Source organism: Nilaparvata lugens, chromosome 7 (assembly GCF_014356525.2).
Source record: "Nilaparvata lugens isolate BPH chromosome 7, ASM1435652v1, whole genome shotgun sequence".
In the NCBI taxonomy this organism is placed as follows: Eukaryota; Metazoa; Arthropoda; class Insecta; order Hemiptera; family Delphacidae; genus Nilaparvata; species Nilaparvata lugens.
The window spans coordinates 59,145,083-59,721,798 of NC_052510.1; the positions used below are offsets into that span (position 1 = coordinate 59,145,083).

General features: G+C 34.4%; 7 protein-coding genes across 7 annotated transcripts; 3 read left to right on the forward strand and 4 right to left on the reverse strand.

Moving 5' to 3' along the window:
- Positions 1–94,216: 94,216 nt before the first annotated feature.
- Positions 94,217–164,867, reverse strand: LOC111056365 (O-acyltransferase like protein). The gene is made up of 14 exons (XM_039433250.1): positions 164,688–164,867; positions 154,019–155,958; positions 148,051–148,211; positions 133,647–133,873; positions 132,186–132,268; positions 128,543–128,742; positions 124,704–124,867; positions 114,417–114,585; positions 111,750–111,943; positions 110,447–110,585; positions 102,472–102,661; positions 98,305–98,447; positions 96,680–96,791; positions 94,217–95,115 (listed from the first exon to the last, which is right to left on the reverse strand). The coding sequence occupies exons 2-14, from the start codon at positions 154,365–154,367 to the stop codon at positions 94,988–94,990; spliced, it is 2,259 nt and encodes a 752-aa protein (XP_039289184.1). The 5' UTR covers positions 154,368–155,958; positions 164,688–164,867; the 3' UTR covers positions 94,217–94,987.
- Positions 164,868–221,367: 56,500 nt separating this feature from the next.
- Positions 221,368–228,759, reverse strand: LOC120352236. The gene is made up of 2 exons (XM_039431991.1): positions 227,935–228,759; positions 221,368–221,460 (listed from the first exon to the last, which is right to left on the reverse strand). The coding sequence occupies exons 1-2, from the start codon at positions 228,757–228,759 to the stop codon at positions 221,368–221,370; spliced, it is 918 nt and encodes a 305-aa protein (XP_039287925.1).
- A 13,186-nt stretch (positions 228,760–241,945) lies between these two features.
- LOC111056604 (ATP-binding cassette sub-family F member 1) lies at positions 241,946–274,808 on the reverse strand. The gene is made up of 10 exons (XM_039433251.1): positions 273,573–274,808; positions 272,638–272,693; positions 270,332–270,472; positions 267,971–268,071; positions 263,662–263,887; positions 260,232–260,464; positions 255,701–256,295; positions 251,876–252,182; positions 245,146–245,375; positions 241,946–242,910 (listed from the first exon to the last, which is right to left on the reverse strand). Exons 1-9 carry the CDS (start codon positions 274,387–274,389, stop codon positions 245,188–245,190), a joined length of 2,664 nt encoding a protein of 887 aa, XP_039289185.1. The 5' UTR covers positions 274,390–274,808; the 3' UTR covers positions 241,946–242,910; positions 245,146–245,187.
- Positions 274,809–275,029: 221 nt separating this feature from the next.
- Positions 275,030–286,471, forward strand: LOC111053521 (39S ribosomal protein L30, mitochondrial). Its single transcript, XM_022340424.2, has 3 exons — positions 275,030–275,292; positions 282,767–282,899; positions 286,116–286,471. Exons 1-3 carry the CDS (start codon positions 275,162–275,164, stop codon positions 286,398–286,400), a joined length of 549 nt encoding a protein of 182 aa, XP_022196116.2. The 5' UTR covers positions 275,030–275,161; the 3' UTR covers positions 286,401–286,471.
- Positions 286,472–293,682: 7,211 nt separating this feature from the next.
- Positions 293,683–460,808, reverse strand: LOC111053522. Its single transcript, XM_039431992.1, has 31 exons — positions 460,463–460,808; positions 400,622–400,753; positions 398,262–398,503; positions 395,664–397,195; positions 394,308–394,454; positions 392,413–392,463; positions 392,029–392,090; positions 382,022–382,185; positions 363,815–363,869; positions 357,896–357,998; positions 356,087–356,167; positions 355,524–355,571; positions 352,693–352,918; positions 350,817–350,942; positions 349,644–349,890; positions 340,049–340,228; positions 337,446–337,613; positions 336,472–336,573; positions 334,892–335,005; positions 333,647–333,857; positions 329,662–329,857; positions 325,554–325,899; positions 314,219–314,572; positions 312,452–312,913; positions 311,281–311,491; positions 308,051–308,180; positions 307,136–307,295; positions 303,804–304,037; positions 299,323–299,450; positions 297,361–297,574; positions 293,683–295,231 (listed from the first exon to the last, which is right to left on the reverse strand). Exons 2-31 carry the CDS (start codon positions 400,751–400,753, stop codon positions 295,148–295,150), a joined length of 6,510 nt encoding a protein of 2,169 aa, XP_039287926.1. The 5' UTR covers positions 460,463–460,808; the 3' UTR covers positions 293,683–295,147.
- Positions 460,809–531,451: 70,643 nt separating this feature from the next.
- Positions 531,452–550,610, forward strand: LOC111055367 (paired mesoderm homeobox protein 2-like). Its single transcript, XM_039433253.1, has 5 exons — positions 531,452–531,935; positions 543,204–543,376; positions 545,445–545,592; positions 547,663–547,782; positions 550,160–550,610. The coding sequence occupies exons 1-5, from the start codon at positions 531,758–531,760 to the stop codon at positions 550,294–550,296; spliced, it is 756 nt and encodes a 251-aa protein (XP_039289187.1). The 5' UTR covers positions 531,452–531,757; the 3' UTR covers positions 550,297–550,610.
- A 1,955-nt stretch (positions 550,611–552,565) lies between these two features.
- LOC111055369 (dual specificity protein phosphatase MPK-4-like) lies at positions 552,566–572,445 on the forward strand. The gene is made up of 8 exons (XM_039433254.1): positions 552,566–552,930; positions 556,338–556,469; positions 557,155–557,251; positions 558,573–558,659; positions 560,973–561,121; positions 563,160–563,259; positions 564,197–564,420; positions 569,682–572,445. Exons 1-8 carry the CDS (start codon positions 552,801–552,803, stop codon positions 569,783–569,785), a joined length of 1,023 nt encoding a protein of 340 aa, XP_039289188.1. The 5' UTR covers positions 552,566–552,800; the 3' UTR covers positions 569,786–572,445.
- Positions 572,446–576,716: the final 4,271 nt, after the last annotated feature.

Sequence of the window (576,716 nt, forward strand, 5' to 3'; positions counted from 1 at the left end):
TCAAATTTGTCAAAACTAACGCTAAACTAACGATCTAGAACATTTTCAACTAATTTTATGAAAATTTCCGGGCTAGTGTGAAGTTTGCCCGGAAAATTTGAAACTTTCAAATTTGGTATTTAGAAACCTAAACAAATGTCAAATTTGTCAAAACAAATCTAAACTTAAGCTAATCTAACGATCTACACAGTTTTTAACCCATTCCATTAATTATTGTGGTCTGTGGCTGAGGTGTGAAGCTGGCCCGGACGAAAATTTGATACTTCCAAATTTGGTATCTGGAAACCTAAACAAACCTAAAATTTGTCAAAACAAATCTAAACTTAAGTAAACTAACGTTCTTCACAGTTTTTAACTCATTCCATTGAGAATCGTGGTCTGTGGCTGGGGTGTGAAGCTGGCCCGGACGAAAATTTGAAACTTCCAAATTTGGTAATTGGAAACCTAAACAAACCTCAAATTTGTCAAAACAAATGTAAACTTAAGCTAAACTAACGTTCTCCACAGTTTTTAACTCATTCCATTGAGAATTGCGGTCTGTTGCTGGGGTGTGAAGCTGGCCCGGACGAAAATTTGAAACTTCCAAATTTCGTATTTAGAAACCTAAACAAACGTCAAATTTGTCAAAACAAATCTAAACTGAAGCTAAACTAACGATCTACACAGTTTTTAACCTATTCCATTGATTATTGTGGTCTGTGGCTGAGGTGTGAAGCTGGCCCGGAAAAAAATGTGAAACTTCCAAATTTGGTATTTAGAAACCCAAACAAACCTCAAATTTGTCAAAACAAATCTAAACTTAAGCTAAACTAACGTTCTTCACAGTTTTTAACTCATTCCATTGAGAACTGGGGTCTGTGGCTAGGGTGTGAAGCTTGCCCGGAAGAAAATTTGAAATTTCCAAATTTGGTATTTAGAAACCTAAACAAACGTCAAATTTGTCAAAAAAAATCTAAACTTAAGCTAAACTAACGATCTACACAGTTTTTGACCCATTCCATTGATTATTGTGGTCTGTGGCTGAGGTGTGAGGCTGGCCTGGACGAAAATTTAAAATTCCAAATTCGGTATCTGGAAACCTAAACAAACCTCAAACTTGTCAAAACAAATCTAAACTTAAGCTAAACTAACGTTCTCCCCAGTTTTCAACTCATTCCATTGAGAATTGGTGTCTGTGGCTGGGGTGTGAAGCTGGCCCGGACGAAAATTTGAAACTTCAAATTTCGTATTTAGAAACCCAAAAAAACGTCAAATTTGTCAAAACAAATCTAAACTGAAGCTAAACCAACGATCTACACAGTTTTTAACCTATTCCATTGATTATTGTGGTCTGTGGCTGAGGTGTGAAGCTGGCCCGTTCGAAAATTTGAAACTTCAAAATTTGGTATATAGAAACCTAAACAAACGTCAAATTTGTCAAAACAAACCCAAACTAACGCTAAACTAACGATCTAGACTATTTTCAACCCATTTTATTTTTTATTGTGGTCTGTGGCTGTGGTGTGAAGCTGGCCCGGACGAAAATTTGAAAGTTTCAAATTTGGTATCTAGAAACCTAAACAAACATAGAAATTGTCAAAACAAATCTAAACTAAAGCTAAGCTAACGATCTACACAGTTTTTAACTCATTCCATTGAGAATTGGGGTCTGTGGCTGGGGTGTGAAGCTGGCCCGGACGAAAATTTGAAACTTCCAAATTTGGTATATAGAAACCTAAACAAACGTCAAATTTGTCAAAACAAAACCAAACTAACGCTAAACTAACGATCTAGACTATTTTCAACCCATTTTATTTTTTATTGTGGTCTGTGGCTGTGGTGTGAAGCTGGCCCGGACGAAAATTTGAAAGTTTCAAATTTGGTATCTAGAAACCTAAACAAACATAGAAATTGTCAAAACAGTTCTAAACTAAAGCTAAACTAACGATCTACACAGTTTTTAACCCATTCCATTGATTATTGTGGTCGGTGGCTGAGGTGTGAAGCTGGCCCGGACGGAAATTTGAAATTTCCAAATTTGGTATCTGGAAACCTAAACAAACCTCAAATTTGTCAAAACAAATCTAAACTTAAGCTAAACTAACGATCTACACACTTTTCAACCCATTTTATTGTTTATTGTGGTCTGTGGCTGGGGTGTGAAGCTGGCCCGGACGAAAATTTGAAACTTTCAAATTTGGTATCTAGAAACCTAAACAAACGTTAAATTTGTCAAAACAAACCTAAACTAACACTAAACTAACGATCTAGACTATTTTCAATTAATTTTATGAAAATTCCCGGGCTGGTGTGAAGTTGGCCCGGAAAATTTGAAACTTTCAAATTAGGTATTCAGAAATCTAAACAAATGTCAAATTTGTCAAAACAAACCTAAACTAACGCTAAACTAACGATCTAGACTATTTTGAACTAATTTTATGAAATTTCCCGGGCTGGTGTGAAGTTGGCCCGGAAAATTTGAAGTTTCCAAATTTGGTATTCAGAAGCCTAAACAAACGTCAAATTTGTCAAAACAAACCTAAACTAACGCTAAACTAACGATCTAGACTATTTTCAACTAATTTTATGAAAATTTCCAGGCTAGTGTGAAGTTGGCCCGGAAGATTTGAAACTTTCAAATTTTGTATTTAGAAACTTAAACAAACGTCAAATTTGTCAAAACAAACCTAAACTAACGCTAAACTAACGATTTATAACATTTTCATTGAGAGGGCTGACATCATCCGGGCCAACTTCACAGACGTGCTTAAATCTGCGGTTGAACGTAGAAGCAAATACTGTGAATTCGTTTCTGAATCTATCTGAATATTCCTGAAGGCTATCCATTTTGATCTTAGGTACCATGTACCTTCATATATCACTCTTATTTCTTGCTATAATGAGGTTTGAAACTTCCACTTCTATTAAATAATTACATTGCAACTTTTTTCATATTGTATATTTTGGGTGTTGTAAATGAATTGAGATTGAATTTGAATTTTACCACATAAAATGATAACAACTCATATTTTGTAGTCAGATACAATCATTGGTTCTCCTGACATTTGTTTAGAAGAATGACATCATATCACAGTGGATTGATTAGACTGGTTCCTCCAACCACTGGTTTCATGACTCCATGAAATACGGGAATAACAATAAACATTAATGGAGCATGTAGTTTGAGGTCATTTCCGTATTTTTTTAATTCTATGGAAAAGACTCTTGTTCAATTATTGAAAAACTCAAACTTCTCGAGAAATGATAAGCATCAAGGTCTCCAGAGCTCAAATTAATTACAAGAGCTTGATAACATTGTTATGATAAATATTACAAAATAAGCGAACATCTAAGTTTAAAAACTCATAGATTTTGATTTGATTGGATTTCGAAACCTCTTTATTGTCCCATGAGTTCATATAACATGGAAAATTTGAATGTTAAATGAAGTATACTTCAGAAACGATAAATCCCAATGGTATGTTTCCTGTTTGTTAGATCTATAGAAGCTAACTCGATTGAGTGATGATGATGGGCCTAGTGTCCGAAAGCACGGTATTTAGATAAAAACGGTAGTGGTCATGAAATGTGTGCGCAGTGGCCAGCCAGCTAGATTGCGTCATCGCCACCAACCGAGGTTTTCAACACCTATTGGCAATTTAAGAAACTTATTTGCTAAAAACAGATGATTTAATATAAAATGACGTTAGCTACACCGGAAATTTATCACAAACATGCGCGTGACACCTACCGTCTTCTTCTATTATACCGTGTCCGAAAGCGCTCCACTAATGTGAGTAGAAGCAAGTAACTTTTATTTATAAATACCTAACTGCTACGTCGTCATTAGGCTAGTTGTTCAAAAGTGATCTATAGAAGCATTGAATTGGACCTTTAGTAACTGAAAGTCCTGCAATATTTCATATTTTGTTTGTTTATTAAGTTTGTTTCATATTTTTACGATTTCATATATTTTAAGTTTTATTATCAATCTATCCGAATTTAAAATTGTTTGTTTTATTCTAACTTACATTTTCAGATTGTGATATGACATAGAAATTGAAATGGACATAACTTATGTATAATATTTGGACAATTTGAAACAAAATTACGAATTTGAAGAAGTGTTGTGCAATAGCCTGTTTTTTTTCTTTTCCGATCTTTGTATTGTTTGTGCTAACCTAAAGGTGCATACAGATTTACGCACCACGAACATGAGCAATTCACTTGTAATCAGCTGATGCCAAGCTATTTATATCTGTATCTTACCGTTTTCGTAAAAATACAGATATAATAAGCTGATTAAAAGTGAATTGTTCATGCTCGCGGCGTGTATATCTGTACGCACATTAATAAATAAATAAATATTATACAAAGCTTCAACTTTTCTCCAATTATTTGTACTCCAACTATTGGAGTATTATCGTGATTCTTTCGAAAATTAGCTCTTAATTTTCAAAGCCCAAAAGTTTTGCATAGATGTGTAGGGCTGTAATAATTCCAACCACTCAAATTTTATTCACGATACAAATATGACACTGATGTTATAAAATTGGTAGATAAAATAATAAGGTAGTCTTTGTGCTATTTTTCTTTCCAAATTTATAGGTGATGACACAGTCCAAGATAAGGTTAAGGTGCGTACAGATTTACGCACCGCGAACATGAGCAATTCACTTTTAATCAGCTGATGCCAAGCTTTTTATATCTCTATCTTACCGTTTATGTAAAAATACAGATATAGTCAACTGATTAAAAGTGAATTGCTCTTGCTCGCGGCGCGTATATCTGTATGCACCTTTAGAATTCCACGTACGTGCAATTTCTGTACAATTTTAGTCCAAAATAAAAACATGGGAACTATAAATTTTGAATAAAACTTGAAAACCGAGTTCCTTTTTTATCAATATTTTTTAATCGAAGAGTAGTCTACATACACACACACTTCTCTTTTACTAACCAAATCGTACAAACTTAATCTAATTCTACTTCCAATGAAAAACTTACTAGAAAAATAATGTCAAACTGGAGTTCTAATGGAAGTTTCCATTCAGATTACGTCCAATTCTCACTTCCAATGAAAAACTTACTAGAAAAATAATGTCAAACAGGAACTCTAATGGAAGTTTCCATTTAGATTACGTTTTCCACTTATCTGCTATATGTGGGTTTTGTCGTGGCGGGCTGACAGGTTGTCATTGAATGCTCTACGCTAAAGGACAGTTTCCAGTGTTTTTTAGTTGCATTTATCTCTCAAAATGTGACTACTGAGAAAAAAAACAAGGTATTCAATCGTTGCAGCCAAGCAATATTTATCGGACGATAAATAACAACATAAAATAATTTGAATAACAGCCACCTCTCGCCTCCCGTAGCGAGTTCTCATTAGATTGTTGAAACAGTTCCAGAAAATTGCGAGCTCGGTTGTCCGTTTTATTGCTTACATCCTTCATCAGCACGCCTCCATTTATCTACTTATTCTGCGGATATATTCGTTGTGTGTTTTTGCGTATATATGAGTCTGGCCGTTGTCCAAAACATCACCTGATAGCGGTTTTATGAGCCGAATCAACAATCCAATATAGGGATTATAAATGTTCCTCATCAGTCGCTTATGAACGTTTAGCTACCTAGAGTAATAAAACTACTGGTATTGACGTCTACTGTATGTGACAGTAGTGAGTTATGTAGACAGGTTAGTGTTTACACTTTTTTGCATGCAACTAAGAGCTGAGAGAGAGAGAGAGAGAGAGAGTGAGTGAAGAATTTATATAGTAATAAACTTATGCAGTAATATAATGAACTATATACATTCTATACTACGATTCTGTTACTCAGAGACGATTTATTTACAATTTATTATTTATATTCATCTATATAGCGTCTCCAATTATTGTAGCTGGCTATGCAACACTAGGGTCATATGAATAAAACCAGAGCAAATGCTCATGAGCAAGAGCATGGAGCATAAGGTTTTGCTCATGAGCAAAAGGTAGAAGCAAAAGCATTTGCTCATTTTTATATGAATAAGCTTTACCTTACACTCTTTCCTTATGCTCCTGAACTCTGGAGCAAATGCTCACGTATTTTAAAGATTTTTCATCAGCTGATTAGCTTTTGTAGCCCTACTTTGTTTTTATAGCTCACGGAAGCGCTAAATATGCAAGTAGGGTGCACCGCTTGTGTTTGCGTCGTCTGCTCTATTTTCTATTTATGAATAGAGTTTTAGGTAGGTTGAGTTTAGAATTTTGAAATAATAGCGTGAAAAAATGTCATCTCTATAATAATATTCAGCATATTCTTATATTATCAATAGCCTTCTTATAATCGTCTACACTCTCATCTTCTTAAATGCCTATTTCCTATTCTGTGATGGCTATCTCTATAACAGGGTCTTTATAACATATTTTCTATTTTTTTCTTTTGTAGGGATCATGGTGATATATATCATGGTTGAATCTAAAAAGAGTTTTATAGTTCTCAACTATTGGTTGTGATCGTATCTGGTATAGTTTCCTCTTCCTCATACGAATTAGTTGAGCCAAAGGTGATAAGCTGCTCTAGACTAGACTCACCTTTTTTGAAGCATTTGCTTCAAAAGTTGTGCAAATGCTCTACTTTATTCATACAATTTTGAGCAAAAGCTTTTACTTTTGAGCAAATGCTTGAACTATTTTTTTATGAGCATGAGCAAAAGGTTTTGCTCACGTTTATTCATAGAAAATGAAGCAAATGCTCCATATATTGGACGTATGAGCAAATGCTCAACTTTATCCATATGACACGTTTTTCCTCGATAATTATTTTGCAATACTGAGGTATTGGAGGATAATTTAACCTGAGAGCTGAGTTACATTTGATGAGGTAGTGGAACTTGTTTTGAACTTGTTACGGCAAGTGAAGTGTCTGATGTTTATTTTTATAAGGGAATTCAATTCATTGTAGTGTCTTGAAAAAAAATTGAAACGTTTTTAAGAGCGAAAGTTATGATTGGTGGATAACAATATTCATAATAAAGTTATTAATGTATTAGGTGATTCTACTAGTTCAGTAGTTACCTCAATGTATTCAATTTTCATACACTCAGACAGGACAAAACAAAATATAGAAAATTGCAAAAAATATTATAGAAATCAGCAATGAATGTATATCATAAAAGTGAAGCTGTGTACACATATACGCGCCTCCAACCCGCACTGAGCACGCTCCGCCCTCGTACCGCCCTCGTTCCTCCATCGCACCACAGTCGCTTCGCCCCCGCTCTGCAGTCGCACCCATCATGAACGTTACGGAAGATGTTAGATCTTCTCGCGTTCCCCGGTCGAACCACTCTTGCTCGCCGGTCAATCATCAATCGCTCTGCTGGAGTGACGTTCGGTTGCTAGCCCAGTCAATAAAGGTTTTTTCGATCCGAAAATTAAATAAAAGCTGAATCTTTTACCATCGATAGAACCCTCCCAGAGGGTCATTCTCCCAAAAGTCCCAAGAAATCCCCTTGGAGCTTTCCCCCCTAGCCACCCTCAAAGTTGAAAAATGCAGGTAATCACGGAAAATCAATTATCTCTGTACCCATTGATCGGAAACAGTTCTATTATATGCCATTTAATTCGTTACATTATGGACTACAATATTAGTAATATTAATTTTTTTCAATAAAATCAATATGTTACTTGATAAAATAATATATATGTAAAAAATTACAGGCCTCGCGATTTGATTTTTTCGTTTTCTTCGAATAACTTCGAAACAAGTAGTTTTAAAGGAAAATGAGCCGAATAATTAATGTAGCCACTGTCATTGCAAATCAATTGATGTATATTGTTATGTATTTGCGATTTCATTTGACGCTGTGGAAGGGGAAACAGTCGACGCGGATTGGCGCGGCTGACTCTCTTAGCCATAGTAAACAGCAAACTGGGAATCAATTATCTCTGTAACCATTGATCGGAAAAAAATCTATCATATGTCATTCGATTCGTTAAATTAAGGACTACAATAATAGTCGGATTCATTTCCTCAATAAATCGAACAGTTTCCTTGATGAAATAATATAATGTAAAAATTTAGGGGTTTTTCGATTTGATTTTTTTGTTTTCTCCGATTAACTTCGAAGCAAGTAATTTTAATGAACAATGTGACGAATAATTATTGCAGCCACATTCATTGCAAATCCATTGATGTATATTGCTATGTATTTGCGATTCAAGTTGACGTTGTGGAAGGGGAAACAGCTGACACGGCTGACTCCCTTCACCATAGTAAACAGAATAATACTGCTGTCTACATTGCATCTCATTTACACTATGGCGCTCGTAACAATTAATTTTGTCTATTGTTTTGACATGCGCTGTATATAGATTTTCACTTTTTAATATTCTAAAAAAATATTACAATTTTCTTGATTTAACCATGCTTATGATAAAAATCAGGATTTCGTTGTTTGCTCACAGAATTTATTATATTAATTTGAAGTGTGCCTTCTCCATACGAGTCAGAGGTAATTAAATTTTATAACTCTAGTTTCAGATATTGATGTTTTTCAACGAAGTTTCATGATATATTATGTGTCCGACTCCTTCATCTTATCCTTATTTTGTGAAAAATGAAGATTCGAAATTTCTTTTCATAGCTTTTCTTGTGTTTTATCTTGTTTCATCACTCTTTATAATTTAAACTCTTGATAATGAAATGAATATCATCAGATCACGTGAACAAAAAAAAATTAATAAAAGTGTGGGCCTACCTGAGATACTATATGATAGCACTGTACTCCTGATAAGTTGAAAATTTTCAAGCTGAAAGTAGATTAATTTGTTGCACATTCGGTTAAAATATTAACAAATGTTACCAAATATTAACAATATTGTCACATATAGTGAGAACGAATTACTCTGAAGCTTTCTATTCTCACTGAACATGAAGAGACAATACCAAGTCAGAATCGCAGTTCCGTTCAAATCATTATTATCAGAGAGCTTTCAAATTGATGCTATGTAACTAAGGATGTTATCCCCATCTCACAATTTCCCTATTTATCCTTATCCTGATTCAGAATAAAGTAGTTGATCTCTATATTCACAAAAATCAATGTATAGTACCTATAATAAATAGTGAAAATAACAAAATTTCTAGTTAAAATGCAACTTTTTCTAGGTACGAATTTCAAGGCTCATAAAATGACTCTTTCTCATTCACAGGCAGAAGTTCCAATGATCATCATAATAGTAATTTAATGATAATTGTTTGTATTGTAGATTGTTCGACGTAAGATAAGCTACATCTTTAAGGTAATCAACGTATTTAGATTATCATGTTTATGAATGAAAGCGAGACTGTGATAGAAGATTAGTCAAACTGAAATATAAACATTATAATACACTGCATATTTCTGATCAACTATAATTACAAATGATAGTATCAAGCCGAAATGAATTGAGCAACTGAATTTCAAAGTTACTATCCACTGTTCAAATCGCACTGTGATTTCCTTTTACTTCCAAATGGATTGAATTGCCTCACTCTTCTGCATAACAATTATTGTAAAAAAAAAACCAGTGGAAAGTGAACGTCATCCAAATAGCATTTGAATTTCAATTTTCAGATCATGGAATTCATAAAAAAACTAATTCTTGAGAGAATAGTGATAAATTGCAAACAGTGCAAGTAACATTGATACAAAGCGATACAATGAAAATCAACATAGATTAATTTAATACTGGACTTATCAAATTTATATTACCGTTAATTTATATTATTCATAAAGCTTATAAAATGTAAACCAACATTTTAAATTTTCTCTACTGTTGCAAAACATCGATAGAAAATAAAGAAGAGCCCATTATAAGCACAATATACTTGTGTACTAGAATTCACCGTAACTAACTCATCACTTCAACCCTTCAATGATAACAATGAACTAGAATGGTATAAAAACCATGAAATTGATAATCAGGTACAATTTTCAAATAGCTTCACCCAACTGAATTTGTGAATGCTAAGTCATAAGAAATCATGTTCAATAGATTTAATTTGAATACTTCAAATAGAAAATGATCTATTCTTTTGGTGCCCTAATCAAAATCAATCTCAATCAACATTAATCGACATAAAGAAAAGCTTCTGCCGACCTTGTGTAATGAATGACAAGATGCGAGTGGAGGTGAAAAATCTATATGCTAACAAAATTAATAGAAGATGATGAATCATCTTTCAATTAATCTTATACGGTAGGGTACTTTGTGGTTAAATGTGAAACACTTTCATGATTTTCCTACCTTTTATGCATGCTTACTCTTCCTTAATTTGTATGTTTGCATGGCTTTCATCTTTAGAATCTACTGAATATTCATATTGGACTGTCTAAATAATGTAGATTCAACTAGTAAGAACGGAAGATAAGCTACTTTACAGAGAGAATCATAGAAAGTTTCAAATCAACAAGCCCAATGTATATTTTTCTTATGCCTCAGCTGTCATATATATTTGGCTCAACTGAAGGTATATTATCAACCTGGCTTGGAGAATATTAACTGTAGAAAACAGCAAAAACTGCACGCTATGATTTTTCAGGAAATTGCCACTGTTAACACTATTGTAATCTATGATTTATCTCAGTTTTTGACATTCATAACTTATGATAAATTTTAGCATAGAATTATGATCATACACACATATTTTAAATATGTACTATATTATGTAATAGTAACTATGAATATTTTATCGGTTGCAAACAATATCTTTGTCTGTCATAGAATGCATGATTTAGCACATATATAACAACACAATGATTTTAGAGAATTAAAATGTGAAAAATGAGTTTCATCACATGTCAAAACAATAGAAAAAATTGATTGTTTGGAGCGCCATAGTGTGAATAAGATGCAACTTAGAAAGCAGTAGGCCTACTACTGTATTTTACTGTTTACTATGGTGAAGAGAGTCAGCCACGCCGTACCGCGTCGACTGTTTCCCCATCCACAGCGTCAAATCGAATCGCAAATAAATAACAATATACATCAATGGATTCGCAATGAATGTGGCTACATTAATTATTTTTCTAATTTCCTTTAGATTATTTGCTTCGAAGTTAATCGGAGAAAACAAAAATCAAATCGAAAAACCCCTAAATTTTTACATATATATTATTTTATCAAGGAAACTGTTTGATTTATTGAGGGAATAAATACGACTAATATTTTAGTCCATAATGTAACGAATCGAATGACATATGATAGATTTTTCTCCGATCAATGGTTACAGAGATAATTGATTCCCAGTTTGCTGTTTACTATGGCTAAGAGAGTCAGCCGCGCCGTTCCGCGTCGACTGTTTCCCCTTCCACAGCGTCAAATCGAATCGTAAATACATAACAATATACATCAATGGATTTGCAATGACAGTGGCTACATTAATTATTCGGCCCATTTTCCTTTAAAACTACTTGTTTCGAAGTTATTCGAAGAAAACAAAAAAAAATCAAATCACAGACCCCCTAAATTTTTACATATATATTATTTTATCAAGAAAACTGTCAATTTAATTGGAAAAATGAATATAACTAATATTGTAGTCCATAATGTAACGTATCGAATGGCATATAGTAGAACTGTTTCCGATCAATGGTTACAGAGATAATTGATTTCCCGTGTTTACCTGCATTTTTCATGTTTTAGGGGGCTGGGGCGGAAAGCTCCAAGGGGATTTCTTGGGACTTTTGGGAGAATGACCCTCTGGGAGGGTTCTATCGATGGTGAGAAATTCAGCTTTTATTTAATTTTCGGATCGAAACTGCTTTTTTGGACCTTCATTGACTGGGCTATGCGGAGCAGAGCGAAAGTCTGTACGCACCTTTACATCAACGGAAATATAATTGATAGAGAGTAGCCTAATGATGAACTGTAATGTTTATTCAGTATTGTTAAGGTACGTACAGATTTACGCGCCGCGAACATGAACAATTCACTTTTAATCAGCTGATGCCAAACTTTTTTATATCTTTATCTTACGTGTAAAAATACAGATATAATCAGCTGATTAAAAGTGAATTGCTCATGTTCGCGGCGCGTATATGGTACGCACCTTTATAAGGGTTCGAGTCATGGACACTGACAGAAGCTGCAACAGAAAGATTGGAGGCGTATGAGATGATGCTGTATAAAAGAATTTCAAGGGTTTCATGGATGGATCGAAGCCTGGAGAACTAAAAAACAACTGTGTTGTTTTTGAATTGGGCAATAATTGTTCTGTATTCCATTCATATAAATTCGTGAATAAAGGGTAATTTTTTCTGTGATTTTCACACTGGTTTGATTGTAGTAGGCTTCTGTAGTAAGAACCATATCAATAACGATATGTCACATGACGATATGTCGTTTTAGAAATTATTATTTTATACTTATTATTAGTTAACATTCTTTACATTATTTATCTACATTCTGAATAACAAATAGTGAGTAGGTTTTTGATTTTGTATTCAAATTTTTTAAATAAGTGCAATATTTCTTAAGTTTTTAATTTATTGTGATACATTCTGTGATTCATTTTAGAGTATAAAATCAACCTCCAAAATTCAAAATTCTAAATCATCATTCCTGGACCGAAAATCAAGTGACGAAGCAGTGTGAGATTACATAACCTTATCTTTTGGACAACATTAACATTTTATCAAAATTTTTGGAGAGAAATAGTACAGGTTCAGCCTAGTTTTTCCTCCAATGTCATAATTGTATTATGATTATAGTATTTTATACAATAAATGGAATTATTTCTACATCGACTTGTGTGTGGGTGAGAAGATGGGTGAATGAAACTTCAGCAGAATGATGTTGCGATGTTCCAGAGCAGTAGACAACAATGATGATCAATTGATAATAGTTCTGTTATAATAATGACAAATTTCCTAATACGTGAACATCCTTCGAGAAAAATAAATAACCAATCAAAAAGTGATATGAAAGTTGAGGGATCATAACCTGAGACAAAATTCCTACTTGAACCAAAATGATGAACTGATTGTACTGAAAGTACTGTACCAATAGACAACAATGATGATTAACTAATAATAGTTATAATAATGACAAATTTCCTAATACGTGAGCATTCTTCGAGAAAAATAAATAACCAATCAAAAAGTGATATGAAAGTTGAGGAATCATAAACCAGAGACAAAATTCCAACTTGAACCAAAATGATGAACTGATTGTACTGAAAGTACTGTACCATGCTGCAATATTTTTGTATCATACTGTAATGTTACAGTATCATCCCGAGACAAAATCATAACTCTGACTAAAATGAATAACTGATCTGATGGTACTCCTCCAAGGAGAATGACCGCAGGTCTCATAGGAAGGTGGCCAACGTATCTCTTCTCCAAGATCGTTACTCTCCCGATCGTCTCTTCACTCTCTCAATATTCTTCTCTCTTTCTCTCTTCTCACTTTTTCCTACATTTATCGTTCCTCCTTGTTCTTCATCCATTCCTGGCGGTCCGGCGGAAAAGATCACGCGCCAAGGATAATGTTCCGATAGATCAAAACTCGGTCCTATCTGCAATTAAAACGTGGTCGTCTAAGTCCTAAGTAATTCGTGCCCGCCACCTGATTTATAAGTCCCGACCACGGACTTGGGTCCGAGATTCCGCGCTCCTGCAGCCACAGTTAAGCACGGTAAACCACGGTAAATCTTTCTTCCGCGACTCCGACATAAAAACTATCTCGTTCATATTAAATCGTAGTGGTTTACTGTCGGCCGACGACAATTATCGCCGCAACGGTCTCAGAGACCTCTCGCCACGGGTTTAGGTCAACGAGACCCCTCATCCAGAAACTGCTAGGTTAAGGTTAACTGGACCCTCATCAAAGAAACTCAAGGTGTAGGTCGGGAAGCGAGAATCAGCGTATAATGAAGAAAGTGGGAAGTCGAAGAATAAGTAAATTCCTAGAGTAAGTGGATTCCTTGCTGATGAGGGAATCAAACCGCACATTATTTCAAGAATGATTATAATGCATAGAATGAAAAGTCGTCGAGTTTTAAATTCCTCAAACCTCAGCATCCCTGGTTTGAGGGATTCATCCACGATTTTTTCAAAGTAAATTATTACCAAGTGTCTTGTGGTTCTATTCAGAATAAGATGTGATAGACTTCTGCATAGAAGAACTATTATGATATGAATAAGAATATAGTATTACCACAACCTCCGTGAACACTGAGGTAGTGGTGTTACTCAGTTATCTATATAGTATCTATATAAGATAATACATCTTTTATCTCCATAATTCGAGAAAAGAATATAATTATGTTGATGATATACTGAGTTGATTCATCTTATTGACGTAACATGATAAGAGAGTGAGTCGAAATCATCGAGTATTTTAAAATCATTGAAAGATTATTGTACCATGTACATGGAATCTCAATAACTAAATCCATGCAAGAAAGATATTGATTTCTTAGAGAAGAATAAGTAATTGTCATGAATATAATATGATTTTAGTGTTTTGTACAATGAATGAATAAATCAAGTAATAAAAAATAAATTGGACTCTTTTATGATGTGGGGAGCAATCCCCACATTAGTTTGAGAATGATTATTGGAGTTCAAAAATGTATGTACAGTCAACCATATTTTTAAAAAAAACTGATGATTAATTCCTGAACTATTCCGCAAAGTCAATAACTGACTGAGAAATAAATTATTTTTCTTATAAACTGCGGATTTATAATGTGTGTCATGCCTTGCTCTACTCATGTACATACAAATCTACTAGTAGTTCTGTGAACAGTGGACTTCGCGCAGTTATAAACCACAGTCTCCTCTAATACTGTCAATCAGAGTAAATTAATATCTCGTCGTGTCGGCGAGATATCGGTGTATAAACGACTAATGGCTGTTTGGGTTGTTGTATCGACAATGCTAATTCATTGATGTAAACAGCTAGTATGCTTCTATCATCAAAAGCTTACCGACTTGAAAGCAGAGAAAAGTAGGGAGAAAATACTATGCTACTTCAACTATATCAATTGCATGCCTCATATTAATAGTCCACACAACAGCTGTTTTTCACTAAGTTACATTGAGATATTGAATTGCATGAAATTTATAATCCACTCGACAGCTGATTTATGATGAATAATTATATAGTCCGACTTTTACTATCATATTAGCGTATGAAAAGCCTCTTTCTCGTTTTATATTATCCTTGAAAATAATGCAAAATTTACAAAAACCTTGTTTATACATCGACGCGAAAGTCAAAGTGGAACAACATACCTGTCAAATTTCATGAAAATCTATTGCCGCGTTTTGCCGTAAATGCGGAACATGAATATAAACATAAAGAGAAATGCAAAACCGTCGACTTGAATCGTAGACCTCACTTTGCTCGGTCAATGACTATGCATATTCAAAAATAATGAATTCAATCAATCTGTAATGAAAGATCTCATACCATAAATCGGAGATTCATTGAACTTCAAGAGAAAAAATTTTCACTCGATAGTAATAATTGGTTGTGAAAAAAAGCCGCGTACTCTCTCTATCATTATGTAACACTCATTTCATGAATTCGTGTAAGCCCAGTCTCAGCGTAATAATGAATTATTTAAATGAGCGTACTAAATCCTTAAAGGCAATTTGAATATATTGGTTGAATATTCTCATGAATGATTCATAAACACACATTCAGCAATATCATAAAAATTCATGTGAAACACCAATTATCGAATTTGGTGGTATAACACCTGCTACTGAGTTGCCTTATAAAATAAAATGCTAAATAAATAGCCTGGAGCAGAATAACCACATACGACTCAACGAAAACGAAAGTATTAATCCTTTAACTTCTGACAAGAAAAACGAACTTGATACCTCCGGGAGTCAGGCTCAACGCCATTCCAATAGGCTGAACTAGTTGCCGATTCAATACTATAAAAGGTCATGGACTTCCTCGGGCGTTTCGATCTGGTTTCCATTTCTACCTTGACTATTATTTGCTATCATTTGCATAGGGCTCAAACGTAAGCCTCAGTTGAATAATATCTCTGTGACAGGACATATTAATAGAACCACGGTTACTGGAGAGTAATTAAGAGATGTGATAATAATGCAAACGAGCCTTGTATATGTCACAGCTATGTTAGAAGTCAGATTTGAAATGCAGTTCGCCTGCGTAAGTTTAAGTTTGTAACTAGTGAGCTCCCAGGGCTGGAGAACTCGCTGAAAATGCCAGTGATGTTCGTCAGGTGATCTATTAAGAGCTCCGGTTGGAATCTATTTACTAACAACCTTCTAATCATTTTAAATAAGTAGATATTGATTGATTCTTCTAATTGTTTGGAATGTTTTTTTTATTTATCATATTATTTGTATTTTTTATTAGTATTGTTATCTTAGAATATCGCATCAAGAACTCTTTAGAATATTGTTTATCATATTATTTGTATTTTTTTGTAGTATTGTTATCTTAGAATATTGCATCAAGAACTCTTTAGAATATTGTTTATCATATTATTTGTATTTTTTGTAGTATTGTTATCTTAGAATATCGCATCAAGAACTCTTTAGAATATTGTTTATCATATTATTTGTATTTTTTTGTAGTATTGTTATCTTGTATAATAGAGAGTTAAGTGTAAGAGAGGGCCGACTGCGGCCTAACTTCGCTCTCTAGGAAAAATAAAGGCAGTCATTCTATTCTATTGGAAACTCCGTATGGAATCTATTTACAATATATTATAAGACTCTCAGATGACTTCTTCCTCGAGATTATCAATTCAATCTATTACAATAAACACACTCTTGAAATCACAAATACGTAATCAAGTTCCATTCGGATATTTTGTTTGAATCAAATGGACTAAATTTTAGTAAAGTGAAACCATACCCTATTTTGGACTTTTAAAATGTTCTCTAAATTTGGGAGAGAAATAGTACAAGGAATATCCTTAGTTTTTCTCTCAATCAGTGCTTCTTTGTGGAAAATATGAATAAATAAATAAATGTTCAGTTAAATCATGAGAAGGAGTAGTTTAGAACACAGTCTGCTATTTCGCTTCTATTATATTGAATTTATTCTATGTTTAGACTAATTAGAAACCAAATGCCATCTCTCGGCAGAATTAGGAATCAACAGGGGAATATCCGTTCCTGCTTGCTCGCTTGTGATTGGTTGTGGGAGTGGCTAAATGGAGGGGAAGCCTAGTGAGTCGACCAATTCCGTTGCGAGGAGAAAACAGTCTGACTGTATTGTCCTCTGATTGGCCGAACTGATCCTATCCACTGTTTTCATTGAGAGATTGACAACTGAGCTTGAATCACTTCCCACTTCGAATATTTCCCATTATTCAAGACCGTAAAAACGTGTTTAGTGCTTCACTTGCACTAAACACAGTGCTTCACATGATGTCATTGCCGAGAAATCTTCATGAATGACAGCACTATGAGTACTATTATAGTACTATAGTAGTGGTTCAATCAATAGTTTTCGTTTCTCTAGGGTGATAGTTACAACTTGTTACTATGTAAATTGCAGACACTTGTAGATAGTTGTATTGAAACATTTCTGCGCTCTGAATCAATGATTTTTTAATTCAAATTTCTATCCAGATCAAACATTCTAATTATAAATCTCTGGAGAGAATTTGTGATATTTGTATCAAATTCACATCTAAATTCATATAAAATTGAACCTCAAAAATAAAACAAAGCTAAAAACAATAGCGAAGTTTTATAATATTATTGCTGTTCCGACGTTCCGACTCTCTGACATGGAAATAAGAATTACATTCACACAAGGAAAATAGACAGTCGAATTATTCTAGCTGCAGAAATGAGATTTCTGAGAAGTGAATTTGGCTGCAGTAGAATTGATAGTATCAGAAATACTGATTTAAGACAGGTTTTATCGGTCGATCCTCTGCTTAAAAGAATTCCACAAAATAGACGCAACTTCTGTAGTCATGTGAATAGAATGCCACCTGCAAGAATGCCTCTTGAAGTTCAGAACTATAAACCTACTGGAAAAAAGATGTAAGAAGGCCGAGAAAGAGATGGGTATCGGAGCAGGTTAATTTATTAATAAACCGAATTATTGGAGTGAAAGATGACATAATATTTTGATCAATGTTCTCTTCTTATAATATGTTCTTTTCAATTCTTGATCCATGAAGAATCCTTCCATGAGTTCGAGTACTGTTCATGGATTGAGTACTACGATTGTAATGGATTTCATAGTATAAAGTTCAAATCATTTAATTCATGAGAAACTGGGAACTCCTCATTCTATAATAGTAGAATGGTAACAGTACTCGAAACTGTGATGTCATTTTCAAAATTTCCCTTTTCTCTTACTCAAACCAACTCACTCGAGAGCCACTGCGAGATAAGACTGCAAAGGGCACAAAGAACACAGAAAATGAGAAAGAGACAAATGACATGTGTCGCAGAAAATTAGTTTGCGCTTATGATCTCTGAAGCAAGAAATTTATCACATTTCTGGCTGTTGTGCCGCACACACACACATTCAGCTCTGCTGTTGACATTTTCATCGCAAACGAAATGCCACTTGCTTATTATCGCTCCAATTCCATGATGCAAAACGCGGCGAATTTGGCTTCTGAAGCGCGCCAACCCTTGCTTTTGACAGTTTGTGGTTTCTCGTTCGCGGTCGAGCTAGTTTTTCCAGTATTAATGGACGATCAATTCGCCCAGATTTGTCTCCGAATTGGAAACTGATTGTGGCCTAGTTTTGGGAGAGAGATGACAATCTATACTGGGAAACAGTGAATGATGTAAACAAGTTTCGTGAATAACTCGAAATCTGCGAGAATTTGAAGCATTCTTGAAATGAGGCTTTGAGTTTTTGAAATTCTCAACCAGGACTATATCCAATTCAACAATAAACGTGGCCTGGTTTTGGAGAGAGATGACAATCTATACTGGAGAATAGTGGATGCTGTACACAAGTTTAATGAATCACTTGAAGTCTATAAGGATTCAAAGCATTCTAGAAATGGAGTTTTGAGTTCTTGAAATTTTCAACTGAGATAACATCCAATCTAATATTTTTCAGATCCGGAGATTGTTACTGTTCGTCCATACATCCTCGACTGTTTTTCATTCACAAAATTGTTTTCCAAAATGTTCTATCAATCTCCAAGTCGTTCTACTTGCTAAGAGTAAAATCATATTTCGAAGGATTTATCTCCAAACATAGTCAATTTTCCTACTATAAGTACATCATCAAAATGATAAGAGAAAAAAGGTAACCTTGTGCTATTACTCTCCCAAATTTAGAAAAGGTTATGGTCTCTGAAGCAAGAAATTTATCACATTTCAACTTGAAAATGACCTATGGTTGAAACTAGTAGCGACCATCGAAACTTGTTGTAATATTTTAAACAATAAAGGGTACTTCAAGTTTCAATATTGTTCTATTAATCTAGAAAAGGTTATACCATAGAGAAACAATACCGTACTTATGCTATTGTTTATCTATGGTTATACATAGTCAATATTCGTTTCAAGTCAGTAAAATTCATAGTTCAATTGAATGGTTTACACAATATTCAGTTCAAAATCATCCTAATTCCTAATTTTTCCTTCACTCATGATACAGCGTTATCATATTCATCATTGCTTATACAAAATTCACGGACTCATAAAATTATTGAAAAATATGGTTTTAATACTTCGTATGCGATTTCTGTTAATACTCGGAATTTATACCAGAGTTTTCAACAAAATTTTGTTGTTCAAAAAATTAGCTGTGTTGTTCAATGTTCTAATGTTGTTCAACAAAATTAGTTTACTTAGAAGAAGTTTTCAATTTCTTCTGTAGAGAACAAGTTCAATGCTCTTGAAGAAATTGGTAACAAATTTCCAAAAATTTGTTGAAATCTCTGTTGACAACTCTGGTTCAACAGTGGCTTAAACAAGACAAGGTTTGAACTTCAAATCTGTGAGTTGAACTATTTGAACTCAGTGTTGTGTAATAGTATATTTCGCACCTAGGGCCGAAAATGAGACTTTTTCGGCTCGAAATCGGTTTTCAAGTCCGAGGCCGTAGGCCTCGGACTAGAAAAGATTGAGAGCCGGAAAAAACATTTTTGCCCATGGTGAGAACGTTATTTTTCGCCACACAGAAAAATAAACAATAGATATATGAGAATAATTGTTTATTAGGCACTTCCGAAAGCAAAACAGGAAGGTCATAGCTGTAGCAAATCTGAGGTAATCTGAATATCAGGAAATTGTCCAAGTATTTTCATTTTTTATTATGATTTGTCCAAATAACCTAAAAGGTTATGTTCAATTATGTAAGAGGTTGAGTTTATACTTTTTATTCTTCCAAATGACGATAAGATGATATTATTTTAAATGTTGTGATTCTTGAATAATAAACACAAATAATGAAAAGTTTTTTGATCAGCTGTTTTAGTACACTTGAAATTTGGCCAATCAACAATGCTTGTTGTCGTTGACTTCGGAAGTTTAGGTAAGAAGTTCTATCCTACTCTGAAAATCGAACTTGAATAGCTTATAATATATATCTTATCTGTATTTTATTCATCCAAATAGTATCTTATTGCAGAATACTTATTCAATTCTAGAAGCATAAACTGATTCCGTTTCATAAACCATTTTGTAAACACGTTCACATCAAATCAGAATCAGCTGACTTCAAGGTTTTTTTACAGCCCTAGGGCCGTAAAACTTTTACCGGCCTGGTCTGAAAACAATCATTTTCGGCCTCCATATGACGCACGAAAACCAGCTCATTACATCATTACATCCAAGTGGGGCGAAAAATAATTGACCTGACTTGTTTTATTTATTCATTTATTCATTTGAACATTGATGGCTACAATATCACTCTCAACTATGAATGATAGGGAAATGAACAACGTTTTATACTTCATAACTGGAATCCTTAGAAAGTAATCTTAAAAAAAATGAAAAAAAGCTCATCTCTACATTACAGCTAGTATTGCACTTGCGCGATAAAACTATGTTATGAGTTAGTTATGCATTGAGATGTAGAAATACAGTGTGAAAAACAAGTATATCACAGTGAGTTAATAGGAATTCAAGTAGTAATGCATGGTGGATGCCAGAAGAGTTGTCAGGTGTCAGTCCATTCACAAGCTGGATGAATGAATTGTAATGCGTGAGTTTATTTATGTAATACGACATTCTTCCTGCAAATTTATGAAGCTGAATAGTTCAGAGCTTAATTATATTTGTGTGCTGCCCATTCGCTTTGCATAACGCGGGCAATAACCTAGATGAAAGATGGTGTCAAAGATTCAATCCAGTTTTGCAACGTTTAATGCATGACCGGACATTGCAGTGGTGAGAAATAGCTAGCCAATAAATAACCAATATTTGAGTGATCGATGACCCACAGTGATTAGCTGAGTCTTGAGAAGCTGATGTACGAAATTTGGTCTACGAGTTTCATTAGAAAAAGTGAAAGTCCCCCAACGTTCGTGAATATTTTTGGATTTGTACTCGTGACTTGAACAGTATCTGGAGATGCAGCCAGAAATGTGCAAAGACAGAGAGGTTACGCAACACCTCTGTCTCACTCAACATCGTGAGAGGACTGTAAGCACCTTTTCGATTCGATCTCTGCACCTCAAGTCGGGCAGATCTTTTTCTACCGCGCATTGAAATAGTGGTCATGAACTGAGACGCTTCCTAGATAATCGTTACATAAAGAATGAAATTCGATTATTTAGATCCGATTACGAGGTGATTCCTTTGTTTCATGGTGCATTGCGAGAAATAGTGCAATGGTTTTGGTATTCACGAACTGAGTAACGAGGTTTGGACAAGTCTAGAAGAAAAATTCAGATCATGGATCAGCACAAAAAAGAAAAAACTGAAGATTCTCCTACAAATAATATGCTGATTTCAAAGATTATGTTTTGAGATATTAAGCTGAAGATCACGTCGTAAAATTCTTTCCAGGATTATTGATAATCAGTTAATATCATACTATTATACTAGCATATATTTAGGTTAAGTTAGTATATATATATATATATATCATTTTTCTTTGAAAATAAAAAAATGAATCTTCTCCTACGAATAATATGCTGATTTCAAAGATAATTATTCTTTGAGATATTAAGCTGAAGATCACATCGTAAAATTCTTTCCAGGATTATTGATAATCAGATAATATCATACTATCATACTAGCATATATTTAGGTTAAGTTAGTATTATATATATATATCATTTTGCTCTAAAAATAAAAAAATGAATCTTCTCCTACGAATAATATGCTGATTTCAAAGATTTCTTTGAGATATTTAGCTGAAGATCACATCGTAAAATTCTTTCCACGATTATTGATAATCAGATAATAACATACTAGCATATATTCAGGTTAAGTTAGTATTATAAATATATATATTATTTTGCTTATAACTATTTCACACTTCATTTACTTTTTTGTTATTAGCTTGCTCATAGGAACGCTCCCCCATTCACAGACGTATAGTCTTCTTGGGGATTCCACTTTTCATTGTTGTTACAATTTTAAAACATAACAGTAAAGTAATTCATCTTCATATTTATTTTTTTATTGTAACTTAACTGTATTGTACAAATTTGTAAGAATTCGAGTGGTAGAGTAACTTGAAAGGTAGAGAGACCATTAAATACCTAACTCCGCCAAAATGAAGAATATTTTCACTTCATTCCATCCTTCCCAATCATGAATGTGAGAGAAAAATATATTTCTCCTCTAGGTTTTCAAATTTTTAAAAAATGATTTGAGAATTATCCTTAGAATTTCTTATCATACAATAAATGGATATAATCTTATATTGACCTACAATATTCCAACAATATATTACAGACAACGTTGGAAATTCGAGTTCAAGAAACTAAGACTATGTCTTTACTAGATCATATCTTCAGTCTACATTGAAATTCCGGCATCAACCAAAAATACGTAATACACTTCAAGCTGAGTTGTAGCGTGAATATTGATGTTGTGGAACTTCTCCATAATTGAAGAGACTTGAAATGTTGCCAAAAATCTACTTTATTCAAATAAAAATTAATTTTTTACAGGAGCATGCTTTTGTGTGTGCTCACACATCATCAGCTGAACACGAAAGTATGCTCCTGTAAAATATTAATTTTTATTAATTAATATTATTTTAAGTGGATTTCTGACAACATTTCAAGTTTCTTCAATTAAGCTGAGTTTATTTCTATGCTAAGAATAAATTAAGTAAAATTCACATATTTTAAAGATGGTTGAAACATTCAAAGAATGATATCCAGTGCATCCCAATTCCAAGATAAGTAAAGATAGGATCTGGGTGAGTAGGGAAACAGATGAAGCCTATCACTAGTAGTTCTGTGAACAGTAGACCTCACGCAGTATTCTCATCCACAAGTAACCGATTGAAACTATAGACCTTATGGAAATACAGCAATAGACTGGCTTCTCCACACATCTGTGTAATCACTTGTCAGCTGATTTATGATGAATAATAATTCTATAGTCTGATTCTTACTCTAATATTGGCGTATGAAGGAGGCTCCTCTCCACTTTTAAAATATTATCCTTGAAATGCAAAATTTTCAAAAACCTTGTATATAAGTCGACGCGCAATTTAAAAAGGTACATACCTGTCAAATTTCATGAAAATCTATTACTACGTTTCACCGTAGATTGAAGATTCAAGAATCAAGATTCATGATTCTTTATTTCCAGAACAACTTTACATTGTATGAGCACATCAAAAAATAATAACAATAATATAACACTTGTGAAATAAAAGATAAATTATGATATAAAATTAAGCATATGATAAAATAAATCGTATAATATATCATGAAGATATTGCAATAACAATTTGTCTTAGTCTTAGGAACAAACTACAATTCATATTAATAAGTTATTCAGTTTTACCAAGAATTAAAAGGTAAACGTTGCATCGTAAGCATTCATTATATTGTAGACTGAAAATACTCATCTACCGAATAGTGGACTTGACTGAACTCACTTCGCTCGGTCAATAAAATCAAATCTATGGAGCCTAACTCATAAAACGACTATGTGATCAATTAGCTTAGATCATTCTTGAACTAGAAAATCGATATTTGAACATGTATTTTCAAGAGCTTTCTATTCATTCATGCATTTATTACCAGTCACAAATCAAAATACACGATAAATAAAAGAGAATGAACAGAGAGTAACAGAATGAGCTCAAAACTGTCTTTTCATTGGTTTCGAGACCTATTTATTTATTCATTCATTTATTACCAGTCACAAATCATAAAATACAATAACTAGAAGAGAATAAAGAGAGAGCAAAAAATGAGCTCAGAACTGCCTCTCTATTGGTTGAATAAATACTGCTACCGGTTTTTACTCTACTCGTATCAATATTTACTACTTAGTATCAATAGATACAAAGTTGATACATTCAGCTCAATGCATGTTCATTGTCCAACCCGGGATATCTACTATCAGGCCGTATCTCAAACGCGTATCCTAGTTCATACATCATGAGTAATCTCTAGAAAGTGTTGCAACCAATGTACCTAGAATACATAATATTGTATTATAAATACATTAGTTGCAACTATTGTCGTTGCATTGTAAGCAACAAACCCGTCACTCTGTATCAGAACCGGGACATTGATTATAATCGACGTATCAAATATATTTCTATAGGTAATCAACCTATAGATAACACTAACTAAACTTGATTATATTAACATGGATAGTGCATTAACGAGCGATTTGCATGCAACTAGAATTTCAGTGGTAAGTTTGCGATTGTAAAGGTCAGACTAGACTACTTGAAGAACCACTTTGAAGCCAGTTTGGTTTAGTGACCCATTCAACAGTGTTCATGAACAATATATTTATAGGTAGTATGTACAGTGATCGTGTAAGCAATCTGTAAGGTAACCAGTAATAAATTTGTTTATCTCTCAATCACAAATAAACATAATCGATTATTGCAAAACAGGTTTGAATTAGTTGTGACTTCTAAGTGATGATAATTATTCATAGAATAGATAGTAATTTTATTTGTAGTTTCGATTCCAATAGAGTAGGATGAATCTTTCAATTTCAATTTATTTTTTATTCACGTATCATACAATTTTAACAACACAATTACAATTATAAAATGAATATTAGAACCCACATAGACTATCACGTCCGTGTGTGGGAGCAGTTCTTAAGATTAGTTGTGTTACAATAAAAAATATTGGGCTATAAGTATAAGATACATACGGTAAATGAAATAAAAATAGATTATATTCAATATATTTTTAGGATTAATTATATAAAAAAATCAATTTGAATTTGAGAAGGAAGAAAAGATAGATCCATTAGAAGAAAATTAGACAATCGGCTTGTAATAATACCTATTTTTATAATTTACTAATATTTATTATTTTCATCACACCAGAACAGCCGGAATCGCTTTTTGCAAAATGTATCTGGTAAGAAAAACAGATTAAAATTTGAATTTCAAACATAAGGTGATTTGATTAAATTCTCTGCATCCTGCCATCCAACATACATTAACCATTCAGAAATTCTGTGCTTTAACACTACAGAGACTCGGCCCGCCCCAGCCTCAACTATTTCTGGAGGAAGGTTTCTATACAGCCATTGCGAAATGTAAAATGAATTGTGCCTTTGCAAACTGATACTAATAGTAGGATTAAATAAACGTGACATTGTTTGGTTTCTGGTTAGATGACTGTGTTGAATCTCTCTGAAAAAAGTGTCCTTATTATTGAAAATGTAAATTACTTAAGTTTTTATGAAAATCTGCCTATCTTGAATATAGAAATGGAAATTTCTGCTCAATTTCCATCTCTAAATGATGGGAAGGGTGCAGATATTCTAATTTTTGTTAAATTAATAATTATTATTGAACGAAATCCCAATTAAATGCTGTGAATAACCCCGAAGACTTCTGCTACTGCAAATATTGACAACAGGGTAAACAGATATATGGAAACTCGATGAGCGCTACTATACAACAATTATTTGTCAGCCCGGGAATCGAACCAAATCAAATGCAACCTCCAATTTTGTTGAATTCAAATGAACTTTGGCGCAACAATGAATTATTTGAAGAGAGCAGAAGGGAATATTTTTTTAAATTATCATAATTACTGGTCTTTAAATAGCATATTCTTTCATACTCTCTTATACTATTTATTCGGTTTTGTTAGTTTCAAAGAATAGTTTCCCTTTATTGATTTTTGTTTAACAGTTCCCATGACCATATTTGGAATACTTGGGCGTGTCTTGTCTCGGCCAATGGCAGTAGAGCTCGGCTGTTATTAGTCGAGAGCTAATGGCCAATCGTGGAGCTACATCCATACCATGATAATGTGTTTTTGTCTTTGTTGAATGAATAATAAATAAATTATCATAAATATCACTGTATATATTCTGCTGCTCATGTTTCAACACACTAGAGATTGTATAACAATCTAAACTAATAACTCGAATCGTCTTGATAAATCATAGTTGAGAACACGGTATATAGATGAAAACGGTAGGGGTCATAAAATGTATGCGCAGTGGCCAGCCAGCTAGATTGCGTCATCGCCACCAACCGAGGTTTTCAACACCTATTGGCAATTTATGAAACTTATTTGTTAAAAACAGATGATTGGATATAAAATGACGTCAGCTCCACCGGAAATTTAGCACAAACATGTGCGTGACACCTACCGTCTTCTTCTATATACCGTGGTTGTGAACGTATACAGTAGTTTAAATTGAAAACAAGTGTTGTATCAAATTTATGATGGGCTACGTTTGAATTGAGTCTTTAGAAGTAGACTATAAGTTCAGGGCTTATATATAATAGAAGAATATCTTATTATTATGAAATAATATTTTGTTTTATCAAGGTTTGTTGCTATTACTGTAGCTCTATTTTTTGATCACTTTCTTTATCATTTGAGATTATCAAATATCTTCCAATATTTTTCACTTTGCAAATTTGTGGTTTTTCTTTGTGAAATATCCATTAAAACCAGACCCTTGATATCTGGGAAACGCAGAGTTAAGAGACTAATCTTCAATTTCCAAAAGAGATAACTTGCTATACGAATTCACAATTTCGGATAGGCTATGGAAAATATAATGATCTTGCGTGGATACTCCAATATTATTCTAAATAACCACTTTTCATAAAAGGATCAGAAATTGTCGTAGATACCGAAGTATCAATGACATAGTTATCATGAAAGTACATTGTCAAACGAAGTACAATCTTATATCAAGCCAAAATATGAAAGTGAGAAAGACTATCTGTTATCAAACCTCCTCTCATTTACATTTTGTGATATTTGCCTCTCAAAACATTCCTTCTTTCTGCAACTATTGACCTCATTGAGGCTCAATACGAATTCCACTCACGAGGTACTCATTACCTGTTGCATTGAGACTGATTAAAAACTGTCAGCATGATTATGAATACTTCCAATACTCCCTATTTAAGCATTCCTGATAGAATGCACATAACGGCGTTCGACATACTTTTGTCGTAACACCAACACCTGCTGTGAACTCGATAATTCATAAATATTTCTGTACAATATTACACTATATATCCTATCATAATTTGTAACTACTATACCTGTATCATATCACACTATATCCTGAGATAACTCTATACTATATCTGTACAATATTACACTATATATCCCATTATATTTGTAACTATACCTGTAACATATCACACTATATCCTGAGATAACTCTATACTATATCTGTACAATATTACACTATATATCCCATTATATTTGTAACTATACCTGTAACATATCACAAGATATCCTGGGATAATTCATTACTATATCTGTACAATATCTATATATATAAAAGCGAAATGGCACTCACTGACTGACTGACTGACTGACTGACTCACTCACTCACTCACTCGCATAACTAAAAATCTACCGGACCAAAAATGTTCAAATTTGGTAGGTATGTTCAGTTGGCCCTTTAGAGGCGCACCAAGAAATCTTTTGGCAATATTTCAACTCTAAGGGTTGTTTTTAAGGGCTTAAAGTTCGTCTTTTAGCATGTATATTCTTCTTCTCCCAATCTCTTAATTAGAATTGAAATTTCCATATCATATGTTACTATAGAACTATAATCTAGATAGAGTACCTCTTCGAAACAGTTGTTAACTGGCAACTAAATTAATAATTTTTTCAGGTTGGCATTAAGTTGAGTTGACTTTGTTGGGTTGGCACCAAGTTGAAGATTTCAATGCATTTATCGCGGAAAAATTGATTGGGCACTGCTACTTCAATCCTGGGAATATTATATTACTAGCCGTCAGGCTCGCTTCGCTCGCCATATCTGTTTAGCCAGGCGTTTAGTCTGGACCCCCGACTGGATTGTCCTAATATAATATGATAAAAATGAAAAAATGCAGGCGAGCGAAGCGAGCCTGCTGTTCTCATTCTTGGACGATCCAGTCGGGGGTCCAGGGGGCGGAGCCCCCTGGCTAGACGGATATGGCGAGCGAAGCGAGCCTGACGGCTAGTTCATAAATATTTCTGTACAATATCACACTATATCCTGGATTGTCCCAATATAATATGATAAAAATAAAAAAATGCAGGCGAGCGAAGCGAGCCTGCTGATCTCATTCTTGGACGATCCAGTCGGGGGTCCAGGGGACGGAGCCCCCTGGCTAGACGGATATGGCGTGCGAAGCGAGCCTGACGGCTAGTTACAGTATATATCCTATGATAATTCATTACTATACCTGTAGAATATCACACTATATATATCCTACAATAATTCATTACTATACCTGTATCATAACACACTATATATCCTACGATAATTCATTATTATACTTGTACTATAACACACTATATCCTATGATAATTCATTACTATACCTGTACCATATTAACTTAAGTTGTACTAGATAACGGACCAGAGTCGATAGAGGAATCTCGTAAAGTAAATAAGAGACTTTCTAATCGCTGTACCAGAGGAAGCCGTACTTTACACCGTCCGTATTGTCTCCAAGCATATCCGTTATATTTTAATCAACATAACTATACTGGACAAATTTATGGATGCATGCAGACTATTTTATGAGAAGTGGTCTGTCGGCATTCAGTCGACTTCCTGCTTTCTGAAAGCCTCAGCATGCTAAATGAGAACAAGCTAGTGTATGGTTCATAGTTCATAATATTGTTCTCCTCGGTCACTAATAGAGGGATTATTTGACCTCAGTGAACAATCTTTATGAACGAGGCTCCGGAGGGTTTAATTTATGTCTGCTACTTCAGTAATAATTCTGGAACAAAATAGAATGAGAGGGCGAAGAAATATTTAATGAGTAATTTTCTCAAACATTCTTATAACTTTTTGTGTAGTTGAGAAGTTGATATTGTGTTAATTATTCATATTGAATGAAAAAGATTAAGAAATTGTCAAAAAAACCACTGATTTATTGATAATTAGAAAGACCGGTTTCGGTTATTACACCATTGTCAATCTCTGATAAAGTTTATGTTTATCATATGATAAACTCTATGTTAATCAGAGATTGACAATGGTGTAATAACCGAAACCGGTCTTTCTAATTATCAATAAATCAGTGGTTTTTTGACAATTTCTTAGTCTTTTTCATTCAATTCTTATAACTACAAAACTCAAATCGAATCAAATTTATTTCGTCAAATTGAAAACAATACAACGTAGACTATAAATCATAGAAATAATGAACAAGCAAGAAATACATAGTAAGGTTCCAATAACACATAAACTCTTAAATTTGAAATATTAAATTTTTATAATATTAATACTATTTTATTTGTTATTGGATGGATCGATTGAATGATCATTGATTGATTGAGTACTTTATTTATGTAGATTACAATATATACTGGTTTATACACTTATATACAATAGCATCAGAGATCAGATGGAGATTACTGAGATATTGCAATTATTCAACTGCTAATGAATTAATTCTTATTATTAAACGAGAATCCAAATTAAATGTTGTAATTCACCCCGAAGACTTCTGCTACTGCAAATATTGTCAACAGGGTAACAGCATTCAACATATATTTTCGTTCAATAATAATAATTAATTCATTAGCATTTGAATAATTGCAATATCTCAGTAATTTCCATCTGCAGACTGTTTTAAGGGTCATACAGGAAAGTATTTGACACAACCTCTGACCTACAAATAATATCCGAAAAATATCTGATATAAATCTCCGATAACAGTGAACGATTCTTGCATTAAACTTTGGTTCTAATTTTCATCACTTTGAGGAACTGATCCAGCAGGTTTAGAATCAAATCATTTAGACAAATCTTAAGATCTCCTTGAATTGTGTAGGAATACACTCGACTGCTTTCAAACGCAAACTGCGTTCTCTAAGGAGAAGACGCCATCAATAACAGAACGGAGAAGTAGAGAGCGGATGAGAAGTAGAGGGCGGAGAAGTAGAGAGAGGAGAAGTACTCAGCTAAGCTGGAGTAGTAATCGGGTAAGCGAAAGTGCGCGCTGATTGTTTGCCCATCAAGAGTATAAACTAATTTGTCGCTCTGCTCAGGTCGCCATTACGCGTTAATTAATTAGTTAATTGTTGATCAGACAATTGTGGTGTCGAGTGTGGGGAGGGGGAAGTTCCCGCACCGAAATCCGGGACACTTACGGGACAAGCCACAAGTAGTGATGCGTGCGCTCACCTGTTAAGGGATAAGGACGCTATCTTGAGCCCTTAATGAAGGCTTAATTAATTGAATTGAACGCTGTCCGCTAATGAGCGTGCCTCAACCGAGTCGGTGGTTAGTTTGCTCAGCCCTTCCTCCTCACCGACGCCTAAACATACACCCTCTTCTCCTCCAAAACTTCCTCCTCACTCTTCCATCTCCTCGTCCTCCTCCTACACCTTCTCTACCACAATCTACTACTCCTCCTCCTCGTCCTTCTACTCCTCCTCCTTTTTTCACTCCTCCTACTTCACCTCCTCTTTTTCCTCCTCCTCGTCCTCCTCCTCCTCCTCATCATCCTCTCTCTTTTCCTCTTCCCAATCCTCCTCATCTCACTTCTCCTCCCCCTTGTCATCGTCCACAACCTCCCCCTCATCTTTGGACATTGATATGTCCAAAGCTCCGCCAATTTATGTAGATGCATAACAATATAATTATCCATAGTTTTATATTACAAATTGTTTTTTCATATCATATACAGTTCAATAATATTATTTTTTCAGTCTATATTATGTAAATTCATCTATAATTTTGCTGTATTGTAAGCTATTGTATACAGGGTGTTTCAGAAGTAGTGTCGAGAATTTTAGGGTATTGTACCTGGATGCTAGGAGACTACAAATGTCATATTTGAAGTGTCCAAAACTCAGCGGTTATCCTTATAGCTGCCATTTTGTTTTTTTCACTTAAAAATTTTTATCTCAAGAACGAAATGTTGTATTGATCTGAAATTTGGCATGAATATTTATGCTATAAGACTCAACTATAAAAAATAAAAAAAAATTTTTTCGTTGAAATTTTTCAAAATGGCGGCCATTTTAAATTTTTGATGGCGAATATCTCGAAAACCGTCCATTTTACAGAAAATTTACAAGAGACAAAAAAGTTAGCAAATTTTTTCACGATTCCAATGATACCTAATTTATTAAGATTGGTCGAAGAATAACAGAGAATTAATTTTTTTCGTACTGCATGCATGACCACTTTTCACCATTTAAAGATCAATATTAATTTTTTTATAATTTCATGAAAACCGTTCTTATTACAGAAATATACAAGAATAACTTTCCTCCAAATTTCATTTTACATTGAAAAATATTAATTTCACTCAAATCGGTTCACTGATACTAATGCAGCAATTGCTCAAAATGCCGTCCTTCAACTTGATTACACAGTCTGCACCTTTCAATCATGGACCGTCGAACTGCTATAAAAGCATTTTCATAATCTTGAATGGCACCTGCTGCAGCAACCACTCTTGCCACAAGGTCTTCTTCGTTTTCTACTGGCGTGCTGTAAACAAGGTCTTTCATATGGCCCCAGAAAAAAAATCTAAAGGGTTGAGGTCAGGTGAACGTGAGGGCCACGGTACTGGTCCACCCCGCCCAATCCACCGCTGACGATAGGTCATGTTCAGAAAGTCCGTAACAACATTTCCGAAATGAGCAGGGGCACCATCATGTTGAAACCAAATATTATATCTGTTTGCAAGAGGCACATCTTCCAAAAGTTCTGGTAGTATGTCTCTTAAAAAAGTAATGTACGTGGGAGAATTCAGACGATTAGGAAGAATGTATGGTCCAATCACGCGATTACCTAAGATACCCGCCCAAACATTCAGCGAAAATCTATGCTGATAACCACGCACTTTGACCTCATGAGGATTGTCTAAGGCCCAGACGTGACTGTTGCGAGAGTTGAAGATTCCTTCTCTTGTAAAGCTGGACTCATCGGTAATAACACATTTTCTAGAAAATTTGGTTGGATAATGTCTTGCTGAAGAAACCAACGGGCACAGTTTACTCTTGGCTCATAGTCGCGTTCAACCAATGAGTGAACTTTTTGAAAGCGGAAGGGGTGAAGTCTTTCCTTGTTTAGTACACGCCACACAGAAGAAGCACTTGAATTGATTTGCTTTGCAACTGCTCTCGTACTCGTTCTAGGATTGAAATCGAATTTCTGCAATACTTCCTCTTCAAAAGCAACATTTCGAACTGCTCGAGGCCTACCAGCAATTACCCTGTTCCGTTCAAATGAACCAACTTCTCTCAGCCGATTGTGAGTTCTTGTGAACACCTTGTCGGAAGGGAGACGGCGGTTTGGAAATGCAGCTGCATACATTCTTCTTGCTTCGGTCGCATTGCCAAGAGCTGCTCCATACATGAAGTGAATATCGGTGTACTCCAGCGAACTAAATTCCATTACAATAATTAATATTTGTGTAGAAGCAACGTAAGAAAATATTGAAACTGGAAATTTAAGATAGAAATAAGACCTAGGAAACGTGAGACTAAGAAATAGGAAGCACTACATCTGGTTCTTTACTTTTAATGAAACAACATACTTTTACAAGACAAACATTATCATCTGAAAACCATTGTAAAATCATCTGTTTGCCCATATGGAGCCATACCGAGTTTCAAAGCTTCATCTTAAATACATCTGGAATTAAAAAATTAATATTGATCTTTAAATGGTGAAAAGTGGTCATGCATGCAGTACGAAAAAAATTAATTTCTCTGTTATTCTTTGACCAATCTTAATAAATTAGGTATCATTGGAATCGTGAAAAAATTTGCTACCTTTTTTGTTTCTTGTAAATTTTCTGTAAAATGGACGGTTTTCGAGATATTCGCCATCAAAAATTTAAAATGGCCGCCATTTTGAAAAATTTCAACGAAAAATTTTATTTTTATTTTTTATAGTTGAGTCTTTATAGCATAAATATTCATGCCAAATTTCAGATCAATACAACATTTCGTTCTTGAGATAAAAATGTTTAAGTGAAAAAAACAAAATGGCAGCTATAAGGATAACCGCTGAGTTTTGGACACTTCAAATATGACATTTGTAGTCTCCTAGCATCCAGGTACAATACCCTAAAATTCTCGACACTACTTCTGAAACACCCATATATTGTAATCTACATAAATAAAGTACTCAATCAATCAACCTCCACCAACCCTCTTTCTCCTCTTCCACCTTCCACTTCCCTTCCAAAACTTTTCCCTCATTCTCCTTCTACCACCCCTCCTCGTCCTCCTCCTTCTCCTTCTCGGCCTCATCTGCTGCTCCTACATTTCCTATCTTCTTCTGTTTTCTCCTGACTTCATCTTTACCGTCTCCTTCTTCTTCTTCTTCTTCTTCTTCTTCTTCTTCTTCTTCTTTTCTTCTTCTTCTTCTTCTTCTTCTTCTTCTTCTTCTTCTTCTTCTTCTTCTTCTTCTTTTTCTTCTTCTTCTTCTTCTTCTTCTTCTTCTTCTTCTTCTTCTTCTTTTTCTTCTCCTCCTCCTCCTCCTCCTCCTCCTCCTCCTCCTCCTCCTCTTCCTCCTCTCCTCCTGTTGTCACCTATTCCTTTCTCCTTGTCCTGTCTTCTTCCTTTTGTCCTCTTCTACTCTCATCAATTCTTCATCCTGTTCTCTCACTCTTATTCATCTCATTTTTTGACAATTTTTCAAAATTATTTCCTCTCCTCTTACTCTTCTTCTTCTTCTTCAGCACCCGATTTTTTCTCCTCCTCTTTCTCTTGTCTCCTTCTTTATCTCCTCCACCTCTACCTTGTTCTCCTCTGACTCATCCAGAATTCCACACCGAATCCTTGACCAGATCAAATTCTACGTCATCTTTGAACAACTAGGAAAAAATAACTTCACATGATTGAAAGAATAGCATACCATCAATCAAGAATATCATACCAAACAATCAAATTATATTAATAACATGTCGTTTTATTACTTTTTTCCACTCTTTTCTCCATCTTCTCCTCCTATTCCTCCCTTTTTTACTCTTCTTCACTCTTCATCCCTTACGTTTATACCATAGAGAAACAATAGAATCTCAAAAATATAAGATCTCAGAAATGACTGTAATGCTATGTTTATATACACTATCATAGAGAAACAATAGCATAAGTAGATATCCCATGGTATAGGGTGTTTATGTCGCAACTTTTACTGTTATCTCAAGCTGATAGTCCATTTAGTTCTTTCCTGTGAAGCTTTATGACGCTGGTAGTCTCTCACATTGTGCCGTTCATACACTCTTACCCGGTCAAAACAGTGAAAATCGACAATAATCGACAGTAATCGGCTTGAGATAACAGTAAAAGTTGCGACATAAACGCCCTATACCATGGGATATCTACATAAGCTATTTTTTCTCTATGGTTTATACCCTCTACCAGATTACATGGAAAACCATAGTTGACTGGATATTTTTCCTCCTTTTTTTCTCTCCAACAAATCCCATCATGAAGCCTGTTTTCTTTAAAAATTTGTAATCTGATTGTGTTGTATTGTATTTTGATTTCTTCCGTGTATCTTGTGTTAATTTGGATCATGATTAGTGGTGACAGCTTATCCTGCTTTGTAAGCGCGGCTTGTGCCAACAGGGGTTCAGTGCATACAGGTTCCAGTGCAGCTACCACTAATTAATGGCTAAAGGTTTGCCGAGCGCAATAACGTGGTGTTTGTGCATGAGCCGTTCACATGAGAGAGAGAGAGAGAGAGAGAGAGTGAGAGTGAGAGAGAGATCGAGAGAGAGCTTATTGTTGCCGGTGAACGCTATCCGTGTGTAGTGAGTCACATTCCATGGGTCTGTTGATAAACATTCCAGAGTAATGTTATTGGAAACTGATAATCTCTATTCATACAAACTTTTCTATGACACTTTGATAGCATACTGTCTTCATTCTCATAGTTCATTGCATAAAACTGATAATAAGCATCCCAGAATATTGTTAAAATAATATTAATTGACCGAACGTAGTGAGGTCTATGTTTCAAGTCGATTTGCTTTTGTCTGTCTGTATGTAACGCAATTTCGGCCAAAAGCGATGATAGAATTCGATGAGATTTGGCAGGAATATTCCTTCTTCAACTGCGCGTCGATGTATTGTATACACAAGTTTTTTTTTTGAAATTTGCATTTTAAGGATGATATGAAAAAGAAAGGAATTCCTCCATACTCTGATATCACCATATATATCATCCACTTTGAAGATAGGATCAATCAGACTATAGAATTATTCATAATCAATCAGCTGACAAGTGGATTATTGATTGCATGCATTACACAGATGTCTGGCCGTGTCTATATCTATAAGGTAGGGTTCCAATATTTTTATGATGCGTGCCCATCAGTATCAATATTCTCACATTTGAAAAACAAATTTTTTAGGTGATTGAAAATATAATAAAAAATGATTAAATGAACTGAATAATGCTGGAGAAATTATAGTATTCTTGATTGAAAAAAAATAATTTTAAAATAGTTGAGAAATATTTGTTTCAGATGGAAAGATTATCACGAAACTGGATAAATCATCATATGGGATACAAATTCAAACGTGAAGTGAGTTTATCAACATAAGTGAGTTTTTGATCTTGTAGAGAACAAACAACAGTTTTTAAGAGTGAATAATTATGATTCAACTGTGAATTGTAATTCAACTGAATCAACTAGAACAGGTGACATAGATTCTTGTGGATGAGAGAACTGCGTTAGGTCTACTATTCACAGAACTACCAGTAATGATTATTTACAAAAGCAGAAAAACCAAAATGAACAAGCAACATGTGCAATAGTGGAGAAATAACCTATAACCCATACAATGATAGCAGATACATTACTTGATAATGAAGTATAATCCATTGGAAAAAAATTCTTCACTTGATTATCAAAATGTAATAATACTGTACTGGTTGATCTCCTTTCTTCACCTACACTATAATGCCATCAATATAAATTGTGGAAATGATCAATCATGCAAGTGATAAAATCACGTCCGCATGATGGATCATCAGTTATTTCAATATGATGATTCATAGAAAATTCTGGATAACATACTGTCTCCATTCTCATAAAAAAGGTGTGCTTGCAATAAATTCATATTGCATAAAATCATATGTTTTGATGTGTACATTAGTATAATTTTGGATTTGAGTGAAATTTTTAATATTCTTTGCAATTGTAAAGGAAGATTTATGTTTTGATTTGTATTTGGAAATTGATCAATCTTATAAATTCAAAATTGTAGTGTAATTTTTGTGGACTTAAACTTGTGTGCGAATTGAGTTATCATTTAAGTTACGTAAGTAACATAACCTTTAGACTGTGTATTCCGAATTAAGGTTTGAAGCAGTTTTGGGCAAATGCCTGTTGTTTTTACCTGAATTGTATTTGCATATGAATAAATAAATGTAAAATGTAAATAGTTGATCAGGATAGTCCTTCATACATTCCAACATGTTTAGTGAGAATAAAAGTTTTTGCATTCTCTTTTTTTATCTTTGTTCTTCTATTTCTTCTTATTATGGAGTAATATCACCACATCTCTTTCTCTGCAAACAATTTTGAGACAAAAGAGTTAGAGCCATTAATGATAATCACTGATTTTAAAATTTCATTTTCTGAACACTCATGTTTGAACCATTAGGAGCTTGATGTAAAACATTAATCACATCCACTCATCTACCGCTCATGTTTCACAAGAGTTCCAGAGTTCAGTCTACGCACTGATTATTTACAGTGTAGAATTTGACAACATATTAATTTGTGTTTTTATTCAATTAATATAAAATTTTTGATATAAATAATAGAGTACCTAAATGAGGCTAGCTACTCACACATCGATTTTTGCCGTCCGTGTACGGTATTTTGCCGTCCTTATAATCAAATTCTATTGGATTGAACAGATGATGTATGTCAAGCTTCGTTTAATCTGATAGAATTCATAAGGAATGCAAAGTATCATACAAACAAAAATCGATGTGTGTGTAGCTAGCCTCATTTAGGTACTCTATTATTTATATCAACAATTTTATATTAATTGAATAAAAACACAAATTAATATGTTGTCAAATTCTACACAGTTTTATTCGGTAAAACTATGGTTTCGTGACCACACCGGTCACATTTTCAAGAATTTGACAAAACTCAGTCGAATTTTATATTATTTATCATTGAGCTCACCGTGTTTGTGCAATGAAGAAGAATTTTGACTTCGATACAGAGAAGATTCTCGTAACTTTCAAAGATATGGAATCAAATTTGCCCGTTTGATCTCCAACCCTTTCTTCCCACTCTGCAATGGGTTGGAATTGCAACTCTTTATGCCGAAAGGCCAGCATGTTCTGTGTGTGTATGCAGTAGTGGGCCTCAGAACGGGTTGAAGCCTGACATTTGAATGGGTGTATCCTTGTGGAAGCAAACAATGGGCAAAATAACATTTGGGACAAAGCTGACTGCCCTTAAATATTATTGGCTTTGCAAAAGGGAGAATCAGAAGACCGCTTTGTTAGTTTCTGTCTTTTTGCCCCCGCAGTTTGCTCAACATGGCAGAAAGGCATTAGAATACAATGTTAAAAATGTTAATTAAATACTAAACAGCTTGTTTGAGCTGAAAGGTTACTGCATCACTCGGTCAAGTGCCGATTCTTCCATTATTCCGTGTAAATGTTAACGTCGTGCCTCTGGCTTTGTGTTCGTTTTTTATTGGTGCGTGCCGACATTCCCTTTCAAGCACTGTATGAAATATTATCACCGGCTACTTTAGAAAGTTACAACTGAAGATTCTCCAGTTCTACTCTTTGAAGTGCGGAATTCTTTACAACGTTTCTTGAATCCACGGAATAATTTTTGGAGAGAGGCTTTATAGATGTAGGTTCATAGTTTAGATGAAGATGTATAGATGCATAATATGATAAACAATTCAAAAATCTTGTTTTTTTAGTGAAAAAGAACCAAATTTCAGAGAATCATAATCGCATTTTGTGCTTTAAAATATTATCTGAATTTAGGAGAGAAATAATACGAGGAAATTAATAAAAACTTGTAGTACCCTTTATTATTGGAAACTCTAGAATACTTGGAAGTAGAGTGCAGGCAGCCGAGATGAGATTTCTCCGAAGAACCAAGGGATGTGACAGAAGAGATCATTTCAGGAATGAAGATATTAGGAAAGAATTGAAAATCTGCAGCATGAATGAAATAGTTACGGAGAATCGGCATCAATGGAGGGAGCATGTTCAAAGAATGTCAGCTGAAAGAATACCATTTAAAGTCTATAATTATCAGCCAGTAGGCAAAAGAGATGTTGGCAGACCACGCAAGCGGTGGCAATGATAGAATTGGTTTATGTTCATTTGAATAATTAGCTAGATGTGAGTCGAAACAGGTTAAAAGCCTAATCCTTGTTTATAAGAAGAACTTTAAAATATTTCAACGACTAGTTTTGACCAATTTTCAAGTTGAAACGTGGAAAAAACCTTTTTTTCTACATTTCAACTTGAAAATGATATAAGTTCGCTCTATGATATGTATTGTTCGCTCTATCTAATAAATAATAATAAATAAAGTTATGGTCGAAACAATATAAAAACTGGACTACAATTTTTATATATTGTTTCGACCATGACTTAGGTCATTTTCAAGTTGAAATGTAGAAAAAAATGACTCAAGTTATGGTCGAAACTAGTCGTTGAAATATTTTAAAGTTTTAATAATAAAGGGTACTACAAGTTTCTATATTGCTTTTATCAATTTGTACAAAAGTAGCCCATGCAAGTGAAGTGTTTTTATAATACAAGGAGTATCCTTAGTTTTTCTCACCCACTCAGTGCTTCCTTGTTGAAAATAAAACTAAGGGAGACGATTGGCTTATCAATACACGTTCATGAAATTCACGAATGACGCATCTTCACTTCTGAACTACTGAACTGATGTACTTGAAATTTAACATATAGATTCTCAATTTACCGAGGATGGTTATATACCCATTTTCAGTTATTAGAGATTTTATTACGTCAAGTTTTCATTTTTTCAAGTTTTCAAATTAGACCTAGCGGAGCACGGGTTACCTGCTAGTATAAAATAAACTACTGTAATTACCCAACTATAATCAACTTTATAATACCTATTTTCCTATTCGATTCCGGATTCCAAGGATGGGGAACTATAAACTTCACAAAATTTTATTGTTCCGATGCCTGGAATCTATTTTATCGTTTCAATTTAGGCGGTGACTGTCACATCTAAAGGTGCGTACAGATATACGCACCACGAACATGAGCAATTATTCACTTTAAATCAGCTGACTATATCTGTATTTTTACAGAAACGGTACTGTATAAGATATCGATATAAAAAGCTTGGCATCAGCTGATTAAAAGTGAATTGCTCATGTTCGCGGCGCGTATATCTGTACGCACCTTAAGACTGCATTTTTTTTGTTCAAATCAAAGTAGCAAAGTTGAATGAACGTACTGTATTCACATTCAGAAATTAGAGAATAGATTTTGATTAGGCTATAAAGGAGGGATTTCAAGGATGGGGAACTATACACTTCACAAAATGTTATTGTTCCGATGCTTGGAATATATTTTATCGTTTCAATTTAGCCGGTGACTGTCACATCCAAGACTACATTTTATTTGTTTGTTCAAATCCCTTGCGAAGGTAGCAAAGTTGAATGGGCATATTTACATTGAGAAATTAAAGAATCAATTCTGATCAGGCTATCAAAATTATATGTAGTGAATTAACAAATAGTTCACAATATTTACGACCTCACTGTAAAAATTCTGGAGAGGTTACCATATTTGAAGATGTGTAACAAATTTTAAAAAAACTTCACAACCACCACAAGCACTTTGAAAAATTCTAGATATGTCAAGAATTCTAGTTTTGCTTATCAGTTTATTCTACTCTGGTTGAAAATTATAGCTCATTTAATCAGCCTCTACGGTACTACACGCATTCTAATCGAATTCTCACGAATATAATCAGGTTTACCCCAACAACAAACAAAGCAACTAGCAGCACCCCATAAAGATGATACCAGTTAGTTGGCTATAATAATGTTTATTTCAAGTGTTCAGCACACGATCGAGCCTCTCGTTTACGAGCTAGCGGTTTGTTAACCAGTTGTATGCAGAGAGTTAGAACTGTTACATTCTATACTCTATGGTTGAACGTGTGTGAAACCGGGCTTCCATTATCGAATAGCCACGGTTGGTGAATTTGTTGGCTTCATTTAAATTTAGTACGTCTCTATCGGGATTATTCCATTTGTGTTGGGCAATTGTTAGGAGTGAGTGCTGCTCCAAGAAGGGAATTAATGGGGTGTCAGATACCTTTGTAGAAACAAAAGCTAAGTGGAGAAACGGAGTGGAAATAGATTGGGGAAGAAAGAGAAAGAATGGCTGAGTGAGGATAGGTTGGGGAGAAGAGAGAGACTGAGTCAAAATAGATCGGGGGAGAGAGAGAGTGTGTGACTGAGTGTGGGATAGGAAGGAAGATAGAACGACTATTAAGGTGTTTGAATATAGAGAGGGACAGAGTGAGGGAACAAATTTAGAGGTTTTTTAAAGAAAGATTGAGACCGTGGGAGGGAACAATATAGAGAAGATTGAAGGAAGAGAGAGACCGAGAGAGGGAACGAATATAGAGAAGTTCATAAGATGAGATAGACATAAAGAGGGAATTACTATCGAGGTGTTTGAAGAAAGAGAGAGACAAAGTGAGGGTACAATTATTGAGGAGTTTGAAGAAAGAGAGAGGAAGTGTGAGGGAGCAAATATTGAGGAGTTTGAAGAAAGAGAGAGACACGAAGAGGGAACGAATATAGAAAAGTCCGAAAAAAGAGAGACATAAAGAGCGAACGACTATTGAAGTTTTAAAGTATTGAACGACTATTGAGTGAGGGAGCAAAAAATATTGAGGATTTTGAAAAAAAGAGAGGCAGAAGCAGATATTGAGGAGTTTGAAGAAAGAGAGAGTCAGGATGAGGGAACAAATATTGAGGACTTTGGAGAAAGAGAGAGACAGAATTAGGGAACAAATATAGAGAACATTGAAGTTGGAGAGAGACAGAATGAGGGAAGGAATACAGAGAAGTCCGAAAAAAGAGAGACATAATGAGGGAACGACTATTGAACTTTTGAAGTATTGAACGACAATATAGTGAGGGAACAAATATTGAGGTGTTTGAATATAGAGAGAGACAGAGTTAGGGAACTAATATAGAGAAGTTTGAAGAGAGAGAGAGATGGAAGGAGAGAACAGACATAGTAAAGTTCAAAAAATACATAAAGAGGGAACGACTATTGAAGTGTTGATGTATTGAACGACAATAATTATAGTGAGGGAACAAATATTGAGGAGTTTGAAGAAAGAGAGAGTGAGAGTGAGGGAAAGAATATAGAGAAGTTTTAAGAGATAGAGAGGATGAGTGAAAGGAACAAATATGGAGAGCATTGAAGAAAGAGTGTGACTGTGGGGGGGAACGAATATGGAGAAGTTCGACACAAGAGAGAGATATTATGAGGGAACAACTATTGAGGTATTTGAAGAAAGAGAGAGAAAGATAAGGGAACGAATATAGAGAAGTTTGAAGAAAGAAAGAGATTGACTGATGGAACGACTATCGAGATGTTTGAATAAAGAGAGACAGAATGAGTGTGATTTAAGACAAGGAGCGCGCGTGAAAAACAACACCGTATACTGTGAGATTTGTTGAGTCGTAATTGAATAGAAAGTTGTGCAAATATTCCTCCTACTCCGCACTATAGTACCTCGAAGTACAACTTGAGAATCACGTGATACCTGTGCTATACTCTATTGCCTTCACTTGCTTTACACCACTGATTCGAAAGAAGTATTAAGAGCTACATAGGTTCAAACAGCTATACATAGGTATGAATTTAAATAGGTTCAACTACAGTAAATATATAAACATGGTTTAAATAGTTACTGTGGGTTAAACGCAAGGATAGTGTATAGCTATTAATACTATATACTATATACTATAATACTATATACTATTCTTGGGTTAAACGTGCAAACTAGCTCTGTTATTCTCATTTGTTCATAAACACTATTATTTTGTCCATTTCTATTGAATATTTTGATCATTATCTTTGACTATTTGGCACATTATTTCGAGCAGCTACATAAGTAGGAATTTTAATAGGTTCAACGTGCAAACTAGCACTGCTATTCTCTTTTGTTCATAATAATCATTATTTTGATTCTTCTGTGTACATTTTCTTTTAAAACTCATCAAACAACATTATAATATGGAACCTGATTGATTTTTTCGAATCAAATTTATTCACAAGAGAGAATTGGAATAAAAGCAATATAACAACTTTCAGTACCCTTTGATTCGAAAGATATATAACTTTTAAGAATAATAAAATAAAACTATTAATAATATAAACTACTGAAAATATAAAAGTTTTAAATTGTTTTATTTTTGAATCAAGTTGCCCATATAAGAGAAGTGATTTTAAGAATTGGAATGTATCAGAGTTTTGTACCAAATTCCAATCCTTGTGATGATATTCAACACAAAAAATATCTGGAAGAAGTGAACCATTTTAAGATAATTTATAACAAATCATTGTAGTCATTATGATAATTTATAACAAACTCATCAACCTAAGGCTAGTTACACACACATCGATTTTTGGTCGTACGATATTTTGCCGTCACTATGAATTCTATCAGATTAAACGGAACTTGGCAAACATCATATGTTTGAAATCATCTGTTCAATCTAATAGAATTTATAAGGACGGCAAAATATCGTACGACCAAAAATCGATGTGTGTGTAACTAGCCTGTTGTGGAGGTACAAACAGAATGGTCTGGTCGATATTCAGCAGTGTGAGTCGCCATCTAAATCAACACGAACGCATTGTAAATCATGGGTATGAACAGTACGGTAAGTCTCTATTTCAGTTGAGCAGGATGACACATTCAATTGTTTTCATCATTAAAAGAGCTTACCAGAGTTTTCGATCGAAACTGGAATCTACACCGCGACTTACTTGTTCTGTTCGCACGTCAACTGTTCAGACCACTTATGATATAATAATTATATCATTACAAAATCAATTAACAAAATTACTTTGTTCCAATTAAAACTCCTCAAAACTCACAAACATCTCATGTAAATCTCTACTAAACTAAATAGTTAACAACGTCAACTGTTCAAATCACTTGTAAAACTAGTAGTTCTGTGAACAGTAGACCTGACGCTGTTTTCTCATCCACAAGTTTCTGATGTTAAACTGTTGGATCACAATTCTTGAATCATAATTTACTCTTAAGGTGCGTACAGATTTACGCGCCGCGAACATGAGCAATTCACTTTTAATCAGCTGACTATATCTGTATTTTTACAGAAACGGTAAGATACAGATATAAATAGCTTGGCATCAGCTGATTAAAAGTGAATTGCTTTTTAGGCGCCGATTTACAGATTTACGCGCCGCGAACATGAGCAATTCACTTTTAATCAGCTGACTATATCTGTATTTTCACAGAAACGGTATGATACAGATATAAAAAGCTTGGCATTAGCTGATTAAAAGTGAATTGCTCATGTTCGCGGCGCGTAAATCTGTACGCACCTTTAAAAACTGTTATTTGTTTTCTCCAAGATCGAAAACTTACTTATGTTCATAAACACAGTTCACGGATGAAGTTTTTCCCATATGATAATTTATCCAGTTCCATGATATTCTTTCCATCTGATAAAAATATTTCTCAACTATTTTAGAATTATTTTTTTTTCAATCAAGAATATTAGTCTATAATTTCTTCAGCATTATCTAGTTCATTTAATCATCTTTTATTCTATTTTTAATCACCTATTAAATTCGTTTTCCAAATGTGAGAATATTGATACTGATGGGAACGCATCATAAAAAATATTGAAACCCTATCACCTTAGAAGAAGATCACCTTATAGAAATAGACACGGCCAGACATCTGTGTAATGCATGCAGTGAATAATCCACTTGTCAGCTGATTGATTATAAATAATTCTACAGTCTGATTGATCCTATCTTCACAGATGATATATAATTATAGTGGTATCAGAATATGGAGGAATTCCTTTTCTTCTCATATTATCCTTAAAATGCAAAAATTTAAAAAAACCCTGTGTATACATCGACGCGCAGTTGAAAAAGGAATATTCCTGCCAAATCTCATCGAATTCTATCAACGAGTTTGGCAACCGCGCTACATACAGACAGATAAAAGAAAATCAGAGTTAAAACATAGACCTCACTACGCTCGGTCAAAAATTATATCATTTTGTTTTAATCAACATTACTTTCGAACACCTCATATCTCACACACATCATGTGTATCACTGCTCAATGGATAACAAATGGGTAAATATATAACAATACATATAGTGAGGTTCACATTATAATGGCAGTGGAGAAAGGTGGTAGAACAACGTTGCCGAACCTCCTTCTTGTCAATGCCTTCTATAGACGGTAGCTGATACAGGTTTATTGGTTCTATTATACTTAGCGAGCAATTTATGTATTTATATATCTGTGGTTATTTTTATATCTGGCTATTTTTATATCTTTTTGTGTAGTTGAGAAGTTGATATTGTGGTAATTATTCATATTGAATGGAAAAGACTGAGAAATTGTCAAAAAACCACTGATTTATTGATAATTAGAAAGACCGGTTTCGGTTATTACACCATTGTCAATCTCTGATGAACTCTGATAAATTCATCCTTGTTTATCAGAGATTGACAATGGTGTAATAACCGAAACCGGTCTCCAATTATCAATATATCATGGTTTTTTGACAATTTCTTAGTCTTTTAAATTCAATTTTTATATCTGGTTATCTTTATAACTGGCTATTTTAATATCTGGTTATTAATGTTTTACGGATCTCGAAAACGGCTCTAACGATTTTCACGAAATTTGGAACATAGTAGGTCTATGTTATAAAGATTCGATTGCACTAGGTATCATTCTTTGGAAAACTCGCTGAACGACATTAAAAAGATAATCCATCCTTGGAAAACTGATGATAATTTCGTCGTCTCTCGATAACAGAATATGCGTGTGCTTGTGTGGGAGAGAGACAGAATTATTTCCAGCTGTTTAGTCATAAACAATCAGCGAGAAATTTTATTTAGTTAGACAATTTAATTGATTTGATCAACATGATCTGATTTGTTGACATGACATGATAATCCTCCTAAACTAAAGTATTGTCACGTTATTCTTTATATTTAAATAACGATTAGCCTCCTGCTTGGCATCAGTCGGTAAAGCATGAGATTTGATATAATTAGGGCGTGGTTTTCTAATAGTATTCAGTCTTAAAAAATCTTGATAAGCCTAGATATGGGCTTCTCCTATAACTCTTGTAATTCAATAAATAATAAATATATATAAATGATACTTATACTATAGAGATGAGGAATAAAAAATAAATTGCACACCATGAAAATTTCACACATATATTACATAAATAATGCAAAGATCAGTCGAGGCAAAAAATATATATAGAGCGATAAAAAATATAATATAAAAATAGAACAATATTTGAAATCAATAAAAATATCACAGGCTAACTTTATATTCTAGATTTATGGCACGAATCATTACCATGTGCCTTTATCTTGAAATCATATGCATTCCTTTGCATGTAGCTGTGACATGTACTTGCTAATACTTGTCGGCTTGGATAATTCAATCAAAAATATGTGCTCTAAGATCAGCTTGATAAATTAGCCACTAATAATCCAAATATATCTATATATTAAAATCTCTAGTATTTAGTAGATTTATTTGTATCGAATATATATTTTATCTCAGGGTGCAAGATTCGGCACCTGACGGAATAGGTAGAGCCATTCATCTAGTGAATTAGAACTATGATAAATTATCGCAAATTGTATTGCAAAAAATTAAATATTGTATGCATACGTTTGATAGCCTAGATTTCGTACTTCTTTGATTAAATAGAAATTTCTAAAATATTGATCTATATATTTTTCTTTCAATTAAATACCTTTAATACTAATTTTTACTTGCGCAAGTATTACTCTTATTAATTTCTTAATTTATAATAACCCTTTCGGCGAGCTAGCTTTGATCATCAGATTATTTCGAAGCACTAGGGCGCCCATCACTAAATTCAAATTTAAATCACTCACGTGTCGAAAATCTTCTTGTAAGCCGCCGATGTCGATCCAACTCCATGTGGTCCGGGAATATGGTAGCCGGAATCGTCTCCTCCAGGGGTTATAAATTTAATTAAAATGAAAAATGACTTCTGCTTCACAATAGCATCACGAAGTCTTTTAAGAAATTTAATAATTTACTTTAACTTTAATTTTTACAAAATTATTAATAAGGTACTTCGCTCTAAAATATTTGGGGTCCTCTTATGGTGGCATCTGGCTGGCGAGTGTTGGTTCTTCCTTCTCAAGTTTTACAGATCCTCTTTCCGACTTTCAAATTAGCATAAAATTTAAATATCCCAATCCTCCGCCATTAAATTCAAATAGATCTTACAAAAAATGCCAAAATATTGCTTAGATTATATGATTAATAATTTCTTTGCATTCGAGCCATATTGATAACATAGATTACACAAATTTTTACACAAAATCTACTACAATTATATAAATATATATAAATATTTTTGAATTGGCCTACAGTTGCCGCCTATTAACTGCCGTTTTACTATTGGTGCATGCAAATTTTATTAGGTATTCATGCGCCTGGTAACTCTTATTTCCTGAATACATTAATTATTTTTATTTGGTTTTTTATTTATGCTCTTTGCATGCTAGTTAATATTATATATATTAATATTAATTCCATGCTAACTAATAATTAGCCACGTGGACGGGTGTTTTTTCACATTGCACACCATCCGAATGCAATAAAGCTCTGCCAAGGGGTTTTGGTCAGATTCTACGTTCTTCGGTTTGATCGATCTCTAGGTCACCGATCCGTGAATACATCTACCTAACCTCAATCTTCAAATATTTTATAAATAATCTATTTATGAGTAATAAACTTCCTTCAAATCCTTTTTAAGTTCTTGTACCATTTAGCCAGAACAAGCTGATGCTATCTTATCTTGATTATTATCTGCTTGGCGATATTAGCCAATTACTTTATTTTTAGACCTATTACTATTTCTGTTAGGGCTTTTCATCTACCCAGATTTAAATATGTTACACGCGCCCCTGGGTTTGAATTCAAAATATTTGAGAATCACAATGTTTTTAATGAAAACCCACCCTTCAATACATTGATATACACTATACTTTATTTATAAATTATACTCTCCTACTTCTATCACATTTCGCAGACATATTTGCTGCATCTCCTTTATACCTTTATCAAAAACAATAACAAATCTCCTCCTCAACACACATAAAAATATCATAAATATAACTTCTAAACGTACTCCTCCTGACACCATTTACAACACAGTAATTTTTGAATTCGCCGCTTGCAGGGCTGCCAACTTAACTACACACATTTCATAATTCTCATAAATGATTCCTTTTAGACAATAATTTCGATTCATAAACTTCTGGGCTTATATCTTATAGTATTTCTTAGGTCTTAATATAAATAATTTTCTATACATCAGGTACAATACTTTCTTTTGCTAATGGCTCTTTGGTTTTGGTAACTGGTATTCACTTTAAGTCTTTTCAGGTAACAAACGTGGCATAATTAAAAGTAATAAATATAAAAACATATAAATAATATATCGACATTAATAATATAATAAATAACAATAATAAATAACTTTTTGGGTACAGTATTTCTTTTTATAAACATATGTTCAACAGATATTACATTCATTTGATTTGGGTGGCTTTGGTCAGCTGTTCGCTGTTCTACAATTCATAGTGTTACATGTTACAGCAGAATTTGCTATCGACTTTCATAACTAACCTAACTGCTCAATTTTTTCTCTTAAAAAGGTAATTAACAAATTTTAATTTTATTATCCCCGCTTGTGTCCTTTTTTATCTGATGTATATAATTTAATTACATATTTAAAAGTTATTCTTTTCCTTATTGCAGGCTTCTAACGGCTGGAAGGAATTAAAACATGGATTGTTGCCACGAGGTCCTATACCAATATTAAATTTATTAAGGAAGGTTAGTAATCGGTTTGATAATAATGTTTTCCTTGATTTCTTATCATATTTATTTCAAATTCTGTGATATTTCATGTAGAAATTTCGTGGCTTTCCGTATCTTTTGACTTTCTGCTGTTATAGCTACAAGGCCGTTAGGTTATCTGCTGTTGATTGTTGAGGCTGTCCTAGTTGATAATTTTTCATCATGAATTTAAAGCCCTGGTATCTTGTGTATTCTTTTAATCCATTCTTTTTCCAATCAATCTGTACTCTTAATGCATCTGCATCCTGCCTTTCATGCTCATTTAATATTCTTGATTTCAGTTTGTCATAAATCATTATGCCCACAACAATAAACATTTTTATAATATTAACTTTCCAATTATCAATCATAGATTCATTTAACAACGACAATACAATATTTTCCCTCATATCTACAACACAGTCTTTTATCCATATCACAGCCATTATTACAAACATTAAACACCATATCCAAACATTTATCATCGTTTTAATAGCATAATCTCTCATCATATCATATCCAGGTACTTCCATTTTATTAATATTATTTTTTAATTCTTTCACTCTTCCTAGACACCGTTTATCCTTCATCAATATCCACAAGTAATCCATTCCATTGTTATCCAGGCATGACTCAATCATAGTATTCCTATCAGTTCCGTTTTTATCCCGTTTCCTTAGCCCATTCTTCCGGTCACATCGCTCAATATCTCCCTTAAAACGAATGTGCCGCGGATGTACGCCGTCGGTCCGCTCCTGTCCTCCACGGTGTCGGTCCGGTGTCCTCCTTTGCCTCTTGAAGCGTGCATGCGGCCGGTATGCGCGCGCGTGGTTCCTCCTTCGTCGCTTCTTCCGCCTCCGGGCCTTGCGATGCATGCTCTTACGGTCCTGTATGCTGTCCTCTCCGTCCTGATGTCGGCCGTCCGGTGTCCTCGGGCGTTTCCGTCTCCGGGCCTTACGGTGATCGCTCCTCTTATCCGGTAGTCCGTCCTCCCTGGTGTCGTCCTCTATCTTGGGGTCCTCTGTCTGTTTCGGTGGTGTCCCTTGATGCGCGGGTGTGACGTTCAAAGCGGGTAGTATGGTGGCGGTCTCCTCCTGGTAACTTTTTATATTATTTATTAGTGACTCTTCGGCGGCGGGTTGCTCTTCGGTGGGGAACAGGATACTTAAAATTGGTTGTTGCTTGCGGCTGGTTTTAATTGCATTGTTGGCGGCGGTTTTTGATGGTAGGCTGTCTTGTATTGACTTCTGTTTTTCTAATATTTTCGGTAAACCGTTCACAAAGGTGGTATATGAGGCTGTAGTATCTTTATTTTCTCTATCTATTTTTTCTGAGCTTGTGTGGGTTGTATCGGGGTTATCATGTATTCGTATTTTTTAGCTGTAGTCTTCTCTGCGTTTGGTGTGGGTTATCTTGTGTCTTTTGTTTATTTGATCTGGACGCATGCTCTAATGTGTAGTTTGTACTTATTTGATGAGGTGGCGGTTTGTAATTTCTATTGTAATTATTCTGAGTGTAATCATTATTTGTGTTAATCGATCACGGCCATAATAATAATTTCTTTTGTAGGTTTGCTGTGGATAATGATTTGTTTGACGATTCTGAAAACTTCTATTATTCCAGCTGTTATTATGATTATGATTATAGCGGCGTTTAAATTGAGGGGTAGATCGTGAGCAATCATATGGTACTGATTCATAGTTTTGGCTGGTATACTGATTACTTTTGAGTTATGTTGATTTTGTGTATATCTCTGGTCTGAACGGTGGTTTGATATTGCCATCACAGACTGTATGCCATATAAATGATTTATCAGCTGCTTACAATCAGTAATGGGTTGTGTGGCGAGTGCCATTCTAACTTGATACGGTAGCTTCTTTAAAATAATACTTGCTAATGCCGATTCGTTAATGGGCTCGCTCAATTGAGAATTTTTAAACTGTAGGGCAGTGACGAAAGTGGTACATGCACCGTCTAAGTTAGGGTTGAAATCGCATGATATAATGTCCGCTAGCACGTCCAACTGTTTACTTCTGCTCCAATACTGTTCCAGGAAGACAGCTACAAACTCATCCAATGATGTAAATTCATGGACTCTACTCCGAAAGAACATCAGGGGTTCGCCAATCAATAAACTAGTCAAACGAAGACGCCAAAAATTCCAAGAGGTGGGTGTTAATGATTGAACTAGTTTTATCTGATCTATAATTCTTTAGGTTGGAGATAGCGGTCTGTATTGTCAAAACGGCCTAATTCATTGAAACTGTGTAGTGAATCAAACGTTGCTATGGGAATAGGCTCTATATTCTCGTGCGGAAATTGATGTATTTGACTTTCAAGTTGTACCAACTTCTCTTGGGCCTGTTTCCAATGACTAGAAGCTTCTGTTTCATTATCTACTACTTCGGCATTTAATTCAGATGAAAATAATTGCTGTTCTCCAACGGCTGTCTCCAATGAATTAAGTTGTATTATGTTTTGATTTATATCAGAATTTGGGTGAGCTATTTCATGAATTGCGAAGTGTTTTGTGCTGGTAGGTTATCTATTCTTTCGTTTAACTCACAAGTGACAGTATCTATTTTTGCTGTTAAATCGGTTGTAATTAGTTCTTGATTTTCAGCGGTAGATGCTGATATTGTGTCCGCAGTTTCCTTACCCGTTCTTACCGATATATCCTTCAATGATTCCCGCATTTCCTTCATTTCCGCCTTCAAGTCCTTCATTACCATGGTCATTGTTTTTTCTAAACTATTAGAAAATGACTTGATCATCCCCTCTACTATAACCTTTTTATTGCTTCTTGGGAGACATTTAACGGTTTATTACTGTTCACAGGATTCTTGGCGGTGATTGAAGAGATCTGGGCGTTGGACTCCATCGCGCCCCCCTCAGCGTCGATCTCCGCTACTATCGCCGTCTGCAGTGTGTCTGCTACCTTACTTTGCGTGGACGAAAAGAGACTCATATTTTAAAAATGGATTAAGTGTCAAGTGTTTGTTAAAAAAGTGAAAGTTTTGGCCAACAAGGCATTAATAAGGACACAAATGAGGATAGGCCTATGGACATTACAAGCCAGGTAACCTATTTATTACTTAAGCTCTTATAATATAATAATACTATTCATTGATTTCTGACTAGCAGTTTAGGCCCATAAAATATAATAGCTCTCTCTATAAAATATATTTTCTACAATAATAATAATATAAAATTTTCTTTAAAACATATAATTTCTCTTTATTTAAAGCTATTGATTCCCCAAAAAGTAATACAAATTTCCCTTCGCCAGTTTTCCTCACAACTCGTATAAGTTATCTATATTTTCAATATGGTTATTGACTTAATTTCAAATAATTATTCAATGAGCTTGGCTCTCATCATCAGTCCCACGTTGGTACGACATGTCTTTGTGTCATATCCGTGCCTATCACGTTGGGCGACATGTCTTTCTGTCACGTTATTCTTTATATTTAAATAACGATTAGCCTCCTGCTTGGCATCAGTCGGTAAAGCATGAGATTTGATATAATTAGGCGTGGTTTTCTAATAGTATTCAGTCTTAAAAAATCTTGATAGGCCTAGATATGGGCTTCTCCTATAACTCTTGTAATTCAATAAATAATAAATATATATAAATGATACTTATACTATAGAGATGAGGAATAAAAAATAAATTGCACACCATGAAAATTTCACACATATATTACATAAATAATGCAAAGATCAGTCGAGGCAAAAAATATATATAGAGCGATAAAAAATATAATATAAAAATAGAACAATATTTGAAATCAATAAAATATCACAGGCTAACTTTATATTCTAGATTTATGGCACGAATCATTACCATGTGCCTTTATCTTGAAATCATATGCATTCTTTGCATGTAGCTGTGACATGTACTTGCTAATACTTGTCGGCTTGGATAATTCAATCAAAAATATGTGCTCTAAGATCAGCTTGATAAATTAGCCACTAATAATCCAAATATATCTATATATTAAAATCTCTAGTATTTAGTAGATTTATTTGTATCGAATATATATTTTTATCTCAGGGTGCAAGATTCGGCACCTGACGGAATAGGTAGAGCCATTCATCTAGTGAATTAGAACTATGATAAATTATCGCAAATTGTATTGCAAAAAATTAAATATTGTATGCATACGTTTGATAGCCTAGATTTCGTACTTCTTTGATTAAATAGAAATTTCTAAAATATTGATCTATATATTTTTCTTTCAATTAAATACCTTTAATACTAATTTTTACTTGCGCAAGTATTACTCTTATTAATTTCTTAATTTATAATAACCCTTTCGGCGAGCTAGCTTTGATCATCAGATTATTTCGAAGCACTAGGGCGCCCATCACTAAATTCAAATTTAATCACTCACGTGTCGAAAATCTTCTTGTAAGCCGCCGATGTCGATCCAACTCCATGTGGTCCGGGAATATGGTAGCCGGAATCGTCTCCTCCAGGGGGTTATAAATTTAATTAAAATGAAAAATGACTTCTGCTTCACAATAGCATCACGAAGTCTTTTAAGAAATTTAATAATTTACTTTAACTTTAATTTTTACAAAATTATTAATAAGGTACTTCGCTCTAAAATATTTGGGGTCCTCTTATGGTGGCATCTGGCTGGCGAGTGCTGGTTCTTCCTTCTCAAGTTTTACAGATCCTCTTTCCGACTTTCAAATTAGCATAAAATTTAAATATCCCAATCCTCCGCCATTAAATTCAAATAGATCTTACAAAAAATGCCAAAATATTGCTTAGATTATATGATTAATAATTTCTTTGCATTCGAGCCATATTGATAACATAGATTACACAAATTTTTACACAAAATCTACTACAATTATATAAATATATATAAATATTTTTGAATTGGCCTACAGTTGCCGCCTATTAACTGCCGTTTTACTATTGGTGCATGCAAATTTTATTAGGTATTCATGCGCCTGGTAACTCTTATTTCCTGAATACATTAAATTATTTTTATTTGGTTTTTTATTTATGCTCTTTGCATGCTAGTTAATATTATATATATTAATATTAATTCCATGCTAACTAATAATTAGCCACGTGGACGGGTGTTTTTTCACATTGCACACCATCCGAATGCAATAAAGCTCTGCCAAGGGGTTTTGGTCAGATTCTACGTTCTTCGGTTTGATCGATCTCTAGGTCACCGATCCGTGAATACATCTACCTAACCTCAATCTTCAAATATTTTATAAATAATCTATTTATGAGTAATAAACTTCCTTCAAATCCTTTTAAGTTCTTGTACCATTTAGCCAGAACAAGCTGATGCTATCTTATCTTGATTATTATCTGCTTGGCGATATTAGCCAATTACTTTATTTTTAGACCTATTACTATTTCTGTTAGGGCTTTTCATCTACCCAGATTTAATATGTTACAGTATATAATAATTTTCAAATTTAATCGTTATTTGACAATTTCAAGTGATTAGTGATTGTATTTTGTTATTCAATTTGGATTGTATGTAATCTAAATTTTAATTTTTTTGTTTTCAAATCTTTCAACAGAAAATTGAACTTGAATTCAAGTGTATGGAACATAACCTACTTACTGGACTATTTATAGTGTATAAATCAAAATTCGGGAAAGAAACTGTTTTGGGCTGTGCCTGTTAGTACTTCCCCAATCATTCTAAAAAATTGTGTTCGGTTTATCCAAAGTCAATAAACAAATAACGAGCGAAGCTCGGTGCCCCTATGTTGTAATATTAACCGATCATTCTCGTTTAAAATTATCAATTACATTTTATTAAGGAAGAAATTATATTTTTCAATAATTCCATAATGAATTTTCATAATTGAGGTGGAATATTTTGTCAATTAATTATCAATTCTACATTGTTACAAGACGATCTGGCAACAGAGTAAAGCTAGAAAGAGATAGCGCTACTGCTTTGTTGAATGATAGACAAGAGTAGCAATATCGTTGCTAATCAAACACTGCCATTATAACGTGGACCTCACCATAGTCCTAATCCAGCAATGCTCACTAGATATCAGCCACAATAAACATGGATAATTTTATTTATTTATTTTTATTTTATTATTATAATTTTTACAAGAAGCACTGAAAGCATTTTTGTGTGTTTTTAATTGTAAATTGAGTGTGTAATTGGATAATGTTGAGTGACACATAACCTAGCCACATTTGGACTGTTGTATAAATTAGAATTGGAACCGTTTTGGGCTTATAAGCCTGTGGTACTTTTCTATAAGTTGTGTAATTTATTCTGATGATTGAATAAAATGAAAATGAAGAATAAATGGGAGAGAAAAACTAAGAATACTCCTTGTACTATTTCTCTCCCAAATTTAGATAATAATTTAAAAGTCCGAAATGAGGTTAGGATTCCACTTTTCTGAAATTTAGTTCTTCTTCACTCAAAAACAACTAAAACTATGAATTTTGAACTTTGAAGGTTGAGAAACTGGATAGGAAACAAAAATATTGGACTCAAATCACTGATAATTGAAACATTTTCACGTAATGTTACAAAATTTACATAATTGTAGCATGTAAGGTTCTGCAATCATGAAGTAAAACACTCTTGATAAGCTGTCACAAAGTACTGCTTCCGAACCGCAAAATTTCTCTTGTGAGTTGATACAGAATCTGCCAGTAGCCGACATACAGTAACATACAGTAGCACACAGTAACACACGTAACATACAGTGAAAGACAGTAACATACATGCCACGCCAAACAAACTCGTTCATGGCGGATGCACAACAATGGCGAAATTGTTAACATAATTCGGACTTGAAGCTTCCGTTTGCGTCCGCCAACTTTGGGGTCTCCGAGCGAGGGATTATCGTATCGTCTGTGAAGCGATGTGAGTTGCTTGAGTTCACATACCAGATTATGTGCGGAGGTCAGCTCCAGATACAGGAGTATCCAGTGTGTAGGCTGCAGTCTCTGGACCATTGAAGTTAAGTCACCCGTGGATGTACAGTAGTTACTGCTGACTTCACAGTCATGTAGACCCGTCTATATGTGCCTCTCATACTGTGGAGTAGAGTGATTTTTGGGTTGAGGGAAATGGAAATGGTTTGTGATGAGAATGGAAAGGAGAACTGAAAATGTTAGTCATTGAACAGAAATTATCAAGTTAATGCTACTCAGAAAAATTAGCTACTCTTGATTGTATAATTATAATTATTATTTAACGAAAATCCTAAATAAATGCTGTAAGTCACCCCGAAGACCTCTGCTACTGCAGATATTGACAACAGGGTTAACAGCTAGATGGAAATTCGATGAGAACTACTATCCAAAAATTATTTGCCAGCCGGGTATCGAACCCGGTACCTCCCATTGCTATTGCCCAATTATTGGGAGGTACCCGGTTCGATTCCCGGGTTGGCAAATAATTTTTGGATAATAGTTCTCATCGAATTTCCATCTAGCTGTTAACCCTGTTGTCAATGTCGGCAGTAGCAGAAGTCTTCGGGGTGATTCACAGCATTTATTTAGGATTTTCGTTGAATAATTATTATATATTAATTAGCATTTGAATAAATGCATTCTCTATTTGATTCCATCTGTAAAGCAATACTTTCCTTTACTATGGTAATAGGGCAAGGAAAGTAAAAATAAATGACATCATTAATGGATGAGAAATGCAAAAAGCTCTACGACCTTGAATTTGAACCGAAATCTAATTTGAATAAACGCAGGTCGTATTCGCTGTCTGGGTTTGCATTGTTTCAATCTCACTTGCAGCCGAATAGAACGTACTTTTCCCTGTTTTCCATTCAATGGCTTTTTAACACAACAATCAACCCTCTCTCTCACCATCAAACACACTCACTCACACACACTCACACTCTCTCTCATTTGTTTCTATCTCAAACACACTCTCTCTTTCACTCACCCAATCATACCTTTCAATCGCACTCTACTGGATACCAGCTACTTGATATTCGAATCCTTTCTGCGATCAAATAACTAGAAGTAACCTGGCTGTAGAAGACAACACTTCACTTTACTCGATTCACATCATTCTGTCAACGTTAGTTGGATAAGGAAATATCAATGTTTCCATAACGGGTGCTGATAGTTAAAAGTCAATGGGCCATATGAATAAAGTAGAGAATTTGCTTATACTTCTAAAAATATGTAGCATTTGCTTCATTTTCTATGAATAAACGTGAGCAAAACCTTTTGCTCATGCTCATATATTTAGGTGTTTCTGTGGATCAGCATATTAAATGGGACGTTCACATTCAGAATCTATGCTTCAAACTGAAATATTTAAATAACAATTTTTTACAGAATTAACCAATCAAAAGACTTGAATATTTTGAGAACGATTTACTACGCTTATGCTCATTCACTTTTCCATTATAATATAGAAGTATGGGGAGCAGCGTATGACACTCATTTTAAAAACCTTTTTATAATACAAAAGCATATTATTAGAGCTGCGCTTGGAAGACCCAGACTCTATCCCAGCAGATTAATATTTGAAGAGATAGATCTACCAACGTTACGTCAAACTTATGTGACAAATTTAATTATTTTTATTAATAAAAATACACATCAATTTACCCGTCGCACAATCCCTTATAATATACGGCCAACTGTAGTAAATCCTTTCAATATTAACTTTACTTCATTAACATCTAGTAAACACCAATTGAATATCAGAGTAATAAACTAATAAATAAAATTCCGGAAGACTTATTAAGGATAAAATAAAAAAACCAAATTAAGATTAATAAGATCTTGGGTAAAACAGAACTATTATTTTAAAATTGAGAATTGAGTTGGCTAAATCAACAATTTTTGGCAATATTAATTGTAAAAAATTATTAGAACTTGGCAATTTTTATATTATTTTTCTGTGTATCTATATTTTGTTTATCAAGTACTTGACTATTGATAAAATTCAACATCCATAGATTATTTACCATATATACACAGAATTGTATCATTTGTACTGCTGTTATTAGTTAAAAAATGTATTTCTTATTTTTAGAACTCGTGGCTGGATCTCAAGGCTTCTTCTTCCAGTCACGCCAAAAACTATTGTAATTTAATGAATATTTTGTTTGTAAAAATATTTTTTGTATTTGGAAATAAATTCATATTCATATTCATCAACAAAATAGTTTGATCATTTGCTCAAAAGTAAAAGCTTATACTAAAAATTGTATGAATAAACTAGAGCATTTGCTCAACTTTTGAAGCAAATGCTTCAAAAAAAGAGAGTCTAGTCTAGAGCAGCCTATCACCTTTTGCTCATAGTAAAATGGCTCAACTAATTCGTATGAGGAAGAGGAAACTATACCAGATACGATCACAACCAATAAATGAGAACTATAAAACTCGTTTTGAATTCAACCATGATATAATATCACCATTATTCCTACAAAAGAATAAATACAAAAGATAGCCATCACAAAATATAGAAAATAGGCATTCAAGAAGATGAGAGTGTAGAAGATTATAAAAAGTGTAATGTAATTGATAAATTGCTGGTTGAACTAATTTGTTTTATGATGTAATTTAAAATTTGTAACAAAATAATTAATATTGATTGTATTCAACAAGAATTACAGGACCTAACTCTCTAGGAGTTGGATACAGAAATTAATAAAAGATAATGCTGTTATATTATAATTTCTAAATAAGATGTTCTGATCAAATAAATGAGGGGTTAAATATCGCTTGGCTAACGAGAGGTTAAATTTGGATCTTACTCTTTATCTCATGAGAAAGGTTTTAATTGTAAAATAATTAAATGTAGAATGAATAATATAATTTTTATTGATAATTTAAAAAGAATTATTTTCAAAAGATAAAATATGATTTCAAATAATATTGACAAGATATACCCTCAGATAAAAATAATAATATAATAATTTGGCACTCACTCTACCCAAATGGGAGACCCTCTCAGTAGGGAGAAGTCGGGCTGGTTGATCTGCTGTAGATGTTTCCAGGTCCCGTCCTTACCACCGACTGCCAGAGCCTCTCATTTTTTCTATAATTTTACTTGTCATGAATTTTCACCGTCGTCAACAATTTATCTATTCATTGTGAAAATTCATGGCAAATAATAAAAATTATGTAGTTCTATTACAGAAGGCTATTGATATTATAAGATTATGCTGAAGATTATTATAGAGATGACATTTTTAAACACTATTATTTCAAAATTCTAAACTCAACTAACCTAAAACTCAATTCGTAAATAGAAAACAGAGCAGATGACACAAACACAAGCGGTGTCTCCTACTTGCATATTTAGTGCTTACGTGAGCTATAAAAACAAATTAAGGTCACAAAGGCGAATCAGCTGATGAAAAATCTTTAAAATACGTGAGCATTTGCTCCAGAGTTCAGGAGCATAAGGTAAGAGTATAAGGTAAAGCTTATTCATATAAAAATGAGCAAATGCTTATGCTTCTACCTAATGCTCATGAGCAGCATTATGCTCCATGCTCATGCTCAAGAGCATATGCTTTGGTTTCATTTATATGGCCCATTATCTCACTATAATGGTCCACGTTATAATGGTAGTATTTGATTAGCATTGGTGTTGCTATCTTTGTCTATCATTCGACAAAGGGATGACGCTATCCTTTTCTAGCACCGCAACGTTGCCACATCGTTTTCAACAATATAGAAATATAATTCATATCCTATCTCGATTATAGAAATTGATCATTGAAGAATAAATTTTCTTGTTGAATGAAATATTATAATAAATTGTTTTGAACAAGAGTAAACAGTTGATATTACTTTTATTCGACAGAGCATAAAGCGCTACACTTTTAAAGTGTTGCAACGTTGCCAGATTCAATTCAATTCAAAAATAATTTATTTCGCACAACATGATATTATCACAACACATTGTACCAGCTAAAAATACATAATAAAAAGATACTAATGAAAATTATATGTTTTGCTTCAGAGGACAAAAACATAAAGCGAAATAAATAAGCGATTGTTTCTTAACAATGTAGAAATGCAATTGATTAACAGAAAATGTTAATCTCAGTTATTAAAATTCATCATTCTAATCATTGAAAATTATGTTTTCCCAATGAATAAAAAGTAAAAGTTAATTCGTATTGCTTTTGTTGGTGGGGAGTCCCTTGCGAGAAGGTCCCACCGCCTGAATATATCATTTGAGCCGTCAATGGGCCTTACGACTGTCATACTTCAGCCGGGAGCGACAGTTTAACGTGCCCATCCGATAACACGGGAGTGATCTGGTTAAAAAACGTCTGGTATTGAAAGGGTTTGAACCCGGATCTCTGTGCTGCTACGCAAGCACTCTATCCACTAGATCACGGATCACTCCATGATAAAAATATAATTAAACCTTTTGAACAAGAATGAACAGATATACTGGTATCAGCTATCCTTTATAGTAGGCAGTGACAAGGCAGAGAATCGGCAACGCTGCCCTCTCAACTTCCTCCACTGCCATTTTAATGTGGTCTTCAGTATATAGTGAGTGACGTCAGCCTCTGTTTGTCACTCTGTCTGACTTGTCAACTGACAATAACGCTCTCTTTGTCTGTTTCTGCTCATCACTGTCGCTCAGTGTGGCACCTCGTACCTGACCACATGTCACAATAAACGGTTGACAGGTCGGCCCATTATTCCGCATGTTGCTGGCAATTCGTATGCGGCAGTGATCGGCAACACCTCGACGGATCGCCACCAAATCACTTCTGCACGCGATCTGAATGCGATCTGCACGCGATCTGAATGCGATCTGCACGCGATCTGAATGCGAACTGCACCAATTGCATTCAATAGCTGCATAGCAGATCCGCGATCCGTATAAAAGCACAAACAACCTTAGTTGTAAGTGTGATAATAGTTTAAGACCATTTCTGGTGAGAGTTTTTGAAATCTTCAGAATGCGTCAGATTCCTAATTCACGAATGTTTTCCTTATAAAACATACCGGTATTGATTTAATTAATCTTTATTCAATATCTTCCATCTCACTATACTATGTGTTCTTGTTATGTTATTGTTTGAGATTGTATATTATAGATTTTCAAAATTTATACTGGTGTCATGGAATGAAAAAAAACATATTCTTCATTGATACTATTGTTGTTTTTCACTTTCCTTGCCCTATTACCATAGGTAAGGAAAGTATTGCTTTCCGAAAAAAAATTAAGGTACCCCAATTTCCAAATTTCTATACCTTTCAAGGTCCCCTGAGTCCAAAAAAGTTGTTTTTGGGTTTTGGTCCGTATCTGTGTGTGTGTGTGTGTGTGTGTGTGTGTGTGTGTGTGTGTGTGTGTGTGTGTGTGTGTGTTGTGTGTGTGTGTGTGTGTGTATGTATGAGTGTATGTGCGTCTGTGTACACGATATCCCATCTCCCAATTAACGGAATGACTTGAAATTTGAAACTCGAGGTCCTAACACTATAAGGATCTGACACGAACAATTTCGTTCAAATGCAATTCAAAATGGCGGCTGAAATTGCTAAAATGTTGTTAAAAACAGGGTTGTTCGCGATTTTCTCAAAAACGGCTCCAACGATTTTGATCAAATTTAAACCTAGGAAAGTCATTGATAAACTCTATCAACTGCTAACGTCTCATATCTGTAAAAATTTCAGGAGCACTGCACCATCTATGCAAAGTTTGATTTTAGATTCCCAATTATCAGGCTACAGCTGATATAATTTAAACAAAAAATTTCAAGTGGAAAAGATTAAGCATAAAAATCTCTACAATTAATGTTTGGTAGTATTTTCACCTAAAATTGAAAATAAGCTCGAAATTCGAGAAAGTGTGATTATTCAATTGCAAACTGTTGGCAACTGTTGATTCTATTAAATCATTCACTATGAAGAGATAGCAGACTTCGTGTGTCTGCAGCGCTATTGTCCTGTCACCAGCTGGCTCAGATCTTAGAGAAGTAGACTTGAGATGCGCGGGAACACTAGCGTCAGTTGATCAAATTTCATAACGTCAAGGAAAGTTGTGTGAGTGCACTAAACCAGATTTTACAAAATCTAAAGTTAATTCCTGAAATGGAAGTTCTAATTACGAAATTGTTAATTCAATTTCATTCATATCCATGAATTAGAATATTATAACTATCATGAAAATCATATAATTGTTCTTGGACAAATAAAATATTCTTATTCTTATTCTTGTGATTTTGAATTGGAAGACACGTTTCCAAGCTGTACAAAAACGGGAACCTACAGACTGGTGAACTCAGGGAGAAATTACATACAATAGCACTAAGATAGCTCTTTCATAGATTCAGTACCGTTGTTTGAAGAAGAAAGATTGTTATACAACTATGCCGATTTCATCCTCATATAATAGAGCTCTGAACTGACAGAGAATAGAGCTTACTTGGTTATTGATAGATTCAATATCTTTGATCGAAGAATACTTGATATACAAATATGCCAATTTCAGGCTAGTACTCAAAAACTCAGAGCTGAAATGAAGGGGTCAGAATACAAGGGGTCCAAGTGACATTTTTCATTTTTTTGAGTTAGCTACAGAAATTGATAGATGAAAGTGGTAAAAATCTAGTATACAAGAGGTATAAGCGTAAGTCTAATCAGAGCTGACATCTGGTGTAAAATTGTTAACTACATTTCCAAACAGCTGTTTATTTTATTAAACAAGGGGTCCAAGTGACTTGGATCCCTTGTTTACATGACAACGGTTGCTCGTATCCATCAAATTATTTTAATAAAATTAGTAGAATTGATGGTGATGTTGTGAAATCTCTCCATAATAAGAAAACAAAGATATTGTCAAATTATTTTAACCTTGATTGAACCATGTCACCAAGCAAAAGATATCTCAAGAACCAATTAGCGAATCAGATAATATTGCAATGAGGTTATTAATCATTGTTCAATTGCTGGTAAATTTGATAGATTTATGTGTTGCTGGACAATAAAGTTTTGTTTTTTGAAACAAGAGGTACAAGTGATACTTCTTATCACTATTTAGCTGATAATTGAGAAAGGAGGCAATTTGAGACATGTAACGGTACGCTTGATTTGGTAAAAGTACACTGAATAGTTATAGGAATAATTGAATATAATTTCTATATTCATTTCATGAATGAAGAATTAATTAATGTAAGTAAACTTTAGGCTTAATTTTCTCGAAACTTACAATATGTCACTTGGACCCTTGTATTATAACCCCTTCAAATGGAATTATTGAACTTAAATAGTTCATTCATAGACTTGTTTTACAACCTTGCAGATTACAATATTACAATTTTGATTTTCTAAAAGTTATGAAAGGCGCATTATTCGTTCATTCTTGTTGTTATTCTTCATCTTTCTCTTCTTTATAGATTCAATATCTTTTAAGTTCAATCAATAACCATTGTTTGGTTGTTGATAGATTCAATATCTTTGATCGAAGAAGAATACTAGTATACACTATGCTATTTCAGGCTAGTACGCAAATACTCCGAACTGAGATGGAATTGAATTTAACTAGTTCATTCATAGATTTTTAATACAACCATGCAGATTACAATAAAATAATATTACATTTTTCATTTTCTAAAAGTTATAAAAGGCGCATTATTCTTCTCCTCTTGTTGTTCTTCTTCATCTTTCTCTTCTTCATAGATTCAATATCTTTTTCGTCCAATTAATTTCGTTCTACGTTCGTTTCGTTTCGTTTTTCGTTCTACAACCATTCTGATTTCAATTTTTTACTTTCCTTGCCATATTACCTAGTAAGGAAAGTATTGCTTTCCGAAAAAAATTAAGGTACCCCAATTTCTAAATTTATATACCTTTCAAGGTCCCCTGAGTTCAAAAAAGTGGTTTTTGGGTTTTGGTCTGTAGGTGTTGTGGGTGTGTGTGTGTTGTGTGTGTGTGTGGTGTGTGTGTGTGTGTGTGTGTGTTGTGTGTGTGTGTGGTGTGTGTGTGTGTGGTGTGGTGTGTGTGTGTGTGTGTGTGTGTTGTGTGTGGTGTGTGTGTGTGTGTGTGTGGTTGTGTGTATGAGTGTATGATTGTGCGTCTGTGTACACGATATCTCATCTCCCAATCAACGGAATGACTTGAAATTTGAAACTTAAGGTCCTTACACTCTAAGGATTCGACACGAACAGTTTCAATCGAATGCAATTCAAGATGGCGGCTAAAATTGGCGAAAATGTTGTCAAAAACAGGGTTTTTCGCGATTTTCTCGAAAACGGCTCCAACGATTTTGATTAAATTCACATCTAAAATAGTCATTGACAAGCTCTATCAACTGCCACAAGTCCCATATATCTGTAAAAATTTCAGGAGCTCCACCCCATCTATGCGAAATTTGATTTTAGATTCCAAATTATCAGGCTCCAGATACAATTTAAACAGGAAAATTCAAGTGGAAAAGATTGAGCATGAAAATCTCTACAATCAATGTTTAGTAACATTTTCACTTGAAATTGAAAATAAGCTCGGAATCTGAGAGAATGTGATTATCCAATTGCAAACTGTTGGCAACTGTTGATTTTATTAAATGATTCACTAAGAAGAGATAGCAGACCTCGTATGTCTCCAGCGTTATTGTCCTGTCACCAGCTGACTCAGATCTTCTATATAATTATATAAAATCGAAATGGCACTCACTCACTGATTGACTGACTGACTGACTCACTGACTCACTCACTCACTCACTAGTTGGCCCTTTAGAGGCGCACTAAGAAATCTTTTGGCAATATTTTAACTCTAAGGTTTGTTTTTAAGGGTTTTAAGTTCGTCTTTTAGCATGTATATTCTTCTTCTCCTAATCTCTTAATTATAATTGAAATTTCCATACCATATGTTACTATAGAACTATAATCTAGATAGAGTACCTCTTCGAAACAGTTGTTAACTGGCAACTAAATTAATAATTTTGTTAGGTTGGCACCAAGTTGAAGATTTAAATGCATTTATCGCAGAAAAATTGATTGGGCACTGCTACTTCAATCCTGGGAATATTATATTACAAGCAGTCAGGGCACGCTTCGCTCGCCATATCCGTTTAGCCAGACGTTTAGTCTGGACCCCCGACTGGATCGTCCTAACATATGATAAAAATGCTCAAATGGAAAATGCAGGCGAGCGAAGCGAGGCCTGCTGATCTCATTCTTGGACGATCCAGTCAGGGGTCCAGGGGGCGGAGCCCCCTGGCTAGACGGATACGGCGAGCGAAGCGAGCCTGACAGCTAGTTGTTTATAAGTGGACTTGAGATGCGCGAGAACACTAGCGTCAGGTGATCAATTCTCAAAACGGCAAGGAAAGTTGTGTGAGTGCGCCACACCAGATTTTATATTTTTCCTCATCTGAACGTTATCAAAAGCGTATCAATCTCTTCCCCTCTTCCCAGCAGCTTCTCGTGTTTCAGCCAAGATTATGTTCAACGGAAGATGTATAAACACAGTGTATCAAAATAATTGAGCTCCCTGTTACGAACACAACTTAATTACAACGGAAGATGTTCATGACCTGAATTGATAAGACTATCGCGGCGTTCTCACTGGAAAAATGTAGTGTCTATTAGCGCAATAAGCCTGCTATCTTAAGTGCACAATTCTGTTATCAGAGCGATTGAGTGGATTCAATCATAGATGCGTGACTAGAGCGCTGAGAGCCTCGTTGTAACGGTTTTCAGAAACTCCAGGGATGTTAACTTTAAGCTCCCGATAAAATAGTTGAAATAATATATTTCTTTTCTATCACAATGAATAGATTTGAATTCTCCGATATAGAGAGGTGACACAGTAGTGTAAGCTGAGAACTACGTTATAACGGTTTTAATCTATAGTGTGGGTCCACGTAATAATGGCAGTGGATAAAGATAGAATAATAGCGATGCCAATTCTCTGCATTAATTGATTATATTTCTACACCGTCAAAAACATAATTGTCATCTTTGTGGACCTAGAAAAGGATAGTACCACCGGCTTTGTCGAATGATAGACAAGGATAGCAAAACCGAAGTTGTTCAAATACTGCCATTATAACGTGAACCGCACTATAGTTATGTTAACTGGGAACTCCCGATAAAATAGTTTATTTTCTATCAGAGTGAATCGATTTTGAATTCTTTGATAAAGGGGTGAGACAGTGGAATCAAAGAGTATAGAAATATATCATACTATTCTACATCTAGATCTATTAAATAAATATTATACTATTCTACATCTAGATTTTTTATAAATAGCACTATTTTTTATACTATACCATAGAATCAAACAATCTTCAAGTATAAGTTTCCTCTGCCTATACTCTCTGAGTGGAATACAAATGTGGCGCTGTTAATTGGTCACGATTGGTCAGTTGGGATGCTATCAACAAATTAATGAATATATGTTGGATAGTGTCTGGAGAGCTCTTTGATAACTTTATTTCTTAATTAAGATCGATGACATCGACTCATCAGTCATTAGTAGCAGGTCTCTCTCGTATTTATTGTGTTCTAGTTGAATAAAGTTTATCTTATTGATTGAGAATTTAATAGAACCAAAATTACATATAGATATTAATCTTTCGATGCGATGGCATTATTCGAATCACGTTCCTCATTTGTGAAAGACTTTTATCCACTAGGATTCAATCACTTACTATTAGTACTATTAGTTAATCACCCATTGTGGACTATACTATATCAATCATTCCTGCAAGTGATCTTTGAATGGTAGAGTAATTTTTTCTTGATTTTTATAGCACCCAGTTAAAGACTAATAAGCTATTCTATTTTGACTTAAATTGATAAGAATATTGTCTATGAAGGTAAAACCCATTGGTTAAGCCTTTTATATTGGTCAGAGATTAAATTGAAGATTATTTTCAGCATAAAAGGATACAGTATTCTGCCTTTGCACTTGCAATCGAACACTTTAGCACTAAAGTAATTCGTGTGGCTTTCTGCGTTGAAGTCTCCTCACTCCATGCACGTTGAGCAGCTGGATTGCTTCCACGTTCACATGTTGATGAAGTCTATGAATAATAGTTAAATAATGTGTGGATTTTTTTCAAAGTTACGAGTAGAATAACAGTTGAATAATGTATCATTCTGATTTGTCAAATAACCAAACCTTATGATGAAGAAGATGATACAAGGTGATAATACAATGAATTGTATCAAGATCACACACACATCTCCAGGGTAACTAAACTTCATCATCATCATCATCTTCACTTCAGGAATTAGGTTTATTAATGAACCTGTTCCGGTACCCATCTCTTTCTTGGTCTCCCTACATCTCTTTTTCCTGTAGGTCTATAGTTTTGGACTACAACGGGAATTCTTCCAGGTGGCATTCTATCCAAATGACTGCACCAGTTGCGTCTATTTTGAATAATTCTTTCATGTAGAGGAGCAACCAATAAAACCTGTCTTATATCAGTGTTTCTTATTCCATCAACTCTAGTGCAGCCAAATACACTCCTTAGAAACCTCATTTCTGCAGCTTGAATTCGACTGTTCATTCTACGTGTGTGAATCTAAACTTAAAAATCACTGAATCATTTGTGTAACTAAACTTAAATCACTGAATAAAGCATCTAGAGATCCGTCATCTGTAGACGCTACAGTATAATTCCATTTATCATGCACTAGTAATGAGAAAAAATACAGTTTCATTCTGTAATTAAACACTTAATCACCACAAAATATTGGGAGGATATTAACCTCAGTCTATACTATTGGGTGGATACCATACTATTTACAGCTAAAATATACCAGCATTCTTTATGGACACAGACAACAATATCAAGCAGTTCTCTATTTGTACTCAACTGGCATATTTTTGAAAAACTCAATTGGAAGACCATCTGTACCCGGTGCCTTGTTATCTTTTAATCTTCCAAGCGCACTCTCAATCTCTGATATTTCTATCAAACCATCCAACATATTATATCTTCTAAACGGAATTGCATAATCTATTGTCAACTGGCATTTTTGTACTCTGTATTATTTGTCAAAAGATGAATCCATTGGAATAGACACCGATTGTATGCCTACACACCATATGTCCACATATGGAGATGCCGATACATTGTTCAGCAGACCTGTAGAATTCTCTCAAACCAGAAGTGGAGGAGCTGTATCTGGCTACATACAGAGTGTTCCAGAAGTAGTGTCGAACATTTTAGGGTATTGTTCCTGGATGATAGGAGACTACAAATGTCGTATTTCAAGAGTCCAAAACTCAGCGGTTATCCTTATAGCTGCCATTTTGTTTTATCACTTGGGAATTTTTATCTCAAGAATGAAATGATGTATAGATCTGAAATTTGGCATGAATATTTATGCTGTGAAGACTCAACTTTTAAAAAATAAAATGAAGTTTTTCGATATAAATTTTCAAAATCGCGGCCATTCAAATTTTTGATTACAAATTTCACAAGAACTATTATAGCATAAATATTCATGCCAAATTTCAGATCAATACAACATTTCGTTTTTGAGATAGAAATTTCTAATTGAAAAAATAAAATGGCAGCTATAAGGATAACCGCTGAGTTTTGGACATTTAGGGCCGGTTTCCGAGCTCGGGATTTAGCTAAGTCCTAGACTTTAAACAGCTGGAGTCAGAAAATTGGCTTTCCAAAACGGGGCGTAGTCGCAGCTTTTATAACAGTAGTCGTAGTTTTTATTTTCTCATTTCTATAATTGGAAAGGTTTTTCCTTGACGAAATTAGACATTTCTGAATAATTCAAAGTAGCTGAAACTTTACACTATTTTCTCTTCATTTTATTTTGTGTTCAATTTTCTAGTTTTTCGAAATTTAATTCAAACTTGACTATGACAATGACTGCGACTACGCCCCGTTTTGGAAAACCAATCTTCTGACTCCAGCTGTTTAAAGTCTAGGACTTAGCTAAATCCAGAGCTCGGAAACCGGCCCTTAAAATACGTCATTTGTAGTGTCATATCATCCAGGTACAATATCCTAAAATTCTCGACACTACTTCTGAGACACTCTGTATATGACTATGTATAATATGACTATTACTACATATGGCTCGATCCAAAATCAATAATATGCAAGCGAATGCTGCAAGAAAGGAAGACGCAACAACTCATTGTTCTCCGGGTTACCTTTGGAGAGAAACGACAAGGCCCTCCATAGTGCAATCCACTTGAAACTGCCAGCATTCATTGAATAGGTAGCGTTGCTATCATTCATAAGGAAAGCTGATAGTCTACAGTGAATCCCACTTTGATCGGATTCCATTTAAATCTGTCAGCATAGGATGAATGGGTAGCAGCATTGGTGCATAATTCACAAGTAATGCAAACAGAGTGAATTAGACAATACGTTGTAGAAAGGTAGGAAATAACGTCTACATATTTCATTTCCGTTTTGGTGAGGAGAGAGACAGATACACTCACAGACACACACGCGCGCGTCGAGGGGAGTCCCAAATCTGAATTGCGAGGGGGGGGGAGCGAAGGTAAAGGGGTACCAGGAACAAGGAAGAATATGTAACTTGGGAAGGTCCAAACATGGAAGAGTACATGTGGAGCATCATTCGAACGGTGTAGATTTCAACCAAAATGATTTGGTTATGAATAGCTTGGAAATAAAGAAAGAAATATAGAGGATGGGTTATGAAGAACGAGAAGGAATAATAGAATTTATTGATTTGAATGCAGCATAACAACCTGCAGGTATAAGGCATTTGAATTTGATTGGTGGTGAGGCGAGGTGAACATGGGAGAATTTTGAAAAATACAGTACTGTGCACGAAATAACTTTCGTCTCTTTTCAAGTGATGTGACAGATGTATCACTGTGATTCATGAAGTGTATTCTTCATTGATTCATGATTGTTTCTTTCTTTATTGATTCATACAATAAGTACATCAATCAATCAATCAAGTATTCCACAATACAGCAACTGTTAAAAATGATAGATAATATGAAATAGAAAATACAAAGAATCAAGTAATTAAATTAGGGTTTCATATTATAGGTTACGGAATGAGCCTACATGAGCACTGTGGCCTGTGCGTGGACTCGAGTTGGTATTTCAAGTAGGGTGATTTTATGAAGGGGAAGAAGAAAGAGAGCCAAAATGAATTCAATTTATGAGGGTGATTCCATTCAAATGATATCAAGTACATCATCAAAATGATAGGGAGAGAAAAAATTAGGTAACATTGCGCTATTCCTCTCCCAAATTTAGATAAGGTTACACATAGTCCGAGTAAGTATTGTAGTTGTTCACTTCACAAGAATTTCAGTCCTTAATTATTTTCACAAAGTAGATTTCCAATGTTAGATACTTCATAACCAAACATTGAAGAAATATTTAACATTATTATCACTTAAATAAGAAATATTCACATATTAATGAAATAATTTTGCAGGACCAAAAACTAAATTTGATTTTCAAAAATGTTTCTTCTTATTTGAATAAATTGAACAAATTGTGATGTGGAGTGAGTATTAACCAATGACGACCTTAATTTGAAGTCATAATCTGAATTCGGGACAGGAATATCAAACGGGTCGCCTGTTTTTGCACTTGCAATATTATTTTTATGATAAGTTAATTTTTTATCAATGAATGAATAAATAAATTTCGTACAAACTCTGAACAAATATAATGACCCTGTCTCGAATTCTTCAAGTTGTGGGAAAACTGCTACAATAATTAATTGCATAATGGTTCCAGGATATCAAACCTGGAAAATGGCACGATTTCAAGAATCTCTGTACTGTATTGATCTATTCATTTCCTAGAGCTTTTGAAATTGTTGAAACTAAAACCATCCGTGATTCTATATGTTTCAAGAATATCAGACATTGCAAACCATTCATTGTTATTCAAGTAGGGAATAGTTATGTACAGATATTATAATCTACTAGTACGTCATTTTATCAGAATCTATTAACCTAGCTCCGCAGTGCAGGCTGGATGCTTGGCTGAATCGGACTAGGCACTGAGACACCAAATAATAGCAGCGTTGGTGGGAATGCGAGCGGCCGCAGTAACATCTTCCACCCAGCAATGGTCGGCGTAGTTCCGCCTAGCGGACAGACGAAAGATCAATCCAGTCGGTTATTAAATTTGAGCCCTCCAGCCAGGCTCAGCCAAGCAGCCGAGACAATAGAACAATGGAGTGACGGTCTTATTCGCGTTCATCAGCAGTTTTCTTTTTCACGATTATTTTGATTTTTGTGCTACCTATAATAATAACTCCAGTCACCAGTAAAAAGTTTCCAGAAACGTGGTGTACTACCATATTAATGACTTTTTATGATGATTTTTAATTATTTAAAAACATTGATGACATTCTCAGCCTTCAGGCTAAACTTGGGGTCGCTGAGAACGAATCTGCAATCAGAATTTCTCTATCACGAAAAATAACGAAAAAACCCAGCTGTTGATCTTCCGGCAACCGTTAATAGTCATCCTGCAATGCGGCCGAAACACTTCCAAGCCAGACACCCACCTCAAATGACAACAACGCCAAGCTGTGAGAAACCATCCTGCACTGCGGCGCTAGGTTTACAGTCTTGTATTTTCTCTCGTATAATGTAGATAGGTTTTTTGGAAATTATTTATAGATATGATAACAATTAATCTATTTTGAAAAAACAATCATTGCTATCCAAGAATCTCAGTGCAGCCAACTGACGTCTCAGTTCTCAGTCGAGAGACTTTTGGAATTCTCAGGAACACTTAGATCACTTGAGTGACTGTGACAACTGAGTGGGCATTCCATCAGTTTTCAGACGCTGAGATTTACTTGGAGCTGAGTGTAGGCGAGCCTCGCCTCACAGAGTTATAAAAGAGACTAAAATGTAGCCGGATAATGTACAGCGCTCTACATCTCACAGATTTAACTGAGAATAGAAGGAAGTTGACAAAGTCGGCCGAGTTCTAACAGCGCTAATGAAAAACAATTTAGTAAAACCTTCTTGTTGAGACAGCTTTTAATTCCGCGCCAAGCCTTTCCGCTTTCTCCCATGTTCTTAACTTAACTCTTTCTTCATCTCCTCCGCGTCCCATCCACCCTGGGAGTCTCATGAGCTCTTATCAGGGTGGGGGTGATAAAGCCTACAGAGGTTGGGTTCTTGGGGGACTTCCTGAGATAACCCTGCTAAGGTGAAACACAGGGTGACTTCCCGGAATTTGTCATAAACAAAGGATTCTAGTAATCTCTCTCTTGTTTTTCTAAATCTTTCATTGTGTTTCTTCTGCATTATTTTTGTCAATTCCTTCCTTTTTTTATTCATTTCTCTCTCTGGATCTTCCATTTTTTATCATCTCTCATTCTGCTTCTAGTTTTCGTTCAAGTTTAATGTCTTGTTCTTGTTCATTCCCTTGTTCTTGATCATGTTCTCTCATTCTTGATCTTATACATTTCTCATTTTCACCTATTACTGGGGTTTTCATCCTTATTTATCAGGAAATCTCCTGATTCCAGTTTCATTTATTAGATTAGCACAAACAATACAATGATCGGAAAAGAAAAAACAGGCTATTGCCAAAAACTTCTTCAATTTCCTAATTTAGTTTCAAATTGTCTAAAAATCTTATTTTAGATCTTGTTGTTGTTCTTGTATCTTTCTCCATACTTTTTCCACAACTTATTGTATTTTATTTCAATTTTTGTTCGTTTTTGGATCCCATAGCGACCTCTCTATTTTTCTCTCCTACTCTCATTTATTGTTCATCTTCTTCTTCTACTCTTATTTTATCCCTTTTGTTTCTCTCTGATATTTTCCATTCCCCTCCTTCTTTGGAGGAATTCTTTCAACTTCTTCCTCTTCCTCTTCTTCTCATTTGTCCATGTTTTCCTACTTATCCCTTCTCTCATCCTTCATTTTCTTCTTCTTCTTCTAATTTTTCTTCTTCTTTTTCTTCTTCTTCTTCTTCTCCCTCTTCTTCTTCTTCTTCTTCCTCTTCTTCTTCTTCTTCTTCTTCTTCTTCCTCCTCTCCTTCTTTCTCTCCCCCTTTATCTGCTTCAAAAAATACATGGATATAGTAAGCTATTGAAATGATACAGAAGATACTGCAATATTATGTATGAGTTGCACATCAGCCAGTAGCTACTGCCATCTACCGGCTGTTTCATCAAATACATTGTCGACCAATCAGGAGAGAGAAAGTGGGCGGAGCATCGAGGTGTGTCTGTAGGTGTGGCTTCAACGCGTATCTTGCTGGTGATTGGTTTGTTGTTTTCATTCCATTCCATACTTGATTCTCAGTTATCAATATTTTATTTCCCGTTCCTGCTTCTTTTTCTTCTTCTGATAACTTTTCTCTTGACTTTCCTCTTATCCTCCTTCTTCATCATCGTCATCTTATCACTTCTTCTCCTTCTTCTTCTTCATCATCATCATCATCTTGCTATTCCTTCCACCATCCCCATCTTCTTCTCTGTCTTCTGGATCTTCTTTTCCGTATTCTTGTTCTTCTTCTTTTTTCTTATTCTTCTTCTTCTTTCTCTTCCCCTTCTTCATCATCTTCTTCTTCTTCTTTTCTTCTTCTTCTTCTTCTTCTTCTTCTTCCTCTTCTTCTTCTTCTTCTTCTTCTTCTTCTTCTTCTTCTTCTTCTTCTTCTTCTTCTCCTCCTCCTCCTCTTTCTTCTTCTTTTTCTTCTTCTTCTTCTACTCCTCCTCCTCCTCTTCATCGTGCTTCCTCCATCCCAATCTTCCACTCCGTCTTCTTGATCATCTCTTCCGTCTTCTTGTTATTGTTCTTCTTCTTCTTCTTCATCTTCATCTTCATCTTCATCTTCATCTTCATCTTCATCTTCATCTCCTCTTCATCTTCATCTTCATCTTCATCTTCATCTTCATCTTCATCTTCATCTTCATCTTCGTCTTCGTCTTCGTCTTCGTCTTCATCTTCAGCTTCACCTTCATCTTCCTCTTCCTCTTCATTTCCATCTTCATCTAGCTAGCCCCGTCCCTTTCAACATCTTCTCTCTTGTCTCTTACTTCTACTCCACCTTCTCTCTGTCTCTGAGCAAGAGCACTTTCCAGCACTAACTCTCATTGCAGCAGAAGCAGCAATAGGCAATTCTTCTTCTTCTTCTTTTTCTTCATCTTCATCTTCATCTTCATCTTCATCTTCATCTTCATCTTCATCTTCATCTCCATCTTCATCTTCATCTTCATCTCCATCTTCATCTTCATCTTCATCTTCATCTTCATCTTCATCTTCATCATCATCTTCATCTTCATCTTCATCTTCATCTTCATCTCCATCTTCATCTTCATCTCCATCTTCATCTTCATCTTCATCTTCATCTTCATCTTCATCTTCATCTTCATCTTCATCTTCATCTTCATCTTCATCATCATCTTCATCTTCATCTTCATCTTCATCTCCATCTTCATCTTCATCTTCATCTTCATTCTCATCTTCATTCTCATCTTCATCTTCATCTTCATCTTCATCTCCATCTTCATTCTCATCCTCATTTTCCTCTTCCTCTTCCTCTTGATCTACATCTCCATCTTCATCTTCACCTTCATCTTCATCTTCATCTCCATCTTCATCTTCATCTCCATCTTCATCTTCATCTTCATCTTCATCTTCATCTTCATCTCCATCTTCATCTTCATCTCCATCTTCATCTCCATCTTCATCTTCATCTCCATCTTCATCTTCATCTTCATCTTCATCTTCCTCTTCCTCTTGATCTACATCTCCATCTTCATCTTCACCTTCATCTTCATCTTCATCTCCATCTTCATCTTCATCTTCATCCTCCTCTTCCTCTTCCTCTTCCTCTTCATCTTCATCTTCATTCTCATCTTCATCTCCATCTTCCTCTTCCTCCTCCTCTTCCCCTTCCTATTCCCTCACCCTCTTCTTCTCCCTCTTCCTCTTCCTCTCCATCTTCATCTTCATCTAGCTAGCCCCGTCCCTTTCAACATCTCCTCTCTCGTTTCTTACTTCTACTTCACCCTCTCTCTCAGTCTCTGAGCAGGGCACTTTCCAGCACTAACTCTCATTGCAGCAGCAGCAGCAATAAGCAATCTTTGCCCATTGCTGCCGCTTCTCCTTAGCAACGCAACTCAAATATCTTCGCTGTTGTCACAACATCTTCATTTAACTAATGGAACTACTTTGTCGTCCGCTCTTTCTCCCTCTCCCCAGGGTAATCGCCTTTTGTCACGTTTGCTGCTTCTCCGCTGAATTCACTCGGACTTTAGCCAAACTTGCACTTCTAAATAAACTCACCAACTTGTCTATAAAACTAGTATCCAGAGGACAAACTTTCATTTCTATAGACTTACTTGATTTCTATGAAGTCTTGGAAACTGGTAGTCTGACAACACTCCAAGAGGCGGATGTGTTTGAGGGTGATTAGATGGAATTGAAATTGGAGGGCCGTTTGCTTCGTCAAATTTTTGATTTAGCTACGAAGTTGGGCATATTTTACCCTGTCCTTCCATACATTACATTCCAGAATATGTTTATTGTTAGTGGAATTAATTGTAATAATCTCTCGCTCTATATAAAAACTTGTCAAAACAACAAGATTAGATGTGATTGAAATTTGAGAGTCGTTTGCTCTATCAAATTTTTCAACACACTGTGGATTTGGGAACTCATTCTGACCTTTCATACATCACATACCAGAATATAATCATTGTTAGTGGAATTTATTAGAGTAATCTCTTAGTTTCCGAAAACTTCAAATCTGAAGACATTATTATTTATTCAAGAGGCAGATGTGTTGAAGGGGGACTAGAGGTGATTGAAATGGGAGGGCCTCTTGTTTTCATAATTATTGTTTGTAAGATTGATTAGATTGAGCTCCTGGTCTCCGAAAACGTCTAGTCTAAAGACATATTCAAGGGGCGGATATGTTGGAGGGTGATTACACGTGATTGAAATTGGGAGCCTCTTGTTTTGTCAAATTTTTGGCCAGACTACAAAGTTGGGCAATCCAGTCTCTCTTTTCATACATTCTATTGGAGGGTATAACGATTGTTAGTGGATTTAATCGAAGAAATATCTTGATTTCTAAAAATTTCTAGTCTGATACATATTCATTCAAGATTCGGATGTGTTGTGGGGGGATTAGCCTACACGTGATTGAAATAAGAGGACCGCTTGTTTTATCAAATTTTTAATCAAGCTACGAAGTTGAGTTTTCCATTCTGTCTCTACATAAGTTTCATTCAAGGGTAGAATAATTATTGCCGGGGATGCAAGAGTTGTTGGGTTCAGGAATTGGAGGCGTGCTTCCATGGATAGAGTAGAATAGAGGCAAATGTTAGAGGAGGCCAAGATCCCCTTTGGATTGTCGAGCCAATTATGGTGATCATGATAATAATTATTGTTAGTGGCATTAATTAATGTAAGCTTTTGGTCTTTGAAAACTAGTTGTCAGAAACCAATCCAAGAGGCGGATGTCTTGGGGGGTGATTTGACATGATTGAAATTGTAGGCCGTCTGCTTTGTCAAATCTTTGGTCAGACAGCGAGTTGGGTATTTTAGTCTGTTATTTTATAAATTTTATTCGAGTGTTCGATAATTGTCAGTAAAATTGATAAAAATTGTGCTTTTGTTTCAATTTCTAATACATTGATCATTTTGAAATAGTTGGAGAAAATTTCGCTCTGTGGTGCCTGAAATTCAGTTTCTCAAGGCTCTAGTCTGAATGACATAAATTGAGGTCCAAGATCTGAAGATGCGATCAGAACGAGTGGATCGTAATTTAGCTTTCAGCTCCGACAGATTCAATTAATTCATTCATTTCCTCTTCAATAATTCCACTAAACTGACAATGATAAAAACATAATAGTGATAATTATATACTGTAGATCATCAGTTATTTGTATATCTAGAGCGATAAGTACTGTTTTTTCTCCCTGAGGGAAAAGTTTGAAGTCCGAGGCGAAGCCGAGGGCAACAATTTACTTGAGGGTGAAAAAACATTTTTCACTTGTGATATACACAACATTTTCCCTCCACCTACATTTTTATAAAAACTGCAAATAAAATAATTTTTAATAACGTACGTGACCAAACAATGTGTTACAACATAATCTGAAAAGTAAACAGAAACAGCTGGCTTGTAATCTCCGCCGACAGCGCTATCTGTCGGCAAAAGTTGTAACAACAATGGCCGCCACAGCTACAGCTATGATGAAGTTCCCTTTTCAAATTTGATTAGAGGAATATTCGTTGGTATTTTGAATAACATGGAATAAAAAGATCATACATTTTTTTAGTATAGTGATATGGAAATTGTAATAATCTCAGCATACAAACATAAATTTCATATCTTGATCAATGTCTGGTTGAGGTATTGAATTTAGCTGGTTTAATGACTACTCTATATGCTTCCTCATCTGAGCTTAGACCTTCTAGCCTATTTCGAATGTACGTTTTCAAAATAGAGATCCTTACCATGTCATTTAAATGGAGTCACTTTCACTCTAGGGAGTTTTCCTGTTTTTTCCTCCCGGAAGCGAAAAAGTGACACTTAAGTATTATGTTCCAGTGAGTAAAGTAAGCACTTTAGACAGGAGGTGGAGGAAAAATAAATTGATACATATGATATAAATATCAAAGGTCGATAGCAAGAATCTACATATCAAACTGACCGTTGTGTTCATACACTTAGGCCCGGTTGCACAACAGCTAAAAAGGTTAAATTTTAACCGTGATTAATTCTACAAGATCCAATCAGAGAAGGCGTTTTGGAAGAGACGGCTTCTATGATTGGTTCTCGTGGAATTAATCACGGTTAAAATTTAACCGGCTGTTGTGCAACCGGCATTCAGTCCTCATTACCCTTATAGTCCAATCGTTTTCTAGATGATTTTTAAATTTATTCGACGTCATTGATGATTCTATTGAAGTGATGCAGCCTGGAGTGAAATTGATATGAGAATTCAATTATTGAAAGGATTTGAAACATGAATTATCCAACTGTTTAAATCTTCAACATTCATTTTGTCGCATAGCAAAGATCAATCATTCAAGAAACACACACACTCTTATCACGAGGATCAGTAGACACCATATAAGCTCGGTTCAAGTGGAGAAACTCGGCTGACAAAATTAGCTGTGGCGTGGAACGTTTCCACAACAATGCTTCATGCAGCTTGCAGCGCTGTTGGTGGCAAGCGTGGTAATTAAAAGCGAAATGGCGACCGGTCTTAAGAGTCGTCTAAAGTCACGGGTGTCTTAATGGTGTCTTAAGATTCGTCGTGGCGTCTTAATGGAACGACGACGCGCTTTCCTTAGACGCAGGCTTTAATTAGTAGCTAAAAACGGCGGGTGGAGATATATTAATGTTATCTCGCCTCGGCTTTCCCGGGAAGGGAAACGCAGAAGGCAGCGGAGCGGGAAATTTCAAACGGCGCAATAAATCTCGGGGTAGTTGCTTCTGTCTTTTATTAGACAAATCAGATAGCGCTGTCCTTTTCTACCTTCGCAACTTCCAGATTGTTTTTTAACAATGTATCAACAAAATATTCCATCTCTATTACAGAAATGTATACTTTGATCATTCAAAAAATGGTTTCTTCACGAATAAAATATAATTGATCATTTTTAACCAGTATGAACAATTAATATTCCATTGTTTTTCAAACCATCGATTTTCATCGAAACTTACTTATTCTGTTAGCACCTTAATTTCATCGATGAAGCTCATCTCAGTCTATTCAACTTAGTGTTTGTATAAATTGATTTTTTTCGTAGATTGAGTTCATGCATGATATTATATATATTATCATGTACCCGTCCATTGAAAAGTTCCATAAAAGAACACAGGAAACATCTCTAAACATATTTACTGACTCATTATTAATGAAAAACCTAATTTGTGACAGCGACTCTTCAATCTCATTCTACTGTATATGAAGTATATGGATATCAATAAACAGAATATTGTTATGTTATTCTTGTCTGTTCATTCATTTGAATTTTTAAATCTAATTCATGAATGGTGCCCCTTAAGAAAGCCGTCTATGCAACCCACACAACACAGCCAACTGTCATCAAAATTGTGAACTCGATCCGTTACTTCAACCGTACTTCAACTTTACCTTGCAGTGTTATTTGTGGAGTAGACCTATACTTCGCTCTCGCTCAGACTACTGCTTCACTTTCGCTTTCCTTTCTCTCTCCACCTTCTAACCTCATTTAATAGTTTATTAACATCAGGACTTGATAAAAATAATCATTTAAATACTTTCTTCCATATAGTTTCTCTCAGAATAATTTAATTTGAAGAATAACAACTACAATATTATAGAAAGTCATATCAATTAAAAAAATTAGAGTGAACAAATATGATTCATCTAAGCTCCTATGATCGAAATACTCGAGAACTCATACGTTTTAGATTTGTGCGTGAAAAAATTGAATTATTATTTTATCTTCACTTTGTACTGTATACGCAATATTGATGCTATGTTGTTGTATTGTATACCGTTGAAGAAGTCTCTGAATTTTGCTGTTTTTTTATCGAAATAAAACTTATTATTGTTATTACAAATGGTAAAAAATAGAGTAATCTATTCACTTCTACACGTTTTTATAAATCTGTGTTCTCATATTATATTTTTGATTCCCTGTTTGCTACCAGAAAGTGGTATAAAGCTTCAAGTTAATCAAGAAAATCATTCATAGCTTTTCGTTTTATACTTCGGTTGAATGGATTAAACCAATGTCACTCTAGATGAACTCTAGTTCATGTAGAGTGGCCCTGATTAAACCCTTCATGAGGGGGTCCACCGTCATGTGATTTGAAAAAGACACTGGAACGCCATCTGGAACTCTAAAGGCGTGGTGCTTGTCTTAGTTCGTACTGAGTTGGAAATAACTGAGTTTCAACAAAGTTTCCTTTTTTTCCATTCCAAAATATGTAGTACTACCAAAGTATTCTATTTATTATATAATTTTTATTCTATTCATCCTACCCTAATCATTATCTTAGTCAAATTCATTGATGAAGGGAAATCTAATGTGTAAAATAATCAATGAATGAATTATGTGTTCTCTTCTTCTCTAAGTACCGTCATAGAGGAACAATAGCGTAAGTAGATATCCCATGGTATAGGGCGTTTATGTCGCAACTTTTACTGTTATCTCAAGCCGATAGTCCCCGTAGTTACATTTATTACATTCCTCAATCACAACATCAAATTAATGATTGGGAGAGAATCAACAGGATAAACCCAAAACTGTTCCTCCCCCTAATTTTGATAAAAATAGTCCAAATGAGGTTATGAAAACACTTTTATAAAGATCACTAGAATTTACAGTCCAAATAAACATTATACTAAAAAATTTGTATCTCGGTTGATCAGAAAGATGAAACAAATTATTATTACACTTGAAAATGCATTAATAAATTGAAAAATATTAAAAAACTTTATTAGTTCTTTCCCTTGAAGCTGTGTGACGCTGGTAGACTCTCGTATTGTGCCGTTCATACACTCTCACCCCGCCAAAACAGTAAAAATCGACAATAATCAACAGTAATCGGCTTGAGTTAACAGTAAAAGTTGTGACAGAAACTCCCTATACCATGGGATATCTACTCACGCTATTGTTTCTCTATGGTACCGTCTCCATTTCGGAGGTTGGCAATCATCATACCTTGTTCACAGCCGCTCTAAATTGGTCATTGGTTGTGAAATTAAACGCTTCCCTCAGGTTTATCTACCAAGATATTCTTCTACGTCCCACCGAGCGCTCACCAACTATTTTACCTTGGATTATGAGGTGCAGAATCATGTACTTGGGTCCTCTCATTATGTGTTCAAGGTATGTCAACTTTCGTATTTTAATGTCACGCACAATATCTGTGCATATATACACAGTATATATAGTATACATCATAATATAGTACATTTACTATATATATACAGAGTACATATACTGTGTAGGTTACAAATTCAGCAATAAATGAAGTAGACTGTACAAAAAACATTATATTTGCTTTCAAATATTTCCAAAGTAATTATTGAAAAGTACAAGTAACCTTTATAAAGGATGGGAAAAGGAAATCATCATGGAAATAGATTATATTCACTATTGAAGTACTTGTAGACTTGTAAACTTGTAAACTTGTATATCATAAATTTTTGTGAAACGTGAGTACTTGTAAACTTGTAACTACAAGTACTTGTTCGTAACCATGGTTGGTAACAATACTTGTACCTTTGTGAAATAGGCCCCTGATGGTTGTAGTGAAAGAGTGAATAAGCTCCCTCTCTCTCACATTGTATGTTTGACCTATACAATTTTCATCAGTTTTTCATATACATAATATCCACCTAAACATCACAATCCTCATCTACAACAATAAAAACAATCACTGAGATATTAATATGAGCTTGAAACAAACTGAGACATTTATGATGCTTATATTTGCTGGTGTTTTTGAAAAATTCCCTAATTTTTAGAGTGTTCAACATTACAGAGAAAACTCTCACAATTTGTCCCAAATTATTCGTTTTTGTAACGAGCTGATAAAAAATGTTCCCGTATTAAACTCACTTTTAATATTCAAATTCACGATAACAGCATAAATTTCACAAAGAACTCGTTCATAGTGTAATCGAATTTTCTGCATCATCGTATTAACGCGAGCCGTTGAGGATGATTATTGTGAGAGAGCGTACACAGAGAAAAAACGGAAATCAGCAAAATTCGTTAACTCATTTACGCGGAATGTACGCACCGTACTCGACAGAGCAACGAATTTCGGCGTATTTATTTATTTTGACAGAGCTCTAATTTTTCCGGCTGTTGAATGCTTACGAAACGACATTAATTTGATGAATGGCTGGTCGCAACTCATAAATTATTCATGACATTAAAAGGATTTGACGCCCGGTAGTGCAGCTTTTTCTGTCTGGATGGAATTCCAATTAATATTTCAGCAGAGACAAAGCTTTGTGAGTTTTCAATGTAATTCCGCTGTATATCGATAAAGCTCACAAATTCACGCCTACAAGCATTTGAAAACTGTTCGCAAATAAGAGTTGCAAAAGCGGATTTTTCAATTGAATTAGTAGCGAATCGATTGAGTGAGCAAATGTCACCGTATGGATGATATTTTTCAATATTTCCGAAAGCAATTCATCAAAATATATCCTTCGAGTGTTTGAATGGTTTTTGAAGCTCTGGTGAGGAATTTTGATTCTGGCACATACAGTACTTCTAGTAGTTTACTTGAAGTACAGTACTTTTGATTTTAAGATCTTAAATGCTGTCAAGTGATTTGCAAAAAAATATCAAATTCATACTCTCTTTTATCAAATTAGTGTTGTTGATTGGCTGTTGGGCCGACAATCACAACTGTCATTGGACAACAAAATATTGATTAATAAACAAATTCTAAAGCCTGTCTGGACGTATGGAATTCAGCTTTGGGGCTGCTCTAGAACATCTAACATCAATCAGATTCAAACATTCCAAAACATAGTCCTGCGGAACATGGTGAATGCGCCCTGGTACATAAGGAACAGCGATTTGCACCGAGATCTGCACATCCCCTATGTGACCTGTGAGATAAGACGATTGGCAGCCCATCATGAGTCACGTCTTCATAAACACGACAACACCGAAGTCAACCAACTAATAGACAGCACTGAACTCACAAGGAGGTTGAAGAGAACAAAGCCCTTCGAGTTGGTGTAGTGCCAGTGAAGTGGAAAAAGTATATTAAATAAAATTGTAGCAGAAGAATTTAAAGTAGAGAAATTATAGATTAGAACTGTAGGCTTCACTGGAAGACTTTAGCAATAGAAATTAATATTCTAGGATAAGAAATAAGAGAACGAAATTAATGGTTAGTCCCAATGATTAGTTTCGATAGAAGTAATAAAAAAATATTTATATCAGTATAGTTTCACTGAACCAATTTTAAAAATAATTTCTACCCACAGGTCTTTGCGAGATTGACAGCTTCAATGGATATTCAGGATTAACAATATTGCTGACAGCAATATGAGCTTTAGGAATGTGTGAGACAATTAAATATTGATGAGAGATGAGAGAACTTTGGTTTCAAAGATAGGATGATTTTTCGAGTCATTAATGATAATGAGCGTATTTTCTGAGAAGTTGTGAAGGGTAAATTGTCATAGTTATCCAAATGGAATAAAAGGACTGCAGCGTTTTACTTGTAGATGCATTTTACCAATTTTAGAGATTGATGATGGTGTAACAACAGGAACTAGTATCTCGATTTTCAATAAATCTATGTTTGGGCAACATGTAGGTTTTTAATTTGGTACGAGCAAGTGTTACCCGTGCTCCGCAAGGGTCTGTAGAGCCACAAATAGATTGAATTCAGTTTTATAGTTCCAAGCTGATATTGAAAGTATGTGATAATATTCACAATAGATAAACTATTCGATTGGGCTTTTATAAAACGTAAACATTGTATCACGAATGGAATGCATTTGTTTCGAGTATTGGAATGATAGTTGATTGATTGATAAAAATATAAATAAGCCTATAACCGCCCTTGGTAAATCAAGAATATTTATGCAAAATAGTATCTCTCAGCCAAAACTATGAGTTCAATGTGAAAACTGTACACCAAATCTGTTGCCCAAAAGGTCTGGAGGCTCTCCCATAGCCTCTAGTGTAGTATACTAGAGGCTATGGGAGAACCTCCAGACCTTCCAAATTCTGCCCCCCGGACCCGGACAATATGTTAATTAGTTCAGTAGTTCAGATGTGCTGCGTCAAACATGACTATATCAGCTCGTATCCCGTACATTTATAAAGCCGTGTCCACACTGAACAAATGTTCGACATACATATTCGGCAAACGTGTTTGTTGAGGGGCTCAGGGACAAACATTTCTTAAAGTTTGGACAATCATTGTTTGTCAAAAAATTACTGTTTTTCCAATTATTTTCAGAGTTGAAAGCTGTAAAACATAAAACCTGTTCCTCCCACTTCAAAAAATTTAATATTCTATTTGGTGACGCGTCCACACTGGCCACTGGCAAACTGAAAATGGCATCAATGTCCGAAACATGTGTTAAAATATTTCAAAACGGGTACCGAGATTTTCATTTTTCTTTATATTCATATTACAAGTAGCCCTATACAGAAAAGAGATAAATAACAAAATTTGCCCAAACTTTTTCAACAAACATGTTTGTCGAACATTTGTTCAGTGTGGACACGTCTTTAGACAGTGGTAAAAACCTGTGTAATGTTTACGAATATCTGTCAATTTATAGATTTTGAACTTAATGATTTAGATGAAAAAAATGTTTGAATTACAATTATTATATCCTTCAATGTCTTTAATATGATCAAAACTGCTTCATTAACTCCAAGCATTCACCCTAACCTTGACATTCTCAATAATCAACAGGTCCATTCCATAGTTTACCCTTCAGTTCCTTGTTTTAGTTTGATAGCTGACTGATTGACACAATTTATAGATTTTGAAATTAATGATTTGGAGGAAGAAAATGTTTGAATTACAATTATATCCTTCAATGTCTTTAATATTATCTAAACTGCTTCATTAACTCCAAGCATTCACCCTAACCTTGACATTCTCAATAATCAACACGTCCATTCCATAGTTTACCCTTCAGTCTCTCATTTTAGTTCGATAGCTGACTGATCGACACACAAAACAGATCTCGTAAAGTAACTCGAAGGGTTGCAGACTTGTCTATTTACTGAGCAATGAGAGACTAAGAAGCAGAGGCACCCTTCCTGCTTTGAAAAGATTCGCCCCCAATTTTCCAGCCAATCCTGAGGGGTAAGATGAATGGAGAAAACTCAATAACTACCTTCCAACCCTTTCGAAAATAATTTCAACGAGTGCCTTCTAGATAGCGAAGAAGAGGGTATAAGAGGGAAATGTGAAGAGTCATGGTCTTGTATATCTATCTCATTTCCTGATGTGTCTCTCTCGTACATCATCATCATCATTATCAACTTCATCATCATCTTCTTCACTTCAAGGATTGGGTTTTTTAAAGAGCCTATTCCGGTACCCATCTCTTCAACGGTCTCCCCACATCTTTTTTTTCTGTAGGTTTGTAATATTGAAGTTTACTTCAACTTGAATCGTGCAATTTCTTATCATTTTTATGAGATGGGGAATGAGTCTCGTTTTTTGGTATTCAATGTTGCTAACAAACGTCAAAATCGCATGACTTAAGTGCAACTTTGATTCGACTCTGTTGATTTACTTGGTTGAATTGTGATGATATATTCATCATAATAATCATATCACGGTCTTATGAATGAGACAACTATATTGAGGTCCACGTTATAATGACAGTATTTGATCAACTTTAGTTCTGCTATCCTTGTCTATCATTCGACAAAGCCGGTGATACTATCATTTTCTAGGTCCACAACGATGACAATTATGTTTTTGACAGTGTAGAAATATGATTAATTAATGCAGAGAATCGGTATCGCTATTCTTCTATCTTTATTCACTGCCATTATAACGTGGACCACACTATAGTGCACCTTTTATATTATTCTTCATTGACACAACATTGAATAGAGGAATATTGGAAGGGTAATAGCATAGAGAAACAATAGCTTAAGTAGATATACCATGGTATAGGGCGTTTATGTTGCAACTTTTACTGTTATCTCAGGCCGATTACTGTCGATTATTGTCGATTTTCACTGTTTTGTTGGGGTGAGAGTGTATGAACGGCACAGTATGAGAGACTTCGAGCGTCACACAGCTTCACGGGAAAGAACTACGTGGACTATCGGCTTGAGATAACAGTAAAAGTTGCGACATGAACGTCCTATACCATGGGATATCTACTTACGGTATTTTTTCTCTATGGTAATAGTTGCTTCATTTTTATAAAATATTGAGTAGCTCTAGAAGTTGATGTCATGTTTAAATAGGTATTGTTTTTTAAAATATAAATTATAAAGTAATGAATGATAATATTGTTTCTCTGTGAGGTATGGTCATAATATAAGCAGATTTCGGGGTCTGACCAGATTTTGAAGCGGATCCAGAATGATACGCAACCATTGTGTCACAGTTTTCAAGCACTACTCTGCCCCTACATCACAGAAACACTTCTTCTCTTTCTCCAGATACCTTCCCCATTACAGAGGTTATCTACCATCATGACAATTTCAAATTTGTTAACTGCTGCCCGGAGGAGGTCCTGTGACGTGCAGTTGAATGTTTTTCTCAGGTCTCCCAATTCTTCTAAGTCCCACTGAACGCTCACCAATTATAACTTGGATTATAAAGGTGCGTACAGATTTACACGCCGCGAAACATGAGCAATTCACTTCCAATCAACTGATGCCAAGCTTTCTATAACTCTGTATCTTACTGTTTCTGTAAAAATTCAGGTAGTCAGCTGATTAAAAGTCAATTGCTCATGTTTGCGGCGCGTATATCTGTACGCACCTTTAGATGCTCAGGATTAAATCGATTATATCATGATGTGACCAAAGTATGTCAACTCCATGATCTTAATATCATGCGCAATATCGAGTTTGTTCACTAATTCTTCTGAGAAGCTCTTCATTTGTTACAAAAACAGTATTCCGTCATGAAATAGTATATTTCGCACCTACAGCAGAAAATGAGATTTTTCCGGCTCAAAATCGGTTTTCAAATCCGAGGCCGTAGGCCGAAGTCTAGAAAAGATTGAGAGCCGGAAAAACATTTTTGCCCGTGATGCGAACGCTATTTCTCGCCATACACAAAAATAAACAATATATAAATATTATGAGAATAGTTGTTTACTAAGCACTTCCGAAAGTTCCGATAGCTCTAGCAAATCTGAGGTAGGCTAATCTGAATATCAGTGAATTGTTCAAGTATTTTTATTTTTTATTCTGATTTGTCTAAATAACCTAAAAGATGATGTTCAATTATGTGGGAGTTTGAGTTTATACTTTTTTATTCTTTCAAATGACAATAAGATGATATTATTATAAATGTTTTAATTATTGAATAATGAACACTAATAATAAAAAGTTTTTTGATCACCTTTCTTAGTTCCATCTTAGCGGCTGGAAAGGTTACTCTTTCCGGCCTAGGCCGGAAAGAAACCTGTTCTGACGTCAGACGAGAGCCGTCTGCAAACAATGTCTTTCAGATCTACGTAGGGACTGGAAAACAGCTGCTTTCTGTGCAGTGTGGCGAAAATCAACTTTCGATTCATCTAACAATAATTTGGTTCCTATCCGTTAGTGATGTTGGCAACCATACCAGCTAATTTTGTCCACAGCCATGCGGAAGAGTTCAGCTGATGTTTTGCCGGTCCACTTCCTCAGGTTAAGCAGCCAAGATATTCTTCTCTTTCCAGGACCTCTTCTTCCATCGACTTTTCCTTGTGAGATTTCCTGGAGTAGAAAGTACCTTTTACGGAGTTGCCAACGGATAGGAACCGCAAAAAGAAGAGCAATAATGTTATCATCGAGTGAAATGATTAGAATATTGTTAAGAAATGTTTTTTTTTTTGCCAAAAGAAGAAATCTTGCGCTGTGTACTTCAAGTGCATTCACCCCTTCTTCAGCCTTCTATACTAGTTAATTACCAGGAATTGGAATCTTGAAAGGGGACGTTTGTTGCTGTATCCAGGGAAAAGACAAAGAACTAAGTTAGACCGGAGCCTGGGGTGGAATGCAGGGAAGATGCGATACAATTCCCTTCAGCTTAAACACATTGAACGGTGTCGGGTAATTATCCATGCAAATTAAAATGTTGTCCCTTTGTATTGTTGCCAAACTCAGACACAGTCAAAATGACAACCTCCTCCTCCTCCTCCCAATCTTCCTCCTCCTCCTTCTTCTTCTTCTTTTCTTCTTCTTCTTCTTCTTCTTCTTCTTCTTCTTCTTCTTCTTCTCTACCACCACCCACTCCTCCACCTCATCTTCGTCCTCATCCTCAACACCATCCTCCTCTTCCTCCTCCTCACAAAGATGAGTGGGTTGTTTATGCAATTAGTTCCCTTTTCAGTCCGTAAGCTCGAGTGACATCATTGTTCAAAGACATTTCCAAAGTCTTTGCATTATTACTTCAATGCGATATTATTGGAATGATCGGTTGTTGTTATTATTCTACAGGAAAGGAAACTGACAGACAAAAATGAGCAGTTGCTGGAAATAATGAGAGGCAGTAAGAAGATGGAAAGAATGGTTCTTTCAGTAAACAAATTACTTCGTTTTCCATCTCAATTCTTATTTTTATCGAGGGGTCTTTGCGGAAACCTTTGAATTTGGCTTGATTACTTGTTATTATCATGAGGTTAATCTAATTAAGAGTCGAGATAAGTGAAGTGAGTCTAAGAGTGAATGTGGGCTCGGAACCCACCTTAAACTAAAGGTTCATTTATCTCTCACTATCAGCGTAATTATGTAATATCATCCTATATTATGTAAATTCATCTATAATTTTGCTGTATTGTAAGCTATTGTATATAAGTGTATAAGCCAGTATATATTGTTATCTACATAAAATAAAGTACTCAATCAATCAATCATCCGCCTCATTACCCACGCACAAGCCTAGAGCTCATGTGGGCATCATCCTCAGCGAGAAAAAAATTGCTGAATATAAATTGCAAACCATCGTTCCTCATTCAAAATTTCTCATAAAAATAATTATTGTAAGTACAATGATGAGAGCAACTAATGATAACATTACAATGAGTTTAATATATAATATACGATATTATGCATTGAGTATTTTAATTATTAATATAGCCCAATTCAAATCATATAGGTACTTGAAATAGTGAAAACTTTTTTATAAGATTGTTCAATTGTTTAAAATAAAACAAGATTGTTTCATTTTATGCTTATGAGTAGGACAATTGTAATAGTATCTTACGTCACAAGGACGGGAAGGGCCGTTTTGCAGGCGAGAATGATGTTTCTAGTCGAGGCGTTAGCCGAGACTAGAATTTCATTCGAGCACTGCAAAAGACATTCACGTTCAAGTAACTCACACTATTTTCTTTCATGATAATCTTGAAAAGAATAATTGAGAAACAGAAAACATTACCTGCTTGTGCTGATATTACTACGTGAATTCTATAAACATAACAAGTTCCGAATCAGGAATTTCTTGATTGTAGTTGACAAAACATCCACGTTGAGCGCTTAAAGGCAGCAGTTTTGCTGTTCCAAATTCAGAACTAGGAAACATACTCGACTGTAGAGAAAACATATGATTTTATTACAGTATAGTATGCTGTAATGAAAATCATATGTTTATTTGTTCTACAATCAGTTGTTTTCCGGCTTGATTCCATGGATGTAAAACAGCTGATATTGAATGACTATGACAAAAATAATATTATACAAGATCCTCAGAAATTTGTGTTCTGCACATAAATTGGGACAAAACTGACCCTATTTCAGAGATAAGTCTGAACGTTTCACGAGGGGTGCATGATATTTTGAAATCTACGATGTGTGTAAAATAACATGAGATGACACTCTAAACCCTATCTCACTGTGCACGGAAAGGTGGTCATAATATACTGGACGTATGGGACAGTTTCTTCAAGCGGAAGCAGTACATACCGCATTACAAAAAACGAATTCTCCTTCTACCCGAATTTGTATAAAACAAAACTCATTCATGATATTTTATCAAACCACTTTTTAAATCATGTTGTGAGTTGGAATGTAATGAACTCTTCGTTCAATTCATTTGTCCTGTGAACTTGAGTTTATTTTATTCCGGTTATACGTGATGAATTGAAGGAAGAAGCTATTCCACGTTATGAACAATAACTGAACTACTGTAGTAATAATCCATAACAAAACTCAGCTAGAATACATATATCTTGCTACAGATCATATTCTACAATATTATTTACAAAACATTTAAAGAGACGTTTTCGATAAACTACACCTTTGCCAACTGTATTTGAGAAAGTATCAATTGTAATTGAGAATAGTCACTTGTATTTGAGAAAACGTCAGATGTAAATGAGAATAGTCAATTATTTTTGTGAAGTCATCACTTGTAATCGAGGATAATGAATTGAAAGCCTCAAAATCCATTGAAGAATTGCCGAATTGCTAGATCAAGAAATACAATTGATTGTTGATAAAGTTCGATTGCGCCTTGAACATTGAGAATTTGATCTTCATCAAGTGCAATATTTCACAAAATGTTTGGAGACAAAAGTCGAGTTGTGTATACATACATAGAAATGATACTTATTAATCATCAGTGAACAGTACAGAGGAGATAATTTCACCATTGAAAATATTAATTTGCCCCCATGCAAAGCCGATGGTAGTGATATTGGAATACTGTGTACGTAGTACAGTATCCTTTCCTGCTCAAATTTAACCTGTACTGTAGGCTACAGGAGAACCACGACATGTCAATTGGAAATTTTTAATTTATTTATTTTAATAAAATTAGTAGAATTTTATATTCTATTATAATGTTCTTTGTTTTCTTATTATTTATTTTATTTTTAGTTCTCATTTTCAATTGATATCTTCTCATTTACATTCGACGATTTCTCAAATACAATTCACTACTCTCAATTACATGTGATGACTTCCCAAATATAATTGACTCTTCTCATTTACATCTGACATTCTATCAATTACAAGTGACTATTCTCAAATACAATAAATTGATACTTTCTCAAATAAAATTATAAAAGTGTAGAAATGAAACTTCATCATACTCATTATTCGAACAAGACACACGAACATAGATTGAGAGCTTTCTGAGTATAGTTGTGAAAGTGATATTGTGGTAGTCATCCATACTGAATGAAAAGATTATATATTGTATATACGGAGATTAATTGAAAAATCGAGATACCGGTTCCGGTTGTTACACCATTATCAATCTCTGATATACAAAAACTACAAGTATAGAGCATCAGTTTTCATACTAATGGTCGAGCATCGCTAATACGGGAGGGATTTGTCTAGGCTAATCGCAGACGTTGACCTTGAAAGGTCAAGGCTTCCACCAATAGCGGTGCCTGACCGTCGTTATAAATACTTTCGCTCTGTGTTTGTAGCCAATGTTCACCAGATATTGATAATGCTGTTACATATCCGGCATAAAGATTTTCTAATAAATCAGAAGATGAACAATATCTAGTATTTTCATAATAGAATAAACACTTGAACACGAAATTTATAAGATACAAAATAATACAGTATTAACAGTATTGACACTTACAGTAGCATCAATATACAGCAGTATATTGTTTGAGATTGGATATCATTCCAGAAGAAATTCTATCATCCACTAAGACTCATATTAAGCACCATCTATGCTCAATCGTAAACTTGAACTGTTGCCTTTAACCCGTATTAAACACGTCAAAATTTCTGAATCAGATTTGACCATGACTACATGTAATCGTAGATTAGCCTTAAACGTACATGATGAAAACTCAGTTTTAAACAGTTTAAAATCATTTATAGAAGAATAGCTCCACAATAATTAATTCATAGAATTCAATGAGAATATTTTGTTCCAAGTAGCTTCAAGAGTCACAGTTTTCTCTTCTGTGATCCTGATTTGATACTCTGGAGACCATATCCCGAGATCTCCCCATTCGACTTCTGAGTTGCTCAAAGTTGAATGAAATCTGAAGTGAACTTAGACATCTATACTAGGTTAGATTCTGATGGGATTGTGATGAGTTTTCATAATACTAATACTGTGAGCCTGAACTCCAGAGTTGTTCATAGTTGAATATGGAATCCAGAGAAATTTAGAAATTCATACTAGATCAGATTCTGATGATATTGATAACAATACTAATACTGTACTGTGACTGAATTTATTCCACTAATCACCAACACTGGTAACTACTAGAGTCTCTGACCCCGCTCTATTCACAGGGCCCATCCACAAAGGAATCCTCATTACAAGGCACGTTCCACGTTAACGAGAGCCGTCATCTGGACGTGTTAGTCGATGAAAGGACCCTCGGAGTGACCCTTCTCGGATGCTCGAATAGGGAGAGGTCCCTGACCAAAAAGGGCTTGAGGGACACAAAGCCGAGTCCAATTTTTTGACCCTTCAATTGGCAGTGTGGCAATCACAGAATAATTCGTTAGTTGTGAGCGGAGCAATCCTATTTCAAGGACTAAGAGTTTGTGGGTGAGTTCTATAGAAAATGTAGTCTACGATTGTTGAGATGACTTATTATTTCCAGAGAAAAATCAATACTTATCAATCACCAAATCAATCACTTATCAAGAGATAAGTGGTACTCGTATATTAGTCCAGTCAATAAAGACATAAAAAAGGGGTTTGCATGCAATTTATATTGTAGTTCTGATGTTTAATATAATTATTATTCTTGGGTACATAAGAGAAGTCCAGAACCAATTTCTTCATGCAAAATTTCCTTGTGCTAGATACAGAATGGCACGAAAACATCGTATTTTCGGCTCATTTTCCAGTTTTCAACTATTACTGCCAAATCTCGTAATCGGACAGAAAAATTTGCTCCCGCCTTTTTTCAGATTATAAAATTTTGATTGAAATTAGACTATTTGGATCTCTCTATCTGCAATTATCTTAGATTGTAGAGCACAAAAATACGCCTAGAGGGATTTTGGATTATACATCTAAATCGTAACAATCGGAAGATATTGTTGATCAAAAACTAAAATTCATCAAAATTGATTTTTTCTTCAAAACCTTCTCATTTTTGAAAACAACATAACTTAGTACTCATTGAAGATAGAGAGTTCCAAATAATCCAATTTTATTCAGAATTTTATAATCTAAAAAAAGGCGAGAGCAAGTTTTTCTGTCCGATTACGAGATTTGGAAAAAAATAGCTGAAAACTGGAAAATGAGCTGAAAATACGAGGTTTTTGGGCCACTCTGTATCTTTCACAAGGAAATTTTGCATGAAATAATTGGTTCTGGACTTCTCTTATGTACCCAAAAATAATAATTATATTAAACATCAGAACTACAATATAAATTGCATGCACACCCCTTGTTTATGTCTATATTGACTGGACTAATATACGAGTACCACTTATCTCTTGATAAGTGATTGATTTAGTATATTGATTTAGTGATTGATAAGTATTGATTTTTCTTATGTACCCAAATGATATATAAAAAAATCAGAACTTCAATATGAATTGCATACAACAATGTATATAGTGACTGGACTATTTATGGTTGTAGCCTACTGTCTTTAACGTTGAATGTGGATGTCTTCAGATGGAGTCTTCAGAGTATCTTATTCAATATTGAGCTAATTCGGATTTTAATTTGAACGATTAGTGTTAAGAATATTATAACCAAGAAACTTTCATATCATTTTTTCATCGATGCTCTTTCGTATATTATATAAATAAATAAGTCTTCCGAGTGAACTCCGACTCTGGGAGTTTCTGAATGAAGTCTTTTCTACATATTTTCAACGACACTAATATAGAATCTCATTCAATCACCTATTGTTTAGCCTGATAATATTGGGTAATTATTGTAAGATTTTAGGTTCCCTCATTTGAATATTCAAAAAAGCCGTACTAATGAAGAAAAATGGAAAACGTCTAACTGCGTATCATTTTTTGGGCTATGGAACACTGAATGGGCAATTGTAGATATTATGAAAGAAGAATTATGATCATTACTACATGAAACAATTATCATTACACATTAAAGCATTTCATCACACATTACTTACGTTATCACATCACACATTACACATTATATTCACACATCATTATTGATGTATGGAAAACTTGATAGCAGTCCTTTATTAGTTTGAAAAATTCTTGTTCAAAAATATCCATGCATCTCCTTTCTATGGTCTTTCTTATGAGTCTCATCATAGCCAACTCTAATACAAGGCCCTGGCCTAGGATAATGCAACGTCGCAGTGAAGGCCTAGGTTCTAATTTATTATTATTTTTTTATTTATTTATAGTTTTTAGCACTGTTTGGGAGTAAAAAACTAAGGATACTCCTTGTACTATTTTCCTCCCAAATTTAGATAACATTTTAAAAGTTCGAAATAGGGTTATGACTTCACATTTCTAAAATTCAGTCAAAAACAATAATTTTCACTGAAAACAATAAAAATTTTCACTAATTTTCACTCAAGAACAATAAAAACTAAGAATTTTACATTTCGACGACAAAAAACATAATAAAAAAAGATATTAAACGCAAAGTACCATTAACTGAAAAATTTCTACGTGATTTCACAAAATTTAGAGCCAGAAAAAAAACGATGATTGGTGTTTTTCACCATGATTGGTGAAAAATCATGATGGAGGATCCAAAAATGTACTAGATTCCAGGCCTACACTGCGACGTTGCAATATCGTAGGTCAGGGCCTTGTATTAAAGGTGGCTATGGTCTTATCCATGTTCTAATCGGGCGAAAATGAAATTTTGAAATTTTTTAAGCTTTTCTAAAATTTTGGCCAGGAATTTCTACTTGATTTCTCGATGTCATCATATGAATTTTCAAATTAAGCTAGATGGTGGGAATGAAAATGTGTAAACATTCTATTGACCGACTTTTTATTATACAATTGTAATGTTATTGTTAAAGAGTTAATGTTAGTGGAATGCTATATAGATAACTGTAATTAGTACAGTAGATCGAATAGTACAATGATACAAAATTAAAATAATGTAGAATATCAATAGATAAACAGAATTGGAATGAAGAATAATAATTATTATCTTATAGTTATTCTGTATTATCGTAATTCTCTTTCTAATCCAATCTACTATCTTTTACCAAATCACTGATACATACCCGCATATCGACACACTGATACATAATGTGAGCAAAAATATTCTAGAAAAATCACATTTAGTAATACATGTGAACAAGAATGTTCTGGAAAAATGTTATTAACTAATACACTTGATCGGCTCCGTCAAATCACAACATAAATAAATCCTCTTAATATAGTTTCATTGTTACTCTCACTTACACTTCAATATTTCTTAAAGGGTAGTCAATTCAAGATTCAAGTTCGAAAAATTACCAAGTAGTGACTTGTCTATAGACAATATTCTCTATATATTCACTTGCAGCTCATCAATGTTTATATAAAATATAATCACACTGATTTCATTGATGCTCATCATCAATAATCATCATTGTTTGAAGCTCATAAATGTAATAACACTGATTTCATTGATAGAACACTATCAATCACGTATTATCACGTGATATCAGTTCGATGTCAATACCGAATACATAAGAATAACTCCATGGAAGTTAGTAATGCTTATTGTTGTTCATTTTCATTCATATTTCATATTCTGAATTTTCCAGATCTACTGTCCACCCGAGGTCGAGGAATTGGAATTGCCGACTCCAATGTGGCTGCAGATTTTCCACTCCTAGTTCTATGGAATTTGTCATCGGATGAACTTTGTCCAGCTGGAAAATTGAAATAATCAAAAATTTCATTTCAAATATTCCTCAGCATTTTTAAATTCTATTATCATCTATTAATAGGATATGTTTCCCGCACGTGACTCCCCACCAACAAAAACCATACGAATTTACTTTTTAATAGGATATGAAACACTAATCTCATCTCCCTCATCTCACACTGTTGAACCGATTCATTGGGGATCTATCAGGAAGTAGGAATGCTATTGATGTTTTTCAGTTATCTTATAATGATTACATAGTACATGCTATATGACAATTTGACACATTACACATTCCAAAAAATAATGCTTCGTTAATCCTCCAACAAATTTTCGACATCAGTCTCATTAATGACTTGATAAGGCATCGATTTCTGTTCTGTAGACTCTGTCATGGCATATTTTCCAATAAAAATAGAAACAGCCTAAATCAAATGGATTTTGAAAGTAGGCGCCAATCTCTGAGTTCATTATCTCCTATTGCCGATAACAGAGAGCGCTCCTTCCATACAGTTGATAGATTGATCTGCCAAGAACAAAAATATTCTACAGATGATAATATTTTCCAAATTATTAAAAAATTAAGGTAATTTGAAATAAAATAAAATATCAAATTATATTCACTACCCATCCTATTACCCTCCCTTAATTTGGCAATTGAGTGTGACGTCACATCTCGGAAGTGCGGTGAAGAAAAAGCTTATCAATTTTGTCGTGTATGTGTCGGGTTGTGCCGTATGAGGATGTGCTGAGAACTGAACGTGCTTCATATGTGAAGGAGAGATAACGCATATACGTCGTTGCCGTATCGTGTCGACCGGTCTTATGAGGACTATAATATATAGCGGTGAGTTGATCAATAATATATTTATTACCAAATTTTCCTGCATATTCCATCACCACCACATGTCTTACCTCAAGCCTATTAATTGATTGAGTTATTCGGAGCAATTATGGAATATAATGAACCTTTTAAAATATGAAAATATGGAAACAGTTTCAATTTATTCAATAAAAGTAGGCCGAAGTAGTAGTGGATATTTCTAAATTGGGTTTTCAAGATTATAAACCACAATAACTCATATAAGCATACTTTGCAGTTATGTAGCCTACTTTGAAAACAGGTTCCCCCCCACCCCACACACAGATGGATAGTCCAGTTGGGGGATTCCAAAATATGTTGTATATTGATAACTATTATTTAACGAAAATCCTAAATAAATGCTGTACATCACCCCGAAGACTTCTGCTACTGCAGACATTGACAACAGGGTTAACAGCTAAATGGAGATTCGATGAGAACTACTATCCAAAAATTAGTTGCCAGCCCGGGAATCGATCCCGGTTCCTCCCAATTGCCAGTCAGGAACTTGAATGATTGCATTCTCTATTTAATTCCATCTGTTGTATATTGTTTTTCATATCCGTGTATTATGTTTTTTTTGGAAAATGAATTGAAATTGAAAAAAATTGAGGTATAGCATGACTTTTCAGAAGAATCTTATGGCGAAAATCATATGATATCATAGTGAGAATATTAGAACAATATTGATAATAAGAATACTTACACGGCTTCCTTATAATTTTCTTCTCAAGAATTTGTGCAGGTGACTCGACCATTAAAGTAAGTATGAACCCACATACCATGCTGATGAGGAATTCGCCAAAGTATTGCTGATACTGAACAACAAAATTACAATAAATTAGACCAACTTCAACTTAATTATGAAGAGTTTTGTGAACGAAAAAAATGTTTGACAAATTGAAAAATAATTTTTAAAAAGAAGAATTCTTCGTTAATCAATCTCACTAATTTCTCTTTACCTGTTCGTATTAATTGCATGATAAAAATGTCCAGTGTTAAGCCGAGTCCACACTGAACAAATGTTCGACAGAAACATGTTTGTTGAGGAGCTCAGGGACAAACATTTCAACCCTGAAGTGAAACACTGGGGTGTTTCACACCCCAGGGATTTTTTTTCTGTTCTGCAGATGACAATATCAAACAGATGGGAATTTATGCCAAGTCTAAATCAGGTTTTCAGTATTGTCCACTACTTCCAGTCAGTAATAGCATTCTACATGGTCACCAGCTCATCTTATTCTTCGTTTTGGGTTGTCCAACACCCCAGAGTGTCTTTTACATAGGACTCTTATCAAACACTTTTATTACAAAAATTTACTTGTATTATCACTACGAATGTGGTATGGGATGATGGATCAGATTGGAATGAATGCTATGATTCTCTACAACTTGAAATTCAAAACAATAAGATGAAGAGACGTGAGTTTTTGATGAAGTTGTCATTGGCAATGATCAAGTAATTCGTTCAAACCGGATTAGGAGCTCCAACACTCAGGCGGAACATACGTACTTCTAAAATTAGTATAAATATTGATAAGCAGTGCTTTACTTTTGATTTCTGTATGCACTTGAAACAAAAATGATTAAGAAATGATGAAGTATGGTCTAAGTACTTGTTTTTTCATATTTTTCAAAGAAAAATGCAAAATTAAATTGGGGTGTTCAACACCCCAGTGTGTCTACTGTGTTAGCATAAAGTAAGTGTGTCTCTGTAGGGTTAAAAAGCTTGGACAATCATTGTTTGTCAAACAAAAAATTTTCCGTTTCTCGAAACATTTTCAGAGTTGACTGCTGTAAAACATTAAACATGTTCTTCCCACTTACAAATATTTAGTTTGGTGACACGTCCACACTGGCCAAGGACAAACATTGTTTGTCAAACATAATAAAATTTGCCCAAACTTTTTCAACAAACATGTTTGTTCAACATTTGTCCAGTGTGGACACGGTTTTAGTTTGTCTCTGATTGAAACAAAATTGATTGTTTTGTTTACTTGTTTACTCCTGATTTACTAATGCTCGACTATTATTGAGTTTTATTTACTCTGGTTACTACTGATATTATTGTTTTGTGACGATCAATAAGTAAGGCAACTATTCAGGATTGAAACACTCGACTAAGGGCCGTTTGCACAGTCAAAGCTTAAACTGAATGTAATCAGCTGGTGGCTTAAACTCAAAATGTAACACATTATAACAAACAAGACTTGATACGGATTTAATCCAGTTTAAAATGAAATTTAGTTTATACTGTTACTGTGCAAACGGCCCTAAGTTGATTTGAACATAGAAAAATAGAATCTCCTCTTTGATTATATGCCTACTTACTTGATCGTAAATATCGAAGAATACAGGTTGTCTCATCCTTCCCATCTTGTAGATTATAACAGCATTGTGCGTCAAGTATATTCCATAAGTAAGTCTTCCAAGAACTACAAAGAGTTTACAGTTCAAGAAGTCAGCAATAAACCCTGAAAATTATAAGGAGAAATGGACAAAAGTTTTATTCACTTATTTATAACAATAGTTATGTGAGAGCATAATACAGAAAAAAGTTAATTTTACCCCTGAAATCAATCATATTATTACAAAGATAGCTGACGAAGAAAATAATGAAGAAATATATGACATTAATATGAAGTATGAAAAATTATATAAAACATTCAAACTATAGTGAGGTCCACGTTATAATGGCAGTGAAGAAAGATAGGAGAAAAACCTTTCCAAGTATCTCCATTTTGCCACTGAGTGTACACAGCTGTTACTCAATAATTCATCCCATTGAATTTGATCTGATAATAATTATCATTTCCTTGATAAAATAATCAATTAAAAGTCAAATCGATCAAGAATATATTTTTTCATAATTTGATTCAAGAATTTGCTTCTATAACTGAGATCAGATTTTATCTTTATTCAAACCTCAAATGGCGGCTAATTTAAAAAGCTGTGATACACCAATCTGAATTTCAAAACAACAGAAAATTAAGTTATTTGGTAGGTATTCTATTCTAATTTCTTCTAAAATGATAGAAAAATAGAAATCCTATTAAAAATAAGTAATTTTAATAGAAATAACTCTGAAATAACCTTTCAATATTATTTATACCGGTACGAGTAAGTCTAACCTATACGTGTAGGCCAACTGAAGCATGGATGAAGTCTAGAATGATTAGTTATCAACTTTAAAAATGTCATTTCAGGTATTTTAATTTGTTTTTCTCATACGGTGATAACTAAAAATTATGTAATTGCTCCAAAAATACATTTTAAATCAATTATACGACTTGTGTACTAAATATGATGAGGAATCATATTTTGATATGATGAGGAAAAAATGGCGGCTGAGATTGTTTGTCTACTTTTGTAAAGTCACTGTCGAAAGTAGAAATAAAATATTCTGGAAAACAGACAACATTGCAAAGCTAGAGAGAAATAGCGCTATCTGTTTTGTTGTATGATAGAAAAGGACAGCAACAGTATTGTCGATCCTTCACTGCCATTATGACGTGGACCTCACTATAGTAGATTACTCTGTGTAATCTAGCTTTTCAGTGCCGCATTCTAGTTTTAATCTAGAAATGTGAAGAATAGTAGATAATCTGCTCAGTCTAGTAGATCTAGACTACCTATGTTTTTTTATGTAGTTTTTGTATTATCTTCAACGGTTTTCAAATAGTATATTCTGTCTCATTCTTTTTCATATGATCAATTTGGATTTGTTACTTAATAATTTTCTCTTCATTGGTTCTTGTCTAACTGTTCTCATGACCATATTAATTTGGAGTACTCCAGAGTGTCTTGTCTCGACCAATGGCAGAGGAGCTCTACCTTTATTCGTCGACCGCTAATGGCCAATCATAGAGCTTCAACCACACTATATATTTTGCTACTAAATTTAATGCTTTCACCATTTCACAATTCGTGAGTGATTGTTACTATTAAGCAAGTCCACACTGAACAAATGATCGACATACATGTTTGTTGAAAAAGTTTCGGCAAATTTTATTATGTTTGACAAACAATGTTTGCCCGTGGCCAGTGTGTACGTGTCACCTAACAAAATATTTTTGTGAGGAGAACAGGTTTTGTTTTACTGCTGTCAACACTGAAAATGTTTGGGAAACATTAATTTTTTGTTTGAGAAACAAAAATTGTCCAAACTTTTTAGAATGTTTGTCCCTGAGCTCCTCAACAAACATGATTGCCGAACATGTATGTCGAACATTTGTTCAGTGTGAACACAGCTTACTGTTATTTTACCATTTGGAGCTTAAACATAAAAGCCCTATACATCTTCTTAAGCTATATATTTTTTATGATAGAGCTCACCTCCATATCCAGTAACGCAAATAAGTAGAATCCAACTCATAGCCAGGCCCCAGAACAGCCTATAGAAACCAATGTACAGTGAGGACTCCCATCTGTTATACTCATGGTCGATTTGGAAGAGAGGATGACCACCGAACATAGATCCAATCGCAAACAATATAGATATCGTCCATCCGATCACTAGGTGTGACTAAAAAGAGAACCATTCAACTTTTTGTGTAGTTGAGAAGTTGATATTGTGGTAATTGTTCATATTGAATGAAAGAGACTAAGAAATTGTCAAAAACCACAGATTTATTGATACTTTGAAAGACCGGTTTCAGTTAAAGTTAATCGGAGATTGACAATGGTATAATAACAAAACCGGTTTTTCTAAGTATCAATAAATCTGTGGTTTTTGACAATTTCTTAGTCTTTTTCATTTGTTTTTATTTTGTTTTCAACCATCAAAATTCAAAATTCTTAGTTTCGTTGTTTTTTTAGTGGAAATTGACTAAATTTTAGAAAAGTGAAACCATAACCCTATCTCGGACATTTAAAATGTTATCTAAATTTGGGAGAAAAATTGTACAAGGAGTATCCTTAGTTTTTCTCTCCCAATCAGTGCTACTTTGTAAAAATTATAAATAAATAAACAGATTTTCAAGAAGCTAGAAGTTTTAATGGGTGAAGTGAAGTAAATGTAGAATCAAGGGGTTCATTATGATCCTTTTGTGTAGAATTGAGAGAGAATTACAAAAGATGTCAGTAAGAAGTCAAGATTTATTATTTTCTTGAAAGATACTTCATGGATATGTGCTACTATATTCCATTCGGTGAAGAATATGTTGTTCCCAATAACAAAATAATAATAGAATAATTAAATGAAGTTATCCCTCCCTGATAACAGATACAAAACTTTTTCTGACTAGGAATTGGATAACTTGGCAAAAATGATGAAAATAATCGAGTGACCTTGCTCGATTTCAGGTGTCAGATTTTTTAAGCAGCACCTTCTCAACACATGGACTACACATTATCTTTCATCTTCAATTACTTTTAATTATAAAATCCACTAAACTTTTAATAATATTTTCTATTATATTGAATTTTCAAAACAATGTTTTCCCATAAAATCTACAGAACCTTCTTGTCTGTTTCTTACTCCTCACCAAGAACACTTTTTCAGAAAACTTCAGGTTTATTAAAATAAATCCCATCCTCCATCCACCCTCGTCAAACCTCCTCAAGCTACTTTGGCGGTGAAATTGAAAATACCATCTAATTTCCTCCACATCTCATTGTGGAGCTGAAAAAACAGGTAACTTTTCACGAATATTTGACGCCAAGAATAAAGCGAAGGTTATTATGCTGAAATAACCTTCCCTGACAAATTAATTCTCTTTGAGGCTGTCCTCAAGGACACATTACTTGTTCAATCTTGCCTCCTCCACCCCCTCACGCTCAATCGCAACTGTCCAGGGAAACAATCTCTTTCATTTTCCCCCTTTCTCTCTCCCTTTTTCCCTCTTTCTTATTGCGTTTTTTGTAACTCTCCGTCAACTTTCTTTATAAATGCACAGTAGCACAGTCGCTATAACTTATGCATATAATCTTGGGCTGAGTTATTCATGCCTTCATCTCGACTCTTTCAAAAAGAGTGACAAGGTAGAGAATGCTCCCATTATTCGTCGACCGCTAATGGCCAATCATAGAGCTTCAACCACACTATATATTTTGCTACTACATTTATTGCTTTCACCATTTTTACTATTCGTGAGTAACTGTTATTATTAAGCCGTGTTCACACTGAACAAATGATCGACAAACATGTTTGTTGAAACAGTTTGGGCAAATTTTATTATGTTTGAGAAACAATGTTTGCCCGTGGCCAGTGTGTACGTGTCACCTAACAAGATATTTGTGAGGAGAACAGGTTTTGTTTTACAGCTGTCAACACTGAAAATGTTTGGAATACATTAATTTTTTGTTTGAGAAACAAATATTGTCCAAACTTTTTAGAATGTTTGTCCCTGAGCTCCTCAACAAACATGTTTGCCGAACATGTATGTCGAACATTCGTTCAGTGTGAACACAGCTTACTGTTATGTTATTATTTGGAGCTTAAACATAAACGCCCTATACATCTTCTTAAGCTATATATTTTTTTATGATAGAGCTCACCTCCATATCCAGTAACGCAAATGAGTAGAATCCAACTCATAGCCAGGCCCCAGAAAAGCCTATAGAAACCAATGTACAGTGAGGACTCCCATCTGTTATACTCATGGTCGATTTGGAAGAGAGGATGACCACCGAACATAGATCCAATCGCAAACAATATAGATATCGTCCATCCGATCACTAGGTGTGACTAAAAAGAGAACCATTCAACTTTTTGTGTAGTTGAGAAGTTGATATTGTGGTAATTGTTCATATTGAATGAAAGAGACTAAGAAATTGTCAAAAACCACAGATTTATTGATACTTTGAAAGACCGGTTTCAGTTAAAGTTAATCGGAGATTGACAATGGTATAATAACAAAACCGGTTTTTCTAAGTATCAATAAATCTGTGGTTTTTGACAATTTCTTAGTCTTTTTCATTTGTTTTTATTTTGTTTTCAACCATCAAAATTCAAAATTCTTAGTTTTCGTTGTTTTTTTAGTGGAAATTGACTAAATTTTAGAAAAGTGAAACCATAACCCTATCTCGGACATTTAAAATGTTATCTAAATTTGGGAGAAAAATTGTACAAGGAGTATCCTTAGTTTTTCTCTCCCAATCAGTGCTACTTTGTAAAAATTATAAATAAATAAACAGATTTTCAAGAAGCTAGAAGTTTTAATGGGTGAAGTGAAGTAAATGTAGAATCAAGGGGTTCATTATGATCCTTTTGTGTAGAATTGAGAGAGAATTGCAAAAGATGTCAGTAAGAAGTCAAGATGAAGTTGAGATTTCTCATTTTCTTGAAAGGAGATGTGCTACTATATTCCATTTGGTGAAGAATATGTTGTTCCCAATAACAAGATAATAATAGAATAACTGAATGGAGTTATCCCTCCCTGATAACAGATACAGACATTTTTCTGACTAGGAATTGGATAACTTGGCATAAAATAATGAAACAGTCGAGTGACCTTGCTCGATGTCAGGTGTCAGACTTTTTAAGCAGCACCTACTCAACTCATGAACTTTACATTATCTTTCATCTTCAATTACTTTTAATTATCAAATCCTCTAAACTCCCAATATTTTCTATTATATTGAATTTTCAAAACAATTTTTTCCCATTAAATCTCCAGAACCTTCTTGTCTGTTTCTTACTCCTCACCAAGAACACTTTTCCAGAAAACTTCTGGTTTATTAAAATGAATCCCATCCTCCATCCACCCTCGTCAAACCTCCTCAAGCTACTTTGGCGGTGAAATTGAAAATACCATCTAATTTCCTCCACATCTCATTGTGGAGCTGAAAAAACAGGTAACTTTTCACGAATATTTGACGCCAAGAATAAAGCGAAGGTTATTATGCTGAAATAACCTTCCCTGACAAATTAATTCTCTTTGAGGCTGTCCTCAAGGACACATTACTTGTTCAATCTTGCCTCCTCCACCCCCCTCACGCTCAATCGCAACTGTCCAGGGAAACAATCTCTTTCATTTTTCCTCTTTCTCTCTCCCTTTTTCCCTCTTTCTTATTGCGTTTTTTGTAACTCTCCGTCAACTTTCTTTATAAATGCACAGTAGCACAGTCGCTATAACTTATGCATATAATCTTGGGCTGAGTTATTCATGCCTTCATCTCGACTCTTTCAAAAAGAGTGACAAGGTGGAGAATGCTCCCATTATTCTCTCTCCTGAGATAAGAGTTATGAAAGCAGCTTGACGCGTCTCGTTTCGGCTCCTCAAAACTGTTGTCGTTTCAGTCGGTTTTTCTCATTGAATCAGCGTGATTCTTTCATATATAGTGTGTGAAAGTGTTATCAAGTTCATCACCGAATCTTGTTGCGATCCACCTCATATATTTTGCGCAATTGAGAAACTTTCAAATTAAAGTAACATGTTTCCATCGCCAAAAGCTCTACGAAGCGGTTCTAAGGCGCAGGCTTCGATAGATAAGGCTGCTGCAGGAGATAAGCGCCCAGCCGTGCCAGTAAATCAACGGTCGAATTCGGCCCCCTCTGCCTCTTCGTCCAAAGGTGGAAGCGATACGGTGGTGGGGGGAGGAGCGGCTCGAGAGAAATTCTCGGCATTCCTCTCCGATGACGAGTTCCTGACCAGGCTAGCAGATAGAGTTGCCGATAATCTATTCGATCGACTGGCAGATACCATCTCCGCGCGCTTATCCAAGCGTTTGAACCGCGACTGTCGGCGTTGGAGGCGAGAGTGGAGTCTCTTGCGGCTGAGGTTATCGCCGTTCGCGAGGACGCGAGGGCCCGTCAGGTGCTGCTCGAAAACAAGATCGATGACCAGGAGCAGTACCAGCGGCGCAACAATGTGCGAATTTTTGGCGTGGAGGAGGTGAGGGGTGAGGACGTGACAGCCATCGTGACTGAAATATGTCGCGACAAGCTCAACGTGAATATAGACCCTGCACTGATTGACCGATGCCATCGCTCCGGCCGTGTTGTTGATCCAAGGCCCGGCGAGCCGCGACCTAGGCCGCGTCCGATACTGGTAAAGTTTATCAGTTATCGGACAAAACGTGCCGTTCTCTCCGTGCGGCGGCAGCTGAAGGGGTCCTCGATCACCATCCGTGAGGACCTCACTCGGAAGCGGAACAGCTTCTATCGCGAGGTGGCTGCTCGTGTGGGCCAAGCAAACGCCTGGACTGTTGATGGTACGGTAAAGTGGAGGGAGGGGGATAGAATTATGTTTCGGAGAAATTTCTGATAAATTTAGTGGAAGCTGAACTATGAAATTGAATTTAGAAATCGTAGTATCTATGTTCTGTGAAAGACTTATCATTGGTTATTATTATTTGATTCTTTTTCCATTTTTCACTAATTTTTTAAAATATTTTTATTTATTACTTTTCTTTGTTCTCCTTATTAATTTTATATTTTTCTGAAATTTTAAATTTCTTGATATCATATAAAATGTTGATATTTTTGTGAGTTTTGCACTATCGAGTAAAAATAATTTGTTCTGTCTTATAATAAGACAGAACACATTTACAAGACGGAACACAGTTTATCAGATCAAAGTTGGGTTTGTTCGCCATAATGAAATACTTTGTTTGCCATAATACTGTACGATTTAATGATTGATAATTATTTTTCTAAAACACAAGAATAGGTAGATAGTAATCTGTCTACAATTTTCTTACAACTTAGATGATATACTCTTATAGCCTAAAATAATTACAGATTCTATCTGATTTATCTTTCATGTGGTTTATCTTCCCACTATTATTCATTACTTTTCTGCTCTCACTTATCAATATATTATTGGATCTCTCTCCTTTTCTCCTTCTCTCTCTCTCACACTACATTTTCATATTTTTTCTGGTCCCAATCTATTCTATTTACCTGAGGATTGTCGTGATTGCTCTTATCTGTTATCTGTAATAGTGGACTCGGTTCACACTATCTTTTATTCCGTTTGACTCTCGCATTGATCGACATCCTACAGTCTTCTAGTTTACTGTGTATCTAATCTTGAACTGAAATACTTTTGATCTGTCATTCGTTTTCTCTTTCACAATTATTATCACAAAAACCGAATTAGAACCTCAATTTTATCTTTTAGGAGCCGAACAGCTCAAGCCTGTAGCTAGCGTTCCGACTCATTGCTTACTGCTGTACATTACTTTGTTTTATCTCTCCATTTAATATAGCGTTATCTTATTGTTCATAGCGCTCGACTTCTTCACTTGATTATTTTCTTCTTCTATCTCTTATGATTTCTATATTTCTTCTATCATTTCCTTCCTTGTGTGTGTGTGTCAGTATGAATGTGGTAAGTGTCTTTTTTGTAGCTTCTCATTGTTTCGCCGATTCACCCCCCTCTTCTGCCTTGCTGCTTCGTCGCAGCCACCTTGTCTATACAGCAGGATGACGGCGCGGCCGCGCTGAGTGTCGGCGATTCCCTCAAGCGGGCATTCTCTCCTTTCCCGGATCGACTTAAGATCGCTCATGTTAATGCGCAATCCCTTCTCTGTCATATAGATGAATTTAGGCACACTTTCGAGGGCAAAGATTGTGACATCATTCTTGTATCCGAGACCTGGCTGAAACCGACAATCCCTAATCGACTTGTTGCACTCGAGGATTATTTCTCATTCGGAATGACCGGTTACACAAGAATGGGGGAGGGGTTGCCGCGTTTGTCAAGCGTTCTCTGCTGCCTGTTCATAAGTTTTCCTCTGATACCTCCCGTGCAGCTAGACCTGAATATATGTTTATTGAGGTTAAGTGTAACGGAGTTAAAATGTTAATAGCAGTTTGCTACAGGCCGCCTCATATTGGGTATATGTCAGAATTTGAGGAAGCACTACTTGAGCTGATGGTGCCCTATGAACATGTGGCTATCATGGGTGACTTCAATACTGACTTACTTGGACCTGATACTCATGACAAAATACAACTGACCACTATGTTTTTTGCGAATGGTATGACCTTGCTGCCTCTCCAAGCTACGCACCATACATCCACTTCGGACACATTGCTTGATCTTATTGCAGTTGCCGATGTGAGAGCTGCTGTGTGCCATGGGCAGATCCCCTTTCCAGGCCTTTCTGCACATGATATGATATTTCTAGTTTATAATATTAAGAGGCCCAAACCCAAACCTAAAATAATCACTTACAGAGATTATAAGAATATCAACTACCACAATTTGTTCAATGATGCAATTAATCTAGACTGGCTGCACATATTCCATACTAACGATGTTAATGTTATGTTGGACATTCTAAATCACAATATAATCTCTCTTTTTGAAAAGCATGCTCCTTTAAAAAATCGCAGAGTAACCAGGGATCCTGCTCCATGGCTCACAGATGAGATACGCCAGCTAATGAGGGATCGAGATTATTGGTGCAAAAAAGCAAGAGAGTCAAAAAGTCCCAATGACTTCAATCATTATAAGCGGTTGAGAAACTCTTGCAAGCAAACAATTAGAAATGCTAAAGCTACATTCTACCGAAACTTGATCTCCTCAAAACGATCATCAACTTCATCTCTATGGCGTACTCTAAGGGAGATTGGGGCTGGCAAGGAGAGGCAGGTACCGACTGTTGCTCACTCGCTGGATGATCTCAATGATTTCTTCACTGACATCCCTGTAAGTTTGGACCAAGCTCGTGCCCACTTCGATTCTCTGCCTGATTTTCATCCCAATGAAGACTTCTACTTCTCCAATGTCACCGAGCAGGAAGTCTTTTTTGCTGTTCATAGAGTGAAGAGTAATGCTGTTGGTGCAGACGGTATCCCAATCAAATTTATAAAAATTATCCTCCCTCTCATCCTTCCTTTCCTCACTCATTTGATCAATACCTCACTTTTAACGTCCGTTTTTCCCAATGACTGGAAGTCATCCATAGTGATTCCCTTGAACAAGATCCCTAATCCTCTCTCTCCATCTGATTACAGGCCTATTAGCTTACTGTCCGTCATGTCTAAGGTTCTGGAAATTATTGTACACTCCCAATTAAGCACTTTCATCCATGGTTCTGGATTGATTGGTGACTTTCAGTCAGGGTTCCGTGGCGGTCATAGCACCACCTCTGCGCTCCTGAGAGTCACTGACGACATCCGTAGAGCCATGGATAGTAGAGAGTTAACAGTTCTAGTCCTAATAGATTTAAGCAAGGCATTCGATAGCATTTTCCATCCTACTTTACTATATAAACTCAGAAACTTAGGTTTTTCCAACTCCACTGTGGCATGGGTAAGGTCCTATCTTCAGGGTCGGCGTCAGCGTGTGAGAGTTGGGGATGCCTCTTCACGGTGGCGTGAAGTGAACAGAGGAGTTCCTCAGGGTTCGGTATTGGGTCCTCTGCTGTTCAGCATCTACATAAATGACGTGACAAGCACTCTACTTACGACCAGACATCACCTGTATGCCGACGACTTACAAATATACCGGCACTGTAAGAAAAATGACTTTGAGGTCACAGTTGATGAAGTCAATGCTGACTTGACTCGTTTGGTACGATGGACTGAGAATAATGGACTGAAAATTAACGAGAATAAATCAAAATCAATAGTAATAGGTTACTCAAGACTTTTAAACACACTTGACATAACTAACGGACCATATATAAAATTGAATAACATACAATTGCAATACAGCTCTGACGTGAAAAATTTAGGACTGACAATGACAAGGACTCTTGACTGGACCAGCCATGTGACTCAGACTTGTAACAGGGTCATTGGGGGGATCATGACGTTGAAGAGGATCTCTGACTTCATTCCCTTTTCAACGAAGGTTATGTTGGTTAAGACTCTGATTTTCCCGATCTTCAACTACTGTGACATTGTGACTCTTGACATGACAGTTCAACTTCTGCAGAGGATGCAGCGTGCACATAATTACTGTGTTCGCTTTATCTTCAACCTGAGACGTGACGACCATGTAACTGAATACTTCAACAGACTTGAACTCATGAAGCTGCGTGAGAGTAGATCATATCATACTTTGTGCTTCCTCTATAAGATATTGAAAACTAAAACCCCTAAGTATCTGGCTGTAGAGTACCGTTACTTGAGTGATTTTGGTCGTGGTGGAACGCGGCATGGATCCCATCTGCTGGCTGTCCCAACACATAGGACTGTTATGTACAACAAGTCGTTTCTTGTGACAGCCTGTAGTTTGTGGAATTCTCTACCTGCTGAGCTAAGGCTTGTTGAGGGACATCGTCGGTTCGGCGCGGCTGTCTTGCGGTGGATCAGAGGTGGTGGACTCGGCTGGAATGTTAACTGAATCTTAACGTAAGTGTGTGTGTGTGTGTGTGTGTGTGTGTGTGTGTGTGTGTGTCTTTTCTTCCCTCTTTATCTATTCCTTTCCTCTCTTTCTATCGAAATGGTCTATGGATTTTGAACTGACTCTTATACCGTTTTCATTTTTCTCTTTTTTATTATTGTATTTTTTCCACTGACTAAAATTCGAAAGAAAAAAATTTTTTTTCTCTTTCCTTCACTTGATATTTGAAAGTATTATTATTATTGTAAAATTAGTTTGTTTTCATAGTCTTATAATCTTTGTTGTACAGTGTTTTAGTTTTACTTAGAATTGTATTGGAGGGTTAAGTGTAAGAGAGGGCCGGCTGCGCCCTAACTTCGCCCTCCCAGGTTTTTTAATAAAGGCAGCAAATCAATCAATCAATCAATCAATCCTTCTCATCTCGCTTCCATATCTTGACATATTCTATTCTTTGCCGCCTCATATACGAATTTAAAATTCTCTTATTACTTTGCAAAGTAGATGCCTCCCCGACAAATGACAAACTGCTCTTTCTAACTCATACAGAGAGAGAAAGAGAAAACAGAGATAAAGAGGGTGAGTCAGAGTGAGAGAGAGTGTTAGGGAATGACGAAGACTAACTTATAGGGAGAGATAGAGTGAGAGAAAGGGGGCGAGGGAGTGAGTGAGTGAAAGTCTGTTAGGAATAAAGTCTTTTCTCAACACAACAAAAACTTGCAATTTATTTCATAGAATTCCCAGATTATGTTGGCGTCTGTTTATTGTCTGATTCTATGAAACTGCATGAAGGGACTTTTATCTCTCGAAGGTAAAGCATAGTTGATGAATTGCTGCAATATGGGGTTGTACCTTATTTGATAATTGAATCAAGGGGTGGAGGAGTGTGGTACAGAAAAATAATTGAATTCTAGATTATTCACAACTAGATGTTTGAGCCACGCGTCTTTGATGGAGCAAATTAATTCACAAGAGACGTAACAGGCAGTGGCTGCAATACGGTTCATTTTTCCCATTTTTTTCTCATAAATAGTTCAAATATTTGATTTTATCTCCAATCCAAAACCTATTTTTTTTTTTAGAAAGTCAAATGCAACTGTTCAGATTGAATAACTATGCATATTACCATACTAGCAAACAAATCTACGGATTTGATACACTAATATTTTTCTTATATCTACAAGTCTCTTATGAGAGAAGTTATCAAAAAACTTTCAATTCTTACTCACCCTTTTCAATCTCCATTCGATTTGATTAGTTTTTATGAGTGAGATAAAGTAGCCGAGAAGTATTCCAATGACATAGGACACTGTTTTAGTGTGAGTAGGAAGGTACAGAGTTTCCATCTCTCTTTCCACCTTTCGTTCACTAGAAATAGCGATCGAAAGAAAAATATTGAATAGATATATCACTCAAATTTACAAGAAATCCCCCAATGTTGACTACAATTTACCAAAGAGAAACAATAGCATGAGTAGATAGCCCATGGTATAGGGCTTTTATGTCGCAACTTTTCCTGTTATCTCAAGCCTATAGTCCACGTATTTCTCTCCTGTGAAGCTTTATGACGCTGGTAGTCTCTCATATTGTGCCGTTCATACACTGTTACCAGGTCAAAACAGTAAAAATCAACAATAATCGACAGTAATCGGCTTGAGATAACAGTAATAGTTGCGATATAAACGCCATATACCATGGGATATCCACTTACGCTATTGTTTCTCTATGAATTTACTTAGAGAACCTCCTAAACTATAAGAAATTTGAACTTGATAAGAGAATTGAGAACATCAACCAATATTCACTTATTCAATTAAATTATCTAATATCGAACAAAATGGAATATTATTATGAAATAATTAATTTTATTAGCTATTATTATGAGAGCTTCCAATCAACCAAAATCATTTATTTATTATTTATTTATTCATTTATTTTCTTATCAGTTTAGCACAAACAATACAATGATCGGAAAAGGAACAGGCCATTTCCCAAAACTTTTTCTTATGCAATAAAATAAAATCCAAAATATAAAATCATGCACTGATTAATATTGTTTTCCAAGGACTTTTGATCTGTTATCTCAATTTTTTTGAAGATTCATATTGATTTCCAAATTTTGTTTAATGATCTCAAAACGTTTCATACAAAAAAAAACTTCTGAAATTCACATTATTTGTCTTAGAACCATTCTCATTATATTTGCAAATAATTGAAAAAGAAATACTCTACTGAAACATTTATGAATGACAATTATTCAAAAGCTGTAGAATTCCCTCTCAACTCAAAACGTAAAACACTCACATTCTTGTTAGTGACTTTACAATCTCTTAATCATTTAATGAGAAAAATTAACAATGCTAACAATGTTTGCCCGAAGCCAGTGTTGACGTGTCAACTAACAAAATATTTTGTGATAGGTTTTGTTTTACAACTGTTTTACAGCTGTCAACACTGAAAATGTTTGGAAAACAAGATTGTTAATTACAGTATTCTCCATACAATGACAAGAACTTCCTGATATCAACTTACTTTCTCGAGACAGGAATTGGTGCTTTGATACTCTCGGAGAAAGCCACATAGAAGGGCATCGCCACCGATAATGCGATAAGGAATCCTCCTATGGAGAAGCCAACTTTCGGCCACTTCCACAGAGGATAGAGAAGGATTGGAGAGAGAAAAAACATTTGCATGTCTGCTGCCAGGTACCAGGATTGCATCATGCACTGAAAATTGATTGAAACCACTAAAATGATTAATTCCATGAATATAATGAATAGTGAAAATGAGTGTAGCAAGTCATAATAATTCATTTCTATCAAGATCAATTCCATATCAACACAGCTGTTCTACGAATGTTTTTGTGATTTTTCTGGCTTCAAATTTATCAAGTTTTCTAATATTTTTCAATATTTATTAATGCATCTTCGAGTGTAATAATAATTTGTTTCATCTTTCTGATCAACCGAGATACAAAGTTTTTAGTATAATGTTTATTTGGACTGTGAATTTTTGTGATCTTTATAAAAGTGTTTTCATAACCTCATTTGGACTATTTTTATCAAAATTAGGGAGAGGAACAGTTTTGGGTTTATCCTGTTGATTCTCTCTCAATCATTAATTTGATGTTGTGATTAAGGAATGTAATAAATGTAAATGTAATAAATGTAAATTTTGTTAGTCACTTTTTGTATAGTTGAGAAGTTGATATTGTGGAAATTATTCATATTGAATGAAACAATTTTTAGACAATTTTTTTTTGACAATTTCTTAGTCTTTTTCATTCAATTTTGTTAGTCCTTCTCACAGGAGTCTAAAATTATCTAAAAGATGTTTAGAAACATGAAAATCTCAAAACGTCTCAAAATCACAGACACACCAAGTTAAGTTAAGGTTGATCTAATTACATGAAAAAATTAAAATGTAAAATACAGACATGAATGTGATATATCTAGGACATATTAGGAAGACTTGATTCATAGAATCTCAAAAATATAAGATCTCAGAAATGACTGTAAAGCTATGTTTATATACAGAACTGGCCGTCAGGCACGCTTCGCTCGCCATATCCGTCTAGCCAGGGGGCGGATGGATCGTCCAGAAATGAGATCAGCGGGCTCGTTTCGCTTGCCTGCATTTTTCATTTTAGCATGCTTCATTCCATCAGAAAGTCAAAGTACTGAGAAAACGCAAAAAAACTGAGAAAAACGCTGATTTTGGGCGTATCTTTGATGAAATATTAAAGTCACCTCATCACAACATTTTTAGACCCTACCTAGACCTCTGTCTAAAATCTGGACATTTTCTGTCTATTGATTGATGAAAAAACTGAGAAAACGCAAAAAAAAACGCTAATTTTGGGCGTATCTTTGGCGTTATTTCAAATTCCTTCTAACACAACATTATTACATTCTACCTGAGCTTCTGTACTAAATTTGAACAATTTCTGTTCATTTGTTCTCGATAAATCTGAGAAAAAGCAAAAAAAAAACGCTAATTTTGGGCGTATCTTTGACGTTATTGCAAATTCCTTCTAACACAACATTATTACACCCTACCTGAGCTTCTGTACTAAATTTGAACAATTTCTGTTCATTTGTTCTCGATAAAGCTGAGAAAGCGCTAAAAAACGCTGGAAAAATGCAGATTTTGGGCGTATCTTTGGAAAATTTTCCAAATCCGTTCTTAGTGCGCCTCTAAAGGGGCACTTCCAACTGAACATACCTACCAAATTTGAACGTTTTTGGTCCGGTAGATTTTTAGTTCTGCGAGAGAGTGAGTGAGTGAGTGAGTCAGTCAGTCAGTGAGTGAGTGCCATTTTTACTTTATTTATATGATTATATAGATGTAACTGGAGAGCTATATAAAATTTGAGCTACATAAAGCTCTGCTAGATTTAGCTCTACTATAAGTAGATTTAACGCTAATTTTATGTAGCTCTGCTATGATTAACTTTGATGTCATTACTTGTAGCAGAACTACATATAGTTTGGAATAAACCAGTAGGCCTATTCACTGCTCAGTTCCCAGCCAGATGCCGAAGAAGAAGGTAGCTCTTGCAGCAGCCACTGCTTTCGCCACAGCTACTGTGATATTTTCAGCACAGAGAAGAAAAAGAAGATATTTGATAATTTTGTATCTATTCCAGTCGAATTCACTCTCCATTATTGCACAATGATATATAAATCGAAAAGAAATGCTCGCAATGCGCAGTAGCCCACTAGCACTCTGACAACAAATGAGTACAGTATATCTGGTGTAAATCCAGCAGGCACTAAACAGCTGCAAACTGCAGTGAACAGCTGCGGCAGCCTTCCTTCAAGGACAGAGCAGCTACATCTTGCTCTGCTATGAACAAAAATTTAGATATAGATCAGATTCTCTTTGATGTTTACCGAAAATTTGGGTAGCTTATTTTCTGCTGTATAGCTGAGAAAATGGGCTTAAAAGCTGCTATAGCCGGGCTATACAGCAGATCTCCAGTGCCACCTTTTGAACTTGTAGCAGAGCTACATGTAGCTCTGCTATATTGTGTGAATCCAGCTCAAGTCTACGTCAAGTTTCTCTGATTACTTGAAAATTCAAAATAAATAGCCTACAGAGAAGATATATTATGACATTTGAAACTTAAACTAGGCAACAAGATAATTGGAAAACATTTTTGAGCACCAATAAAAATTTCTAGATTTCCGAACTCACATAGTTATTTGAATGGTAGTAGTTGTTGATATACAATATGCCAGGCAACCATTCTTCTTGGCAGTCCTTCTGGGCCGAACCCACTAGACGATCCCAAAGTGGGCCGTCGCCCAAATGGTAGAGCCAAGTAGCAGTCACAGCTATCATCAAGGCGTAAGCTGGCGTCAACCTGAGACAAGAAAATTATATAAGGAATTAGAATTTTAATAGATTTGAACTGGATTATGAATTATTGGAATATCAGGGTGGATGATGATATTGATTTATAATATTCTTTAGAGATGTATTCAAACGCAGAAGTACTGCAGCGCATGAGAAAGGGAGCAGATTTGATAAATACTATAAAATGCCGGAAACTCCAATACCTCGGACATATTATGAGGAACACAAAAAGGTACGGGCTACTCCAAGAGATTCTTCAAGGCAAGATAAACAGCAAGAGGAAACCGGGTCAAAGAAGAATATCTTGGTTGGCAAATCTGAGGAAGTGGTTCAGTAAAACATCAGTAGAATTCTTTCAAATCGCAACCAACAAAATCAAGATAGCCAACATCCGAAACGGATAGGCACTTAGAGAAAAAGATATGTCACAAACTCATTTTCATAGATATGATGATAGCATTATTTCTTGAGGCGGGATGATAGATTGTTGACCAATAAGGAGAAAGAAGGCGGAGCTTAGAAATGTGTTAGGAAACATGACCCAGCTGCAACTGACATCTACCGGCAGACTTCAGAACCAGGCCACAAATGATTCTCGACCAATTAGGAGAAAGTAGGCGTGGCTTGATGTCTTGCCATCTGAACAGTTGTACATCACCCAGAACCTATTAGCATCTAGTGGCAGAATTTGGAACTAAATGACTGACAGTGGGATAGTGACAAATATGACCCAAGTAAGAACTAGTCTACTAGATAATCGAGATGACAGTTGATTGAGATGTTACTTTTTCGATAATAATTTTTTACAGTCGTCTACTATATTTTATGGATTCATCCATTCATATTCCATTTCTTCAGGGGTACTTGATAATTCAATTATATAGAATCACTAGTACCTTTTCTATTATCATAAGGTACAAACATACTCATACGCCACGAACGCATTTCACGTTTAATCAGCTGATGCTATTCATATTATATCATCTGTATTTGTTCAGAATCAGTAAGGTACAAACATAATAAACTTTTATTTATTTATTTTTTATTTAATTATTTATTCTTATTCATCTTTTGACCACCTATAAAAGGGGTATGTAGAATCGTCAAAATAATAAGTCAATAGAATAGAATAGTCACTATATCCTAAGTATTATTACTCATAGTGAGCCGTAAATTCCGCTGTTGAATAGGCGGAAATAGTCAACAACTCATTTTTTAGTTTAGTTTTAAAAAATTTACCGTTCAGTTCTTTTATATGTGTTGGTAACGTGTTGAACAATCTTATACCAGCGCTTCTCACTCCCCGTTGGTAAAGATTTGTTCGATGAACTCCATCTCTTAAATTGTGCCTATATCGAGTTTCATAGCTATGAAATGCCTCTCCTGTATTAAACTCGTGTTGGTGTCTCTTAATAAAACATATCGTTTCAAAAATATACAAACTAGGCAAGGGAAGGATTTTTAATTCCTTAAAAATAGGCCTGCAACTAGTTCGTCTTGTTTCTCCCGACATTACTCTCAGTGCCCATTTCTGTAGTCTGAATATTTGAATAACATCACTTGAATTTCCCCAGAAAACTATGCCAAATGTCAAAAGGGAGTGAAATAATGAAAAGTAAACCTGTCTGAGCGTTTCTTTTTTAAGCAATGATTTTAAATTTCTGATAGCAAAAATTGCAGAGCTAAGTTTACCTTTTAAGTGTTCCAAATGTGGTTTCCATGAAATATCTGAATCTACAACTATCCCAAGTACTTTTATGTCTCTAACACACTCTATGTCGCGGTTCCCAATCCTTAAATTAGCCCCTCTTGACGTCCTGAACGTCCTGACGTCCTAAACTAATAAGCATGAACTGAAGAAAAGTGAAATGTCTGTAGGCCTATTCGTGGCGCATGAGTCTGTACGCATCTATAGATAATAGGACTGTTCATGCTCAATCTAACATCCATCACAAAGTAAATAAACTTACGTTCATTACAACATAGTATCAACAGTTTTCCTCAATATTTCGTCAATCATATAATTGATCATTTTTTTAAAATTTCACTACAAATTGATTGGAATATTCTATATGTTTTCGAAGTATGCTCAAGTCGAATCTCGTCTATCAGATTCTCTAGACTCCAGCACAGAATCAGTTTCCATGAGAATTTTCAAATGGAAGAGTTATCCGTCTCATGAAACTCTCTGAACAAAAATATTCTTCCAACTGAAAAGATCTGGAATATCGTCTCCAATTCCGGATCATCCTGTTGCAGTCAAGTAGAAACAAAGAGGGAATGATATCAAGTTGAATGGAAACTGTCATTGGAGAAACGAAGAGGGAATGATATCATGTTGAATGAGAGCTGCTACTATATTGAGACAAAACAATATTTTATCAAGTCTGTAATTTTGTGAAAGGGCACTTTCTCAGAGAGCGGGCAAGTTTTCTCCTGAAGAGTGACGGACCATGAGAAATCACTTCTCGAATTAATTTCGATAATGGAAACGTCTTTTAAAACGTTACTTGTGAAATTAACGTTTGAAAGCTGTCGCCTTATTGCATTTGAACCCGTAGCTCGCTCTCTCGGGATAATTATCTCATTCATTAGAAAAATTTCGTTCTGTCAAATGTGAGCTGTGGACTGGAAAAGTTTCAAGAGAAGATTTTCAATTCTGTAATTGAGATTTTAATTCATTGAGTGGGTTTACTCTTAGACTTAGCCTACGTCACATTTTGTACCGGATTGAACTCCCCGACATCTACGTATTTTTCATTTGATATATATTCAAATCAAATAATTTCATCGACCGATATCAAAACATTATACACAACTTTTACAATATCCATACAAAAATTCCAGATATCCCAATCTATCCAAAAAATTGTATATTATCCCAATACTATCCAATTACACTTTTCTTATCACCATAGTTTAGTTTTTAGTGTTGAACAATTATTTTATTAATTCCATACAATTGAGTAGAAGTCCATAGTCCAAGTCTATCAAAATTCCTTTTTTTCAATTTTCACTGACATAGTAGGCCTATAACAATATGAGGATTCCTTCTTATATCTTTTGTATCATCTTCATAAACTGTTTCTCAATGGTGATAATCATAGTTTGGTTTGTGTTCAATCAATGTCACAAATTTCATAAATTTGAGTCCCTTGTACAATTCTATCAAAATTATAAATTTTCTATTCAAATTGGCATCACATATCAATCATCCATGGAGATTATATTTTCATATCAGCTCCTCTATCGTTAACAAAAATATTCAACTCAATTGAAAAAATCCTTACATTCTTTAAAATAGGTATCCAATCAATTTCATAATATTATTCCACTCCATGTGTGAAAATACAAGTGATTCAATGTGATTCCCAGATGAGAGCTATCTCCCTGTATACTTTACGCGTTGTTTACACAATTTAACTAATCAGCTCTCCAAACGTCTCCCCAAACATCGAATATTCAACACCATTAAAACAATCTCCAAATTCTTTTCAATGTTCAATCAATTTCATCATTATTCCAATCATGAGCAAAAATATGTTGTGATTTCATGAGAGCTGTCTCCCTGTACTATACGGGTGGTTCACAAATTTCAACTTACATCAGCTATTCCATCATCTTCCCAAACATCAAATATCCAACCCAATTAAAACAATCTCCACATTCTTTACAATGTCCAATCAATCTCGAAATTATCCCAATTCATGAGCAGAAATATGACTGTGATTCCCTCCTGAGAGCCATCTCCCTGAACTTCACGCGTGGTTCAACCAATTCAAAAAATTACTCCAAATTGATTGGTGGTTTTCAAACAATCACCCGCAAACAATAACCCTACTCGAGCCCCACTGATTCATTACTTAAATTACATGAGCCCTGCTATTGTAGTCAGGAAAGTCGGTGCTCGATATTTGCACAGCCGTATCAATAATTCGGCATTCGTTAGCTTTCGGAGATAATTGACTGTCTGAATGTTAATAGGTGCCACGTGTGTGTGGGAGGACACATATACACATATATTACACACATATACACATGTGCGAATTATGATCATGTTCTGTTCATTTGAACGCATGCGTGGTCATAAATAATTACTTGTAATCAATTATTGAATTTGGGAGTGATTCCAGACCAAGGGAGGTGTCGCTGGTGCACTGATATTCACTGCCAGTATGCCTGTAGTGAGGTCCTCGTTATTATAATGGCAGTGAGCAGAGATAGGAGAACAGCGTTACCTATTCTCAGCCTTGCTACTGCCTTACAATAGAATTAATGACAGTGGAGAAAGATAGGAGATTAGCTTCACCAATTCTTAACAATTAGCTCAGCCAATTCTTAAACTTAGAATGGAATATATGTATATTTCATCAGTACAATTATAAAATGCAATAGTTAGGCTAGGCGCACACCAGTTAGTCAAGACAAGACAAAACATGATCAGACACGTTCAGTCACAATACTTCACATTGTTGCTTATAAAGACATGTCTAATTGGCAATGACTGATCTGTGTGAGTTGTGTCATAAGCAAACATTTGAAGTATTGTGACTTAACGTGTCTGATCATGTCTTGTCTTGTCTTGACTAACTGGTGTGCGCTTAGCCTTACACTTTTTACCAATTATATGATTATTGACAGTACCACAAAATAATTACAATATTTAATTCTATAGAGGATGACTGATACCGGTACATCTCATGTAATATTGACTGTTTATTCTTATTCAATATCATCAATTACATTTTATTCGTCAAGAAAAAATCTGGTGTGGTACACTCACACAACTTTCCTTGCTCATTGATCTATAAGCCTCATTAACGAGGATAATTTAGGGTATAACATTATGCCGATTGGCGGCTGAATAATTAAAACTACTATGATTATACTATTGTGATTGTGTTCAGAGTACATTTTCCTTTGTTTGAATCATGAAATTTGAGGATTTTTTGAAAGTTGTCAAAACAGCTGTTCTACAAGTAAAATATCGACATGTGTGTTCTTTTGAATAAACTGCTCTACCTACCTACCTCACGCACGAGGAGGAGGTTACAAAGTAAATTTCTCAAGGATGGGGTGGACCCCCTGTTAATTTCTCAGGGAGGAGACTCATGCCAGTTAATAGAGCTGATATATAACTCTATACAGGGTATGAATTTGAAAAAAATCGGTCAAGTCATTTTTGAGAAAATCGTGATAGAAATTTAACAAAATTCATTCTTCTCAGGAATATTACGGAGCTCCTGCAATTTTCCCAGAAATGAGACTCATGTCAGTTGATAGGGCTTATGAATAGCTCTATCTAGGGTATAAATTTGAAGAGAATCGTTAGAGCCGTTTTCGAGAAAACCGTGAAAAACATGGTTTTTTTAGCCATTATCCGCCATTTTGAATGGAATTTTATTGAATTTCTTATTGTCGGATCCTCATGGTATAAGGACCTTAAGTTTAAAATTTCAAGTCAATCGGTTAATTAGGAATGGAGTTATCGTGTTCACAGACACACACACACCCACACACACAGACCAACACCCAAAAATCATGTTTTTGGACTCAGGGGACCTTGAAACGTATAGAAAACATGAAATTGGGGTACCATAAATTTTTTTGGAAAGCAATACTTTTCTTCCTATAGTAATAGTTCAAGGAAAGTAATGAAACGTATAGAAAACATGAAATTGGGGTACCTTAAATTTTTTTGGAAAGCAATACTTTCCTTACCTATGGTAATAGGGCAAGGAAAGTAATAATATTCTTGGTGGAATAAAAACACATATATATCGCCAAATTCTACAGTGATGGTTCATCAATGGTTCTCCATACGAACAATGCTGTCAATTTGAAGGAATCTTACTATAGTGAGGTCCACGTTATAATGGCAGTGTTCAATTAGCAATAAATTGTATTTCTATCCTTGTCTATCACTCAACAAAGCGGATAGCGCTATCTCTTCCTCGCTTTGCTCTGTTGCCAGATCGGTTTCTAACAATGTATAAATATAATTAACTAACAAAATATGTAATCTTGATTATGGAAATTCATTATGAAATAATTGAAAAATATAATTTCTTGCTTAATAAAATATAATTTTTTGTGTAGTTGAGAAGTTGATATTGTGGTAATTATTCATATTGAATGAATGACAATGGTGTAATAACCGAAACCGGTCTTTCTAATTATCAATAAATCAGTGGTTTTCTTGACAATTTCTCAGTCTTTTTCATTCAATAAAATATAATTGATCATTATTTCAAACAAGAATGAACAGTTGATATTACATCGATAGATCTGTATCAGCTATACCGTCTATAGAAGGCATTGACAAGATAGAGGATCGGCAACGTTGTTCTCCTATCTTTTTCCACTGCCATTATAACGAGGACCTCACTATATAACCTTGACAGTCAGTATTCCTAATAGATAACATCAACAGCTCCCTTTCGAATAATACTGACATTTCAAAGAGAAACTCACTGTGGAGGCTTAGTTGCTCTCACGTGAGGTACCTCGACATGAATCTCACTCACAATAATATTACTCATTCACCATATTTCTCACTCATGTGACTCACTCATTCACTTGTTTATGCATGATGAGTGAACACTCTCTCTCACTCACCATGTTATGTGACTCACTCACTCACTCATGCATTGTGTGAAGACTCCAATCTGGCGGTAGGCGTTTTAATTTTATATTTTACTCGCTGGAGTGTGTTCTGCTCAGGGGTGTGAATATAAATGCAACCGGGGAAAAACCGGGCAGGTATTTTAATCATGCTCGATTCTCGCTTTGTAGATGCGCTGTAGTGGAAACTGGTAGTCATTTTCCGGGTTCCAGGGAACAGTGAATAGCTGGAGCGGATATTGTTGATGAATTGACAGAAATAAGTTATGACTAATCCAGAGCAGGGATATTGAGAGAGGGAAAACGTGAGAAAAATAGGGAGAGAAAGAGATAGTGAGTGAGAGAGAAAGAGAGAGAGAGGGTGAGAGAGAGATGGACAGAGAGACAGAGAGTGAGTGTGAGAGGGAGAAAGATTCATTGAATAATTGATTGATTGATAGAGAGAGGAAGGGAGCACGCCCATACATGAGTAAAATATGTATGGGATGTTTTATAATTGGTTCCAGATACAAATTGAAATATTCTCTCCTTTTTCCAAAGAATTGGGACTTTTCAATGATTTTGGGAGTGAATTTATCATCATCACTCTATTTTAATGTGTCAAAAATTGGATATCCAGAGTTGTTGAGAATGTTATGACGTTTGCCTTCAGGCAAACGCACGCTGCAGCGGTTAGATGTATACAGACAAACGGAGAAAGAATCAAACTTCTGCTTGCAGACGAGATCAAACATAAATGGAGATAGACGGACGTATGTGTGTGTTGCAACATTGGAACACCTATGGAGGGTTTTCTCCTCCGACTGTCTGCAGACGTATGCATGCGTTCGTCTTTATTTGGATGTTATTAGGATGTTATAAGGATTTCTCTTGTTCTACTATATTATTTCATTCCATTTAATTTATTCATAGACAATATATACAATGCAGGTAAAAACAACAGGCATTCGCCCAAAACTGCTTCAAACCTTAATTTGGAATACACAGTCTAGAGGTTGTGTATTATATAATTGTGCTGAGTTTGTTAATATGCGCCTGTTTATTTATAAATTTGGTTTGATAATTACTCTTTAGATGTAACATAATGTAATATTCATTATAATTGTATTGTATTGTTGTAATTCATTCCGTTCTATTTTTGTATTTAAGTTCAGGTTGACTATACATTATAACACTTTTGAGATCATTGAGAGCTGAGCCAAAAATCAATTAGTTAAAATTAATTAGTTAAAATTAATTGGATAAAAGTTATTATCATGATAATTCTAACTGTTAAGTGAATTTTGTAAGTTAATTTTATAGTGTAATAAACTGTTAAAAAATTTAATTGTTAGATAAAAATAAGTTCACTACTATATGTATATTTATATTTGAATTTACATGTTTTGTATATGGTACATGGTCAACCAGCCTCTTCAGGTAGCTTATTTATTCAATAAACGTTTTCTCTATTTTATTCTATTCTATATACTCTGGGAATTTTATTTTACAATGATTTGTATTATTTGGCAATGAAAATTCGACTGAGTGTCTGTCAATGATGTAGAACCGTTCCATAATGGTATAAAAACACACACATAATTTTCGTTTCAATTTCTAGTTATTTCAAGCAACTCTCACCGGCGGGCAAAGATTTTTCTTTTTGCTGGTGATGCCTAGAAATTTTATAATTGTTTTTTTCTGCTCTCATATATATGCATGTATGTGTTAAGGTGCGTACAGACTTTTGCTCTGCTCCGCAACCGAACGTCACTCCAGCAGAGCGATTGATGATCGACCGGCGAGCAAGAGTGGTTCGACCGGGGAATCCGTGAAGAGCTAACATCTTCCGTAATGCCCTGCTACTGCTTTCCGGCGGCAAAACCGGACGGCGAAGTAGAGAATATCCGGCGATATCGCCGGATCAATTTCTCGCCGGACCGGGGTTTTCGCCGTCGCCGGCGTCGCCGGAGTCGTGTGTTCTGCCCCATGCCTTCCTGTGTACTTCTTGCAACCGGACGGCGAAGCTTCGTCCGGCGAAAACGCCGGACGGCGATTTCGCCGGATCGTGTGTCCCTGCACTAAGGTTCATGATGGTTGCGACTGCAGAGCGGGGGCGGAGCGACTGTAGTGCGATGGAGGAACGAGGGCGGTACGATGGCGAAGCGTGTTCGGTGCGGGTTGGAGAAGCTTATATGAGTACGCAGCTTAATATTATTGTATTATGAACATTTTATTTTTATTTTTGCTCGTGTATGTATGTGTATGAGTAAATTATTGTTTGTTTTCTTTTTGGCAATAAATTAATTTGATTTGATTTGATCCCCATTCATTCTTGTTTCATCTATTGATCTCCTCATTGGCATTTTTTATATCGAAAATTAATATCGATACTTGCTGCCAGCACTCAAACTTCGGTTTTGCAGGCAGTGCCAAACATGTTATTTTGTTTTGACAAGGTTGTTTATCGTGTATATTTAAATATTGATCAATATGTTTTTTTCTTCAACTTTGTATTTTATTACTTTCCTTGCCCTATTACCATAGGTAAGGAGAGTACCGTATTGCTCTCCGAAAAAAATTAAGGTACCCCAATTTCCAAATTTCTATACGTTTCAAGGTCCCCTGAGTCCAAAAAAGTGGTTTTTGGGTATTGGTCTGTATGTGTGTGTGTGTGTGTGTGTGTGTGTGTGTGTGTGTGTGGTGTGTGTGTGTGTGTGTGTATGAGTGTATGTGTGTCTGTGTACACGATATCTCATCTCCCAATTAACGGAATGACTTGAAATTTAGAACTTAAGGTCCTTACAATATAAGGATCCGAAACGAACAATTTCGATCTGATGCAATTCAAGATGGCGGATAAAATGATGAAAATGTTGTCAAAAACAGGGTTTCTCACGATTTTCTCGAAAACGGCTCCAACGATTCTGATCAAATTTATACCTAGAATAGTCATTTATAAGCTCTATCAAGTTTCACAAGTCTCATATCTGTAGAAATTTCAGGAGCACTGCACCATCTATGCAAAGTTTGATTATAAATTCCTAATTATCAGGCTTTAGATACAATTTAAACGAGAAATTCTAAGTGTCAAAGATTGAGCATGAAGACCTCTTCAATTAATGTTCAGTAACATTTTCACCTACAATTGAAAATAAGCTCGAAATTCGAGAAAATGTTATTATTTCAATTACAAGCTGTTGGCAACTGTTGATTCTATTAAATCATTCACTAGGAAGAGATAGCAAACTTCGTGTGTCTCCAGCCTTATTGTCCTGTCACCAGCTGGCTTGGATCTTTGAATAGTTGACTTGAGATGCGCGGGAACACTAGCGTCAGGTGATAAATTTTCATAACGGCAAGGAAAGTTGTGTGAGTGCGCCACACCAGATTTTTATTATTTTTGTTGTGGCAAAATAAAATTTGATTTGATTTGATATCATGTGAGAATATGATATGAGAGAGAGAGAGATGTATGTTGATGAATATCATACAAATGATGGAATGCAACGTTTAACTCACCGCAAATATCTATGTATGTAGCCGACAATGGTCATTTTGAGATTATGAGATCTTGCAGGAAGTTTCATGTAGACGTAGGCATTCAGCAGACCCCCGATCAAGAAGAAAACATCCACTGACAAAGTGGCATTCAACATGATCATGGCCGTGTAAGTCTTCACTACCTGAAACCATAGGATAACCAATTCACTATCTATAGTCCGTACAAATTTACTTCAGACTTGGAGGAATATGCAACGCAGAGAAGTGAAGGGAGATAAGACAATTACAGTCATTGATAGAAGCGCAGTTGCCAATTTGTCAGTTGTCTGACCGCTTTCAGATAGGAAACTTCGCATGTATAGCATAAGCACATGAACAGTCACTAGAAGTTGGAGATCGCTGGCTGCTTCAAAACGGCAACATCGCGCCTCTGTATCCCTCCCGCTGTGTGCATTCTCTGCTGCGCATGCCCATCCCAAGTCTGAAGTAATTATGTACAGAGTGTAGTATCGTTATTCCATGTTAGAACGTAATCAATTAATACGAATTGAATAAAATATTTTTAACTCTCAATGACACTCTATACAGATATGAATGATATTCTGTATGTTATGGTTCAATTTAGTGAAGTGTTATGGAAATCAAACAAAAACTGTTATGAGAGTTGATAAGACTAGTCGCATATTGAGACCAAAGACATTAAAGAGATATAGACCCACAATGCCTATGCCATCCCAATGATAGCTCTCACTTGAAATTGAAGGCCGCCATTGGGGTATTTTAGCACGAGATATTATATTTGGGTATTACAATAGTGCGATAATATCCCTGTAGCTGTAAGCTATTTGAGGGATATATAAAAATAATCTTTTACATACAATAAAAACAATCAATAACAATAATAATATTTCTTAATTACCTGATTACCTAATTACCTGATTTCTATAATCTATATATTTGTAATACTATAGATTACAAAGGCATTGGCTATGTAATAATCTTATAGGTTGCCCCCTCAATGGCTGATTTCAATTCCAAGTACGACACTAGCACTGCATGTGAGTCTATGTATCATTAAGGTCTTTGATTGAGACGCGACACAATGTTACATGACGTTAACTGAATGTACAAGATGAGTTGATATCATATGATTATATTATAATATTTTCACACGTGATAGCTTCGTCTAATTGTTAATATTCTAATAATATTTCACAATCCAATTCCATTATAATCTTAGTATATTAACTCATCTATCAAAATTGGGTCATGTCATGTCAGGGTGCGTCGCGTCTGACAATATTCATTTATTTGTGGATAAAATTACAAAACATATAAATATGATTGGAAAGGAACAACAGGCTTGGCCCAAAACTATTCCATTCCAAACTATGTCTCTAATGTAAGAAATTCAATATACGACCGTGATAAGATGGTGCAGAATCATGAAGGACGATCAGAAGAAATTGTACATTAAGATCTGCTTTTGTAAGAGCTCATCTATATCCTCAAACGATAATTGCAGTTATCTCATAAACATGGAATCGATCTGCATCTCATCCTCTTATAATTATTTATCTCTTCAAACTCTTCCATCAATAAATTGTGTGTGAATCAAATCATCAACTCTTCACAACGTCTACACTGTCTACTCAAGATTAGGGATCAAAGCAAATGTCTGAATAATTTTATTAATTATCAATAATTAAGTTAATTGGGTTAAGACTCAACCTATTTCGGACTATGTGTTATCTAAATTTGGGAGAGGAATAGCACAAGATCACCTTATTCTTATTTTCCCTATTATTTTGATAATGTTCTCATTGTATAAATGAATGGAGAATGAATGATAATAATAGTTCTTCTTCTTCTTCTTCTTTTTCTTCTTCTTCTTCTTCTTCTTCTTCTTCTTCTTCTTCTTCTTCTTCTCTTCTTCTTCTTCTTTTTCTTCTCCTTTATCTGCTTCACAAAATACATGGATATAGTAAGTTATTGAAATGATACAGAAAATACTGTAATATTACGAGATTCACTGAGTTACATATCAGCCAGTAGCTACTGCCATCTACCGGCTGTTTCATGAAATACGTTGTTGACCAATCAGGAGAGAAAAAGTGGGCGGAGCATCGAGGTGTGTCTGTTGTAGGTGTGGATTCAATGCGTATCTTGCTGGTGATTAGTTTGTTGTTCTTATTCCATCCTGTTCATGGAATAGCACAGGGTTACCTTATTTCTCTTCTCCCTATTATTTTGATAATGTTCTTATTGTAAAAATGAATGAAGAATGAATGATAATGATAGTTCTTCTTCTTCTCCTCCTTCTTCCAGTGTCGCCAGTGTGCCTTTAAAGCATTGGGGTTCGTTTGTGCGTGTAAGGTTATTAAATGCCTGAATTAAAATGAAAATCCACTGTTTTAACAGCTTCGTCATTGAATACAAAGAGGTCTTGTCGAGTGCATGCTGGTGCAAGACAGCATTTTAGGAGGTGATCATCTGACTGGATATCGCCACAGTTACGTTATCCCCACAGCGTTGGGGTAAAATAATATTCAATATATAGATAAACTAGCCGTCAGGCTCGCTTCGCTCGCCATATCCGTCTAGCCAGGGGGCTCCGCCCTCTGAACCCCCCACTGGATCGTCCAAGAATAGGATCAGCAGGCTCGCTTCGCTCGCCTGCATTTTTCATTTGTATCATATGTTAGGACGATCCAGTCGGGGGTCCAGACTAAACGCCTGGCTAAACGGATATGGCTAGCGAAGCGAGCCTGACGGCTAGTAATATAATATTCCCAAGAATAGCTCTGATTGAAGTAGCAGTGCCCAATCACTTTTTCCGCGATTAATGCATTTCAATCTTCAACTTGGTGCCAACCTAACAAAGTCAACTCAACTTAATGCCAACCTGACAAAATTATTAATTAAGTTACCAGTTAACAATTGTTTGGAAGAGGTACTCTCTCTAGATTATAGTTCCATATCAACATATGGTATGGACATTTTTCAAGTATAATTATGAGAATAAGAAGAATATACATGCTAGAAGACGAACTTTAAACCCTAAAAACCACCCTTAGAGTTAAAATATTGCCAAAAGATTTCTTAGTGCCCCTCTAAAGGGACAACTGAACATACCTACAAAATTTGAACGTTTTTGGTCGGGTAGATTTTTAGTTCTGCGAGTGAGTGAGTGAGTGCCATTTCGCTTTTATATATATAGATTATCAAGTTTTTCGCCTAAACATCTGGCTGAACGGATATGGCGAGCAAAGCGAGCCTGACGGCTAGTAATATAATATTCCCAGGAATAGCTCTGATTGAAGTAGCAGTGCCCAATCAATTTTTCCGCGATAAATGCATTTCAATCTTCAACTTGGTGCCAACCTAACAAGGTCAACTCAACTTAATGCCAACCTGACAAAATTTTTAATTTAGTTACCAGAACAACTTTTTCAAAGAGGTACTCTCTCTAGAATTTAGTTCTATGTTTACATATGGTATGGACATTTCAATTATAATTTCAAGATATTGGGATAAGAAGAATATACATGCTAAAAGACGAACTTTAAACCCTCAAAAACCACCCTTAGAGTTAAAATTTCGCCAAAAGATAGAGTGCGCCTCTAAAGGGCCAACTGAACATAACTACCAAATTTGAACGTTTTTGGTCCGATAGATTTTTAGTTCTGCGAGTGAGTGAGTGAGTGAGTCAGTCAGTCAGTGAGTGCCATTTCGCTTTTATATATATAAATTATCATGTTTTTCACCTCCCCACATTAAAAAATAATCACTTTCAATTATTTATCATTTTCCATTAACGATTATATTATAATCGAGTGGAAAGTTTGATTACTCACTTTAGGCAGAATGAGTAGATTGACCAGCGGCAGTTGAGCAGTGTACTTATAGCGATGCCCAAGGGCCACCCATCCGATACTCAGGAAGCGGGCTCCATTGATACAGTTCAATGAATCCCCACCTGACTCCACATGCATCAGTCTCTTGCAATTCCTCCACGCCGAAAAAATGTGAACGAATGAAACCAGCGCTGAATCCGCTGTTATATAAGAAACCATTTTATAAAAAAGCATAGAATACAGTTAGAAATAAATTAGAATTTCCATCTAGCTGTAATCCTGTTGTCAATATTTGCAGTAGCAGATAATTATAAGGAACCATAAATAGAAGAAGTTATTTAATAAAAAAAGCATAGAATACAGATGGAAATAATTTCGAATTTCCATATAGCTGTAATCCTGTCGCCGATATTTGCAGTAGCAGATATAATAAACCATTAATAGAAAAAATATTTGATAGAAAAAGGTATTTAATAGAAAAAGCTATTTAATGGAAAAAGCTATCTAATAGAAAAAGCATAGAAAACAGATGGAAATAATTTCGAATTTCCATCTAGCTGTTAGCCCTGTTGTCAATATTTGCAGTAGCAGGAGTTTTTGGGGTGATTTACAACATTCAATATTATAATTTTCGTTTTTTAACAATTAAGCATGGAATAGAAAAAATATTTATCGAGACAAACCAAGCTACCTGCAAACCTTGACGAGGCTGCTTGACAAGTTATCATAAACATACATGTTATTTCATAGTCCAGTCAAATGGTCGTTTTTCAGGAAACAGCCCCGAAAGAATTTTTCTCGACGTTTTTATAAGTATTTTGGGGCGCTGAATTCGAATATGGGATTTGCTGACACGCCAGAGGGCGGATTCACCCCCAAAATGTCGGAATTTTTTCAATTTTTCCATTTAATCTCGAAAACGTAGAGTTTTTGGAGAAAAATCATTCTTGACAAAATTAAAAAGAATAAAATTTCCAATAAATTGAGCAGTGGCACGCGCAGGATTCTACCATTTTTGGTTCCGGAGCTACGAATTTTCAAAAAAGGGGTATTTTTAAGGGGTTTTCAAAATTATGCAAACCTACCACTTCTACCCTATACAGCATAGATATTTTTCTAGTATAGATGAGAAACCACACATCACGTGGAAGAACAATTCATTATGAACAGGATTCCTTAGGTATTTTCGAATTTTGTAGTGGGGGAGGCGGAATATAACCAAAAATAGAAAATCATGTACTACAGCCAAAATAGAAATTTTCCATTATAATACCTTTTCAAGGCCTTCCTAACAAAAAAAATACATATCTCGGCAGAAATCTCACGCGGGTTATTTTCTATGAAAATCACCCATTAGAAACATTTTATTTCAGTATTTCCTAGTGGGGGGTACATCATAAGGATATGTCAAGGATCAAAACTTTAAACACTTATTACTTTTGACAGAAAAATCAGATCTCCTCGTACTACAGCTCATTCTTCTCAGCTCGTCAAGGCCGTTCAAATTCATGTATCATGATTGAACATATAAAAAAACCTGTTTTAGTGTATTTTAGCCCCTATTTAAATACACAGAAAAATGGCGAATTTCTATATTCAAAACTGTGTATCTCGGTAACCAAAAATGATAAGAAATGGTACTCAGTCTTGATTTGAGAAACAGAATCTCATCTTCCATGTGAGCTAAATGAATTTTGTGAAAATATAATCATGAAGTAAGATACGTTTGATTCAGAAAATCAAGAAATTTGCGATATTTTCCTCATTTTAGTCTGGTTAGTTTTTCGATAATAAACAGTCATGCAAGATGGGTTTAAGGCAACGTAGCTTATAGATCATCAAAAATTCTCTACAACCTTGACTACTTTTTCGATTTTTTATCAGGGGTTTTCCACAAGATACGCAACTTTGAATATACGAGACTGTGGAAATGATTAACGTATCAAAATTTTTTTGCATATTCAAAGTTGCGTATTTTGTGTAACACTCCAGATAAAAAAACTGTCGAGACTGTGAAAATGAGAAAAAATATCGCAATTGATTAAATCTAAATATCAATTATTTAGTTTCTAGTATATTCCAAATTACGATAATTCTGTCAGAAGCATTTTTTCACAATTCCAATTACTAATAGCACATCATGTTATGTTCAATCTACAATGAAAAAGCTGAAAATTGGTGAACTGGAATCCCACAAAATGGTGATTTTGCAATGCATCACGGGATCGTGTCATGACCTGTATTTATTGACCTTGTAGAATACTGATGGAATGAATTAGAATTTCCATCTATCTGTTAACCCTGTTGTCAATAATTGCAGAAGCAGAAGTATTCGGAGTGATTTACAGCATTCAATTAGGATTGCAGTAGCAGAAGTCTTCAGGGTGATTTACAGCATCAAAATAGGATTTTCTTTTAATAATAATTAAATATGGAATAGAAAGAAACATTTATCGAGACAAACCAAGTTACCTGCGAACCTTGAAGAGGCTGCTTGACAAGGTAATAATAATAGACATGTTATAGACTTGTCATAAATAGACATGTTGACTCAGATATAAATAGAACATGAGTGAGCATGTATTGAACTTTTCCATAATTGGAGATTATGGAAATTATATAAAATAAAAATTATATAAGATAATTAATTAATATTATTGGAGATACTTGAGATATTGAGAAATAATAATATTTTTATTGAAATAAAGGGATTTTTGACGATTTCTCAAGTCTTTTCAACTATATGAGTGAGCATTATTTTCATAAGAGCTTACTTGGAAACTGGATATTATCATGATATTCAACTAAATAATCAAAGACAACAAGTAAGATGTGTATTAAATATCAATTCCATAGAATATCTTCATCTTTCTGAGACCACTGGAGCTCAAACTCTTACCCTATTAATAATAATGATGCACGAGAAATAATAGTCAAAAAATTGTTATCAGTTTGAACCTTTTCCCACTTCTTCATTGAGAATCGAGGCTGAACGATTTCAGCCAATGAGAAGCTGTTAAAATGGGCGTGTATACAATAATGTGGCTCCTACTTTCACGTGATTGGTCGAGGCTGTATGACGCAGTCAGCTTGAGATTGGCATCTACCAATAGCATTAAAGGAGACGTTTCGTTTGTACTACTGTATACTCTCTTCTTGTTCGATTGCTTTGTTGTATCAGTTTATATATAATTTACAAGGTTTACTATCTTGTTTCTCTATACAGTAGTCTAATACCATATGATGTAAATTTGAACTATGTAATACCTCAATTTTACTGATAATTAGTAGCGATACAATAATAATATTATTGATCAGGAACTGATGGATCGCATTCCAATCTCATTCTGAATCACACTAAAATGGGAGAAAAGCTTCATTTTTATTACAGAGAACTTCTTCGTCAAGGAATGATGGATTTCAAATTATTGTTGTGAATTTTGGAAAATGAAACCTATCTTGTCACTTGAATGCTCATTCATCTGTGATTGAAATACAAAGATTGATATCCTAATGATTACATTAATGACAAAATCATTAAATATCAAGATTCATCATATTAAAAATCAGATAACAAAGCACAAACGAAGACAAATTTCTGATTCAATTGAGAAATTGATGAATGAAATAACTCTGTACTTACGGACTCGATCATAAGTTCTTGTCAAATACCAGTCTATGACACCACATACAATCGTTAATGAAAAGAGGGATGCGCAGAGTATTCTGGAAAACAAAACGATCTGATCATAAAATTTAAAAAAGTAGTGGAGATTAACAAAATTTTTGATATTATATTTTTCAGTCGATCGCTCAATACTCACTGAATCACTGTTCTTGATATTACTTGATTATCAGAATAAAAATTTATTGAGATGATCTTCCAGTATGTAGAATGAACGACAATCGAAAGGTGCCAATGCTATTCTAATCAATACCATAGAGAAACAATGGCGTAAGTAGATATCCCATGGTATAGGGAGTTTATGTCGTAACTTTTACTATTATCTCCAGCCGATAGTCCACGTAGCTCTTTCCCTTGAAGCTGTGTGACACTGGTAGTCTCTCATATTGTTCCGTTCATACACTCTCACCCGGCCAAAACAGTAAAAATCGACAGTAATCGGCTTGAGATAACAGTAAAAGTTGCGACATAACCTCATTATACCATGGGATATCTACTTATGCTATTGTTTCTCTGTGTCAATACCGAGAATCTTCTCATTCTTCATCAAATCCTTATCAAGTCAACATTGATAAAGTTTGCAAAAATACGAGTAGGATCAATTCACAGCTAATATGACTAATATTAATGTATAACTCAAGCCACGTTTACACAAGAGCTGTCAACAAAATTTTGTTTGCAAATAGTTCCCAATTTTTTCTGTCAGAAACAAGTTAAATGCTGCTGTACTTTTGAAGAAATTGACATCGAATTGCAGAGATTTGTAGAAATCTTATTTGACAACTCTGGTGTAAACGTACAGATTACAGATTGATGTAGAATTCACAGATTACAGAATACATAATTTACCCGAAGTACATATAAGAAATTGGTGAAACTCAAATGAAATCATATCATTAAGTTTGTGAAGTATATTTTAGTAGCGATATTACGGGGTGATACAGCCTTCAATGAACCACTCGGTCTTATCATAGAGAAACAATAGCGTAAGTAGATATCCCATGGTATAGGGCGTTTATGTCGCAACTTTTACTGTTATCTCAAGCCGATTGCTGTCGATTTTTACTGTTTTGAACGGGTAAGAGTGTATGAACGGCACAATATGAGAGACTACCAGCGTCATAAAGCTTCACAGGAAAGAACTACGTGGACTATCAGCTTGAGATAACAGTAAAAGTTGCGACATAAACGCCCTATATCATAGAATATCTACTTATGCTATTGTTTCTCTATGGTCTTATTTTGCTGGAGACTTCACACTGTTAAGCATCACATTTTCACAATAAACTACTGTATCTGTTCATTCATATCATTCTCTGTTATCACATCATACTCTCTGTTATTAAAAATCCAAATTATTATTTGTTTCAATCAAAATCTTATAATCAAAGTTATGAGTTTTTGTAACTTGAAACTTACATTACAATGATAACACTGAGGCTGAAAGGATGATTCTGCTTCTGATGACAATCCTCATCCTTCATCCTGACTGAGAATCCAAAGCCACTGTTTTCAACTATGCTATTCTTGTTGAAATCAATCAGCATGAAATTGAGGACTTGCTCAACGGCTTCAGCTGAACACGTGGACGGCACGCACAGTGAAGAAGTCAGGATGAATTCGCCGTTCAGCAGATCTTGGGGCAACTGAAAAAATGATGTGTAATTCGATAATTAATTAAGAAAAATACAGGACCAAACATTGTATATACATTTTTTTAATTGATTGATTGATGAATCAAATAACTAATATCAAATTACAAAAGCACAAACGAAGATAAATGTCGAAGTCCATTGAGAGATTGATAGATGAAATTGATTGATTGATTATATACTAGTAGTTTTGTGAACAGTAGACCTCACGCAGTATTCTCATCCACAAGTACCTGATTGAAACTGTAGACCTTATGAAAATACAGCAAAAGATTGGCTTCTCCACACATCTGTGTAATCACTTGTCAGCTGATTCATGATTAATAAATCTATAGTATGATTTTTACTCCAATATTGGCGTATGAAGGAGGCTCCTTTTTCCTTTATATTATCATTGAAATGCAAAATTTCCCAAAAACCTTGTATAGATGTCGACGCGCAATTAAAAAAGGAACATACCTGTCAAATTTCATGAAAATCTATTACCGCGTTTCGCCGTAAATGCGCAACATATAAACGTATAAACATTCTAACATTTAAACATTTAAACATTAAGAGAAATGCCAAACCGTCGACTTGAATCTTAGACCTCACTTCGCTTGGTCAATAAGCTTATATGCTTCATGGGCCAGCATGTAGAAGCGTCAGAAGTGACTTGTCATAATTTAAAAATAAATAACACAAAAAAAATTAAGTTAAAAATGTACATTGAAGGACAATATGCTATTGTATGCATTGATTGGTTGATTGAGTGAGTGATGGAATTCTCCTCACATCTCGGTGTTCCCTCATGACAATCAATGTTTCGAATTTTCTGGGAACGTTTTGGGTAGAAATTTGAATTTAATCACAATCCATACCTAGAGTAGCTGAGACAGTATTCAATTCTCCAAACGGTTACAAATATGCTTGTGCTTAATAAAACAATATTGAAACTTGAAGTACCATTTATTATTTTGAATATCACCCTTCCTTTATTATTAAATAGTTGTAATATTATAAATAACTAGCCGTCAGGCTCGCTTCGCTCGCCATATCCGTCTAGCCAGGGGGCTCCGCCCCCTGGACCCCCGACTGGATCGCCCAAGAATGAGATCAGCAGGCTCGCTTCGCTCGCCTGCATTTTTCATTTGAGCATTTTTATCAAATGTTAAAACAATCCAGTCGGGGGTCCAGACTAAACGTCTGGCTAAACGGATATGGCGAGCGAAGCGAGCCTGACGGCTAGTAATTTAATATTCCCAGGATTGAAGTAGCAGTTCCCAATCAATTTTTCCGCGATAAATGCATTTAAATCTTCAACTTGGTGCCAACCTAACAAAGTCAACTCAACTTAATGCCAACCTGACAAAATTATTAATTTAGTTGCCAGTTAACAACTGTTTCGAAGAGGTACTCTATCTAGATTATAGTTCTATAGTAACATATGATATGGAAATTTCAATTATAATTAAGAGATTGGGAGAAGAAGAATATACATGCTAAAAGATGAACTTTAAACCCTTAAAAACAACCCTTAGAGTTAAAATATTTCCAAAACATTTCTTAGTGCGCCTCTAAAGGGCCAACTGAACATACCTACCAAATTTGAACGTTTTTGGTCCGGTAGATTTTTAGTTATGCGAGTGAGTGAGTGAGTGAGTGAGTGAGTGAGTGAGTGAGTGAGTCAGTCAGTGAGTGAGTGCCATTTCGCTTTTATATATATAGATAAAGATGAACTTTAAACCCTTAAAAACAACCCTTAGAGTTAAAATATTTCCAAAACATTTCTTAGTGCGCCTCTAAAGGCCAACTGAACATACCTACCAAATTTGAACGTTTTTGGTCCGGTAGATTTTTAGTTATGCGAGTGAGTGAGTGAGTGAGTGAGTGAGTGAGTCAGTCAGTGAGTGAGTGCCATTTCGCTTTTATATATATAGATGAAGGGTACTTCAAGTTTCAATATTGTTTTATTAATTTATAAAAGTAGCCCATTCAAGTGAAGTGTTTTTATGCTTGTGCTTCTAGAATTAAGTTTGTTTTTCGGTAATTATTCAAAATTTTATTTTTAATATGTGAATATTTCCTATTTTAGTCATAATGATGTGAACTATTTCTTCTAGGTTTAGTTTTAAAGCATCTTAATCTGAAAATCTACTTTGTAAAAATCCACTTGAGGACTGAATATTTTGTGTATTGAAGACTTAACATACTTCGAACTATGCGTTATCTAAATTTGGGAGAGGAATTGCACAAGGTTACCTTATTTTTCCTCTCCCTATCATTTTGATAATGTACTCAATGTATAAATGGAAAAAGAATATTCAGCGTGTCCCACCAAGGTTGTAACAGCCGTTAACTATAGATTCTACACGACATTTCTGACAAAAAGGTTCAGTAAACTTTTTTCTATCGACCTTAGCTTTCGAGATATATAGATTTTTCGATATTTTGAGAATATACCTACATCCAGTCATTAAATACTCAATGACTGATCGGATATCAATTTCAAGGGTATTGTTGCAGTTTGCAAACGATATTTGCAGTTTTCGAGTTATCGGGTATTTAATGACCGGAAGTAGGCATATTCTGAAGATATCGAAAAATCAATAAATCTCGAAAACTAAGGTCGATAGGGAAAAGTTTACAAAACCTTTTTTGTCAGAAATGTCATGAAGAACCTATGGTCAACGGCTGTCACAACCTTGGTGGGACACCTTGTATAAAAAGAATGAATTATTGTTCTCTACCAAATTTTCTGGATACATTTAAGATTGAAATTTGAATTCAATCATAACTCGCATCCAGGTAGCAAAGACAGCATTCAATTTTCCAAATGGTTACAATATTGTTCGTGATCAAATTTTCTGGGAACGTTTGAGGTAGAAATTTGAATTTAATCACAACTCGCGAACCGAAGTAGCAGAAACAGTATTCAATTTTCCAAACGGTTGCAATTGTTCTTGACCAAATTTCTGACGAAATTGTTGGGAGAGGCCATGATAATCGGTGGAGACTCTTCAATATTCAAAGGCTAATTGGGAAGCCATAATACCGAAATTGAATTCATCATCTCGTTGAGAGCAGTCATTGTTCTGTGAAAGCCTTTCTCTCCAGCTTCGAATCTCGTCAGACGAGAAATTAATTTAAATTCGAGTCTCAGTCGCTTCTAATTGGTTTTTGCTGGTCCTTATTTTGGATGATGTATTCATCTCATTTCGTTCTATTATGATTCGAACTCAAGGGGATTAGAGATGGTATTGAGAGATTCCAGAGGAATTACAATCGAGAAAGTATCGAAATTGGGGAAAGGTCAAGTTCTCTTCAGATAAAATCGATGAAATTGAAATTATGATTATTATAGTAAATATCATCAACATGATAATCTATTATGAAATTTCACTGTCAAATTTATTATAATGGTAAGTGCATGAAATCGTAATGACATGGCTTGATTAAACTAAGTGGAAGATCTCAGTCAAAATTTATAACAAAGGTATTTATAAGTACCAAATTCAATAGTAGTAAAGTACTAAATTCACTTAACTAGTACTAAATTCAACGGATAAGTCTTTGAATTTAGTGCTTAGTGGGCCTAAGTCATTGAAAACCCCAATTGAAAGGAAAATCAATATGCAAATGATTAAGTTTGTAGCGTGAATGTTGATGTTGTGGAACTTTTCCATAATTGAAGAGACTTGAAATGTTGTCAAAAATCCACTTTATTTAAATAAAAATTAATATTTTACAGGAGGTAAAACCTACTTGTAGGTTACTGTAGCCTACAGCTGATGATGTGTGAGCACACACGAAAGCATGCTCCTGTAAAATATCAATTTTTATTTTAATAAAATTGATTTTTGACAATATTTCAAGTCTCACCAATTATGCAACTGATTGTTAAATATCGGCTTTTTTAAAGTTGTTCCTCCACATTTTCAACTTTTTTCCCCAAACTCAGAAAAGCCCTTAGACTGAAGATTTTAGAAATTTTGGCAATACCTTTTTAAACTAACCAGACAAAGTAATCATTCGTGGAGAATTGTAAGTGAGAATACAAGAAATAATTGCTGGAAGAAACATCCATTTTATCATATATGAGAAGAGACTTAGCTATGATTCAGGATAATGATCCGAGATATTTGGCTTGGTTATGGATATGATCTGATTTCAAACAATTTATTACCAATATCTAATGCATGATAACTTGAAATTTTAAATTTAAGAAATTTAAAATTCTAGAATATTTAAGAGTTAGAATTAGGCCTACTGGAAAAGTATAGGAAATGTGAAAGAACAGATTCTGGTGTTACATTTAAAATAACTTTTTTTAGAGATTTGTAATTTATTATGATTTCTAACCCTACAGAGACACACTTACTTTATGCTAACACAGTAGACACACCAATTTAATTTAGCATGTCTCTTTGAAAAATATAGAAAAAATTACTTAGCCCACACTTCATCATTTCCTAATGATTTTTGTTCCAAGTGCATACAGAAATCGAAAGTAAAGCACTGCTTATCAATATTTATACTAATTCAGAAGTACGTATGTTCCGCCTGATTGTTGAAGCTCCTAATCTGGTTTGAAGGAATGGCTTGATCATTGCGACATTGCCAATGACAACTTCATCAAAAACTCACGTCTCTTCATTTTATTGTTCTGAACCTCAAGTTGTAGAGAATCATAGCATTTATTCCAATCTGATCCATCATCCCATACCACATTCGTAGTGGTCAATACAAGTAAATCTTTGTAAAAAAGTATTTGATAAAAGTCCTACGTAAAAGACACTCTGGGGTGTTAGACACCCCAAACGAAGAACAAGATGAGCTGGTGACCTTGTAGAATGCTATTACTGACAGAGTGGTGGAGAGCAGTTGACAATGCTCCAAACCTAATTTAGACTGGGCAAAAATTACCATCTGTTTGATATTGTCAACTGCAGAATAGAAAAAAAAATCCCCGGGGTGTGAAACACCCCAGTGTGTCTCTTTAGGATTGATGATGGATGGAATCGATTAAAAGATAGAGATACCAGTGAGAGAGATAATGAAACACTGGTAGTTTAAAAATCTCGAATTTTGATGTCATAATTTGAAAAAATTGGTGGTATTTTTAGAAAATATTCTAGTATTTCATCACGTATAGATAAGATCCTGAGTTTATGAAGTGAAGAGTAACAAAGTATGTAGCCTACATGTAAAGGGACCACATTCGTTGGACAAAGCTGTCTCAGAAACTGCCAGAACTTGAACAGTGACAATAATTGTTTCGCAGCCAACCATTCACACAGAATCTGTAGTGTGACAATCGCACTTAAGGGGCCCGAATTACAACTAGTCAAGACACATTTCGAATCGAAACAAAAGGAAGATTGAGTCGTGTAAAGGCTTTAGCAGGGGTCCTTGGTCTTGGTCCTTTACAGCCGGGCGAAATCCAATTTGTGCTGCTTCTTGTACCATCCCCTTGTACCCCCTTACCACCTCCTTTACCCCCTTGGGGTACAGGACAAGTGGAGCTGAAAGTGGAAAAGGATTACTCAAACCCGGAGACAAATCTAGTAGGATCCACTTTGAACTGACAGATTCCCCCATAAACTACACCAAAACCTTTCAATCAACCAATACTGACCGTCTTAAAGGGATCTTCCTACAGTGAGATTCATATTAAACTGTCATAAATCCTCATAAACAATACTGAGGCCTCCCATCGAAACAGCACTGACATTTTGTTGAGGAAAAGGATTACTCAAACCCAGAGACAAATCTGATGAGATTCAGTTTGAACTGTCAGGTATCCCCATGAACAACACCTTTACTTCCCCATTTAATCATAACTGCCAGTCTGAGAGGAATCAAACTACAGTGAAATGCACTTGAATCTGTCAGATATCCTCATAAACAACACCAAAATTCCCAATCAATTAACACTGACAGTCTGAGAGGAATCAAACCACATCGATATCTATTTGAAACTGTCACCACTCCTCATAAACAATACCAAAGTCCATCAATTGAAACAGTTCTGACATTTCATTGAGAATCTATCGCTTCTCCAACTACTGATTTCGAGGCCTTTGATTCTAGAGACCAGCAAGACACAATCTCTGTTCAAGGCCTTTGATTTTGGAGGGCAGAGAGACACAATCTGTTCAAGGCCTTTGATTTTGGAGGCCAGGAAGACACCATCTGTTGAGGCCCACTTTGATTTCCGATTAAGTCTTTGCAGCTCGTTGACCGGACAGACATCTCAGCTGATTGACATCGCGCTGCCTTTCAGCCTTTGTTGCTGGGGCGGTGACCGGGAGGCTCTCTAATCCTGGTCGCCATTCAAACTAATTGACTTGTTGCTGATTAACAGGCCGAATTCAATAGGGAACCGTTTCTCTAAAGCTGAAGAGTTGGGTGTAGAATGCTGGTTTTCATTCTCAGACATTTGCATCTTGATTGTATTGTTTTGTATTTAGATTTTTATTCTGATTGTGTTGAATAAATTTATTGATCTTTCATTTACAATGAGTCACACAATCAACAAAATATGAAAATATTATTCATACAATTTTGTGATCATGGCAAGTCTGTTGCTTGAGCCGACATTATTTGTGACGTTTCTATTATACGTTAAGTGGAAGTGGAGTGTCTAGCTGGGCCAAAGGCAGGCGTTCATGTCTTCGACCAATAGCGGTATGTCTTCGACTCGCCTATACCAGTATTTATTCTGCTGCTTCAGTATTTAGTTTTAGTTTATCAGAGATCGACAATGGTGTAACAACCGAAACCGGCCTTTCTACTTTTAATAAAATCTGTAGTTTTGACAATTTCTTAGTCTTTTTATTCAATATGGAAATAATCTAGTAAATTGAGAATGTCATTACTCAACTGGAATCTAAGTTTTGGATTTGTTCATTCTGATTTTGAATTAGAAATGGTTATGCGTCTTTAATGCAATCAGATTGCATAGCATGTATTCATTCATAATTCAATAATCTCTGAATGCAATGCGTCCCACGATGAACAAATTATCCAAATTTCAATAGAAAGCCGTATTATCGAATGAAAAAGACTGAGAAATTGTCAAAAAACCACTGATTTATTGATAATTGGAAGACCGGTTTCGGTTATTACACCATTGTCAATCTCTGATAAACAGAGTTTATCAGACAATTTCTCAGTCTTTTTCATTCGATATGAATAATTACCACAATATCAACTTCTCAACTACACAAAAAGTGAAAAAGCCATATTATTTGCAGTTGCAGGGATAAGATGTAAGATATAAGATGTAATATTCTGTAGAATGTACAGAGAAGAATGTTACATTCTAGAGAATTGTATAGAACAAGAGAATTGTCAATTGTCAATTGATACATTCTAGAGAATTGTCTTTTTGTCAACTGAAAACTAAGATATTGAACTCATCATTTTTATCTATCATTTCCATACTCAACAATCAGCATTTATTCGAAGAATCCTATTTCTCAACTAAAAATATAAATTTATTTTCATCTCACTAAATTACGCAATCAGCATAATGTGAAGGCGAGAAAAATATATCATGAATTTTTAAAGCATTCCATGCATTTGTCAACTCATAGTCAACAAGTTCAAAAACTTCAAGAGCTGAATGATTCATCGCCATACGTGAATGATATAGATTCAAAAATAGACAGGCTTTGTTTCAGAATATGAATACCAGCACAATACATTGTTTTGTTCTATTGAAATGCTTTGTTTTCCTCTGTTTTTCATGCTCGATTATTACATGAGTTTCGCCAAATAAGATTTTTCTGTACTATTCGGCTTTAGTAGACAATTCTTTCAAACACAAGACAGGAATTTCACTATTTGCTACGTCAATACTTCGTGTAATAGCAATCGCTATTGCAAATTTCTCCAACTCTTTTAATCAAAATTGAGATTTATTGCTTCTCTTTCCATACGAAGCGCATTTCTGTACTTTCTCCAAAACTAGTCGAGAATTACAATAGGCTACTTCAAGATCCAATGAGATTTTGATTCTGAGCACGAGATGTATCGATACAATTCAATTGAATCACTCTATAATCTTCACTAGTAGATTCAAAAATCAAGAATTTTATAGGCCATAAAACAATATTACAAAATGTAAGCAATAGGCTTCGTCAATAATATGAAAAATATCACAAAGTGAGCTATATCAAACGATCAAATTTACACATACACATTGAAAATTTCCAGGTTCTCATTAACTGAATAGAAAGCTTCAGACTTGAGCCATTTATCAACTGCAATACACTAGCAGTTCTATGAACAGTAGAACTCGCTCTCAGTAAGTTACATTGACCTGTTGTTATGTTTCCTCAAAAATTAATAAAAAAATTATCAATTTGAAATGTCTGAATAAAATCCTGAATGAACATGGAGCTTTCTGTTCTATCGTACCGTGACGTGTCGTCCCGGAATTTGAGTGTGAGCGCTGTTATCAGGTCTGGCTGCCGGATCAGGTCTGTTGATACCAAGGATAGTATATAGTATATAGTATATAGTATAGCTATACACTATCCTTGAGTTGACACGCCAAACCAATCAACCAGAGAACATTCTGTGTTGTCGTGTTGGCGAAAAATCGGTGTGTTGAAATTAACAAAATAAACTAACATAATGCTGATTTCCTAAAAACTTCATTTCTCACTTCTCATGATTTTAGAAATCAATTTAATCATGATTTTAATCATCAGATTGAAAAATAAAAATGTAAAACAAAAACTTCTATCAATAACTTCAAACTAGAATCATGGCCTCAGCTTATGGAAAGACAAAGTTAGTAGACAACACTGTCAAATGATAAATAATTATATAGTCTGATTTTACGGTAATAATGGTGTTCGAAGGAAACTCCTTTTCCTTTTGTATTATCCTTAAAATGCAAAATTTTCAAAAACCTTATGTATACGTCGACGCGAAATTCAAAAAGGAACATAACTGTCAAATTTCATGAAAATCTATTGCTGCATTTCGCTGTAAATGCGCAACATATAAAAATTTAAACATATAAACATTTGGACATTTAAACATAAAGAGAAATGCAAAACAGTCGACTTGAATGTTGGACATCACTTTGCTCGGTCAAAAAATATTTTCAATGGTAACTGCTTAGAGATGAAGATTAGATGAGGAAAGATCATACAAACTGAGATGCGGAAAGATCATACAAGCTATGATTGATTGTATTGCATCTTCTACTACGATCATTCATTGAAATAGGGCTTGATCATTTTCAATAAAGTTGAATGAGATTCACTCTCCTGTTTTGTAGGTGATATTGTGGTAGTTATCCGTATTAAATATAAATACATGATATTGTCAAATCAAATAATTACTGGATATCTAGTTTCAATGCTACACCATTATCAAATCATTGAAAAATTATTTGTTTCAAATCACTTGAAAATGGCATTAGTAGCCAAAACATGTCGTGACGAGATAATTTAAAATTGTACTAAAATTTATAATAGTTTTATTTAAACTATAACTGATTTTTGGTAAACTAAAACTAAAGTGAAGAGCAGCAGAAGCCTGTTTATACTGACGGCCGTGCACCGTTATTGGTGGAAGCCGTGACCAGTCAAGGTGAACGTCTGCTATTGGCCTAGACAAGCCCCTCCCCAATTGGCGGTTCGTAAAAACGTTAAAAAATATCAATCAAACACCAAACACAGCAATTAACGATTTATAGTGTAACTATCCAATCATTTTTTTTCAACACTAGTGAGTACCCCTTGTTCCGTAAGGGTCTAATTAAAGAGATGACTTACTGGAATCTCGAAGAATATAGAATAGACCTATAACCATCCTCGGTAAATTTAGAATCTTTATGAAGATTTTTAAGTTAATCAGTAGAGTAGGTCAGTCGTGATGATGTGTCATTCGTGAATCTCCAATTCCCTTATACTTCATGTTTGAGCCGATTAATCCCTCGATTATATTCGACCGAACGAAGTGTGGTCTAAGATTCAAGTCGACGGTTTGGCATTTCTCATGATGTTATATGTTGCGCATCTACGGCGAAACGCAGTAGAAGATTTTCATGAAATTTGACAGGTATGTTCCTTTTTAAATTGCGCGTCGACGTATATAGAAGGTTTTTGGAAATTTTGCATTTCAAGGATAATATAAAAGGAAAAATGAGCCTCCTTCATACGCCAATTGATTACACAGATGTGTGGAGAAGCCAGTCTATTACTGTATTTGTATGAGTCTATATGCCAGTCTATTACTGAGTATGTGGTTGAGAAGTTGAATGCAAAATTCCCAAAGGAGTATTCATCATTCAAAATAGGAGTGCCTTCCAGTTTGTTGAGTGAGGTGTATGATTCTGACTTTTGGCCAAGTGACATTCTGGTGTCCAAGTTTTTCAATAGAGGAAGGAAACAACCTGAAGCAGGTGATTTAAACTCCATTCGCCCGAAGCAAATAGAGGTGAATTAGATCACCTGGACGCTCAGAGTGAGGATAATTATTCCCTATCCAATTTTAAAAGATCAAAAATTAATTTGGTTTCTCTCTTTGTTGGAAAGTCATATCCAAATGTTTTGTGTATAAGTGAGCATCATCTTCTTGGCCGGGAGATTGAATTCTACAATACTATTGAACATTTCAAATTTGAAGCAGGATACTTTCGCTCAAATCACAAGAATGGAGGAACTGCAGTCTATCTAAGAGAGGATTTATTGTCTAGTCCTGTTGACGTGAGTATGTTTTGTAGGGAACTTGACATTGAACTATCTGGAGTAAAACTCGAAAAATACAATTTAATTGTCATCGCAGTTTATCGTTCCCCAAATGGTAATGTTGAGCATTTTTTCACTGCCATGGACAATTGTTTGACAAGCCTGAACAAGTTGAACATGCCTATAGTTCTTGGCGGAGACGTAAATATCCACTTGAATGAAGAAAACAGCATATATCACACATTCAGGTTTCTGCTGCAAAGTCATGGATTGTACATCACGAGTCATGCTCCAACTAGAGGTGACAACTGCTTGGATATACCATTGCAACCTCTCTTGACTCCTGGAACTATGAGGTGGACATCCAGGATCCTATGATTGCTGATCATGACGCTGTCATAATGAACATGTGGCTGAAGTCGGTGAGTGAACCTTCAGATTCTGTACCTTGGCACTCCAATTACTTTAAATCTTCTAGAAAAATTGACCCTGAGAGGATTCCACAACTTGAAGCAGCCTTGGCCAACTTAGACTGGACCGAAATTCTGTCTGACTCAATGGATGACCCAGAAGAGCTCTTCAACTCCTTTTTCAAAGAATTCTCTAACGTGTTTGACAGAATCTTTCCTGCAAAAATGGCAAGAATCAAAAAGAGCCATCTGGCCCAGAAAATAAATTCATGTAGGCAAAAAAGTAATGCCTGGTATACGCCTGGGTTACTTCAGCTACAGAGTTTTGTCTTGGCTCTGGATTGCAGGAGGAAATCTTGCCTCGATGAGGAAGAGAGGAAGAACATCCATAATCAATACATTAAGGCAAAGAGGATTTACAGGCAGGAGGTGGACCTTGCAAAACGGGAGGCTAACATTAGCTCAATCAATCAGGCCAATAACAAATGTAAGGCTGCTTGGGACCTAGTAAAAAGTATTTCAGGACCAAGTAAGCAAAGTTTGAAGCCCAGAGTCAAAGCAAGCCCTGATGAATTCAATAATTTCCTGATACAGGAGCTGGAAAAAATTGTCAGTGCCCTACCAGAAACAGACAGATCACAGGTGGCTGCTGGCAGACTCTTTCAGCAACCCAGAGATGGTACTTTAGAAATGGAGGACTGGGACCCAGTAACACCAGAAGACATTATTTGAATGGTGAGTCACTTCGGAAATAAAAAGACTCAAGATATCTACGGTATGTCAGTTGACCTGTTGAAATTTATTATTGATGTCATTGCCCATCCTCTTAGTGTAGTGTTGAATGCATGCCTTAGCAAAGGATATATCCCCATAGCCCTAAAACTGGCTAGAACAGTGCCTATCTTCAAGAAGGTTGACCCTACAGCCCTGAGAAGCTACAGGCCAATTTCTATTATTCCCGCACTGGCCAAGATCTTTGAAGCCTTCATAAAGATTCAACTAATGGACCACTTTGAGAGCAATAACCTATTTTCAAGTGTGCAGCACGGTTTCAGGCGCGGTAAATCAACAGTCACAGCTGTTTCCAAGCTGGTGTGTGACATCCTAGATTCTTTTGAAGAGGAGGACTCAGTGGCGTTGGCTCTGGCAGACCTGAGTAAGGCATTTGAGTGTGTCCCACATGATATTCTGCTGGAGAAACTTAAAGTGTATGGAGTTGTAGGTCGGGTCCTTGCCACCCTGGAATCCTACCTAACAGACAGAAGGCAGATCCTTTCGCTGGAGGGAGTTAACTAAGGTCCTCTACAGGTTAATCATGGGGTGCCACAAGGATCAGTGATTGGACCCCTCCTTTTTCTGATTATGATCAATGACCTTGGTTTGCTGGGAGGCATCCTACTTTTTGCTGACGACACCACAATCTTTGCCAGAGGGAGAACACCATTGTTGGCGCAGAAGGCGGCTGCAGATATTTTTGGACTAGCAAAACAGTGGTTCAACAATAATAAGCTGAGTCTAAATGAAGACAAGACACAAGAGACTACCTGTAGCCTCAGTACAAACCAGCTCATCAATCGCAATCCTACTAGGATTTACGCTGGATTCAAGACTCACCTGGGGTAGCCATACCAACAAACTTTGTCTGAAGCTATCCAGGGTAATATTTCTACTCGGACGTCTAAAGCCTCTTATTCCAAGGAAGCATCTTGTTGAAGTCTACTTTGCCTTGTTCCACAGCCATATTATCTACGGACTGCAGATGTGGGGACATGCGCCCGAATGTAATGATGTGCTTCTTCAACAGAAAAAGGCATTAAGAATTTTGGACTCAGCCGGATACCTTGATCACTGTCGGCCGATCTTCATCAGACTGGGTATCTATACGGTGTTCAACCAGTATATTCTGCTCTCCTCGCTACACATAAAAAGTCATTATCACTCAATGACAAGAAGAGCTGATAAGCATTCGTATAATAGCAGAGGGAAAGCAAAAATTGATGTACCCTTCTGCAGATTGAACAAGAAAAGAGACTGTTTCCCTGTACTGGCACAGAAGATCTTCAATGCGCTGCCAGACATGGTGAGGGATCTGGATGACAAGTTTTGGTGGAAGGATTAGAGCCTGGCTGCGTGGGATGCCATTCTACTCTGTGGCTGAATACTTTGAGGCCGACAAGTCTTTAATTTGATTCAAGTGACTTAGAATCTGACCGACCATCTCGATCTATTTTTAAACTTTAAAAAAGTTAATGTTTGACAAGTTTTGTATAAATTTTACAATCAACGACGACCAAATTAGGTCTGAATATAAAATGACGCCGTCCATCCAGGAAGTTGGTCAATGACGAAGGACAGAAGTATGAAGTAAGTATAAGTATGAAGTGTATAAGGTCTATAGTTTCAATCAAAGACCTTGAAGAGGTATGCATCTTTAAGCTGGGTTTACACCAAAGTTATTAACAAAATGTTAACTTAATCCTTATACATTCTATTAGATGGAACACAAGTTGACAAACACACATGTTTATCATGTGTATGATAAGTTATGTTCAATCTAATATAATCTATAAGGATTGAGTTATTAACATTTTGTTGATAAATTTGGTCTAATCGCAGCTTAAGGTCTTTGGTTTCAATATTTTGTTTTGCAGTCATGGTATTATTATGCGTGTCCATCAGTATCAATATTCTCACATTCGAAAAAACTAATTTAATAGGTGATTAAAAATAATAAATGAACTAAATAATGCTGAAGAAATTATAATATTTTTGATTGAAAAAAAATAGTTTTCATTAGATTGAAAGATTGTCACGGAACTGGATGATTATTATATAAATTCTGGAATAGAAATATATTCTATTCATTGTTTAAATCAAAATAAATATTAATAAATTATGGAATACAAATTCAAACGTGAACCGATTTTGTTAACATTTAAAACAGTTGACATCAGGTACTTGTGGATGAGAATACTGCGTGAGGTCTACTGTTCACAGAACTACTAGTATAGATGAGATTTAACTGATAATGATGATGTATACAGATGGAATTTCACAAAATACTCACATGAAATGGTGTGGATTCGTTAATTTTGGCCACAATTGGTACAAGACAGTGTTGCCCTTTGAAGCGGTCTGTTTTGATTTTCAGGCATTCGTCATATTGACCAAGGTCAACTATGTTGCCCTCCAAAATACCAGATTGCACTTTGGAACTCGCATCTTCCACTGGAAAATACGAAAAATGTCTCAGATTTGACTCCTCACTTCATTTAGACAGTGCGAAGTTTTCCTATGAATAATATAATGATAACTTTGGAATGATTTGTTAGCAGAACGGGTTCTTCAAAACTTCTGAGATGACTGAATTGGTCCTCCTTGTTCTTTTTCAAAATAATATTGATATTACATATTCAATTGGCCCCATACACATTAATAAAGAACACAGTTTTATAGTGATAAGAATTAAGATATCAGACTAAATTATTAAATTTTAAAGATATTTCAAAGCAGAATGAGATGTGACTGCTTTACGAAGTATTATGAAATTTCATGAGTATCAGCCTAGGTTCTATGAATTGATTGTTAATAATCAATGTTATTAATTAATTGAAAGCAATGTACGGTTTTATTTGAATGAAATTATGAATATTAATTGGGATATTCCATGTTATAGAGGTCAACTCTTGATACGGGGTGTACTCTATCGATATTGGTCTTTTGCGAATAATTAAAATTAAAAATGATCTATCAAGCACGTGCACTCGACTGTATTTCTTAAAATGTATTTGAAGCTTGAAATGGGAGTTTCTACCAACTTAAAAAAACAAAGTAGTGAGAGAGTAGTAAAATAAGTAATCCATTAATCAAATTTTAATTGGATTAATTTGTGTTGGCTAAAATTCAAGACGGTAGAGTGCTGCCAAAAATTTGTAGTAAAGTGACTTCAAAGTTCGTTGGAACAGTCTTGATATTGCATTAGAAGAAAGTTACTTGGAGCGTTTTCTTTTGAAGTTCATTGAAAACTAGAATCTAGAGTTCATATAGAAGCTTATGGACCAGAGAAGTCTAATGATGAACAAAAATGTTCAATTCTTCAAGGTTCAAGGAACTATTCATTCTATTGAGAAGGCGATTCCATCTCAGGCTATGACTATTGTAGTATAATGGCTTATTCTCCTTGAAATGAGAATGACATCTTTTTTAAATGACAATGAAATCTCTATGAAAGAACAATGCAATCTCTTTTCAAATATCAATAATATAACCCATATTCAATAAAATTATACTCGATATTTGATCGAAAAGTTACCTTGATCAATAGTTTAACCCAATTAAATATTTAATAAATTATACTTGATGGAGAATTTGATCAAAAAATTACCTCAATCGCATAGCGTTTAATAAAGACAATTGTATTTTGAATTCAACAAATATTTTTTTTCTCTTCTTTCTTGTAATTCATACTTCGAATTGAAGAGATGTTTTCTCGCAAATTGCAACCGCCCACGAAAATATAGCAATCCTTAATTAAAAGTCTAGACGGTCGCATTTCATAGATCTAGAACGGAAACTAACAATCTGTATTCTTCTTTCTTGCTATTTCGACACGAATACTTCTATGCTCTGTGAATATGAACACCGACAATCCATCATTCTCAATGAAGGTTGCGAGCTTAGATACTTTGGGTTTGAATAGATAATAATGATGTTATGATTAAGATAAAAAAAATTATATTGTAAATTAGCAATACAAAGATTCAAATCTGAACTGTAAATCAAAACTTTTAGTGTACCGTATCTCTTAAGCATATTATATGAGGAAGATAAAACCCTTTCTCTAAGGTATAACAAAGGAAACGGAAAACTAAATTCAACTTGAGATTAAAATTGAAGAAAATGTGTGAATTCCAAGTCTTTCTTAAAAAAATTCAATAGTTTCTCAAAAACCCAATTCTTTAATTTATTAACATACATTTTTCAATAGAGTTATTCCATGATCATTAATTTTGTGATAATGGAATACTATCATGAATAATAACTATTTTTATCAATTCCATATTGGGAAATTTCAAATTCAGACTGAGCTTTTATAGAGAGCAGTTTATTTCCAATTATTGTTTTTTCACTCTATTGAATGGAGTGGGTCTTCGATCAATTTATTGTGAGTTGACGTAGACCATAAGAACTGATAAGAGATGGGAAAACCCTGCAAAATTTACTATGGAGTGTATCGAAATATTTTCATTCATATTCACATGACCTCCGCTTTTACCATGTGTGTCATAAACATTTTTGAATTGGAAGCTCTTCAGATAAGACAGAACCGCTCAATCCATCGATATGGAAGTGGATTATGGATACTGTAATATAGTTTCAGGTGAGAAGACTCACCTCTCACGTCAAGTTATGCGACCACTCACGTCAAGTTATGTCAGAGTTACATCTTATCTCTGAGATTACATAGAATACTAAAAGCTGTGCTTTCAATTCTTCTGTTGGGAGGGTGACTATTCTGGAAAGTTAAACTAATAATTTAAATTTTTTACTGTAGGCTAATATGGGGTCTAATGTAAGAAGAATTTGACTACTCATATCAAGTTATGTCAGAGCTACATTTTATCTCTGAGATTTCATAGAAAAGCCTACTAAAAGCTTTGCTTTCGATTCTTCCGTTGAAAGGGTGGCTATTCTGGCCAGTTCCACTAATAAAAGAAATTGCTCACTGTAATAATATGGGGTTTCATGTAAGAAGAATGATCACTCATGTCAAGTTATGTCACAGCTACATCTTATCTCTGAGATTACTCAGGTTATTGAGAGCTGTGCTATTTTTTGTCACGTAGCATTAAAAACTTTTTTTTCACTGACCTCCTACTTGCATACAAATTGAGAATAATTTAGCAAGTAGTATTTTTATTTTGACAGGAACTAACTGTATAGAATTTTATATCTGTATAGAAGTTTATATCTTTATTTCACTGAGTTGTGTTTTTTTTTGTCAAAATAAAAAAATGATTTCATTTGATTTGAAGGGTGGCTGTTCGAGCCAGTTCCACTAATAATTGAAATATTTGCATCTAAATCAGTTCCTGGTACTTCATTGAACTGTAAATTTATCCATCTCTCTCATTATCAGTGCGAAAGCCCAGGAGAGTCACTGAAAACCATGATGAATGAATTATGCTGGGAATAGATGCTTCCAATTTTCAAAGTTTATTGAATGACTAGAAGGAGAGATTCTCATAGAATGATACTTAAGAACAGAATTAATTGGTTTTCTTAATAATTGTTCCAATTAATTGTTTCTCTATAACGAGAATATGAGTAGATCAAAGCTAAATTCTTACAAAAATCAGATAACGTTTCATCGACATTTGTGACGAAAGTAATATTAGTAATGTAATGACTAATCCTATTATAAGCGAGCAATTTCTGTATTTTTATATCGGGTTATTTATATTCATATCTGGTTATTCATATTAATACCTGGTTATATATGTTCAACGGATCTCGAAAGCGGCTCTAACGATTTTCACGAAATTTGGAACATAGTAGATTTATGATAAAAAAATTCGATTGCACTAGGTCTCATCCTTGGGAAAACTCTCTGAACGACATTCATCCTTGGCTGAAACAGCTGGGACTTTCGTCGTCTGTGGATAGTAAAAAAGTGAGTGAGCGAGTGAGTATGTGAAAAATCAAAATATCGCATCCCCGAAATTCATAAGATGACATAATATAGCCTGCTGTGAAATATAAACACAATCATTTTAGAGAATTGTGTTCTGTTTATCAATAAAATATCGGGGCACCGAGCTTCGCTTGTTATTTTTATTTATCGATAAACAGAATACAATTATCTAAAATGATCGTGTTTATATTTCACAGCTGGCTATAAATGTCATCTTATGAAGTTCGGGGATGCGATATTTTGATTTTTCACTTACTCACTTTTTACTATCCACAGCTGTTTCAGCCAAGGATGAATTATTCTTTTAATGTCGTTCAGCGAGTTTCCTCAAGGATGAGACCTAGTGCAATCGAATCTTTATATCATAAACTTACTATGTTCCAAATTTCGTGAAAATCGTTAGAACCGTTTTCGAGATCCGTTAAACATAGATAACCAGATATAAAAATAACCAGGTGATTATATAAATACAGAAATTGCTTGCTTAATATAATAGGATAAAAATAACGAGAGAAGCTCGGTGCCCCGATATTGACTATGAATAAGGTGCGTACTGATTCAACCGCCACGAACAAACAAATTTCACGGTTCATCAGCTGATGCTATACTTGTAATTCACTGCTTCTTTACAAATACTGATAAACTAAGCATCAGTTTTCCATCAGCTGATGGAAAGCGAAATGCGCGTGTTCGTAGCGTATAAGTCTGTACGCACCTTCACTATTACCAGACAAAGACTTCTTACCAATTCCCTATATCCCTCTATCGTGGACCTTCTACAGAGTGCACACTGGGAGCATATGTAATTTTTGTAATTCTCTCAAAACTTCTGAGTTTTCAGATACATTGAACCAAATCAACTCTACAAGTTGATTCTCGTCTAAAACAAAGCTGCTCCCAGAAAACACCCTTCAGATAATACTCTCATTATTTGGTTAGTCTGTCTATGATCATTAAGGATTTCACTGGTCAATTCTTATTTCATCTTAGTTCCTCATTCATCAATTCTGATGAAACCAAATTTATGATTTCTTGATAAGTAAAGGCTCATCTAAAACTAAGTGGATCCCAGAAAACACCCTTCAGATAATACTCTCATTATTTGGTTAGTCTGTCTATAATCATTAAGGATTTCTTTGGTCAATTCTTATTTGATCTTAATTTCTTAGTCATTAATTGTAATAAAACTAAATTTATGATTTCTTGATACGTTGAGGCTCATCTGAAACTGATTGGCTCCCAGAAACAACCTTCAGATAATACTTTCATTATTTGGTTAGTCTGTCTATGATCATTGAGGATTTCTCCGGTCAATTCTTATTTGAACATAATTTTTTAGTCATTAGTTGTAATAAAACTATAAATTTATGATGTCTTGATAAGTTGAGGCTCATCTAAAACTAAGTGGTTCCCAGAAAACACCCTTCAGATAATACTTTCATTGTTTGGTTAGTCTGGCTATGATCATTAAGGATTTCTTCGGTCTATTCTTATTTCCTCATTCATTAAGGCTGTGCAAAGGCTGAAAATAAACTTTCTACTCGTGATATTTTTACAAGTATTTCGATGTGTATAACATCAAGCTATCAAAATGGAAAAGTTTTCTCAGGCAAACATTTTTTTTCTGATCATTACTTTTTGAGATATGAGCGCCTGAAGTTTGAATTTTTGGGACAGAACATTTCAAATTCGGTAAGATATAAATCCATGAGACTTAGAGGATAGATTCTTCATGGTATTGTTGATCTAGTGAAACAAATATTTTCTGAAAATATAAATTTTTGAGAAAGTTATTCACTTCACCAAAAATAACTCAACTAGAAGTTAATTTAGTGAATTGAATAGGTATGTTTGAAATTGATATTTTTAGAAAACTTTTGTTCTACTAGATCAACAATAACATGAAGAATCTATCCTCTAATCCTCATGGATTTATCTCTTACTGATTTTGAAATGTTCTATCCCAAAAATTTAATCTTTCGGTGCTCATATCTCAAAACGTAATGATCAGAAAAAAATTTTTCTTGTGAAAACTTTTTCATTTTGATAGCTTGATGATATACAAATCAAAGAACTTGTGAAAATTTATTTTTAGCTTGAATGGAAAAGACTAAGAAATTGTCAAAAAAACACTGATTTATTGATAATTAGAAAGACCGTTTTCGGTTATTACACCATTGTCAATCTCTGATAAACTAAAACTCATATTTATTTTTAGCCTTTGCACATCCTTAATCGTAATAAAACTAAATTTCTGATTTCATGATTCTTATATGAATCAACATTTATTTCATTAATCAACTAGTATTACTCTCAAATGGAATAGCTAGAATGTACTCACTTTGCAGAGCCCACAGCGCTCCATCAAAGAAGCTCTGAATGGCAAAATCAATGTCACTGAAGCACTGCTGATAGGTGGTCGACAGGGGGATGTCAGGAAACCCGGTACTGGTGTGAATGAAAGTCCTTGTGCTGTTACCCCAGAACTCAATGGCGGGAGGGATGATGACTCCTTCCAGTAGAGGATTCCCTTCGAAGGTCGGGGAGTCAGCATGAACCCTGGACGGATGGGCTGAGCTGGACATTACCATGCAAATGCATGTCGTCAATGCGATCACAAATTGCAGGATACAGGATCGTTGCTTAACCATGGTTGGTTTGAAACTGTCAAGGTTGTGGGATACTAGCATCCGGGTACATTACACTTGAACACCTGAGTGCATCACTTCAAAACCCTTAGCTACACACTCTCAGTGAATCATCTACCATGTTTCATCAAATTTAACTCACAGAAGTTGAGAAAATATGGTGACTTCAAACACGAGGACTCACAGAGCTCAATGATTCAAATCATAAACCATGTTCAATCAAATTTAACTCACAGAAGTTGGAAAAATATGATGATTCCAAACACGTAGGCTCACAGACTTCAATGATTCAAATCATTGATCATGTTTCATCAAATTTAACTCACAGAATTTGAAAAAATATGGTAATCTCAAACAGGGAAGACTCACAGAATTCGATGATACCCTGAATCATTAACCATGTCCCATCAAGTTTTACTCAGAATTTACAAAAATATGGTGACTTCGAACACGGAAAGTCACAGAGCTCAATTATTCAAATCATTAACCATGTTCCATCAGATTTAACTTACAGAATTTGAAAAAAATGGTAATCTCAAACAGGGAAAGTCACAGAATTCGATGATTCAAATCATTAGCCATGTTCAATCAAATTTAACTCACAGAATTTAGAAAAATATGGTGAACTCAAACACGGAAAGTCACAGAATTTGATGATCCAAATCATTAACCATGTTTCATCTTGTTTTACTCAAAATATGTTTCTGAACACTAAAGACTCACAGAAATCAATAATATCCAAAATCAACTCAACAATTACATAAAACATAAGTATGTCTAGTATGTCATAACTCAGGCTAACACACTGTACGAACACTGCGATGTGCAAACAAATAATGGTTCACTTGTAGTCACTAACTGAACAATTTTCCCTGCCTTGTTTATCTAATCTGAAAAATTTGAGAGTGTGAGCGAGTGTGAGTTGAGCACTTCAGGTTCTTCGCTCTCACACACTCTCTTCTCTCTCTTTCTCCTATGGAAAGCACGTAGAAGCAATCAGAATTCAGAACAATTGATGCGACTTTCAATAAATTGTAGAATTTCGCATGAAGAGAGATAACGTGGAGTTGTCTCACTGAGAGAAATAGAAACGGTGAGTCTCACAAAAAAGTGGAATGCTTCGAATATCGACTCATCGTTTACTGACTAATCGATGCTTTTAACCAAGTTTGAATTGAATCAATTAATTGAGGTTCACTTGTCACTAACTAAACAATTCTCTGTGAGATGAGATTAGAAGATTGACTCATTGTTTTCTGACTAACCGATGATTTTAATAAAGTTTGAATATTATATTAATTAATTAACGTTCACTTGTCACTAACTAAACAATTCTCTGTGAGATGAAATTTGAATATTGACTCATTGTTTACTAACTCACCGATGATTTTACCAAAGTTTGAATTATATTAATTGATTAATGGTTCACTTGTCACTATATAACTGAATAATTTTCCGTGAAATAAGATTCGAATATTGACTGATTGTTTACTGACTAACCAATGGTTTTAACAAAGTTTGAATTATATGTGATTCACTCCTATCTAAGTTGGAGGATGGGCTGTTAGTTTGTGGTTAAGTGTTGTTCATTTCTCCAAATACGGTGCGATTTCTTTTGGATTTTGATACCTTCCTGGAACAGAACACAAAAGGAATTTGTTAGGAAATATATGATTCATTGGATATAAATTAAATGTAATATATTGATCTAGCATATATTGTCTATTATATATTATCTATTATATATCTATAATATATTGATTCATTAATATTCATTTATTCATTCATTTATTAATTTACTCATTTACAGAATAAACATCAATGCAGTTCAGCTTCCTCACAAACAGAAACTCATGATCTTATCATTTCTCAATTTCAATTTCAATTTATCTCTATAAAACCAATTACGTCATCTATTTAAATTACTATTATCATTTCATCAGTGAGTTCTTCATAAGGAAATATCTCTCCTATTAGTACTTTCATTTCAAGTAGTGGGTGAAGTTTCATCATCTATAACCTTATAAATTCTGCTCCAATTTCTTATTGTATCAATTGTTATACATCTTCGACTCTATTTTATTGGAAAATGGATTCTTGGGCGATTCACAAGTAGCTAGAAATCGATGTATCTATATAATATAGAAAGGAGATAAGAGAATCGTCCTATACATGCACGAGATAGGACATATACACGAATGACGCATCATCACGGTCGTCTGAACTAATGGACTGATTAACTTGAAATTTTGCATATTTCAATTTCAATTGATAGATTCTAATATACAGCTTCTAATTCTATCTAGCGTGGTTACAGGCCTATTTTTCTTCAAGATTTCAGTACGTCAAGTTATCAGTTTGTCAAAGTTTTGAAGTGGACCCTTGCGGAGCACGGGTTACGTGCTAGTTATAAATACATTGAGGTTTTGAACCTTTTCGATAACACTAAATTCACTGAGTCTAAACTGAAAGTTTACTAAAATTCACTGAAGTAAAAAGTGAAATCCAACCTCATTCTTTTTGAAACTTTTATTTGTAAAAATCTGGTAGAAGACAGTTTTGGGCTATGCCTGTTGTCTTCTCCCAATCATATTTTAATTATGATTTGTGATTGTGAATAAAATAGATAAATAGATATACATAATTTGTGTGCATCAAAATAACCATTTATTATAATGATAAAAATTGATGAATAATGAGGTTTTTTAAAATCGTTTCATTTATTTCTCTCAAAGTTTATAAACGTTCAGGCGTTACATAGATCTCGAATCTCATCTGAAGAGGAAAAAGCCACATTAAACTTAGATTTATGGTGTCAGAACTTCAGGAGGCTACGAGTACAAATTATTTCTATGTTATATTAATGGACAAAATGGAACAAACTCCTTCCAGACTGCAGCATCAAAAGGTTCTGTAAAAGCTGACCGTTAATTTTCGTCGTTTGCCAAGACGCCGAATAAATCCACACCTAACCAATTAATGTCTTGTTGCCTTTTTTTTCAAGAGGCGCCTTTGTAGACGTGTTGGGTTCACTCTAGCGTGCTCTCTTTGTCTCTCGCCTCAAACGCGGAAGATGCCTCTGGAAATTTAAATTTAGAAACCCTTTCAGACACAACAGCTGTCTTAGCGGCAACAGAGAGTCTCTTCACGCTAACGACAGGACAGCGAGACAAATTAACATAGGCTCGGGTGACGCCTAAAGGAGAGGCTATAAGAAGAGGAAAGGAGAGATAAGGATAGCAAAGGAAAGGCTATAAGGAGAGGTCTCCAGACATCGTGAAGCTTTGAAGCCTACTGATATTGGATTGATCGCTACAATCAATTTTAACTTTGGATTGTCTACATGGATTTGTATTTAGATGGGGGTTTCTTCTTCTTTCATTTGAGTTACTCTGATTATCATATATTGTTCATGTATTTTTTATCTACAAGTACAGTATTTTGAACAAGTAACAAAGTGTAAAACCAACAGAGCGATGAAAGGATAGAGTGGCAAAGGACGCTAGGGAAATGCTACGTCAAATATTGCTCGCTCAATGCTTCATATTTATGTAATATAAAGATTGTTATATAATATATGCTGCTCTTCACTTGATTAATCAATTATTAATTGAATTAAAGCTCTTCATGATAAACTCCGATAAACTCTCAATGATAAACTCTGCTCTTTAATTAGGTCCAATTTATCATTGGTTGATAGAGTGTAACCAAACAACTAAGACGTTTATTGGTTGGTTTGGTTTGGTCATTAAACAAACAACTAAGACGGTTTATCTTGATTTGATAAAAAGAATTTATGATTTTGCAAAATCCTCATTCAAATACACCTGAGTATATTTGAATGAAAATCTATCTTGATGAATTGAACATTCACCCAGCATTGAAAACCGAAACGAAAACTTAGCTCAAAAGTTTTGAATTGGAATTATTCTATTCTAATTGATATGAAACAATAATGCCAGATACAAGATAGAACCATGCACAGGAGATGAGAAGATGTATAATAATAATGAATAATCAATAATAAATTATGATTCTATTCATCAGAAAACTCATAATAAAATTTTTGTAATAATACAATATACATATGAACAATTAAAAGTTAATATTAATGAATCCTCCTGATTACATTACGCATAATATGCAAAGCTCTAGCTTGACCGCATCTGGGAGTATTTACAAAAAAAAATCATTTTGATAACAGTTCATTACAAATTGGAAAAATTTTAATAATAAAAATGAAAATATCATGTCCCATGGTATAGGGCGTTTATGTACCAAATTACATTGTTTGTTGAAGCCGATATTCTGAATAGCTCTTTTCCGTGATCTGCAATACTGATTTCATAAACTTTGCCTTTGGACAACATTAACTTTTTATCAAAATTTTTGGAGAGAAATAGTACAGGTTCAACCTAGTTTTTCCTCAAATTTCATAATTATATTATGATTATTGTATTCTTAAATGAATAAATAAATACTGTGCCTTTCATACAACCAACATTTTGATTTCTATATTAATTTATAGTATAAATTGGGAATGGGACAGTTCTGTGCATGAGCCTGTTGTGCCTTTCCTCATGTTAAGTATTTGTACACAATGTGAATAAATAAATAAATCTTCTTCTTCTTCTTCTTACAAACAAGGATTAGGCTTTAACCTGTTCCGACTCACATCTAGCCAATTATTCAAATAAACATAAAAAATCCTATTATTGCCAACGCTTGCGTGGTCTGCCAACATCTCTTTTGCCAACTGGCTGATAATTATAGACTTCAAATAAATAAATGGATAAATAAATACACTCTCAGTCTCTCACCCGGTCAAGACAGTTAATAATCGACAATAGATCATTATAGTCGACAGTAGGCTAATCGACAACAATCGACCTGTCATAAAGTGAAATTTGGAACATAAAACATGGATATCTTCTTATGCTATCTTATGATAGAAATATCCTCAATAAATGAGAAAACCAGAAATACATCTCTTCTTGATCAAATCAGCCTTGAATAGGCTACCTAACCTCCTCACGTATCCTCATGTCTCTCCCAAATCTAGCGCCTCAACTTTTTTACTTACATCGATTCCATATTCTGCAGCACATCTCAAGTTTTTCTGAACCCCTGAACAAGAATCGCATTGTTTGCAGTAACACTGATCCGACAATACGCTACAACCAAAGATCAGAGCTCAAATACAAGTTGCCAAATATAGGGGAAGTTTCCCCCTGCAATATTTTATTCCATCGGCTGGCCCTTTCTTGAATTCAACTAACCCTCGGAACAAGGTTACATCGTCTTTGATCTCCGACTTCTTTCACCTCCATCAAGTATCACATTGCTTTCTTCGCCCAAGTTCCACAATTTCTTCTCTATTTGTTTGAATACATCTATATCAATCCCTTTAGTCCAGTTCAGCAGTCAAACAAAGGGACTCGGATCCCTCTCATTTTGGCGGACGCCCCAGGCATAGCTCAAAGTATTTGATCCCATATACGGGGCCTTCATTCATCATTTGACTGTTCATTCATCTATTACACTAGATTTGTCAACTGAATTTACAACGAATTACTATACTACTATTACAAACTATTTCTAGACAACATTTAATTTAACTCCACAGGCCCTCCAAGTATTTGATTCCATTTACTAGACCTTCATTCAACATTATTTGACTGTTCATTTATCTATTAAGACTGTGCAAGTGCTAAAAATAAACTTAGCGCAAACATGGCAGGTTTGCGCTAATATCGTTGTCGTGTAGACCGGGCATAAGTTGGAAAAGTATTGGTTAGAAGGATGAAAAGTCCAAATAAATTGTATGACCACCTAAAAATTGTCTGTATGATTGTTTGTTATGCAATTGTTTGTGGAAGAAGGAGAAAGACGAGAAGAGATAGAAGCAAAAGTGAATATGAGAGATTTCAAAAGTTCCATTTGATATAAAATACATTGTTTCTATATCATCTAGTTAATGAATCATCAATGAACAGTGAAGAGTTTCTTATATTGATGGAAATGATGAAATTGTGATAATTATACCATTGGTATTGGCTCACTCTACTCATAACAATAGTCACATTTCAGTCATTTAATTCATCAATCTATGTATATTTCAAATGTAACAAAAATGATACCGAGTCTCTATTGAAAAGCTTCATAAGATCCGTGCTGTATAGCTGCGTTTACACCAAAGTTGTCAACAAAATGTTGGCTAGAAATAGTATGTGAAACGTTAAGTAATTTGTTGTGAACCTAGTCGAGAATGTTGGTGTAAACGCGGCTTAAGGATATGCAGAACCTAAAAATAAACTCTCTACTTGTGATATTTTTCAAAGTTTTTCGATTTGTGAATCATCAAGCTATCAAAATGAAAAATTTTTCTCAGGAAAACATTTTTTCGTCATTACTTTTTGAGATATGAGCGCCTAAAGTTTAAATTTTTGGGACAGAACATTTCAAATTCGGTAAGAGATAAATCCTTGAGATTTAAAGGATAGATTCTTCATGGTACTGTTGATCTGGTAAAACAAAAATTTTTGGAAAATATACATTTCTAAGGAAGTTATTCAATTTACTAAAAATAACCAAAAATAACTTTTTGTTGAGTTATTTTTGGTAATTTCTGGTAAATTGAATAAATTTTTCAAAAATTGATATTTTCAAAAAATGTTTGTTTTACTAGATCAACAGGAGAATCAATCCTTTTAACTCATGGATTTATCTCTTACCGAATTTGAAATGTTCTGTCCCAAAAATTTAAACTTTAGGCGCTCATATCTCAAAAATCAATGATCGGAAAAAAATGTTTTCCTGAGAAAAAATTTTCATTTTGATAGCTTAATAATATACAAATCGAAAAACTTTGAAAAATATCACGAGTAGAGAGTTTATTTTTAGTCTCTGCATAGCCGCGTTTACACCAACATTCTCAACTAGGTTCACAACAAATTACTTCACTTCTCACATACAGTACTATTTCTAGCCAACATTTTGTTGACAACTCTGGTGTAAACACAGCTATACAGCAACGCTCTCCTTTCGGAGCTTTCAATAGAAAATTGGTATCATTTTTGTTACATTTCAAATGGTATTAGATTGATGAATTAAATGACTAAAATGTGACTATTGTTATGAGTAGAGTGAGCCAATACCAATGGTATAATTATCACAATTCCAACATTTCCATCAATATAAGAAACTCTTCACTGCTCATTGATGATTCATTCATTAGATGATATAGCAACAATGTATTTTCTATCAAGTGGAACTTTTGAAACCTCTCATATTCTCTTTTTCTTCTATCTCTTCTCGTCTTTCTCCTTCTTCCACAAACAATTGCATAACAAACAATCACGCAGGGTGGTCGGACCAAATTTTTTTTTACTTTTCATCCTTCTAACCAATACTTTCCAACTTATATTGCGATTTTGTAGGTAGTAAACATAGAATATGGATGGTGTGAGCATCTAATTGATTAATTATAATAATTATTATAATTATAATTATTATTATAATTGATTAACTAACTTTTGTACATTGAAAAATGTATGTTGTTCTCATACATCTTTATCTTATCTTCCCTATTTCTGTAAGCGAAAATTACCTTTGACTAATAATAATTGTGACTCCTGTGTCTACCTTTCCAACAATGAATAAGCTTTAAACTAGAGTTGAAAATTTCAGGAATGTGGAAGATTGTCAAGGCACTTCCTCCAATTTGATGAGAGTTTTCATCAGATCTTGGAAATAGTATATTTCGCACCTAGAGCAGAAAATGAGATTTTTCCGGCTCGAAATCGGTTTTCAAGTCCGAGGCCGTAGGCCGAGGACTAGAAGAGATTGAGAGCCGGAAAAACATTTTTGCCTGTGGTGCGAACGCTATTTTTCGCCACACACAAAAATAAACAATATATATAATATGAGAATAGTGTTGTTTACTAAGCACTTCCGAAAGCAGAAGTGGAAGGTGAAAGCTCTAGCAAATCTGAGGTAATCTGAATATCAGGAAATTGTACAAGTATTTTTATTTTTTATTCTGATTTGTCTAAATAACCTAAAAGATGATGTTCAATTATGTGGGAGGTTGAGTTTATACTTTTTTATTCTTTCAAATGATAATAAGATGATATTATTATAAATGTTTTAATTATTGAATAATGAACACAAATAATGAAAAGTTTTTGATCAGCTTTTTTTTGATCACCTTTCTTAGTTCCATGTTAGCGGCTGGAAAGGGTACTCTTTCCGGCCTAGACCGGAAAGAAAACCTGTTCTGACGTCAGACGAGAGTCGTCTGCAAGCAATGTCTTTCAGATCTACATAGGGACTGGAAAACAGCTGCTTTCTGTGCAGTGTGGCGAAAATAAAGTTTTGTTACGACTTGATCAATTAATATGCTTGAATTCTATCATAGAATCAATTTTCAGTGTTCAAATAACATACGACGCATTATTGAATATCTCAATGAATGAATTGGGATACTATCTTCTCTTTTCAGGTTTAAATAATGTTCTTCTCTTTTTAGTGTTGGAAAACCACTCATTTCCTATCATAGTTTCAATAGCACTCATCAGCTTATCACTAACAAAAGAGGAGAGCAAATGTGTACTGTATATAGCTTTTCCTGGTAAAATTTTTCTCCAATAGACTATTTGAAGTATTGTGTTCAGTGAAATAACTCCCTTTAAATGTGTTCTGTGCAACAATTATTTTTAAATGATTATAGAAAACTTGCTTCAAACACGTTCAAACGATTCATTGTCTTCCAATAAGGAACTTAAGGCGTCCAAAAATGTGCTAAGAAAACGTTGCTAACAAAAATTTGGCTTTCGTTGAAAGTCACGTAGAATATTTATTTCAAGGTTAATAGAAAAAATAGAAGTAACGATACCGTCGTTTACTTGGTCAAAACACTGTTCAGAGGTGAAATAGGTAACATTTAAAGCAGGAATTTAGCCTCATCTATACGTTTTTATCAGTTATCAGTTATCTGGATGAGAATATGATCAACATTTTCGAACGAAAGATTCTACGCCGAATTTTTGGTGGTGTGCAAATTGATGGAGTGTGGCACAGAAGATAGAATAGGGATCTGTATGATATGTACGGCCACACCAATGCACTGGCTATTATTAGAGTAGGGAGACTCAGGTGGGCAGGCCATGTTGAATGAGCTGATGACTCATATCCGGCTAAAATAATCATGAATTACAACATGGAAGGAAGAAGATGCCCTGGTCGACCAAGACTGAGATGGATGAACTCAGTCACTGAAGATGCAAGGAGGCTTGGTGTAAGAAATTGGAGACGAGTTGCCATGGACAGAGTAGAATGGAGGCGATTGCTGAAGGAGGCCAAGATCCGTTTTGGATTGTAGAGCCGTGGATGATGATGATGATGATCAGTTATCAATTTTCTACAATAGTTTATTTTGTTGTCAGGTCTTTATTGATTGATTCTTTATCACAAATGACAATCTATTGCTAAGTCTTGAATGATGCTCTACTCTTCTTAGGGTCGTTTGCACAGTCAAAACTTAAACTGAATTTAATCAGCTGTTGGCTTAAACTCAAAATGAAACACATTATAGCAAACAGTACTTGATACGGATTAAATCTAGTTTAAAATGAAGTTTAGCTTAAACTGTCACTGTGCAAACGGCGAAATGGCACTCACTCACTGACTGACTGACTGACTCACTCACTCACTCACTCACTCGCATAACTAAGAATCTATCGGACCAAAAAAGTTCAAATTTGGTAGGTATGTTCAGTTGGCCCTTTGGAGGCGCACTAAGAAATCTTTTGGCAATATTTTAACCCTAAGGGTTCTTTTTAAGGGTTTAAAGTTCGTCTTTTAGCATGTTTATTCTTCTTCTCCCAATCTCTTAACTATAATTGAAATTTCCATAATTATCATATGTTACTATAGAACTATAATCTAGATAGAGTACCTCTTCGAAACAGTTGTTAACTGGCAACTAAATTAATAATTTTGTCAGATTGGCATTAAGTTGAGTTGACTTTGTTAGGTTGGCACCAAGTTGAAGATTTAAAAGCATTTATCGCGGAAAAATTGATTTGGCACTGCTACTTCAATCCTGGGAACATTATATTACTAGCCGTCAGGCTCGCTTCGCTCGCCATATCCGTTTAGCCAGACGTTTAGTCTGGACCCCGACTGGATTGTCCTAACATATGATAAAAATGCTCTAATGAAAAATGCAGGCGAGCAAAGCGAGCCTGCTGATTTCACTCTTGGACGATCCAGTCGGGGGTCCAGGGGGCGAAGCTCCCTGGCTAGACGAATATGGCGAGCGAAGCGAGCCTGACGGCTAGTGGTTCTTATAAATCTCACCTTATATGAACGATAACCCAGAGTCACAGTAATCCAGTGAGTTTATCCGCACAAAAACTAATATAAAAACATACTCCGCAAGAGTTCACTCATACAAAAACAACAAATGTTACAAAAATCGAATGTGCACAATGAACGTTAGAAGCGGAATGAACACTTGAAATGTTTCTAGGCTCATACACAGTGGAATAGATTTTTAAATTTTCAAATCTCGTGTGATTTCAACAGCTGTTCAAACAATCGAAAACAGAAAGAATCACTAGTGCTTTTGTTAAGCGCATTAGTGCTCTACACTCTTTAAGTGCAAGCGAAAATCTCTTTCATATTCACTTCTTACTGGCTTAGTTGATTACGTAATAGGATATTTATGACAATTTTTCTACGATTCATCACAGTTTTTAAATAGTTTAAATTTTCAAATGGATTCAAGCCCAATACATTTAACTAATCAACAAACTGATACAAGTTTTGCTAATCACACGATTCACATGGGTGATAATCAGCAGATTTCTCTGTCTGATATTCTCATGCAGAATACATTATTGAACATCACTTTTCCAATGAAGTTTCAGAGTGAGTCAACTTGAGACCAAAGCTGCGTTTACACCAAAGTTATAAACAAAATGTTAATAGCTTAATCCTTATAGATTCTATTAGATTGAACATAACTTATCATGCACATGATGATCATATGTGTTTGATAAGTTCTGTCCAATCTAATAGAATCTATAAGGATTAAGTTATTAATATTTTTTTATAACTTTGGTGTAAACGCAGTTTGGGGTGATGTGAGCATTGAATGAATGACATAGGTAGGATTCAATGAATGAATGGTTTACTATAATGTATCTCAGCATCATCGTATCAAAGACGCAATTTATCATATAATATCAATCATCTAGGATAGCTTTTGATCTGTAACTGAACACTTGTATTCTATTCAAATTCATAAATATACTAGAAAGTGAATTTCTACACAATAATTTCCGAAATAATAAACACAGAAAAAGAGCCATAGAGGCATGGCTGAAATTGAATTATTTCCAATCGTTGACTTTTATACAATAATCAACTTCATATTATAAATTTATATTTTCGAACACTTCATACGCTAAATTCAAGTTTATATAATATTGCATCCCTGATAAAGCTGATTTACGACTCACACTGGCGCACAAGGAATCTTCCTTTTGCCGGTGTTTTTGCCTCTCCTACTGTACTTATTCATGTGAACATAAATTAAATCTACATTTTATAACTATTATTTATAATATGAAGGATATCATCCCGTTATTATATCTAATTAAATAAATTTATGTATCTTGGTTCAAGTGCAGTAGCATATACTTATTTTTATCTTTTGTAACGCTTTTTTGTATTTTGTTTTTGGCAAATAAAATTCATTCATTCATTGTTCCTACAAAAATGAAAATTTGAGAATAGGAGATATTGAATAGATCAGTGATGATAGTATAAGTACCCTACACAAGTTCACAAATGAATATCATAACTACAAGAAGAACATAGAAGAGCATAGAAGGACATAGAAGGACATAGAAGAACATTGAAGAACATCATAACCTGAAGAACATCATAACATGAAGAACATCATGAACAGCAGACCTCACGCAGTATTCTCATCCACAAGTACCAGATGTCAACTGTTTTAAATGTTAACAAACTCAGTTCACGTTTGAATTTGTATTTCATATGATATAATTCATCCAGTTCCGTGATGATCTTTTCATCTGATGAGAATTAATTTTTCAGAATCAATAATATTATAATTTTTCCAGCATTATTTAGTTCATTTGTTTATTTTTATTCACCTATTAAATTAGTTTTTTTCGAATGTGAGAATATTGACACTGATGGGCACGCATAATAATACCATGACTGCAAAACTAAATATTAAAGACCTTAAAGCGGCGATTAGACCAAATTTATTTGAAAAATGTTCATAACTCAATCCTTTTAGATTATATTAGATTGAACATAACTTATCATACACATGATGAACATTTATGTGTTTGTCAACTCCTGTTCAATCTTATAGAATCTATAAGGATTAAGTTATAACCATTTTGTTAATAACTTTGGTGTAAACCCAGCTTAAAAATGCATACCTCTTCAATGTCTTTGATTGAAACTATAGACCTTATACAAATACAGTAATAGACTGGATTCACCACAAATCTGTGTAATCACTTCTCAGCTGATTTATGATGAATAATTCTATATTCTGATTTTTACTCTAATATTGGCGTATGAAGGAGGCTCCTTTTTCCTTTTATATTATCCTTGAAATGCAAAATTTCCAAAACCCTATACGTCGACGCGCAATTTAAAAGGAACAACCTGTCCAAATTTCATGAAAACTCTTACCGCGTTTCGCCGTAAATGCGCAACATAAAAATATATAAACATTTAAACATTAAGAGAAACGCCAAACCGTCGACTTGAATCTTATACCTCACTTCGTTCGGTCAACTACATGTCCTAAAAACTATGAGATTCGAAAATTTCTATTCAATAATTATTCAAAGTAGAGATGAAGCTCCCCACTTAATCATTATGGGTACGAACTGAACAGTCAGGTTGATGTTTAGTTTTCAGTTTTGGTCGCACTCGCTATCAGAGAGTATTGAATGTATTACATTCTATCTTCACTGCTCGTCATCAGCCATCATATTATTATAAAGCTGCGTACTGCTAGCATAGGACAAGTTCCCTATCTCTAAGTATGCCTAGTTATCGAACTAGAGCTGGTTAGATATAATTATATAAATAGATCATTATTGTTCTCAGTAGCCTGATAGCTTCACCTATATATAGCATTCTAGTGCTTCACTGTTATTACAGTTAGGCTAGCTTCACACGCATCCGGTTTCATTCGGTTCGGTTCGTTTTCGGTTCGGTTCGGTTCGTTACCGAAAACGAATGAGGCTTTCATACATATCAGGTTTTAATTCGTACGGTTCTAATTAGGTATTTTCTTTTCAAACACAGCTGTGTTTGGATTTTCACAGTTCATGCTGGAATATTTAGATATAACAGCTGATGTTAAATTGTAAGATGTTATTCCTTGAACAACAGCATTTTAAAGTTAATTAAAAATTGTGAATTATTTGAATAGTTTCTTTTTGATTATGTTAATTTTGGGAGTTCAGAGAGTTTGTTTTCATGATCGAAAAGCAATACAGTAATACCACGGAATAATCATACAGTGAAGTATTATGCTTTTTTTTTATTATACTACTATGTCTTATAAAGAAGAACCCAATCAATTAGAGAAGTGGATCAATATCTAACAAGAGTATATATGGTTGAATCCATGAATATGATTGGTGTACCATTCTCACGAACAGTTCTCCTCATCACTATGGCCCGGTTGCACAAAAGCCTGTTAAAGTTTAATAAGGATTCAATAGCTTACCACGATAACCAATCAAAGCAGGCTTTATTGGAAAGAAGGCTTCTCTGTTTATTTAATCACAGTTAAAATTTAATAAGCTTTTGTGCAACCCAGCCTGTGTTTCACTTCTGTGACAACCGCCATTTTAGTAACGTTGGTTTGAACGGCTGATTGTGGGATTGGCTTATTTGGGCCAATGGCAGACGTCAGCCATCTACCAATCATATCGCTTGATTATTACAATACATTCTGATGCTACTCTTTTACTTCGGTTCTAGTCCACCAGCGATTGATAATGGTGTAAGGACCGAAACTAGAGTCTGGAAATTTGAATAAATTTGTCTCTTTATTATCTTCTTATAAATTTGTAGTTGTAGCAATACATAATTAGAACTAGCACAAAGTTCCCTCATTTGTTCTCTCCCAATATTTTTATGATGAGAATTTATGTAAAAGTATAGAATATGGATTGTATTCAATTAAAATCGTTCTATGAATTCAATCAATATGACAGCAATAATTAACTAAATAAATTTTATTTTCAATTATGAGATATGCTCCTGTTTGCAAAGTTCATTCTTTAGCAAGCAGAATAATTGTATTCATTAACTGTACACTACGAATTTTTATTGAATTCAAAATTTGATTATTGTTATTCTGTTATGTACTTGTCATTGAATAGAGTTTTATTTATTTATTTAATTTTATTAGTTGGAAGTTTAAGTAGAATATTATTTCAGTATAGTTGTAGTTGAGTAGTTTGATGATTATGATAATTTATTATCTTACCACTAAATTCTATTCTCTTTTTGTGTAGTTGAGAAGTTGTTATTTGGTAATTATCCATATTGGATGAAAAATACTGAGAATTGTCGAAAGCCACAGATTTATTGATACTTAGAAAGACCGGTTTCGGTTATTACACCATTCTCAATCTCTGATAAACTCAATGACAACTCAATTACACAATGGTGTAATAACCGAAACCGGTCTTTCTAAGAATCTGTGGTTTTTGACAATTTCTCAGTCTTTTTCATTCAAAATTCTATTCTCTTATTCGTTTATACTAGGTGTATAAAATTCTTCATCAAGCCTTTACTGTACTTTTCCCTTTCTTCAGAATCTTATCAAGTATATCGCATTAATTCGATATTGGATTTATCTATATACGTATTTTTCTAGATTGAATGAAGTAGCTCTTTTGGACCAGAGAGAAGAATAGAAAACTGAATTTTCACTCCATTCTAATTCAATATTACAATCATGATTATAAGAGAATTAAAATTGATATTTTATTTCCACAGTCTTTCCTTTTTCATTATAAAGCTGCGTTTACACCAAAGTTATTAACAAAATGTTTATTTCTCCGTCCTTATATATTCTATTGGATTGAACATAACTTATCATACACATGATGAACATATGTGTTTGTCAAGCTCCTTTCATTCTAATAGAATCTATTAGGACGGAGGAATAGAAATTTTGTTGTTTGACCGAACGAAGTGAGGTCTAAGATTCAAGTCGACGGTTTGGTATTTTTCTTAATGTTTATATGTTCATATATTTAGATGTTGCGCATTATGGAGAAACGCGGTAATAGATTTTCATGAAATTTGACAGGTATGTTACTTTTTAAATTGCGCGTCGACGTACATACAAGGTTTTTGGAAATTTTGCATTCCAAGGATAATATAAAAGGAAAAAGGAGCATCCTTCATACGCCAATATTAGAGTAAAAATCAGACTATAGAATTATGGCAAGAGATTACACAGATGTGTGGAGAAGACAGTCTATTACTGTAGTTTATCTGTATTTGTACTATAAGGTCTATAGTTTCAATCAAAGGCATTAAAGAGGTATACATCTTTAAGCTGGGTTTACACCAAAGTTATTAACAAAATGGCTATAACTTAATCCTTATAGATTCCATTATATTGAACGGAATTTGACAAACGCATATGTTCATCATGTGTTTGATAAGTTATGTTCAATCTAATATAATCTAAAAGGATTGAGTTACTAACATTTCTTTAATAAACTTGGTCCAACCGCAGCTTTAAGGTCTTTGGTTTCAATATTTTGTTTTACAGTCATGGTATTATTATGCGTGCCCTTCAGTATCAATATTCTCACATTCGAAAAAACTAATTTAACAGGTGAATAAAAATTAACAAATGAACTAAATAATGTTGGAGAAATTATGATATATTTGATTCTAAGAAAATTAATTTTCATCAGATAGAAAGATCATCACGGAACTGGATGAATTATATCATATGGAATACAAATTCAAACGTGAACTGAGTTTGTTAACATTTAAAACAGTTGACATCTGGTACTTGTGGATGAGAATATTGCGTGAGGTCTACTGTTCACAGAACTACTAGTTATGATGTTCTTCTGTGTTCTTCTATGTCCTTCTATGTTCTTCTATGTCCTTCTATGTTCTTCTATGTTCTTCATGTAGTTATGATATTCATTTGTGAACTTGTGTAGGGTAACATTCAACATTTAAAACAGTTGACTTCTGGATGAGAATATTGCGTGAGGTCTACTGTTCACAGAACTACTAGTAACTTTGGTGCAAACGCAGTTTAACTGAACTCTTATTCTCTCAGAGTGTAACTGGATCTTGACCAATTCTGGTAGGCCTATACTGCAGCACCATTATGTCCAAAATCAACAGCCATATTATATTTTGGGATGTTCGTCTCTAGGCTGTTGTGGAGTGTTGTAGGATGTCAAAGGTGTTATCTCTAGGGAATTGGGCACTTTATAAATAACACACATAACCGAAGAGATCGTCTCACAATAAAGTGGAAAGCCTTCTTTTATTTTCTGACTCCTCTCTCTCTCTCTCTCTCTCTCTCTCTCTCTCTCTCCTCTCTCTCTCTCTCTCTCTCTCTCTCTCTCTCTCTCTCTCTCTCTCTCTCTCTCTCTCTCTGGCTATCTCTGGCTATCTCTGACGAATTGCATCCTTGTTGACTGAGACTCAAGAAATGAAGAAGCCTCCCAGGCAATTAGAGAAATTGGACACAAAATCAACGACAGAAAGAATTCCGAATAATTCATTTCCAGAGCTCAAAGCCTCAGAGTCCTCATCCAGCGACAAGATGGATTTCTCTCGGCTCTTCAAAGAATTTGGATCAAGATCAAAGAACGGACTGGAGTTTGAAGGAAAAAGTAATTTGAAAGAGTTCAACCATCAACCACTTCATCGTCATCCATTCATTGTGGGGAGACTTCAATCTTCTGTAGTAATTAGATGAAATTATGATTGGTTTCTAGATACTATCTTGGGTTATCTTGGATTCTAAAGGCTCGTTCTAATTTACATTCAATTTTTCTATAAAATCGTTGTCATTACATTCCTTGCCCTATTACCATAGGTAAGGAAAGTATTGCCATAGAGAAACAATAGCATAAGAAGATATCCCATGGTATAGGGAATTTATGTCGCAACTTTTACTGTTATCTCAAGCCGATTACTGTCGATTATTGTCAATTTTTACTGTTTTGTTGGGGTGAGAGTGTAGGTGCGGCACAATTTGAGAGACTACCAGCGTCACACAGCTGCATGGGGAAGAACTACGTGAACTATAGGCTTGGGATAACAGTAAAAAATGCGACATAAACGCCCTATACCATGGGATATCAACTTACGCTATCGTTTCTCTATGGTATTGCTTTCCGAAAAAAATAACGGTACCCCAATTTCTAAATTTCTATACGTTTCTAGGTCCCCTGAGTCCAAAAAAGTGGTTTTTGGGTATTGGTGTGTGTGTGTGTGTGTGTGTGGTGTGTGTGTGTGTGGTGTGTGTGTGTGTGTGTGTGTGTGTGTGTGTGTGTGTGTATGTGTGTATGTGCGTCTGTGTACACGATATCTCATCCCCCAATTAACGGAATAACTTGAAATTTGGAACTTAAGGTCCTTACACTATAAGATCCGACACGAACAATTTCGATCAAATGCAATTCAAGAAGGCGGCTAAAATGGCGAAAGTGTTGTCGAAAACAGGGTTTTTCGCGATTTTCTCGAAAACGGCTTCAACGATTTTGATTAAAGTATACCTTAAATAGTCATTGATAAGCTCTATCAACTGCCACAAGTCCCATATCTGTAAAAATTTCAGGAGCTCCGCCCCATCTATACAAAGTTTGATCTTAGATTCTCAATTATCAGGCTTTACATACAATTTAAACAAAAACTTTGAGTGGAAAAGATTGAGCATGAGAATCTTTACAATTAATGTTCAGTAACATTTTCACCTAAAATTAAAAATAAGCTCGAAATTCGAGAAAATATGATTATCCAATTGCAAACTGTTGGCAACTGTTGATTCTATTAAATGATTCACTATGAAGATAGAGCAGACCTCGTGTGTCTCCTGCGTATTTCCCTGTCACCAGCTGGCTCAAATCTTTGAATAGCAGACTTGAGATGCGCGGGAACACTGGCGTCAGGTGATAAATTTTCATAACGGCAAGGAAAGTTGTGTGAGTGCGCCACACCAGATTTTTTTGGTAATGAACTTCACGAATCAAGAAGATGGTAACAGTGGTAATACCAACAGAAACTATCAATCCAGGTTATATTGTTGAACATTATTATGTGGTATTTGTAACAGCAAGCAGGGTATACCACAAACTCTAAGAATTTTCATTTGCAGAAAAAATGGATGGTTCATCCTTCATCATATAATTCCTGTGTTTCGGATGGACACGTTTTTGTCGATCCCGGCTGCTTAGAAAAGCAGTCGTCAGGTCATGTGAGAGGCCTTGAAATTGATCAGTTGCGACCTGAAAACTCTGACACTAGATTTGAGCCGACTAGGTAACTCGATATTATTATTTTTTCATCATATTTATTCTCTGAAAAAAATAATATCTTATTGATTAAGTGTTGAAAAATCTCAGTAAATTTTTCAAACTCTTATTAATAAACACAAAGATGACAACATTGAATGTAAAATGAATTACAACAGAGATGACGAATAACGTTTTAAGATCATCATCATCATCATTATCTTCACTTCAGGGATTAGGATAAACCTAATTAACCTGTTCCGGTACCCAGCTCTTTCTTGGCCTCCCTACATCTCTTTTTCCTGTAGGTCTATAGTTTTGGACTTCAAGGGGCATTCTATTCAAATGACTGCACCAGTTGCGTTTATTTTGAATAATTCTTTCATACAGAGGGGCAACCGATAAAACCCCTCTTACGTTATGATCGTTCCAATAATATTGTCATTATCATAATAGCTAGTAGTTATGTGAACAGTAGACCTCGCGCTCAGTGAGTTACATTGACCTTTTGTTATGCTTTCTCAAAAATTAAAAAATAATTTTTCTATAATAATGTCTAGAAAAAATATTAAATAAACATAGAGCTTTCTGTCCTATATCGTACAGTGACGTGTCGTCCCGGAATGTGAGTGTGAGCGCTGTTATCAGGTCTGGCTGCAACTGTCTATAACGTTGATGAAAAGATACAATTTTCAAGATGTTCGAAGTTTTTGAACGGGTAGTATTATAGTCAACTGTCTACTAACGTTAATGGAAAGATACATTTTCAAGAAGTTCGATGTTTTTGAACGGGTAGTATTATAGTTAGGGATGTCAATCCCGGGATCCCGGATCCCGAATCCCGGGATCCCGGTCCATTTTTGATACCTAACAATCCCGGGATTTTTCAGCGTCAATCCCGGGATTTTCGGGATTGTAAACCTGAAATTGTGAATCATATTTTTCCAAAAACAATTCAATATGGAATTTATTTACGGTGATGAATATGAGTTTTTATAACTAATTTATTGTTCTAAGTGTTTGACTAATTTATTCTACAGGCACAGCCTTCAGTTGCATAATAAACATAATATTGATTGTATACTGTACTCTGTACTGGTTAATAGAATTCGCATATCAGTTCGCATAATTGGCAGAATGGTTGTTGATTGGTTGTTATGTCTCTACACTCTTGTTTCTGTTTACACAGCACCACAATTATAACCAGTCTAGACGGCGCAATATTTGCAATAGTGCTGATGGCATTTCCTTGGAATGCATTCCGAACTTTGAAAAGACTTCAGAAATCAGAAATAAAAAAGCACTAACGATTCACTCTCTGTCTAATTATCCCTCTTCTCTTCTCTTTCTCTATCATAAGTAGAATATCTAGTTAAAGTGAATATTATAGTTGACTCTACGAAATTTTATTTAGTAGTGTAGTGGTTCGTTCAGCTTTCGCGTTGTTTGGTCGGTATGGCGTTATGGTCTTACAAAAAGTATTCTATTTTATTATCAATATTATTAATTCAAGTGATATCAATTCACTTTACAGTATTTGACGTAATTGAATTGTGAGCTCTATCCCGTCCTGATGTAGGATAGAAATGCTTTTGCTCTACATAAAATGACTCTGATGAGTTATCTTGCTTTCCTCAGTTCTCACCATCATCTAGGATACAGCAAATTTAGGTAGGACATGAAATAAACATTTACTCCTAATCTTGAAAACATTCAAAAGAAATATAATGTTCAATTTCAATATTATTGCCAAGTTTTTTTTATTTAATAATATGCATCCCCATAATGACAGCAGCTTCACTCGATAAATACAAATTCAGGCGCTTTGATTAAGGCCAACGAAGGATTGGGTAATTAAGAGCGTCGAATGCTTCGCAAATAAATAATGGAAATTAGAGAGGTCGAAGCTCCGGAATAAGATCCTCCCAGAATACTTAATAAGAGCTCCAACCGTGTGGAATTGATTTACAGCCGAACGGTATTATGCCCTAAAAGAGAGACAATAAAATCCAATTGGTCCAAAGCTGCTCTTTATTAATCGGATCATTTACAATAATGAATACGATTGAGTCTCTTAATTACTCACAGCTATCTGGTCTTATTCGGTTACGCTAGCTGGGTGCCTACTAGTCGCCTTAGCCTACTAGTAAGCTACTCGCTTACAGTCGCTTGTTTCCATTCTCAGCTGAGATCTTCATAATTTCCAATTTTCTGTCTCTAAATCCTGTTAACAGAGCTCATAGTCCAGTCAATATAGACATAAAAAAGGGGGTGGGCTTGCAATTTATATTGTGGTTCTGATTTTTTAATATATTATTCGGGTACATGAGAGAAGTTCAGAACCAATTTCTTCATGCAAAATTCCCTTGTGCTAGATACAGGATGGCCCAAAAACCTCTTATATTCGGCTCATTTTCCAGTTTTCAGATATTTCTCCCAAGTCTCGTAGTCGGACAGAAAAATGTGCTCTCGCCTTTTTTTAGATCATAAAGCTCTGGATCAAATGAGATCATTCGGAACTCTCTATCTTCAATGAGTACTGAGTTATGATTTTTCGAAAATGAGTATAATTTAAAGGAAAAATCAATTTTGATTAATTTTAATTTTTGATCAACAATATCTTCCGATCGTTAACATTTAGATGTATAATTCAAAATCTCTCTGGGCGTATTTTTTTGCTCTATAATCTGAGATCAGGGAGAGCATTTCAGATTATAGAACACAAAAATAAGCCCAGAGGGATTTTGAATTATACATCTAAATTTTAACAATCGGAAGATATTGTTGATCAAAAACTAAAAGTAATCAAAATTAATTTTTCCTTTAAATTTCACTCATTTTTGAAAAATTATAACTCAGTACTCATTGGAGATAGAGAGTTCCGAATGATCTCATTTCATTCAGAACTTTATGATCTGAAAAAAGAGGTTTTTGGGCCACTCTGTATCTAGCACAAGGAAATTTTGCATGAAGAAATTGGTTCTGAACTTCTCTCATGTACCCAAATGATATATTAAAAATTCAGAACTACAATATAAATTGCATGCTCCAATGTATATAGTGACTGGATTATTAGTGAGCTCAAAATATTGTTTTGTCTTGGATGAATATGTACTTATTATTTACAGAAACAATGTTAACTTGCAATAATGTATTCTTCTGAGTTCAAAGGCGAAACTCTTCATCAGGGCGATTTAGTTCTAAATACTTATTTCAGGCATTAGACGAATTCCCATAGGAATATAATTGACTTAACGTAGTGAGGTCTATGCTTTAGCTCGGATTTTCTTTTGTCTGTCTGTATGTAACGCAATTACGGCCAAACGCGTTGATAGAATTCGATGAGATTTGGCAGGAATATTCCTTTTTCAACTGCGCGTCGATGTATACACAAGGTTTATTAAAATTTTGCATTTTAAGGATAATATGGAAAGAAAAGGAATTCCTTCATAATCCGATATCCTCTACTCTGAAGATAAGATTAATCGGACTATAGAATTATTCGTAATCAATCAGCTGACAAGTGGATTACACATATGTCTGAAAATTAATTTTCATGAGATTGGAAGATTATCACGGAACTGGATGAATTATATCATATGGAATACAAATTCAAACGTGAACTGAGTTTGTTAACATTTCAAACAGGTGACATCAGATACTGATAACAGGTGACATATTCTAGAGATATTTATGTATTATATACTGAGAAGAATCCGTTCTTTCAGGATGTCAAATTATGACTTTATATACTGGATAAATAAACTGAGAAGCTCTGGTCTACATGATTTATTTAAATGGTTTACATGATTTGATCTGAGTAATATTTATTTAAAATGCAGTACATGAACCTATTATGTTACAAAACATATTATTATATTTACAGCTTGTTGCAGAACAAACTTTACTTACATCAAAATTACTAGTAGTTCTGTGAACAGTAGACCTCACGCAGTATTCTCATCCACACGTACCAGATGTCAACTGTTTTAAATGTTAACAAACTCAGTTCACGTTTGAATTTGTATTCCATATCATATATAAAATTCATCCAGTTCCGTGATGATCTTTCTATCTGATGAGAATTAATTTTTAAGAATCAAAAATATTATAATTTCTCCAGCATTATGTAGTTCATTTGTTTATTTTTATTCACCTATTAAACTAGTTTTTTCGAATGTGAGAATATTGATACTGATAGGCACGCATAATAATACCATGACTGCAAAACAAAATATTGAAACCAAAGACCTTAAAGCTGCGATTAGACCAAATTTATTTGAAAAATGTTAATAACTCAATCCTTTTAGATTATATCAGATTGAACATAACTTATCATACACATGATGAAAATATATGTGTTTATCAACTTTCGTTCAATCTAATAGAATCTATAAGGATTAAGTTATAACCATTTTGTGAATAACTTTTGTGTAAACCCATCTTGAAGATGCATACCTCTTTAATGTCTTTGAAACTATAGACCTTATACAAATACAGTAATAGACTGGTTTCTCCAAACATCGGTGTAATCACTTGTCAGCTGATTTATGATGAATAATTCTATAGTCTGATTTTTACTCTAATATTGGCGTATGAAGGAGGCTCCTTTTCCCTTTTATATTATACTTGAAATGCAATATCTCCAAAAACCGTGGACGCGCAATTTAAAAAGGAACATACATGTCAAATTTCATGAAAATCTATTACCGCGTTTCGCCGTAAATGCGCAACATATAAACATATAAACATTTAAACATTAAGAGAAATGCCAAACCGTCGACTTGAATCTTAGAACTCACTTCGTTCGGTTAATAAGTATGATACATATATTTGACATCAGAAGAAACAGAAATTCAATAAGGATAGAAATGTGTATTTTGTACTGTTTGAGACGCTCTGGTCTACACTATCGTGACATTTATTTACTGTATTTGGAATTCAGTATATCAAGATATAACAACTCAAGGAAGTTGCAAGCTCAATGCCAAACCTAGCTTGACAATCGAAATACAGTGGTCGGAATTGCAACTCAGTTTACAGAAAAAATCAAAGAATTGGATAATATCGACGATGACTTATAGAGTCGTAATTTAATAATTATTATTAATCGAAAATCCAAATTAAATGTTGTAATTCACTTCGAAAACTTCTGCTACTGCGAATATTGACAACAGGGTAAACAGCTAGATGGATATTCGATAATTCCATCTGTAGTCGTAATTTCTTGTCCATTCGTAATGCCCAATAATTTCTTATCTTCTATTCTTCAATACTTGAACATAGTAATGCAAAAATCATAAAGGTGCGTACAGATTTACGCTCCGCGAACATGAGCAATTCACTCTTAATCAGAGTATGCCAAGTTTTTTATATCTGTATCTTACCGTTTCTGTAAAAATACAGATATAATCAGCTGATTAAAAGTGAATTGCTCATGTTCGCGGCGCGTATATCTGTTCGCACCTTAACAGGTTCTATGCTACCGTGCACAGTACGCTTGTATCCCTTCTTATTCTCTTTTCCAGCTCGAGTTTCAAATTTCGACATCAGCAAAACATCACCAGTCTTTGACGTTGACGATGGATATTATCAACCGCATTTCTTTTATCTCTCAATTTTTTTTTTCCCCGCGAACAACCACCTCATTTATCGCAGTGGTGCCCCGAGGGGTGAAATCCAACAAACACTGTGTAACACGGCTCTATGAATCCGCCAAAAATGATATATTTGAAATAAAAACACTGGGAGGGGGAGGAAACACAGGAAGGGAGGTTAGGGGTGAATGTCGTCGGTGGGGGGGGAATAAATAAAACAAAAGGAGACTCGAGTAGGAGTTTTGGACAAGTTTTGTGTGGGCATGCGGTGTACCCGTTTTTGGTTTATTGCGTCGGTTTACAGGGTGATGTGGTGTAGAAGAGAGATAATACGAGAGAAAAAGAAAGAGAGAGTGTGGGAGAGTACAAGTGCTTTCGAAAAAACAAATAGTTTCCGCTGCGGCGTCCCGCGGTGGCAATAGAGGAAGGAAATAGCCACACCATGTTTCACAGCTATACATACGGAGATATCTTTATTGTCTACTCTTACTTCTCCTGGAAACTGAAACAGAATAAGAGACCCGACGATCGGCACTAAAGAGTCAGCGCGCTCGAAAACACACACGAAATATAACCTTGTCTTCCATACTTATAACTTTTTTATTATTTATTCAAGCGGCCGATCTTTGGGAACCTGTGACTCCTCCCAAATGACAACATACAAATCGTACCTCCAACCATAGAATAAACAAACTCTAGAGGTTTTCTCAGCCACCAACCCATTATACTATATACACTATCCTTCCCACCAACCCACCCATTCACTAAATTTTCTACCAATCCTAAACAATTTTCCATAAACAAGGTGTGAAGAAATTATTGTTTAATGAAACCGTTAAATTTTACAATCAACACCACCTAAATGCTATTAGCATTGCAAATGAGCAGTCTTATAATTTCGAAGAGTGAGTGTTTGTGGAGTAGATATTCGAGCGACGATTTTGTTATTAATTCAGCCGTTGTTTCCGAACACATTTCGGATTGTTTATTGGGATTATCGACCGCTACAATTAATTTCGTATATCCTGTATCCGATCGCATGTATGAATAATTCAGAGGTGCGGGGTTTATGAAATGAAATGGAATAGATAGTTTGTCTATCGGAATCGAGTCTTTGTGGTCCTAGAAAAGGAATACTGGAATAGGGATCATAAAGCTGGCCAGAACAACACATAAATATTAGATTTGAACAGATTGATATCGGAGATGTAACTATTTTGAAGGTGAAATTATGGAATCCCTTGTCGTTTTATATTTGCCAAGTGCAAATTGATTTATTAGAAAAACACACAATAATTATTATGTAGAATAATAGAGTAGAATACATAAAATTATTTAAAAATCAGATAAAGTATACTTTTAATAAATGTATCAAAATTTAAAGAAATATCTAAGTTCATTTGTCATCAAGTTCTCAATGAGTGAGTCGTAGAGTTATAACTGAAAAGTACCTATTTACAAGAATAATATTCGTACTTATTCAGCTTCAGGCCAACATTTTATAAGACACTAGCCGTCAGGCTTGCTTCGCTCGCCATATCCGTCTAGGCAGGGGGCGGACCCCCGACTGGATAGTCCAAAAATGAGATCAGCGGGCTCGCTTCGCTCGCCAGCATTTTTCATTTGAGCATGCTTCATTCCATCAGAAAGTCAAAGTACTGAGAAAACACAGAAAAGCTGAGAAAAACGTTGGAAGAACGCTGATTTTGGGCGTATCTTTGATGAAATATTGAAGTCACCTCATCACAAGACTTTTAAACCCTAGCTAAACCTCTGTACCGAATTTGAACATTTTCTGTCTATTACTTGATGGAAGAACTTTGAAAACGCTAATTTTGTGCATATCTTTGGCGTTATTTCAAATTCCTTCTAACACAATATTATTACACCCCAGCTGAGCTTCTATAGTAAATTTGAACATTTGTTCTCGATAAAACTGAGAAAGCGCAAAAAAACGCTGAAGAACGCAGATTTTGGGCGTATCTTTGACGTTATTGCAAATTCCTTCTAACACAACCTTATAACACCCTAGCTGAGCTTCTGTACTAAATTTGAACACTTTCTGTTCATTTGTTCTCCATAAAGCTGAGAAAACGCTAAAAAACGCAGATTTTGAGCGTATCTTCGGAATTTTTCCAAATCCGTTCTTAGTTCGCCTCTAAAGAGCCAACTGAACATACCTATCAAATAATTAGAACGTTTTTGGTCAGGTAGATTTTTAGTTCTGCGAGTGAGTGAGTGAGTGAGTCAGTCAGTCAGTCAGTCAGTCAGTGCCATTTCGCTTTTATATAATATAGATTCAATTATAACACATGAAAATATCCATATTCTTATAACACATTGAAATATCCATATTCTCATGTATGTTTCTACAAGAGGTTAAATTGAGGGTTAGTTTAAGAGATTTTATTGGCAGTTGTGAATGTACACATATTATTGACAATTAATCTTGTCAGCAGGTACTTCTCAGTTATAACTACTGATTCGCTTATAACTGATGATTCGCTTATCGCTTGTTGAGAACTTGCTAACAAATAAGAACGAAAATTCCAAATTCAGACTCATCCACAATCACAATCCTATCCACGACCATGATGTGGAACCATGATTCCATAATAATAATTCCACAATCATAACAATGATGTTCTATTTGTGGGTTCGAATCCCGCCGATGGATGGACGTTTGACCAATTCATCAATGAACTTTCCAACAACCACGCACAAGCAAAAGGCTTAGGTGGGCATAATCCATAACAAAAACATTTATGAGAATTGATTCTACGAGTATTATTATGATTATGTGGAATCATTAAAACTCATATAGTGAGAGAGGAATGAATTCGTTTTTGAACTATTTCTGACGATATTAATAGTTAGTTATTGAAAACTAGTAGTCACGTGAGGAGCGTTTTTTAGTTTTCAAATTCATTTCAACAATCTTAGATTTGGACACTCTTGGATGGATTTGAAAATCAGTAAGCTCTTAACACGTGAGTACTAATTTTTAATAACTAACTATTATTTAAAACATTAGACTGTTTTGTCGTCAAACAATTTCGTATTCTTAAACGAATCATCAAGGTCTATAAATACAGGTATAGAGAACCAATAGCGTAAGTAGATATCCCATGGTATAGGGCGTTCATGTCGCAACTTTTACTGTTTTCTCAAGCCGATTACTGTCGATTATTGTCGATTTTTACTGTTTTGATCGGGTAAAAGTGTATGAACGGCACAATATGAGAGACTACCAGCGTCATAAAGCTTCACGGGAAAGAACTTCGTAGACTATAGGCTTGAGATAGCAGTATAAGTTGCGACATAAACGCCCTATACCATGGCATATCTACTTATGTTATTGTTTCTCTATGATACAGGTCATGACACTCGTGTTTCTTATGGAGCGGCCATTTTATGGAGTCTTTATGGCGGTACATTTGAAAATCCAATCCAATTCAATTTGCTCGTAACAAAATTATGCATTTTAAAAACAATATCCTAGTTTAGATAACATGTGAATTCAGGTTTTCAATTTTTTAATAATGAAATTTCAATAATAAATGCTTGATTAATTCATTTATTATTAAATTTGTTCTTACTCTTGTAACTTGAGGATTATGATCCATAAGGCATTGGGACAAGACAGAGATATGCGAGGCCAAATTCAGAAAGAGTTTCAAGTTCCCGGTCAATCAAATCTGAAAATCAATAATTCAGTTCCTCGTTGGAATCTGAATATTATTATTCTGCCGGAACAATTTATTCTACAATAATTCAAAGCCAAGCAATATCCCTAGAACAATATTACAAAATAACACAGTCATCATGCTGTTTAATCTATAATGATAACGACTGATAAATTTGAAAATTGGTGAACTGGGACCCCATGAAATGGCGATTTTGCAATGCATCACGGGACTGTGTCATGACCAGCAGTTTGTCATTGCCTAGCAGTTCGTCATGGATAGTGAAATAATAAGAACACTGGGATGTTGTTAGAAATATCACTTATTTATTGCAAAATTACATAATTACAAAATTTCGTAAATAAATTTGTAATATCTCAGACAACATTTCAGTGTTTGCATGTTGGATAGATATCACAACATCTAACCAACAACAGTATCTGATAGTTAAGTAGATTAGAAAGGAATGAAGCTAATATTTTAGCTCTCAACGATTTCTTTCTTTCAGCCACTCTTCTCCTCAGCTTCGTACAGATGAAATTCACACGTTTGACATCAGCAGTCAGTTCTCAGTAAGCGATTCTTTCTGGTGCAGCGACTCGAAGATAGGAGACAAAAATAGATGAAAGCCAGTAAAAGGGATCTCGCTCCCCTACTGGAGAGAAGAGACGCCTTCCCAGTGATCGGCTTGTTAATTATTATCGTCAATGTCCCCAGGGACAAGTCCAGGCTCATTGGAGTCATTTTCCCGATCCAAGGCGGGAGTGAGTCTTTTATCGGACCTGCTCAAAGCTCCCCTTGGTAATAGCTAATGGTGACCCTCGACGATCAACGGTATAAAAAGCAAATCAAAAAGAATTCGTTATTCTCAACTCATTCCTTATTTTGGGTTTTTGGGAGCAGTGAATTTTCAAACATCACTGGTGTTTCATAAAGATATACTCATTGTGGGAGGTTGTAATTTCATTTCCTATTCAATCCGAATTTCGGGGTTTTTAGGAGCAGTGAAGAGGTTGTAATTTCATTTCTCAATTTCTGGGTTTTTGGGAGCTCTGAATTTTCAAATATCACTGGTGTTTCATACAGAATTACTCAGTGTGGGCGGTTATAATCTCTTAAAAAATCGATATGGAGTTCTCTTATAATCTTCTAATAAGATCTCTATGTATTTAAAAAGGCTGTAATCTTCAAGGAAAAAGTTTTAATATTTTTGAATGAGGTTGCAATCTTTGCGGTTCAATCAAATGAGTACAATTTGCGAGTACTCTAATGAGAAAAGAGATCAAATATTTTTCAAAAGATAGAAAATAAAATGAATATGAAATAAAGATTTTCTTCATTTTCAATCTTTAAAAATATTTGATCTCCCTTCTCATTAGAGTACATGCAAAACTCATGGGATCAATACAATTCACAGTAGGGAAACAAAAGAGAGTAGAAACTTCTCTTTTCCCCGATTCTGATATATTTTGAGAAATCCAAAATGATCCTCATCTTTAATTCACTCATCTTCTTACAATTGAAGAATCAATTTATTTACAGTGGGGGAGCATAAAGAGAGTAAAAACCTCTCTTTCTACCGATTCTGATAGATTTTGAGATGACCAAAATGATCCTACCTTTAATTCATTCACCATCTTACAATTAATTTGTTCAACAAATCTCCTAAGTTCTCATCATTTTATTACAAATAGAAAAAATCAATGGGCTTCTTCCATTGAGAGGTTTTGTTTTAATAAAAATTAAAATATTATATTCAAGTTTCGAGTTTTGTATTTTTCTGTATTACTATTTATATTTTATTTCTGATCTTACTTGTGATTGATTTGAAATCTATGTTATATGCTTCTATTATTAATTAAAATGTCTATATTGTTTTTGATCAAATGGCAGATAAATTGATTTCATTTGAAAAAAGAGGAATAATTATCGAAAGCATGAGCACGTTAAACTGTCGGTCACAGCTGAAGTATGACAGTCGAGAGGCACATTGACGGTTTGAATAATACATTCAGGCGAGGTGGGATCTTTCCACTAGGAACTCCTCACCAACAATAACCATGCAAAATTACTTCTAACTTCAGAGATTTCTTGTGTTGAGATCACATTCAATAATTTAACTGTATTTATTCCAACACTAATAAATACTTACAATACAATACTTTGATACTTATACATATTAATACTGATACAATACTTAATATAGTCAGCTCTATATACGTTTAACCACAGAATTACAATTATAGGAATTTTCTCTGGTTTAACTAAGCTATTTTTGTCCCAAATTCATCAAAATCTCCATTCTGATTTCCTTTATCATTTATTCTGATACAAAATAGCAAGTAGGATCCACAACACCCTATTAACATGAGGGCAGACTTTTACGTGGTACCTTGCAGTCATGAACCGCTCACTGACATTAAATAATAGTCCCTGTGAAAAGTGATTTGTAACCTTCAACAAATTTTAAGAGCCCTATCAGTAGCTACAGTGACGGTACAGTACTCCCGGTTGTGTCAGATACAGACAGAAAAAGTGTGAATGAATGAGATGAACAGAGAAAGATAGAGTGATTGGTTAAATGAATGAGACACAGAGAGAGAAAAAGTGATTGGATGAATGACAGATAGAGAGAGAGAGTGTGTGATTGGATGACGGACATGAGAACAGTGATAATTTTGAACAGGGAACGACTAAAACGTGTGTGTCACGTCACTCATCTTTGGGGGAGCTTGAATTGTGTAAAATGAGGAAATAGAATGGGGTGGAAGCAATTTCAAGAAGCATGTGGGTGTGCGTATGTGTGCGTGATTTCTAAGGGTAAAACAGGGTATGTGTGTGGTTGTGAGGGTATTCTTTTGTGGCTGTGTGTGGGCGTGAAAGTGATACCAGAAATTAATCCAAATGACCGTGAATTGTGCAAGATGACTCTCGTTGATTGGGAGCCATACGTTTCATCTGATACAATCTTTTCTGACCTATGAGATTTTTGCGCCTATGGGAGACAAGAACAGCCTGAGAATCATTGATAAGAGAGAGCTTTTATAATTTCCGCTGTAGTTTCTTTATCGAATTTTGGAATTATAAAGCCGTGTCCACACTGAACAAATGTTTCACAAACATGTTTGTTGAAAAAGTTTGGGCAAATCTTATTATGTTTGACAAACGATGTTTGCCCGGAGCCACTGTGGACGCGTCACCAAACAAAATATTTGTAAGTGGGAGGAACAGGTTTTATGTTTTACAGCTGTCAACCCTGAAAATGTTTGGAAAAACAGTAATTTTGTTTGACAAACAACGACTGTTCAAACTTTTAAAAATGTTTCTCCCTGAGCCCCTCAACAAACATGTTTGCCGAACATGTATGTCGAACATTTGTTCAGTGTGGACACGGCTTAAGAATGTTGACTATCTTGAAGTTTGCGAACATTTTATATACATAGTCATTCCCATCTTGAGAGAACTATTATGACTAGGAACATTATAATATTGACCAGTACAATAAAAAATAATGTATTTTATATCTTGTTCAAGCTTTTTCCACAAAAAACTCCTATGATAGTTCTCAGCAGTTTGAAAATCATTAATAAGGAGACCTGTGTCTTTGATGACTTATGTCCGGTTTCACCAACCTCGATCAAATATAGCCTAGCCATGGTCAATTAGACCATGGTCAAAATTTGATCACTCGTTCAAACATACAACTGTTCCACCAACCACGGGATTGATCAAAACTCCGTCGGTCAGATTTGAACATGGTCAACTCTTGTAGCTGTACTTTTCTGAAGTTGGCCAACATGTTTGCTGGCTTGCTATTGGCTACATCTGATTTTTATGGATAGAAATTACTGAGATATTGCAATTTTTCAAATGCTAATGAATTAATAATTATTATTGAACGAAAATCCAAATTAAATTCTGTAATATAGTAAATATAGTAACACTCCATGATACTCAATATCAGTTTTGCTGTCAGTTTAATATCAGAGGTAATTTGCGCTGAATGCCCTTTTTACTTTACCGTCATGCCGTCAAAAATTCAGATTACTGTATTTTTCTGTAATTACTGTACTGATTTTTCTTCATATTCATTATTTCGGGGCGGGCCCCTAGGTTCCTTTCTTATATACGCTCCTGGCACAGACGTTTTGTATAGTCACACATCTATAACAATTTATAATAATATTTCAAATATGAATTGAATACTCTCGTATAAAGAGATTTACAAATCACCATCAATTTTAGACAATATTTTTTTATGAAGAAAAGAACATTCCAATTCTAATGAGATACAATGGTTGATGTAAGGATTGAATAACATAGGCCTACTGTGTAATAAAAGAGTAAAGCAAATCCTTTTCAAAATCCACCTTTATATTCTATACTATAATAATTTACTAATAAAAGATTCCGAGAACGTACCTTATAAATAACTTACTACAACTAAATCAATGGCACTAAAAACTTTTACATTTTTCATTGCGTCAAAAACATAACCCACAAAGAAACAAGCAAGGAAATTGATCGAACCAGTCTTTTGACCGTGTACAAATAATTTGATCGCCCGTTCGGCGGCAGTCAAACTTAACCATCGGATTGACCGTGGTCAAACGTAACTGGTGCATTTGAATCCCAATACAAATGTTACGTATATTAGATTTTACGAGCTTTAAAAATGGTTATTTTTATCTTGATAGTCCTAATATGATTGAGATCAAATTACATTAATTTTCATCTTTACAGTCAATAATTATATTATTAATATATTAATTAATAATAATTACAGTCATTTTCATCTTTGAAATCCTATTTTGATTAGGAACGTTATATGATTGACATCACTACAGTATTATAATATTCAAGTCATTTTCCAAGAATTTGTGAATGTGTTATTGTAGTAGTTATATCAAATAAGAAGACTAGATATTATCAAACCGCAGATCTATCAAAAATTAAGATACCGGTTTAGGTTGTTACTACAATATCAATATCTGGTAAACTGAAACTGGAGAGAAGAGCAGCAGTATTATTATTCTAAAGGCTGAACACCGTTATTGGTGAAAGCCGTGACCTTTCAAGATAAACGTCTGCCATTGGCCTATGGCAGGTTGTTACTACAATATCAATATCTGATTAACTGGAACTGAAGTAAAGAGCAGCAGTATTATTATTCCAGAGGCTGAACACCGTTATTGGTGAAAGCCGTGACCTTTCAAGGTGAACCATTTACCATTGGCCGTCTGCCATTGGCCAATACAAGCCCCTCCCCAATTAGCGGTTCATACAATCGTTACAAAATGGCGGATCAAGCAGTAAATAAAGCAATGGATGATTGATAAATAGTTGTTACATGTTAAGATATGAATGATAGTATACGAGATCACATTATCTTGGGAACTCTATCTCGATTTTTAATAGATCTGAGGTTTGACAATATCTAGTCTTTTTATTCAATTGGATATTCAAGTATTTGAATTTCGATTGCTTTCACCTTAAGATTATGAATAAACTTCTCAACATTCTTCAAGTGAAGATTTTTGCAACAAGTTTTCCAACATCAACATTCTTTAATTTCCGATTTTCTATTAAGTGTCGGTTGCACAACAGCAGGTTAAATTTTAACCGTAATTAATTTCACGAGAACCAATCAGAGAAGGCGTTTTTGAAAACACGCCTTCTCTAATTGGTTCTCGTGGAATTAATCACGGTTAAAATTTAACCTGCTGTTGTGCAATCGGCACCTAGTATTTTTATTCAATTATTGTATTTCCTTTAAATATTCAATTATTAATATTTTGATTGCTTTCACCTTGTGATAATTTATTTATTGACAATTGGAATATTCAAAAACATATTACAAAATCATTATAATATGACATATCATTAAGAATATAAATAAATAAGCATAATTACTCATACATAAATACTAGAATAAAATCAAAATAAAATATAAAATCTAGCCATCACCAGCAAAAAGAAAATCTTTGCCCGCTGGTGAGAGTTGCAAAACAGTAAAAGAAAAAACATAATATTTCGAAATAATGCAGAAAGTTAAAGTTAAATTTAACTAATAATTACAAAATTTTATAACAGCAGAATCATAAAAAATCAAACAAATATTGTGCAGAGAAAAGACTATGAAATGAAAATAAAATAATCTAAATGAAATTGCTATATTTAAGGTAAAGAAATATTCCCTCTTTTTCCTCTCATTGACGCTCTTTTTACTAATTTTGAAATCCAAGTCAAAAGGTACTGCATTGATCAGTTCACTGTGTGTGTGTAGATTAGCTGTCTTCTGATCAATGAAAGTTTAGTAGGATAAACTTGAAATTCCTCTGTTACACCCGGTCTGAAATGATAAGTGTTCTTGATCAACTTTGGGATGTATAAGTTCCTCAACATTCTTTAAACAAGTGAAGATTTTAGCAACAAGTTTTCCAACATCAACATTCCATAATTTTCGATTTTAGATTAAGGAAACGAATAGGTTGCCTTGGTATCGAATTACAGAACACCCATGAACACTTGCTTTCTATAATAATAGTGTTCCTTCTCGATATATAATAATAGTGATCCACTCTTGATCAAGCATTTCCCTAAGCATAATAGTCTTCTTTGCATTAGTACTAACTTGTAGAAGGAGTGAAGTAAATATTATTTTATTCCTTTCTCCATCCATTTCGACACTCATGTTATTCAGTCGTTGAAAAGATAAATATTTTTGTTTATCTCTGGAGTGAACAAGGGTGAGAGGGACTAGGAGCTGAAGTAATTCATGTGGAGAAATGTGTATTGAACGAATGTTTACTTTCAGAATTATTCATAGCCCACTTCGTTGATGAAGGGGTCGACTCAGCGGTCCAACACTTGTTTTGAGTTTGTTTTTTCATAAGCGGAGGTCTGGTGTTTTTTCTATCTTATGTACTATTATGTCATAACAAAATAGTCCTAGAACAGCCTGGAAGAATACTAGTTGAGATAAATTCATGGTATAGAGCACCAGATGCTTACTAGTGGTAAAATAATAATCTTCAACGTCGTCTTTGAAAAATTCATAAATTTTAAATGATAAGCAATTTACAAGTACTGATTCTTTTTACTGTATGTTAGTTCAAATATAATTCCACAGCATCATGAATTTGTAATTTTGATATTATTTTGTGCTAAAAACTTCAATATTAAGTTCACAATATCCACTACCGATCTAAATTTCCGATGTAGGCTATTGATTAATAATTTATTATCAATAATGTATAAATAATACATACGTATTTTAGAACCTGAAGATGGTGTAAACCGAAACTAGTTGTTCAACTATTTTAATGTTTTTTAAAGAATAAAGGGTGCTATAAGATTTATTTTGTTCTATTAATTAAAGCAGCCCATGTCAATAATTGTTTTATTTGTTGATATTTGTATGATTTCGCAACCTGGTTTTGAAATTTGTATCATGAAAATATGCTAACGAATTCAATTTGTAAATGAATAAAGTTGAGCATTTGCTTATACTTCTAAAATATGGAGCATTTGCTTCATTTTCTATGAATAAACGTGAGCAAAACCTTTTGCTCATGCTCATCAAAAAAAAAGTTTGAGCATTCGTTCAAAAGTAAAAGCTTATACTCAAAATTGTATGAATGAACTAGAGCATTTGCTCAGCTTTGGAAGCAAATGCTTCAAAAAAAGGTGAGTCTAGTCTAGAGCAGCTTATCACCTTTTGCTCATAGTACAATGGCTCAACTGATTCGTATGAGGAAGAGGAAACTATACCAGATACGATCACAACCAATAGTTGAGAACTATAAAACTCTTTTTAGATTCAACCATGATATCATTATTATTCCTACAAAAGAATAAATACAAAAGATAGCTACCTGATAATTATAAAGATATCCATCACAAAATAGGAAATAGGCATTTAAGAACATGAGAGTGTAGACGATTTTAAGATGGATATTAATATTATAAGAATATGCTGAATATTATTATAGAGATGACATTTTTCCACGCTATTATTTCAAAATATTCTAAACTCAACTAACCTAAAACTATTCATAAATAGAAAACAGAGCAGACGACGCAAACACAAGCGGTGCCCCCTACTTGCATATTTAGCACTTCCGTGAGCTATAAAAACAAAGTAAGGCTACAAAAGCGAATCAGCTGATGAAAAATCTTTAAAATACGTGAGCATTTGCTCCAGAGTTCAGAAGCATAAGGTAAGAGTATAAGGTGAAGCTTATCCATATAAATATGAGCAAATGCTTTTGCTCCTACCTTTTGCTCATGAGCAAAACCTTATACTCCATGCTCTTGCTCATGAGCATTTGCTCTGGTTTTATTGATAAATGTTGAACTTATCACTATTATGGAATATCACAAAACAACCGAATGAAGAATGCGGGTACATTCATCATATCTACAAATCCTCAAACAAACTGACTGCAACTCTTATTAAAAATACAGTTTCAGTAAAAAATTCACTACTCCACCATTGATTACAGTGAAGGACTAGGAGTGGCCGTAGTCGAGTGGATCAGATGCTGGTTTCATGATTCAGAGGCCCGGGTTCAAATCCCGGGCCGCGCAAGATATTTATCTCGGGCCACTCCCATGTTTCGGATGGACACGTTAAGTCGTCGGTCTCGTCTGCCTAAAAAGCAGTCGTTAGGTCATTTCAGAGGCCCTGAAATTGATCAGTTGCCGCCAGGAAACTCTGACACCAGACCTGAGCCAGCCTCGATGTTATTATTAGTGAAGTGCTATCAAATACGAATAATACAAGTAGGAAAAGGGAAAGATAAAAGATAAAAGGAAAAGAGAAATTGGTGTAGGAAAAGATACACAAGAAGTTAAATTGTTTTTTTCAGTTATTTCTCCGACAACTTTATGTTGTTTTGTGTACCTATACAGAAATTTCAAGTGATTAATGATCTCTCTTAGCAAGATGATCCTAGTTTAGTTGACCAAATTTATTAAAGTATCTTGTGGATATTACAGTTTTGATAATAGCCAAACTATTCCTATGAATCAAAATCCATGAGAACCAATCAGAGATGCCTTCTTCTCGAAAAAGCCTTCTCTGATTGGTTCTCTTTCCACTCAATTAGGATTAAATTTTAACAGACATTTGTGCAACCGGACTTGCAAGTATTGAAAGAATTATTCTTTCATTGTGTGAAAGTGTTAAATTTGAAAATAAACCATAACTTAGTTCAAAGAGCAATATCATCCTTCAATTCAATATCAATTGATCAAATCGATCATTGAATTTATAGGAGATACATTAATATCAACAGATCAAAATGATTTAATTAATCGGAGTTACTTAATAGATCAAATTGATGATTGAATTCATAGGGGATGGATAAATAACAACAGATCAAATTCATGATTTAATTCATAGAGATACATCAATATCAACAAATCAAATTTATGATTGAATTCATAGGCGATGGATGAATATCAACAGATCAAAATTATGATTAAATTCATAGGAGATACATAAATATCATCAGATCAAATCGATGACTAAATTCATTGAATATACATTAATATCAACAGATCAAAAATTGATGGTCGAATTCATTGGTTTATATATATCAACAGGTAAAATTGATGATTAAATCTATTGGAGGTACATCAATATCACCAGATCAAAATGATGATTGAATCCTTAGGAAGTACATCAATATCAAAAGATCAAAATGATGGTTGAATTCATGAGAGATATATCAATATCAACAGATCGAAATGATAATTAAATTCATAGCAGATACATCTCTGAACTCTCATGTACAATACTAGAAAGTTCCAGCATTCCAATTCTCATCGACAAAACAATACACCCCAAAAGACCACCAACGTTCATTCCGCATATAATCACCGTATTTAAAGCGCGGTGTTTTGCACACACCTCAATTGCAATGAACAGCTACAACAATAAACAAACTGTACGCAATCGTCTTCATCAGAACGGCTCGTTTGAATTTCAATCACACTTAGTTTATCTAACTGTGCTTGCCTGTGTGTGAGTGTTGGTCTGTCCTAGTGTGTAGTGTTGGTCTGAAATTAATATTCCTGTCCCGGGGTTGTGCTCGGAGGAGGGGGTTGGACAGGGTTGTGTGTGTGTGTGGATGTGTAAGGGTGTAAGGGTGCTAGGCCCTTATGAATAACAGATGAAACAGACACTGAACAAGCGCTTGGTCTCCATAGGTTATTCCAGAACCTCGCTGTGGATCCTCCGCTTCTGCATAGGATGAAGTCATTAGCACTCATTGTGATTAATCTACTATCATTTGAACCCCCTCCACCCAACCCTGATGCCAAATTCAGGTCTCGTCAAGCAGGAGTCACCACTATAATACTCCCATCAATTTCGCCCCGACTATGGTAGGATTTACTTCAAACTGTCGTCTCTCAGATTACCTCATACACAACATCGATGCTTCCCCGTTCAACCAATTCTGTCAGATTGGAGTGAACCCTGTCGCGCACCCAATCAACCAATCCCCGCCCTTCCCGCCAAAACATGGACCCGCTAAAAACGTCACACATGTCGTCCAGTAAATGACCTTCTGTCCTTGGCATTGTCATAAACAAATACCGGTGCTGGTTGTCCCTCTCTGTTCATCTCAATGGGAATACATGCTGCTCTCTCATCTCGGCTGGCTACTAATCAAGCGTGGACTAAATGTGATCATTTCGCACACGCTCGGATCTAGAAGTTCAGTTCATTCTATCATCATTATTCATTTCGGGGTGTGATTTTAACGGAGGCTAGTTACCTCTGTTGAAAAAAGAATCATTATATACAGTAATGTACTTTCATCAACTATACTATCATCATATACACGGCATAATTGCAGTTGTAGTAGTTGAAGTAAATATAGATATAAGTGATTATGAACACACTCATTTTCTCCTCTATTGAAAATAGTATTTCATTCACTGATACTGTATTGTTTATATACTCTACTGTTTCAATAAAAACAATAATATTTTATGGTTACTTGAGATCTCAATACCGTATCTTCTTCCTTTCCTCAATGGCATATCACTTCAGTGATATAGAAATAAAAATGAAAATGTAAGTACTGTGGTTAAAATTATTTCGTCACAAGTTTCGGCTATATAATTCCATTATCAAGTCACATAAGAAAGACACTTGGTTCAGTTTCAAAGTTCTCTATTGATCTAATGAACGATGACATAATCTATATATATAAAAGCGAAATGGCACTCACTCACTGACTGACTGACTGACTCACTCACTCACTCACTCACTCACTCACTCACTCACTCGCATAACTAAAAATCTACCGGACCAAAAACGTTCAAATTGGGTAGGTATGTTCAGTTGGCCCTTTAGAGGCGCACTAGAGAATCTTTTGGCAATATTTCAACTCTAAGGGTAGCTTTTAAGGGTTTAAAGTTCGTCTTTTAGCATGTATATTCTTCTTCTCCCAATCTCTTAATTATAATTGAAATTTCCATATCATATGTTACTATAGAACTATAATCTAGATAGAGTACCTCTTCGAAACAGTTGTTAACTAGCAACTAAATTAATAATTTTGTCAGGTTGGCATTGACTTGAGTTGACTTTGTTAGATTGGCACCAATTTGAAGATTGAAATGCATTAATCGCGGAAAAAATTGATTGGGCACTGCTACTTCAATCCTGGGAATATTATATTACTAGCCGTCAGGCTCGCTTCGCTCGCCATATCCGTTTAGCCAGACATTTAGTCTGGACCCCCGACTGGATCGTCCTAACATATGATAAAAATGATCAAATGAAAAATGCAGGCAAGCGAAGCGAGCCTGCTGATCTCATCCTTGTACGATCCAGTCGGGGGTCCAGGGGGCGGAGCCCCCTGGCTAGACGGATATGGCGAACGAAGCGAGCCTGACGGCTAGTACCACATAAAAACAACAAGAAATCATCACATTCTCCATATTGAAGGTAAAATACTCATCATTGGTATAAAAATAGTTTCTTATATTCTATGATTACGATCTCAAGACCGTATCTTCTTTCATTCCCCAGTGGCATATCACTTGATTCAATTTCAAAGTTCTCTATTGATCTAATGATCGATTACATAATTTGTTATACTTCTCTCATCTGTCTTTTTTCCATTAGGGCTACTCTTGAATAGAAATAGAAATAGAAATCTAAGTACCTAACTTTAAAAAAGGGTACTTAGGTTTATATTTTTACTGTATTCCTCTCGTCTGTTATATTGTTGGGTTTATATTTTTATTTCTCTCGTCTGTTATATTAATGTGATACAGAAGTTGCATGTAGCAGATGAAGAGGCCATACTCAGGCTCAAAAATTTAAAAATACATGTATGAATTAACTTTTTTTCAATTTGTCTCGGCCACTGCATACCCATAAGGCATAGTATATAGTGTGATACAAATTCAATAGCTTATTCTATGAAGAACATCAGACCGGCACGATATTCTAAAAAATCACAAGGTCTAGAAATTTGAGAGCACTTCAATAATTCTCGAAGTATTATGCTAGAAATGCATATCAAGTTGGTGAAAACAATTTCAAATTATTAATTACCAGAGCCCTTTTGATGGCCTCTTATTGTAGGTAGGTAGATGGAAGAACAAAGATGAAAAAACTATAAAAAAGCCCGATATTCAGAGTACTTATTTGAAAAATGTACGTCCCATGGTACGCTACTAATATCACTTAAAAAACAATAATTGAAATAGCCCAATATTCAGAGTATTTATTTGGAAAATTTATGTTCCATGTTACGCTACTGATATCACTTAATCCGAGTATTTGCAGTATCATGCAATATTGCTAATGTGATCTAGTATAATGTTGATAGCTTAATATATACTATATTATTTTCTCCGATATTTGTAATTGATCAATACTAGTGCAGAACTGTTAAATAATTATTATTTATCTCTTAAGTTTGATTTAATTTTATTGTCAATTTTTGTAAATGTTACCATAGGCAACAGCCTAGTAACAAGTATCAATAAATATATCTATCTATCTATCTATCTTAAATCGGTTCATTTCATTTTATACCGCTACTTTATTCCAATTCAGTTCTATGGCTAATTAGCGTTTGGAAGACCTAGTTTTCCTATCTTTCAGCTACCTATCCCAGTTGGGCCGCTTCAATAATCATTATCATCAGGGAAAAATAGAATAACTATCTCCTCACCCATGTAACGCTACTAATATTTCTTAAATCGGTTCATTCCATTTATACCGCACTTATTCCAATCAGTTCTATGGTTAATTAGCGTTTGGAAGCTCTAGTTTCCCTATCTCTTATTCACCTATTTCAATTAGGCCGCTCAAATGATCATTAATAGGGAAAAATAGAATACTATCTGCCCAATGAACACTGCAACATGCCTGAGTGCACCAAAAATTATGAGTAGAATGCTTTCCGCACTCATTAACCCGGCTCGGAGATGCATTTTCCTGATGCATTTAGTTGGAAATTAAGCGAGGGCATGATCATTTAGTTGGAAACTATGTTGGAACAGCTAGTAGATATAGCAGAACAGATATAGTGGATTTAGTGAACCCGTGGTAATTCGCGACCTATATTGTTGTTTTGTAAGGGAAAAGCGGGTTGCTAAGACATTGTTTCTGGGTGTCTCGGGGCGACCTTAATAGCGACTTCCTCAACCTTAATGCTACTTGTAGGCGCCTTTCATTACCTCTATCTCTCTCACAATCTCTCATTTTCTCTCTCACTCACTCTCTCTCAATCTGTCACTCTCTATCTCTCTTACTCACACCCACTCTCTGATTCACTAACTGTCTCTCACCCACTCTCTCTCTCACACACACTCTACCACTCTCTCTCTCTTACTCTCTCACTCCCTGACTATCTTTCGCTCTCTCTGTCTCATTCACTTGAGACTCTGTCACCCTCTCTCTCTCTCTTACACACTATCCCACTCCCTCTCTCTCATACTCTCTCACTCCCTGACTATCTTTCACTGTCACACTCCCACTCTCTCTCTTTTTCATAGTTTTGATACATTCATTTATTCAGTCTCAAAATTAATTTTTTTAGAGTAATTTTAAGAGAATCAAGTTCAACTTTAAAAGTAAACTCTAAAGACAGATATAAAAAATACTCTTTTTCTCTCAAAATTAATTAATTTCATGCTAGAAGTATTTATCAATTTCCTTATTTTCTCATCTTGCTTGTAAGGTTTGTAGCCATATTGCTCTTTTTTGCTTCTTCGATCCTATCTTTCCGTCATAAATGTTGTATTCATTTCCCAACTGATCTTTGTTATTTTACATTTTAAGAATGCTCTACTTTAGAGTTTATTCAACTATTGCACTTATTATTATTATAATTTTTTTTTACTTTTTCATTTATAATATCGTTTTGTTTTATTTTATTTTACTGAGTATTGCTTGTTAAATTATAATTTAGTATTGTATTGGAGGGTTAAGTGTAAGAGAGGGCTGACTGCGCCCTAACTTCGCACTCCCAGGTATAAAATAAAGGCAGTCATTCTATTCTATTCTATTCTCTCACTCTCTCTTTCACTCCATCTTTCTCACACACTCTCCTCTCTCTCTCTCACTCTCTCTCTGTCCCTCACACTATCTCTCACACTTTTCCCACTCAATCTCTCTCACTCACTCTCACACTTTCTCTCTCTCCCACATACTCTCTCAGTCTTTCACTTGAGGGCGCATCCCGTGACATCTTCTCAGCTTCTCGTGTTGCCGCTGATATTAATTGCATTTAATTACAACATCTTAAATTACATTCCCTCTAATTTGATACTCTGTAAGAGGCTCCCGGGCATTAACACTGGGTCTAATCTTCAGCGACTATGATAATCAATTCAGGACAATATTGCCAACAAAGTTAGTATGAAACTATTTTGGAATATGCTAGTAATGCACTAGTATGCACTATGTAATGTTGGAATTTCATTCGTTGTTTCCGGAGAGTATGGAATGTACAATATACTTTCTGGTTGTTTGAGGTTAAAAAGGAGGGAATTAGCATTCTAATGAACTTTGATAATATTTATTCATTTCTTTAAAGTACAAAATACTACAATCATAATATGATTATGACATTGAAGGAAAAACTAGACTGAGCCTGTACTATTTCTCTTCAAAAATTTTGATCAGAAGTTAATGTTGTCGAAAAGTTGAGGTTAGGGAATTAGCATTCTAATGAACTTTGATAATATTTATTCATTTATTTAAAGTACAAAATACTACAATCATAATATGATTATGACATTGAAGCAAAAACTAGACTGAGCCTGTACTATTTCTCTTCAAAAAATTTTGATCAGAAGTTAATGTTGTCCAAAGGCTGAGGTTGTGATATAAGACACTGCCTCGTCACTTGATTTTTTGTCCAGGAATAATGATTTGAAAATTTTGAATTTCGAAGGTTGACAATTATGGATATTTATGTATGGATATTTCTATTTCTCCAAAGCTCTCTTTCATTGTTTATTATGATACATGAAAATACTTGATAAAATCGGCTTCGAATACTGAATTTTTGTGTCAGATATTGAACCCTACAACCCTTTAATCCTCCATCCCCAACTAAACCCTTCAATTGAGATCCACTTTAAAAAGGATTGATTGAATTAGAAGATTTGATATCATTCAAAAGAATTCTGATACTTTGATGCTTTTCATATAGCTTATCTTCTGTAGTTTCAGAGCTTCCAAAGCCGTTGAATTATTACAAATTTCCACAATCTTCAACAAAATGGATGGCGTTAGAAACATTTACATATGAAAGAAAATTCAATAATTAGAGAAAATTTCTTACAAAGGTACCAAAAAAGTCATATACATGTCAACAACACAGAACAGAAGTACAGTAGTTTACATCATCAATTTATCATTGTACCGCAATGGCCGCAGATAATAATTGTAATTTATTTTATTTAGCAACTCTTACCTTTATATTATGAAATGTATATAGAATAAATGTAAACTGGCAGAGTCTATGAGAAATTGCTGCTAGTATAATTCTGAAACGATGATTGTATTTAACTGTTATATCACTCAAAGGCAGAATGAAGTTAATTTACTTTTTATTTTCAATTTGGAATGAATACCAACGTTTATTCATTTAGCCTTACACTAAACACAATTACTTTCCAAGTACAATTTTCAGAGAATGATTTTCGGCTTAACCTTCATATTAAAACAATAAATTGATTCCAACTCAAACAATAAGAATTTATTATTCATCTATGGTAAGATAGTAAAATTTCCTCCCCGTATAGATGTGATCATATAAGATAAATTCTGGGGAACCACAAATATCTACACTTCCATTTACATAATAAAATGCTATTCTGTGAGAAATTTTGAGGCCACTTCCCAATGGATGTATACTATTTACTATTGAATATGAATACTATCAAAACTAATATTAATGAATTATAAATCTACTATCACATGAATATTCAAAGCAATTATTAATTAATTTGATTGTATGGTATGAGATGTTGTGGTATTACTCTATAATTGAAAGAATAAGACTTTGATATTGTCAATACCACTTTTATTTATTCGAAAATTAATTCATAATTCAGTACCAGGTTTCATGGTAAAACCTACCACATCTTCAGCTGAACAAATAAGTTTGTTGTTGTTGGAGGAACAGGAAATTCAATTTTAGGTTATGTGTTGGGATTGTAAAAGGGAAGGAGAATGAAAATTGTTAGTGTGAATGGATGGATTAATGATGGAATGAAATTATGTTAATATTTTTAGAATAGAAAATTACATTTTAAATGGAAATCTAGTCATCTTAGAAATATATATACATCAAATTTGGTTGGTAGCTTACTGGTGATTGTATAATCATATGTTGTTTTGAAGTTTTGTCTCAATTCTAAAGGTAATAATAATATTATACCTTTGTCTAAAATTAAGACAAGACAGATAAATTTATTATGTTTTAGATTAGACTAATCACAATTATCATGAATTGTTTTCATAATAATATCCTTTGTTTTTATAATATTATTATTACCTTTAAAATTGAGACAAAATTTCAAAACCATAAATGATTATACAATCACCAGTAAGCTACCAACCAAATTTGATGTATATATATTTCTAAGATGACTAGATTTCCATTCAAAATGTAATTTTCCATTCTACAAATATTAAACATAATTTCATTCCATCATTAATCCATCCATTCCCACTAACAATTTTCATTCTCCTTCCCTTTTACAATCCCAACACATAAACTAAAATTGAATTTCCTTTTCCTCCAACAACAACAAACTTATTAGTTCAGCTGAAGATGTGGTAGGTTTTACCATGAAACCTGGTACTGAATTATGAATTAATCTTCTTCTTCTTCTTTCAAGGATTAGGCGTACACACCTGTTCCGGTTTCAAAGGATATAACTATTTACTCTACCATCTTTTCAGAGGTCTGCCTATATCCCTTCTACCGTAGGGTCTATATTTCATGACAGCCTTTGGTATCCTAGTATCTGGCATTCGTTCCACTTGGTTTTTCCAGTTCAATCTGTTTATTTCAAGTTGTGCAGCTAATGATGATATTCCTAACTCATTTCTAATGTCATCATTGCGGAATCTGTCTAACTTTGTACAACCTTTCACACTTCGAAGAAAACGCATCTCTGCAGCTTGAACTCTGCTTAATGTTTTCTTCTTGTTAACCCAAGTTTCTGCTCCATACAATAATGTTGGTAGCGCCATCACTTTATAAAATTTTAATTGTGTCTCCTTCCTTGTTCTGTTTTTCAACCGGCGTTTTATTGTACCACATATTAGTAGAAATCTATTCAGTTTCAGATCCACATTATTATCAAATCCATATGTGATCTCAACACCCAGGTACTTGAAATAGGACACTTGTTCGAGTAAATAATCCAGCATTATTTTGGTCCTGACAGGTGATTTGCCGCAGAATGCCATTGTTTTGGTTTTAATGAATAATTTTCGAATAAATAAAAGTGGTATTGACAATATCAAAGTCTTACTCTTTCAATTATTGATTACTTGACCCTCAATTATTGTTTGAATTGCGAATCTTTTTTTTTGAGGATACGCGTACTTGAGAGAGTATCTCTTCAGTACCTCTTCACAATCAGCATATTTCAAATAAGAAGCATTAGTGTTATGTATAGGGAACGCCAACAGTTTAAAGTGAATATAGGCTCTGAAGAGCGAAGGCGTCTATGAACTGAGGACTCCAATAAGATAAGAGTTGTAATCCAGAATAGAGAAACTTTTTTTGGCTCTAGACTTGGAAGGAAAAAAAGTTGAAAGACGATAATGAAAAGACACGCTATCTCAGTGAAGACACCATCTGTCGTCACGGACGCTATTTCTACTCTCTCGCTCTCTCTCTCGGTCTTTCTCCACGACTGAACTGATAACAACTGGTAAGGGGTGAGAGAAAGAAAAAGATAGTTTAAGAGAGAAGAGAGTGAGAGGGTGTGAGAGAGAGAGAGAGCTGCTACATGTTGTCTCGTGTAAATTGCAAGTGACACTTTCATTTCCTCTTCAAATGCTAGCTGGCAAACCCGGAAGGTTACCAGTAGTACACTCTGGAAACAGAGTAACATGCTGGAAACCAATAAGGAGAAAAATAAGGAGAGAAAAAAGGGAAGAAAAATGAGAAAATGGAGGCACAAACAGCTTGCAATTAAGTACTCAGTGCTCAGCCACATTTAAGTGGCAATAGTGAACTAAATTTGGATTCTCTTCTACTTGGGATGTGTGCAGAGAGAGAGAGAGAGTGATGATTGATTGATTATATGCCTCTATTAGGGCGGAGTTAGGACTCCTGGTCCTCTCTGCCACACAACCCTTCATAAAATAAGAGATAATTACATAAGAATACGAAAATAATATATTACATACTAGCAGGGTACCCGTGCTTCGCTACGGGAATTAAAATATAAAATTATTTTTGTGAAACATTTATAATCTAAATCCTACCAAAATTGTTATAATCGTTTTTGAGATTAGGCCACAACTTGGCATGAAAATTATTGAGTCAAATTATTCAAATAATTAATTGATGTGTTGGAAGTGCTCTGTAGAAGAGTAGTCTAATTGCAGCGAATTTTGTAGGATATGAGGCGGGGCTTAAGATTCGCCCTCGACTTTATTCATTGGCAATTAATATTTCACGTTCACAGTTATTAAATTAGCAGTGATCATGTTATTTTTGCTTTGGCAATTAAAGATTAAATTCCAAATTAGGTTGATTCGGAATTTGATGACTCTGGTATCCATGGATATTTTGCTTGTATCCATGGATCAATTCTGGAATTTTTGGCATAGCCTGTCGCTTACTTTTTATTTCACTCATCCAAATGTGTAAAAGCAGCCAATCCACTGATTCTTTCTTACATGGAAGTCCATTCATACATAAGAGTCCATTCATAATAGTATAACATTTATTGTAGCTGATTTCACATGTCCTAAACTCTACAATCATAAATATTAAAGTGGGATCATTTTAATGTGAATTTGCATAAATCTGAATAGAGTTTATTCAATCGCTTTGATTATTGACTACCATTATATGATTTCTTTCTTTGATCTTAACTTGAAACTAAAAGCTTAGGGATGGGAATTAATTTGAATATCTATTCTAGTAGTTCAGTGAACAGTAGACCTTGCGCAGTTATAAAACACAGCATTCTCTGTCCATACTGTTCATCAGAGTAAACTCTGTCCTGTCCTGTTGTGTCAGCGAGATATCGGTGTAAAAACGACTAAAAATGGCTGTTCGGGTTGGTGTATCCACAATGCTAATCATCTGTTGTAAACAACTTCTATAATCGGAAGCTAACCTAGTTGAATCACAGAAAGGTGGAGAGAAAATACTGTGTTACTTTGAGTTATCAATTGCATGCGTCATTGCATGCAATTAATAATCCACTCCACAACTGATTTGTGATGAATAGATCATGTAGTCAGATTTTTACGTTCATATTAAAGTATGAAAGAGGCTCCTTTTCCTTCTATATTCAATCAATCAATCAATTTTCATTCAATTCAACACAATATACATAAAATAAATCAAAATACAAAAAATCACAATCAAAAATACATATAATAAAACGACAAAAACAGGCTTTATGGTGGGGTGTACCGGAAAGAAAGAAAGGAAGAAAAATACCTAGCCAACTATTGTTGGCTATATTATCCTTAGAATGAAAATTCCAAAAAAAACCTAATATATAAGTCGACGCGCAATTCAAAAAGGAACATACCTGTCAAATTTCATGAAAATCTATTTCCGCGTTTCGCCGTAAATGCAGAACCAGGCACGGCCCTAGGGACTTTGCCGCCCTGGGCGAGATCGGCAACTGCCGCCCCCCCCCCCGCAAGTATCCCGTCTTTAATTGTTGATCCCGGGTTCCACCCGTCCTTGAGCGATCGCCTAACGCCGGTTACACATTGGGCGGTAATTTCGCCGTCGCCGCCGTTCGAGCAGTAATCTATGAACTTGAATGGAAGCTTACACACTGGGCGGCAGAAACGCCGCGCGGCTATATTGCCGTTGGCGGCAGCTGTGCAGCCGTCCACTGCCACTGCGGCTGGCGGTGTTTTGCTGCTCTTGTCTACGCAGTGGCGTACGTGACAAAATGGGCGTTAACACAAAATTACAAAAAAAATTACAAATTGTTTTTATTCTGATTCAAAAATCAAATACATACAAAATTTCAAATACATCAAACATCAAAAATGGAAATAAAATACAAAGTGCACTGAAGAAATTGTATAAAATATAATTTATGTAATAAGGCATTCTACGTGTATGATGTATTATGAAAAAAAACAACGCTTTTTTGAAACAGAATATTTCTAGCTTGCTGTAAGCATAAAATGCTTAACGCGTGCAAGCAGGAGTGCTTATACTATAATTGAATAAAATCAGAAAGAAGAAAAAAAAAATTTTTTTTGGGCAAGAAAAAAATGAAAACACACACTCACACATTCACTCACCTCTCATACATTTCCAGTTTGGGCATAATTACTTTTTGATATGATTTTCAACAACTATAATAATTATTATGTCGAAAACTAAGAAAGAATAAAAAACATGTGTTCTAAACAATCAGGCAAGATATTTCTAAGCCATTTAAGAATGTAATATTTGAACATTTTCCTATTATCAATTCTCTTTGCCTCAAAAGGTAAATTATTGAAAATTTCGGACCTAGAAATACAAACGATTTCTGGAAACAAGTGGTATATGACCTGGGAAGCCTTAGCAGATCAGAAGTGACTCTCCTAGTTTGATAATTTGTTCTCTCCCTGAAAAGTGCCTGACCACTGTTTCCAGACATTACAAAGAATAGGTATAAAACTTTGAAAACATATATGTATCTTAGAGGCAAGCATTTTATATCTTGAAAAAGGGGAAAGGCATGTTCATATCTTCCTGATTTTTTAACAGCTCTGACAATAGATTTTTGTAAGGTTATAAGTGGTCTCAAGTGGGTAATGTAAGTAGAGCCCCAACAACTTATTCCATAATTCAGTTTTGAGTCAACAAGAGCAAAGTATAACTGTCTAAGAATGGTGGTTGGAAGAATCTTATTTAGAAAATAGAATTTTCTCAGGATATGTAAAAGATAATTTTTAACATAACGTATGTGTAGAGACCAGGTAAGCTTCTCATCTACTGTAACACCTAAATATTTGATGGAGTCAATTTGCGTGACAACTTGACAGTTACAATTATTCCGCAAACAATCAACGTGGAACTTCAAACCAGATGGTAAATTCCAGCTTGACGACAGTGTGAACAGAATATACTTGGTCTTTGACAGGTTAAGAGACAGATTATTGTGTTTGAACCACAACAACAACCTATCAACATCAGTCTGCATCACACTCTCCAAGTCCAAACCATCCAACCCACAATATGCAAAAGCAGTGTCATCTGCGAATGACACTGGCACACCATTGTAGTTACATGAGAAAAGGTCATTTATGAATACAAGAAATAGGATTGGCCCAAGGACCGATCCTTGTGGTACACCACAATCTACTACCTGGACCTCACTCTTCACACCTCCTACGACAACATATTGCACCCTTTCTTTCAAATAGGATGAAAACCACATATGTGCAACACCTCTGATACCAGCATTATATAGTTTGTCCAGCAGAATTGTGTGGCTTACTGTGTCGAATGCCTTTTTTATATCCAGGAATAATCCTGCAACACAGTTCGCTGGTCTGGAGTTAATGCCAGAATATATAGCTGTCATGAAAGTATGAAGAGCCATCTCCGTATTCATCAACTCACGAAAACACATTTGGCGGTTGTCTACCGTCGCCGCTGATCAGTCGTCTTTCCCAGTTGCTCCAAGTCAGAGGTCTTTGAAAATCAGCATTTTAATTTGTGTCTTGTTGTAAAGTTTGTTAGTTGTTTATAACATTTATTTATTGTTTTAAGTGTTTGTAGTTGATGAGTGTGAGAAAATGAGTAAGTTAATAGACAATGAGTTGTTAATATCATTTGTAGAACAGAGGCCAGTTTTGTGGGACCAAACCCTCGACATATTTAAGGATCGAGATGCAACAAGGAATGCGTGGAAGGAAGTGTGTATGGAGATTAAGAGGGATTTTGAAACTCTGTATGACAAGAAAAAAACTGTAATATGTTGTATATCGCTGTCGATTTAATAAAAACGTTCATTTCAATGAATCCAAGCAAGGCGATTTCTCTGCTGTCTTCTTTTCCTTCGACGGCACAACAAACGTGGTAAAAGTTGTTGCCTTTCCATTTTAAGTTTAACACTTAATAATATATACTTTTGGAAAATGTTTAAAATACAATTAACTGAACACTCATGAAACAGTGAAGTCACAACACATTTGCGATGAAGAACTACAACAATTATTTTGGCTACTGATCATACGATCATACGATCATACTGATCATATTTTGCCGCTCGATGTTTGGCGGTATTTTTTCCGCTGAATGTGTAAGCTTGACTTTTTTTCGAGGCTGCGACGGCAGTTTCGCCGCCGCGGCAGAAACCGCCCAGTGTGTAACCAGCGTTACTATTGTGTCTCCGCTGTGATGCGACACCAGAGAGTCTCAGTAAACTCTAAAAAATTATGTTTAACACTAGTTATTGACATTTAAACAAATATTTGACAATTATAAATATTGGGGAACAGTAAAGTCCAGTCAATATAGACATAAAAATGGGGGGTTGCTTGCAATTTATATCGTAGTTCTGATTTTTTAATATTTTATTTGGATACATGAGACAGGTTCAGAACCAAATTCTTCATGTAAAATTCCCTTGTGCTAATACAGAGTGGCCCAAAAAGTTCGTATTTTAGGTTCATTTTCCAGTTTTCAGCTATTTCCGGCAAAATCAGTGATCGGACAGAAAAATTTGCTCTTGCCTTTTTTAAGATCATAAAATTCTGAATGAAATGAGATCATTCGGAACTCTCTATCTCCAATGAGTACTGAGCTATGATTTTTCAAATATGAGTGATATTTTAAGGAAAAAAATCAATTTTGATCATATTTAGTATTTTATCAACAATATATCCCGATTACAATCTAGATGTAAAATTCAAAATCCCTCTGGGCATTTTTAGCTTCAACCATCATCACCATCTATATTGTCCTCACAGTGATATTTCGCACAATGATATAAGCTCTTGAGATCATGTTCTATGAGAATCAACCGTTAGTTGCACTTCATTTCAGTATTTCCTAGTGGAGAGGCGCGCGAGGACACGATCAAGGATCGCTTAAGGATCAAGCTATCAAAATGAAAAAGTTTTCTTTTTTCAATCATTACTTTCTGAGACATGAGCGCCTAAAGTTTAAAATTTTGGGACAGAAAATTTCAAATTCGGTACGAGATGAATCCATAAAATTCAAAGGATAAATTCTTCATGGTATTTTTGATTTAATAAAACAAAAATTTTCTGAAAATATCAATTTTTGAGAAAGTTTTCCAATTTACTAAAAATGACCAAAAATAGTGTTGAGTTTTTTTTTTAAATTGAATAACTTTTTCAAAAATTGATATTTTCAGAAAATGTTTCAAAATTTTCTTGTTTTATTCAATCAACAATACCATGAAGAATTTATCTCTTACCGAATTTGAAATGTCCTGTCCCAAAAATTTAAACTTTAGCCGTTCATATCTCAAAAAGTAATGATTGGAAGAAAATGTTTTCCTAAGAAAACTTTTTCATTTTGATATATACCGGTACAAATCGAAAAACTTTGAAAAATATCACCAGTACAAGAAAGTTTATTTTTAGCCTTTGCACAGCCTTAAGACGTACACTGCAACATAGTATTAGGCCTACTTAACTTGCTAAGTAATTAGAACTACAATTTCTACAAGTTTGTTTAACACACCTGTTTAATTAAGTAGAACTCGTCTGACCTTTGCAATTCCTTCACCAATTCTTCAAGATCTGGGGACTGAACTATTTTATGTTCGCTAGACCACTCAGACGTTCCTGGGACATTGTTGATCTTAGAAAAGTCTTCATTAGCTCGAGGTTGAAAAACTTCTTATATAATTTTACCATTCACATTTGAAATTATGAATTTATTATTTATTTGTATTATAAAATTTTCCGTTCCTTTAAATTTGCCGCCCCCAAAACCTGCCGCCCTCTGCGGCCGCCCGGTCCGCCCACCCCTGGGGCCGGGCCTGTGCAGAACATATAAACATATGGACATATGAACATAAATACCTAGAGAGGAATGCGAAACCGTCGACTTGAATCTTGGACCTCACTCCGCTCGGTCAATTATCCAATATCCTCCTAAGTCCTAGGCAGCACTCACCCCCTGACCACTCTCCTTGTGCACACACCCTTAGAGACACTCTACCCAATAGAGAATAGTGAGTCTATATTTTCACTACTCTATAATTGACCGAGCGAAGTGAGGTCTAAGACTCAAGTCAATGGTTTTGCATTTCTCTTTATGTTCATATGTTAATATTTATGATTATATTTATGTTCCGCATTTACAGCGAGACACGGCAATAGGTTTTCATGAAATTTGACAGGTATGTTCATTTTTTAATTTCGCGCCGACGTATATATAAGGTTTTTAAAAATGTTGCAAAATGGTTTTTAAGGATAATAAAGAAGGAAAAGGAGTCTCCTTTGAACGCCAATATTACCTTAAATTCATACTATAGAATAAAATTATTCATCATAAATCAGCTGCCGAGTGTATTATTAATTGCATGCAATGACACATGCTATTAATTTCTCAATGTAACTTGGTAATAAATCGGCTGTCGTGTGGACTATTAATTGCATGCAATGTTCATGCACTATTAATTGCATGCAATTAATAACTAAAGAATATAATATTTTCTCTTGAGCTAAAAAAAAAAGGCTCTAGAACTAACAAAGAGAGATTCATGCAGGACACATTTCTCTAATTTGGGTATACTCACCCTTCCATCTCTCTTCATTTATTCCAATTTGATTTACGTCGAGGAAAACCCAGAAAAATTTTCCATTCATGAAGACTTCCATGCATGTAATACCAGGAACAGAAGAAAAATTGCCTCAAAACAACGTTAGTAGACAGAACTGTCTACTAACTTTGGCCTCAAACAACCAGGAATCTGCCTCCAAACAAATTTAAGAGAGTTATAATACAGTTATCTGAAAAATATAATTATTATTTAACGAAAATCCTAAATAAATGCTGTAAAATCACCCCGAAGACCTCTGCAACTGCAGACATTGACAACAGGGTTAACAGCTAGATGGAGATTCGATGAGAACTACTATCCAAAAATTATTTGCCAGCCCGGGAATCGAACCCAGTACCTCCCAATTGCTAGTCAGGAATGCTTACCCTTACACCAAACTGACAATCTCTAACTAGCAGCGCTCATTTTATACGAAGCCATAGCGGCCAAGCAATGCATTCTCTATTTAATTCCATCTGTATCTGAAAAATAATGCCTTTCACTCACTAGAGGAATATCTAAATACCTAACTTGAATTTGATGCTTTATCATGTATGATTTTCTATCCAATTGTGTCTACTTTTGAAATGTATGTATTATGACTCGCCTAATGCTATAATTATTGTAGCCTGATGGTTAATAAATCGAATCTTGGATCTTGAATCGACTTTTATCTGCTTTCAACTCGGGCTGACCTGTTGCCAGTATGTTTTGAAGGAGATTAGCTTTTGATGTTAGCATTTTTGATACACCAACCTCAACAGCCATTAGCCGTTTTCACACCGATATCTTGCCGACACGTCATACAGAAAGGATTTACTCTGATGTTCAGTGTAAGAGGAGGCTATGGTTTATAACTGCGCGAGGTCTACTGTTCACAGAACTACTAGTACAACTATAAGTTACATATTATCAATCTGACGTTCTTTTTTCATCGGTAACAGAATGAATCAATAAGATTCCTTCAACTCTATATTATAATATTCAATCGAGTGTTTCGTGTTCTCTGTGTTCAAGGGCTCGCCGTAGTTTTTCTCCAAAATCCGACCAACTGGCGGGAATGATGCTGGAACTGGAGCCACGTGGCTGGAGCCTGGAGGGAATCGGAGCCGCTGTGAAGTTCTCCAGAAAGAGCACACTGTATCAACTTTGCTGGACTAATAGATGACAAGACTATTGAAGAAGGGCCCCTAAAACAAACACGATCAAGTTCGGAACCGTTAAGAAAAAGGGCCTATCATGTTACTTGAGTTTCTTTCCAAGTGCGGGGGGAAAGCATCCCTAGAAGGGGTGGGAGTAGCCTGGATATATGTATGGATCAGGGGTTGAAACACCCTTGATATGTGAGTTTTGCTTCAGGTCTGTTTCAAGAGCCTTAAGTGGTTGTGCACGCGTCCGTGTGTGGTTGTGTGTGTGTGAGGAAATTTCCCAGATACTTGATACACTCGTTAAGAGCTTCCACTTTTGAGAGTTGTAGGTGGAGAGAGAGAGAGCGAGTGAGGGAGAGGGACAGGCGTATTGCAATAGCTCAATCAGGGCGAACTCTGTTTGACCATCAGTAAGGGTGAATGGTCGACTGAAATATTGAAAGGGGGTAAGTTCAGCCGAGTTCATTTCAAGCAGCGAATCCTTCAGTAGGCTGCTCGTAATAGAATGTAAGATTGAAGTGTATGCAGAGTTTGGATGGAGATTGGTTAACGAGTGGTTACATCAAACAAAAGTTTACGATGATGATGAAAATAATTATACATTGAAAATCTTTTGAATCCAATATCTGTCTTGTGAATTACGTTAACCGAGCTGTCATGCAATACTGCATGATAGATTTTTCCCCCAATTTGCAATCTTATCTTAATATATTCATTTATATAATTTCATTGATGAATGAGGTAGTTCGTAGATTTCCGTTTCGTTAAAATAATAATAATATCGTGTGACCTGGCTGGCTCAGGTCTGGTGTCAGAGCTGGTCGCAACTGATCAATTTCAGGGCCTCTGACATGACCTAACGACTGTTTTTTTAGGCAACCGGGACCGACGGCTTAACGTAAAAACACGGGAGCCCATCCGTTTTGTTGTAAGTAGCTAAACCAAAAACTATTCGTTTCAAAACTGCAACTGGAAACAATAGTCCTAATATTTAATAATAAGAATAAGATTTTTGAGATAAAAAAGTATCATGAACATTGATATAGCTTACTTAGACAAATTGATAAAAACAATATGAAAACATGTATAAGACTATCAATAGAAAGCTCATTGAAGTTCAAAATCAGAGATCAAACAGCCATATTTTGACCAGTGACAAGCTTGAAAGTAGCATCTTATAAAATTAGTAGAATTGATGGTGATATTGTGAAATCTCTCCATAATAAGAAAACAAAGATATTGTCAAATTTCACTAAAAATTTATTAAAAACTTTAATACAGAACCATGGTTTCACGTAGTTAACCAAAGCATCATCAGCTGTACTGAGGATTTCTTGATTTATAGGATTGATGAGGATTCCTCAGTACAGCTGATGATGCGTTGGTTAATTACGTGAAACCATGGTTCTGTTTTAAAGTTTTTAATAAATTTTTAGCATCTTATACTACTTTCTTACTTCGACAGTATGGGTTGGTCAATTATACCAGCCATCACCCTTATTCCTTGATATTTATAGTATTATTCATAGATTTGATGAAGCAAACATTAAATTTAAGTTGTGTAGCCTACATTCAACAAGGTAGCTTATACTCAGAGAATAGATCGTTCCCAAATTTCTCAATGTTACATTCTACAGAAAGTGGATTCTATAATAGGAGAACAACATTATAGAATGCGTATAATTGTTCATAGTTATTGGGAGTTCATTGTTGAAAATGATTTATTACAAAATAGTATACAATGATGCAAACTATAATCTGCTGTGAATTGGAAATAGACTACCCAGAAGAGTATTAATGGCATGTTGAAAACTTTGTTATCCTTACAAAATATTGAGCTGCGTTTACACCAAAGTTATTAACAAAATGTTGATAACTAAACATTATAGATTCTATTAGATTGAACATAACTTATCATACACATGATGAACATTATGTGTTTGTCAAGTTCTGTTCAATCTAATAGAATCTATCCTATTATATTACGCGAGCAATTTCTGTATATATCTGGTTAATTTTATATCTGGTTATTTATGTTATACGGATCTCGAAAACTGCTCTAACGATTTTCACGAAATTTGGAACATGGTAGGTTTATGATATAAAGATTCGATTGCACTAGGTCTCATTCTTTGGAAAACTCGCTGAACGACATTAATCCATCCTTGCAAAACAGATTATAATTTCTACGTCGTCTCTCGAAAACAGAAGATGCGTGTGCCTGTGTGGGAGAGAGACAGAATTATTTCCAGCCCTGTAATCATATTCAGCGAGAAATTTTATCTAGCTAGACAATTTTTATTTATTTGATCAACATAATCTGATTTGTTGACATGACATGATAATCATTCTAAACTAGAGTATATCATAATTTTCAAAGTTGATCATTATTTTACAATTTCAAGTGATTAGTGAGTGTTATTCAATTTGGTTTGTACATAAACTTAAATGTAATTTTTTTGTTTTCAAATGTTTGAACAGAAAATTGAACCTGAATTCAAGTGTATGGAACATAACCTACTTTCTGGACTATTTATAGTGTATAAATCAAAATTCGGGAAAAAACAGTTTTGGGCTGTGCGTGTTAGTACTTCCCCAATCATTTTTAAGATAATTGTGTTCGGTTTATCAAAAGTCAATAAAATAAATAACGAGCGAATCTCGGTGCCCCGATATTAAGGATTAAGTTATTTACATTTTGTTAATAACTTTGGTATAAACACAGCTTAAGATGTAGTGAGCTGAAACATACTCTTTGAAATACCCTAAAATAAAAAGACTTGATTTTGTTAAACTACAGATTTATTTAAAATCGAGATAAGCAGGTTGTTACATCATTATCAATCTCTTGTTAACTAAAACTACAAAAAAGGAGTAGCAGTATTTGAACTAACGGTCGAGCACTGCTATTGGTGGAAGCCTTGACCTATCAAGATGAACGCTTGCGATTGGCCTAGACAAGCCCCTCCCCAATTCTGTGTTTATTTGTTAATTTCGAAGTAGGCCTATCATGAATAGTGCTTCTATCAGAACAAAGTTGAAAATATGTCATTTATTTATTTATTGATATACATATACATATAAATGCTCACAGACATTACCATGAAGAGCCTTTTTTACACAATTAATAGATAACTATACTACATAATGAAAAAAACTTCAAAGATAAAAAACATTATGGAAAGTACAATGGAAGAGAATAAGATAAAAAGTACCAATTTAAATAATAATAAAAACTGAAAAAACACTTGAAAGATTGAGAAAAAAAAAACACTTGAAAAACTGCTACAAAAATTACGTCAGTCAACAGCTGGGATCCTGGGATATTGAGTTCTTGATTAATAAAAACAATATCAAATCTTGAAGCACCTTTATTTTTTAAAAAAAAACTTTGAAATAGTTCAACAACTAGTTCCGGTAATCACACCAACATCAGTTTATATCCTGACGATGGTGTGATCAACGAAACTAGTTGTTTAACTATTTTAAAGTTTTTTTAAAAAATAAAGGGTGCTTCAAGATTTTATATTGTTTTTATTAATTTAAAAAGTAGCCCATGTGAATGAAATTTGAAATGTTTTTAAGATTTATTGATATTTTTTCCATACAAGGATTGTATTCAACATATTATTCCAGCCAATACTTCTCTCTTTCAAGACACAATTAAGTTTAAACGGATGACTACTGTCTATATAACTGAAAACTGAAATTTCAAACCATTCAGGCCCAAGAGAATAATAAGCCAATTCATAGTCCTTGTACACAGTATTAAATGAAAAAAAAAACACTTCAAAAGACTGCTACAGAAATGACGTCAGTCGACAGCTGGGATCCTGGGACATTAATGTATTCATATTTTTTCATACAACGATTGTATTCAGAATAACCAACCCTCAACTTCATAGTCTATCTAATTATACGGGATAGCCGAATGTCAATAACATTTGCATGCACCCGGGATCAAGCACTAACTATCATGAGATTCTCGTCAAGCTTTCAGCACAGTTGAACGGGAAGCACTGGCTTAATTTGTAAGAAATGCTGACGATGACAACATGAAATCGGATAGTATAATAATTATGGGATCAGTTCAAAGTTAATCACACTATAGAACTGATCCACTACCTCCGTAAACAAAGCCGTATTGCGTTCGTGTGAAGTCAGCACAGGTCAGGCTCCTAGACCAAAAGAAACTCTAGCTGATATAGATCAGCTGAAATCAACGAATTTTTATTGGTGTAGGAGCCCTACCTGTGCTGACGTCACACGAATGCACTACGACTTTGTTTACGGAGGTAGTGGATCAGTTCTATAGTGTGATTAACTTTGAACTGATCCCATAATTATTATACTATCCGATTTCATGTTGTCATCGTCAGCATTTCTTACAAATTAAGCCAGTGCTTCCCGTTCAACTGTGCTGAAAGTTCTATAGTGTGATTAACTTTGAACAGTCAGCATACCTTGTGGATAAACATCAATACGTCATATCTAAACAATGCTGACAGATGTAACTGAATCTCTCTATAGTGTGATCAACTTTAAGCAGTCAGCATTTCTTGTAAACAACATTAATATGTTCCACACCAACTAATACTGACAGATTTAAAAGAATCTCAATAATTGCGTTTTACTTTCTACAGTCAGCTTTTCTTGTGGATAACATCAATATGCTACCTATTCAACTAACACTGACAGAGTGCTGTAAACCTCACCATAGTGACTATAGTGAGGTCCACGTTCCTATGGCAGTGAAGAAAGATAGAAGCACAGCGATGCCTATTCTCTGCTTGCTTTCTACAGAGGATAAGGGTACCGTATATCTGATATGTGATATTGACTGTAGGCTTCATTCTATTCATAAAATAGAATTATAGTACCCTTCAAAATTAATAAAACAAGAATAAAAATTATTTCATTAATTTTAGAGGATATTATAATACTATTTTATAAATACAGGAAAGTAGCCCTGAATTCATACATTTTAAAAAATACATTCTATTCATTTATTTATTCAATAGTACACAAAACACAATTCATTGAAATGTTTGAGGAAGGACCAATACAGGCACAGCCCAAAACTGTTCCTTCCCCGAATTTTGATATTTTATTCGTCAAGAGAATATATTTCTCAATTATTAAATACGTTTTACTTTCCTTGCCCTATAAGTAAGAAAAGTATTGCATTCCGAAAAAAATTAAAATAACCGAATTTCTAAATGTCTTTACATTTCAAGGTCCCCTGAGTCCAAAAAAGTGTTTTTTAACCTATCACCATAGGTAAGGAAAGTATTGCTTTCCGAAAAAAAAATAAGATAGCAAAATTTCTAAATTTCTTTACGTTTCAAGGTCCCCTAAGTCCAAAAAAGTGTTTTTTTTTCAATTGGAATTGAATATTTTGTTGATCATATTTCTACATTGTTGAAAGACGATCTGGCAACGTTGCAGAGCTAGAAAGGGACAGCGCTATCTGCTTTGTCGAATGATAGACAATGATAGCAACACCAATGTTAATCAAATACTGCCATAATAACGTGGACCCGACTATAGATAGTGTGTACGGTATGTGTGTGTGTTTGGAACGGGTCTGGAGGTCTGAACCCTCGCGTCTCATCATCATAGAGCACAATGACACATGTACTGCAACATCAGGGTGGGTCATAGCAATTTGGATCTATTGTGTCATCGGCCCCTCCAAAGCAGGTGGCATTCTATACTCGCCTCCCCCTGATTTATCCCGATCAATCTGCAGGCCTCGATCCCTTGGTGGCCCACTGTTCGTGGGGGGGGGGGTTGAGATCCCTTGGTGATCCACTGTGGGTGGGGGGAGACAAGAACAAATCATTATCCATCTGTCTCTTTAGTTGGCGCCTTTTATTCTGAAGGCAATCACCAGTGCTCTAACCATGGTCACGGTCAACAATGTGGAGTAATAGAGGGAGGTCTGGCTCATTTGGAGGTTAAACCCTCCATAACTGACTAGATCTCATGAATTTTAAAAAGAAGGGGTTGGAAATAATTTTTATGGTGATTGATGTAGGTCGGAATATGTGATTCACTGACCTGGTTTCATATGACTATGACTTGCGGTACGGGAGATGCAATTTTATTGGCTAAGGTTAGAATATAACCATGAAAAATTTCTAGCTCCGAAACAAGTTATAATCATAAGTAAACAGGGAAGTTATATTAATTATAGAGATGGAAATATTAGTTATATTATATATATATATTAGTTATAGAGATTATATAGATGTAAATCATCTTGATTGTGTATTTCAAATTAAGGTTTAAGCAGTTTTGGGCGAATGCCTGTTGTTTTACCTGCATTGTATCTATTGTCTATGAATAAATGAAATGAGATAAATAAATGAAATGAAATTACTGATATATTGCAATTATTAAAATGCTAATGAATAAGTTATTATTACTAAACGAAAATCCAAATTAAATGCTGTAATTTACCCAGAAGACTTCTGCTACTCACTTTTTGTGTAGTTGAGAATTTGATATTGTGGTAATTATTCATATTGAATGAAAAAGACTAAGAAATTGTCAAAAAACCACTGATTTATTGATAATTAGAAAGATTTTATCAGATGATTAGTTTATCAGAGATTGACAATTGTGTGATAACCGAAACCGGTCTTTCTAACAGAAATAAATGCTTTTACTGGAGTACAGTCAATTGTCCAATTCTTGAAGCAAAGGCAATTAACAATAAATACGTAGTAAGAAATGTCAATTCCTACAATTCAAAAGTAAATATAATTTAGTAGAGGATAGAGAAATAAATGTGTTTGTAGAGGAAAATGAATTAGACCAAGAAGAGAAAGTAGCATTCTTGGGAATTTTATTGGACAGGAAATTAACATGGCATCCTTACATTGAGAGGATATGTAATAAGATATCATCTGGGGTATTTGTCCTGCGGCAGCTTGCTAGGCTGAATGAATTATCAATAAATCAGTGGATTTTGACAATTTCTTAGTCTTTTTCATTCAGTACTTCTGCTACTGCAAATATTGACAACAGGGTAAACAGCTAGATGGGGAATTCGATGAGCGCTAATATTCAAAAAATTATTTGTCAGCTCGGGAATCGAACCAAGTAGCTCCTAATTGCCGGTCAGGAATGCTTACCCTTACACCAAACTGACAATCTCTGGATAGCAGCGCTCATTTTATACGAAGCTATAGCGGCCAGCCAGTCTACAGATGGAAATTACTGAGATATTGCAATTATTCAAATGCTAATGAGTTAATTATTATTACTGAACAAAAATCCAAATTAAATCCTGTAATTTACCCCAAAGACCTCTGCTACTGCAAATATTGACAACAGGGTAAAAAGCAAGATGGAAATTGGATGAATTTTGGGGTGAATTACAGCATTTAAGTTTTCGTTTAGTAATAATAAAGTAATATTTCTTTAAAGTTAAATAGAGTTCCATTTCAAATAAAACGGTAGAATTTGACAATATATTTGTGTGTTTTAATTTCATTATATGCCTCTATGATGTAGGCCTTAATCTCTTAGAACTGAAGTATGATCTTCTTCTCTGAGAATATGGATGATGCAGAGTTACAAGAAACTGCAAAAAGTACAAGATGTCAATTTTATCCAGTTTTTTATTCATTTTATCGTAATTTTGTAAGGCTAATTCATTTTTTATGTGAGACTTGCGATACGGGAGATGAAATTTTATTGACCATGGATAGAATCCTACCTAATATATTCATTAAAGTTGAACAATTAGCTCCGCAACATGTTATAATCATAAGCCAACAGGAAAGTCTTTAAAGCTAAATAAAGTTTTATTCCAAATAAAACGGTAGAATTTGACAATAATTTGTGTAACTCAGTTTAGCTCTAACACTTTGTTACTTGTGAATATTGGAAAAACACTTACTTTTGTTGGAGTATTGAGGAATGCATTTCACTCCTGAAGAGGAGCTTCGTCAGGCTGATGAAATATTATTACATGTAGCACAGTGTCAGAACTACAACAGAGTTATTATTATAGTGTTTCGTCATGGAAAGCAGCATCAATAATTTGTGTGTTTTTATTTCATTATATTATTCCTTTATGATGTGGGCCTAATTCTCTTAGAATTGAAGCATGATTCTCCTCTTTCAGAATATTGATGGTTCAGAGTTGCAAGCTACTGCAAAAAGTACAAGACGTCAATTTTATCCAGTTTTTTATTTATTTTATCGTTATTTTGTAAGTCTAATCATTTTCAGAGATCACTGATTTATTAAAAGATTAGAAGCATACTTGAATTCATTTTCACGATTTTCAACTAGGTCTCTTCATCGATATTGATTGATTGATACAATAAGTTCATCATCAAAATGATAGGGAGAGGAAAAATATAAGGTAACCTTGTGCTATTCCTCTCCCAAATTTAGATAAGGTTACACATAGTCCGAAATAGGTTAAGTCTTGTTGTTGTTCACTTCACAAAATTTTCAGTCCTTAATTATTTTCACAAAGTAGATTTTTAAATTTAGATGCTTCAAAACCAAACATAGAAGAAATATTCCACATTATTATCACTACGATAGGAAATATTCACACACTAGAGAAATAATTTTGCAGGACCAAAAAACGAACTTAATATTCTTAATTCACAGCAATTCTTACAATATCAATATTGTTTTTTCGACTGGATAGGCCGACTTATAATTCTTAAGACGCGTGAGATAATAAGATTCCGATTCCTTTATTCATGTGTTAAAACAAAATTCAACTCACGTTCTAGCGTTAATAGTTATTTGTGCAACTAGTGCGCAAAGTGACAGTTTGTTGCCCCGAAAGAAACGTTTACGCCCGAGCCGTAGGCGAGGGCGGAATGGTTTCTTGAGTGCAGCAGAGGAACTTTGCGCACGTATTTCACATTAAGGTTTTCCTACAGTTACCATTGAATATGAAAAGTGGGTAATTATGGGTAAAATTGCCTGAAATCCATCAAATAACTTAGTAGTGTTTGAATGGCGAGGCGGCTGTGTGGTGTGTGCTGTGGTGGCACTGTGCTGTTGCTGTCCTCGTTATAATATATAATGAATAATAATTAGCGCGTTGTGCTTGGTTGCACCTCTGCTCACTATAGCAGCCACAGCAGTCACTGTTACCAACTTCATTTTGATTTTGCTGCACTGTTGCTCCATATAACCTACTAAGTATTTTGCGTTGCCATGTTGCAAATCTGGAGTGCAGAAAAATTTTTCCCGCACTAGAGCGGAAAAGTGATTCTTTGCGTTCTGTAATCAGTGCAGCAATGGCCACTTTTCAACGTAACTGTAGGAAAACATAATTTACCAGTGAACCATGATGACTTCTATTAACTCACAGACTGGAGTTTTACAATAATACCATAGAGAAACTATGGCGTAAGTAGATATCCCATGGTATAGGGCGTTTATGTCGCAACTTTTACTGTTATCTCAAGCCGATTACCTACTGTTGATTATTTTCGATTTTCACTCTTTTGTTGAGGTTATGGTGTTTGAACGGCACAATATGAGCAACTTCCAGCATCACACTGCTCAACGGGAAATAAATACCTGTACTATCGGCTTAAGATAACAGTAAAAGTTGCGACATAAACGCCCTATACCATGGGATATCTACTTACGCTATTGCTTCTCTATGATAATACTGAGCAGAGAAATATGATAAAATATGCGAGAATTGAGATTTAACTGTAATGTTTTCACATGAAATGGTGAGATCAATTACTCTAATAATTATATTCAATCAATAAAATCATTTTACAAAAATCAATAATTATTAATGTCGTAATTCAGTTGGGATTGTGAGATGATTACTAATCATTCTGTCATCCAGGACTGCCATAACAAATGCATGCAATTATAGTTTGCAGAGCTCTCAATAATGTAAGGGCCAAAATATGATTTTTCTTTAAGTGGTCCTCTAGAGTCCTAGAATCTACATAATTTCCTACGGGGCCCTCAGCCCTTAATAACCTAATGACGACGGGGTACCTCCAACCTAAGGGCACAGTGTGCAGGAAATCAATGCTTCAGTAGGGCATAGGGCAATCACTTTATCTGTCAGATAACCAAGCCACTACTTCGAACGTCAATCTGGGATCAATGCATGCATTATGCATCCCACTTACCTAATGCCGCGTAATTGTGTGTAATCACCCAGTGGGTATAGAATGTACTATACTCTCTGTAATCACCACAATAGAACCCCTCAATGTCAGATTTTATGGGATCATTTGCATCATAAGCGGCGAATAACAAACAATATTGAAGATGACGGCATAAAACGGCAGCAGCTAAGAGGGAAGCCACAAATGTTCGTCGATTAAATTTGCTTTCATATTATTTGAAAAAACTTGAAATCACTATCATCTTTGAAAGAAATATCCGTTTCTTCATCATGATGAAGTCCACTTACGCTTCAGGCTTGTGCGTGGGTAATAGCCTCTTTCACATAATCATGTTCTTTCTAAAAAATATCTTCGTAAACTATGTTCTTTGATCTTTCCTTTGTTGTAGTACGAAGGATGATGATTAGAGATGATAAGTTCTACAGCTTTAGATGAGTTCCGAACTACCAGGAAGAAAATAAATCAGTACCTATTCACTTTTCTTTTGAGGGCTACTGATTTTCAAAGCAAACATTTCAAGTGTATACATGAAAATAACACCTGAAAAGTTGAAACCAATAGTTTTGCAATGAAATAAAAGGCACTCAGTGGTTTTTACTTTCCTTGCCCTATTACCATAGGTAAGGAAAGTATTGCTTTCCTAAAAAAATTAAGGTACCCCAATTTCCAAATTTCTATACGTTTCAAGGTCCCCTGAGTCCAAAAAAGTGGTTTTTGGGTATTGGTCTGACGAAAATGATGTCAAAAACAGGGTTTTTCGTGATTTTCTCGAAAACGGCTCCAACGATTTTGATCAAATTTATACCTAAAATAGTCATTGATAAGCTCTATCAACTGCCACAAGTCTCATATCTGTAAAAATTCCAGGAGTGCCAGCCCTATGCAAAGTTTGATTTTAGATTTTCAATTATCAGGCTTCAGATACAATTTAAACAAAAAATCCAAGTGAAAAATATTGAACATAAAAATCTCTACAATTAATGTTCAGTAGTCTAACATCTTCACCTAAAATTGAAAATAAGCTCTAAATTCGAGAAAATGTGATTATTCAATTGCAAATCATTGTTGATTCTATTAAATCATTCATTATGAAGAGATAGCAGACCTCGTGTGTCTCCAGCGTTATTGCCCTGTTACAGGCTGGCTCAAATCTTAGAATAGTATACTTGAGATGCGCGTGAACAGTAGCGTCAGGTGATCAATTCTCAAAACAGCAAGGAAAGTTGTGTGAGTGCGCCACACCAGATTTATTATAGAATGTTTCAAAATTATATCAGTAGCCTACACAGGAAATATCCTTCAAATATCAGTAGGCCCTATTCATCAAAATATCAGTAGTAAAACAGCATACAAAATCATTTTTGAATGATTTCAACAAAGGATTCAAGTATTTTCTTAAAACATGTAGTTCAAAGAGTCTTCAAGGACCTGAATTTTTGAAGAAAATGCCAAAGTAGAGTTAAGCCTTGAGATTCTAAGGAAGAATTTCTAAGATACTTCAACAGCAGCTTCCTTATAATATTTGCAGTCTTTTGTTGGAAATGAAGTGGAAAGAGAGCCTCCAGTTTGAAATGTATTAGAAAGAGAGCTTAACTTGGTCCAGGCTTGCTGACTGAATCGCTCATTCATTCCAGACATTTCTGCAATTGAGTGAGTCATGTTGAGTGAGCTTTGTTCCCTGTTCTGGATTTCAATAAGTATTATTAAGCAGCAGCCGGAATTTATGAAACGAAAAATAACCTCATCCGAGTGAAATGCGTTTTGAAGGCTAAACAATTTAATCAAGTTATGTAACTGAAAAGCGGGAGGGAGAGATGAGCGCTATTGAAATCAAATTTCTGTTCTTCTGTGAGCCTGAAGCTCCGAGGGGATTCCTTACAATTCGAATGATGCTTATGTAAGGATTTCATGGGGGAATTCCGTGAAGTTTCGGATTTTCTTTCATTAATTAATTACGAATAGCCTGTCATTTTGATGAACTGAAAAATATAATTCCATAGCAGTCAATTCATTATCGAAAGACGTAGGCCTGTTCCCTATTTTTGCACATTAATGTGAATCAAATACTTAATTTCGGAGTTCAATTGATTGTGAGTTGTGAACTGATTCAAAGGAAAAAGTATTTAAAAAACAAAAATGTTCAATGTTGTAAAGTATCTACTTATGAAAAACCTCACCCTGACGGTCGTTGACCAAGGGTTTAATGCTTGTTATAACTGTAGATAATATCTTCTTGTATTATATTATCTTGGAAATAATGTGAAAATGAAAGCTAATTATCCATTTCAATTTTTCAGCATTATACATGGATAACAATAGTATATAATTATTATGCTTCTCATTCAATCGATGGGGTCGATGTCAAACTAGGCCACCGACAGAAGAGGCCTGCGACAGTCGAGGCCAGCGACAGTAGAGACCTGCGACATTTGAGGCCAGCGCCGTAGAGGACTCCTGAAAAAGAGTCCTCAAATGTCACCAGCGCCAGGCCAGGTCTCTTTAATTTTTGAACAGCCCCGACAGTTGAGACCTGCGACCGCATCGGATTCCTAAAAAAAGAGTCCTCATATGTCGCCTGCGTCAGGCGACAGTTAGGGACTCTAATTTTTGGACAGCCCCGACAGTTGAGACTTACGACCGTAGAGGACTCCTGAAAAAGAGACTTCAAATGACGCCTGCGTCAGGCAACAGTAGAGGACTCTTTTATTTTCGTACAGGCCCGACAGTTGAGACCTGCGACCGTAGAGGACTCCTAGAAAAGAGTCCTCAAATGTCGCCTGCGTCAGGCGACAGATGGGGACTCTTTAATTTTTGTACAGGCCCGACAGTTGAGACCTGCGACCGTAGAGGACTCCTGATAAAGTCCTCAAATGTCGATGCACCAGGCGACAGTTGGGGACTCTTTCATTTTTGAACAGCCCCGACAGTTGAGACCTGCGACCGTAGAGGACTCCTAAATAGAGTCCTCAAATATTGCCTGCGTCAGGCGACAGTTGGAGACTCTTTAATTTTTGAACAGCCCCGACAGTTGAGACTTGCGACCGCATCGGATTCCTAAAAAAAGAGTCCTTAAATGACGCCTGCGTCAGGCGACAGTAGAGGACTCTTTTATTTTTGTACAGGCCATCATAATTTACTCTTGAAACTGTTATTTGTTTTCTCTGAGATCAAAAACTGACTTATGTTAATAAACTCATTTCACGTTTGAATTTGTATCTCATAATGATAATTTATCCAGTTCCGTGATATCTTTCCATCTGATAAAAATATTTCTCAACTATTTATTATTTTTTTTCAATCAAGAATATTATAATTTCTTCAGCATTATTCAGTTCATATAATCATTTTTAATTCATTTCCAATCACCTATTAAATTTGTTTTTCAAATGTGAGAATATTGATACTGATGGGCACGCATCATAAAAAGTATTGAAACCCTTCCTTATAGAGATAGACACGGCCAGACATATCTGTGTAATGCATGCAATGAATAATCCACTTGTCAGAAGATTGATTATGAATAATTGTATAGTCTGATTGATCCTATCAGGATTTCCTATATACCGGACCAGCGCCTAAAAAAAAAATGACCGCCGTATGTGGTGGCCGACATTGATATTATTATTATTATTATTATTGTCATTTGTTACGTGAAGCCACAAATCTGAGCAGAGCTCAAGTGGCATGTAACATGTCATGAACATTTTTCCATGCAAAGTGTATGCATCTGTATAAACTCAAAGTATGAAGGATATTTTAAACAGGAACTAAACGAACTGAGATATCTCTCTAACAGCTGATTAGTGATTTTTTCTCAGTAGGAATTTCTATAAGACCACCACATACGGTGGCCATTTTTTTTTAGGCTCAGCTCCGGTACCGTAGTATAAAGGAGGTCCTGATCCTATCTTCAAAGTAGATTATATATAGTGATATCAGAGTATGGAGGAATTCCTTTCCTTTTCATATCATCCTTAAAATGCAAAAATTCAAAAAACCTTGTGTATACATCGACGCGCAGTTGAAAAAGGATTATTCCTGCCAAATTTAATCGAATTCTATCAACGCGTTTGGCCGCGAATAATCGCGTTACATACAGACAGACAAAAGAAAATCAGAGTTAAAACATAGACCTCACTGCGTTCGGTCAATTATCATGGAAAGCAATGAAGCTTTCTCAGAAATTTGATGAAGCATTAATGCTATTAACTAGAATTATTATTAATTAGAATTATTATTATTATTAATTAGATTATTATTAATTAACTGAATTATCTATTAATTAGACGAAGCATTCAATCAATGCTAACAGTCTAAACAGTGACAAATCTCACAATAGAATAAGGGCGTGGTTAGCCTATATAATACCGTCTATATAGCAATCTATATAATAATATAATATTATTGCCCAGATGAGAATAACAACAATAATTATTCGGCTGGGGAAAGCGCGTGAGTAACGTAGCATGTAAACTCGAATCACCGGAAAATGCATTGATTAATATTTCGGAATTTGCGTCATTTGCGATGATCAGTGACTGGAAGAAAAACGTTTGAAGCTGTTGGTAGGGGTGGTTAAGTGGGGAAGTGTGGCCCTGAGGGGGGAAGGGAGGTTTTAAGGGCCCATGGGTGGTCGACGCTTGCCTTCAGTCATCTCAGAGATGCGCCCTTAGCCCTGATTAGTAATACTATGGTAGCCGGGTTCACATGGGTCACGATACATTGAGCAATAACCGAGGGAATGCCTCTTGATTAAATATGGGGGCTGCAGCGACCGACGTAGAGTCTTTGCTTTTCGGGGTTGGGGAGAGTTTAGTCGGAGCAAAAAGAGAGCGGCCATAATGACAAACATGAGTAAGAGAGTGAGAGTTAAGTTGGGGTGAGAGAGAGATATTGATTGACTGATTGCCTGTATTAAGGCGGAGTAAGGACTCCAGGTTCTCTCTGACACACAACCCTAAGAGATTGTTTGATTGATTGATTGATTATTTATTTCGTGTGCAAGGTCTGAAGAGACCCATTGCACAATAGAACAAAGAAAATACAAAGCATGTTATACAATTAATAAAACAAGAACAAAATACAAAGCAAGATAAATATAAGTATTACATTAGATATTCATTCTTTCTTTATTCAAAAAAAAAATAATTATACAATCAAATGCATTCCAAAAATCAAATACAATATTGTTTCCTAATTTCTAATATGTGTTCCCTATAGGCTACCCTGTGTGGGGACACTTGAATATATATAATAAAATATTTATATGCAAATTTAAATATTATATCATGAAGAACATAATAATTGAATATGGTATTATATTGAAATAAATCAATATGTCAATATTTATAATCATTCTTGCACACATTCATACGCACACACATTCACATATGCGCACACATTCATACGCACACACATTCACACATGCGCACAAACACACACACACACACACACACACACACACACACACACACAACACACACACACACACCACACACACACACACACACACACACCACACACACACACTTACACAAAACTTAAAACTATGTACGGAGTGGTTGCTGTTTTTTTTCATATTTGGTTCAATTTTATTCATAGTTAACGTTTCGTTTCTTTTTCAAAGTGCTGATGTAATTATACCATAAATGAATGCGTTTTGAAGAAAGATACAGTGATTGAAATTTGATACTGTTTTACTGTTTACGTATACCGGACGGGATTTGTGAGTTCAATGATCTTTGATTGTTGCAGTGTTCATGTCGTGTAATGTGTAAATTATAAATGTCTAAATTTAGACCTATATTAATTTAGTAAAAAAATCATTCGGGTTGTCTAGTTGTAAAATGAATTTCTTGATTTCTTTTCTAAATAACTGACGTGACGTTATTTTCCTTGTTGTTACTGGAAGTGAATTGAATATTTTTATAGCTATGTATTTGAAGTGTCGTCTGGAATGTTCTAATCTTGGTTTTGGGAGGTTAATGTCCTGTGAATTCCTGAGGTTTATTCTTTCTCTCATCTGTTGAATATCGAAATTATTTTCAGCTAAATCCAGCAATGCTTTGAATAGAAAAGAATGTCTCACTGATAATATTGACAGTTCTCTGAAGAGCATCATTGAGCTATATTGTTTAGGTTTATTACAAATTATTTTTAATATATGTTTCTGACCAGTAATCACAGGTTTAATATGAACATTGTATGCACTCCCATAGCATATTATTCCATAATTTATTCTAGAACCAATAATTGCATGGTATAATTGTAACAATACTTCTTTTGGACATAACTGTCTGAGGTAATAGAACTTCCTTATGTATACAAATAACTCATTTTTTATCTTCTGTACATGATCTGACCAAGTGAGCCTACTATCCAATATGAGGCCCAGATATTTAACTGTACGTGCTTGTTTTATAGTTTCACAGTTACACAATAAATTATTCACCTGTTGCGCACAATCTAATTTATGGAAGTAAATACTAGTTAACTCCTGATCCGTGTTTTGAAGATTAAATTGTATTATATTAGATTTGTCTGTGTTGATAGTTAATTTATTTTCGCAAAACCACCACCTAAGGTGCTTGAGATCCATTTCTAATTTATTTTTAAGTTCTTGATTTGTTTTGGCCGAATAAAATATAACTGTATCGTCTGCAAAAGATGTAATCTTTCCCTGTAAGTCACCATCCGTCAAATCGTTAATAAAGACCAGGAATAAAGTACTTGATAACACTGATCCTTGAGGAATACCTATGGTAATGTCCCCGGGTTCACTCAACGTATCGTTAATTCTGACCCTTTGACTCCTATTAGATAGGTAGCATCTTAACCAATCATTGGCAATTCCTCTTACTCCTGATAAATCAAGTTTTTTTAGAAGCATGTTTTTATCAATTGCATCATATGCTTTAGATATATCAAGAAACAGAGCTGCACACTTATTATTAACACTAAAACTGTCATTTATTTTTGAAATGAGATTTTTAATTGCCGCTTCTGTACTTCTTCCTTCACGGAAACCATATTGGTTATCACTAAAAAAGTTATTATTTTTATAAAAGTTTTCAAGTCTAATCTTGAATATTTTTTCTAAAATCTTGGAAAAAACCGGTAAAAGTGAAATTGGGCGGAACTGATCTATGTTTTTACAATTTGGCTTTTTAGGAATAGGTATAACTACGCTGTGTTTGAACATGCTTGGGAATTTTCCTTTGGCAATACTTAGGTTAATTAGATCGGTTAATTTGTTCAAATAATTCATGTAAGTTTTTTTAATCATGCTTGTGCTTATCCATCTACACCTGGCGAAGATTTATTTTTCAATTTTCTTATTGTACTTGCTACTTCCTCCGGATTTGTAGGGTGGAGAAAAATTGAATTTGTTGGAGAATTGTATGGAAACCTTATTTTTGATATTCTAGCAGACTCTTCCCTAGTTTGCAATGTGGTTTGTTCTAATTCATCATTCATTTTATTCACAACATTTAGAAAATAAGAATTAAACGAATTAGAAATTTTATTACTATCATGTATGCTATTTCCCTGCTCATCAACAATCAGTTTTAGTGGTTCTTTATTTTTTTTCAATCCTATTAACGCGTCAATTGTTTTCCACGTCTTTCTAATGTTTCCCTGGCTTTCTCTAAACAGTTTTGAATAATAATATTGTTTTCTTTCTCTCAGTTCATTACGTAAGTTATTTTTGAATGTATTGTATATTTGTTTTAAGTCGTCATTATTAGGTTGTTTGATAACATTCTTGTATAACTCATTTCTTAAGTTTATTTGCTTGATCAGATAACTATTTATCCATGGCGACCTATATTTCTGTGTCAAGTTATTTTCTAAAAGAAGATTTTCTTGTGAATCTTTGATAGCGTTTTTTAAAATGTCAATGAAATTTTCCCATCCCTCATCAACTGATACTGCTGGTATTTCTCTATCCCAATCAATCGATGATAAAATATTATTCAACTTCCGGTAATTGATTAGGCATATTTTTTTATAATTTGTATCTGCTTCTTCGTTGGATCTCTTCAATCCTTCAACTTTAAGTATGATTGTACTGTGATCAGTTATATCTAAATGTAGTATTTCTGGAATTAGATTAATTTTATTCAGTTTTGTTCTATTTTTGCCGGATTTTAAGTAAAGATGATCTATTAAAGAGTTGGAAAATCGGGACCTATGAGTGTAATCAGTATTGAGTGATTCAAATCCAAAACTATTCATTAAATATTTGTAATCGTCAATAATTCTGGTGTTCTGAAAAAGATCTATATTTATATCTCCCGTGAAAAAGAAAGGGACCTCATTGTTTTCGTTAATATTAAATATTTCTTCTAAGTACAAGGTTAATTCGTTAAGAAATATTTTGGGTGAGTTTGCAACCTGTAAGCAGCCAACAACTGAAATTCAAAATTATTATATGAACAAGATATATGTACACAGTCCGCTGAAATAAAAACTATTGTCTTTGTTTTGAACGTTATCTCACTGCTTATATAAACCAAAGTTCCTCCTGCTCTGTAGTTATGATTGAAATTACCATGTACGGAATAGCCCTCTATATGATATAAGTCTATTTCATTCTCTAGTATCCATATTTCTGTCAAGACTATTATTAGCGGGTTGTTTTCTAATTTCCTCATTTGCACTAAGAATAAATCGAAATTACTTCGCAGACTGCGTATATTTTGATGAATAATTAGTGTTTCTCTGCTACTTATCTCTGATGACATTTTTATTTACGGTACTGACACTGTTATTTTCTTGGTTACCTGGCTGCTTAGATGCACTTATCACGCTCAACTTTTTCACTTGTTCACTGTTCTTGAGTTCAATAACTGGTGTTCCGTCTTCTTTCCTAGCTAGAATCTTCCCTTCCTTGATCCATAGGTATTTGACGCTCAACTTTTTCACTTGTTCACTGTTCTTGAGTTCAATAACTGGTGTTCCGTCTTCTTTCCTAGCTAGAATCTTCCCTTCCTTGATCCATAGGTATTTGATGTCGCCTCTTTTGAAGATCTCTCTCGCCATGGTGAAAATCCTTCTTCGCGTAGGTGCTAGACTTTCATTCGCATAGACTGGATGGTCCGTTGTTTCTCCCATCTGCTTTGTAGAAAACTGCCTCGTAACTTTCCTTTTATTCAATATTACTTGTTTGTCTGTTCTACGAACGAACTTGACAACGATTGGTGGAGGTAGGTTTTCATTTCGTTGTTTAAGTCTGTGACAAATGTCGATTGCATCTGCTTTTATTTTGTGTCCTAATGCTTCGCTCATTCTACAAATGATTTCTGTTACATCTTCATCCTGTTTTTTGGGTATACCATTTATTTCCAGCATGTTCGATCTTGAGTATTGTTCCATATCCTCGACGCGTTCCTTCAGTTCTGCATTTTCTTTCCTGAGGCTAGCTACTTCTGTTGAAAGCTTATCGATGTTGGTGAGGCATGTGCTAATTTGCTTGTTTTGTTCATCAAACTTCTTATTTATGTCGTTAATCGCCTGATGACATGATTCAATTGATTTCCCAAGCTCCAACTCCATTTTCTTAATATTCTCCTTCATCGACGTCTGATTTCCTGCAATTACCTCAAGAACTCCTGCGAGTTCTTGGAGAGTCACGTCCTTGTTTCCTGTTGTCGATTCACTCACCATACTTTTGCGACGTGTAGAGGAACAGCTGCTACATCTCCAAATTTGTTTGTTTCTCTTTATGTAGTCCGCATCGTCCTTGGTCATTTTCACACATCCTATATGAATTACAATATATACTGGCTTATACACTTATATACAATAGCTTACAATACAGCAAAATTATAGATGAATTTACATAATATAGACTAAGAAAATAATTATTGAACTGTATATGATATGAAAAAGCAGTTTGTAATATAATAACTCTAGATAATAATCATATTGTTATGCATCTACATAAATTGGCGGAGCTTTGGACATATCAATGTCCATTCTTCGGAAAGAATATTAAAAATATCCTCCCCACTAACTCTCTACCAAAACGTTAATTTCGTTATTTAAACTAAGGATTTATTTATTAATGGAAATATTGTAAAAGTTTTAATCAATATGAATATTAAGAGAAAAAAAACAGAAAATTGATAGAGTAAAATAATTATATAGGTAGATAAGATCAAATAAATAAAATGAAGTAGGCTGAAAGTAGATCAGGGTTATCGACTTTCAGTAATAAACAGCATTATGCAGTGGATAATTGAAATAACATGAGTTTATATAATATATATATATATACAATTCGTTCTATAACATGGTTTAAAGGTTTGTATTTGTGGGATGGGTGGGGGATGGATGTCATGTGATCGTTCTAGGGCCGGACAGTTTCAGTCATTTGTTCCAAAAGATGTTTTTTTAAAGTTAGGATGAAGCTCGCTCGGCTCTCGATGGACCTGATAGAAACAGGAAGTGCATTCCATGCACGACAGGCACTGACTAAGAAGGATTTTGTGAAAATAGTAGTTCGATGATTGGGTATCCTTAAAGTACTTTCTCCGGTTCTAGTATGTGAAGCATCTATCCTCCTACCTTCAGAGACAAATTTGAAATCATCTTTAAAATAGTTCGGATTACCGTATATCAAGATATCTCTAACAAGCTTGACTATTCGAAAAAGCCTCTGATCGGGAAGCTTTAATGTTGAACTAGCAATGTGGGCTGGGGTGATATGATCGTGGCGTTGGAGAGAGTAGACGAAACGTAGACATTATTTTTGGCAACGCTGTAGTTTATCATTCAGAGTGACTTGCATATCGTTAAGAACAGAATTACAATACATTAAATGTGGGAAGATGAGAGATTGAACCAATAATAATTTAATGTTTCTAGGGAGGATATCGTGCATTTTCTTCAATGCATGCATGGCTGAGAATACCTTTTTACAAGTTTTGTTCACTTGTTCTGACCAGTCAAGAGTATTATTCATAATAATGCCTAAATTCTTAACTGAGCTATAGTAAGGAATGTCATTACCGTCTACACTAATTTTGTGAATCGATTCAAGGTCAATATTGTTTATAAGACGAGAATATCCAATTATAATGGGTTGTGTTTTGATGGGATTAGCTTAAGGCCATTTTTCTTTGTCCATTCCACTATTGAATTGATATCCTGATTCATTATTTCAACTGTTTCATTAATTTTTGTTATGGGACAGCTTAAATAGATTTGAAGGTCGTCTGCATAAGTATGGAAACTGGAGAATTTGATAATGGAAGAAAGGTCATTAGCATACAAAGTGAAGAGGAGAGGGCCTAAAATTGAACCTTGTGGTACTCCATGCATAACGTTTTTCCAAGGTGACTTTTTGTCACCGACAGTTACACATTGTTTCCTACCTAATAGATAGGATTTAAACCAAACTAACGAGTTGTGACTGAAACCAAGAATAGCCAACTTATTCAGAAGGACTGTATGATCAACAGTATCGAATGCTTTAGAAAAATCAAATAGGGTGAGGATGGCGCATTTTCTTTGGTCCATAGCTAACCTTATATCATCAGTGACACGAAGCAGAGCTGTCTCAGTTGAATGGAATTTTCTAAAGCCTGATTGAAAGTTATGAAGCTTACTATTGTTGTCTAGAAATTTTACAACTTGAGCATGAATGAGTCTTTCTAGCACTTTGGACAATGCAGGTAAAATACTGATTGGTCTAAAATCCTCAACTTTATTGGGTGATGGAACTTTATTTAGAGCGGGGGACCCGGGAGTGCTACCCATCAAAAGTTTACAGTTATCCAACAAAATATTAGGAGTTATAAGAAAAATATTGATGAATTTAGCATATTATTACAAAGCCTCAATTATCGTTTTACATGTATAATTCTAACTGAAGCTTGGTTAGGTGATGAGAGTGATTTGATGGAAATCCCAGGTTATAGTTTGTTCAGATCATTCAATAATATCAATCAAAGCGATGGAGTAGTAGTATATATAGATAGTGAAATATCTGCTGCTTGTCGCGAGCTCCAATTAGGCGGTATTGCAACTTGTCTCTCCCTTACCTTCGACTGGGCCGGGGTGCCATGCGAACTATTAGCCTGCTATCGTAGTCCCAATTCTAGTCTTGGCATTTTCATTGACTCAATTGATTCGTATTATAACAATCAGAGGAATACGAATAATGACAAGTGTATAAAAATTCTTGCTGGTGATATGAATTGTAATGTTTTAAATGTCAATTCCCAATCAATAGAAGAGAGGTTTGTAGATGTGCTGAACGATGCAGGTCTCGTTTGCTGTGTTGACAAAGTAACCAGGTCAGCTAGCAACACCTGCATTGATCACTATTTTATCAAGCTGCCACCCTTATTCGAGGTGACATCTGTAGTAATTCAAACCTCAATCACCGATCACTATACTGTTTGCATGAAATTTTCTACACCGGAACCTATCCCATCTCATAACGAAGCTAAATATTACGTGAAAACTGATTGGGAAGGTGTGAAAGATTCTCTGTCTTGCCAAAACTGGAACCATGTCATCAATGAAAACAATATCAATCAGGCTACTAATTCATTTATAGAAACAATTCAGGAGATAATCTGTGAAAAGTCATCAAAAATTAAAATTTCAGCGAAAAACACAAAAATAAAACCATGGATCACTAGCGCCCTCATTAACTCTATCAGACATCGCGACAAAATTAAAAGGAGACTTATTAGACAACCTTACAATATCGCACTGAAAGAAGAATTTATCCGTTTCAGAAATATATTACACTCCGCTATTAAAAAAGCCAAATATAATTATTATAGGAGTAAGGTTGATGAAGTATCTAATAACCCTCAAAAGTTCTGGGCTGTAGTTAAGGAAATTGCTGGGAAAGCCAAAGGCGCGAAATCATTTCCAATCAATGCATTTCCTAGAGATAGTGAAACGACCCTACAACAAAATATCAATGTTATTTGTAAAAATTTCAATAAATATTTTACCTCAGTTGGAACCTCACTAGCCACATCATTGAACCCAATTGGAGAACCGGAAATTAATGATAATGATTGTGGAGTTGATTCAGTATTTGAGTTTAAGATTGTAACACTTGAAGAAGTTGCAAATGTAATAAATAGTCTTAAAGGCAGGAGTGCACCTGGGTACGACCTTATCCCAACTAAAATCATTAAAGATAACATACATTCATTAATATATCCCATCCATCACATTGTTAATTTGAGCCTTCATTTGGGGCAGTTTCCAGAGAACCTGAAAATTGCAAAAATTATACCAATCCACAAATCCGGCCCCAAAAACGAACTCACAAATTACAGACCGATTTCCCTTTTAGCTTCTATTTCAAAAATTATTGAGAAGTGTGTCAAAGTACAATTGATGGAATACTTGACAAGTAATGATATTCTAGCAAAGAACCAATATGGCTTTCAAAAATCCAAAAATACTAATGATGCCCTTTTTGAGGTAACTAGATACGTAATAGAATCAATAAAATCGAAAAATAAAGTAATTATTTCTTTCCTTGACTTGGCTAAAGCATTTGATTCGGTCGATAGGGGAAAGCTATTGAAAAAACTTGAAGCTGTGGGAATTAAAAACTGTGCACTCCATTGGTTCATTAGTTACTTTGACAAGCGTTTACAATTTGTGCAGATTGAAGGAGAATTTAGTGAGAGGGATAGTGTTGAATACGGTGTCATTCAGGGCAGCACCCTGGGACCAATATTGTTCCTGATTTATATTAACAACATTTCCCAACTGAACACAAGAAGCAAAGTACTCCTATTTGCTGATGATACAATTGTTATTTCAGCAGGTAGAGAGTGGGAAGAAGCCTATGAGAATGCCTGTTCTGACCTATCAAAAATTAAAAATTGGTTTGACCACAATAGTCTATCAGTTAACTTGAGCAAAACCAAATATATGCCCATTGTGACCAGGAATCAACCAGACCCAGGCTCAAGGCAAATCAAGATGCACTCCTGTAGAAATATAGGATCATCAACCTGCACTTGTGGATCTATTAATAGAGTGGACCAGTATAAGTATCTTGGGGTCATGTTTGATTATCGTCTGAGTTGGGTTCCTCATATTCAGTGTTTAAAACAGAGACTGAGAAGATTGTTGTATGGGTTTTCCCAATTGAGCCATGTGCTGAATATCAGACTGTGCAGGAGGATCTATCATGCCTATGCACAGTCAGTATTGGAGTATGGCATTATTGTTTGGGGGGGAGTGTCATCTGCAGGTCTTGAACCTCTTGCTGTCACCCAGAGAACAATTTTAAAAACAATTTTGAAAAAGGAATCAAGATACCCCACAGCGCTGCTGTTCTCGGACTTCCCTGTGCTCAACATCAGACAACTATACATCAAAACATTACTCAGTTATATTAGGAAACATAAAGCAGATCTATTCATCAATATCGAACATAATTATCAAACACGACATAGGAACAACCATGGATATTATATACCTAGATTGATACACGGAACTGAACTCAAATCACCATACTATTTAGCTCAGATTTTATACAGGAATGTTCCAGATATTGTGAGGGAGGCCGAGAGCAGCAGCAATGTGATTTTTAAAAGCTCGTTGATGAAATGGCTCTTCAGCATAGGCTGGATTGGAGCTGAGAGGCTAATTCACTCACCTTACACCTAGCAAGAGTAAATGCATTGGGGAATAACTTTATACATTAATATTTCGAAATGCTAAATTCATTTATACACTCATACCTTACGTTCAAGTATTTAGAGTTTCAAAACATAATAGAGGCTTATAAAACAATAAATTACCTCCGGTTTTTGGGTCCTCTTGCTCTCCCACTCTAGATATCAAGCTACACCCAACACTATATTATGTTAATTATAATTCACCTACTGTTATCTGAATCTTAGTTGTGTAATTTTAATTACACATATTGTAATTTATAGTAAATATAATACCATAATTATAACTACTTAGTGAATAATACTGCTTGCAGGAACTGTCCCCCAATCTCAGACGCATAGTCTTACTGGGGGAATTCCACTCAATCAATATGTTCTTTCTACTGTTTATGTAAAATTGTGATTCTTATTTTGTTGAATATCAAATATAAATATGTACATGTATTGTATGCCAAGTGGAAATAAACGAATTGAATTGAATTGAATTGAATTGAATTGAATTGAATTGAATTGAAAATTGAATTGAATTGAATTGAATACTCTATCAAACTGTCCAAGTCAAATGTCTTTTTAAATTTTCTATGTGCTTTGTCTCTACGTCCCATCATCTTAAGTATGTCTTCAGTCATCCACGGTACTCGTCGTTTTCTATTAATCCTCCTTGTCACATAAGGTGCATGTTTGTCATACAAAGTCAAAGTCCAATTCTCGAAAGTCTTGACCATGTCATCAACTGAGGGTAATGCTTCAATTTGATGCCATGGAGTCTGAGCCACATCAGTCAGGAAGGCGGCTTCATCAAAGTTTTTGAAGTCTCTATAAGTGATAATTTTCTGTTCTGGCTTGGGTATCTTATGGGAAAGTACACAGTAGATCAAATCATGTCTAGAAATAGCTGGGACTGAGATTTGGCCTGCTTGAACAACCTCATTGGGATCACTAACAATGAGAAGGTCAATGAGTGTGTCTGATTCATTAGTATGATGAGTTGAATCGAGAGGTAAAATAGTCATGTTTAGGCATTGGAAAATTGTAGTCAGTTGAAAGTAGTCAAAGTTACGATTTGTCATGTTCAAGTCGGTGTTCATATCCCCCATAACTAGTATACGGTTATAACAAGGCATAAGAGAAAGCAAGGCATTTTCGAAATCTGTGAAATGACCTATTTTTGGTGGGCGATAACAGATACCAACGAGTAATTTATCAGTACTAGATAAGGATAATTCAAGTAGCATAAACTCTGGTCTGGAACAATACTCTTGTTTAGATGTGATTAAAACTTTTGTTTTGATACCTTCTTTCACATAAATTGCTACACCCCCACAAGCTTTATTTAATCTATCATTCCGGAAAAGATTATATCCAGGCAATGCAACAAAATTTGATGAAATACTAGGCTTCAAAAATGATTCGGAAATTCCGATTATATTGAAGTCCTGAAAACGGAAGATTGCTCTGAGTTCATCAATGTGGCAACTGAGTGATTGTACGTTAAGGTGAGCAGCCTTGAAAAGTTTTTTGAAAGAGTGGAGCTTATTTGCTAGAAACATACCTGCGTCATTATTACTATTATTGAAATGATCATACCTACTTGAGGGCGAGCGAGCTGTCGTGTCAGTGAGAGGCATCATGGAAGCAGCAGACCAATCGTGAACCGACCTCAGAACGACACATGACGGGGAAAATGGGGATGAAACTGATAAAACTTAACCTAAATGGAAAAGTCTCTTGATTCGAGTGCATTCAGCATGCCTTGACAGTTCGGCTCCCTTCACTATTTAAAGCACTAGTTCAAAAAAAAATTCACTAAACACAATAAGATGTAGATGTGTGGAGTTCCGGTGATGAATAATCCTAATGGTGAATAAGATGAAGATTGAGGAAGAACTGGTAGTGGGAGATCTGGTCCAAGTGGAGATAGAGCGAGTAGGTATCCAGTAGAAGACCTGAGTTTGAAAACCAGACAAGTGCCACAGACTAAATTGTTGGGGAATAAAAAAAAACTGCTTATCATAAAAAAATCCGAAAAATGTAACTTCACATTCTTTTATTACAAATTCTACCATATTGTTGTACGTTTTCCATCACTATAACCTTTTTTGAACTTTTAATTAATTAACAGGGGGGCTTCAAAGTTGTTGGAGATATCTGGTTTTCAAACTCATCATATTTTTCGGCAGGGTTTTGGAAGATTAACACATGATTTGAACATTTTCAACTTTTATATACAAAAGAAATAGACATTAATCATAGGGTAGACCTATCATTCATCATATTCCGATGCTGAGTTGTCTACATTATTTGACACATGCCTACCATCTACTCTAGTTGGATTTTCACAGAATCCATTATAGTTTTGTGGCACAAGCTCTGCTTTAAAATATTGTATGTAATTGCATTTATGCATTTTTAAAGGGATACCTTCATCTTAGAGTGGATTTGAATTTCTTTTATCCATATTGAAATTTTCTTATTCATAGAAATTGTAAATTTTTTGTAAGGGTCATGTTTTTGTCAGTTATGTTGTGGACTTCTACAGTATGTCCTTCATAGACAATACTTCTATATTTGAAAACTATGAATTTATACATAAATTTGTGCATAAAACAAATTTAGCTGAACACTTGACTAGTGGTGCTGCTTTAGGAATAAAATCTGGATCTCTGTCACTATTATCCATGCTGATATATTATCCAAATACATTTCAAAATAGATAATTATAAAGGCAATAAAGATAATTGGAGTGACTTGAGATATTGTAATATTCACTCTAAAAACTTAATCAATAAAGATTATCCAAAGTAACGAACAATCAAAACAACTTTGTTTGTGACATAACCTAGAAAATGACGGGAAATCAACCTTGATGAGCTTGAAAACAAGACATCTCCAGTACATGTCTGGTTTTCAAACTCATTGGTTTGCTAGCATATGATTTAGACAAGTGTAAACGCCATCTAGCGGCAAAACTAGGCACTGTACATCTCTGATTTTTACACCAATCGATTCGGCAGCTTCTGTAGAAGAATCAGTATAAGAATATCAGTATAAAATCAGAGTATAAGAATCAGACAAAAACCTATTTTCTCAAAAAATGGCGCTTGTCTGGTTTTTAAACTCAGGCCTTCAGTAGTGGAAGAATCGGGTCCAAGTGGAGGTAAGCGAGAAGGAATCCAGTAGTGGAAGATCGAGTCCAAGTGGAGACAGAGAGAGATGGAATCCAGTGGTGGAAAATCGAGTCCAAGTGGAGATAGAGAGAGATGGAATCCAGTAGTGGAAGATCGTGTTCATGGTGGAGATAGAGCGAAATGGGATCCAGTAAAAACTGAAAAAGAGAAGAAAAAGCCAGCAGAAAAACGAAAAATCTTTGAAGAAAGTTATCAATTGAGAAAAGATACATAATACAATTGATAATGAATAATATTCGCATAAAATTGAAGAGGAATAGTATGATTTAATGTGGGAAAGAATCGAATATTATATGGATAAATAATTATATGGATATTATAATATAATATATGGATACTAGTAGAAGGTAATCAGATAGAAAGAGAAAAGGTAGAAAGATAAATAGATATAGAAAGAGAAATAAACATTTGAACATGCTGGATAGCTAGTGAAAAAAATCACAGGGAAAATAATGATAATAATAGGGAAGAAAGAGGAGGAAGAAGGAATGTGCACAAATTGAGAAGAACTTATGAAACTGAACTATAGAATAAGAAATAGAACATCGTATTGTGATCTTGAATTAATCAAGGAGAGAAGAAGAAGAAGAAAAGAAGAAGAAAAGAAAAAGAAAGGGAAGAAGAAGAAGAAGAAGAAGAAGAAGAAGAAGAAGAAGACGAAGAAGACGAAGAAGAAGAAGAAGAAGAGAAGAAGAAGAAGAAGAAGAAGAAGAAGAAGAATAGAAGAGAATAATAATCATCATCGCAAACAACAATATTCAAGTAATCATTATAAATATAAGATCAAGAAGAGAAATTAGAAAGAAAAATAAGAAGTAGAGGAGACGATGGAGAAAGTGCTAGATTATTTTAGATGAGTTTTAAATAGGATTGAACGGTGAAGTGTGAAAAATATTATATAGTATTTTACTATACTTCTAATAGAAGTATAATTAACCATTGGGAGTTGCAATAACAATAAAAGTAGTAAATTGAGAACTGTAATATTTAGTGATGAATGTCTAAGATAACGTTAAATGAAACACAGCCCCTATATAAGCATATGAACCCACTCCGTCCGACTACCCACCCCTCCGTTCTATCAATAATTCTTCACACATTTGCTTCTATTGCTCGAGCTGTGGCAACAGTAGGAGATATCATTATGTACACCTTATATAGAAGAGATTACTATCTTTACCTATAGATTACATCCATATCTATAACGTATGTTAATCATCCAATTTATTTGAAATTCAGCATTTCGAAAATTATTAATTATGGAAATAATTTTGGTAAGAGATGTAATAATTATTAGTAAGAATAGAGATAATGATTCTCTAAGTACCCTCTGGAGTATAGTAGTTGATGCATTGAATGTAGTTTTGGGAATTAATATCAAGATAAATTATTAATCAGTATTAACAAATGTGGATCTCCTTAGTTTGAAATAATTGCCTCATACATAATCATAAATAGCAGTGGAAAGATTCATTTATAGAACAGAAAGCCAGCTCATGAAAAATGCCAGAGAGAGACAGTAAGAGAAAAAAAGATAATGAAACAGAGAGAGTGTGTCTGAAAGCAAGGGAAATAAGAATGAGAGAGTAACTAAAAGAGCATCCACCACACAGAAGGCGACAGTATGACTTTCTGATTAATGTGGTGCGCTTTGGATAAATTCACCTCAAACGGTCAGAAATCCTCACAAATACCATACACGCTTCCCATTCCAACAATGCTGACAGTTTCCAGTCGATCTCACACTGTAGAGTCCTTCCCCACCCTATTTTGTCCAACCCCTCATCATAAAAAGGATTAGCTCATTTAAAATTTGAAAGAAAGATTAAATGGGGGTGAAATTCCCTGCTACAGGGGTCAGACTGAGTAAAAATAAACATAATTGTTGGCAAATAAAACCCACTCACCATTATTCTTCTCCTTTTTAGTAACGTATTTTCAAAAGCACCCCCGTTAATAATAGAATATACTTTTTCAAAGAGATCAAATAACATTGAACGCGCGCCTTTTTTCGAATTTATGCAAATTTTAATTAATTGGCAAGAGAGGAGTGGAAAGAAAACAAAAATATCAGAGAGTGGATGAGGAACAACACACAGCGCTATTTCCGTCTCGTTCCTTTGATGTTGTAGGCCTACTCTCCATGTATTGAACTTCAAGATCATTTAGCCGGCCTCTATTCTTGGATTGTTCATTTTTGTTCCACCCGATATACGTCGGAAAGGGTCGGTCCTGGGCAACTTGTTTGAAAACAAATGTTCATCCCGTAGGTGACTAACAAGCCTCATTATTGGTGCGGATCAAAGGATTAGCGTCATTTGAAAAAAGGAATCACTGTGTCAAAAAAAGAGAATATGAATAAGAGTCAGCCGGCACAGGGCACTTGGTTGACTTCAAAGGGATCCAACTGTCTGCCAAAAGATCTCTCATTAAAATTGCGTCTAGTATCAAAGAATGAGTATCGTTAATGTTGGACTTTTATAAGGATAAGGGTCCACTGATTAGAGAGACCGGTAGGTCTTAATTAATTAATAAAAATGGCAGTATTATTAACTATAATAGTCGAATGCACTTTGAAGTGTTTGTAATGGTTGGATGATTAACATTTGATGTTGTTTATAAAGAAATATGACAGTTTAAAAGTGATATTGATATGAAATAGAAGTAAAAAAACACTCCACTTATATGAGCTACTTTTGTTCAAATTGATAAAAACAATATGGAAACTTGTAGTACTCTTTATTCTTCTAAATTTTAACCTTCTAGTCGTGACCCTGGGTCCCAGGGACCCGCTTCTTTCATATTGAATATCTCAATATATTTTAAGATATGATGTTATTCTATGATTCTAATATGTTCAAGGGTTATTGATGAACGCATTGAGCACTTATGTAAAGCAGAAATCGATCTTTATTATAATTATAAAAATAGATTTGTGAAACCTTGCATTTTCAGGGTAGTGAAAAGTAACTTTTGGTTATTATTTTATATAAAGTCAACAAGTGAACAAAAAATTATAGTGATGAATACTATGATAGATCTCACATACAACACTACCAGATAGATAGGAAAAATTGGAAGGTCATAGTTCACTCTTTAGGGTAGTTTTTACCCTACCCTCAATTTCATGTTGCACAATCTCTGCAAGACATGAAATTATAGTGATGAATACTATTATAAATCCTAAAACCTACATAAAACACTACTAGAAACATTAAAAATATATAAGGTCTCATAAAGTTCACTTTTAGGGGAGGTTTAGAATTCCTGGGATCACCTGAAATTCATTGGTTTCACTATCATCCCACTCAGGGTCAGTATTCTCGAACTATGAATTTATTTTCAGTATCACTAATGTCATTGAAATAGAGATCTAGAAGTTAATAATTTGTAAATTCTTCGAAGTCTCTGTTCAAAAAAAAAACATATAGACTGCTTGAATCCAATCACTATTGCATAAAAATGTGCATTTGAAAAAAAACAAAAAAAGTTACGTTAGTCGCGACCCTTGGGTCCCTGGGACCCAGAAACGTCATTTCACGAAAACAACAAGTCACAGAGCACTAACACTCTACATCAAGTTTTAGTGTCTACTGACATGAATTTACATGGGTCACAATAGACATTAAAGCAATCGAAAGCAAAATTATAACTAAAACAAAAATTGCCCGGGTTCACGACTAGAAGGTTAATGTTGTTTCTATTAAAATAGAAGTAGGCTAATTTAAGTGGCATTCATTGGTGGTAAGTGAACAGACACTGTAAGAAACTTTTCAATTTTCAAGACAAGTCGGTAGAGAGTCTGAGCAATCCAGCTTGATAATTTTGTTTAGATATCTATTCGTTCTATCTTGTTATATTAGATATCATTGAATGCGAATTTTTCTTGATTGCAAATGAAAGGAACAAGAAATAGAATATCAAGAATAATATATTAGAAGCGATCCCAATTCAACAGCATCTATTAGGAGTTTTGTCGATTTTTATTGAAAAAATAAAGAGTGAAGGATTCAATGAGAGAGAATATTCAAAGAAATATAATCATCTACTCTAATCTACATATTATATTTTAAAGATAAGTACAATTTTTCAATATAATTTTCCTCCACCTCCTGTCTAAAGTGCTTACTTTACTCCCTGGAACATAATACTAAAGTGTCATTTTTTCGAAAAACAGGAAAACTCCCTAGAGCGTAAAAGTAACTCCATTTAAATAACATGGGAAGTATCTCTATTTCAAAAACGTACATTTGAAATAGGTTGGAAGGTCTAAGCTCAGATGAGGAAGCATATAGAGTAGTCATTAAACCAACCAAATTCAATACCTCAACCTGACATTTGATTAATATATGAAATTTATGTTTGTCTGCTAAGATTATTACAAACTTCATATCACTATACTAAAAAAATTTATAACTTTTTTATTCCATGTTATTCAAATTCCAGCCAACGAAATATTCCTCATTAACTAATCAATTTTGAAACGGGAACTTCATCATAGTTGTAGTTGTGGCGGCCATTGTTGTTACAACTTTTACCGACAGCTGATAGCGCATAGCGCTGTCGGCGGAGAACTGTGGTTACAAGCCTGCCCAGCTGTTTACTTTTTAGATTATGTTGTAACACATTGTTTGGTCATGTACGTTTTTAAAAAATTATTTTATTTGCAGTTTTTATGAAAATGTTGGTGGAGGAAAAATGTTGTGCATATCACGAGTGAAAAATGCTTTTTCTCCCTCAGGAAAATTGTTGCCCTCGGCTTCGTCCGGGCTTCAAACTTATCCCTCAGGGAGAAAAACAGTACTTTTCACTCTAGATATACAAATAACTATTGTTGAATGAGAATTGATATTGTGGAGTTTACCCATAGTTGAAAAAGCATAGTTTTATTTCTGGCATATTCTCATTTATATGTCACATCCATGTTTAATCTTTAATGTTTATTATTAGATATGGATGTGACAAAAATAAAACTGTGTTTCCATCTTAATCAAGATAAAATTTCTATGCAATATAATACGTATTTTTCAAAAATTGCAGGGAAGTTCAAGGATTACAGAAAAATTACACATTTTAAGAAACGATATAACCCAAGTTTTATTTTTTGAAGTGTTTATAAAATCATTTAATGTTTACAACGCTATTATGATTAATAGTATTGAGAAATTATATCATTTGAAAAAAAGCAATTGAAACGAATATAATATGTTCGAAAACTAGAATTCAGAACAGGGTGGGGCAGATTAACTAGCTTGTTTGGTTACTAACTAAATTACACTATATACGAATGCAATTGACATTCTAAGAACGACATACAGAGTAGCATGTAATAGAGTGTACGAAATATTTTTCAGAAACGACTGAAACAGTGAATTGGAAAGTATGGAAGCTAATTGAAATTTCTTTTCAAGCTTAATGGAACTAACTATTAATCAGTTGATGCAATTCTGTATGTTATTTTAGGATGTGGAAAATATTCTTCAATATTTTACTGAGTAACCAAATAAGCAAGTTTCTCTATCCCAACCGTTGGTTCTTAATATTGTTCCAAAATTTAGTTCTGAATATTGTTCCAAACTTTAGTTCTTAAATATAAATACAAATAGAAATATAAGTACTCTTTTTAAAATTCTCTACTCACAACTTGTTCCCAAATCACTTGATAATGGCAACATTTTATAACCGAAAAATTTTGTGAGTAAACAATTTTAAAAAAGGTTCTTAGATTTATATTTTTATTTACATTAAAAAGTATCCCTAACGAAGAAAATACAATTTAGTACTAAATATTGTTCAAAACTTCAGTTCTTAATACTATTCCAATCTTAAACTTTTAATAAAGTTTCAACCTTTACATGCAATTATAACACAAAACTTTGTTTTCAGGTTTAAAACCATCATGGAAGAATAGTTGAAAAAACAATATTTTTAAACGTTTAGAACGGTATTGAAATAACTTTTGAAGTTGGAAATTGTAGAAAAAGCTCGCCATGCTATGCTTTTCACAACTCTTGCACTGTTGTAGAATTGTTTCACCGGTGATCCTGGAAAAAATCGCAAAAAATAAAATTACTCAATTTATTGACATTTGAAAATTGCTTAATTACTTAATGTATTTTCACTGTCATAGACCAATAACAAAATCAGACATTTCAAAGCAAAAGTCGGGGAACAGTTGAAAAAGCACAGTTTAATTTCTATCATATACTACAGGCTTAGCCTATTTTTTCCTCCAATGTCATAATTATATTATGATTGTAGTATTTTGTACAATAAATAAATATCTTCATTTATATGTCAAATCAGCTGTATTGTAAGCTATTGTAAATAAGTGTATAAGCCAGTATATTGTAATCTACATAAATAAAGTACTCAATCAATCAATCAATCAACATCCATGTTTAATCTTTAATGTTTCCCATATATATAGTACCTATATAATCCATATAGACCCATATAATCCCTTTAATGTTTCCCATATAATTATTCCCATTCGTATATAGTGTATTTGTACTTTTTCAACTTTCGGAGCAGTTTTGGGCTATGCCTGTTAGTCCTCCCTCAATTATTTTAATGAATAATTGTGTATTTTAAATCAATCAATGAATTATGAATTTTCCCAACACATAAATATAGAGTAAAATAGTGTAGGCCAGAAAAGTTTACTCTTTCAACTGTTTTGGCGTTGAGATATCATAAATATTTTGCACCCAATGGTGAGTGGAAGAAGTAGAGTAAGAAATGAAGAACATTTCATTTTCTAACATCATTGCCTTGGATACTTTGTCAGCGTTTACATTTATTATGATGTTATATAATTATTGCAAATTGCATACTATAAATCACGGTATTTAGATGAAAACGGTAGGGGTCGCGAAATGTGTGCGCAGTGGCCAGCCAGCTTCATTGCGTCATCGCCACCAACCGAGGTTTCTAACACCTATTGGCAATTTATGAACCTTATTTGTTAAAAACAAATTATTAGATATATAATGACGTCAGCTACACCGGAAATTTAGCACAAACATGCGCGTGATACCTCCCGTCTTCTTCTATAAACAGTATATGATTGTTGATAATATTCTAAGATATTTAAGGAGCAATATCTAACATTTACTCCATTATAATTCAATTTGATGGTTGAAAATGGGATAATTGGTTGGAACTTGTTGTTTCTCTAAAAACAATAAAAGAAACTCTAAAAACGAACAACTCTCTAAACAATACCTTCATTTAAGTTGTCTCTAGAATCATATCCTTTCCAGAGACGACAATAATTATTTGTTGAAACACCTCTGATTTATGAAGTTACATAATTATAACTATCGATTATTATATTATTGTTATTCAAATTGCATTCAATTTTCATTCTGATTGATAATTTTCCATACTTTGTAAAATTTGTTGAATAATTAGCTATACTGTCATTTATTGACCGAACGTAGTGAGGCCTATGTTTTAACTCTGATTTTCTTTCGTCTGTATGTATGTAACGCATTTACGGCCAAACGTGTTGATAGAATTCTATGAGATTTGGCAGGAATATTCCTTTTTTAACTGCGCGTCGATATATACACAAGGTTTTTTGAAAGTTTGCATTTTAAGGATAATATGAAAGGAAAAGGAATTCCTCCATACTCTGATATCACTATATGTAACATCAACTTTGAAGATAGGATTAATCAGACTATAGAATTATTCATAATCAATCAGCTGACAAGTGGATTATCATTGCATGCATTACACAGATATCTGGCCGTGTCTATTTCTATAAGGTAGGGTTTCAATATTTTTTATGATGCGTGCCAATCAGTATCAATATTCTCTCATTTGAAAAACAAATTTAATAGGTGATTGAAAATAAAATAAAAAATGATTAAGTGAACTAATGCTGAAGAAATTATAATATTCGTTAATGAAAAAAATTAGTTTTTAAATAGTTGAGAAATATTTTTATCAGATTGAAAGATTAACCCGGAACTGGATAAATTATCATATGGAATACAAATTCAAACGTGAACTGAGTTTATTAACATGGAGTGAGTTTTTGATCTCGGAGAAAACATATAACAGTTTTTAAGAGTAAATTATGATTCAACAGTGAATTGTGATTCTAGAACAGGTGACATCAGATACTTATGGATACTGTTCACAGAACTACTAGTTCAACATTAGAGAATAAGCCTGAATATATTGTAACTTGGATGAGAAAAGAACTCTAAAGAACTCAGGTTCACCCAGTTATTATTAAACAATAAGAATTCTCAGTAACAACTCACCTTAATAAATAATATATTCTCAAAGCTATACGACTCGTGTATTTACTGCTGAACTGCCGCGTTGGCTGCTATACTTGGACTATTGATTACTTCCCCTAAACTCTCTAGAAGTTCCTTTCTGTAATCATCAAAATCGCCATCAACTTCATTGATTGTCTGATCCTCAATGACCCACAGAGTACAGTCGGTGTCTCGGATAAGTCGCTCGTCGTGGGAAACTATTATAACACCTGAAACATAAAGTCAAAAAATGTATAAATTTTGTAATAGTATCTTACATCACAAGGATGGGAAGGGGCCTTTTGCAGGCGAGAATGATGTTTCTATTCGAGGCGTTAGCCCAGACTAGAATTTCATTCGAGCACTGCAAAAGACATTCACGACCAAGTAAGGTACACTATTTTTACTTTCCTTGCCCTATTACCATAGGTAAGGAAAGTATTGCTTTCAAAAAAAATTTAAGGTACCCTAATTTCATGTTTTCTATACGTTTCAAGGTCCCCTGAGTCCAAAAACATGATTTTTGGGTGTTTGTCTGTGTGTGTGTGTCTGTGAACACGATAACTCCATTCCTAATTAACCGATTGACTTGAAATTTTAAACTTAAGGTCCTTATACCATGAGGTTCCGACAATAAGAAATTCAATAAAATTCAATTTAAAATGGCGGATAATGGCTGAAAACCCATATTTTCACGGTTTTCTCGAAAACGGCTCTAACGATTTTCTTCAAATTTATACCCTAGATAGCTATTCATAAGCCCTATCAACTGACATGAGTCTCATTTCTGGGAAAATTGCAGGAGCTCCGTAATATTCCTGAGAAGAATGAATTATGTTAAATTTCTATCACGATTTTCTCAAAAAATAACTTGACCGATTTCTTGTCATAATAATCTATAGAAGAATAATTGAGAAATAGAAAACATTACCTGCTTGTGCTGATGTTTCAGCATTCTATAAACATAACCTAGTTTACAAATTCCGAATCAGGAATTTTTTAAAAGTTGACAAAACTTCCACCTGGAGCGCTGGAGGTGGTTTTTTGTAGCAGTTTAGCTGTTCCTATTTTGGAACTAGGAAACATACTCAACTGTAAAGAAAACATATGGTTTCATTACAGTAGAGTATGCTGTAATGTGAATCATATGTTTATTTGTTCTGCAAACAGCTGTTTACCGGATTGATTTCATGCATGAAAAACAGCTGAAATTGAACGACTATGACAAAAAGAATTTTCTGGAAATGATACACGAAACTTGTAGATAAAAATTGATAGGGATAAATACAGAGTAGTAAAATCACTATAGTGAAGTCCACGTTATAATGGCAGTGAGGAGAGATAGGAGAACACCATTGTCGTTTTTCTGCCTTGCCACTGCCTTCTATAGAATATAGCTGATAACGGTATATCTAATGTCATATCAACTGTTAATGATTCTTGTTAAATACAAGGCACAAGGGCATAGGACAGATGGTTGCAGCAGAGTACTAGTCTAAATTGATGCCCACGTTATAATGACAGTGAAGAAAGATAGGGGAACAGCGTTGCCAATTCTCTGCTTCGATTTGTATATCATGAAGCTATCAAAATGAAAAAGTTTTCTCAAGAAATCATTTTTTTTCTGATCATTACTTTTTGAGATATGAGCGCTTAGAGTTTAAATTTTTGGTACAGAACATTTCAAGTTCTGTAAGAGATAAATCCATGTGATTTAGAGAATAGATTCTTCATGGTATTGTTGATCTAGTAAAACAAATGTTTTTTGAAAATATCAATTTTCGAGAAAGTTGTTCAATTTACTAAAAATAACTCGACCAAAAGTTATTTTTAGTAAGTTGAATAACTTTCTCAAAAATTGATATTTTCAGAATTTTTTGTTTTATTAGATCAACAATATCATGAAAAATCTGTCCTCTGAATCTCATGGATTTATATCTTACCGTACTTGAAATGTTCTGTCCCAAAAATTTAAACTTTAGGCGCTCATATCTCAAAAAGTAATGATCGGAGAATAGCTATTTATGTATTAAGAGCGTAATGCTTCTTTATCGCTCGCGCAAAACAGTTATCACGCGACGCGAAGCGGAGCGTGATAATTTTGCAAGAGCGATAAAGAAGCATTACTCGCGAATTACATACAAAAATTTTTTCTACAACTGCCCAAACCTGTTAAATTACTTATATCGGCGGAGTTACAATAACCGACTTTTTAGGTTAAGATCTAAAACATCAGCTTTTAAACATCAGCTGGTTGGCGAGCGTAAAGAAACTCTTCTGCGTATGCGCGAATGATTTGCGAGCGTGAAGAAAATTTACTGCGCATGCGCGGATGGTTAGCGAGCGAAAAAGTAGATTCTCCTCAGAAATAAGCTGTTTTACGAGGAGAATTGAGTATGTAAATTATTTTTTTACGCGCAGTTGTAGAAAAAAAAATGTTTTCATGAGAAAACTTTATTATTTTGATAGCTTCATGATATACAAATCGAAAAAAATTGAAAAATATCACCCGAAGAGAGTTTATTTTTAGCCTTTCCACAGCCTTAATGGTGTCTTGCATTTTTTATAGCACTTTGACTTGTCTGACACCGTTCCAGGCCAACCAGACGTAATACTTATCTATCTTCAGTTATCGCAATCAGATATCGGTGTTAGGTGCAATTATTGGTTGTGACAATTCAGATAGCGGTGGAGGCCGAAATAGCAATCTGATATTGTCTGTGGTATTTTTCTAGCTGCGTGCCAAACCCTGGAATTATCTTCAGAGTGATTCAGTGCTGTGAGTGCATGCATTATAGAATAATTGTGGGGGGCGATTGAAACAGTTTATTCAATGGTTTTTGCTATTACGATCACGGTGTCAGCTTGTTTTATTCCAAACTCCATTTCTACTCAACTTGCTTATTTATGCAACTCTGAACCCATTTCTTGTTATTTGGTTTAGCAAAAACTGCTTCTTTTGTTTAAATAATTCTCACAAATTTTTTTAATTTGAGTTTTCTGGATCCTTCTATGGGTTGGAAAGACCATTTTCTTGTTTAAAAGAGGCGCGGCGCGAAGTCGCAAGATTGGTAAATAACTTTACCCGCTCGGTTTAACATATTTTTTTATCTTCTTCCTTATTAACTTACTTTCTTTGTTTTTTTTCTTTTTCATTACAATTAATATTATTATAAATTTTACAGAATAGTATTATACTCTTATAGAAAAATATATGTCAGTTCTTGAATGTGATGATGATCTCATAGGCTATCATGATACAAGTGAAATAGATGATTTATTCTCTTTCGAACCACATAACATAAGCAATAAAAACTTATTGAATTTTTTTCATACTAATATAAGAAGCCTGAATAAAAACTTTGAAGAACTGGTTCATTATTTAGGAAATATAAACTTCAAATTTCATATTATTGCCTTATCAGAAACGTGGATTACGGATGATGCTCATTTCACTTACGGTCTTGAAGGATATAATGTTGTACAGAATAAAAGTAAACATTCAAAGTGTGATGGGATATGTTTATTTGTTGATAAAAATTTTCATTTTGAAATAATTGATTTGGATATCGAAGAATCGAATTCAATCTGTATAGTTTGTTCAATTGATAACATCAAATACACAATAATTTTAATTTATCGCTCTCCAGCTACCAACATTAATAATTTCATTTCAAGTCTAGACGCTTGTTTGAACAGAATGAAGGACACTACCAATGTAATTTTAATGGGCGATATAAATCTTAATATTTTAGAAAACAATAGTTTAACAAATGAGTACTTGAGTACTCTGCATATCAACGGATTTAAATCCTACATTAACAAGCCGACAAGGATAGTGAATGGAAATGGTACCTGCATAGACCACATATTTTTCAAGGAGGGGGGAAACATTAGAGACCTGCAGCGTGGCGTGATTATTAAAACTAACATAACAGACCATTACAGTGTTTCACTGCACTTGAGTGAAGCCTTGAAAAATAACGCGGTAGCAGGGGAATTATGGACCAAAACTGTAACTGACTTTGACGGATTAATAGCTGACTTACAGGTTGAAAACTGGGCTGATATTTACAACACCGACAATATCGATGCAATGGTTAGCAATTTCATAGAAAAATTGACACAACTCACAAATAAAAGAACAAAAACAATCAGATTAAGTAAAAAAAACAAACCAGTAAAAAAATGGATAACACCCAGTCTAGTCAATGCAATCCGAGAAAGAGACAAATTACACAGGAAGCTCTCACGACAGCCAAACAATATTGAATTGCAAACCCGCTACAAAAACTACCGGAATACTTTAAATAATTAATAAAAAGGGCAAAAATAGATTATTTTAATGAGAAGTTCGATGAACATAGGAATAACGCCAAGAAAACTTGGGAATACATTAACGAGCTGCTGGAAATAAAGAAAAACACAAAAGAAATAAGCCTAGATGCAGATATACTCAACGATTACTTTGCTAACGTGGGTGTATCATTTGCCAGAAAAATATCAGGAAATGTAAGTGATATCCCAGTTCCTCGATCGCTATCAAATTCATGTCAGCACAGTATCTTTCTCAACCCCACAAACTCAAACGAAATAATGTCAATTATAAATCAGTTGAAAAACAAATCTACACCAGGACCAGATAACTTCACAGGACCTTTCATAAAAAAAATTTCTCACCACATAACTGGACCCTTAGAACATATATTCAACAAATGTTTAAATGAAGGATATTTCCCAAAAAAGTTCAGAGAAGCCAGAATCATCCCAATACCTAAAACCGGAGATTTAAAAAAACCAGAAAATTATAGACCGATAAGCTTGATAAGTAACCTTTCCAAAATATTAGAAAAAATAATAAAAAACAGAATTATGAGTTTTTAGAGAAAGAAAATATAATAAATGAAAAGCAATTTGGTTTTCAAAAAAATAAGTCTACTAAAGATGCAGTCATCCACTTGAACAAAATAATTTTTGACAATTTTAATAGCAATAGAAAAACTCTTGCAGTGTTCATGGATCTATCAAAAGCTTTTGATACGATACCTCACAATAAAACAAATTAGATAGGGCTGGAATTAGAGGTGCAGCAAATGATTTATTTTCTTCATATTTGACTGAAAGGAAACAATACCTACATCTTCAGGGTCAAACTGATATTAAATATACGTCAGGTTTCGGCTTGCCTCAAGGTTCTGTGCTTTCACCAGTTCTTTTTTTGTTATATGTGAATGACCTACTCAAACTAAACCTCCAAGATTGCACCACTCTGTCTTTTGCAGATGACACTGTATTGATCTTCAGCGGCAAAAGCTGGGCAGAAACTTTCAATATAGCCAATAGAAACCTAATAATTATTAGAAAATGGCTTCAAGAACATATCCTGACTTTAAACGCTGACAAAACTAAGTATATCACCTTTTCACCCAATATAACTGGACAACCAGCAACAGATTTAAATCTTAAAATAGGGACAACAAATAATAACAATGAAAACTCTACAGATAATACAGAAGCACAAAAAACATTAGAAAGGGTTCACACGATTAAATATCTTGGTATATTATTGGATCAACATTTAAAATGGAACAAACACATAGATTATTTGTGCTCAAAGTTGAAATACCTCATTTACATTTTTTACAAAATAAATAAAATAAAAAACATAGACATTATACGGAAAATTTACTTTGCATACGCTCACTCATTATTTCAATATATTAATGAAGTATGGGGAGCTGCTTATGATACACATCTGAAGAAATTATTTATCTTACAAAAACATATTATAAGAGCAGCATTAGGAAGACCTCGACTCTATCCTAGTAGGGACATTTTTCTTGAATTTAAGGTCCCTACAATAAGACAGAATTATATGAAAAATATAATACTCCATATCAATAAGAATAAATCTAATTTTCCTGCACACATAACACCCCATAATACACGTCCTAACAATAGATTCAACACAGAACTCATTAAGCTAACCATATGCAGGCATCAATTTACCTATTATTGCAGCTACATTATAAATAAAATTCCAAACGATTTTATAGATAAACAAATGACACGTAATTTAAGCAAAAGCATAGATTATTGGATTGAGCATAACATATTCTTCAAACTAGTTGTATAAAGTATAATATTGTATCCAACAAGCATTGTTACTAAAAACATTGAGCAATGGTTTTTTTCATTTTCACGTTCTCGAACACGGTATTGTAAATGTTCCCTCATCATCTTTTTTTTTATCGTATATTTTTATGTATTCCCTGTGTGAAATATTCACTTCATGATGGCCTCAAGACGTCACAGTGGTTAATTGGATTCTACTTTGTCATATAGTATGTACTATTCTTAAGTTTTTAATTTTTTTTCTGAGCCTTTGAGACTTTTGTATATTGCTGTAATACTTTCTTTAGCTCTTTTTATTTTAATTTTTATATCGCTTCTTACTTGACCTGAATTGAAGCAGAATAATTTAACCGCAACTCACTGCCAACACACAAGGACTCTTATGTTGGCAGTGCTGAATATTACATTGATTACATTGATAATTATTGTTGTGCAAGTTACAATAAATGTATATTTTTAGGTGATTGTATATTGCATACTTTAGTGATTGTATTGTACAAATATTTGTATGTGATTTTTGGCAATAAATTCAATTCAATTCAATTCAATTCAATCTATCTATCTTTCTTCTATTCAACTAAAATTAATTTCTAACCTCCTTTATACTCGTTGATAGCCTCAGCTAGCGCATCAATCGACTCGATATCGAGATTGTTGGTAGGCTCGTCGAGTATAAGGACATCGGGAGCATTTAGGCACAATTCGGCCAACGCCACACGAGCCTTCTGACCTCCGGACAAGTCCTTCATCTTGATTGTGTGCGCATGCGAAACTAGACCGAAAGTACCCAGCTGTTTCCTGGCTTTCTCGTAGGGCAGGTCGAATAGACGCATCAGGTATTCGGACGGGGTCTCTTCCGCCGTCAAGTGTTCGCCTGAATGCTGGTCGAAACGGCCGATACGCTTGAAAAAGCAAAAATGATTGAAAATAAAAATCATCAAATTAAGGAAATACACTAATTTTGTATGAGATGCGTTAATTCTATAACGAAAATACTAATCTAGTGTGAAAGTCTCACAAAGTTGTGGCGATGAAGGAATCAAATATTGTACTTGAGTTGATGAAGATAATCTGATCAAAAAATCGGATGAAATAGAGTTATGGGCTCGGCCTCACTCTTGATCATAATTATTGTATTATTAATTATGACTGCGTTTACGAACGAATAAATGAACAATTCACTGTTGGGAGATGTAACATTCCAATGAAGAATGAATTTTTTGTGGTGATTATATTGCTCAAGCGCTAATATTACAGTATCAACTGGACAAGTTCAGATAGGTTCAATTTGTAATTCGTAACACGATTTCAAATGAATATTTTCCATTTAGATGCGTTACTTCTATAACGAAAATACTAGTCTAGTGTGAATTTATAATCGTGTTGTAGGCTATTCATGCTGAATTATTTTTTCCCCTGAGGATGATGTCCACGTGAGCTCCAGGCTTGTGCGTGGATAATGATGGGAGATGAGTGGACCTACAGCTAAAGGTGGGTTCCGAGCCACCTGGAGGCGACTTTTAAACTCATGAATGATACCTAGAAGTGTTTGCTACCCAAGTGGTCACCATTAAAGTAAAAGTAGCAGATTTGTATGATAAAATTAGTCCAGTCAATATAGACATAAAAAAGGGGGTGTGCTTGCAATTCATATTGTAGTTCTGATTTTCTAATATATTATTTGGGTACATAAGAGAAGTCCAGAACCAATTTCTTCATGCAAAATTTCCTTGTGCTAGATACAGAGTGGCCAAAAAACCTCGTATTTTCGGCTCATTTTCCAGTTTTCAGCTATTTCTGCCAAATTTCTTAATCGGACAGAAAAATTTGCTCTTGCCTTTTTTATATTATAAAATGAGATCGTTCGCAACTCTCTATCTCCAATGAGTACTGAGTTATAATTTTTCAAAAAATGAGTGGAATTTGAAGATTTATTAACAGAGCTATAACCATTAAAACATGATTAGTTGGAATTAAATAACATAAATTGGAACTTAATTATATGTTTATAATATAGAATCACACGTATTCTTCTATTTTCTTCGATGACATGACCGGTTTCGCGCCATAATCAAGAGTCAAGATTGTAAGAAGTATGTTTAGTCATCGAATAAAATAGAAGTGTATTAGTGATATTATAGAATAAAACTATCAAGTAGTCCTCTAGAAAGAAATTTGAAACTTGATTATAATAGCTTAGTTAATGATTCATTATTAGAGACATGGTTCTGGCCGCTACACCACACGTTAACGTCATACCTCCAACTGGGCTCCAGCTCTATTCATATTCCGTGAGGAAAATTTCTAGTTTATTTATTTCTGGACTGAAAGGTGGACTCAAATCAATTCAAGTGGACAGCATAACCTGTAATTTTTATTTAGAAAAAATAATTATGCCTCCGGTCTCACAGACCGGTGTTTCGGTTAAAGTGATATTGGGATGATCCGTGGTCCAGTGAATAATTTCACCATTTTCAAAATGTCATCTCACTATAAAAAAATTCACTCAGGCTGTAAAATGGACATAGAAAACAGGTGGACTTCATAACTCTACCTTCATTGTATTATCATTCATCCCATCATCATCATCACCTAGGCTTAAAATACTTCTAGGAAGTCACCTTTGTAAAATAATAAAATGATAGAATAATAATAATAGAGATGTGATACGCGAGCTGCTACCCATCGGCATTGCCAAGTCGGTAAGCGAGTATCACAGAGGAGTTTAGCCTGCATTACAGTGGAGCCACTCGGCGGTACGTGGGTCTGATCAGGGCCTGGACTTCTCTAACTCGTCTACAGGCCTGGAAAAATTCTCGTGGCTCCCAATTGTATACGTCTCCAGGGTGGGCGCTTGCAAATCCATCACACAGGCGCCCAAAAGGGGACGCAGGCGTTTCGGAAAGAAGTACCAGTGAGAGAGTTTTTCGACATGATGCTACTTCCAGAGACGGAGACGTTACCCAATTCCCACAGTCTCGGTTCCATGGTCTGGTCTCTTGGGAGTTTCACATGCCTGCTACTTCCAGAGTCGGAGGTACCCTGATTCCCATAGTGTGGTCTCTCACTGGCTGATCCCGAAACTCCACCAGATGTTTCTCTGTGCCCAGCTACTCTACTAGTTGAGAGTTTAGGTGACTCGGTCCAACCATGAACCTCCCATAATCTGGGACCTTCACCAAGCCGTACACCCATAAACCAGGCTACTTCCAGGGACGGAGTCACACAGTCATCACTTATGCTATGCTAAGTCCACCTGTTTTCTATGTCCATTTTACAGCCTGAGTGAATTTTTTTATAGTGAGATGACATTTTGAAACTGGTGAAACTATTCACTGGACCACGGATCACCCCAATATCACTTTAACCGAAACACCGGTCTGTGAGACCGGAGGCAAAATTATTTTTTCTATAGTGGCAAAATTGTGAATTAAAAATTGCTGCCCGCTCTAATACCTTCTCCCCCACTATTCCTCAACATTCTCCAACAATGCTCGTCAGTCCCCAACTCACGGTTATCAAGTAAACATCAATCTATTGATAACGTACCGGTCTCAGCTACCGGATCTTACGGATAACGTACATTTTTTACCGGTCTAGAATACCGGATGTTTCGACTAACAGATATTTTGACATTCAATTTTTTTTCTAATGTTTTTCTCTTCATTATTTCAGTATTTTATTGACATGTTTTATTTTGAAAACTAATTTTTGTAATATTTAGAAAACGTTGGTTTAGGAAAATTGATGACAATGGATGAGTTATCAACCATACAAGCCCCAGCCTTTGGAACTTGTATCAATAGGATGCTTCACAATGAAGTGTCACAAAATATACATTCACTTGACTAAATAGGTGATTCCGACCACTATAGTTATTTATGAACTTTTCTTGCTAATAAAATATCTGGAGGCTGAAAACGTTTGCTCAAACAAGTTTCTTGGTAACAATGAAAAACATTATCATTTTCAATGATTACCTTTCCGTTTTGCTATAAAGCCTATATTGATAGAATATTTCTCCATGATTATTGTTCTGAGTAATAACTGATATCTTACACGGATTTTTGTATTGTGTGTGTTCTTACATCCAACATTATACATTTATTACATATATCAATTTTTCCATTTTTTTCTATTCTTCCATCACTCAATTTTGCAACTGAAATCTATATTATTCTTTACCATAATTGAAATTTAACAATGAGAAATATTTAAATTCATATTTAGTAGAAAATATATCAAATATAATACTTTAAGCAAGAGACCCGGTCTGTGAGACCGGATGTTTCGGTTTAGGTCAGTTCTAACCATGTTTCGGTTAGAGTGATATTGTAGAGTGTTTGATCGAATAAATACATGAATAAATAAATAAATAGATAGAAAGATAAATAAACATACGAATAAATAAATAACTCACCAATCGATGGTTTTTAGCAGCCTCGCCCTTTGTTGGTTGTAAATCGAGAGTGAGCAGCTTCAGAAAGGTCGATTTTCCAACACCATTGGGACCCACAATGGCGACACGAGAGTTCATATCTATTCCAAAATCAACATTTGTGAACAACTTCGGTTGCCCCGGATATCCAAAATGCACACTATACAGTCCCAAAATGGGCGGTTGGAGCGGAGGGGGATCTGGGAACGAAAACTTCACGATGTACTCCTTCGGTTTCTGCAGAAGTTCAATCGGACCCGTCTCGTCATCATTTGTTTTCTGTTGTTTCGTTTTATTCTTCTCCTGCTTCCTGGTCAGAGCTTCCTTTTGTTTCTTCTCGGCGGCTTTCTTAGATTGCCCGTGGGCCTTCAGTTCTTTCAATTTCTTCTCCTGTTTCTCGTAGTCTTTGATCATTTCTTTGCGCTTCTGCACATACATCTTCTTGAACATAGAGTAGTTGCCTTTGTAGTAGTAGAGTTTCTGCTGGTCGAGATGGATTATTTCATTGCAGACGTTGTCTAAGAAACTTTGGTCGTGAGAAACTATGAGTAGAGTCTTTTTCCAGCCTTGCAGGTAGCTGTAAAAGAGAAGAATTCATAAAAATTTACATTCTATTATGAATTGATCTCATTGTAGCACACATTGAAATTATGAGTAGAGTATTTTCTAGTATTGGAGGTAGATGTAGAAGAAAAGAATACATTAAAATCGCATTGTATTATGAAACATTTTACAAAGAGAGCCAAATTATTTATGAAGCACCTTATTGGTTGGAAAATCAGAATAACCTCACTATACAATTTGCTCACTTTTTTCTCTTACTTTCACACCTGCTCTATAGATGCGACCACATTTTAAAAATAAAAGTAACAACAGCAAAATTTGGTATAAATAGTGTATGGCGTAGGCTTATCTTAGATGACGAGGTACCAATCTCTAGCAAGTGGCATGCTTATAATGCTACAAGCAGAGCAGTGGTGACTCGGCAGTGGTGATGCGGCTGAGGTGTAGGGTTACGTGCAATTGGAAGAGTTGGAAAATTTTCAAAAGTTTTTTATCAAGAGATTGCTATCCCTACCAAGAAATACGCCGAACTACGTCATCTACCTTGAATCTGGAGTAGATACAATGTGGGTGAATACTTTTGTCCTACACTTCAACTATATATCAAAAACGCTTGCGCTGCCTGAGCATGGATTTCCGCGAATCCTCAGTGAAATATTCATCAAGAAGAAATGTGGTTGTTATGGAGAATGGCTGAGACTTTTAGAGATAATATAGACTGGCCAGATAATCTGCAGGAGAAGCGTGAGTGGAGCAGAATGGGTCAGCTATTGGTCACTAAAGTTAGACAAACGGTTCGGGGTAAGTGGTTGGATAGGGCTAATGCTGCGCAATTTCATTCCATATATCCTCTGTTGAATAAGGAGGAAAGTCTGATAAGAGAATATATAAATGATAGGAATAAGCGGAATTTTATAAGTATTATTTTCAAAACTAGAGGAGCTCTATTCCCGCTGAATTACAGACCGGAAAGACGGGAAGAAACACACAGATGTTCAATGTGCAATAGTCAGGAAAACGAGGACATGTTTCATTTTTTAGGTAGATGTTAAATTCTAGGAGAGATAAGAAAGACATGGTTCAATAAGTGGAGACTGGAAAGAAGAGAGGTCATAGAATACTTGGATGGAAAGGATTGGAAACTTTTGGTGGGGTATGTGAGGGCGGCTCTGAGGTATAGAAAGCAAATAATAGGAGAGTTCAATTATTAATGCTTTAATTTATATCCTCTAATCGTTAGTCATTCTCTCTGTGATAAATGGAATGTTTTATAAATATGAATCTTTGGTCGTGTATACTAGTACCGAGCATCCATCACATATAAAAGTGATATTAATTAGATAAAAACGGGTTTATTTTATTTATTCATTTTTTCTCTATCCTCATATGAATCAGGTGAGAGTTTAATATTTGACATTTGAAATCTATTCTTCCAAAGACAGTCTGTTTTGTTATGAATCGCAAACCAAGCCAATTTTATATATTATTTTTTATTGTTACTGTATTATATAATTTATGAAAGCTTTTTCTTTGTCTCAAGAGTTAAGTATTTTAATTATCAAGTTCGGCTCAACTTCGGCTGACGGCAAAATGCTATGCCTAATGAACTGTTTACTTCTGATTTACTGTTTATTATTTTAATTTGTTTCTTTGTTTTCTACATTGAGAACTGTTTGAATTGAATTGTTTTGTTGAATAAAGTTCATTTGTATTCTATTCACTCTTTTCTCTGACTATTACTATTAACACTGCACTAGACAATATTGCTGTATTTGCAATAGAATATTACACTTCTATGCAATTAATCTCTGTAATACATATCTAGAGTTTCGTGGAGCTTGTAACCTTGTAAGAGGATTGAGTATGAGTAATAATGGAATTGTAAGGGAATATGTGATTCGATAACTTCTGAAGTAGGAAATAGTACTCAAACTTTCAAAAAGTCCTATCATTTTAATTGATTGGCTGTGGCCTATTATATGCACAATCTTGGTTTAAACAGAGATGGACTTGCTATTGGTTTGAATCCCGAATGAAACACGTTAGGCTAGCCTATATCAAATATGATCATGCCTACATGTAATCGTAGATTAACGTTAAACTTGGATATGGCTGTGAAGCTGCGTACACATATACGCGCCTCCAACCCGCACCGAGCACGCTCCGCCCTCGTACCGCCCTCGTTCCTCCATCGCACCGCAGTCGCTCCGCCCTCGCTCTGCAGTCGCACCCATCATGAACGTTACGGAAGATGTTAGATCTTCTCGCGTTCCCCGGTCGATCATCAATCGCTCTGCTGGAGTGACGTTCGGTTGCGGAGCAGAGCGAAAGTCTGTACGCACCTTTAGAGAAACGATTGGTGTCGTGGTCGCGCTGATAAGCTATCGATAAGTTAAGCTCCATACGCCTGCTACTCCTGTTGTAATGATGACCACTTCAAGACCCAATTTCCTCTAAATACTATTTATGAGTTTGAAAGTCTAAAGCTCATGAGGGCATCATCAATCAGCAAAAAAGATTTCTCTGAATAATCAAGAAGGTACATTCCTGCCTACTGGATTCATTTAATCAGTTTATAATAATTCATCTATTTCAAGATGAATTAATTGTTGTAAAATGTACATTTGCACAATATCTGAATAATTTGGGCTACTAATTGATTTATTAAATAGAAGAAGTTACAGAAATTTTGTTTCTGAATATTGTATTTGCAATATCCAATAAATATGAATAAGCAAGGAGTCTGGGAACTTGACTACTACAGTGAGGAAAATGGTTGACTTAAATGGCTGAATTGGTTAAATGGGAAACATAAATGTTACCTTGGAGCATGCTATAAGCTTAAGAGAATAGCCGTTTCCACACTTACCGATTCCTCGACTGCACGACACAACGCGCAAGAACAGGAAGCTCTCCGATTGGCTGATTTCAATACGTCAACCTAATCAGCCAATCGGAGAGCTTCTTGTCCTGTCGGTCGCGTCGTGCCGTCGAGGAATCGGTAGCCTACGGTGGGACGTCCACTGGAACCGATTTCGTCCGATCTAGCATCAGCCGAAAACTACCGAACTCGTCCGAACGATCCACCAACAAAGAAAGCTATAGATGCTCGTCCATTGCAACAGGTTCCGTGCACGGCCGTCTTCGGCCGATAAAGTTTTCGATCCTAATTGAATGGGATTTTCCGGCTCTATCCGGCCGAACTAACTAGTCGAGCTAAGACAACAAAGTGTTCCTAACCTAAAATTGTTTCACAGTCTTTCTTGTTTTTGTTTTTTGAAATTGTTCGGTTTTATAAAGTTGTAACTATGGACAATGAAAAGTTGATAAGTTTGGTTCAAGAGCATGTTCCATTATGAGATATGGGAGACAAAAGATACAATCGTCGTAATGTTCAAAGGAACCTGTGAACAAAGATTGCTTAATAATGAATAACTAATTTAGTGGACATTTGTTTATTCAATTTTCAAAATCTCAATATAATCATTGTTTATGAAAAATTCTGGTGATTATGATAGTTAATTCAATAATTGGCAACAAGACTGACGTGAACGGTTCCAATGGACGACCATATTCGGCCGAATTGACGGCCGGCAGATTCGTCCGATCCAACGGCCGAACGGATCGGTTGAATACGGTTCCAGTGGACGGTTACCCTTAGTGTAAAAACGGCCGGTCTCACAATAATCAGTTATCTAGCCAAATGACAGCGTTAAAAAATAGACATGTTTAAGCCAATAGACAGGAAACTCACTTATCCAGCCAAGTGACAGCGTTGAGGTCGAGATGATTGGTGAGTATATAATAATTAAGCCAGTCGACAGAAAATGGACAGGAAACTCACTTATCCAGTCAAATGACAGCGTTGAGGTCGAGATGATTGGTGAGTATATAATAATAATTAAGCCAGTAGACAGGAAATGGTCAAGCTAATGGAAAGGAAACTCACTTATCCAGCCAAATGACAGCGTTGAGGTCGAGATGGTTGGTAGGTTCGTCGAGCAGAAGCAGAGTGGGTTCGACGAAGAGAGCCCTGGCCAGTGACACCCTCATACGCCAACCTCCCGAGAAGTTCTTAGTGGCTCTGTCCTGCATCGGCTTGGAGAAACCCAGACCGGCCAGGATTCGTCTGGCCCTCGGCTCGGCTGAGTCGGCTCCGATGGCTTTCAACTCTTCGTACACCTGAAACAAGCATAATTTTAAGATCTAGGAAATATCAGAATTTGTTTTAATCAATCAGGATTTGTTTTCAACATTCAGGATTTGTATTGGAATTCAGAAAATATTGAATAGCAACCGGCTGAGTCGGACCCGATAGCTTTCATCTCTTCATACATCTGAAAAAGCGTCACCACAGTATACATACAGTACGGAAACTTGGCTAGTACCCTGACGCTAAAATCCGCCATCTTGTTAGGAAGCGCCGCATTGTAATAGTATTGATGGTAGGTTCGGATCACTTCAAAGATCCGGATCAATTGATCTCGTTCACTGTTACGAGCCAATCAGAAGACCAGGATTGGAACTTCCCAAGGTCACGTGACGTGTTTAATATTGGCGTCATGTAAAAAGCATTGGTTAGATAGGCGATTGATTACAAGTTTCCATTCTGTATATTCTGTGGCGTCACCATGTTTTTGAGATTATGTCACATCAGGACCTGTTTTAAGATTAGGGAAATATTAAATAGGAAACGACTCCCAGACTCCCACCAACACTGTCATCTACTACGGAAAGGTATGATGAAAGAAAATGTGGAAGCACTGGGAAATGGTAGCTATTGAAGCCACCTTAAAAGAACGAATATGCAGAAGTGCGGTACGCTATGCCGCTATGCGTGTAATTGAGGGTTAAGAAATAAATTGAGATTGGAACAGTTTTGGGTGTACGCCTGTTGGGTGTACACCATTACAACTTATAATATATCGTATATCAAATAAATAATACACAAAGATGGTTCTTATGAGCTTTGAAGAGTGTGAATTGTTTTTTGAGAAGTGAAAGTGACATAACCTACATTTTGATTCTTTCAGTATGGTATAAATTACAAATGGGACAGTCTTGGGCATGAGCCTGTTGTACCTTTCCTCATGTAAAGTATTTTGTACACAATGTGATAAATAAATGAAGGAATACATAATCAGTCAGTCTGATAGTCACACAAGAGAGAGTGGATATATTTTACTGTTGTAGAGAGTGGATATATTTTACTGTACTATTGAACTGCAATAATACTATGTATACAAAAATTCAAATCAAGTTTCAAAGTATATATAAGCGTATGGTTTCGCAGTGGTTAGGGCAACAAAAGTCAAGAGTAAAAAATGGAGCCTACCAATTTGGATTTGTCATAACATAAAATATTAATTAATATAAATGAAACTAACAACTAACAATCAGTTTTTTTCGGATTAACATCAAATGCCGTTCAACTCCCTCAGCCAGAGCACAGCCTCCTCAACCGCCAGGTGCAATCTAGGCAACCCTCCAGGAAAATGATACAATGGACATGATGAGACAATGTGGTCCATGGTTTGAGTCTCTCCACACTCGCAATTGGGGGACTCTGCAAATCCCCAAATATGCATGCTCTTATAGCATCTTCCCTGGCCAGTTCTGAACTTGTTTAGGCGAACCCACTGCTGTCGGGGCAACTCAAATCCAGGAACTCTGCTGCCTGGATCAGACACAAGCTCCTCATTTTTCACCTCCTGAGATTCCTACATACCAGACCACTTCTGTGCTGTGGAGTTTGCAAATCCTGCTTCATAGGGGTAAAGCCAGGATTTAAGGATTTCTGGATTTAAGGCGCAATGCAGCAGGAGAATCTGGATGTAGATCCATATGTATTCAAAGTGATACATTGAGAATTCAATGAATTGTTGATCTCCAAATTCCTTGTCCAATAAATTCAATTACTTCCTAAAATGTGTAGTCGTTGTTCTTAGTCTGTGTGCGCGACTCACACACGACAACTGTCACAGTCACGAGCACAGACTAATGGTACCATCAGTCGAGTCGCTTCACGAATCGACCCAATAATTTATTACCATTCATTTACAATTGATTCCTTATAACTTTGTTGAAGTTCTGACACTGTGTTACTAGTAAATATTTGAAAAACACTTACTTTTTTTGGAGTCTTGAGGAATGCATTTCACTCCTGAAGAGGAGCTTCATCAGCCTCATCAGGCTCATCAGGCTGATGAAGCTCCTCTTCAGGAGTGAAATGCATTCCTCAAGACTCCAAAAAAAGTAAGTGTTTTTTCAAATATTTACTAGTAACACAGTGTCAGAACTTCACAAAGTTATTATATAGTGTTTCGTCATAGAAAGCAACTTCAATTTAATGCATTATTTCACTTATAAAGTATTTTAATAGGGCGACATGAATTGTTCAATCTTATAGAAATTACTAGTACCCTCTTTATACTTTATAATATGAGCACAACTAGTTTCAAGCACTCATGCCATTTCTGAGAGTAAAAATTTGATTTTGAAACTTGTCTATATAAAAAAGTATAAAGAGGGTAACTAGTAATTTATATAATAATTATTCTACTTATTTTGGCTTGTGGCTTGTATTGACAGAGACATTCTCGTTGAAGAGAGGTGTTCTGCCTCGCCGCGCCGTAATACCTAATGCTTTTCAAGATTCAAGATTCAAGAGTCGTTATTGCCAGAACAACTTTACATTGTATGAGCACGTCAAAAAATAATAACAATAATATAACATTTGTGAAATAAAAGATAAATTATGATATAAAATTAAGCATATGATAAAAGAAATCGTATAATATATGAAGATATTACAATAACAATTTGTCTTATTATTTTGTCTTAGTCTTAGGAACAAACTACAATTCATATTAATAAGTTATTCAATAGCTTGATCCACAAGTTGGCCCAGTCGCTCGCCAAGTGGCTCGCCAAGTCAATGGCCAAACTTACTAGCTTGCCATTCACACTGCGATGTAACTATTTGTGGATGCTCGGCTGGCCACTCGCCTTCATTTGGCTGGTCTTCACTCGAAAATTACGTGCAATTTAATGTATGTTTCTTCAATGTGATGGTGACATGGCTATATGTAACTTCTATGTTCAACTGACCCAATAAAAACTTGAAACTTTAAAAAATAAATCAGAGCGATGACAAACAAAGGCGGATGATGGCAAAGCAGCCATCAACACACTGACGCTGGTCGTCATTGTCCTTCATTGGGCCAACATGTGGATGTGGCATTATAAACAGTGTTGAGTTTACAGGTTATATTGGGTGAAATTTTCATCACAAATACATTCATGCGGCAGTTTACAGGTTATATTGGGTACAAGTTTCATCATCATTGTCACAAAATACATTTACCAAATCTGTTTACCTCTTTCAAACGTTCCTGTACAGTCATGTCTCCTTTCTCCTGTTTGGCTTCGAGGTCTTTGCACTCATCCAACAGTTTGGTTCGTTTCACATCAGCTTTGAGCACAGAATCGACTGCCGACAGATCATCGGCCACCACTTCCTGTTCGCAGTAGAGGATGTCAATGCCCGGCGGAATGGCAAAAGCGCGCGAAGCAATATGACGCAGTAGGGTTGTTTTGCCATGACTGTGAATTCATATCAGAAATTATTCAATCAACTAGAAATGTTGTAATAAGAGTAGGCTATATATTCTGAAATAGGTAGCACATTGTAAAATACTTGTTTTCCATAAAGGACGACACAATTCATGTACACACAGATATGAGCCTAACAAGCTTTAGTGAGGTCCACGTTATAATGGCAGTTGGGAAAGATTTTTTATTCATTACTTTTTTTACAATGAAGAACAGATTGGGAGAGAAAAACTAAGAATACCTTGTACTATTTCTCTCCCAAATTTAGGTAACATTAAAAGTCCAAAATGAGGTTATGTCTTCTAAATTTCTACAAAATTTTCAGTCCTAAAATATTTATCCAAGCCATTCTTTTAAATTTAGATGTTCCAAATACCAGAATAACAATAATTTATAGCACTCAGTTATTTTTAAAATAGAGAATATTCAATTATTAAAGAAATTTCTAAACAACGTTGCCGATCCTCTGTCTAGCCAATGCCTTCTAAATATGGTAGCTGATACAGGTTTATTGATGTAATATTAATTGTTCATCCACGTTTGAAATAATCAATTATTTATTTATTCGTGGACAGAATCACAAATCATATAAATATTATTAGGAAGGAACAACAGGCTTGACCCAAATCTATTCCAATCCCAAATTTTGATAAATTAATAAAATGTCTAAAAAATAGGTTATGTTTCTACTGTAAATCGTTCAAGTTCAATTTTCGTTAAAAAAAATATATAAGCTAAACATTTTGAATTTAGAGAAATTAAAACATCAACTATATTTAAATATAGTATATTATATTAAGTATCACTTCATATTGAATTAATCAAGTTATTTTATAAAATTTTGAACCCAAAAATACAATTGTATTTTGTTTGTATTGTATAATAATATTTAATATAATAATTATATTTTATTGACCAAGAAATTATATTTTACAATAATTTCATGATAAATTTTCATAATTAAGATGAATTATTTTGTAAAATATTAATTCTACATTGTTGAAAGCGATCTGGCAACAGAGCAAATCGGAAAAGAGATAGCGCTATCAGGTTCTTTGTTGAATGATAGAAAAGGATAGCAATAGCATTGCCAATCAAACACTGCCATTATAACGTGGGCCTCACTATAACAGTATGATCGCATTGGATGCACGTGTGTGCAAGTGCACATGAGATCATAGGCCTACATGACCAAGCGCGCAAGTGAGAAACAAAATCTGGAAAGAGCCTTTAGGTGCGTACAGATATAGGCGCCGCGAACATGAGCAATTCACTATTAATCAGCTGATTATATCTGTAAATTTTACAGAAACGGTAAGTTACAAATATAAAAAGTTTGGAATCAGCTGATTTTTTTTTTTTTTTTTAAACATCTTTATTGCCCATAAAAACAAAATACAAAATAAAAACTTACAAAAGAAATATTCTAGATTATAATATTATGCTATTTTACAAATAAATTAAAATTACATGGCACCACCCAGCAAGTGCAAAACCCTGACCGCTGAGTGAGAGCATAGAGAAACGATAGTATAATTTAGATATCCCATGGTATAGGGCGTTTATGTCGCAACTTTTACTATTATCCCAAGCCGATAGTCCACGTAGTTCTTTCCCATGCAGCTGTGTGACGCTGGTAGTCTCTCAAATCGTGCCGTTCATACACTTTCACCCCAACAAAACAGTAAAAATTGTCAATAATCGACAGTAATCGGCTTGAGATAACAGTAAAAGTTGCGACATAAATTCCCTATACCATGGGATATCTACTTACGCTATTGTTTCTCTATGGTGAGAGTATCCGCTGTTTAGACAATATAAAAATTTATTTACTAATATAATCAAAGCTACAAAAAATCGAAGTTAACAATAAATTACTAGTAACTATAATATTTGACTGATGTCGAAGAAAAATTTTTGTATCACCCACTTATTTATCTGTTCCATCCTCTGTCTACCCCCTATTAGAAAGAGATTCTGACAATGCATTTGGCATGATATTTATTATTTTTGAGCTAAGATACCCCAATTGTCTTCGCACTATTGTCAAATCTGAATAGTTAATATTATAAATGTTATGAGATGTAACTCTCAGGTTATACAAAGAAACGTTATTATCCACTGTAAATTCATCCTTCATCATCCATGCATAGTAGAGAAGTTTCTTTATATAAATTTGACGTACTGTCATCACTTTAAATTCGGCCAATGTTTCACTACTAGAAAAAGCCCTTGGCTTATTAAGAATTGCATTTATTATCATTTTTTGAAATGTAAAAATTTTATTCATGAAAACATCATACGCTCCTCCCCATACCACTAACCCATATTGCAGCACCGATTGAACATAGGCAAAGTAAAGGACCCTAAGTAATTTAATGTCTAATATTTTACGGACTTTATAAAAGATAAAGGAAATAAATTTTAAGCGTTTACAAATATATTCTATATGAGGTTTGATTAAAAGTGAATTGCTCATGTTCGCGGTGCGTAATTCTGTACGCACCTTTAGGAACACTCATACTGAACGCGTGCACTTGCTGGTGGCGTTCAGTGTGAGCAGCTACAGGCAAGTCACAAAGTCTTTCTGTGGCTCTTTCCAGGATTTGTTTCTTATCTCTGCGCATGCATGATCTCAAGTGATTGATCAAATAATGTTTGGCATGTACCAACTACATGGTTATTATAAAATGATGGACCAATTTTTTAAAATGGATAAAAATAATTTCAGTAAATATTGATTTGAAAAATGAGTCGACCATTTAGGCTGAAACATATATGTGCATCCAATGTGATCAAACACTTGTGTGGGACTCTCTATTCATGAATTGAAATCCCAACCCTGCAGGAGGCATGGTTGTAGAATACTGGAAATAATATCTATCATTTGAAAAAAGGAACGAATTGAAACATTATTTATTTTTCAAGTATTTCAAACACTACCATGCAGTTAATTATTGACTTCATGCAGGTGTTTGAAATAACAAAATAGTGTGTTGATACATTGGAATTAATAAGCCAACATCTCAAATGAATTGAGTTTTATTTAAGCTATTTAGAATGAGGTATCAACAAACTGATATTGCACTGTCAAAATAAATTGGGGTTGGATTATGACACTTATAAACTCAAATATCATTCAAAGCTATCGTTACAAATTGATTTTTAAAGATATAGTGATGAGACTAATAAAAAGCTGAAAAATTATCAACTAAAAACGATTACTATATTACTACTACTATGAATTACAGAAAATATTGGATAGTTTACAATTACATACAATGGTTAGTTTCAGAAATTTCTTATAATGTGTCTTCTTCATGTTTAATGTTTTTCGTGTGGAAATTGACCTACTCCACTATGGCGTACCATGTTCTAGAATAGGTTTTGTGTGTTTGTTTCTTTTGTGCCGATTAGTAATTAGTAAGTCATTAGGTGTTTAATTCAAAATGCACAGTTATAATACTGTACAATGCAACTTCAAGAAGGATTCTGGTCCATTAAGAGTGCTTTTCTAGTTTGAAGAACTATTTCAACTTTTGCAATAAATTGAGCCAGAGATTATTTTGCGTGATTTTGAATGTTTACTAGAATTTCAAAAAACATCGATATCTTGCACTTCGCAAGCTTCTTGGCTTGTCTGATGCCGTTTCTCGGCCAACCAGAAATAATGTAGGTATATCTAAATATCTATCATTCCTGAGAAAAATTAGAATTATCCAATTATCTAAAAGATTTTCTTTTTGCTGTTGATGCCTAGATTTTATGTGTTATTTAAATTTTATTCAAGTATAATGATAATATCGTGTGACCTGGCTGGCTCAGGTCTGGTGTCAGAGTTTTCAGGTCGCAACTGACATGACCTAACGACTGCTTCTTAGGCAGCCGGGACCGACGGCTTAACGTATATTTTAGCTTATATTTTCAATGATATGTCATATTATAAAAGGTTTGTAATATGTTTTAAATATTGTAATTCGCAATAAATTATCTCCCAAATTTCGGAATCATCACTCATGATTGACTTTCAATTGCGATTCTTCACATGAGATGGAATCTTCAGTCAGGACTCACCCATTGGGTCCAACGAGACCATATCTTCGACCGTGAGCTATCAGCAGATTGGCGTTGACGAACAAATCGTTGCCTTTGGCTGATATACTGAAGTTCTCAACCTGAAAAACGGAGAGCACATAATGATGATTTGAAGAGGAAACGGAAGAAATAGTGAAAAGAAATAAAGAATCCATGGAATGAAGACTTGACTCTATAAGAATTCTACGTATACATATTGTACATATGAATGTATTGGGAATAAACATGTACCATTTGAGTTGCAGAAATTTCCAATTTTGTGTTTCCCAGCTAGTCCGAGAGATATTACTTTAAACATGAAGAGGGGAAACCGATTTGTCCGTTCACAGTTTGTAGCATGGACAGAGTGAGTGTAGTAGTGGAGTAAGCATGCTGCGTACAATTGGATGCTGACACACAAGTAGGGGGGATTAATTGAATTAATCACTGAATCCTTTATTTTTGACCTAGGAGGGCGAAGTTAGGGCGCAGCCGGTCCTCTCTTACACTTAACCCTCTATACAATTCTAAGTTACAAGTACAACTAAAACAAACATCATGAGAATGCCGTTAGGTAGTGGCAGTGATTAGTGAAGGAAAGAGCATCGGGCCTCTCTGTCTTCGAGAAAGAGCCGAGTGAAAAGTAATATTGGTACTATAAAAAAACTGAACATACAGTAATTTCTTCTTCCATTTAGATATATGACTCGAGATTTCTGCTCCAGCATTGTTTTTTCATTAGTTTTTTTCATTTTTCAGTGGACTCGCTTACCTTTATTTTGCGTACCTATTCCTCTGTTTTCTTCCTTCCCCCCATTTCTTCCTTCCCTTTTTTCCTCATCACTTCTCTCTTCTCTTCTTTGCCTGCCTATTACATGGGAAACCATAGTTGGCTGGGTATCTTCCTATCTTTTTGTTTTCTCTTCTCCAACACACCCAACCACAAACACCATGTTTTTTTTATATTTGTAACATTTCATTTGTTTTGTAATTCTTTGTTATTTAGTTTTGTCTTGTTTTGTGTGTTTTTAATAAATTGAAATATCTCTCGGACTATAGTGGCCGATACTATAAAGGTGCGTATAGATTTGTGCCGAGAGCCACTACCTCCGTAAACAAAGCCGTAGTGCATTCGTGTGACGTCAGCACAGGTAGGGCTGCTACACCAATAAAACTTTGTTGATTTCAGCTGATCTATATCAGCTAGTGTTTTGATTGGTGTAGGAGCCCTACCTGTGCTGACGTCACACGAATGCACTACGGCTTTGTTTACGGAAGTAGTGCGAGAACGCACACCTTGCGTTCATCACCAGCTGATTATATCTGTATCGGTACAGTTACAGTAGAGTACAGATATAATAGTCACAGCAACATCTGATGAAGAGCGCAAGGCACATGTTCGCGGCGCACAAGTGTGTACGCACCTTATAATGTTCCTGTGTGCAGCGTGCTTTACTGGATAAATTAGATAAGATTATTTGTATAATTTGTAGCCTATTATTCATGCTCTGTTGTAATTTTTCAGTTACTGACGTTGTTATAACATTGTTCAATGTTTTCGGCAATAAAGATTTTGATTTGATTTGATTTAAAGCAATCAAGCCAATCATCACAGAGTCGCAATTTGATCAATTGGGGAGTGAGTCCAAGTGAATGAATCATTAGTTAAATAATAAATCAATATTATCCAAGTCTTTATATAGAATAATAGAATCATTATTATCTAAGTTTCCACCGTTTCCAGATAGAATAATAAATAATAAGTTTGTTTTTTCGTTCCTTTTCAAAATTATTTCTTTAATATCTTTTCTAGATCGAGCAGGTACGCAATTTCCAAACTATTCAAAGATAGGGCTTTTAATTCGATTGATGAGATGTTGGCAGCTGATATTTGATGTTAATATTATTGACGTCTATTATAATATTGGTATTGCCAATTAGAAATATGACTGTATATAACTGTGAAGAGACTAAGTACCGGAACTGTGATAGTATTTCTCTGTTTTGAGTATGTGAAAAGTATGTTTATGTTTATCTGATGACTTTGTCAATAACATGTATTTGTCCACGGCAATAAAAACATTTTGAATTTGAATTTTCTATTCAAGTGATAATAATATGAAATATCTGATCTATTTTTGGTTTTGAAGCATCTAAATAATTTGGAAATCTACTTTGTGAACATATTTAAGGACTGAAAATGTTGTGAAGTGAAGAACTACAATACTAGAAATTATTTTGGACTATGTGTAACCCTATCTAAATTTGGGAGAGGAATAGCACAAGGTTACCTTACATTTCTCTCCCTATCATTTTGATGATGTATTGTATGATTGAATGAAGAATAAATAAGTAGCCTACCTTAATATCGACGGCATTTTCTAAAGCTTGAAGCTGTCCTACAGACTTCTGTGTTTGCGAAACTGTGAAGTTCTCTCCTAGGTCACTATGACCTTGACCTCCCTTCTTCGTCATGGTCTCCACTTGCTTCTGGTACTCCAACTGCAGACAAAAAATAAAAATTAGTATTAATGGTCTACACTTAAAATTTCAAAATTATACAAAATAATACCGTATCAAAAGACGAACAAAGTACAAATCAAACACAAATACAAAGTAACAGGCTACATAGTGGAGTATCGTAGAATAGGGGTGGGTTGTAAGGATTTCCAACAACGGTTAATCAAGTACAAATTGAGTGATGTATATTGAGTGTATACACTACACTCTAATTGATAATCATTCAACAATATTACTTCCGATCTGTTAAGTGAATGATTTTGAGAAAAAACTTTGAAAAAAATCAATAATCCATGGCAAAGAGAATTAAACATTCATAAAAATTAGCAGTGAATATTCCCAATGCTCATATTGCATTTTCTCTTGTTGACCGAGCGAAGTGAGGTCTAAGATTCAAGTCGACGGTTTGGCATTTCTCTTAATGTTTAAATGTTCAAATGTTTATAAGTTGCGCATTTACGGCGAAACGCGATAATAGATTTTCATGAAATTTGACAGGTATGTTCCTTTTTTAATTGCGCGTCGACGTATATACAAGGTTTTTTGAAAATTTTGCATTTCAAGGATAATATAAGAGGAAAAAGGAGCCTCCTTCATACGCAAATATTGGATTAAAAATCAGACTATAGAATTATTCAACATAAATCAGCTGACAAGTGATTACACAGTTGTGTGGAGAAGCCACTATTGCTGTATTTCCATAAGGTCCATAGTTTCAATCAGGTACTTGTGGATGAGAATTCTGCGTGAGGTCTACTGTTCACAGAACTACTAGTATAAGTTTAGTGAGCTTTATGCACAATGCCAAAACCTGAAGTTTACTAATCATGACTTATCAGCTTGTGTCTTCTACCCACAGAAATAATGTGCTTTAAATGGTAATATTGAGTCAGTAATCCATAAAAATAAAAGAATTTGGACTGGACATTGTAACAATGCTCCCATGTGAGCTTAATATGTGGGGAAAAAGCGCTGTTTGACTTGAAAATAAATAAGTTATCACAAAATCAGCAAATTTGGGACAAGTGAAACTAGTCTTCAATATCAGTTGCAACTGCATTCCTAAATATTGTCGAATGATGTGCTATAGATGACGGAGTTGAGTTATAATAATCATCCTTATGTATGATTATAGTTATATAGTATGATTATATAGTTATATAGTTGTATATTATAGTTATATAGTATGATTATAGTTATATAGCCTTACGGCTTGAAGTTTGAAACTATACTCCGTGCAAAATTACTTTTGACTTGGGAGGGACATGGGCAGCATAGAAGGCATACAGCGGTAGAGATACAACGGCGGCGATGTTACCGTTCTGAACCGGCCAGCGTTCTCCAATTTCAAGTGAGCATTCAAGCGATCATATTAAACTCTCTGAAAGCATTGAGTCGACTGAGTCTAATCGACAAACTGGCAACTGCGCTTCTACCTATGACTCTATATCCATCACTGTAATTGGCTGATCTTCCTCCATTTCTCTACACCGCATATTCCTCTAAGTCAAAAGTAATTTTGTACGGAATATAGTATCGTAAAAGATTACGGTGTTTGAACACCAAGACCGGTCAGTCGTTCCGTGTTCCAGCGGTCTTGAAAGGATTTATAGAGTATATACAAAGATATCCATAAAAAAAGTAATCCATATTCAAGGATATCCATGATCTAGCCTATACCCTCTTAAGACCGCTCTGACCGCAATCCCACTCTGTGTGCACACACCCTTGGAGAACTGTTCATTATTTATTTATTTATTTAATCAATGAGAATTACTCAACTTACAGTAAAGTACCACAGGCTTATAAGCCCAAAATGGTTCCAATTCTTATAGTTAGACAACAGTCCAAATGTAGCTAGGTTATGTGTCACTCAACATTCTTCAATTACACACTCAATTTAAAATTCAGAACACACAAAAATCATTTTTAAATTAAAAAAAAATACTTCTAAATTGAATTGAATCAATCACAATTAATTAGAAAATTTCAAACTTTTTTTTTCAATTGAATAAGAGTGGTGTTTCTTGTTGTAGAGCTGAGCTGGTGGGTGCTATACAGCCTATGATTAACCCATTACTTGCACAATAATCCTCATGGTATACTAGTTCAGAAATAATGTTTATTCACATAATGTGATGACTCACCTCTTTTTTCAACTTTTTCTTTTCCTTATGAGTCAACTTCTTTGCCGTAGTTGAATCTGTGAACAGTCAAACATAATTAAGTTAGAATTAAGTTTGTTTTTCGGAAGGCTAATTCTTCAAAATTATATTTTTAATATGTGATTAATTCCTATTTTGATTATAATAATGTGAAATATTTCTTCTATGTCTGGTTGAAGCATCTAAATTTGAAAATCTACTTTGTAAAAATACTTGAGGAAAAGAATGCTTTGAATTGAAATAATGACATTGAATAAGGGTACAAGACTTGACCTATTTCGGTCTATGAGTTATCTGAATTTGGGAAAGGAATAGCACAAGGTTATCTTATTTTTCCTCTCCCTATCATTTTGATAAGGTAGGCTATACTTATTGTATAAATAAATTAGTGAATAAATGCATAGTGGATATTCTCATCTTATGTAAAGTTGAATTAATGATAATTTTTGCAACTTATGTGAGTGAAGAATTCTCACAGAGACAATGCTTGAAATTCTTGACGCAATGCTTCACGCAAAGCCAGGTGTAAATTCAAAGTGTTCAAGTTGATTTATAGCTTGATAAATCATCACCATAATTTTTTATAGAAAAGAATTGAATTAATTTTTAAGAGCTTATATAGTACTAATGCTTACTTCAAACTAAACCATAATTTAAAGATAAGATTATTACATTTTTAACAATGAGTGTATGATGTTCTTTAGTGAGAGTAATTGAATATTTTTTCAACACTGAAAACACGATAAATGACTCATTTATTTTTGTTGATGATGATGGGTTTTGAACTCCTGTTTTGATATTGGAATGGAAATGTTCAAGCCTTTGGCTAGGCTACATGAAATTATTTATTATTGGACGGAGTTTTGTTATTATATCAGTTATAAAGAGAAAATGATTCATAAAATTGAAAAACTCACCAGGCTGAGGAGCTTCTTCTGATGGATCGACCACATAAGTTGCATCCAGATCTGTTGGACGAGTTTCAGTCAAAGAATTCGACTGACTTGTACTCACTTCCTTTTCCTTGGGTAAATCGACTTTGGATAGACTCTCAGTAATTTCATCAACCTCAGTATTCTTTTTATCTTTTTTAGCAGGTTTCTTACTAACATTCTTTGTTTTTTCATCAACTTTATCCTCTACTTCATTATCTTCATCCGAAATATCACTATCATCCTTCTTGGGGATAAGAAATGTCTTTTTTCTTGAAGTTACTGTTTCAGGAATAGCAAAATCATCTTTTTCTGATAAATCTCCATCATCTGAGTTATCCTCTTCTTCTTCCAACTGAATTTTTGGTTTTTGTTTCTTCTTTATTTTTCTGGCCATTTCCGCAATAGGAATGTCATCACTGTCCGTTTCATCACTTTTAGCAGCAAGCATATTAATTTTTGGTTCATCTTCATCATCACTCCAATCATCACCTTTACCTTTTTTCTGTTTTTTCTTAACAGTAGATTTACTCTTGGCAGCTGGTTTAGATCCTGATTGATCTGATTTACCATTGGCAGTGGTTGGTGGATCTTCTTTTTTGGCTTTCTGCTTTGCTTTCTTTCCGGCCTTTGATTGGCTCTCTTCATCACTTACATTGTTTTCAACTATCGGCTTCTCATCATCGCTGGAATCACCTCTCTTACCTCTACCTTTTTTCTTGCCCTTACCTTTGACTCCTGCATCTGTATTTTCATCAGGAAAATCATCCTTCTTAGAAGCCTTGTTTTTCTTTGGCGGCATTTTGTGAAAAGAGAAATAAACCGTAACAATGAACTGATAAAAATACCGTGGTGCACAAGAATGATTAATTCAATGATAGGTAAATAAAAAAACCGTTCGATCAAAAGATTTATAAATTAAATTATATTAAAAGATAAGATATTTGACATGATTTTGCATCACATTACCAAACAGATTGTCTAGACACGCACTCATAACCAGACTTATTCAGTATCACACAATCTATGAAGATGGAGACATAGAAACTTGATTGAGTAGAATCACTGTCCCTGGATTATTCAAAGAGTACTATACTATTTAATAATTTGTTTTTATACTGTAAATTCTGCTGAATATATTGTTTTAAACTGTATTTTGTAGAACGTATGGTGCAGACTTGCAATGATTGATGATATTTCGAGGTTATAAAGGATTCAAGTTTTTCAAGGCCTACACTATTTCGTGGTCTTTTCTTATATCCAACAATATTTCAAGTCAGAAAAAGTAATTGTTTAGACTCTTTTTATTAATTTTAATTTTATTTATTATTAATCCGGAATAAATTAATGATATATCAATCCTGAATGAAATTTTAGATGAAAATCACATTTCTAAGCTTCTGAGGCATTCATTTCAAACAAAAATGAAATATAAATGGTCATGACAAGACCAAAGCCAGCTGATAAAAAAAATAAATGGAAGTATCTTGATTGATATAACCTCAATCTCAACATACATTTACAGAATTATTTTTTGAATTGTTTGTTCATTTTCCAGTTTATCGTTTATAATTATGAATATTAATAATTGTGTCAATCTTATTGGTAAAGATTTCTTTCGGGTATTTTCTAGGGAGTATAAAATACGTGCTCTAAAATCATGGGAAGGCGGCATAAAGCATCATGGCTTTACTTACTATCCCAGGCAAGTAAACACTTTTTAATAATAAAAAATTGTTTAGTCTGTTTTTTGAATTGTTTATTGTTTTGTATCATAATAATGACCAGGGACCAGTGTTTCCATAGACCAGCGGTAGCCAACGTCGGCAAGCTATCGCTACACGGGACGATATCAAAACCTAACCTATTTAAAATCAGAATATAATTTTGAATGCTAGTGCCAACTCCTTATTTTATCAACTCAGAAATCACTACTCACACAACAGTATACATGGTTTTGGCCGCGACACCACACGTTAACTTATCATGGAAGAGTTTGACCTTAATACCTTCAGCTTCATCCATTACCCACAATTGTGGGATCGATGGCGTCAAAAAATCAAAACACGTACAAACACATGAAAAAAACTAACAGTTCAGATGGCAGTGATCCAGTGCTCACGCTCTCAATAAAAATTCAAATTATCACCCATAAATTCGTTCACACTGTAGTATGCCTTTGCACACAGTAGCTTCCGGACGGTTCTCCTGTAGGCGGCCTCATCCAATTGCTTCAGACTATTAGGCAGTTTGTTGTAGAATTTCAGGGCTGAAATCCTGTAACTGGCCTGTGATCGGTGGAGGCGTCTCCTGGGGATATCCAACAGCTCACTGCGCCTGGTGTTGTGGCAGTGGATGTCACTACGGGCAGCTAGAGTATGCTGTATCTTCTTGACATAGACCAAGCACAGGATGATGTAATGGCTGAAGACAGTCAGTACACCAAGGTGAGCAAAGATGGGCTTGCAGTGGGCAAGATGATTGCTGCCTGTTATAATTCTTATAGCCCTCCTTTGCAGTCTCAGCACATCAGCAACACCCGCTGAATGACCCCACAGAAGCAAGCCATAGGTAATGTGGCAATGGAAGAGTGCATGATACATCATTATCAGGTACTTCTCAGTCACCAGGCCCCTCATCTTGAGCAGCAGAAAGCAAATGCGGGAGAGTCGACTGGTTACTTGCTGTGTATGACTGTTCCAGCTGAGTTTGCTATCCAAGACAAAACCCAGCAGCTTCACTGGATTCTGAGGGTCACGCGGCTCATGTGACAAGCTGCAGATGATCATTTGGGTCTTGTCCTCATTCAGCTGGAATCGATTAGCCAGGAACCATGAAGTGGCAGATCGAAGATGCTCCGCAGATGCCTCCAAAACCCGCTCAAGCTCAGCACCCGATGACAGTAGAGATGCATCATCGGCGAACATCAGAGAGGAACCGTGGTCGTCGAGGTCATTTATCATGACAAGGAACAATGTAGGCCCCAGCACCGATCCCTGAGGAACACCAAAAGTTATCGGAAGTGTCCGGGAGTTTGCACCACTGAGGGAGACAAGCTGAGTCCTTCCAGAAAGGTAAGAGCCCAAGATGGAAAGGGCAGAGTCTCTAAGACCATAAAAGCTCAGCTTTCTAAGAAGAATGGCATGGTCCACGCAGTCAAAGGCTCGGCTCAGATCACAAAGAGCAAGAGCAAGAGACTCACCATCCTCGAAGGCAGCATCAATCCGCTCAGCCACATGATCGACTGCATTGAGTGCAACCAACATTATACAGTTCAGGCGGTACGTTGGCCTGGTCAAGCCTGACGTATCCTCTAACTCGTCTACAGGCCAGAAAAAATACTTTTAGTTCCCAATTGTATACGTCTCCAGGGTAGACGCTGGCACGTCCACCACACAGGCGATCAAAAGGGGACGCGAGGATTTCGGAAAGAAGCACCTGTGAGAGGGTTTTTTGACATGCTATGATGTTACTTCCAAAGACGAAGGCGTTATCAGAGTCTCACAGTCTGGCCTATGGGTGTTTCACTACCAGTCACTGGGGTACACTGATTCCCATAGTCTGGTCTCTCTCTGACTACCCCGAAACTCCACCGGAGACTTCACTGTGCCCAGCTTCTCCCAGAGACTGAGAGTTGTGGTGACTCGATCAAATCATGAACCTCCCATAGTCTTGAGCCTTCACCCAGCCGTACTGCCTTAATCCAGGCTACTTGTAGGGACGGAGTCACACAGTCAGCCATATGCTATGGTTCCCCATGGTTATCATTTTCTCTTTACCATGAGAATCAGCGCCAGCAACTGGGGGATCCAGTACTTCCTGAGACGGGGTGAGGAATGAACTCCAAAGGAGCTCAAGCTTCAACCTGATCCCCAGGACCAACAGTATACTGATATACCGTCAAGCAGGGTGACTATGGTCCTGAGGGGTGACTATAGTCAAATTTGAAAATTTGTTATTATATTGATTTTCTTGGAAACGAGTAAAGCTATTATGAAATAAAAAATACCCACTTATTCTCCACTATGTTGTGATCATTTTGACATATGAAACAATAATCCAATGTCAAAATGGTTTCTTTAAAAAAAAAATCGGATCCTTTTTTTATTTTCTAAACTCCTCGGTCCAAATATATGAAGATGTAGTCCCTGGCATATAATTTTTGTGTGACTAAGCCTGGTATGTAATAAAGAGGTTCTGTGAGTTTCAGTTGTACATCTTATTGTATTTTTTTTGTAAACGCTACCAAAATCTTGACTGCAATGGGGTGACTATGGTCAAAGCTAAAAAGAATTTTGACTGAGTGCAAATTCAGAATTTAATTTTTTTCAACGAAGTTTCATAATATATTATGTGTCCGACTCCTTCATCTTATCCTTATTTTGTGAAAAATGAAGATTCAAAATTTCTTTTCATAGCTTTTCTTGCATTTTATCTTGTTTCATCACTCTTTATAATTTAAATACTTGATAATGGAATGAATATCATCAGATCACGTGAACAAAAAAAAAATAAAAGGGTGGGCCCACCTGAGATACTATATGATAACACTGTACTCCTGATAAGTTGAAAATTTTCAAGCTGAAAGTAGATTAATTTGTTGCACATTCGGTTCAAATATTAACAAATGGTACCAAATATCACCAATATTATCTATTATACATAGTGAGAACGAATTACTCTGAAGCTTTCTATTCTTACTGAACATGAAGAGGCAATACCAAGCCAGAATCGCAGTTCCGTTTAAATCATTATTATAAGAGCTTTCAAATTGATGCTATGTAAATTTAAATATGGATGTCATCCCCATCTCATAATTTCCCTATTTATCCTTATCCTGATTCAGAATAAAGTAGTTGATCTCTATAATTATTACAAAAATCAATGTACAGTAGCTATAATAAATAGTGAAAATAACAAAATTTCTAGTAATAATGCAACTTTTTCTAGGTACGAATTTCAAGGCTCATAAAATGACTTTTTCTCAATCACAGGCAGAAATTCCAATGATCATAATAATAGTAATTTAATGGAAATTGTTTCTATTGTACATTGTTCGACGTAAGATAAGCTACATCTTTAAGGTAATCAACGTATTTAGGATTATCATGTTTATGAATGAAAGCGAGACTGTGATAGAAGATTAGTCAAACTGAAATATAAAAATTATATACAATGCATATTTCAACTCTAATTACAAATGATAGTATCAAGCCGAAATGAATTGAGCAATTGCATTTCAAAGTTACTATCCACTGTTCAAATCGCACTGTGATTCCCTTTTACTTCCAAATGGATTGAATTACTCTTCAACGTAACAATTATTGTAAAAAAAACCAGTGGAATGTGAACGTCATCCAAATAGCATTTGAATTTCAATTTTCAGATCATGAAATTCATAAAAAACTAATTCTTGAGAGAATAGTGATGAATTGCAAACAGTGCAAGTAACATTGATACAAAGCGATACAATGAAAATCAACATCGATTAATTTAATACTGAACTTATCAAATTTATATTACCGTTAATTTATATTATTTATAAAGCTTATAAAATGTAAAACCAACATTTTAAATTTTCTCTACTGGAGCAAAACATCAATAGAAAATAAAGAAGATCCCATTATAAGCACAATATACTTGTGTACTAGAATTCACTTGAACTAACTCATCACTTCAACCCTTCAATGATCACAATGAACTAGAATGGTATAAAACCATTAAATTGATAATCAGGTACATTTTTCAAATAGCTTCACCCAACTTAATCTTTGAATGCTAAGTCATAAAAAATCATGTTCAATAGATTTAATTTGAATGCTTCAAATAGAAAATGATCTATTCTTTTGGTGCCCTAATCAAAATCAATTTCAATCAACATTAATCGACACAAAGAAAAGCTTCTGCCAACCTTGTGTAATGAATGACAAGATGCGAGTGGAGGTGGAAAATCGATATGTTAACAAAAATAATAGAAGATGATGAATCATCTTTCAATTATTAATCTTATACGGTAGGGTACTTTGTGGTTAAATGTGAAACATTTGTGAAAATGTGAATATTAACAGTAGAAAACAGCAAACACTGCACGCTATGATTTTTCAGGAAATTGCCACTGTTAACACTATTGTAATCTATTATATTTATCTCAGTTTTTGACATTCATAACTTATGATAAATTCTAGCATAGAGTTATGATCATACACACATATTTTAAATATGTAATAGTATGACTATTTATTTTATCGGTTGCAAACAATATCTTTGTCTGTCATAGAATGCATGATTTAGCACATATATAACAACAAAATGATTTTAGAGAATTTAGAGAATAAAAATGTGAAAAATTAGTTTCATCGAATGTCAAAACAATAGACAAAATTGATTGTTTCGAGCGCCATAGTGTGAATAAGATGCAACTTAGAAAGCAGTACCGTAGGCCTACTACTGTATTTTACTGTTTACTATGGTGAAGAGTCAGCCACGCCGTACCGCGTCGACTGTTTCCCCTTCCACAGCATCAAATCAAATCGCAAATAAATAACAATATACATCAATGGATTCGCAATGAATGTGACTACATTAATTATTTGTCTAATTTCCTTTAGATTATTTGCTTCGAAGTTAATCGGAGAAAACAAAAATGAAATCGGAAAACCCCTAAATTTTTACATATATATTATTTTATCAAGGAAACTGTTCGATTTATTGAGGAAATGGATACGACTAATATTTTAGTCCATAATGTAACGAATCGAATGACATATGATAGATTTTTTTCCGATCAATGGTTACAGAGATAATTGATTTCCAGTTTGCTGTTTAATATGGCTGAGAGTCAGCCGCGCCGTTCCGCGTCGACTGTTTCCCCTTCCACGGCGTCAAATCGAATCGCAAATACATAACAATATACATCAATGGATTTGCAATGAGAGTGGCTACATTAATTATTCGGCTCATTTTCCTTCAAGAGCACTTGTTTCGAAGTTAATGGAAGAAAACAAAAAAATCAAATCACAAACCCCCTAAATTTTTACATATATATTATTTTATCAAGAAACTGTCAAATTTAATGGAAAAATGAATATAACTAATATTGTAGTCCATAATGTAACAAATCGAATGACATATAATAGAACTGTTTCCGATCAATGGTTACAGATATAATTGATTTTCCGTGTTTACCAGCATTTTTCATGTTTTAGGGGGCTGGGGCGGAAAGCTCCAAGGGGATTTCTTGGGACTTTTGGGAGAATGACCCTCTGGGAGGGTTCTATCGATGGTGGGAAATTCAGCTTTTATTTAATTTTCGGATCGAAACTGCTTTTTTGGACCTTCATTGACTGGGCTAGTAAGAGCCCAAGATGGAAAGGGCAGAGTCTCTAAGACCATAAAAGCTCAGCTTTCTAAGAAGATTGCCATGGTCCACGCAGTCAAAGGCTCGGCTCAGATCACAAAGAGCAAGAGCAAGAGACTCACCATCCTCGAAGGCAGTATCAATCCGCTCAGCCACATGGTCGACTGCATTGAGTGCAACCAACATTATACAGTTCAGGCGGTACGTTGGCCTGGTCAAGCCTGATGTATCCTCTAACTCGTCTACAGGCCAGAAAAAATACTTTTAGTTCCCAATTGTATACGTCTCCAGGGTAGACGTTGGCACGTCCACCACACAGGCGATCAAAAGGGGACGCGAGGATTTCGGAAAGAAGCACCTGTGAGAGGGTTTTTTGACATGCTATGATGTTACTTCCAAAGACGAAGGCGTTATCAGAGTCTCACAGTCTGGCCTATGGGTGTTTCACTACCAGTCACTGGGGTACACTGATTCCCATAGTCTGGTCTCTCTCTGACTACCCCGAAACTCCACCGGAGACTTCACTGTGCCCAGCTTCTCCCAGAGACTGATACTTGATACTTACTTGATACTTGATGTCTTCGTCCTTGACTGGGGGTACCAGACAGACTGTGTCAAAGGTTTTAAAATAGTGGCTCCTCAGCCAGCTCAGTCAATGAATAAAACAGTTTTAAAATAGTGGCTCCTCAGCCAGCTCAGTCAATGAATAAATTGGTCTATTCATTAATGCCTGTCTGATGAGAGAGCAGAATCTAGTGCGAGGTTTATTTCTCACTTCAATTGGGAGTCTGTTATAAAATCTTAGTGCAGCTGATGGAAAACTTCTCTGCGTGCTGGCCAACCGGCTGCGAGGAACTTCCAGATTGGTATCATGGCGAGTGTTGTGACTGTGAATTTCGTTTCTTCTCACCAACTTATGCTGATTGTCCCTGACATAGATCAAGGAGGACAGAACATAATGACTGTATATGGTGAAAATTTTCAGTTCCTTGAAAAGTGACCTACAATGATCTCTATGTCCTGCAAAAGAGATGATTCTGATTGCCTTCTTTTGCAGTAGTAGCACATAGTGACAAGAAGGTGCGTGTCCCCACAGCAGTAGTCCATATCCGATGTGACTGTGAAACAGGAAATGGTAAGCTGATAACAGGTAGTCTCTGCAGACAATATGTCTCAGCTTCCTAAGCAGGTATATCTGCACGTTATAACTGAGAGTTGAGGTGACTCGATCAAATCATGAACCTCCCATAGTCTTGAGCCTTCACCCAGCCGTACTTCCATAATCCAGGCTACTTCTAGGGACGGAGTCACACAGTCATCCGTATCCTATGGTTCCCCCTTGTTATCATTTTCCCTTCACCATGTGAACCTGCGCCAGAAACTGGGGGATCCAGTACTTCCTGAGACGGGATGAGGAATGAACTTCAAAGCAAAGGAGCTGAAGTTCCAACCTGATCCCTCAGGGACAACAGTATACTGATAATAATAATAATAATATATTTATTACCATTTGGTTTACAATAAACATTGGTCATCGGATATATCGGTCATTGGATATACTGTTTACAGCCACAACAGTATACAAATCAAAACTGCAGAGCACATTGACTAGTTTGGATTGATAGTTTGCCCTAGCGCTAGCCTTTGTTGGTCCTCGCTGGGCTGGCCTCCGCTCGGGAAAAAATCGGAGCGTTGGCCAATAAAGCCCAGCGCTGGCAAACCTCCCATCCACACATTGGCGCTGGCCGGCGTTGGCCTTCGTTGGGCCAACATGTAGATGCGGCATCAGAATTTACAAATAAAAGTTATTTTTATTTCTCAGGTCTCCTTATGAAGTGGATAAAAAAATGGATCCTCCGAAATTATGGATGGTGCAAAGAATAAAACCTTTTGCTGGAAACCACTGGATATTGAAAGATATATTGACTGCCATTGGATTGGGAGTGGATGCAAAGGTATAAAATTTCAAATATTTCCAGATTCTTTTGATGCTGCATGAACTAAGTTATTGAAATGTCAAGAACCATAGGGACTTGCATTTAGACTATACGACATAGCCTAAGTTTGAGAGCCACTGTGGTGAGTAAATACCCATGTCTTAGGATGATGCCCACAAATACCCTTGACTTGTGCGTGAATCATGGATGAAATGTTCATTTCACTTTATTGATTTTATCACCAAAATATGATAATCTAATGAATCACCATAATAGGTCTCTGTCCTATTTTTTCACACCAAACTTCACTTTCATATATTCATTTATTACATTGACAATCACAAATCAAAATTATAATATATTTCAATGATCATTGCATCATAATATAGAACCAAGTAGCCTACATAAGCCCAACACATTGTTTTTTATTTCCTTATAAAACAAGTTTTTCAACATCTCTGATTGTTACTTACTCTCGAAATCTAGTAGTTCTGTGAACAGTAGACCTCACGCAGTATTCTCATCCACAAGTAACTTATTGAAACTATAGACCTTATGGAAATACAGCAAAAGACTGGCTTCTCCACACATCTGTGTAATCACTTAGCTGTAATCACTGTAATCACGCAGCTGATTTATGATGAATAATTCTATAGTCTGATTTTTACTTTCCTTGCCCTATTACCATAGGTAAGGAAAGTATTGCTTTCCGAAAAAAATTAAGGTACCCCAATTTCTAAATTTCTATACGTTTCAAGGTCCCCTGAGTCCAGAAAAGTGGTTTTTGGGTATTGGTCTGTATGTGTGTGTGTGTGCTTGTGTGTGTGTGTATGAGTGTATGTGCGTCTGTGTACACGATATCTCATCTCCCAATAAACGGAATAACTTGAAATTTGAAACTTAAGGTCCTTACACTATTAGGATCCGACACGAACAATTTCGATCAAATGCAATTCAAGATGGCGGCTAAAATGGCGAGAATGTTATCGAAAACAGGGTTTTTCGCGATTTTCTCGAAAACGGCTCCAACGATTTTGATCAAATTCATACCTAAAATAGTCATTGATAAGCTCTAACAACTACCACAAGTCCCATATCTGTAAAAATTTCAGAAGCTGCGCCCCATCTATGCAAAGTTTGATTTTAGATCTCCAATTATCATACTTCAGATACAATTTAAACAAAAAATTCCAAGTGTAAAAGATTGAGCATGAGAATCTCTACAATTAATGTTCAGTAACATTTTCATCTAAAATTAAAAATAAGCTCGAAATTCGAGAAAATGTGATTATTCAATTGCAAACTGTTGGCAACTGTTGATTCTATTAAATGATTCACTATGAATAGATAGCAGACCTCGTGTGTCTCCAGCGTTATTGCCCTATCACCAGCTGGCTCAAATCTTTGAACAGTAGACTTGAGATGCGCGGGAACACTAGCGTCAGGTGATCAATTTTCATAACGGCAAGGAAAGTTGTGTGAGTGCGGCACACCAGATTTTTACTTTAATATTGGCGTATGACGGAGGCTCCTTTTTCCGTTTATATTTTCCTTGAAATGCAAAATTTTCAAAAACCTTGTATATACGTCGACGCGCAATTAAAAAAGGAAAAACACGACATAGATGGATTAAAAACACTTAGAAACTTACATTATAATCGGAAATTTTCGATAGCCAGTGCAGTTTTACTGCACCATTCTCTGCATGGTCGAGAAAGGTATCAATCAATCAATTAATAATCCTTAATTGTCATGAAACACAAAGTGTTGTAACAAACGTCAAAATACAATAAAATTAAAAAAGTCAAGCTATATTAAAAATAATAATATAGTCAAAATAATATTTTTTTAAAAAATATGTACAACAAGATTGGCAAATAGTAATAAACAGTAGCAATTGATAAATAGCAGTTATTAAAACGGGGTCCAACACAAGTCGCAACAAAGCTGTTACAGTTAAACAGATGAACACTGACGCTATTCAAAAAATTCACCAACAGAATAATGACATCTTTTTGTAAGTAAAGAGGTAGTCCAGCCTTCGAAAATTTCTGATTTTAATGTAAGTTTCTAAGTGTTTTTAATCTATCTATGTCGTGTTTTTCCTGTTTTTATTTATATAATAATTATGTATATGTTTTGTCAATAAACTCCTCTGGTTGCAATTCATTGGTAATCAGAGAAATTATTATTTTATATATCCGTTGTGTGTTTACTGCTTATTATTTGACTTTGTCTATTGCATTTTCATTTTCCATAGCCATGAAATATTTATTCAGTATTAACATGCGAGTAGTCGCGCCCGCGGCAATTTGCCGCACAATTGTAAATTTTGTATGTAGCTTTGGGAATTTTCGTTTTCCAAGGTTGGCAGCTCATGTTATCCTCGCTGTGACTGTCCTCTAGACAATCTTGAACAGTTTGAGGATGACAAAATTAACGTTGACTTATTTCAATATATAGGTATTATCTTCCTATTTTATATTCCATCTTCTGATTTAATCTTTCATCATCTTTTTATTCTATCTAGATGTCAAAAAATGAGTCAAATAAAGAAGGTATATTCATTCCATTCATGAGTAGATTATTTTATCCCATAAAATTGATAAATTCCAACAATAATTGATTATGACTATCAACTCCTGCACCCCCACCGCCATCCGCTCCACTGCATCCCCTCGCCGGCACTGAACCTCTCCCATCCCCACCATCTCCACAGCCACTTTTCGACTTAGAGCCCTTCATAATGGAAGAGCTGCTCTTTGTTAAATATTTCACACAATTTATCGAAAGAATGAGAGTATTATGAATGTATAGGAAATTATTGAACTGTAGAATACTTCCTGTGCCAATATCCTTCACACTTGTACAATTTCACAGCCAAAACACACTTTAAACTATTTCAAAAATACAACAAAATAACTGAGTCTCGCCGACACGTCTTCTCACCTCAACATTCCGATCGCAACTGGAATCTCCTCCATTTATGTTATTATATACTATTAAACAGTATATAATAACATAAAACACTTCGAGAAAGAATTGAAATTGATAAATAATATTGAAAGAGCATCGTCAAAACCAACTGTTTATTGTCTAGGGAGCCATAAGGGTGAGGGGTATGAGCAAAATGCTCACGCGCGACCACTGACGATCTGCAAGTCCGTGCGACTACTCACGTGTTAATTCATTTATTTATTGGTTCAATTTATTCATGTATACTTTCGTTTTCAGATCTCTAAAGTGGTAGCTGTGAAAAACATCCCGGAATTCAATGCCAAGCTGTACAGGATCAAACACCTAGTCAAGATCACGCCCATCAAATTTATAAACGGTGAACCAACCGCTGAAGATATCAACTACTGCAATCTCAACGAATGGGGTGAGTTCACCATCACCAAAAAAATAGACTCCAAAAGATTGGAGCAGACTGAAAAGTTCATCAACGACCCAATGCATTTGGACTCAGACACTAAGAGAAAACAATCAAGGCTCAAGTGGATTAATCCTTGGGAATAGGTTAGCTGTAGAGATAATTTATTTAGTTTGTAATTGTGATAGGCCAATAAAATAATTGTAAAACAATGAAACTGGTTGTGGCTTTTTTTGTTTCAACCCTCCACATGTTCATTGATTCATCAATTTTTTTGGCTGAAGCAAATAAATACGAAACAATGAAACTAGTTGTGGTTTGATTAGTTTCAACCCTCCATATATATTTATACTAGCCGTCAGGCTCGCTTCGCTCGCCATATCCGTCTAGCCAGGGGGCCCCCGACTGGATCGTCCAAGAATGAGATTAGCAGGCTCGCTTCGCTCGCCTGCATTTTTAATCATGTTAGGACAATCCAGTCGGGGGTCCAGACTAAACGTCTGGCTAAACGGATATGGCGAGCGAAGCGAGCCTGACGGCTAGTAATATAATATTCCCAGGATTGAAGTAGCAGTGCCCAATCAATTTTCCCGCGATAAATGCATTTAAATCTTCAACTTGGTGCCAACCTAACAAAGTCAACTCAACTTAATGCCAAACTGACAAAATTATTAATTTAGTTGCCAGTTAACAACTGTTTCGAAGAAGTACTCTATCTAGATTATAGTTCTATAGTAACATATGATATGGAAATTTCAATATTATAATTAAGAGATTGGGAGAAGAAGAATATACATGCTAAAAGACGAACTTTAAACCCTTAAAAACAACCCTTAGAGTTAAAATATTGCCAAAAGATTTCTTAGTGCGCCTCTAAAGGGCCAACTGAACATACCTACTAAATTTGAACGTTTTTGGTCCGGAAGATTTTTAGTTATGGGAGTGAGTGAGTCAGTCAGCCAGTCAGTCAGTCAGTGAGTGAGTGCCATTTCGCTTATATATATATAGATTTATTTTTATACTAGCAGGTAACCCATGCTCCGCAAGGGTCTAATCTATATAAATAAAAATCGAGCCTCAAATTTTGACATTCAATAACTTTTTTATGTGTGCACCGAATTTGATGATTTTTTTCAGTTGTGTTCGTTATGTTCAGGACCAGGTTTATGGCCTATCAAATTTATAATCCGACTCCAGGACTCTTTCCTATGGTCCTTCAAAGTTTACATGTAATCCTTATGGGAAAAGATTTGTGAGCTGGCCACACACAGAAAAAAAAATCTGGTGTGGCGCACTCACACAACTTTCCTTACCGTTATGAAAATTGATCACCTGACGCTAGTGTTCCCGCGCATCTCAAGTCTACTATTCAAAGATTTGAGCCAGCTGGTGACAGGGCAATAACGCTGGAGACACACATGAGGTCTGCTATCTCTTCATAGTGAATGATTCAATAGAATCAACAATAATTTGCAATTGAATAATCACATTTTCTCGAATTTAAAGCTTATTTTCAATTTTAGGTGAAAATATTACTGAACATTAATTGTAGAAATTTTCATGCTCAATCTACTCCACTTGATTTTTTTTGTTCCAATTGTATCTGAAGCCTGATAATTGGGAATCTATCTGCATTGATGGGGCGGAGCTCCTGAAATTTTTACAGATATGGGAATTGTGGCAGTTGATAGAGCTTATCGATGACTATTTTAGGTATGAATTTGATCAAAATCGTTGGAGCCGTTTCCGAGAAAATCACGAAAAACCCTGTTTTTGACATCATTTTCGCCATTTTAGCCGCCATCTTGAATTGCATTTGATCGAGATTGTTCGTGTCGGATCCTTATAGTGAAAGGACCGTAAGTTCCAAATTTCAATTCATTCCGTTAATTGGGAGATGAGATATCGTGTACACAGACGCACATACACTCATACACACACACACACACACACACACACACACACACACACACACATACAGACCAATACCCAGAAACCAGTTTTTCGGACTCGGGGGACCTTGAAACGTATAGAAATTTAGGTACCTTAATTTTTTTCGGAAAGCAATACTTTCCTTACCTTACCATAGGGCAAGGAAAGTAAAAAAATCAGCTGTTATAATCATTGCGTCATACAACAGCCGTTGGTAGATAGTTGACAAGAGTGTGTGCTGCTCAATAACCGCCCATGTATTTTATTCTAAACACCCCGACTGAAATCAATATGACTGTTCTGTGTGTAACCATCCAGCAGTGCGGCTTCAGGAGACTTACATGCTCTAAAGACATTGCTTTGTCTCGAATAATATTGTGCTGTCTTCGGTGTTCAGGATTTTTAGTAAATAATGTATTTTACAGTTGGAAAAGTATCTATATAAATAGATTTATTTTTATACTAGCAGGTAACCCATGCTCCGCAAGGGTCTAATCTATATAAATAAAAATCGAGCCTCAAATTTTGACATTCAATAACTTTTTTATGTGTGCACCGAATTGATGATTTTTTTCAGTTGTGTTCGTTATGTTCAGGACCAGGTTTATGGCCTATCAAATTTATAATCCGACTCCAGGACTCTTTCCTATGGTCCTTCAAAGTTTACATGTAATCCTTATGGGAAAAGATTTGTGAGCTGGCCACACACAGAAAAAAAAATCTGGTGTGGCGCACTCACACAACTTTCCTTACCGTTATGAAAATTGATCACCTGACGCTAGTGTTCCCGCGCATCTCAAGTCTACTATTCAAAGATTTGAGCCAGCTGGTGACAGGGCAATAACGCTGGAGACACACATGAGGTCTGCTATCTCTTCATAGTGAATGATTCAATAGAATCAACAATAATTTGCAATTGAATAATCACATTTTCTCGAATTTAAAGCTTATTTTCAATTTTAGGTGAAAATATTACTGAACATTAATTGTAGAAATTTTCATGCTCAATCTACTCCACTTGATTTTTTTTGTTCCAATTGTATCTGAAGCCTGATAATTGGGAATCTATCTGCATTGATGGGGCGGAGCTCCTGAAATTTTTACAGATATGGGAATTGTGGCAGTTGATAGAGCTTATCGATGACTATTTTAGGTATGAATTTGATCAAAATCGTTGGAGCCGTTTCCGAGAAAATCACGAAAAACCCTGTTTTTGACATCATTTTCGCCATTTTAGCCGCCATCTTGAATTGCATTTGATCGAGATTGTTCGTGTCGGATCCTTATAGTGAAAGGACCGTAAGTTCCAAATTTCAATTCATTCCGTTAATTGGGAGATGAGATATCGTGTACACAGACGCACATACACTCATACACACACACACACACACACACACACACACACACACACACATACAGACCAATACCCAGAAACCAGTTTTTCGGACTCGGGGGACCTTGAAACGTATAGAAATTTAGGTACCTTAATTTTTTTCGGAAAGCAATACTTTCCTTACCTTACCATAGGGCAAGGAAAGTAAAAAAATCAGCTGTTATAATCATTGCGTCATACAACAGCCGTTGGTAGATAGTTGACAAGAGTGTGTGCTGCTCAATAACCGCCCATGTATTTTATTCTAAACACCCCGACTGAAATCAATATGACTGTTCTGTGTGTAACCATCCAGCAGTGCGGCTTCAGGAGACTTACATGCTCTAAAGACATTGCTTTGTCTCGAATAATATTGTGCTGTCTTCGGTGTTCAGGATTTTTAGTAAATAATGTATTTTACAGTTGGAAAAGTATCTATATAAATAGAATGTCGCATCGCACCTCCTCAGGTGTGCATCCAGCTTAAGTTTGTCTTGAGAGGCATTAAACTATTTGACGGTACGAAGTTTGCCGGGCCATCTAGTAGAAGATAAAACTGTTGAATAAACTATTTTATCTATGACCACTCTCAAGAAAAAAGTATAACAAACTGGAAGCATGACGAATTGAAAACTTGACCTACTGAAATATTTTAGAATTGAGAATAGGCTTATAACCATCCTCGGTATATTGAGAATCTATATGGAGAATTTCAAATTAATCAGTCCAGTAGTTCAGATGTGATTCATTCGTGAATCTCCTATCCCGTACGTGTATGAGCCAATTTTTTCCTTTATTATATCATGGATTATTTTATTGGATGAAACCATCAAATACGATTTTTTGAAAATAGGTTTCAGGGTAGAAAAAGCATTCGTGCCACAATAAGGTACACACATTGAATCTAACATTGTACACAATAAAAGCATTTTTGGTGAATGTTAATACGAACTTTGATTGATTTCATTTGTAACGTAGCCCTGTCTGTTCTTCATCTATATTCAATCAATCAAATCAATTTATTGCCACAGACAAACACATCAATTTAAAAAACAAAAAACACAGACAAAAAACAGACAAAACACATCAAACACGTGACAATTTGTATCGGCCACGTCAATATTACAAACTATATTAGAGATCATACCACAATAGCAATTACCTAAAAATCTAGATAGACTCCATGTTAACATTGAAATATTCATCAACATCCAATATTCATATCATAATAAAGGAAAGAATTGGCTTATACAAGTACGGGATTGGAAATTCACGAATGACGCATCATCACGTCTGAACTGATTATGTTGAAATTTTGGTTGTAGAGTCTCAATTAACCGAGGATGGTTATAGGCCTATTTTAAATTCTTCAAGATTTTACAAGTTCAAGTTTTCACTTTGTCAAGTTTTTAATTACACCCTTGCGAAGCACGGGTTACCTACAAGTCCTCAATAAACCAATTATTATTTTATCTTCACAACACCCACATTTTTTAGCTGACAAAAAATGTTGGAAAATTGAGGAAAGCTACAAATTATTAATTTATACTCGACTGAGTCATTGTCAATATTGTAGAACCGTTCCATAATTGAATAAAAACACACATATGTTGTCAAATTCTATACATTTTTATTCGGTACACGACCATGGTTTCGTGACCACACCGGTCACATTTTCAAGTTGACTGGAAACTGAAAGTTGACTGGAAACTGAAGTTGACTGTAGTACCACACCGGTCACATTTTCAAGTTGACTGGAAACTAAAAGTTGACTGGAAACTGAAGTTGACTGTAGTACCACACCGGTCACATTTTCAAGTTAACTGGAACTGAAGTTGACTGGAAACTGAAGTTGACTGTAGTACCACACCGGTCACATTTTCAAGTTAACTGGAAACTGAAAGTTGACTGGAAACTGAAGTTGACTGTAGTACCACACCGGTCACATTTTCAAGTTGACTGGAAACTGAAAGTTGACTGGAAACTGAAGTTGACTGTAGTACCACACCGGTCACATTTTCAAGTTGACTGGAAACTAAAGTTGACTGAAAACAGAAAGTTGACTGGAAACTGAAGTTGACTGTAGTCAACTTCAGTTTCCAGTCAACTTTAAAATGTGACCGGTGTGGTACTACAGTCAACTTCAGTTTCCAGTCAACTTTCAGTTTCCAGTCAACTTGAAAATGTGACCGGTGTGGTCACGAAACCATGGTCGTGTACCGAATAAAAATGTATAGAATTTGACAAAATATGTTTGTTTTTATTCAATTAATTTATACTCACTTTCTTCTAAAGGGTTACTGAAATTATCGAAGCACAATAAGAGTTTCAAGTACTCGTCTAAAGGGTAATCTACTTGATAACATTTATTCTGTTTCAAAATACCTGACATTTCAAATTCAATCATAAATTAGGAATAATTTGAATCTTATCATCAATTTTTTAGTTGGTGAAATTGTAGTGGATGCTACATAGTTGAATGAGAATCAACCTCTTCTAGCTATAATGAAACACTGGAATTCTTGATATATCATGAATTAAGGCTGCTCAGTACACCTTTTTATTTTTATTTAAATTGGATAATCTTTTTCAATATAATTGTTAAGATCATTCATTATAAGAGTGAGAAAAAGTGGCAACTGAAATTTTCAAGTGGTTTAATAAGCGAGTTATGGGATGTTGAAGTGCTAAACTCAGTTTTCTTTTCAGATCATAAACGGTTTCGAAATTTCCATTGCAGGTTTTTTAATACATTCAGTATATCATTGACTTTGTTCTAATATGCGGTTTTTCGCGATTCATGCCAAAATAAACAGGTTATCGAATTAACAAAAATGCTACTTTTTTATTTATGAACGATATGGGGAATAAAATGTTTTAGTTTGGAGAGTTTTTAGTAAGAGAAGTTCTAATAATATAGTCGAAACCGTTTATGATCTGGAAAGAAAACGAAATCTGGAAAGTTAACACTTCAACAACCCATAACTCGCTTATTAGACCACTTGGAAATTTCAGTTGCCACTTTATCTCACTCTTATAATGATCTTAACAATTATATTGAAAAAGATTATCCAATTTAAATAATAAAAAAAGTGTACCGAACAGTCTCAATTGTAGTATCCACAATATTATTATACATATTAAGACAATATTTTGATGTTTTAGTATGGATAAAATATCACTATATCTCACCGAAAAACAGTATCTGAACTCATTTAGCTAGTTATCCTAATCAATTGGATAGTTCTAACCACTAGATAATTCGGTAACTGAATCCATTTAATTTATGGATTACATAAAAATGTTTTGCAATCCCTGAAAACCAATTCAATTTTATCCCACCAATAATCAAAGATGAGGTTTGATAAATAAAAAAACTATCTTGTTCATGATGTAAACGAATTCTATTTCAACAATCACATTATCACGACCAGATCTTTTTAAAGGCCTAAAAATATTCATATTTTCAAGTTTCAGTTTCAATTTTCCAATATTATAATTATAATTTGTTAAATTCGTAGATAATTTAAAATGCTCAAGACTCTTGGAACTTTTCTTGTCCCAAGACAAGTAGAAGCTACAAACATTATCTTACCATAATAATTATAGTTTCATAGTCCGCTTGAAGAGTTGTAACCCTCCGTTATCGATAAAAGTCACAAAAAGTACAAATTTCAATATTAATTCTCATCAACAATGTAGACAAAATAAATTATCAAGTGCTAATATATAAAAGTAGGCCTATCGATACCAATAATATAAAATATTCTTCATTAAGAAATAGGTCCTGATTCTTCAGGAATCTGTGAATTGAGTTTCAATTTCATAAACCTATCTACTTAATCTTTGAATATATTTGAGTAGTGCAACAATCCTCAAAATTTTAGGTCATGAGTACAAAATGATCAGTAAGCATTTCACTCAAAATTTTGTAAAATATTTTCAATCCTCAAATCTAGAAAATATTTTTTTCCATAGAATTATCAGAACCCTTTTTATTTTTTCTTTTACTTTCCTTGCCCTATTACCATAGGTAAGGAAAGTATTGCTTTCCGAAAAAAATTAAGGTACCCCAATTTCTAAATTTCTATACGTTTAAAGGTCCTCTGAGTCCAAAAAACTGGTTTGAAAACACGACCGGTTTTGGCCAATTATGCTATTATCAAGTGTCTAAATTAGAAAATTATTAATTAAGATATTTTTTGAATGATAAAACAAAATGATTCCATTGAAAATATTTAGATGAGGGACTGGGATCAGGCTTTAAAATATTTGAAACAATATATAAAAAATGCAATCTCCTGGGAAATTAATACTGTCATGGCAAACTAGATGTATAAATCAGTCGAATACAAATTTAGTGTTTTGAACAAGACTCTGCCAAAAAATATCTTTCAAGGTATGGGGATTTGATCACGTTCAAACTCAATATATTACTTCTTATCCGATTAAACAAATTTGAACCTCTTACTCCGAAAATCCTACGGAATGATAGGCCTCTAATGGAGAACGATATTTCGTTTTTTTCAGAGGCAAGTAGTTCATTATCATCATCATTTGCACATTCTTCTTTCTATCTGAACAACTTACTAATAAGCAAATGCTTACTGATTATTTCCAAATTTGTTGATATCATCTAGCTAACTGAGATGCTTAAAGTGATTATTATAAAGTATTCAACAATAATTATTATCATAGTTTTTGATCTAAATCTAGTCGTCAATAAATTAATCTATCAATATTTTTAAAAGTTATCTTTGTATTATTATTTGAGTGCATGCAAGAAACAACTAACTTAATGAAATACTGAATTTGCATTATTCTAATAACAGCACTTTTCATGGTTTAGCAAATATGAACAATTTTTATTATTGCGAATTTTAGGTTACTTCATCACATCTCTCTATCGATTTCTAAAATATTATTTTTATCCAGTTATTCTAATCATCATATCCTTTCGAATAGGCTACGACAAATTTATTTCTTAGGAAAGAACTTGTATAATTTATTATACGTCAGAAATGTATGCTTCAGATGAGTTAGTAAAGTTGATCAATTCTTAAAATAACTTACAATCACTGTTACTCACAAAAGTGAAGTTTTTTAATACAATTAGTACATACACTAAATAGTAATAAAATGCAGTTAATTCATCACTCCAATCGTAATATCGCTCCAATCGTACATTCGTACATGTAAACCGATGGAAACTAAACTGTTTTGTAGTAACCTTTTTTCATCGGAAATGTAGGATTCGCTCTGAATAGAATCGTTTGGTTGATTATTGAATGCACTGTAGCTAAATCTATTCAAAAATATGTATCAAAAAAACTTGATAGGTGGAAGCATTCAAATTTATTTTTACATATATGAGCAGTAATTAGGAATTAAATATTGAATCAGATAATTAATTATTTCTCCATAAACTACTGTCTCAGATTATAATGTTTACTAATTGAACCTCTTGGTAAATTCTATAAAAATAAACCATATCATCTATTTATGTGGTTGAAACACATTCTGGTTGATATTGAATTGTTCAATGAAGTCTTTTTAATCTCCAATTCTCACTGAATCCACATTTTGACACTAATTAGCTGATATTGATGACTTTGATCCTGAATTGCGTCTTCGCCGTAACTGTTTCCAGAACCTTCTTTCCATGGATTTATCCTGAAATATGAGAAAACTTCATTAGAACAGCCCATAACTGTTTTCAAATCTGGTAGTTGTGTCAATAATATTCCCTTATACTAGTTGTGTCATGTCCCTTATACTCCGTGCAAATCTTCTTCAGACTTAGAGGAATTTGCGGCGCAGGAAAATGGAGGGAGATCAGCCAATTGCAGTGATGGATTGAGTCATAGGTGGAAGCGTAGTTGTCAATTTGTCGAATAGAGTCAGTCGAGTCTGTGATTGCAGAGAGGAAACTTCCTAAGTTTAACATGAGCGCTTTAATACTCTCTGGAAATTAAAAATTTCCGTTGTATCCCTGCCGCTGTATGCCTTCTCTGCTGCGCATGTCCATCCCAAGTCCGAAGTTAATTTGAACGGAGTATAGAAGTCAGAGTGTTTATTTATTTTTTTGAGAAGTCGAGCATTCCATATGCATTCCAAGCTTTCAATATGGAACAATAATAATAATATTATATCAATTCGCTTCTCAATTAGGTATTTGATAAAAATAATAATATCCAGTCACCTGGCTAGCTCAGGTCTGGTGTCTTAAGGAGCAACTGATCAATTTCTGGGCCTCTGACATAACCTAACGACTGCTTTTCAGGCAGCCGGGACCGACGGTTTGACATGTCCATCCGAAAAACACGGGTTTTTTATAATAACTTATGACTCTGGTGAGCTACAACATGTCATGTTAATTAATCTATATATATAAAAGCTAAATGGCACTCACTCACTGACTGGCTGACTAACTGACTCACTCACTCGCAGAACTAGAAATCTACCGGACCAAAAACTTTCAAATTCAATAGGTATGTTCAGTTAGCCCTTTAGAGGCGCACTGAGAACGGATTTGAAAAAAATTCCAAAGATATGCCCAAAATCTGCGTTTTTCCAGCGTTTTTTAGCGTTTTCCCAGCTTCATCGAGAACAAATGAACAGAAAATGTTCAAATTTAGTACAGAAGCTAAGCTAGGGTGTAATAATGTTGTGTTAGAAGGAATTTGAAATAACTTCAAAAATACGCCCAAAATCTGCGTTTTTCCAGCGTTTTTTTTTGCGTTTTCTCAGCTTTATCGAGAACAAATGAACATAAAATGTTCAAATTTACTACAGAAGCTCAGCTGGGGTGTATTAATGTTGTGTTGGAAGGAATAATTTGAAATAACGCCAAAGATACACCCAAAATTAGCGGTTTTTGCGTTTTCTCAGTTATTTCATCAAGTAATAGACAGAAAATTTTCAAATTTGGGACAGAGGTTTAGATAGGGTCTAAACATTTTGTAATGCGGTGACTTTAATATTTCATCAAAGATACGCTCAAAGTAAGCGTTTTTCCAACGGTTTTCTCAGCTTTTCTGCGTTTTCTCAGTACTTTGACTTTCTGATGGAATGAAGCATGCTCAAATGAAAAACGCAGGCGAGTGAATCGAGCCCGCTGATCTCATTTTTGGACGATCCAGTCGGGGGTCCAGGGGGCCCCCTGGCTAGACGGATATGGCGAGCGAAGCGAGCCTGACGGCTAGTAAAGTATAAAAAGGCTAATTCAATCCTCCATGTTATTTTCATATCAACAGTGGTAGAATGGAATAAAATAGAATAGAATGACTGTCTTAATTTTTGACCTATGAGTGTTAGTGGAGTAGTGACTAGTTTTGAATGGTAGCCCTATAATAGAACAAATTGATGCTCTATGGTTTATTATGCTCTCTATAGTGTAGGCTATATCAACCAAATCTCATCAGTCAATAATCACTAACGTTCAGGTGCATACGTTCCAGTTTATATAGATGATTAATAAATTATTGTCTAATTGAATAAAAACACACATATGTTTTCAAATTCTACACAGTTTTTTCCGGTACAAGACCATGGTATCGTGACCACACCGGTCACATTTTAAGTTGACCGGTCACATTTTCAGTCAAAGAAACGAAACCAAGGTCGTGTACCGAATAAAACTGTGTAGAATTTGGCATCATATGTGTGTTTCTATTCAATTATGGAACGGTTATAATATTGACAATGACTCGGTCAAATTTTTAAATTATTGTCTGTTGAGGATGTTGCCATCAATTTGAAGGCAGATAAATTGTTGTATTATCCTATTAAATTGAAATTACATGTGGTTGTCGTTGGTTTTGGTTGGACGAGTTGGCAGCACTGGCACTAGCAGTTGATGAGTTGGCACTATTGTTTTGGGTGGGTTGGGCATTGATGGGCATCGTGGTGGGGATGTCATCAATGGAGTCACGACTGAACAGTCTCATCAGTCGGTTGCTGGAGCTTGAACAGCTGGTATGTTCTTCGCTCTTCGTGGTGCGAAGGAATTTCAGTCTGAAACAAGAATTATACAAACTTTCATTTGTATTTTTTTCTTTAGGGCTATTTCTGAATATAAATAAAAATAAAAATCCAAGTACCGTACCCTTTTTAAATTTATTTAGTTATGATCAGAAGAAGAAGGAAAAGAAGAAGAAGAAGAACTTTTTGTGTAGTTGAGAAGTTGATATTGTGGTAATTATTCATATTGAATGAAAAAGACTAAGAATTTGTCAAAAAATCACTGATTTATTGATAATAAGAAAGTATATTGATAATAAGATAATAAGAAATTCAGTTTATCAGAGATTGACAATGGTGTAATAACCGAAACCGGTCTTTCTTATTATCAATAAATCAGTGGTTTTTTGACAATTTCTTATTCTTTTTCATTCAAGAAGAAGAACGACATGTTTCGGCTATATAATATGCCATTATCCCATTGATACCCATGTGGTTACTTAGATTTTTATTTTTATTTATAAACTTCCATTTATTCATCAATAAATAGATATTTATCTCGGGCCACTTCCGTGTTTCGGATGGACACGTTAAGCTGTCGGTCCCAGCTGCCTGAAAAGCAGTCGTTAGGTCATGTCAGAGGCCCTGAAATTGATCAGTTGCGCCCTGATAACTCTGACACCAGACCTGAGCCAGCCAAGTCACTCGATTTTATTATTATTATGCATCAATACAATTAGTTTATTCATGGGAGTTTTAATCAGGGTTTTAGCACATTACATGTGTACTTGTACAAGTGGACGCTTGGTTATGCATGACCAAACGCGCAGAAGAGAAAAAAATTGGGATGAGCAATAGGAACATTCACACTGAACGTGTGCACTTGCTGGTTGTGTTCAGTATCAACTTTGACTATTGACAGAATTCTGTCCATAGTCAAAGGTATCAGCTACATGCAAGTCACAACGTGTTTCAATGGCAATTTCCAGATTTTGTTATTCGGCTCATGCATGATCTGACGTGCACTTGCGCATTTATTTATTTAATCATTCAGAATTACACAACTTACAGGAAAGTACCACCCAAAACGGCCAAAACGGTTCCAATTATTATTCCAATTTATACAACAGTCCAAATGTAGCTAGGTTACATGCATTCAATGTGATCACACCCTTAAATCAAATAAAAATTAGGTTTGATTATGATGAAAATTATGAAATAATGTGTTGTCATTGGGTTCTGACCTATCCTGGAATTTTTTAATCTGTAAAGCTAGTCGGTCAAAGTGGTCGAAAATTGATTTACAAAATTCTTACTTCACAGATAGACAGACTCGAACGAAAGTGTGTTGATTTGAAATCTTTAATAAATAGCAAATAATTTCTTATATATTGTGCTATCCATGATGAAGTGCGAGTTAATAATCCGCTTTTGAACTGTTATGACGACACTACAGTCTCATATTAGACTATTAGTTTATTAGAATGTAGTGTCGTCAGTCTAATATTAGACTATTAGTTTATTAGAATGTAGTGTCGTCAGTCTTATATTAGACTGTAGTATCGTCAGTCTAAAATTAGTCAGTCTACAGTCTAATATTAGTCTGTAGTGTCGTCATAATAGTTCAAAAACTGAGCATAAATTATTATTTGAGTCCGTGTATTCAGTTCAGTGTACATAATTATGTACTACTCTTCCTTTATTAGTCTATGAATTAAACTATTCCAATTTATTTATGAAATGCTGTGATACTTTTCTAAAAATATTATGTACCGGTGACAGAAAAAGTGTTTTCTACTCACATTCTATTGCTTTTAGAATGTCTGGAATCAGCAGAATGACTTCTACGGAGACGAAGTTTGTTGAAAAAACCATTTTTAGTATTTGAAGTGGTCCTCATCCTAATCACACAACTGTCTGAACGATTTCCCTGCAAATTAAGTGAATTTATCAATCAATCATTCATTAAATTTATATAAAAATATCCTGCTTCAGACTGGCATGTAAAAGTGATGAATGTAAGGATAATTGAATTTAGAATGATTATGATGATGAAGATAATTAGTTTCAATTCATGAAGAACTGATTATTACATCAACGGTGTTTGATACATTTAAATATATAATATGTAGGCTATGTATATTATAATGAAGTCATCACTAAGTAATTGATATCATGTATTCAAATATTGAATATAATCCTATAAATGAGTGAGCATGGATGATGATTATAATGATTGTGATGATGATAGCTACTTTATAATAACATTTCTATTAAAAATCTCATAATAGGCATATTGAACTCTGTTGGCAGGTTTTAGATATTTTACAAGAATAGGAGCATGCATTTTGGGTTGAATTATTGAACGAACGAATTCTCATCACTTTATTGAACGGTTATTCAGCTCTTCTCACTCCAATTAACCTCCATTATAAAAAATATTTCAAGGGAGATAGAAGTAGAAAATACTATCTGTAAAATATTCTGAAATTCAATATTTTGACATGCATTGGAAAGGTACCATAGATTCTGCATGATATCTGAAATTGGTACCTAGTATTATAGAGTACTTTCAACTGTGGTAGAGTCACTTGAATTTTAGTTTTATGGTGCTCGGAATTCTAATAATTATTATACAAATTACAGCATCATTTTTTTGAGATAAAGAGACGGGACAGTTATTACTAGAGCACTGTCTCCTATCTCCCCCGAAAGGTATTAACTCACGGAGAAGCTAATTGAAAAATTTTCGATATAAAACATGGAATACTAGAAGATTTCGAGAGTGAGGACAATTTCAAGAGCACAATCCCCCAGAAAGTTATGTAGATAATTCACACGAAGAAACTAACTAAAAAGTTGTTTACCAGACTAAACATTTGTGGAGTGATATAAATATTGTTTCTCATATTTTACATTTAAACATTCACTAACATAAAAGCTAATTGAAATCTTTCGATTATACAAAACTTTTTGGAATACTGAAAGATTTTGAGAGTTAGGACAATTACTATATAGAGTAAATCCCCCCGAAAGTTAGTTCAAACGAAGAAGCCAACTAAAAATTGTTTGATCAGACTGAAAAAATTAAATTTTGACTTTGAAAAACTGTTGGAAAAAAGACACCAAACTATAAATTAATAGAACCGGATGTAGGAGAAAATGTTGATACCTTGGGTTCACAGAGCTAAGTGTGCTGGAATGTGATACGATTTGTTCCCTGCAGATCAAAAACCTTGCATATCACTTTAATTCGTTCCTTCTCACTCTTGGTGTAACACACGGTAGAACTGCGACTAGACGAAAATGTCAGCGCCTGCCAACAGGGCCCAACACACATCACAACTTAGCAATTTTTTCTCAAAAATTATCGTAAAAAATGATGTCAGACGCTGTGAAAACATCTAGTTTTAACGCCAGACGTGGTAGTTTTCCCTGAGAACATCAGGTTGACGTTTACTCAATCGATCGTGATCGTTATCGTGCTATAATAGAGCAAAGTAAGCTTCTTCTTTAACTGTGATTCCTTAACTTGATACGTAATGGGTTTCTTCTCGATTGAACAAGATGACAGGTGATTTTTAGGAAAAGGGTTCAACATAATATTTTCCTTGCTGCAAGTGTCGCTACTTCTACTTTATAACATAATATGTGGAGTTAGTGAATATTAAAAGTTGATATTAAGAAAATGTGGGCTAAATACTGGACTTGATGTGTTTTTCTAGTCACTGTTAAAAACGACTTGGAGTTAGTGGCACAAAAATCTCAATTTCACTAAAATTTGGACTTAGTGTATTTTCCTTGTACGCCCACGATATGCCTCATAACAGAATGTCGCAACCGCTAGGCTACTTCATAGCTTGTGGCACAAATCTATAAATTGAGTCTGGGTTTTGCATTACTACAATGGTTTTATTTTCTGCTACATATTGGAAATCAATCACTCAACTTATAATAATGTTGTAGAATAATCTAACCACGGTATCTAAATTGAAGTTCTACTGTACTAAATAAAACAGATTCAGCACAAATTCATGTATGAATGAGGAGGTGGTGAGTATTCAAAAAATGATTACCATTCATTTGATCGAGTCCAGAATCAGGTTGTCAACAAGAATAGACTGTACCGTACCAATAGTATGTGGTTAGTAGGACTGCAGTCTACAGAGTGTTCGAAAAAGACACACACCTTAAGGATTTCACTCTTTTTTTAAAAATGTTATGTGTTATTCTATCTAAATATATTACTTGATCATATTTATTATTATGAACCAAATTCAGGAAAAGAAGAAATTTTGGGCTGGTTACCTGTTTTTTCATTCCAATATTGTAATGTGATCGAATAAAATCAAGACCTTGCCTTGATAATGATGATAAACCCTAAGTCAACAAAAGCGTAGAGACTAATAAATCAAATCGTTTTATAGGAAAAAGGAAACTTGAAAATGTGATGAATGTTGAAACTAGTAGGTAGTGTTCATGTAAAAAAATTAAAAGGAGTACTAGTTATTCCTATAATAATTAAACAATTTAAGTAGCCCTAATAATATTTTATTGGTTATAGAAATATGATGACTGTGTATATTTAGGATCCTTATACCATTAGTGATTCTTATTTTGAATGAATCTCAGGAGGTGAAGGTTCCCATGTAATAAGTTTAAACTATACCTGATCAGTACTCAGTGAACATAGAGAATAATGAATCAAATATTTTTTATAGAAATATAATGACTGTGTAATAGGGCCTTAATACAATCAGTTTTTGCTGTGATATAGAATGGATAGCCTATCATGAAATATGTACTGTCAAGGTCAACTTGTGTGAATTTTAAACTTTATAGGGTCAGTCCTAATACCATCTGCACCTATTGTGATATGGGATGAATCTGAGGAGTATACTGCCAAGGTTCAGAAGTGAGTAGTTTAAGGCTGTGCAAAGGCTAAAAAAAAACGTTCTATTGATGATATTTTCCAAAGTTTTCCGATTTGTATATCATCAAGCTATCAATTAAAAAAGTTTTCTCAGGAAAACATTTTTTTCTGATCATTACTTTTCGAGATATGAGCGCCTGAAGTTTAAATTTTTGGGACAGAACATTTCAAATTCGGTTAGAGATAAATCCATGAGATTTGGAGGATTGATTCTTCATGGTATTGTTGATCTATTAAAACAAAAAAATTCTGAAAATATCAATTTTAAATGAAGTTATTCAATTTACCAAAAATAACTCAACAAAAAGTTATTTTTGGTCATTATTAGTAAATTGGATAACTTCATCAAAAATTGGTATTCTCAGAAAATGTCTGTTTTACTAGATCAACAATACCATGAAGAATCAATCCTCTAAATCTCATAGATTTATCTCTTACCGAATTTAAAATGTTCTGTCCCGAAAATTTAAACTTTAGGCGCTCATATCTCAAAAAGTAATGATCGGAAAAAAATGTTTTCCTGAGAAAACTTTTTTAATTGATAGCTTGATGATATACAAATCGGAAAACTTTGAAAAATATCACCAGTAGAAAGTTTATTTTTAGCCTTTGTCCAGCCTTAAACTTTATAGGGTTCTAATACCATCAATTCTCAACTTTTTATCGTGATATCAAATGGTATTGGTCGGGAGGCATCAGAAGCCCTCATAAACTCGCCCTATATGTAGATTCTGATTCAAACTCTGTTAACTCTGGTACTGTGATGCAGCACTCTGAACATTATAATAAGTAATTTAAAAACTTTAGGAGATAGGTACTCCAACATAATACTAAGTCTTTAATAAAAGAAATAATAAGTAATTTGAAAACTTTAGGAGATAGGTACTCCAACATAATACTAAGTCTTTAATAAAATAAACCCACGACAACATGCTCTGTTTATTAAAAAAAATTATTAATAATTTATATTTATTTTTCTTTATATAACATATTTCCAATATTGTAATAGTTAAGTGAGAATAATATTAAGGTAGAATTCTGCAGAATTTTTCATTTTACAGTTATTATAGATAGGAATTCTTCCCCCACACACGGACCAATAGTCTATGTGGGGGAATATTTATTTCCTGAAAATATTTGTTATTGAATTGAGATGTAAATGTCTTATTGATGTTTTTTTTTTTTTTTTGATGGAAATAAATTGAATTGAATTGAATCTTAGGAGTATACTGTAAAGGTTGCTACATGACATAGAGTTCAAACTCTATAGGGCCCTAATACCATCAATTCATATTGTGATATGAAATGAGGTTGAAATAAACTGCGAAGGTTCCTAAGTTTAAACTCTACCTGATCAGTACTGTGACTCCTGGTGCATTCACTGACGTCCGGCGAGGTGCTCTCCGAGGAGTTCTCCTCATCCTCGGGCAGAGGCTCGAGTCGCCTCCTCTGGGGGAATGCTCGTGGCAGGCAGGAGCCAGGCGCCATGATGGAGGACACCACACTGCCCAGCAACTCCTCCATCATCAGCTGTTCGCGAGCGTCGTCTTGTGCCGTGCCTATGGCGCTATCCGGGCTTTGAATCTACAAAATTACAGAATATATACAATTTTGGATATGCCAAATATTGCAGTGTTTTGAATCCATTCTCTTCCACTAAATTCACTAGATTTGATAACAATTGAAACTTTGCATCAAAAGCACTTTTGAAGTGGAAACACTTTCTTCGCCACACTGCACAGAAAGCAGCTGTTTTCCAGTCCCTACGTAATAGATCTGGGAGACATTGTTTGCAGACGACTCTCGTCTGACGTAAGAAACAGGGTTCTTTCCGGCTAAGGCCGTAGAGAGTACCCTTTCTGGCCGCTAACATGGAACTAAGAAAGGTGAAAGAGAAATGGTCTTTAGCATTGGGAGCTGATGTATCGGATTTTCGAATAGACATTCCAAGCCAGGCGAAAAATATCGTACGCGACTCTCTCAGAAAGGTGTTTACGGTATTCGGATAACATATGAGGGAAACTATCCTCATACCGTAAACACTAACTTTCTGTGCTTGTAGCGTAATATACTATTAGCAGTGGCCAAGTTTTGACCTGTTGTTGGTCATCTTCATCTTATTTTTGAGCTGCCCAATAATTCACTGATGTTGTAATAATAGTCAATAAGCTTCTGAATGCATCAAAGTTAATGTTTCTTGAAGCTGGTTTTACACCAAAGTTATTAACAAAATTTAATAACTTGATCCTTTTAGATTTTATTAGATTGAACGGAACTTGACAAACACATATGTTCATCATGTGTATGATAAGTTATGTTCAATCGAATAGAATCTATAAGGATTAAGTTATCAACATTTTGTTGATAACTTTGGTTTGAACGCAGCTTTACTCTCTATAAAAATCTGAGTATTCAACTCTGGTTTGCGCACAGGTATTTGCCCATGCAGACCATTTTCTGAAAAGATATTTAGCTTAGTGTATTCATGAGGCTGTTCTTATTATTTTTTTTTTTTTGTAATGAACCTCTGCTTGAGTACATCAGATTTTTATTTTGTTAATTGCATTTCAACAGGTCGAAACGTCGTCAATGCTAAAAAGTAATTATTTCCACTTCAAAAGTGGTTTTAATTCTAAATAATGACTATTCATTTTTTATTTATTTATCAATGATATGAATACATCCCGTAGTTATAGACTGATTGGGAATGAAAAAACAGGTATATTAATCGTTGAATATCATTGAAAGAATGTGTTACAACAATTGAATTTGATTGTATGGATCTGTGGATGAACAATATTTGATGGAACTTGAATGTTCAATTGAAGCAGAGAATAACTAGAAACCTTGTAAATTTTTTTAATTAAACACGACTAGTTTCGACATTATTCATGTAATAAAGTAATTTTACTTTCCTTGCCCTATTACCATAGGTAAGGAAAGCATTGCTTTCCGAAAAAAATTAAGGTAAGTACCGGTACCCCAATTTCTAAATTTATATACGTTTCAAGGTCCCCTGAGTCCAAAAAAGTGGTTTTTGGGTATTGGTCTGTATATGTGTGTGTGTTTGTATGAGTGTATGTGCGTCTGTGTACACGATATCTCATCTTGCAATTAATGGAATGACTTGAAATTTGAAACTTAAGGTCCTTACACTATAAGGATCCGACACGAACAATTTCGATCAAATGCAATTCAAGATGGCGAAAATGTTGTCAAAAACAGGGGTTTCCGCGATTTTCTCGAGAATGGCTCCAACGATTTTGATCAAATTCATACCCAGAATATAGTTATTGATACGCTCTATCAACTGCCACAAGTCCCAAATCTGTAAAAATTTTAAGAGCTCCGCCCTATCTATGCAAACTTTGATTTTAGGTTCCCAATTATCAGGCTTCAGATACATTTTAAACAAAAAATATCGAGTGGTGAAGATTCAGCATGAAAATCTCTACAATTTATGTTCAGTAACATCTTCACCTAAAATTGAGAATAAGCTCGAAACTCTAGAAAATATGATTGTTCAATTGCAAACTATTGGCAAATGTTGATTCTATTATTTGATCATTCACTATGAAGAGATATCAGACTTCGTGTGTCACCAGCTGACTCAGATCTTTGAATAGAAGACTTGTGATGCGCGGCAACACTAGCGTCGGGTGATCAATTTTCATAACGGTAAGGAAAGTTGTGTGAGTGCGCCTCACCAGATTTTTTCAAGTCAGATGTGAATTACTTAATAATGATAAGACTATAGTCTTGTTCAATTTCAAATATTAACTCACAAGGGTTCTAGTTATTTCCAATAATTGATTACGCATCACTCATGTATTCACAATCTAACATTCACAACATATTATCAGCAAGAAGAGGAAACAAACTCCAGCCCTTATAATATATTCGTGTGGCCCAACAAATTAGGATGATTAGAATATTACGTGGTTTGATTTTTTGATAACTTCTAATTCTTCATTTGATTCATCGCTATTCCGTTAATTATGAATTAATTTATTTGAATTCACCAATTCTTGAATAAAGTACAATATTGGTAACGCATATCGTACCGTATAAAAAGAAGAATGAGACAATGGTATTAATAAACAGATTATAAAGCAATTACCGTAGGGTTGCTTTTTTATTTGATTTATTTCATAATTGAATAAATCAAATAAGAATTTGAATTCAAATTTAGTGGTTCCTTGTACAGAATCATAGGCTATATATACAGTCACATAATATTTATAAGAATAAAGTTATCAATTGTACAAAAGAGCTTGAAATTCATGATACTTAAGATTTATACAGCACTTATTTTATTGTGGAGTATATTGATATACCTATGAACTCTTTGATTTTTGAACTCTTGAATTATGACCATAGAGTTTGATTCGATAGCAATTATATATGATAGCAATCAGACTGCTATGTCGTAATTTAAGTGTTCAAAGGTGATTAACAAAAAGTTCGTAATGAAAACAATAAACATTGAAGAGTCTGATTTATTGTCATCCTGAAGTTTAGGCCTATATCCACATTTTCCCCAGATTTGGATCAATATCACAACATATAATATATGATTTACACAAGAAAGAGGAGGAAACTTTTGGGTTCATTGGTATAATTTATGAAATGATCGCAATTGGAATTTTCAGGATTCATTGTCTGAGCCCAACAACAGGTACCTCTATTGGAGAAGCGAGTTCCGAATCGCCACTGGTTGGAGTTCCCCATACCTCCTCCCCGGACGTCCCTCCCGAGGTCTCACACTCGTCTTCCCCCGCCACTGTCGTCGAGGTGGCCGCCAACTCCTCACTCATGTGCTCCGGCATTGCTCGAAGATATCTGCAAATTAAACATAAACAATATATATATATATATATATATATAATTAAAACAGGAGACACGATATAATAAATAGATTGAAAACACTTAAAATATAGGCAGTCTTCTCGGTTGAGAAAGGAGACACAGTCTCCGAAAATTTCCCCCATTTCTAATGTAAGTTTTTAAGTGTTTTCAATCTATTTATATCGTGTCTCCTGTTTTAATTTATATTACAAACTGTAAAGTGTCTTCTGCTATATATATTTATATTAAACTGTTTTTAAAAATATTGGAGGACAAATATCGTTTTCCCAATCAAGCATCTATGATAATATTGTGAACGTTGCTTTCAGATACCGTACCTGCAAATACAATACACTTTTAATCAAATCAAATGGAATAAATATTTATTCACAGAAGAAAAAATACATCTGCAGGTATATTTTTAAACACTGTTAATATTACCGTATGGGGAATGCATCCAGTAATTTACATAGTATCGTAGAAAAGGTAACAGCGGTTTTGTCACGTTGAAAGCTATTTAATAAAGATGACTACAATAGATTATTATTACATAAATAATATCAAATAAATATAAAAAATAAGAAATTAATTGTGTAGAATTCAATAACAGATACATCAGTAGACTAGGCCTACATTATCTATAAATATAACTTAACTGAAGAAATACATTTTTATGAGTACCTATAATAACTATATAGTAGTACCTTCAGGTTTTATTTATAGTATTCCAATATATTGTGGAAGCTTACCTATCGAAAAACGAGGCTCCTTTCGTGTCTTCACCAAGGCGTTCAAAAAAAGACATTTTCTCGGCAACAAACGTACCAGCTTTTACAGTCCATCCCCTGATTGACTGGGTCACATACCCTGATTGAACATCTGGAACCAATCACGGTGTCAACGTCTGTAGTTTCAAAATCGATGTAAACGGCAATGATCTTTTGTAAATGGACTTTTTCATTTTATTTTCAAAATATGCTGATGATCTATCCTTTCAATTGTATAGTCACTAACGGGCTTTTAAAAACTTTCTACTGATGAAATTTCTGAAAGTTGTTGCAGTAGCAACTCAGGACCCCGTTGTTTCACTCTTCCTCCGTCTCAAGGCCCAGGAAGCGGGCCACCCCGCAAGGGTCGGTCCAGAGGCTGGCGGTTGTTAAATTTTTTTATGTACGTAGGGCGTATTTCTAAAATTTCTGAAAGTATTTATTTTCGGTTACTATGAAGTTGGTTCTATGAAATTTTCATCTGACAAGTATTTTTTATCTTCTCAATTCTAGTTATGTGAGTGCTTAAAGTTGAAATTTTTGAGATGAGTAACTCCAGAATTGGAGTAAGTAATTGATGAAATTTTTAGGATAGACTACATGCTCCAAAATATTTTTCATCGAATGACGTAGGTATTTGATTTCTCAGAATATAGATATTCTAGGGAAATCTATTCCATTTTGAAAAATACAGTAACCCAATCTGATATTTCAATTTCTATTTATATCAATAACTGCGTTCAGTACAATACACCTAGAATACATTATTGTCATATGTACTATAATATAGATACATTTTAATAAAATATGTTCGTACTATATAGTGAGGTCCACGTTATAATGACAGTATTAATTAAGTTTGGTGTTACTATCCTTGTCTATCATCAGACAAAACATTTTCTACTATCCATTTCTAGCTCCACAACCATGCCAATTATGTTTTTGACACTGTAAAAAATATAATGAATTAAGGCAGAGAATCGGCAACGTTATTTTCCTATCTTTATCCACTGCCATTATAAAGTGGACCTCACTATAGGTGCATTATGATTCAGACATTCAGTATGAAAATTCCAACAGTTCATAATATTTATGAAAACACTGGGATGGTGTCAAAAATATCACTTATTATTTATTGTGAAATAACAAACATGTTTCGACGTGATTGATGTCATTTTCTTTGGTGTACAACATCTCACTTGCAACAGTATCTGAAGTTCATAATTGCATAAGTGCTAGTAAATTTTGGAATCTATTCCATCATATAAATATACTCGAATAGGCTAAATGGTGATCACATTATACATTTATTAAATTTTTATGAACATTGTAGCCTCTACATTTTATTTATTACATGTTTGGTCTTTATAATGTCATTTTCAAGTGCACTTATAATTGAAAAGTTTGACATAAGCTTAATAAGGATTTTTTTTATGTAGTTGAGAAGTTGATATTGTGGTAATTATTCATATTATAATGAAAAATTATTATTATATTAAATTAAATTATTAATTAATTATTAAATTATTTCATATAATGAAAAAGACTAAGAAATTGTCAAAAAACCACAGATTTATTGATAGAAAGACCGGTTTCGGTTATTACACCATTGTCAATCTCTGATAAACTTCAGAGATTTATCTCAGGTTTATCAGAGATTGACAATGGTGTAATAACCGAAACTGGTCTTTCTATCAATAAATCTGTGTTTTTGACAATTTCTTAGTCTTTTTCATCCAATATGAATAATTACCACAATATCAACTTCTCAACTACACAAAAAATCCCTTATTAAGCTTATGTCAAACTTTCAATTGATACTTAGAAAGACCGGCTTCGGTTATTACACCATTGTCAAACTCTGATAATAAACTTCAGAGATTTATCTCAAGTCTATCAGAGATTGACAATGGTGTAATAACCGAAACAGGTCTTTCTAAGTAGCAATAATAAATCTGTGGTTTTTTGACAACTTTTTAGTCTTTTTCATTCAATAATAAGGATTTTCTTATTTTATTTCCATAACATCCGCTGTTAGAAATAAAATTAAGTTGAAGAAAGAATACTTTGAAAGAATTCTAATGTTTTATGTTCAATTTTGTCTGATTAATATAACTTTTAACATTTTAATTTTTAATATAACTTTTTATGCACATTGTAACCTCTAAATTTTATTACATGTTTTGTCTTAAATAGTGCACTTTTAATTGAAAAGTTTGTCATCCTAACTCCGTTTCTAGTGAAGACTTTTTTCATTTTATTCTCAAAATATGCTGCTGGGAGTAGAATTAAGTTGAAGAAAAAATACTTAGAAAAAATTTTAATGTTTAATATTCAATTTGTATGATTATTATGACTTTTATGAACATTGTAACCTCTACATTATATTTCATGTTTGGTCTTATAATGCCATTTTCAAGTGCACTTCCAATTGAATAGTTTGACATTACAAGTCTAAACTCCGTCTAATAAAGAATTTTTTCATTTTATTTTCAAAACATGCTGTTGGAAATAAAATTAAGTTGAAGAAAGAATACTAAAAAAGAGTTCAAATGTTCTATATTTAATTTGTATGATTATTATAACTTTTATATAGATTGTAGCCTACATTCTATTTCATGTTTCGTATAGGCTCGGTGATCACATATACATTTATTAAACTTTCATGTACATTGTAGCCTCTACATTTCATTTCATGTTTGGTATTATAATGCCATTTTCAAGTCTAAGTGCACTTTTACTTGAAAAGTTTGTCGTACTAACTCCGCCTAGTAAAGACTTTTTTCATTTTATTTTCAAAATATGCTGTTAGAAATAAAATTCAGTTGAAGAAAGAATATTTTGAAAGAATTCTACATTTTATCTACCTCTACATTTTATTTCATGTTTGGTCTTATAATGCCATTTTTAAGTGCAATTCCAATTTAATAGTTTGACATTACAAGTCTACTCCGTCTAATAAAGATTTTTTTTTCATTTTATTCTTAAAATATGCTGTTAGAAATAAAATTAAGATGAAGAAAAGGTACTTTGAATTCTAATGTTTATTTATATAATTTGTATAGACTATTACAAGTCTAAACTCCGTCTAATAAAGATTTTTTCATTTCATTTTAAAAACATGCTGTTAGAAATAGAATTAAGATGAGGAAAGGGTACCTACTTTGAATTCTAATTTTTATTTATTTAATTTGTATGATTGTACACTGTACCTGATGGAAGCTCTTCCTGTTCTTTGCCCGTCTCATCGCCATCTGATTCATCCAACTTCTCCAGACTGCTGACAGTGCCGTACCTCTTCAGGGCACAAGGCGACAGAGACCTGTAGGGTGGTTCTTCAGCATCCCCCTCGCTGTCTTCTGCCTCATCGTCTCGCGAGTTCTGCCGATTTATTGGTTTGCTGGGACTTTTGTTATTCACAATCTGTAAGTAATAGCATAGAGAAACAATAGCATGAATAGATATCCCATGGTATAGGACGTTTATGTCGCAACTTTTACTGTTATCTCAAGCCGATAGTCCACGTAGTTCTTTCCCGTGAAGCTTTATGACGCTGGTAGTCTCTCATATTGTGCCGTTCATACACTCTTACCCGGTCAAAACAGTGAAAATAGACAATAATCGACATTGATTGGCTTGAGATAACAGTAAAAGTTGCGACATAAACGCCCTTTACCATGGGATATCTACTTACGCTATTGTTTATCTATGGTAATAGTATTAAACAACCTTTCATAAATTGAGCACTTGACAAAAATCACTTCGCTTATATAGGCTACTTGATTCAGATAAAAACAATATAAAAACGTTATAGTACCCTTTTATTAGAAACTTGAAAATATTTTAAGAACTATTTTCGACCATAGGTAATTTTTACTTGAATGGAAATGATCTATGGTTGAAAATCTGGTGTGGCGCACTCACACAACTTTCCTTGCCGTTATGAAAATTGATCACCTGATGCTAGTGTTCACGCGCATCTCAAGTCTACTATTCAAAGATTGATTGAGTACTTTATTCATGTAGATTACAATATATACTGGCTTATACACTCATATACAATAGCTTACAATACAGCAAAATTATAGATGAATTTACAAAATATAAACTAAGAAAATAATTATTGAGCTGTATATGATATGGAAAAAAGCAATTTGTAATAACTATAGATAGAATAGATAAAAATTGTTATGCATCTACATAAATTGGCGGAGCTTTGGACATATCAATGTTCATTCTTCGGAAAGAATATTCGGAGTATCTTTCCCACTAACTCTCTACCAAAAGATCTGATCCAGCTGAATGCAGATGGTATTTCAATTTGCGGTTAGAGATTTATTTGATTACATTTTTATGAAGATTCAATTTGATTTTTTTACTCACAATATTGGAAGCAGCAGTAGTCGTATCCTTGGCATCAGTGAGAGGAGCGTCTTCCCAGAAATTGTTATTTGAACGAATGTCTCTATTACTCGGTGGAGAGGGGGGCAGAACCGATATATGGGGGACAGGCACTGGACTGAAGGGATCAACGGGGTTCAGATTGGTTACTGAGGGTACGAACGAGATCGGACCCCACAGGTCGTCTATGAAGTCGGACGTTGAGTCAGATGTGCGGTTGGACGTCGGATTCGCGTTGACGTCCGTTTCCGACTGTGTGTCGGTGCTGCACTCTCGTTGCACCTCGTGTTTCTGTCTGCGATGGTGCTCACTTCGCTCGCTTCGGTGTGGCGTCTGGTGTGAGCTGGTGTTGTTGTTGTTGTTCGAGACAAGGCACGTTTTGTGGCATTGACGGCACACGGTCAGTGGCCGCTCCGAGTTGGCTGATGTGGATCGGACTGTCATCTGAAACAAATGTCACAAATTATTATTAAACGAAAATACAAATTAAATGCTGTAATTCACCCCGAAGACTTCTGCTACTGCAAATATTGACAACAGGGTAAACAGCTAGATGGAAATTCGATGAGCGCTACTATTCAAAAATTATTTATCAGCCCGGGAATTATTTGTCAATATTTGCAGTAGCAGAAGTCTTCGGGGTGAATTACAGCATTTGATTTGGATTTTCGTTTAATAATAATTAATTAATTTAGCATTTGAATAATTGCAATATCTCATTAATTTCTATCTATAAATGTCACAAATATATTCCAAATTTGAAATGGAAACACTTAGCCTTCTTAGGTAGGCCTACTGAATTTTATTCAAAGTACCTACTCTATTTTAATGGACTGGTATACGAGGATCATTTTTTCAACCTCTCATTGGACATGTTAGAATTAAGTTTGTGTTTTTGGACCTTCAAAAATATTTCATTAATATGTGAATATTTCCCATTTCGTTGATAATGATGTGAAATATTTTTTTATGTTTGGTTTTGAAACATCTAAATTTGAAAATCCACTTTGTGAAAATAATTAAGGACTGAAAATTTGGTGAAGTGAACAACTACAAGACTAAACCTATTTCGGACTGTGTGTAATCTTATCTAAATTAATTTGGAAGAGGAATAGCACAAGGTTACCTTATTTTTTCTTCCCCTATCATTTTTTTGGTATAGACTAAGACTACTTATTGTATGAATCAATAAAGAATAAACGAATAATAAATAGAAGACAAATAAATGCATATACTATTAGGATTAACTTATATTCTTCTGACTTGTATAATGTCTACGGTACCTAGTATTAGTTTTGACTTTGTCTATTGCCAATGTTGCTTAGTGACAATAAACATTTATTTATTTATTCATATAAAATAATAATTATTTCACCGAACTTTACTTACACTCTAACATATTGTTTATTTTATGTTGGAAGCCTCTCGCTGATTTTGAACATGTGTATCATGCATCTCCTACAGTTATTGGCCAGCAAAAGACAAAATTTCCCTTCTAATGTTTAATCTTCAAAATCATTGGTTCATTGGACCGTCAGAGGCGAAAATCTGTCTCCACGAAAACAACCTGTCACATGTGCATGGGACCTAACTATATTGGAAGTACTATAATTCGAAAAAGCTCCAAGGGGGCAGTAGAGCCAGTTGCAAAAGAACTGTTTTCGAAAAACCACCTGTTGCATGTACATGTGTTGTATTGCTGCCTTTGTTTAGTTTCTAGGAGGGCGAAGTTAGGGCACGTGGACTGACCTGACTATCGGAAGTACTGCACCGCGACTGGCTGCGCAGCTCCTGATCGGACATCTCAAAGTCCTCGCACCGACTGACGTTCCGCGGCGACGAGTGGATCATCTCCTCGCGCCTGCGCAGCTCCTCGGTCGACCACACCTCCATTTCGGGCTCATCGGGCGAGGTCGGCGCATTCGAAGTCGAGCAATCGCTCGGGCCCCCTGCGGTGGTGCCCAGCTGGCCTCGCATCCACTGCGCCAGGTGCAGGGCGCTTCCCTTGCTGCCCGATTTGCCAAGTTGCCGACAACGGTGCTCGATCAGTTCATCCAGCCCGCATGGTAGACGGGTCTCTGGAGGGGGTGGGGCCAACACTGTCTGCAATAAAATGCATCACTCTCATATTCTATTCTATGACAACGTTATTAACTACAAAAATATAATGTAGAAGTAGAAATCGAATAAATTATTTTAATAGGAATACTTTAGCTGTTAATAATTGATAAAGAAATAATAATTTCATCGTATTTTTTTTAATGGCTTTAAAGCCGAAAGAGTGCATGGATTTGATCTCCAGAGGAAAGAGTGGAGTGCTCTCAATCGGATCCGTGTGGGAAGGAAAAGGGCGATGCGCTCAGGAGCAAAAGAGATGGGGCCTACTCCTGTCAGATTTGTATGAGTGTGGCCAAACACAAACCATGAGCCACATAACTGCTGAATGCCCAATCCATTCTTATGAGGGAGACCTAAGAGAGCTGCATGAAGCCACAAACAGAGCCGTAGACTGGTTAAAGCAGCTAACAATAGAACTGTGAGTGACTCTGGAAGAAGAACTGAATAATTTTATTTTTAGGCTAGGCCTGAAACTGATATTTTATGTTTTGGAGACGAGGGTCTAAGACCTGATTATTATTTTATTTCTTGAAAGAATTTCAAGGCTGGTGTTGGCGTTGGACCATACGACTGAATGAAGCCGAAAATAGTTAAACACACTTTTCTCTATGTTTTTCACACGACATGCAGTCTATGTTTTTGAGTGTATGTCGTGTGAAAAAACATAGAATGAGGTGTATTAATACATCGCAGCTCGGAATGGACCAAGAAAGCATCACCGAAAATACCTTAGTTGTTGTGTTTTTATATAGGTGTAATATATAAAAATGGCCTATTCCTGTAGAGTTATTCTTCTAAAAAATGGACGGTAATTTATTGGATCTATAAGGATCAATATTGAGAATAAGAAGAACTGATCCATAGAATGTTTCTTCTACGTACAAGGTTTGTTTTTGGATAACCATTGACAAAAATTTGATACGGTCTGTTTATGAGGAGGTTGAAATCATACTTTGGGTATCCTGATATTAAAAACTTCATAAAAGTACGAATTCTGGTCCCACATGCTATTATCCCTTATTGGAACCTTCATTTTATACTTTATAAGGTTTGTTTTTGGACAACCATTGACAACATTTTGAAACGGTCTGTTTAAGAGGAGGTTGAAAGAGTTTGAAATCTTACTTTGGGTATCCTGATATTAAATACTCTATAGAATTACGAATTCTGGTCCCACATGCTAGCTTCCCTTATTGGAACCTTTATTTGCCACCATCATAGATCAATAATTCAAATATTACTAATTATTAAAAAATTCTATAATTCACTATATTATTCCCAAATCTACAACTCATCAATCATTTTCAAACCAGATAATAAGATTTCCTACAGCATGTATTTTCTTTCATTCAACATCCTGGCAAATATCAATGTTCATGTGTTGACAAATGGAAAATCCTATTCTATTTACAATACAATCTTACTTAATTAACTTTCAGGGGAACTTCAACAGTACAAACATCGAGCAATAATATAATACATATAAAATTAAAAATATTTTTTTACAATCATCAGTTATACATAGTCTACTAAGGATAGAGAAAGTACAGGACAGTTTCAAAAAGACATAGAATTTACATGCATAATTATTTTGTACACATCATACAATAGCTTACGGTTAAATTTTCACTTTTTGCTATTCTAAAGATTATTATCATTTATAAAAATGGTATATGAATTAATTTACATATTATGACTATTTAATATTAAGACTATCTGATCTAGCTATCTGCTATATTCTAGGAAAAGTTTGAATTCTATACTCTATAGACTATCACTATGACTGAATGAGTTCTAATCCGAATTTAAATTTGAAATCTCAATGACTTGTTGAATACCAATTTGAAAAGTTATTGATTTTTTCATTTCATTTCATTTATTCATAGACAATGGATACAATGCAGGTAAAAACAACAGGCATTCGCCCATATGGATTTGCTTATACAGTAGCCTATAAACTTAAATTTCTTTGAAGAAGTACAATTTGGCATGATTTATTATTGGGACAGTCAAAATTAACATTAATAACTTTCAAATCGATTCTAGTATCTATTCAATCAGAAGCCAACAATATATGTGATACTATTCATTTTCATAAATGAATCAATAATCAAGAAATAAACATGAAAAATAAAAAATCCAAGCACCCTTTTTTTAATTTTACTCACAACTTGTTTCTACATTGATGTCGTTTTCAAGTAAGTGAATATAATAAAGAAAGGAATGAATAGATATTCATTCAATGGATCAATGATTATTGTGTGTACATTTCTCTTACGGTACTTTTAATTTTCTTACTTTAACATTTCTATTACATGGGAAACCATAGTTGACAAGGTATTTTCCCCCTCTTTCTTTCAGCACAGATCATTTTAGTAATATTGTCTTTTAATGTGTTAATATCATTGTTACTGTTATCGTTATTGTTTTGTTGTATATTGTCTTTTCTCATTATATTTTTGTGTGCTGTGAATAAATTAAATTGAATTGGAGAAAAATTCAATCATAAATTTCTACGAGCTTATCACTTCAACCAATTTCCAACGTAGATGCATTGCATTTTAAAACCAAATATAAAATTTCGTGTAAAATTTCATTTTAACAAATATCAATGATTGATGATCCATAATATTCGATACTCGGATATAAATGAATATAATAATTATTATCATGAATGACTCATGTAATTATTATTATGAATCTTGAGTATTATTTAATTTTTGTTCATATTACTTTCTTATCAATACCCCAATTAAGAAATGTTTTACCTAAGACTAGGCTATACCAATATTAGTCTACATTATAGAATCTGAAACACCACAGTAATACATCAATCATGCAGGTTTAGATGCTTGCTAGATTTTTTATTCACTACTATTTTCTCATTAAATCCATATAACATAAAATGGGAACAGCATTCTAGATAAAATATCAATTGATACAGTAACGAACCATGCAAAATGATTTATCAATAGAAAATTATTTTGGAAGATGACACAATAAAAACATATTTAATAGATACCTTACAAGAGACTCCAAACAGGATCTATAAGGATCTTTGTTTGGGAAACAAAGACAATAGAACTCTTCACAATATCAATGGATAACGACTGGGTGAAAATTATTTTGGAAGATGACACAATTACAACATATTTGATAGATACCTTACAAGAGACTCCAAACAGGATCTATAAGGATCTTTGTTTGGAAAACAAAGACAATAGAACTCTTCACAATATCAATGGATAACGACTGGATATTACTAAAGAATGAGGGTAGAGGAAGTATTGAGTATGTACCTATGTTTTCTTTATGTTATCACCTTGTGGAGTATTTGTATTATGTAGGCTAATATTAACTGTGGAAAAGAATGTTGTTCCTGAGATCTATGGGATGAAAAATCAAGGTAGGTATTAATTCAAGCAGCAGAATAAATTAAAATTTGTCTTTTTTCTTTAGGGCTACTTTTAATATAAATAAAAATATAAATAAAATATAAATCTGAGTACCCTTTTATACTATTTTGTGACAAACATATAACAAAATAAATTGATATACCAAAATATGAATTGACAAACAAAAATATAGATCTGAGTACGGTATCCTTTTAAACTATTTTGTGACAAATTTATATTTTTATTCAATTAAACTTTCTATTTTCACCTAATTTATCCTGTACTTCGGTACTATAATTGACTAATAATTTTAGAACAATGAATTTTAATCTTCAACTCTAGACTAGATACAAACTGAATAATGATCAATAAATTAATAGGCTGCAAAGTATTTTTGTTATTTTGAAAAAGTTATTCATCTTTACCCACTCTGAATAAATAAATATTCTGCAAATCAGAAAATGTAATGATTGATTGATATTATTCTTATTTGCCAGGTCTGGAGAGACCAACGTATGGCACAAAAATGACAAGCAAATGATAGAGTTTGAGAAAAAACATTCAGTTTATATATTTCTTGATGTTTTCAAGCTTCTGAAGTAAATGTTGGAACTATATTTTGGAAATTGTTCAAATTTTAACGAGGGTGATAAAGGAGATTTATTGTTACAATGGTTGATATCAGCAAATTCTGAAGAAAAAAGACATTCAAGAATGTACATACACTAAAAAATGTTACAATAAATCTACACTATTCTAGACTAAAATGGTGACAGAACTTACTCTTACACCGCTCGCAGACTTGTGACAGGCTGTGGGAATGCCTTAACATGGTGGGTGTTACATCAATATTGGCTTGAATTATTCACCACAAACTCAGTTGTTCTATATTGACAACTTCTGTACGGAATCAAGCCAATAACACTGCTTCTGATAATATAGAATCGATACAAGCCAGTATAGTGCAAAAGCAGCAGCTATTCCTTTTTTGTACAAAAATTGCTTCCACTATACTCAATGAGTACGGTAGCATAAGTAGTAATACTATTTTTGCTCGAAGGGAATTGTGTCCGAAACGAGAGGAACCATTCAAAGAAGCTGCAGTAGTACATGTTTCAGTAATTTTATCACTGTCTCTGATGATTTCATTGACTCTCCCATCTCTTAGTGGTTGAATTTAATTCATTCACTATCATATTATCGTACTATACAATTAAATTATTGAACTCTTGGACAATTTTCACAACTATATTACCCAGAACTGCTCCTTTTTCATCTCAAACAACAGTTGAAATCTGGTCATCAGCTCAAGTCTTACAAACTTTCGTGGATGAAAACTAAAATAATATTTATTGTGAATATTACGATAATTTTTTTGAAAACAATATCATCACATTTATAAATTATGACGTTCTTTCACGTGAATTTTATAAAAAAAATAAGTCTGCAATAAATATTTTGATGTAACTCAATCTCAAAACCTTGATTTGCATCCAATATAATTCATTCATTCAAAGATTTTCTATCTTAATAATATATCTAATAAGTCAATGCGTAATCAGTCTTCAGAGGTACTGTAATCCTGACTTTATTGTAATACCTATTCCAGAATAGGTAAACTTGTATATGTGTAACAATCAACTCTTTACCTTCTTTCAGCTTTCAATATTGAGATAATAGGCCTACTCATGAAAACATTAAGATCGTTGAAAACATAATAATTTCAATATAAAATCAATTGAGATGAAAATTCGCAAAATATGTCAAATTATTTAGTTAGGTACCAGTACTGGATAAAATGTTCTGATTACGATAAGGTTTTCTACAAGACATAACAATAAATTGAATCTTAGTTAAGGTATTGGATATATAGATTCGTCCTCTTATAAATGTGATAGTGTTTTATTTCTTATTCACATAAACTTGTAGAAAAGGGAAACTTGTAATTGAATTTTGAAACATTGGTCCCTTATTTTTAAATCAATCTGCCATTGCTCTGTCAGACTGAGATTATAAGGTAAAAAATTATTCATTGACTAAATTTGTATTCCTATTTTGATGAAAAACTATATAATTAAGCTAATTAAGATAATATGAAAGAGGTGGAAGTTGATAGAGACATGGCAGTAAACACTGAAATTTTGTTTGAATTTTCCTGAATGTATTCTTAAGTAAGACACATCAATTGGGTCCCATTTATTCATGCTGTGTGGTTCGCAAAACGTTTCTGAATTGATTGATTCTTTCAGAATTGTTTTAAGACTAATTCCAAAAACATTTGCTCATCCATATAAGAAATTCGAGGAATCTATGTGCGTTAATAAACTTTCTGTCTGTATCTGTTGCATTAGAAAATCAGCCTCACTTAAAATAATTTCTATTAACTTGAAGAAAGTATTTCAAGACTGAATAGTTGCTTAGAATTATTTGAAGAGTATCAATAATAAAGTTTTGGAGAGACTGTTTTAATATTCTTCTCATTCCAATCAGAGCAAGATGGAGAAGTCCGAAAAAGTTTCATTATTAAAATCTAGCTTGGTTTGTTGGTGTGAAATAAATACGGCCAGTGAATATGTCAAAATACTTATTTATTTCACAGAAGCATTAAAATTATAATAGCGAAATTTCCAAGTGATTGAACAATATCACTAAGTAGAAACAAAAATCATAACAAGCATGTGCAAAAATGAACACATTGAAATACATCTACATATTGATTAAAAATTGAAAATTAGAGGTAACTGTGCGTTGACCTTGAGAGAAAATGAAAGAAAAATTATTTTTCAAAGTGTTTTAGATTCCATAAGATTTGGTGTTCTGCAATTGAGTTATATTAACTTAGCTATTATTCATAGTCTATCAATTGACTTATTGCATTTATACAGCTTATTCATTATTACTAGGAATGGAAAAGCGTTGAAATGTTTATTGATGGGGTGGAAATGTGATAGAATTTGCTTAAAAGTTGTGATGACTTTGAAATATCGTTCTGAGAAAGCTATGTGTACTGAATGATCTCATACTTTGAGAAATTCAATAACAGTCACGTCTGGTATATTTTTCCATAACATTGTTACAGTTCCATTTTTACAGGCGTGTAACTGCAGAGAAGTTTTTTTTTTTGTAAACTATTGCATTGAGTGACAGAAATATGATAAATGAGAGTAAAATAATTTGTTGAAACTTAAATAAAAAATTTAATTCAAATTTTGAGCATTCAAGCACACTGGATTGTTAGGAAGTGGAAGTTTTTCTCTACAAAATAAAATTATTGCAGATTTTGATAGGCTTGAAGGAAGAGATTAAACTACTCTGAAAATAATAATTTACGGATATCTTTACAACAAATACTAAATAATTACAAATAATTTGAAATATTTCAAATGTCTCTCATGGTTCAAATAGATGAATAACTATAGTTGTGTTGATAAATTGGAAAAATTTCTAACAAATGAAGGCTAAAGTTGAATTTAAAAACACTTTTGAAGTGAAAATACACCTACTTTTGTAGTGACGATCGTTTCGACCTGTTGATGACTGTCTGATGATGACCAACAACAGGTCGAAACAATCGTCACTACAAAACTAAGTGTATTTTCACTTCAAAAGTGTTTTTAAAATTCAAGTTTAATTTTAACAGTGAAAAAGTAGGATATACAACAGAGAAATAAAGGCTGTGTGTCAAAATTTGAACTCCTCTCTCATAGACTATGTGCATCACACCAAGTTGTGCTTAAATAGTTGAATCAAGAGTCTGGAAATTTTTGAAAATAAAAATTAAAAAATGAAAATTAATCAAGATATGTTATGATAATACAAAGCCATAGCAAATAATATTAATTTATATGAGTGTCTCCATTTTCTCAAACATTTTCAACTATTTACTGCCATACCTCCCTCGTCAAATTAAAGGATAGGTGAATAGGATAAAGGGGTACATTTTTCAAAATTTACACAGTTTCAAAACATTTTCACAAGCGTGTTATCAGGAAATGATCAATATGTCGACATTACACTTAATGTTTTGTAACAATTTCAACTAATTTCAAGAACATGAAAATTAAATTTTGATCAACAATTTGGTCTGAAAGAGCACACTAAGTTTTACAAAAATTGTAACTTAATAATTATAATTTATTCACAACATAAATAAGATTTCAGACACTCGGTTGTATGAATTTTCTAATTTATTGACAGTTTTTTTTCAATAATAGGTAGTTTAATGGAATTGTTGGAAATTAGCAAAGAAGACTTCATAAATGAATATCAAAATGTAAGTAGTCCATCAACAGAGCTGTTCATGTGATTGGAACATTAATTCATGAAAAATGTCTACATTGAAATCCTATGAGTACCTATTACCATAGAGAAACAATATAGCGTAAGTAGATATTCCATGGTATAGGGCGTTTATGTCGCAACTTTTACTGTTATCTTAAGCCGATTATTGTCGATTTTTAGTGTTTTGGCCGGGTAAGATTGTATGAACGGCACAATATGAGAGACTACCAGCGTCAAAAAGCTTCACAGGAAAGAACTACGTGGACTATCAACTTGAGATAACAGTAAAAGTTGCGACATAAACGCCCTATACCATATGGGATATCTACTTACGCTATTGTTTCTCTATGGTAATACTCATGAATAGAAAAAAATATCAACTTTTTAAATTGATTTTTTCAGCTGCTCTTGAAATTGATGAGTAATTCCTTATACAATCGAGTGTCTGATAAATCATTAATAATATTATACCACAAATTTTGTTTTGTTAAATTCCCTTTTTTACTGGATAATACTTAATGAGCATTCCAGGATACCTAGATCCTGGATTAGAATCAATCCTTAGGTGACAATCTATCCCATTGTACAATTTTGAAAGTGGATCATTTTACAACAATAGGCATATACAATGAAGATATTCTCACTTTTTGAACTTAGTCTTAAATACGTATCCAGGTAATTCTCATACATTCTTCAATGAGAATTGTTTCCGAAATTATATAAGCTGAGTTTACAAATGAATAAAAAATGTATAAGCTGAGTTGAAACACTACCTCCGTAAACAGAGGTGGTGGTCCAGATCGTTCTCCAGCAAAGGCAATCCTAAGTTACATTTTAATTTAATATCTGGAAGAGGAATTCAAGTGAAATGGCCGATAATAATCGGATACTCTTTTTGTCTCATCATGAAAATCCTATCAATTTTTGCTATTTGAAATTTCAAGATTCATTTACAGAATCAAGATTATTTGTTCTATGTAGCAGAAATATTGTTTATGCTCAGTGCAATATGGAATTTATTAGAAAGTTATTATTCTTTATTTGTACACTGTATTGCCAACAATATAGCAGTACATAACGATTAAGATTCGCTGTCAAATGAATAAATTTATTGTATCAAATAAATAAAAATGTATTTTTGTGAGCAATAGATGATGGTAGTGATTCATTGAATCAAATCCAAACAAAAATCAAAGTCACCTCTCAATTCTTTGCCTGATATTATCCAGTGAGAATTCAAAATCTTCCTTATTTTCTATTTACATTAATTTATAATTCACAAATTGACAACACTACAGGCTAAAATCACAATAAATCAGAACAGATTTAAATTGTAAAATCCATAAAAAATACCAAAATTGACAAACATTTCTACCCATTTTCTACATAATATTTGGCACCGTAGCAGTAGAAATATTCATTAATTCACAGAATAAAGTTACAAATAACTAACTCATTGATAGAAATATGCTATATGGAAAATTATTATTTCGACTCATAATTTCATTGGAAATAAATCTTAAATTTATGAATGAAAAAAATCACATTCATTAAATTCAACCAACTTATTCACAATTATTATTGGGTTTCACACTTGCAATATTTCAATACATTTCAATAAGTTAGAAAAATAAATTTTGCAACTTAACTACAAAGTTAGATTATCACATTTTCAATCCCAACAGTTTGTACTCAGTTGATTACATAATACTAAAATATTTTCAAATTTCAATCATTCAGTGTATTCAAATCTAAAATATACCTCACATCTCAACTAATATTGCAGTCAGTTCTAAGCTTTTCAAATAAGGATACGGTACGCAATGCGGGAAAGGTTATTTATAGGATATTGACGAGATTTAGGAAAAGTTCTTAATTATTTGAAATCATGAAATGCTAGTTCCCAAATACTATATTTTAATTAAAAATGCTACGGTTTCTATTCTGCTGATTCTCAATAAACAAATCATGAGAACTGTATAGCTGCGTTTACACCAAAGTTATTAACAAAATGTTAATAACTTAATCTTTATAGATTCTATTAGATTAAACACAACTTATCATACACATGATGAACATATGTGTTTGTCAAGTTCCGTTCAATCTAATAGAATCTATAAGGTTGGTGTAAACGCAGCTTATGTGTATTTTGCCAACTATTCCAATAAAATACAGTAGATCTTATAAGAATCATTCTTCAAAATATTAATATAAATATACAAATAGAAAAATTGTTCAGACCTGGAGCATTTGGACAAAAATTACTCAAAAACTGAGATTGAAATGCTAGTTAAATGATAGATGTTTCAGTTTTAGAAAGCCTATATAGCTAAGCATGATCTATAATAGTTTTGTAGTTTATTTGAGAACTTCCAGCAGATTTTCATTTTTAATCGATTCCAGAACGATTATTAATTCAAACGATTTTTGTCTCCAACTTCTATTTCAATCTATATAAACTGGATTTTGTGGTTAACTTTCAACTAGTATGTAGAACTACCATTAATACATATATCTAGTGTAATGCAATAGGATCGGAATTTTAATATTCTACTCAATATTTCTTTCAAACCTTGTTAGATCCAATTATTTCTGAGTGTAGTTAAAACGTTGACTGATGTAGTTTATAGAAAATTTTTCACCTATCAAGGCTTGTGGAATGATTATTGAAAGATATATCAAGTATGCCTGATCATTATTTTCCTATGAACACTCGAACGTAGCCTATACAACTCCAAGGAATTCAAATATAAGGCCGATTCCCACATATGTCGGTATTTGTGACAATATAATTCCCATTAGTTCTAAGAGTTATATATTTTCCCTCAGCCCGACTAAGCGAGCATGGATCACCCCATTAGAACTTATGTGAATAATATTCTTACTAGTATTTAGTTGAGATTAGTTTCATTTTCCAAAAAACACTACATAATCACGCATTGCTTGGTAGCATATGACATGTAAGGAATCCGAGATATAAATCTAAGTATTTTATCCTCAAGGGTAGAGAAAATTTAAGTGGGAATCCGTCTTTAACGGATTGGGACTACTACTCCTACTGATGTGAGAATTATGAAAACCATTTCCATTCACAAATCGCACCATTGATAATCACATTACGTTAAGCCGGAAGTAGGTCGGATAACCTTATTTGAAAAAAGCTCTGCCGCTTGGAACCTAGTCGGACTTCCGCTTAGAACCTAGTCGGACTTCCACTTAGAGCCTAGTCGGACTTCCGCTTAGAACCTAGTCGGACTGCAACACCGGTTGGGACGTGAGGGCTTGTCTCAGGAATCGGGGTCTTTGGGGGGTGTCTTGTCGGGCTCTTTTTTGGGTTCTTTTTCGGGGGGTGGCTTTTCAGGCTCTTTTTCAGGAGAAGGTTTATCAGAATCTTTTTCGGGTTCAGTTTTGGGATGAGGTGGGTTATCATTGGGGTCTTCTGTTTCGTTTTTGGATTCGTTTTGTGGTTGGGTTTGGTTGTTGGGTTGCGGGTTGGGGGAGGGAGGAGGCACTATCACTACCTGCCGTTTGAGTGACATGGAGTCGAGCGTAGCGACGCTGTCCGCCGTCAGAGGATCGGGTGAGTCCAGCGGACTACTCGCCGGCGTCCCGCCGCGGCCTGTGTTCAGGTAGATTCTGCAAAGCAACGCAAATCGTCGTTAAAGAAAAATATCAAATAAAAATAGAAGATTAAATTTCAAATGACATATTCATCACAACATCACATCCACAACAACATAATAGAACAGAAGTTTAAAGAGAGATATGTTGTTATTGATGATTTTTTCACGACAATAAGGCGTGAGAATTGCAGCGGCCTGAGTGGAAATGGACTTCTGCACTTGCATGCTGTTTCTTTTGTTACCTATTTGCACTATAGTTGGCAGATTTGAATATTTCAAGAAAGAGTTTTGTACCTATACTTGTTTGTCTATACTCCGAATAGTTCTCAATAGAAATAATAATTTTGAATTTCTTGTTTCTCTAGTGAATATACTCAAAATATGATAATTTAATTACAATAGTAGTCTGGAATTTTGAAATTGAACAGTTTTCAACTGTTAGGCCCACATATTCGTTCATGTGATTGCATATTCAATGTGGCATTGGAGAAAGTGATACGAGACTCCAAAATTGACACTAGAGGAATCTTGCTCAATAAGACAATTCAATTACTGGCTTATGCTGATGACATTGACATTGCAGCCAGATCAGTCCCCTATATGATGGAGGCATATAATAGCATGAGAGGGGCAGCAAATAGTATGGGACTGATTATAAACAAGCAGAAAACAAAGATTATGGTCTCATCAAGGTCCAATGCTCATAGATTAAATGCTGCACAGTCTGACCTGATAACTAATTGTGGTTTGGAGGTGGTTGATGAGTTCGTCTACCTTGGCTCTTCAGTAAACTCAAAAAATGAAACAGCACATGAGATCAGGCGAAGAATCCTACTTGCAAATAGGACATACTTCGGTTTAGCCTAACACTTCAGATCAAGGAATTTGAGCCGAGAGACAAAGATAAGAATCTACCGCACACTGATTCTGCCTGTGCTGACCTATGCCAGTGAGGCATGGACCCTAACAAAACTGGATGAAAATATGATCAACATTTTCGAACGAAAGATTCTACGCCGAATTTTTGGTGGTGTGCAAGTTGATGGAGTGTGGCACAGAAGAAAGAATAGGGATCTGTATGATATGTACGGCCACACCAATGCACTGGCTATTATCAGAGTAGGGAGACTCAGGTGGGCAGGCCATGTTGAAAGAGCTGATGACTCATATCCGGCTAAAAGAATCATGAATTACAACATGGAAGGAAGAAGACGCCCTGGTCGACCAAGACTGAGATGGATGGATTCAGTCACTGAAGATGCAAGGAGGCTTGGTGTAAGAAATTGGAGACGAGCTGCCATGGACAGTGTAGAATGGAGGCGATTGCTGGAGGAGGCCAAGATCCGTTTTGGATTGTAGAGCCGTGGATGATGATTGCATATTCGCTTTTATTTTTATCTTCTACTTTCATTTGTTTGTCGCTATTTCATTCAGCATCGTCAATAAATGAATGAGTAAATGTATGTACAGCCATAGAAACAGCAACTAGAAAAAATGTAGCATTTTGGCGATTATGAATGACAAATATTCTGTGTTGATTGAGCCTATATGTATTATTATTGCAAATAGTACACGATCAGCACATGTTCTTGTCAATTTAAAAACTCAATGTTGTAAAAATAGTCATGATTGATCACCTCTTTCTCGAATTATCAAAAATGAATTGGATGACAAGAGCCAGTTATTTAATTATTGAGCATTGATGAAGGTCTAGTTTCTAGGACACTCATGAAATCTAATGAACCATGAAATTTATATATAAAATAATATATAAAGATTCACTAGGCCGCAAGACTTAATAGATAAGTTCGTAGTTGATTATCCATCTTGTTTTCACTGGAATTATTACCATTGTATTCTTATATAACTCCAAAGTGAAAAAACATTCACATTCTTTGGTGCGGCGACACGTTTCGTGCTTGAGAATGTGCCACACCAGCATGAAACGCGTCGCCACACCAAAGAATGTGAGTGTTTTTTCACTTTGAAGTTTTATAAGAATACAATAGTATTATTAATAGAAGTGTCCTATGAAAAGGACCAAAAGTTGTGAAAGATTGATCCAGAACGAAGTAAGTACGGTACCTTAAAGAAAACATGATAGAGAACACTGAAGAACTCAATCCAAATATAAATTTTCAGGAGAATATTCTTATCAGAGGGAATCAATTTGGAGCCCAATTGTTGAGGTAGACCGTCACCCAGCTCTACTTGAATTATTTTCACAGTGTTACAGCAATCATTTTTATTGTAATATTTATTATTACAGCACTCTATAAATATTATTGCTGCAGTAACAAATCTAACTAACTAATTGTTGCAGCAAGTATAAAAAATTGTTGCACTAACACAAGTGTAAAACAATAGCTGCAGCAACAAGTGTAACAATTTGTAGCGGCAACAAGTGTAACAATTTGTTGCGGCAACAAGTGTAACAATTTGTTGCGGCAACAAGTGTAACAATTTGTTGCGGCAACAAGTGTAAAACAATTGCTACAGCAACAAGTGTAACAATTTGTTGCGGCAGCAAGTGAACGAATCGTTTAAAATCTAATCTCCAACACTCGATCATTGAAAGTCACTGATGTTCAAATTTTTCAAATTCAAATTTATTTATTTCCTCAAAAAAAAAAATACATTCACAGAAACAGAAATATTACATTAGTCTATGAAGAAATATCTCCCTGCAAAGGTAAAAACCTGAGCGCAGGAAGAAGTCTATATAAATTCTGAACACAACAAAGCAGCAAGAAGGCGAACTATTCTAAGCAAAAACAATGCATAAACTATTTTGATTATTTTTCTTATGATTGTGAAATATATTTCAACATTTATATATTCACTTATATTATATACATATATTACTTATATTTTTCTACATTATTAAGTATTCCTACAAATAGAATAAGACATAGTTATGAGAACACTTCAGACAGGCAGAAATACACAAACTACAAAATGAAATATTGAGTTTTGAAAATTAAGTAAGTTCAATACAGAAACACAACGGAAATCCTCCACAACTCTTAAAAAATCGGTAGACAAGAAATAGGTACCTGACAAACTCAGATCACCATACAATAAGATCATTTGTTTTTATCCAATTATCCACTTCCTTAGAGTTATGTTTCTTACAGCTTATTTTAATAATTCTTCTAGGCACAACATTTATTAATCTATTAACTCTGTAATTGAATTGATATCGACGAACATTCAGGTCAACTCTGTTTTGGACCACTGTCAAATTTCTTAGGTTGTACGGGGTTTCACGGATATCATGTTGAATTTTATTTTTATCCGCATACTGAATTAGACTTTTAATATATAGCTGTCTTAGAGTCAGAACATTAAATTCTCTAAATAACTCTGAGCTTGGGTAGAGTCTGGGCTTACCCAACGCTGCTCTCATAATATGCTTTTGCACCACAAACAACCTACCTATGTGACAACCCGCCGCACCACCCCACGCCAGTAAACCATACTGCAAGATGGATTGAACGTAAGCAGTATAAAGCAACTTTGAAATACTTTTATCATTAATCAAACTAATTCTGTGAAATCTGTATATCAAATATTATTTTAGCTTTTTACATTTATCATCAATTTGACAGTTCCATCTAAGATGTGAATCAATAATAATCCCAAGGTACTTGGCAGAGTCTGTAATGTTACATGGTAACAAGCAAATTTTACTCAAAATTCGAATTCAAATCCAAAACAAACTCATTCCTAACAAAAAAATTTTAAAATACAGATTAGCATACAGTATACTCACATTTGCCGTTGAATGAGATTCTGCCAGACGGCTTTGAGTTCAGGTGTCGGAGCACGCAGTGCCACAGTTCGTTTCCTCGAGTTTTTCCGGGGCGTTCCACGAAGTGGAAATTCGGAGAGAGCTCCTCCACACCCGGCGGGCACAGGGCTGTCGGTTCCCGGGGGGGTCGAACTCAGTAGCAGTCGGAACTCCGTAGCTGCAATTCAAAAATTTATAAGGAAATGAATATTATATCTTCACTACAGGGATTAGGTTTATTAATTAACATGTTCCAGTACCCATTTCTTTCTTGGCCTCCCTACATCTCTTTTTCCTGTAGGTCTATAGTTTTGGACTTCAAGGGGCATTCTATCCAAATGACTGCACCAGTTGCGTCTATTCTGTATAATTCTATAGGGAAAATGTTGATGAGATGATGAATATTATATTGTAGGACAGTTAAATGTTGAATAAAAAAGTGAATTTGGAACTCACATATGAAATTGATAAATACAATTTTTATATTCTGTGAACTCAGCAGCACTTGAAACTACATAGCTGCAATTCGAAAATTTAAAAAGAGTTGAATTTAATTGTAGAACTCCCATTGTTTATGTATTATTCTATCCATGTTATTAGTGGAAGACAACATTTACTTTATTGTTTTGAAGATTTATATGGAGAAATACAACAATATCAATCCTAATACAACTCTAATGTGAAATTGACTGTTTCATTCCGATTTTCAATTTTCAAGTTGTATGATTTGGGTTACTTATTATGAATTTGGACAATCCAAAAAAATTGAATTAGTCTACCTATAAGATATGCCATGAGACAAAATCGAGAAATAGAAGAAATTTAAGCAATTGCCTGTTTCTCTTTTCTCTGGATTTTGTTCACTTCATCAAATGAATATATAGATTCTCTGTATGAATTACTCTTTAAGAAATAAACACATATAAGTTGATAACTTAAATAGAAAGAAAAATGAAAATCTCAATACCCTTTTTAAATTATTATATCACAACATGTTTCAACATTGGTGCCATTTTCAAGTGATATGAAGTAAATAAATAAATACTGCTCAGTATAAATAAAAAGCAGTACTTATATTTATTTACTTCATATCACTTGAAAATTGCATCAATGTTGAAGCATGTTGTTATAAAATAATTCAAGAAGGGTACTGAGATTTTTATTTTTCTTTCTATTTATATTACAAGTATCCCTATACAGAACAGAAATAGAGTTGATAACTTATCTACGTCGAAAACTAGGCCAAAAAATCACTGGTATCTGAATCTCTGGATGTGAATGATGAATATTTATGGAGACAATAATTTATGACGAAGAATTTAATCATGAGTGACTTCGAGTAATTATAAACTAATTAACAGGTGCTACAATACTGATAAACACATTTTTTCAGTATAGTGTAGGCTACTGCTACAGGTTACTTCGAACACTTTTGCCTTTCTTTTACAGGTACTTTACAGGTATTATTATCAATTTTTGCAATAAATTGTCTTATGTACAAGAGATTGTCAGTTCATATCGAATTGTATAAATTATAAGTATTTAGGAGTAACAGTTGACAGTCATTTTCGTTGGGATATTCACATAAAAAATGTTTATGAAAGACTGAAACAGGTATTGGCCAAAATGTATTATATTAAAGATTTAATACCCAATAAAGTGGATAAGAATGATGATGTATATAGCCTTGGGAGAGTCTGTTATGAGATATGGGTTGCAAGGTTGGGGATTTGCTAGCAATGTTTATCTTAGGAGAATATCTTCGGTACAGAGAAAGACTTTACGTTTGGTCAGCAATTCTCAGGGAGATATTTCATATGAGAACCTTTTGAATAGATGCAAGGTTTTGAATATAGAATATTTCTGTTCACTCACATTGATTTTAGAAAACTACTTCAACAAAAAATATTTAGTTATGAATCAATTTATAAATCATAATCGATATGATTTAAGGAATGAGAGATATGTTGTACCATTCACTTAGAATAATTTAGTCAAAAGCACCTTAATCTACAGTGTACCAAAAACTTTCAATGATTTACCCGATAATTGTGCTGAGTTTGTTAATATGCGCCTGTTGGAAATTATTTTAAAGATGTGGTTGAATAATTACACTTTAGATGTAACATAATGTAATTCATTATTAATGTATTTTATTGTTGTAATTCATTCTGTTCTATTTTTTGTATGTGAGTTCAGGTTGACTATACATAATAACACTTTTGAGATTTTTAAGAGCTGAGCCAACAATTAATTAATTACCGTTATTAATATCTTGATAATTTCAACTTTCAAGTAAACTCTGTTAGTAATTTTAACAGTTTGATAAACTGATAAGTAAATTTAACTGTTAAGTAGAAATAAATTCCACTGATATATGTATATTTATATTTGAATTTACATGTTTTGTATAATATGGTACCTTGTCAAGCAGCCTCTTTGAGGTTCGCTTAAGGTAGCTGTAATAGAATTTGACTCAACACGAGCTTTATTCGACATTAAATATGTGTCTTAGTAACAGAGATAACAGATTATAAATATTACAGCTGTTTTATCATCACAATCTTCCCCCCTTAATATCAATCGGCACTCGTGGGGTATGGGGCGAGCTGGCGAAGTGAGACTGTCGATTCTCTACCGTCGTTGTGGCGAACAAGGGTTACTCTCGATTAATTCAACTTTTTCAACTTGCGATTCTTGTTTTGAGTTTTTTGTCATCTTCTTCAACCATACTGGTCCAGGTGTCAATAGCCAGGTTGGTAATGGTTTTCCATTACTTGAGTTTCTTGCATGTAAAAACATCCGCTCATGTGGTGTGCAGTTGGTGCTTGTGCATAATAGGGAACGAATAGAGTTAAGGGCATCGGGGAGAACTTGTTCCCAGTGACTGTTGTTCAAACCTCTCGATTTTAGGGCTAGCATCACACTTTTCCATATAACTCCATTGTACCGTTCGACTTGCCCATTACCGGCTGGATTATAGGGCGATGTTCTGCTGCTGGCAATTCCTTTTGATAGTAGGAAATTTTTCAAAGCTGATGACATAAACGATGTTCCTCTATCGGAATGTATGTAAGACGGTACACCAAAAAGAGAGAATAGTGATGTAAGGTGTTTTATTACTGTATTAGTAGTCATGTCAGGACAGGGGAAGGCAAATGGGAATCTGGAATATTCGTCTATAAGAACTAAAATATACTTGTTCCTTGAACTCGATTGTAGTGGGCCTTTGAAATCCATATTAAGACGTTCAAATGGTCGAGTTGCTTTGATAAGGCGGCCAGTTCCTTTGGCATAGCGTGGTTTCATTTCAGAACATGTAATACATTTGGAACATACTTCTTTTACATCATCTATTGAATATGGTAAGTTCTTTGTTTTGGTCCAATGATGGAGTCGAGTAACTCCTGGATGACACAGGTCCTCATGAATTTTTATCAGTTTCTTTATATCTGTATGGCATCCAACAGTGGCACAGACTCTTGATAGTGTATCTGCTGGTATATTCTCTTTTCCAACTCTATAAATTATATTGAACTTATATTCTGACAATTCAAGGCGCCATCGTTGGATTTTGTCATTCTTAATCTTGCTGGTTTGTTTATTACTAAACATGAATGAAACTGATTTCTGGTCTGTGATAAGTGTAAATTCTCGTCCAAGTAAGTAATGTCGCCATTTCCTGATTGATTCCACAATGGCATAAGCTTCTTTTTCATTGACTAAATCTTGACGTTTACTCGTTTTTCTTTTCGGACCCATTTATTTTATATTTAATGTCGAATAAATTGTAATAGAATTTGACTCAACACGAGCTTTATTCGACATTAAATATGTGTCTTAGTAACAGAGATAACAGATTATAAATATTACAGCTGTTTTATCATCACAGTAGCTTATTTATTTAATGAACGTTTTTTTCTATTCTATTCTATTCTAATTTTACAGGTACATCAAACACTTTTACCTTTCTTTCTGATAGAGAAGAGCGCCTGACTGACGGTGAGTAGAGAGAGAGGCTCCTCGGTGACAAAGAGGACTCGATCGCGGCTGACCTTGGCGAACAAGAGGAGGTCGGTGAAGAGCAGAGCCCAGAACGGCCGCACTGATCGTCCCTCCACGCGACTCAGGTCGCCGCCGAATATCCACTGTCGTCCGGGCGAACTTAGCACGAACGGCTGTCAAACATTCCATCAAAAACATATTAGTGATCATGAATTGTCGTCGATTTATAACTCAAATGTATTGAATAAATATACACACTATGCGAACTGAGCAATAAATAATAAACGGCTAGAATGAATAAATGCAATAAAACACCCAAGTGTTCATCTCTTTATCATTTCGATTTATATCGATTCGTCATGAATTTATAATTCGAATGTATTAATTCAAAATGCTGTATATACTAATAAGGTATCGTGATACGCACTTAACAACCGTACATAATGAAGGTTTTACAGTACCGGTACACATATAAAAGTTTTCGAAGTAAAAGTAACCTCAAGGATTTGAAAGGTCAAATTATTCATAACTCATGAAAAATAATAATCTTATTCAAAATAAAAACATATTTTCGCGATGTTATGATAAATTCATAATAATTTTCAAAGTTGATCATTATTTTACCGTTTCAAGTGATTATTGGAAGAAAGAATGCTTGGGACGAGAAAGAGAGGTCGACCACGGACAAGATGGCTGAATGACGTGATCGGAGACCTCCGGGTGCTGGGCGTGGCAAACTGGCGACGGAGTGCTCAGGATAGAGACGAATGGAGGCGCTATGTTGAGGAGGCCAAAGTCCACCCAGGACTGTAGAGCCGGATAAAGTAAAGTAAGTAAAGTGATTATTGAGTGTTATTTTGTTATCCAATTTGGTCTGTAAACAATCTAGAACTTTTCTGTTTTCAAATGTTTGGACGGAAGATTGGACCTGAATTCAAGTTTATGGAACATAGGTAACCTACTTTCTGGCGGACTATTTATAGTGTATAAATCAAAATTCGGGGAAGAAACCGTTTTGGGCTGTGCATATTAGTCCTTCCCCAATCATTTTAATGAATTGTGTTTGTTTATCAATAAATAAATAACGAGCTAAGCTCGGTGCCACGATATTGTACTATTTATGTGTTTTGAATACAGAGGAATAATAATTTAATTAAGGTATATAATGAACAGGGCTGAATAATGAAGGTTCAATGCTGATATTCACCTTACACCGGGTGAAAACAAGTCTGCTTTCTAGATCTTGTAATGAAAGCAAAGGTTTCCCATCACCCTCTGGTTCCATTAGGCCCGACTCCACTGTCACGTCTCTGTATGTTGACTGGAAACAGAAAATTGAAACATTGAAAAATATATTTCCCATCGATTTTTTTCTTTCAAATTTACCTAATATTTTTTTCAATGAATGAAATAAGAAAATAATTTTTTTCCACAACTGCGCATAGAAAAAGAATTTACATACTCAATTCTCCTCGTAAAACAGCTTATTTCTGAGGAGAATCTACTTTTTCGCTCGCTAACCATCCGCGCATGCGCAGTAGATTTACTTTACGCTCCCTTATCATTGGCGCATGCGCAGAAGAGTTTCTTTACGCTCCCCAATCAGCTGATTGTAAGCAGCTCGCCAAAAAGTCAGATCTTAACCTAAAAAGTCGGTAATTGAAACTCTGCTGATATAAGTAATTTAACAGGTTTGGGCAGTTGTAGAAAAAATGTTGTATGTAATTCGCGCGTAATGCTTCTTTATCGCTCTTGCAAAATTATCACACTCCGCTTCGCGTCGCGTGATAACTGTTTTGCGCGAACGATAAAGTCGCGCATTACACTCTTAATACATAAATAGCTATTTCATTCTCTACTGTGGAAAATATTTGATTTCAAGCTCAGATATTCTCTACACCTATACTTGCAGACTCTATTCGTGAACGCCATCAACTGAAAACTTCTTGTTATCTACAGTGATAGGTTGCTTCTTTTACTTCTGTTTTAATAGAATGTTAATTCTTTACTGAGAAAAAAATATATTCAAATGAGGGAATGGACTTTTTTACAGCCTGTAACAAAAACATTTTTCAGACAATCCATTCCCTGATGAAGATTTTTATAACTCTGCCAGTCTTAACCAATACTAGCGAACGATCTCTCTCCACCCTGCGTTGAATAAAAAGATACGGTACCCACGGAATTCAATTGGGTACAGTACTACAATTTTTTTATTGTTTTTATTAATTTGTACAAAAGTAGCCCATATACGGTAAGTAAAATGCTTCTATACTGAGATTCTACAAGATCTTTTAATTCTATTTTTCGGGATTTAATTTTATTCTGTGTAGCCGAGTTTTATTCAAATTTCTATGTTTTTCATCTTTTGTTATTATTAATGATGAATAAACGATTTTTAATTTGTTTTATTTGATTTGACTTAATTTCTATTTCACTGTAGTCTATTTCTATCAAACAGACATTTTATTGTAGTAGCCTACGACAGTGAGTCTCTATCATGATTATCTGAAATCTTGTAACTAGTACTAACAAAACTAGTACGGTAGCTTGGAATCGCTTGCAGAGAATGTCTCAATCTTTCAATTAGTTGATTCTTGTTCACTCTCCGTTTGAGACTTTAATATCGACTATAAACTACATATATGAATTTTCAGCTGAAGTTTCCAATATCATTGAAGAACAAATCATGGCTTTAGGCTAACAATAATTAAACCATTAAATTATCTACACCTATCTAGGCCTACCGAATTCCTGATAAATAATTATTGTTTATTTTCTACTCACTTGGAAGTCCTGGACCACTTTGTTAATGGCTGGGTAATCATGGTCCTTCGCCGAGGTATTGTTGTGTATTGTTTGCAATGCTTTCAGTACGTCTCTATAGTGCTGTAAAGAACAAATCAAATAAATATATGATTAGAAATTATTAAATTTATACATTGAAACAATGCATTTCATTATGTTTTATTTTCTTTTTGTTTCTGATTTCTGTTGATCCACTCACATACATTTACCTATTTTATTGTATTTTTGAAGCATTGTTTTATAATATTTGTTGTGTAATACCTTTGTTATTATTGTGTTGTGGTGCTGTGCTGTAGTGATTGCTCATGGATCCATTTGTTGTTTTAGATATGTGTGGATTGTAGTGTGTAGTATAAGTTTTATCTGTGATAGCTGAGTACTTTAACTCGTATTTTCATTTTTTTAATCAATAATGACGATTGTCTCAACATAGTGTATGGTTTATGACAATAAACGATGATTTGATTAAAAATATAATTCAATTTGATTTGTTATAGGCTATACATTGATTAATAATCACAATTATAAACAAAAATGATTATGTTTCAAATCTCATTTTTAAGATCAGTTAGATATCAGATTCTCCCGTACAATACAATCTACTGTACCCTATGATTTTTTTGAAAGACTGAAATATCTTTTTCATTTTTTATGTATATTTTTTTCATTTTTTTTGACTTGATAGTGGCATTATTTAGCCGAAACATGTCGTGATTAAATAATTTTAAAAAGGGTACTTAAATTTATATTTTTATTTTCTATTCAAATCAATTTTTATTTTTACACACACATACAAGTTTGATACATAGATTAACAAAAAGAATACATGCAAACATCAACAATACACATTAAAACAAAATAAAAAGAAAGTGGTGCAAAAAAAGGTGGAAGATTGAAGGGCTTTTCCAACTATTTAGACAGTATGTACCTTGAAATACCCTAGGATAACTTACCTCTAAAGGCTTATGTAGGAATGTGGTAAGGTCAGGCCTTCTTCTAGGAATTGGGGGTTCAGTTAGCAGTCTCATGAAGTTTGCATCTCTTGTCTTTTCAACTAATAAACAGTCGGCTTTCTTCAAGCCTACACAGTATCTTCGGTAACACGAATTAATGGCTGGCATCTGTAAAAGAGAAAAACAAGGCAAATATAATATTTACTACGGTATTATAAAAAACATTCAGTTCTCGTCTGCTTCATGATCAAATCATGTTCAAGGAAGTGAATATTACACAGAAGAGTATTCATCACATCCATGTTCACCAATGGATAATTCAGAAAAACATAAATTATACAACATAAGCATATGCTTTCAATAATTCTCTACAAGAAATGGAGCTTCATTTGAGATATTTGTTGACTTTACTCCTTGCAATGAATTAATTAGTTTTGTAACCTACACAGGCTTTAGATTTTATAGCCTATAGCTTATACAAAGTTTGCATTATAGTTCCTAATATTTCAGAAACTTCAGAATAGCGTTGTAATTCATAATATTTTCTAATGAAAACAATATGAAACATGTAGGTAGTACCTACCCTTTTTATTTAGAACTTTAAAACATTTCAACGACTAATTTTTAAATGTTTTAAAGATTTAAAATGTTTTGAATAAAAAGGCTACTACATGTTTTATATTGTTTTTATTAATTTTAATAAAGTAGCCCATATTAGTGAAGTGGTTTTATAATATTTTTTTATGGTTGTTCTATGCATAGCCATGTTTATTACCTATGGTATACAATTAGGGTTGCCACCCGTACTATATAATAAATTATTGTACTTTATTTGGAGGTCTTGTACTTTATACTTTGTAAGCAAGATAAAGAACGCAAAAATATTTTGATCAATAAAGTTCTATATAATAAAGTACGAGGAAATCAAAACATTTTAGGTTAGTAGAGTGGCGGAGACTGTCAGATTTTAACTAAATATTGACTACATTTTTTCAGTGCATGTGATGCTGATGAGTTCAAGAATTTGTATAAAGTGGTTTCATATTTACTCTCTATTCCTGCCACTTCAGCATTTGTGGAAATGGTTTTTTCGGTGATGAATAATAAGTGGAGAGATGAGAGGAGCAAAGCATCTCTGAATCTTATAAGAAATAATGAATTAATGATTTATTTCAATTTGAATGTTGATTGCAAAAATGTTTTGCAACTCTTCACTAGTAACAATTTATATTTATCTTTTTAATGGTTTATGATTGTTTTCGTCATACCAGTATGTAATCAATAACTTTCCAAGCTATTATGTTCTTAATTGGATAAATCGAATTATTCTATCAATAATTATAATGGATTCTAATAGTAATCAGTGATATTCATGTCAGTAATGTGTATACTTGTGAGTATATCAGAATGCCACAGAATGCTGAGTTCTTGAATATACAGGTAAAAACGACATGTACTTTATTTAAACCTAATGTACTATATTGTTTAGGCCAGTGATTACCAATGTACTTTATTTTTCTTAAAAAAAGGTGGCAACCCTATATACAATAGTTACCTATTCTATTAGATCTACGGTACGGTACCTGAGCTAGTAAAATTCAGCTCCATGAATGTTATGATTAGCATCATTCATAACAAGTAGTGTTGTAGAATTCCATAATCCCCCAATACAATATTGACGTCAAAAATTCCCAGTATATTGTTACTAGCCTCAGGTTCAGAATAATATGAGTTGAACTGATTGGAACTCATATCCTGACAATAAACTGATTGTTCAACTAGAAATTTTAAAGAATTATCACAAATTTTCAAAATAAAATGCAATACATATTATATCTTTTCTTACTTGTTCATGCATTTTCAACATCAGCTCCTCATTCTTGAATTGAAATGAATTTTATAATTTTGTCTGGCTTAAGCTGCGTTTACACCAAAGCTATTAACAAAATGTTAATAACTCAATCTTTATAGATTCTATTAGATTGAACATAGCTTATCATACACAAGATGAACATATGTGTTTGTCAAGTTTCTTTCAATCTAAATAAAAAAAAATGAATACATTTTTATTTTCATTAAGCAACATTGGCAATAGACAAAGTCAAAACTTATACTAGACATTATAAAAGTCAGAAGGATATAAGTAAATGTAATTAAAAGTATATACATATATAAAGGTACCTACACATATATAAACACAAACATAACTACTTCTAGAAGAATCAATCTAAAGCTGCGTTTACACACCAAAGTTATTAACTAAATGTTTATTTTTCCTTCCTTATAGTTTCTATTAGATTGAACGGAACTTGACTAACACATATATGTTCATCATGTGTATGATAAGTTATGTTCAATCTAATAGAATCTATAAGGACGGAAAAATAAACATTTTGTTAATAACTTTGGTGTGTAAACGCAGCTTTAGAGATAAAACTAATTATGCCAATTCAAGAGTTCTAAGGAACTAAAGCATTTACATATGAACTAATATATTGTGGAATTTCTCTGAATTTTATTGTAAAACTATGTGGAACTGATAACATAATTTCTTCCATTTCACCTGAACTGAAATATTACAGATAGAGAATTCAATTGCCTACCTCTTGAGCATTTTGGAAGAGTGTATTATGATCTTGAGGAGATATGACATCCCTCCTCTCAGCCAGCGGAAGGAGGAACCTGCTGATACCGAATTGTAAACAGAGAGCGAACTGTTGTTCCAGATTGAGGAGTTGGTAGATAGCTCTCCGTCTCGCTTCATTTATGTTCTCAGGTACTCCCTGCAGCGAATAAAATACACATATTCAGTTACAAATATTTAAGATCTATAATTTGGTTTATGTTCTCAGTAATTTCAATCAATAATTTTGTTCAAGTTCTCAGGTAAATAGCATATAGATATTCAGTTAGAAAGTGCTCTTCTTTTACTGATGGTTTCCATGTTACAATTATTTTAAATGATTACAATTATTTTTGTAAAATATCTGACTGCTAGTCGTTTTTCTAATAGCAAAAAGTGATTTAATAATAAGCAGTTCGTGATGGAAAACAACATTGAAGTATTTTAAATAATAAAAATCGATTTGAATTGAATATTTGAGATCAACAACAGTACCTATTGAGAAATAAATTGGAAGTCCTCAAGTGGTCTATAAAGGCCTACCCTTTTATGTTTTATTAATTCACAACATGTTTCAACTAACTTCATCCATTTTATGACTACATAAATGTCTATAGTTACAGTAGTTGGAATATTTATGTTGTAAGAGGATAAACCATAAAAAGAGTACTTGAGGAACGCATAATCTGTTGTTCTGTGATCATCGAGTATGTATGATTTTATTATGAGGATTTTATTCTTATCCCAATAATAGTTTTTAATTACTATTAATTATCCTACTACAATTACTGTAGTGGCCCTATAAGGAGAAGTGAATATTTAAAATGAGTAATGAACAACAGTAGGATACTGTATTTATGTTATGTTCCAACGTAGAGCTTAGACAACTACCTACTCTAAATATTGTATTTGTTTGCTTCATCCAACTCACTTACCCAGACAACGTATACCTACTTTGTTAGGTAATTTAAGAATTTAAAAGATACAGTCTGCTAAAATTAGTTGAACTTCCCATAGGATGTGAGTAGCCTATCTCAAATAAATATGTAACTCACCTAAACTAAGACATCTAAATCTGGATTTCCACACTACAGTGACAGTGAAAATATAATTTGCCATAAGCTCTAATAGACTTATTCATACTCTCGTTCAGCCGGACTGAGTGGGAATAATTCAATTAGACTTATGAAAATTATATTTTCACTGTTTATTGTCAGTTCTTTACGAATCCTTCTATACTCTGTGAATCTTAAAATGTATGTAATAACAAGATTTAGTTGAATTTTTGATAATATCTGAGATGTGTAGTTCTACATTCATTGATTGCTGGGCTGCATCTTTATTAAAGTGATGTACATTGTTTTTTTTATTATAGTTCAAATAAAGCCTATCTTCCCTCCGAGAGGTGGATCATCTTTCCCAAGAACCGCTATATGTGTCAGTTTCAAACTTACATTAAGACTTTACAACCAAATCAAATAATAACTGCTGTTCTTTATCCATCATTCACTCACTGATGGGTGAGATTTTATCAAATGCTCTTCAGGAACGATGGTTACCTATTTCATCCTAGAGTGTAGTTTCACCTCCCGTTCTCCCTTGCCCAGTAATACCATAGAGAAACAATAGCGTAAGTAGATATCCCATGGTATAGGGAATTTATGTCGCAACTTTTACTGTTATCTTAAGCTGATTACTGTTGATTATTGGCAATTTTTACTGTTTTGTTGGGGTGATAGTGTAAGAACGGCACAATTTGAGAGACTACCAGCGTCACACAGCTGCATAGGAAAGAACTACGTGAACTATCGGCTTGGGATAACAGTAAAAGTTGCGACATAAACGCCCTATACCATGGGATATCTACTTATGCTATCGTTTCTCTATGGTAATACTCTACTATGATTAACACTTTCCTATAAATGAGTTTGAAACTTATTCCTTTTTCCTAAGGAACATGGCGAAGAAGATGATGAATTCACCAGAGCCTTAAATTTATCAGTGATCAGTGGCCTGTTTTACAAAAATTTAGAATAATAATATTAACTTTGCTGTAGTTCAGACACTGTGTTATTTGTAAATATTTGAATAAACACTTATTACTTTCATTGAGAAATGCATTTCACTCCTGAAGAGGAGTCTCGTTCATTCCTCGAGCAGCCTCGAGGCTGATGAAGCTCCTCTTCAGGAGTGAAATGCATTCCTCAATAAAAGTACCTAAGTGCTTTTTTTCAAATATTCACAAATAACACAGTGTCTGAACTATAACAGAGTTATTATGTAGTGTTTCGTCATGGGAAGCAACATTAATAATATTGTTTAATTTTGACAATTTCTTAGTGCCGGTTGCACAACAGCCGGTTAAATTTTAATCGTGATTAACTCCACGAGAACCAATCAGAGAAGCCGTCTTATCAGAAAGGCCTTCTCTGATTGGTTCTCATGGAATTAATCACGGTTAAAATTTAACCAGCTGTTGTGCAACCGGGCCTTAGTCTTTTTCATTCAATATTGTTGTCCATGCTATAAAAAACAATCAGATATATGCAATAATAATCTTACAGCTATAGTCCTTCTTTCCAAATTTATTGGAATAAATATAGAGATAGTCAATGTAGAATAAATAGTCCTTGTTTATTGAATGTTTTATTTCTACTCTGTGATTTGTTGGCTATTGACTATTGACGTTGCTTATATTACTTTATTGTTCTATGGCAATAAAATGTTATTGAATGAAAAAGACTAAGAAATTGTCAAAAACCACAAATTTATTGATACTTAGAAAGACCGGTTTCGGTTATTACATCATTGTCAATCCCTGATAAACTTATTGTTCATGAGAGATTGACAATGGTGTGTTAACCAAAACCGGTCTTTCTAAGTATCACTAAATCTGTGATTTTTGACAATTTCTCAGTCTTTTTCATTCAATATGAATAACAACCACAATATTAACTTCTCAACTATACAAGAAGTGAAAAATAAAATGTTATTTATTTTATTAATTTTAAATGACTTGAGAATACAGTTTAAGAAAGTTGTCAGCAGTTTGTCAAGATGGGTTGTATATTTCTTGAATTATTTCTATCATGGTAATGATTACCCAGTAAGCAGTTTAACTTTAACTAATTGCAAGTCTCCAATAATATTCACTAATGTTCCTACACGAACAGAGTTGGAAAAGGATAGAGCTATCTGTTTTGTCTGATGATAGACAAGGATAAGAAATCAGATTCTGACTTTATAGCCTGAATCTCACTGTAGTCTGAGGAAACCTTCACCTGTAAACTATACAGGACTTCTGAGTGTCTATGAATTGGGCACCAGGTGATAATAAAGCAGACCTCAGCGAAAAGCTTCAAGTTGTATTTCTACACATTGGTGAATGTTTCCGGAACAGTGAGAATATTATACCCATTAGTTTCAATGGGACTATTCATACGGGCTCGGCTGGGCTGAGAGGGAATAGCCCAATTAGAACTCATAGGAATCATAATTGTCCACTGTGCCTGACACGTTCACTGATACTGATATGTGGGAATCTAGCTTCAATCTTTCAGTCATACAAAAAAGCTTTTTCAAAGTTTTCTCACAGAAGCGACGCACAGTCATCAAATTTTATTATTAATTCTCAGGCCCGGTTGCACAACAGCCGATTAAATTTTAACCGTGATTAATTTCACGAGAACCAATCACAGAAGGCGTTTTTGGAAAGACGGCTTCTCTGATTGGTTCTCCTGGAATTAATCACGGTTAAAACTTAACCGGCTGTTGTGCAACCGGTACTCAATGTTCAAAGCCAAGAGGACTGAGTGGAAGCTTCAATATTTTCAATTATGATAATGTTCGTTTGCAACCCATTTCTCTTTGTATATAGGTAGGCTATTGGCATGGCCACCTCTAATACAAGGCCCCGGCCTACGATATTGCAACGTCGCAGTGTAGCAAAGTTAGTAGACAGAAGGTTGGTCACTCATCTATAGTATTTTAGTTGAAATGCAATTGGAGTGGGGGAACTGCAGCCGTGACGTAGGCTGTAGTACAGAGTAGGCAGAATATCGCATTCTTGAAAATCATACGGTGGCCTATAGTCAAATTATATAACACAAACATTTTTTGACATGCAAGCTTTCTGTTTCTGCTTTACAATAATTATCAAAACATTTGAATAATACAAGCATTTTGCAATATAAAAACAAAAAACCCACCTCCTAAACTTCCCTTTCGAACCCTTGAGGTTTCTTTATCTTCTAGGTTGTGTTTATATTTTGTAGTTTGGCTATACATCAGCTTGTGAATTTCGGGGATGAGATATTTTGATTCTTGTAGAACATGTGCTCGATACCAGCATGTGTTCAGTGCATTTATATGAATGAAATTCATTGGATTTATCGGGATCGGTTTATTGTTTTATTGAAATGCATTGGTTTATCAAGATTTTTTATGGGTTAATCTGAAATTATAATAGTATAACGTTGTCTACCAACGCTTTTCCAGCTTATTAACTTTTTCGTGTCACGTGTTTAGATTCTTGAAAAACTTTCAACTTCATTTTATTCATACAAGTTCAATGAACTTGATATTTTAAACAACATCATTAGAATCGGTGATTAATTCGCTATAAGTATGGAGAATTTTTAAGTTCTAGGTCAATCTTGAGGGGATTAAACGACGATGTATTTGAAGATACAGTGAATAAACTGTATGCTCAGTGTGGTTACTCTATCACTTTTTTACTACACGTGACGTCACGCTGGCATTACCCCCACCACTTCGAATCTTACACCTGTGAGTGATCAACCTTCTGTCTACTAACGTTGGCAGTGTAGGCCTAGAATCTAATACATGATTAGTGAAAAAGATTTTAAAAAATACCAGCTGATCTTTTTCACCAATCATGTATTTGATTCTAGGCCTACGCTGCGACGTTGCAATATTGTAGGCCGGGCCTTGTACTAGAGGTGGCTATGCTATTGGGCATGACTGGCGTGAAAATTTGAAATTCCATCCTATTCCACTTTTAGTATATACACTCATTACACCCAGCTACCTATTATGTTTTCAGTAAATGAAAACACATTTCAAACTGAGAAATCAATCAATGAGTATTATCATGGAGTAACCAGACAGTGAAGACATCTATAATTATTACAAGAGGACATAATTTAAAGCTGCGTTTCACCAAAGTTATGAACAAAATGTTAATAACTTTATCCTTATACATTCTATTAGATTGAACATAACTTATTACGCACATGATAAACATAAAATGTATCCTGTCAAGTTCTGTTCAATCTAATAGAATCTATAAGGATTACGTTATTGAAATGTTGTTAATAACTTTGGTGTTAACCCAGCTTATGATGTTACTTTAAAAAATCCCAGTCTAGAATACATCATCCGATCTCTTATAGATTGGATGCAAAATAAATTAAATGAAAGTAAAATAACATAAAATGTGTCTGTCAAGCTCTGTTCAATCTAATAGAATCTATAAGGATTAAGTTATTGAAATTTTGTTGATAACTTTGGTGTTAACTCAGCGTATTATACTATTTTAAAAAATCCCAGTCTAGAATACATCATCCGATCTCTTATAGATTGGATTCAAGATAAATTAAATGAAAGTAAAATAACATAGCCTGGATTCAGAATAAAGGAAAAACCAAAAGGAAAATGAAAATGTAAAAATAAAAACATAGCTTTAATAAAATCAAAAGTTTGCTTACAAAATGAACAATGAAAATGAAACAAAAACTAAAAATATGATGTTGTCGATTGATATCTTTCTAGGATGCTTACAGCAAACAAAATCTACAAAAATATATTTCAAACTATGTGGAGTTCTATAATTTTTTGCTATGGCTGTATTATACAGTCTACTATAGTATAGTACAGCTGTAAACTGTATAGTATAGAGGTAGATACTAGATATACTGGAGTTGTTCTGTTAAATTGTGTGAAGCATTAAAAGTTATCTCTGATAAATATGTAGGCTCTAATTGTTCAAATATTATACTCATTTGCGTTACCCTGTATGCAGTCTTACTTTGACCAATTATGTGTCTCTAATAATATTTACTACACTGTATTCAAGCTAAATTATAATTGTCAGACAGAATTGTCATTATATATTATCCTATTCATCAATATAACTTCAAAGCTTATGAAAACGGATAATTACTGGCCATACAATTGCATAACATACTGTACAAAATAATATAAAATAATAGTGAGTAAATACAACATAATAACAAAATAATAAATTTGCTCTACAATCCACTCAATAGAAAGAGTATGAATTTATAAAATTTCGCCTAATTAGCTGCAGATCCATAATTGTTATCAAAGGGATACCAGAAAAATTTTGAGAAAGCACAAACGGAATTTTCTAAATTCTTACCGTACTCTGTTTAATCCAGGGAGAATATAATTCGATCCTATATATTAATTCAATACATATACGTTTTTACAACTATATTTTCTCCCTTTCATAATTATTATGAAGCTTCATTGAGCACACAATGTAGTTCTTAATAGTGTGTGATTCAAATTGAATTTTAATACAATTTCTCTAGTTTGAAGTTAGACTAATCAAATTTGAAATAAGTTACTTTCACATTCTTGATTGGATAATTCAATGAAGCTACTTTGTAGGTGATGCACTTCCAATCAAACAGCAGATAAAATGACATTGTAGAACAAATTTTTGATTAATAGGAGTCAAAATAATAATAAATAAAACATCAACAATCAGGCCGAAACATATTGGAGTGAAAAATTAACAAAAATAAAAATTTTGATTTTTCCGCATCACTGAACATTTATAATAAATTTCTAACTCCAAAATAATCGAAAAACTTAAAAGGCTAGGACAAACTAAAAAGTGTACAATAATGGAAATGATCAAAGTGCTTGGTTCTCAACCAAAATAATAAATACTTAAACTAGACTAAACTAAAAGCTCGATATAATCATATTCACACTTTTTTAAGACCTGTATTCATCAACAATATTCACATGATTACTTCGTCAGTTATGATTTTAGAAATAATCATTGAAAATAATAATTGTTCAGTTGTGGTCGGTCTTTTGAACAAGTTTTCGTTCTAACATTGATGTGATATCTTTATTTTTCACGCATAGTTGCAATCTTGCAATTGCAAGTAACTAATGAATTATAACTGATAACAAAATAACTTATTCATTTAACAGAGCAAGGCTGGACAACTTACTATTCTTTGTAAATTGAATAATGATATCATTGCTCATTCATTCTCAAGATAAGTCCCCTCTACGAAACTCAATAAAAGTTAGCATGAAAAGCCTAAATCTTTCATCACCTCCAGACTTTATAACATGAAAATTTGGTTGGAATTGAATATAATCCTCTAGAATAATACTCCACTTCCCACCTTGGAAATCATGCTTGTAGTTTTAGAGGAACTTTCGTATTATTGTGATGATCTGCCAATCTGTTTTTTTTGTGATATTAGAAACTTATTGAATTTGACACGACACTTTCATTGTGAATACTAATAATTTCCATATTAAATGAGAAGATTAAGAAAGATTGAGTTTATCAAAGATTGACAATGGTGTAACAACCGGAAGCGGTCTTTCTAACTTTTAATAAATCTGTGGTTTTTGACAATTTCTTAGTCTTCCTATTCAATATGAATAATTACTACCACAATATCAACTTCTCAACTACACAAAATGTAATGATTTTCAAATGTATCCAGTGCCTGATGACTGGATTGTATACTGTATGTGGCATAGAAAGATACAAACCAACTTTTGTATTCTCATTTGTAATATTATAAATAGCGTGTACTTGTATACTAAGTATCAACATTATTGTATTAATGTAAAGCGACTTTTTAGAATGCAATACTGCTTGTGATAATAGAATTTTTTATTATTGATTTTATTTTCTATTTATAATAGAAGGTGTTGGCGAAGGAAAAATTGCAATAATTCATTACTGTCATACCCACTGACTTTGGGCTATATCTATACCTATAGATATCACTTTAGTGTTACAGTATATAGAATGTATCAGGCTACACAAATACTTCGAATGTTGACTTTTATTCCATGTGATTTATTTAGATCAACTCAATTTGTTTCTAATTATTCTCTGTAGATGAGTAATAATTCTGTGAAGTATTTCATCGTAGTGTCTTCTATTGTAATTTATTATTTAGCGTATGGCAGATACACAACAAATATATAGCTCATGAGTCTCAAATACCTAGATATACACTGTAAATTTCTAAATTCTTTGAGATGTTGTGTAGTTTATGGTCAGGAGAACATAAGTTTGTCTGACCGCTATTATTTGCTAGTCCATTTAGCGTTACCCAATGTGCACCATGGAGGCGAACTAGCGTTACACACATTTAAGTTGAAAATCTTATTGCTGGAACAATTTTGAGGTTGGGGAAGGTTGAAACTCAATCTTAAGTTTTCACAGAAAAAAATTCTATTGTAATGATTTAATATTACTCAATTTTTTCCAATTTAATTTGTGTGGATGGGGTATCTGTGATGTATTTTATCGTAGTGTCTTCTATTATAATGATTTGTTATCAATCATACTATTGTAATGATTGTTACAATATTGTAATGATTTGTTATCTATAGTGAGGTCCACGCTATAATGGCAGTGTAGGAAGATAGGAGAAAATGGTAGCCAGATCCCAGCCTTGCCACCCAAACAGCTGATACTGCTATATCTGATGAATTTAACTGTTCATTATTGTTGAAAATAGTTAATCATACTTTATTTGTCGAGAAAAAATATTTTTAAAGATGTAATAATAAATCTTCATGATTGAGATTAAATATTTTGTCAATTAGTTGAATTTCTACATTGTTGATAAACGATGTGGCAACATCGCAATGCGTGAAAGAGATAGCGCCATCTGCTTTGTTGAACGATAGACAAGGATAGCAGCACCATTGCAGATCACACACTGCCATTATACCATTATAACGTGGACTTCACTATAATTATTGTAATGATTTTAGATAACTCAATTTATTTGTAAGATAATTTGTGTGAATGAGTATTCTGTGATGTACCGTATTCTATGAAGATGTCTTCTATTGTAATGATTTGAGTTTACTAAATTTGTTTCTAAGTTAATTTGTGTGGATGGGGTTTCTGTAATGTATTTGATTTATAGTGTCTTCTATGATGGTCATTTGATATTACAAAATAAAGACATTCAAAATTGATTGTATGGTATGAGATGTTGTGATATTTCTCCATAATTGAAAGAATAATATGAATAAATTTTTGAATAAATTTAGTGGTATTGACAATATCAACGTCTTATTCTGTCAATTTAAAATTGAGTTGAAAATGAAGCATAGTCTAGAATACGGCTGCCTAGAACTAGTATTCCGGGACTTGACGGACGTTTATTCCAGAACCTACCGGAGATCGACTCCGGAAATAGATTCCTTTACTGGAACCATAGATTCCTTCAGACGGAATCTTTGAAAATTGACTTAAATTTTCAGGATCCGGTTGCCTAGCGTCAGACAATGATTCCGGAACCTACCTCCGAGGTGAACGTGACCTGAGGCAGGTGGAGGCGGCGCTTGGTGAGCTCCAAGGAGGCGGAGGCCGTGGCAGAGGCGGTGGCGGTGGCAGTAGTCGCCCCTGAGCAGGCGGTGGACGAGCGTGCCGGCGCGTGTGCATGCGTGTGCGAGGAGTGGAGGCCCATGGCTGCAAGTGAGTTGCGACCCACTACGCCGTTGGTGTTCGTTTTACGGTACACCTCGAGGATCAGTTGGTTGCCGCAAGATCTGTGAGCAAACGCAAACAAAACAATTAGTTTACACTAGAAATTTAGGGCCGTTTGCACAGTGTAAGTTTAAGCTAAAGCTTAAACCAAATCAGGATTTTTTGGTTTAAACTAAAATTCCGTTTGCACAGTATCAGTTTAAACTCTGTATTGAGTTTAAACTCTGGGAAAGTTTAAACCTCCAAAGCAGGAGTTACATAGCCTCAATTAACTGATGACATTACGTAACTAGGAATGTCGTAAGACTATTTGCTACTGAGTTTGGAATAGTAAAAAGTAGAAAACTGCTCCATTAAATGTTGAAATCACACTTCCAATTCTAACTTACATTCATCACAGTTATAAATTATTATCACCATAATTGGCCATTAAAATTCATAATTGCAAGCAGGCAATTTTATTATTATTATCATTTATTTATACATTGATATATACAATATCATTCTCAACTATGAATGATTGGGGAAGGAACAACAGGTTTGAAGCCCAAAACTGTTCCTTTCCCAAATTTAGATAGAAATTGTCCAAAAAAAGGTTATGTTCAAACTTCATAATTTCTGTTCAATTTTGAGTCAAAAATATTTCATAAACTAGGAATTTATAATTTAGAAAAGTTGAAAACCAATTAAATAAGAATACTCAAATTACGGTACATTGAAAATTTTAAAACTTGAAAAGAAACTCACTCATTGTGATTGGAAATTGAAAGACTGAGATTCTATCGATTGATATATCTCTATTTCTCGTGATTATTGCAGATTCTAAACTAGTGTTTTCTGTCTACTGTTTTGCTCAATTATTTTGGAGAAAAGCAAGAGAGTTAAGTGAAGTCGATCCAACAATCAAAAGATTGACTACAGAAAATGAGCTTCAATTTCTCATGCAAAGAAGTTCATTATACGTGGATTGATAACCATTAATACTCACTTTATTAATTTAAGGATCTCCTCTTCCTGGAGGGTAACAACATTGGTTTTATCTACAAATATAACATAGTCTCCGGGGCGCAATCCGGCTTGATCGGCAGGCAGTCCTGATTCCACCCGTTCTATCCTGTAACAAGTTGAAAAAAACATTAACGTTGTTTATTAACAAACATTAACGTTGTTTACATAACGAAAATCAGTTATTGAATAAGTTACTCATAGGCATTGGCAACGACATTAATATGGTATAAATATCTTGGAAGCCTTCCTATTAAATGTTTATTGAGGTAATCATATTTGAAGTGTTAATCATACTTGGATATTCCTTTCCAGTGTTCTGGTTAACTTTCATCAACATTGAAGGGTTCTTTAATCTTCAATATAAGGGTTATATATTAATAAAGAAAAAAATATATAATTATAAACCCATAGATATCTTTGAAGTTTAGGAATAAACTTGTTGAAATAGATTGTATTATTAATATTGTTCCTAGACTAATTTGACGTCACAACTGATTCTTATTCAGTTTTTGACTATTTTTCTCCTGTTGTGTTCAAGTTTTATCAGCTTTAACAAAAATTTAGATTAATATTTATACTATGAACTGAGATATTGTGGATTTCTCCTTATTAAGGTGATATGAAAACGATACTGTCGATATAATTTATTTGAGCCACTGATATTATTATGTGGAACCGACAATATCGTTTTCACTTGGTGTACAGGTGTACCTAACTGCTATGTCGTAATTTATTTGTTCAAAAGTGATTATTAACAAGCAGTTCGTAATGGAAACAAAAATTGAAGAGTAATATCGTTTCAATTTCACCTTAATTGAGATTAAGACCAACTCAGACAGCTACACAATACATAGATTTTTGGATGTTCTATTTTTGGCGCCCTTATATTTTTCTGAATTCCAAAAGATTAAACGAGACTTGGCTTATTAGCCGTGTGCAGATACACATCATGCGTTTGCCAAGTTATGTTTAATCTGATTGAATTTATGAGGTATGAAGACGACAAAAAATCGAACGTCAAGGAATCGATGTGCTTGAAACTGGAATATCAAAATGATTAATATATTAAAAAAATAATTTTTAAGAAGTGAATAGTGTGAATACAACCTTTTCGTAGTCACAGAAACCTTCAAATTCGTGAAATTAGTGTTGTTTTGTTAATGTTTTTTATTAGATGACAAGCATAAAATGAATATAATATTATTGCCATTCAACTGATCATAGTTACAGACAACTTATATTCTAATTCTAATTCAACACACAGCAAATTCGAATTCAAATTCAATATCAAACACACATACATCTATATAAAGATATAAAGTGAAGTCACTTAGTGAAGCTGGGTTTACACCAAAGTTATTAACAAAATGTTAAGAACTTAATCCTTATAGATTCTATTAGATTAAACATAACTTATCATACACATAATGAACATATGTGTTTGTCAAGTTCCGTTAAATCTAATAGAATCCATAATTATTAAGTCATCAACATTTTGTTAATAACTTTGGTTTAAACCCTGCTTAATGGGTTGAAAAATGACCCTGTCTAAATTTGCATAATTAGGCTATAATAAGGTAACATTGAAATAGAAAAATCTAAAATATTAAGTCCATATCTAATAACAATCACAGGTTAATTTGTAAGACTCTTTGTTAATAGTAATTAACATTTCTGTCAAATCACAAAACTTTGTAACTTTATTGGATTGTGCATTTTATAACGGCAGATGAAAAAATGTGGCAAAATGAAAAAGATTGTTGTTTTTGTTGACTGTGAATTGTAATGCTGATTTATTTGAATAAGAATTTTATGATTGGAGAAATTGGAAATGATGATTGGAAGATGGAAATTACCTGGGTGGATGAGTCCACGCTATAGAGAATCCGAAACTGGTTCCCGGCTTTCGACACAACTTGCGTGTGGTAGTGAAGGGGGTGCGCCCCCCCTTACTGCCCACAATGGTCGCCGTTGACCCACCCTTGCCAATGCCACCCCCACCCCCGCTGCCACCGCCCGCCGGCGTCGTCTCTGGGGGCGGCGGGTCCAGCTCCAGGTGCTTGAGGAAGATGTTGTCGTCATCTGGAAAAAATCAAATAAAGTTATCAAATTAAATTCATTTGGCAATAAAAATTATGTATAAAACATCAAAAATCAATTGAAACTGTTAATTTGAGCCACAATTATAATGGCTTGAAGTTGAAATACTTTGTTTCATAGTGTTTCAAACATTGTGTTTTGAAACAAAGAGTTTTAATTCCAACAGAGCTATTATCAAGTGTTTCGTTACGGAAAACGATATTAATTTGATATAATGAATTAAGTGTAAATTTCGATGAGCGATTGGAACAATGTTTTTCGATTTCAACAGAGCTTTTATCATATTTTCTGTCACGGAAAATTATTTTTATTGAATTGAATTTTAACTCAACGAGGAATTGAATCAACGTATCTCAATTTCAACAAAGTTACGAGTGTTAACAAGTGTTTTATCATGCAAAACAACGTCAATTCCATCGAATAATTTGAATTTCAAACTTGACGATGAAATTTGTTTGACTTATGGAGGAGCCGTATATGCAATCCGCACTACACTATTGTTACAGCTATGAAATCCGTTTGTTCAACTTGACCTTGAAATAGCCGTTACTTCGCCAACACTTTCTCTGTCGCTCTCACACTCTTCCCATACTCTATACTCGTTCAACAGGTGCTATGCGTGTAGCCTACTTCAGCCTTGAATCTAATAATACAGTCATTCATTTCCAAACTTTTACTAATAATTTACTTTCTATAGATAGATGGGAATAAATTGGAAGTTGCATTTGTTCAAATGCTAATTAATGAATAATATTGACCGAGCGAAGTGAGGTCTAAGATACAAGTTTGGCATTTGACGGTTTGGCATTTCTCTTAATGCTTAAATGTTTGAATGTTTGAATGTTTGAATGTTTACATGTTTATATGTTGCGTATTTACGGCGAAACGCGGTAATAGATTTTCATGAAATTTGACAGGTATGCTCCTTTTTTAATTGCGCGTCGACGTATATACAAGGTTTTTGGAAATTTTGCATTTCAAGGATAATATAAAAGGAAAAATGAGCCTCCTTCATACGCCAATATTAGAGTAAAAAATCAGACTATAGAATTATTCATCATAAATCAGCTGACAAGTGATTACACAGATGTGTGGAGAAGCCAGTCTATTGGTGTATTTCCATAAGGTCTATAGTTTCAATCAGGTACTTGTGGATGAGAATACTGCGTGAGGTCTACTGTTCACAGAACTACTAGAATCTATGTTTTTTGTTGATAGGGTTAAGAAGCAGCGCCGTTTTGTTGGGCCGAATAGAGGATTTGAAGCGCAGTTGAAACTATATGAGCGAATGTGCTATCATATAGATCGCAGTAATGCCCAATTTCGCATGTACAGATTGGCGATTGCTGCCGATAAAGTCAGGAAAGGTGAGTTGTGGAGTATTTTTTTATTTATTTAACATAAATCAGCTGACAAGTGATTACACAGATGTGTGGAGAAGCCAGTCTATTGCTGGTACTTGTGGATCAATCAGGTACTTGTGGATGAGAATACTGCGTGAGGTCTACTGTTCACAGAACTACTAGTTATTATTAATCGAAAATCCCAATTAAATGCTGTAAATCACCCCGAAGACTTATGCTACTGCAAATATCTCCATCTAGCTGTTTACCTTGTTGTCAATATTTGTAGTAGCAGATGTTTTCGGGGTGATTTACAGCATTTAATTGGGATTTTCGTTTGATAAAATTATTATTAATTTACTTTCCTTTCTTGACCGAGCATTAAAAAACATATTATCCTAAGTTATTTATTTATTAAAGTGAATATTTTGCCGGTGCGTGGGTGTGGATGGTAAATGGATGAAACTGAATGAATTGCTGATTTGAATTCTAGTTTAAAATCACGGAAATTGTTAGGAAATATTCATTTTATAAGCACTTAGACTGTAGTGACCTCAAATTTGATTTTTGGCGTTTTTTACACTTATGATTCCTAAATTGAGTCCACCTATTAAACTTTATTTTGGATAATACATGTGGATAATAAATGGATCGATCTGTTTGAATTGCTGATTTGAGATCTAGTTTTAGATCACGTAAATTGTTAGTGAATATTGTTTGAGAATATTTATTTTATAAGCACTCAAACTATAGGATTGGATTTTTGGCGTTTTTTACACTTTTCCTAAATTGAGTCCACCTATTCAACTTGATTTTCAAAATTCAATGTAAATAAACGTTTGAGAGTTGAATGAATTTAGTTTTATGAAACAAGATACATAATAATATAACTATTGTCGAATATGTAAGGCTAGTACATACACATCGGTTTTTGTTCGTACGATATTTTGCCGTCCTTATAGATTCTATTAGATTGAACAGTTGATGTTTGTCAAGTTCCGTTTAATCCGATAGAATTCATAAAGGACGGCAAAATATCGTACGAACAAAAATCGATGTGTGTGTTAAGAGGTAGGTCACGTTGTAGTGATGAAGATCATATAAGTTTTGTTGAGAGAATAGAGATGATACACAATAAAAATGTTCCCTTTAATGAAATATCAATTCCATACCAATAAAGTACATATCAACAACAAAATTGTTTGATGAAAACCTTTAAAGAATTAGAATATTATTGTACTTACAGCCTTTCTCGACAGTCTTTTTGCAGGAACTCTTCCTTCTCTCTGAACCTGGAATAAAATGGATCGTTGATTAGAAAATGTATCCTAAAGTACTATAATACTAGTATTACTTACAAGAAATTATACCGCTGTTTCAGGGAATAATAGTTGTGAGTGTTTGATACCGGTACTTTATTTTAATGGTAAATTCTAATCATGTTGCTGGTTGTGAATCATTTTTGGATAACATAATAAAGCGGTGAACTTGAATTTTCTGATTCAATTGACAAAAAAATCAGAATTTCCAACTTTGTTACAAATTTATTCAAAAATTCATGATCAACTCTGAAGAAGAATAATTGGAAAACAATAGCATACGATGAGTCGATGACAGGAAGAAAAATAAGAGGATATTGATTGATTGATCATCTTCATTTTCGGTAGAGAAAAAACCTCTCTTATTCGAATATTTCATAACCTTAAGATCACAATAATATTATGTTTATACAGTAGAATGTTTGTAAAATGTAGAATGTTTATATAGTAATTTACGTATTTGATGATGACAAATAACAGATAATTACCTTGTTCTGGCGTTGGAGGTACATCGGATTCTTCAATGCTTACGAGCTCTTCGATACTGGAATCGGATTGATTCGCCATCACTGTAGAACAAAATAGTTTGATGAGTTGAGAAAGCTAATGAATTGATGAGTTGATTCAGTGAAATCAACTCTGATGTAACAATACATAAACACCTATTTAGAATAATGTATTGTATTATATATATGCATATGCATTCATAGGTCAAAGTAAAAAATAATTTTACACTTAATATGTTAAATACTAATAGAATCTTGTAAGTTGTGGAGCCACCGACATGCCTCTTCAGTTACAGTTCAATGATTATTTTCTTAATCTATATTACGTAAATTCAACTTTAATTTTGCTGTATTGTAAGCTATTGTATATAAGTGTATAAGCCAGTATATATTGTAATCTACATAAATAAAGTACTCAATCAATCAATTTTCTCCAGCATCATGAACTTCTGTCAGCCCTCCATGATAGGAGTGTCGTGGACACTCAGATATCAGGTGATTCATTGATTGAATTTGTCCACAATGGTACAGAGGATCAGAGGTGTATCCTCATACTGTCATCAGCTCAGCACACCTTCCCATCTGCGTCCTGAACCGGTCACGGCCACACCACTCTCTACGTCTCAGCTGGGTGCCAGGGACAATGTCATTGGGGTCATCCACAAGACCTCTGTTCCTAAACTCTCCCTACAACCATCTCAGTCTCCATAACAACACATTTATTTATTTATTTACAATGAAAATGACACTAATGTAATAATAAAATAAATAAATTCGTATGGCTTATGTTGGTGGGGAGTTCCCTTTCGGGAATGTTCCACCGCCTGAATATATAATTTAAGCCGTCAATGGGCCTTACGACTGACTAATGTAATAAAATTGGAAGATAAAATAAATATGATAGTCCTTGTGCTATTTTTCTTCCAAATTTATAGATGACAAAGTCCAAGATAAGGTTAGAATTTCACGTGTACAATTTTTATAAAATTTTTGGTCCAAATAAACATTAACACTATAAATTTTGAATTTAGATGGCTTAAATTGATAAATTAATTAGGAATATTCCACTCAATTACCACTTTAAACGAATAATATTGAGTTATTTAAGAAATTTGGAATTAATCAAAAAACACAAACTCGTAAACACTAAATCTCAGCTGAGAACTCCTTCGCACTTCTTATTTCTTCGTGCTCATCAAGTCTCAAGTATTAATCATGCTCATCATGACTTGTATTAATCATGGAATTATACATTTGATCTTTGCATATATGTGAAAAACTGAATTTCATTCGATTTTGACACCATGACATCAGTAAAATTGATTTTGATAAGTTAATTGATAAAATACATATTTCAAATCGATTACAAATTAACAGGAATGTGATGTGGACAAACAGGATTTCATTAAATAAATAAATAAATGTTTATTTCCCAAAAAAAAAACTAAAACTACAACATCAATTACACAAAATATTAGATTAATTACAATATAACATACAATAGTTAGTTACAAAAAATTCTATTAATGTGTCCTCTACTTGTTTAATTTTTTCTGTGTGGAAATTGACCTACTCCACTATGGCGTACCATGTTCTAGAGTAGGTTTTGTTAGTTTTTTTCATGCGTATTATTAATACACTATTTATTCACACTATATATTCGATGTTTAGTTTTTAGTTTTATAAAGGTTGATGATGGTGTGACAGCCGAGACTAGTTTCTGAAAAAAGACACCAGAGAATTTAGTGGAAACAACTCGAAGTATGGAGATAGGAACATATTTTTACTGACCTGCAGTATCTTCATTCCCCTGGTTTCCTGATCCAGTGCCTGAAGGAACATGCTGAGTCCTCCCAGAGTTTTGTGAGAGTAGTCTGAATGTGCCACTGATTTCCTGCAGCAAATAAATTAATCGAAATTCAATACTAATTAAAATCTCTATAGGGGTGAATTCATGAAAACAAATGCATGCAAATGCAAACTCCAATACAGTATTTATGGTTTTGATTTCAATTTATATCTCGTGTTCCTTCTTTTCAATGCCTGATTATTTGTAAAAAATCACTTATTAGTAGAGTAGATTACTAGAATAGTGAAACCGCATAAATTCCCTGTGACACCATTACTGTTCTCAAAGATTATCAAGAATATCTCAAGAGTTGTTGGAACTCACAAATTGTTCTTTGCCGGTAGTATTATTTTGTAATTTATTATTAGAATATTTATTTTATTTTATATATTTTAAATTTGTATTTCATTTTATAGCAAATGAATGGATTTGAATATGTGATAAAGTCAATGTACTTTTGACAACTTATTATCAACTATTGACTGTAGCAATATTTCGGGCTTGGAGAATCGTTTAACCACTTTTTTTATTCATTTATACAATAAGTACATTATCAACATGATAGGGAGAGGAAAAATAAGGTAACCTTGTGCTATTCTTCTCCCAAATTTAAATAACACATGTTCCGAGATGGGTCAAGTCTTGTAGTTCTTCACTGACGTTCAAAAAATAAAATTAATATTCGTATTCCTTTTATGTTCTCAAACACTAAACCTTTATCCGTATACTAACAAAAAAATCGTGAAAACAAAAAAGTAGTATCTATTTTGCAATCCCTACACGCCAGATGCGTCGAGCCACAGGTTGAAGGGAGAGCGTCAGTTATTGTTCGGATATAAGACGGTTACTTCCATCAATAAAACAAAGACAAAAGAAAAATAATAAAGAAGCGCGCCGCGTTGAATGCATCACAGCGGTCGAAGCGCGTCTGCGCGTTCAATTGACCAGTAAAGTAAGATGATTGCAAAATAATAGACTTTTATTGTTTCGATTCCTTTGAATTGAATTCAATAGAGGCTACCTGTGAATTGTCTGCCGGCGGGAGAACTCTATTCAATGGAATTCGTTGTAACTATCAATACTAATCTTTGAAAAACAGGGCGTTCATTATTTTTATGAATGGATAGCGACAGATAGATTCATCTAGTCTGTAATTATGTGGGCTGGTTGGAAGTATTCACAAGTAGCACTAGTTATTAGAAATTCGTTTTGAATATTTAGTTTCTATTCTCAATTATTATAATACGTTCGTTTTGCTCGCTCAGGGAAAGGAAACTCTTTCAATACCATTTTCGTTGGGAATTCCTGCAGTATAGTTTTGTGAAACGGTTTTCTAACGTGCATGATGTGTCAACAGGTTGTCGATTTGCAGGTGTAACAAATACAAGCCTTTCCTCTCTTATTTTCTATTATAGAGGTTGGAGTCTGCATTTTATTACGATTTTGCTCATACAGTATTGATGGTTTGCCGCAGAATTCATGAATAATGAATAAACTTGTTTGGAGTACACAGGATTTTATGAGAACTCAATTTACAATGTCCATTACATTATTTTATTCTGGTAAAAGGGATGAATGAATATCTGTGATTCGTAGTATTCGTACATTTGATACAAATTTTGTTGATTCATTGATGAACTAATATCTAGTCAAGCAGTCATTTTGAAGTATACACTACGCATTTAGGTAGCAGTCGTTGGACACTCAGAAGTCTTCTCATTTTAAGAAGTAAATAGATTACTCATGACAGCTCTCGTTGCAGACGCCAACAATTTTAGGCTCCCAAGACAAAATTTCCATTTAAGCTCCGTCCTAGTATATAACTATTCATTTATTTGTGGATAAAATCACAAATCATAGAAATATGATTGGGAAGAAACAACAGGCGTTGCCCAAAACTATTTCATTCCCAAATTTTGATAGTGAAATATTAAAAAAAAAAAAAAATAGGTTATGATTCTACTGTAAGAAGTTCAAGTTAAATTTTCATCCAAAAATATATATGCTAGAAACTTTTAAGAATAATAATTAAGACACCAAAACTAAAGTTGAATATTACACTAAATTATCACTGCACATTGAATTAATTAAGTTATTTTACCGTAATTTTGAAGCCAAAAATAAACAACTTCTTACTAAGAACAGCTGTTACAGAATGCAATCTATTTATGTATTTATTTGTCTATTCACTGGATAAATAATTCTACATTATAACAATCAATTTTCTCATCTTTATTCTCTGAAACTTGAAAGTTCAATTTTCATTCACTCTCGGATTTCATAGATTTGAATTTCAAGAAACAAAGTGGAAGTATATCGAATAATGAATCTGGGAATATACCAGGTATTTTCTTTGATATTATTGATTCATAATCAAAATTTACTAAGCTCAGTTCTTTAAATTTTGTTGTCCATTTGGGAATCTTTAGCAGTTTGGCACGTATTTAGGGTCTAATACCTACTATAAACAGAATAAACCTACATGATATACCTACGTGACAGAATTTTCGAGAATTTCTCTACCCCGACACTAAAACCCAATTCGAATACACGTTACCATCATATAAATCTTTGTATTTGGTAAGATGCCCGAAAACCTAGACGCTAAGAGAGTTCAGAATTTGGGTCAATAGAATTTCCCGATACTAAAAGCGTAATTCCAAACTGTTCCAAATGGAGACATATAGGAGAAATTTGGAGATTTTCTCAACATAATTCTTGTACGGCGAAAACTGGCTCGAGCGTTACAATATACCCAATAAATGTCTTCCATGTGAAGTTTTCTGTACTTGGAGTAACTTTAGATATGATTTATAGTACTATTATTATATCAACTGTACAACTATATTGAAGTCCACGTTTAAAGACAGTATTAAAGGACTGTATTATATAAAGTATCTATATTAAAGGCAGTATTTGATCAACATTGAAGTTGCTATCCTTGTCTATCATTAGACAAAGCAGATAGCGCTATCTTTTTTCTATCTCCGCGACGTTTGACAATGTAGAATTAATGTAATAAACATAATATTAAATCTCCATTATTGAAATTTTTAATTTAATCATTTTTTGAAAATATATTTTTCCGACGAATAGAATAATATGATTGATTATTCTAAAAAGAATGAACAGTTAATATATGAACATCAGATATACCGTTATTAGCTATCCTCTACAGAAAGCAGTGGCAAGGCAGAGAATTAGCAACGACGTTTTCCTATCTTTTTCACTTTCATTATAACGTGGACCTCACTTGAGTATGTTTCAACTAGCATAAAGAGAATCTTCTGCATTTGAATCTCATCTAATCCCAATGAATTCTCAAAAAATATTATATTTTCTATTCAATCATCCAATTACTTTACGTTCTCTGTATCTTGATACAGTATCAATCATATTAATGATACCGTATCTTGATACAGTATCAATCATATTAATGATACTGTATTTTGAAACAGTATCAATGATATTAATTGACCGAGCGGAGAAAGGTCTAAGATTCAAGTCGACGCTTTTGCATTTTTCTTCATGTATATATGTTTATTGTTCATTTTTATGTTCCGCATTTACAGCGAAACGCAAAAATAGATTTTCATTAAATTTGACAGGTATGTTCCTTTTTGAATTTCGCGTCGACGTATACATACGGTTTTTTGAAATTTTGCATTCTAAGGATAATACAAAAGGAAAAGGAGTCTCCTTTGAACGCCAATATTACCGTGGAAATCAGACTATAGAATATTAATCATAAATCAGCTGTCTAGTAGACTATAACACTACCCGTTCAAAAACTTCTTTCCATCAACGTTAGTAGACAGTTGTCTACTAACTTTGTCTTTCCATAAGCTGAGGCCATGATTCTAGTTTGGAGTTTGGAGCTATTGATAGAAAACATTTTTTTTCACTCTGATGATTAAAATTGCAACAAATATTATTGAAAATAAATTGATTTCTAAAATCATGAAAAGCGAGAAATGAAGTTTGTGAGAAATCAGTATTATGGTTGTTTATTTTGTTCATTTCAACGCACCGATTTTTCGCCAACACGAAAACACAGAATGTTCTCTGATGGGTTGATTGGATTGGCGTATCGACGGCAGCCAGACCTGATAACAGCGCTCATACTCACATTCCGGGACGACACGTCACGGAACGATAGGACAGAAAGCTCTATGTTTAATTAGGATTTTTTCTAGACATTTTAAATTGATAAATTGTTTATTAATTTTTGAGAAAACATAACAGGTCAATGTAACTTACTGAGCGCGAGGTCTACTGTTCACAGAACTACTAGTGATAACAAATATGATAACAAATAGTAATCGCTATTGATTTCCGAAAGTAGCTCAAAGGAAAACAGCTGAAGACTCATTTACCGCTTCTCCAAACCCTATTCATCCCTACACTTTCCACTAATTGGTATACGGTACTAACCCTCATTCTCTCCAAGACAAAATAGTTTTCTATTGGGGAAAATGAAAATTCCACTCACGCCCCAAAGTGTATCCTCATTTCTGTCATAACTGTTGCCTAATAAAATTAAACCTGTCTTCTTTCTCGTTTCCCCACATTATAGAGTCAGCCAACAACTCCCAGCTGACTGGAGACAGAAGCAAAGTTGTTTTTCCAAATAGGAACGTGACTTCGCCCGCACCCGCACGCGCGTTCACTCTTCGAAAAACGTTGAGGGAAAACTCTTCTGGAGCACTCAATTTTCGTCCCCAACCTCCCCCTTGTTTTCTTGTTATCTCTGTTTCCCTTCTTCACCTTTTTCCCCCGTCTCTCCATCTCCTCTCCTCCTTTGCCCTTCATCGTTCTTCCCTTATCTTTTATTTTCTCACTTGAGAGAATCTGAACTTTTTTATTTGGTCTCTTGAAAATTCAAGCCTGCATCTTCCCGACAGGCTTCATTAACGGAATATCTCTCCACTCGTATGAATAAAATAGCTGGTCCAATTTAGCGTCAGACATGTGAGCACGTATTCGCTTTTATCTAACCATTCGTTTTTAAAATTAACCAGCTTTTGATTAATAATGAGAGTCTCCTTAATTGAGCTTAAGTTGATGGGCTTCAAGGACCTACTGAATACATGCCCTACTTTTTCAACGAGTGATTTATGTCTGGATTTATGATCTAGTGCAAGTGATTTTTCCTGAATATAATTGATTAGATTATATCATAAATTTAATAAATATCGGGGCACCGAGCTTCGCTCGTTATTTTCATTCATTGATAAACAGAATACAATTCTTCAAAATGATCGTGTTTATATTTTACAGCTGGCTATACGTCAGCTTATGAATTTCGTGGATGAGATATTTTGATTTTCCACAGACGCACTTTTTTTATTATCCACAGACGACAAAAGTCTCAACTGTTTTTCCAAGGATGAATTATCCTTTAAATGTCGTTCAGCGAGTTTTCCCAGGGATGAGACCTAGTGCAATCGAATTTTTATATCATAAACCTACTATGTTTCAAATTTTGTGAGAATCGTTACAGTAGTTTCCGAGATCCGGTGAAATATGAACATCTAAACATATAAACAGAAATATTGCTCGATTTATAGGATTATGCCTAGAATAAATATATTCATTCTAGAGTTAGAAAGAGTCTTTTTTTAATCTCTCTATTTGCGGTTTTTTTAATTTAGAATTCAATCAGTATTATGAATATCTGCTACTAGAAGCTTGATACTTTTGAGTTTCTGTTTGGTGTCAACGAAATGATACAACTCTACAATACTATAATGAAGTATTATAATCATTGTGATTGAGTAATATAATTGAGGATATAATACTTATTGATAATAAGGAGTTAAATATGATCATTTTTTAGTATGTGCATGGAATAGACTCACCTTTTTAACTGCATTCTTAACAGCAAATGTCATACATCCCAAGAACTCGCTTCTCCTGAAAAAGAGGGGAACAAAATATTACTGAATTGATAGGTTTCATCATTGAATTGATTGCAAATTTTAAAAATTGGTTCCCAGTTTCCTGTCATTTCCACACTACATGCCAGAAGCAAAAGCAGTTCTATGAACAATATTTCATAAATATTCCAGATGGATTCAGCTAAACACCACGTACAGTACATAACACCATAATAAAAACTGTAGTAATCAAGTATAAAACACCACTCATATTAACTCCATGAGAGCAAGCATACAATCTAATAAATATTGAGGTAATGTGAGCTCAGTTTGTGAAGATGTTAATTTAATGCTCATTAGCTCTTTTAATTGAAATTAAAACTCATCCCAGTTTGGAGCAAGGCGCACATTTTCTCACTTTTTTGTGTGATCAATGGTAGGGTTTTGATAGGGATATTTTGAACACCATATCAAACATTCTCTATACAATTTTTCTATTGAGAATTTCCATATTCATTTCGATTTGTATATGATATTACTTCCAACTCGTTTTTCACAACAGCTCTCTCAACAGGCAGTTGGAAATTTGCATTGGAACAAGTTTAACTACACATTGCGTGTCGTGAGGATTGACTGGGGTTTGAAAATCCACCAATCCCTGAAGCAAGAATTAAGTCCTATTTGTCCTTAGCGCGTGAACTTGGGCTTGATTTGCTTCTGACGATTGTTCTGATTGCTAATGTTGCATGCCTGGATGGTAGGCTGTGACTTACGCCTAGTAGGCAGTTCCTTAGCTTCTAAAAACAAGCTGTAAAAGGTCGAATTATCATGATCGTCGCGTCTTGGTAGCGTGCATGGATTGTGAGCAGTTTTAAAACACTTCAAAACATATACTTTTTGTGTAGTTGAGAAGTCGATATTGTGGTAATTATTCATATTGAATGAAAATGACTAAGAAACTGTCAAAAACCAATTTTTGACAATTTCTTAGTCTTTTTCATTCAACTTCAAAACATATATTCATGATTGGATCTAGCAGTGTGCTCAATGGAGACATACTTTATTTATGACTGGCAGGTAACCCGTGCTCCGCAATGGTCCAATTTAAAACTTGACAAACTGGAAGCTTGACGTAATGAAATTTTAAAGAATTGAAAATAGACCTTTGATCAACCTTGGTAAATTGATAATTTATATGCGAAACTTCACAACAATACCGAATACTGTTTGAATAATTAAATTTTGACACTGATCCAATATAATTCAAATCTCATGGATAATGCTTCCATAATTTATTTGAATCTAAGTAGAAATTCCATTTCTCATCTATTTGATTAAATTCAAATAATCTTGAAGCAATCCACAGGAAAATTGGATACCTTTCCTCTTTCTAAGCAGTGTCACTTGCACAGTGCCAGTTCAAATAATTATTATTTAAAAAATGGTATATATTATATTATATAATATAATATAATATGTGATGTTGAGATATTCTTCACATCGCTATATTATATAAATATTATATAATATAATAATAATTTTGTATCATTGAATCAATAAAAGAATAAACAAAATTTTATTTCAAATTCAATAATCAAATCCATGTCATCACTGTTTGTTATAGCCTACTGTGGTTCAGTTTGAGATTAAACCCCCAACTGATTCAATTCAGTTGAAACTCTCATTGTGCAAACGGCACTAAGGCCTGTTTAAGAAGCTCAAACTGAATTGATTAAATTGAACTGGCAGCTCAAACTCAAACTATACTTAATAAGGATAAACTCCAGTTTAAAATGGAATTCCTTGAGTCTGTGCAAAAGCTGAAAATAACCTTTCTACTGGTGACATTTTTCAAAGTTTTTCGATAAAACTATTATCAAACTATCAAAATAAAAAAGTTTTCTCAGGAAAACATTTTTTCCAATCATTACTTTCTGAGATATGAGCGTCTAAAGTTTAAATTTTTGGGACAGAACATTTCAAATTCGGTAAGAGATAAATCCATGAGATTCAGAGGATTGATTCTTTATGGTATTGTTGATCTAGTAGAACAAAAATTTTCTAAAAATATCAATTTTCGAGAAAGTTATCCAATTTACTAAAAATGACCAAACATACCTTTTTGTTGAGTTTATTACAGTAGAATGTTCATTTCTAGCCTTTGCACAACATTAACAACTGACACTGTGCAAACAGCACTAACAATCATAAAAATAGGCAGGAAACTCTCCCTGGTCTTTTTCTGTTTCTCTTCTTTTCAACGCCGTCTTCATTGTTTCCGATTGTAAAACTATATCATTAGAGGGGGATTTCCGAATACAATAGATTGATTGCGCATTTTAGAGGCAATATAGATGGGGAAAAGACAAGAGCATAGACAATGGGGGAACCCCTCAATTACAGTAAAAACATGTGGCTCACCCTTCCGGGAACAGTGAGTAATTGTTGCTACATTGGAACGTTACTTGAAGACACTCTAAGGCTCAAATCACACTTACGCGACTCAGGTCGAGAAGAGACTCGACCTAGTAGAGAGCATGTGTCGAGAGCATGTGTTTTCAAATGGTGACAGTCTCGGAGGCTCTAGTCGACTGGTCTGCGTGTCACCTAGTCGAGAGCATGTGTTTTCAAATGGTGACAGTCTCGGAGGCTCTAGTCGACTGGTCTGCGTGTCACCTAGTCGAGAGCATGTGTTTTCAAATGGTGACAGTCTCGGAGGCTCTAGTCGACTGGTCTGCGTGTCACCTAGTCGAGAGCATGTGTTTTCAAATGGTGACAGTCTCGGAGGCTCTAGTCGACTGGTCTGCGTGTCACCTAGTCGAGAGCATGTGTTTTCAAATGGTGACAGTCTCGGAGGCTTTAGTCTAGTCGACTGGTCTGCGTGTCACCTAGTCGAGAGCATGTGTTTTCAAATGGTGACAGTCTCGGAGGCTCTAGTCGACTGGTCTGCGTGTCACCTAGTCGAGAGCATGTGTTTTCAAATGGTGACAGTCTCGGAGGCTCTAGTCGACTGGTCTGCGTGTCACCTATTCGAGAGCATGTGTTTTCAAATGGTGACAGTCTCGGAGGCTCTAGTCGACTGGTCTGCGTGTCACCTAGTCGAGAGCATGTGTTTTCAAATGGTGACAGTCGCTGAGTCTCGAGTCGACTGGTCTGAGTGTCACCATTTGGAAACACATTCTCTCGACTATGGTTGAGTCTCTTCTCGACCTGAGTCGCGTATGTGTGAGTTGAGCCTAAGAATGTTCAATTATGCTACAGTTTATTGTCAAATAATTGTGTAGAGTGAATACGAATAGTATTTTAAATAATAGTGCTTGAAACTTTGTGAGCAACTATGAATATTGTACAGTTACTGTTCAGTTATAGTTGTAAATAGAGAATAATTTTATAGAAACTTGTAAGCTGTGTGTATGTATGATGACAGGTAGCAAGGTCACTGGTTTTGTAAAATTAACATTAAATCATTAATAGTAATGTGAAATAGTATAGGATTATCTCACCATAATAATTGTTGAAGTTTGTTACAGTTTTAGTTTGCTTATAATAATAATATTATTGTAGTTTTGAATGCTCTGTGAGGATACGTCATACGAACTCATTTTTAATCACTTAAGGGGTGTTTTCGTAACGAGCAGACGACAGAATTAACTTTAAATTAACATTGGTTCTTATAGGAGTGTTCACGCATCGGCAGAAAGTTGAGCAGAAAAAAAACTGTTCAAAATAGAGACGAACAGTTGTCGTTCATTTTGACGTTCTTTCAAGACCTATCAACACAATGCTTGAGTGTCTCATACGAAATCATACGTAGAATAGTATAGGATTATCTTGTCATAATAATTTAATATCGGGAGACCGAGCTCCGCTCGTGAGTTAATAGGCATGATAATGGAAAATTTGAAAGGAAAAAATCATAAATAGAATTATCCTTGAAAATTTAGTATTTGCTTGACAATTACCAGTATGTACTGTCGAATAACAACTGTCTTATATATAGATTGACTCTGAAATGATGAATCCTGAAGTTTAAAGGTGAGAGGTGAAAGAATGTTGGAGTAGGTCCTTGGACTCCAATATAATAAACCTTTTTTCTTCAAATAATCTTGAAGTATTAAAGTATTAAATATTGAAGTATTTTGATGAATTTCATAGAAAATAATATTATAAGAGTATAATTATATATTAATATGATAATATATTTATGTCAAACCAATGCTTAAGATAATTTAATTCAATTATTCGATCTAATCTTATATAATTATATGAATTCCGCATTGTTGAGATATTGAGGCTATGAATAATTACAACCAAGCTTTCAAAAAATGACAAATTAGGCTACTGTGCATGCGCTGCGGCTAGGCGAGAGTTAATAATTAAACAGCTGTGCAGCCCATTTAATATCATCAGCTGGCTTCATTATAACTTCTTTTTTCACTTATCACTTTTCTTCTTCTTCTCTTCTTCTTCTTCTTCTTCTTCTTCTTCTTCTTCTTCTTCTTCTTCTTCTTCTTTTTCATTTATCATTTTCTCTTTTTCATTCTTCTTCTTCTTCTTCTTCTTCTTCTTCTCCTTCTTCTTCTTCTCTTCTTCTTCTTCTTCTTCTTCTTCTTCTACTTCTTCTACTTCTTCTACTTCTTCTTCTTCTACTTCTTCTTCTTCGGAATTCAAATATTCATTCAACAACGCTCAACAATTCTAACTGTCTACCGAAACTCAGTCGACAGTAATTTTGAAATTTTCAAATTTGCCGCCAAGCGCCGTTACCATGGCAACCGGTGAACGTCTCGCGGCAGCCATGAACTGTGTGCCGGCCGGCAGGTCAGCAAGTCGCCTGTCATAACTTGTCAAACTTTGTCAATTACCTCTGCCTTTGTTTTGAATCAGTCGCGTCGCGAATTTCAAGTGGAACTGACCTCTATGTCGTGCGCTCTCGTGAATTTTGCAGTTCTAAAGAATATTTCCGGTATCTAGTGGCTCGATGGATCAGGAATTAATGTGAGTATTGTATTTTTTATGTAAATAGTAATTATCTTTGATCGTTACCCAAATTTATAACAATGAACTAAGAAAATCTAACCTATTTTACTCACAAAAGATATATTGATACGGTTACCTATATAGCTACCAGCTGTAGATTTGTATAGCTACAGATAGATATTGCGAGTTGGGTAACCAACTCAGAAATCATCTTGTATTCGTGTAGTTTCAATGATATCATATGTGTGGTTGTACATTATATTAGAGTGGTAACCTGAGCTTCAACGATAACCTGAAAATGATTGGCTCATGGGGCTGACTCAATTATCTGTTGTCAAACTTTGAGACGGATTCCCACATTATCAGTACCAGAGTCAGTGTGCAGCCAGTACAACGAGAATAAAATCCCAATGATTTATTATTTGAATATTCCCACTGAGCACAGAGAATTAAGGAATAGATAATTGACTGAACATATTGAGGTCTATGTTTCAACTCGATTTGCTTTTGTCTGTATGTAACGCGATTACGGCCAAACGCGTTGATAGAATTCGATGAGATTTGGCAGGAATATTCCTTTTTCAACTGCGCGTCGATGTATACACAAGGTTTTATGAAATTTTGCATTTTAAGGATAATATGAAAAGAAAAGGAATTCCTCCATACTCTGATATCACTATTTATATATCGTCTACTTTGAAGATAGAATTAATCAGACTATAGAATTATTCATAATCAATCAGCTGACAAGTGGATTATTCATTCCATGCATTACACAGATGTCTGACCGTGTCTATTTATATAAGGTAGGGTTATAATCAATATTCTCACATTTGAAAAAAAAAAATTTAATAGGTGATTGAGAATATAATGTGAATAATGCTGAAGAAATTATAATATTCTTGATTGGAAAAAAAATTTAAATAGTTGAGAAATATTTTTATCAGATGAAAAGATTATCACGAAACTGGATAAATCATCATATGGGATACAATTTCAAACGTGAACTGAGTTTATTAACGTAAGTGAGTTTTTGATTTTGGAGAAAACAAATAACAGTTTTTAAGAGTAAATTATGATTCAACTGTGAATTGTGATTCAACTGAATCAACTAGAGCACGTGACATCAGGTACTTGTGGATGAGAAAAGTGCGTGAGGTCTACTGTTCACAGAAGTACTAGTAAAAATGAATGTAATGAGGGAATAGGAGTTCTTATATTCAGTTTTGTCCTATTCCCTCATTACATTCATTTTCGCTATTGCGAATGGATAGAGGAATAGATGATGAAGATAAATTTAATGAGGTGTCTTCTTCTCCAACATCAATGCTATTGATTATATCTACTATTTACGTCATCGTTATATGAGCAAATATACCCATAAGCATGGAATGGTTCATCAATGGGGAATGATGATCATCAAAATTTATTCATTTATTCCATTGACAATCACAAATCATAATTAAAATATATAATATGATTGGGAGAAGACAACAGGCCCAAAGCCCAAAACTGTCTTCTCCCAAATTTTTACAAATAAAAGTTTCAAAAAATTGTTGATTATATTCACGATTAACAACATAGTGGTATGAACAATGGTATCCCATAACCATAAAATGGTTCTTCAGTAGAGAATGATGAACATCAAAATTATTGATCATATTCACGATTAACAACAGACTTGTATGAACAATAATATCTCATAACCATGAAATGGTTTTCCAGAAGGTAGTGATAAATATTTCCGAAGACGCTTTGAGTAGCATGCAAATGAGGTGATAATCTTGTCAGATAAGCCCTTTGTAAGCTGTTGTTGGAGGGCTAGCTTCAAATACCTTCCGTGCCAAACGGTCTTTGTAGGTACTACCCAAACTCATCCAATATCTTAAGCCTGTCCGAAACCACTGAATTTAATACCAAGTTCCTGTTCACAAAGTGAGTTGATGTACATAGAGCAGTGTGGTTAAGTTGCTGTTTCTAAGCATGCATTTTGGCTAATAAAATGCTTCACTAGTTTAATATTTTTTTGGAGTTGAAAAAACTTCATGAAAGAACTAAATAATCATGGGGGAATTTAATACTGTGTTTCTATCCACAACCTAAATTGTAAAATTCATACTGGAAAATGGGTGATAAATTGATAAACAATAACTATTCCACACAAAATTTAAAACTCTAAACTTTTTACTGATTGGTTCTCTGAACTACTCTGATGGTTCTCTAAACTTCTCTGATTAGTTTTCTAAACTAATCTGATTGGTTCTTGTGGCATTCAATCATGTTTGAAATTCAACAGGTTATTATGCAACCGCGCCATTGTGTTTCATATCATTGACCGAACGAAGTGAGGTCTATGATTCTTGTCGACGGTTTTGCATTTCTCTTTATGTTTATATGTTCCGCATTTACGACGAAACGCAGCATTATGATTTTCATGAAATTTGACAGGTATGTTCCTTTTTCAATTTCGCGTCGACGTATATACAAGGTTATTGGAAATTTTGCATTCAAAGGATAATATAAAAGGAAAAGGAGCCTCCTTTCATACGCCAATATTAAAAAAAATCAGACTGTAGAATTATTCATCATAAAACAGCAAGCAGCTGTCGAGTGGATTATAAATTGCATGCAATGACGCATACAATTCAATATCTCAATGTAAATTAGTGAAAAAACAACTGTTGTGTGGACTATTAATTGCATGCAGTGAGGCATGCAATTGATAACTTGAATTAGCATAGTATTTTCTCCCGACTTTTCTCTGCTTTCAACTCAGTGAGCTTTTGATGATAGTAGCATAGTCGTTTATACGCCGATATCTCGCCGACACGACAGAATTTATTCTGATGGACAGTAGGCCTATTAGAGGAGACTGTGGTTTATAACTGCGCGAGTTCTACTGTTCACAGAACTACTAGTTTTTTGAGGTTTCGAAGAGCTTAATGAAGAATTCATACGGCAACTGGATGAAGAATTGATGATCAATAACAATTGTATTTTACCATGAATGAAAATCTCACACATACCTGCGGATTGGAATTTCTTTGTGTGTAGGACAGGCTAATCAATAGTGCATCAAATCTGTTATTACAATATATTCACCAAAATTGTCACAACTGTAATAGCTGTCACTTTCTGTCAAATTGATACTTTTCATCCATTCATTCAGAACAAGACCCTCCTATCTTTATATAATGATTCATCCTGATTCCAAACACAGTATTCAACCTATTATCAAGCACAAGATTGGAATGTGGCGTGAAAGAAACCCTGAAATGTTCGGAGAATCACTTCTCTTATTTGATATTTTCCTTGTTGCGTTCCACAAACATCTCCAATAATTTGACAGTGAGTAGAAGTCACGAGTTCGGTTGGAACCTAAATCACAGAAAACTTTTATACTTGAGTTCTATACTAGAGCTCCATACTAGACTCCTATACTATACTAAACTTCTATAATTCTTCATTGTGTTAGGATATCATTATGGAATACTTCTACAACCTCATATTTGATAGAAGAATTTAATTAATTCAATCTAGCATTTGAGTGAGTAAAGCAGTGTTAAAAGCGGTTTTGGTAGCGGTTTGGCTCAATTGATTCAATACACCTTTTAAATGGGAAATAGTATTAGAGATCTGATGAATTTCCAATGAATATTCTGTGCAGTACAATAGAAGAAAAACAATGAAATGTACAAGGTTTTCCTAGTAGTTCTTCGAAGATATCGGTGAGCTTTGTTGGGTCTGATGAAAGATTTCTTGAAAAAACCTTTGTGAAATCTTGAAATTCGATGTGTAGTGAATGAGTCGGATCAATTCAGTTTTATTATGCCGTGTCATCTGTTATAGGTCAGCCACCACAAATTGCCAAATTTCCGGTAAGGAAAAGGTGGCTTACGAACTTTCTATCAGAGATTGTCACAAACGGAAGAGGTGACTTACAAATTTACTAATAAATATTGTCACAAATGGAAAAGGTGGTTCACGAATTTGTTATCAAATATTGTCACAAAAGGAAAAGGTGACCTACGAATTTTCTATCAATGATTGTCACAAATGGAAAAGGTGGTTCACGAATTTGTTATCAGAGATTGTCTCAAATGGGAGAGGTGGTTTACGAATTTTCTATCAAAGATTGTCACAGAATGAGTCAAATCGATTCAGTTTTATTATGCCGTGTTATCTGTTGTAGGTCAGCCACCACGAATTGCCGAATGTCAGAAAAACAAAGGTGGCTTACGACTTTGCTATCAAAGACTGCCACAATTGGAAAAGGTGGTTCATGAATTTGTTATCAGATATTTTTATACAAATGGAAAAGGTGGTTCACGAGTTATCAAAGATTGTCACAGGAAGAAGAGGTGGTTAATGAATTTGTTATAAGAGATTGTCACAAATGGAAAAGGTGGTTCATGAATTTGTTATCAGAGATTTTTATACAAATGGAAAAGGTGGTTCACGAGTTATCAAAGATTGTCACAGAAAGAAGTTGTGGTTCATGAATTTGTTATCAGAGACTATCACAAATGGAAAAGGTGATTCACGACTTTTCTATCAGAGATTATCACAAAAGGTAGAGGTGGTTCAAGAATTTGTTATCAAAGAGCAGAGGAAACGAAGGACAAGCTGTCAACGGAAATACCGCGATGTTTTTGAGGGTTGGAAGGGGGTGGATGACCTTTAGCGTGCGGCTCATCCACAGAGAGAGTCACGCTACATTTAACTTTGACTACTGTTGTCCAAAGCTGGTGAAAAGAGCCAAACGTGAAGGGTGAGAGAGAGAGACATAGGAGTAGATAAGCGAAGTGCTCCCACTAAAAGCCGCTTTAGATTTAATCACATAAATGACGACGAGACAATAATTTTCCTCACAGCTTTCAGCTTTGTATCATTTGAATTGTTCAGTGTTGCTTTGAGAGAGTCGGTGAGTTTACAATATTAAAATTTCACAAAGTATGATCAGAGGAAAAACTGGACAATTTATAAAGATTAAATATCTTAAGTTGCGTTTACACCAAAGTTATTAACAAAATGTTAATAACTTAATCCTTATAGATCCAATTAGATTGATCATAACTTATCATACACATAATGAACATGTCACGTTCCGTTCAATCTAAAAGAATCTATCCTATACTATAAAACGAGCAATTTCTGTTTATATGTTTCGATGTTTAAATGTTTGTATTTCATCGGATCTCGAAAACCGTTCTAACGATTCTCACCAAATTCAGAACATAGTAATTTTATAATAAAAAAATCGATTACACTAGGTCTCATCCCTGGGAAAACTCGCTGAAGGACATTAAAAGGATAGTTATTTTTCATCCTTGGATAAGCAGCTGATAATAATTATTTGGTCGTCTGTTGATGATGGAAGTGAGTGAGCGAGTTCATGTGTGTGGGACTGTGTCAAAATTATGACTCAGCTGTTGAACTTTTGTAATCATTCAATCAGGTACTTAGTGCCGGTTGCAAAAAAGCCGGGTTATTTTCAATCCTGATTAACTCCAGTAGATCCATCTTTTTTGGAATGGTCTTCTCTGATTCGGTTCACGTGAAATTAATCAGGATTAAAATTTTACCGGCTTTTGTGCAACCGGGCTTTTGTGAGGGGAATTTTTGCATTCCTCTGGGAATTAATCTCAATTTACTGTGATTAGATAGAACATTTTCTGTATAAACTATTAATGTTATTATGATTTCTTCTTTCGTAATAAATTTTTTATGATTTTGTACTCCAGAGCGAAGCTCGGTCCCCGGTATTATGCATTAAGTTATCAACATTTTGTTAATAACTTTGGTGTAAACGCGGCTTTACTCTATGGTATGTTTCACTGAAAAAAATTTAAAGGTTAGCTCAAGATTTGGTGGATAATTAATATAGTTATCAAAGTTAGGATAGCAGTTTATATAGGTTATCATCGAGGAAACAGTACGTTCTTTGAATGATCGAATCAAATAAAAGGGTTAATTGAGTTGAACTTCCTGTAAAACCTACTCAAAACTCTCTAAAACCTGTCCAAAGACTATTTTTGTTCCAGGCTATTCTGCCTCCTATTTATACACGATAAAGATGGCTCATTATGATAACCATGAGCACATTTCCATATTAAACTACCATTTAATTCAAGAAGTTACAATTCATGGGAAAAACCATAGAGTGTTTCAAAAGAGTTTCATGCTATTTCCAGTTACTTCAAACTTTTGAAGCTAGAGGAAAGCAGTTGAAAGCTTGAGAATTTGAACAGCACCATCAAATGTTATGAAAGTAAAGTGTACTGAATAATTAAGAGGAAAAAATTGAAATAATAAAATGGGGCAGTCTCTATTATCATAGAGAAACAATAGCGTAAGTTTTACTGTTATCTCAAGCCGATTACTGTCGATTATTGTCAATTTTCACTGTTTTGTTGTTCGCAACTTTTACTGTTATCTCAAGCCGATTACTGTCAATTATTTATTTATTTTATTCATGGAGACAACAAGCCAATTATTGTCAATTTTCACTGTTTTGTTGAAGTGATAGTGTATGAACGGCACAATTTGAGAGACTACCAGCGTCACACAGCTGCATAGGAAAGAACTACGTGAACTATCGGCTTGGGATAACAGTAAAATTTGCGACATAAACGCCCTATACCATGGGATATCTACTTAATATGCTATCGTTTCTCTATGCTATTATTGAGAGTGAGCTGAAAGTCTGGCAATACGTCTGTCTCAGTTCTATTTGCATCAATCTAATTGCAACAAATCGAACTAGAAAAACAATTCGGATCCCAAGAAAACAATTATGTGGTTAGATATATTCTAGAGAGTGAGCTAGAAAGCTGATTATTCCCCTTATTATTGCATCAATCCCATTGAAATAAATTGAATTATTCCCGTATCCAAGAAAACAATCATGCATCAATCTTATTATTGCAACAATCCAATATTACAATAAACTGAGTTATTCCCGTATCCAAGAAATCAATTACGGTTGAATCCATTCTTGAGAACGAGCTACAGGGCTAATAATAATTCACTTTATTATTGAATTGATCTAACTGCAATAAATAGAGCTATTCCCAAAACCTAGTTATTGCACCTTGTGAAATTCCTATGAGGCTTCCTAGACAACCACCTGTAATCAACCGAGAGCTTCCACGTTGAACGCACACGTGATGTGGCTCACCAAGTATGGCTTCCCCCGCTCAACTCAATGTCAAGTTGAGTTTGCTTCATTCTCTTTAAACTAATACATATTACTACGAACCAGGCTTGTGAACATATTTCGAAATGGATATAGAGGGATTTTTATTCGAAAGTCAAGTGCAGACTTTAGTGTTTTTATTTGAAACGTTCTCGGAAATAGGACGACTTTTTCATTTGCTGACGTAGCGGAATTGAATGGAAGAGTTTATCTATCTCTTGAAATGGATTAGTGATAATTTGTTGCTTTGGAGAAATCGAATTCTGAATATGATGAAATGAGGAATTGCGTAGCCTAATCATGGTGGTAGCAAGGACTCAAGCTGTGTCTATGATTGACTTGAGTTTATTCTTTATTGATTCATACAATTAGTATATCATTAAAATGATAGGGACAGGAAAAATAAGGTAACTTATTCTTCAAGCCAATTTTTTCCTTAATCTTTGCTAAGAGTCTCCAATTCTATTCAGATATGGTGAGAAATATCAATACAAAGAGATGATTCTGCTTACGACAAACGTCATTCGTGAAATCTCCTAATCTATTCAGACATGGAATATCAATACAAAGAGAAGCATCTGCTCATGACAAACTTCATTTGTCGAACCCCAATTGGGAATAGAAAATATAATTCTATTGATGGAATTTTCCAATCAAGGTTCTGAAATCATGATGAAAGGTTTCTCAATCTGATAAGCAAGAAATTTGCTTACACTATTTTCAAGTTTTTAAGATGATGATAAATAAGTTTACTTTTGATAGACCTAGTACCTTTCGATTCTATTAATTCAGAGGTTGCATGCACACTTCTTTTCATGATTCAATCCGAAACTGAATTTCAAATTTTTAATCTATAATTGAATTTATAATAATTTAATAAACACTTCACCTTCAGATCGCTAGACCTAACTGAATCTGCCTTCTCTCTATACTTCCTTGATTCTAGAAAACCTGAAATATCATAAAATTGATGAATAATTCATCAATTTATCATAATTATTATGAGGTGTATTGAGACAATTTCATAGGTGAAGTATTCTGCACACGTCGTAATATCTGTATTGATGTAAGCAAGAATATTTATTAAGGCTATTGAAGAACTAGATTGAATCCTGAAAAATCTGAAAGAGTATGAGAAAAATGTGATAAAACTATCGACCATTGCGAAAAACTAGCATTCTCCATACATCGTGGAAAGCTTACCAACCAACAATATTGATGAAGGCTTGAAATAAAAACTAGATTAGATCCTGGAAAATGTTAGTGAGTATGACTGAAATGTGATAAAACTATCAGACACTGCAAAAAACTAGCACTCTTCAGACGTCGTTGAATGCTTATACAAACCGCATGAATATTGATTGATAAGGGCTTGAGAAAAACTAGATTGTATCCTGAAAAATCTCAAAGAGTATGAGAGAAATGTGATAAAACTATCAGTCACTGCAAAAAACTAGCACTCTTCAGACGTCATTTATTGCTAATACAAACCGCATGAATATTAGGGGCTTGAGAAGAAATTAGAAATATTGATAAGGGCTTAAGAAGAACTAGATTTAAGAAGAACAGTTTCTTAAGAAGAACTGTCAACCTTTGCGAAAAACTATCATTTTTCAGATGTCATGGAAAGCTTACCAACCATGAATATTGATGAGGGCTTGAGAGAAAAGTTAGATTAAGTCCTTAGAAATCTCAAAAAGTATGAGAGAAATCTGATAAAGCTATCAGTCACTGCAAAAAACTAGCACTCTTCAGACGTCATTTATTGCTAATACAAACCGCATGAATATTAGGGGCTTGAGAAGAAATTAGAAATATTGATAAGGGCTTAAGAAGAACTAGATTCAATCCTGAAAAATCTCAAAGGGTATGAGAGAAATGTGGAAAAACTGTCAACCTTTGCGAAAAACTATCATTTTCTAGACGTCGTCGAATGCCTTCATCAACCGCATGAATATTGATGAGGGATTGAAAGAAAAACTAAATTAGATCCTGGAAAATCTCAAGTAGTATCAGAAAAATGTGAACCACCAACCATCGCGAAAAACTATCATTCTTTAGAAGTAGTCGTGGCATGCTTGGGCTATCAAACGAATAGATATTAATGAGGGTTTCCGAAAAGCTAGATTAGATCATGAAGAATCTCAAAGAATACCCTTGGTATTCAATAAGTTTCCCGAGGAATACCACCTTTGCAAAAAACATTTTTCATAACGAGTAACGCAATAACCATTCTCCAGACGTCGTGGAATGCTTACTATTTGCATGAATATAGATGAGGGCTTGAAAGAAAAACTAAATTAGAACCTGGAAAATCAAAAGGAGTATCAAAAGAATGTGATGGAACTACCAACCATCGCGAAAAACTATCATTCTTTAGTAGTTGTCGTGGCATGCTTGGGCTTTCAAACTCATAAATAATTATTAATTAGGGTTTCAGAAGAGCTAGATTAGATCATGAAGAATCTTGAAGAATACCCTTGGTATTCAATAAGTTTCCCGAGGAATACCACCATTGCAAAAAACATTTTTCTTAACGAATAACGCAATAACCATTCTCCAGACGTCGTGGAATGCTTACCATTTGCATGAATATTGATGAGGGCTTAAGAACAACTAGATTAGATCCTGAAGAACCTCAAATAATACCCTTGGTTTTCAATAAGTTTCCCACGGAATACCACCTTTGCAAAAATCATTTTCCATAACGAGTAACGCAATAACAATTTTCCAGACGTCGTGAAATGCTTACCATTTGCATGAATATTGATAAGGGCTTGAAAAGAACTAGATTAGATCCTGAAGAACCTCAAATAATACCCTTGGTTTTCAATAAGTTTCCCACGGAATACCACCTTTGCAAAAATCATTTTCCATAACGAGTAACGCAATAACAATTTTCCAGACGTCGTGAAATGCTTACCATTTGCATGAATATTGATGAGGGCTTAAGAAGAACTAGATTAGATCATGAAGAACCTCAAATAATACCCTTGGTTTTCAATAAGTTTCCCACGGAATACCACCTTTGCAAAAATCATTTTCCATAACGAGTAACGCAATAACAATTTTCCAGACGTCGTGAAATGCTTACCATTTGCATGAATATTGATGAGGGCTTGAAAAGAACTAGATTAGATCATGAAGAATCTCGAAGAATACCCTTGGTATTCAATAAGTTTCCCGAGGAACACCACCATTGCAAAAGACATTTTTCTTAACGAGTAACGCAATAACCATTCTCCAGACGTCGTGCAATGCTTACCATTTGTATGAATATTGATGAGGGCTTGAGAGAAACTGGATTAGATCCTGGAAAATCTGAAGGAGTATAAAAGAAATAACTTGATAAAAGTACCAACCATTGCAAATTATCACTTGCTCTCGTTGCACTATCACTATTCCCGTCCTGATGAATTGAGATCAATTTCCTTGTTTGGAACGCTTTTCACTAATGGCAGACGCGACGCTTTACTAACCGACGCACCTAAACCGGGTCCTGGGAAACGTCGGGGATCCAAGACTGGAGTCTCGCAAGTATGCACTGAAATGAGTCCGGGGACCGCGTGAGATACAAGTAGCCCACGACGAGATGAACCCTGGTTCAGTGCATCACAAATACCATCTGGGGACCATCTCGTGATGCGCCAACCCGAACTGAGACCGGGACCCGGCTCACGCATGCGCAGAAAGCTTGCGTCCTCCGCGATCGATTAGACGGGGTGACTTTGCTGGGGAGAGATTCGTGGGAAGCTGTCAGAATTGGTTGGGTGGGTGGTTTGTGTAGGATGATAGGGGGATGGTGACAGGGTAGGTGGAATTAGGGTGAGATGCCTGGCTCCCTGATACAGCTTCACAACATCCACTGGTTCAGAACATCCATAGCTTCACAGCTTCCAATCTCTCATGATGTTGGGTATATGAAGGGTGGTTGGTGGGAGGGAGATGGAGGGATGATGAGAGGGTTGGAGTGATAGAAAAGGAGGGTGGATGTGGGAGGAGTGTGAAGGAGGGAGAAAAAGAGAGGAGAGAGAAGAAATTAGGTATAAGGAGGGAGGCGTGAGTAGGAGAGTGGAAGTGGAAGATGGAAGCAGATAAAGAGAGAAATAAGAAGGCAAAAGAGATGATGAGTTTGAAGAAGAATAAGGGACGATGAACTATTATGATGAAGAAGAAGAAGAAGAAGATATTGATTGATTGATTGATTAGCTGCCTTTATTAATAACCTAGGAGATCGAAGTTAGGGCGCAGCCGGCCCTCTCTTACACTCTCCAATACAATAATTCGCAGTAAAACGGAAACACTGTACAACAAATAATTATAAGATTGAGAAAACAGTAGGCTGCGAGTACTGCTCGCAAATAGTAGGCGAGTACTGCTATTGGTCAAGGGCATGAACGCCTGCCATTGGCCCAGCTAGACAGTCTCCTCCCACTCAATGGTGTCACAAAATGGCGGCTTAAGCAACAGACTCGTCATGATAACAAAATTTACTTTCAGTACAAAATGAGAACCAAGAAAACAAGTGAGAGATAATAAAACAAATATGTAAAAGGAAAAACTATTGACTATATGCCCTTGACCAATAGCAGTACTCGCCTACTAGTATAAATTCTGCTGCTCTTGTATTCAGTTTTAGTTTATTAGAGATTGACAATGGTGTAATAACCGAAACCGGTCTTTCTAAGTATCAATAAATCTGTGGTTTTTTTAAATTTTCTTAGTCTTTTTCATTTAATAAGATAAGATATTTATTGATAATTCTTACAAGGTTGTTGCCTATGGTAAAACATTTATTCACAAAAAATTGACAATATAAAATCAAATCAAACTTTAATAATTTTATTCAACAGTATCAATCAGTTATGAATATAAAAGATCAACAGAGAGTGGTCGGAAAGGTAATTGGAAGATGATGAAAGATGGAGGGGAAAAAGTGATAATGACGAGGGTTGAAGGAAAAGAACGTTAATGAAGCATGAAGAAGGATGGACGAATCAGCAGAGAAAGAGAGAAAAACAGGACTGAGTTCAGGAGTCCGTTAGTGGTGGGCTTTACTACATCACGTAGTGGTCCTACCCTAAAATTTACAACTCATGCAGTCCTGCAAACAAATTTCACGTGGTGCTGACTGTGTATTTAGTCCAGCCTCCGCTTAAGTTGTAGTTCCCATACGAAATTCAGATGTCTTGAATCGCTGGTGAATGATTTTCCGAATTTGATGATTGATGTAGTCTTGTCTTACTAATTGAACATATATTATATGTAATGATGGTAACTACAATTTATGATCTTGCAATTGTTCAAATGCTAATGAATAACAAACTATTATTGATAATAATATATGTAATGAAATGTTGTATGATGATTATCAAGAATGATGGACCAATACTATTCAATTTTGAATTTCATCTCATCAAGTGATCCAGATATTGAAATTGTTGTATATATAAGCTGTAAATATTGCATGCAATAGAATATGGAATGGATACTCTGACTTAATGTCAGTTTCATTTCTGCCAACACAAACCTTTATGACAGTAAATGTATAAGTACTTCATTCAGTTCTACAGGGCTAAATAATATTGTTGATGGAAGGATGAAGGTGTAGGGCTATAGTAAAGGTTCTGGTATAATATAATGAGAGTATAAGTACATCTATATAATGAATTATACATCTATACTATCTACATCTATATTATAATTATAAAATAGATAACTTTTTGTTATTATAAAAAACGACTAGCAGTCAGTATTTTACAATAAATGAAATTATCACTCACTGTAACAACAAGATCTTTCGGCAGGTCCGCCATCTTCTTGGTTGTCAATAGAATTATAATAAAATAAAATGTTCAATAAAGTTGTCAATAAAATATAATTATATTACGTTTTGAAATTAATAAAATGATAGAATAATATACAAATTATAATAACTAGTTTCGGTGATCATACCATCATCAGGTTATCATACATTTTAAAAAATTCATTATGATAAATATGACACTCACCTTTTTGTTCTATCTCGATGCCACGCTGACACCAGCAGTCGACGTTCCATATCCTCATCATTCAGCTCCAAGGAGAATTTGTGGTCGAAACGCGGATTGTTCGAGTCCTTACGAACGCACGTTCGATGGAACGTCCGTTCAGAAGCTGAAGGAATAAGGCACACCTAGAAAAACCAGAAAGTTGTGAAAATGAGTAAAATCAGTCAGATTATGTTCATACTCTAACACAAGTGAAAAACAATGAGAAGTTTATCTCAATTCATGAATTTCACTCCTGAAACATGCAGACACTGATAGAAATGAGTGATTGATCCAAAATTGAATCATGAATTTCACACCTGAAACAAGCAGACACTGATAAAAATGAGTGGCTGAGGCACACCTAGAAAAACAGAAAGTTGTAAAACTGAGTAAAATCAGTCAGACTATGTTCATACTCTAACACAAATGAAAAACAATGAGAAGTTTATCTCAAGTCATGAATTTCAAACCTGAAACAAGCAGACACTGATGGAAACTGTATTTATATATCTGGTTATTTTTATATCTGGTTATTTTTGTATCTGGCTATTTTTATATCTGGTTTTTTATGTTCAACGTATCTCCAAAACGGCTCTAACGATTTTCACGAAAATTGGAACATAGTAGGTTTATGATATAGAGATTTGATTGTACTAGGTCTCATCCTTGGGAAAACTCGCTGAACGACATTAGAAGGATAATAATTATTATTAATTATTATTCATCCTTGGCTGAAACAGCTGTGGATAGTAAAAAAGTGAGTGAGCGAGTGAGTATGTGAAAAATCAAAATATCGCATCCCCGAAATTCATAAGATGACGTATAAGCTGTGAAATATAAACACGATCATTTTAGAGAATTGTGTTCTGTTTATCAATAAATAAAAATAACGAGCGAAGCTCGGTGCCCCGAAATTCTGTATCTTAATGTTTGTGTACAAACACAGATGAAATAAGCATTGCATCAGCTGATGGAAAGTGAAATGCCGGTGTTCGTGGTGCTCAAGTCTGTACCTAGCTCTACATACTAGTAAAGAATGATGATTAATGGAAAGTTTATCGCGGTCAATTTTTATTACAGCAACAACAAGCTGTATCAATTTATTCAGAAGACATCACCTCAAGATATTAATTAATTTCTTCAAAAACGGAGATCTGTTATTCGTTAAGAAATGAAGAGTTTCATCATGGATATGAATAAAATTCTCCCTTTTCTTTCATAAAATGGAATAACAGTACCCTTTAAAATTAATAAAATATTTGAAAACAAGAATACAAATTGTAACCTAACTACTAGTTTCGGTGATCACACCATCGTCAGGTTATGAAAATAAATGTTTACTAATGGTTTTGTTATTTTAAATAGAATTCATACATTTTAAAAAAGTTTTCCCATCTGCAAATTGATTGAGAATAAATAATTGTTGCTTCGGGAGAATCGAACTCCAAACAATATGATAAAATGAGATTTTGCGTTGTTTGTAATGACCCTTCAAGGTAAGAAGTCACTAAAAACAAGGATGATATTTCAAAGGAATTCAGTAATGATTGTATACAAATACTTATGAGAAGGATAACAAAATTGGAAGGTAAACATAGTGAATATAAAGGCTTCACAAGAAAGAAAGTTTCCAGACAATCAAAATTCAAAGATTGTTCGGGTACACGATTTATATCCAAGGAAAACGGATGAAAGTGATTTTCTGGAAAAGCGAGTGGAGAAGGCTCAATTGCACTCGACTGGTTCAAAGCAGGATGTTTCCTTCAGCAGTTCAGCTTATTCTGAATGAAACGAACTCAGACCTCTCTGGAAATCCGAATCATTTCTCATACAGTTCGCGATGGAAAGGTATCTTCGTTTTGAAAGATGGCTAAGGAATCGGGTCAAATTCTCGAAGAAGGATAGGGTGACTTTCATATCGATCTGATTCTAACAGCTCGTTGAAAAACATGGAAGGTCTTCCATACTTTTTTTTCAATATTAAATTTATAATGAGATTTGAGAAAACATCTAATATCAAATTTATGCCAAACAAGATCATCCATATTTTGAATCATTGTTTTGCATCATTGGAAAAGAATCGACATCAAATATCAAATTTATGACTGACAAGATGACTCCCATTGACAATCATTGTGCCGGTTGCACAACAGCTGGTTAAATTTCAACCGTGATTAATTTCACGAGAACCAATTAGAGAAGGCGTTCTTGAAAAGACGGCTTCTCTGATTGGTTCTCATGGAATTAATCCCGGTTAAAATTTAACCGGAACAATGATTGTCAATGAAAGTCATCTTGTCAGTCATAAAATTGATGTCGATTCTTCTCCAATAATGCAAGACAATGATAAAACAAGGCCTTCGTCTTGTATTATTGAAGAGATTTGAATCGAAATCAAATAATAGAATTTATTCCAAACAAGATGACTCCTATTTTGAATCATTGTCTTGTATTATTGGAGAGGTTTAGATAAAATTGAATTGGGATTGGAAAGAATCTGAATAGGATTGGAATATTTAGTGTATTTGTATTTGTATTTGTATTGTAGTGACTATTTACAGTTTGATATTTTTACTAACTTTGACAAATAAATGAATAGACTTTTTGTGTAGTTGAGAAGTTGATATTGTGGTAATTATTCATATTAAATAAGAAGACTTAGAAATTTTCAAAACCACAGATTTAATTGATATTTAGAAAAACCGGTTTAGGTTGTTACACCATTGTTACTCCAGTTAAATCTCTGAGTTTATCAGAGATTGACAATGGTGTAACAACCGAAACCGGTCTTTCTAACTATCAATTAAATCTGTGGTTTTTGACAATATCTCAGTCTTATTATTTAAATGAATAAAATTGGAACCGAAAAATTGTACAGACCAAAAAGATAAAAATTGGCGTGAAGAATACCAGCATAACAGCTTTGAGGAGGATGAATCAAGTTGAAATTACAGATTGGCGTGACGATTGCGTTGAATTATCCTATTGATTGTATCATAGCTGGGGTCAAAGGATCAGTCCAAGATTCTTCTTTATCCAGTATTGAGGTGGGAAATGATTGTGTTGGTATTTCTTCATGATTTCCCTAGCTATGGTCAATCTATTGAGTTGGTAATAATGATAAATGAAATATGCTTTCACGATATTATAAATCACAAATTCTCTCGAATATTTATAGAAATAATAGGGTCTTATGTAGGCCTACCGTGCATTATACAAAGTTAAAAGATTATTATGAACTATCAGGAACCCTGTGCTCCTAGATTTTAAAACTTGACGTTATGAAATCTTGAAGAATTGGAAATGGGCCTATAACCATCCTCGGTTAATTAAGAATCTATGTGCAAAATTTCAAGTTAATCAGTCCAGTAGTATAGACGTGATGATGCGTCAAATATAATTTTCTTATCCCGTACGTGTATAAGCCAGTTCTTTCCTTAATGATTGCATAGATACCAAGGGCTATATTCTAAAATGGTACGATGAAAATAGTGCCATAGAGAAACAATAGCATAAGTAGATATCCCATGGTAAAGGCCGTTTATTTCACAACTTTTACTGTCATCTCAAGCTGATAGTCCACGTAGTTCTTTCCTGTGAAGCTTTATGACGCTGGTAGTCTCTCATATTGTGCCGTTTATACAGTCTTACCCGGTCAAAACAGTAAAAATCGACAGTAATAGGCTTGAGTAAAAGTTGCGACCTAAACGCCCTATACCATGGGATATCTACTTACGCTATTGTTTCTCTATGAAAGTACCCCCACTCCTCAACAACACCTTCTACTTCTTTCAAGTTGATAAAGTATCGTCTTGGTCTTCAATTTTTATTTCTCTCAGTAACTTACTTTACTTCATTCGATTGTAAATGGTAGTGAAGACTGTTTTGAGCTTGATGCCTGTAGTCTGTAATAGTTGTTCTGTGATAAATAATAATTCTCTGTCATCTTCGAGAAGATAATTATGTGGTGGAGATATTAACATGGCTTAGATAGAAACCTGCAGCTTCAGGCAGAGGGTATTATGAGTTTCAAACCTTGCATTATCATAAACGTAGAAACTCATTAAATAAATTTTAATTAACGCCTTCATTAACAGCCCTTCTCCTGGCTAATGGAGATACAATTTTCCCCCACCGCTGTGATTCTCTACGAGTTTAGAATTTTTTCAAGAATCATCATGTGCTTGAACTGAGTAGAGTGGATGAAGAAGATGAAGATCGTGAACACATATATATTAAGTACATTATTTTCCGTGTTATTTTTTTTCCCCGAGAATAAAAATGGCTTTATTATTTTCAGTGGCACTTCACAGTACACAGCATTGTACTGTACATGAATTTGTGAGAGCTTGTCTTTGTTCGGGGAACCAGTTATGAAAATAGATGCAGCTTTGGGAACCTGCTGTGCACACAGGGAACTAATAGCTAGTGGAAATTACTTTGTGCGAACTGTTTTATTATCTGTATTCGCTTTTGAGCGTTGAACAACAGCATCGAATGGGGGAAATGATAATCAAGCTGAGAACTTTGAACTTATTGGGCTGATTCTCTCATCACAATACTGTTATTGCGAAACTTTTCCACTTGATTGTTGAGGGGAATGTAATTTCCAGCAACTGATTGCTACAACTGTACGATTTCTCACAAACTCTTAAACTTTTTTCCGACTAACAATATTTAATATGCTTTTTCTGACTTCATTTCCCAAATTCATTTGCTAACTGCTTGCTGATTTGAGGACTGAACTATACCCATAATATATTTATTGAATTTTCAAAAACTCTTAAATTTATTCTCCGACTTAATAAATACTCTATTTGCTTTTGCTAACTTCATTTTCCAAATTCATTTCCTAACTTCTTGCTGATTTGAGGACCAAAAAATAACTCCATATGTTAACATATATGTAACTTTTACTAGAGATCTATCCAACCGATCAACCTGATATTTTGAACACTGAATAACATGACCTTTTTACATACTTTAGCACAAGCTTTTCAGTTTTCAACCATTTTTTCACTAAATATGATTTTTTTCTGAATGACTGCTCGAAAACACAGTATTGAATTACAAGAAGGCATAGAAAATGGGATTTAGAAATTACCTCTCGTTAAAGTGTTCATAATAGTGCTAAGTAGTACTGTACAAAATTTTAGACGTCTACCCCAAAGGATTCCTGAGTAAGAGGTACATGTTAGCATTACGGCTTAGGGAGCTATTTTCTGGTCTGCTCCCCTTACCTACAATTTCTTTACTGTTTTCTCTCAAATTCTCAAATTCATTTGCTGACCCAAATCCGATTCAATTGAAGTCTCTCTAAAATCAGTTTGTGGTGAAATTAGGACGTGTGGGTCGAAGCAGTAAGGAAGAGGATAGAATGAGAAATGGATAGGATCATTTTTATAGGACCTTGTGTGAATATTTTGAATGAATGAATGATGACAGTCTCAAGGATGCATGGCCATGTTCAAATTTGTGAATGATTGGATGAATGATGACACAATGAAAATTAGATAATTTTCTGCAGTCCTTGCATGACACATGACCCAATAATTTGGGATCATTTTGGGGCTAGTGCTACTCTGTTTGTGGGTTGGGTCGGTGCCAATCAGGTCGTCTATCGCCTGATTGGTTGGCTCGTTTCTCCAGTCCAATGAGATGTCGTCGAGATGGTTGTCAAAGACGACTAAATGTTCAGAGTGCCGCTGAGCCAACAAGGCTGCACTCGCTTCCAGGCACGAGTCGTCCACAAACACACTGCACTTTTCCATGGGTTTCCATTTTCCATCACATGAATGCGAAACAATAAGAGGTGATTCTTCCATCAACAGAGTCAATTTTCTATTATCTATCACTATTAAACAGGCTTGACTGAAAGTTTCAACAATCTTATCAGCTATTCGATTACAAGGTTTATCCGTGCTTACATCTCTAATGTTTTCATTTGCTATATGATAGCCAGCTATAAATAGTCCTGAGGAAAAGGAAAGTAATGAAGTGAGGGAGGAAAGAATGAGAAGAGGATAGAAAAAAGTAATGAAGAGGAGAAGGATGGAATGAGAAGAAGATAGAAAAAGGAAAGGAAAGGATAGATGGGAATAGAACGTTTAGGTCACAGCAGTAGGGAAGAGGATAGAATGAGAAATGGATAGAAAAAGAAAAGTAATGAAGAAGGGGAGGAAAGAAAGAGAAGAGGATAGAAAAAAGTAATGAAGAGGAGAAAAATAGAATGAGAAGAAGATAGAAAAAGGAAAGGAAAGGATAGATGGGAATAGAATGTGTAGGTCAAAGCAGTAAGGAAAAAGGTAGAGTTAGGGAAGGATAGAAAAAGAGAAGTAATGAAGAAGGGGAGGATAGGATTTGAAGAGGATAGAAAAAGAAAAGTAACGAAGAGGAGAAGGATAGAATGAGAAGAAGATAGAAAAAGGAAGGGAAAGGATAGATGGGAATAGAACGTGTAGGTCAAAGCAGTAAGGAAAAAGATAGAGTGGGAGAAGGATAGAAAAAGAGAAGTAATGAAGAAGGGGAGGAAAGAATGAGAAGAGGATAGAAAAATAAAAGTAACGAAGAGAAGAAGGATAGAATGAGAAGAAGATAGAAAAAGGAGAGGAAAGGATAGATGGGAATAGAACGTGTAGGTCAAAGCTGTAAGGAAAAAGATAGAGTGAGGCAAGGATAGAAAAATAGAAGTAATGAAGAAGAGGAGGATAGAATTTGAAGAGGATAGAAAAAGAAAAGTAACGAAGAGGAGAAGGATAGAATGAGAATAAGATAGAAAAAGGAAAGGATAGATAGGAATAGAACGTGTAGGTCAAAGCTGTAAGGAAAAAGATAGAGTGAGGCAAGGATAGAAAAATAGAAGTAATGAAGAAGGGGAGGAAAGAATGAGAAGAGGATAGAAAAAAGTAATGAAGAGGAGAAGGATGGAATGAGAATAAGATAGAAAAAGGAGAGGTAAGGATAGATGGGAATAGAGCGTGTAGGTCAAAGCAGTAAGGAAGAAGATAAATTATTGGGGAAAGTATAGATAGGAAAAGGATTTGTGCAGTCATTCCGACGCTGTGCGGCTGTCGAACCTAGGAGAGATTGTGCAAGATAATCAAAATTTGTTGTCTAGTCCACCGCTGTTGGCTTCACCCCTCTTTTCCCTCGGATCTGCTGACAGAAAGGGGTAACAGATCCCCTCCCAGCACCCCCAACTCCCCGACAACCCGGTCGATACGTGCATTGCGTCACCGTGACGTCACGTCATCACGTGACCCATCCAGCATCTTCCCTCAGGAGCCCCAACTGATGTACACAACATGCATTAAACACTATGCCCTGTTATTCGACTAAGCTAAAGAAGGGAAGGATGTTAAGCGCTTGATGAGTGGTGTGAAAGAGAGAGACAGAGTGAGAGAGAGGGCTTCTCTCGAATAAACTATTTCTCTCTTTGGATCTCACACTCTCAGTCTCTTTCCACTATCTCTCACTCACTCTCTCTCTTGCGATCTTTCTTTCACACTCATTCTCTCTTTCTCTGGATCACACACTCTCAATCTCCCTCTCTTACACACTCTCTCTCTCTCTTTCTCACGGTCGTGTGTTGATGGGAAGGATATTATTTTATATCCTTCTTAAAGAATCGACAATTATTTGTTGAAACACCGCCGACTTATGAATTTACATTACAATTTTATATTATCGTTATTCTAATTGCATTTGATATTTATTCTCATTGATTAATTATCTACACCTTCTTAAATTCGTTGAATAATTAGCATTACCGTCATTTAATGTAAATTAGTGTATAAGCCAGTAAATATTGTAGCATAAAGAAATCTTATCTCTCTCTCAATCCCACGCTATTTTTCTCTCTCTCGATTTCCATCATGCGCTCACTTTCTCTCTCGATTTCCATCACACACTCTCACTCACTCTCTCTCTTTCTATTTCGTTTTCTCTCTCACTCTCTCATTCAATCGCACGCTATTTTTCTCTCTCGATTTCCATTTCGCACTCTCTTTATCTCCCTAGTTCAATTTTACACTCTCACTCGATCTTTCTCTCTCAATCACATGCTATCTTTCTCTCTCGATTTCAATCTCACACTCTCACTCGATCTTTCTCTCTCACTCTCTCTCAATCGCCTGCTATCTTTCTCTCTCAATTTCCATCTCACACCGTCACTCGATCATTCTCTCTCAATCGCATGCTATCTTTCTCTCGATTTCTATTTCCCGATATCTTTCTCTCTCCATTCTCATCTCACACTCTCACTCGATCTTTCTCTCACACTCTCTCTCAACCGCATGCTTATTTTCTTTCTCGATTTCCATCTCACGCTCTCTTTCCACCTGTATTCCCATCTCACACTCTCACTCGATCTTTCTCTCTCACTCTCTCTCAATCGCATGCTATCTTTCTTTCTCGATTTCCATCTCGCGCTCTCTTTCTCTCTCTTTTTCCATCTCGCGCTCTCTTTCTCTCTCGATTTCAATCTCACAGGTTTTCCTCCTCCCGAGCAGAATTTGCAAACTTGAAGCCTACTGGAAAATTTATAGGCATCGGCTTCTGGAGAGAGGTAAGCAGTTGCTCTACAGGTGTGATGTAATGACTAGTGACGAATGTTAGAAATTGGGAAAGGGTTTCTGAAAGTTTCTTCTTGTAGTTCATGAAATATTAAGGGAATATTTGAGGGTAGTTGAGTGAATTGATGATAGGATCCTATTATAGAACGAGTTTGATGAAGAAAGTAGATAATGTAATGGCAGATGGATGACTGGTCACTGCAAGATATTAAAGAGTTTAGTGAATTGAATGTAAATATCAAGAATTCGAAGAAAAATTGGGGTCAATGTCGTAGATTTCAAAGGATGAAGAGAAAGTGAGTTTTTCAAGATTCAAGAGCGGACATAACGTCTGAGTACTCTCAAAAAATGCTTTAATAAAAGGTTATTATTGAATGAAAAAGACTAAGGAATTGTCAAAAAACCACAGATTTATTGATACTTGAAAAGACCGGTTTCGGTTATTACACCATTGTCAATCTCTGATAAACTAAAACTAAATACAAGAGCAGCGGAATTTATACTAGTAGGCGAGTACTGCTATTGGTCAAGGGCATGAACGCCTGCCATTGGCCCAGCTAGACAGTCTCCTCTGGAAAAAGGTTCCTGAAAGTTTCTTCTTGTAGTTCATGAAATATTAAGGGACTATTTGAGGGTAGTTGAGTGAATTGATGACAGGATCCTATTATAGATCGAGTTTGATATAGAAAATAGATAATTTGGTGGCAGATGGATGACTGGTCACTGCAAGATATTAAAGAGTTTGGTGAATTAATGTAGATATCAAGAATTTGAAGAAAAATTGAGGTCAAGGACAAGATTTTAAATATTCAAGAGCGGACATAACGTCTGTGTCATAACTCAAGAGCGGACATAACGTCTCATAACTCTCGGAGAATGAATAAATTGTTATTACATCGAATAGTGAATATTGAATGAATAGTGGATGATAAATGTAATGTAAAATAGTGAATGCTATTGTTATTTTCAAGGTACGAACGTGATAGAATCTTTGCAATTTTGATTGTCAGTCTGGTGACATTATACCATTTGAGTGCTTTTGAAGAATCCTTGAATATTATCGTTGGCTATCATGTCGAGTATTGGATGAAGAATATTGTTTCGAATAGTGAATGCTTATGTCGCCTCCAAAATAAGTACTTTGTAGAACTTGCGATTTCGTTTCTCAGTCTGGAGGAATTTGTGTGGAATCATCTGATTGCCACCTGTGATGTTTTCAACTGGCATAGTTTGTTTATCACTTGTCAGCCAGTTCGGCTTGTTTGACAAGCGCCAACTCCGGTTGCGATGCGAGAATAGTTTGAACATTTGGCTAAATTAATCTAAACAATTCCGATGATTCGCCACAAATTCAATAGCTACTTGTTCCAAATAATTTAGAATGATAAAAAATGGTAATAGCAATTATCTTACCTTCACATAAGCATTGCAGGGCTCGTTCCTTGGTGAGCGATAAAGGTTGCGAGCACGAACAACTGCAAGAGCAGAACAATTCATATTAAAATCACAAAAGAAGCGTCCTAAACCATGAATGATCTCATATTATTAGAGAATTGAATTCGATTCTCAAATATCCAATATTATTAATATAGAATATTATTTGGATACTATGTATAGATTGTAAGTAATCTCTATCTCAGAATAATCTTCTAGACTGATGTTTATGATTAGGCCTATCACTTATGTTTTTATTTTTGCGGATAATAGATTGTTGCTTCAATTCCTTATTTCTTATAGGTATTTAAATACATTCTTTGTTAAAATCTTTCAAATTTTATATCTAAAAACTATACTTACTGTGAATTGTCATCATGTTGTTGTTGCAGTAGACTGATAATTCCAGTTCACCTGAAAATGATAATGCAATGCTTTTATTATTACGGTTAACCAAAGTTCCCATTAAAAAATAATTAATGTTATAGATATGATAATTATTCTGCAATCAAAATCTAGGACAATAATTTTACTTCAGCTTCGCCTCAATATATTTGGCCGTAATTTATGTAGGAAGGTAGAGTTTCAATGTAGGCTACATGAACGTATTTTATTCGAAGATAATGTTTCTGAATTATTCATCTCACTAGCACATTATTTGCCTTCTTCCAGTGATAACAGCTCCATTAAATTAAATATTAAGTCGATTTGAAAATTCATATACTACTTCCATTCGAACTTACACGTTCAATCAAAATACCAAGACAATAATTGAATGAAAACGACTCGATGTTGTAAAAACCACTGGTTTATTGAAACTATTTGCGATATTAGCTTCGTTTATAACACGATTATCAATCTCTAGTAGACTGGAAGCTTAAACATTGAGCAGCAAAATATATAGTGTACGAGAAGCCCTACGATTGGCCATTAGCTGTCGACCAATAGAGGCTGAGCTCTACTGCCATTGGCCGAGACAACGCTCGCCCAAGTATTCCAAATATGGTCATGAGAGCCATTAGACAACAACCAATACTTGAATGGCATTGTATTTGTATGGCTAGTCCGTGAACAAATAAAATAATTATTTATTTATTTATTCACTTGAATGACATGACAAGAGTATCATTGAAAGTATATTTATTCATTGATACATTTCACCACAATAGTGGAATGAAAAAACCAAAATAACTTAAACCAAAATATCTTCTGTTTTCAAATTTAGAAGATTAGCAATTAGAACATTGCTATAGTGAGGTCCACGTTATAATGGCAGTGGATAAAGATAGAAGAATAGCGATGCCGATTCTCTTCATTAATTAATTATTATATTTCTACACTATCAAAAACATAATTGGCATCGTTTTGGACCTAGAAAAGGATAGTACCACCGGCTTTGTCGAATGATAGACAAGGTTAGCAAAACCAAAGTTGATCAAATACTGTCATTATAACGTGGACCTCACTATAATATTTGGGAGTATTCTCAACACTTCTGTAACAAAACGTAATTGCCTCTTAACAATTTTAACATAATCAGTCACAATAATTGATCAATCAATCTTAAAACAAACCATAATTTGAAATCATAAGAAATCTAAGAAACCAAGAAATCTTAACCTTATTCTTTTTGAAACTTTTATTTGTAAAAATTTGGGAGAAGACAGTTTTGGGCTATGCCTGTTGTCTTCTTCCAATCATATTATATTTATTATAATTATGATCTGTAATGCCAATGGAATAAATAAATGAATAAATAATATTAATTATTGCATAGCCTACATGATTAAGAATATCTATGATTATTCTACTAAATATCCCAGCTATAGTGAGGTCCACGTTATAATGGCAGTGGAGAAAGATAAGAGAACAACGTTGCCGAACCTCTGTCTTGTCAATGCCTTCTATGGAGGGTAACTGATACCGGTTTATTGATGTAATATTAACTGTTCATTCTCGTTTAAAATAATTAATTATATTTTATCAATCAAGAAATTATATTCTTCAATGATTTCATAATAATTTTCCATGATTAAGATGAAATATTTTGTTAATTGGATGATTAATTCTACATTGTTGAAAGGCAATCTGGCAACAGAGCAAAGCAAGAAAGAGATACGCTTTGTTGAATGATAGATAGGGATTGCAATACCATTGCCAATCAAACACTGTCATTATTACGTGGACCTCACTATAAATCAATCCATTCCATGAAGTTTATATCGGCAAAAACACATGCATTTCTCAGTGGACCTCACCTTTCTCTTGCAATTTCTTCCTTGATGAAGTGGATCTTGGTTTATGGAGAGAAGTGTTGTGACGCGGGGAAGCAAATCTCAAACATCTTCTCGATCTGGACCTCCTCTCCACCATTGCCAACGGACTTTGACCGACATCAGAAGATGCTGCTCAGTAAAATGAAGCAGAATTACTAAAAATCACTCATATTTATTTAAATTATGAGTATTATCTTAGGTTAGGAATTATTGTGTGTTTCAATCAATGTATTGCAGCTTTAGTGATAGGTGACAACTGAAAGTTTGTTGCAGTGCACACCAAAGCATGCTGATAGAGTCGCCTCAATGATGCAAAAATCTCTATTTGTATTGCATGATAATAGTAAGCGATTTTTGGTGGTTTCAAACAATAAGGACATTTTATTAATTTATCAAAATTTGGGAATGGAATAGATTTGGGCTATGCCTGTTGTCCCTTCTTCCTAATCATATTTATATGATTTGTGATTCTGTCCACGAATAAATAAATAAATAAATAAAATAACGTTACATAACCCTCTAAAGATGGGTCACCAACCACTAAAGCTGCCATATCTCAGTCAATATTGGTCCAATCTTAAAAAAATTAGTTTCTAATCAATAGGAACATAAATTTACTAAAAAAAAGTTATTCTTGTAATTTTTTTGTATAACCAACGGTTTCTGAGTTATTTAAGAAACAAAATTTAAAATGGCCGCTATTTTGTTCTATGAATTTAAAAAATTATCATAATTTTTTTCTAGCTTTGTCTAGTTGTCATGAATGATTGTGCAAACTCTGTTGTATATCCATACTTTTTCACTGTTAAAATTAAACTTGAATTTTAAAAAACACTTTTGAAGTGAAAATAGTAAGTGTATTTTCACTTCAAAAGTGTTTTTTAAAATTCAAGTTTGATTGTGCAAAGTTTCAATTCCCTATGTTTAACCATTATTCAGAAAAAATAATAAGTGAAAAAAGCAAAATGGCCGCTGTGTGAGTAACTGAAGACTTCCGGACAATTTAAATATGATATTTAGATATGGTTTTTATCCAGGAACAATGCCCTAGATGTGGGGAGTTCGTAAACACCTTGTATATGTCTAAAATATATCCTCTGCTGTTTGTGAATGGCACCGTACCTTTTCGTGCAATATATGGACTACATTTCAAATTCAATCATATATTCATATTTATGATCCTAGTTATGGGTTATACTATATATTCCTACTACATATCCTATACTGATTGTGGATGATAAAAATATATCCCTGAGATATATTTTGTACATTTAAAATTAAATTATGGCAATGGTTTTCATCTATGATTTGAATCTAGTTTGAAAAGCAAAAACTCACCCAGACTTGAGACTCCCTCATCCTCCTCATTCAAATTCTGGCTGGACGAAGTCTGCATAGAGAACGTAGCATCATGCAGTATGTGAGCATCAGTCAACCGCGGCGTTTTCAAGAAATGCATCCGATGCGAATTCCACGTTCCCTCTGACGTAACAGACGTATCACAGCTGTTCTCCGCTTTCCTTTTACTCCTATTATGTCCTTTTCCACACTCTTTCAAGGGTTTTACACCTGGAAGATCCTCGATGAAGTCCTCCCGTTGTTCCTCGTTTCCCTCGGAGCTTGAAGGACTTGGGATTCCCTCGGGAAGTGTCAAACCCATGAAACTGCCCCTAGTTTCCTTCGAAGAATCCTTACTAGTTCCCTTCTCATTACTTTGTTCATCATCGAAACTATCGTTGAAGAACGGACTTGGCAAACCTTTGGATAGTGTCAAACTTGATATGATATGTGGAATTCGTTTTCTGTTAGAATTCTTCGATGAGTTCCTCCTCCTAACTATCACACGTTGCCGTTTGAAAGTTGAGGGTTTATCAAGATCTACAGAAGCGGTAAACGATGACGATTGTCGATCCACGGATTCCGAGTCTCCTGGAGTGTTCAGAGAGAAATTTTGCTCGTCGAAAACAATCCCTCTCCTCTTCTTTGTCTGTTCACTGCCCTCTTTCTCTATAAGATTATTTGTTTGCGGTAACCTTTTACTATTCACAAAACCAGGTGAACGATCTTTACTATTTCCTAGATTAAAATTACTAATATTTTGTAGAACATTATGCCTGTCGTGGTTTGTGCTAGTTTGGTTTCTAAAGTTATCCCTCAAGGATTGTAGGTTTTCCTTTGATGATCCTTGAACGTCGACTGGGTTTTTGTCCCAGGTTGCATCCCGGTGTATCTGACCAAACCGGAAAACCTCGTTTTCATTATTTTCAAGCACCAGTTTATCACTCTTCTTCAAGTGTTCCAGGATACTGTTTTCCTGTTCACAATGTCTCAGATTTTCTGGTCCACTTTGGAGGAACGATGGGGTAACCAGTCCCCCGTCATCATTGTTAACCTTTATCCCTGACAGTTTCTTAGTGTTGCTGAGTCTAAGATACGCTAACCGCCTAGCTAGAGGTGAAACATCAGAAGTGGATTTTGAAGGTGACGACCCAAATCCGATCCGTTTGGCGTTGAGGAACTTCAGGTTGGAAACAACCGGGTTCATCGGTGTTTCAGAGGTTGCTGCTGGCAGTTCTTTGTTGATCATTTCTTCAGGGCTTGGAGTGGGGGAACCAGGCAGTGTGTAGTAGAGAGGGTTATCCAGGCAGATGTTTTTCCTGAGGAACATGAGGCTCTGGGTCGCTCGGAGTGGACACGGTGAGTATTCGATCTCGGTCATGAGGTGGTCTTTGCTGTAGAGCGCTGAACAGCTCTGGCTTGGAGCTGATAGAAGGGCGGCACCTTCAACAGGGTCGTGAGCACCCATACAGGGCTGCTTCTTGGTAACTGGTGCCAGACTGTGGGCGTCATTTTGGTCTGCATCGTCAAACCTGAGAAAAAAGTGTCAGTGATAAGAAAAAGAAAAACATGTAATTGAGAAGATAGAAAGACGACATTGTAAGTAGGTGATAACAACAGGAACAGATGAGATTTAGAAGATGGGAAAATAAACTGAGTAAAAAATATGTGATTCAGTAGATCAAGAAGATCGGTAGTAGAGAAGATGGCATTGTAAGTAACCATCATACTCATCGTCAAAATGCAGGATAAATCTCTCACTATGATTTGATTCTAAAGAGTTATGTAAAGATGCGCACAGAACAATTGAGTCATTGTGAAGATCAATGTCATTAAACTGCTGTGCTAAGTGATAAAAACATTCAAGATCGGTTGCACAAAAGCCTGTTGAGTTTAAATTGTGATTGAATGTCACGCCACGATAACCAATCACAGAAGCCTTCTTATCAGAAAATCTTTCTCTGATTGGTTCAAAATTGTATCAAAAAAATTCAACATTCTTTTGTGCGACGGGGAACTGGATTCATTGATATAGATAAAGATATAATAAATACAGGAGAACAAGCTGAAATCTTCATCTCGATTTGACCGTACTCTCAAAAGCTGAACTACTAAGCAATATTCACTACTGTATCAGAACTAACAAGATTTCCAACTTGATACATTGCAAAAATTGAAAACTAATATTATTTTCGACCACATAATGCCAAATGCAATGCAAGAATCATTGAAAATTATTGACCACAAATCAAATAAAACTTCAGCTCTTAAAACAAAGTATCATTGAGTGGATATAAGAAATTATTAGAACAATTTGAGTGTAAACAAGAGTTTGAACAAGATTTGATTATGTTTGAAAATTTTCAAGGTATGAAATTTTAATATCAGTTAACACAAAACATGCTAAATGTGGTGGAAATGAATTATCTAGTGATTGTTGCGTATCACCATAGAGAAAAATGGAAAATTCGTCATTATATTCCTCGAAATAAATTTGAGATTCTTTTTGTTCACTCAAGATTTGCTCTTGTTTGAAGATTTTCAAAATATGAAATGTCAAAATCAGTTTACACGAAACATTCTAAACGTTTGACGCACCTTTGAGGATGATCCTCCAGCCGTCGTTTGAGCCCGGGCAGTGCGGTGACGTGGTGTAACGTGGATGTCTTGCAGGGACTTTTGGCGAATCGCATGGTGCCACTTCGTCTCCGCCCCGCCTGTTCAGGTGTGCCTGTTTGCGCCTGGTTGCTCACATCCCGTAGAACCGCCGGAATCGCCTCCAGTCTCATGTAGATGCTGTCACGTGATCCTGCCTCCCCGCCACCACCTGTATTATTCTGCTAAGAATAGACAAATATTGTGTTATAGTAAGTTCCACCTTATAAAGTCAGAGGGAATCATAGAACTAAGGCTCAACTCACACATACGAGACTCAGGTGGAGAAGAGACTCTACTCTGGTCGAGAGCATGTGTTTCCAAATGGTGACAATCAGACTATTTAGGATTAGGATTCTATAGTCTCCGCGACGTCACCATTTGAAAACACATGCTCTCGACTATGATTTGAGAAAGTATCAATTGTATTTGATAAGAGTGACTTGTAATTGAGAGAATGTCAGATGTAATTGAGAGTAGTCAATTGCATTTGAGAAATCGTCAAATGTAAATGAGAAGATATCAATTGAAAATGAGAAAATTTCCCAATTGACATGTCATGGCTCTTCTGTAGCCTACAGTACAGGTTTGATTTGAGCAGGAAGGACACTGTACTACGTACACAGTATTCCAATTACTACAATAGGCTTTGCACGGGGCAAATTAATATTTTCAATGATGAAATTATTTCCCCTGTACTGTTCATGAATGATTGATGAGTATAATTTCTATGTATGTATTGGCAACACGACTTTTGTCTCCAAAAATTATGTGAAATATTGCACTTGATGAAGATCAAATTCTCTATGTTCAAGGCGCAATTGAAATTTATCATCAATCGATTAGATCTCTTGATCAAGCAATTCGGCAATTCTTCAATGGATTTTGGGGCTTGAAAATAATTTTTAATCAAAACAATAAACGTTTTATTGAAATATTAAATGAAATTATCATATTATTTTCTATGAGTACAGTTATGAAAAATATAACCACTGGTTTTTTTTAAAATCATTCCCAATTACAACTGACAACTTCTCTATTTCAAATCGTATGTTCTCGAATTGAAATGATACTTTCTCAAATAAAATTCACTATTCTCATCTACAAGTGATGACTTCTCGAATACTATTGACTATTGTCATTTACATCTGATGTTTTCTCAAATACAAATGACTATTCTCAATTACAATTGATACTTTGTAGAGTCGAGTCTCTTCTCGACCTGAGGTCGTGTAAGTGTGAGTTGAGCCTAAGCGTCGGTTTACACCTAGCTATTCTACGCTACGCTGGAATACGTCCCATGTTAAATCCAAGCTACGAATGTGAACGGGACAGATTTTTGACTTGAATTCAACACTGAGAGATAGGACGTACATGCAGATGAATGACTTGATTCCTGATATTTGTATTGAGCAATTGAGTATTAGAATATATACCCAACATCAGAAGTGAGGTCAAGAAAACTAAGGCAATTGGATTAGTCATTAATGATTGAAATAAAATTGGAAACGGAGGATGGAGAGCGGATGTCTGGAGAGACAAGGAGCGTCAAAGGGATGCAAGAGACGACTCTATAGTGAGTCCACGTTATAATGGCGGTGGAGAAAGATAGGAGAAAAACGTTGCAGATCCTCTGTTTTGTCAATGCCTTCATAGACGGTAGCTGATACAGGTTTATTGAATTAATATTAACTGTTCATTCTCGTTTAAAATAATATTTTTTTTTTAAGCAAGAAATTATATTCTTCAGCTAGTAAACTGAAAGCTTGAACATCGAGTAGCAGGAGATGTAGTGGGAATGAAGCAGTACTTGACTGGTCGTTGTTGACCTATCAAGGTTGAGCTCTGCCATTGGCCGAGACATGACACTCTCAGTAGGCGGAGCATTCAAATCACACCGTCAACAACTATCATTGGAATCTTTAGTAATCGCTGTTATTATTAAGTTATAATTTGATCAATTATTACTGATACAGTATTACAAAGAAAACTTATAATCACTGAATAATAATGGTCCAGTAACATACTATACTTTTTGTAAGTAGTATCTTGTTCACTTGTAACTTGTCGTGTTATACTTTTGTTAATATTCTGTATGAATTTCGAGTGGATAAAATTTCATATGATTTTATATATATTTAACTGATCACTAATAAACTAATAATTACCGACTATCAACTATCTAAATTCGGGGGTTTTGGATTAATTCTGTTCTTTCTCTCCCAATCATTGTTTTGATCTTGTGCATGTGTAAATGAAATAAATAATAATATATAATTAGAACTAATAATAATGTTACACACCGATGAAGTGGCAGAAGCCTGGGAATTGTTCTCCTTGTTCTCCCTATTGTGATGCCTTCTGGGTAGTTTGAGAGTAGCTCTGCAACATCCGCCATTGCTGTTTTCTCGTTGCCCCACTGCCCACTTCAGCATCTAGAAAACAGAAAATTTGGATAAATTATAGAATAAAATTCAATCAAATACATGAAAAATTCAGAGAAACTTCACATAAAACTGCCTACTTGAGCATCTAAAAAACAGAAAAAAATTTAAAACAATTGATTATAGAATATAATTCAATTAAATACAGAACAAAACTCAGAGAAAATTCACATAAAACAGTATTGAGTTGTTTAGAGAGAATTCACAAAGGCTACAACAGAATCGAGTTGTTTAGATAGGGAGACTATTATGAAGCTCAGGACTTGATTTTTTATATGAGATAACAAGATGTTTCAATCACTAATCACTTATTTGAAGGCACACTTCAAATTAATATAATAAATTCTGTGAGCAAACAACGAAATCCTGATGTTTATCATAAGCATGGTTAAATCAAGAAAATTGTAATATTTCTTTAGAGTATTGAAAAGTGACAATCTATTCACAACGCATATCAAAACAATAGACAATTAATTGTTTCGAGCGCCATAGTGTAAATGAGATGCAATGTAGACAGCAGTATTATTCTGTTTACTATTGTGAAGGGAGTCAGCCGCGTCGGCTGTTTCCCCTTCCACAGCGTCAACTCGATTCGCAAATACATAACAATATACATCAATGGATTCGCAATGAATGTGGCTACAATAATTATTTGTCACATTGTTCTTTTAAATTACTTGCTCGAAGTTAATCGGAGAAAACAAAAAAATCAAATCGAAAACCCCTAAATTTTTACATTTTATTATTTTATCAAGGAAACTGTTCGATTTATTGAGGAAATGAATCTGACTAATATTGTAGTCCTTAATTTAACGAATCGAATGACATATGATAGATTTTGTTCCGATTAATGGTTACAGAGATAATTGATTTCCAGTTTGCTGTTTACTATGGCTAAGAGAGTCAGCCGCGCCGTTCCTCGTCGACTGTTTCCCCTTCCACGGCGTCAAATCGAATCGCAAATACATAATAATATACATCAATGGATTTGCAATGACAGTGGCTACATTAATTATTCGTCTCATTTTCCTTTTAAACTACTTGATTTGAAGTTAATCGAAGAAAACAAAAAAATCAAATCACAAACCCCCTAAATTTTTACATATATATCATTTTATCAAGAAAACTGTGTATTTTATTGAAAAAATGAATATAACTAATACTGTAGTCCATAATGTAACGTATCGAATGGCATATAATAGAACTGTTTCCGATCAATGGTTACAGATATAATTGATTTCCCGTGTTTACCTGCATTTTTCATGTTTTAGGTGGCTGGGGCGGAAAGCTCCAAGGGGATTTCTTGGGACTTTTGGGAGAATGACCCTCTGGGTGGGTTCTATCGATGGTGGGAAATTCAGCTTTTATTTAATTTTCGGATCGAAACTGCTTTTTTGGACCTTCATTGACTGGGCTATATCTGCTTTGTTGAATGATAGCAGCACCAATGATAATCAAATACTGCCATTGTAAAAGACCTCACAAAATAATTATTGAACTTAGAGATCTCATGCTTCGTGGGGTTGAAGATTCATACTTTTTGCATTGTCCGTCACACATGTGTAATGGTAGTCATTACAATTTACGTCCTTGAAGTTTTGTCTTGTTATCGCTTGATAGTAAGTCAAGTAATCTTTATTTTGTTACGTGATTCAAAATTTATTCTAAATTTCTACTGTAAACATTAATAGCGTAACACATGCAGGTGTGTTATTACTTCCGAAGAAGTATCAACCCATTTTTTAAAAATGTAATGTTTTTCTAACATCAATTATTATAATTTCTAATGTCACTTCATCCCATGTTCCCTTTGTTACAATAATTAGCACTCCCCGACACCTGCACGTACTTTTTTAATAGCACTACATGACAATGTTTCTTTTGTTACAATATTAGCACTTGCACTTTGCACCTGTGTTCTATTTGATACGAACAATACAATGTCAATAACTGAATTTACATCTACAAGACTTATCCATTGGCGTTTGGAATAAACTTTGCCCAATTCTATTCCATGCAGTACCGTTGGCATTTAGTGCATATTTTCAAATGAATATTGTCTTCTTCCACTTATGTCCCTCAACGTATCTATAGTGAAATCCACGTTATAATGGCAGTGGAGAAAGATAGGAGAACAACGGATCCTTGTCTTGTCAATGCTTTCTATAGACGGTAGCTGTGTACTTCATTCTTACAAACAATACAATGTCAATAACTGAATTCACATTTACAAGATTTATCCATTGGCGTTTGGAATAAATTTTGTCCACTTCTATTTCATGCAGTGCCGTTGGCCTTTAGAGCAAATCTTCAAATGAATATTGTCTTCTTTCACTTATGTCCTTCACCTTATGAAGTAGAGTGAATGAACGCCTTCATTTTTGAACTAGGAGGGCGAAGTTAGGTCACAGTCGGCCCTCTCTTACACTCAACCCTCCAATTAAGTAGGGATGAGAGAGCAATTGTTATAGTATTGTTGTAGATGTGCTTTTTTAATTATTGTCACTTTATTTATTAAAAGTTTACATCGAACAAGATAAAAATAACATAATCTTTGAACATCTCTCATCAAAATCCAACTTAAAACTCTTTATAAAACTCTAATTTTTAACTAGTTATTTACTTGTAAACGTTCGTTGCTAAAACAGTCACCTTGGCAACCGTGCTCACATGATAAATCCACGTAGGGCTAGCCCACATCACTATAGACAATGACGGGATATCAATTAGCAACTTTGAACGGCTTTTAGTGTTAATGAAAATGACAATGATGATGCTTATGACAATGGTAATGATGTTATGGTAATAATGATGTGGAGTACGATAGTTACAACTCGATTTTCTATTCCATCCGTGGTGATCCATTTATCATGCCGTCGAATGGCTGCGAATTACGCATGAGTTTTGTAATGAGAGACAATGGAAAAGCTGCAGGTGTAAATCCAATGATTGTCCACTTCTCAAACGGGCGGTCCATGTATGTTTCATAATGTCATAATATGTGATAAAGTATCTACTATCGTGGTAGAAGCGTGAGCGCTGTTTGATACCGTCATAAATATAATGATGATATATATAGAGTATCTACCAACATGGTTGAAATTTGAGGGTCCAATATGTTTATTATTGATCCTCTTCCTAGTTCATATGTTGTATCAGAGATAATCGATACTCTCATATAGATTGATTATTCTATGATTGTGTTTAGTATGGTACCGTATTGTATTATCAAAGACGAAGCTATATCAGCTGGATGATAGTATCCCATTATATTGAGCGACAATTTCTGTATTTATATATCTGGTTATTTTCATATCTGGTTATTTTTATATCTGGCTATTTTTATATCTGGTTATTTATGTTTAACGAATCTCGAAAACGGCTCTAACGATTTTCACGAAATTTGGAACATAGTAGGTCCATGATATAAAGATTCGATTGCACTAGGTCTCATCCTTGAGAAAACTCGCTGAACGACATTAAAAGGATAATTCATTACTGGCTGAAACAGCTGTGGATAGTAGAAAAGTGAGTATGTGAAAAATCAAAATATTGCATCCCCGAAACTCATAAGATGACTTATAGCCAGCTGTGAAATATGTACACGATCATTTTAGAGAATTGTGTTCGGTTTATCAATAAATAAAAATAACCAGCGAAGCTCGGTGCCCTGATATTGATAAGTAATATGAGTATATAAGTATAGAGCAATATGAATATAAGTTACTGTACAATATTAATATCATACCAATATAAGAGCAACATCATTGTAACATGAGAGAAAGCCTTTAGTTTATTAAGTGGTATTTGATACAAAATACTCTGGTGATACAAAACTTTCTCAGTTCACACAAGAGAAGGCTGAAAATCTGACTCATTTACTGAACCCTCCTCTAATTATTTCTTTCAATCAATTGCGAATATTTTGAAACTATCATCCAATCTCACATGAACAGGCATCATCCAATTTCTCATAAACTAGTATTATCAAATATTTTCCATGAACTAATATCATCTAATTTCATATGAATCTGATATAATTGAAGAATTCTATTTTCAACCAGTTGAAGTAGTCACAATATCATTAATTACTATCCTCACACCTGTTCTCAACTACAATAATATCCATTAAACTGATTAAGTTCATCTCAAATAAATTCATTATATTCTCCAGGGGGCCTATTGCATGAGAAAATACAAACTTAACTGACCGTTTTTAGCTATTGGAGACATGAATAACCTCCTTCTGATGACTGTGCAACGAAATCATGATGTGTCTAATTTGGCGGTTTTAGTTTTATGTGAGTTATAGTTTATTTTGACATCTGTGCAACGGAAAGTGGAGTTATGGCTTCGTAAATGAGTTAACTGCCTGTTTTGAACTTTATGTGACGACTCTGCAACCGGGCATAATAGTATCAATTATTATTGAACGAAAAGTAGTCAGTTGGTTATTAGAATAGAAAATACTGAAATATAAGCTTGTATTTGACTTACGAGTTTTATTAGAGGTTTTCTAGTTTACAATTTTTGTTCAAGTGTCAAAATCGTATTTTTCCCTTCTATTTCGCAATAGTGTTCGTAAAGTAATCATCTATTTTTGCCATTGAATATTATTATTATCATAATTCATTTTCCCAAGCAAAAAGACCCAGTTTGACAATATTGACCCATTTATTCATAGTCCCCACCAAAGCAGTTAGTTCCAACTCCTGGGATTCCAGTAAACAGTACCATAGAGAAACGTAGCATAAGTAGATATCCCATGGTATAGGGCGTTTATGTCGCAACTTTTACTGTTATCCCAAGCCGATAGTTCAAGTAGTTCTTTCCTATGCAGCTGTGTGACGCTGGTAGTCTCTCAAGTTGTGCCGTTCATACACTATCACCCCAACAAAACAGTAAAAATTGACAATAATCGACAGTAATCGGCTTGAGATAACAGTAAAAGTTGCGACATAAATTCCCTATACCATGGGTTATCTACTTACGCTATTGTTCCTCTATGATAGTAGTCAGTTGGTTATTAGAATAGGAAATATTACTGTAATATTAGCTTGTATTTGAGTTTTATTAGAGGTTTTCTAGTATACAATTTTGGTTCAAGTGTCGTATTTTTCTCCTTTTATTTTCGCAATAGTGTTTGTAAAATAATTATCTATTTTTGCCAATGAAGATTATTATTATCATAATTTATTTTCCCATGCAACAAGGCCCAGATTGACAATTATTGACCTATTTATTCCCAATTCCCGGTTAGTTCCAATACCTGAGATTCAAGTAAACAGTACCCAATTAGGTAAGCTACCGCATAGTTTCCTGAGCAAAATATCCAACAAACGCTCTGAAAATCCTTTTACAGTGTTGTACTCCACAGCACTGACCAAGCAGCGTTTATAGCTGGAAAACAGTTGTCGTTTGTTGTTGTGCACTTTGGGCTTATGCATACAAAGGCTTATTACATGGCACACCCTTTGACCATGTTTACGGGGGTCCAAAGCAGGTGGACGCAAACTCCGTGACGTACTGACAGCCCGACGTCAATAAACTACCGTTTATAGGGTATAAAAGGGTATAAAATAACAGTTTCGCCTCTCCCATAGCTAGCTCTTGCCTACTATTAAATCTTCGGTGAAATTCATTCGGCTCCTCAGAAATTGAGAGCCGACTAATTTCACGCCTTAAGATTTCTTTCAATTGAATTGAATACCTTGGAGTAGCCGCCGTGACTAATTTAATGTGGGTTTTGTATTGTGTTTATTGATTAATGAGTAGATGGAATAGGAGAAAGACACCGTTCACTGGTTCAATTCAATTTTTTCAATGATCTCTCAATTTCAATCTATTCAATCATACACATAAGGTACAATATAACAATACAAATGTACAATTGGATACATGTAAATAGAATTAATACCTTATTATTTCAATTCAATTTCAATTTATTAAAAACACACAAAACAAGACAAAACAAAATTACAAAGATTTACGATACAAATAAAACACAATAAAATGTTACAAATATAGAAAAACAATGGGCTTGGTGTTTGGGTGTGTTGGAGAAGAGAAAAAAAAGAGAGGAAGGTACCTACCAATCTACCAATTATCTACCAATGTTATTACATTAGTGTCATTTCATTCATTTATTGTTTAAAACACTATAATCATAATAAAATTATGACATTGGAGGAAAAACTAGGCTGAGCCTGTACTATTTCTTTCCAAAAATTTTGAAAAAAATGTTAATGTTGTCCAAAAGTTGAGGTTATGTAATCACACACTGCTTCGTCACTTAATTTTCGGTCCAGGAATAATGATTTAAAAATTTTGAATTTAGAAAGTTGATTTTATACTCTAAATGAATCACAGAATGTATCACAATAAATTAAAAACTTAAGAAATATCGCACTTATTTAAAAAAATTGAATACAAAGTCAAAAACCTACTCACTATTAGTTTTTAAATGCTTTATTTGCTTTGTAAATAGAAATAAATAAATAGAATTACAACATCTCGAATTTGGAAATTAAAAATTGATAGAAACATCACTAATTTTGCTCATTAAAATTATGCTCGTTGAACTACCAATCTTAGACCAGGCTTCTAGAAGACTCATTGAATCCAATGAACCATTAAATCATTATTGTTGATCGAAAATACTAATCAAATGCTGTGAATCACCCCGAAGACTTCTGCTACTGCAAATATTGACAACAGGATTAACAGCTAGATGAGAAGTCGGTGAGAGTTACTATCCAAAAAATAATTAATTGGGATTTTCGTTTAACAATAAATTATTCATTGATTACCATTTTAACAAATTGTATCAATATTTGCATTTTAGCAAATATCTACAACAGGGTTAACAGCAAGATGGAAATTTTATGAGATCTACAATCCAAAAAATAATTAATTGGTATTTTCGTTTAACAATAAATTATTCACTAATTAGCATTTGAACAAATGCAATTTCTCATTAATATTTTTCAACCATTAAATCTATGGGCCATCAAATTCAATGATATAGATTTCCCTGTTGATTTAACGGGCCATTAGATTTGATGTAGTTTCCTAGACACGAGCCTTATTAGAGTGACAAATTGATTAAACGATTTGGAATCAATGGTTTTCGAGAACGTGCGAATTCCCAGGGCAGCTATGTCTTATCAACCAGTTGGAATGAGAAGTGAGGGAAGCTTGAGTAGAAGCATAGGGAAAATATAGTGAGAAAAGGTTTTTGAGTTAGGAACTGGCAACTCGCCTGAGCTTGGAGAGAGGAGAAGACGACAAAAAAGAAGACTTGAAAATCATTTGTACTATACAGTACTGGACTTTTTTGGTGTTGCTCCCCTATATTCTTGAGCAAAATCAATTTTCAATCAATATTGTTCGTAAACTTCCAATTTTAATAACAGTTAACATTTCCAGAAGCAATTTTCCTTTCAGGCACATGATCATTGTTCACAATCACATAATCAGAAATTCAATACCTATAACTTGCACCTCTAGAGCTAGATTACCCAGTTCTAAAAACTCATAAGTCTCTGGGGACAGATTCTATGTTTAGAGACAGAAGATTTTAATCAAATCCTAAATCAATATCCTTGAACATTATCATCATTATTCACGTTCATATTTACAATAATTTCATCAATTATGATACCTATCATCATAATTACACGTTCATATTCTATAGTTTTTGTGAAATCATAATTTATCTTGCTGTAAATAACTAATAGCGAGTAGGTTTTTGATTTTGTATTCAAATTTTTTAAATAAGTGCAATATTTCTAAAGTTTTTAATTTATTGTGATACATTCTGTGATTCAGTTAGAGTATAACATCAACCTTTGGAATTCAATATTTTCAAATCATTATTCCTGGACCGAAAATCAAGTGACGAAGCAGTGTGTGATTACATAACCTTAACTCAATTCAATTCAATTCAATTTCTTTATTCCAATACAAAAACAATGTACAATATAGAACAGAATAATAATTATGGAATAATTATTTCCCCGCATGGACTGTTGATCCGTGCGCGGGGAAAGAGTACACAATCTATACAGGTAACACAAGTGCAAAAACTACAGTCAACAATTTATATTGATTCAAGCTTAACCTATAAAAAAAATATGTTAAATCCTGTAATGTATAAAATACAAACTGTATCAATGACGATTCACACAGCACAAGTACCCGACTCAGAATTCTTCATCTTCTGGTGAGCTATCTGAACTGACGATTTAACAACATTAAATAGAAAGTACAATATAAAAGCAGAATATAAATAATTAAAATAAATATAATAAATAAAATAAACTTTTCGACTACATGAACATTTTATCAAAATGTTTGGAGGAAAATAGTACAGGCTCAGCCTAGTTTCTTCTCCAATGTCATAATAATTGTGTTATGATTATAGTGTTTTATACAATAAATAAATGATAAATAAGATAAAAATGATTCTGAAGGAGTCAGTAGAAAGTTCTTGTTTATCAGTGAGCAGCATGGTTGGAGTAAACTCCAACTATAATAATCATAATTACACGTTCATATTCAACAGTTCTCACGTTCTCAGTGAAAATAAATATGATTCTGAAGAAATAAGTAGAAAGATCTTGTTTATCAGTGAACAGCCTGGTTTGAGTAGGAGATGAACTCCATGGGTGAAGAGAGGCAGAGTTTTCATGTTTTTTATAAAAATATTCACTATATTATTATTCATCACTTTCAGCATCCACAGTTCTGTGAGAAAATAAAAATGTCTCTAGAGGAGTCAGTTAAAAATTCTTGTTTTACCATCAAACAGCAATAGTATTCCACTTGTATCCAGTTACACTAGTGACCCTCCTTTCGAAACAATTGAGATGCACTCCATCACACTACACAAAAAGAGTACGCGGTTCTCCTATTGTTGAGAAAATTTTGAATTGTAAATCATCGTAAAGCAATGGGAACCGAAGTCTAGACACAGTTGAATATTCACCCTTTGTTTTCGATCGGTTGTTCTGGTTCTTGCGAAAAAATCTAGTTGTAAAAAACGAGTTTTTCATACGAGAAGCCGCAACGGTTAACGCGGAAGGAATCTCGTGGGACTATGGCAACCCTCGTCAACGTGAACAGGTGGAGAATGCTCTTCTATCTGTGAAGTCCGTTTCGGAAACGTTGACGTTATGGAAATGGCTGCGATTAGTATGCAATTCAGACAAACTAATTACCATCATAGGCCGGTAAGTTACGAAGGGTACATAGGCAATCAGCAAGCCATAAGGTGCATACGCACTGGTCTGGATAATTTCATACGGTAACGGGTAATATAGATCATATATCTATAGAGACTCATATATAGATCTATAAAGACTCTTAAAATAGATCAACGATTTGTGTACTTTTGAACTCCTGTTGGGAAACCGTTTCACCCTCGTTGATTTGTGTACTTTTGAACTCCTGTTGGGAAACCGTTCCACCCTCGTGAAAGAACTGATTAGCTCAATAATCGAATCTTGGTAATATAGATCATATACTGTATTTCTATAAGACTCTGTGATGATCTATCAAGGCTCATATTATGGATCAACGATTTTTGTACTTTGCAGAGCTGTTGGGGGAACTGTTTCACTATCGTCGAGGAGCTGATTAGCTCAATAATCGAATCTTGGTAATATAGATCATATACTATATTCCTATAAGACTCTGTGATGATCTATTGAGACTCATATTATAGATCAACGATTTGTGTACTTTGCATTGCAGTTGGGAAACCGTTTCACCCTCGAGAAAGAACTGATTAGCTCAATAATCGAATTTTGGTAATATAGATCATATACTGCATTTCTATGAGACTCATTAAGATCTATTGAGACTCATATTATAGATCAACGATTTGTGTACTTTTGAATTCCTGTTGGGAAACCGTTTCACCCTCGTGAAAGAACTGATTAGCTCAATAATCGAATTTTGGTAATATAGATCATATACTGTATTTCCAGAAGGCTCATTAAGATCTATTGAGACTCATATTATAGATCAACGATTTGTGTACTTTTGAATTCCTGTTGGGAAACCGTTCCACCCTCGTGAAAGAACTGATTAGCTCAATAATCGAATTTTGGTAATATAGATCATATACTGCATTTCTATGAGACTCGTTAAGATCTATTGAGACTCATATTATAGATCAACGATTTTTGTACTTTGCATAGCTGTTGGGGGAACTGTTTTACTCTCGTCAAGAAAAGGTGGTTAGCTCAGAAATCGAGTTTTGGTAATATTGATCATATACTGTATTTCCAGAAGGCTAATTAAGATCTATTGAGACTCATATTATAGATCAACGATTTGTGTACTTTTGAACTCCTGTTGGGAAACCGATTCACCCTCGTCAAAAAGGTGGTTAGCTCAGAAATCGAATTTTGGTCAGAGAACCACCATTGTCAGAGGAATGCAAATCTGGAATGATCTGTCACTCTATGAAATTCAGGTAATATAGGAGCTGCTTTTCGATGTAATTATTTATATACATTGAACGATTCTATAGAAATATGGGGGCACCGAGCTTTGCTCGCTATTTTTATTCATTGATAAACAGAACACAATTCTTTAGAATGATCGTCTTTATATTTTACAGCTGGTTATACGTCAGCTTATGAATTTCGGGGATGAGATATTTTGATTTTCCAGAGACCGAGTGAGTCTTACTCGGTCGGTGGAAAATGAGTTATCCATTTAATGTCGTTCAGCGAGTTTTCCCAGGGATGAGACTCAGTGCAATCGAATTTTTATATCATAAACCTACTATGTTCCAAATTTTGTGAAAATTGTTAGAGCCGTTTTCGAGATCTGTTGGACATAAATAACCATAAATATAAATCACCAAATAAAAAAAATATATAAATAACCAAATATGTAAATAATATACTTGGAATTGCTCGCTTAATATAATAGGATATGGTGCTAGACTCTATCATTGTTTGCCAAATAGGTTGATGAATTCGAAGGTTTTGAAAAAAACTATTAAGCATTATCTTGTTGAAAAATGTGCATATAAATTAATAGAGGTGAATTTTTGGATTTGTGATGTAACGTATATATTATAATTGTGATTTGATTATATTGTAATCATATTTTATTATGAAATGATTTTGTATTTTTGACTTTGTTATGCATTATATCAAGGATCTGGGTGCTATGAGCTATAAACAATGGAAGAGAGTAGCAATGGACAGATTTGGACGAAGAGGAGCCAACCAATCAAACGATTAAGCTGAAAGAAGATGCATTATATTGATGATGCAACAATTGAATAAATTTGAATTAAGAATGTGGGATTCTGAATCTCGTGTGATTCTTCAAGGCTTATGCTTCCAATAACAATACGAGTAACATTATCATGGGATAATGTACCCATATGTTCTATGTACATTCAATCGTACACAAATCGTATGAATTACAATTATTCTTCTTTCAAAAAGGTGATATTTGCATTTTAGTGCCAGGACCATACATTACAATCGTGGAACATTTCTTTCAATATTTGTATTGAATATTGCATTTTCAATTGTTTTACTTGTATTATGTGTTAAGAGAGCAATTATGGGATATTATCTTTGAGCTCTCATATGTATCTCCGATAAATAATAAATGTATACATTCAAGTAGTAACAAAGAATGAATCCATCAATTTATTGTGAGATTTGAAATTGAAAAGCATACATTGCAACTCTTAATAAATTCACACATTTAAGTAGTAGAACATAATGAGTTTTATTTCGTCAATAAATTCTAATCCATGATGAATGTTATTATGATAATTATGATAGCCTCCAAATTAAACACTGAAAACGGTTATAAATTTGAGATTAGTTTGTTTTTTATAAGAGTCCAGCGAGCATAAGGTAGACGACGAACGAAATTTTTCAACACATAGATTTAACTATTCCAATTAAGTCGTTTCCTGCTGTTTGGGCAGCAAGTTCTAAGTGATGACTTAGTGACTGTGTAGTTGGGAGTAGGTTTAGTAGTGGGGGAGGCAGAATGATAGGCCGAAATTTCACCGGTCTTGATCGCCTAAAAGCTTTATCGGGTAGGAAGAACAGGTGAAATGGAACAGGTGGCCTATAGGCTTGCAGGAAGTCTGATTCGAATTTGTATTTCATGTAGGCCTACGGAGCTGTTGGAATGAACTTGACTTTGGGGAGGAGGTCACTGATGAAGTAATATCATTTGGTCTTATTATTGATGGGATCCTAAAGACTTGAAAATACTATGAATTAAGCTTAATGCTCTTCCAACTCCTAAAAATTGATGATATCAAGTCCTCAGATATACTACTATATTATGCTTAATGTTACTTCAGCCCGTGAAATAGTTATTGTTCTCGTTGTACAATTTTCTAATAGCACATCTGGAGTATTCATCCAAGAGGATCAAAAATGATAATTACTCTCGTCAAAGATTCAGACTGATAATTTGTATATTATTATCATCATCATCATCATCATCATCATATAATTATAATTATATTCATCATCATCATCATCATCATCATCAATCATCATCATCATTGTGGGTCCCAAATCCTATTTATCCCAAATTAGGAGGTTCATAGGTCAATGATGATGTATCAATAGTAAATTTATTGATGATGATATAAATGGTGGTGGTGATGATGATGATGATGAAGATGATGATGAATATAATTATAATTATATGATGATGATGATGATAATAATATACAAATAATCAGTCTGAATCATTGATGAGAGTAATTATCATTCTTGATCCTCTTGGATGAATACTCCAGATGTGCTATTAGAAAATTGTTGTCTTCTTTTAAAATTATTCATGCTAAGGCTTTCAAAGACTTGATAATATCAGTGGTAGATTATTTACAACTATCTTATCCTTGAAAATTCAATTATTCTTAAATCTTATTTTTGAAGTAATCAATCCCATAGAATTTTCATTGTGGGGTTAGAACTACTCTCGGCACAGATCAATCCAGTTGAACTGATCGCTTACACTGATAGTTTCTACTAGCTGATGAGAATTCAAGGGTTGAATATTACAGTTCAAACAATATTTTCGATTATAAGATTAGTTTACAATGTGACTAAAACTTGAAAACAGCATTGATGTGAGTAAATTCATAAGTTTTCCTCAAATTCGGTTGGCTAATGGAGTTTTTTGGTTATTATAGATTTAATTTATTCTGTACTTGGAACAATATAACGGGAGATTCGCTTGTTTTATGAGACAATAATAAAAAAACACGTTTGAGAAGAAAATAAAGAATCGTTTGTAGAATGAAATGAAACTTTTGGTTTATAAAAGGCTCTAATAAGTTTTTTAATGCTTTTTCAATTTATTATCGTCTTTATTAGGAGTTTATCTAACTTGTGATTCATATAAGGGCTCTAATTAGTCTTTTCTAATAATTCTTCAATTTATTATTCTCCAACTTTAGTTTCTCTAACTCTATCATTGATTAATGTGAAACTGATGATGAAAGATGTGGATAGGAGCTCTAATGAAGGAGATAACCGAATTTGAAAAGGAATTACAATTCTTCTTTAAAAAAAGGTTACGTTTGCACTTCCTGACCTAGATCAAGCTCATTTGGGAATGAGATCAATTTCCTATAGTTGATTAGTTTCTTGAATTGTTAACTCGAAATATAAAAACTTGATGAATAATCGATAATTCTTGATGTCACCTGCTGATTAGGTTTCAGATTGTTTACAAATTCCAGGGTTCAAAAAGCCGTTAGATAAGAATACCCTAACGACCCCATTAAACGCCCCACAAGTGAAAAAGGGGGCAGATCTGATCGGGATGGAATTTTGTTTTTATCGGGAGCAAATGAGTCACCTGTTGACTTTCTATCGAGTTGAAATTCACTGTTGGGCATTAATCTAATGGACGCAATTATCAGATCATTGGCGATCGACAGATGTTTTCCATAATCACTTTTCACGGTTATGAAGTGGAACTAACTGTTGAATTCAAGCATAATATTTGCTCAGTTTTTTGAAAGAATGCCGGACAAAACTGGTTTCCTCACCTGCGAATCAGTATAGCAACGGATGGTTAATGAGCTATTAATCTGCAGTTTATTATACAAACGGATGGTTGATAGGCTGTTAATTTTATGAATAATTTTGGTCTACATTGAGAACTCAGTATTGTCAGACAGATGCAAGTGCAAGGCAGGGATTTACTGTTTGATAACCAGGAGGATATAGGAGTAATTTTAAAGGTCCTCCTCCCTAGAGAAGGGTCCAAATTTTAATTTGAAAAACGTTTTTTGTAGGCTTATTTTAAAGAGTATTGGACAGGATATTCCCGCTAGATCAGGAGGAAAGTAATGACTGTTCAGTAATAATGATACCATTATAATGATTGTGTCGTGTATTTAAACTGATAAAATAACTGTAACAGTTTCAAATTTTACTACAGTTTTGAACTCTATCATTTTAATTTCAGAAATTTTTAAGAGTAATGAGGTGTCCTCATTTCGGACTTTTAAATTATTATCTAAATTTGGGAGAGAAATAGTACAAGGAGTATCCTTAGTTTTTCTCTCCCATTCAGTGCTTCTTGTAAAAATTATAATAATAAAATAAATAAATAATGAATGATAGAATTTATTATAATTACTCCGAAGGAGATTCAACATTTACTCAAAATCAAGGTTTTTTCGGATATGAACAAATAATCCATAACTTGAATTCATAAATAGTCTAAATAAATGAAGTTGTCACAACTACAAAATTATTGAAATATCAAGATACTGGTATCGGTTGGTAGGGCATTTTCAATATTTGGTAAACTAAAACTTTCGTAAAGAGCGGCAGAGTACATAGTAGTAGTCAAGCGATATGATTGGTCCACGGCTCATTGTTGTGACGTTTGTGGGAGTGGCTTCTCTAGGCCAATAGCAGACGTTTTCATCAATAGGACATCCATTCACCAATCATGTAGCTTGCTCAAGAGTGTGATAGGAGGAATTGAATTGAAACCTTTATTTTCACCCAAAGAGAGGAAGAGAGAGAGAGAGTGATGAAGAGAAAAGAGAAATAGTTATAATTGGAGAGAGATAGTATAGTGAGGTCCACGTTATAATGACAGTATTTGATCAACTTTGGTTTTGCTATCTTTGTCTATCATTCAAAAAAGCCGGTGGTACTATCCTTTTCTAGGTCCACAACGGTGCCAATTATGTTTTTGACAGTGTAGAAATATGATTAATCAATGCAGAGAATCGGCATCGCTATTCTTCTATCTTCATCCACTGTCAGAATAACGTGGACCTCACTGTAGGAGTTCGAGAGGAAGAGAGAGAGCGAGTGAGTGAGCCAAAGAAAATTACTGTGACGTGGAAACTAGAAATATGTTTGCTTCTATTGAACCGACATAGGTAATTTCAATAATAGATGGTTGGAGCTCTACTCCACCTACTTCTCCCTAAATAGCCACCCCCTCCCAACTGCCCCGCACGCTTCATCAGCTGCTGTCCAACATCTTGAGTTGAATAATAATATTCATATTCTGGACATGCAGTAATAACCAGGCATGGAACAACAAACTATGCCCATGCAACTGAGTAAACTCGATGTACTGTCAATATCAGATCCAATACACGAATACTGGAAGAATTTGTTAGTTGTTCACTTTTCAAGTACCCTTTCTAAGTTCTTCCTTATCAAGTTAAGGAACTTTAGGCCTAACTAAATTTTATCAAAACAAAACTAAAGTTTCAACCACTCAAGAGTCATTAGCAAGTGCAAATGCTCACACTATAAAAAAGTAATTATTTTATCAAAACACAGCTAAAATTTCAACTTTGTGTCAATCACGACTCTAATAAATTATCGAAAAAATAAAAAAATATGTATATAATTATACATATAAAATATTTATATCATTATGTGGTGTGTACTCAGCCAAGAATTGCTCGCTTCAAGTTCTGATAGGCTGATAATAATGTCAAAAAATGAACATTAAATCATGTTCTCATTGTTTGAAAACTCTTCGATTGGTAGTGCTCAGTTTCGTTTTCCATAAAAAAATTATTAGAAATACGAGGGTTTTCAGTAAACAAATTTTATAAAAATATTGACTTTATTTTTTGAGAGTAATACAGTAAGTAAATTATTAACAACTAACAAAAAAAACTAAAAATTATCATGTACCCTTCATCAAAACACAGCTGTAATTTCAACTCTTAAAAAGCAAATTTTCAAGTGAAATCATTTACACTTGAAAATCGCTCTTTAAGAGTTGAAACTTTAGCTGTGTTTTGATAAAATTAAGGGTACTTGATAATTGTTTTTTTGTTAGTTGCATTGTGAAATTTACATACTGTAATACTCTCAAAAAAGAACATCGTTATTTATCAATAAGATTTATTCAATTTGAACCCCCATATTTCAAATGAATTCACTGCTATAGAAGACAAAGCTGAGCATAATCAAAGAGTTTTCAGAAAATAACAGTAGGATTTCATGATCAATTCTGATATTATTATCAGATAGCCTATCAGAACTTGAAGCAAGTTATTCTTGGCTCAATACAGACCAACCACATAATGAGAGATAACAAGGTTTGGATTTGATCTGTAGACCTATATAGTATATAGTTCAAGATGTTTACAATGTACAATGTATACTCAGTACAATGTCTCAGAATATTCTTAGCAGCCTCTTATCGCATTAGTATCGCACCAACATTCCAGTCCAGTATCTTTCAACGCTCAAATCCTCCATCACAAGCAATTCAACCAATTTTGTACAATGAATGCTCATACAGTATTGATATAACACAGCATTCATATCAGCACAAATCTCAGATCTTTTTGCAGCCTCATATCGCATCTATATAGAATCACCAGTCCAGTTTCTTTCAACGCTTGAATCCTTTTTGTGTAGTTGAGAAGTTGATATTGTGGTAATTATTCATATTGAATGAAAAAGACTAGGAAATTGTTAAAAAACACGGATTTATTGATAATTAGAAAGACCGGTTTCGGTTATTACACCATTGTCAATCTCTGATAAACTGTATCAATAAATATGTGGTTTTTCACAATTTGTTAGTCTTTTTCATTCAGCTTGAATCCTTCTTCACAAAAATCCAAACTAATTTTGTACAATGAATACATTGATATCATCAGTACAAACCTCAGATCTTTTTGCAGCCTCATATCGCATTTGTCCAGTTACAATCACCTGTTTCAAATATCAATCACCGGTCCAGTTTCTTTCAAATCTTGGAATCCTTCAATGCAAGCAATCCAACTGATCAAGTTCATTGAGTTCTGGTGCAACCTCCAGCGTAACTAGATCCCAAGATGGGGCGTGCTAAGTCGAGATCCTCCCGTTGACTGACATGTGACGTACAGTGCGCCCTTCCTAACATCTGCTCACTGCAGAGAGGCGTTGCACTTCCGTCCTCTTCAGACGTCTTCTCCTTTTCTTCTTATTCTTCTCCTTCTCCTTCTTCTTCCCATTCTTCTCAGTGTTGGCACGAGCGAGCGAACGTCTTTTGGCGTCTTATTATTCTCACCACCTCCTTGACAGAGGAAAAAAATGCACCAAGTTGTCATCACCGCCGCTTTGAACAGAACAGCTCGACCACAAGTCCTCGCGTCTCCAGTCTCATCCGGCACGCGTTCCTTCTTCTCAACCTCAACCCTTCTCACTTTGATTATTATCATTTCCGCCACAACCAGACAATTGTCCCCTGCATAATGGCCACGAATTAAAACACCCACAATGGAATCGTGCACTGCAAATCGTATTCAGGCCTCTTCCAGCTCTCATTATGTGTATTCAGTCGAGGGAACTACTTTTGTGGAAATAGAGGCTAGTTTAATTTTTTTCATTGATCAATTCTTACTATGCGTCTTGAGGTATGAATCAATTCCAAGCCTCTCAGCTCTTATTATGTGTATTCAGTCAAGGGAACAACTTTTGTTGGAATAGAGGCTAGTTTATTTTTTCATTGAACAATTACGTCTTACTATACGTCTTGAGGTATGAATCGAATCAATGAATCAAATTCAAGCCTTCTAGCTATCATTATGTGTATTCAGTCAAGGGAATTACTTTTGTGAAAATATAAGCTTGTTTAATTCTCTTCATCTATCTATATAATTATATAAAGACGAAATGGCACTCACTCACTGACTGACTGACTGACTCACTCACAGAACTAAAAATCTACCGGATCAAAAACGTTCAAATTTTGTTGGTATGTTCAGTTGGCCCTTTAGAGGCGCACTAAGAAATCTTTTGGCAATATTTTAACTCTAAGCGTGGTTTTTAAGGGTTTAAAATTCGTCTTTTAGCATGTATATTCGTCTTATTCTCTTAATATAACTGAAAAATGTCCATACCATATGTTAATATAGAACTATAATCTATAGAGAGAGTACCTCTTCAAAACAGTTGTTAACTGGTAACTAAATTAATAATTTTGTCAGGTTGGCATTAAGTTGAGTTGACTTTATTAGGTTGGCACCAAGTTGAAGAATGAAATGCATTTATCGCGGAAAAATTGATTGGGCACTGCCACTTCAATCAGAGCTATTCTTGGGAATATTACAATGGGGTATGTTGAAAATTCTACAATTATTAATTTATCAATTCTTACTTCACAAGCATGTTTTGAATATTTCATATATTATATGATTTCTATTAACATATGCTTGATTCTATATCATAATTTCTCTTTTATTCCACAAGTGTTATATTATTGTTATTATTTTGACATGCTTATACAATCTGAAGTTGTTCTGGCAATGAAGAATCTTATATAAAGTATTCAGTCTTCAATATAGTATATTTCGCAGCTAGAGCAGAAAATGAGATTTTTCCAGCTCGAAATCGGTTTTCAAAGATTGAAGAGATTAATTGAATATAGAATATTGGTTATAAAGATTGAATAGAAAAGATTGAGAGAGCCGGAAAAACATTTTTGCCCGCTATTTTTCGCCACACACAAAAATGAACAATATATATATATATATGAGAATAGTTGTTTACTAAGCACTTCCGAAAGCAGGAGTGGAAGGTGATAGCTCTAGCAAATCTGAGGTAATCTGAATATCAGGAAATTGTCCAAGTATTTTTATTTTTTATTCTGATTTGTCCAAATAACCTAAAAGATGATGTTCAATTATGTGGGAGGTTGAGTTTATACTTTTTTATTCTTTCAAATGACAATAAGTGATGATATTATTATAAATGTTTTATATTGAATAATAAACACAAATAATGAAAAGTTTTTTGATCAGCTGTTTTTTTATCACCTTTCTTAGTTCCATGTTAGCGGCTAGAAAGGGTACTCTTTCCGGCCTAGGCCGGAAAGAAACCTGTTCTGACGTCAGACGAGAGTCGTCTGCAAACAATGACTTTCAGATCTACATAGGGACTGGAAAACAGCTGCTTTCTGTGCAGTGTGGCGAAAAAGTGTTATATTATTGTTATTATTTTGACATGCTTGTACAATCTAAAGTTGTTCTGGCAATAAAAAACTTGAATTTTGAATCTCTAATTATACAAATCGAATCCAAGCCTTGTTAGTCATCATATATGTTCTGTGTTTGTTACATGGGAGCAAACCTTTGTGGAAAGATTCTTGAGAAAATTTTCGACATGAGTTTTCCATCGCTTGAACTTGTGAGGTTTTTCTCGCATCTCTATTGAATTTTCCGACCCTGAATCGAGAACCGTTGCACTTATTTCTGTACGTGCTCAAACAACGCCACACCTTCCTAAATATTGCATAGTGCTGTTGGTAAGGGTGGCATTACTTTCCTAAATTTCTTCTTTGCCGATATATTGCGCCGGGGGTTTTTTGTTCATCCCACGCCATGAATTTCAGTCCTGGCTGCCGTAAATAACACCGTATATAACACCAGCTCCAGCTGCTTTTTCAGATTCTAGTGCTGGATCCTGTTGCTTACCTTCCCTTCACTACCCCTCCCACCCCTTACCTACACTCACCTCCCACCCCTTACCTACACTCACCTTCCTCCTCCCAGCCCATACCTTATTCTATTTTCCGGGTCCAGCAGGGCATAAAAAATTTACAGCTTGCTCTCACTGATAAAATATGAATGGATGTCTTACTACTTGCAAGCCGTTCTCAACGTAACTGGAGTGGGACTCCATGAGGGAAAAATTTAGTTCAAATTTTCCTGCTTCCTGGCAACTTAATAGAATGGAATGAGTGTCTGGTTAGGATGAAATAAATGTCTTGCGATGAATAATAAATGATTACTTGCGATTATTAAATTATGCGATTGAATGTTTTTTTACAATATCGGAATGAAAAACAAGCCCTAGCCCAAAACATCTTCTGCTACTAAATTTTGCCCAATAAAATGTCGTTGGTTAAATTAATTTATTATGCAAATGTTGTTGTTGTTGTTGATGTTTAAAATTAGTCTATTGTTGTTGATTAAATATCATGCGATTATTTGAATGTTGTTGGTTTTGTTGAAATTATTAAAGATAGGGTCAATATGTTTTTTTTACAATACCGGAATGAAAAAACAGGCGCTGAACAAAAACTTCTTCTGTTACTAAATTTTGCCCAATAAAATTTTGTTGGTAAAGTTTATTTAGCATGCTATTAAATGTTGATTAAATATCATTAGAGATCAAGTTAAAATGTTTTTCTTTACAATACCGGAATGAAAAAACAGGCGCTAGCCCAAAACTTCTTCTGTTACTAAATCTCGTCCAATAAAATGTTTTTGGTTGAATTAATTTATGATGCGATTAAATATTGTTAATGATGAAGTAATATTACGCGATATTGTTGGTTTTTTTTACAATTATGAACGATCGAGTCACAAAATGAACTTAAAATTTGTTTATGTTTCTGGAAGAACGTGTTTCCCCTTATTCAAAACCTGAAGTGAAAGAGAAAACTCTTTATTATTGTACTATTTTGGATATTGATACTAATTTATTGACAACACCTATCTCTTTCTCTCTATTAAATTGACTTGATTGATACATTGATTGAGTACTTTATTAATGTAGATTACAATAAAATGGCTTATACACTTTTATACAATAGCTTACAATACAGCAAATCAGCAAATTTATAGATGAATTTACATAATATAAACTAAGAAAGTTATTATTAAACTTTATATTATAATGGAAAAAGCAATTTGCAATAACTATAGATAATATTGTTATGCATCTACATAAATTGGCGAAGCTTTGGACATATCGAATATTCAAAATATCCTTCCCACCAACTCTCTACCAAAATGATGAGAGTTTTCAAATTTCATTTCAAATAACCATGAATTTTACTCATGTTTAGCTCATGTGTTACCCTACTATAGCTGTACAAATCAAATCAAATTACTGATTGACATAAGAATGAAATGAATGAATGAATAAGCAATGTATTTCCCCATCTAGAATAGAATAGTTTTTAATGATCAACAGATATAATGAATATCGTCAAGTAAATATTACTTTCTGTGTAGTTGAGTTTCGGTTATTACACCATTGTCAATCTCTGATAAACTCGTTTATCAGAGATTGACAATGGTGTAATAACCGAAACCGGTCTTTCTAAGTATCAATAAATCTGTGGTTTTTGACAATTTCTTAGTCTTTTTCATTCAAAGTGAATATTAGATAAAATATAGCAAACATCAGATAACATGAAACAGCATGAGATAAAATGGAAGAATATTTGGCATATCAAGACAAATTGACTCATTATATGGTCTCAAATTCCCTGTCAAGGTATTCCTCTAAGGCATAGAACACCCTAATTTTAAATATCTCCTTTACCTTTTTCTTAAATATTTTTTCTTTGTCGAGATTGTCCCACGGTACTAATTACTATGGTGAGGTCTACGTTATAACGGCAGTGGAAAAAGATAGGAAGGAGAACAGCGTTGCCAAACCTCTCTATAGTTACTAATCACAGTACTAATGATTATCAGGCTAAGAGCTTCCTCCTATCTACCGGGAGAATCATGTAATCCCAAGCTATAAAACAAAATTTGTCCCGGTTACTAATTGAAGTTACCAATTATCTAGTGAGACCTTTCACACATCAGCAGTTACTTTGACAGTTATATCCGCTAAAACTGACCGTTCTTACAGCAAAATCGTGAGAATCTCGGGGTGAAAAGAGACGACAGGTGGTGACATCCTTGATATTTGGGAATGATAACACCTTTTACACTACTAGATGGGAACCTTGAGAAAAGAGTGTTGAGTTCTGATTGTCTAGGAAATCATGTTCTATCCTCGAAATGACATTATAAGTCAGTTCAATTCTCCGTTGAATTATTTCTTGGTAAGTTCGTTTTGATTCTTGTTTATGTATATCATACATGTTTGCGAATCTTAAATCTTATCTGGAATACATCCTAAATGAGATAAATCTCAAGGGTTTATAAAAATGTGTTCTCATTTATTCGGTTAAGATTTGACCAACTCTATAAATTCTCAAGTCACATTTTACGTGTCAAAATTAAGAAAAAAACAATAAGGGCAAGAACAGAACGGTCTAGTTCATAGGTTTCAGCTAGCCAGCAATCTTATCATCTATAATATCGGGGCACCGAGCTTCCCTCGTTATTTATTTATTGAATTTTGATAAACCGAACACAATTCTTTAAAATGATTGAGGGAGGACTAACAGGAACAGCCCAAAACTGTTTCTTTCCCGAATTTTGGTTTATACACTATAACTAGTTCAGAAAGTAGGTTATGTTCCATACACTTGAATTCAGGTTCAATTTTCTGTTCAGACATTTGAAAACAAAAATGTTTAATTTAGATTATATACAAACCAAATTGAATAGCAAAATAACACTCACTAATCACTTGAAATTGTCAAATAATGATCAACTTTGAAAGTTATAATATACTCTAGTTTAGGAGGATTATCATGTCATGTCAACAAATCAGTTTATGTTGATCAAATCGATTAAATTGTCTAGCTATATAAAATTTCTCGCTGATTGATTATGATTACACAGCTGGAAATAATTCTGTCTCTCTCCCACACACAGGCACACGCATCTTCTGTTATCGAGAGACGACGATATTATCATCTGTTTTCCAAGGATGAATTTATTATCCTTTTGATGTCGTTCAGCGAGTTTTCTAAAGAATGAGACCTAGTGCAATCGAATCTTTATATCATAAACCTACTATGTTCCAAATTTCGTGAAAATCGTTAGAGCCGTTTTCGAGATCCGTAAAACATAAATAACCAGATATATAAATACAGAAATTGCTCGCTTAATATAATAGGACTAGCCGTCAGGCTCACTTCGCTCGCCATATCCATCTAGCTAGGGGGCTCCGCCCCCTGGACGCCCGACTGGATCGTCCAAGAATGAGATCAGCAGGCTCGCTTCGCTCGCCTGCATTTTTCATTTGCGCATTTTTATCATATGTAAGGACGATCCAGTCGGGGGTCTGAAATGCATTTCAATCTTCAACTTGGTGCCAACCTAACAAAGTCAACTCAACTTAATGCCAACCTGACAAAATTAATAATTTAGTTACCAGTTAACAACTGTTTTGAAGAGGTACTCTCTCTAGATTATAGTTCTATATTAACATATGGTATGGCCTTTTTCAATTATAATTAAGAGAATAAGAAGATCATACATGCTAGAAGACGAACTTTAAACCCTTAAAAATCACCCTTAGAGTTGAAATATTGCCAAAAGATTTCTTAGTGCGCCACCAAAGGGCCAACTGAACACACCTACCAAATTTGAACGTTTTTGGTCTGGTAGATTTCTAGTTCTGCGAGTGAGTGAGTGAGTCAGTCAGTCAGTGAGTGAATGCCATTTCGCTTTTATATATATAGATAAATGTTTTATATTTATCAATGAATTCAAAAGTTCCAATCATTACACAGCTGTTGAGTGCCATCGATATTCACCGCGACTTACTAGTTATTTTTGCACCTTCATTAGGGTTTGGAGTGAAATGGTTTGAAATGCTTTGAAGGTTCTCCACCATCAACGCTATTTCTATCCACCAACCAAATTTATAACAAGATTCCAATGTTGTTCTGAATTGAAACTAATGAGAATAAAATTAGTAGAATTGATGGTGATGTTGTGAAATCTCTCCATAATAAGAAAACCAAGATATTGTCAAATTTCACTAAAAAGTTTTGACAATATCTTTGTTTTCTTACTAATGAAAATAGTTTTTAATTTTACTCTCCGATAGTAAACAATCAACATCCTGGGTGACAGATAGCATGGAACGATAATCACTCAACAATAAATTGTATACAAAGGATTTGAATGATAAGTTTTGCAGGGAAACTTCTGACACTGATGTTACCCTAGGTAATGCAATTGTTTGGTCAAGATCACTGAAGCCTAGTTGAAACCGCAATTCCCAGTTTATTTATGGCATGCGTCGGGCATGCGTTTTAACTGATAAAATAGGTTTTTGACAATGCCATATATATATTATTTCACGCTCGATAATTTTTCGGTTAAACATCTGGTCAAGTCGAGGAGAACGAATGCTCCTCTGATATATATGTATGAGATGGCTTGCAAGAAACCGCAGTTCTGGTTGAACTCCAGTTTAATCGCAGTTGAGCTCCAGTTTAAAAAGTGAGTGCAGTAACCGATAACTGAATCAATAAGCGTGTCCTTGCTAATCCAAGGCGTTGGTTTCAAGTATACTTCCTCTTTCCACACAATATTATAATAATATCGAGTGACCTGGCTTGCTAAGGTCTGATGGCAGAGTTTTCAGGTCGCACCTGATCAATTTCAGGGCCTCTGACAAGACCTAACGACTGTTTATACAAGATTTGTCAATAACATCAAGATATGATATGGATTCAATATAATATGAGAAGTTTTCTCATTCCTCTACTTCTTTCCTTTACAGACGCAATATTATTTGTCCATTTTATCAAGAGGGTTCAATAATATGAGAGATCTTGGCCTAAAACAAGAACTTTTAAGTTGAAATTTAATCATTCATTTTTTGTCCATAACGATTCTCAATTATTATTAATCCCAGTAATAATGTAATATCGTAAGGCTACATTGATATTCCCCGTTACAGTGATCCTCCTATTTGAGATTTTATTTATTATTTTACAAAGGCGATTTTCTAGAAGTATTTTAAGCCTAGGTGATGATGATGGGATGAATGAAGGTAGAGTTATGAATGAATAATAATTATAGGTTATGCTATCCACTTGAATTGATTTGAGTCCACTTTTCAGTCCAGAAATGAATAAACTAGAAACTTCATCAATTTCTGAGCTCATTTGCAATAGCTACATGGAATCCAAAAATTTATAGTCTATTTTTTCAACAAATATAATTATTGTAATTAATTAAAGAGAGACAGTGTGGGGCTCAGCCTATTGTCCTCTCCCAATCATTGTATAAGATTTTTGATCTTGTATCATGAATGAAATAAGTAACATGAATATATAACAAGTGGTGATTGAGTTGAATATTTCTAATCAATTTATTAATTTAAGCCATCTAAATTCTAAAATTTAATGTTTATTCTGGACTAGAATTTTATGAAAATTGTACACGTGAAATTCTAACCTTATCTTGGATTCTGTCATCTATAAATTTGGAAGAAAAATAGCCCAAGGACTACCTTATTATTTTATCTGCCAATGTTATTACATTAGTGTTATTTTCATTGTAAATTAATAAATAAATAATGACGGAATAAATACTAGGAAGCATGAAATTTGTTCATAACAAACTGTGATGTTAATGTTCACTTTCTTTTCAAAGGTGCCTACAGATATTATACGCGCCGCGAACATGAGCAATTCACTTTTAATCAGCTGACTATATCTGTATTTTTACAGAAACGGTATTAGATATACATATAAAAAGCTTGGCATCAGCTGATTAAAAGTGAACTACTCATGACTATATCTGTATTTTTACAGAAACGGTATGAGATATCGATATAAAAAGCTTGGCATCAGCTGATTAAAGGTGAATTGCTCATGTTCGCGGCGCGTATATCTGTACGTATATCTGTAGTCCTTTAGGACTACTTGTATGTACATTGTAATATATTTTGTGAACATTACCATCACATAAAAATTGAAAATAATATTAGCCTGTTAGAATGTATTCCTATAATATAAATACATGTTAAGAAGGTATTTTCATTTCTAATTTTTATGTTATGGTAGTGTTTTAAAGATTTAATACCAGCAATAAGTTGCCCATAACACACCCTGCATAGTTTTTATTATGTGTGATAGTTTATAGTTTAAAATTTGAATAGTGGTGGGACCCAACTTACCCCAGCTTTACGATCGTTAAGCGATACAAAAATGATTTACACCGAGGCAATAATTCAACACTAGTTGAAAATGATTGCTATTAACCATCAGCCCTACATTTCCAAACAGGTTGTGTCCAGTGAAACCATCCCATGTGGGACAATCCGCCAATGGGAGAGTGGCTCACAAGACAGGTACTAACACAGATTAAAACCGTAACGATTTTTTCGGGAAGAGACCCTTCGGGAGGGAGAGAGAATGACGGGATGAGGGAGAGAAACTGATAAAATGAGGGAGAAAGTGATTCAGACAAGTGGAGCAGTTGTGGGGTCCCATATGCGGCGAGATACACTCTCAAAGCGTAAACAAATCGTTACTTTCGAGTACCCGGCTTGTACTTTCTCACACTCTACTGCTAATTTATTCTCTCAGGGCTATCGTGTGTACAGCACTAATAAGACAACTGATCTGGGTGCCAGATGCGGGATCTGATTATTTGTATATTTTTTCAACATTATTTTGTAATTCTTTGGGGTTGTTCAACTCATTTGTACAGTAGAGCCCTTTCATTTTATATTCGTGGAGATAAGAGGTTGGGTGACCAACGCCTGAATTTGTCTTCTTCACAAAATCGTACAACTGTTCCAAAATTTACATGATGTGTAGTTGAAATACCTTTCTCTCATATTTTCCATTCATTCTAATTTTATTTACTGTAATGACGCTCCTCTAAAAACTTAATTCTGCTGTAGAGGATGTAACTTCGCATCAGACACCAAATTAGTACCAAAGAGTTTGCAGAGGAAAAGTGATTTCAGCTTACAATATTGCATCCTCTAGCATACATAACATTGGTAAATAAATTATTTGTTGTAATGAAACTCCTTTTATTTCAATTCCATTGAGAGGAAGTAAGATCAATCAAAACTCTGAAAGTGCAAACGGAGCGAGTAAGTCGCGGTGAAGATCGATGCCACTAAACAGCTATGCAATGATGAAATTCTGATGTGGCGCACTCACACAACTTTCCTTGCCGTTATGAAAATTGATCACCTGACGCTAGTGTTCCCGCACATCTCAAATCTACTATTCAAAGATTTGAGCCAGCTGCTGACAGGGCAATAACGCTGGAGACACACTTCAGGTCTGCTATCTCTTCATAGTGACTGATTTAATAGAATCAACAATAATTTGAAATTGAATAATCACATTTTCTCGAATTTAAAGCTTATTTTCAATTTTAGGTGAAAATGTTACTGAGCACTTGATTTTTTTTGTTTAAATTGTATCTGAAGGCTGATAATTGGGAATCTAAAATCGAACTTTGCATTGATGGGGCGGAGCTCCTGGAATTTTTACAGATATGGGACTTGTGGCAGTTGATAGAGTTTATCGATGACTATTTTAGGTATGAATTTGATCAAAATCGTTGGAGCCGTTTCAGAGAAAATCACGAAAAACCCTGTTTTTGACAACATTTTCGCCATTTTAGCCGCCATCTTGAATTGCATTTTATCGAAATTGTTCGTGTCGGAACCTTATAGTGAAAGGAACTTAAGTTCCAAATTTCAAGTCATTCCGTTAATTGGGAGATGAGATATCGTGTACACAGACGCTCATACACTCATACACACACACACACACACACACACACACACACACACACACACACACACACACACACACACACACACACACACACACATACAGACCAATACCCAAAAACCAGTTTTTTGGACTCAGGGGACCTTGAAACGTATAGAAATTTAGAAATCGGGGTACCTTAATTTTTTTCGTAAAGCAATACTTTCCTTACCTATGGTAATAGGGCAAGGAAAGTAAGAAAGGAAAAACTCTCTAGAATGTCATTGTTTTTCATAAATTTGGAAGTTGATCTCGTTTGTACGATTGTCGATTCACAATCAATGATTGCAGTACTAACCATTATATACTGATCACTGTTTGAGATAAAGTTTCTTGAAAATATCATGGCAACACAGTAGTGTTGTGCTCTAGTACCTGAGCAACCATTTCGCTCATTTTTGCTCGAAGCAAACCTCGACTTCTCACTTAAATTTATGTGAATAGCTTCCCGATTCCCTCACAGTTCGCTATCTACAGCAACCAGCCCTTGGTCCCCTATCCCTTAACCTTATAAAAAACCTTCACTGAATTAATTAAGACTTGGGCCCCGTTACTGCTTTGAAGATAGACCGAAAACTACCTCACTGTACTATCCCATCTCTATAATACTCCCTTATAGTGCCATAACAGGGAGGAGTATTCCAGATCAGTCCATCCCTTTCTTTTATAACCGATGGGCAGTTTACCCTCCCAGTCTTACCCTCTCTCACGACATCACTCTCTCTTTCTCCTCTCACACATCAACTTCTCTGTCTCACTCACTCCCCTTCAGCAATCGCGTGCCACACTGTGAAGCCTCGTGAGCCTGACGCTGTAAATGTCACAATTTCATTGCGCTTAAATCATCTCGAAGATAATCCGCTCATAAAAGATGTCTGGCCTACGCTTGGAAACCTGCGTGGTGTTTCTGTGATGACCCTTCACTTATTATAAACATGGATGCAGGTGTCGTGCAATAAAGATGGAGTTAATGATTTATTGTGGACTGTATTATTGAGTCGTCAATAAAGGAATAAAAATTTGGATGTCATTATTATTATTAGGATGCGAGTGCTGAGGAATTAATGAAATAATTTTGTTTCAACGATGAAACTAAAAGACTATACTACAACAAAAGAAGAATTATCATAGAGGAAAAGTAGCATACGAAGATATCTCATGAAATAGGTAGTTTATGTTCCAAATTTCAAGCAGGTTTTTTGTTAACTCAAGCAAACTACTGTCTATTATTACTGTTTTGGCTGGTTGTGAGTGTAATAACTGCACAGTATGAGAGACTACTAGCATCACGAAAAATAACTACTGGGACTATCGTCTTGAGAGCAGAGAAATTTGGAACATAAAAGCCCTACACCATGGGATATTTTCTTGGGCTATCTTTTCTCTGTGATATAATGAACCACAAACACTCAAAATAAGATAGCGATGAAGGTCTAACAAAACTTACAAGAGCCTATTAACTCTTGAGTTCAAATTCAAGGAGTATAGTCTAAAATGTGCAATATCATTGAAACTGAGTGTATGTTACAATAACAAAATTAGGATTGAGAGAAAAGTAAGTGCGAAGTGACATTGTCAAGGGAAATGTTTCACCAATATAGTTTGAATAAGTTAATACCGAACTACTGTAATCAACTGTAATTCAAAGAATTTCTGTGTGAATATAAATCTGTAGCTTAATCATTCAGGAATTTGGAAACTAAAATCTCAATCAATTCATTAAATAACGTTTCTCTTCGAACCTCTCTTGAATTCAGATTCTACTACCAAGAATAGAATACATTAAATATTATAAATCCATGAATTAAATAACTTTTGAATCTATCTCGAATTTGATTAACATTCAGCGAATTATTTTGGGAATTTTGCCTTTTTGAGAATGATTACATATTGATTTCACTTGTAACTACGTTAATGTAATTGGAATATTGCAAAATTCATTTCAATTTTGATCCTTCTCCAAGGTCATTTTCTTTTTTGATCATCGTTAATTTTTGAGAGTTGAAATGTTTCTCCATAACTCACCAATAGTGAATACTATAATAGTAATAACTCACAATAGTAAAACATATAATACTTATCATAGTCATGTGAAACATAAATTGATAACTCATAAAACAGAAGACGATAGTTGAAAAATAAAATGTCACATCTCTGCAGGTCCAAAGTCTGTTCTTCAAACTCATCAACTGAAAAAATCGATTAGCTCACTATCAACTATTGACTGAAAGTTACAAATTTTGTCTATGTTATGTTATAATTTATGTAGTATGAAATAATTGTAGAACAAAGCTCAGAATCTGAAGACGTCGATAGAAGAATATATTGTCTCACCTTATTACACTGGAACTGTAATGTGGAATCGTGGTCTTGTCACAGTAATACACTACACAATCCAAAATCAACTCCTCTAAGTTTACCGAGAATTCAGCAACTCCAAGTTAACCGGAAGAACGTCAAAAATGGAATGCAACAGTTTGACAGTGACGGAATCTCAAGTCAAAAATGACCTAGTTAAGATGCAGACTCCACCTCCCTCCCAACCCGTCAGACCAGTCATTTTTGGGAAACTCGCAAAGGGTGGAATATGCCCTAAGAAACAGCTCATTAAGAGACTTATTCACAGCTGACCCCAGAGACGTCTTACTTATGCAAGAGTAGACGTTTCACAGTACAGGTGTCAGAGGTGAATTGTTTGTTTGAGGAGCTTGTCACTCTCATAACAATGGGGCGCACAATGGGCTTTGACAGCTTTGACGGTTTGTGGGAAGTGAGGCGAGGTGTCCAAAAACGGGGCGCCTAACGAGGTCTAAGAAATCTGGGTTGAGGGGAGCCTTACCAGATTGAGGGAGCTTCAAGAACCTCATTAAAAATTTTCTTGTAGATAAACTGAAAAATCCATTATTCAACATTAAATAATATCTGTTATTTCTCGTCCATTTACTGTCTATTAGAACAAATTTGTGGGACATAGATGAATTACTGAATCTATTCAAATGCTAATGAATGAATAATTATTATTAAACAAAAATCCAAATTAACAATCATCACAGCTTATGTAGATGAACTGAAACTCCATTATTCAACATTAATGAATAATATATGTTATTTCTCGTCCATTTACTGTCTATTAGAACAAATCTGTGGGACACAGATGAATTACTGAATTCATTCAAATGCTTATGAATAAATAATTATTATTGGACAAAAATCCAAATTAACAATCATTACAGCTCAATTGCTTTTCACAGCAGTTAATTTGGATTTTCATTTAATAATATTTATTGATATTTGTAGGAATCTTCAGGTATTTGGCCTGAATTTGATACTTGAACGTTATTATTGATCAATAGATATTTCAATTCAGGTGATACAATTTTCATCCTGATTCTATTCAATATTAATAAGCATTCTCTTATATGAATCAGGGGTTGTATAGAAGAATATTGGATTTGGATTATCAAGACAGAAAAATATATGGAATATAACATATTTGAGAAATTTGATAGCAAGTGTTATCCGTTAAGCTAAATGACAAATTATTGTGTAACTCCATAGCCACCTCTAATACAAGGTCCCGGGCCTACAATATTGCAACGTCGCAGCGTAGGCCTAGAATCTAATACATGATTGGTGAAAAGGATCAGCTGGTATTTTTTCAAATCTTTTTCACCAATCATGTATTAGATTCTAGACCTACACTGCGACGTTGCAATATCGTAGGCCCGGGGCCTTGTATTAGAGGTGGCTATGGTAACTCACTATTGTCACTCCTATGACAAGTTAGTTAAAAGTTTTAGCCCTCATGGTTGACGATGAGAACTCCTTCTTCCTTCCTCTATTTTTTGACAACTTCATTGGAAATAAAAGATCACTTTTCCTTATACACAAGAATTAGAGTAGGCTAATTTTTGCATTTTGGAGTACAGGAGAGGCTACTCAGTTTGAATTAGCTCATGACCATAACCCACGTAACGAATTTTACCTAAATACGTTGCTATTAAGGTTCCATTTGTCGATATCAACTTTATATACATGTCACGTCGCATGGTCTCTCAATATTCGACTAGCATTGCTGTTTCTACTATCTTGGTACATCGCAAATATTATTGATCGAGAAAAGATCAGTCATGTATTCAATACCACTCGAATACTTTTCTGGAAATTTTTACGTTGTACTACGGCTATTTACATCCACCTTTATTCACAAACCCCACCTCCGACGTAAACTAAAACTCAAGTATCACATTGCCATGTGTCTAGATAAGTCACTCTCACAATATTGATAAGAACGTCACAGCTACGTCTGGTGTAGGAACCGCCATGTTGTGACGTTAGCATGAGCCGTTGATTGTGGGAGTGGCTTGTCTGGGCCAATAACAGCCTCTGATTGGTTCGCATCTACCAATCATATTGCTTTCTCATTTCTAGATATTCTGCTGCTCTCTACGTTTGTTTTAGTTTACCAATGAGTAAAAAATTTTAGAGATTGTTAATGGTCTTACAATAGAACCGGTAGCTCTATATTCTTATAAGAATGTACTGTAATTGAGACAACGTTAAGTATTCGTATTAAATTTTGATAACAACAACAATATAACTTTGTTTATTTCTCAAAAAGTATTTCAAACGTGTCGAGCCCCGCACAATTATTTTGCCATCCTCATAAATGCTATTAGAATAAACACATGATTTCAAACAGATGATGTTTGTCCAGTTCCGTTTAATCTCATAGAATTCATAAGGACGGAAAAATATCGTACAAACAAAAATCTATTTTGTTTCTAGCTAGCCTTTCTTGATAGATATCCCAAGTAGCTCTCACCATTTCTGATTGAATAGAAGGTGAATATTGCAATAGAAAGGATTTCCTATAATTAACTATTAATTTGTGAAAATCGAGGATGTCCTCAGCTAGCTCTCCCTAATGTCTGATAATAAATTTCTGATCATTATTGAAATTCCAGTACATATATTTTTGAATACTCTATGGAATTTTATTTATCAGAGACTCTCAAAACTCAGCGAAGTAAAATTTGGGTCTGATCAAGTTTATTGTTTTTCGATAGCAAATGAATTAATTACCAAAATTGATTGATCCGATATTTTTTACATTCGCCTTTGTAATTCTATCTTCATATAATTATCATTATCATCATTTCTCACTATCATTATCATATCATCTCACTCATTATCATTTCTCATTATTCAACATTTAAACCAATAACATGGATCAAGGATTTTTATTTTTATTTATTTATTATTATTGTTCAGAATACTACAATCATAATATAATTATGACATTGGAGGAAAAACTAGGCTGAGCCTGTACTATTTCCCTCCAAAAATTTTGATAAAAAGTTAATGCTGTCCAAAGTTTGAGGTTATGATATCACCGACTGCTTCGTTACTTATTCCACTGCATATTGTAAGATTATTTTTATACTGGGCTGAACCGTATTTTTGTTCACAATGGCAAGTTTTCAGAGGTGCAATATTTTCCTCCACGAGAGATTGATGAGTGTGCACTGTACAAAAGTCTGATAGTATCCATATTTTGTTATCTCCGGCAGGTCAATCCAATCCATATATCGTATTCATCAACTTCAACCGGGTGACATTGATTTATAACCAATCCCATCAGTCCGAGGGTTTTCGATTATAATTTCCGAATTCTTCTGTAAATAAAGGTGGATGGAAATAGCCATAGTACTATGTGGAAATTTCCTGAAACGTGTTCAAGTGGTATTAAATATATGACTGATCATTTCTCGATCAATAATAATATCTGCGGTGTATCAAGATAGAGGAAATCGCAAGGCTAGTCGCATAATGAGACACGATGCGTCGTGACATGACGTCACACGAATCTCCTAGATAATTTAATATCATATATGATCATATTATAATGTTCATTATAATGCTAGCTCCGTCTCAATGTGAGAATTCCAAATTCAAAATAATTTTATGAAGTGAATACGGTGAGTATTCTCGATGGTAATGAATATTTTTCTGATTTTTTACTTCCCCCTAAGCTACAATTGTCCACTATTGACTCCATATTTCGAAAATGACATTCTGGAAGACAATGGTATGATGAAATTAGTGATAAACTTTCTCTAACGACAATTCAACTTACATAGATCGCCTCTCACAGTTCAGAAACTGTTTTAACTCTATAATAATTCATAATAAAGAGTCTTATTCCTTGCTTGATTTGAATAAAACTGACAATGCATTAACATCTCTCAATCAACGTCGTGAATCAATGCTTAAAAGTTTCCAAGTTATTTTATAGAATGATTGCAGAATCCTGTTATACATTTTAATCAATGACTTACAAACAAAAGTCGTCACTTTTCACCAAAATAGTAGCGATTTTTAATTTGCGAGATTGTTTTATCGTTACATTAATTGAAATACGGCAAATAAGAAGTAACCAGTCTTCTGGAATTGATCTCTCTATAATGATCGCATATAGTAGGAATACATTCTAGATTATGGATGGGTGCTGCATTTATGAATTTCTTCTATACATATAGGTAACACATATTGTGAATATCATCCGTATTATATCAACCGATTGGTCAGGGTCATTGCTATAATAAATTTAAGATTATAGTAACTGGACATTTGACAAGAGCTTGGTCCGGTAGATGTTATAGGTGAATCAATGCATTGGGATTTTCATTTGAGAGTATCGTTGTAAACTGACATAGATTTGAAGGACACTGTTGTGCTAACTGGAGCATATAAAATAGATTTTCCAATTCGGGAATATCGTTGAAAGATGACATAAATTTGAGGGACTGTTCTGGTAACTGGAGCATATAAAATAGATTATTCGATTTGGAAATATCGTTGTTAGGTGACATAAATTTGCAGGGAACACTGTTCAGCTAACTGAGGCATACAAAATATACCGAACTATGTAGTCGAACGAAGTTCAACCTTTTGAAAAGATTTCTGCTCTTTTGCCGTTTGGAAAGAGAGCGCACAACACACCACCTTAGTTCCGGTCTTGGTTGCGAGGATGAAGAAGAAGAAGAAGAAAAATAAGAACAACACAGTGGTTGGAAGGAGAAGAAAGGTAAGAAGAACACAGAACTGAACCAGTTCCGAAAAGAGAACCCTCCTTCAGCTATTTTTCTTCACCCCAAAAATCTGCTCTCCGACCGTAGCAAGCACGGCTTTTTGACCTCGCAACCCCCAAACCCCCGGCCGTTTGTCTACCTAGACCTGGGGAAGACAACCTTCGCTTTTTCTGCAGCGACCTTCACTGCCTCCTAGATCGTGCCTAGATCACGGTTGGCAATGTTGAGCGCCTGAGAAAATCAAGGTTTCAACCGTGTAAATAATATGCTTGCAGATTGTATGCGAAGTTGGAAATTTGATAGCCCTAGGAATCTGGGCTGATCTGATCATAGAGTGAACCTTCTAGTATCTTGTGTCAAAGTAATCAAGTATTACTATCTAGTATAGCTAGTACTACTATCTAGTATAGTATATCACTATCGTTACTCTACTACTCATACTACTTATGAGAGCCAGATCCTTTTGATAATCTGATCAGATCTTAGTATAGACCTTCTAGTATCTATTAATCTATCTATCTAGATAGAGAGTCTTTTGGTAGAGAGTTAGTGGGGAGGATATTTTTAATTCTTCTTTCTATCTTCTATCTTCTTTTTATCTATTCTTCTTTCTAGATATCTTATTCTTCTTTCCGAAGAATGGACATTGATATGTCCAAAGCTCCGCCAATCTATGTAGATGCATAACAATATAATTATCCATTGTTATTATATTACAAATTACTTTTTCATATCATATACTTTCAATAATTATTTTCTAAGTCTATATTATGTAAATTCATCTATAATTTTGCTCTATTGTAAGCTATTGTATATAAGTGTATACGCCAGTTTATATTGTAATCTACATAAATAAAGTACTCAATCAATCAATCAATATCTAGTGTCTACTTAATCTAGTACCACAGAATTACTATAGGAGTACTTTATTATAGGAGTTTAATTATAGGAGTTTTCTCTGCTAGTACGGTTACGGTATCTCACTATCGTTACTCCACGCTCTGATACTACTTATGAGAGCTTGTTCCTTTTGAAAATGATACATCTCACTTTAAAGTCTTGGAGCAACATGATGGATAATATTATTGAGGATAATGACAAGATTATTTTGATGGAACGAGATGATATTGTTATCAATAGTATCATCATTACGACCTTAATTTTTAATTTTATATCGGTAGTTACTGGTGATGGTATATTTGGTAGTGGGTGATTAGTGTTATAATGTTTGTTATTACACATTTATCTTTCTATTATTTTGTATATTAAAGACATCAAAGTCAACTGCTGTATATTATAGAGATCACAATAATAACTGCTCTTAGGTATTTTATAACTATATAAAAGTGGCTAGTTCTACTTGTAAAACTAGTAGTGACGTTGTATTGGACTTCAACTTGTTTTAGAAGATTATCTGAATGTAAACTTTATTACATCAACATATTTAAACTCAATCACAATCCAAGCACTGAATATTACCATAGAGAAACAATAGCATAAGTAGATATCCCATGGCATAGGGCGTGTTATCTCTTTACTTTACTTTTACTGTTATCTCAAGCCGATAGCCCACATAGTTCTTTCCCGTGAAGTTTTATGACGCTGGTAGTATCTCATATTGTGCCGTTCATACACTCTTACCCGGTCAAAACAGTAAAAATCAACAATAATCGACAGTAATCATCTTGGGATAACAGTAAAAGTTGCGACATAAACGCCCTATACCATGGCATATCTACTTACGCTATTGTTTCTCTATGATATTACCCTCAAGACTCTCCTACAAATAGAATGTGATCCCTCAAAATTGTATACAGATCTTCAAGAAAAAATGAATTCAATATAAGATAGAGGGGCACATGAAATTAGTTTCTCTGTATTTTTATCCATTCTACGTATTCTAATTGAGTTTAATAAATACCAATAATTACTTCAAATTTATGAAATGCAAAATGTATGTATGATTTGAAATACAATACTCGCTCTGTGTTGATGTGATTCGCCATGATCAACTTGTTTCTTTTATGAAGGTGCTGTACAAGGTATTAAAAGTGAAGGAAAATTTTACATTGTTGTGATAAAATATTTTTAAAAAAGGGTACTGAGATTTTTATTTTCTTTGTAGATTTTTATTGTACATTGTAGATTGGAGAAATTCAGGTTTTATCTTCAAACATGCTTAAAATTCCAGTTTGATAGTAATTTTGTCATTAGTTCCAATTTAGAAATCAGTCCATCACACTTGAACACAAACAAACTCTTGCACTCACTGGAACGTAGGTGAACGATATACGTACGCATGTCTACTACTGTACTACAAAATTTCTAACTCTTAATGAACCTACTGGACCCCATAAATAACAAGAATGGGGGAGCTCTCATCATTGAGTAAGCTATTCAAATTCAGGTCATTCGTTTTCATTCAAGTGCATGCAGATTTGTTCTCAACTATCATTCTGGACATCATCAACAACCTCGTTAGTGCGCACTATTACAAGGATTTCGTTCCAGTACATTTACCGCACCGCTGGAAGTTAAGCCATAGAATTGGATATGCATGAACCAGCCCACTCCTAATTGATAGGGGCGGTCCCATTATTGATAAGTCCCCATCTGAATTGTGAATCATCAGCACAAAAATGAGTCCCAAAATCACATATTTATGCAGAGATTCATGTCGAATTGAGAGCGTAGGTGAAATGATTCATAAAGGAGAGAGATAGACAGTCATAAAATTGGAGATACTTTTCGAGAGGTACAATCGTTGCTAATGAGAGATGTTTGCAGACGGGAAGGGGATATTGCAAAAACCGTCACAGATTGGATGCGGTACACCAAACGGTCAGGCATTCTGTCTGAAATGTCATAAAAGTCACAAAACTGGGAGCTCTCATATTGGAGGTGAATGGGATTTTTTCAACATCTGTCAGTCGTCGAAAATATACGGGACACCCTCATTATTGGACAGATACGTGCTGTATGTTCCTCCCTAACAATCATGGTGTTGTGAAAAAAGTTAGTAGAATATCATAAAAGTAGTAGTAATTCAGTAGTAAGTAGTAGAGAGGTAGAATATCTTCTTGAGAATTGAAGAATATAAAACTGCAGAGAAATCACTTGTGTTTGAAAAACTAACCACAAATCTTCGCATTATTATCTTTAAATAGGTTTGTATTATATTTTTTTGTGCGTTGATCTAGGCGTGAGAATAACAAAGTGTAGGAAATCTCCCCAGTTATTGTTATTTATTGATTTTTTCAGGAATAAGAATCTCGAATTTCTTTTTTATCGTACCTATTTGAGAGGGAGAACTCCAGAATATATGATACAAAGTATCTTTATTATTTTATTCCATTTACCTATTCCTCATAGATTACAAAATGGATCAATAGACTATACGATATACACTGCAATAACGAAGCTATTATACAAGACTAGCCGTCAGGCTCGCTTCGCTCGCCATATCCATCTGGGGGCGGAGCCCCTGACTGGATTGTCCAAGAATAATATCAGCAGGCTCGCTTCGCTCGCCTGCATTTTTCATTTGAGCATTTTTATCATATGTTAGGACGATCCAGTCGGGGGTCCAGACTAAACGTCTGGCTAAACGGATATGGCGAGCGAAGCGAGCCTGACGGCTAGTAATATAATATCCCCAGGAATAGGTCTGATTGAAGTAGCAGTGCCCAATCAATTTTTCCGCGATAAATGCATTTCAATCCTCAACTTGGTGCCAACCCAACAAAATTATCAATTTAGTTACCAGTTAACAACTTTACTGTTTCGAAGAGGTACTCTCTCTATTTTTCTATATTAACATAAGGTATGGACATTTTTCAATGGTAATTAAGAGAATAAGAAGAATATACATGCTAAAAGCCGAACTTTAAACCCTTGAATACCACCCTTAGAGTTAAAATATTGCCAAAAGATTTCTTAGTGCGCCTCTAAAGGGCCAACTGAACATACCTACCAAATTTGAACGTTTTTGATCCGGTACATTTTTAGTTCTGCGAGTGAGTGAGTGAGTGAGTCAGTCAGTCAGTCAGTCAGTCAGTGAGTGAGTGCCATTTCGCTTTTATATATAGAAGAAGATAGGGAACCACTTTCCCCAAAAAATGAGCCCCAAAAATGGAATTTCTAGGTCAAGCCTTGATGAAGGAAATAGTTTTTTGAGTGTAATTCTCTCATTTAATTAATCATAGATACATTGAATGTAATACCGTGACTTTCAGAAGTATTAGCTCATAATAATTATCATATTATGGCAAAATAGAAGAATAATAAGATGATATCAACTGTGAATTTGTTAATTGAGAAGGTTTTCCAGATCGATATATTTCGAAATACAGGCCAATTTTGATAGATACTACTTGACCTAAATAAATAAAGACAGAGTAATCAAGTTCGCCCTAATACTCAGCATTTGAAGTGGCTTTCCCCACTACCAAACGTGCAAAATACAATAGCTTCGGAGAGAGGTACTTGCGGAAAAATGATGAGCCACAGAAATTTAGAGCAGGCTTGATTTTATTTGTGCCTCTAGCCTAATGAGAAGACTTCGAAGGAACTTCACAGTTTTTCTTCATTTTACATCGACCTTCACAATGATTCAGGATAATGGAAAACATATATTTATATTGTGGGATTGAAGCATTATACTTTTACTCGAAGATTATAATGAGTGAATTCAAATTTTTGAAAGATTTTACTACAGAATTAAACTTTTTTAGTTTCAAGACTTCTTCAGTTACAGACGTTCATTTTAGTTCGAACATCACAATAAGTCAGGGGATAAACAGAAACAAATATTTCTATTGTGGTATAGAAGCATTATACTTTCACTCAAGTATTATAATGAGGGGGTCCATATTTTTGTATTTGAATAATTTCACTACAGGATTGAACTTTTCCAGTTCCAACTTCTTTCAAGACTTCTACAGTCACAGACATTCCAGATTTATTAAACAAATAAAGATTCAAATCATTTTTCCAGTTACAGACTAACGTTTCCAGTTTAACCTCTATTAGATGTCTAGGGAGAAATATATTTACAGATGTTCCTAGATTCAGATAATTTTCTTTCAGTATCAGACTAACTTTCTCAGTTTGAACTCCTATTAGATGTCCAGGAAGAAATATATTTACAGATGTTCCTAGATTCAGATAATTTTCTTCCAGTATCAGATCAACTTTCTCAGTTTGAACTTTCTATTAAATGACCAGGAAGAAATATAGTAACATATGTGCAGGTGTATGCTCCTACAGAAGACTCGAATGTACAGGATAAAGAGGAGTTCTACCTATCTTTGAATGCAGTTTTGGAAGGAGTGTGTAGTCGAGGAAGACAGGTAATAGTTGGTGGAGATATGAATGCACGAATTGGAAACGACTGCGAACATTCACACGGAGTAATGGGGCCTTATGCAGGAGAACAGATTAAAAATAGTAATGGAGAGAGATTACTGGAATTCGGCGTAGACAATAACTTACTCATCGGTAACACATGGTTTAATCATAAACGGATTCACCAAATTACATTTGAGGCGGAAGGAAGAGCAGCTAAGAGTATAATAGATTATTTCATGTATAGCGCAGAGATGAGAAGGAGAGTGACTGATGTCAAAGTTATTAGAGGTGCGGAACTAGACACAGATCACAGGCTTGTAGTGATGGATTTGCGAATGAAGGTACCGGTGAAAGAACGGGAAAAAAGGTACAGTAGAGTGCACGTACAAAAATTGGAGAGTCCGCAAGTTCAAGAACTATATCACCAAAACATTGAGGAAGAATTTAGGACATTACCTGAAGACATTAGAGACCTGGACGCTCTATGGGAAGAGATTAAAAACAGATTACTGAGAGCTGCAGAGGTATCCTGTGGAAGGAAGATTGTTAATACAAAACACAAAAGAACAAAATGGTGGAATGATCATGTGAAGGAATTGGTCAAAAAGAAGAAAGATGCATGGAGAAAGTATCTGGCCAGCGGAAGCGAAGAGGATAGGGCAATCTACATTCAGTATAGACGTCAAGTTAAGAAAGAGGTGCGGGAAGCAAAAGCCAAGACCTGGGAAGAATTTGGACAGAATCTGGAAGAGAAATACAATAAAGATAACAAGATATTCTGGAAAATGGTAAAGGGGCTGAGAGGTAGAAGAGTTAAGGAGGTGCGAAGTATACGGAATGGAGATGGGATACTAGTGTCTGAGCAAAAAGATGTTCTAGAGGCCTGGCGAAGATACTATGAAGAAAAATTTGCTGCTGAGCAGGATAACGAGAGAGAAGGGAGACGAGATGAGGTCCAGGTTGTAGAGAATCAGAGAGAAGAAGTGGTTGGTGATATACAAATGGAAGAGGTAAGAGCTGCAGTCAAGAGAATGAGGAAAGGCAAAGCTGCTGGATTTGATAACATAGTACCAGAGTATATTATATATGGCAAAGAAGTCGTAAACCAAGCTCTAAGAAAACTTTTCAGCCTCATTTGGGAAAGTGGTAAAATACCTAAGGAGTGGGAAATCAACATAATTATACCCATACATAAAAAAGGAAGCCAATATGATTGCGCCAACTACAGGCCAATATGTTTGAGCGGCACTGTGTATAAGTTGTATACCCGAATTCTGGAACGTAGACTAAGACTAATTCTAGAACATGAGATTGAAGAAGAGCAAGCTGCATTTAGGCCGAATCGGCAGACTCATGACCAGATTTTCTGCCTGAGAATGATAATGGAAAAAAGCTTAGATAGAGGACGAGAACTCTACCTTGCTTTTCTGGATTTGAAAGCTGCGTTCGACTCGGTGCCCAGAAATGAGATATGGGAAGCTCTACACGCAAAACAGGTCCCAAATAAATTAATCAAAGCAATAAAGAGTGTTTATAATGAGCCAAAAGGAATGGTTAGACTGAATGGTGTAATGTCTGATCAATTTGACATTATGAAAGGTATAAAACAGGGAGATAGTCTAAGCCCATTATTGTTTATAAACTGCATGGATGAGGTTCATAAAATATGTAAAAGACGGACCCAAAGAGCAACAGTTGGATATTGGAGACTGCGACCGGTCAGAGCTCAGGCCTTACTCTATGCTGATGATATAGTGCTCATAGAAGACACCATAGAGAAACTCCAAAGCGCCATAATAGAATGGAAGGAGGAACTGGAGAGGAAAGGCATGACTCTGAACGCGAATAAGAGCAAGGTAATGCATGTTGGAAAGAATGAAATGCAAGAGTTTGAGATCTGGTGCAATGAGGATGAGAAAATGAATCAAGTGGGTGAATATGAATACCTAGGAGTAATTATAGACAGGAATGGGCGTATAGACCAAGAGGTACTCAATCGGGTCAAAAAAGCAAACCAGGTGTACTACTCAATATGTAATTCCATTGTGGGCAAGAGAGAAGTAGGTAAACGCACAAAATTGCAAATTTTTAAAACTGTGTTTCTGCCCACAATGATGTATGGATCGGAAAGTTGGGTATCACTGGACAAGCATATGAGCAGGGTAACAGCGGCAGAGATGAGGTACCTGAGGAGAATTGTAGGCAAGAGTAGGAGGGACCGAGTACGGAATGAGACAGTCAGAGGGGAGCTGGGAGTGAAGCCTGCAAGAGATAAAATAGAGGAAAAACAGCTCAGATGGCTAGGGCACGCAGGAAGAGCAGGGGAGGAAAGCCAAATTAAGAAATTTTTCGAGGCCAAACCTGAAGGGAGAAGGCCCAGAGGCAGACCTAGAGTGGGCTATAAGGAATATATGGAGAGACTGGGTATGGCAAGGGGAAAGCGATGGCAGGAAATGAGGAATATGTGGGAGGACCGAGTGGTGTGGAGGAGATGGACCGAGGCTTAAAAACCACGATTCTATTATTCTCTATTTTGTGTATTCCAGTTCCCCCTTGACAATAATTCAGGATAAGTTGGATACAAATTGTGTTGAATAGTTGTCCTGTGGAATAAATAATGTTCTACAAAAAACTCTCTAAAGCTGTTGAATTCAGTTCATTTTTGGACAGTGCTCAGGGCAAAAGTATATTTTTTTCTTTAGTGAATTCCTGTCGAGCAGTCAGCATTCCTTGAAAATAGCATCGATGTTCCACATTCTAATAGAGCTGACAGTTTGAGCTGAATCTTAGTTTAGTTACTTGACTAAGGAGGAGAATATAGGGGCAAACGTAGAGACAGCTGTTGGAGATTTTATCGCAGCTGAACGCAGGTGATGCCTTCTTCTACTTACAGGACTAGACTTTATTTTACTAGAAGAACGTCTTGGGATGTGCTACCAACTTCTTTGACTCTTGTTCAGTACAACCTTCGCAGATAGTTTATGTCAGAGTAGGCTGTACAACGTCTTGTCCTTGTGGATGAATAGAACATAGAAACCCCTCGTGTCTCAAGACAGTGCAACAACCTCATTTGAATTGATGAAAATTAAATATAGGTAACCTACCAATTTTTGAGGTGAAACGATAATAAATGACTGAATTATCCAATCAAGAATGTTTCTAAATAATTTCAGCCCTTGTGGATGAATAGAAAATACAAACTGCTTGTGTCTCAAGACGATGCAACAACCTCATTTGAATTAATAAAAAATATATACAAATTTTCAAGTAAAATCTATGAGGAATGACTGAATTATCCAATCAAGATTGTTTATAAATGATTTTAGTCCTTCTGGATGAATAGAACATACAAACAGCTTGTGTCAAGACATGGCAACAACCTCATTTGTATTGATGAAAAACAAATATAGCCTACCAATTTTTGAGGAGAAACGATAATAAATGGCTGAATTATCCAATCAAGAGTGTTTCTAAATGATTTCAGCACTTGTGGATGAATACAACATAGAAACCGCTTGTGTCTCAAGACGGTGCAACAACCTCATTTGAATAAATAGGAATATAAAATAATTTACACTAATCTTCAAGTGAAATCGATAATGAATGACTGAATTATTTAATTGAGAAAGTTTATGTATAATTCCACTAATTTATCTATTCAGCGTATTGCGCTACGACACAATTTTTTATGTTATCTAACCCAAGTCACACATATAAACAATGAAGTCATTTTAGTCACAAGTTATAAAAGAAAGGTGGAACACAAATAATGTTACTTCGCCTTCTTGTGGCGGACCCTGGATAACACTGAATGAGCTAACGCCTACTGGCGGTCAGACAAACGATTGTTCTCCTGACCATACACCACACAACTCTACGTTTCGTGATATGCAAAAATTAATAATAAACCCAACTGTCCTCCTAAGGACTTCCCGACTAGAAATTCAACTAATACTTTTTATCGATGAAAATTTGGAATAGAGAAAGTTTTGGGTTCAATCTTAAAGTTTGGGTTCAAAAGACTGTTGTCTCAACCCGATCATATAATATTATTGTGATTATATATTATAATGTCATGAGTTGCGGTTCTCTTAATGAATGGATAAATAAGTCTGGAAGAATATGAGTTGGTGTTGAAATTTTATTGTTGAAAACAGTGCTACTTTGTAAAAATTATGAATAAATAAATAGTTTCCTTAAACAATTTTATTAGACTCTTTATTATTGAACGAAAACGATTTGATATTGTCAAAGCCAGTAATTTATTAAAACAATTTGAGAAACAACTGAAACTATTTCAGTTAACTAATAATATTAGACTGAGAGAATCTGTGTTGAAAATGTATTGTTGGGATTCCTTCGCTCAGTTATTCAATTTTATTAGAACATTAGAATATTTGATGCGAATATTTTATTAGAATTTTTAATGCGAACGATTTGATATTGTTGAGACCATTAATATTTATCAAAGCAATTCGTGTTACGATGAAACGATTCTATTTTGGTCAGCCGAAAGTTTGAACATTGAGCAGTAGAATAAATAGTACGAGTGAAGGTATGAAGCCCTACCATTGGCCAATAGATGTTGACCAATGAAGGTTGAGCTCTACTCTCATTGGCCGTCTCGGCCTCTATCGACTCGCCCAAGTAATTCAAATATGGTCATGCGAACTGCTACTAACCTTTGAACTATTTATTATTATTCTCTCTTTTATCGTAAACACAGATTGAATAGGTGAATCTTTGAGAAATCGTGAAGATAGATAAAGATTAATGTATAGATAAACTATGTTTTTGAGTTTGATATCAAATTTGAGTAGTTGATGATTATGCGAATGAGTCGCGTGTTCGATAATAATTATTATTGAGTACAAATCAATTGATACAAGTTCAGGTTCATCGTATCTTATTGTAAATTTAAATCAATGAGATCATTCTATACTAAGCAGTAACGGATATTCAAAACGATAGCTCAAACTTATTATGAATCAAGTATGAAATTGGATTTTCACATTGGGTAGTTGGTAAGATGAATTCTTCCTTGTAAGAATCTTATTCGTACAATTGAAATATTTTGAATAAATATTAATAATATACAGTATACTGGGCATGTTTGCGATGCAACCGTCAACCGATGGCTCGGAAATTCGAATAACAGAATTGCAAGCTTTGTTAATTTTTTGCAAAACTTGCAAACTTTTTATGGCTTAGCAATAATATTCTAGGTTGATAATTCAATACATCTCTGTAATTTGATATTTATTCCTATAGACTAAAAGCATCTATCTATGTATTCGTGTGCACTGTATATGACGATAAAGAATTATTGAATTGAATTGAAAAAAATGCCTAATGTTTCATATCAGTTCAAGTGTAAAAAACAAACTATTCAATTCGTACAGGTCTTCTTCTACTCTAATGAAACCTTCTCATATTTTATTACACCAATTCTATAACATAAATTTGTCTCGTAAAAGGTTTTACTACTACCTCAACCTATTTCAGAGTAGTACAAGAGAAAATTTAAGATGCTTGACTATTGAATATGCTGATTCTTCCTATCCCTAATGGGAGGTTATAATGATTTATTTGCCGTTCTAAATCAATTTCACGATACTTCCGGGTAATATTTATATGCAGAAAGGATTATTGGCTCGTTTGAAAGTGAAATTACGGTAAACGCTGAATGTATTACAGGCTTTACAAAGTGGTGCGTAACCCTTGCCAACAATAGAAAACGAGGGTAGCGTCGGAGATCAGACAAGGATGTGTCGTGTACAATAGATATTACCCTGTTTAGTTTCATCATTGATTTTTAACCTGTTGATTTCCCCTTTTTCAACCGCTATTTGTCCGCTCATAAGCCCCAGACAGGGCATTGTTATTTTCATACACGGAAACTTGAATATCGCTTACATTACAATTCGTCCACCCGGCTATCGCGAACAATTTGAATGATAATTAGGTGGCATCCGTTTGTAGTCAGAATCACGAACGTGCCCTCGGGATGAATTCGTGAACTGATAATTATTCATGCGTGCAATACGAATGAATAATTTGGATTTTAGATTTGTCGGTGACATTTTTGGAGATAAGCAGCATCCAGTGACAGATGTCACACAGCTTCTGGCAGATTTGGGGTTCGTGAATGGCCAGGATTGGTCAGTTTGACCATTGTAGATCCTGTGGGATGATACCCTTCATGTCAAGAGTTTCTGTGATAACACACTATTGTCATTCAACCACTCGTCCATTCATACTAAACTCACGATCCAATTCTTAATATTGATTTTGAGATAAAACACTTTTCAGAGTTTGTGAGCTTCAAGCTCAGCTGGTCATAATAATTATGACTGTACATATTATATTATGTGAGGGCCTACGATATATATTAGGATGATAATATAGTATTATAAACTTCCAACAATATTGAGAGCATGGAAGTGAATCACGTTTCATGGTTTGGTAGCTACAAGCTCAATGCTGGTCATAAAAATTATAAATTGTATAATATACCATGTCAACGTAGTATAACTATGATTGAGATGACTCAATATATTAATAAACTCACAATAATTGTGGAATTTGGGGCTGAATTCGAATTCTTCAACAACAATGTCGAACTAACAGCTTTCAGGAATGAATGAATGAAGTTTTATTCTCAATAAGCTTAATACAAGAAAATATAAGATACATGCATATCAAAAACAAATGAACAAGCTTATAATATACAGAACTGCATAGTAATGAATCAAAATTTGATTAAATCAAACCAAATTTAATATTACTTATTGAGAAAAATACAATCCAGCACTTAAGATGCAACTTACGGACCGCTGGAGTGAATGTGGCGTTCGAAACAGTAAAGTATTGGTAAAACTATTATGTGTAGACAGTGAACTTCGAGGACAGAAAATTTCTCATAATCAAGCATTGTCCAGTCTATTCGAGATTGAATTGATTTCAACAAAGAGAATTGGAATATCTATTCCATTCTCTTTGATTTCAATGACAAACATCAGTACCGAATATTGAGTTTCTGAGCAGCTGAGCTTGTAGCTCACAACTATAAAAAGTGTTTTATCTCAAAATCAATATCACTTGAATCGTGAGTTTAGTATGGATGGACCAGTGGTTGAATTACAATAGTGTGTTATCATAGAAACTCTTGTTAACCGATACCAAACTGTCTATATTCCAAACTGTCTAACCATCTATATTCACTGTTTCTCCACGATACTGAAGTTGGTTTCACGATAAGCTTCTCACATCGAAGCACTGTCCAAACTGTTCAAGAAAACATTGATTAATGACGAACAATAATACAAATCACACACCAATTTACGTTACTGAACCTTTGTGAGGAGATCTATTGAGTTGAACAAACTGTCGAAATTTCACGGATCTGTTTGTGATGATCCATCTGTACCGAAAATCAATTGAATTGAGTAAACTGTCCAAATTTCACGCATTTCTTTGTGATAAACCACCTGTGCCGCAGATCAATAAATTGTGTAAACGTTCCTTTTGAAAACATCCACCTGTTTCCAGAGGAATTTCCGGTCTTAGGAACAAGAATCTGTTCAAAATTTCACGGTATTTGTATAGATGAGCGTTGTGATCTCTAGTATTCACTGATCTACCTGTGAAATATCCGGTCTCAAAAACCAGGATCTGTTCAAATTCTCAATGTAAATGAGCGTTTTGATGTTTTGTATTCACCGATCCAGCTGTGGCCAGAGAAATATCCGGTCTTAAGAACTAGGATCTGTTCAAATTATCATTGTGATGAGCGTAGTTCCTCAGTGACCTTCAGGATATATCGAACAAGTAAAGCAATTTTTTTGGAATACTCTTGTACTAATACTCTTGTCGAGAGAGCTACGATTTCTTTTGATTCTCAATTGCGCTCTGAGATCTTCCAGATAGATCCAAACAGTAGACAACACTTTTGTAATTATCTATTCAAAAATAGCTCATCATCATCAACTTCACTTCAGGGATTAGGTTTATTAATTAACCTTTTCCGGTACCCATCTCTTTCTTGGCCTCCCTACATCTCTTTTTTCCTGTGAGTCTATAGTTTTGGACTTCAAGGAGCATTCTACCCAAATGACTGCACCATTTGCGTCTATTTTGTATAATTCTTTCATGCAGAGGAGCAACCGATAAAACCTGTCTTATATCAGTATTTCTGATTCTATCAACTATAGTGCAGCCAAATACACTCCTCAGAAACCTCATTTCTGCAGCTTGAATTCGACTGTCCATTCTACGTGTGTGAATCCAAAAAGAACTCAGAACACAATATGTGCTGATTCTTATTGTAGATGGCGTAGTTCCTCTGTGATCTTCAGGATACATAATGAAGCAACACTCTTGTAATACTCTAGTCAAAAGAACTACGATCTGTTTAAATTCAATTTGTATTTTAAATGGCGTAGTTCATCTGTGATCTTCAGGATACATAATGAAATAACACTCTTGTCATACTCAAGTCAAAAGAGCTACAATCGTTTCAAATGTAATTTGTATTTTTAATGGCGTAGTTCATCTGTGATCTTCAGAATACATATTGAAGTAACACTCTTGTCATACTCAAGTCAAAAGAACTACAATCGTTTCAAATGTAATTTGTATTTTAAATGGCGTAGTTCCTCTTTGATCTTCAGGATACATATTGAAGTAACACTCTTGTCATACTCAAGTCAAAAGAACTACAATCGTTTCAAATGTAATTTGTATTTTGAATGGCGTAGTTCCTCTGTGATCTTCAGGATATATAATGAAGCAAAACTATTGTAGTATTCTAGTCAAAAGAGCTATGATCTGTTTAAATTTAATTTGTATTTTAAATGAGCGTAGTTCCTCAGTGATCTTCAGGATACAGCGAACTAGTAAAGCAACACTATTGAATGCGGTTTGGCACAAACAATGCCACGAATTTCACACTAGAGCAGAGTATGAATCGGGTTCTGAATGGGGGTCACGTTTAACCGAGTCCTGACACCCTGCCGTTTCAAGGGTCCACTCGGAATCAGACAAGTCCCCGGCTCTTTTTGTGCGAATGCACTACTCGTTCACTTGCCGTGAGCGGGTCATAAAAGTTCGTGTCTCGAACTGGAGAGATGCTGAATGAACTACGAGATTCTCTCTCGAATTCTTCTCTTGCAGCATTGGTTAAATATGAAGCATGCATGTCACATTTACAGGTTATGCTGACAGATTAAAGTGAATATCACTAAAGTGGTTATGCATTGCGAGATTCTATCCCGCATTCTTCCCTTGCAGCATTGGTTAAATATGAAGCATGCATGTCACATTCACAGGCTTTGATGACAGGATGAAGTGAGTCTATCTTCAATGGTTTTACGGTTTTGTTGAGAGCAGCGTGGTGAATGGATGAGAGTCATTATCCATGACCCTGGTTGGTAGAAGTAGAGTGATATGACCACCTTTTTAGAGAAAACTTTGCAGTAATTTACCGTGATAGTACCAAATTATTATTTTGTGTAAATGAAATACGATGCTTATTATTGAGCTATCCAGCAAGATTTGAGTTTATTTCCAACTTGAAAATAAGTCATAGTTACCAATGAAATGCAATGTTCATTACGAGCTTATTATATTATTGAGTTTATTATTGAAATGAATCAATGAATGAAATGCAATGTTTATTATTGAGCTTTCCAGTAAGATTTGAGTTTATTTCCATTTTGAAAATAAGTCATAGTTACTGGTCATGGAAACGTAGTTTGACCTCAATAATTGAACAATGCAATCAGTATGCACTCTTTAGGAGGCTAATGGAGATTAAGATCTGTTCTGGAATTTCTGCTTACTTAGGGTCTCTTTCTCCAAAGTTTGTTAAACTATTGAACCCGTTTAATCAATGTATTATTGCATCTATTTAAAGGTGTTTTAATTGAGTCAGCTGATGATTCAAGCTAAACTTCTTACTTATTTTGTTGCTTCATTGGCAGGTATCAGTCCTCTGACATTCATTTGTTAGTTTTATCCATTCTTAGTAACATTTTTATTTTAATTTTAGAATCTTTTCATTTCTATATTCCGTTTTATGATAATTTTCTTGTATACATCTATTTTTTCCTTCTCTTGTATTTCTATAGTTTTCTTTTTCTTTCAACATTATTGCAATTGTAAGTTACATTGCTCATTGTATAATAATATTGTATTGTTGTATTTGTGAAGGAGACACATTAGGGGTTACCTGTTGTCTCCATAAATAAATAAAATAAATAAACTTTTCTGGAGAAAGTGACCCTTATATTATAGATTGCTATTGACATTTGAATTCTTGATAGCTGGCTATATTACCAATGAGTGGAACTCAAATAACACATTTCCCAGTCCTATATCATGATTTGTAATTGCTTTGTTGAAAAAATTCACATTGCAAGATGAATACAGCGATAAACATATAAAATATATAGTCTCTTTTCTGTATAGGGCTACTTGTAATACATATGATCAAAAAAAGATTCTTCCAGCAGTATTCATTTATTTACTTCATATCACTAAACGTTAGGGGGGTATTAATATATATTCCATTTATACTATTAATGACGATAGAGAAAATTAATAAATAAGATGAAATTCTTTGGATAATAGAATATTTTATTGATTGGTCACTAATTTTATTTTTTGATATCAGGGGATCTTGAAAATGGCATCAATGTTGAAACATGTTGTGATAAAATAATTCAAAAAGGGTACTGAGATTTTTATTTCTCTTTATATTTAAAATATATAGTATTTCCAAACCAAATCCCTCCAACATATGTTCCAATTTGTTAGATCCAACAGTCTATGAAAAACATTTACAAGCTCTTCTAAATGCTTTGTTTCTTGTGATAATTTCTTGTAAAGCTACGAAATTTTCAATGTCCATGTCCAACTAAATTTTCAAATCTTCAATTTTTCAAGTGTATTCTTCCCACTGTTTTCAAGAGAAAAAGTTTTCGAATTTCAACTTGGATCTAAGAACTATTGGAATTTCAGAAATATTGGAGAAAATACTTCGAAAATTCCCACTCTTTACAACAGAATCTTCTACTAACTCTTCTGCTCTTATCTACCAACTTTTCTCTACTATAAACTATTTTTCTACTTCTACCACTACTACCATAGAGAAACAATAGCATAAGTAGATATCCCATGGTATAGGACGTTTATGTCGCAACTTTTACTGTTATCTCAAACCGATAGTTCATGTGATTCTTTCCCGTGAAGCTGTGTGACACTGGTAGTCTCACATATTGTGCCGTTCATACACCCCAAAAAAACAGTAAAGTTTGGCAATAATCAACAGTAATCGTTTAACAGTAAAAGTTGCGACATAAACACCCTAAACCATGGGATATCTACTTACGCTATTGTTTCTCTGTGTTACTACTAAATTCTTCTACTACTCATATCATAAAACTATATAGTAAACAGCTCAAGTTCATAATATTTCTTAGGTAATCACCAGAAGTTTTCCGCAGAACATGTTGCTTTGCAAACTAAGACAACGATCTCAGATATTTCATCTTCGGGACCTGAAACCCTCAAGACCTTCCCATCTGTCCTCTCCGTTCTACTGGGTGCATTCTGGGCCTCTCATATCGCGTGCCATTAAGAGCCGTAAAATCAGATAAGGCCTGCTAACGCTAATTCCCGAAAGCGGAACTAATGATATCGAATTTGGAGTCACACACAGAACCAGGTATCCTCCCTTACTGCTCGTCAATCATCTAATGTGCTCGCTATCCTTTTCTAATAGCTAATAACAATGATTCGGAATGGCTCGCCATCCTTTTCCAATAGCTAATAACAATAATTCTAAATGGGAGGTGTGAACTGAGGAATGACTATACAATAAAATGAGGCTTGTTTTTTCAACCCTGGAGATTTTGTTTTGAATTAATAATATACTATTGTTTGGTGATTGTTCTGCTTATCCATCTATCTCTTACCTCAATTATTTTGTTGTGTATTGATGAAACATCATGAAATATTAATTAAGGAGTAATTTTTGTAGTTTGTCTTACTGATCTACAAAAATTTATCTGACGATACTGACATCACTTATAGTAGATTTCTTCAAGATTATCTTCCATTCTACGTTTCTTTGGATAAATAATGATATCTTATGTCAAAATTTGTAGAGCGAAAACCTTCGAAAATAATTATTGTATGGAATATCAATAAGCGTTCAACTTATTCTTAGATCAAACCTGTTCTTGAATGGATTAAAATTATGTAGCATTACGCGTACTAAACCGTTCATTTAAAAATCATATTCAGCAGTTTTCCCATTAAGTTTCAAATCAATATCACTCACATTTTCAAATTGGACATTGAACATATTTCTAGAGAAATTAGAGATTAATTTTCTTATTGTCAACATGTTTGTCAAATTTATGTTTTTCATTCATAATTTTGATTTTGTTTTCATCTAATTGACCGAACGAAGTGAGGTCTAAGATTCAAGTCGACGGTTTGGCATTTCTCTTAATGTTTAAATGTTTATATGTTGCGCATTTACGGCGAAACGCGGTAATAGATTTTCATGAGATTTGACAGGTATGTTCCTTTTTAAATTGCTCGTCGACGTATATACAAGATTTTGGAAATCTTGCATTTCAAGGATGATAAAAAGGCAAAAGGAGCCTCCTTCATAAGCCAATATTAGATAAATCAGACTATAGAATTATTTATCATAAATCAGCTGACAAGTGATTACACAGATGTGTGGAGAAGCCAGTCTATTGCTGTATTTCCATAAGGTCTATAGTTTCAATCAGGTACTTGTGGATGAGAATACTGAGTGAGGTCTACTGTTCACAGAACTAATAGTTAAAAATCGAGAAAATGGAAAGACTATGAAAAGACACCGTTTTTAAGCAATAAATTATATGAATTTATTTATTATACATTTTTACATACAATAATTTACAGAATTCAAAAATTTATGACAAATGAAAGCAACCTGGCATCTCACCATGTGAGAAAGTAGATTAACAACGTATGCTTTGGTGTGAAGGTAAAACTGGGGCGAAAATCCCGAAAACAGAGCAACGCCGTGAAAGACTATAATGCCATCACCTGGAATCCAACCGAGCATAAATTAAGGGGGATTTGTAACGCCAGAAAAGGCTGGAACCACGAAAAGCTCCTTGCAGACAGCAGTCGAAAATCTCAAGACAATGGGAACAAGGCCTTGGTCGACCTTCTTGCACAATAGCCTTGATGGAACAAAGAGATCACACAGCACAACCAGCTGTAAGGAGGGATAAGAGGCTGAAAATGACTAAACCCCTGTGCGAGTATTGTACGACTGCACAAAAATCACCAATGGATTACCGTATGGAAAGCGTGGATTTGGGCTGTAGCTTTTGCAGTAAGTTTTACTTCAAACTGTAAACTTTGATTGGATGGGAACATTGATGTTATTTGTTAGAAATGCTGATTTAAATTTGAAAAAATTCTTGTTAATTATATTTTTAATATGTGAATATTTCCTATTTTAGTTATAATTATAAAATTTCTAGTTAATCATGTATAATTATCTTTAATATGTGAATATGTTGATTTTGTGAATTTAAGAACTACAAGACTTAACCTATTTCGGACTTTGTGTAACCCTCTCTAAATTTTGTAACCCTCACTGCTAAAATAGTTAGTAGGTTATATGGAGCACCAGTGCAGTAAAATCAAAATTAAGTTGGTAACAGTGACTGTGGTGCACGTTATAATAATATTAAGGACAACGAGGACAGCGACAGCCACCACATTCAGCACACAGCCGCCCCTTCATTCATTTACTACTACATTATTATTCAATTTTAAATAAATTGAGGTTTTTATTGATAATAAAATTACACAGAAAAACATTTGATGGATTTCAGGGAATTTTACCCATAATTACCCACTTTTCATATTCAATGTTAACTGCAGGAAAAATTTAATGTGAAATACGTGCGCAAAGTTCCTCTGCTGCACTCAAGAAACCATCCCGCCCTCGCCTACGGCTCGTGCGTAAACATTTCTTTCGGTGCAGCAAACTGTCACTTTGCGCACTAGTTGCACAAATAACTAGTTCCTCACCCTCTCTTCTCCAATTATTGATCAAATTGAGTAATTTCAAAACAAACTGTTTTCACAATTTTACAAAAGATCAACTTGATTCAAAGCTACTCAAAAGCAGTTCCCCCTATAAGCTATACATACGACAGGGGTTGAACCATTTAATGTGAGGCCCAGTCCACTTCCTACATGACTAAGTAGGAAGTATGAAGTGGGAGTTCCATCTGCGGTCAGAATATTTTCGTTGTTGTGTGAGTGTGTGTGTTTTGATATAGGTGCGTGTGTGTGCGTCTGCGTACACACACTGTCGTCTCGTACGTATATTATAAATGTAAATGCGAATGTAATGGTCCGGCTCTTATTGCCAACGGTCAAAGTTTATCTTGATCGAAAAACTAGAAACATATGGACAAGCTGGAGCACCAGAGACCTGTACAGTTGTAATACTTATCCCCATTCTATATTTCCCCGTGATATTGCACAACTGCGGGTTTCGGATCAGATGCTGATTGAAAAACTTCTCTCCAGACCCTGATACGATCTTGGTTTCGATTTACTGGGGATACAGAATGTAAGGCGGAATTTGACACGCGATAGAATGACGTTTCATGGGGACCGAATGAGTTTCTTTTCAATTCTAGTTTGTTTCGTAATATTGCTGTGAAATTAGTAATGTTCTGCACCTTCTGCAGTGAGGAAACAGACTACAGAAATAAGATTTAATATCGGGGACCGAGCTTCGCTCTGGAGAACAAAAGCATAACAAATTTATTACGAAAGAAGAAATTATAATAACATTCATACAAAAATGTTCTATCTAATCACAGTAAATTGAGATTAATTCCCAGGGGAATGTAAAAATTTCCCTCACAAAGGCACAGTTGCACAAAAGCCGGTTGAATTTTAATCCTGATTAACTTCACGTGAACCAAATTAGAGAAGACCATTTCAAAAAGATGGATCTACTGGAATTAATCAGGATTGAAAATAACCCGGCTTTTTGCAACCGGCACTAAGTACCTGATTGAATGATTACAAAAGTTCAACAGCTGAGTCATAATTTTGACACAGTCCCACACACATGAACTCGCTCACTCACTTCCATCACCAACAGACGACGAAATAATTATTATCAGCTGTTTTTCCAAGGATGAATAATAATTATCCTTTGAATGTCCTTCAGCGAGTTTTCCCAGGGATGAGGCCTAGTGCAATCAAATCTCTAAATTATAAACCTACTATGTTCTGAATTTTGTGAGAATCGTTAGAGTCGTTTTCGATATCTGGTGAAATACAAACATATAAACATATAAGCATCTAAACATCCAAACATCTAAACATCTAAACATCCAAACATCTAAACATATGAACATAAAACAGAAGTTGCTCGTTTAATAGTATAGGATTACTTCAACTTAGGCCCGTATGCACTTCACTCGGTTTGAACAGAGAAATGTCAGCTGTTCGTTTAAACCCCGTATGAAACACATTAAGATAAATACAACGATATCTACGAGTAATCGTGGTTTAGCGTTAAACGTAGTATTAGCATTTGACCCTTACTTAGTTATTCTAGGTTAAACTGATATAATTTTTTTAATTTTCTCACTTATCGTTTCCATTTAAACTTATCATTTTTATAATGTTTATCATTTCCTGATAATTCACACATGTCCATAGTTCGCTGATGAACAACACATGATTGATGCAGCGAGAACAAACTAGATTTGTGCAATTATAATAATTATTCATGTTCCATCTTTCATAGATTTTGTAGTTTATTTGGGATTCTATCGAAAAAAGGATCCATCATTAATCTCCATCCTTTCAATTCTCCCTCTTCATAGACTAGGTGCCGGATGCACAAAAGCCGGTTAAATTTTAACCGTGATTAATTCCACGAAAACCAATGAGAGTAGCCGTCTTTTCAAAAACGCCTTCTCTGATTGGTTCTCGTGAAATTAATCACGGTTGAAATTTAACCGGCTTTTGTGCAACCGGGCCTCAAACTCAATTATCTCTCAGTGGGTTTCCAAACTTTGATTAAAGTTTAATCTTATTCTTTCAACTTGAGATGTTGTGTTATTTCTCCATAATTGAAAGAATAAGATGTTAATATTGTCAATACCACTTTAATTAAAGTAAGACAATATCAACATCTTATTCTTTCAATTATGGAGAAATATCACAACATTTCATACCATACAATCAAATTATATGGGTTTTCAAGTGTTTCTATATTATGCTTGTACTAATACTACAGTTTAGAACTGATTATAACTAGCTTTTCTCGGATTGAAAATGGAAAAATCTCTCAATGAACTTGTTAATTGATCAAAGATCATTGTTCAAAGATCATGTTATTGATCTTTGAGGAAAATACGAAATATCATGAAGATGTACTCTAGGCTACTATAGTCTATATTAGACTTACTTTGTTTACTTAGTTTAGCTTACTTTGATTGTTCAAAGATCATGTTCTTGATCTTTGAGGAAAATACGAAATATCATGAAGATGTACTTTAGGCTACTACAGTCTATATCAGACTTGAAGAGTTGACAAATCGAAATCACCCAACTACATTAAAGAACCTATTGTAACGACAACAAAGGTCGGTGACATGAACATATTATCGAGTTTCTGCAAGACAGCTCATTTAATGCCACCTTTTAGAGCAGACAAAGAGAGGTAATACTGTAGATACAGAAGATACTGTAAGGTAGAAGAAGAGAGACAGTCCTCCACAATGTTAAGAGGTCTCTAATACAGAGCTGCGGTTTTCGTCCTACTTGAAAGTCGCGCTGACAAAAGAGGCAAATTGCAGAATTCATTAATCTTCAACGCTCGAGTTCTATGGAAGAAGAATAAGGTGTCCGACAATCAATTAATCTAGAACAGAGCGTTGCTCACACCCCGCTCTAAAGAAAGAGTGAGATAGAGTGTGTGTGAGTGAGACAGATTGAGTAAGAAGGAGGGTAATACCTTTTGAGAGTGAAGTATCTCACTGTAGAGAGTCGAACTTATTGTGTCCGGCTTTTTAATTGCAATACTTTAAAAGACGCGCCGGTATCCATACACAGTCTGCTCTCAAGCACCCTTTCGAGACTTCGGAACAGGTTCAGGCCGGTTTACACATGCACGGGGTTACAGTTAAATTGTACAATCTACATACGTCTGCTCCAGACACCTTCCGTCTCTTTTCAACTCATGACTTCTCTCTCACTCCCTCTCGGAAAGACTTTTCGACTACACAGGCAACGGAACGTTTTCAACCACCACGTTTGAATTTTTTATCAGACCGCTCTTAGCTCGACGTCAAGGCTCGGCTATCATCGTTTGCAGGAGTTTTCATGGCTTTCCAAGTTTATTTTCCATGAAAACTTGTCGGTGATGCTTTTCCGCTACCGTATTGAAGTTTTCCATCTCGAGAAACGTGGCAATAAGATGCAAAAGTTTATGGTAACCACGTACCGTATACCGTATACGATATGATACCGGGGAGAAATTTGTTTGAGCGTTAAAAAGTAACTTAAATTATCGTCAAATTTTTCGCCCATTCTTATAACTTAACTACAGAAATGAGGAAAGTTTAAAATAGCTAACTTATCTCTCGTTGTATACGTTCATTCTAATTCCCCTTTACAAAGCTAAGTTATCATAATTTAAATCGATCAACTTCACAACTTTCCAATTTATTATTTATGTAGTATTGAAAATTTTAAGCTGATAGTGTTACAATATACTGCATTATCAGTATCAGATTCGATTGGAACTGGTGCAGTATTATTCACTCTTCTTAACATTATCATCAGTATTATTTTTCATGAATAATAGAATTGTTATTCATCGATTATCAACAACCTCCATGTAAAGTGAATAGACATCATTATCACCTGGTTAATTGATATGAACTTTCATGCGAATCCGTATGCAAATCATGTAACGAACATCATCTGAGAATCATTCTTGATTGTAAAATTGTGGATGATAACGATTAATCTATCTGCAAATTGAAACCTATGATACAGTAGAATTGATACAGTAGATAGAATATACTGTAAGATTGAAGAAGAGAGATAGTCCTCCATCAAGAAGAGAGATAGTGGGATTCATCAAGGAATAACATTCGCTCTGACAATATTACAGATCTTAGAAACTTGGAACCGGAACCAATAAATTATCATTTTTTCAGAAGTATCTTATGCTAATATCAATATCATATTTCTCAAAACTTTGATGGAAAAATACCCGAGAACATTACTCGTTCATGACAAATTAAAGATTTGATAGTGAGAGAGATTTAAAATCATACATTTTTAATTCAGATCCATTAATTGCTATAACAATTTACATCTCTTTTGAGTCTCAAATTCCACCCTACAATAGACGTGAATGTATTCTTGTGTGATTTTCATGTTATTCTAGTGTACATTATCACACTTATAGCTATAATCTCAAAAATCTAACTATATTTAAGATCTCCAACTTCGTTGAACAGCTCAAGAAATGCTTGAATTCTTTATTATAATAATCATAAACCATCTAATTACAAGTCTGAGAAAACAACAGGCTATTCCCAAAACTAGATAATTGGATGTCGATGTATATTTTAGAAGTAAAAGTATTGATGAGCATTAACAGATAATCTTGTCAACAGCTCAAAATCTGTCATAATCCCAAATGCATGCTCAAGAAACGCTAGGGAATTTCAATAAGATGGATAGAGAAGTAAAAATAAACAGGTCAATGTTGTCTGTGCTTATCGCTAAAATCTGTCATAATCACAAATGCCTGCTCAAGAAACGCTGGGGAATTTCAATAAGATGTCTAATTGGATGAAGAAGTAATAATAAACAGGTAAATGTTGTCAGTGCTTAGGTATCGCTCAAAATCTTTCATAATCACAAATATCTGCTCAAGAAACGCTAGGAAATTTCAATAAGATGGATAGAGAAGTAAAAATAAACAGGTAAATGTTGTCAGTGCTTATCGCTAAAAATTTGTCATAATCACAGATACCAGCTCAAGGAACGCTAGGAGATTTCAATTAGATATCCAAACAAGTGAATTTTGTCAGTTATTACAGCTCAAAATCTGTCATAATCCCAAACACCAGATCCATAAACGCTAAGAAATTTCAATTGGATGTCAAATTTTTTAAGATGTAAAACTATTGATAAACATGTGAATTTTGTTAGTGCTTACCGCTCAAATTCTGTCATAATCCCAAATTGGTTTCAAATTGACCACTGCGTCGCGGTAGGTCTACCTGCGAGTTGAAGAGAGAGGTCTTCACAGCATTCCTTCCCACCAAACAACACACAGTTCCAAAAATAACAAAAAAACAATCAAGGCTATCTAGTCACTGGCAGAACACTGAAGACGTTCTTCACAAACTTTCACTGCGAATCCTTTGTTTCAGACAAATTTCACAAGAAAATAATTCACTGAACACAGAAGAAACGTTGTGGAGCACCAAGGGTCGATCACACGTTGTACGAGCAGATTTTGACCTTGAATTCTTTTATACGAAACGCACCGCCAGAGTCTACCTGGCCAAGTGTTGGCTTTCGATTGTCTGCAGACAACTGGTTGCCATGAACCTCCCCACCCTTCATTTTTTCCCCTCTCTGCTTCATCCATCCCCTCTCTCAACCAGTACACTACTCAAAAACTCCAGTTGAGTTGGGTCATATGTGTTGTTGGACTATAAGAAAAGCCCCTATATTTTCTTGGCACAGTTTTTTATCCGTTTCGGTTTTTGATAATCGTCGTCAATTTTTTTTGTTCGTTGCTGTTTTAATAATCGACGTCATTTTTTCATTCATTGTAATTTTCATAATCAACGCTAATTGGGGTGGAGAACAAATACACATTAGAAGTATGATTGAACTAGAGAAAGCTTGTTCATGACTGGTGACTTCCTTGTTATTGTTTCTCCAAAAATGCACAGAGTTGAAGTATGTAAATATTGGCAATTTGTTCTTCAAAATTGTTCATTGTCGAAATTTCATTCGAGTTCTGTGAATGGAAATATAGTGAGTGAATGTCTATAATTTCTGTTTTCTCCAGAAATGAACAGCTTTGAAGTGTGTAGATATTTGAAAATTCAAATTCAATCCATTTAAGATAACATTACAAATCAAGTAGACAAAATACCATGTAGTTACAAATAAATATATTAAGATAGTAGTGTTATTGATTATAATTTTCCTAATACAACGTTCAAAATGAAACTAGAATGTACAAAAGCTTTTCAAAATTTCAAATGGAAATACAATTATGGTATATTCATTGTGGCACGACTAGCATAAGTTGAAACTTGTACATGTTCTTCAAAATTGATGATTGTCAAAATCTTAATTCAATTTCAATGTATGGGTGATAAACATTTTACAAATGATTAAAATCAATAATATTGGAGTTTCGATCAATGTCTTGAATTATTGTAACAAATTTAGACATTCTTCCAAATCTCAGAAAAATGATCAGTAAGCCGTTGAAGAACCAATTAAACGAGTGGTCAAATTTGATAGAAATACCAATACTTAATTGTCTTTTATGGGTCTTCATCTACACTGTATCACAAAAATTCGTTATTAATGGAAGAACTCTCTACTGAGATAATATATGAGCTCCTTTTGTAGCTTTTATCAGAGAAAACTTCTATACTAGAAGATTGTTTATTCTGAGCTTAAAGTATAACTATCTTGTCAGTCGAAGAAAATTGAGTAATAATCACAAACTAACCAATAAGAGACCAGCAATTTAGTCGTCATGATAACTCAAGCCCGAATATATATAGCCAACACAAGCCAATCATTGAAAGAGTAGCGATTGTGACGTCATGACAACAGCCAATGAGAGCTCAGTTATAGAAAATTCAACCAATCGCAAAATAACCAATAAGAGAGTAGCAATTTCGTTGTCATGGCGGGAGCCATGAAAGATGAGTGAGAGATTTTAACCAAAAACAAACGAATATCCTTCAAGAATAATAGAAGAACCTCCTCCTGAATGAAGTACCTTTTATTTTCTCTGGTTTAACCAATCACAAGCCTTGTGATCGGACAAGCTTACTAAAATGTGTAAAGGGATTCCAAACCGTCCAATAGCAATCACGACATTGAAGTAAAAAAATCAAATATTCATTCTCAAATCACTGGATTGATTCCATTGACAGAGATAATCGTACTTACTCTACTTGGATAAAGTCTGTGTAGAATAATTGATTTTTGGACTCTCCAATTGACAATCAAACCTGTCCCTACCCTATATCAACTGTGAGTGATTTTTCACAATATTTAGCTGGAAATTTACAGTGTCAGATCAATGAAAAAATCTGTTTATAGGACCTATTTTACAGGCAGTGAGCTACAATATCCGAAACTACACACCCAATGAAGGATATACATTATCTATAAAAGCGAAATGGCACTCACTCACTGACTGACTGACTCACTCACTCGCAGAACAAAAAATCTACCGGATCAAAAACGTTCAAATTTGGTAGGTATGTTCAGTTGGCTTTTTAGAGGCGCACTAAGAAATCTTTTTGCAAGATTTTAACTCTAAAGGTGGTTTTTAAGGGTTTAAAGTTCGTCTTTCAGCATGTATATTCGTCTTCTCTTAATCTCTCAATTATAATATTGAAATTCCCATATCATATGTTACTATAGAACTATAATCTAGAGAGAGTACCTCTTCGAAACAGTTGTCAACTGGTACTAAATTAATACTTTTGTCAGGTTGGCATTAAGTTTAGTTGACTTTGTTGGGTTGGCACCAAGTTGAAGATTGAAATGCATTTATCGCGGAAAAATTTATTGGGCACTGCTACTTCAATCAGAGCTATCCCTGGGAATATTATATTACTAGCCGTCCGGCTCGCTTCGCTCGCCATATCCGTTTAGCCAGACATTTAGTCTGGATCCCCGACTGGATCGTCTCAACATATGATAAAAATGCTCAAATGAAAAATGCAGGCGAGCGAAGCGAGCCTGCTAATCTTATTCCTGGACGATCCAGTCGGGGGTCCAGGGGGCGGAGCCCCCTGGCTAGACGGATATGGCGAGCGAAGCGAGCCTGACGGCTAGTTACAGTCTACATTATTAAATTGTCCTGCAAATTCTGTTATCAACAAGAAAGTGACATTTCCTATTCATATTTTATTCAAGTTACATCATAAATCATTTATTTGGTTTGGTGACATATTTGATTTTCTATTTCTGATTCCCTCCATTATCAACTCCAATGATCCCCACATTTTCTAGCGAACAACCCACTTCCTCCAAACATTCCCCTATTCGGTCAACCAGTTCATTATCTGAAAAAACTTGTATACAATTCCATTTCGCCCCATAAAATCAAAACATACATAGGGAACTTTCCCCCTTTCTCACGTGCTCATTACAGTTATATACCCCTTGCGCTTTATTGTATCACTTTTTTGTCACATATTTGCCCTTCCACTTTTTTCGTCACCATTAATCATCAATCACCTCAGATACGCCCACACCCTTTAGGTAGTCAAAACATTGTGAGTTGTTACATTGTAATCCCAGGATAAAGAACAGGATATTGCGGTCAGGCATCCTGTTGCAGTAGAGAATGCAGTTAATGCACTTTTAAGTGCAGTTGCATACAATCTTGCGACTTGTAGAATACAGTTTTTGTGCAAAGTTAGAGCTGGCAGGAAGTGCATCAGAACAGAGTATGTTATTTACAAATGACATCCTGATTTGACCTAATCGGTCATGTCCTATGAAAGAAAATTATATGAGAATAATGATTTTACAGGATAGGAAGTCAAGATTGATAATTATTTTTCCTGAAAAATTCATCCGGTAAAATTTTGTATCTTGAGATGCAATTGTTGCAGTTTGAGGTTGCATTCACGATTCAGCCTTGCAGCTGCAAAATATAATTATTGTTTATTGAACGAGCAAAGTGAGGTCTAAGATTCAAGTAGACGGTTTGGCATTTCTCTTAATGTTAAAATGTTTATATGTTGCGCATTTACGGCGAAACGCGGTAATAGATTTTCATAAAATTTGACAGGTATGTTTCTTTTTTTAATTGCGCGTCGACGTATATACAAGGTTTTTGGAGATTTTGCATTTCAAGGATAATATAAAAGGAAAAAGGAGCCTCCTTCATACGCCAATATTCGAGTAAAAATCAGACTATGAAATTATTCATCATATAAATCAGCTCATGCTAATAACTGATAGGTCTTCAGTTGTTTTGAGCATTTATATAGGTCAGTAGTTGAATTATGAACTCAGGTCCACACCTATCATGCAGCGTTCCGATCCCACTCATGTTCAATTTTTATGTTGAATGGAGGGTAGGTGGTGAAAGAACAAATTACAAGTCGGACATTTTTGTGGCATGCATCTTTCTCACTTATTGCATTACCATTGTCATCCATCATCGGATCGGAGTGGAATCGTAACGCTGCATGATAGGACACTGCATATCTGAAAGATGCATTGCTGTGTTCGAGGTTTTTGATATTCTTCATTCTTCAATAGTAAATTAAACAAAACCGACATTGACAATTGTTTAGACAATTCTTTCTGAATAGATGCAAAGGTGATATTGTAATAGTATCGATAGAAATCACTAGATAGTATTATCTAGATCATCAGTATAGATCGATAGTATCAATACAAAACCGAAATTGCTATAATAGAATTTCGTTTTACTTTTAGTATTGTGATGTTGGTATTTATGTTTGTGTAGGTGTGCCCGGTTTCGTGATCGATACAAAACCGACATTGTCAATTGTTTAGACAATTCTTTCTGGATAGATGTAAAGGTGATATTGTAATAGTATCGATAGAAATCACTAGACAGTATTATCTAGATCTTCAGTATAGATCGATAGTATTATCTAGGAAATTACTAGATAGTATTAGATAAAAATACTGGATTTTTATTATCAAACAACAGTTTTATTAAAAATCGAGATACCCGTTTTCGGTTGTTACACCATTATTATTCAATGGTCAACTAAAACTAAAGTAAAAAGCAACATCTTTATACTAACGGTCGATCACAGCTTTTGATGGATGCCGTGTCCTATCAAGGTGAACGCCTGCCATTGGCCTAGACGAGCCAATTGGGAAGCGCCTTGTCTAGGTCAGTGACAGACGTTCACCTTGATAGGTCACGGCTTTCACCAATAGCAATGCTCGATTGTTAGAGCTCCTGTACTTTCCTTTAATTTTTCTTCATCAAAGTTTGATAATCAAATCAAATTCAAAATTTCTAGTTTATTTATTTTTGGACTGAAAAGTGGACTCAAATCAATTCAAGTGGATAGCATAACCTGTAATTTTTATTTATTCATAACTCCACCTTCATTGTATTATCATTCATCCCATCATCATCACATAGGCTTAAAATACTTCTAGAAAGTCGCCTGTAAAATAATAAATGAATAAATAATATAATGGTTTAATAACTGAAGCCGGTATATCGATTTTTCATAAATCTATGGTTTGATAATATCTAGTCTACTTATTTAATGTTTGAACAATAGTCGACAATATCTGATTGATTCTTTACAGGAAGTCGGCTACACTTGATTTGAGAAGTAATTTAATAGGAGTACTACAATTCCCACCATTCGAAATTTTTTACAAATTTGAAGTCATTGTGAGGAGAGGAAATTAATTATTTTGTTTTGGATTTCATTTATACTTCAACTTATTTATTTATCATTCACAATCAACTTAAGGACAAAGAAACAGACTACAGTCCATAACTTCTTTTCATCCCAATTTCATAAAATAAATTGTCCAAATAAAGGTTATGTGCGCCATTTCAATTCTTCACTAATTTCCACATTGAAACAAAACACAAACACTTGAAACAATTAATTTTGAATTAAGTAAGATTAAGATCCGAATTGATAACAAAATTCCTTCTACTGTGAAATAAATATTAATTTAAAATATTTTGTTCTGAAAATTAAAACAATCTTCTTCTATTTTTAGCACATAACAGTTTTATAATACTAATTTGAATTGGTAACACGATACAAATAAGTGAAAAACACTTAGAAAGTGTTTTGAAACCCCATAATTTGAAACTTACATTATTTTCCGAAATTTTTGGCTGCTGTGCCACCTTTGTCAACGGTTGTTGGTAATAGTTGCAGTTGTACCACTACAACTACAACAACCGTTGACAAAGATGGCAACGACACCGAAAATTTCGGAAAATAATGTAAGTTTCTAAGTGTTTTTCACCTGTCTGTCTCGTGTTACCTATTCGAATTAGTATTATTTATATACGGTATTGTAATATGAATCTATGTATTAGATAATGTTGCAAGTATATCACTTCCATATTTATTACTGCCTTGTTATTTTTGTATTATCTCACATCATTTTACTTGAGTTGAAAATTGGTGTAACTGATGGAAATCAAATGAATAAATTTGACTCATTGATTCTACTCCTTATCGTAAAGTTTCTTCGGCTAAGTCATCAGATTGTGATATAGCTCCTGATTTCATGAATGAGCTTGTCTTGGAATTAAGTCTCTCTCTTTCTTTTATTTGCATGATCACCATAATTATTTGTTTTTATAAAATACTGAATGAATGCATGCATGAATGATTAACATCAATTATCATTGAACTGAATTCAAAATAGCAATTATTCACAGGAATATGAATTAACACAGAGTAGAGGAATCCCTTCTACTTTGTGGAAGTATATTATATTATTGTCGGAACAAAAGTGGAAAAATCGGAGGAAGAACAAAGAAAGAGAAGAAGGCGTAACTGAACAAAAAGTCGGTAGAATTAGAGGTTGTTCGGATTTTTTAATCCAAAGCCACAGAGATCTAAAGAAAAACATTCACCTCGGAGACTAATATGGGAAACAAAGGGAACAAAGACGGAGATATTTCTGTACGACTTGTAGCCTATCATTTCCTAGTTCTTTCTTTATTTTCACTTCCACTTCTCAGTTTGAAGATTTTTTCAGGTGAGCTGCGCACTTACATCACAGCGCATTGAAAACGTGACAGGCAGGGTAGGAATAATTTGTGGTTTGCCTTATTTGCACACAAGAGAGGGTACACACTGATTTCTGACCGGGTACCAATTAGGCTATGCTCCCCTGCTGGGTCCATGCTATCAGTCAACCCTCAATCATTTCTTCATTCCTTCACTCAAACTCGCTCTCTCTTACTCACTCTCTCCATTTCTCTCTCTCTCTCTCTCTCTCTCTCTCTCTCTCTCTCTCTCTCTCTATTTCTCTATCTCACTAACTCTTGCGCACTTCCCCTTCCTTGCTTCTTGTTTCACTTGATTACTGGAGGTGAGGACGATTATGTCCAAACACTGAGAAGCTAGTCTTGATTTGAGCTGATGTGCACAGTTTTTAGGGATTCAGTTTGCCGATTATATTGAGAGATCTTGGTTGGGAATTTGCAGCTATTGATCCAGTTTACAATGTCTATAATGCTAGAGAGTCTATAAGGACATTAATGGCATTAATGTTTGAAACATGTGATAAAATAATTTAAAATCGTACTGAGATTTTTTCACTTTTTGTGCAATTGAGAAGTTGATATTGTGGTAATTATTCATATTGAATGAGAAAGACTAAGAAATTTTCAAAAAACCACTGATTTATTGATAATTAGAAAGACCGGTTTCGGTTATTACACCATTGTCAATCTCTGATAAACTAAGGTTATTCCTTAGGTTATTCTCTGATAAACTAAGCTTAGTCAATCAGAGATTGACAATGGTGTAATTCTGTAATAACCGAAACCGGTCTTTCTAATTATCAATAAATCAGTGGTTTTTTGACAATTTCTAAGTCTTTTTCATTCAATCGGTACTGAGATTTATATTTTTACTAGCTGGCCCGGCGAACTTCGTACCGCCAAATAGTTAATGCATCTTATGACAAACTTTAGCTGGATGCACACCTGAGGAGGCGCGATGCGGCATTTTGCATCCAGGTGCTTTTTGCTTATTGGTGGTTGAATGGAAGAACTCACATACACTGAATCGGGCATGGAGTGGAACGGTGTGATAAGGCAATCTCCATAAGATCAACACATTGTATCACAAGCCGTGCCTCCTCAGGTGTACTTAGCCTTAGCTTAATCTGATGCACTATATTTTTATGAAAATTATCCAACAATCAGTATAGATTCTCAGTCTACCGGGGATGGTTATAGGCCTATTTGGACTCTTCAAGATTTCAGTTGATTAAGTTTTTAATTAGACACTTGCGGAGCACGGGTTACCTCCTATTCATTAATAAATGTAACTTGGTAGCTGAGTTTGGTTTAACAAATAAGATAGACAGTTGAGACCTCAATATTCATCTGTATTATCTCTGTACAAGACTGTTTAATATTTTCAATACTGTTTAATAATTTCCTAAAGATTATATGTGAAGTATGAATGACAGTATGAATTATAATCAATATTCATCTGCATTATCTCTGTACAAGACTGTTTAATATGTTCAATATTGTTTAATAATTTCCTATAGATTATATGTGAAGTATGAATGACAATCAAAAGTGTTGGGATCCTGTTTGTATGTATATCTTCTAAATGAATGAATGAATATCAAATGTGTGATTGATGGGAATGATAAATATTTTTATAATATTTTATGTGTATGTCATTTGTTTGTAATTAGTATTTAGGCTATATTCCTTGGTAATCTGTGACACTAATCATATGTATTTTTACATGTTTATGAATGAAGATTTTTTCAATTCAATTCAATTCAATTCATGGGTATCAAAAAGTTTCAAAACCTTTGCCAGTGATTTACGATCATCATAATATTATTCTAAGTTTTCTTGAAAACCATCATGACAGAGTATTTCAAATCTGATTCATAGGTTCATCGAAGTTTATTTCAGAGATGTTTTAGAATATCCCAAAATGAGGCCTAACATGTGTGAGCATTGTGAGCATGTGTTAACACATTGTAAAATGTGTAAACTTGTGTGAGCACACTCGAAATCATGCTCCTTAAAATAATAATTTTTATTTAAATGAAGTAGATTTTTTGACGATTTCTCAAGTCTTTTTATGGAATCGTTCCACAATATCAATATTCACTCTACATCTTTGTATACAGTAATAGGACTTTCAACGTCATTGTTGAATTATACATGAATCTATAAAATACAGTATTTTGAAAGCTTCAATATGAACAGTGGACAAGCAAAGGCAGAAAAAAGATGCTGAGTGCTGAAAAGTAGATAGTCTATATGAAAAAAGTAGATAAATGGGAAAATTTGAAGCTAGATGGTAACAGCATTGGGAAAAGATGCTAAAAAGTAGAGGATGTTATGGAAAATATCCCGGAATCCAATCCTCTCCTCATCAGAATTGCAAATTATATCCGACCGCTACCTCTACAACGTCATCTCTGGGCTCATCTTGTTCTTCTTTTCTCTTCTCTATCTTCTTCTCCTTTTCTCTTCAGTATTTTCTTCATCTTCTTTACTTCTTCATCTCCAGGGCCAACCCCCTCTTTTATTCTCCATTGTTTGGAAACGACCCTTCCTATTCTTTCATATTTTTTCTTTTTCAAATGTAACGTACCGGGCACGCTTCCAATCGCCTTAGGCCGTGCAAGACATTCCATGAGATACTTTCTGACATCCTGACAATATGAGCATCACTGTTATTCCTCTCATATTATTTTTCCAACTACTCATCTGTGTGAGAATGGGCTGATTTCTGTGGATTATGCCACCCTTCGGTGTCTCGTCGCTTCGCTGGGCAAATCGGAAAAATATTATACAACAATGGTCTTCATGGTTTTAGCCCAGAGCGACATGCAAGTGACTATAACTGTTGGGAACATTCCAATCATAAATGAAACCAGCATTTTCCTGTGAATATTTCTTGACTTGATCAGATATTGTAACAATTTGATCTTCCAGAAAACTAAAACTCTATGTGGGTGAAGATGTTTTATGTTATGTATTTTCTTTGACTGAAACAGCTGTTTTGACGACTTTTAAAAAAATCATCGAATTTCACAATTTACACAAAGGAAAAAGTACTCTGAAAACAATTATATATACACATATACAGTTAAAGTCTGATCGTAGTTTCAAATAATTATGTTGCCGCCAATCGTCATTATGTTATTCCCCTGAATTATTCTCGTTTGAGAATGGGGCTTACAGTTCAATAAGCAAAGAAAGTTGTGTGAGTGCGCCACACCAGATTTTTAATTAGACACTTGCGGAGCACGGGTTACCTGCTATTCATTAATAAAATATGTAACTTAGTAACTGAGTTTGGTTTAACAAATAAGATAGACAATTGAGACCTCAATATTCATCTGCATTATCTCTGTACAAGACTGTTTAATATTTTCAATACTGTTTAATAATTTCCTATCTTCTTATATATATAAAAGCGAAATGACACTCACTCACTCACTGACTGACTGACTGACTGACTCACTCACTCGCATAACTAAAAATCTACCGGACCAAAAAAGTTCAAATTTGGTAGGTATGTTCAGTTGGCCCTTTAGAGGCGCACTAAGAAATCTATTGTCAATATTTTAACTCTAAGGGTTGTTTTTAAGGGTTTAAAGTTCGTCTTTTAGCATGTATATTCTTCTTCTCCCAATCTCTTAATTATAATTGAAATTTCCATATCATATGTTACTATAGAACTATAATCTAGATAGAGTACCTCTTCGAAACAGTTGTTAACTGGCAACTAAATTAACAATTTGGTCAGGTTGGCATTAAGTTGAGTTGACTTTGTTAGGTTGGCACCAAGGTGAAGATTTAAATGCATTTATCGCAGAAAAATTGATTGGGCACTGCTACTTCAATCCTGGGAATATTATATTACTACCGTTATATTAGAGCCGTCTGGCTCGCTTCGCTCGCCGTATCCGTTTAGCCTGGCCCCCGACTGGATTGTCCTAACATATTATGATAAAAATGCTCAAATGAAAAATGCAGGCGAGCGAAACGAGCCTGCTGATCTCATTCTTGGACGATCCAGTCGGGGGTCCAGGGGGCTTCGCCCCCTATCCTAGGCGGATATGGCGAGCGAAGCGAGCTTGACGGATTGTAGATTATATATGTGAAGTATGAATGACAGTATGAATTATAATCAATATTCATCTGCATTATCTCTGTGCAAGATTGTTCAATATTTTCATTTCAATACTGTTTAATAATTTCCTATAGATTATATGTGAAGTATGAATGACAATCAAAAGTCGGGGATCCTGTTTGTATGTCTATCTTCTAAATGAATGAATGAATGAATGAATGAATGGATGAATAAATGAATGAATGAATGAATGAATGAATGAATGAATGAATATCAAATGTGTGATTGATGCGTATCAAAAAGTTTTCAAAACCTTTGCCAGAGATTTACGATCATCATAATATTATTCTAAGTTTTCTTGAAAACCATCATGACAGAGTATTTCAAATCTGATTCATAGGTTCATCGAAGTTTATTTCAGAGATGTTTGAGAATATCCCAAAATGAGTCCTCACATGTGTGAGCTTGTGTAAAATGTGTAAACTTGTGTGAGCACACTCGAAATCATGCTCCTGTAAAAGAATAATTTTTATTTAAATGAAGTGGATTTTTTTGACAATTTCTTAAGTATCTTTATGGAAACGTTCCACAATATCAATATTCACTCTACATCTTTGTATACAGTAATAGGACTTTCAACGTCATTGTTGAATTATACATGAATCTATGAAATACAGTATTTTGAAAGCTTAAGATGAACAGTGGACAAGCAAAGGCAGAAAAAAGATGCTGAGTGCTGAAAAGTAGATAGCCTATTTGAAAAAAAAGTAGATAAATGGGAAAATTTGAAGCTAGATGGTAACAGCATTGGGAAAAGATGCTAAAAAGTAGAGGATGTTATGGAAAATATCCCGGAATTCAATCCTCTCCTCATCAGAATTGCAAATTATATCAGACCGCTAGCTCTACAACGTCTATTCATCTCTGTGCTCATCTTGTTCTTCTTTTCTCTTCTCTATCTTCTTCTCCTTTTCTCTTCAGTATTTTCTTCATCTTCTTTACTTCTTCATCTCCAGGGCCAACCCCCTCTTTTATTCTCCATTGTTTGGAAACGACCCTTCCTATTCTTTCATATTTTTTCTTTTTCAAATGTAACGTACCGGGCACGCTTCCAATCGCCTCGGGCCGTGCAAGACATTCCATGAGATACTTTCTGACATCCTGACAATATGAGCATCACTGTTATTCCTCTCATATTATTTTTCCAACTACTCATCTGTGTGAGAGTGGACTGATTTCTGTGGATTATGCCACCCTTCGGTGTCTCAACGCTTCGCTGGGCAAATCGGAAAAATATTATACAACAATGGTCTTCATGATTTTAGCCCAGAGCGACATGCAAGTGACTATAACTGTTGGGAACATTTCAATCATAAATGAAACCAGCATTTTCCTGTGAATATTTCTTGACTTGAGCAGATATTGTAACAATTTGATCTTCCAGAAAACTAAAACTCTATGTGGGTGAGAGCGATGAAGGCTCTATTCAAAATTAAACATTTGAAAAAGACTCAGCTTAAGCTTCGATTCCTCTCAGCTGACCGTGCAGATCAGTAAATCCATGAATCTAAACTCTCAGTTTCACATTGAATATTATTATCTACAATATATAGTAAATCCACAATCTGCGTTCAGCAGTTTTTTACGATTTTCCAAGTCTGTAAATCTATACTTTCAGTTTCAATTTACTCGTGAATGTACAATAGATAGACAATCTACAATCTCCGTTCAGCAGTTTCGTTATGGTTTTGTAAGTCCGTATATCTATCTATCTACATTCTCAGTTTCAATTTAAATAAATCTTCAATAGATGGAAATTCTACTATCTCCGTTCAGTTTCGTTACGGTTTTATAAATTCGTAAATCCAAACTCTTCGTTTCACAATAAATAAATCTACAATTGTAGGTAGTAAAACTACAATTTCCATTTAGTTTGAAGGAACAAGTGCTTTCAATGCGTATTGACATGGATACATATTATATGATTTCAAATGAGTTATGAATTATATTGTTAATAACAAGTTAGTTATTCTGTAATAAGTTCCAATATAAGATGGTTGATACCTTGATAAAATGGTTAGAAGTATTATGTATTATTATTTGTATATTATTATTTATTTGTATATTATTATCAAGTATTACAATAATTATTCAAGTCATTTAACATTTGGCTCAATCATTGACATCTCATTAGTACTATAGATTGATTCACATTAATAATTATTCTCATGGATATTCCTATCTTGTTTATCTCAGATTATGATGAAAAGTGTATCTAATTCAATATCTCAAGTTTAATTCACATTCAAAAGCGGTGGAGACCTTCACTGAATTACCAACAAGCAATAAATCGAGATGTCATTCCAAATTGAGCTACCAAATGGCGGCACAAATGGCGGATCGCAAGACATCAAGCCCCGCCTACACTCTCCTGATTGGTCGAGAATTATTCTAGACCTACTGCTCAAGTTTGTCGGTGGGCGGCAGCAGTAACTGGATCATGTTCATCTTTTCAGAAAGTGGTTCAAACAAATTGATGGTAATCACTCGAAAGCATGCTCCTGTAAAATAATAATTTTTATTTGAATAAAGTGGATTTTTGACAATTTCTCATGTCTCTTTAATTGTATATAAAGATGCTACTGGAACTGTGTTATAATAGTCCTAGGAGCTGTACTGTAGATGAAGAAATGCCAAGAACTGTAAATGAGATCACTGTATCAGATGACTCGTATTGGCGGTGAATTGGAGTAACAAGCTTCATATTCTTCGAGCTCGAAAGCTATTGTTGAAAAATGATGGAAATTCATTTCCAATAAATAATCTTCTATCATTCCCAATATATTATTACTACCATACTTAATAATTATTTCTGATAATTTTCTATTATGATCTATTCATTTCATCGTCACGCTTTACACTCATCGTGCGATTCCATGCATAACATTTTTGAAAGTTTGAATATTTATTTATTTATTCAACTTCCAACGGTCCAACACCAATTTCACAAAAAAAAATAACATAGAAAAATAGATACCAGCAAAAAATATTTATAAATAATATACAATATTAGAAAATCGCCGAAAAATAATATAGAAAAAGAGATACAAGCAAAAAATAAATAATATTGTTTTGAATAATGGATTAATTCAAATCTCAATGGATTCTGTGAGGATTAAACAGCTATAACTACTGAATCACTCTATGAATAATCAGGAAAAACGTTAATTGAATGTTTCTGTCGACGATGGGAGATTAGCTTCACATCTGCATAAATCAAGTACTCTTCAACAAAGCAGAGATCACGCTAATACATTCATGTATAAGATTGAGGAGTATGAGTAAACTATACATACATATTCTCTAAGGGCTGGTTTCCGAGCTCGGTATTTAGCTAAGTTCTAGACTTCAAACAGCTGGAGTCAGAAAATTGGCTTTCCGAAACGGGGGGTAGTGCGTAGTCATTGTCATAGTCACGTTTGAATTAAATTTCGAAAAACTAGAAAATTGTACACAAAATAAGATGAGAAAATAGTGTAAAGTTTCAGTAATTTTGAATTATTTAGGAATATTTAATTTTGTCAAGGAAAAACTTTTCCAATTATAGAAATGAGAAAATAAAGATTGGCATAAAAGCTGCGACTACGCCCCGTTTCGAAAACCAATTTTCTGACTCCAGCTGTTTAAAGTCTAGAACTTAACTGAATCCCGAACTCGGAAACCAGCCCTAGGTATCGTTGTGGAGGATTTATCAGATCTATTCCAATCAAGGTCCAAGATGCAATCAATCTTCAAGTTTTCATATTGACTAGTTGATCTTTATCAATAATATCAGTCAATCATAGCCTTCCAAAGAAATCAAATAACTGGAAGTCTTCTCAATATTGATCTTTACAAGGCTTGAATGACCATTTCTATTTAAGAAACTTCCTCAAATATTTTCTTAGGCTTCTCCAAGTCATTGAGTTTTCTTCCTGTTGACGTCACCACCTTGATAGGCCAGATATGGAAGGTCAGGCTTGTAGGCTAGATTTTGAAGGCATGCAATCAAACCCCATTTCAACACCATACCATCCAGCTCTAATCTTTAATTTCACGCCATTCACTAACTGTTATTTTTCGGGCGCATAATCTATTTGCCTATTGGCTAGGCGCCCCACGACCCCACAATATCTCGCGTATTAATTTCGCTCACACCGACCTGTTGACACTGTGAAAAATAGGATCACTAACACTGTGTGTACTGTATACGGCACATTATGCGATTCCATTAAGCCGAATAAAAGAAAACCCATCAAGCGTACATCAAGAACTAGATGCTTGGCTTTCAATTCCCATTTAATTTTCATTTGGAGTTCTTTGAGTGGAAAATGGAGGGTTTGAGAACTGGTCGTAGTGTGGTGAGGGGTTGGGTCGTCTTAGTTCTTTCTACCGTCTTCTCACTTGCTCTTGATCTACTTTCAATCGTTGTACAGTGCCTCTTTCGCTTACTCATCTCCTTTTCATACTAGTCTGCTTTCCCTGACTCATCCTCTCTCTTACACAACTCTTCTTCACTATATCTCTCAGTGTACTAGGTCTTTACCCTATCTCTACGTGTAGAACAGAGATAGAACTATTTCTATCTCTAGTCCATACTCTACAATAGATAGAGAAAGAACTATCTCTATCTCTACTTCGTATACAACAAAGATACAACTACTTCTATCCATTCTCCATGTAGAATGGATAGATACAGAACTATTACCGTCTATACTTCGTGTAGAACAGAGATAGAACTATTTCTATCTCTACTCCATAATATACAACTCTAGAACCATCTAGAACTCCATATAGAACGGATAGAGACAGAAATATTTCTATCTCTACTTCGTGTAGAACAGAATAAAATCCCGCAGATCGCAAAAGACGAAATAAATATAAATAGATTTAAAAGAGCAGTACGGAATTGGTTATATGATACTGGCATTTATCAGACCGAGGAGCTCATTGTAAATAGGATATAGAATGAACTACTGTCTTCTTTTTATTCTACCTTTAATAACTAACAAACCTTTACAACTAAAATTACAAATTACATTTTTTATACATGTTTTAGAAAAGAATATTATGATCACCTCGACACATATTATTATAGTTGGGTATCATAATTAGAACTAAGTTTAGTATTAGCAATTTTGTATGTATAATATAACAACTATGTATATGTTTTGTCAATAAACTCCTCTGGTTGCAATTCATTAGCAATCAGAGAAATAATTATTATTATCATTTCTATCTCTAGTCCATACTCTACAACAGATAGAGACAGAGCTATCTCTACATTTACTCCATGTAGAACGGATAGAGACAGAACTATTTATATCTCTTCTTCGTGTAGAACAGAGATAGAACTATTTTTATCTCCAGTCCATACTTTACAACAGATAGAGACAGACCCATCTCTACATCCACTCCATGTAGAACGGATAGAGACAGAACTATTACTATCTCTACTTCGTGTAGAACAGAGATAAAACTATTTCTATTTCTACTCTATACTCTAAAACAGATAGAGACAGACTATCTCTACCTCTACTCCATGTAGAACGGATAGAGACAGAACTATTACTATCTCTGCCTCGTGTAGAACAGAGATAGAAATATTTTTCCATCTCCAGTCCAAATAATATACTCTACAACAAATAGAGACAGAACTATCTCTACCTCTACTCTATGTAGAACGGATAGAGACAGAACTATTACTATCTCTACCTCGAGTAGAACAAAGATAGAACTATTTTAATCTCCAGTCCATACTCTACAACAGATAGAGACAGAACTATCTCTACCTCTACTCCATGTAGAATGGATAGAGACAGGACTATTTCTACCTCTACTTAACATTCTACCTCTACAGAACCATTTCTATCTCTACTTCGTGTAGAACAAAGATAGAACTATTTCTATTTCTACACAATACTTTACAACATATAGAGACAGAACTATTTCTACCTCTACTCCATGTAGAACGGATAGAGACAGAACAGAACATATCCCTACTTCGTGTAGAACGGAGATAGAACTATCTCTACTTCTTTAACAGATAAAGACAGAACAACAGAAAGTTTCACCTCAAGGGTGGAAAACCTCCAGTCATAAGTGATCGTGTAAGGGGTAGAAACCCTTTCGAATTTTTTCTCCATTTCTATTCTTCGCTGTCGGTCGGCGCGAGTCTCATCCGTTAAAAATGGCCCCATTTTTGGGAACAGTGAGAGAGAAAGGGCGAGCAGAAAATGTGGGATGAAACGGGAAAAAGTATAACACCCCGGGGTAGTTGGGCCCAGTCATTTACCCTCAATCTGTGATGGTTTTCAATGTTCTTGGGCAGTCACCCCTTGCTGTAGGACTGTCCAGACGCAATTGACTCTTTTATGGCGGCGCACATTCTATTGTTTATTACGTCTGCATTCAGATATTCAGTAGTCCACCAATATATAGATATGTGTGTAAAGCTATACATCGTCTACCAAACCTATATGTTCAACCAGTATCTAGTATACAAATATATACAGAGTGATTCTTGATTATGGTAGAATAATTTAATACGTGATAGTAGAGGTAAAAATAAGAAAAAAGTTCTTAAATCGTCTACCAAACCCATATGTTCAACCAGTATCTAGTATACAAATATAAACAGGGTGATTCTTAATAATGGTAAAATAATCTAATACGTGATTGTAGAGGTGAAAATAAGAAAAAAGTTCTTATAAACATATATCCATAAACGCTTCATTAGCGAGCTATACAGAGTGAAAGATTTCGCCCGGAATTAAGTTTCTCTGGTGAAATACACCGATGCTGAATCGTTTGGGGACTAGTTTTTGAAAAAAATATGGTGAATTCATATGAAAAAATATCTGAAATATTGAATAAAACTAGTCTGGAAGCTGTAGTGTGAGTAGTTTTTGAGAAAAAAGTTGAAATATGAAAAAAATGCAAGTAGAAAAACACAGACTTTTCGTTTGATCTATTGACTGCAGCTCGGAACAGAGATGTTGAGTCAATGTTAAACCACTCTCTCAGGTTCTTTAACCAGGATGTTTTCCTTCTTCCAGGCCGGCGTCTTCCTCCAATCTTGCTCCTGATCACCTGCAGGAATCTGTACTGACTCACTCACTCACTCGCAGAACTAAAAATCTTCCGGACCAAAAACGTTCAAATTTGGTAGGTATGTTCAGTTGGCCCTTTAGAGGCGCACTAAGAAAACTTTTGGCAATATTTCAACTCTAAACTCTAAGGGTGGTTTTTAAGGGTTTAAAGTTCGTCTTTTACCATGTATGTTCTTCTTATTCTCTTAATTATAAATTGAGAAATGTTCATACCATATGTTAATATAGAACTATAATCTAGAGAGAGTACCTCTTCGAAGCAGTTGTTAGCTGGTAACTAGATTAATAATTTTGTCAGGTTGGCATTGAGTTGAGTTGACTTTGTTGGGTTGGCACCAAATTGGAGATTGAAATTCATTTATCGTGGAAAAATTGATTGGGCACTGCTACTTCAATCAGAGCTATTCCTGGGAATATTATATTACTAGCCGTCAGGCTTGCTTCACTTGCCATATCCGTTTAGACAGACGTTTAGTCTGGACCCCCGACTGGACCGTCCTAACATTTATGATAAAAATGCTCAAATGAAAAATGCTGATCTCATTCTTGAACGATCCAGTCGGGGGTCCAGGGGGCGGAGCCCCCTGGCTAGACGGATATGGCGAGCGAAGCGAGCCTGACAGCTAGTATGTGTATATATGTTCAACCATCATATAGATTCATATGTGTAGTCATACTATCGTCTATATACACATATATACAGATATGTAAGCTGTGTGTTTTGTATTGTCGGGAGTACATATATTTCTCTGGTCACCTGCTGTCATACTCAATAGCAATCCTTATATCAAACAGGGTGAGTCTAGACTGCCTGTTGTCACAGGTTATTGTAATAATCAAATCATATAATCGAGAAGAAGTGACGGCCGTTGATGCAATATTATTGATCAAGTAGTCGCGTCTCGTCAACCTGAAAATTGATGTTTATTGTCTCCACGGTGGTGAAACGCGGTTGATTCGGTGGTGACATTGATAGGGTCTGAGAGATCTGCTGGAGTGTTGTCACTCTCATAATAGAGAATTTAGAATAACTCTTATTGCCAAAATAATGGTCGATTTTTTAATAGAGTAAGGCCCGGTTGTACAAAAGCCGGTTATATTTTAACCGTGATTAATTTCACGAGAACCAAGGCCTTTTTGATAAGACGGCTTCCCTCTGGTTCTCGTGAATGATTGTGTACAGTAAATTGTTCCAGTTCCAATCGTAAATTGTTCCATCACGTGACTAGTCAAAATGTTCCCATGGAACGCCATTTCAAAATCTTTGGTTCAAGCTTTTGGCGCGCACATATAAAGTTGATTCACACTAAAATGTGTCGTTTACTAGCTGCGTGAATGAAGAAAGGCTGTTTCACAAACCTACCGTCTAGAAAATTGAAAATTTCTTCTATTCCATTACTCTCAAATTTTCTATCGAAAAAAATTCATTTAAGGAATGGTTATCAAACATCATATTGTTGGTTATGTATTCTATGCTATGGTAAACAAACCATCAGCATATGCGCAGAGAAGCAAGCAGACTACTACGATAATCGACCAATGAGAGCTCAGATTGTTGTAACAGTACCAGGTCGGACAATTTACCACAATTCGACTGTGGGGAAGAAAGTTGGGACTGGACCCGGATTCTGGAACAGAATCTGTCAAAATTCCAACCATGGAACGCGGAACTTTTTTCTTTGTAAATTGTGAATCGGACAATTTACCACATTCCATGTACACAGAACGGGCTCATTGGTTCTCGTGGAATTAATCACGGTTAAAATAATAATAATAATAATAATTTCTCTGGTCGAGATTACACACGACCAGAGGAGTTTATTCAAAATATAGACATGATTACAAAAAGCATATAAGCTGCAATTATTTACGATGTATTAATACAATTATTTGATTGTTTGCTGATATATGAATATCTCTACATATGAATATGTGTCGGGATTCCACTAATATTGCTATTGTTTGAAATTTTATGCCAAAAGTAAAAAATTCCAATGAAGATACATCTTGTGAGTCATTTGAAGTTCAATTTAACCGGTTTTTGTACTACCGGCACTAAGTAGACTATATTACTGAAGTAATATAGAAGATTGTAGAGCCATGTTTACTGCAGACTTGTCAACCGAGATTTCAACAAATTTCGAGGATTGTTGCCAGTTCTTAAAAATCACAGTAGAATTAGGCTGGTTTCCCACAGAAAAGAAGGCAATTTTCTACTATCTACTTGAATGTATGAAAATCTTCATTCAATATACAGAGGATCTGGAAGAAGAGTATTACAACCACAGTAATTTTCAAAACGGAAAGATGAAGAGTTATAATTGAAAACTGGTTCCAGTCTGTTCTGGCAGACGCCGTCTTTACTACAAGTGCAACGCAAAGATGGTGGCAAGTGTAGTAAAATGTGAGAGAAAAAACATAGATGGAGAAAGAAAGAGATAGAAGAGGCTGTCTGGACATAGTCTGAGAAGAGCTGTGGCGAAATACTCGGAGAAGACATTATGCAGATTGCCGAAGGAGAAGAATAAAAGCAGAAGAGACAGTGCTTGAAAAAAGGAGGGAACGATTCTGAGGGCATAATAAACTTTGGTTTACGGTGATTAGAAAAAACTAGCGGCTATTGAATGTGTCCAGACTAAGGGGTAGCCGGTGTGCCTTTCGTAACTGATCCCTTTCAACAAACCCTTGCTAACCCTTCTCACTCACTCTCATACAGACGGACATTCGCCTTCACTGTCGCACTCTATTATTACGCTGGACCTTACAGTTCACTTTTTGTACCCTCTCATTTGTTGCCGCCTGTATTATAAACGTATTTGCGTTCCGTATGAACTCGCCATCACCCCAGACAGTCTGTAACTTGTGGAAGCAATTTGGAGTTTGGCTTTTTGCTCACGGTTTTTGCAGAGCTACAAGACAATTATGAATATTTCAAAATATAATATATTTATTTCAAGGTTATCTATAATATATACTTTGGATTCTCATTTAATAATAATTATCATTAATTCATTAGCATTTGAATAATTGCAATATCTCAGTAATTTCCATCTGTATATTATGAGTGATATCTCTCTTTTGAATAGTCAGACAAATAGATTGTGCTTGTCTATTAGGTGAAGGCTCGGTTTCCTAAAGATTTATTGAATCTTCTAGTATTTTCTTATTTAACATTTTTAATGATTTGTGTTTTATGAATCATTGAATAAATCCAATGGATCATCAACATTTACACAACAAAAACTAAAATAGGAATGTACTCATGGTCAATGCCACAGTCAATTGTTAGAAAATAATATTATTAGGAGTTGTTTCAGGAGTAAATTTGAGTTTCTTTTCAAGTTTTAAAATTATAAATTATTAATACAGTATTTTTCAGATATCAGTGATGATTTAGTGAAGTATTCTTATTTAATTTGGTTTTCAACTTTTCTAAATTCTAAATTCCTAGTTTATAAATATTTTGGACTCAAAATTGGACAAAAATCGTGAAGTGTAAACATAACCTATTTTTGGACAAATTCTATCTAAATTTGGGAAAGGAACAGTTTTGGGCTTTAAGCCTGTTGTTCCTTTCCCAATCGATCATAATCGAGAATGATATTGTATCGATCAGTGTATAAACAAATGTATAAATTAATAGCAGTAGTGTTAATTCTACATCTAATTATTCTCTCTAATTATACCTCTATTTATTTTATGCTTGTATGAAATAGCCACATTTAAATGGGACTAACATCTCTGTGGATGCGTTTGATCTATATAAAAGCGAAATGGCACTCACTCACTGACTGACTGACTCACTCACTCACTCACTCACTCACTCACTCACTCACTCGCAGAACTAAAAATCTACCGGACCAAAAACGTTCAAATTTGGTAGGTATGTTCAGTTGACCCTTTAGAGGCGCACTAAGAAATCTTTTGGCAATATTTTGACTCTAAGGGTGGTTTTTGAGGGTTTAAAGTTCGTCTTTTAGCATGTATATTCTTCTTATTCCCTTAATTATAATTGAAAAAAGGCCATACCATATGTTAATATAGAACTATAATCTAGAGAGAGGACCTCTTCGAAGCAGTTGTTAACTGGTAACTAAATTAATAATTTTGTCAGGTTGGCATTAAGATGAGTTGACTTTGTTAGGTTGGCACCAAGTTGGAGATTGAAATGCATTTAACGCGGAAAAATTGATTGGGCACTGCTACTTTAATCAGAGATATTCCTGGGAATATTATACTCGCTTCGCTCGCCACATCCGTTTAGCCAGACGTTTAGTCTGGACCCCCGACTGAATCGTCCCAACATATGATAAAAATGCTCAAATGAAAAATGCAGGCGAGCGAAGCGAGCCTGCTGATCTTATTCTTGGACGATCCAGTCAGGGGTCCAGGGGGCTGAGCCCTCTGGCTAGACGGTTATGGCGAGCGAAGTGAGCCTGACGGCTAGTGTATTTATAAATAATAGATGTTTCAATTGTATAGAAACTGCACACGTAAAATTCTAACCATACCTTGGACTGTGTCATCACCAAAGCTACCTTATTATTTTATCTACCAATGTTATTGCATCAGTGTCATTTGTATCGTGGATGAAATGAAATAAAATTCTATTTTAATTTTTGAATAATCAATTCAAGTTATCTGGACGGCCAGTTACTGAACTATTCAATTGATAATAATATCATCTCTATATCATTAGATTATTGTATTATGACAGTGCTTATTTTCTTCTTCAACTGTGCAATTCAAGTCAGACTTCTAAGGCAATTAACGGTTGAGAGAAAAGGCTAATTTTAACTTGGAAAAATAAAAACTAGTTAGTAGTCAGCAATTAAACTACTCAACTATGAATAGAGAGGCAGAAACCGCATGCTGTGTACTATGCCAGATGCGCTAGTTAAATTCCTTTGCATCTAATTTCAGGGTCGATAGCGTACGATTTCAAAATATTCAAAGTGACTTCCACTGGGCAAATAGGAGAGACAGAGAGGTAAGTTGAGAGACAGAGAGAGAGAGTGAGAGAGAGAGAGAGAGAGAGAAAGAGCGAGAGAGAGAGATAGAGATAGAGATAGAGGAGAGAGAGCGCGAGAAAGAGATAATAATAATAATAATATTAATAATATCGAGTGACCTGGCTGGCTCAGGTCTGGTGTCAGAGTTTTCAGGTCGCAACTGATCAATTTCAGGGCCTCTAACATGACCTAACGACTGCTTTTTAGGCAGCCGGGACCGACGGCTTAACGTGTCCATCCGAAACACGGGAGTGGCCCGAGATAAATATCTAGAAAGAGATAGAGATAGAGGGAGGGAGTAAGAGAGAATGAGAAACACTCCACTGGAAATATAAGAGAGACAGAGTGGTGAGTTGGAAGAGAGAATGAGGAATCATTTGCTAGACATATAAGAGAGACAGAAAGTTAGGTTGAGAGAGAGAGATAGATAGAGAGTGAGTGAGAGAGAGGGAGGGAGTAAAAGAGAATGAGAAACACTCTACTGGAAATATAAGAGAGACAGAGAAGTGAGTAGGAAGAGAGAATGAGAAATCATTCGCGAGACATATAAGAGAGACAGAAAGTTAAGTTGATTGATTGATTGAGTACTTTATTTATGTAGATTACAATATATACTGGCTTATACACTTATTTACAATAGCTTACAATACAGCAAAATTATAGATGAATTTACATAATATAGACTAAGGAAATAATTATTGAACTGTATATGATATGAAAAAGCAATTTGTAATATAATAACTATAAATTATATTGTTATGCATCTACATAAATTGGCGGAGCTTTGGACATATCAATGTCCATTCTTTGGAAAGAATATAAAAAATATCCTCCCCACTAACTCTCTACCAAAGAGAGAGAGACAGGGAGAGATTGATTGATTGATTGATTGATTGATTGATTGATTGATTGATTGACTGCCTTTATTAAAAAACCTAGGAGGGCGAAGTTAGGGCGCAGCCGGCCCTCTCTTACACTTAACCCTCCAATACAATCCTAAGTAAAACTAAAACACTGTACAAGAAAGAGAGAGAGATAGAGAGAGAGAGAGAAAGAGAGATAGAGAGAATTAGAAATCATTCACTGAAAATATAAGATAGACAGAGAGGTAAGTCGAGAGAGAGAGAGAACGAGAAACCCTTTCTTGCAATCATGTGGTCAGCAGAGTGGCAAAAAGTAGAGTCCACGAGAAAATTGGTGAATATATGCGGGTGTATACAAATTATAATGGTATGGTCAATTGAACGTCAATTAAGGAGGAGTCAACATATGTTGACTGGACTGTTGCGTGCTGAATTTGAAACTAGGGCTACTTGATTAGCACGTTCATACCTAGCAACATGTTGCAGTCACGTGTCAACTCGACGTTATGGAGAAATAAACTCTATGATGAGTATTTTATATTTGCATTGCAAATTCGTCACACTTCTACCGTGAAGCTAAGTGAGCGTACATTTCTTGGAAGCTGAGTACGACGATAAATTCTGGAAGATACGCTCCGTTGTCGGCTAGCTCATCATAATTGCAGATGGCCTTGGAAATGGACCTGAATGGCAAACAACAATTTATTCGTTGAAAATTAGTTGAAATTTTTTAAGATGTCCTTAAAAATGGATGTTCCCTAGTGGCTTACATAAATTTATTCGTTGGAAAATTGTTTAAATGTTTGAAGATGTCCTTAGAAATGGATGTTCCCTAGTGGCTTATTCGTTGAAAAATTCTTAAAGTGTTTGAAAATACGTTGACAAAAGGCTGCCGTACTTTGAATACATGAGAGAAACCTTCAAATGATCATTTTTTAGTACGATAGTCCATTTACAAGTCATAACGTTGTATTGTAAAGAACCAGGCAGACACTAGTACTCTACTTACGTATACTATTGTCTCAAAAAAAAAAATTTAATTAGATAAAACTAGCCGTCAGACTCGCATCGCTCGCTGTATCCGTCTAGCCAACGGGCTCCGCCCCCTGGACCCCCGACTGGATCGTCCGAGAATGAGATCAGCAGGCTCGCTTCGCTCGCCTGCATTTTTTCATTTGAGCATCTTTATCATATGTTAGGACGATCCAGTCGGGGGTTCAGACTAAATAGGAGAGACAGAGAGGTAAGTTGAGAGACAGAGAGAGAGAGTGAGAGAGAGAGAGAGAGAGAGAAAGAGCGAGAGAGAGAGATAGAGATAGAGATAGAGGAGAGAGAGCGCGAGAAAGAGATAATAATAATAATAATATTAATAATATCGAGTGACCTGGCTGGCTCAGGTCTGGTGTCAGAGTTTTCAGGTCGCAACTGATCAATTTCAGGGCCTCTAACATGACCTAACGACTGCTTTTTAGGCAGCCGGGACCGACGGCTTAACGTGTCCATCCGAAACACGGGAGTGGCCCGAGATAAATATCTAGAAAGAGATAGAGATAGAGGGAGGGAGTAAGAGAGGATGAGAAACACTCCACTGGAAATATAAGAGAGACAGAGTGGTGAGTTGGAAGAGAGAATGAGGAATAATTTGCTAGACATATAAGAGAGACAGAAAGTTAGGTTGAGAGAGAGAGATAGATAGAGAGTGAGTGAGAGAGAGGGAGGGAGTAAAAGAGAATGAGAAACACTCTACTGGAAATATAAGATAGATAGAGAGGTGAGAAGGGAGAGAAAATTAGAAATCATTAGCTAGACATATAAGAGAGACAGAAAGTTAGGTTGATTGATTGATTGAGTACTTTATTTATGTAGATTACAATATATACTGGCTTATACACTTATTTACAATAGCTTACAATACAGCAAAATTATAGATGAATTTACATAATATAGACTAAGGAAATAATTATTGAACTGTATATGATATGAAAAAGCAATTTGTAATATAATAACTATAAATTATATTGTTATGCATCTACATAAATTGGCGGAGCTTTGGACATATCAATGTCCATTCTTTGGAAAGAATATAAAAAATATCCTCCCCACTAACTCTCTACCAAAGAGAGAGAGACAGGGAGAGATTGATTGATTGATTGATTGATTGATTGATTGATTGATTGATTGACTGCCTTTATTAAAAAACCTAGGAGGGCGAAGTTAGGGCGCAGCCGGCCCTCTCTTACACTTAACCCTCCAATACAATCCTAAGTAAAACTAAAACACTGTACAAGAAAGAGAGAGAGATAGAGAGAGAGAGAGAAAGAGAGATAGAGAGAATTAGAAATCATTCACTGAAAATATAAGATAGACAGAGAGGTAAGTCGAGAGAGAGAGAGAGAGAGAGAGAACGAGAAACCCTTTCTTGCAATCATGTGGTCAGCAGAGTGGCAAAAAAGTAGAGTCCACGAGAAAATTGGTGAATATATGCGGGTGTATACAAATTATAATGGTATGGTCAATTGAACGTCAATTAAGGAGGAGTCAACATATGTTGACTGGACTGTTGCGTGCTGAATTTGAAACTAGGGCTACTTGATTAGCACGTTCATACCTAGCAACATGTTGCAGTCACGTGTCAACTCGACGTTATGGAGAAATAAACTCTATGATGAGTATTTTATATTTGCATTGCAAATTCGTCACACTTCTACCGTGAAGCTAAGTGAGCGTACATTTCTTGGAAGCTGAGTACGACGATAAATTCTGGAAGATACGCTCCGTTGTCGGCTAGCTCATCATAATTGCAGATGGCCTTGGAAATGGACCTGAATGGCAAACAACAATTTATTCGTTGAAAATTAGTTGAAATTTTTTAAGATGTCCTTAAAAATGGATGTTCCCTAGTGGCTTACATAAATTTATTCGTTGGAAAATTGTTTAAATGTTTGAAGATGTCCTTAGAAATGGATGTTCCCTAGTGGCTTATTCGTTGAAAAATTCTTAAAGTGTTTGAAAATACGTTGACAAAAGGCTGCCGTACTTTGAATACATGAGAGAAACCTTCAAATGATCATTTTTTAGTACGATAGTCCATTTACAAGTCATAACGTTGTATTGTAAAGAACCAGGCAGACACTAGTACTCTACTTACGTATACTATTGTCTCAAAAAAAAAAATTTAATTAGATAAAACTAGCCGTCAGACTCGCATCGCTCGCTGTATCCGTCTAGCCAACGGGCTCCGCCCCCTGGACCCCCGACTGGATCGTCCGAGAATGAGATCAGCAGGCTCGCTTCGCTCGCCTGCATTTTTTCATTTGAGCATCTTTATCATATGTTAGGACGATCCAGTCGGGGGTTCAGACTAAACGTCTGGCTGAACGGATATGGCGAGTGAAGCAAGCCTGACAGCTGGTAATATAATATTCCCAGGAATAGCTCTGATTGAAGTAGCAGTGCCCAATCAATTTTTCCGCGATAAATGCATTTCAATCTTCAACTTGGTGCCAACCTAACAAAGTCAACTCAACTTAATGCCAACCTGACAAAATTATTAATTTAGTTACAAGTAAGTTAACAACTGTTTCGAAGAGGTACTCTCTCTAGATTATAGTTCTATATTAACATATGGTATGGATATTTTTCAATTATAAATTAAGAGAATAAAAAGAACATACATACTAAAAGACGAACTTTAAACCCTTAAAAACCACCCTTAGAGTTAAAATATTGCCAAAAGATTTCTTAGTGCGCCTCTAAAGGGCCAACTGAACATACCTTACAAATTTGAACGTTTTTGGTCCGTTAGATTTTTAGTTCTGCGAGTGAGTGAGTGAGTCAGTCAGTCAGTCAGTCAGTGAGTGCCATTTCGCTGTCATATAGATAGATTACTTTGTTTTGTTTAGATTCTCGAATGTTCCACCTTGGAATAATCAATCTATCGTTCCTCCATGGCTTTGCAAACAATAGTTGTCAATCCTCACAATATTCTGTTGAACTCTGATACTTTCCAGCGCAATAAAATAGATCCGGATCTTAAACAAAAACATTTCACCCCAATAAAAGAAGAAACACATTTTCTAGAAGAATAGCTCCGATTATGACCAGCATCGACCAAAACAACAAAGTTTCCCAATTAGTCAAACCGTTTCCGCTCTGGCCTGAAAAACACCACTTCCTCTCATAAAACGGGTGCTAAATCTGGAAAAGCAATTTCCTACTTAAGTATCTTGATGAATGAACGGGGAAAAACGCATTATGCCAATGAAAAGGCACGAGTTTAATACAAGTATCACGTTCGACCCAATTGTGACGATAAGCCTTTAACTTAGTAGCTATAAAATTTTCTATTACCCTTCTATGAAATGTTTTTAGGCTCCTAGTGAATGTTGCGGGTCGAAAAACAACAGTATTCTTTCAATTTCGACATAAGATGTCAACAGGAAATAAAGTAGTTCTGCTTATTGTTGATCAAAATCTAGCGTATCAGAAATAGATAAAATTTCTCATATCTTATATCGATGGGGCGGCGTAGAATTGTTCAAAAGGGAGGGTCCCATTGTAGAAAACATCCCTTATTCTCCTTCCTTTTTCTTCTTCTTTTTCTTCTTCCTTTTCATCTTCAACTTCATTTTCTTCTTCCTATCATCCTCGAACAATGAACATTACCGTATTCTGCAGAGAGGCGCTTATATATATTAACGTACGTTCAGGAATGAACCCAGGATCGTCTTTTCTCATCCTGATCCTTCATCCTCTGTCTCTCTCCTTTGGTTCAGCACACCCTCCTCTAATCGTCTTCCTTCTCTCCTCAGCTATCCTTTCATCCTTTGTTGTCTATTATTCCCGAATGACATATAGCCGAGTATAAATCTCTTTTCGCAAAAATGATTCCGCCAGAATAAATTTGGAAGGAAGCTTTTAATTCACAGCTGTTGATTTCGCACAAAGCGCGATCAGGCCGTATATCTTATTAGAACTGGGTATCTGTATTAGAAAAATTAATTGTTTTGGTTTTCACAGTCCCGGTATTGTTGGGAAGGTGATTTACTGACGTGACGATATCTGGGATTTTTGCAATAACTCTGGGATTGTGACGTGATGATATCCGGGATTTTTGCAGTAACTCTGGAAAGGATCTAGGTTTGCACCTGAATCGACTCGCACTCTACTTTCCCAATTTTTCAGAAGAGGGGAAATTCGCGGGGAAGTTAGGAAAGTTTCCAACATGATAGGAACTGAGTTGTTACGAGTCTTAACTCTGGGATTGTGACGTGACGATAACCGGGATTTTTGCAATAACTGTGTAAAGGATCTAGGTTTGTACCTGAGTTGACTCACACTCTACTTTCCTCAATTTTGTAGGAATTTGCGGAGAAGAGAGGAAGTTAGGGAAGTTACCGACATGATAGGAACTGAGTTGTTATGAATCGGAACTCGGAAGTAACAATAATTAACACCATTATCGAACAACAACATTTCCTGTTTGAGAGTGCATGTTGAATGCACATAAATTTCGCATACTAATTCACATTCAAATTAAGTACGGTTTCCAAAATAAAACAAATAAATTTTTCTTGAGTTGAAAGATGATCAATTTTCGACCGCTCTATTCCGAAATTAAAAATTAATAATTCATCAGTATATTGCCTCTTCATCCTTATCTTTATATATATATATATATATATATATAATCCTTCCTTTGTTCGATCTCTTGTCAATACAATAGTGATTTGGATAATAAATCCAATTATTTGAATATTTTATTTAGATGTATTTTTTGTACTTTAGAAAATCCCCAGATTATTTGAAAAAAAAAAAATATATATATATATATATATATATATATATATATATATATATATACTTTACTGAGTCTCAAACTATCCTATTATATTAAGCGAGCAATTCCTTTATATTTATATATGGTTATTTATGTTCAACGGATCTCGAAGACGGCTATAACGATTTTCACGAAATTTGGAACATAGTTGGTTTATGATATAAAAATTCTATTGCACTAGGTCTCATCCTTGAGAAAACTCGCTGAACGACAATAAAAGGATAATCCATCCTTGGCTGAAACAGCTGAGACTTTCGTCGTCTGTGGATAGTAACAGCTGAGACTTTCGTCGTCTGTGGATAGTAAAAACGTGAGTGAGCGAGTGAGTATGTGAAAAATCAAAATAATATCGCTTCCCCAAATTCTTAAGATGACGTATAGCCAGCTGTGAAATATAAACACGATCATTTCAGAGAATTGTGTTCTGTTTATCAATAAATAATAAAAATAACGAGCGAAGCTCGGTGCCCCGATATTCAATATTGAATTCACAATTTTTCAAGAATGTATAGACTAAAATAATCCTGTCGGTTGAAACTACTATATAAATAGGCAAACTTTGTTTTACATTTTTATATTTTTAATTTTGAAGAATAGTAGCAATAATATAAGATCAATTCACTTGAATCTAGAAAATAACTTGCTATATAGACTACTCATTACCAATCTCCGGAAAACTGAAACTACGATGAAGAGCAGTAGAATAAACCGTATTAAGCAAGCGATATGATTGGATAGAGAACAAGGTCAATGTGAACGTCTGCTATTGGCTTAGATAAGCCACTCCCACAATAAACGGTGAATACTAACGTCACAGCAATGGTGGCTCATGGACTATTCCTTCCAAATCTAATCGAATTCTAACAACGCGTTTGGCCGTAATTGTGTTATATACAGAAAGACAAAGAATACGAGTCAAAACATGGACCTCACTACGTTCGGTCAAATATTTAATAATATCGACAAATACAATTAATATTCATAATATCATATCATTCTGTCTCGGTTTTGTATATGTTTGGACTTTTTAACATCAAAATGAACTTCATTCCGAAGTGAAAAGTGTATATTTAAAGTATTGTCCTCACTATAACCTTAGTGTCCGGTTTCCCATTAGGGAACTTTGGACTATATACGGCGAGGTGGAACTACCCTTGGGTCTCCCCACCATTCAAAGCCATAGGCTAATAATAATAATACATCTGTATTTTGATATATGGCATATGCTTCAATACTAACAAGAAATTCTACTGTAGCTCCAATTTATGCTAAGATTCGCCTTTAGGAGGAGATTATTCATGAGTGGTGCGATAATTAATTCAATTGATTGGTCCATGTTCCATGATTCATCCGATCCACTAGAATTGAGAGTGCATTTCTGTGTTTCAATTATCAAGGTTTGAATTATTGATATGCATCTCCCCGTCACAAATTGAGTATTTTGGTGAAATGGCTGAAAAATGTTGCTTTTCATAGCTTTTTGAAACTGTGCAATAGCTTCTTAATAATTATGTACTATACGACGAATAATTTCCCAGCCAAGAGAACACCAAACTTTTTTGACCAACCTTTAGTATAATCATAGAGAAACAATAGCGTAAGTAGATATCCCATGGTATAGGGTGTTTATGTCGCAACTTTTACTGTTATCTCAAGCAGATTACTGTTGATTATTGTCGAATTTTACTGTTTTTTTGGGGTGGGAGTGTATGAACGGCACAATATGAGAGACTACCAGTGTCACACAGCTTTACGGGAAAGAATTACATGACCTATCGGCTTGAGATAACAGTAAAAGTTGCGACATAAACACCCTATACCATGGGATATCTACTTATGCTATTGTTTCTCTATGGTATAATATTCCTACACTGTATTAAAGGTGTGCTTACTTCATTCTGCAACTTCTATCCGTTATTATCTGCTACCTGTATTATTTATCATGACTCTTCATAAATTCGAATGACAGGGAGGATTTTTTGCGTAATGTGATTTTCATGATATATCTCAATAAATATTCCACATACAAGTACCCCTGGGGTTTTGTTGACTCCATTCTCTATTTTAAGGACAGGAACGCCTTTTGTTGGTACCGGCAATATCTATCATTTCATGGTGATCAATCATATTTTCGAAAATACACCCCGATATTTTTGAGGTGGCGTCACCTTTCAAAGTGGTTGCACCCTGCTGAGTGACATCACATTATTTACTTGCATTGGACACTCACGCACGCACGCCAAAATAACCAATCAAAAGCGATGAAATTTCTAGATTTCTAGACTGAGGATGAAAGATGAGAACCTAAGCTTTGGGGTGGATTTATTCGAGATTATCAGAAGACATCGACCTTGCAGAATATTTTAGTTTCATCAAAGAGGCAAAAAAGTAACATTTAACGTAAACTTGAGTGGTCGTCGATGCAAAATATGTTAGTTTCATCAATGAGGCAAAGAATTAGAATGAATTAGAACGAAAACTTGAGTAATCGTCGAAGCAATATATGTTAGTTTCTTCAAAGAGGTTGGGAAGTAGAATCAAGTTAAACTTGAGTAATCGTCGATGCAAAATAATATGTTAGTTTCATCAATGAGGCAAAGAAGTAGAACGAAGTAGAACGAAAACTTGAGTAATCGTCGAAGCAATATATTATGTTAGTTTCATCGAAGAGGTTGAAAAGTAGAATTAAGTTAAACTTGAGTTGAACCTCTAATCCTATTCAATTTCTCAGTGTGATTGGAAACTTACTTTGGTTCCAATTCTTCTAAAAGTACCAACCGAGTTCAGAATGCATTCATTTTCATTCCCCACTTCGTGAAAGTAAGAAGCTAGGATGATTTAAACAACTATTTCGGTGGACAGTTTTGTGGAAATGTACGTTCCTATAGAAAGTGGAAATACTATTTTATTAAACGAGAAATTTCTGTTTATATGTTTAGATTCTTAAATATTTATATGTTTGTATTTCACCGGATCTTGAAAACGGCTCTAACGATTCTCAGAGAACTTTCGCTCTAAAGAATTCAGAACATTGTAGATTTATAATATAAAATTCGATTGCACTAGGTCTCATCCCTGGAAAAACTCGTTGAAGGACATTAAAAGGATTTATTCGTCCTTGGAAAAACTGCTGATAATTTGTCGTCTGTTGATGATGGAAGTGAGTGAGCGAGTGCATGTGTGTGGAACTGAGAAAAAATTATGACTCAGCTGTTGAACTTTTGTAATCATTCAATCAGGTACTCAGTGCCGGTTGTACCAGAGCCGGTTGAATTTTAATCCTGATTAATTCCAGTAGAACCGATCTAATAAGCTATCTTTTTGGAATTGCCTTTTCTGATTTGGATTAAAATTTAACATGCTTTTGTGAGAGAAATTTTTGCATTCCTCTGGGAATTAATCTCAATACACTGTGATTAGATAGAACCTTTTTGTATGAACTAGAAATATATTAAAATTTCTTCATTCGTAATAAATTTTATATGCTTTTGTAGTCCAGAGCGTAGCCCGGTGCCCCGATATTTAGTTTAATGTTTCATTGGTTTATAGAGTCATCAACTAAATTGAGTAGAAATAACACAAACTAATGGAGATTAGTTCAATTTGTCATTGTTTTATACAGCCATATTCAAAGTATTCATTAGTTTGAAACGACTAGAATAACAAAGAATAATAATTATTCTCGGTTCAGTAAAAACGACCAGAATCATTTCAACCAATACGACACCGCTAATCTAGTTTTATCAAGAATTTATAGTCGTTTGTTACAGTATTTTCTTATTTCATGTTATGTAAAAGTTTCCAATCAATTCCATAACATGTAACAATTCAGTAATCTTCCATTGCTAGTCTTCCGTTATCTGTCATAATGTAACGTTTGTTTGAACCACCAATATGAGACGGCCTTGTCTAGGTCAATTCCAGACGTTCGTTCACCTTGATAGGTCACGGCTTCCACCAATCACAGAGCTCGGCTGTTATTTCTGCTACTCCTTACTTTAGTTTTAATTTGCCAGATATTGATAAAATGGATTGATATAAACCGAAACTGGTATCTTGATTTGTAATAAATCTGCGGTTTCACAATACCTAGTCTTCTTATTCAGTAATATCAAATCAAATCAAGTTCATAATAATTATGATGTCCCAATGAAGTGTTTGAGGTGAAATGTCTTCGAAATTCAAAATAAAAATTAAAAAATATAAGTGGATGCTCAAAGGAAGCGTGAGTTGACGAATAAATTGAGTTGTTGATTTGAAGTTTCTAGTTGATATAATGTTCGATTTGTATACTAATTGACCAAACGTTGTGAGGTCAATGTTTCAGCTCGATTTGCTTTTGTCTGCCTGTATGTAACGCGATTACGGCCAAACGTGTTTATAGAATTCGATGAGATTTGGCAGGAATATTCCTTTCTCAACTGCGCGTCGATGTATACACAAGGTTTTTTGAAATTTTTCATTTTACGGATAATATGGAAAGAAAAGGAATTCCTCCATACTCTGATATTACTGTGTATATAATCTACTTTGAAGATACGATTAGACTATAAAATTTTTCATAATCAATCAGCTGACAAGTGGATTATTCATTGCATGCATTACACAGATATCTGGCCGTGTCTATTTTTCTATAAGGTAGGGTTTCAATATTTTTTATGATGCGTGCCCATCAGTATCAATATTCTCACATTTGAAAAATGATTTTAATAGGTGATTGAAATGAAATAAAAAGTGATTGCATGAACTGGAAAATGCTGAAGAAATTATAATATTCTTGTTTGGAAAAAATCATTTTAGAACAGTGGAGAAATATTTTAATCAGATGGAAAGATTATCACGAAACTGTATAAATCATCATTTGGGATACACATTCAAATGTTTTTGATCTTGGAGAAAACAAATAACAGTTTTTAAGAGTAAATTATGATTCAACTGTGAATTGTGATTCAACTGAATCAACTAGAACAGGTGACATCAGATACTTGTGATTTTAAATACAATACTTTTTCTCAAATTCTCACAATTCTTCCACATGTTTTCTCACAGATATTCACTTAATTCTGAAGTTGAACTATGGATAAACATCCACTTGATTTTGTAACAATTGTTTTTTTTCAGCTATCATTCATACGTTATCCCTTTTCAACTGCCAACACACTTGCTGCAACGAATTCGATTCAACGGATAAAAATGAGCCGTTTATTGAATTCTTGAAGGATTGTAAATGAACGACCATCATCCCGCATCTTTCCAAAGGTAGGCAACATCCAACAAAATTAGTTCATAACCACCATGAACTTCCATAAAGCGCACAATTAAAAAACAATTTTTCTTCACAAACTGTGCTACAGGTAGGTTCAATAACTAATTCAATCAACGGATATTTGAACGCCACCTGCGATACTTGTTGGCAACCTGCCAATTATTTGATCATATTGTACTGTGTGCTGGAATTTCAGTTACTAGAAGATAATAAGGGTACCCGCTTCTCTGTGGTATACCTCATATCAGGCTGGCACGCGCCATAATTAATTGCAGAGTATGAGAACAATAATTATTGTTGCATATCTGTGACATGTGGCTCAGTGGACCCTCATTATTCGGTTTACATTATTTTAGTTTATATTATTCAGTTTCTAATTTCTTAGTCTGTTGACCGAGCGAAGTGAGGTCTAAAGGTGCGTACAGATATACGCGCCGCGAACATGAGCTATTCACTTTTAATCAGCTGACTATATCTGTATTTTTACAGAAACGGTAAGATACAGATATAAAACGTTTGGCATCAGCTGATGAAAAGTGAATTGCTCATGTTCGCGGCGCGTATATCTGTACGCACATTTAGGTTCAAGTCGACGGTTTTGCATTACTCTTTATGTTTATATATTTATATTTTTGTTTATATTTATGTTATTATGTTCCGCATTTACGGCGAAACGCAGCAATAGATTTCCATGAAACTTGACAGGTATGTTCCTTTTTGAATTTCGCGTCGACGTATACAAACGGTTTTTTTGAAATTTTGCATTTTAAGGATAATGCAAAAAGAAAAGGAGTCTCCTTCGAACGCCAATATTACCGTAAAAATCAGACTTTAGAATTATCCATCATAAATCAGCTGTCTAGTGGACTATAAAACTACCCGTTCAAAAACATCGAACACCTTGAAAATGTATCTTTCCATCAACGTTGTAGACAGTTGCAGCCAGACCTGATAACAGCGCTCACACTCACATTCCGGGACGACACGTCACGGTACGATATAGGACAGGAAGCTCAATGTTTATTTATAATTTTTTCAAGACATTCCAAATTGATAAATTATTTATTAATTTTTGAGGAAACATAACAACAGGTCAATGTAGCTTACTGAGCGTGAGGTCTACTGCTCACAGAACTACTAGTATATAGTAGTTCTGTGAGCAGTAGACCTCACGCAGTTTTCTCATCCACAAGTATCTGATGTCACCTGTTCTAGTTGATTCAGTTGAATCATGATTCACAGTTGAATCATAATTTACTCTTAAAAACTGTTATTTGTTCTATCCAAGATCAAAAACTCACTTATGTTAATAAACTCAGTTCACGTTTGAATTTGTATCCCATATGATAATTTATCCAGTTCCGTGATAATCTTCCCATCTGATAAAAATATTACTCAACTATTTTAAAATTATTTTTTTCAATAAAGAATATTACAATTTCTTCAGTATTATTTAGTTCATGTAATCATTTTTTATTTCATTCTCAATCACCTATTAAATTCTATTTTCAAATGTGATAATATTGATACTGATGGGCACGCATCATAAAAAATATTGAAACCCTACCTTATAGAAATAGACACGGCCAGACATCTGTGTAATGCATGCAATGAATAATCCACTTGTCAGCTGATTGAGTATGAATAATTCTATAGTCTGATTAATCCTATCTACAAAGTAGATTATATTTATAGTGATATCAGAGTATGGAGGAATTCCTTTTCTTTTCATGTTACCCTTGAAATGCAAAATTTCAAAAAACCTTGTGTATACAACGACGCACAGTTGAAAAAGGAATATTCCTGCCAAATCTCATGGTATTCTATCAACGCGTTTGGCCGTAATCGCGTTACATACAGACAGACAAAAGAAAATCCGAGTTAAAACATAGACCTCACTACGTTCGGCGGTCAATATTATATTATAGAATAACCAATCTATAGCTATTTTAATTTCCATGATTATTCTCTGATACTAATTCATCACTCTAGTGCCACCAGCCTCGATATACTTAGATTTTCCACCATCATTCATCCAGATTCTAGTGTCATCATTCAAAAATTCGCTACTCTATGACGTTATCCCCCATTTCTATCATATATAGTCCTACACAAAAGTTACAAGACAGACAGTTTACTAGACACGTCTACTAACGTTGGGCCTACACTACTCAATTATAACGAGTGACGTTCATTCCAATATAACGGCGAAAGAAGTGTGCCGAAGGCGAAATCTGTAATATTTCGTCTGTTTTCAAAGCTCGATTGACAGGTCAAAGCTTCAGCTGCTGAATTGAGTACATGCTCCATTCAGTTGACACTCTTCTAGGATGTTTTCTGAGGAATACTCGAATATATAATAATAGAATCCAGAATCTGTGGATACATATACATACTATTCCCAGATGTTTCCTGAAGAATATACTCGAATATATAGTTATAAAGTTTAGAAAATGTCTGATTCTATATGAAATATACTCTTCCAAGATGTTTTTTGAAGAAACCTTTAGTTATAAAATTTGGAAGCTATGTGAACCTATATACTTTTCCTATGTTCTGAAGAATATTGTTATATAGCGTAGAATATATATGAACCTATATATACTCTTCCAATATGTTCTCTGGAGTATATACTCAAATATATAGTTATAAAGTTTGGAAACTGTGTGAACCTATACACACACTCTTCCAAGATGTTTTCTAAAGAATATAAAGTTATAAAGTTTGGAAGCTATATACTTTTCCAGCATGATTTCTGAAGAATTTAGTCAAATAATAGCTGTAGAGTTTAGAATCTTTGTTACCTATACCTTCTCAGGATGTTTTCTGAAGAATTTACTCGAATATAGTATAAAGTTTGGAAACGATTTTAGAAAAAATATGTTTTCTAAGGAATATATAGTTATAAAGTTTGGAAGCTATGTGAACCTGTATAATTTTCCTATATTGTCTGAATAATATAGTCAAATATATAGTTATAAAGCTTAGAATCTGAGTGAACCTACATAGTCTTTCAATATGTTTTCTGAAGAATATACAATTATTAAGTTTGGGAGCTATGTGAACCTATATACTTTTTCAGCATGATCTCTGAAGAATTTAATCAAATATAGCTATAGATTTTAGAATCTTTTTTAACCTATACGGTATATATCTTTTCAGGATGTTTTCTAAAGAATATGCTCGAATATATAGTTATAAAGCGTAGGATCTGTGCAAACCTATATGGTGCAGGATATATCCCAGTCTCAGCCTTCTGAAGAATATACAGTTATAAAGTTCAGAATCTGTGTGAACTATATATACTTTTCCAGCATTTTATCTGAAGAATATAGTCAAATAGTATAGTTATAGAGTTTAGAATCTGTGTGAACTATATACTTTTCCAGCATGTTTTCTGAGGAATATACTCAAAATATATAGTTAAGAATCTGTGTGAACCTATATGCACTCTTCCAATATGTTTTCTGAAGGATATACTCAAAAAATATAGTTATCAAGTTCAGGGTCTGTGTGAACCTATATAGTGCTGGATGTATCCCAGCCTCTCCATCGCCTGGTCCTTCCGTATACATTGATGTGGGTCGGTAACAATCAAGACTTCCATTATGTAATCTGTCAGGTAAGGTAGTCACAAGAGCCCAGGGGTTATGGGAGAGATTCTCAGGAACTGGATCAAGGTACCATCCGCTCCCCTTCTCAATTCGGAAATAGCAACCAGGAAGAAACTTTTGAATAGGAAACGGAACGTAGAAACTGTTCACAAAAACACTCTCGTTTTTCGATCAATTCTAAAGCTGGCTGGCTTGCCACCTCCATCAAATTTTGAAAGGAACTTGAAATCTCAATCACTTCCAACACTGTTGCGTTATTGTTGGCCTTAATAGAATAACAAGACTGGAGAATAGCGACTGTAATTGGACGGAGTTGTTCTGGAAACTGTGTGAACCTATACACACACTCTTCCAAGATGTTTTCTAAAGAATATAAAGTTATAAAGTTTGGAAGCTATATACTTTTCCAGCATGATTTCTGAAGAATTTAGTCAAATAATAGCTGTAGCGTTTAGAATCTTTGTTACCTATACCTTCTCAGGATGTTTTCTGAAGAATTTACTCGAATATAGTATAAAGTTTGGAAACGATTTTAGAAAAAATATGTTTTCTAAGGAATATATAGTTATAAAGTTTGGAAGCTATGTGAACCTGTATAATTTTCCTATATTTTCTGAATAATATAGTCAAATATATAGTTATAAAGCTTAGAATCTGAGTGAACCTACATAGTCTTTCAATATGGTTTCTGAAGAATATACAGTTATGAAGTTTGGAAGATATGTAAACCTATATACTTTTCCAGCATGATTTCTGAAGAATTTAGTCAAATATAGCTATAGAGTTTAGAATCTTTGTTAACCTATATTAAACCTTTTCAGGATGTTTTCTGAAGAATATACAGTTATAAAGTTTGGAAGCTATATACTTTTCCAGCATGTTTTCTGAAGAATATACTCGAATATATAGTTATAAAGCTTAGGATCTGTGCGAACCTATATAGTGCTGGATATATCACAGTCTCAGCCTTCTGAAGAATATACAGTTATAAAGTTTGGAATCTGTGTGACCTATATATACTTTTCCAGCATGTTTTCTGAAGAATATAGTCAAATAGTATAGTTATAGAGTTTAGAATCTGTGTGAACTGTATATACTTTTCCAGCATGTTTTCTGAGGAATATACTCAAAATATATATTTATATAGTTAAGAATCTGTGTGAACCTATATGCACTCTTCCAATATGTTTTCTGAAGGATATACTCAAAATATATAGTTATCAAGTTCAGGGTCTGTGTGAACCTATATAGTGCTGGATGTATCCCAGCCTCTCCATCGCCTGGTCCTTCCGTATACATTGATGTGGGTCGGTAACAATCAAGACTTCCATTATGTAATCTGTCAGGTAAGGTAGTCACAAGAGCCCAGGGGTTATGGGAGAGATTCTCAGGAACTGGATCAAGGTACCATCCGCTCCCCTTCTCAATTCGGAAATAGCAACCAGGAAGAAACTTTTGAATAGGAAACGGAACGTAGAAACTGTTCACAAAAACACTCTCGTTTTTCGATCAATTCTAAAGCTGGCTGGCTGGCCACCTCCATCAAATTTTGAAAGGAACTTGAAATCTCAATCACTTCCAACACTGTTGCGTTATTGTTGGCCTTAATAGAATAACAAGACTGGAGAATAGCGACTGTAATTGGACGGAGTTGTTCGGTGTGGGATCAATAGAGTACAGATCACTTTCAAGTCACATAAATATTGTTCAAATTGTTGGAGGAGAGAAGGCGGATTCTGTGTAAGGACGGCAGTTTAAAGCTCTTTTTGGATTGAAGTTGATATTTCCAATTTCAAGAGAAATGCGTCAGTAAGATCAAATCTAATTTAGAAACGTAATTGAATATTGTTCAAATTGTTAGAGGAGAGGAGGCGAATTCTCTGTAAGGACGACAGTTTAAAGCTCTTTCTGGATTGAAGTTGATAATTCCAATTTCAAGAGAAATGCGCCAGTAAGATCAAATGAAATTTAGAAACGTAATTGAATATTTTTCAAATTGTTGAAGAAGAGGAGGCGAATTCTCTGTAAGGACGACAGTTTAAAACTCTGGATTGAAGTTGATATTTCCAATTTCAAGAGAAATGCGTCAGTAAGATCAAATCAAATTTAGAAACGTAATTGAATATTGTTCAAATTGTTAGAGGAGAGAAGGCGGGTTCTCTGTAAGGACGACAGTTTAAAACTCTTTCTGGATTGAAGTTGATATTTCCAATTTCAAGAGAAATGCGTCAGTAAGATCAAATCAAATTTAGAAACGTAATTGATTGTTATCACTTTAAATCCACATAGATATCGCTCAAATTGTTAAAAAAGAGATGGTGAATTTTATCGGTGAAAACATGATTTTAAAACTCTTTTTGAGTTGAGATTTATTGTTTCAGTTTTCAAACAAATTTAGTCGGTACTACAATATCAAACTAATCATGGTGAACGGTTGATATTAATTTTCTCTCACACAATATAAGCAAGGTAGAGTGTCGTGGAATAAGAGTTATCTGTATAAGAACGAGAGTCTGAAAGTCCTTTTTCGGGTAAGAGGTTTGTTTCAAGAGAAATAAATTAGTATCATTGAATCAAATTGATAAGTTTGAATAAATTGTTGAAATTAGATTAGGAAAAGCCTAATAATGTTGATAGAGTTATGGATGATGATGATGATGATGATGATGATAATTTGATGTTCTTTGAAAAAATATTTTACTGTTATTTTCTGGTCTATTAGTATGGATAAACGATTCACTAAAAATACTTCAATAGAACATTGGACTTATATTGAAAAAGGAAGAAACAAGAGAATGTAATCATACACTATACAGATGGAAATAAATTGGAAGTCGTAATTCCAATTATAAGAGAAAGAAAAAGTCTTATTTGATAGTTTCCCACATTTCTTGTTTTTCTTGAATTTTCGTTTCAGTAACAATAATAATTTATTCTCCATACTGATTCTTTCTGAATCCTTTCGAATCCGATCGAATTTCTATTGAATCATTTCAAATTAATTTTTAGGTGGAGTCAAATACTGTATGATTAATGAATAATTATTATTAAACGGAATTCCAATTTAATGCTGTAAATCACCCCGAAGACTTCTGCTACTGCAAATATTGACAACAGGGTAAACAGCTAGATGGAAATTTTACAGCATTTAATTGGAATACCGTTTGATAATAATTATTCATTAATCATACAGTATTTGAAACTCCACCCACGAATTAATTTGAAATGATTCAATAGAAATTTGATCAGATTCGAAAGGATTCAGAAATGAATCAGTATGGAGTATTATTGTTACTGAAACGAAAATTCAAGAAAAAGCAAGAAATGTGGAATACTATCAAATAAGACTTTTTCTTCCACTTATATTATTCCAAAGCAATTGAGAATATGAAGCAATTGATATCATAGAAAACCTTGAAGATTCCTATTATCCTATCATTGATCAAGATGACATATTACAAAAAGAAAAATACATCATATAGAAAAGTACGAGTGATAGTGGATTTTGGAGAGACAAATACAATGCTTATATCATGAGTAATAGCATCGTTGAATCAACATTTTTTCACGATATCCATATTATTTGATTGATCAGTGATATTCACCATCCGAAACATTTTCATTTCACTTTGATCGTGGGGGTAGAGTTGAGAGAGAGACAAAAATTGTGTGCAAAACAAGGCTGTTACGTTGGCACTAGTACGATCTAGCTCTTAACGTTGGAACTACGAGCCCTTGAGATTGGAGAATCTGCTCAAAGAAGTATGAAGATCAACGAAAATGGAAAGCTGGATTTCCAAGTCATATCAGTGTCAGAGGAAGCAGAGACAAACGAGTATTCTAACGAATAACAAATTGACATAAACGAGTATTTCTCTTCTCTCTGGTGAAAGTGACCGACAGTGGAAATATGATTTCCACGAGTCCTGATTGTGAGCACGGCCGAGCGAGTATGAATATGGTCCATTTAGAGCTTATGGAATACGGTAATATTCTCTCTATACCGGTCATTTTCTCTGACACTGATAAGGCCTATGTGGTTATTCAGAAGGAGTGATGAATATATTAAGGTGCGTACAGATTTACGCGCTGCGAACATGAGCAATTCACTTTTAATCAGCTGATGCAAAGCTTTTTATATCTGTATCTTACTGTTTCTGTAAAAATACAGATATAGTCAGCTGATTAAAAGTGAATTGCTCATGTTCGCGGTGCGTATATCTGTACGCACCTTAATATCAGACCTCTAGTGTATTAGAACGAATTGGGACGACATTGGAGGTTGTTTACTGTATTACATTCAGAAGCTTCAGTATTTTGGACATGTGATGCGCAATGAAAAGTACAGATTCCATCAGTTGATCATGGAGGTCAAGATTAAAGGGAGACGCCGGCCTGGAAGAAGGAAAACATCCTGGTTAAAGAACCTGAGAGAGTGGTTCAACATTGGCCCATATGAATAAAACCAGAGCAAATGCTCATGAGCAAGAGCATGGAGCATAAGGTTTTGCTCATGAGCAAAAGGTAGAAGCAAAAGCATTTGCTCATTTTTATATGAATAAGCTTTACCTTATACTCTAACCTTATGCTCCTGAACTCTGGAGCAAATGCTCACGTATTTTAAAGATTTTTCATCAGCTGATTCGCTTTTTTAGCCTTACTTTGTTTTTATAGCTCACGGAAGCGCTAAATATGCAAGTAGGGGGCACCGCTTGTGTTTGCGTCGTCTGCTCAGTTTTCTATTTATGAATAGTTTTCTATTTTAGGCTAGTTGAGTTTAGAATTTTGAAATAATAGCGTGAAAAAATGTCATCTCTATAATAATCTTCAACATATTCTCATAATATCAATAGCCTTCTTATAATTGTCTACACTCTCATCTTCTTAAATGTCTATTTCCTATTTTGTGATGGCTATCTTTATCGCAGGTACGGTAGCTATCTTTTGTATTTATTCTTTTGTAGGAATAATGGTGATATATATCATGGTTGAATCTAAAAAGAGTTTTATAGTTCTCAACTATTGGTTGTGATCGTATCTGGTATAGTTTCCTCTTCCTCGTACAAATTAGTTGAGCAATTTTACTATGAGCAAAAGGTAATGAGCTGCTCTAGACTAGACTCACCTTTTTTGAAGTATTTGCTTTAAAACTTGAGAAAATGCTCTAGTTTATTCATACAATTTTGAGTATAAGCTTTTACTTTCGAGCAAATGCTCAAACTATTTTTTTTATGAGCATGTGCAAAAGGTTTTGCTCACGTTTATTCATAGAAAATGAAGCAAATGCTCCATATTTCAGAAGTATGACCAAATGCTCAATTTTATTCATATGGCCCAACATTTCTGTTCCGAGATGCAGTTAGTAGAATCCAGATTGCATTGATGATCGGCAAACTCCGTCGCGGAGCCGGCATATAGAAGAAGAAGAAGAAGGGTATTATCAGAACAATTGAATGTTATAGTTGCATAATTCTACTTTAAAGATCGTACAATGCAGGTCATTAAAAAACCAGACGAAATATTCTCTGTGAAAATTATTTTCATTCACAATCATGAATTTAGTTTGAAGGTTTTCGAGTATATACATTTTTCATCTCCTATAAAAATTCACCGCTTTCAAAAGTTGTTTGATTGAAAGTGGAATCATAGAGAAAAAATAGCATAGGTAGATATCCCATGGTGTAGGGCGTTTATGTCGCAGTTTTTACTGTTATCTCGAGCCGATAGTCCACGTAGTTCTTTCTCGTGAAGCTGTGTGACGCTGGTAGTCTCTCATATTGTGCCATTCATACATTCTCACCCCAACAAAACAGTACTAATCGACAGTAATCGACTTGAGATAACAGTAAAAGTTGCGACACAAACGCCCTATACCATAGGATATCTACTTTATGCTACTTTTTCTCTATGGTGCAATTCAATTAGACTATTCTATCCTCCAGTATTCATGACAAATATTTTAAAATCCGAATATCTCATTGAAATTAGATTCAAATTTATTTTACTCATTCACTAATTGTACAACAAAGTGTCCTGGGAACTATTCTGGAAACATTTATTTGAGATTATTTTGATATAATAATTAGATGAAAAGTTCAAAGTGTTTTGTGAAATCAGAGAGGAGATAATAAAATATTTCTCTTTATATTTATCTCTGTTGAAATGAACTAACTTTTCTGTGACCACAGTAGACAGAACTGTATCAGATTATTACAATCAATTCATCATATGAGAATTTTAGTGTTTCATTGACCGAGCGAAGTGAGGTCTAAGATTCAAGTCGACGGTTTGGCATTTCTCTTAATGTTTAAATGTTTGAATGTCCATATGTTGCGCATTTACGGCGAAACGCGATAATAGATTTTCATGTAATTTGACAGGTATGTTCCTTTTTTAATTGCGCGTCGACGTATATACAAGGTTTTTGGAAATTCTGAATTCCAAGGATATTATAAAAGGAAAAAGGAGCCTCCTTCATATGCCAATATTAGAGTAAAAATCAGACTATAGAATTATTCTTAATAAATCAGCTGACAAGTGATTACACAGATGTGTGGAGAAGCCAGTCTATTGCTGTATCTCCATAAGGTCTATAGTTTCAATCAGGTACTTGTGGATGAGAATACTGCGTGAGGTCTACTGTCTACTGTTCATAGAACTACTAGTTTATTAAATAGAAAGTTAAAAGTGTTTTTTGAAATCAGAGAGGAGATAATAAAATATTTCTCATTAAATTTTATCTCTGTTGAATTGAACTAACTTTTCTGAGGCCATAGCAGACAGGACTCGGACTGTATCAGATTATTTCAATCAATTTATCATATGAGAATTTTAAAGTGTTTCATAAATTGAACTCAACTTTTCTGAGGTCACATCCTGTTGTCACAAACTATTAGTTCACCTTCAAAACTCTAGAACAAACCAACGAATAAATAGCTGCTGCTTTTCATATATAGATACCGAATGCTATGTAACTTTGTGTCACTGGTTATTAGTTTATTTTGAAAACTCTTGAACAAACCATCGGATGAATTGCTGCTTTTCATTTACGAATACCAAATGCTCTGTAACTAAGTTTGTACGGAACTCAGTTTTGTGAACTCAGTCAAGGATGCGAGAACTAGCAGCCAACTAATGTAGATTAGTCCATGGAGCGTGCTGGGGCTGTCTCTACAGATCGGCAAAGATGCCCGTATTTTTGACACGGGAAAGGAAGCTCACTTCATTTTGACTGCTACCGAAACGTTGGATGTCCGACAAACCGACATTCGCCCGACAAACCGTCAGACCGATCTCCATTTCAACTTCAATTAAAGTTTACGTTGAGAAGTGAACTTGGAGAAAAGAAGTAGCTAATTGAAAACACGTGGTCACAAAGGGAGACGACCATCTTGACGTTTCGAAATATTCTGAAGCGTCAAACAGTGCCCGGTTTTTGGCACAAAATATGCAGCTTGATTATTTCAGATAACTCGGATTATTTTTGAATTACTTTGAAGAGATAAGTGGATGTACAATCTTAGATTTACTGGAAATCTTTAATTCGTAGGAGTTTGAGAGAAAGTGAAGTTTCATTCACACAGTTGCCTATTATAGCCAGTAAGTTATCATAATTTCGCAGTTGCCTATTGTTTTGTGAATGAAATAAGTTTGAATTGAAATAAATGAGCAATGTAGGGGAGGTTTCCCACATATCAGTATGGGAATAATATTCTCACTGGACCGGTAACTTTTACTGTCACTAGTGTGTGGAAATACAGCTAATCACAGTACGACTATAGAATAGAATAGAAAAATCTTCATTCATCAGTCATTTACAAATACATATGAATAGCGACAGTTTGAAATTACATATGAGTCTTAACCATAGTTTGTACACAAATAAAATTCAAAATAAATCAACGATCGCTGTTGTCAAACTCCTGAAAAGAATACCGAGATAAGCTCACCAAATATTCCTTCGATTATTACCAAATTTTTGATGTCTTCAATTAACTTCAAATTGCCTGGTAAATTGATGAAAGATCTTCTTCCTTTGAAAATTCTTTTTTTCTCAAAAAGATCCAATCATATAATTACAATATGATATAATTATAAAGAAATATAAAAAATACTTCTTAGAGAATACATTTATAAATCTACAGAGAATCCTGAAGATTCTCTCGAAAATTTTTGAGTTGAAAAAACTTGAGTTTTTTCAGTTTATCAATGATCTAGAGTTCATTTTCATTAGGAATTGAGAAAATAAATTTCATTAATTTTCAAGTATGGGAACTGATGAGACCAGATCTGAGAATAAGAGAAAATTTAAAACAGTATTAAAGACGATGTTGAGAAGATGTTGGGAATAAGCGGATGAGAGAGGGATTATTTGAGTTGAGGAAAAGAGAGAGAGTGAGAAAGAGTGAAAGAGAGAAAGTGAGTAACGACAGAAGCATTTTGTTGTGACTAGTGAGAAGGAATAGGCACCTGCTAGCTGTACATCAGCGCTTGTATCTTGACTAGTCAATGTCCTATTGCTTTGAAATTCAGCAGCTTCTAAAAGTTTCAAACAGAATCAAAAAGTGTTGAATGATGATGCTCCCTGAACAAGTTATACTAGGAATGAATAATATAATAGACTAAGAAAACAGTTAGATCTGTGATAATATGTAGGCTATTAGTGTTTCAGAAACGATTGACAAAATGGCAAAGATAATTCTATGCTTTTGTTGAAATGTTATCTACGATTTGATGTTAAATTGCATCGTTATGATAGTAACTTAGGCTGGTCACATACCGATTAAAAGACTAGTCAAGTTTAGTCACAATATTTCACATTGCTGCTTATGACACACACTGATTAGTCATTGCAATTAGACATGACTTCATAAGCAACTTTGTGAAGTATTGTGACCTAGTCAAGTTTAGTCACAATATTTCACATTGCTGCTTATGACGCAACACACACTGATTAGTCATTGCAATAATTAGACATGACTCCATAAGCAACTATGTGAAGTATTGTGACTAAACGTGACTAGTATTGTCTTCACCAGCCTTAGGCTAGGCACACACCAGTTAGTCAAGACAAGACATGATCAGACTCAATACTTCACATAGTTGCTTGTGACGCAACACACACTGATTAGTCATTGCAATGAGACATGACTCCATAAGCAACTATGTGAAGTATTGTGACTAGTCTTGTCTTGACTAATCGGTGTGTGACCAGCCTTACTATTAAGTTAGGTCTTTGAAGACTTCTACTCTAATGCATTCCCTCGATATTCACGACTATTGTATTAATTCTCAACTAATTTTAAGCCTTCTATAATATTATTATTGATGAGAAATCCTAAGTTGAATACTGCAAATCACCCGAAGATTTCTGCTACGGTACTGCAAATATTGAGCAGCCAGAAGAAAATTCGATAAGTGCTACTAACCAAAAAAATCTATTCATTGGCCTTGGAACAAACGCAATTTCTCATTAATTTCTACTTTCTATAAAATTACTGATGGAAATAATTTTTAGATAGTCTCTATCATCGAATTTCCTTCTAGTTATTCCCCTTAGTATGCTATTTGCTTTCGGAAGTCATAGAGGTGAATAATGACATAGCCACCTCTAATACAAGGCCCCGGCCTACGATATTGCAACGTAGCAGTGTAGGCCTAGAATCTAATACATGATTGGTGGAAAAGATCAGCTGGTATTTTTTTAAATCTTTTTTACCAATCATGTATTCGATTCTAGGCCTACACTGCGACGTTGCAATATCGTAGGCCGCGGCCTTGTATTATATGTGGCTTTGATAATGACATTAAATCTGGTTTTTCGCCTCATAATTATTATTACATATCATACATCTCAACTTCATTCCTATTTCATACGAGTTAAAAACAAAGTAGAGTTTATACACAGCATTATTGATACTAAGTTTGTCTCTGTAAGCAATGATTGTTGTATTGGACAAAATGGCGTCTCTATGATGAAGAAATCTCATCAGCCAATGAGAACGCACTGTGGGTGTAACTTGAACTGAGCCTTTAGTTTGTACTCGCACATGATTGGTTGACATAGTAGATCTCTCAACTGGGTTTAAAATCGGCATCCACCAATAGAATACAAGTGGGGCATTCCAGTAGCTGACTGCTTGTTTCTCACATTGGTTGTGTTAATATTCTTTCATTAGAATGCTATTGAAATATATCATGATTATTGGACTAGAATTCAGATTAATTGCTATCAAATACCCTGAATAATATTTTTTATTTTAATGTAGGTTATTCATTGGAATTTGAATGAATGCTATTTACTATATCATATCATAGAGAAACAATAGCGTAAGTAGATATCCCGTGGTATAGGTCGTTTATGTCGCAAAATTTACTGTTAACTCAAGCCGATTATTGTCGATTTTTACTGTTTTGGCCGGGTGCGAGTGTATGAACGGCACAATATGAGAGACTACCAGCGTCACACAGCTTCACGAGAAAGAACTACGTGGACTATCGGCTTTAGTTAACATTGAAACATAGCGAGGAATCAGCAAAATATCAGGAACTATCGAACTCAGTTACTCTAAAACTAGTAATTATTAAATTTCCACTAGAGTAGAGCTTTAATAATACATGTCATTGAAAGAATATTTGAAAGCATCTTATGTGTTCAATTAAATTAAAATTATTGTGTTCTTGGGGCCCGGCCATGCAGATAGCGATCAATCTGTAACTCTATGGCCCGGTTACACAAAAGCCGGTTAAATTTTAACAGTGATTAATTTCACGAGAACCAATCAGAGAAGGCTTTTTTGAAAAGACGGCTTCTGTGATATTGTTTCTCGTGGAATTAATCACGATTAAAATTTAACCGACATTTGTGCAAGCGGTACTATAGGTTTCTATGATGTATAAGATGAATAATCCTAAGATGTAACAATCAATGTACTGCTCTATACAGAGAAAGGATTTCTTACATAGTAGGGCTACTTCTAGGAATAGTCAAAATTCAATTTCTTTGTTATCACTTTCATTTGAGCATTGTTGATTGCACACTTTTCTCAGTGATACTTCACAGGGCTACTGGAATATTATAGAAATGAAATAAAAAAGAATACCTACTTGATACCGTACTTTTTTCATGTCATATCTTTGTTAATTAATTCAACTATAGACTATAAAAAATTGAGTAGCAATGTACAATTAAATTTTCATCATCATCTCATCATTCTCTCATGAAATCGAATGTAATAATCTAATGTACAATGAAATCTAATGTAATAGAATCATGTTCTTGCTTCCAACATCATTCATGCTCAGCAAAAAAGCAAGATTTCTCATATGGTAGTAGTGCACTTTTGGAAACTAAGCATCCCTAGCTTCTTAAACAGCATAAAATTCTTGTGATAATTCATGTAGCTTAATGGATTGGTGACAGGCAATGATTAACACCGCACAAGAGAGAGAAAGAGAGAATGATGCTCCCTCTCACTAGAAAAATCCTCACCTAAAAACATAATGAGAATAAGTATGAGTTATGACCTATGTCGGCGTGTGTGGTTCTTATAGTGGCGCTACCAGTGTTGTTTTTCTACATAGTTCAATTCACATCTTTCTGTCACCATTGGTTGGATTGGAAACATTTGTGTGTTTCTATGAGGAACTCTGACTGTTTGAAGCTTATCTCACCGAAGTTAAATTGCCTTCAATCTGACAGTATTAGATGAATGGGAGAAGTTTGTGTTTTCTGGTAAGAGATGCTGACAGATTGAAGTGAACCACTAGTGTTTATCTAGTTCGGATGAGAATGTGACATGATGAATGAGTCTAGGAGAAAAATAGGCAGCGCCTAGACAAGCAAAGTTCTAAAGTCGCCAATTAGGTTTGTGGCTTGTTATAGAAGAACAGAGGTTCCCTTTCATTGGGGAGAGAGATTAGCACAGTGTTTAACTCGCTTCCTGTTATCTTAATTTGTGTGCTCATCTTGAAGTTGGTGGGTATAGTTCAAGGGATAGGGGCGCTGTAATTGGTTATTACTGCTAGGTGTTCCCTAATTTTTGTTCTCATCTTTCAAGAGTGGTTGGGAACTAGAAATTGTTCTGGTGTTAACTATTGAATATCGGGGACCGAGATTCGCTCTGGAGTACAAAAGCATAAAAAATTTATTACAAAAGAAGGAATTATAATAACATTCATAGTTCATTCAGAAATGTTCTTTCTAATCAGAGTAAATTGAGATTAATTTCCAGAAGAATGCAAAAATTTCCCTCACAAAGGCCCGGTTGCACAAATGAAAGTTAAATATTAATCCTGATTAATTTCACGTGAATCAAATCAGAGAAGACCATTTCAAAAAGATGGATCTACTGGAATTAATCAGGATTGAGAATAACCCAGCTTTTCGCAACCGGCACTAAGTACCTGATTGAATGATTACAAAAGTTCAACAGCTGAGTCATAATTTTGACACAGTCCACCACACATGAACTCGCTCACTCACTTCCATCACCAACAGACGATGAAATAATTATTATCAGCTGTTTTCCCAAGGATGGATAATAATTATCCTTTTAATGTCCTTCAGCGAGTTTTCCCAGGGATGAGACCTGGTGCAATCGAATCTTTATATATTAAATACCTACTATGTTCTGAATTTCGTGAAAATCGTTAGAGCCGTTTTCGAGATCCGGTGAATACAAACATATAAACATCCAAACATATAAACAAAAGTTGCTCGTTTAATAGTATAGGATTAGTGTGATTTTTCCAACTGTATAAGAGAGAAAATATTCATCATTTTTAATTCAATTGAATTCGTTTTTACTTTCCTTACCCTATTACCATAGGTAAGGAAAGTATTGCTTTCCAAAAAAAATAAGGTACCCCAGTTTCTAAATTTCTATACGTTTCAAGGTCCCCTGAGTCCGAAAAAGTGGTTTTTGGGTATTGGTCTGTATATGTGAGTGTATGTGTGTCTGTGTACACGATACCTCATCTCCCAATTAACGGAATGACTTGAAATTTGGAACTTGAGGTCCTTACAATGTAAGGATCCAACATAAACAATGTCGATCAAATGCAATTCAAGATGGCGGCTGAAATGGCGAAAATTTTGTCAAAAACAGGGGTTTTCGCGATTTTCTCGAGAATGGCTCAAACGATTCTGATCAAATTCATGCCTAATAGTTATTGATAAGCTCTATCAACTGCCACAAGTTTCATATCTGTAAAACCTTCAGGAGCTCCGCCTCATCTATGCAAAGTTTGATTTTAGATTCCCAATTATCAGGCTTCAGATACAGTTTAAACAAAAAAAAATCAAGTGGAAAAGATTGAGCATGAAAATCTCTACAATTAATGTTCAAGCAGTAGCATTTTCACCTAAAATTGAAAATAAGCTCGAAATTCCAGAAAATGTGATTATTCAATATTGCAAACTGTTGGCAACTGTTGATTCTATTAAATAATTCACTATGAAGAGATAGCAGACCTCGTGTGTTTCCAGCGTTATTGCTCTGTCAACAGCTGGCTCAGATCTTAGAATAGTAGACTTGAGATGCGCGTGAACACTATAGCGTCGGGTGATCAATTTCCATTTTTTAATAATGGAAAGGAAATATTTTTAAATTTGACACCACAGTCTTGAATAAAAGTTATTAGAAACTAGTACTCACGTGAGGAATTCTTTCGGATTTTCATATCCAATCTCAACACTGTGTTGAAAATAGTTCAAAAATGGATTAACTAGCAGTTCGTCATGGAAAGTGAAATAGATGAATATCACTTGAATTGTTTTTTATCAAAATATTTTAATGTAGTGGAAGTGAAATCGAAATTTAATTAAGCTGGATTCCCAGATATCAGTGTCAGTGAACGTGTCCGGTAAATTAGGAATATTATTCCCATAAGTTTTAATAGGACTAGTCATACACGGCCGGGCTGGGAATTCAGCTTTTAACATAAAGAAGAATGAGCATTAGCGCTTGGTAAATTCCCCGAATTTCAAATTCATTGGAATTGCAAAAATACTTTATGAGATTTCAAATTTGAATCACCAATCTATAAGTTAATCTATAATATGAAAAAGTAAAGAATTTTCTTATGCACGTACTGGATAGGAAATTCACGTATGACGCATCATCACGTTTAACTACTTGACTGATTATCTTGAAATTTTGCATATTCATTCTTAATTTACCGAGGATAGTTATGCCTATTATAAAATCTTCAAGATTTCAATTTTTCAGTCTGTAATGTTATTAATTGGACCCTTGCAGAGCACAGGTAACCTGGTAGTCAAGAATATAAGCATAAACCTTGGTAAACGTCCAAGATGCTGAATTCAATAAAATTGCAATGATTTTCAACAAGTGGAGATAAAAATTCAACTTCTAACACTCACAAGGTCTAAAATTTTCGAAGAAATCACAATGATTTGTACATAGTTCAGAAGATGTTGAAATCCAATTATTGAATGAATTAACTATCAATCTATAATATAACGGTGGAAAGAATCGGCTTATACACGTACGGGATAGGAAATTCACTAATGACGCATCATCACGTCTGAACTACTTGACTAACCTAACCTATGAAATTTTGCATATTGATTCTTAATTTACCGAGGATTGTTATAGGTCTATTTTAAATTTTTCAAGATTTCAGTAGGTCACGTTTTTAATTACACCCTTGAAGAGCACTGGTATCTGCTAGTTTAGTATATAAGCATGAGCCTAGGATTAAACGTCAGCAGGATTTACCTTTGTAAACGTCTGAAATGTTGGACTCACTGAAATTGAAACAAAAGTAGATGAAATCAGACTTCTTCTAATACTCAACAAGACAATTAAGTAACGACCGAAATTTGCAATTATTTTTACATAGTTCGGGAGATGTTGCAACTCATTTATTACATGAATCAATAATCCTATTATATTAAGCTAGCAATTTCTGTATATCTAGTTATTTATGTTCAACTGATCTCGAGAACGGCTCTAACGATTTTCACGAAATTTGGAACATAGTAGGTTTATTATATAAAAATTCGATTGCACCAGGTCTCATCCTTGGGAAAACTTGCTGAACGACATTAATTAAGGATAGTTGATCCTTGGCTGAAGCAGCTGAGACTTTCGTCGTCTGTGGATAGTAAAAAGTGAGCGAGTGATTCTGTGGAAAATCAAAATATCGCATCCCCGAAATTCATAAGCTGACATATAGCCAGGTGTAAAATATAAACACGATCATTTTAGATAATTGTGCTCTGTTTATCAATAGAGTCTAAATAAAAATAACGAGCGAAGCTCGGCGCCCCGAGTTTAAGTTTATTTATTAACTTAATAATCAACATGAACTTTGATACCAATTCAAGGTTGAGTGCTAGAAAGGATCTGAACGTCCCAACTCCGCCTAACAGAGGAAATTTTCATTCCATTTTCAAGTGGGTGGCAATGCAGGTCTGAATAACGTGTGCGGGCCGACAGACTAGTAAGGACCTTTAAAGGATATTAATTTAAGGACCTTCAATGTAGGGTAAGGACTTTCGGGAGGCTGCAGAAACTGCATCCCAGCAAACATGTGTGCACTTTCCAAAATAGGCAGGTCCCTTCATCACCCCTAATTCCTTTCCCCCCCACTTCCTCACCTCAACAACTACCTCAACCCTCCAACTACTCTCAAACGGCGCCGAGAGTCCTATGTGCAGATCATACGCACGCGCACGTTTGCGCTCTCTTTTCCCCAAGGAGAGTATATAACCTATATAAAGAGTGTTTCAGAAGTAGTGACGAACATTTTAGGGTATTTATTGATCCTGGATGATAGGAGACTACAAATGTCGTACTTGAAGTGTCCAAAACTCAGCGGTTATACTTATAGCTGCCATTTCGTTTTTTTCACTTAGAAATTTCTATCTCAAGAACGAAATGATGTATTGATCTGAAATTTGGGATGAATATTTATGCTATGGAGACTCAAGTTTAAAAAATAAAATGAAACATTTTCGATGTACATATTCAAAATGGTGGCCATTTAAAATTTTTGATGGCAAATTTCACGAAAACCGTTCACTTAACAGAAAATTCACAAGAAACAAAAAAGTTAGAAAATTTTATCAAGATTTCATGGATACCTCATTTATCAAGATTGGTCAGAGGATAACAGAGAAATTAATTATTTTTTTACAGCATGCATGATCATGAATAAAGAAGATCATCTGAAAAACATTGTAAAATCGATGGCCATATGAAGCCATACCGAGGTTCAAAGCTTCATCTTAAATACAATTAGAATTAAAAATGTGATTTTGATGTTTAAATTGTAAAAAGTGGTCATGCATGCAATACGAAAATAATTAATTTCTCTTTTATTCTCTGACCGATCTTAAAAAATGAGGTATCCTTGAAATCTTGATGAAATTTGCTAACTTTTTTGTCTCTTGTAAATTCTCTGTAAAGTGAACGGTTTTCGTGAAATTTGCAATCAAAATTTCAAATGGCCGCCATTCTGAAAATTTGCATCGAATTTTTTTTATTTTATTCTTTAAACTTGAGTCTTTATAGCATAAATATTCATGCCGAATTTCAGGTCAATACAACATTTCGTTCTTGAGATAAAAATTCCTAAGTAAAAAAAAACAAAATGACAGCTATAAGGATAACCGCTGAGTTTTGTACATTTGAAATACGACATTTGCAGTCTCCTATCATCCAGGAACAATACTCTAAAATATTCGACACTACTTCTGAAACACTCTGTATATATGAATAACCTATCTAGAAGGATGTACCATCCTTATCTTTTCCCTAAGCCGCCAGTCCATCCTTTATCCTTAAATAAATAAGGATAGCAGACGTTCTCGTGTCCACAGGATGTGTATCACTCCTCCTCCGAGGCTTGACTCTACTTGTCACTGTCTTTCCATGAGAGAAGTGGCGACATCTCAATTGTCCGAGATCCACCCCGCTTTCAAGACTGAATTAATCATCGGTTCAAACAGATGAAGGTACCTTCGTAGCTTTTGTTCTCGTATGGAAAGGCTCCGTATTTGCTACTTTTTCGAATGAAGTTTTAGTATTTCACTCCATTTGTACCTCAACTGAAGTTAATTCTTGCAAATTAATATGTTATTCGTATGTTCTTGTGGAATAAAAAGTATCTTCTTCTTCTTCTATCTAGATTATAGTTCTATAGTAACATATGATATGGAAATTCCAATTATAATTAAGAGATTGGGAGAAGAAGAATATACATGCCAAAAGACGAACTTTAAACCCTTAAAAACAACCCTTAGATTTAAAATATTGCCAAAAGATTTCTTAGTGCGCCTCTAAAGGGCCAACTGAACATACCTACCAAATTTGAACGTTTTTGGTCCGGTAGATTTTTAGTTCTGCGAGTGAGTGAGTGAGTGAGTCAGTCAGTGAGTGAGTGCCATTTCGCTTTTATATATTATATATAGATTGGAATACTTGGATAATACGAGGAACCAGCAAAATATCAGGAGCTATCGAACTCAGTTACTCTAAAACTAGAAATTATTAAATTTCCACTCGAGTAGAGCTTTAATAATACACATGTTATTAAAAGAATATTCTTTCGATCTGTGTTTCTATAGGTTTCTATCAAAGACCTTAAAGATGCATAGACTCACATGCAGCGCTAGTGTCGTACTTGGAATTGAAATCCGCCATTGAGGGGGCAACACCCATAAAATTATTACATACCAATGTCACCAATGCCTCTGTGATCTATAGTATTACAAATATTATTTATATAATATCTCGTGCTAAAATACCCCAATGGCAGCCTTCAATTTCAAGTAAGAGCTATCATTGAGAAGGCATAGGCATTGTGGGTCTATATCTCTTTAAGGTCTTTGGTTTCTATGATATATTCTTCTTCTTCTTCTTCTTCTTCTTCTCTTCTTCTTCTTCTTCTTCTTCTTCTTCTTCTTCTTCTTCTTCTTCTTCTTCTTCTTCTCCTCCTTCTCCTTCTCCTTCTTCTTCTTCTTTTCCTTTTTCTCTTTCTTTCTCTCTCCTTAATCATTTTCAATGAGATATCTATTGGCTAGAAAAAAATCTGTGTCGATCTATGATCAAAAGAAATAATTCTCTCAATTAGTTTATTTTGATAGTAGGCCTACAGTAAGATAGATAGTTAGGTGTAAGATAGTAAGGCGATCTTGATAGTATTCAGTGTATAGTAGTTATAATATTCTCAATTATTAATTGATAGGTGTTGTCATACATGACATCAAGACCCATTCAATTTTATTGAAATATTATTTTGTGAATTGGAGGTCTGGTCGCGGATTTAATTATTAAATGTAATTGATAAAGCGAATAGATCTCCAATGTCATGTATGACAGTGTGTTTTTATCATAAAGTGGAAGAGACTTTTGTTATTTGTTCCAAATGTAATACAAGCAAAGTGTGAGTATCCAACAAGCATTTGAAAAGATGAAGCCTTATCAGGTACTATGCAACAATCATATTCATTGATAAAATGATAACAGAGAAAAGCTAGAGACAGAAAATAGGTGAAAGAGAGTAGCTAGACTGTTTATTCTATGAAATAAGATGTAGGCTATTTATTGATCTGATACAGCATAATGGGTATTGCATCTGCAACGAAATCAACTTGAAGAAACAACTATCATTGTCAAGATGATTGTATGATTGATTGACAAATATCATTGTCATTGTCATAGACAAAAACATTCCCTTGAACCGTCCATCGAACTGAAGTTTCTCGAATGCAATATCAAGAATATATCAGAAATGCATTCCTGAAACTCTTTCCACAAATGAAGCAAGACAAGTATTGTGATATATAATTGGAAGTGGAGAAGAAGAATGGCAATAAAACTACGAGACATTCATAATATTCCACGACTTTTATTTTGATCCTTTCATAATCGGATTGGACTTAATAAATCTCAAACACTATAACCGTAAATTTCTCGGGAGAGATCTAGCTGTAAATAAATCAGTTTAAAGGATAGAGTCGTATCATTTGTTTTATTTTTCCAGTTGTGAATTAATGCCAAAACTGAGGTCATTACACATTTAACTAACGTACGCTACACTTCATCATAGGGATAACTGCAATTATCATTTAATTGGTTATAGTGTTCTAGTTATAGAATTATGGATAATTCAGCTCTCAAACATAGAAATTGTGAATTATAGCCTTTATTATTCTAATTCAAAAATTTGTAGGTGAGACAATGGTGATTTGTTCCAAAAATGTAATACAATCAAAGTGTGAGTATCCAACAAGCATTTGAAAAGATCAAGCCTTATCAGGTATGCAACAATCATATTCATTGATAAAATGATAACAAAGAAAAGAGAGACAGAAAATAGGTAAAAGAGAGTAGCTAGACTGTTTATTCTATGAAATAAGATGTAGGCTATTTATTGATCTGATACAGCATAATGGGTATTGCATCTGCAACGAAATCAACTTGAAGAAACAACTATCATTGTCAAGATGATTGTATGATTGATTGACAAATATCATTGTCAATGTCATAGACAAAAACATTCCCTTGAACCATCCATCGAACTAAAGTTTCTCGAATGCAATATCAAGAATATATCAGAGATGCATTCCTGAAACTCTTTCCACAAATGAAGCAAGACAAGTATTGTGATATATAATTGGAAGTGGAGAAGAAGAATGGCAATAAAACTACGAGACATTCATAATATTCCACGACTTTTATTTTGATCCTTTCATAATCGGATTGGACTTAATAAATCTCAAACACTATAACCGTAAATTTCTCGGGAGAGATCTAGCTGTAAATAAATCAGTTTAAAGGATAGAGTCGTATCATTTGTTTTATTTTTCCAGTTGTGAATTAATGCCAAAACTGAGGTCATTACACATTTAACTAACGTACGCTACACTTCATCATAGGGATAACTGCAATTATCATTTAATTGGTTATAGTGTTCTAGTTATAGAAATATGGATAATTCAGCTCTCAAACATAGAAATTGTGAATTATAGCCTTTATTATTCTAATTCAAAAATTTGTAGGTGAGACAATGGTGATTACATGAATGGCCATATAAAAGCCAAGAGGGTATTATAATCGAAGTGAAATGATAGCATAGATATAGCATGAAAGATACCATAAGTGATAGCAAAAGATACCATAAGGATAGCAAAAGATAGTATAAAGATAGCATGTAAGATAGAACTCATGCTATCTTTTCTCTATGGTATAATTCCCCCATCTCGACGTAGAGATAACGTCGTTATTGACCGAGCAAAGTGAGGTCTAAGATTCAAGTCGACGGTTTGGCATTTCTCTTAACGTTTTAATGTTTGAATGTTTGAATGTTTGAATGTTTGAATGTTTGAATGTTTAAATGTTAATATGTTGCGCATTTGTAATAGATTTTCATGAAATTTGACAGGTATGTTCCTTTTTTAATTGAGCGTCGACGTATATATACAAGGTTTTTGGAAATTTTGCATTTCAAGGATAATATAAAAGGAAAAGGAGCCTCCTTCATACGCCAATATTAGAGTAAAAATCAGACTATAGAATTATTCATCATAAATCAGCTGACAAGTGATTACACAGATGTGTGGAGAAGCCAGTCTACTGCTGTATTTCCATAGCTCTATAGTTTCAATCAGGTACTTGTGGATGAGAATACTGCATGAGTTCTACTGTTCACAGAACTATTAGTATTATTAGTGGAGAAGGCCTTCTAACATTCTTATTTCTAATGAGAGTTAGGCCAACGTTATAGGCTAATGACAGTGTGGAAAAATAGGAGAGCAGAGTTGCCGAATCTCTGTCACTTGCCTTGTCATGCCTTGTCACTGCCTTCTATAGAGAGTAGATGATACCGGTAGCCTATCCTTGCCACTGTAGAGGATACATGATACAAGTATATTTTTTATTGATGTGATAACAACTGTCCATTCTTGTTTGAAATAATCGATTAATTACATTAAAGCTGCAAAAGGCAAAAAATTACGAAAAATTCTCAGCCAATACGGCTGATTGTATCGGAGAACCAACCTCGAAATCAGTTAGAGAACACACTGGAGGCTATGGGAAAACCTCCAAATCACTAAAATTTCACCCCCCTGGCATCCCTAGAGCCCCCCAAATTGTTTCGACACATTTAAATAAGCCTCGCACAGAAAATTCGATAGAAGCTTTTTTGTTAAGCTCCCGGAGATAAGCCTATATCCATAGTTCAATTTTGACCAAATTCAAATGGTGACCCGGGAATTTGAGTTTTCATCGAAAATTTGAAGTTTTCCCAAATACCAAAAATTCTCAGCCAAAACTATGAGTTTACTGTGAAAACTGAACACCAAATCTGTTGCATACTACACTGGAGGCTACGGGAAAACCTCCATGTGCACCAACAAATATTTGGGACACATTTGAATTTGTTTCCCACAAAAAATGTATTACAAGCTTTTTTGTTTAGCTCACCAAGCTAAGTATAGAGCCATAGCTAAATTTCAACCAAATTCAAATGGCGACCCGGAAAATTGAGTTTTTATCGAAAATTGGGAGTTTTCACAAATACCAAAAATTCTCAGCCAAAACTATATGAGTTCGCTGTAAAAACTGAACACCAAATCTGTTGCATACTACACTGGAGGCTATGGAAAAACCTCCAGACATTCCAAATTCTGCCCCCCCCGCCACCCCTGTGCTCCCCCAAATGTTTGGGACACATTTAAATTTTTTTCCCACAAAAAATTCATCACAAACTTTTTTGTTCAGCTCCCGGAGATAAGCCGGAGATAAGCCATAGCTAAATCTCAACCAAATTCAAATAGCGACCTAGAAAATTGAGCATTCATCGAAAATTTGAGGTTTTCTCAAATACCAAAAATTTTCAGCCAAAACTATGAGTTCGCTGTGAAAACTGAACATCAAATCTGTTGCATACTACACTGGAGGCTACGGGAAAACCTCCAGAACTCTCAAAATCTTTCCCTCGCTACCCCTAGCCTCCCCCAAATATTTGGAACACATTTAAATATGTTTCCCACAAAAAATTTATAAGAAGCTTTTTTGTTCAGCTCCCGGAGATAAGCCTATAACCATAGCTAACGCACCCTACTGGGGGTGCAGGGGGCGAAGCCCCCTGCCGAGCGCGAAGCGCAAGTAATCGATTATACATGCATTAAATCGTCAAGAAGAAATATTTTTCAATGATCGAATAATACATTTTCAAAATTGAGTTTAAATATTTTGTTAACTAATCATATATCTACACTGTTAAAAGACGATCTGGCAAAGATGCAGAGCTAGAAAAGGATAGCACTTTCTGCTTTGTCGAAAGATAATCAATGTTGATCAAATACTGCAATTATATCGTGGGCCTCACTACAAGACGATCTGTCAACGTTGCAAAGCTAGAAGAGGATAGCACTATCTGATTTGTCGAAAGATAATCAATGGGCCATAAGAATAAAGTTGAGCATTTGCTTATACTTCTAAAATATGGAGCATTTGCTTCATTTTCTATGAATAAACGTAAGCAAAACCTTTTGCTCATGCTCATCAAAAAAATAGTTTGAGAATTTGCTCAAAAGTAAAAGCTTTTGCTCAAAATTGTATGAATAAAGTAGAGCTTTCGCTCAACTTTTGAAGCAAATGCTTTAAAAAATGAGAGTCTAGTCTGAAGCAGCTTATCACCTTTTGCTCATAGTAAAATGGCTCAACTAATTCGTGTGAGGAAGAGGAAATTATACCAGATACTATCACAACCAATAGTTGAGAACTATAAAACTCTTTTTAGATTCAACCATGATACGAAAGAACAAATACAAAAGTTACCTATTCAATATAAAGATAGCCATCACAGAATAGGAAATAGGCATTTACGAAGATGAAAGTGTAGACGATTATAAGAAGGCTATTGATATTATAAGATATGCTAAAGATTATTATAGAAATGACATTTTTGACGCTATTATTTCAAAATTCTAAGCTCAACTAAGCTAGAACTCAATTCATAAATAGGAAACGGAGCAGACGACACAAACACAAGCGGTGTCTCCTAACTTGCATATTCAGCGCTTACGTGAGCTATAAAAACAAATCAAGGCCACAAAGGCGAATCAGCTGATGGAAAAACTTTAAAATACGTGAGCCAGAGTTCAGGAGCATTATTAAGGTAAGAGTATAAAATAAGGTAAAGCTTATTCATATAGAAATGAGCAAATGCTTATATATGCTTCTACCATGCTCTTGCTCATGAGCATTTGCTCTGGTTTTATTCATATATGCTAATCAAATACTGCAACTATATCGTGGACCTCACTATAATATGATCTGTTAATATTGCAAAGCTAGAAGAGGATAGCTTTGTCGAAAGATAATCTATGTTAATCAAATACTGCAATTATAACGTGGACCTCACTATATACATTGTACTTCGAGCATCACCATCCTTTATTAACCGGAGCACTGAAGATCATTTAATTAGGATGTTACACTTCAAATAGAGATTTTTCACATCATTAGTTGCGGGCGTATTCACGGCCCAACTAACACGAGAACGGCTGTTAACAAATCAACGGGATTGGCAGAGTGTCGCAGAGTCTGTGTCAAGGGAGGATTTATGTGGCTTCTAATGGGTGGTAAAAATGCCTTCGCTACGATTGCACCAGTAATGAGCAGCTCGGAAGCAACTCAGTCGCAGACGACAAATTATCTCCTACTAATCAACGCGTCGCGTTGCGGACAACAAATTATCACCTACCGATCAACAGGCAACTGTAAAAGCAACTTGAGTTGACTGTAAAAGCAACAGGCTCGCGACACATACACTGTTATAATCCGCCATCATTTGTTAACAGTTTTTTTATTAATTGACCAGTTCATCACGCAATTTCTAGTCATTTTTTATAAATATCGGGGGACCGAGCTTTACTCTGGAGTGTAAAAGCTTGAAAAGTTTGTAACGAAATATTGAGTTTATAGTTTATATTTATTTATTCATTTTCTCAGTCGTGCAATTATTTTTACAGTTATATGAGGAGGCACAACAGGCTTATGCCCAAAACTGTCCCTTTTCAAATTTATACTACAGTCCAAATCAAAATCTAGGTTAAGCTACTATCACTCATCAGAATAACAATTTATTCACACTTCAAAAAACAAACCCATTATCAATTATTAATAAATATATTAAGAATTCGATTTAGAATTATATACTGTGTTTGCTACAATTTTGCTAATATACTATGTACTATTTCTACACTAACAGCATCTAGTTACTATTTTGGACATTCTGAAGTATGAAAACATGTTTTCTAAAAAATAATAAATAAACGAAAATAAGTTTTGCTGAATTTTACTCCTCGTGAGATCAGCTGGATGATCCCACACATGCACTCGTTCAGTCTCTTCTATTACAGTATCGACAGACGACAAAATTTCCAGCTGTTTTTCCAAGGACGTATTTATCCTTTTGATGTCCTTCAGCGAGTTATCCCAGGGTTGAGTCCTAGTGCAATCGAATTTTCAGATCATAAACCTACCTTGTTCCAAATTTTGTGAGAATCGTTAGAGCCGTTTACGAGATCCGGTCACATACAGATACATCTTAACATCTAAACATATAAACAGAAATTGCTCGTTTAATAGTAGGTATAGGATTATGTTGGAGTTGCTACGGGTAAATGCAACTGTAAAAGCAACAAGCTCGCAATAACTATCTGCTACAATCCGACATCATTTTTTATCAGTTTTTTTTTATTAATTGACTAGTTCATCACACTCCAAGTTCTTTGTTCGTAAATTTGTATTGGCGTAGCTTTGGGATAAATTAATGGCATCATCAATCACTACTTATAGCATTAAAACTCATCTAATTATTTTGAAAACGTACATTAATTGGCCAGTACATCACACGTTTCCGAGTCCTTTGTTTATATTGGTGTGACTACAGGAAAAATTAGTGGCATCGTCACTACTTATAACATTATAACTCATTCAAGTTGTATTTTTTGCGTTAGGGCTACTCGTTAATATAATAAAAATAGAAATCTAAGTACTCTTTTCAAAATTGTTTACTCACATTATAATAAAAATAATATAGCCGAAACATGTTGTGAGTAAGCAATTTCAAAAAGTCTACTTAGATTTATATTTTTATTAAATTTATAGTCATTCAAGTATTTTTTAAGAAGTACAGTACATTAAAAATATGGCACTGACAACTCTTTGTAATTAACAGATTATTCTTGTTGAACGGTCTTAATTCAACCCTTTGTTCACTCTACCCAACGTTAGTAGACAGAAGGTTGATCACTCACAAGTGAAAGATTCGAAGTGGTGGGGGGAACGCCAGCGTGACGTCACGTGTAGTAAAAAAGTGATAGAGTAACCACACTGAGCATACAGTTTATTCACTGTATCTTCAAATACATCGTCGTTTGACACCCTTAAGATTGACCTAGAACTTAAAAATTCTCCATACTTATAGCGATTGAATCACTGATTCTAATGATGTTAAATATTTCAAATTCTTTCAACTTGTATGAATAGAGTTAAGTTAAAAGTTTTTCAAGAATCTAAAAACGTGACACGGAAAAGTTAATAAGCTGGAAAAGCGTTAGTAGACAACGTTATACTATTATAATTTCAGATTAACCCATAAAAAATCTTGATAAACCAATGCATTGCAATAATCCGATAAACCGATCCCAATAAATCCGAAGAATTTCATTCATATAAATGCACTGAACACATGCTGGTATCGAGCACATGTTCTACGAGAATCAAAATATCTCATCCCCGAAATTCACAAGCTGATGTATAGCCAAACTACAAAATATAAACACGACCTAGAAGATGAAGAAACCTTAAGGGTTTGAAAGGGAAGGTTAGGAGGTGGGGTTTTTGCTTTTATATGGCAAAATACTTGTATTATTCAAATTTCTTGATAATTATTGTAAAGCAGAAACAGAAATCTTGCATGTCAGAAAATGTTTGTGTTATATAATTTGACTACACTGTATGATTTTCAAGAATGCGATATTCTGCCTACTCTGTACTACAGCCTACGTCACGACTGCAGTTCCCCCACTCCAATTGCATTTCAACTAAAATACTATAGATGAGTGACCAACCTTCTGTCTACTAACTTTGCACTCTACCATCCAATGATTGAAGTGCATTAGCGTCTTTTAATGAGCAATAGGATTGTTGAAAGGCGAAAGCTATAATGATAAATTTAGCTTTAATGATCAATTTTATTAACAAAATTATCAACTTCGATGAATCACATTCAAGGAGCAAATACTGTACTACAGGATCAGTGGAATGAATTTAGTTTCCAGAAATCTCTACTTCGTCAAAATTGCAAAAACATGTGCAGGTAATTCAAATTTCAAACGAATTCTCCAGCATTCATTATCGGTGAGTGTTATGCTATTGTTATGCTTCATTTTATTGTTATACATTCTATAGGATACATTTTTTATTGTGTTATTTTATGCTAGCCTCCCTAGCCATTCATTAATAGATTATTTTCATCCCAGATCACAGATCTAGAAACATAACCAACTTTTAACAATTCATTAAACCTTGGATGACACTATGAAATGATGATTTATCAGTCTGTCTGTTTAGATTTATCATGCTTGCAAATCAAATGCAAAATTCTTGTTCTGTTGAAACTCTGTTGAGTTTTTTTTTGCAAAATAGTGGTGCTACTTCAAAAGTTTTTTTTAGAATCAAATACCAAACTTATTTTAATGGGTCATCAGTCTCCGTCATCATCTTTTTTCATTCGAAATATTTTTATTCTCAAATGAATGCAATTTGCAATATTTCATTTTCAAGTAGCATGGTATTTGAATTATTATTTAAAATGACAAGCAATTTGTTTTTCCCAAGTTCGTTTTAGTTGGATGTTGTGAAGAGAAAATATCACACTACTATCAGAATTGAATAAATTTATTTCCAAAAAAATCGACAAACAAAATTCTACCATCACTGTAATCGGAAAAAGCTTTCGATTATCAACCAATCGTTCCGATAAACATGTACATAACGATAGCTCTGAATAAAATACTATTGAGATTATAAAGTGAATTTTGGCATTTAGTCCAGTCAATATAGACATAAAAAATGGGGTGTGCTTGCAATTCATATTGTAATTCTGAGTTTCTAATATATTATTTGGGTACATAAGAGAAGTCCAGAACCAATTTCGTCATGCAAAATTTCCTCGTGCTAGATACAGAGTGGCCCGAAAACATGGTATTTTCGGCTCATTTTCCAGATTTCAGCTATTTCTGCCAAATCTCTTAAGAGGACAGAAAAATTTGCTCTTGCCTTTTTTCTAGATAATGAAATTCTGAATAAAAATAGATCATTCGGAACTATCTATCTTCATTGAGTACTGAGTTATAATTTTTCAAAAATGAGTAAAATTTTTAGAAAAAATCAATTTTGATGATTAAAAATCAACAATATGTTTCGATTGTTACCATTTAGATGTATAATTCAAAATCCTTCTAGGCGTATTTTTGTGCTCTACAATCTGAGATCAGGTAGACCGCTCTATCTCATATAGATTTCCAGGTACACCTGACAACAATGCTCCTTGTATTGTGAAAAACACCTCATTTTCAGCTTCAACCATCATCACCAACTACATTGTCTTCACATTGATATTTCGCACAATGATATGAGTTCATAAGATTATGTTCTATCAGAATCACCCGTTAGATGCACTTCATTCCAGTATTTCCTAGTGGAAAGGCGCGCTTAAGTACACCTCAAGAATCAAAGTTTCAAACACTTATAACTTCTGACACAATGCTCAGATTTCATCGTACTATACTTCATTCTTCTCAGCTCGTCAAGGCGGTCCAAAATCATGCATCATAAGTCATGTTCGGTCGAAAAGTGGAAAATTTACATTTCTGTATGAATGCTATTATGATTTCTTCTTTCGTAATAATTTTTTCATGCTTTTGTAATCCAGAGCTCGGTCCCCGATATTTATCTATAACGTAGTGAAATATCTATAACAAACCACATGACTCCGAAATGAATTTCTATTATGTAGTATTCTGTCAAGTTAACTCCATGTTCAACAGGAAATGAGTTGAACCATGATCATGATCCTCAGACTATTGGAACAATAGAAAATAAATAGATTAAAAATTAATAACATTTGAATTAAGGAACTATAATTTGATAAGTTATAATAGAAATACTTTTCTTTTTAATATCAAACACTCACGTTTTATAGTGGCGACATTTTTCGAGCTGGTCCTCTATATTCTTTTATATTCATTGAAATTTGAATTGAACCATATTTGGCCATAACGTTTGTGTTATAAAATGTATTTATTTTCATATCAGGTACCTTTTTATCTCAACTGCTTGAATAATCACTTCCAATTTTATTATATTCTACACACAATCGTCTTTATTTTAATAATTTCCAATAGTTTGAAGCGCACAGATGTTTGAAAATTGAATCCTCAGGAAAGAATTAACTAATAAAGTAGCGGAGATGAATCTCTAATAAACAGAACTCTCGTATTTGTAACGAAAATAAAATCGAAAACAACTTGTCCAAGTCAATTTCTTAGGAAAGCATTACGAGTTGCTAGAAGCATAGCGATGTGTATTAGAAGTGATGTAGGATTAGATCAGGGATCGCATACATCCTCAACGATTTAAATAACGTTTTTACTCAACAAAATGTGGAGGAGAGAATGGTGGGGGTGTTGAAATAAGTGGGGATAGGTCAGACGGGGAACTTCAAAATAGAACTTCAAAGAATATCAGAGGAACACGGAGGAGAAGTAATCATGGAACAGTTACTGAGGATCAGTCTGTTGTTGTAGCTATCTTGTCCTGTTACTAAGGGCCGGCCGTTTGCACAGTCAAAGCTTAAACTCGATTTAATCAGCTGGTAGCTTGAACTCAAAATAAAAAAATCTGGTGTGGCGCACTCACACAACTTTCCTTGCCGTTATGAAAATTGATCACCTGACGCTAGTGTTCCCGCGCATCTCAAATCTACTATTCAAAGATTAGAGCCAGCTGGTGACAGGGCAATAACGCTGGAGACACACATGAGGTCTGCTATCTCTTCATAGTGAATGATTTAATAGAATCAACAATAATTTGCAATTGAATAATCACATTTTCTCGAATTTAAAGCTTATTTTCAATTTTAGGAGAAAATGTTACTGAACATTAATTGTAGAGATTTTCATGCTCAATCTACTCCACTTGATGTTTTTTGTTTCAATTGTATCTGAAGCCTGATAATTGGGAATCTATCTGCATTGATGGGGCGGAGCTCCTGAAATTTTTACAGATATGGGACTTGTGGCAGTTGATAGAGCTTATCAATGACTATTTTAGGTATGAATTTGATCAAAATCGTTGGAGCCGTTTCCGAGAAAATCACGAAAAACCCTGTTTTTGACATTTTCGCCATTTTAGCCGCCATCTTGAATTGCATTTGATCGAAATTGTTCGTGTCGGATCCTTATAGTGTAAGGACCTTAAGTTCCAAATTTCAAGTCATTCCGTTAATTGTGAGATGAGATATCGTGTACACAGACGCACATACACTCATACACACACACACACATACAGACCAATACCCAAAAACCACTTTTTTGAACTCAGGGGACCTTGAAACGTATAGAAATTTCAAAATCGGGGTACCTTAATTTTTTCGGAAAGCAATACTTTCCTTACCTATCGTAATAGGGCAAGGAAAGTAAAAAGTTTTCTCAGGAAAACATTTTTTCCCCGATCATTACTTTTTGAGATATGAGCGCCTGAAGTTTGAATTTTTGGGACAGAACATTTCAAATTCGGTGAGATATAAATCCATTAGATTTAGAGGATGGGTTCTTCATGATATTGTTGATCTAGTAGAACAAAAATTTCCTGAAAATATCAATTTTTGAAAAAGTTATTCAATTTACCAAAAATAACTCAACTAAAAGTTATTTTTATAGTAAATTGAATAACTATCTTAAAAATTGATATTTTCAGAACTTTTTTGTTTTACTAGATCAGCAATACCATGAAGAATCTATCCTCTAAATCTCATGGATTTATCTCTTACCGAATTTGAAATGTTCTGTCCCAAAAATTTTAACTTTAGGCGCTCATATCTCAAAAAGTAATGATCAGCAAAAAAATTGTTTTCCTGATAAAACTTTTTCATTTTGATAGCTTGATGATATACGAATTGAAAAACTTTGAAAAATATCACCAGTAGGAAGTTTATTTTTAGCTTCTGCACAGCCTTTATAATGTAACATTCAATAAAGAGTTCTACTTTTCAATTTTGGGAATTGAAAAATGAATTGATGGAAATCTATCAGATTTCATCAATTATTTGGACTTACTAATTAGCCTATTTCTTTTGATACTGTAATAGTTTTCATCCCTATCTATATTATATATTTTTCAATTTCAATCAGTTGATGAAGTTGGAGAAAACTTGACATGATGACATATTAGGATGGAGAAAAGTAGATGAAAGGAAGTATGTGATATTTTATATTTCACCTACCGTAAAACCGGGTGACTTTGGACAATTTCAAACTTTGTAGAGCATTTTTAACAAGAGTATTTTTTCTTCTTCTTTCAAATAGGCTTAAAATTTGGAGAAAGATGGAAGGAAGTACAGTATGTGATGTTTTATATTGCAGTATAATAATTATATTGTGCAATTGCTATCAAGTGCGTGAGTGCGTGATTAATAAACAAACAAAATTCCAATTGGAAGCTATCAAATATTTAGAAGCTTCTTGGTCTGTCAAATAAATTGTGACTAAATCAAATAAATCAATGACTACTCACCACTAGCTATTAAATCAAATTAAATTTAAATTTATTTATTAAAAACACACAAAACAAGACAAAACAAAATTACAAAGAATTACGAAATAAATAAATAAATGAATTTTATTGTTGTGGACCAGTATAGGTAATTGACAAAGTTATAGTAATACAAAACTAGTTATAAAAGTAACAAACAAATACAATAACAAAGTGAAATTTTAAAGTCACAAAGTAGAATTACATCGAGTATAGAATCGGAAAAAGTTGTCAAACAATGGAAAGGTTTCAAAACCAGTCACTAGAAAAGTAGTTTTTTAAAAGTAACAATATTTTCACAACATTTGATATTCAACTGCAACTTGTTCTTAACCCTAATCTGGATAGCGAGTAGGTTAATAACCTGATTTTAATTCTTCCAACAAGATTGTTTATATTGAATTATTGATCTAGCAGCAATAATGATTTACAAGAATATTTCAGTAATGAGATTAATTCACAAAATACTCAAATAATTTTCATGAATTTTCTACACATCGATCTACAGCAATCATCTACAAAATATATTTTTCAGTATAAAAAATAAGATGTTGAATATTTCAATCTGACTCCAAACATGAAAGATTCTTTGACACTGCCATTTATTAAAACAATGTTGAAATATCGGGGACCGAGCTTCGCTCTGGAGTACAAAAGCATAAAAAATGTATCACGAAAGAAGAAATTATAATAACATCCATAGTTCATACAGAAATAAATGTTCTATCTAATCACAGAAAATTGAGATTGCAAAAATGAATGCAAAAATTCCCCTCACAAAAGGCCCAGTTGCACAAAAGCCGGTTAAATTTCAATCCTGATTAATTTCACGTGAACAAAATCAGAGGAGACCATTTCAAAAATATGGATCTACTGGAATTAATCAGGATTGGAAATAACCCGGCTTTTTCGCAACCGGCAGCACTAAGTACCTGATTGAATGATTACAAAAGTTCAACAGCTGAGTCATAATTTTGACACAGTCCCACACACATGAACTCGTTCACTCACTTCCATCATCAAAAGACGACGAAATAATTTATTATCAGCTGCTTTTCCAAGGATGAATGATAATTATCCTTTAAATGTCCTTCAGCGAGTTTTCCCATGGATGAGACTTAGTGCAATCGAAGTTTTATATTATAAACCTACTATGTTCTGTATTTCGTGAGAATCATTAGAGCCGTTTTCGAGATCCGGTGAAATACAAACATATAAACAGAAATTGTTTGTTTAATAGTATAGGATAATGTTGAATTGAACAAATCGCAGGAACGGATAAGTAACAGTTCCAAATGATTCTCTAAGAACAGTAACGTGTACAATCATCTGTAACAGAGAGTGACTTTAAAATAGAAAAAAGTGTTTCTAAGCTAAGAGGTGGAGCTAAACATGAGTGAGGAGTCCAATAAATCGAGATTTAGTGGTGTGTGATGAGGGGTAGGTTGGGGGTGAAGGGAGAATTGTGGGAGGAGCCAGAATGAGATGAATTTCGGAAATCTTCGACTCAAAAGATCCCCCAAAAGAAGCAAAGTAGTCTTATCCGGCGCTAGGAGTAGATCGTTAAAAACTAAACTGCAAATCAGTCGTATTTTGTGTTGGCTAAAGTAGTAGAAGAAATCCCCAACAAATAATAATAATTGAATACTTCTAAGTTATCTTTAAAATAACTGAAATATTCAATTATCTTCTCTAGTTAACTGTTCATTAGTTTTTCATTCAGAGTGATGATCAATTGAAGTGAATAGAATTTCCTAAATAAGATTTGGATAGTTTCCAATTTGACGATTGTCATGTTATTAGAAGAGTGTGAACCCAACAGTTTCCAGCCAAACAGTGTTATAGACTGCTTTAACAATGGACCAGGACCTGTTTATCCTTCTAATCTGCCGGGTAGTGGGAATTCAAGGCGATTTTCGGTCACATCTCTATTGCAGTTGGATAGTGCAGTGAATACAAGTCATAGCGACGGTCAGTAATTTTTATTCATTCATTTATCTATTAGGTTAGCACAAACAATACAATGATCGGATAAGAAAAACAGGCTATTGCCCAAATAATGATATTGAATGCAATTATAAATAAATATGTAGAAATGTAATATGTGTGTGTATGAATGTGTTAGAATAGGGTTACCAAACTTGTATAATAAGTTATAAACAGATATATTGAAAGGGTACCGATACCTAAGTTATATCATAATCAGTACGGTATAAGTAAAAATTAGAAATCTCAGTACCCTTTTAAATTATTTTGTAACAACATTTTTCGGACATTAGAGCCATTTTCAAGTCAAAATTAAAATGGCATAAATAGGAATAGAGATAAAAACCTCAGTACCCTTTTTGGAATTACAAAGTAAACTATTTGGTATGTTTTGATATCACTTGAAAATGGCATCACTGTTGATACATGTTGTGATAAAATAATTCAAAAAAGGGTACTGAGATTTTTATTCTTATTTCTATTTATATTACAAGTAGCCCTATACAGAAAAGATACATTAAAATGGCATTTATGTCCGAGAAAAATGTTGTAACAAAATAATTTTAAAGGGTACTAATAATAATAATAATATCGAGTGACCTGGCTAGCTCAGGTCTGGTGTCAGAGTTTTCAGGTCGCAACTGATCAATTTCAGGGCCTCTGACATGACCTAACGACTGCTTTTTAGGCAGCCGGGACCGACGACTTAACGTGTCCATCCGAAACACGGGAGTGGCCCGAGATAAATATCGTTTTAAAGGGTACTGAGATTTATATTGTTATCTATATTTACAGTAGCCCTGAAGAAAAAAAGTCAGTACGGTATGTTTAGTGATTTTGATTCTAATAATAAATTAAACAGAAATTAGTAGATGTACAAGTTGTTGAAATTTCAAAGGATTTATTTGATATTCAATAAATATCAGAAAATAAATAACTGTCATATTCTGCTCCTTATCCTTGATCATAGCGGAAAATCTTAGCCCTTTACTCAAAAAAATTAAGAAATAAATCTTTTTACAATAAACTCGTTCAAGCTTTTTCAATATTTCAATTTAGAAATAATTTTCGTTCATGCCTCCTGAATACGGGTACATAAACAACTGATAAAATGTATCCCTACATGCGTCGAATTAAATATTTGTATTACTTTACAGTGCTTTATCAATTTATTGTATGCTTTTTAATTCAATTATTACAAAGTGTTACTAGTACTTTCATTTCATTTTATTTCAGACACGTCTAGTTTCGGCTAAACTTACTATTCAAAATATATTGTCAAAATATGTGTGTCAAACTGTGTCAAAATATATTGTCAATTTATTTTGTTGATATTCTTCTTCATTTATTGTTTATTGCAATGAACAATAAAATAAAATTATAAATAGGGAAAATAAATACAAGATTTCCAAAAATGTTTATTTCCCAAAAAAACTAAAACAGCTACATGAATTACAGAAAATATTAGATAAATTACAATTATATACAATAAAAATTTCTTATAATGTGTCCTCTACATGCTTAGTGTTTTCTGTGTGAAAATCATAGAGAAACAATAGCGTTAGTAGATATCCCATGGTATAGGGCGTTTATGTCGCAACTTTTGCTGTTATCTCAAGCCGATTATTGTCAATTTTTACTGTTTTGTTCGGGTGAGAGTGTATGAACGGCACAATTTGAGAGACTACCAGCGTCATACAGCTGCATGGGAAAGACATGCTACGTGAACTATCGGCTTGAGATAACAGTAAAATTTGCGACTTAAACGCCCTATACCATGGGATATCTACTTATGCTATCGTTTCTCTATGGTGAAAATTGACCTACTCCACTATAGCGTACCATGTTCTAGAGTGAAACAATGTAAACAATAAAGAAGATGGATAAATTAATGTATTTTTGGCAAAAATAGAAAATTGAAAATCAGTTCCTATTATAATAGGGAATACAGCAAAAATACTAGGCCTATCGGTAGGGATGAGTAAGTTTTCTCCCACTGATTTTCATATAATTAACTATATGTGACAACTCTATAGTAGGGATTTCAAAAGAAGACCGCACGCCGACTTTAGATCTTTGTCTATCCATTCCTAGGAAAATGTCTGCTTGTCGGAGTCCGGGATTTTGACGGCACTTGTTGACAGCTCTGCTGACTTCTGAGATATCTTCATCCTGGGTCCTGGAGACCGAAAACAGTAGATAGGGTCCTGAAGACCTATTGCCAGATACAAAGCCAATAGATACCCCACTGACTACTGGCACGCCCCGAAACCCTAGGATTTTTCGTCTCATTATTCTCCATATGAGTACACACACACATATGTTCAGAGAACAACAGACTAGAAGAGCCCGAATCTCAAGAACGTTCTTGACCAAGCATGGTCTGGTGCAACATAAAACCCTTATAGAACTTTACTAATAGTTCAGTACTAAATGACTTATGCAACTGGAAAATTATTGACATTATACTGTAGTATAAACGCTAAAATGAAAGTGATGAACTTGTTAAATTATGAAGAAAATCAATAAATTTAATTATTATTATTAAACGAGAATCCAAATTAAATGCTGTTACTGTTACTTCTGCTACTGCAAATATTGACAACAAAATAAACAGCTACATGGAAATTCGATGAGCGCTACTATTCAAAAATTATTTGTCAGCCCGGGAACAAATAACAAATTTTGTCATTCCCGGGCTAAAAAATAATTTTTGAATAGTAGCGCTCATCAAATTTCCATCTAGCTGTTCACCCTGTTGTCAATATTTGCAGTAGAAGAAGTCTTCGGGGTGAATTACAGCATTTAATTTGTATTTTCGTTTAATAATAATAATTAATTCATTAGCATTTGAATAATTGCAATATATCAGTAATTTCCATCTGTAAAATCAATAAATTTGTTTTGCATTTCCAATTTAGAAGGATATCATACATATTCCATTTTTATATTAATGTGATCTTCAAAAATTGAATTTGAATTGACCATAGATTATTTATTTGAAGGTACGGTAGGCAAGTAATGTAGTAGCCTAGTATCATAAATGACGTTTTAGTTAAGTTTAATACCTTCAGAGACTACTCAATTTTCATTAATTCGTCAATCATTATTTCAAACAATTTCAGTTTATATGGGAATAGAAGAAAAGGTAGATAAATGAAATAGAGCTGGTAATAGGATACTCGCGTGTATCAATTAGTTTATTTAGACAGCTCAACAAAGTAGGCTACCTATCTAAAACAAAGAAGAATTATTTTTTTAGTGCCTACATACGTTACCGACTTTGTATTTTTAAAATAATTAGGTCTAGAGTCCCATATTATTCATAATAGACTGTGTATTCCAAATTAATAAGGTTTAGAGCAGTTTTGGGCGAATGCCTGTTGTTTTTACCTGGATCGTATTTGTATGTGAAAAAATAAATAAATACCTAATAGATAGATCATCGGATATATCACATATTCTTATATTTTGCAAAATAATTCCACACATTTTGATGTTAAATGATGAAACGCCTCTGTGAGATAAGGTATTATTATTTACAACCTTAACTTCCAATATAGACAGAGGAACGAAACTAATAACACTTTTCGCAACTATTAAAAACACTCATCCTCATGCTTCCTCGAACGCGGTTAAACTGAGCTTGAAATTTATAAAATTGATGAGGAATTGCATATATTCAAACGCTAATCGATAAATAATAATTATTAAACAAAAATACTATGTTAAATTTAATGCCGTAAACCACCCTGAAGACTTCTGCTACTGCATATATTGACAACAGGGTTAACAGCTAGATGGAAATTCTATATGGATAGTATTAGCCCTCATCAGATTTCCATCTAGCTGTTAGGTCTAGCCGTTATCAATATTTTCAGTACCTAGCAGGAGTCTTCGAGGTTGTTTACAGCATTTGACTTTTAATTTTAGTTTAATAATACCGTAATAATTATCTCATCTATTTTACTATCCATGACGACCTGCAAGTAATATTCCGTTTTTGAACTATTTTCAACAACACTATACAGTCTAATTTCTTTGAATATTTAATTAATATTTAATTACTGTAGTTATTAAACCTAGTACCTTCTCACTGTGGAGCGCTTTCAGTGTTGAGAATGGATTTAAAAATCCGAAAGCGCTCAGCGCACAGTGAGTACTAGTTTTAATAACTAATATTCGAAGAAATTAGACTGTAGTGTCGTCGAAAATAGTTCAAAAACTAATAATTATCTATAAAACTATTTTAATTGGAAATAAAAATAGTTCAAAATAGTTCAAAAACGAATAATTATCTATAAAACTATTCTAATTGGAAATAAAAATAGTTCAAAATAGTTCAAAAACGAATAATTATCTATAAAACTATTTTAATTGGAAATAAAAATAGTTCAAAATAGTTCAAAAACGAATAATTATCTATAAAACTATTTTAATTGGAAATAAAAATAGTTCAAAATAGTTCAAAAACGAATAATTATCTATAAAACTATTCTAATTGGAAATAAAAATAGTTCAAAATAGTTCAAAAACGAATAATTATCTATAAAACTATTTTAATTGGAAATAAAAATAGTTCAAAATAGTTCAAAAACGAATAATTATCTATAAAACTATTCTAATTGGAAATAAAAATAGTTCAAAATAGTTCAAAAACGAATAATTATCTATAAAACTATTCTAATTGGAAATAAAAATAGTTCAAAATAGTTCAAAAACGAATAATTATCTATAAAACTATTCTAATTGGAAATAAAAATAGTTCAAAATAGTTCAAAAACGAATAATTATCTATAAAACTATTTTAATTGGAAATAAAAATAGTTCAAAATAGTTCAAAAAAGAATAAGGTTAAGATTTCACTTTCACTTCAAATAGTCCAATTTCCACTTCAAAACTAATGACTAAATTATTGATTAGTTACCGGTATGTACAAATAATCCCTACTCCAAGCTTTCATTAATAATTTACTAAAGTATACTTGTACCGGTGTCGTACCGGACAAGAAATATACGTCATGCGTTTTCTTAAATATTGAGAAAAGTGATGAAATGATCCAGTCCAACAACTCTGAAATAGCTTGTGGCTTTTAATATTTGTCGTAAAATAATAGTCTAATCCTGTTTAGACGTGACTGGGATTAGGAGGGATTTGTTCCTGTGGATAGACTCCGCCAGTAAACCGTGACAACAGCTGTAAAAATTTCTGAATGAGTTATGGCCCACAAAGTGCTCCCAACCTCTCAGCTACGATTGCTTCCTTTTGATTCTGTTCACTGACATGCTTAGCACAACTAATTTATAGTTATATCAAGTCACACTGTTTCTTGAGAAATTGATTTTCCAAAACAAACTGGAGACTTCCACACATTTTTGGATATTAATAATAGGAATAAATCAATTATAGCACGAAAATAACGAAATATCCGTTACCGTACCTATTTCGCTTTAGAGAAGAGCTCTACCAGAATCGTCAGATTTATGAGTTCAGTACATCGCTTTATTTATTTATTTATTTATTTGACCATTCAGAATTACACAACTTACAGAAAAGTACCACAGGCTAAATCGCCCAAAACGGTTCCAATTCTAATTTATACAACAGTCCAAATATAGTTAGGTTATGTGTATAACTTCAAAATTCTTCAATTTACAATTCAAAACACATAATCAAGAGAAGAGCTCTACCAGAATCGTCAGATTTATGAGTTTAGTACATACTTCTGAACAACAAATCAACAATTAGTTTATTAATTCAACAATATGTCGTAATTTAAATGTTCAAAAGTAATCAATCTGAAGCTCATAATAATTTATTCTATTAGATAATGATCACAAACCATCCACAATCAGAAAATATTATTCTATTCATCTCATTCTATGGTTGAGTGAATAGACCTCATCTCTTGAGGTTGAGTGGTAGAGAGGACTTAAAAGTCCTAACTCCGCCTAATAAAGATTTTTTTCATTTCATTTCATTCTCTCATATATTGGTTTCAGAAATGCTCCAGAACTCAGTTCATTTACTACAGATTAACAACCTGTAGGCAAAGAAAAAAAAACATAAAACTTTGTTCATTACTCCGTGCTATATAGAAATTAAGTACCTACTTCAGAAATTAAGTATCCACGTTCCATTTTTTACTACTTTTTTGGACTTCATTTTTCTCAGATGAATGAGATATTCTAGCTTTTTAATAAATTATGTAATGTATTGTCGAATACGGTAATCTACATGGATCACAAAATAGCCAATTGATTGAGTAGAGTATACATACAATATATACGACAGGTCTTGCTTTTGAAGAAAGTTTATATTGTAACTCCTTTTGAATTATAACAACAAATTTATTACAAATTTAATGAGATCTAGCTTATTATACTCATCTATTTCACTATCCATGACAAACTGCTGGTAATGGTTAATAAAAGGTTATGGTTAATAATTAATTTTTGAACTATTTTTGATTACTAATCTTACAAAAGTGTCGTCAAAAATACTTCAAAAAAGGAATCTAGCTTATGTTCTATTGGTAGGCCTACTGTATTACTATGGAAGTATTTGTAAAGAGTTTACCAAATTAACAGTAGGCTACTATCAGTGTATAGGCTAACAAAATTTATTCTTAATTCCATTAATATATTTTGTTTTATATTCATACTTACTTTACTTTCGCTGGCTCTACAGTCCGGTGTGGACCTTGGCCTCCCTCACGATTTGCCTCCATGCTTCTCTGTCTCCTGCCTTTCTCCTCCACGACCGCACTCCCATGATATGCAAGTCCTCCTCCACATCCCTTAACCACCTCTTTCTTGGTCTTCCACGCTTTCTAATCCCCATCATTTGCGCGTTCATCAAATCGTTGGGTAACCTTTCTATTCCCATTTTTGTCACGTGACCAAGCCACCTTATTCCTTGCGCATAATATCTTCTCCATTCAGGAACACGTTCATCTCTGCGTTACTCCTTGCTCGCCAACCTTCCGCTGTTCTCACTGGTCCCAACACTCATCTTATAATCTTCCTTTCGAAGATGCGCAGCGCATTTATTATTTAACATTTAATGTCCATGCCTCTGCGCCGTAGGTCACTACTGGTCTAATAAGGGTTTTGTAGATTTTCAATTTCGTTCCTCGAGAAAGGATCTTAGACTTCATTAGTCTTAAGTTGGCGAAATACGCTCTATTTCCAGCTAAGATTCTGCTATGAATATCCTCTTGTATCCTATTCTCATTATTGATTATAGTGCCTAGATATTTAGACATACTGTAGGCTATTCTCGTCTTGCAATAAATAGATAAAAAATTCTATTTGAATTGTAATGTTTTCAACTGTCAAATAAATGAGAATTCCATATTGGAAATCCTCACCCAAGAAAAATTATATCCTTATTTTCCTCTAGAACTGTTTTCGAGGAACATGCATTTACCTATTTTCCTAAATATCAGAGCTCACCCTTCAGAAGCGGTTCCCGAGAAAGTTATACTAAATATCAGAACTAAATGGTGAATTAAAACTAATTAGTGAAACTAATTACTTAAAACTAGTTAGTGAATTATAGTGAATTAAATAGTAAACTAGATTTTAGAAGCGGTTCCCGAGAAAGTTAAGAATCATGAATAGCGGTGAGATACAAACAGACCAAAGTAAACGAAGCAAGTTAAAGGAATTAATATTTTACCTCCCATTCAGATAAAGAAAAAGTTTGTCAGTTCTTTCTCCGGCTGGAGCCAGCAGTGTCATTGACTACTAAAAGGCGGTTGATGAAAGAGAAAAAAAATCTAATCAGCGGCACTTCCATCTTTATTTATATACTGAAATTCAATTCAACTGTCAGTATTCTTCATCAGATAACATTAATGTTTCCAATTGAAACTATACTGACAGTTCAAGGTGGCTCTCACTTTGGTGAACTTCACTTTATACTGTCAGTATTCTTCATATGATAACATCAATGTTTCCAATTGAACCTATACTGACAGTTTTGACTTTAGTGAGATTTTCTTCATTCTGTCAGTATTCCTTATAAATAGCCTCAACGCTCCCAACCCAATCAATTCTGCCATTTTAAGGTGAATCACGCCAGTGATGAACAACACTATTAGCAACACGTTTACGGTACATTGACGGTCTAAACTGTGTTGTCACTGTTTTAAAATAACACTCTCATTCTATCTCATTCTGTTCTGTTTTGTCTTGTATCTTCTATCTCATACAAAGTTAATTTCTTCTTGCCTACTGTATCTTGTTCTATCCTAAACACAGTCAATCTCTGTTAATTCCTAGTCTAGGCGTCGAAATGGGAGATATGTAAGTTCCATTCACAAAGGAATATTCTATAGATCATAAGGATTATCATGATCAAATTTTAACATTAAAATGACGACTTACAGACTTCAACAATTATGATAAATAATAAATTTACTCACTGACTAGAGCATGCTTTCGAATCACATTGGAATTCATTGTCAACGAGATGAAACATATGGAAGTTTGTAATGAAAATTATCTTCATAATCGGTGTCTAATCAATACCATCCAATATCGGGGCACCGAGCTTCGCTCGTCATTTTTATTTATTGATAAACAGAGCACAATTCTTTAAAATGATCGTGTTTATATTTTACAGCTGGCTATACGTCAGCTTATGAATTTCGGGGGTGAGATATTTTGATTTTCCACAGACGCACTTTTTTATTGTCCACAGACGACGAAAGACTCAGCTTTTTTCCAAGGATGAATTATCCTTTTAATGTCGTTCAGCAAGTTTTCCCAGGGATGAGACGCTAGTGCAATCGAATTTTTATATCATAAACCTACTATGTTTCAAATTTCGTGAAAATCGTTAGAGCCGTTTTCGAGATCCGTTGGACGTAAATAAACAAATATAAATAACCAACTTTTTTATCTCTTTTCTGCATAGGGCTACTTGTAATATAAATATGAAGAAAATAAAAATCTCAGTACCCTTTTTTTGAAATATTTTATCACAACATGTTTCGGACATTTATGCCATTTTCAAATTTTCAATTTTCAGTGAAAATGGCATAAATGTCCGAAACATGTTGTGATAAAATATTTCAAAAAAAAGGGTACTGAGATTTTTATTTTCTTTATATTTATAAATAACCAAATATAAAAATAATATACATGTATCGTATACAGAAATTGCTCGCTTAATACAATAGGATTAATATCACGGCAGCTAATATTGATTTTTTCAAGAATAAATAACAATATTACAAGTAGGCCTACTTCTTCAAACCTCGCAACTAATATTGCGTGCAGATGTAAGCCTGAGATCTTGATATTTACACTTTTCACTGTAGACCTACCTACATACTGAATTATGACAAGGATTAATCAAAATCATTCGGTTGGAAATAGAAATATTATTGGAAAAATATCAGAGAATGAGAGAGTAATGACTGCAAATGAGTGACTGATTGTCTGATAGATACTCAACTTATTGATTTATTTATTTGAATATTACAACAGTGCGATAGTATCCCTCTACACTCTGTAAGCTATTTGAGGGATATATAAAAATAATTCATTACGGTACATACAATAAAACAATCAATAGCAATAGTTCTGTTTTCTTAATCGACCTGATTATATTTAAACATTGTTTTGTAACTGATTGTTCTGTTTTGTCCATTGCACCATAACTTGACTTAAATTTAAAATAGAAAAATACTTTTCTCGGTAAGCGACAATTAACAAGATATCACTTTGGGATATTACCTGATGTTATTCACTCTGACACAAATATTTATTAAATCATAATACATCTTAATTGTAAAATTAAAATAATTTCAAACTCAACAATACATAATATTCCTTCCTGAAACTAATTTAATGTAGAGATGCGAAAAATAGTCTTTGGCTATATTTTTACACGAACTTATATATTTTGATCAATCGTTCATCTATCAATAAAATTATAACAATGATGAATTATAAAAGATATCATCATACCCTGAAAGATGGAAACTAGGCTTGTCTTGTACCTACTATTCCTCTCTCAAATTCTAATGATAATGAAATCCAAAACTCTGTTGTAGCTCAGACATTGTGTTACTTGTAAATATATTTGAAAAAAAACACTTACTTTTCTTGGAATATTGAGGAATGCATTACACTCCTGAAGAGGAGCTTTATCAGCCTAATCACCAGGCTGATGAAGCTCCTCCTCAGGAGTGAAATGCATTCCTCAATACTCCAACAAAAGTAAGTGTTTTTTCAAATATTTACAAGTAACACAGTGTCTGAACTACAAAAGAGTTATTATATAGTGTTTCGTCATGAAAAGCGGCATCAATCGAAGTCCAAAAGGTTATAAGTTTGTCACGCACTTCACATTTCTGGTCTAATACTATTTTTGACAATAATTGACAAATTACAGAAATTTTCAATTTATTTATGTTATTACAAAGTTGAACAACACTTGAAAGCTTCATAATTTCGAAAATATTGAATCAAAATAGTTATTTGTGCAACTAGTGCGCAAAGTGACAGTTTGCTGCACCAGAAGAAACGTTTACTGAGTGGTTTCTTGAGTGCAGCAGAGGAACTTTGCGCACGTATTTCACATTAAGTTTTTCCTACAGTTTTTACCATTGAATATGAAAAGTTGGTAATTATGGGTGAAATTGCCTGAAATGCATCAAATAATCTGTGTAATTTTATTATCTGTGTAATCAGATAATTTATTTTTTTGTAATTTTATTATCTGTATTTTATCTGTGTAATTTTATTATTAATACCTAAATAAAATAGAATGTAGTATGTGTGTTTGAATGGCGGCTGTGTGCTGTCAACTGCTGTCATCCACTGTTGTCCACCACCTCAAGACTCTTAAAACGTGCACCACAGTCACAGTTACCAATTTAATTTTGATTTTGCTGCACTGGTGCTCCATATAACCCACCAACTATTTTGCGTTGCCATGTTGCAAATCTGGAGTGCAGGAAAAAATTTTCCCGCACTAGAGCGGAAAAGTGATTCTTTGCGTTCTGTAATCAGTGCAGCAATGGCCACTTTTGAACGAAACTGTAGGAAAAGAAAATTTACAAACTAGAAACAACACAAAAGCTACATCATAACAGTTTTTACGATATTCAACTGTCTATTTTTTGTGACAATATGATCCTGTGTTGAATTATAACACTTAACCGGAGCTTCTGTGTTGAATGGCAAAGAGATCTTATCTTATCCTTTTTGAAAATACATATTATTTTGTTCTCAGATGAGGAAGATGAGGATGGGAAACGAAGAGGTAAACCGAGAAGGAATAGGACGACGTTCAGCAGTGCTCAACTGAGTGCACTGGAAAGGGTGTTCGAACGAACACATTATCCTGACGCCTTCGTCAGAGAAGAGTTGGCAAGGAGGGTCGGCCTGAGTGAGGCTAGAGTTCAGGTATTAGCGCAATATCGGATTATCTTCCATCCAAGTACGGTATTTTGCTAAAGGCCTACTTTGAAGATTATTGAATTAAAAATAAATACTACCTAGTAGATACAAGTGGCGGATATTCAGGTGAAAAATTACTTCATCTACTTAACCCGAATAGCTCTATTGCCCCACTCTAATCTATATTTATTCAGAAACTGATGATTCATGCTATTATCACATATTTATAAATAATATAATAAAGGAAACAATTGACTTTATACAGTACACGTATGAGATACGAAATTCACGAACGACGCAACGACATCACGTCTGAACTACTCAACTGGTAAACTTGAAATTTTGCATATGAGGGGGTCAGAATGCAAGGGGTCCAAGTGACATTTTTCATTTTTTTGAGTTAGCTACAGTAATCGATAGCTGAAAGTGGTGAAAATCTAGTATACAAGAGGTATAAGTCTAATCAGTGCTGACATCTGGTGTTAAATTTTCAAACTACATTTTCAAACAGCTATTTCTTCGATTAAGCAAGGGGTCCAAGTGACTTGGATCCTTTGTTTACAGGACACCGGCTGCTCGTATCCATCAAATTGAATTTAACTTTGATCAAGCCATGTCACCAAGCAAAAGATACCTCAAGAACCAATTATATTGAGTCAAGAATCAGATACGGTAATATTGCAATGAGGTCATTAATCATTGTTCAATTGATGGTAAATTTGATAGATTTATTTGTAGCTAGACAATAGAGTTTTGTTTGGTGAACAAGGGGTACAAGTGATACTTCTCATCACTATTTAGCTGATAATTGAGAAAGGAGAGCAATTTGAGACATGAAACTGTACGTTTGATTTGGTATAAGTATACTGAATAGCTATAGGAATAAGTGAATATAATTTCTATATTCATTTCATGAATGGAGGATTAATTAATGTGAATAAACTTTAGGCTCAATTTTCTCGAAACTAATAATATGTCACTTGGATCCCTTGTATTATAACCCCTTCATATAGATTCTCAATTCACCGTGGATGGTTATAGGCTTATTTTAAATTTGTTTTCAGTTTGTCAAGTTTTTAACTAGACCCTTGCAAAGCACGGGTTAGTCATAAATAAATAAAAAATGAATCCAGTGTACCTGCTAGGTACTGTACCGGTACCCTTTACTTTATTTTATTTTTGACACGACTATTTTTGGCAATAATGCCATTATCAAGTGTCTTGAAAAAAATAAAAAGAACACTAGTATTTCTTTGTAATTAATCGAATTTATGGGCTATTTATAAAATGTCATCTACTCAAGAATGCCAGCATTGAATGGTTAATTGAAGCAATCTCACTATATTAAGCTTTTTCTATCAGACATCAGTTTTTTGAAGATGATGTTTACCTTCAGAAGTGACATTCTCTTGAAAATGTCAGCATTGGAAGGGGAACATTGATGTTATTTCGCTTATATTAAATAAAAGGAATGCTAAAATTTGTTGAATGAGATTTTATATTGTGGATGTTGTGAAAAACACAGTTTTATTCTTGTCACATCCACATTTATGATAAAAGGAGTGCTATGTAGCAGTTTAAAGTGAATCACGCTATAATAGCTTTTTTATCAGACATGAGCTCTTTTGAAAATGTTGTTGGACTTCATTTCCATTTAATTAGACAATTTCATTGGAGGTAAATCTGCGAAGGGATATTTCAAAAATTATTGTTGTCATACCTCTCTCAATAGGTATGCCGTCATTGGCTAGATATTTTTTCGGCTAATTTTCAATTAAAATTCGGGAATGAAATAGTAAGGGCTATGCCTATTTCAATATCCAAGTATTCTATGATTATGTGTGTCATTGTGAATAAATAAATAATAGATACGGTTTTTAAATATTCATTGGCTACATAATTTTTGGTGGCACATCTCTATTCCTAATGTAAATTTTATTACTAGGTACCGTACCAATAATTCAATTCATTTTAGAGTTGAAGTTGTGCTGTTGTGTTGGCTTTATTTTTTGTAAATTTAAGAGAAAAATATATTTATCTTTTTATTCTATTTGAGAAATATTTTTTGTTCCAGGTTTGGTTTCAGAACCGGAGAGCAAAGTTCAGAAGAAATGAGAGGACTCTGCTCACTCAGAGAGGATCCACCGTGAGAAGTAATGTAGACTCCTCAACACTGTCAGAAACACCCCTAGCTCCCCGAACGGCAGCACCCCATCTCACAAGTGAGTGTTGAAAAGTTAATTCTATTCATACGCGTTCCTATCTCCAATTTTCCATATATTTAGACCTGATATCAACAAGGAAAATATATTAATCCTGTACTATTAAACGAGCAATTTCTGTTTATATGTTTATAATTAAAAATTCTTTATTGAAAAAATAATAAATAAATAACAATCAAATACATTCCAAAAAGCAAATACAATCTTGTTTCCTAATTTCTAATGTGATCCCTATAGGCTACCCTGTGTGGGGACACTTGAATATATATAATAAAATATTAATATACAAATTTAAATAGGTATTATAACATGAATAACATAATAACTGAATATGATATTATATTGAGAGAGATATATTGAGAGAGCCACTAATGCCAGGATAGGTGTGTTGAACATCTGAATCTTATACTATTAAACGAGCAATTACAGGTTATATTTTCAGTTGTTTAGATGTTTATAATGTTTGTATTTCACCGGATCTCGAAAACGGCTCTATAACGATTCTTTCGAAATTCGTCAAAACATAGTAGGTTTATAATATAGAAACTAGACTGCACTAGGTCTCATCCCTGGAAAAACTCGCTGAAGGACATTAAAAGGATAATTATCATTCATCCTTGGAAAAACAGCTGATAATAATTATTTCGTCGTCTGTTGATGATGGAGGTGAGTGAACGAGTTCATGTGTGGGACTGTGTCAAAATTATGACTCAGCTGTTGAACTTTTGTAATCATTCAATCAGGTACATAGTGCCTGTTGCAAAAAAGCCGGGTTATTCTCAATCCTGATTAATTCCAGTAGATCCATATTGTTGAAATGGTCTTCTCTGATTTGGTTCACGCGAAATTAATCAGGATTACAATTTAACCGGCTTTTGTGCAACCGGGCCTTTGTGAGGGAAATTTTTGATTCATCTGGGAATTAATCTCAATTTACTGTGATTAGATAAAACATTTCTGTTTGAACTATGAAGGTTTTTATAATTTCTTCTTTCGTAATATTTTTTAAGCTTTTGTACTCCAAAGAGAAGCTCGGTCCTCGATATTTAATTTGTAGAGTACAACTGAAGTATATAACTGCTAACTGTAGTCACAATAGTAATTCATTAATATTGTGAACTTTTTGAACATTTCTTATGATCAAATTTGTATTTCTCTTTTCGATAATGGACATGGACAAATGGATAAAACGTCATTCCTTTATCTATACTATAATAAAGAAAACAACTGGCTTATGCACGTACGGGATAAGAAAATTATGTTTGATGCATCATTACGTCTGAACTAACTGGACTTATTAACTTGAAATTTTGCATATAGATTCTTAAAATTAACCGACGATGGTTATAGGCCTTATTCTTCAATAAGATTCCACTCGGTCAAGTTTTCAGTTTGTCAAGTATTAAAATAGACCCTTGCGTCGCACGGGTTTCCTGCTAGTTCATGAATAAAACATGATAATTTGAATTTCGCTTCAGGATAAGACAATTGTGTGTTCTTTCTATAGTCTAATATCGGGGCACCGAGCTTCGCTCGTTATTTTCATTTATTGATAAAAAGAACACAATTCTCTGAAATGATCATGTTATATTTCACAGCTGGCTATACGCCATCTTATGAATTTCGGGTTTGATTTTTCACATACTCACTTTTTACTATTCAAAGCTGTTTCAGCCAAGGATGAATTATCCTTTTAATGTCGTTCAGCGAGTTTTCTCAAGGATGAGACCTAGTGCAATCGAATCTTTATATCATAAACCTACTATGTTCCAAATATTATGAAAATCGTTAGAGCCGTTTTCGAGATCCGTTAAACATAAATAACCAGATATAAAAATAGCTAGATATAAAAATAACCAGATATATAAATACAGAAATTGCTCGCTTAATATAATAGGAATACTGGATTATATACTCATTATATTATAAATTAGTATTAGCCAACATCAATTTGATATTTTTTTTGGATGTAGATCATATACATTAGGTGCACTTTGTCTTTCTCTATTAAAATTGTATTATCGTCTCAAACTATTTTAAATTTGACTAATCATTTGTTATTGTTTCCAGCAAGTCCTGCCTATACAAACGGCGATTTCTTCAGATCAGCAGCTTGGAAGGCATCACCACAATTTGCTCTTCTCCCACCTCCACCCACAACTGGATCAACATGTGCTTTCATGGCATCAGGTAGGCAATTTTTCCTGTTAAATTCCTAAAAAATATGTTTGTAACTGTATCTTCAGTAGCCTCTACAAGAGTTCAGTAAAGCCAAGAAATATCTGTGATATTCCTACAGATGTGGTTACTGATGGCAACATAATATTGGTGTTGATTCAATATACAAATTGAGTTACTTCTTATCTACCATTCACAGTATATTCCACAATTTAAGCTGCGTTTACACCAAAGCTACAAACAAAATGTTAATAACTTAATCCTCATAGATTCTTTTACATTGAACAGAACTTGACAAACACATATGTTCATCATGTGTATAAGTTATGTTGAATCTAATAGAATCTATAAGGATTAAGCTATTAACATTTTGTTAATAACTTTGGTGTAAACGCAGCTTAAAATGTATTTTGTATTCAATCATGGCTTATAATTTTCATATTATGTTCAATTATAATAATATCCATCACTTTTATATCCTGCACCATTTTTGTAAGTTGCAAATCAATCTAATGTATCAATAAACTTGTGAGTTTATTCAATTTAATGTTCCATACCAGTGTTTTGAATGAATTTTCCTAATTTTCTAAAATCGTATTTCTTCAGGACTACTTTATTATGCTAGTTTGAAAATAATACCATAATATCCTTTCAAAAACTCTTTATAGAATATCAAAATAAAAAACAACCGGTTTATTATTATTATTTATTTATTAATTGACAATGCAAATGACACTAATGTAATAACATTGAAAGATGATATAATAAGGTAGTCCTTGTGCTATTTTTCTTCCAAATTGATAAGTGACAAAGTCCAAGATAAGGTTAGGATTTCACGTGTACAATTTTCATGAGATTTTAGTCCAAAATAAACATTAAAACTATACATTTTGAATTTAGATGGTTTGAATTAATAAATTAATTAGAAAATTTCCACTCAGAAGCTTACTCCTTTTTCAAGTTTTTAAAATCTTCTTAAATTTTGTGAGGTTGATTCTTCCCGCTGAGATAAGAACTGATATGGATGAATGCAGTGTGGCTGCATTCAAGCGTAAGGTGGAGGCAAAGACCTTAAAGACCTTATCTCTTTAAGGTCTTTGGGTGGAGGGGTGGCTATACCGCCTGGGCTGGGAGTCGTCAGAAAGCCTGCTTGAGTCTGTTTATTGGCACTAAGATCATCTCTATTAATTTGATAGCTTTTCTTATACATACATAGATTTTTTTTCATTTTTGAGATTATAAATTTTCATAACTTACCTTTCTTCTCTTTATATTCACCACACACTTTATTTAATCGTTTATAGATTTACATATCTTCATTACTATATTCTTTTTGATGGTCACTGGGGAATCGGCTGGTTTCTGTTCCTCGGTATTTTTTTTTATATGAGAAGCTACCATTATTTTTTACAATAAGTATATATAAAATATATTTCACTCGTGCAATCTCAAGAATTTATTCATATTTCAATTCTCGAATCTGTATAATGTTACTCTTATCAATCTTTTTCTGTTTATGAAATTTCGTCAATGAACAATGTAATAGGTAATATTTAATTTCATAATTATAATACAAACTATCTTATACTCACCTTCTTGTTAACAAAGCCGGACATTCTATTACCTATATAATATTATGAATAGACTATTGGCTACCCACTGTAACAAGAACCCACCCCCTACACTCAGACGAATAGTCTTGTATGGGTATTCCAGTAAAACATGCTCTGTAATACAATGTAATCTGTATTTTGTATGGAATAAAGAATATTTGAATTTATTTGAATTTGAATTTGAATTTGAAATTTCAATTTTCTTACATACTCTGCTAGCATACCTTGCATTGATCGGAGAATCATATTCAATTTCACTCTTGATATTATAATCAAACCTATTTTAGTGATAATAATGAGAAATATTCATTTTATGTTTGGTTTTGAAGCATCTAAATTTAAAAATCTACTTTTTAAAAATAATTGAGGACTGAACATTTTGTGAAGTGAACAGCAACAAGGCAAAATTATACGTTATTTTTTCTCTCACTATCATTGATGTACTTATTGTATAAATAAATTAGCCTCTGAGCTGCTAGTTAATATACACATTTATTGAATTACATGTATAATAGCCTAATTTTGTAGGATACGTGTTTAAATGACGCTTTCATATTGACATACTGTCATTATGTTATTCCCCTAAATTATTCTCGTTTAAGAATGAGGCTTACAGTTCAATGGTCAAGGAAAGTTGTGTGAGTGTACCACACCAGATTTTTAATATTAGGCCTATTCACAAGAAGTTAAACTGCTATATATGAAGAAAATAGTGTTCAAATTTTTGCAATTGAACAATGAATGCGAATTAATAACAATTGAATTATATTTCCCAGGTCTACCAACCGCAACATATAACTCTGTGGCTACATCCTTGACGCATTCTCTCCACGATGCATGCAGTATGACCAACAGCATTGCCAGTCTTCGTTTAAGAGCTCACGAGTACGCTTACCATTCAACGCACTTCTGATTTTTTCTGAAATTGAAATTATATTCATCAACAAGAAATATTCATCAACTTTAATTCAACCATTTTTGTAGGTTGTTAGTCAATCTAAGGTATCAATAAAATTGTGACTTGATTCGATTCAATTCAAGGTTCCATACCAGAGTTTTGAATGAATTTTCTAAAAACGTATTCTTCAGGACTAAAGGAACTACGGTACCAATTATCTCTCACTGTTTCATGGAGTAATATCCAAAGATTAATGCTGCCTTAACAAAATTGTACAGCTATTTAATTTTTTATTAGACCTAATAAAAATATTTTCATCAAAATCTTCAGTTTATTATTACTGTTCAGGTTCAATTACAATTTTGTTGTATTTCAGCATGTTTGTGCATGCAGTACCTGTGGTGATTTTTGTATTTGATTTTATTGTAATGTATGATAATATAATGTAATATCGGGGACCGAGCTTCGCTCTGGAGTACAAAACCATGAAAAATTTTCACGAAAGAAGAAATTATAATAACATTCATACAGAAATGTTCTATCTAATCAGAGTAAATTGAGTTAATTCCCAGGGGAATGCAAAAGTTTCCCTCACAAAGGCCCAGTTACACAAAAGCCCGGTTGAATTTTAATCCTGATTAACTTCACGTGAACCAAATCAGAGAAGACCATTTCAAAAAGATGGTACTGGAATTAATCAGGATTGAAAATAACCTGGCTTTTTGCAACCGGCACTAAGTACCTGATTAAATGATTACAAAAGTTCAACAGCTGGGTTATAATTTTGACACAGTCCCACACACATAAACTCGCTCACTCACTTCCATCACCAACAAACGTCGAAATAATTATTATCATCTGTTTTTCCAAGGATGAATCATTTTTATCCTTTTAATGTCCTTCAGCGAGTTTTCCCAGGGATGAGACCTAGTGCAATCGAATCTTCATATTATAAACCTACTATGTTCTGAATTTAGTGAGAAACGTTAGAGCTGTTCTCGAGATCCGGTGAAATACAAACATATAAACATCTAAACAGAAGCTGCTCGTTCAATAGTATAGGACTTAGAATCATAGCCACCTCTAATACAAGGCTCTGGCCTACGATATTGCAACGTCGCAGCGTAGGCCTAGAATCTAATAAATGATTGGTGAAAACGATCAGCTGGTATTTTTGTAAATTCTTTTCCACCAATCATGTTTAGATTTTAGGCCCACACTGCGACGTTGCAATATCGTAGGCCAGAGCCTTGTATTAGAGGTGGCTATGCTAGAATACATTCTAGGTACATTGGTTTTGTAGCCTATGCTATCTCGTAGTTTTAGTTTTAAAGAATTATGATAAATGTTCATTAAATAAAGTACAGGTAGAAACTAGAGAATAATTTTTAAAAATAGATATAAATATTTAGGTAGAGGAAAAATATTGTATGCATCACAGATCAGAATTACTTTTTCCCCCATGGTAATTTACTATACTGCTTCAACATTTGGCTACTTCAATAAGAAGAACGTTCTCCTCAGAAAGAGATTAGATTAGATTTCTTTATTTATGTATGTTACAATATTTACTGGCTTTTACACTAATTTACATTAAATGACGATAATGCTAGTTATTCAACGAGTTTTACAAAGTATAAATAATTAATCAATGAGAATAAAGATTGAATGCAATTAGAATAACGATAGTATAATAATGTGATGTAACTTCATAAATCGGCGGTGTTTCAACAAATAATTGTCGAATCTCTAAGAATTAAGGATATAAAATATCCTTCCCATTAACACACGACCGGATTAGAGAAGGAGATAGGCTACAGAAGAGGAAAATAATATTATGTAATAATTATTGGTCTCTCCAAATTTCACCGAACATACCCAAAAATAATGGAAAAAAATTAATTTTATATTTTTATAATAATGATAATAATAGTAATTATTTGAGGCTCAAATAATTATTTAGGCTTTTTTTGAGGCTCAACTTGAATATTGTTCAAATTATCACCGGTAAAATTTTTTGTATTCTAGTTGAACTTCGCGCGTGACACAGCTACGCAGTGCTACCAACACGTACAACAAAGCGCTTCATATTTTTTCATTTTTCTGTACATGTTTAAAAATTATTCAACTGATTTCTTCAATTTTTTTTCATTTTGTTAGCTTGAAAGTATCTGTAATCTAATATAATTCATTATTTGTAATGAACATCGATTTTTAAAAAGCAGTCTTGCGCTTTGCAGTGTGTTGGCACTTTGTAGCAAAATGTCGTCATTTGTCGATTGTCGTCATTTCGTTTCGACTTCCGTTGCCGATGTTGATTCTTGAACGATTGTTTGTTAACTTCAATAACTTGTCAATTATTGTAGTTAGGCTACTTGTTGAACATTGAACAAAAAGCTACTTTCAATTGAGACACAGTTTTATTAGTATTTACTGCGTTTCGTAAAAATGTCATAGTTTTCTCAGACTAATACATCAGGATCTGCATTATTTGTGATTGGCTGTAAACAGATTTGAAAATGGAAGTAAAACGTTGTAGTTTGAGAAAATCGCTATCATCCAGACATTCCAAAAGCACAAATGAATTGGAATCTGAAGATGACGCAGGGCCTACAAATCTTGATTGTATTGAACCTGGACTATGGCTTGGTAAGAATAATTTTGATATTATTTGAACACTTAAAACTTGTTTAAATGTATGTTTGTGTGTCAGAAGATAAGGACAAGATAAGGAATTGACTGGCTACTTGCCTATACAGGTCTTTTCAATCTTAGAAAATTTAAAATTTTTATTTTACAGTATAATTCAGTAACTTACAAGCATAATAAATAGATAATGCTTATTTAATGCGTTTTTGATGCTAGTATAGAACTTTGAAGTAAGTTGAAAAATGGCCAAAGTGCAATAGTTGGGCGACCGCTGTATCTGAGAGTTGTTGGAAATATCGACTCAATTTTTATTTTTTGAAGAAATAAGACGCGCTAGCCTATTTTGATACAATTTAGTTAAATTTTAATATTAGAAATAGCAGTTTAAAACTAAACTAGTCGTGATCCTATTTTTTCTGACGTTAGTCGTGACCCTGGGTCCAAGGGACCCGTTTCTTTCATATTGAATATCTAAATATATTTCAATATATAATGTTATTCTGTGATTCTAATAATTATGTCCAAGGGTTAATGATGAACGCAACAAGCACTAAAGTGAAGCAGAAATTGATCTTTATTATAATTTTAAAAATAAATGTATAAAACCTTACATTTTTAGGGTAGTGGAAAGGAACGTTTGGTTATTATTTCATTGACCGAGCGAAGTGAGGTCTAAGATTCAAGTCGACGGTTTGGCATTTCTCTTAATGTTTAGGTGTTAAGCATTTACGGCGAAACGCGGTAATAGATTTTCATGAAATTTGACAGGTAGGCCTATGTTTCTTTTTTAATTGCGCGTCGACGTATATACAAGGTTTTTGGAAATTTTGCATTTCAAGGATGATATGAAAGGAAAAAGGAGCCTCCTTCATACGCCAATATAAGAGTAAAAATCAGACTATAGAATTATTCATCATAAATCAGCTGACAAGTGATTACACAGATGTGTGGAGAAGCCATTCTATTGCTGTATTTCCACTTGTAGTTCTGTGAACAGTAGATCTCACGCAGTATTCTCATCCACAAGTACCTGATTGAAACTATAGACCTTAATATGGAAATACAGCAATAGACTGGCTTCTCCACACATCTGTGTAATCACTCGTCAGCTGATTTATGATGAATAATTCTATAGTCTGAGTTTTACTCTAATATTGGCGTATGATGGAGGCTACTTTCCCTTTATATTATCCTTTAAATGCAAAATTTCCAAAAACCTTGTATATTCGTCGACGCGCAATCAAAAAAACAACATACCTGTCAAATTTCATGAAAATCTATTACCGCGTTTCGCCGTAAATGCGCAACATAAACATTTGAAAATTCAAACATTTAAACATTAGGAGAAATGCCAAACCGTCGACTTGGATCTTAGACCTCACTTCGCTTGGTCAATAAGGTCTATAGTTTCAATCAGGTACTTGTGGATGAGAATACTGCTTGAGGTCTACTGTTCACAGAACTATTAGTATAAAGTGAACAAAAAAATGATAGTGATGATACAATTATTGATCTTACATGCAACACTACAAGAAAGATGGGAAAAAATTGGAAGGTCATAGTCCACTCTTAGGGTAGTTTTTACCCTACCCTCAAGTTCATCTTGCACAATCTTTGCAAAACTTATGAAATTATTGTGATGGATACTACTATAAATCCTAAAACCTACATGAAACACTACTAGAAACATGACAAATATATAAGGTCATATAAAGTTCACTTTTAGGGGAGGTTTTGTACCCCTAGGATCACTTGAAGTTCATTGGTTTCACTATCATCCTATTCAGGGTCAGTATTCTTATCGTGAACTATGAATTTATTTTTTACATCACTAATGTCATTGAAATAGAGATCTAGAAGTCAATTTGTACATTTCTCGAAATCTCTGTTCAAAATGTACTTGTTGACTGCTTGAATCCAATCACTATTGCATAATAATGTGCATTTGAAAAAAATAAAAACAGTTACGTTAGTCGTGACCCTTGGGTCCCAGGGACCCAAAAGCGTTATTTCACGAAAACAACAAGTCACAGAGCACTAACACTCTACATCAAGTTTAAGTGTTAACTGACATGAATTTACATGGGTCACAATAGACAGTAAAGTGAACGGAAGAAAAATTATAACTAAACAAAAATTGCCCGGGTCCCGGGGTCACGACTGAAAGGTTTTAATGTATGTTTGTGTGTCAGAAGATAAGTACAAGCTAAGGAATTGACTGGCTACTTGTCTATACAGGTCATTTTAATCTTAGAAAATTTTAAATTTTTATTTCACAGTATAATTTAGTAACTTGCAAGCATAATAAATAGACAATGCTTATTTAATGCGTTTTTGATGGTAGTCTAGAACTTTGAAGTAAGATGAAAAATGGCCAAAGTGCGATAGTTGGGCGACCGCTGTATCTCAACATTTATTGTTGAAATATCGATCTAATTTTTATTTTTAAGAAATAAGAGGAAAAATAAGACGCACTAGCTTATTTTGATACAATTTAGTTAAATTTTAGTAGCCCATTAAGAAATAGCAGTTTAAAACTAAACTCTTAACTGAGATAAAATGATATAGTGAATCTCATTATTCTTGCAATTTTGTTAATTTATTAGTATTCTAATAAAAAATTGCAAAATAATATTATTTAATTGCTGTTCAAATGATGAAATAATGAATTTGCAAGTGTCTAACCGACTTAGGTCAGAAATAGCATTATCAGATAGTTTATCATCAACTTACATACAAAGTAACAACTCGCTTTCCGGAAATGTCAGTAGTTTATCATCAAAACCCAACATACAAAGTACCGACTTGCTAACCGCAAATGTCCGCTGATAACGACCGAGTGCAATCAACTCATTGCGTGCCAGAAAGATTTAACTATCATTGTATAATGAATGTGCATTTTCGTAACGTGAAGGAAATATCAGGAAACGTTACACGTAGCAATATTCTAAATCACAATTATTAAGTTTTCAAGAAGTCATAATTGATATTACTATAAAGATTGGATGCATTAAAATCATTCTTAAGTTTTTCAAATTTTGTCAAGTCATTTTGTAAGAAGCTAGTTTGTCAAGTGATACAATTAAAATTGATATCAGTGGAAGTCGCTGTTACTTAAGGTTAGTTTCTAAACAGCTATTTTAAAAATTTTTATTGGATTAATTTGAATCAGATAGGCCAGCACTATTATCACACTAAAATCTTGATTCTAAAATACAGTACTTGAGTGAATCTATATGATAGGCCTACAACAGAACTCAACCTCACGATAAAATAGTTAATTATCGCTCCCATTTTAATACCTTAGATGGATAGGAGGTATTAAAATGGCCTTTAATACCTTATAAGGCCTATCAACTATATTTTCGGTAATAGGTGACAGCTAATAGCATTGATTTTGTTTTCAGGAAACTTGACCGCAGCTATGGATTTGGATATGCTGGAGGATAGAAAGATCAATCACATTTTGACTGTCGATTCATGTCCGCTGCCAAGAAACATACTTTCGATACCAAGTATCAAGAGCATGTATGTTCAAGGTACTTAGAAAAGCTCCTCACACTATAAACTTGCTGAATATAGAACCTTTAAGCTTACAAGATTCGTTTTCAATAAAAAATTTTAGCTTTTGATGGCATCGCAGATGAAATTTTTCAAGTGTTTTAATTGGTGTTTCCACACTTCGATTTTTGCCGACATGATCTTAACTTGAAAATGATCTTAATACCCTTATGTCAATCTCCAAACTGTCTCCAAGCCTCATCTGATGATGTCATTGTCGAGTAACTTAATTATTTTTTTATTGACAAAACTCTATGTTTGAACCGAATTCTTGAGTTGATAAATTTATTTATTTATTTTACTGGGGATTCCAGATGGACAGTGTCACAAACAATATTGTTTGGTTGTGAATTTAGCTAGAAGAACACTCTAGGGTATGATCACATTAAATGTGTATATGTGCAAGTGCACGTCAGATTGTGCATGAACCGAAAAACAAAATCTTTAATATAAATCTTATTTCAAATAAAATATTATTTCAATCTGTGAAATCTACTCGCCTAGAAGTGAAATAGAGAAAATACGGTATGCAAAACTTGGATTACTTGACGTTCGAAGGATTCTACTTCCTGGTTTTATCTTAGAACATACCAATTTATAATCACAATGTTTTTGTAATATTGTGAATGTCATAGTTTCTAAAAAAGTATTTCTTGTTCTCAGTTACAGATATACCTTGTGAAGACTTGTTGAGTCATTTTGAGGATACGTACAAATTTATTTCTGATGGACAGTCGAATGGTGTCGTGCTTGTTCATTGGTAAGAGACATTACACTGTTATGAGCATGCTCAGTATATTATAATATATTAGCATATCATATTCTCTAGAAAAGGTATATTCAGAGCTTAATTTTCAGTTGTCAAATAATATCATAGTACCCTTTTAAAACTTTGAAATGTAAAATAGAAAATTAAAAAAACAACCAGTTTCGCATGCCAAGTTTTGGCATAAGACTCTATTTTCAAGCTTTAAACATTTTGAAATATATATTATGATATAATTTTTCTTATGAACTGTTCTATTGAAACTTCTGTGCACTATCGATATAGATAAACTGTAGATCCTTCAATTATGATTTTTTCAATTATTTGTCTTTCTGGAATGTTAATCAATTGAACTTTCTAGAGATTGGAAATATTGTTATTAGTTTATTTTTAATTAAGATCCAACCTTGGAAAATGTATTTATTCACATTGAATATCCAGCATGATCAAAAACATCATCAATAATATTATTGTAGTTTAGTTAGTATTCAATATCGTAGTTATTACTCATTTAATGATATAACTTTTCACTTATGGAAAACGTTTGGCTAGCCCAAAACTCCAGCCTTCAATAATTTTAATTTATTCTTCAAACATCGTCAATAAACATCAAGCACACATAAAAATAATTGATGCTGAAATTCATCAAACATTCGAATACCTATGCAAAGACCTACTTTCCAGTAGATGAAAAAGTTTTTCAATATTACTTACTCCCAGGGCCATCTAAGTTGATATTTGACCCCACCAACAAACCGTCTCCACTTAGTTCGCTACTCAGCATATTTTTCTGTCACTCCAAGCCTCTCCATGTCAGTCTTAACCTGACGGGGTCTGCTACCGCCGTAAACAAAGCCGTAGTGCATTCGTGTGATGTCAGCACAGGTAGGACTCCTACACCAATACGAACTCTAGCTGATATAGATCAGCTGAAATAAACGAATTTTTATTGGTGTAGTAGCCCTACCTGTGCTGACGTCACACGAATGCACTAAGGCTTTGTTTACGGTGGTAGCAGACCCAGTTAGAGAAGGTGGCATAAGGTTAAGACTGACATGGAGAGCCCATAACTCCAGCCTTCAATAAGTTAAATTTATTCTTCAAACATCGTCAATATACATCAAGCACACATAAAATAATTGATGCTGAAATTCATCAAACATTGAAACAAGAATGTTATTTAGTCTTCTTCCTGGAGGGTTGGGTGCTAAAACTTTTTCAGATTGGACTCTTCTCCTCTCTTGAGCACGTTCCTGGCCCATTGTAATCTACATTTTATTTCGCTTTCAATATCAATCTCTTTTTCTTTTTTCAGCTATTTCGGTGTTTCAAGGAGCGCAACTATCGTTATCGCATATTTTATGAAAAAATACCAGCTGCCATTCAAAGAAGCTTATGAGATGTAAGTTTCCTTCATTGGTGATTCACTAAAAATTATTCAGTCTACTTTCATATTGATGTAAAATTTAACCTTGGTGACTGGCCCCGCAAATTATCTCGTATTATATTTATATATTTTTTAGATCTTTTTTTTTGATTGTCTGGTGACTTGCATGCTTTGAACGATAACCATAAACCATAATGAGATAAGGGTAAAGTTATTTTTTCAATTCCAATGATATGAATTTGGCAACCATTTTCTTTAATAAGGTCCACAGTGGAGGAAAATAGAATAGAATGACTATTTGTTGACGTGGCTAAGTTTGTACAATAATGTCCTCTTTACCACTTGATGTGGAGAAATGGGAGACAGCGTTGCCGGTTCTCCGTCTTGCCACTGCATTCCATAGAAGATAAATGTATATCTGATGTAATATTTAGGGACGTTTGCACAATCAAAGCTTAAACTAAATATAATCAGCTGGTGGCTTGAACTCAAAATGAACCATATTATAACAAAAACAGTTCAGTTTGTTTACATTTTCTGTAATCCTATACTATTAAACGAGCAATTTCTGTTTATATGTTTAGATATTTATATATCTGTATGTGACCGGATCTCGAAAACGGCTCTATCGATTCTCACGAAATATGGAAGAAAGTAGGTTTATGATATAAAAATTCGATTGCACTAGGTCTCAACCCTGGGATAACTCGCTGAAGGATATTTAAATGATAAATACGTCCTTGGAAAAACAGCTGGAAATTTTGTCGTCTGTTGATGATGGAAGAGAGTGAGAGAGTGCATGTGTGTGGAACTGAGACAAAATTATGACTCAGCTGTTGAACTTTTGTAATCATTCAATCAGGTACTTAGTGCCGGTTGTACAAGAGCCGGTTAAATTTTAATCCCGATTAATTCCAGTAGAACCAATCTGATAAGCTATCTTTTTGAAATGGTCTTCTCTGATTTGGATTAAAATTTAACATGCTTTTGTGAGATAATTTTTTGCATTCCTCTGGGAATTAATCTCAATCCACTGTGAATAGATAGAACCTTCCTGTATAAATTATAAATATATTATAATGTTTTCTTTCGTAATACATTTTATATGCTTTTGTACTCCAGAGCGGAGCTCGGTGCCCCAATATTTATTGTTTATGCTTTCTCTTGCGAGAATAAAGTTATTATTATTATCTTAGATTAATCTTAATTCAAAACATATTCCTTTCTTTTTCTTATAACGAACGATACTTGATATGGATTTAATCCAGTTTAAACTGAAACTTTGGAAACAGCACAATCTGTTTATTCTTGGTTGAAATAATCAATCATATTTCATTCATCAAAAAATATACTTTTCAATGATTGAATCTTCGTATTTTGCCAATTATGTAATTACATTTGTACATTGTTAGGTTCTGGCAACATTGCAGAGATAGAAAAGGATATCGCTATCTGCTTTGTCGAATGATAGACAAGGATAGCTACACCAATTTTAATAAATTAGTGCTAGTATAATGTGAGCCTCAATCTGAATAACTATAGAGAAAATATAGCATAAGTAGATTCCCATGTTAGTTATGTTCCAAATTTTAAGCCGATTACTGTCGACTAGAACTACTTTTATATTAATCACTTGGTTTGACCGGATGAGATTGCAAGAATGGCTCAGTATTTGAGCCATAGCTTCCGAAAAACTACAACTTGGACTATCGGCTTGAGTTGACAGTCAACTTTAGAACATAAACGCAGTATACCGTGGAATATCGTCTTTATGCTATCTTTTCTGTACGGTAAGTTTGTATGCTCTGAACAATATGCTCTGTGTTAGAATGCTCATTATAATCTTGAGGATATATTGTTATTTTTTCCAATTTCATTGACAACTTGGGTGACAATTTTCTAACTGACCAAGTGAAGTGAGGTCTAAGATTCAAGTCGACGGTTTGGCATTTCTCTTAATGTTTGAATGTTTATATGTTGCGCAATTACGGCGAAACGCGGTAATAGATTTTCATGAAATTTGACAGGTATGTTCCTTTTTTAATTGCTCGTCGACGTATATACAAGGTTTTTGGAAATTTTGCATTTCAAGGATAATATTAAAGGAAAAATGAGCCTCCTTCATACGCCAATATCAGAGTAAAAAATCAGACTATAGAATTATTCATCATAAATCAGCTGACAAGTGATTACACAGATGTGTGGAGAAGCCAGTCTATTGCTGTATTTCCATAAGGTCTATAGTTTCAGTCAGGTACTTGTGGATGAGAATACTGCGTGAGGTCTACTGTTCACAGAACTACTAGTATCTATGTTTTTTGTTGATAGGGTTAAGAAGCAGCGTCGTTTTGTTGGGCCGAATAGAGGATTTGAAGCGCAGTTGAAACTATATGAGCGAATGTGCTATCATATAGATCGCAGTAATGCCCAATTTCGCATGTACAGATTGGCGATTGCTGCCGATAAAGTCAGGAAAGGTGAATTGTGGAGTATTTTTTTATTTATTTATTAGTAGAAATCAAATCTATGAACATTACCTCAATTTTATATCTTCAATTTATTAGAGATTGCAGCAGGGAGATTCAAGCATGTTGTTTCATCTCCTATTAGTATGTCATCCAGCTTTTTAGGAGTAGTATTCGTCCATATTGATTTGACAGGGTGGCCACCTACCGGGAAAACCGGGAGAACCTTGAATTCCTCATGATTTTACTAGCCCGGAAAAATACCATGAATTTTTCCAATTACTCATGAATTTTTCATGAATTTCAATTAATTTAGTTAAGAAGTGTACAGTAACAGTGAAAAAATTTGACGCTCGCTTATATGAGGCTATATTTTGAAATGATCATATTTTTAGTTATGATATAAATCAATTAAATTCCAAAATTAAGTATTTTGATGGCTTCATTCTCTTCGGAATGAGATTTTCGTCGGAATCGGCTATGGTACTGATCATACATATATATGGTAAAAGTTTACCCCATTAGTAAAAGTATGACTCATAAAAAGTATAAATACATAATAAATGTTCAAATGTATTGATAACTTTGACACTAGTCTATTTTTGTGAGACATTTTTCGTTTTTTAATTACTCACTGAGTGTTGAAAATGGACCCTGTCCGAAAGCACTCTACACACATGAGTAGTTGAAAGAACGTATTAATTCCTCACAAAAATAGACTAGTGTCAAAAATTATCAATATGTTTGGAAATTTAAATACGCTATTCGCAATTCGTCATGAAAGATCAAAGTAAAGATTTCCATAATAAATTCTTCACGAATGTATCTTATTCCTCAAATGCCGCGTATACTCCACCTGGAATATTGGAAATATTTCTCTGGAAAACCGGGAATTACTCATGATTTTTTTTTAAGTGGGTGATTGATGACCCTGATTGATGTCCCATAAGATCAATGTAAAACCAGGCAAATCATGCATTTTTTAGAGCACGTCTAAAATATACAAATCATTGGATAAAGTAATCAAGTATTTAGAGAATCACATTATAATATTATATTATACTGCGATTCTCTAAATATACTTGATTGAGATTATGTTCAAACTGTTGACATTCCTTATTTTATCAATGCTTTTCCCATCCTAACCAATTAAGGTAAATTTCACTGCAGACGAATTCTTGAAAAATCATTCTTTAGTCTGCTATCCAAATCAGGAAAATTCATTGATAAGATAAAACAAATAGAATTAGAGAGTGAGCCAACTTATTAGTTATGCGTTAACATGCAAAACTATCTCAACTTGCATAACCTTTTCTCATGCGTTAACTTGCATAACTATCTCAACTTGCATAACCTTTTCTCATGCGTTAACTTGCTAACTATCTCTTAATCAAGGATTTGTGAAATTCACTAAATGTTCTACAAACAAAACTTGTTTGTTTCTTATAAGTTCAGTTGGCTAAGTTCATGTAAGATGAAATTATTAATGTTATTTCATTCCAGAATGCTACTGAATGCTCTTCAATCAAAGTTAAAAATATTTCTTGTTTCATATGAAGTAGCTTGTATCATGTTCAATAAAATTATCAATTTTAGGAAGTTACTAAAGTCCGTGAGAAATTACTTTTATCACGGCTCTTTCTCGAAGACGGAGATGTCCGGTCCGATGCTCTATCCTCCACTAATCACCCCCACTACCTAGCAGCATTCTCCTTCTTTTGTGTCTGTGTGAGAGACAACACTCCTCTCCAGCTATTGCTGGCAATGTTCCAAGTCGTTAACTGGTCAGCAGGTATATTGGTTTGTGTATGTTACGGAGATGTGCTCATCACAAGAAGGTGAAGTAAAATGACACGGCGCATCTAATTGTGCGCAGGATGTCCGTCTGTGTCTATGCTACACACTGTGGAAGGAGAAATGGGTTTCTCCTCTTCATGTTAAAAGTGATATCTCACAGACTTTAGTTATTATGTTCTTCAATAACAGTACTTTTGCTTCAGTTTCATAGCTATGAAGATTTTTTTGTAATAAGTTTGTTATTATTTTTCAGTGAAAATTCTTCCTCAAGACTGTTTGGATGTGGTGAAACCAGATCCGGCTTTGATCACTGTCAGGCCTGATCCATTAGTGTATCGATGCAGGAAATGCAGGTAAGATTATTGATTTTTAAATTATATAACGTTTTTGAAATGAATTTCAAGATTCTCTCTCGCACTATTTTCCTTCAATTAAGCCTACATAATTCTAGAATGATCATTGATCAACGAGCATTTACTATATACAATAAGTATTTAAACAATAAAAGTTATCAAGTACCCTTTAAATTTTTTCCATAATTATTATTGTGATGTACAACCAAAATTATTAAAAAATTAATATTTTTTGTATTGATATTATTAATATTATTGTGATGTCCATCCAGTTTTGAGTTTCATAAAAACATAAGTGTTAGATCATGTCCTTGAAGTGCCACAAGACCGTCACCCATTAAATGCTCTTCTCCACAAGCCAATAGACAGATAGGCAATAGGTATTGGTAGACCGAGGAAGAGATGGACGCCGGAACATGCTTGAAAAGCCTAATAAATACGTAAAGGTGCGTACAGACTTTCGCTCTGCTCCGCAACCGAACGTCACTCGAGCAGAGCGATTGATGATCGACCGGGGAGCAAGAGTGGAACACGAGAAAAGCTAACATTTCCCGTAACGTTCATGATCGGTGCGAGTGCAGAGCGGGGGCGGAGCGATGGCGGAACGAAGGCAGAGCGTACGCGGAGCGGGTTGGAGGCGCGTATATCTGTACGCAGCTTTAGATAGAAACTTTATTTATCACAAAAACACAAACAATAAAGTTTGATATACAAACAAATTGAAAATTACAAAGTACAAAGAGTAATAATGAGAATATAAATGTGACAAATGTACTGTGCGCAAAGAAATGAATTACCGACGACGATGATAATGATTATGAACTATTATTGTGTTTTTCAATAATCTCAGTAGCCCTAAAAGTAAATGAGAATGGGAATAATTTGTTGATAATAATTATAATTTGTTTAAAATAATAATTTGTTTTTAATTTTGTAGGCGTATTGTAGCATCAGCCAGCAACATAGTACCTCACGCTGCCAGGGAAAAGCCTTCGTGGAAAACTGAAAACTGGCCTCCTGTTGAGCCGGAAAAGTCGCTGTGCAACCTGACCTACTTTGTGGAGCCAATGACCTGGATGAAAGCTGCTATTCAGTCGGAGCAGGGCAAAATCTACTGTCCCAAGTGCAGCTCCAAGATTGGTTCATTCAGCTGGATTATGGGTAAGTTAATCAAGAATGATCCATCGCTGTTCAATCCTATACTATTAAACGAGCAACTTCTGTTTTTTATCTCTTTTCTGTATAGGGCTACTTGTAATATAAATATAAAGAAAATAAAAATCTCAGTACCCTTTTTTTGAAATATTTTTTTGAAACTTCTGTTTATATGCTTGTATTTCACCGGATCTCGAAAACGGCTCTAACGATTCTCATGAAATTCAGAACATAGTAGGTCTATGATAACTGGTGTATCAAAAAGGACGCACATGGAAGTTTGAGAAAGTGAATTTATTACATTAAGTTATTAAAGTAATTATAAGTTATGCTGTATTAAATTATTACCTTTATTATATTCAAATTACCTTTAAAACTTCACAATAAATGTTCAAAATGGCTTCCTCCACTAGTAATGCAGGTTCAAACACTGCAGCCACTTTTCGTAGTGTTTGCTCAGAAATGATTTTAATCTCTCTTTCAATATAAGCCTTCAATTCGTCAAGTGTATGATATATATATATATATATATATATATATATATATATATATATATATATATATATGCATATGTATACATAGGCCAAAATTAGAAGAAAAACATAATTTTACACTCAATATTTCAAATACCAATAGAATTTAGAACGCTCTGGAGCCACTGACACGCATCTTCTCCAGCATCATGGAGGGCCGACAGCCCTCCATGATAGGAGTGTTGTGGACACTCAGATATTAGGTGGTTCATTGATTGGATTTGTCCACATTGGCACAGAGGATCAGATGTGTATCCCCATGCTGTGATCAGCTCAGCACACCTTCCCACCTGCGTCCTGAACCGGTAAAGGCCACACCACTCTCTACGTCTCAGCTGGGTGCCAGGAACAATGTCTCAACAATATTCCATCTCAGTAACCAGCATGCAAAAAAGACAATTGATCTCAGGTTATGTGGCAAAAGAATATCTCATCAGGAAGCTCCCCGTTACCTAGGAGTCAGACTTGATAGATCCCTCACATATCGACAACATCTGCAGGGGTTGAGAGATAAACTGAAGACAAGGCTAAATATCATCAGCAAACTTGCGGGAACAACCTGGGGTTGTGACATGAATTCCCTTCGAACATCAAGTCTTGCACTTCTGTACAGTACAGGGGAGTACTGCTCTTCTGTCTGGGCTCACAGCAGACATGTTGAGAAAATTGATACAGTTTTCAATGAAACTATGAGGAAGATTAGTGGGACATTGAGACCAACAGAGACTGAGTGGTTGCCTGTGCTTAGTAACATCATGCCTCCAGATCTCAGAAGGTTGGAGAAGAAGAACAAGTTCATTTCCCAGTCTCTAGAGATTTGGCTAACCCTCCACCAAGGCGCCTCAAGTCAAGAAGATACTTGAGACTTGACGAGCAAGAGGAAATTAGAAGTGCAAGGGAGTTATGGAGACTGAGATGGTTGCAGGGAGAGGTCAGGAACAAAGGCCTTGTGGATGACCCTAATGTATCAAAAAGGACGCACATGGAAGTTTGAGAAAGTTTAGTTATTACATTAAGTTATTAAAGTAATTATAAGTATGCTGTATTAAATTATACCGTCAAGTGTATGATGATTGTTATTAAAAACCTTACTTTTTAAAGTATTAATAATTGTTAAGGTAACCTATTAATTATTGTTAACCATATTCACAAGAGAACGTATCCAACGACAATACTGTATACGTTTCCCATGGTCAACATCCTTCAGTTCATGAACGACTCCGATGCGGTAAGGACGCAGATTCAATTTTTTAGTAGCCCTGAAAGTGGAAGATAGTGACAATCCAGCCTGTACAGATAACTTTCCAAGTGATTTCCTGGGTGAGGTACCGTAGTCAAACGTTGTTTCACATTGTCTAGAACTTGTTCTGTTAACACTGACGGTCGACCTGTGCTTTTCCGATCCTGAACACTTCCAGTCTCACGAAATTTATCGATCAGACGCGTTATTGTGGCGTTATTAGGTACTGCAGAATTGGGAAATTTCAACCTGAATTCGTCTTTCACTCGCTCGTAAGATTTATATGCGAAATAACTTTCAATAATAAACACACGTTCATCCTTTGAAAAAAACCATAATTGAACATACACAGACACTACAGATTACAAATGAATACTAACAAGCACTAGTAAATGTAAAATGGTGCATGCCGGTTCAACAATGAGCACTGAAGAACCAACTGTTATTTGGGGGAACAAAATATTCCCTATACAGAAAATATATTCCCTCACACTTCGATGTGCGTCCTTTTTGAAACACCCGTTATAAAGATTCGATTGCACTAGGTCTCATCCCTGGAAAACTCGCTGAAGGACATTAAAAGGATAATTATTATTCATACATGGAAACACAGCTTCTAATAATTATTTCGTCGTCTGTTGGTGATGGAAGTGGGTAAGCGAGTTCATGAGTGTGGGACTGTGTCAAAATTATGACTCAGCTGTTCAACTTTTGTAATCATTCAATCAGGTACTTAGTGCCGGTTGCAAAAAAACCAGGTTATTTTCAATCCTGATTAATTCCAGTAGATTCATCTTGAAATGGTCTTCTCTGATTTGGTTCACGTGAAGTTAATCAGGATTGAAATTTAACCGGCTTTGTGAGGGAAATTTTTGCATTCATCTGGGAATTAATCTCAATTTACTGTGATTATATAGAACATTTCTGTATGAATGTTATTATAATTTCTTCTTTCGTAATAATTTTTTTATGCTCTTGTACTCCAGAGCGAAACTCGGTCCCCGATATTAATATTGATGTAATAAAGCGATTTGAAAATGTCATTCAACTGGGTTATAATATGGTTAATTTGGTAATGACATTCTCCTTAATAAGAGATCCATAGCCGTTCAATAATTGATTTATAATAAAACGATTTGAGAATGACATTCATCTGGATTATGGGTAAATTAATGAAGAATGATACATCGCTGTTCAATAATTAGTGTAATAAAGCAACAGTTGCCGAGATATTCGCTCTTGAAGGAGTGTGATTGTTAAAAAAACAGGGTTTTATCCATTTTTTTGCTCTTTCAGGGCTTATAACTCTTCAACAATGCATCATAAAAACTGATGCTTATAAATAAATAAATAATTTTACTCATGGAGGCAACAGGTAAAACTCCATTTTGCCTCCTTCACACATTACAATCATACACTATACAATCCAAAAATGTATTTTAAGAATTAAGTATGAAGAAGTGTTAAAAAACAAGAAATGTAATGTAAGTGAAATAATAATAAATAGAAATTAAATGAATCAAAAATACTAACAAAAGTACCTACTTATCGTAGGTTTGTAGACCATTGAAGTCTCTTTGAAATGATTTATTATAGCAGCTTCAATGTAGGGGTTGAAATTTTCATTGAAAATGTTTTCACCTGAATTGTGGGTAACATGGTTATGACCATCATCTCCTTATTTATTGAATAGCCTAATGATCCATCACTGTTCAATAATCAATTTAATAAAGATACTTGAAAATGTCATTCAGCTGGATTATGGTTAATTTGGTAATCAATGTAGTAAAACCACTTGAAAATGTTACAACCATTTATTTATTAAAACATCTTTGAGGTCTGGTGGTTTATTTATGTAGGCTACTTGATACGATTCATTCATAGATACTCAATCATTCTTGACTTATTCAGTTGGATTATGGGTAAGTTAGTCTCCTTGATTTTAGAGAAAAATGATGCATCACTCTTTGATAAATTTAATGAAGTGGTTTGGAAATGCCATTCAGCTAGATTATAATATTAGTTTGGCAATAATTTTAGTGAAATATATTTGAGTTATATATATTATATATATATATATAATATATATATATATAATATATATATATATATATATATATATATATATATGTTAATGTTATATGGTAACATATGGTTATATATTATATGGTAATGTTATATATGATTAATTATATATATACATATAATTATATATATATACATATGATTATTCAGCTCATACATAAATAATGTTACATATATTGTTGTGTAATGTTACATTATTTATGTATGAGCTGAATTAATCATATGATAGTCAGTGTTTTTGATTGTTTTTTATTTTTGCATGTTTTGAACATTGTGACATTTCCGATTGTGTAATATATTTGCTTAAAGGAATAAAATCTATTCTATTCTATTCTATGGTTAAGTTGGTAATGGCTTTGTCCTTAATTATTGATAAATTATTCATCGCCGTTCAATAATTAAATATCGGGGCACCGAGCTTTACTCTTTATTTTTATTTATTATAAACAGAACACAATTCTGTAAAATGATCGTGAAAATCGTTAGAGCCGTTTTTCGAGATCCGTTGAACATAAATAACCAGATATAAAAATATAAACAGACATACAGAAATTGCTCGCTTAATATATAGGATATAATAAAGATACTTGATTTAATTCACCTGGATAATGGGTAAGATGGTAATGACCATCTCCTTAATTATTGGAAAACAAGTAATGTAATAAAAATAGTTGAGATGTCACGTCGCAACTACTTATTTATTGAACCATCATTGAGGAACTAGGTTGTTCATTTATTTACTTGATATTATATTCATTGATACACATTATACAGGTGTTTCAGAAGTGGTGTCGAACATTTTATCCTATCATCCAAGAACAATACCCTAAAATGTTCGACACTACTTCTGAAACACTCTGTATATCATGATACACGTTGTCCTCACTATAGTACTTTCATTCAATCTAACGGTGACGCTCATTCATTTTTCACCGTCAACAAAAGTTATCTCACTAGTGAAACCCTAATCAAATGTAACTCATTGCTGTTCATATGTGTAGCATATTGAATATAAATATATAAATCTCAGTACCTTTTTAAATTATATTTGTCACATGTCTTGACTTGAAAATGGATGGCTTCAATGCTCGAAACATGATGTGACAAAATAATTTAAAAGGGTACTGAGATATATATTTTTATTAAGAGATTTAGACAAGACTTGACTTGAAAATGGCTTTAATGTCCGAAACATGTGACAAAATAATTTAAAAGGGTACTGAAATTTATATTTACATCAAAAGTAGCCCTAAAACCTAAAGAAAAAAACAGTGTAGCATATTTCTTTTTGTATACAAGATTCTACCAAAGATGTACTAATCTTTTTATTATTAAAATAATGTTATGGGTTTATTTAGGACTATATAAATTATGTAAAAATTTGTTGATATATTTTCTTTTTATTGCAGGGTGTCAGTGCCCCTGTGGAGCCAAGGTTTCTCCGGCATTCTACTTGGCGCCCTCAAAGGTGGAGTGGAGCAACTTTGTTCAGAATGTTCAGGTTACTGTTTAAAATTATCTGCATGTGATAAGGTAATGTGATAGATGTAATTATCGAGCAGTTCAAATCAAACTAGTCATTAGAATATAAGTGAAAGAATTTCAGATTATTTTGTAGGTTTTATTTTTTAATATTCGACAACAGAGTATAACTAGCCATAGGAATTTGTGAAAGAATTTCAGGTAATATTTTTTAATCTTAGTCTTACTAGTCATTAGAATTTGTGAAAGAATTTCAGATTATTTTGCGTGTATTTTCTATGCATTTGTTATTCAAATGGCATAAAAAATTGTTCCAGTTGTAATTTAAAAGTACATACAAGCTCAGATGAACGAAAGGGACATCATTAACAGTTTGAAAAAGAAAGTTTACATGTGTATGCATCAACTAGAGTTCCCCCCCCCCTGTTATCTAATTGTCTAGATAGAGGATGTTGAAGATTCGAAAATATTACGTATCGTGGACTTCCAGGAGGGAGTGTAAGATAAGTCCACTGTAAAATATACTGTACCAATGTGTATACACATATGAGTTGTATACACGTTAAACCGTGTGTTACTTTCATTTTTTTCAGCGACCTCGCTTGTATCACAAATGCTTATAGAACGTAGGGCACTACGTGTGTTGGAAAGTTTGGTATGGGTGCATTAATGCCAGACGAATTAGGAAGCTACTAGAAGTAGCAAAATAATGACAATTCTTACTATTTAATTTAATTAACTTAAATTTATTTAATTCATATAACATTTGGGATGACTATTCTGATGAATACCACTCATTATATTCCTGATGATATATCCAGGTGTGTAATGGCATTAAATTATTATCATAATTTTTCACATGGATGTCACCGGTAGAGATTCTCTCATCCAAAATGCTATCTTTAATTAACCAAGTTGTGGGTACAGTATGCCATGTAGCCCTTAATAGTTACACGTCGTACATTAGTCAAGTCACATATTACTGGACCATTAATTGAATGTGTATTACCATACAAATCGGAATAGGAAACCACGTCTTTAGTGGTTGATACAACTATGCCTTGATATTCGTAGAACTCCTTGATATCAAGTGTATCAAATATTGGTATTGAGGCCGTAACCTCTGAACATAAGTAAGTGTTGCTATGGTACAAGCATCCCGACAAGTCTCGCCTAACATTTATCCCTATATGGGTCGGTCCAACAGCTGATACAACATCAGTATAATTGTTTAATCGAAAGGCAAAAGCTACACCTGCAGAAGTAAGAGCCGATTTAATATATGGGGCTATGATTATGGCACGAAAGTAACCTAGACTTAATACGGTGGACATATCAACATGTATGCGAGCATAAGTATAAAACAACAATGGGTTGTCTACATATATGGAATCTTTCATTCCTAAAAACTTCTCGATAACGTCGTCAACATCTCAGGTGGTATTAATGCGGAATTGATCGTTCCGCTTCGGATGGCGTCTAAAATGGAACTCACTTTAGCATGCATTTTAGTATTGATGATCTCGGCCACCAGTCGCAATGAAGTCTTGCATATACGCAGATCCAGTTCGGTGATGTTATCTTTCAACTTAAACATATTACATATAGGCTATATATTCGACTGATTTTGAGGAATGTGCCTCAACTATTTTAAGAATCATGCGCATTTCAAGAATCTGATTTTGCAAATCATCAATAGTAAACCAGTTCCAAATGATGCCAACCATTGATACTCCAATACCGTCTACAGCAGCAGCACCTATTATTAGGGGGACTAACCTTTTCCTACGCTTTCCGATCATGGATCCAACACCTCGGCCAATTGATTGCACTTCATCGTAAGCAGTATGTCCACGTAGGAAATCTTGAAAAGATGAATTAAATGCGCCTTTACACATGCGAGCTCAAGTACCTAGATCTAAAGTTACTGGTGCACTAACCTCACCATCGTACATGGCTACAAGGTCTGGGGTCATAAATGTATTGAGCCGTGAGGATAATTTATTACAATTGCAATCAACATACGCGAGTTTAGGGAGGAACAAGCCTATAATCAAAAGGGTTCGGGTGTAATCCATAATTAAAATAATGTCAAACATAGGAAAATTGGCAGCAATTATGTGCATTATGGTAATGTTGAAATGGTAATATTTTGCGCATGCGTCCTGTCTATTTTCGATGCTTATGCAAAGAAGCCTTACGCTCGCGTTTGCTATTGGCAGTCGTTACGATCAATGGGGGATTGGGTGCAGTCGTATCATTGACAGGACAAGCCTCAGGGGGTGAACTGGAATTAAATGGGCGTTTTAGACGTATTTAATGCCGCGATTTGAGAATCAATGATGGAGCGAACATCACTAGAAATTTGATGTGGCGAAACCACTGTCACTGGATGGAAAAATTTGTAATGTGGAGAGTTTGGTTTAATAACCATACCTTTGATGGCGCTATCTGTATTATTAATTAATGTTAGGACTTCACTTATATGGATGTCGTTTTCATAATTGAGGTCTAGATCAATTTTCCTTCTAACTGATAAATTAGTGTCCATGGGCATAGAGTGTAATAGATTTGAGATATCATGGGTTGAAATTTCCTTCTGACTCATTGGAATAAAATGGTAAACTACTATGATAACTTCTCTCAGATTAGTGGCGACCTGTTGGTCGGAGATACTCTTGTGGTATCTGTTTTTCTTTTCTGTGAAGTCTTCTACGTACTGAGCATCAGTGTCATCGGGGGTCATTTCACTTATTCTACAGAATACACAATTATAAGAATTAGAACAACTTTTTACAACAAGGCATTTCGAGTGACTGCTTTGATTAGCCGCTCGTTCTTTACTCTAGGCAAGGAGTGACCGCCTCGTCATCATTGGGCAAGACACTCTGATCATCTTCGAGTACAGGTGCCACCGTGAATACCTTGAGCACATCCTCAATTTCTCTTTTAGTCTCACGGAACATCGTAGCATTGTGCTTGCCTGGCACGAATACGTCGACATCAGGCTTGTTAGGCAGCTTACTTTCGTCTATCAAGCCGTTCACTGATAGATAGGCCTTCTTAAATTCGCGGGAGACTGCTTTCGCCCATTTCACGTTGCGGTGCGAGGCCTCCAAGAACCGCTTGAATCGACCCAGATCACCACTCATCTCCTGGGCTACTACGCGTGCGCGACCTGTCAGGCTCGATCGCTTTTTGATTATCCTTTCACCTTCAGCCTTAGGGACCTTGGCCATCGTTCTAATCCTGAAATCCTGGCCGGTTCGCCAACGTCCTTTGCATAATCAGCATCCGTGCCTGCGTCGTGCTCCCATCTGTTGTGAGAGTAGGAGGTAGATCAATGATACCGCATATGTATAGCCATGTTTATCTGACGTTATTTTTTTAATGAATAACGATTTGCCTCGGCTTGGCTGCAATCGGTAAAGCATGAGAGTTAAATTATATAAATCTGGTCGTGGTTTTCTAGAATACAATTTTGCTAAAATCTTTATAGGCTCACTCAGGAGCTCTTGCAATTCATTGCTTGGACAATTTATAGAAATTTCTGGAAAGTATTATTTCCAGAGATTTAATTAACAATACAGTATATGGCTGTGAAAACCAGTTTGTTCTATTACTGATAAAATTGGATGGTAACTCTCTTAATAATTTAATACTGATAATTAATAAATAGATATGAGATTTGTACTCTGTGGTATTGGGGAATAAAATGAATGGCACGCCATAAAAAATTTGATACATATATTGTATGAATAATATTAAAGTCAGTTAAATATGGAAAATATATAGAGCAACAAAACATATACAACAAAATAAGAACAAATATATCAAGATAAAATATCACAGACTAGTACACTATTCTTTAGCTGTATAGCACGAAACTTTACCATGTGCTTTTCAATTCATTGATAATATGCATTTATTTGCATGCAGCTTCGGTATCGACTTGCTGTTGCTTGTCGATTTAGGTAATCTCACTTTATATCTTATTTGAGGCGTTCCATTCCAAAACTCACTTTTTGCAGTTTCGCTAATTTCACAGGAATAAGAAAAAACCTTTTGTAATTGCAGTTCCCTTGATTCTATGATGATTATGTATTTTTCTGATGACAAATAACCTCAAAAACATTCTGAAATGGTTGTTTTCCACTTTCAGGCAGCAGTTTTCTAGAAATTGTGATTTTAAATTTGCAAAAAGTGAGTTTTGGCATGATACTATGGCAAAGAGAGAGTTTTGCCATGATACCTTGGTAAAAAGTGAGTTTTGCCATGATACCTTCGTAAAAAGTGAGTTTTTGGTACAAGTAAGCTGAAATAAGACTTTGTAAAATCACTGTTTTATCAGGATTTGTTTCAGGTGGGAAACATAAATGAAATAAATAAATAAGTGAGAATAAAAAAAGAACATTTTTATTTATTGTTAAAATTTCAAATCAGTGCAATTAAAACTTAAATGATCAACTCAATCCCTTCCTCTTGATTTGATGGCTCACAGCATAATATTACTTGAGAATCGTCATCTTCGTCTTCATGGTTGTCCTCATTTTCTGGTGCTTGATTGTGAAGCAATGTTTTAAAAAAGGTCAAATCTTCTCTATTCTGCCACTGTTCACCAAAATGTTTTTCCAACAACGTGCAATGTCTTTTATTTTTGCTTGCTTTACTGGGTGTCCTCGATTCAAAACCAATGGTCTCATTGTGCTTAATTTCTTCCCTGCCTTCATTACAGATCGAGCATTTTGCACATCACTGTTATAATTTGGCTCACCCCTCACAAGTATGTTATTTTTACTATTGTTCCTTGTGAAAATAAAACGTTTTGTGAGGGAGAACTTGAAATGCCAGGATCCAACTTTTTTCAGATTATCGGTTGCTTCTTTTTTCCAGTCATAGACCAACAGTCGTTCCCCCCCAGCTTTCGAACAGTTCCATGTTCACTGAATATCTTAAGATACTCATCTGGATTGCATATTGTAGGAATTTTTTTCAACTCTTTTTCAATTCTCCCAAACACCCTATCAGGGGGTAGAAATGAATGCCCTGGAATTGGAAAAATCAATTCAATCTTCTTGACTTCAGGAGGAGCTTTCTGGAGTAGGAAATAACTCAACATGTTGACCATAATCGAGTTCCTATTTTGTCCCCCACACCCATCTGCACAAAGGCGAATTACTTTGTATGGTGTAAGGTCGATTTTGGACAGGCAATCATACACAGCTGAACATATCTCATTGGACCCTTTGGGAAATTCATTCTCTGTCCATGTATACATAAAAACGTTGTCCTTATTCATTTTACTTGTTGAAGAACCTTGTACAATGGTGAAATTATAAGTGTAGAGTTGACGGCTGTAATAGGCCAATTGATCTGGGATTTTTGGATTGACTAGATTTTTCTGACAGTCAAATGATAAAGTTAGCATGTCATCCTTTTCCTCTCTTAGCTTATTGAAAAACGCTTTACCCTTCAGCTTATGCACTCTCAAAAGCACCATCAATTTATTTTTTTCATTGACATCTTTTTCCAATTTAATTTTTTCTTTCAACTCAATACAGCGTGAACAAGCATCTGTGACTGGTGTGTTGAAGCCAATGTTGTAACACTGGCAAAAGATATTCCTAAAAAATGTTCTTTTAACTTTGTCACAGTCCTCGGCTTTACTATTATACATCTTCATCAACTTGACAATGTTTAACTCAGAAGGCAAGTACTGTCTGGTACTCTTGCTCCGGCAGTAATGAGATTCAACACACTTAAGATTTTCTATGAACTCTTTAACTTTTTCCTTCTTCCTTGCATGTTTTTCAACATTCCTAACACCACCCCTTTTTTCAGAAGGCATTTCTCCTGTAAGAATGTAGTTCTTTGCAATTCTGTTCACTCTGAACCTACTTACACCTAAAATTTTCAGGAAAGTTTTGCCACAGACTTGAAGTTTAAAGTTGTCAGTATTTGAAACTTTGACAAAGTAGCTGATGACAATGTTATCATTATTTCGTTTTTTAGTTGTGGAGACCCTTTTTGGTTTAGATACTTGTATGCATTTCAGAATGAATGAATCCTGATCAACTTTGTTTGAAGTTCTATAGAATGATTGATGGAACTCACGAATATCTTTCATCTTCAGTTTCTTGCAGCGAAATGTTTTGCCATCGTGGTTGCACTGTGGATATTCAGGAAGGGCCGATGCACTATGCCTGGAACAGAAATAAGAAGAGAAACTATGTAAAACATTGTCTTATTACATATTTTCCAAACTTCCTATTCAATGAATAATGATTCACTTGCCTACAAATGAGACATAATAGTAATGGATTTCATTTATGTAGTTATTAATACTATATTACCAAGGTCAGGTAGCCTAGGCAAGATTTGATTCTGAAGAGTAGGACTGAGCTATAGGATGTCAATGTTGAGAATTTCCATAAGAGTGCTATGTAAGGGTGAAGTTCCATAAGCCAAGAACATTGTTTCAGCACTGATATCAATGTCTATATTGATATCAGTGCAATAATCGATATAACCTAACCTAGAATATCAATATCAATATAACTTAGACAATATCTAAAACAATGTTCTTGGCATATGGAATTCTAGCCAAGGAATACACATTACAATTTCTAAAACAATATATTATTCAAAAAGCCTTATTAAAAATATTCATTGTAAAATGAATTGGGCTTTCTATCATGACCTATTAAAATCAGTTCAGAGACATAACCTAGAATAAAAAGATGAATTCACCCAATTATTTGAGATTCCAGCAACAGCATCATTTTTTTTTTGTGTTCACACAATTTTTCTTGTTTTTTTTTATCATTTCTCAAATTGGCACACAAAAAAATGTCATGAGTGTTACCGCAGAGAAATATTGAACTGTTTAATCATTAATAAAAAAAATAATAAAACTACAAATTTTAACTATTTCTAATAATATTATATAACATTAGCAAAAC

Excerpts from the sequence above, each read along its gene's own strand:
- LOC111056365 (XM_039433250.1), bottom strand. The coding sequence starts at position 154,367 with ATGCTAGTATCCCACAACCTTGACAGTTTCAAACCAACCATGGTTAAG. Across the intron at positions 114,586-124,703 it reads TACATACATAGATATTTGCG|GTTGACGCCAGCTTACGCCT; the intron begins GTGAGTTAAACG and ends TTCTTGTCTCAG. Across the intron at positions 102,662-110,446 it reads TCGAATGGAGATTGAAAAGG|TCACACCTAGTGATCGGATG; the intron begins GTGAGTAAGAAT and ends TTCTCTTTTTAG.
- LOC120352236 (XM_039431991.1), bottom strand. The coding sequence starts at position 228,759 with ATGACCAAGGACGATGCGGACTACATAAAGAGAAACAAACAAATTTGG. Across the intron at positions 221,461-227,934 it reads AACTCAAGAACAGTGAACAA|GAGTCCTCTACGGCGCTGGC; the intron begins GTGAAAAAGTTG and ends ACTCTTTTTCAG.
- LOC111056604 (XM_039433251.1), bottom strand. The coding sequence starts at position 274,389 with ATGCCGCCAAAGAAAAACAAGGCTTCTAAGAAGGATGATTTTCCTGAT. Across the intron at positions 263,888-267,970 it reads GGTCTCGTTGGACCCAATGG|TCATGGCAAAACAACCCTAC; the intron begins GTGAGTCCTGAC and ends ATGAATTCACAG. Across the intron at positions 260,465-263,661 it reads TACAGGAACGTTTGAAAGAG|GTGTACGAAGAGTTGAAAGC; the intron begins GTAAACAGATTT and ends TGCTTGTTTCAG.
- LOC111053521 (XM_022340424.2), top strand. The coding sequence starts at position 275,162 with ATGAATATTAATAATTGTGTCAATCTTATTGGTAAAGATTTCTTTCGG. Across the intron at positions 275,293-282,766 it reads GGCTTTACTTACTATCCCAG|GTCTCCTTATGAAGTGGATA; the intron begins GCAAGTAAACAC and ends TTTATTTCTCAG. Across the intron at positions 282,900-286,115 it reads GATTGGGAGTGGATGCAAAG|ATCTCTAAAGTGGTAGCTGT; the intron begins GTATAAAATTTC and ends TTTCGTTTTCAG.
- LOC111053522 (XM_039431992.1), bottom strand. The coding sequence starts at position 400,753 with ATGCTGAAGTGGGCAGTGGGGCAACGAGAAAACAGCAATGGCGGATGT. Across the intron at positions 352,919-355,523 it reads AAAGACTGTCGAGAAAGGCT|ATGACGACAACATCTTCCTC; the intron begins GTAAGTACAATA and ends GATTTTTTCCAG. Across the intron at positions 307,296-308,050 it reads GGAGCCTCGTTTTTCGATAG|ATATCTTCGAGCAATGCCGG; the intron begins GTAAGCTTCCAC and ends TTTAATTTGCAG.
- LOC111055367 (XM_039433253.1), top strand. The coding sequence starts at position 531,758 with ATGTTATTAGAAGAGTGTGAACCCAACAGTTTCCAGCCAAACAGTGTT. Across the intron at positions 531,936-543,203 it reads GAATACAAGTCATAGCGACG|ATGAGGAAGATGAGGATGGG; the intron begins GTCAGTAATTTT and ends TTTTGTTCTCAG. Across the intron at positions 545,593-547,662 it reads GGCAGCACCCCATCTCACAA|CAAGTCCTGCCTATACAAAC; the intron begins GTGAGTGTTGAA and ends TATTGTTTCCAG.
- LOC111055369 (XM_039433254.1), top strand. The coding sequence starts at position 552,801 with ATGGAAGTAAAACGTTGTAGTTTGAGAAAATCGCTATCATCCAGACAT. Across the intron at positions 552,931-556,337 it reads TGAACCTGGACTATGGCTTG|GAAACTTGACCGCAGCTATG; the intron begins GTAAGAATAATT and ends TTTTGTTTTCAG. Across the intron at positions 564,421-569,681 it reads TTCATTCAGCTGGATTATGG|GGTGTCAGTGCCCCTGTGGA; the intron begins GTAAGTTAATCA and ends TTTTTATTGCAG.